Below are 451,804 nucleotides of genomic sequence, written 5' to 3'. Positions count from 1 at the left end.
TATAAATCTGCTGGAGATAATAGTTGTGGCCAATACAAAGCCATTTAGGATTTCTGTGAACCTGAGTGTGCCAGTAATTAAAGGGTCAAGCTTTTGTGAAATCAAGTTTTTTCTTTGCCTTCCTGATAAAGGCAGGATGGGAAGTAGAGAGAAGTTTCATGAAATATATCAAATAGCCCAGTCCTACTGCTAGCAGACACTTCTCTCCTGAGTCAGTTACTTGAATCTTTTGCTATTACAAGTGATCCTCTGTCTCTGGAAGATCTTTTTGTGTACCTCAGTTAAGGTAAAGATATTAGGCAAAACATTTGAAAATGAAGTTTTCTTATCCAAAACAGCCAAAGAGAAAATTTTCAGAAAGTGTTGAAGGGACTGGCACAAATGAATGATTTTGGTTAAACTGATCCCTGGGATATCCAAGCATAAGATCGCAGATGGGGCTGGCTGGTGTGGTCCTTTAAGAGATCTCAACAATGACTTGTTCTATCTCAACAATAAGCCCAGAAAATGCTTATTCAAATGGAGATAAAAACGTGATGCAGCCAGCTACAACACTTTGTTCATTTATCTGCTTTGGACTCAAGGGTTTATATATTGAGAATCTACATCTGTTAAAGGTCATCCCCTACTCTCGAGCATGTGAACCAGGCCTGCCAGCCCCCTGGTGACAAGCATGTTTAATTTAATTGCAGGCTGCCCTCTTTGCCAGCTCTTTTTGACTGAACAAGTGCTGGCTTTTTCACCCCTGCCTTAATTTGTGGTTGCAAAAATGCTGTAATCCTGATGCAGCAGCTGAGAATGGCTCTCAGATAATCACTCTGCAAAGCAGTATCATTAGCAATATGAATGCTTGCCTGTGGATTGCTATCATTGTGCATGTAGTAATCAGTGCTGAGTCAGAATGGCATAGATTTATAAAAAAAATACAAAGTGTGCACCAAGAAAGGGTTCCACACAAACTATCCTTCCCTGTCCCTCTCCCAACTGTGCACAACATTCCCTAACTCAATTTTGCTACCATCTGCACTCAAATAACTAGGGGAGTAAAATTTTGCTTCACTGTCTAGAAAAAATGGGCATTATATTTTGACAGATGAAGAAGAGCTGTTTGAGAGTATTCGTTCTCAGATTCTTCTTTGCTATGCTTGGGTCACAGGGAGCCCTGATGTGACACATGGCAGTCTCCCCTCCAACAGCTTGCTGTTTCCCTGGGTTTCTGTTATGAAGCTAGGCCCAATTCCACTGCTCTGGGACCAAAAGGCCTTTCTTTCTTATTCTAGCCAAGGGAATTGTGTTTTGTTTTGTTTTGTTTTGTTTTGTTTTGTTTTGTTTTTGGTGGACAGTGAGGAGCCCAGGTTGCTCTCCTGGCTCTCTAAGATCTTCTGATTTTCCCCAAATCTTCTTCTTTATTCTATATCTTCTCCACAGACGAAGTTCTTAGGAACAACCTGGGAGACTTGCAGACCAGGGCCATGAACTTCCCAGGGTGCAATGGGGAGAATTCAAGCTGGTAATATTTTTTGTGTTTTGGAAACGGAGTTTCGCTCTTGTCACCCAGGCTGGAGTGCAATGGCGTGATCTCAGCTCACTGCAACCTCCACCTCCCGGGTTCAAGCAATTCTCCTGCCTCAGCCTTCTGAATAGCTGAGATTACAGGCATGCGCCACCACGTTCAGCTAGTATTTGTATTATTAGTAGAGACGGGGTTTCACCATGTTGGCCAGGCTGATCTCGAGCTCCTGACCTCAGGTGTTCCATTCGCCTGGGCCTCCCAAAGTGCTGGGATTACAGGCGTGAGCCACTGTGCCTGGACAAGCTGACCAAAATTGATTAACAGGGTAACTAAAAAATGCAAAGTTGTCATTAATAAATGTGAAACTGAAAAAGCCAGTCCTTCAGGATGAATCCCAAGTGGTTAACTGGACCTGAATTTAAAATAGAGCCAAGGATCAGTTGCTAACTAGAAGTCACAAGGAGTACTCTGAGTTCCCAGTAAACCCACACCTCTGTTCAAGTTCAGAATTTTCAGAGCTCACCTGAACCAACCAATCAGGGATCATCTGTATTGACCAATGAGGGCTCAGCTGTATAAACCAATCAGAACTAAACAAATTTGAATCTCTCATTTGCATAAACAGACATGACTAGGAACTTGGGTGGGGCTTTTGCTATAAAACCTATATTAAGGTAAACAAGCCCCATTACGTATGTTAGTACATAAAAGCAACTCTTCAGCTCTGAATCTTCTTTAGGGCAGTTACAATTTTGCAGTGGCGGTTTCAATAGCACATAGCCAGTAAGGGGTGGGCTCGAAAATTTAACTAGGTTCATATACTTTCCCCTCGCATTTATATAGGTTTTCTTCCTATTACATGTTCTTTCTGACCTGACATATCCTAGAGCTTTTCTAACTTTGGATGGATTTGTTTGGCCCAAATGGCTTGCATCTGCCCTATTAAAGTATACAAGCCCCGTGAAGAATTTTAGTGCATAAAAGCTACTTTCCGGTCTGAATCTTCTTTAGGGCAACAATTATTAGCAAGTAATTTTAAAGAATAATATCTGTAGTGAAAATACAAAATGAAAATATTTGCGAACTTTTCCATCAGGTTATTAATTATTCAACATGGATTGTAATCAAGAATGTAGTTAGAACTAGAAGAAACCTTAGAAATCAATCAATCTGGCCTTTCATTTTACATAAGCAATGTAATCCTGGGAGAGTCAGGTGACTTTGTCCGAGATAAAATGGCTTAAGCTGGAATTCACATTCAGGATTAGACCCCAGGTTCAATAACTCTTTCACCACACTGTGTCAGGGGGAAGCTTCCAGCCCCTCATGGAAGAAGACTGTATATATCAGATAGTCTCCCTAGATGTTAACTCACCAGGCAACACTGACTACCAAGTGCTGCCCATAAAATTGAGCAGCCTTGTGGACCACTCATACACAGTGATTTATTCAGGGAAACATCAATCCGACAGCCAAAAAACTTGAAAATTTTAGTCATTATTGAACTATTTCAATAAACATCAAAGGAGATTGCCATAAATAAAAAACCCAGTGAACTTTCTTAAACTTCTAGCAAAAGAAATTGTGCCAAAGAGTTGGCTTTGATCTTGTTGATTGCAAATAATGAAGTCAAATTAGTAGTGAAGGATCGTATTTTCACTACCATGAAGTTTTTCTGGTAATAGGTAAGCACTAGATGGCAGGCAAGCCGTTGGCTATTGTGTCTCTTTTTATGATGGGTATAAGAAGAAAGATGTTCCCTTGACTGTAATCTGGAGTGCAAAAGAAAAAAAAATGGAGTTCATCATTTCATGCTCTAACAAATTAGTGAACACAGTTATAAATCCTTGGAAATGATTTCCCTGTGAAAACGATTACCTCAACTCTGTTGCAAACGCCATCTTCATTTTTACATACAAAAAATTAAGGTGAGAAAATGTTTAAAACTAATTAGATTCCAGGAAAGCCAATTAGGCAAGCACTAATTCTATATTTAAAGGAAGATAATGGATAGATTATTATGACAAGATAAAGATGGATAATGGAAGAGAAGGAATCACAGCATAAGAAATACCACAAAATGCATCAGGTTTCTTGAAGGTCATCGCCACCCAACCCTCAACGTTCTCGCATCTCCATTGTCAGTCTCCATAGACAATTAGGAGTTTTTCCTTGTAATTTTTTTCTTTTTTTTTTTTTTTTGAGACGGAATCTCGCTCTGTTGCCCAGGCTGGAGTGCAGTGGCGCGATCTCGGCTCACTGCAACCTCCGCCTCCCTGGTTCAAGCGATTCTCCTGCTTCAGGCTCCTGAGTAGCTGGAATTACAGGTGCGTGCCACCACGCCCGGCTAATTTTTTGTATATTTAGTAGAGACGGTGTTTCACCGTGCTAGCCAGGATGGTCTCGATCTCCTGACCTCGTGATCCGCCCGCCTCGGCCTTCCCAAGTGCTGGGATTACAGGCGTGATCCACCGCACCTGGCCTTTTCTTTTTAATTTAACATAACGGAATAGAGTCAAGATAGACACATTTCTTTTTCCTAAACAGTATCTCTAAGTTGCTGGAATGCTACTTCTAAAATAGTGAATAATCTGATCTTTACTTTGAATTCCTAATTCATTCCTGTCCACTTTTTTGTAATTTTTTGTTTGTACTCTTAATCTTAAAATGTCATTGCGCCTTTTTTGAGTTGCGTAATACTGATATGGAAAGGAAGGGCATGGTCCGTTTAAATGGTACCGAAGCGGAAAGAGAAGTACTGGGTAGAGGAGGGCGTGGTCCTTGGCTAGGGGTCCGCCCCGAGCCTGTGCCCACGGACCTAGGTGAAGACAGGCATTGTTTTTTTCCCTGACCAAAGGTTGCATTTCCCAAGACCTTCTTGGCCTGCCACGCCCCCATCCTGTGCCTATAAAAACCCCCGAGACCGTAGCAAGCGGACACAGAGACAACTGTTCGTTCAGAGCTTTATACTGCTGGAGGAACGCGAGAACGAGAACTAGCACGCCGCTGGCAAGTTATCCACTGGCAGAAAGGGGTGAAGCTCAGTCAGAACAGCCAGGAGGATTCGGGCTGTTCAGCAGGCTTCTGACAGCAGGAGAAAGCTTTGCTTCTCCACTGTTGGACATTTTATGCCTGCTGCGTTCTGAAGACCTTCCACTCATTTTCCAAGCCTACCTATCCATAGACCAAGAGCTTGAGAGAAAGTTACATGTTCTTACGGTAGACGGTTTAATTGAGGTGTTTAACATAAGCCGCCTACAGACAACGAGACAAACTGCAGGGCCCTGTAACAAGTCCGCTGGGGCTTCAGGAGTTGTAGACATTGATCCCTTAGGCACTGCCATAGCGTTACAGTACCATAACCTGGTTCTCTGTGTACTGCCCTAGAGATTTCAGCAGCGGGGCAGGGAAGAAGCAGGTCACTGCTACATCGCATTCCCTGCGAGAAAGACAAGGGAGCTGCTCCTTTCCAACACTATACTTTTGCCATCTTTTTTCAATAAAATACTTTAATCTCTACTCCCAGGAAAATAGGCCACAAAGACAGTTTCTGAGATTATTATGTAATCCACGAAAGACAGCTATTTAGGCCGCGCGTGTGGCTCACGCCTATAGTCCCAGCACTTCCAGAGGCGGGCAGATCACCTGAGGTCAGGAGTTCGAGACTAGCCTGGCCAACAATGGTGAAGCCCCTTCTCTACTGAAAAATACAAAACTGCTGGGCGCCTCTATTCCGAGCTACGCAGGATGCTGAGGCAGGAGACTCACTTGAACCCGGGAGGCGGAGGTTGCAGTGAGCTGAGATCATGCCACTGCCCTGCAGCCTGGGCGACAGAGCAAGGCTCCGTCTCAAAAAAAATGTTTTAAGAGTCCAGATTTTTAATAAAAATGAAGTGTTGCAAAGTTTGGAGTAACACTATTGGGCATCTTGGTTGTTTCCATACTTTTGTATATTACAGCTAGTACTGTAGTGAACATCCTTACAAATCAATTTTTAGCCAAATCTCTGTCCATTTTAAAGCTTAAATATTTTAAAATCATTTTCCATACTATGCATCCCACACTTCCTTTTGGATTTAGTTTTCTGCTTAAATACATCCTTATGTAGTTCTTAATAAGAATATATGGTGGAAGTTGAGTAAAGCCCTCAAAATATTTGTCTATGTAAAGTCTTTCAGGCCGGGCGCGGTGGCTCACGCCTGTAATCCCAGCACTTTGGGAGACCGAGGCGGGCGGATCACAAGGTCAGGAGATCGAGACCATCCTGGCTAACACGGTGAAACCCCATCTCTACTAAAAATACAAAAAAAAATTAGCCGGGTGTGGTGGCGGGCGCCTGTAGTCCCAGCTACTCAGGAGGCTGAGGCAGGAGAATGGCGTGAACCCGGGAGGCGGAGCTTGCAGTGCGCCGAGATTGCGCCACTGCACTCCAGCCTGGGCAACAAAGCGAGAGTCCGTCTCAAGGGGGAAAAAAAAAAAGTCATCCTAATTTTGAGTGTTAGTTTAGATAGGTAACATTTTAGATTAACAGTTATTTTCCTTTCTTACTTGGAAATACTCCACTGTCCATTTGTTATCTGTCTTTGCTGATAAAAATCTACTGGCAATGTAGTTATTATTTAGTATATAATTTTCTCCTTTTTCTCAGCTTTTGAGATTTTTTTAGCCTTTATTTTCTACATTTTCAATATAGAGTTTCTGGTGTGGGTTTATTTTTATTTACCAGGTTTAGAATTCAATATGTATTCACATTTGGAGGATTCATGTCTTCATTTCTGGAAACTCAATTGTTATCTCTTCAAGTTGTATTGATCCACTATTTTTATTCTCTGTATGCAATTGCTATAGACATATGTTGTGGACTCTAAAAACTATTATCTTCTTTTTAATTTTTATCTAGTGTGTCTCTGTGTGTCTTCCTGTGTGAAGTGTCTGCAATATGTGTATTCACTGATTCCAACTGTGACCCGTCAAAAGTTATTTCTTGCACTGATATTATTTCAGTAATTATATATTTTATTTTCATTATTTTAATGGGTTCTTATTTATGTCCACTTGCTTATATTTCATTCTGCCTATTTTAAAATAATTGTTTTAATTATTATACCTTTATTATTGTAAGAGTTCTAAGCAAACATATACTGGTATTATAATTATTAAATTTTATGTTTATATATCTGTTTAAGTAGATAATACATTCATGTGGTTCAAAATTCAAAAGGTACAAAGAATATTCCGTGAAGTCTCCTTCCTACCCTGTCACCCAGTGCCTCTTCCTGGAGGCAAGTAAGTTACAGATTCCTTTACAAACATAAGTTACATATATTTAAGCAAATACAAACATACCTATTTTGAAGGTATTTTTATATGGCTGTATTGTTTTTATTTCATTTGTTTACTCCCTGGGTATTGATTTTGTAATAGTCTCTTCAGCATTAGCTTTTCTCATGAGCTTTTTTCCCAATGACCTTAAAAACTTTTTGCTCTATTTATTTTTAAAGTAAATTTTATTGCATATATTTGGGTCTTACAACATGATGTTATGGGACATATATAGATAGTAAAATAGTTACTATAATGAAGCAGATTAAAATATCTGTCATCTCACGTGGTTATTTTTTGTGACAAGGGCAGCTAAAATCTACTTATATAACATAAAATCCTAATACAATTTTATTAAGTTCAGTCCTCATGTTGTACATTAGATCTCTAAATTTGTTCATCCTAGTATACCTGCTATTCTATATCCTTTGACCTACATCTCCCGACTGCCTGTGCCGTCCCCTCCTCACCCCCCAACCACTGTTTCATCCTCTATCTCTGTGTATTTGAGCTCTTTTTTACAAAACCCCAAATATTCCACATATAAGTGAGATCATGCAGTATTTTTCTTTTTTGTGTCTGGCTTAGTTCACTTAGCATAATGTCCTCCAGGTCCATTCATGTTGTGGCAAATGGCAGGCTCTCCTTCCTTTTTAGGGCTGAATATATATACCACATTTTCTTTATTCATTAATCTGTCAATGGACATGTAGACTTTTTCCATATCTTGGCTACTGTGAATAGTGCTGCAGTGAACATCAGGGTGAGATATCTTTACAAGGTGGTGGTGATTTCTTCTCTTTTGGGCATATACTCAGAAGAAGGATTGCTGATAGTTCTATTTCTAACCTTATGAGCTTTAGAATTAAAGTTTGCAGGCTTATGTGAATAAAAAATGATCTCTTTCTTTCTCTTTCTCTCTCTTTCTCTTTTTATTTCTCTTTCTCTCTGTGTCTCTTCTAAGTTCTTGTCCAGTAGCTTGGTGCTTACATAAGACTGGCCTTTTAGGGCCATAGCTTAAAACCTACATTTTGCACTGGGGGACTGTGACTCCTTCCCTCTAAAAATGCTGTGGATGTTAGAGGTTGCATAATGGTGCAGTGAGTGACCTGGCACAGGTCCAGCTCCCTAGGTTTGAGCCACTCATAAGCCTTTGGCCCAGCAGCGCCTCTCAGCTTTTCCAGCCTCTTTTCATGCCTGTGAAGTCCATCTCCAGCCCCTGGTTTTGAGCAGTGAGACCCACTCCTTTCTCCCTGCTCAGGGACTTTTCTGGTGCCGGCTGCTGCCCCTTCTTGCCTCAGAATCTGGAGCCCAGCAAGACCTCAGGCTCTGCTTTATCCTACAGGAAAAGTCTCGTCTTATTTGTGAGCCTTATTTTTTAAAATTATTTCTTATCACTGATTCTGACAGTGCTATGCATTTGGAGTGGTGGCCCGGGGATATGCTTGCTCAAATCCTGAACATAGAGCATCATTTTCACCAGAAGTCAGTATTATTTTTCAGATAAGGAAATGGATATATAGAGAGATTTGTTGATTTTCCCCAGGCTATACAGCTAGGAAGAGTCAGAATTGGAAATAAATAGCAGGGAACCAGCCTCAGAGGCAAGGCTTTCTCCATCGCTCGGTGATGAAAGTTTCTCAATTGTGCTGGTAACTGTGCTAGGAGATGTATACTCATGTAGTGGTCTGGCAGGGCCAGATGGAGTTGCTACCAAAGTCTAAAACCAGGGTTCCAGATCTTACTGGAAGGTTTTCACCTCGTTGGAGGTGACATACACACATATGTATCACACACACAGATACAGCAACTACAGGAGAATTAGGATTAAATTATGGATATTAATTAAAGAATAATAGAAATTGGGTGAAAAGAGATAGTGGAGAGTATTGGAGCAGATTTATGGAAAAGTTAGGACTTGAGATCCAAGAAGAAAGGGCACATTTTAATTGGTCAAGAGCAAAAGGGATGAAATGGAAGGTGGAAAGAAGAGATTAGAAAAAGGTCAAGAAGAGAGACTAGGGAGCTGTGAAGTCACTGCAGAGAGAGGAGGGAGGCTGGAGGGAATGTGGGAGCAGAGGAGAGTGGGACTGATGTCAGTGGAAGATGGCCCAGAATGTTAAGAAAAACAAGGGAAGGTCCACAGTCAAAATAATTAGTTCCTTTAACCCTGGAGGGAATGAAGAGAGAAGGTCCTTGAGGAGACAGAAGCAGGTGTTTATCTCCCAGGTTGTGACTGTTTGTTATGATAGTTAGAAACTCAACATTGTCCTAAAAGTCTCACAGAGGAGGTCATGGCTCTAAGTATCCCTGACCCTGATAAAGCAAAAATAAGCTAACTATTGCTAAAATAAAAACCTACAAAAACCTATAAGCTTTTGCCTTCAAGAACTTATAAACAAATAAGTCATCAAGAAGAAAAACTGAAGCTTATGGGTCTGGCAGTAAGGCCTCTGAAGTTGTTTTTACACCAAGCCTTGTTCAGGTTTAATCAGAAAGTCTGTTATTTGTGTTATATTAAGTCCACTCCAGCTACTGGGTTTTATAGAATTTGGGGCTGAATTGACCAGAAATTGCAATATCAAGAGATAAAGTAAAGCTGGATACCCACACCAATTTTACTGAAATTTTACAAAAATGAGTGATTGAGATCTATCACTTAACTATTTATTTTAGGCTACACTATGCAGCAAAAATAATTACATTTTTATTTTGCTTTATAATCATGTAGACCCAATAAAAGATTACATTAAGCACCGCCCAATCCCCAACTATGTTGTGCAGTAGATTCTTAGTCCACCAACACCATCATCACCACCAACAGCATCACCACCACCACTATCAACAGCATTCTTGATTACAACTAAAATGCTTCATATACAAAGGATTGCAATACACAATTCCTTGGTATCAATAACTTTACAATCTACTTAAGAAGGAAAGTATCCATAAATATAAATTAACACTATTTGGAGGTATAGTTGGCAGATGAGTAGGACAGTGACTACCTGGGATCATAATTCAGGGGAGGGAGTGGTGTCTGAGGGCCTGACCAATTGAAGAAGGCTTCATTCATTCTTAATAGGTATTTGTTGAATGAATGGATGAACACACATCTTTGGACCAAAGCACAGCTTTCAGGATGCCATTCCACTTTTTCCCAACACATCAAATATATATTACATGGGCTCTGATAAGAGACTTCTGCCTACTAGGAGCCTCTACTTCAGCTCCCTGATCTGCCTCTGGTTTTTCAAGAAAAACCTAAGTCCATTTATCTTCCTTGGCCATCCATAAATGAATCTACCAGCACCTACATTATAGGATATAGTTAACTCATTCCTCACCAGCCCTTTCTTTGCATGCTTGGAAAGGTCTTCAACTTAAGATTGTAATAGAGCAGGAAACCTGAGAGCTTCTGATAGAGTCTCAGCTATGTGCCATGACTAAAAGCTTGCTGGTGCTCAAGGTAAGTAGCTTCTTTCAATGGGTCTGAACAAATTATTCCTAAAAGAATAAAACGTCCCTTCCCATCCTCATCCTCCTCTCAGCCACCACTAGATAGACACGGAAGAGGATGCACATCTTTAGCTAAGAATGCAGTACACCCATTGCAGGAGCAGCAAACCTCAAAGACTCTCTTCGTGTAGCTAAAGGAAGAGTCATAAATTAAGTAGATATGGCTCAGCCTTGGGTCTAGTTCTGATTTTTGCCAGTTCCAGAAAAAGCTGTATTTAGAAACAGGAGATTAAAATTAGAGCCTTCTTACATTGCTAGTGGGAATGTAAAATATTGCAGCTATATGGAAAATAGTTTGGCATTTCCTCAAAAAGACAAACATAGAATTAATATATGAACCACCAGTTCCACTCCTACATATATACACAAAAGAACTGAAAACAGGGACGCTGATGCTCATATGCCAATGTTCCTTGCAGCATTATTTACAATAACCAAAGGGTGGAAACAAACCAAATGTCAATCAACAGGCAAATGAATAAACAAAATATAGACTACTCATACAATGGAAAATAATTCAGCAATAAAAAGGAATGACATTCTGATATGTGCTACAACATGGATAAATCATGAAATTACGATGCTTAGTAAAACAAACCAGACACAAAAGGTCAAATATTTTATGATGAAACTTATATAAAATATCTAGAATAGGTGAATTCATATAGACAGAACATAGATTAGAGCTTAACAGAGAATGGAGAAGAGGGAAATTGGGAGTTATCGTTTAGTGGGTACAGAGTTTCTGTCTGGGGTGATGAGTAAACTTTAGACATAGTGGTAATCATTGCACAAGATTGTAAATGTAATTAGTGCCACTGAATTATACACTTAAAATGGTTACATGGCAATTGTTATGTTACAAACACACACATATGTATCTATGACTATAATTTTTTTAAAGTTTAAAAAAGTGATAGTGGAAGAGAATGCATTTGTGACATATAGAGTGGGTTTTCTCAAACCAAACATAAAATATGTTGCAATAAATATATATAAAATAAATTCAACTATGTTAAAATAAAAGGCTTCTGTTACTTAAAACACAACAAGAAAACAGGAGATTAAGAGGAATTAATCACTGCAGAATAATGTGATGTCCTGGAAATAGAGAATGTCTTTTCCTCTTTGTGGGTTCAGGCAGTCTCAATCCTGAAAATGGTTGTTTGTTCTGTGAAGAGTGTATGTGTGCACAGTTAGCTCACCATTTGGACAATCAACAGAAGAATCTGGCATGTGTGGTTCACCCTGTGGTGCTTCCTGAACTCTCTTTAAGCTCCTACAAAGTGTACTCCAGGTTGAATGACCCGGACTTGGAGAATTGTTCTTCTGGGAGGTGTGGCGGATCCCACTGTGAGAAAGAACCTGCAGGAAGGGGCCAAGGCTTCCTGAAAGGTACGTGAAAATTGTCTGTAATTAAGTGGTTGTTGGCCGGGCATGGTGGTTCATGCCTGTCATCCCAGCACTTTCAGAAGCTGAGGCGAGTGGATCACTTGAGCCCAGGAGTTTGAGACCAGCCTGGGCAACATGGCGAAAGCCCATCTCAAAAAAAAAAAAAAAAAAAAAATTAAAAAATAAAGTGGTGGTTAGGAGCACGTGGTTCCAGCGTCAGACTCCCTGACTTCCCACTTCTAAGAGCTATGATAACGAACATATTGTTTAGCTTCTATCTACCTTGGTTTCTTCATCTCTAAGATGAGTATCATGATAGTACCTATCTCACAGGGATTTGGTGAAGATTAAATTACTTAAGGTATGGAAAGCACCTAGAAGTACTTGGCACATAGAAAGCACTTAGTAAATAGCAGTTCTTAATATGAATTATCTATATGTTGGAGGTAAGGGTGACATGAAGGGAAGAAAATCAGGTTAGGACGACGGTGTGCAATGAAGGGAACCCCTGTAAACAGAATTCGTGGGTTATGAACAGCTCTAAATACACTGTTCTACACTAATTTTTCTGAATTATCTGTAACACTTCACTAAGCCTGAAATTACTACACAGTCTAGTATAAGGTAGGGGTGTTATGAAGAATAAAGGATGAAGACAGTAAAGGAAAGTGGGGCCTACCCTGCAGAAACTCTCCCCTTGCCCCAACAGTCTCCTTTCCATGGGGATGGCATCAGAGTTCCAGGAGAGAAGAGAGCAGGGCACATGTTGGGGCCAGGAGCATGCAGAGGCACCCATGAGAGGCACTCACGTACCTAGAAGAAGGCTGTCGTGGTCCCAGATTTGCTGGGGAGCACTGTTGGAAAAGGAAGGGATGGAGAGGGGAGCCCGGGTTACTTGGGAAACATTTTCTTCATACTTCTTCTCTATATCTACCTGCCTAGCCATGTGAGCTCACCAAGCACTTAAGAACAAACCCCAGTCCAGGATGAGTGTTCTGGTCTCCTCCTTCCAATAAAAAGTGATTATTGGCAGCTCTCACTTTAATGCCAGCTCACCAGGAAGTCAGCCCTAGTGAGGGCATGTGAGGACTATAGAAGGATTGGTGGTGTGGATTTCTTTTAAGATATTGCCCTTCACTCTCCTTCTCCACCATTCCCCCGATCCCCATTAGATAAGGGGTTTGTTAGTCAAACCATCAGGTAGAACATTTCAAAGGTCACAAGACAAAAGCAATTACCAGTACATTTTTGTTTCCAATTGCAGATTTATTTCCACACACACAAAAAAATCTATGTTGAAGTTACAGGATTGCCATGAATGCCACACACCTTTCAGACTAAGCAGAAAGCCCACAAGAAAAGCACAAAATGAATGCACTCAGCTGCCCCTGTCCCCCCCACCCTGGTGACTGGGGAAGGACAGGCAGAGCCATCTAACAGGGGAGCTGAGTCTTTGGGAGGATAGGAAAGCCCAGGGTCAAGGGAAAACAACACAGACACTACACAGGGGCTTTCAGTGAGACAGGGATAGATCACGCCGGTGGAAGGAAGGCCCTAGCGTCCCTGTTCTTGCCCAAGAATAGCACACCATTTGTGAGTTTGCCCACTGTGTTCCCAACATCAATGCACAGATACAATTCTACCAGCAAGATCACAGAAACATAGTAAGAGCAAAAGGCAAAGCAGTCTGGGATTATGGGTTGATTTTCAGCCCAAGACACAAAGCCAGCTCAGACTTCTGAATTTTTCCATCCTTGTTCACGTCGCAGTGACGCAGGAGAATCTCGCGGAACTTATCAAGGTCCACCCCGCTGATGCTGGGCTGAGGGCGACAAAAGTAACATGTTAACAGGCAAGCCAATGGTGTTCTCACCCTTTAACACCCTCTCTGATGCTCCCTAAGCTTAGGGTGTCCTGCCTTGAAGGAGACAGGCCACAGGGAGTGAGGGAATGAGTCTATCGCCTCATCCCACCAAATGCTGCCAAGGATAAGTTTTCTGCCAACAGCTTCATTTCTCAGCATGTCCCTTCAGGCCAAAAAACCTTTACTTCCACATCACTTCCCTGCAGTTCTTAGAAAAAGACTGCCTTATTAGCAACCATAGTAAAGATACTTTGCCGCAAAGTAGGCAATTATGATCATAAATTTCTGCCTTGCTGCACTGATGAGAGAAGACACATTTCATTATCTCCTTGTAGGAGATTTTTGTGCCTCTGGTTTAAAAAAAAATGGTTATACTGAATGTAAATTTAAAACATGTGGTTGAGCTAGGGATGTAATATTTACTCCAAGGGATATGTTAGGGGGCAAGAAAGAATGTTAGCTAGAAACGTGACACATGTTAGCTAGGAAAAGTTTTTTACTTCAAGCTCAAAGGCCTGCAAAAGTGAGGAATGCTTTAACAAATTGATTCTCCATAGGTTATTTCATGTAAGCTTCACAATAATGCTGGGAAGTAAATAATTCCACCTCTTTTACAAATTAGGAAACAGAGGTGCAGAGAAAGCTTAAGCTTCCTGCCAAGCTGGAAAGTTGTGGCAGCATTTTTGAGCCCAAGAATAGTCCAACAGTCCTCTGACAATTGGAGACAGTCCTCAATAGTCCTCTGATTCCAATTGAGTGCTCATTGCAAAATTTCATACCATTCTCATGGAGAAAAGGCTGGTCTAATGAAACTACATGTGTGCTGATGCATCTGTGAATAAACGTCAAAATCAAAGAGCCCATCCTTCAAAATGGATCTCACGTGGTTTACTGGCCCAAAATTTTTTTTTTTTTTTTTTTTTGAGACGAAGTCGCAGCCGTCCCTGCTGGAGTGCAGTGGCAGTGATCTCGGCTCACTGCAACTACCGTCTCCCGGGTTCAAGCGATTCTCCCATCTCAGCTTCCCGAGTGGCTGGGCTTACAGTCACCCGCCATCATGCCCGGCTAATTTTTGTATTTTAGTAGAGATAGGGTTTCATCCTGTTGGCCAGGCTGGTCTTAAACTCCTGACCCCTGGTGATCCGCCCACCTTGGCCTCCCAAAGTGCTAGGATTACAGGAGTGAGCCACCGTGCCCGGCCACTGGCCCTAAATTTAAAATAGATCCAAGTGGCCCTTTTTTGACTAGAGATGACAGCTTACTCAAGTACCCTGAAAACCAGCACCTTTTTCTTTTTAGGGCTTTCAGAGCTCACCCGAACCAACCAATCAGAACTCAGTTAAATTAACCAATCAGGACTCAGCTCTATTGACCAATCAGAACTTGGCTCCAATAACCAATCAGAACTAAGCAAGTTTGAATCCTTTATTTGCACAAACAGAACTAACTGGCAACATGGGTGGGCACTGACTTTGTAAAATCCAAACCCCCTTTTGTTCTCTGCACCCTGGTTTACACTGAAAAGTGTGTCCTCCATTTTCCCATTTTCTTTTCTTTTTTTTTTTTTTTTTTTTTGAGACAGAGTTTCAGTCTTGTCACCAAGCTGGAGTGCAGTGGTGCCATCTCAGCTCATTGCAACCTCCGCCTCCCAGGTTCAAGCAACTCTCCAGCCTCACCCTCCCAAGTAGCTGGGATTACAGGTGCCCACCACCACACCCGGCTAATTTTGTATTTTTTCAGTAGAGACAGGGTTTCACCATGTTGGCCAGGCTGATCTCAAACTCCTGACCTGAGATGACACACCTGCCTCGGCCTCCCAAAGTGCTGGGATTAGAGTCCTGAGCCATTGTGCCCAGTCCCGTTTTCAAACTATTAACGGGAATAAAGCCTTTCCACCAAATTCCTTTTCAGAAAACTTCTGTTCACAAATCTAAATTTAAAAGTCAATGTACAGAGAGAAAAACAAAAAACAAATTTAGTCAAATTTCCAAGCCCCTTGATTACTGGAGTAGTTTTATGAGTGAATAGAGAAGGCAGCGACCCGCAGGTTTGATTTCAGGGGCTCTGGGAAGCACTCTCCATTACCCAACCCTGCCCCAAGGTTTTCTTGCTTCCAAAAACAAAATCACTAAAAACATCATCAGTAGGGGAAGAAAAAAAAATTGTTCCTTAACTAGCCAAGCCACGTTAAGACTCGTTAATTTGCACTGTCCAATGGGGTAAATGACTGACACCAAATCTATTATTGATAGCAGGTTTAAAATAGGAGGAAGGAGGAAAGAGCAACAGAAATTGGGAGCCAGATGGCAGAGCAGGAAAAATAAACACCAGAGTAGGCCTGGTATTCAGAGAGATATCAGGAGCTGAAAGTCTGGGACCAGAAGATAAACTTGATCAACTTCACTCTTCTGTGGAGAGTGGCCTGAATGATTAGACTCTGAGGCCACAATGTAACTCGACCTTGTCAATAGGTTCTCTTGTAGTTCTCTGCCAGTACCAGGCAAGTATAGATGTGGCCCAAGGAAATGTGGCTCAGAGGTCCTGAAAACAGCAGGCTGCATTCTGAGACCCCCTGGTGGGAGTTCATTTGTTGTACAGTGCAATGTGGGGATGTTTGCTTTTCAGCATCTTCAGTGACTTGTTGGTAAAACTTTTCTCCACTAAACGGCCCCAGGATCCTTTTGGCAAATCCCATTATTAGAAAATACTCAAGTGGTAGTCATTTACACATTAGTGTGAATTAATTTGCCAATGTATTTACCTCATTCAAACTATTCTAAGTTTGTTTTTGTTTTGTTTTGTTTTGTTTTCTAATTGAAGAATAATGGACTTTGTTTCCCACCATAGTAATTATTTCCTTCAAGTGAGTAGAAAATATTTTTGGTGTATGAATGCATGTGTATTAGGGGATGTGGGAATGAATGTGGATGTATGTAAAGGAAGTTCCTTTGGACCTTTTGAGTTATGTTTTTAATATTGGGCAACTCAATATGAGTCAGGAGACCTAAATGCCACAGCTCAAAAATGCACGTGTCACTGAAGACAAATCACCAGAAACCTTTAGAGCCTCAGTCTTAACAACAGTTTTTATAACAAGTGACTAATATAAGTGCAGATAGGTTCCTGAGGTAAGAGCTCTAAATATATTAACTCTAATCTTCAGAACAACCCTAGGAGGTTGTATCTACTTTCATCATTAATTTATAGATGAGTAAACTAAAGCACAGAGAGGTTAATTAACTTGCCCACTGTCACACAGCTGACACATGTCAGAACCAAGATACAAATCCAGGCAGTCAGGTCCCAAAGTGTATATTTTTTATCACTACACTGTATCATAATCTTTCATGTAAAAATGTAACTTTTTCCTCTTTCATCTCATAGGACAGTGTGAGAGTGGATCTGAAATAAAATTGATTGAAAAATGCTGACCTGTCTCCCTTTAATCTTGGCAATAGGGGGACCTTTGGGGCTGGCCTTCTCTTCCCAATTCTTGCCCATAGTAGGTGCTCAATTATATCTATGAAATTAGTGAATGACTATCCTCAAATGCAGCCTTCCTGTTTTTGTCATACACCTACCCTTTCCTGTACATTCCAATTCTCTTAAAATAATTAAAGTTCATATCCAAGCCTTCTGTTAACCAGCACTTCACAAATCTCTATCCTAGAGTCATCATGACTCCAACACTGGACCATATTCTGACCACTAGAGGAACTGAATTAGAGTTTCACTGATGGTAAGTGCATTTTATTGTAACCCACTTAAAATAATTCTCTACCAATCAAAATATTTAATTAACCAGAACCTTATTCTGTAACCATGCAAAATTACAACATGTTTTCTGTCTCCAGTTTGCTATTTATTGGCCACACTGGTGTTTGAAAACATTGAGGCGACAGGCAGAAGTTAAGACATTATTGCTTAAGATATCTGTCCAGGTCTCTACCAACAAGCCTCTGCTTGTTTACAAATTATCACCTGCCATTGCTTTTTAAAATGAAAATAAGAAATTACATTGGTGTTCCTTTAGGATCACTTTACTAGGCAAATGGAAACGTCTGCTCAGATACTGGGAAGTCTCCTAGAGAGTGGTGTACCCAGCAGTGCTTTAATTTGAGAAGCTCCAGGAAGAACCTCTTCAGTCTTTCAACTTTCTTCCCATCGCTAGTTTCCACCACATTCTTTTATATCTAACAAAAAACATTCTTTTGTTAGATATTCACTCTTTGGGATTACATTTTCTTCTCCTTGCCACCTATCCTCTCTTTTCAAAGTTTTTCATCACCCAAGAGATGGCAGCACGTTAAGTCCCTAACATAATAATGCGAAAACATATAGTATATATACCAGAATGCTATCTTCCGTGATAGACAAAGCTAGGTCAAAATGAAGTCATCAGCAACTTTCTGGGTAGTGAGGGGAAGAAAAGTCAGGTTTGAGGAAAGGACGTTGAAGAAGGAAATGGGAAAGCACACCTGCTCTTTCTTCAGATGTTTGCTAAAACTTGACAATGGATCCCAGGAATTTTAAAGCACACAAACCACTTGATTTAGTAATTTTATTCCCGGGACAAGGCCAAATATAGAGAAAGATCTTTGCACAAGGATATTATTGCATTACTGTTTTGAATCGCAGACATGGGAACCCATCTAAATTATTAGTAATAGGGGAATGTTTAAGTAAATTATGATCTAACCACAGGTGAAATATTATGTGGTTACTGAATGACTGTTAATATTATTCTGTAATAGGCTATATATAGTATACTCTATATTATAAATAATATACTATGATATTGTAATGTCTATTATTCACTATAACCTCAACCATATAAAAACATACATAGGAGAAAAGTCAGTTCACAGTCAGTCTGTTAGAACATAGAGGTTATGCTTCTGTTTTTTCTGGTTTCTGGTTTCTGATTTCTCTATGATGCATGTATCATTTTTACAATTTAAAAGTGAAAAGAGACATTTTTGCTAAGGGCTAGCTCTTTAGAGAGGCACATGTTAGATTCAATTCTTTACTGAATCTATCAATAACAAGAGGTATTGTCCCCTCTTGCCAATCATCTTCCTGACAATAGCAGAGAAAAAGCAAATGGGTTGTCCATCAAGGAAAAGAAAGAACTTTAGGGAGGACTGTGGGCAGGAACTCCCATCACTTCCAGACAGCCAATGTATTTGGCTTCCGATGTTAGTGTTCATATTTCTACCTTCTCTTGGGAGATCTGGAATTTCTTGCCATTCTACTTTCTCATTTAAGCTGTAGATTCTTGTGTTGATTTTTATGCTGCTCTGAGTGAGCTACGGGCTGTTAAAAAGTTTTGTAGGCCAGGCAGAGTGGCTCATGCCTGCAATACCAGCATTTTGGGAGGCCAAGGTGGGCAGATCACTTGAGGTCAGGAATTTGAGACAAGTCTGGCCAACATGGTGAAACACCATCTCTACTAAAAATACAAAAATTAGCTGGGTGTGGTGGCATGCACCTGTGAATCCCAGCTACTCAGGAGGCTGAGGCAGGAGAATCACATGAACCCAGGAGGCGGAGGTTGCAGTGAGCCAATATCACGCCATTGCACTCCAGCCTGGGCAACAGAGTGAGATTCTGTCTCAAAAACAAACAAACAAAAATCTTGTACAGAAATTATTGTGCATATGATTAACAATATTGTATGGTATACTTGGACATTTGCTATGACGGTAAATGTTATGTTAAGTGCCCTTGACATAAAAGAAAACAAAACAAAATAAAAAGACAAAAAAAGGTGGAGGGGGGTGGCTAGAGAAATGTTTGCAGGTGATGGATAAGTTTATGTCATTGATCATGATGATGGTTTCATGGATGTATACTTACCTCCAAATGCATCAAATTGTATATGTTAAGTATATACAGTGCTTTTTTAAGTGTCAATCATATCTCAATACATTTGTTGGAAAAAAAGAAATCATGTTTATTCCTCAAAGACCTGTAATCTTATCAGATTGACAGAGGAAAGACTTGGGTGTCATTTTTCAGAGCTTGGGGAATGGGGTGTTTTGATAACCAAATAATCTTGTCCATGTAAAGTCAACATATACATCATATGATTGTCCAAGAATTAAAAAACTATAAGATAAGCTTACTTCAGAGTTATTACTGCAAACACCAAAAACCCTGACCCAGACTTTGTAACTGGGCCAGCTTCCTGCTGATCCCATGGTATATGCTCTCTGACAGTTTCTTTTAAAATAAATTCCAAATACTGATTTGTTTACTTCTCCCATGGCCCTTTTTTATAAAATGAAAATAAAGAGAAAAGTCACAGGAAAGACTCTGTTTATAAAGCCAAGAAATATGAAATTCAACTACTGGCCATCCTTTGACTACAGCATACAAATTATATGGCGAGTATTTTTAAAGAAACCTAGAAGACTAAGGAAGATCCATTAAAGACTAGGAAAGGCACAGTAAACGTATGCACCTTCAATTTTCGGAGGAGAACATTAATAATGAACTACTGTGTACATATGTTTTAGCTCAACAAATCATCTGGAGAATCCCAATAAATTCCTTTTGAATTACTGACCACAGTCTGACTTGGTCTCTAGGAACTAGCTCTGTCTCAAATTGGCTGGTGCTTACACTGAGAGGTGCCTTTGTGCTGCCCCAGCAGCTCCACAGAAACAGAGAGGCTAAAAGGGGCGAGGATCTTCACCTTCCCATAGAAGTGATATAAATCCATTGAAGAACGAGGCTGATCTCTGCTTCCAACTAATTTTTTGCATGGTCTAGTATTTTTCCCATCTCTTTCATTTTCTCTGGAAAAAATGTCTTGTCTGCTATGTTGTTGGTTTGGATTTTACTTCTATCTCTCCTACTGGCCTTTGGAAACCATTGCCAAACTCAATGACAATTGAAAGGCAGAGTTATTGAAGATTATTAAGATTATCCAGATTCAAAAATCATGACTTTTTAAGAAGGGATCCAGCAAAATTACTGGTTATAGATATCTGGGCTTTCTCTTACAAAAATCATATGGAAATAGCAATGATCATAGTCACTAAAGTTATGAGAGCTATATCACTTTCCAGATCAATATGTGATATAGCTAGTATTTTTTGAGTTTTTAGTAATAATTTATTACCATGGTATTAATTAGTGAAGTAGCACAATATTAATTGCCTTATACAGATTTTCCTCCTGTAATCTTCATGACAACTTTATGGAAGTAGGATCTATGACAATTTCCATCTTCCAGATGAGGAAACTGAGGTTTGGAGATGCAAAATGACTTGCCCAAGGTCTCATTGGCAGGGAGTGGTAAAATCAGACCTGGAACCCCAGGGGGTCAGCCTAGAATCCGAATTCTTAGCTCGAATTCTCATCAGCTTCTTAACTTTTACTTGCCTTTATTTTCAACATTTTTCTATAGTATGCAGAGAGAATTTTATAATCAGAAAGGAAGCAAAAATTTTCAAGCTATGCATTCTAAAATATGTTAGTTAATTGCCATCTGACATAATCATACCTATCTTTTAGATGTTTTCTTTTGCACTGGCTTTTTTTACATTATTGTTTTAGACAGGATTATCCAATAGAATGGCATAGCCATGCATTGAGCAGATGATTCCTTTTATGAAATTCTCTTTCAAATGCTAACTATTCTCAGAAATGTACTCCAAAGATTACAGCAGCTTTGTTCCTTTTTTTTTTTTTTTTTTTTTTTTTGAGACGGAGTCTCGCTCTGTTGCCCAGGCTGGAGTGCAGTGGCCCAATCTCAGCTCACTGCAAGCTCTGCCTCCCAGGTTCACACCATTCTCCTGCCTAAGCCTCCTGAGTAGCTGGGACTACAGGCGCCCACCACCACGCCCAGCTAATTTTTTTGTATTTTTAGTAGAGATGGGGTTTCACCGCGTTAGCCAGGATGGTCTCGATCTCCTGACCTCGTGATCCACCTGCCTCTGCCTCCCAAAGTGCTAGGATTACAGGCATGAGCCACCGCGCCCGGCCGCTTTGTTCTAATAAAATAATAAAGACTATTATTTTTGGAAATCATTTGATATCCCAGGGACTATGATCAATGTTTATGTTATTTCTAGTCAGCACAAAACCCTGGGAAGTAAATATTGTTGTGCCCATATAATGGATGAGAAGACAAGTATCAGAGAGATTGAGTAACTTGCCCACACACATACAGTTCATAAATGGCTGATCTGGAATTAAAGCTCAGATCTGTCACAGGCCAAAGCACTGTCTCCCATTTTACACGGCCTCATCTACAAAAAAAAATTCCAATCAGTTCTTTTCATAGTGAGGGAAAAGAGAAAGAAGGGAAGAGAATCAAAATGAGGTTACCAAAGAGGAGGAGCAGCAGCCACCCCCAACCAAGGCAGCCCCTCTGGAAACCACCCCTTCAAATTCTGTAAATCGGATGTATTCTGATTCAAGCAGAGCTTAATCCCTCAGCCCAGCCCAGCTGCCTCCCACAGCCTGGCGAAGACGTGGGATGCCACAAGACTGTTGTCAGCAACAAATGACACCTCTGACCTGAGAAAAAATTGTTTCCCACAAGTTTGAGAGTAAAGAAAAGGGGGAGCAAAGAAGAAGGGAGGTTGATTTGGTTAATGACTGACTGCTCACTGTGACTCTGCATCCACACTCACAGCTGGGCTGTATGTGTGGGACATGGAAGAGAAGAAGGCCAAAACCTCTCTGGGGGGTGGTGGGGTAGAGTGCTGTAAGGTTCCAAAGCCCCCAGGCTCTACACTCAGGCAGTCACTGCCCCTGGCTCCAATGCATAAGAGGCCAGGCAGCTCTCAAAAACAGACTGACTGTCCCATTCATTCTCTCAAAAGCAAATTAAAACTCTAATTTAGCAAATGCTGCCATGCAACTTTAATATCCCATAGATAATTGCTCAGTTTCTATTACAGAAGCCATTCTGACATTAAATAGATAATGAGTGAAATGGGATTTTCCTCTAGCAATCAATAGAAAAAGCAATACCACACCAATACTCATCAGTTATTCTGGCTGTGCAAATGCCCGTGAAATCTCCAACAGGAGCAACAAGTGAATGAGGAAAAGAGGAGACAAGGGACCCACTGGGATGAGAATAACAAAAGAAAGGAATCACGGACGATGTCTCATCAGGCTGATTAGATGTCAGAAAGGGTTTTATCCATGCCTGCTCTATTGCAGTACACAAACTTCCTGGAGATTCATGCAAAAATTGATATTTGCACATTTTTCAGCTGCAAGGTTCCATAGTGTTAATCTGATTTTCAAAGAAGTCTGGAACTCCACACACAGTTCATAATTGCTACTCTAATTTTTTGCCATCTGGCCCAACCAGAACACAATCATTGTGTTCTGAACAAACCTCAAAAAATCCCTAGGGATACAAGACTACTAAATTCATTGTCGACACAATCCCATGGAAAAGGAAGAATAGGAAATGATCTGCTTAACTGGATCATGTAGCTGGTCAATACAGTTCAACAGGACCTCGAAGAAGGTTTTTTAAACCTTGTCTATCCTACATAAAACAGCTGTGTGATGTAAATATAATCTAAATTTCATCCGCCCCAACCTCAGCAATGTCTTAACCGATAAATAACCATCTTAGGCTAGGTATTAGAGAAGCCTCTTAGTTAAAAAAAAAATAGAATTCTGAAGATAAGTTTTATTACGTGAAATTCAATTAAATGTTTTAGTTATTCTAATAACCAAGTCTGAGGGGAAGAGGGACTTTCTGTAACCAAAAAATAGAACAGAAAGATATTCAGTGGCACTGTGCTCCTTTGGTAAAATAGATGGCCTTTAAATGATGGTAAAAACATACTTGTATGATAGCTTCATGTAATTTAAACTACAATCTTAAGAAAGCGAGGGAGGTTTGTTGGGTTTCATAGCAATTCAAAGGTTATTAAATAAACTACATCCCTAGATTTTATCTTTGACATTAACCTTCAGTCTCACTGATTCCCACAAATAAACAATGGAATAAATCAAAACAACAACCCCACTTCATAATAAGAAGAACGTGCACTCACCTGGACAAGCTCCATCATGTCTTTGACAAACCCATCCACTTCTGGGCCTTCCAGGGCTCCTGTTTTACTCTGAAAAAGAAAAGATCCAATTGCCCAAATATCAGTTTCTTAAGCCAAAAAGCAAGGCAATAACTTAGGTAAATAAACCGTATCAGTATTCTTGTGTGGCCGCAAATAGATTTAGAAGTGGCATGTTCCAATTTATGTTCTCCATGCAGGACATGAATGTTCCACATGAATTAAAATAACTCATTGAAAACAGCTCCATGTAACCAAATGAGAAGTCATACTTTTGAGTTCCTCGGCTTTTGCAGATTGCAGTCGTATGACATATATTGCCTTCATTTGCTTCCCAGGTCCCAGGCTTCAGTTCAGATAAGTGTTAATTGTACCTAATATTAATCCTTTGAGGTATAGATTGAAATTTTTTATTTTGCCCTATAATTTGGCAATGATATGTTGATTATTAAAATATTTATTTTAAATCCAGGGAGACTACATTGAATGAACATGTTAGAATTATCATTTGGTCTGTACATGAGACCCTTTATTTTTTTCTAACCATTTTATAACACATGCAAATATGAACATCTATAAAATACAATACATATTAAAATATTTGTTTCTTCTCTAAAGTTCCACTATAATAATTCATCTACTCTCTTTGTGATTTCTTAATCCTGAGCCTTTAACATATCATTTTAAAAATTCCATTCCCTTAGTGTATTTACCAAACACTTATATAGTACTTGTCAGGCACTCTCATAAAAGCTTTATAAACCTGAATTCATTTAATTCTCATAACATCCCCAGAAGGTAGATATTATTATCCTTATCACCCTAATTTTACAAATAAGAAAAACAAAGCACAGGGAGGCTAAGGAACCTGCCCAAGGCCACATAGGTAATAAGCCATGATTCAAACCTAGGTAATTGGTCACAGAAGCCACGTGTTTAACCACCTCTATGCTAGACTGCCTCTCCCAGGTGATACTGTTTTCTGCTCAGAACATGACACATAATTATCTAGTCTGATTAGTTTCAGGGAAACATCCTTATAACCTTTCCCAACATTTTTTCTGCTTTTCTACTTTTCTTCCTTCTTACATCATACTATCATGTCCTTAGGAAATTCAATCTCTTTGCCATACTTTGTACTTATAATTTTTATATTCTCCCCTTTTCATCAAATAATTGGTTCTACAAGAAAAAATAGTTTTTATGATAAATAGGTATGACTTTTCCTCTATTTCTTTGGGTTGAATATTGGGTGGGAGGGTTGTATGTTTTTGTGTATGATATTATAAATGAACTCTTAGTCCTACAAGAGGGAGAAAACTTATAGTTTAGGCCCAAGGAGTCAAAAAAAAAAGTCATTTTTTTCTCTTCTCAACCATGTGTACTCCTTTGGCTACTTTTACTTTATTCTCAGAAGGTCTAGAGGAGTTGAGAGTACCTTGACCTAGAACACACAGATGGGATTGGTATTCATCATGTAAGTTTAGGGTCTGTTGGGTAAGATGGCTCCACATAGGGGTTAAATAAGTTTCCTACTCAGAGATGGCCAGCACAGTATAAAGACGCACACTTACAACATCATAGTAGGCAAAGATTTTCTCAAAGTCCCTTTTCCTTTCTTCAGTAGAACAAGCCTGTGTAAGGAAAAAACATTATGTCAGTCCAGCAATGTGACAATTCAGCTGTACAATTCTTCCAGAGTCCTGGGCAAATTTTGTAAACTTTGAGTCAATGACCTTTAAGATCCCTTGATTCCATGCTGATCCTTGTCTGTTTTCTAAATAAGTTAAAAAGTAGGGCAAATAGATGCCTTCCTTTCTTCTTTCCTGCTCAAATCCGTAGAGAAACAGCAATGACATAAACCCATCTAGAGAAATGTCACTACTTACATCCATTTTAAATTGGAGAAGGAAGTTTTCCTGAAGAGCCAGAATCCTAAATAGAAAAAAAAAAAAATCCACGTAAGGATCGTTCAGCTCTCAGTTATACGAAAACTTATAGCCCTGGTGTGTGGAAAGTACAGGCAATTTCCTGCAGAACAGAATAGGTACTTGAAAGACAGAACTTCCTACATCACAGAAACAAAGAAATTAATTGGGAAAAACTCGTAGAGATTAGTAGTCACCATAGACTTTTAAAAGTTCATCTTAGTGGAAAATGGCACAGTATGGGCTTCTGGAAATTCGCTCCTCCATAAAACTGGAAAAAATAGTCAAAATAACTTTCCCAGAGCTCTGGAAAATAATTAAAGTCTTGCAGCAATCTGGGGAGTGTTTATTCTGAAAAAAATCTTTTTTTTTTTTTTGAGACAGAATCTCTCTCTGTCGCCCAGGCTGGAGTGCAGTGGTGCGATCTCGCCTCTCTGCAAGCTCCGCCTCCCAGGTTCACACCATTCTCCTGCCTCAGCCTCCCAAGTAGCTGGGACTACAGGCGCCCGCCACCAGTCCCGGCTAATTTTTTTGTATTTTTAGTAGAGACGGGGTTTCACCGTGTTAGCCAGGATGGTCTCGATCTCCTGACCTCGTGATCCGCCGGGCTCGGCCTCCCAAAGTGCGGGGATTACAGGCGTGAGCCACGGCACCGGGCCTCCAAAACAGCTGAATCTTGGTTAGAACAATGACTGTCGTAGCATTTAACTTGCCCTAACACATACACAGAGCCCGTTAGCAAGAGACTGGGAGACTTACTGGTTCAAGACATTTTAGAAAATCTCTGTCCAATTATGAACTGACCATTGAACTAACCTAGCAGAGACTTCAGTGGACACACCTGACAAAGAATATAGACTTCATAGAATTAGTTCAGAAAAGTCACCAAATAAACAACAAAAGTCATCAATACACCAGAAACATGACCTATAAGAAATACTAAAGGGAGTCCTTCAGGCTGAAATTAAAGGACACTAGACATTAACTTAAATCCACATGAAACAATAAAGAGCACCAGGAGCGGTAAATATATAACCAAATATAAAACACAGCATAAATGTATTTTTTGTGTGTAACTTTTTTGCTTTCTGATTTAAATGACAATTTCATAAAACAATAACTAAAAATCTATGTTGTGGAGCACACAATATATAAAGATAAAATTTTAACAACAGAAAGGAGGAGAAAGGCATTTGAACTATACAGAAGTAAAATTTGGGGTATAATATTGAAATTAAATTGTTATTAATCCACAATTAGATTTGATATAAATTAAGATGTTAATTGTAATCTAGCAGACAACCACTAAGAAAATAACTCAAAAAAAATGCAAAACAAATAATAAGGGAATTAAAATAGTACACTGGAAAATGTCTGTTGAACGTGCAGGAGGCAGTAATGGAAGGACAGAAGAATTTTAAAAAAGCTTAAGACAAAGAGAAACAAATAGCAAATATAAATCCTACCTTCTCAGTAATCACGTTAAATATACACATATTAAATACTCCATTAAAAGCAGAGATTGGCAGAATAGAAAGAAGTAAAACTATCTCTTTATAGATGATACAATATTGTATATAGAAAATCCTAAGGAATCCAACAAAAAACTACTAGAGCTAATACACAAATCCAGCATGTTGGCAGAATACCAGATTAATATAAAAAATTCAATGACATTTCTATACATTAACAATGGGCAGTCCAAAAGTGGAATTCAGAATACTAATCGTTTCATGATAGCATCAAAAAGAATAAAATATTTAATAAATTTAACAAAAGTGGTTTAGTTTGTAGACCGAAAACTACAAAACATTGTTGAAAGAAATTAAAGAGCTAAGTAAATGAAAAGACATCCCATGTTCATACACTGGGAGACTTAATATTTTTAAGGAGACAACACTTCCCAAATTGATCTGCAGATTCAAAACAATCCCCATCAAAATCTGAATTGGTTTTTTTGCAGAAATTGACAATCTGGTCCTAAAATTAATGTGAATATGCAAATGAACCAGGATAGCCAAAACAATCTTGAAAAAGAGGAACAAAGTTTGAGGACTCACATTTTTTATTTCAAAATTTGCCTGCAAATCTACAGAATCAAGATAGTGTGATATTGGCATAAGGACAGATATGTAGATAAATGGAATAGAATTGAGAGTACAGAAATAAACCCATACATATGGCCAGTTTATTTTCAGAAAGGGTGCCAAGACCATTCAGTAAGGAAAAATATTCAAGAAATGGTGTTGGGACAAGTAGATATCTACATGCAAAATAATGAAATTGTGCCCCCACCTTACACTGTATTAAACAATTAACATGAAAAGGATTTACATAAAACAGAAACTTTATAGTTTATATAACTCTTAGAAGGAAACAAACGGGTAAATCTTCATGAGCTTGGATTTTGGCAATGGCTTCCTAGATATGACATCTAAAACACAAACAACCAAAAAAATTAGACAAATTGGACTTCATGAGAATTAAAAACATTTGTGCTTCAAAGGACATCATCAAGAAAATGAAAACACGACTCTCATAATGGAAAAAAGTTTTTGCTGATTATACATCTGATAAGTGTCTAGTGCACAGAATATATACAGGACTCTTATAGTTCAACAACAAAAGGACAAATCGCCCAATTTTTCAACTGGGCAAAGAATCTGAACAGACATTTCTCCAAAGAAGACATACAAATTGCCAATAAAACATAAAAAATGTTCGAAATGCAAATCACAATGACATACTACTTCACACCCACTAGGATGATTATAATTAAAAGAAAGATGCAAACAATAACAAGTGCTGATTAGAATATGGAGAAATTAAAATCCTGATACATTGTTGGTGGGAATGTAAAATGGTGCAGCCACTTTAGAAAACACTTTGGCAGTACCTCAGAAAATTAAATGTAAAATTACGACACGAACCAAAAATTCTGCTCCTTAATATATAACCAAGAGAATCACAAACGTATATTTGTCCCAAAACATGTAGCAACGTTATTCATAATCTCTAAAAAGTGAAAACAACTCAAATGAACATCAGCTGATGAATGGACAAAATGTGGTATGTACATACAAGGGACTATTATTCAGCCATAAAAAGGGATAAAGTTACAACATGAATGAACCTTGAAAACATTACTCCAAGTGAAATAGCCAGATAGGAAAGGCACATATTGTGTGATTCCATTTATATAAAATGCCCAAAATAGGAAAGTCGATAGAAATAGAAAGTAGATTGGTGGTTGCCAGGGCCTTGTGGGAGGAGGAAGAGAGGAGTGACTGCTGATGTGTACTGGGTATCCTTCTGGCATAATGAAATGTTCTAAAATTAGATATTGGTGATGGTTGGACAACCTTATGAATATCTTAAAATCTACCAAATTGTAGATTGGTAGATCTGACTTTAAAAGGGTAAACTTTAAGGTACATAAATTATGTCTCAATTTTAAAATAATCTTGTTTTTGTTTTAGAAAGCAAATATGTCTGCCTCTTTTCTGTATAATTATAATTATAATTATACTTTAATAGAATACAGTCAGTTTCAGTAAATTCAACATTAGATTTATGTTGTATTCATAGTCATGAGGATATATAGAAAAAGTAGAAAAAATGTAATACAACTATGTGGAAAATCTTTGCTCCTCCAAATGCTCAGAGTAGAGGGAATTAATTTGAGCCAATTAGAAGACAGAATATCCTGGAGGTCTGCCAGGAATATTGTTCTTAGTATTTGCAGGCACCAGGCAGCCTAAATCATGTTGCCAGTCACAGCACATATTACTTGGGAGGTGCTTTTATGTAGAGGAATTGAACTGCATTTCACAGCTGAAAGTAGAGAGAGAAAAATCCTATCTGGAAATGTTTTAAGGCCTCTTTGTTGTTGTATTAGTTTCCTAGTGCTGCTGCGACACACTGCCACAAACATAGTGGCTTCAAATAACCATAATCATTTACAGCACTAGAAGCTGAAGTCTGAAATCGATCTCACTGGGCAAAATTCAAGCTGTCGACACGGCCTCATTCCTTCTGGAGGTTCTCGGGGAGAATCCTTTCCCTTGCCTTTTTCAGGTTCTAGAGGCTGCCTACATTCTTTAGCCTCTTCTTCCACTTTAAAGCCAGCAACTAGCATTTTCAAATCTCTCCGTGACTCTGACCTTCTGCCTCCCTCTTCCATATTTAAAGGATCTTTGTTATTATATTGGGCCCAATGTGGATAATCCAGAATAATCTCTATTTTAAAGTCTATTGATTAGCAAACTTAATTAGATCTGCAACTTTAATTCATTCTTGCCATGTAACATAAAATAGTCACCAGTTCTGGATATTAGGATGTGGATATCTTTTTTTTCCTTTCTTTTTTTGAGATAGAATCTTGCTCAGTCACCTAACTAGAGTACTGTGACGCAATCTTGGCTCACTGCAAACTCTGCCTCCTGAGTTCAAGCGATTCTCCTGCCTGAGCCTCTTGAAGAGCTGGAACTACAGGCATGCACCACCACACCCAGCTAATTTTATTTTATTTTATTTTTTGTATTTTTAGTAGACACAGGGTTTCACTATGCTGGCCAGGCTGGCCTCAAACTCTGACCTCAAGTGATGCACCTGCCTCGGCCTCCCACAGTGCTGGGATTACAAGTGTGAGCCACTGCACCCAGCCTAAGACGTGGACATCTTTATTCTGCTTACCACAGTTCACATTTTCAAATTCCGTATCAAACTGGTTTTGAAATACACTTGGCACCCCCTATCTGTGGGTTCTTCAGGGCCAATTGTGGGACTTGAACATCCGAGGATTTGGGTATCTGGTATCCGCGGAGGTTCTGGAACCAATCCCCAGAGGATACTTAGGGAAGACTGTACTATACTAACTGATTTTGCTGCCTTTCATCTCTGTTCAGTGCTACTGTAACTCCATCAATTCACAACTACTCATTGAATCCCCCCAAGTACACAACACTCCACCAAGTGAGAAGTTATTCAAGGGATTAGAGCATAGTCCCTGCCCTACCAGCAGGACCATAGCAAACCCGCCTCTACAGAGTGTTTAGACTCATGCAGAAGGCCCTATTAGTTATCACAGTGATAAAGGGGGCACAACTAGCATTTTGTACATAGGGCTAGGGATATTAGGTTTCTGGCATTGCATGGAAATTTCTGCAGAATGAAGAATTGCCCCATGTCTCACTTGAATTTCAAATGTCCAGGGGGCAATCGTGACTGTAAAAACCCTGCTTTTAATTATTTGTGCTTGGAACTGAATTCTTATTTGCATAAAACTCAAGGTTTGCATAATTTACTACTTACATAAATTTTCCACATGGTATATGAATTGTGTTAAGAGATTAACATACTTTGTCTCATTTGGAACTCTGTCAAGACTTATTATTTCATAAAATCATATCAACAGCACCTGAGTTACCAAAATGTCACAATTGTATCAGTCGGCATCTGAGCTGCCCCATTTATGATAATTCTACCCAGGTGAAAGCATCTGACCACTTCACTATATCTTCACTATGATTGTATGCAAGCACTTATACACTGAAATGTGCATTATTTTATCATTAACTGCTTTCCTTTTATTTCTCCTTTATATGTTACAGTCTGTGCATGATGTTAGTTATTTTAGCATTGTATACATAGGTAGGTCATATTGTGTATGGACTAAGAGGGCAGAGAGCAGCTGCTCTGAGCCCTTTATTACCCCAGCCTCCCAGGGCACACAGGGCTCCTCAACTCTCACTACCTCTGAGACGTGCACAACTGAGTCAGGGCACAGGTGGATAGATGCTTTTGGTGAAGGGAACCATGAGATTGCAAGCTTTTGTTTTCATCTAGATTGTCATCTATTGAATGAATCCTTTGGTGGCTTTGGGATTGGCTCTTTCACATAGCTCTCTGACCTCTACTTGAGAGGAACCCTGCCTCCATTGACCAAGAGAACCAGGTGGGATCCAGGGAGCAGAGGCGAGATGCCTTCTGCCGCAGGCCTGATGGAGAAACACTTTTGTCCCTCTTTGGCTGGTCCCTCAGTGGCTCTTCTATATCAATGTGGACAAAGTTAGAACGAAGGTCCTAAAAAAAGTAGCCAAGGAGGACACACAGGCTGCCTCACAATTCCTATGAGGCACAGATAGAAGGCCATTTAGTGTACTGGGGTCAATATTCTGGCTGTTACTGAGGAGATATTCTTCCCAGTGAGTCCCCTTTCACAGATATCAAAACCTGGCTGAGGTAGCTGCCAAGAAAGGAGATAGCTGGTGTGGGATTTGGTGATTCTGAACTCAGGTTAATGTCCACTAAGAGACGAAACCAACATCTTCTTGTGACTTTGTCGAGTTACCTCCTCATCATTAAAAACTTGCCTCCAGTCCTTGGAATTCCTCTCTCTCAGCTATACCTGCTGCTGCGCTGCAGCCTGTAACTGCTGCCCTGCTTACAATTACCATTGAGCCCTGCCCTGAAGCAGCTGGTATTATGGATGCTCCCCAATAACAGGTATATCTGTGTATTCCAGATCCAATAATTTCAACTCTGACTATTTGCTCAGAATGTCTTTCTCTTTTTTGTAGACAACTCCATGCTGTTTGGGATCAGCCAGACTTGACAAAACATGCTGACACACCAATCACGTGTCACAACACCAGACTCACAGACAACATTTTCATGGACACTGAGCCACTTCTGCTTTTATCCTGTCCTCCTCCACTTCTAGCCTTCAGACACTTGGTGCCTCCCTGAGGATACACCAACACTTCAAGAACACAGAGTGCACCTGGAGTCGGCTGAGTAGTCCTGTGTCCTGAAATAACTGCTCGACGTTCCCAGAGCCAGTAAATGGGATTTGGGACATTTTTGTCATGAAGTCACAATGTGGGACTATAAATGTCTTGCCTTTAAGGGTAGGGTCTTCCCATGACCCATCCATAACATTTGTGAAAATGTTGTGTGTTGTGCGTTTTGGAGAGAAGAATTTTCATTATCTTCACAAAGGGATCTGTTACCCTAAAAGATTTAGAATCACTCAGCTTATTGGTAAGATGTGCCTATTCTTTTAGACTCCAGGTGAGGCTTGATCTCCAGTCTCAAAAGGAAATATATGATGTCATCAGACCCCTAGTAAGGTATTTCTGAATGTATGATATCATTTCCATGTAACTCACCTTGCTAAGTCATTTAGATCCAACCGACCATCTTTATTTCTGTCAAAAATCTTCATCTGAAATGCAGAAGGGAAAATGGTTGTACTTGTAACAGGAACTAATTCTGAACGTTATTAAAGCACTTTTCTATTTTGCTCTTCTGATTACATATTTGCCTAAATTGGCTGAGGAGCCCACTTGCCTGGGGGAAAATTAGTATTTGTCACAGAAGGAATTGCATGTCAGCCTCTCTGTTAGGATGAGTCGTAGTAACCAAATCTCCTAAATCTCAGTGGCTTAACACAACACAGGTTTATTTTTCACAGGGTTAGCTGGCAGCTCTACTTCATGTTGTCTATACTCTGGCGACATGGAGTGACAAAGTAGTGACCATCTGGCACATTCCTGATTGCCATGGCAGAAAGAAAGAATAATAAATAATTTACTGATTAAAATTTTATTGTCCAAAGCAGATCCCTGGCCACAGCTACCTTCAAAGGGACAGAATAATACAATCCTGCCATGTGCTTAAGAGGAAAACTAATTATTTGGAGGATAGCAGCAACGACTACCACAGTCTCTGACAGGCAAAACAGGATTTTTATAAAGATTACAAGCTTGAAATATGGGTACTTGGTTTGAGTCAAGGTTTTCTGAAACTATTTTATTCTAGCCCTCATTTAGCATATCAACCACCAAGGAGGGCTTGGAGGGCTCATATCATAGGGTACTCTCATAGGGTATAGGAGAAACCTCATGTTTCCGTGAAGGCAAAAGGTGTTGACACTGAGTCTTTCCTTTCATAGAGAGACTTAGCATTGTCCAAAGAAGTTGTTTACATTATTAGATGAGACTAAACTTTAAACAAGATAGGACTAAAAGTTAAAAGTTTCTGCACTAACCACAAATTAGAAAGACCAGATTGGTTTGGGCAAAATAGAAGAGAGAGATTTCTTTGCAGATCTGAGTTGAAATGTGAGTGAATTTTGTGACTTTACAACATTTTAATGCTACAGAATATCTCTAAGCATATCCATATAAGGAGGCTGCACAGGGAAAAAGAGGGAGCGAGATAATCTGAAAATACATCCAACAGATTTTTGCTTTAAAAAATGCATTAGTCCCCCATCCTTCCTCTGTCTCCAAATCCAGTTTATTTTTAATATTTCAAATGAATTTGAAAACCTATTCTCACCACTTTGGCACCAAAAATGTGTATTACAGAATTAAAACACAGGTTACATTTTTATACATTTGGACATGTTACATGTCCAATTACGTCCCTTAAACATAAACACTATACAGTATCCAGTAAAAAGTCTGATGGGGATAAACTTTGCCAGAAGATGAGCCATGAGTTATTTTCTGTGACACCTTCATTATGAGAGGTTCTATCTTAATAGAAAGCTAGGTCAGCTTGAGCTCTAAGCAAGTAACAACTCACCTTGAAAGACGTGGGCCTAACTCCATTGCTGTGCAAACTTACTCCAAGAGAAAACAATCCTGTGCTCGAAATTGGCCTGGGTTGAACTAAACACCAGTGTGGTAAATTATGCTTCTACCTATCAGAAAATTGGCTATGGCTCACGTAAGAATAAGAATCAGGAAAAAAATCATTTGCCTAATTTTTCCATCTCTGAGTGTATACCAGCAGGGATGAATGGCACACATATTCGGCTGTGTCTGCTCTTCTACTTTCCTGGGGCCTCTGTAGCTCTAAGTTCAAATATTAATAATGAGGGAAGCTTGCAGCATGCCTGTAGCACCAGACTAGAAATCAGATCTTGTGTGACATTAAGACATTATGCTTCTTTGCAAGTATAACCTTTAGTGAATTTTGAATGCTTGGCATATTTGTTTGAGACATAATGGCTTCTTAATTTTTAAACTATAATAAAGACCATTTATGAGGGCTCAATAGTTTTTATGTTATTACATTTAATTATCACAACATCCTTATAATGTAAAAAAAATCTGCGTTTGTAATAAATAAGGAAACTGATATTTAGAAAGATTGAAGTAGGTTGTTTAAGAAGCAAGATTTTAATCTAAGTATATCTGTCACCAGAGCTCTTTCCATAAAACCAGGCTCTTAGCTCTATAAAGTCTGGATATCTCATCATGAATTTGGTTTGCTTCATGTTTGGTTATGAAGTAAAACATCTGGTGCCATAGACTATGCCAGAGATGTGATATTTACCTTTTCTAATTGCCTCTTTTTCCCTGGGAAAGCAAGAAAAGACTCTACGTGGATTTCCCTCCAATTCAGTGGCCTGAATTTCCCCTAAAGAAATATAAACTTCATGATAGTTGAGTCAACTCTAAGACTGCCAGTTTTCACTTCACTGGATTCATGCTTATATAGTTCATTTCTATCTATTTTCCCTACCCTTGACTATAAACCAAGAGATATAAGCCTAGTCCTGACAACTGCTCCAGGCAGTGGTGGCAGGTTGGTCACAGCCTGAGCTCCATGAGCAAGTGCCCCTGCCAGCCCTCAGCCCACAACCCAGCTCCCCTTCAATCCCCTGCACACACACACACCTGCCCACGGGGCTCCGTGCCCTGAAGCTGCAAGGGTGCTCATTTACCCTGGCTGGAATGATGATGAAGTATTCCTAGGCCAGAACAGGCTCCAGAATTTCTGAAACCAAATGTTCACTGCCTTGTGACATTGGTACTCAAATCCCTATAGCAAACATGCTCTGACCAAAAACACAGAATATGAGGAGGTGACCCCTGCCCAGAAGCTCCTGTCCCAGTGACTCCTGACCAAGACCAGTGGGATGTCCTGCTGGGCTGAGTGGCTATTTCTTGCCAATGATGCTCACCCAGTGTCCATCCTGGAGGACTCTACTGGGCACCCACACAATCAGAAGTGACCACCTTCACCTGTAGCATCAACCATGCCCAGCTGATGGTGGTGGAGGGACGATGTATTTACTGTGTGAACTCTGAGAACTGCACTAGTCCGAAATCCTCAGGGAAGCCTGGGTGTTCTCTAGCTTATCTAGTATCTCCAGAACTGTCCAGGAACTTGGTCATGCTCTTTTCAAAAACAACATGATTGTAACTGTGAAGAGTTTTCAATATATCTTGGCCAAGCTGCCAGATGATGCACCTTCCAAAACACCTGCTGGGACAGCCAAGGAAGACAAGGGGAAGGCAAAGAAGACAGCACTGACAGCTGCGGAGAAGGCCAAGGACCTAGTGAGCAAGGCAACCACTGAGACACAATAGCAGCAACAGTGCATGTAGCCAGCCTGGGCCCTGCCCACCACTGCCACAGCACTCCGGATGACCTGGTTCAAATCCCTCTGCCCTTTTCCAATTTACTTCCAGCCTACCTACTTCCTGGGTGGTGGGTTGAGGTTGGGTGTCCTGTTGGCATCTACAGAACACCAGGCATACCCATATCTGAGCCAGTCCTGCTTATTTCCCCATTGGGCAGCTGAGGTCAGAAGCACAGAGAGGTGTGGTGACTTGCACAGGATCACAGACAGGCTGCAGATAAATTGGTAATAAATGCTAGACTGCAAACTCCATGAGGGCAGGGATCTTTGTTTTGTTTTGTGATGTGCCCCCAAGTACTTGGCACATATCTAGTACATATAGACATTCAATAATTATTTATTGAATTTAAAAAAAAGAAAATAAATATAGGCCTGAATTTTTCCTCCCTCTTTACACTAATTCACTTCAGGAGGGCTGTGGCAGTTGAAGATGGCGGTGGTAGGGGGCATGCCTTCCATTGTGAAGGGCAATTGCTGAAAGGTGGTGAAGAGCCCTTCATCACTCTTCCCACCTCTACCACTGCTTTTCCAAGACTCGCACTCATACTCCATACTCCATCCACACATTTTTGAGAATTAACTACCTGAAAGGTGCTATAAAGGCTCCCAGAAATGGAACACAATGTCTTATTAACAAATGCCTTAAAATTCTAAGTGTGGTAGTTCCCATTCTCTGGCAAGAGACTCCTCAGGGACTTTGGAGTTTTTCAGAATTCTCCTTAGATTGAATAATATTTTAGTTTTTCAAATCTTTGTAGGTGCAATAGTGATTGTAAAATGCAAAATCACTTAAAATCATTACTGGGTAACTTCCTGTCAATAGATATTTTCTTAAACAATAGATTCGAAGTACAACTACTGTCATGTGGTGGGAGAGGAAGTCTGTGACTTTTTAAAACAATTCTTAGTGAAGAATTTTAGTATAATGCCTGCCCAAGGTGAAAAACATGCAAATAATTCAGCAGAGTCAAGAGTGTGAGTCCCTCCCTTGCCTGTTCTAGTGGTAACTACCATTCACAGAGTCTTATGTATCCTTCCAGAAACTTTTTAAACATACAAGCATATGTATATATGTACACACACATATATCACAACTATCTAATTTTTTGACAAATAGGACTATATGCAATAGACTATCTTGCAACTTCCTTTTTTATTTAATAAATTATTGGAAATCATTCTTTAGCAGTTATTTTTTTAAAAAAACTTTAAAGGAGATCCTCATTCCTGCCTGGAAATTATTGCCATATGCTATTCCAAAAAAGATTTAGAACCCCCCTCCCATATTATCAATTGACAATTATTTGTCAGGTAATTACTCTGTGTCTAATAACATTCTGCACACTATGAGATATCCCAAACAATTATTAAGGTGGTACATGATTTTAGGGCATACAATTGTAATTGAAGAGCCAGAAACAAATATCTGAATTATAGGTAAACAAATAAGATTCAGCATTATCTCTTTAACCCTGAGAAAAAGAGACAGAGCAATGTGACAGGATATTGGAAGAGACTGAGGAAGGAGATAAGAATTCAGGTAAGTTCTGAAAGAGGGATAGGATTTGGACATGAGGTAGAGAGAAGAGAGGAAGACATTGTAGACTAGCAAATGTAAGAACAAAGGCACCGAGATAGAAATTCACACGCTAGCAATAGTTTAGCCATAGAGAGTGACCAGGGAGGACAAGAGGTGTTCTGGGAGTGGAGGAGAGAAGATAGACAGGGAGAGAGAATGGGACCAGATGACGCAAGAGTTTGAAAGCCATAAATAGGAGTTTAAGCTTTTGTAGATCCATGCACAGGTGACTGGCATCATTCATTCATTTATTCGTGCGTTCATTCATTTAACAAATATGTATAGAGTGCCTACTATGTGGCAGGCACTGTTCTATTTACTGAACAAACAAAGATTCATGCTCTCATGGAGCTGATTTGGAAAGAGGGGATGGAAGAGGGGATGGAAAATAAGACAGATAAGTAAAATACTGACTGTTTTACATACGTAACATGAAATATACATGTTACCTATGTTAAATGCTCTGGAGGAAAAATTAAGTAGCATATAGAATAGCAAATTGGGAGGTACAATTTTAAATAGGATGGAAATGGAAAGCCTCAAGTAAAAGGTGACTTTTTCATAAAGACCTGAAAGAGATGGAAGTAAATCAAATGCATACCAGGGTTAAAAATAGATTGGCAGGGATATGGCAAGTGCAAAGAACCTGTGGCAGCACATACATGCATGTCAGAGTAACCAAAAGTATGTCAGGTAATAGTGTGGCAAGACTAGGACTGGGGAGGAGATAAAAGGAGATAAGGTGGGAAAGGTGATGACTTGGTGTGTGAGCAGTTGGTGTGAGAACTTTGGCTTTTTCTCAGAGACAGAGCCATTGGAGGTTTTCAATATGAAAAATTATATAATCCGACTCAGTATAACAGGATCACTCTGGCTGCTGTGTTTCATAGAGATGGTAAGAGACAGGAATGGAAATAGGGGGATCTGCTGGGAAGCATCTTGCAATTCAGTTGAGAAATAATTGTGCCTTGGAACAGGGTGAGAAACGGTCAGATTTAGAATGTAATTTAAATGTGTTCAATAAGATTTGCCAGTTAGATGTGGAGTGATAGAGAAAGAGGCATCAAAGATGGTTTCAAGTGTCATGCCTTGAGCAACTTGAAAGCTTGAGGAAGACCCAGTAGTGGAGCAGATCTTTGGGGAAAGGTCAGAATTTCAATTTGAGACATGTTGAAGGTGTATATTAGGCATGCAATTCAAGTGGAGATACACAACTAAGTGTATCCAAGAGGTTTAGAGAAGTGGTCTGAATCAGACATATAAATCAAGAGTGGTCAGCCTTTAGTTGGTCTTCAAAACCGTGAGACTAGTTGAGATCACCAAGAGTGAGAGTGGACATAGAAGAGAAGGGATATGAGGACTGAGCCCAGACGAGCATCAGATTGGCCTGGATCACAGTTATGAATACCTAGACCCAGAGAAGGAAGCAGATATGAGCTGCTTTGATCCAGGCATAAAATATGAGAGCCAAGACCAGGATCATGGATGGGGACAAGCTTAAACTCATATCATCCTCTTTGTCTGCCATTGTTGCAGGATTTAGGAGGACGAGAGTGACCTCGGGTTGAAACAGGAGAATCTTGAGTGCACTCAGGCCAGCCGACTCACGTCCAAAAGACAGGGCTTGGAATAAAGACAGCACTTGACTTTTATATACACTTTACAAAAGGGAGTGGGCTAGCTTGAAGCAAGCTTACAGTGGCGTGAAAGCAGGGATACAGAGGCAGAACAAACTTAGGATTGCACATAACCGTTGCCAAGCAACCCAGGTGTCCATTATCTAGGTTTGCCTGGGCACGGGCTTATCTCCTAACCTTCACTATGGTGCCCAGGCAGCTGTAGTTCAGGCCTACTCAGGCTTCTTATGACCTTTGTTGTACTTCTTAGATAAAACAGAATTCTTGAAGTCACTAGTTATAGAGAACAGGGATCTATAAACTCATTTCATAAAATAAAGGAAAATTTGTTTTTCTTCTCCCTTTGTTGAGGGAGTGCTGGGAAAGTCTCCAGAGAACGTTAGATAATATTATCAAGACTTTTCCTGGGTCTGGACTGTGCCTGTTGCTGCCTCTGGGACAAGTCAGCCTAATACAGGAAAACTTATTTCTCTTTCTTTTTATTTTTCTTTAATTTACCACCTCACCATAGTCTCAGATTTAAATTTGTTGTTTTATAAAAGTTCAAGTTTCCTGCTCTAGGTATGTGATTTAACATCAGCCAGAATTATTAGCTTAAATTTAACAAAAGTAAATATTATCTAAAAATATTCTATCCAGACAGTTAAATCTTTCCTCCTGCCTGGTGTTGGCAGCACCTCTAAATTCAGTATCATAATTTGATTTTAATAATAGGCTGTCTCCTTTCTTGTCCAGAACATTAATTAGGAATCAGGATAAGGCAAGGTGTGCAGACCTCAGCTTTTCTCTTCTGTTTGGTCATTCTGCCTTAACTCACTCATTAGTCATGCTTCAGCCAGTTTTTAAATGTGCCAATCCTTATTCAGATCAGTTTGAATTCATTTAATAAGTTACATCTCTTAAGTAAAGCATTTGATGCTAAACCTGAGAACAAAATCTTTAATACAGTATTGCCATGACTATGTCCATTGCTCAATAAAAATCCATTAAAGCAGCAATAACGTGATTTCACGCTTGGTGTATGAGAGCTCAGGATGCAGAAGTCATTTTCTAAAAAGTTAAGTTCCTAGAAGTTAGTACACCCAAAAATTTCTAGGGAAATGTAAAAAGTCTTTTAAAAAACCAACTGTCAAGTTCCAAAATCTGTTTGTTGAAAAGTATAAGTCACCTCTATAACTTAGGGAAGAAAAATGAAATAGATTGGTCAAAATTTCATTGAACTCATTTTGTCTTCTGATCAAACTCAAATCTTTGGGTGGAAACTCTTTCACCAGCTTTCTCCACACTTGGCTCTCACCTCAGTGCATAAAAAGCCAATGAGAAGCTGATATAGCTTGGATGTTGTCTCCTCTAAATCTCATGTTGAAATGTAATGCCCAGTGTTGGAGGTGGGGCCTGATGGGAGGTGATGAATCATGGGGGCAGATTTCTGATGAATGGTTTAGCACCATCCCCTTGGTGCTGTCCTTGCTATAGTGAATGATTTCTCCCAACATCTGGTTGTTTAAAAGTGTGTGGCATCCTCCTCGGCTCTCTCTCTCTCTTGTTCCTGCTTTTGCCATGTGATGTGCTTGCTCCTGCTTCACTGTCTACCATAAGTAAAAGCTCCCTGAGACCTCCTCAGAAGCAAAGCAGATGCCAGCACCATGCTTGTACAGCCTGCAGAACCATGAGCCAATGAAACCTTCTTTTATAAATTATAAACCCAGTCACAGGTATTTCTTTATAGTAACACAAGAATGGCCTAACACAGGGGCCATCTGGAGTTTGCTTGATTATGGACCTGTCTCCATGGGACAATTTAGAACCAAAATGAGTACTTAACTGCAGCACACATGAGCAGAAGAGCTATGAGGTGTGGGCAATTAAACAGACATAGAATAACAGGACCATCTTGGCCAATGGACAGTTCTCAACCTAGATACTTAAACATTGGGTGAGATCACTCTGATTTCCCTCAGCTACTTCCCAGGACTCTAGACTTACGAATCTAGGCTAAAAATATTGCATACTATCGAAATTTCTTGAGCTCAGGACATCCCATTGTAAGATGATGCCAGCCTGAAGCTTCTTTAATTCAAGCCTGAAGGCTGTGAAGGGAAGAACTCTGGGCAACTAGGGCTGCTGGCCTGATGTGTGATGTGCATCATCTTTTTCCAGCCACATACTGCACCCTTTCTGATTCTGCCCTGGAGGGTCTGGTTTAAGGGGGAGGGGAAAAGGAGAATTTCAGAGCATAAAGCTCTGCTTGGGGAAGATTAGGTCTGTACAAAATGCTGAAATGTGCAATATGCAACCCTCCAAGCACCCCAAGAGGGAGCAAGAGCCATAATAGGGGCACAGGGTCATAAGAAACACTGACAGGGGAGATAGCAGGGTCCCAAAGACAAATGTTCCTTATTTTGTCATGGTTTCATCATAGCTGGCTATTAGGTAACAACTGAAATTTCAGTTTAACTTGCATTAAGTAGGCTACTACTTGTCAGGTCCCATGTGAAGGCTGAGACAAGAAGGTGAGACGCTCTCCTCACCCTTGAGGAGTCACAGGCTAGTGGGGTACAAGACCCATAAACAGATAACATCAGTCTCATCCTTGACTCCCACCTGATTCATCAGGAAATCTTCTCAAGTCTATCTTCAAAATATATTTAGTTCTCACCTCTTCTGCCACCTCACCTGAGTCCAAGTTGCCATCTTCCATCACCTGGATGGCAACAATGGCCTCTCAGCAGATCTTCCTGATTCCATACTTGCCCATTGAGGACTCTTCTCAACCCAGGGGGCAAATCTTGACATCCTCTGCATCATAGCCCTCTAGCCGTTTTCCATCTCACTAAAACCCCAAGTCCTCACGATGGCCTAAAAATCCTGTGATGGTCTGGCTGCTGTTTAGTCTCATCCTTTCTTGCTCTGCTCCAGCCATGCTGGTTTCTCCCTGTTCTTAAAAATCCCAAGTGCGCTCTTGCACTAGGGGCCTTGTGCCTCCTGTACCCTCAGTCCCTCCTCACATCTCACCTTCTCAGAGGGGCCACCCTGACCATCTTATTGAAAAGTACCCCTTCTTCCCAGTCCCCTACCCCAAATGCTCCTGCTAGTACTGCCATTCCTGGCCCAACTCCACTTTTTAATTTTTTCCATAACACTCATCACCCTCTGTTATGCAATATAATGCATTATTAATTACATTTATTATTTGTTGTCAGTCTCCCCTTTGTCTATTTTGCTCACTGTTGAATCCCTGGTGACTAGAATAATGCTTGGGGCATAGTAGATATGTAATGAATATTTGCGGAATAAATTAAATTATTAAGAGGCTAAGATAATGATATGCACTAGGCACTACACAGGCACAGAGAAGGGGTACTGGGCTCACCGTGGAGGGAAGGCTACAGAAGATTTTTTTTAGGGCAAGTTGATATCTAACTGAATATCGAAGGATGAGCAAGAACCAGGTGAAAAAAGTTGGTGAGGGGGGAAGCTGAGCTATATTAAGAAGTAAAACCTTAGTGGTTTAGTATGGTTAGCTGGAGGTGGGGGCAAGCCCCTCAGAGTCAAAGATAGTCAAACAAATACTGGCAACATGCTGGAGATTCTACATGAAAATATATTCATTAAGTAGGTCATGTTTTATAAGTCAATAAAATCGAGATAACAACAGCCAGTGCTAACATTCTGTTAAATCAATGTTAAAAATATGCTGAACTAGAAAAACCACCTCCTTATTGTTCTGTACCCCAGGCAGTTTCTGTCTAATTTTCTTTTTCATAGTACTCATTCTATTAGAGGGCTTCACTGGAGCTTAGGTCAAAAGGAACCTAGAGACCCTCCTGTAGCTGGGAAACTGCTTCCCACTGCTGGGGGATTTCCCACTTCGACCTTTGGTGCTGAGCACATATTTACTCAGGATTTCCAACACCATTTTGCATGCTATTAAAACAAATCAACACCGTAAGAAGCTGAATAATTTCCTTAATTGAGATCCTGTCCTGAGATTTGATTCTCTCCTTGGCATTTGTTTTCTCCTGTCTAGGCCAATTACAAGTTACCAGGGTCAAGAGCACTTGCCTTCTTCCCAGCGGAGACTCACTTGACTGGGGGCACATTCAGAGCAGAGTACAGAGGGAAAGCAGAGAAGTCTCCAGGGCTGAAAACCAGGGGAGCTTAGCTTCCAGCTTAACAGATGCTTTTAGCTATGGAACGCTTTTTCTTAGTTATCTGATCTTTAAAATGAGCTTAAGAACGCAACCTGGTGGTGACTTAGTCACTTACCCTTTCTAAGCCTTAGTCATCAGATACATAAAATTGCGTGAACAATAGCAACACTGTAGAGAAGTTGTTAGACATAATATAGTATTTGGAAACACCAATTAAAAGCCTAAATATGTCAACCTGGTGGTACACATTTTAACAAACTCTTCTCAGTAATATGTATCCCTGACTTCACCATAAGGCTCAATGAGGTGATTCTGCTCAATAACTCTTTATATAATAAATATAACAATCCTACAAGTAATTAAGGCTTTGTCAGCAAATTTCCTTGCTTACTAATTAAGAAACCTGAAGATTTTGATAGGAATGAAGCACTCACGTAGGGATGAGAAAGGAATAGGGGAGGAGAAAAGACAGAGGAGCCAGATGCAGTTCAATACAAATCATTGATAAGTACTGGGAGAAATGCATCGAGTTAGGTGTTGAAACAGAACATGAGGATGAGTTCGCCAAAGGCAGCTCCCTACTTTACTACTCTCCATGGAGCTTGACACAAAAATAGTCTCAAGGTCACTTGGAACAAGGATGACATGAGGGGAACAGGAAATAATGACAACTACTGCAATAAGAGCTAACTCATTATATTCTGGACAGTATGCAAGTGCTTCATATGCATTAACACATTTTCCCTCACAGGAATTAGGTGTTATTCGTCCCCATTTTATAGGAGAAGTAAATAAAGTTGAGAGGCTTGACAGTTTTCTTACATCATAGCTAGTAAGTGGCAGAGGTAGGACATGCATCCTTCATCTATCTGACTCTCCAACTGCACTAAATCAACATGCTAAATGAGGAGAATCATCCACTGTGGTGAGAGGCAGCTTCCATCTGTTTGGTCCTGATTGTCTAAGTCCATGTTTACTTGTTTCCATGTGACTTCAATTAACATTGAGGTTATTGGCCTGATGCTTAGAAACCTAATGTTGACTGAACTTTTCAGGTTTCCCCACAGACTGGTGAACAGCTTTCTCTCTCAAATAGATGCAACCTGGTCACAAGAGAGAGGCTAAAACAGTTCAGTTTTAGCCAGTATTTTTCAGAGTTGAGGTTTCCTCTTGCATTCATTTAGTCTTCAATTTCTCAAGGACGAACTCTCTAGCAGACACTGTTTCTGGGGTCTGGGGAGGGAGTGGGGGAGCTGCCCTCATGGAGATTACATTACTCATTACTTACCATGGTGCCAGTGTATTCTTCCAGTTTAGCCTCAGAAATGGCCTTTTTGTGGTGAAGAAAGAGGTCTCGGAGGAAGTTCTGTGGCGCCAAGAGAAGAATCATACTTTATATAGTGAGCAAATAAACTGCAAAGGTCTTAAAAGGCCTTATTTCAAGAATTGTGAGTTGCTTGTTTCCAGGAGGAAATAAAATGCTTTTAGCAAGCAATAAATCCAAGAATGGAGGGCTGTCACTGTTTATAGGGAGCTCACGGGACCCAGGGAATAGCTCCAGCGTGAAAAAGTTATCATAAATGCTCAATTATGCTTCTTTTCCAGAGAGAGCAATGTGACTTGCACTTTCTAAACCTTTTAAAAATGAAAATATATACATATATGTACATATGTATGTATTTTTTGAGTCACATATTCAAATACATCTTTCTTGGGCCCACAGAAATCAAACTCATGATACACACATATCAAATTCCCAATGATAAACAAACCCACCCTTCACCCAGTGACACTCACGCGGAGCTCAGCAGCTGATATAAAGCCACTGCTGTCAGCGTCATATTTGCGCCAAATCTGAAATACACAAAAGTCACTAATTAATTTATCCTCAGATAACTTGGAATAATTATGTGGTATCTACTACAGTTCAGCATCTGAAAACAGTACTTAACTGAATGGAAATTCCACTTTTGATGGAAACTTTAGGCTTTCTTTGGTGAGAGCAATTTTGGGCACAATCCACCAGAAATGGATCACTGCATTCACTTGGAGCCACTTAAGGAGGGCCACAATGGTTTCAGTGAAAGCCCATTGAGTGGGCTTTCATCAAAAGTGTCCTTTTGGAAAGCTCAGAATGGAAATATAAAAAGGGATGAACTTCAATTTGGGGCAATATGACAAACTAAGAAGCCTCCTCAGTACTAAATACCTAAAAATGCAGCATCCTATGAAAACAGATTTTTTTTTTTTTTTTGAGACGGAGTCTCGCTCTGTCGCCCAGGCTGGACTGCAGTGGCGCGATCTCGGCTCACTGCAAGCTCCGCCTCCCGGGTTCACGCCATTCTCCTGCCTCAGCCTCCCTAATAGCTGGGACTACAGGCACCCACCACCACGCCTGGCTAATTTTTGGTATTTTTAGTAGAGATGGGGTTTCACCGTGTTAGCCAGGATGGTCTCGATCTGCTGACCTTGTGATCCGCCCGCCTCGGCCTCCCAAAGTGCTGGGATTACAGGCGTGAGCCACTGCGCCCGGCCAATAACTTTTAATTACATAGCATAGATCGCAAGAAAGTGAAAGGACTTCTAAGAGACCCGACATGATGGGAAAGCATAAACTCAGAGTGGTAATGTAGGACTGAAACCAAAGCCTGTCCCAAGTATGTCTGCCTGTCCCTGGCAACAAAGCCTGCAGTTTTATGAGAAAACTGCACATGTGGTAGACAGGGAATAAATCATGGGACCCACACAGGTGGAAAATTAGATTGAGGTGCCTGCTTTAAACTAAAACTTCAAAACTAAAATCTGAATGAAAGATGAACTTTAAAAAATTACACTGCAGAAAAGTCCTCTAAGAAATCTTGCCTGTGTGGTCTTGTCTCTGATGGAGGGGATAAAATAACTCTAATTCCCAGTTATAAGCTACTCCTCTTATTAGTGTGAGGCCAGCATTCATCCAGCTGAAGAAGCAGTTACGAACCAGAACACAGAACAGCTGACACTCTTTGAAGAAAGCACTGAACTGTTTTATTTAATAAATGCTCTTACTCTCCCCACCTCTGATTATTCCATGGACAAGCCTCACATCAATTGGCAAGCTCATTAACTCTTGTACAAAATGAAAGGTTACAGTAAGTTTTTTTTTTTTTTCACTGACAGATTTTTCTTAGATCCTAAATGGGATGACTGTGTTCTGTGTTACCAATTGCAAGGACCTTAATTATTAACCACAATCAGCGTCCTGAGCTCAGACTCTGCAGGAATAGTAGGAGGTGTTGATACTGATGCTGTGTTGACACTGATGCTGATATTTAGTAACAACAATTCAGAAACATCACTCCTTCCAGAACCTGTCATTTATGTCTGAATTTAGTCCAGTTACAAAATCAGTGAGTTACATGTGATTTATATCTTTTATCGTATGAATATGCCAAAACTATGAGAATTTCAAATAATTTTAAAAATTTTTTGCATGCTTTTTAAGTGCCATTCTCCAATCAATTTCCATTTAAATTATTGTGTAGTTTTACTACAGCTGAGCCATTGGAGAGCCAAAGATTTTTATGTGACTATTCAATAAGCCTATCTTTAAAGAATAAAGACAAAGTAAAGACATTTCCAGACAAACAGAAGCAGAGTTTATTACCAGCAGACTCCCGGTAAAGGATATACTCTAGGAAGAAGAAGGAACAGGATGAAGGAAATCTAAGACATACAAAAAGGAATGGCGAACAAAGACAATGGTAGCAATATGACATGTGGTGACACATGGGCAAATTGAAACAAATCTTGACTGCATAAAATTTGTGGGGTTAAAGAAAACAAGATAGAACTAATATTCTGGACAATAATGGCACATGAGCTGGTGGGTAAGAGTTATAGTGTGTTAAGACCCTGTGGTTCAGGGGAAAAGTAAAGACATTAACTTAGAATTTCTTCAAATATGTAGACTGTAATGGGATATAAGACAGTTAATTTTAAAAAACAAATTCAAGAATTCACAATGATAGTTTTAAAAGTTGGGTACAGAAAGGGAAAGCTCTTCTTTACAGATAAAATTGACAAACTACAAAGGCAGGAAAAGTGGAATTTAAAAAAAAGATAAGATAAGAAGCCTCCATAGGGCCATGTGATTTTCCCACTTCTCAAGGTCTTTCAAGACTACACTAGGCCTAACATTTTAATACTATTTTTCTATATTCATGATTTTTTTTCTGATATCATGTTCACTGTACAAAATTAATGAAATACAAAAAGAAAAAATGTATAATCTCCAGAAACTCCTATCCTGAGATAATTACTTATTGTTTCTGTGTGTTTCATTTCTATCATGTTTCTACAACATACACTAAAAAACAGAATTGGGGGTCATATTGTCTATACACTTGGGCAGTCTATTTGTTATTTTTATTAAAAATGTTATCTGAGTGTTTTTAAACACAATTAGAATCGTTTTGAAAATGTCATTTAAAATAAATTTTAAATAATTATGACTTTATACAGAATTGGAAAATACAAAAGTACAAAGAATAAAATCACCTGAAATCCTACCACTTACAAACAACCAATATTTTTTGTGTATTCTTACCTATATTTTATTTATTCAGGCTTTAGGGTAAACAACTTTTAAACAAAGTTAAGATCAAATTCCATATACAATTTTGTTTCTTAACATTGTATAGCATTTCCTTCATGTCATTAAATATTTTTTGAAAACTTGATCTTCAGTGATTAATAATGTTCAATACCGGAGTTTTTCTCTAATGAATCTGCAGCACCTAGAACAGTGCCTTGCATATTAGGGTGCTCTTAAGAATTTGTAGAATGAATGAATTATATGAATATATCATAACTAACTTTTCCATTATTGTTAGACATTTATGTTATTTTCAGTTTGAACTATAAGTGACGATGCAACATTATATGAACATCATTGTACAGAAAACTTTTGTCTACATCTGATTTTAACCATAAAATAGATGCCTGAAAAAGTAGAATTTTTGTTTTTTTTTGAGACCGAGTTTCCCTCTTGTCACTGAGGCTGGAGTGCAATGGTGCGATCTATGCTCACTACAACTCCGCCTCCTGGGTTCAAGTGATTCTCCACCCTACGCCTCCCGAGTAGCTGGGATTACAGGTGCCCACCACCATGCCCGGCTAGTTTTTGTATTTTTTTTTTTTTTTTTTTTTAGTAGAGATGGGGTTTCACAGTGTTGGCCAGGCTGCCTTTGAACTCCTGACCTCAGGTGACTCGCCCACCTCAGACTCCCAGAGTGCTGGAATTATAGGCGTGAGCCACCACACCCAGCCAGGACAAAGTTTTTTAAATAAATAAATAAATAAATAAATAACTGTGGATAATGAAATTTTAAAGGATCCTGACTGAATTTTTCCAAAATTACTTTCCATAAAATTATTCTACAATGTATGCCTACCAACAGAACGTCAGTGACAATCTCTGGGCTTCCTTGAAAGTATTGCATATTTTTGTGGATTTTCTTAAAATCTTTGCCATTTTGCTTAAAAAAAAATCATTTTCTTAATGTGCATTTCCTGAGTTACTGGCATAAATTCATGGTCCATTCAGAATTTCTTCTGTGAATTGCCTATGCAAAACTTTTTATCTCCTAAATGGGGACATGGTAACTATTTCCAGTGTGGGGTCCCGGATACAGTGGCTGTCTTGAATCTGCTGCTCTGGCCTTGGGGAAACCCTTATCTGCCCTTCCCTGGTTGTTTTTCACCAACAGAGCAGTAACACTGAGAGGCTGAGCGAGGGGGTAGCCCAGAGGGAAAGCGGTAAGAGAGGCCATTGATACCGCCTTTAACTTTTACTCTCCCATGGTTATAAACAGAAGGCCCACTAGCTGGACCAGCACTCTAATGAATTGTTTTGACTGTATCATCATGCCTTCAAAACTAAAATTAGTTGCTGCTATTTTCTAGAGTCTAGATTCCTAGATAGCATTCTCAAAAGGCTGAAGCTACATAGGGATATTGGCTTCAGATGGGGCACATGCTCTCCAATTTCCATAGTCCCCCACCTCCCCTCCCTCTCCATTCTTCAGTGTACCTGCCTGGCCTCTTGTCTAAAGTTTCCTCCAGCCCAAATTAAAGGAGCCTGTCAGCTCAGGAGCACCCCAGGACAATACTGAGCGAACACTGGGGTTTGGGACCAAAGTCCTCATCACTAAGGCATTTTTTGCTTGGTCTTATCCTCTGTGCTCAGCTCTCCCTTGAGCACTGGGCAGGAGTGGTGGCAGCCACAGCAGGTGGCTAAGATCGTAGCCTTGTCTCAGTCCTCTTTCTTCACAGAGACACAACCAAGCACTCACCTGCATAAACTCCACGCTGCTGTCCAGTGGGTTTTCCCGGCGAAAGAGCAGAAGAAAGTTTTCATCCTCAGATAAGAACATACCAGCAAGCTGAAGGAACAGAAAGAATAACAGTCAGGGACACTGGCCAGTGTCCATTTCAAGAGTGCTCCCTGGTAAAAGGCATGGTGGTGCATATTCCAGGGCAGAAGGGCTCAGATCTTCCAGGATGAACAGCTCGGTTTGCAGTTCTGTGCTCTTGATTGACATTCTTTGATTCATTGATTCTTTCAGAAAGTAACACACTCCTACTAAGTATAAATCACTATGGATATCTGCCTTCAATGAGCTTAAAATCTAAAATAATGATGACTATAACATTAATATCAACAATAAATTTGTTAAGTGCTTGATATGTTCCAGGCACTATTCTAAGAACTTCCAATACTAAATTAATTTAATTCCATAATAACAGAAAATAAAAATAGCAAATAATGCTTATGTTTGCCATGCATTATTCTAAATGCTTGTGTATGCTAATTCATTTAATCCTAATGACAATCTATAGGGTACACACATACCATTACTGTTATTTTCTAGTTGAGGAAACTGGTCTATACAGAGATAAGGAACTTGCCAAAGTTTTGTAATTAGTGTGTGATGAAGTCAATATTTCAGCTTGGCGATCTCAAGCCCACACTTTTAATCACTGTGGTTTGCTGGTAAGATGTTGTATACATACAATATTTCAGTGCAAAAGCAGGAATGACTGCTGCCTGGCTTGATACTTGAGTGTTAGCTATGGTTTATATTCTTTTACATTATTAGTGTCTATAAGATACTACAACAGTTGACTCAAGTATGATGAATTCAACCAATCAGCTTTTTTACATGAGCACCAGTTTGACTGATTTACTTCATGCACTCCCTTGAACAAAGTTATAATAATACCTTATTCCCCTATGTAGTTATAATACTTTTTTTCAGGTTTGGCTGTGTTCATTGCCAAACCTAGAGTATTGTAGTGTATGTTGTCTTCTTTCTGAGCTGTTCCCATAAACAATTGTCATTTCTTCTATAACTGAGTAGTTTGCTCAGTGTCTTGTACAATACCACAGAGTGAGTCCACAGCAAATGCTCCAGAAGGGATTTAGGTGTAATTAGCTCACATTCTCATTCATATTTTCTAATTGGATATGGGTCAGCTCAAGGACACACCATGTTAACAATAACTATCAGATGTTGAGTGCCTGCTACATGGCAGGTACCAGCAAGGTGCTTTTGATTTATCATCTCATTAAGTCCTCACACCAGTTTTTCAGGATGAGTATAAATATCCCCTTTTTATCAATGGGAGGCAGTGCAGTTCAATGTGTTATAGGCTTTAGAGTGAAATTAAATTTCTTCTCCATTACTTACTAAGTATTTGATCTTAGGTAATTTAGTTAATATATCTGTGCCTCAGTTTCCTCATTTGGAAAATGGAGATAATAATATTGATATCCTGGTCCTGATGGGAAGACTAAAAGTAAGATGAGCCAGTATTTATAAATTGTTTAGGAACATACCTCATACATATCAATTAGTCAACAAATGATAACTGCCATGTTGGTAAAGATGATAAAATTGAGCTCAGAGAAATTAAGTAACTTGCCTAAGGTTTCATATTCCACCATATTGACTTCATGCTTTTCCCATCAACCTACACAGGGTCAACTGGAACTGGGAACTGCCCTTTGAGACTAAGGGTGGCCTTTTTCCCATCTTGTTTTTTGCTAGAAAATCCAACATGAGTCAAAGTGGGCTGATTTTTATGTCACGACTACCTGTAATTGGAGTAAGTGAAATGGTCAATGGTACAGCAAGGGAATGTAGGGGAAACAAAAGGCCTTGCTGCTCCTTAGACTCACAGACTCATTGCGTTTTAAGGCGCCTTGGGAACGATGCAGTCTTGCACCATCAGTTTTTGTACAAACAACAACCTCAATGACACTCACGTGCAGGATTACAAGACAAAATGGTTGGCCAATTACTTGGGAATGTCTATCTGTTGTTAGTAAGATAATGACATAGTTTTCAGTTATTTGCTATGTTTTTCTCATTCGTTAATTAGGTCAAGAAATACTGAGCACTACTATGTGCTATGCTCTGTTCCAGGTTCTGGAAAATTACAACAGTGAACATGTAGTTATGAATATTTTGTTTAGTGCACCTAACTTGCTGTTTGCATTTACTGTTCTGTTGATACATACATTGATACTTTTACATCCAGTATAATGAGAATTTTTGGTTACATATACAATTTTGCCTTTGATTAAAAGTTTGGAAACAGCTACACTCATAAATCTAGAGTTTAGTTTATTAGTTTTCTGAAAAGGCAGTCTCCTGGTGAACACGCCCACTTTTTATAAAGGGACATTATCCTGCCCTATTAACATAACTTCCTGAAGAAATTATCCTATTATTTTCTTCAATAATATTGACTGCTCAAATATGGCAGTGTCACAGCATCAAGAGACTAGCTCTCCCAGTGTTAGGTAATATGTCTAACAGGCAATTTTGACTATGAAAAAATATCTTAGTTTCAGATTGACTCATTTTCACATACAGATTTATAGCTACATAGTATGAACCTGTATAGATTCATATCTATAAGCAGGGTTCCATTAAAACCATTACCACTTATTTGGTCATGTTATTCTAGGAAAGTAACTCAAGTCCTTATCAGCAAAATAGGGATAATGTTTCATGCCTATCATCATCTTAACTACTATGGGAATACAATAACAAAATATATGTGGAAGTCCTTTCTAAACTGTAAACATTTTTGTAACTGGAAGGAGAAATGATCAGGTAAGTTGTAGACCATCCCCACAGCCCTACACATGTAGTATAGTTACATGCTTTAGTATGTGCTCCATAAAAGTGGGTTGAGTTGAAGTAAAGACACCTATTGTCTGTCGTGCTTTTAATAATCTTAGGGATAGATCTTTCCCACCTGCACTGGGAGCTGATGCTGAAGTTTAACCTTATTTATTATCAGTAAGTTTTTCCTTATATCAATGTTCAATTTGAACAGGACACTGTATAAAGAGACAAATAGTAGATCAAGTAATTGAAAGGCCTCTATCATTTCAATTCCCAAATTATAAAACAGGTACAAATATTGATTGACCTAAATAAAATGATAAAAGAATTGCACACTCTTTGTTACTAAGTAGATGAAAAAGGAGAGGTGATTACTTTTAAAATGCTATCTAGGCCAACTGCCTTTCAGAAATCTCTAATTTCCTGATCAAATGTAAAGTTTCCATTGTCTTTCAAAGAATATTACAGCCCAAGACGATAAAGTAAAGAAAAAAACAGTCAAGAAGAGTAGAGCCATGAAAAATACTGTCAGTAAAGTTACCTCTTTCATCCGAATGCGACCATCTTTAGAGGCATCTTGGGTAGTCATAAACTGCTGTTTCACCTTGTGCAAATTTGCTTTCATGACCGTGTCCTGCAATTGACCAAACAGAGCCACATTAAAGCCACTGGAATCTCAAAGATATAGTTAGGATGGCAAATATTCAAAATATACAGCGTGAAAATTATGTTTTTCAAACATGGAAAGCAGGTTCCTTGACCATTTAAAGTGATTTTACCCTTTTGTAGAAGAGAGAGCAATGCTGGAGATTTCTTGAGCAACCAAGCACTAATCAGAATCTTGACTAGGTACAATTTACAGTTAATGAGTTACTAAAATATTGATGAAAAGAAGCTTAGAGACTAGGGTGCTGAAAGAACAAATTTGAACAGTGTTGTATTTGGTTGTGACAAAAGACTGTATTGTAATTACAGATTTTCTTCCCAATAACTCAGAGATTTTACATTTTTTAACTGAAAAGTCCAGTTCTTCTGGGCCCCCAGGTGTCTGTAACTCATTTTTAATCTTCTTTTGTATTCTCTGAGGAAAAAAACATAATGAGAAGGGAGAAATAATTAAAGAGGAGACCAAAGTAATAAGGTAATTGCCGAGTTAACCAAAGATGTTACAACTCCCTTCTATGTAGAACCTTAATTGTCTTCTTTGGTGGATTTTATGGTTACTACAGTAAAAGTGACATATGTAACCAACAATAAAGAATGAATTCTGATGCAAGGGTTGAGAAGCATAGATAATCCCAAACAGTGCCCAATTGTAAGATTCTAGACTTGCTGAAATTTATGCTAAACTCATTCTCCCTAATACTATCATGCTGTCTCTTGTCCCAAGCCCTCCAGCTGTAAGTTAGAAGGGCTGAGAAGAGGTAATCCTGTTGACTCATTATCCTCCCTGTTGGTGTTGGGGGTGGAGGTGACTCAGCCTTCAGCACACTCTCTGGATGCATCATCCATGCACATGTGTACAGGACAGTTCTCTGGGTGGCCTTGGGCTAACTCAGTTCTTCTGCCTTTCTCACTTGTATTTCTCAAGAATAACCCCAGCATGTGCTGGTAATGCAACATCCTGAGATAAGGAAGAACTTGCCAGAACAACCCAGGTGCAAGATGTCCTAAAACACTTTAGCCCACCACAACATGTTGCTTTCAGGTATAAAACCCAGAAAAGACTGCTTTCTGTCAAGCACCTACCATGTGCCAAACACAATTCTGGCCCCTGGTGATATTATAGTCAGCAAAAGAGACCTGGTCTTTGCCCTCCATCACAGGCTGGTGGAAGGCATCTTTGTCCAGCCTTCCTTTCCACTGAGACCTCTCCCTAATGGGTTACAAAGAAAAGAGGAGACGGTGGAAAGAGAATTGTGGTGGGGAATTAACAGCTGCCACATCCAGTTGCTAAGAATAGGAAAGAAGAGCAGGTGAATAAACATTTTTGGACTGCCAGCCAGAGGATGGGCACTAAGCCATGCTCTTTAACAAATATTATCTCCCTGGATCTTCACAACGGCCCTGGGAGGCAGAAAAAAATGTACTATAACCTTTAGCCCCTGGCTTCCTTGCTGGCCTGCTAGCTTCTTCCTCTTTGGGGACCTTGTTTTTTTCTTTTGTGCTCCAGCTTCTTACATGGAAATTCTCCTTTATCATTTTCCCATCACTGGCTGAGAAAATGTTTCTGTTTTTTTTGTAGTCTTGACTCGGAGGGGCTGTCAGTCCTCACCTCTTCCCATCAGGCTGTCATCTTTTCAGTTGACCTCTTGCATATGGCAAAGAACTTGCCAGAACAACCCATGCTCTGTTTTAGTCCTTCCTAGAACAAAACGTCCTAAAACACTTTAGCCTGGCACAACATGTTGCTCTCAGGCATAAAACCCAGGGAAGACAGCATATGGCAAATGTTTTCCAGTGAGTAGAAAATCTAGTAGAAAAGTAGTACAAACTCTCTACCTTCCAGATCTTAACATATGAAGACTAATACTCAAATTCATGATAATTTTATCCATTGCTGCAACTATAAATCAAAACGTATGATTCCTTCAGATTAGTCTTTGTGATTTAGAAGCAAAAGAATAAAGAAGAAAAAAAATCAGAGGATGTTTGGCACCCTTTCTAAGAATCTGAGACACTACCCTTTCATTTTACTGATGGAGAAAACAGGCCAGAAGGGTGATGCAGCTGAATACTGGCAGAACAATCTTGAAACCAGCATATTTGATATCTGGTCTAGTGCACTTTCCACCGCACCTTGTTGTTGGTTGAGATGAGGCAGAGAACACCTAATGGAGTCATTGCATTCCAACATTAAGTCGTTAATAAATTAGATGGTTCAAACAAAATGCAAGGACAGCTTGATGACTTGCTTTGGGGATTTTTCAGGATGGGTTCTGGCAACTAGTTAGATAACCACAAGCTTTAGATATTATAAGACCCTGAAGGTTTGAAAGCATATTCTTAGAAAACCAGGGAACACTTTGGTCAGCAAAAACAATTTTAATGCTAGGGAAGTTCCTGGGCATTATGCTAGACCTCAGCCCCTGATAATTGTCATCCATCGTACCAACTCATTGCAGGAGGTGGGTGCATAGCAAATGTTTGATGTCGGGTTATAATAGTGAGGTAGAAAAGATGCTGTGAGCTGACAGGATTTAAGCTATTGGATCCTCTAATATCTGATTCTCTAAACTTCCAGGATTGGTGTGGATACTGGATATATAGGGAACTGCCAAGTTTCATGTCAGTCAGTAGTTTGCCTCTTCCCTGTTCAATCATACACAAACTTTTGTCAGCAAGTATAAAGATAGAATTGTACTTCCTTTTTTTTCACTTGTTGCTTTTTTGCTGCAAATGATGATAAATAGATGAAATGCATGCAACAGAAAGAGGTTAATGAATTAATGGTTTGTATAGTTCCCAAATGGATAATAAATAATGAGGAATAAACTTTATTTGAAATAAATTGCAGTGAAGGTGAGTCTCTTTGTGAAAAAATTAAAGTTATATGAACAAGAACTAAAAAATAGCATCTATATGTATAGCTATTCTTTAAAATTATAAACCCAAACCAGTAGCATTTGTGATTGAGATGATGTATCAGTCAAATGGATCTGTGCATCCTAGCCATATCAAGGTCATCTGCTATACCTCTGGCTTTGGTCCTGTATTTAGAAACCCAAAATGATTAAAATAAGAGGACTTAGACAGTCTGACTCTGTCAACATCAACCAAACATACTCATATGGTGATTATAAATGGGGAACAGTGAAGGGTCTAGTTAAAAAAAAAAATGAATACCAGATGGGCATGGTGTCTCATGCCTGTAATCCCAGCACTTTGGGAGGCTCAGGTGGGTGGATCACGAGGGCAGGAGATTGAGACCATGCTGGCTAACATGGTGAAACCCCGTCTCCATTAAAAATACAAAAAATTAGCCATCCGTGGTGGCACGTGCCTGTAGTCCCAGCTACTCGGGAGGCTGAGGCAGGAGAATAGCTTGAACCCGTGAGGCGGAGGTTGCAATGAGCCAAGATCGCACCACTGCACTCCAGCCTGGGCAACAAAGCGACACTCCCTCTCAAAAAAAAAAAAAAAAAAAAAAAAAAAAAAAAAAAAAAAAAAAAAAAAAAAAAAGGATACCTTTCTAAATGAACACACACCAGACTAAAAATGTGAAAAAATACATTAGTGATTTGGAACCAAAGCATCAAGTGAAGAAATGAGAGATAATGCCTGTATCATTTGTCTAAGACAGAGCAAGTCTAACAGGTCCCTGAGGTGACAGTCTGTCTTCTGTCTTCCTTTGAGTAGCCTCCTTTACTCATGAAGGACCAAAGAGTGGTGGTGAGTATGACTTAAGGCATCCTCCAAAGGCTACCCTAGCTTGGAAAACTTGCTCTCATAAACTGGAAATCATATATATATGCACACACACACATACACATATATATATACACGTAATATATATATTATATATATATATAAAATCTTAAAAGCATTTCAGTGTTTAAGAGAGTAAGCTTCAATGATCCTGTGTGGGATAACCCCTTGGTGGATCTGAGGCAAAGTGGGGCATAGAATAAACACTGGGAAAACTAAGGACCCAAGAAGATATTGCGTCAGCATAAGAACATATATGTTGGGTGCTTTTGCAACTAAAAGCACCTTTCACTTGTGTTATCTTATGGGTCTTCACTGTGAAACAGGCAGGCCAAAACATTATTCTAATAATTATTATTTTATGGATAGGAAAATTGAGACCCAGGAGGTTTAAATGGCATGTTGCTATCACACAGCTCTAGATGGAGAGACAGGGAATGAGCATTGGATTTCTGCCTCCACACATAGTTGTCCTTTCCCCACCGACCATGAGTCTTCTTTGGAGTGGGTCTTCAGAGACAATAGGTACATTTTTTTTATTCTCTGTGGAAGGTGAACAGGTTCTTTGAGACTCCAGGTTCTTCTGTCAACCAGGTTACCTCATGTGATACCCCACTAATCGTGGTGGGATTAACCTGTCTAGTTTCAGCACTAAAGATTTTGTGTGTGCTTACATTTGAGGGTTCATGTACCATACAGGAAAAGCACAATGGAAATCACTCAACAGGGTCGAACTTCACTTTGAAATTCAGCTTGATCTTTTAGATTAAGAACTCCACAAGTATAACATTCATTTCTTTATCTCTGGAACACAGGATCCATTGGATGAATAAATGATTCTTTATGATGGGCTGGGAATTCCCAAAGGAAGTTAACTAACATAGGTCATGTTGGTGAAAAATTAGATTTTAAAGTAAATAAATGTGAAGTCAAAGTAACAGTGGCCAGATTCTACATTACCTTTAGTTTGAGGACACAGAATCTTGGCTTCTGTCTTCTCAGACCCCTAACCCCAAAGCTCATGACTATCCCTTTGACCTAAAGCAAAAGAAACTGGGGCTTCCTCTGTTGTAATTTCCCATCAGTCCTTATCTGAGACGCTAGGCTACAGCAGGGTACTATAATCCCTGAAGTATTGAAAGAGGCCCAGGATGTGGTACAGTCTGTATGTGAGGGGTATGTACACATAGAATCTGATGTTTATCCATGAACTGGCTAAAATCTCAGCATTTGGAAAGAAAAGGTTTGCAGGGAGTAACAGAAACAGCAGCAATTGCAGCTGATGGTTCCATTAAGTCAATCCCCTCCGAGGCTCTGAGGAATAGGTAATTACAAGCAGGCTGGTTGCTCTCCTGGATAGACTAGCAGGCAGCTTGCTGTTAGAAACCTCAAAATACCTTCTTCTGAGATCTCTGTGATCCGCTAATCATCAGAGGAAAGTAGAGCTATTCATGCCTCTGAAGGTTGGCTTACCACTGCTGAACACCAGAGCAAGGGGCTGCCTGATTGTGGAGGCCTCCCTGCTGCTGGATTCTGTACTCACTGGGCATTACCAATCAAAAGCAGGTGTCACAATCAAATGGTGACTGTTCCTCAACTGAAGGGCCTTCCATTTTGGAAGTCCTGCCCTATTGTTAAGAACTTGCTTAAGGCCTACTTATTACTCATCAGAGACAAAACCCAAAATTAGGAATAGCTTCCTTAATCATGGTTGTCCAGGTAGCATGGAGTGCCCAGTGAAAGTCCCTGCAAACACACTCCCCAGAGTAATGCCTCAGCGTTTTGAAAGGCATCCAATGGCAGATGATATCATTTCTAGTTAAGAGTTCAAACTTATCATCCTGGCTCCAAAAGCTTTCTTCCCAGCCAAGTGCTCATGAGATGTGCCTGAGGCTATTGCCACAGCTCAGTGGGATTGGCCTAATTATATCAGAATCCCCTCTCCAAAAGTCACTGTTCCTAGAGGAAAAAAGGGTAAAAAAACATGCTAACTGACTTTGAGTGCTTTTAAAATGAAAGATCTTTGGCAGACCCCAAATGTATTTAAATACCTACAGGATGAGACCTAGGGGTCTGCATTTTAACAAAAAAATATAATTCTCAGGCATACTGAAATTTGATTTGCACTAGGTTAAGGATTATGAGAACTTCCAACCCCCGTTCCAGCCTCAGAGATATTTGCACTGAATGCAGTTGCGCAGGACACCAGTGAGTCCTTTGCTGTCCTCTTTCCTCGAGGATTATGCTTGCCCCTGTGTAAGAGCATTAGTCCATGGACCAGGTCTGAGATAGGGGCAATGATAAAAACAGCCAAGCTGCAAGAGATGACATCCCTCTTTTCTCTCACAATGGCAACAATGCTTCTAAGGTTAGCCAAAATCTCAGATGAAGATATCTCACAGCATCCTCATCTTAGTGCAGACCCCAACTCGATGAATGAATATTAGATACTCCAGCTTCAACAGTGACAGCAATTTTTCTCCTCCCTTTTATAAATGACTAGAACAAGGAGCCCTCTGAAAAGGTGAGAAGTTCCAGGTCCCTGAGGACAGATTTTTAGGAGCTGGCCATCCCATTTATTCCAAGATTTTGAATGGTTTTAACTTTGTCTTTTTGCTTTCCTCAAATACCCATGTCCATGATAGATAAGATGGGTTTCTGGAACACGATGAACCTTACATTTACAGATATAAGTAGAAGCCCTGTGGGCAAGGCTGGTGGGCTTCACCATGGGCTGCTAGCACGTGAAAGTGGCTGGCTAGATTGAAGCAGAAGCCTCACTTGGGGGAGGCTTCCTCAGCTCTACCTGTAGCTTGTGTAGGTACAAGAATGAAGGATAAAGAGGAGTGTGCGCAAGTGGTCTGACCAGAGGAAAGAAGGGACTTGTGTCTCTATCCTTCTCGTCTGCTGATCCTTTCACTTCACAGGCTGCACAGGGTAAGGGGTGGAGTGCAGGCAGACAAAGAGCAATAAAAGGTACAGAAAAAGGGAGATAAGAGACAAAGAAAAGGGTGAAGGAGAAAATGTGGAGAAAAGAAATGAAGGTCAAAAAGAGAGATGGGAAAGAAAGAAGAAAGGAGAAATAAAAGACATGGGGAGAGGAAAGACCAAAAGAGCTTTGAGAAGCAGAGAGACTGGAAAAAGAATGGGAAAACACAGAGACAGAGAGATGGAGAAACAAATGAGAAACAGAGACAAGAAAGATGGGCAACAGAGAGGTCAGAGAGAAAGGCAAGAAACAGTAGGAGATGAGAGCCATGAAACACAGAGATAAGAAACAGAAGTGAGCAGAAAAATGACAGAGATAGACATAAAAAAGAGAGACAGACAGAATATGAGAGGCAGACAGAAGTAGAGGGGGACCAAGAGATCTGTGTGGCTGAAGAAGGCGGAAGCCAGCCCTTTTGTTTCTGAACCAGCTTCCCCTGCCCCCCACATACCCTCCCCATGTTCTCAACAGTGGTGAAGAGCTCCTTGTTCCCTCACTGAGCTCTCACATGAGAATGTGATGCACTTCTATTCTTCAGATAAACAGCTGAATGATAAGGACAAACTATCTCCATCATTCATTTAAATTCAATTGTCCCTAGAGCGTCTCCTTCTACTATGAATGCCCTACTGGAGCTTTCATCAGATCGAGCCCATCCCCAGGCTGTCCTCCGCTCATGTGTTTCTGTGTAAAATTTTTCTCTGCTTTGATAGAGAGACTTTCAAGAGTTCATTTACATCTCCCAAGGACATATTTACCATCAGATGGACACTAGATAGATTGGCTTCCATTTGTATCTGGGCTCTGAGTATGCTGGTTGTTTTCTGGTTTGTCATTCCCTGAAAAATCTGTAACCTCTTCTAATAAAATGAATAATGGATAAATGATTTTAAATGGTTTGTGGTTTGCTATCAGAGGAGTATCATACATATTAAACACCCAAAATCTTAATGTGCTTAACATCTTTTCCAGCTTTTTGAACAAAGTGGGCTACTTTACCCCCAGGTATAAATCAATTAGCAGAGACATAACCAAGGAGACGTTCAAGACCAAGTTAACTGAGTCTACAGTTAGGATCTCTGAGTGGATGACAGATGTTACACTGAAAGTCAGTAACCAGCATGTCTAATGCTACAGTTGCACCTTTTATAAAAACTGCCTAAATCCCTCTATGTTGCTAGGAGAGGGGGAGAAATTACATACATGCAAGGAAGAAAGGAGGTGAGTTGGAATTAATAGGTACCAATCAATATAAGACTTGGATGTGCGTATCTTACTAAGAGGCATAAATTAAGGCTTAGTGTGCAAGTACTTACATCAGTACCCAGTTTCATCAACATGTGGAGAAAGAAAGCATCGAGTTCCTTCTCTTCTATGTAACCTTTTTCTAAATGTGAGAAAATAAACATAAATAATACTAACATATAAAAAACACATGACAGTATTTATCTAAATATGTTTTTAATCTCACAATTCATAAAGCTTCCCTCAACACTATTTTTTGTTATTCCAATAACAAAGTGCCAACACCTACCTCTAGAATACATGGGTTTGAACAGTAAACACTGTTCCAGAATACGTGCTTTATGCTAGGGTTTATATTAGTGCTTGGAAAAGGAAGGCTATTAAGTACATGAATTTTAATCAATGAATAAACGTGAACTTTCCAATAAAATTTAACCCCAAAATTTCTGAAGCTTGGAGAAACTTAACAGGTGTAAGTATTGAATCCCAGTTTGCAGAGTTAAAACACACCTTTTAGATATTTTATTTCTTTATTAATAAAAACAAATATTAAGTAGTTCCATTTTATTTTCAAGTAGTTTTTTGGTGGAGGAGTCGTTTTGAAAGCTGATAAAATTTATTCTCATTTTGAGAGAGTGAGGGGTGTACAGCAAAGTCACTGCGTAAAAGTGAGCCCATTTAGGGAAGGATGACTTCAAATAGCTGAGTCTCAGCCCACAAGCCTTGAACATATACAATGATATTAGTCATTGTATATACAATATATATGTATGTCTACCATATATATGGCGCGCTCGCACACAAAGAGAGATTGGAAAGGGGAAAGTGGAAATTCACCACCCAGAATTTTAACAAGGTATATAGATGTGTATCACCAGTATGCCAAACGTCTGTTAATGATACTGTATTAGGTACACTGCATTAACAACCCAGGTCGATAACTTTTCCTACAGTAAAGGGGAAACTCCAGGTCCTTTCAGCGGGCTGAGCTTGGAGCCACGTCTACACCTGAGTGTGCAAGTGGCTTGTTCTACTCACCATCCGCATCAAAGCGCTGCCAGACCTGCCAGAAGCCAGCGGCGTCCAAGCGCCCCAGAGTCGGTTCCCGGGAGCTGTCCATGGTGTTGACGACGAAGACCAGGCACCGGCGCGGAAGGACCTAGACAACTTTGGGAAGGACTCCTTCACCGTATTTCTTGACTTGCTCTCCTGCTTCTTTCGCTATCTGATTAGCTTTGAGTAACTGTTGCTGGGGAGGACGCGAGCGCTGCTGGCCGTGGCGTCGCTGAGCCGTCCCTCAGCCCTCAGCAAAACCAGCGGCTGGAAGCCCGCCCCGCTCCTGGCGCGCCTGTCCCCGCCCCGCCCTGCGCGCTGTCCTGGCAGATCCTGTCTGTCTCTGCGCTTTGGGGAATTCAGGAAGAAAGAAACTGTCTCCAGGCGTCCACGGCTCACTGCTTTTGCCCTTTAACTTGCTTCTCAGACTCGGAGAAGACATCCCTCTTACGTTTGACTCACTTTCCAAACTTGTGTCTCAAGGGGTTTTCTAGGGAGAGCTGCCTCATTTAAAGGGTTGCAAGAAGTGTCAGTGTTAGGGTCCTTTGGACTTGAGGATTTAGAAATGTAGTGTGTGGAGAGGGGAGGCGAGAAGGGATGGTGATGGTGGTAAGTGGTTCCCTTTAAGGAAGAAGTCAACAGCAATTATTGAGTCCTGATTGTATAGGACATACACATTGCTGTACCAAAATGCACTATAAGGACTTGCAACTAAACAGGGATACTGCAAGTCACTGTGATTTAAAGTAGCATCATTAGGATGCTGAGGAAAATATAAACTAAGCCGTACTCTGCCAGGAAAAGAGAGTCTGGGGGAGATGTGTCTGCCTGCAGGGTACTTAGGTAGAAGGCTTAGATGATTGTGTTTGGCTCCTAAGAGCCACATTAAGACCAAAGGATAAAAATCAGTTGGAGGAACACAGAGCTTTCTAACAATCAGGACTGTTCAAAATTGGGCAAGGCTTTGTGGAAACGTGTACAAACTACACTGATACCTTTTGACTATATATTTAGAAATTTTCGTTGGATAATCTATAGAAAGTGCTTGGATATTAGATAAGAAAGTTGAACCAGATGTAACTTTTCTTTATGGCACCCTGACTCTGGTTTTAGCATTCAGATTTATTTATAAAAAGCATGCATGTATAAGTCATCTAAACCAGAGTAGTGAAAAGAACATGACACTCAAGGTCAGATAGTCCTGGGTCAGGATCTGAGTTCCATTATTTACCAGCTTTGTGAACTGCACCATTAGTTCTCATCTCCCTAAGCCTCAATTTTCTTATCTATAAAATGAGGATTAAAACATCTGTTTTGGAGGGTTGCTGTGAGGATCAGAACCATACATAGTAATGCACAATGAATTATATCTGCTATGGTGTTGTAGCTGATGAGGGATGACTCTGTTAGAGAAAACAAGTAAAGTCTAAGAGATTGTCATAGCCAAGAGGAACCTAATGAAAAATGACAAAGAAATGTAATGTTTTATCCTGGGTGTGATGCCGGAACAGAAAAAGGCCATTAGGTAAAAATTAAGAAAATTTTAATAAACACGGACTTTAGTTAATAATAATGAAAAAAATGGTTCAGAAGAAAACAGTTCTGGGTTCAGGGCCCAGCTTTGCCTCTTACTAGTTGTGTGTGATATTGGGCAAGTTACTCAAAAGAAGCCTCACTTTCTTTGTAAAATGGGAATAATAGTAGTATTTACCCCGTGTTATTATCATAAAGGTCAAATTAAAAAATCATATAAACCTATTGTCACAGTATATACAGTAACATTCAGTGTAAGTTAGCTACTAAAATGATGAATCTTCCATACATACATACATATTTGGAAGACGGTGAAGTAAACTTCAGGATTTTTGAGGAGTGTGGCTTAGCCTAAAGGAAGAAAAGCAGTATTATCACCGATTAAGCAAGTGCTGGTTACAAAAATTGGAGAAAAGCATATGTAGCATAGGAGGGTGTAAGGGTTCAGTATCTGTAATTATCATCTGTGACTTTAGGAAATTAGTGGATACAATGTCAAGCACCAGTTAGGAAAAGTAATTGGTATGAACCCACCAGGGCTGATCTTGTTTTCTGATAAATAGTGGAAAAAGATAAAACAAGGCAGATTTCAGAAGTAATAATCAAGATCTAATGTGGAGGGATGGTTAAATAAATGATAGTAAATATCTATGATGGGCTTTGCTGCATACACAGAAATCTTGATTTTGAAGCTTGATGATCCAGAAAACTCAAAACATAAGGTTAAGATTAAAAAGCAAGTTACAAAAGTGTACATATATGATGACTCAATTCTGTAAAATAAAATACATGTTTCTACACATAGAAAACATGGAAGATATACATTAATGACATTAATGATATGTTTCTCTGGAGTGGGGAAGAGGGAGGCTCACAGATGATTTCAATTTTGCTATTTGTAATTCTTTTGTCTTAAAACTTTGTGCAGTAAGCATATAATGCAAGCTATTATACTTTTTTAAAGTTGTAAAAGTGAAATCTAGGGAAAGAAGAGGAAAAGTACAGCCGCAAAGATTACTGTTCTCAGGACTGGAGAACAAACAGAACTTGGAACACTTTCCAGGAGCCTGTCATCTGGAGCTCTCTGGGGAGCTGCAATCTCCATTCAATGACTTATTTCCTGTTTTCTTTGCATCCAAATATTTATCATGGCACTGGGTAGGGAGATACTGCTTAGGAATCCTGCATTCCCTCATAAAAGTTTCTCTTTGAGAAAATCATCCAAGCCCTTAACAGAGAAGAGAGCCAGTAGGAAGGTATTTAAAGATCCTACAGGAGACACCTGTAAGACTGTCTCATTGGGAAAGTTCTCCTGCCTAAAAATGGAGTGATGGAGGTGGGGATGAAAGAACCAGAGGTGGTTTATCAGAGTCCCTTCCTGTCCAAAAAGAGAACTCAGAGTAAAGCAAATATTCAGCAGCTGGAATCAAGTTGAAATACATTTTGCATCTTATGGATTAATTAGCACCTTCCACAGAGATTCTGATTTAAATGGTTTGGAGAAAGACCTCTATGCTGATATTTTTTTAAGTGTTCCCCTAGGGATTACACTAGAACCACTGACGAACCTTTTGTCTATAAGTTTCCTGCTGCTCATATTCTGGTCATTTTATTATTTAGGTATGGCATCTCTGAAGGATAATCGAGAAAAGAAAAAACTTCTAAAGAATTAACATTACTTTCTTATTAATACACTGCCTCTTTCAAAGAGAGGTTAGAATTTATACTTATATGTAATCCTGGTAAGTTTTGACAATTGATGGCTGAAACTAGAGACTAAAATCAGTTGTTTTTCTTTTTTCCCTACTGATTTCATTTTCTCCTGCAATCATTTCCTGCTTTTCTCATTAGCATAGCTAATTGATGGTTAGTTGCACAAGAAGAGGCAGTGGTCTGTAATTTGAAGCATTGCTAATTAACTCTGATGCATCCATTCAATTTTAAGCTAAAATATCTGCATCTTTTTACAAACTCAGAATGATATTTCTAACTGGAAATATAAACAATACTCATCTTCATATGTTGTTGAACATTCAAGCTCTGTAGACATCTCACAGACTGTATAGTAGACCTTAGAATTCAAAGAGACAGCCTTGGTTTAAAGCCACACCAGTTCCAAAGGGCCATGCAAGCAGAACAAAAGAAATTGGACAGTGGTTTTCATAAGATAATAAGAAAACACTAGAAATAGAGTTATTTTTAAAATATATACATTTTACTGTTTCCTTTGCAATCACATGAATAGTACAGATAATTTAAACAATATAGATTAGAAAAACTACAAAACAAGAAAGAAAACTTTCTTCCATAATTTTGACATCTAGAGATAACTAGCAATAATAACATATGGGTTTATGTCCTTACAGTAATTTTTTATATGCAGAAAAAGTAGATTATACTGCTCTGTAACTTGCTCATTTCACTTAATATTATGAAGCATGTCATTAAATATTCTTCTATGATATTATTTTAATGTCAGTATTATCATAATTTATTTAATATCCTCTTTTTAGACTTTTCAATTGTCCCTAGGTTTTCACTATCATAAACCTCTGCTGTTACAGCTAAATGTTTGCACACTCTAGTAATTATTTCTTCGGGATAAAGTTCTAAATGCACAAGTGCTGGGCTAAACAATGTATAACATCGTAAGTCTTTATAACATAAGGTTAAAAGTGGTCTCCAGCTGAATTTTACTGATTTATACTGCTATTAGCAGTGGAAGAGATACCTTTTTACACCATTACTAACAATAAAAATAAAAATCTTTGAATAGTTTAAAGTAGTAGTTAATAGTGATTTTATAGGTGGTTGTTTGGGGTAATTTGGGATTTTTTAAGAGGTGGGCTAAGTGTTAAAGTTAAAAGCCTATCACACTCAAGTGGCTCTTCAAAATTTCTTGTCCTCTCTCCCCTTCCTACCCCACAGAACATAGCATCTGGCACTGTGTCTTGCAAACAGTGACTATTTAGTATTCTATATTACCCCAATGATACCATCTTTTCTTAAGGAGTTGATATCACTAAATTATGAAAGAAGATTTTTGTAACCTGTACTAAAGCACAAAACCAGTGCTTTAAAAGCTCTAGGTCTGTTAAAGTAAGTTGAAACTGTAAATATTTTTCCAGCCACTTATACAGCCATCTTCTTACAAACTTAATAATACAAATGCATAGTGTAGCTTTTAAAATTTATTTTCTTCCTATTTTTCCCCTTCTGGGTCTACATTCCTAAATTATATAGAAGTTTTATCTCAGCACCAAGTCTGATACATAGTACTTACTAAACAAATGGTAGGCATAGCTAAATCTAGGTGTCTACACAGAATAAGGACATTATTATATTTATTTCCCAAATAGTTTGTAAATTTTGTTCACAAAATATTGATACATTAATAACCATTTCTTTTTTAACTTAAATATATATGTACTTAACTTGTTAATTTGCAGCTTTTTAAAATATAATCATTTCAAAGCTATAAATTTCCCTCCAAGTAAGGCTTAAGAGACATCCTATGAGTTTTGCTTAATTATAATTTTCTTCTGATTCCCACTGTGATTTCCCTTGGACCATGAGTTAAAGTGTTCCTAAATCCTAAATACACATGATTTATGTAACTTCTTTGTTACTGATTTTTAAATCTAATTGCATTGTAGGTGGAGAATGTGATCTATAGTAGCCATCTTTTGAACTTTGTTGAGGATTGATTTATGGCCTTTTATGAAGTAAATATTCATAAATTTTTAGTGTGTGCTTGAAAAAATATGAATTTCTCCATTTGGGGATGTAGGTTCTAGGTATGTTCATCACATCAGGTATGTTAGTTACATTGTTTAAACTTCTATATCCTTACTGATTTTTTGCCTGCTTGATTTAAAAATTATGGAGAAATATGTTTAAGTCTTCTATTCTGATGGTGGATCTCTCTGGTTCTTCTTGTCATTATTTGCATTCTTTGTTTTATGTATTTTGAGACTATGTGACTGGGTGAATATTGATTAAAAGTTATCTGTTCTTGGTGAACAAATTCCTTTTATTATTGTTTAGTGACCTTTTATCTCTTGTACATTTTTTTGCTCTATTAAAGTTTATTTTACCTAATATTATTATAGGTGCATCCACTTTCTTTTGTAGTATTTGCTTCATCTAGCTATTTTTATCCATTTACATTCATCATCTTGCATGTTTTAGATGGTATCCATAGAATATTTAGCTATTTTTACTTATCATAATTACTGATATATTTGGATTTATTTCATGTTATTTTTCCTGCCTTCTGTATGCTTATTTTTCCCTTCTGTCCTCTCTGCTTTTTGCTTGATAAAGATTTTTCATTCTCATTTTTCCTATTTATTAACTTGGAAATTATGTATTCATCTTCTGTTTCAGTTTTTTTAATCCTAGAGATATCAACATGCATACATGACTTTTAAAGTAAAAATTAATACATTTACAGCCCTTGCACATAACGTTAAAACCTTAGGATATTTTAGAACTGTCCACCCCATCCCATCTTACATACTATTGTTATTATGTATTTTAAGTGTATTTTAAATCCACAAAATATTGCCATTATTTTTTCATCTAGTAATATTTGTTTAGATTTTCCCATATATTTGTCATTGTTTTTGCTCATCTAATTCTTCTTGCATTTCAGAAATTCCATCTGGGATTACTCTTATTCTTCTGAAAGTGCATCCTTTAAAATCCTCTTTATTCGAGGCCTGTTGGAGGAAAAGTCATCATCTGTCTGAAAATGTCTTTATTTCACCTTTGCTCTTGACAAAAAACGTTGCCAGATATTGATTTTTGTGTTGACAGCTACTTTCTCTTAGAATGCTGAGATTATCTTTCCCTCAGGACCTTCTGAATGCCTTCGCTGCTGTTGAGAAGTCAGCTGTTTGTCTGTATGTAATTCCCTTGCAGGTCTCCGTTGTTTTGCTCTGGCTGCTTTAAGGATTTTTCTCTGTCTTTGGAGTTCTGTGGTTTTAGTACAATATGTCTAGAGATTTTTTTTATCCTGCTTAAAATTCATGGGGCTACTTGAATCTGTGATTTGATATCTCTCATTAGCTCTAGAAAAGTCTCAGCCATTTATTCTTTAATTTCTCTCTCTCTCCACTCCTTCCCTCCCCCTAACCATCTCTCTCCGCTTTTCTCCTGTGATTCTAATTAGAAATATATTAATCCTTCTCACTCTAAGTCTCCTCCTCATCATTACTATTCATATTTTCTGCCACTTTGTTTCTTTGTGCTGCATATTGCATAATTTTTTCAGATCCATCTTTTAATTCACTGATGCTCAGTGCAGCTATATTTAATCAATTGTTAAAGTCATCATTTAAGTTTTTAACATTATATATTTTGTTCTTTTTAAAATATGTTTGATTACGTCTCGTAGTTTCTTGTTCTCTCCTATTTTCCATCTTTTATTGATTTAAACTGATTAAAAATAACTATTGAACATTCTATTTTTTATTTTTCCCATCTCTGAAGTCTGATTCTACTGTGTGTTATTCCTGCTAGATCTCACTAATAGTGACTTATTTTCTTATGTTATTTTTATAATTTTGACTGTATACATTCATAAGTCTTGGAACTTTTTCTATGGAAATACTTTAAAGCCTAGGCTGAAGGTGAATTTCTCCAGAGAGGATTTGCATTTGCTTATACCAGATGTCTATGGCATTATCTGCCCAAGGTAACTTTAAACTAAATTCATAGACTGAGGTTTTTTTGTTTTGCTTTGTTTAACAGCCAGTTAGAATGAATTCAGACAGCAAACATGTATGAGGGCCAATTTGTGGTTAGGAATTCTTAAGTTAGATGATTTTTCTCTTCCATCTGCACCTCAGTTTGAAATAGATACTTTTTAATGAAGTCACTTGGGCTTTATTATTTCTAGATTCCACTAACATTGACGGGACTCCTCCTTAGGCTTTCTCTCTTAATGCTGTGAAATTTGAAGGAAAATTCACCTTATTTGCTAAATATTTTCAAAGCAGAAACTAGATCCAGCCTACACTTACCTCTCTGCATTTCTGTTTTCACTTAGCTGAGACCCTTAGTATCTTTTACTAAATGGTCCATGCATCAGAGCACTTTTAAGAGTTTGAAAATAGTCTATCCAACATTTTCAGTTTTTCTTCAGTGGCTGGGTGCGATGGTTAATACGGAGTGTCAACTTGATTGGATCGAAGGATGCAAAGTATTGATCCTGGATGTGTCTCTGAGGGTGTTGCCAAAGGAGATTAACATTTGAGTCAGTGGGCTGGGAAAGGCAGACCCACCATTAATCTGGGTGAGCACCGTCTAATCAGCTGCCAGTGTGGCCAGAATATAAAAACAGGTAGAAAAATGTGAAAAGGCTAGATTGGCTTAGCCTCCCAGTTTACATCTTTCTCCTGTGCTGGATGGTTACTGCCCTCGAACACTGGACTCCAAGTTCTTCAGCTTTGGGACTCAGACTGGCTTCATTGCTCCTCAGCTTGCAGACAGCCTATTGTGGGACATCATGATCTCGTGAGTTAATACTACTTAATAAACTCCCCTTTATATATATATGTGTGTGTGTGTGTGTGTGTGTGTGTGTGTGTGTGTGTGTATCTTATTGGTTCTGTCCCTTTAGAGAACCTAGACTAATACAGTGGGTGAGCAGCATACTTCATCCACCACATCGTTAGAGATCATTGAGTTCTTAATGTCAAGACTCCTTTTAAAAATTTCAATTTTTCTGTGTAGATGCTAAATTAAAAAGTGTGAAACTTTATTTTTTGTAAATCTCAATCATTACAGTGATGAACAGGTTTGGTGTGGTTTCTTTCCTTCTCTCTTTCTTTCTTTCTTTGTCCTTTCTTTCCTTCTTTCTTTTTCTTTCCTTTTCTTTCGTCTTTCTGTCTTTCTTTCATCCTTCTGTCTTTTTTTTGTCTTTCTGTCCTTCTTTCGTTTCTTTTTTCAACACCGTAAAGTTCTTCTACCCATGGTATTCTTTTTGAGAATAAAGTAGAAGCCTGAGGCTAAAGACACAACAAAGGAGAAGAAAGTGATTTATAAAATTTGCTTATCACACATGCTTATTAAAGTATGTATAATCGTGTGTGCATAATTATAATGTCTTATCTTTGTCAGTCTTGGAATTTCAGAGATATTATTATTATAGGCTGAAACATTTTCTGCAAACCTTTGAAGACTTGAATAAAGCCAGCTGGTGAATTACAATGCAGGACGGAATAAGCACAAATTTACCAGATAATCTGGATATTTAATTAGCTGCTTGACTGCTGCTGATTACAAACCTCCCCCGCAATCCCCTTGGAAAGAGCTGCTCTCAATGTGCTCCACACAGTTAAGTCCTCTGAATGGGTAAAGATGGAGAAAGTTGGACTGATAGCAACTGCCATGCTAAATTCAGATGATCCACCTAAAACTTCCATCACTAGATCTGGAAAGGAGTTTTTACAGCATCTAATTCAGTGTTTTCCAAACCTTCCCTGCTCATAGTCTAATTTGGGTTAGGAGTGCTCATACAGTATAAAGATTCCTGGTTGCTAGCCAAGATCTGATGGATTAATATTCCTAGAGCAAGGGCCTGGAATCTGTATTTTAAAAAGCCATCTAGGAGATTTTAATCATCGATAAAATTTGGGAAACACTGATCTAGCATTGTTGAGAAAAACAAGACCCAGAGAGATGGGATGCCTAAGGTCACCCAGGTTTCCTGACTAGCTGTCTTGTATCCTTTTCTTTACCTCTATGGAAGGTTGTGGGGAAGGATAAAACTGACCTGTATCATCTGCCTCCAACTGCCCAGTCATGGCAGTGGGCACATGTGAGCACTTGGACAAGTTAAGAGAGCACCAAAGACATATGAGTTAGGGATTGTACTTTCCCTAATCATGAAGGATATTTTAAGGATCCTTATGAACAATCCTATGAAGGATCTTTTTAAGGATTAAACAGAACAAACTACTTCATTCTTCAAATCCTAGTGGTTACAGTGAAGGTCAACAGGATTTCACTGCGTTGCTTGTTTTCTTCCAGTTTCTACCTCATTCAAACTGGAAGTCCTTTTCACACAAAGCCTTGCCTAGTGTGATATCTCCTGGTGCACATTTAAACACCAGCCAAGGCTTATGCTTGGTAACTGGAGTTTTCTACGTAGAGAAAGGTGAGTGGCTTTAGGGCATGGTATTGTATGTATGCCTATTAATGTCTAGAGCCAGGAGTAAGTGCACAGGAGGGGTTCAAGTTTTCTGCTTGGAACTGAAGGGGACACTTCCAAGGAAAGAAAAAAGTTGGGGCATGCACAGGAGGGTTCTAGCATTCTGACCTTTTGTGCCTGATTTAAACTGGTATTTTCCCAAGAATGAATGCATTTGTGTGAAGCATTCCAAGAGTTGAGCCTCTTTTCAGAGAAAGGTTAATATTTTTCTAGGTGCCTACCCAAACTTTCATGGGAGAGTCCAACTTAATAAATTCCTCAAATAAACAGAACAAACAAAGGTTCACTTGTTTCCTGGGGAGAGCTGCCTCTGTGTTGAACAGAATGCATTTCATGAGGCTATAAGCAACTGCTGAGATGTTTGCATCTTCAGAAAGCTCAGAGATTCATCAATATTTACCTGGAGAGATTTCAAGTTGTTTTGCTGACATTATGTGGATTAATATTTCCTTGATAGAAATTTGGCAAATCCGGTTGCCGAATACCTCTATGCTAAATTTAAAAGGAATGGCAGAGTTACCCATGGGTAACAGTTTGATTCCAAACATGAACTTATCTTGTATCTAAAACCCAAGCTCTTTGGGGCTTCTATTCAGACACAGACAGAAGGAAATACAGCACAGGACTGAAAGAGGGTGCAATCTTAGAAGGAGCTCATGTTTCCAGCTTCTTCCCTTGTTTGTTTTAGGGAATCCATTAAATAACACCCCCTTTTCCCCAATTGAGAAATACAACACAGAGCTAGGTGAAAAATCAAAATACTAGCTTTATCGCTAGTAAAATCTAGAAAGGAGGATATGGCTAATATGTGAGCATCATAGGCTTCCTAATATTTTCTGATTTCTGAAAGAAATGTACCCACAAGCCTCAGGAAGAGCTGAGCAGCCACAGACATCTCCATCATAGGAAGAGGCTAAGCTTATCATGTGGTACAGAAGAGGCCAGAGTGCACCTCGGGGTAGACAGAGCTATAGAGTCAGCATACTCAGCCCCTGTTATGGACTGAATTGTGCCCCCCCCCGCGATTCATATATTGAAGTTCTAACCCCCAATATGGCTGTAGTTGGAGATAGGGCCTTGAGGAAGGTAATTAAGATTAAGTAGTGTCATAAGGATGGGGCCCTAATCTGATGGAATTGGTGTCCTTATAAGAAGAGGAAACAAGAACAGAGATAGATTCTCTCCCTGTGTGCATAGATGAAAGTTTATGTAAGTTCACAGTGGGAATGTGACTGTCTTCAAGTCAGGAAGCGAGGTCTCACCAGAAACCAACCGTGATGGCACCTTGATCATTTTAGCCCCCAGAAATGTGAGAAAATCAATTTCTGTTGACTAAGCCACCCAGTCTGTGGTATTTTGCTGTGGCAGCCCAAGCAGACTAATATAGCTCCTTTTTCTAAATTCACCAATTTATAAAATCACTAAGTTCACCAGTGGGAAGGAGAGAGGATATACACGTGCATCTGAAGAAAAATGGCAATTATTTAGTTCACATTTCCCCTTTTGGGGTATGGAATGGAAACAGCCTCCCTTTTGTGGAAATTTGAGGAGAGGAGAACAAGAATTCCTCCTTAACATGCTCCCCATGGGAATGCTGCCTCTAATTATTTCTGACAGGTGGCGTGTCCAGCCTCTGACCCAAATACCAAGGAACAAAGTCTCCTCCTCCTTAGGCATCCCACTCCACCTTTGGAGAGCTCAGGGAAAATTGCCTTCAACAAAATCTACGCCCTGCAGTGCTCCAACGTAAGCCACAGAAATCTAGGCTGAAGCTTCTCTCATTTCACAGATTTACAGACATTTAAGGATACCTGTCTCTTGCCTCCTTATTCTTCCCTTTCTTGAGTTAAACACACATGGGTCTCTTAATAGCACCGAGTGGTCCCCAGGACACTCTAGTGGGTCTCTAGCCATTGGGTCCTTCTGCGGGGGACCTTAACTCAGTACTCTAGCTCAGTCTGATTGGACAGGGATGGAGCAAGTTCTTTGTGCTACTTAGTTACTACACAACCACTGAGGCGAGACTCAGGTGTACTTGCAGCCCCGGACAGGCTGAGTAGCTTCCTTCCATGCTCTGAACATAGAGCCCTGTATGCACTGGTGCCCAGCTGAGGGCTCATAGGCCCCTGGACAAGCGTCTCAGGTAAGTAAATATTTGGTCTGTTATTCACCTCTTAGTGAATGTTCTGACATACTATTGAAAGCTCACAGAGAGTTGTCATTGGCCATAATCTCCAGGTCTCTGACCACCAAGTCACCCTACTCTATTATTGTGCCCTTCTTTTTTAAACCTAAATGTAAGACTTTGTTTGTTTGTTTTATCCTGGATACATTTTAGCGTTTTGGTTCCAGTCTGATTATAGCCCTTTCTTTCAAAGCCCCAGCTCCAAATCCCCTCACCTCCACTTTCTTATTCCATCCTCCTGCCTCCTGTCAACAGAGGATCTATTCCTAATATTTCACATTGGGTATGATGTGGGCACTAAACAATCAGAAAGGACACTAACCACAGTGCAGGGGGCTAAGGGAGAGGCCTGGGCCCCCTGCTGTATCAGGTTGTATTCCTTTTTGGGGGTTGGGGGTGGGGGCTAGATTACAGAAAGATCTAACGGGTCCTAATGGAGAGGCTGAGTTTGCTAAGCTGGTAGGGGAGGCGGCCTGCAGGTGTTCTGGACAGTGGCTATTACCAGTTGGTAAGGAACTACATCGGTATTGTATCAACTGTTGTGGGAACAGCTGATGGATCTTTTAAATCTGAGTTCTTCCTAGACTGAGGAAGCATGATGACCCTAATGCTCCTGGCAGGGAAATGGAGTTCAGAACTGTGACTTGCTCATGGTCGACAGGCAGAGAGTGGCGGACTCAGAATCTTAACTCTGATCTCCAGCTTTCACGCTCCTGCCTGTGGTCAAGTTCCCATGATTTGCCAGTGAATATGACCAGACAAGATGAAGTATAAGAGAAGTAACAGAAAATGAGCAAAAATATTTTTCCCAGAAGCCAGACACAAAGACACCTACTATGTGATTACAATGTATATGAAATTTCTAAAAAAGGCAAAACCCTGCAGACAGAAAGGAGATCTGTGGTCATAAGATGTCGGGGATATCTACTTTTTTGACTAAAAACAGGCAGGATGGAACTTTTTGGGTGACGGAAGTGTTAAAAAAAAACTGGATGGTGGTGCTTGCACAATCAGATGAATTTACTAAAATTCATCAAACTATATTTAAAGTGGGTGAATGTAATGTTATATAAACTCTACCTCAGTAAAGCTGTTGACAAGGATTTTTTTAAAAAGGAGGCCTGGCACAGTGGCTCACACCTATAATCCCAGCACTTTGGGAAGCCGAGGCGGGTGGATTGCTTAAGGTCAGGAGTTCAAGACCAGCCTGGCCAACGTGGTGAAACCCTGTCTCTACCAAAATACAAAAATTAGCTGGGCGTGGTGGTGGGCGCCTGTAATCCCAGCTACTAGGGAGGCTGAGGCAGGAGAATTGCTTGAACCCAGAAGGCAGAGGTTGCAGTGAGCCGAGATCGTGCCACTGCACTCCAGCCTGGGCGACAGAGCGAGACTCCATGTCAAATAAATAAATAAGTAAATAAATAAATAAACAAACTTTTAAAAATTAAAGAAGAAAGAAAGCATTTGCCAACATGAATTCTACTCCATTCTATTAGTACATATTGTTTCACAGTTCTCTAAGCACAGAAGTTAGGCACTTCAGGGTTGGTGTTAACTCTTTCTCACAAATGATCTCAGTTTATAGAGCCATTTTAAACGGCCAGTTTATTTCTAGCTGGTCCATAAGAAAATAACTGTCCCTCTGAAATCCCTTAGGACAGTGGTAACCCACATTATATTCATTCAAGAAGTCAATGAGTTTCAATTGTCTAAATATTTACTGATAGCCCACCCAGTGACAGGCACCTTTCAAGGGCAGTCTGGGACAGTTGCTGGCAGCAGATAGTTGGTACTAAACTGAAAATAGAGGACTTGAGGTTTGCGGCCTGGAAGCCAAAGTTTCAAGGAATAACCAAGAGAAGCAAATATAAAGCATATGACTTACTAATTAGCGAATTATCTGCAGAGACATTCTTTTTATTTAACATAATATGTTTTCAATGATTTTTTTGACAATAAACAGCATGTAATACAAGTGAAGTTTCAAATAAAAAAGAACCAGATCCAAGTTAGTTACTTAAAATGATAAAGCTTCCTGTTTTGAAACAGTAAACACTGAAATTTTTTCTTGCTTACAGGATGACTTAAAACTCATTTTCAGGTCTGGCTCCTTATTGCCAGACATTTCTCTCTGCCACACCATGTGTGTCTTGCTCTCTGTTCCATCTGTGGCTCCCTTCCAACAAAGCCTGCCTGGTATCTGCCTCAGAGTTCGCCCAAAAGAAACTTGGCATCGAGGTATGTCCCATCTCTTCATCTGAACTGCAGCTTTTACACAATGGTCTCTTCCGTTATTGATTGCTGGATAACACAGCATAGAGAACAGCAGTCATTTACTTGCTCACAAGGCTGTAATTTGGCCCAGACTCAGCAGGGGAGGCTTATTGCTGCTGCTTGTGGCATCACTTTGATTGTGCCTAAATGGCCTTGGGAGAATGGCCTCCCTCACCTGGCTGGCAGGTGGTGCTGTCTGTCAGCCAGGAGCTCAGCTGGAGCTGTCCAGCAAAATGGCCCAGTTCCCCTCCATGTGGCTCACCTGGGATTCTCATAGCATCGTAGCTGGATTCTGACAGATTCTTTGCTTGACCAAACTTTTGACAGGCTCCTGAAACTTCTCCTAGGCTTATCTGTACCCTTTTTGTAAAATCCACTTTTAGCAAGAGCCTTGCTAAGTCACTTTAGCAAGACCATCCCTTACTCCTTTCTGGATATCTGATCACTCTCAATATCTGACTGGTTCTTCAGCCTTCACCATCCCTGAGATAATGTCTGATCATCCTGGCCTGTCTTCAGCAAGGAATCCTGTTAGATCAAGTTAGTCAGAATCTTCCTTACCCCCTTATGTCTTGGTTTAGTAATTTTTTGTTCACTGACCCCATCTTGCTCCTTGGAATTCAGAGTTGAGCCCAAACTCTTCCCCACAGCAAAATTCCATTACAGTGCTTCCTATACCTATAGACAGAGCACACCCCCTCCATAAAGTCCATAAAGTCTTTCCTACCATGCCTTAACAAGTGTCATTGGATATTGTTTTAATATTTAATATTTCCAGGCAGAAACATTCTAAGAGACAAATACGGAGGTTGTAGATATCTTAAGGCCCAGCCTCATAAATTGCACAACATCACTATTGCCACATTCCATTGACCAAAACAGGTTGCAAGGCCAGCCCAGACTGCCTTTCAAAGCAAGGCATTGTAAAGAATTTTCAGCTACCTCTCCTCCACTGCAATATTTCTGACTCTAAAAAAATGCCTGTTCTTTTAAAATAGATTTCTTTTCTTGTCTTGTGGATTCTTTTTTCTTTTTAAATATTTACATATTTTTAACATATTCATTTTTATTACCCTTCAGAATGCTTTATTGTCACTGGCAGAAGGGTTTCCTTGTTGCTTTATAATCTTTGTTTGTGACCTCATCTTCATGAGAATCTTTTGCCTGCCCCCTTGTTCATGGAGGCAGTCCCATATTGTGGATAAATCTCCAGCCCAAGGAGAAAGTTTTTTTATTGTGCACATACATAGATAGAACAAGCTCTTTCTGACTCCTGGATTTTTGGTGTTAGGTGTTAGGATGGGAGGGAGGGCTTCCCACATCTGCTCAGTTCATCATCTTAATTTGAAGTTCCCATGATAATCTCTTTTCAATGACAAATCAAATTTAAGTCTCTCTTTTACTAGCTTGCCTCTGCCAGTATTTGCAGTTTCTTCCCAGATTTAAAATCATACCTAAACACTGTAGTGATTAATTTGAAAAGTTAATAGTGATTTGTTCACAGGTAGGAAGAAAGTCACTCCACTAGGACGAGGAAAATAGTAACACTATGCACTTAAACAAACAATGAAGTGGCCAGTTTCTGTAACATAAGTTGCAAATATTTTTCCCAGTTTGTCATCTATCTTTTAACTATCTTTATGATCATATTTTTAAATTTTTATGTATTAAGAGTTGGAATTGCTAAAATGTTCTTTTCTGGCTTCTAGTTTTGTGAGAAAAGAAGGTTTTGATCATTTTAATTATTCTCATCAGTGTCTTAGCTATTGGACCAGCTTCCCATTTACTCACTATATAGCACTGTGATCTTATTACTTTGTGAAATTGTTGTCATGTTTTTTTCTATATTATGTGATATAAGTGAGGGTTATGATGCATTTCCAAGCATGGGCACCATAAGAACATACTGTTTTCTCTAAAAAAGAACCAGAGCATGAAAACAGAAATACCACTATCATAGAACTTCAACCAACTAATAATACGCTCATCTTCCCATGTTCCTTTTGATTTATTCTTCGGTCTCCATTTTCTGCACACTCCTCATCAGACAGACAGCTGGGGAGGCCAGAGGCAGCCTCTGCTGAAAACCTCTCTTGGATGCTTGCTGCTGCCCCAGAGGAAGAGGGTGCAGTCTGCTTTGTCCAGACCTCAGGCTAAAGGTCAGCAGTGGCCCTTTTCACTCAAATGTGGATGAGCATGACTCACCAGGATCAGGGGACCCATGGATTAAGAGCCAAAGGTCCCTAGAAACAAGCACCTTTTATTGCCTACCATTGTTCTCTAAGCTTAACTCCCTCTGGGACTTATCAAGGGAATCAGCAGTGGACTCAAAGATCTTAATTGGTTCAGGCTTATTGCAGCCACATAATGGCCCCTATGGCTGATTTTTTCAGGAATCATTTGTTGAAAAAAACAGGAACACGTTTAAACTAGTTTAGGTAAAAACGGTTTATTGTATACATGGGACAGTCACAGATGCAGAGCACAAGCAAGGTTGATGTGTCTCACAGACACTGGAAGGTTGTCTGGCCCTTTCTGCCCTTTCTTTGAACTGCCTGGTTCTTTTCTGCTTCTCCTGGCACTCGCTGCTTCATGCTCTCTCTCTCACTTCCATGTCTCTGAGCACAGTTTCTTCTATTCTGAGTGCACACGGCCCTCCTGCCTCCAAATGGTGGTCTCAGCCTCCAAGTCTCTGTAAACTTCTTGCTCTGGGGTTGGAAAGCTTTGTCTGTAAAGAGTCAGATAGTCAATATTTTATGCTACCGAGATCCATAAAATATCTCCTGCAACTATTGACAGTCGCAGACATTATTAAACTAGCAAGCATTGCCAGATTTTGCCTATAGGCAATAGTTTGCCAGCCCCTGAACTAGCTCTTCTTAAACTTTTCCAAATTATTTGGAGAAAGAACCTGACTGATCCCCTGTGGGTCAGATGTTCATGCCAGTCATTTAGGGGAGAAGGTTTAGAGTTGCCCCTTTAACCTATGGGCTGGGAAGAAAGATGGGCTTTTCCAGCAGAGTGGCTCAATTTTGTTGTCTGAATGGGAGCAGAGGGAGTGTGCATGGCTCATTTCCAGGCTTCAGTATGAGTGTGGGTGAGAAAAATGTCCTAAATGCTGGGGCATGCTGGGTCTACATTAAGCTTTATATATATAAAAAAAAAAAATCTAAGCAGTCCCAATTCAGAACACTCAGATCCCTATAGTTGTGGCCTAAACCCAAGCTTTTCCATGTTTGCAGATGGTCAACAGAACTACAGGGACCTTCAGCTGGCTGCATAGGTCAAAGAATGGAGTCTCTGGTGCAAGAATGGAGACTCTGGTGCGAGAATGGAGTCTGGTGCAAGAATAGAGTTTTTTCATGCATCACACACTTAGATGTAACCTATAAAACATTTTATATGTTCCACTTTAATAACATATCCAGGTATTGAGTACAAGGAGTATGTTTGCCACAGCTCTGACCCTTGCATCCTATGTCATCTGTACAGGATGGGGAATGGAAGGAGCTGAGGTTCAGAATGTGCTTGGTGTGTTACTTCGTTGGTAATCAAAAGTAGCACATTTACATATTGGCACATCAAAATGTTCTTTTTTGTACATTGCTGCAGGTTAAGAAAGACACAGCAGGACCTGTGTAGAGTCAGAGAAGGGAAAAACAAGTATAGTCTGAGAAGGAAGGACTTCCACTCCTAAATATATAGCGAAAACCTACTCATCATCTTCTGGGTGGACAGAGCCTGGTTTGTATCACAGGAAGGGATATGGGAATCATGATGCTGTCACCAAATCAGGTATCTCACAAAGGATGATCAGAGGAGGTCTTTGGAAGCTGAGAGGATATAGATGAATTTTAGAGAAGATTAAAATCTTCTCTCTACACAATGGGAAGAAGTTAGCAGAGGTCTTTTACCTGGAAGAGCTGCACTGGCCAGCAATTGAAGTGACTATGCTCCCTTGCATGTTGAGAAGATGCAAAGTCAAGTGGCTGGAGAAACAGAACCACATTTGCTGAGTACCTACAGTGTGCTAGATGTTCCCCACATTATCTTGTGAATCCTCCAAATGGTCTTGCGATGTAGATATTAATTTTCCTGTTTTTAGAGATGAGCCAACTGGGACTCAGAGCATTTAAGTAACTTCCTCAAAATTCCTGTCAGTATGTAGCAGAGTTAGAGCTCAGTCTTGGGTCTTTCTGAAGTCAAAGCTTGTTTTCTTTTTGCTAAAGTAGCAGTTTTCAGTCCCATCAGACCCAAGGCCCCTTTTTATAATAAATATCTTGTAACGTCTTCTTTACTACCCTGAAAAAAAATCATTGAAAACTAGTTTCTTTTCTTTTTTTTTCTTTTTTTTTTTTTTTTTGAGATGGAGTCTCGCTCTGTCACCCAGGCTGGACTGCAGTGGCGTGATCTCGGCTCACTGCAACCTCTGTCTCCCAGGTTCAAGCGATTTTTCAGCCTCAGCCTCCCAAGTAGCTGGGACTACAGGTGCGTGCCACCACACCCAGCTAGTTTTTGTTTTTTTAGTAGATACAGGGTTTCACTATGTTGGCCAGGCTGGTCTCAACCTCCTGACCTCATGATCCGCCTTCCTTGGCCTCCCAAAGTGCTTGGATTACAGGCATAAGCCATCACACCGGGCCTGAAAACTAATCTTATGTATAGTACTTGGGTTTTGTTTGTTCGTTTGTTTTGTTTTTGTTTTTTGAGACAGGGTCTCACTCTGTTGCCCAGACCGGAGTGTAGTGGCAGGATCATGGCTCACTGTAGCCTCAACTTCCTGGGCTCAAGAAATCCTCCCACCTCAGCCTCCCAAGTAGCTGGGGCTACAGGTGCATACCACCATGCCTGGCTAATTTTTATTTTTTGTGGAAATGGGATTTTGCCATGTTGTCCAGGCTGGTCTCAAACTTCTGAGCTCAAGCGATCCTCCCACCTCGGTCTCCCAAAGTACTGGGATTACAGGCATGAGCCACTGCACCTGGCCTAGTACTTGCTTTTCTTAAAAAAGCAATAATATCTACATAAAAACTTGTACACAAATGTTTATAGTGGCATTACTCATAATAGCTAAAAAGTGGAAACGCCCAAACATTATCAACTGGATGATGGATACATATAGTCTATTCATACAGTGGAATATTATTCAGCAATAAAAAATGAATGAAATATTGATACATGCTACAACATAGAAGACTCTTGAAAACATTATGTTGAGTGAATGAAACCAGTCACAAAGAACAATATACCATGTGGTTCAATTTATATGAAATATCCAGAATAGGCAGATCCATAGAGATGGAAAGTAGATTAGTGGTTGCCTAGAGCTGGGGGATGGAGGGACTGAGGGTGAAATCTAAGGAAAGCAGGATTTTTTTTTTTTTTTTTTGAGACGAAGTCTCACTTTTGTCCCCCAGGCTGGAGTGCAATGGCACGATCTCGGCTCACTGGAACCTCTGCCTCCTGGGTTCAAGCGATTCTCCTGCGTCAGCCTCCCAAGTAGCTGGGATTACAGGCACCTGCCACCAAGCCCAGCTAATTTTTGTATTTTTAGTAGAGACAGGGTTTCACCACGTTGGCCAGGCTAGTCTTGAACTCCTGACCTCAGGTGATCTGCCTACCTCGGTCCCCCATAGTGCTGTGATACAGGTGTGAGCCACCGCGCCCGGCTGACCGAGCAGGATTTTTTTGAAGGGTGTAATGAAAGGATTCTAAAACTGATTGTGGTAATGGATGCACAATTGTGACTATACTAAAAACCATTGAGTTGTATACTTTAAGTGGGTAAATTGTATGGTGTGTGAATTATATCTCAATAAAGTACTTTTTAAAAAGCAATAAAATAATGTCTTGGCTGTAATGTAAATGAAACTAATTCATAATAATATAAACCATAACATGTAACTACATGCACAGCTACACAAGAAGACATGATCAAGTAGTCAGGGGCTTCAGCCTGTGTAGAATCCCCATAAATGTGACATTTACAAAATACAGACTGAATTGGTGTTTTATGTTGGTCACTCAACTATCATGAACAATATTGCCATTCATGAAGTGATTTTCCAAAATGATGAACGATCCTTGGGTAGGCAAACAATTTGCTTGGGTGAGTACGCAGCTTTCTCTCTTTTCTAAGTAGTAGTTATTATTTTTTGAACACTTACAATGTGCCAGGCACTTTTCATAAATTTATATTCAATTTTCACTGCAACCTTAAGAGACAAGCAGTCATTATTCCCGGTTTCCAGATGGAGGAACTTACCTGTGGATTTAAATAACTTGCAGAAGTCCATTAGCCACTCCTAGTATGGAGTCTGCTTCCCTAGTCATCCCTCTTTTGCACTTGCAGGACAGGGGCAGTCTATGGTCTCTGCATATGTCCCTGTTCCCTTCTGGCATCCCTACCCCTTAAACCCTCTGAATTCAGGACTGTGCATCACACACCTTGTCCTTCCTCCCTTCTTTCCCCATCTTATGACAGCCACACTCTCAGCAAGGAGAAAAGCCAACATTCAATGGCTCCACCAGGCAAAGATCAGCCACTCTGCACCACCGGCTGCCGGAGCACAGAACACAGCCCATGCTGAGGGCAGGTGGCAGAGCCACTGGACACATACACCTGTCTTGATGCCCAGCTTTGCTCTGGACACCTTCCATGTTGTGGAAGAAAAGCCAAGTTACTTCTTCCAGTTCCCAAAAGCTAGCCTGCACAGTCCCTGCACCAGCAAAGGGACAGGAGCCATGCACCCAGGGTGCTCCAGCAACATGGTCCAGTCCTTCCTTCCCCTACTTTCCTGCTCACTTAATCCCCACTGAGTGTGTATCTGGAGAGTCAAGCAAAACTCTCTACACTGGGCTTTTAACTTTTATTTTTTAAAGAGAGGACAGACATTTGAAACATTTTCTCCAAGTCTCCATAAAAAGCACTTTATGAAACAATCTAGGCTTACCAGCCTTGACATTCCCCAGCTCTCTGGACTTAATCACAAAGGGAGATGAGGCCAAGCCTTGGGGGGTAGAGTAGAAGAAAGTATAGGACTCCTTTGATGCCACCTACACGCATTAAATGCACCAGCCACTTCTCTACTTTTCTTTGTGAAGAAGTTGTAAGCTAATCAATGTCCCTTCTCTGCATGAGATCGATACTAAAGCTACAATCAGTGCTTTTACCAGCTTAGCTGCCCTGGGCCCATGGGGCTCCTGATTGTAAGGAAATAACCCCTCTTCTGCTTGAGCCCTTCCTCACTCCACCTCTCCCAGTGGGATTTCTCATTACAGAGGAAATGCTGGAGGAGGCTGGGCTGTGATCATTTAGAGTGTACTTAGTGCCAGGACACCAGCGAGAAAGGGCTTTTTTTCTGGCAGGAGACAGGATGCCCTTTACAAATAAGTGCAGTGAGGTAAACCTTGGGACTTACCTGACTGTGCACTTTTCTGTCACTCCCAACTGCTTCATCCTTTGCTTCCCACAACTCTGGACTGGCAATCAGGAGATGGACTGGCATAACATGGTGCTTAAGAGTGAGTGGTTTTGGCAATAGACTGCATGGGTCATGAGCTGTGTGACCTTGGATAAGTTACTCAACTTCTCTGAGCTTCAAATTCGTGATTTTTAAATAGAGGTGATAATACTACCTACTTCCCAGGGTTGCTCTGAGGATTAAATAAGTGAGAAAGCATATAAGGTGCCAGGTACATAACCAAAGTTCAGATGTTTCCTATTCCTATTATCATCTTCTCCATCTTTCTGGAGGACATTCAGAAGGCCCTAACCATTCTCTTTCTGTTTCTTCACCTGAAAATTGTGGATAATAGTGCATTGGAAAACATTTCACAATAGCCAGAAACTTTTAATTGTTAAAACCATCATATTGGCATATATCATAGAGAGTAGCAGGAAAACTGAGGGATAGAGGCTAACGGAGGACCCATTGAGAACAGGAAGCTACTGTGGCCAACAGAGAAAAAAATGATGACATAGAAAGAAACAAAATGGCAAACTCGAGCTGAGGGGTTAAGAACCTTCAACCAACTCCAGCAGCTCTGGACAGGTTTATCACGTTCTTTGGGGTGGTTCCCTGGTTGGACAGGTCTCTGGTAATGCTGGACCAGGTGTGGTTTCCAGGGAGAAGGGAGGTTCATAGGCTGGTGTTTGGCATATAGCAGATGCTCTGTAAATATTTGCTAACATTTAATGAAGAGAGCACTGCCCACCTCTTAGAGAGTGTCAAAGAGATGGCAGCAGCACTGATGAGAAGGTGAAAGGGAACTCCTGGATGTTTCCAAAACCTAACCTATGCAGCATCTGCTAATGGAAAATCCATTTGCTCACCAAGGAGGCTTTAGAAGAAGACCTTCTCCAAAAAGTGCACCCTGACTCAGGCCAGGAAACGCCAAGAGTCTGAATAAGAAGAGCAGGCTCCTCAGGTCCCCCAATGCCATCCTGGGAAAAGGTACTGGATGCCCGTGTTTGCAGGGGAGGAACCCAGGTGTACCAGGAGTTCGCAAAGCCTTGTTGAAGCCTATCCAATGAATGTTGAATATTAACTACAAATATATCCTGTTATATAAGTTCAACATAAATTTCAACCTCTTTAAATTCATTTTTTCAAAGTTTTCACAGGTTGGGTTCACCAGAAAGCTAGCTCTGAGATGGAGACTGGTGTGCGAGAGGGTTGTTATGGGTGATCTTGAAATCAACAACTGTGGATGGGAAGGAAAGAAAGGAGGCAGGATTGGGCAAAGGGAAAGTTGAGCTGTGATGCTGTCCCAATGGAGGCCTCAGCCTACCTGAGTTCTGAAGATGGGTTGACCTTTCACAGCCATCCTGAGTTGAGGTGAGGGGCCGGACTTTCATGTTTCTGCATTGATTAGGTATTAGATAAACTGCCAGGGAAAGCGGTGTGACCTTGAGCTAGTTGGCTCTCAGCCAAGGCAAATCCCTCAGGGAGCTGACAGCTGAAGTCATCTGCCAGCGGCAGCTGAATTTACAAATTCGTTATTCCTAAAGGGAGATCTGAGTGGTGCATCCCAGTGTCCACCACAGTTGGGGAGCATAAATTAATAGAAAACACTAGAGTAGAAAAGAAAAGCCCTTTCATATCCAAATTGTTGTCCCAGCCATTGCCTTCGTCCCTTGCTGTGCAGAGCATTTGTGAAATTATGTCATTCACTAATTTGTTTATGTTCTCTCATCTCCATGAGTCAAAGCTCCATGAGCCAAAGGATGGGGATTTGGTCTTAGGAGACCAACACTCAGACCATTTCCTGGTACATAATAGGTGCTCAACAAATATTGAACAAGCTAACAAAATGAGAAACCGTAACTGGCAAAAAGCTTGATTTGTATTTGAGGTATTCTCAGGAGTCAGGGAAAGGGAGAGGGAATATGCTTCAAAGCCAGATGCAGTGGAACTATGGCTGGGGGAATCATTGAAACAGATTGGGTCATAGACATGCAAAGTCTAATGCTGTGATTGAATGATGGCTGTCCCTTCAGTCTTCAGATGTCTTGTGTGGTTCTTTGGGCTTCTCCAGGAAAGGGAATGAGACAATAAGGCACATTGTTTTCCTCCCCTTTAATCCACAGCGCATCTTGTCATAGTAACAATGGCCCCAGTCTTGTCTACCATCGAAGGGGAAATCTCAGCACTGGTGGACACTCAGCCTTGTTCCTTGTAGCCTGAACACCTGGAATTTCAAAAGCAGCATGCTAGTGTAAAACTTGCAAGAAGCTCACATGGCATATGGGATTTTTGCTGCTTAGCTTGTGTCAATTGCTGCCATTGGGGCTCCCTATGAGTGAATGCTAATAACACGGGCAGTCCCAGGCATCTGGGCTGCACTGACATCCCCTCACTAACTTCAGGGTCTTGCTTTGTTTGCCTTTCAGCAGTGATTGGAGAGCCAACTTCTTCCCATAATTCAATTAAATGAAATTAGATTTAGGGAGAGGAAGTTTCTTCCTTTTGCCTTTTCTAAGAATAATCAATCTCATTAACATGTTCATGCCCCCAGAACTTTTTAAAATCTCTCCCCCCTGTTTCAATTAAACTCATTAGTGACACAGGTTTCTTTTTTAAGTTATTAGAAGGTTGGAGCATCTTTTTTAAGTTATTAGAAGGTTGGAGTGGTTTGCAAGGCCTATTCGGAATAAGCCATTTGCACAGTGATACCCCTAGAGTGGGTGTTCCTGTAGCCATAAGATTAGATCAATTGCTTTTCCTTCTTCAACGGACCAAACATGGTCAACCCCAAAGTCTTCTTTGGGCCAGCCAGTTCTGGACCATAAGGTTGCCCTCAGACCCAAAGGCACTCAAGGGTGTTGGTTTCTAACCCTCTGCTCAGGCCTCAGAGGCACCTGGGACCCAAAAAGCCAGCAAAGCTGAGCTTCTTTTCCACCCTCAGGAGGTAAGTGGTATGGTGGAGGGCAGGAAGAGGCCAGGGTGCTGGGAAGATGCTCAAAAGACCAATTTCCATCTGAACATGAGGCTCTGCAGGTCCTGCATTTGTCATGGCTCAGGTCTCTACTAATGGATATTAATTTACTCACCTAAGAGACTGCAAGGGCACATCTTCTCCCCAGAATGCACCATCACTTCAGCCAGGAATGCTAGGTGGCCTCTATTATTTACTCCTTTTGATTTTCTGTAATTCTTTTTTTCTTTTTTGAGATGGAGCCTCACTCTGTTGCCTCTGTAGTACAGTGGTGTGATCTCGGCTCACGGCAACCTCTGCCTCCTGGGTTCAAGCAAATTCTTGTGCCTCAGCCTCCCGATTAGCTGGGATTACAGGTGTGCGCCACTGTGCCCAGCTAATTTTTGTGTTTTTATTAGAGACGGGGTTTTGCCATATTGGCCAGGCTGGTCTTGAACTCCCAGCCTCAAGCGATCTGGCCCGCCTCAGCCTCTCAAAGTGCCTATCCAATTTTCTGTAATTCTGTATCTTGGGGCTTTGCTGACCCTAAAGGGAATAGGCTGCCTAAAGGGAGCCGCTGCTTCTCAGAGATAGTAAATGAATCACCTGGAAGCATGCCTTTCATATGCAAACTAACCAATCCAGCACCTCCCCATCCCACAACCTCCTCTAAGTGGAAGTAGGCTCTCACACTCCAGGCTACTATTCCCCACTGTAATCACACCAAGGCCAGGTACTAGACAATGCAGGACAGTTGCTCTACCCTGAACCTTCTGAAATATTCAAGCTAGCCAATCCTAAGCCTGGTTACCTGACCTTGCCCATTCTTTCTCAAGGGAAACACAATAAAAGCACTTGCTCACATTTCCCTCTAGCTCCCACTGCCTCCTGACCAAACCTGCTGCTTCTCCATGTGGCCCTGCATGGTATGGTGTGCCCTGTTTTCCTGGGAACTATGAGGAACTGGAGATCTTTTCAATAGTTGTTGTCTCTTGATCTGTTGACCTCACTATACCTGAATACTAATAAAACTTACATTTAAAACAGCCTCCTGGGCCCTCTCTTGGAAGACAAAGTCCTGTAACCATTCACCGTGGTGAAGGAAAGCCATCTCTCTCCCTGTGTCTCAACAGGGGCTGAAGGCACACATAGCTGAGCCCACTTCACACTCCCTCCCCACCAGCCATGAAGATGATGCCTGGCAATGAAGTTTGAGATCCAGTTCCAATTTTGGAATCATTTTCTCCTCATAGGTATTGACAATTTTTATACATTTCCAAGACCCATTGAAGATAATCCTCAGGGGTACATATGGTACAGGAGGATAGGAAACAGCTTGGAAGACAACAGAAAGGAATATGTATCCACAAGAAGAGCCTTTTCCAGTTCGTTTGCAAAAAAGTACTCCTGTTCTGCCCTGCTGGGCCTGGGGTGGCAGCTCTTAGAATCGGTTTCTAACCTTGCTTGGACCATCATCTTTTTGGTAGTCTGATGAAGTCTCAGGATCCCTTCTCATCATAAATATTTTATACTAATAAAGTAGAATACAGGGTATTACACAGGAAACTAATAATATTGAAAATACAATTATTAGAATATTTTAAAACAAACTTTGATTTAGAAGTTAATGCACTGCTTTATTAATTCTTTACATAACACAATGTATCAGAGGGTCTTATAAGTACTGTAATTTTGAAGTAGTGGTGAGTGGGATAATGTATCACAATATCTGCAGTGGTTGGAAACTGATCTAAAAATGTTTATGATTTCCATTTTCCCAGGCACTGTTAATACTATTATAGTTTGCTGCACATATTCATAACTGAAAGAAATGCTAAATTGCAAAGGAGGCTAATGAAAATAAAGAAATCATTTTTTCTTTCACAATTCAAGCTCACAGACAGATGCCCAGCATTCTCCCCAGCCCATGGTATGCAGGATACGCACCCTGTCTAGAGCTTTGAAAATTAGTAGCAGGTAGAGGAGCTGGTCTCCTCTGCTGAGTGTACCTGAGCCACAGTAGTGCTGGCTTCAGCTGGGAAGTGCCCATCTGGAGCCCAGTGGTTTAGGCCAGCAAATCATATTCTTATTTGCAAGTGGTCCTCCCTTCCCTCACACCTAGTCATTGTAGGCAATGAAGGCTCCAACAGGGTGCCTGGGATAGAGTAAGAGCAAACTAGCTCAGTGACCTTTGGGCAAAGTCTGTCTCTGTTCTGTAGAAATGTAAAGGCATGGGGGTTCTGGTCCTCTATCTCCAGTGAGAGTTGAGTCTTATGAGCCCTGGAGATCTCTCCAAGTGTCATAAAATTGAATTATCTCATTTCTAGGCATGGAGTATGGTCACCCCACACTCATGAATTATCTGATACCCATGGGTCACCCTAATGATACTGCATAGAGACAGAGCTAAAGCAAAAGACGAGGGAGACATCACTGCAAAGGTGGGAATTGTAGCCTTAGAAGGGAATAAGTTCACCTGGGGAAATGAGAAGGTGCATCATGAGCCAGACCCGAAATGACTTGATCACAGAGAGGACAGGCTTCAGTGAGGGCTGGTCAGGCCAAAGGGTCAAATGTCTACTTGAATTCTTTGCTCTCAGTATGTGGGAAGCAGCCTGCCTTTTCTCCCCCTCCTCTGAGGACCTGAGGGAAAAGCATGGGAGACCTGTTGACGCTTTGGGAACAGTCTAGGAATGTCCCCAAGATGAGCTTCTGCCTGCATTGACACCTCCCATTCCACAGGACCTAGACCTAGGGCCCTTCTTCCATGTCCTTACTGCCATGGGTAAGGACACTCCTGCATGGAAGAATCCCTGTGCAGTTCATGTCTGAATTCTCTGCAGGGATTCAATGTCTAGAAGCTCAAGCACATCTTCCCAGCAGTGGTTTTTCTGCATCCAGGCCCCTCTGATCACATTGTAGGCAACCTGAAGTGGCCTCTACCCTGACAATGCTTCTGTCTTTGAGATAATTCTTTTCTTCACACCTCCAGAAACTACGGTTAAGTGTCTGCTCTTACTGTCAGAAGAGACCTCATGATCACTGTATGTCACGGGAGGTGCAAAATTGTGCCTAATCCTCAAAGCAGTGGTGTGGATGCACGAAACAGGCCCCAGTGTAAGCTGTGTGTACACAGTGTAAGTGATGGCTTCACTTTGAGTTAAACCTAATACAAACTGTAATTGGAAAGTATAAATGGATTACCCTGGTCTTATTCAAATGTGCCACCACCCAATAACAGCAAGGACAGTCCCCTTGGAGAAAACACATTTTGTTTCTACTGATTTCAAGAAATCTCTGACTAGGGAGAGTTTCTAATTCATGAGATAGATTTTCAAGTGTGACTAAGAGACTTAATCTCTATTAAGTTGCCCTAAAAAGGAAAAGAAGCTATACATTTAAGTTGTGATTATGAAATAACATACAATCTGACCTCAGACTAAGAAATCCTGAGATGCAATCTATACATCTCAAAAGCTTTGCCTTACATTTTGAGACTTAGTGACTTTGGTGGCAGTGGCACACAGTGATCAACATTTCAAAACCCAGGCAGACTACCTTGGCTTTGGGCCAATGATAACCATTTGCACAGAAGCTGAATTCCCCCATTCTCCTATGTCTGCATGTCTTAACTCACCTTAACTATAGCACCAGCAGATTAAATTATGGCCCATTTCAGTGAACGGAGCCTTCTCCTACTCTCAGCTTTGTGATGTGTGGTGTGTGTGAGCCAAGAGTCACAGAAGGCTGAGATGTTTAATTGATGTGGCTCATTGAGCAGACAGTTTGCCCAGCCTATACCATCAGAGGGAAAGAGAGATCAGGCTGCCTCAAAGCATGGCATTTAGTTACAGTTTTGCCTCATTCAGTCAAACCTCAGGAGAGACAAATAAAAAATCAAAACACAAGAAAGAGGGAGAGAAAAAATTATCCTCCTTCCATTGCTTTGTGTTCCCTACTTTGCCTCCTTGCTCTGGTTTTTAGCAGTTTGGCCAATGGGTGGGGTACTGGGCTAAAGAATTTAGGAAGGTAGGGTTCTATTTGGAATAATTTAGGAAAAGCAGGACCCTAAACATGGCAGTGACAACAGTGAGCATCTAGGAAACCTCTACTGTTTTCTTAGCACCTTTTAAAGGAGTAGAAATGAAGGCCAGCATCACTACAGCTATTGAAGGCATTGGTTCATGTTCTTGCCCTGAGGGAAAACGTAAAAGAGAGACTGAGAATGAATAAAGGCCACATCGTTTCTACTGCAGGGCCACATTGGGGCAGTGCTTTCAATCTAGCAAGTAAAAAAGTGATAAACAGAAATATCTTTTCAAGGCCACCTCAATTTAGGATTTTCATGCTTGGGACTGAGAACAGGTGTAACGTCTCAGTTGAAAATCAGGGCTGTCCTGCCTACTGAGATTTCCTGTTGCAATCCGTTTATTTCTTCTCTGCAAAAAAAAAGTATTCTGTTTTCCCTTCAGTTGAAAAACTGTTTTCTCTGGGAATGCTGTTTTGCAAATGGAGTGTTAAAGTGAATAGTCAACAAAAGGAACTGGATCACCTGGGGAAATGAGCCAACACAGGGCAGGGTCAAAGTCATGAGAATGTCTTACCCACTGCAAGCTGTTTGCCCCTTCCTAATTGAACCACCTGTCCATTATCCTCTTCTGGGATTTTTAGTTGCCAATTTTTAATTGCAATTGAGTTCTCTCCAACACTTGACACATGCCTGATCAATTGCTGGCCAATGGCCTGTGCTAGTAGACCCACACTGACCAATGTTAAAGAAAAATAAAATTGGAAAGTCAGCCTGTTCCAAAGCTGCACAATGAATGCATCCCCAAAATAAGTGACCAAACAATTCCTAGATTATTTGGCCCCTGCTTAGTATATCCTTCTCATTCTTAATTTAGGCCTTGTGCATGGCACAAACAGAAAAAGGAATATGTGTGGTTTAGTATTCTAGGGGTTTTCTGGGAGGCTTCAACCCTTGCTCCATGAGCGGCACCCCCGACCGCCATCTGGCTGGTCCGAGTGGGCTCTCTGGGACCCACAACTCCTGATGGGCTCCATTGCTGCTCCAGCACTTAGCTTCACTGGGTTCCCGGATGCAAGCATGGTTCTCTTCACTTCTACTGACACTTTACAAGGGTAACAAGAATCAAGGTGGTGTCTGTTGTGTCAAAATCCCAAAGGACCTCGAGAAGTCAGTTAGTCCCCTCTGCCTTAAGGGCATCTTTCTTTTAGGGACATATCACAAATTCTAATATATTCACAAAACAAACACAAAAGCCCACACATTTTGAGAAAAGATCTGCCAGCCACCAGCTCAGATGTACATGGTAAAGCTGCCTTTCCATGTGTGTGCTTTTTTGTTTTAAGACGGAGTCTTTGTCATCCAGGCTGGCGTGCAGTGGTGTGATCTCAGCTCACTGCAACCTCCGCCTCTCAGGTTCAAGTGAGTCTCCTTCCTCAGCCTCCTCAGTAGCTGGGATTATAGGCACCCACCACCAAGCCTGGCTAATTTTTGTATTTTTAGTAGAGGTGGGGTTTCACCATGTTGGCCAGGCTGGTCTCAAACTCCCTACCTCAAAGTTCATCCACCCACCTTGGCCTCCAAAAGTGCATGTATTCTTGATTGATGGTGACAGAATATGGAGAAGTGTGTCAGTTCAGGTTCTCCAAGAAGCATGTGCCCAGATGGGATTAGACCGCAGAATATTTATTTATTGGGGGAAATGGCTGTGAAGCATAAAAGTGGAGGGAGCAGTAGCAGGGAGTGCCTTCAGATCATATTCAGGTTGATCACCTGTAAAAGAAGATTGGGAAGGAAGAAAGGAGATGTGGGTAGGAAGAGCTTTTGCGCAGCTCTCAGAAAGCCTTGGCCAGGCCAGAGGAGGGCCCTAGAGCAAAAGTTGCTCAGTAGAGTCCTGTGTTGGGCAGCTCTAGTGTACCAGCCGTCCTCGGTGGTTGGCAGGGAAAGTGGGGGTGGCCTAGCCACAGCAAGACCACTGTAGAGGGTCTCAAGGTGTGGCAGCTGGAAGCTGTTAGCCATGGTCGGCCCCCACACGCTCTCCATAGCCAAGTTCTCTTGAAGTTCTCTTGAAGGAGCATCTGAGTGGACCTCTTGACCACTACAAGGAGAGGGAAAATGATGACGAATCCTTGCTCAGCCACTTCACTGGATGCCTGCCTTTAGTCTATAGGGTTTATCTTTATAATCTTAGCTCTGATTACATTATTGCTTTAAAAAATGCAATGGCTCCTACTGCATAGCATCAGGATCCAACTCCATAATAAAGCACCAAGGCTATTCACTATCTGGGCTTCTCTCGACTGCCTCTTTGAGGATAGTTCTTATGCTGAAACCCAGAGAGAGGTCCTAACCAGCAGCACGTGTGCCTTTTACCACATAGCATTCTAAGTGAATGTGAACTTGATTGCTCTGTGAGCACTTTCTGTATCTTCCCACTATTCTCTATGGTTGAATATGGGCCACATCACACATTTACAGGGGGTACAGCTAGGAATCAGACACTGTTCCTGTACTTATGAAGGTGTGACTTCAAGGCCTTGCACAAACATTGCCTCCTCTGAGGTTCCTGAGCAGCACAGGTAGACCTAACCCCCTTTCCACATCACTGTTTGTCATGAGTATGGTTCCATCACACTGTATTGTTTTGGGTTGGGTTATGGGTCTGTTTCCTCATAGCCTGTTAGCTCATGGAGGTACCATGCCCATCTTTTGTCTTCTGATGCGTCTCCCAGTTTGACAGCCATAAGAGGTGTTTATTCCCATCAGCATTTATGACAGCAGAGCTACAGCTGGAGGAAGCAATCTTCTGTCTTTCTGCCCTCATGAAGTCACGCAAAGGCAGCAAACCATCTGGTCTACATTATGGGCACTTACGCATATGCCAGACACCTGAGCTGGGGACAGGGCTAGTGGAAGATGATGAGGGAAATAGTCATGTCATGCCGACCCCACCTTCTATCATTCTTCTTTCCAATAGATAACCACTGCTTGCAACGCTTCAAATCATACTTCTTTGCTCACACTTGCATCCTTCATATGACCCTTATGCATGGTAATGGGAGGTGGATCAAACTCCTAATTCTATATTCTTCTGGTAAATTTTATCATTTTTCCCAAGGGGGAAAACAGGCAGTGGCATTACTACGTTATCTTTATTTCGAAGGTAATAGTTCCCAGATTGCTTATCTGAGAACATTGATTATTTTGGATTTTGGAAACAAAACCAAAGTTCACCACCCTGAGCCAGTCCAAACTAAAAATGTAACTGGAGAAGGCCCAAATTCCACTTGTAAAATCATTTTATTGGTATAAATATACATATGAATAAAATACTTCCAGCCTGTAATGTAAGTGAATATTTGTGAAATGTCTTATAAAGAGTAGTATTTTGATTTTTACAGGTGTCAAAGTATTCTCTCTTAAAATCACACATTAAAAGCTAATATGCAGACAGAAATTAAAGGCCTTCAAAAACATGAATATTCATAAAACCTCATTCCAATCAACTATATACATTAATCTGGGCACATGGTAAAATCAGCCATGGGCCTCTCTCACTCTGTTCTTAGCTGTGCTCGTTGATGGTATGCAAAGGTCACCGACCAAGCTTTAAATGTACAATTCCACATCAGGAAGGAAGAAGTTCCCCATGGGAGAAGGTAAAAACCATACCCAAGATCTAATATATATAATCTATACAAATTATTAGTGTGCTCTGTTAATATAATTACAATGTGCAATTGCATACATCAAGAATAAATTGCTATATTGAGTCCTGTGCGGATTTGACACAGGTACACTTAGCAGTACTCCGAGGTCTGCTGTGGTGTTACTTGTGTGAGTGTGTGTCCAGTTATTTCATTTATCTCCAAAAACTCATCTTGCAGGGCAATCTGTAGCTGCCTCAGATAAATTCAAGTAGGGCCCATGGGATAATTGCTGGCTTTCATTAAAGGCATATGAAGGAATGTTTAGAAATCAAATGCAAAGGGTTGGAGGAAGACCAAACAAATGTGCTTTGATTACCAAGAAATGGATCTGTTTCTATACAAAAAAAAAAAAAAAAAAAAAAAAAAAAGGCAGGGGATGGGGGTGGGGGCGAAATAAAGAAAAAGAAGAGAATAAAGCACCCAGAGAAGAACGCCTGGGAAGAAAAGATGTTGCCCTTGGTTCCTCTCTGATGGCTACCAAAGCACCCTGCACAGGAAGACTTCTGCGTGGGTGACCTTTACACAAAAATAAACTCTTTTTCTGCTTCTTCCCCGGAGTCATTAGATTTGCTGCCTTGATGGCCATCTTTACTGGAGGACCGTTGCTTTTGTTCTTGATACTCCTGGGCCTGCTGGCCCCAGCTTCTCCTTGAAACTGAAATAAAAAGGGAAGTCGCACAGTTTACTGACAAAGTAATACCAGTGGCCTGACTGATAATGGGCTGAGATGCAGTAGCCTTGAAGGTTTGGGGGAGGGGAGGGGGCCAGGGTGAACTTTCTCAGAAACAAACTTGCTATTATGTTTAGAGACTCTAGACAGAAATGTAAAACAAACCAACAAAGCAGAAACAACATGAGAAAACACACACAAAAACAGTCTATGACAGGGTGAACCTCTCATAGATGTGGGCAAGAATCTGAGGTTAGGACCCCCGAGGAAAGGATGGTGGGGAAGCGGAGGGAGATGCCAGGAGGGAGGAGGGCTTTGAAGCGGTTCTGCTCCAGGTGACCTCCTCAGTCATAGCTGCCCCCTCACACAGCACAGAGAACAGGGCAGACAGAGCTTTGAGGAGATGCTGGGTGGACAAATGTCCCATTCGATGCCTTCTGCAGATGATTTGGGGCTTGTCATTCCTGCTTGTGGGACAGGATATCAGCAAAGGCCTCAGGAATCTTTGTCAGACCTTTCTGTGACTCAGAAAACCTCAGTTTCACCCTCTAGGAAATAAATACTTTAAAGTCTAGTGAAAAAGCATTAAATACTGCCTATGACACATTCAACCATTTTGGAATCACCCTCCAGGTAAAAGAATTACCATTATTGTTGCCTGCTCTGATTACACATAAATATGAAGAATCCACTGAGGCTTTATAAAGCAGCGATAGGAGAATCATTACTGGAACAGAGCCTCTGTCATGTGTTAGGCACTCTCTGTTTTATTATCGCTATTCCTCACAATTACCTTCTGTAAGGCAGGTTTTGTAAAACTTGAAACCAGGATTTAAACTAGATCTGTCTCTCCAAAGCCTATGTTCTTTCCAACTAGAACATGGCTTCACTGCTATGATACCTTGGGAAAAGGTTCGGATGCTGTACTCCAGCATAGCTATTAAGGATTATTAAATACTATTCATCTTGTCTATTGTATAGACAGATCTTGAGCTAAGAATACTAAACCCACACACTTTGTGCCAGCCTGAAGGAAGAGTACAGCTACCTCATCACTCGGAAGTTCCAATGATCTAACCAGGAACACACTACATCAATCCTTTAAAAGCTATAGGATTCATTTGATGCTTCTAATCACTTGATTTTTGCATTCTGCTAAAAAAAAAAAAAACTTATCTTGCTGGCTACTAAAATGTTGAACTCACTGAAGAGTGTTTCAGGAAGTGAAAGCTCATTAAACCTAACAGTCAAAATGCAAACCTAATAGAGTACTTCTCCTGCCAATACTGGTATTAGAGCCAGATGCTGGTATTTAGACAATAAAAATTTAAATCTTTAGTTAATGACATTAAATTGAAATAACTCAAAACTCTGAAAGGAAAAAAACCTTTCAAATCTGATAATAAAAGTACGTAATTTCTTAAATTGTGACTTCTTTTTGTCCAACAGATTCAGGCAAATTCTCAAACTGGGGGAAGAAAGCAACAAACAAATATTATCATTGATTTCTATTATTTTTTCTTTTTAGAAACAGGGTCTTGCTCTGTCACCCAAACTGAAGTGCAATTTCTATTTTTAAGTTTGTGTTGGGTAAAAAAATTAAATGCACTTGTTTGGTCCTTTCACAACTGTCAGTAAGCCAGGTTTAGAGAACAAAGGTGAATAAATGTCAATAAATATTTTGCTCTTTATCACAAAACCAATTTGATACTAATAGACAAAGAATCCTTTAATTACTAAGAACAAAAGAAAGTAGGGAAGACTTATATTATCTTCATCCTGAAAACATTTTACAATAAACCCAACCTCAAACTACAGCATTTCTTGTGGTATCTGCTAGAAAATATTTTTCATCGTTTTAAAACCAAAATAGGTTGTTCCTCTATATTAAATTACTCAAAAATACACTACAAGTTCAAGGGAAGAAACAAATATAATACACTGCTCATTTGTCTTCAGAGCAAATATATTTGTTCTAATTCTTAGATTTAAAGGATAATCAAGCTTTTCATTCTTCCCAATATTTTTGTTTCCTGGCAATCTTGGGTCTAACTCATGTTGTATGATACGACATAAGAGTACTTTCTAAAAATGGAGAAATTCAAGAAACCAAAAATGTTTATGTCACAGATAAAAAACTGAGATAACCCTATAGACCAGGGTCATTACAACAGGCATGATTAAAATTCAAAGAAATCCAACATAGAAATCTTCTTGCAAAAAGTAGGTTGTCCTTCAGTCTCCACCTAAATGTTGATTCTTTTGAGTCACTGACACCAGGCTTCCAAATTCTCCAGGACTCAGGGGTTGTAGGAGGAAAAATAATATATTATTTCAAGAGGGCTGTCAAAGAATTTCACTATGGTGGCGACTTTATTTAGAAATTCATTCTAAATATATTCACCTCCATTGATTAAACTCTACCAATTGTGAATGTGCATGTGATAATGAGACTAGTACCAGGCTGACATGTTCTTAGTATAGTAGGTAAGCACCATTCAAGAACAGGAAAACTAAGGCATAGCGAGATCAAGGACCTAAAGTTATGCAATTAATGTGATGAGTTTGAAGGTCAAAGCATTTGTTCTTCTCGTCTCCACCCTTATTAGTCCAGATCCCTAATGTGAACAACTTTGTAGGACGAACGTTCTTTGTCGTTTGTTTTCCAGCCCTTAAGGGAACATCTATTTGACTGCATGTAATTAAGATGTTGACTACGACTATATTGAAGTAGGTTTAGTCAGGCTTCTATTAAAAGATGGTCTAAATAGAATTACGTCTGTTTGAAACTTAAAACTCCAGAATGTATGTATGTATGTATGCGTGTATGTATGCATGCAAGCATTTATTCATTTATAGATACTGAGTCTCACTCTGTTGTCCAGGCTGGAATTCAGTGGCGCAGTCATAGCTCACTGTAGCCTCAAACTCTTGGGCTCAAGTGATCCTCCTGTCTCAGCTTCCAGAGTAGCAGACACTACAGGTGCACCTCCTCACCACACCCAGCTAATTTTTTATTTTTATTTTTCTATAGACAGAGTCTCATTTGTTGCCCAGGCTGGTCTCAAATTCCTGGCCTCAAGTGATCCTCCAGACTCAGCCTCCCAAAGTGCTGGGATTACAAATGTGAACCACTGTGCCTCGCTAGAATTTATTTTTAAAATATTTATAAGATTTAGACTTTTTACAAATTCAGACAGACCTCCTCTTAGGCAGCTTGAGTTAATGCTTGCTTTTATACAGGATGAAAAAAATCCAATTGTTTCACAAACACTTCTTCAATGCAAGTATTTGTTAAGAGTGCTGGAGCATCTCTATGCGTGTGTCTATTTACATATTTATCACTATTTTACATACTACTAAAGTTAATAGAAGATAAGTAAATGAACAGGTAATTTATTCAAAACAAACACTCCATGTATATACAGACCCTGTCTATAGTGGCAATAATTGGTACAGAGAGGCTCGAACGTGATATCTGTCATTCTTGAAGATGATTTGACATTGCATATATGTGATAATTTTAAAGCTTCTGAAATATGCATATAAATGCAGAATTAGAGAACCATATGAAAATTTGGTATTTTCTCCATTGTAAGCTCCACTGACATCCATATTTTCCAGGAGAAAAACACTATGATGACCTTAAAATAGTATTCAGTAGTTGGCCCTGATTTTTTATACTTTCTAGCAAGAGCCCAACATGCCAACTGTTAAATTTATCTTCAAGAACTCACTTAGGGGAAGCAGAACTTGAGTCTGGTGGAAAAAGTAGAGCAGAGCACTGGCTTACAGACTGCAAGTCACAGCCAAGTATTTATTGGCTGTAGCTTGGATTATGGAAGAGGCAAGTGATATATAAAAGGAATCTTAGATGCCCTGTACAAACAGGAGCCATTACAACGCATTCAAAGCCAAAATCAACTATTTTCTTCAAGAAAATAGGATACACTCTTACAAGAACATCACAACTTATAATTAAATGTAGAGAGGAAATAATATGAAATGAAAAAAATGTGCTTACAAATATTTCTAGTAAAAGAAATTAAGCATTTTACCTGTCAAATCAATATAGTAGCCACACAAAACATAATATTCGTGATAAAAATATGCAGCATGCTTTGAGAACAATATTTGAGAACAATAGCCTCTGTTTGTTTCATGAATACATACTTTAGGAAAATAAGGCTGTTTTAGTGTAAACAAAGCTGCTCTTAAAAGACTTAAAAGAAAGTATAAGCAATTATTTAATAGAATTGATCTGCTAAATGTTATTTTTTTAACCAGGAACTATTCAGAAAGCAGACTGCTACGCAGTTCTCAAAGGTGAAGACAGTCAAGTGCTAGGAATCGGCACTAACAAAACAAAATTAAAATATTATGCATAAAATCACTTTAATTGAAGATCCTGTAAAAATTACTTCTTAATGCCTGTCATTATTTCAAGAAATCAAAGCAGAAAAGTAAATACAAGATGGTCCTATTTAGTTCCATCAAAATTTGACCAGCTCCTCACAATGAGAATTTTAAGCTAAAGAGGTCATGAACAAATCTGAGACAGATATAGAATCTCTTCTTGCTTTTCTATAATTTGGGTTATCTCTGTGTTTATCCTCTTTTTACTCTAACGCAAAGCCTCATTGGATGATCAATAGGCACTGGGCGGCAGGTAGCAGGGAGCGTCTCTTTTTGTGTTGTATAAAGTGTTTTTAGTGGCCTCTTGAAGAAGGAACATTGCATTAATGATGCTTTGTTAATAATCAAGTGATATAAGTCAATGAAAACAATAGTTCAAATGTAAAGCTCCAGAAACCAGAAACGTCTATGCAACCTTAGGTATGCTTAACAAAAGGGGCAATATAGAGACAGAGATTCTGGCCTAACAAATTCTCAAAAATAACTTGTCAGAAAATAAATGTCTTAGGTGTTCATTTATGTAACTTTTCTAGGACTGAAGATAGAGATTTTCTTGGCCATATGAGAGAAACTTTCTTGTAGAGAGGAGTTATTGTAACTATGTGTCTATAAACAAATCCACTACATAGGATACTCTATAAAAGTAAAGGGTCAACTTAATTGGCTTTCTCTAGGGCAGGAGCTACCCAGCCCAAACAATGTTTTAACCTTACTTGTCCTGTAGACTTTGCTTTATGCTCTGAGAGGTGTCTTTAACCCACCCTGCCACCTAGCTAGTATACGCCGGAACCCCAGGCAAGTGAGCACATGTGGCTGAGCCCATGGCACTGGCTGAGAAGGCAGGCTCCAAACGTTGTCCCTGGCAGGCAGTTGGTAGATGTTTTTTTGTTTTAAAACCTATATCAAAGAAAATTCTCAAAGAGAACCGTTCCCACTTCAGGTATCATAACTCATTGGGCTGTTAAGCTGTGAAGTGTATCATAAGAAGTTTATTATCAATAGTAAAGTGTGAAAATTCAAGAATGGCTTATCCCTTTGCAATAAAGAGAAGGTATCCCTATAATAAGGTCACTCCCATTAACTTGTATTCTGAAATGCTTTCTTGGGAGGCAGTGAAGGGCATGGTGTTACAGCCTGAATGCTGGGCCACACCTGATCCCTGGGAGCCTAAATACATGCATCTATTAACCCCTGATATGGTTTAACAGGAAGAAAAGAGCCTCATTCCAAGAGCAGAAGTCCTTTAAAGAAATCTCACATATCAGAATATGTTATATTCCTTACAGATACTAAGATTTCCTTTAACGGATTTTTGAAGTCATGTTTATAAGAAGTTAATATATTAACCAGGGAAGAGATGAGTACTTTAGGCACAAAAAAGACATTTTTTTCTCTGAGTCAGCAATACTTGTCCTTCAATTTCCCATTGGAGGGCAGAGCTGATTTGAAATCTGTCTTCTTTTTGTCTCTTGGGATTGTTCTCACCTGAACAGAACATTACAGAATTTACTACAGGGCCAAATGAAAGACAGAAGTCAGAGAGCAACTCCTAAAAAGTGGAATAAATTGTTCCTGATGGTTGACAAGTTAAATGGTACTTTTTCTTTCTTACTAAAGGGTGATAAAATGATAAAGGGTGAAAGATCATGTGCATGATCCAACGTCTGCATTGAGTCAGTGACTTTTTATTGATCCTTTCCTGAAAGAGTGTAAGATATTAGGCCAATATTCTCTAAGGATATAAACTCTGTCATTCTAAGAATCTCTGATCCAACCACAGTTGAAACCTAACAGGAGAGTAAAGATATAAAGGAAGAGAATAGGAAGCCTAACCCCAATTATAAAAATAAACTTGCATGATCACAAAAATTTAAAAGGACAAGTCACCAAAGTAACTTGATCTTCCTAATAAGAATTTCTAATTTTAGATTTTTAAGTCAATATTTTTTTTGCCCCAAATAAAAGGACCATCCTGTTGAGATTTAGAAAAAAACAAAACCAAAAACCTCTCTTGTATGACTAATCCCTGACCCAGTCCCACGATAGAATTCACTCAATTACAGTTTGTTTTTGTTAGTGCCAGTTCATAAGCTTCGGGTCAGTGAGGGATGATAATCGAAGGCTCTAACCATTTGTTGGCTGTGACTTCCTGTGCCCAATTGCATTCACTTCCTCTTCTGCAATGGTGGAGTACAGTTTTGAAGATCTTTTCCCTCTACTGGAAGGCTTGCCACTGTCATGATCTGAATGTCTTTTGTAATAATCTCCTCTTTGCACTACTGAGGAAAAGGGATTTATTTTACCCTTTATATTATTAGCACATACATCAATGTGTTGACATTAATATTTAAAAATATTAAAAATTAAATATCAGCTTACCCACCCCACTTAGGATTCAAGGAACCTACAGTGTTGGTCCTGGGCAGATATGCATCATTATCTACAGAATTCAACAGCCAACATTATGGAAATGTCGTGCAAAATGAGGTGAGCTGCGAGTCTGCCCCAAAAAAGTATTAACAAAAAGGCTCCAGTATTACCATTTTGATTCCACGATGGATTAATGAAAATCACATTCACTATGGAATAATCCAGAAGAATCATAGCAATTTACCTGTTTCAGAAATTAGTTGGGCATGCTAGTCCAAAGGGAGGCAAAGAACAGGGAAATGAAGTAATCAGCATGAATAATAGATAAGAAAACAGAATGAGCACAATATGGACAGTTTATAAAGAAAAAGATAGAACTCACAAGTGGCTGCCATTTCTGGGCAACCTTAGCGGACAAGCTGATAAAGTCAAAATCTTACCACCTCAGACATTTACAGACTGTTCCCAGACTTCATGTACATTTTCAGTCCAATTTCAATACCAAGTGATAACACCAGGATGATGTCTATGATTAACTTATTCTGGATCCCAGATGGGAAAGTCATGGTCTCCACAGCTCAGCCATCCCTACCGTCTGACTGGAAAGAAGGGAGCGTGAGCCATTCCTAAGATTTGCTACTTGGGGAGGGAGAAGGATGAGGAAGGGAATCAAACATATACCCCTAAAGCTCTGAAACATTTAAGGAGGAACACATTCTATTTCTAACTTCCAGGGGAAAGAACATTCAACTTTTTCACGGCAGCTAAGAGCCTGCAGTGGTATCCAGTATCTCCCCGACTTTGCTAACCAGAGAGGCTCCATGATCTATATTTGTACTTGTGAGGCTGGTGGGTTACTCTAGGCCTTGTTTTGATAATCTATAGGCATCTAGAAAACACCACTTTCCAGAAATGTTAAAACAATGATTTTTGTATTCAACCTTCTGATCTTTTTTCTTCTATTTTTGTAAATCCTTCAATATTTCAATTGCTTCAGACAAGATAGATGAACATTCCTACTTAGCACTACCATCCCTTCCTCACTTTTCTTTTTCTCTCCAACTGAACTCTTTCAGGCATTTTCAACGCTTCCTTAAAAGTAAAGATGTAAAGTCAGCAGTTGCAGAAAGGATGGAAAATTAGGGTAGGAATGGGAGACGCACTTGGTGGTGAGAACTGGACTGTCAGAGAATACCTGCAGGCTCAAGTCTCTCTGAGATGGCATCACCAAAGGTCCTTCCTTTTACACCAAGTCTTCCAAAGGCTTCAGTTATAATGCTGAACCCTGTATTTATTTACCTCATGTAAAATGACTATAGATACCAGCTACTTTTCAAAAGCTTTAGTTTCTCTATTTGACAGAAGTGGTTTAGCAGCTTTGGTCTCAACCCAACCATCTTTTATTTATAGCAAATAAGTGAGTGAAGCTTCTACCCAACAAATAAATCTGTAGGATGGAGATAAGAAAGCAGGCAGTGTTATTGTTTTTATTAGATTTCCAAGCCACAAAGACAGTACTCAGTAACACTTTCTATTAACTTCAACCCAATACTATTATCAATAAAAGAAAATAGGCCAATGTAGGAAGAGAACAGAGACAGAGAGATCAAAGGTTCTAAAGCATTAAAAAAATCTAAAATAAAACACAGCAACTCCAAACCACAACGAGAGCCTTCTGGGTGTAGACGACTTGTGTGGCTCCAGAATTTCCTTATAGGTGGGGCTCAGAGATGGCATTTACACTATACATTACATAGGACAGAACCCCAAAGTCAATCACACATTTAAAAGAAATGGCATGGGTGCTGAAGCCACAACCATGCCTCACCTTTGATAATAATTGGTAACAGCTCAGTCTGATTTGGGAAGAAAGCATTCTCGTCACAGGATTAGCTTGCTGTGCTTCTACCTCAGCAAATTAGAAGGAGCAAACTGGTGCAGGGTCGCCCTGAGAATGTCCATGTCTGCACCACACTTCTGAGAGTAAGGAACATCTGACCTTGTGACTGAGCGAGCACAGTGAGCTGCAAGGTGGCTCAGGCCCGGGGGTGCTGCTCCTGAACTATAGCAGTACTGATTTGCCACGACTAGGAAAAGATTTCATTGAAAATAATAGGACTCAGAAATCTATAGGTAGCCCCAAATACGTCATAAAATCATGTTTAAGGAGCTCCTAACATGCTGGAAGTCAGTTCAGAAGCATCTAGAAATTATTCTTGCAAATAAGTTAGACCTTTGTGTCTCAGCTGCTTTTTTCATATGTCATTAAGATCCAATGTCATCAATCATGCTGAATCAAGTTTCTGAACTAAGAAACTACTCCATTTCCAAAAATTTAACCCAAGCAATGTTGACTTTAACAAACTCTAAGATATTAGTAAAGTCCAGGATGAGTTCCTTTATTTTGAAATGTCCCTCCTTGGGGAGAGCTAACCCAGAGAAAAGAAATCCTTACAATCCTTACCTTCCTGTGAAAATGTCCTGGGGCTGGGCTGGGGGCTACTCTGGCCATCTCTCTCTTTGTCTGAAGGAACTTTTTTCAGGACAGGTGGAAGAAGGGCAACTTTCGGGCTAGATGGAGAGTCTGGAATGTCATCTAAGGAGACACAAACACGTGAATCAAACTGTTCCACAAACTGGATTCCAAGAACATAAAGCCTGGTAAATCTATATATAAAAATAAGTCATTTAAAAAAATAAAGCATCATAGAATTTTTCTGGCCAAAAATTAGTTTTGTGTTTTTGCTCAGTGAAGTAACATCCACAAACAAAAGGGAAAAACAATGAATACTCATAAAAAGTTAATATCTGCACAAATATGAATCTATCCTGTAGATCAAGAATTTCAATGCACAGCTATTTGAAAATTAGACTGTATGTGAACCATATGTTCCTTCTGACTTAAACACAAAGGCTGTTTGGTTTTCATAAAATATGTAATATTTATAAGACACTGCCTTTACCTGTTGTCAAACCCAGTACAATAGTCACTATACATATGTGTGTATGTGTATGCATGCATGCATGCATGCATATATGTAGGTCACTAACAATAATTTGGAATCATGGTCTTTTAGAACCAGAAAAGACTTTGGGCACTGGACAAATGAAGAGATTGAAAACGAAAAAGATGACTAAATAGCTAGGACTAGAATTCTAGTCTCTCTTTTTTTTTTTTTTGAGATGGAGTCTTGCTCTGTTGCCCAGGCTGGAGTGCAGTGGTGCGATCCCGGCTCACTGCAACCTCCGCCTCCTGGGTCTAAGCGATTCTCCTGCCTCAGCCTCCCAAGTAGCTGGGATTACAGGCACGTGCCACCATGCCAGGCTAATTTTTTGTATTTTTAGTAGAGACGGGGTTTCACTGTGTTAGCCAGGATGGTCTCGATCTCCTGACCTCGTGATCCACCCGCCTCAGCCTCCCAAAGTGTTGGGATTACAGGTGTGAGCCACCGCGCCTGGCCAATTCTAGTCTCTTAATTCAAAAACCAGGGCTGTTTCACCCTAATTGAAAGAATCTACCACAAGCTTGTCCAACCCATGGCTCACAGGATTGGACAAGCATGCAGCCCAGGATGGATTTGAATGCAGCCCAACAAAAACTTGTAAACTTTCTTAAAACATTACAAGATTGTTTTGCTTTAAAAAAAAAAGTAATCAGCTATTGTTAGTGTCAGCATATTTTGTGTATGTCCCAAGACAATTCTTCTTCCACTGTGGCCCAGGGAAGCCAAAAGACTGGACACCCTTGACTACTGGATCATTCTTCTTCCTTTGCTGTTATCAGCAAGGTGGTTCTTAAGTTGGCGTGTGAGTGTCTGTGCACGTAGAAGACAATCTACAGCCACGTTCTCTTCAGTCTTAAACTTCCAGTCGCCTACTTGCTTAACCAAAATAAGCAGGGATGTGATAAGACATGTGAAGATAACACTATCCACCTTCACCATCTGTCAGAGCTGTGGCGGAGAGGAAATGAGATGGTGTATTTGAAAATGCCTGCTGAATTCCCAAGCTCTATAAAAACATAGGTTTATTAACATAATTCTTGATATACTAAGTGCTATGAAATAACACATTTAGTAAATAAACAAAATAAAACTTCTTGCAACAGAATATTGGGAATTCAGCTAGTTTTATATTCAGCATTAGAAACTGGGGAGTGGTCCCCCTTTATCCACATGGGATACAATCCAAGACCTCCAGTGGATGCCTGAAACCGGGATAGTACTGAACCCTACATAAGCTGTGTTTTTTCCTACACACACACACCTATAATAAAGCTTAATGTATAAATTAGGCACAGTAAGGGATTAACACTAAAACCCAATAATAGAATAATTATAACAATATACTATAATAAAAGTTATCTGAATGTGGTCTCTCTCTCTTTTTCTCTCTCTCAAAATATCTGCACCATGAATAACTGAGACTGTAAAAAGCAAAACCTTGGATAAGAGGGGCCTACTGTCCTCTACAAACTAGGTTACTCTACAAACTAGATTCATTCTATAAGAACTATTTCTTTATTGCAGAGTAGAGACACACCCAGCTGATGACAATGTTAGGAGCAAGGCTCCTTTTGAGTACTTATTTGCTTTGCTTTCTATTAAAAATTTTTTCTATTTTCTTTGCCTCCATTCTCTCCACTCCTTCTACATGAAAACATTGTGTATGGACCAAGAAATTTTTTGTGTTCCCCATCATAAACTTTGGTTTGGGAAAAAGTTTGAGTAGAATTAGGAAGTCCTAAGGGGTTTGTTTCAAGGCTTAGTTCCTTGAGGTAAAGCCAGTACACCACTTTCTTTGTGGCTTCTCTTTGGAAACAGTTCACTGGTTTTCTCAAGGGACCAATGGGCTATGAAGACCAGGGACTGTCCAAGCTGGCCACTCGGGAAATGAAAAAAAATATGTGACGGAACATGGGAAAGAACCACAAGTGGAAGAAGTTTGGACACACAGGATTCTACCTTTTTGCTCATTCTACCCAAACCATCTGCACATTGATAAATTATTAGGATGAGCTGTGCATCCTACTTTACAATATACATGTCCATGGGGGAGAGGTCAATAGAAACAGTTACCACGACAGTTGGTGGAGTCAGAACATCTGGCGGCTACACAGACACACCAGCTGCGTGACTTGGCAAACTCAGTATCTCTGTGCCTCATATTCCTCATCCGTAAAATGGAGCAGTGACGAGGATATTGAGAGTTCATCAAAAAGCACTTACTATAGTGCCAAGGACACAGCTAAGTGCTCAAAGATTAGCCATGATGATGATCTGACTATCTATTTTTATCCCTGTTTGACTAATTTTTGTGGGAGAACAAGGGGAAGAGGTGAAGAATTGATGTAACTTTCATATATTACCTATCCTACTTTTGTATATGTTTGAAAATTCTTATAATGGTAAGTTAAATTAAAAAAAAAAAACCTAATGTGTGTGTGTGTGTGGTGTTTTTTTGTGTGTTTTTTTGTTTGTTTGGTTGGTTTTTTTGAGATAGGGTGACGGGGTCTTGTCACTCAGGCTGGAGTGCAGTGGTGTGGTCACAGTGTGATCACAGCCTAAATTCCTAGGCTCAAGTTATCCTCCCACCTCAGCCTCCCAAGTAGCAGGGACTACAGGTGTGCACTACCACACCTGGCCTTATTTTGTGCAGGAGAGAATAAGGTGAAGACCAATCCATTTCTAATATTTTTAAGTTTCTTCTATCATTAGATTTTCTAAACTAATAGCAAACTTTTTTGTAAAGGGCCCAAGAGTAAATATTTTACACTTTGCAGACCATATGGCCCTGTTGCAAGTATACCACTCTGCCACTGTAGCGCAGCCACAGCCACAGGTGACACCAACGCAAAAATAGTATGGCTGTGTCCACTAAAACTATTCACAAAAACAGGCCCATTGTTTGCCAAGTCTTGTTCTAAACCCTTGTTATATCATAGAATATGGCATAAACACCACAGAGCTTGTGCTTTCCCCATTTGTAGCCTTCCTCCTTAAACTGCTGCTTTTCAAAATGTCTGAACGCCCTGGAGACAGATATTAGAAAGCCAAGCCGAGCACTACAGATGGGTCAACATGACAAAAGACTGATTTCCCTGTCTTGCCTACAAACTAACCTGTACCCCTGAAAGCAAGGACAGTCTCAGAGTCCCCAACTCTCACACATGGTGGGCCTCTGCATTAAATAAAAGAATCCGTCAGCTCTCATCACTTTCACAGCTTTGCATAGGTTTCTTGTGATCCCCTCCTGCAGAAGCCGCTGTACCTCGCTCACCAGCTGCCCCTGAAACCACCTGCAGAGTCTGATCCAGCTGGCTCTGGGAAGCCACCTGGTCACAATGCAACTCCCTAACTGCAAAACTCTTACCAGGCCGTGAGGCGGTTCTTGGTTTCTGCGGGATGACGGGCCGTGCTGCCAGACTGGGTTTGGGGGACTGCAGGAGGGGCTTCGGGCTCGTAGGTGTGCTGGATGAGCTCCGAGACCTGGAGCCTGCTTCCGCTTTGGGTTCTGCTTTGGTATTCTTTTCTGGTGTTCCCAAACCAAAGCGGTTCTCTGGAAGACCTGGGTGCAGTTTAGGCACTAAGATGAAAAAGGCCACTTTAAAAATCAAAGGTCAAAGAAGCCAATAACTTGAAGCTAGAAGTCTGGTACAAACTGCTGTAATCATTTGCCATCGTTTCTCATCACGGATGTTTTAAGAGTATTTTAAGAATATGCTGTTCTAGCATGTTTTAAAATCAAAACATGCTGGAGGAAGAGTGACGTTCTTTGTAGAAAAGCAATAAACTTTTTGGTTGTTTTCTGATCACCCCTGACTATTCCAGCGATGACAAGCTTTTATATTTAATAATGTACAGTGCCGTAATCACATACAAGGAAAACAGTGGTTCTTCATGCACTTGAAATATTTGGGTCTTTCTCAGATCTGGCACAAGGTACAGGTATAACCGAATGTAAGTGCCTTGGTTCTGGACAATAAGCAGTTAGGGCTCTGGCTACAGGTTCTGAGTGAGGAGGGTGATGCTGACGGCTGCAATCTCATGTTTAGTGAGAACAGCTCCAGAAATGTCATCTCATCCCCCACCTCCATCCATACTGCTGCCTTAATTTAACAAGACAACTGGCAAAAATAAGCCCATAAAATGTGATTTATCATCCAACTCTTACTGCACCAAGATACTGTAGCTATGCATAAGACTCTCAAATAGCAAAGTGAGGATTCTATCACACAGTTAACGCATTACTCTCTAGTTTTCATCTAAGGTATTTTCTTATTTTATTATACCTAAGAAGTCAGAGGGACAAGGGATATTGGATTTCATGCATATTCAAGCTGCAAGCGAAGCATATTGTTCATACCAAACAAGACAGCCACCCATCTTCCATATGTCATGCATGGCTTATTCTTAAATACATCAGCCATGATCCTGTATGCTGCCCCCACCCCCAACTTTTCCAAAATGCTCAAAGCTGAGGAGTTTGCAATGAAAAAACAGTCAGAATTTCCTCCCTTTGGGAAATCAAAAAGTGCCCTGTCCAGGCACAATGCTACAGTGGGGCAGGATGTGCCCCAGGGGAAGATAAGGCAGGTGAAGGGATATGGTCTTTCAGATGATAGCTGAGAACACACAACAAAGAGATCAGTTCTTGCCTCCCTGTTTAAATTTTTCTTCTGTCAATCATGTGACTCTGCAATCAGAAGGTAAGCGCTTTTCCTAAGGGGGTGATGGCAATGGCCTGACTTACCTGCCCCACCTCCATCCGACCGTTCTACGCCGCTCAAAGCTGGGCTGGAAGAATCCTGGGATACGGCATCATTCCCAAGCTTCTAAAAAATTCAAGCACCATCCCCCCAAAAAGTGCACATTTATTTAATGCAAAAGTGAAAAAACAATGCAGATAATAAATGACAGCAAAGAAGGGCTCTTTAACTCAGCTGCTGTTATGGTGACTGTGCCTGACCTGTCTCCATAGGCTCTCTGGCTGGGACAAAACTGTGAGAAACACATTCTATTCTGTGTTTACGGTCAGGACTCTGGGGTCCAAAGTGTGGCCGGTTTGGTTCCTCGGAAGGCTCCTCACAGGTGAGAGGTGCATGGGGCCAGGGAAAGTCAGTGGGCTTGGTGACCTTTACTGTTTTTCTTGTTGAACACCTATGCAGGCTCTGCAGCCCCTGATGCTTTATGTGATGAGGGCCCTTGCATGCTAGAAATGTACAGAATCTGCTCTAGGTTTGGTTTCCAAAAATCTAGTTTTGGCTGGGTGCAGTGGCTCATGCCTGTAATCTATCTCAGCACTTTGGGAAACTGAGATGGGAGAATTGTTTGAGGTCACGAGCTTGAGACCAGCCTAGGCAACATAGTGAGACCCCCCATCTCTGCAAAAAATAGAAAAATTAGTCAGGCATGATGGCATGCATCTGAAGTCCCAGCTACTCAGGAGGCTGAGGCAGGAGGATCACCTGACCAACCCCAGGAGTTCAAAGCTGCACTGAACTATAAAAGCGTGCCAATGCACTCCAGCCTGGGTGACAGAGCGAGACCTTATCTATTTAAAAATATATATATAATTTTCAAAGCAGCAGAAACCTTTCCAACCTCAATGATAATACAGGTGAAAGGGGTCCTGAAATAGGCAGGGTCTTCCTTGCTTTGAGGTAGAACCACATGACACAGATCTATTATTTAGGAGGTAAATACAGATGAACAGGACCGAATAAATTTTTTAAAAATCTGCAGGTGGGAGGAATTAGTGATGGTGATGATGGGGAAAGTAAAATGCCACTGTCTTGGGGTAGGAGTAGAAAGTTTAGAAAGTCTACACTAGACTGAGGCATTTAGATACAAAAAAAAGATATACAAAGCAAAGTCTGGTGTTTACTTCATAACATCTAAGAATTATATTGACAAAGATGGTCTACATCTACTGCCTGTCTAACAAGCAAAAACACTGTGGACCAGTAGACCAGCAGGCATGATGATTCCCAAGGCAGTCTGACCTTCAGACTGCTGGTTCCTGCTCATCCCATGCTTCTGACAAACCTAAAAAGCTCTGCAGCCAATTCCTAACTTTAAACTGTGTTTGATGATACAGGAAGTATTATTTGAAATGCAGGTGAGATAAGCCTCATTCCCTGAATTCATCAATCTACCCCAGTCACACACTCCCCAGGAGTGCTGGCTCTATCAGAAGGAAGCACCCAAGTGGCAGGAAGGCTGAGGAATTTCTCAGGAAGATGACAAAAGCTCCACTGTCATGAATGCAAGGTGCTGAACAGATCTCCAGGAGGAAATGTGTATACAAGCACTGCAGCTAACACAAGCACACTATTCGGCATCACTATGGAAAAGTGATCCCCTAAAAAGGAAGTCCCATGCCAGCCCTCTGTGCCCAGGACAAGTGTCTGCAGGACAGGGCTGGGGACCATCCATGAAGTCCCCTTTCACATCCTTCCCTTTCAGGTTCCTCCAAGTGCATGGCAGGCACCTGAAAGTGAGGACCTCCTTAAATTCTGTACCCGGGGCACCCCATTTGCCTGCATCTCTAAAGCAATCCTGGGAGTTGTTCTCTTTTCCCTCCCAGATTTTTAAAGTTATTTATAAATCCCAAAGTGACTGTGGGGAATAAGGATAAAATAATACAATGCCCATTGCCTTTGTGTGTGGACAGATGACTTGGAGGCCCCAGAGGAAAATATATGAACTCTAAGTATTCACTGCTTATTTCTCTCTTTTGTCAATAAATGAAAAGTGTCATATCTTCATACTTACAGTTCTTTTTCTTTAAACATATTTATATGTATATATCTCAAATGCCAGCAACGCAAAGAGAATTACTTATAGGAGGGTGAAGACATCATATATTTTATCAACAGTATATTGATCATTGATGCTATTGTTGCTACCTTTAGAAAGAATACAGTCATGGTACTTTAGAAAAAAAATGTTCTAAAGCTAATTTTTGAAAAACTTCATTATTTAATGATTTTGACAGAAGACCCATGACTGGTCTGAATTTTAAATAGCAAGAATTTTTAACAATGGTTGTTTTAAAGTGACACTAGATGGCGCTAACAGATCATTAATACTGTGTAAGCCCTAAACAAATATAAAACCATAAGGGTTTTGTCACTTTAAGTCGATTTATATATCAAATCCAAAGTACATGAATAAAACACTCTAGTAAATGTCATCTTTACACCAAAAAGAAACTGTTAATCATGAAAAACATAAACAGCATATTAATCAAAACCGCACATTCATTGTTATAAAGAAATTCACAACATGGATTAAAATTTTAACATTTCCTTGGGCATCTGACTCACTAATGACATGGTTGTAGTATTATCCAGAATTCTGACCAGTGAGGGCCACACCATGCCTCCTTTGTTGAGTGAGCAGGATATAGTTCTGTGGTCTCTCCCAACTCTAAGGGTTGCTCAGTGAATTAGGAGGGTTCTGCAATTAAAGAATTGCTAAATAATGTTGATGTTGGTGGGAGAACTTTGGTAAATAGTTGTAAGATCAGGTGGGAAGTGGAGTTTAATTTTTAAACATTGGTTGTTTAGAAGCCATATAAAAGAGCTCCCTACACCTGCCATGTAGTTAATTGTTTACTTTCTGAAAGTCAAGGGCTCACCGGGATGAACTGTTTTATTGTGATACTTCAAATAAAATAGACATGTGATTTCCTTTCTTGGAGAACCAGTTGTGTAAAAATAATGGAGCTCAAGATAATGCACAGAAACCACAACCTGACTTAAACATAGGTATGTTCATCTTATCACACAGATACAATCCTTCATGTAGTGAGTGACAAGAGAAAACAGGGGTAAAAAGAAAAGTGAAAAAGACTCCTTATACTTTAAAAGGAGATTTGAAGAATAAATAATGTTTTAAGTCAGATTTGGGGGGAACTCAGCAAATTTTAAACTATGAAGTTATTCTCTGTAGCAACAGATGATATATATCAATGGTCAAATATTCAGTTAATTCTAATAGAATACCTTGAGTGTTTTTTCTTTTGTCTTTGTCTTTTAAATCTGGAATATAGCAAGGCATTCTTAGGTTTAAAAAGAGAATAATTTTTAGGTTTGAAAAGGGAATAAGTTAGAAAATAGTTCCCATTTTTATATATAATCTAGTTTCAGTGTTTTTATTTCCCTCTGTTAGTTCACCTATCTTCAATATTACCCTCAGTCTTCCATCTGGATTCAGCCGACTGTCTTTTCCCCCAGATGTGAGCATTTCACCTGGCCCCGGAACATCTCTGACATGCTTCCACAACATGCACAGGAGGCCCCTGGGCAGGTGGGGAAAGACCGGAGTCTTCAAAGCCTATGTTAGAATGCCGGCACTCCACAAGACTGTGACCCTCAGGCCAAAGTGAGAACATGGCCATTTCTTTAGGGTCTGTGCTCCAGGTTCTTTAGCAATAAGTTATGGTTTTGGATTTCTATTTAACCAACAGGCTATTTTTATTTTCTCACCCAAATAAACCCAGCGAGGGCAAAAACACAAACAAGGACAACCAAGTCAAAAATGAACCCCCACTTATCTCACGAAGACAAGGAGTAGATTGGGGGTTACCAGACGGCAGGAAGTGTGGGGACATGGGGGGAGATGAAAAGAGGTACAAAATGGGTACAAAAAACACAGCTGATAGAAGAAACAAGACCTAGTATTGGACAGATCAGTAGGGTAGCTCTAGTTAACAACAATCTATTGTCAATTTCAAAATAGCAAGAAGAGAGTAATTTGAATATTCCCAGCATAAAGGAAAGTTAAATGTTTAAGGTGATAGACATACATAAAAATATCACATGCACCATGAAAATGTGTGCATCTATTATATATCAAATAAATGAATGAATTAAAAATAGGTCCACCCTTACCTTCTGCGCACACGCAGCTCTCTTCTCTTGCTTGGCTTTCATCTCTGCCAGCAGACCACTGCCCATCACCTGGACCCCATACCTCCGCCCTGCCTGTGGGCTGCTCTTGCTGTCACTCCGTTCCACCTTCCCTATTTCTTCCCCTTGACTCTCTTCAAAGGAGTCAGGTGTTTTTATCTCCTCTATCCGTTCAGAATTGCCATTGTGCTCGGCGGCCTTTGTGTCCTTCCTGGGACAGTCCACAGGTGGACTTCTGACTGCCCCTTTTGGTGAGGAGGGTTCTTCTGTCATCAAGATCGTTGGTGGTCGCTCGGATTTGGACCGGGATTTGATTAAATTGAGAAAGCCACTACTTTTCCGAGAATCTCGCTTTTTCTTTTCATCTCCTCCTTCATTAAGCTCATGGGACTCTGAGCCTCTTGTTGACCATTTCCTGCATTTCAAACCAAGACACAGATCTGTTGTTTTTACTGTAAATAAGTTCCAGCAAGAATCAGTCAAAATATAAATATGGAGATTGCTACATATACAGTAACCATTCAGAAGCATTTTTAAAAGCAGATTTGAGTTACCGCCCTTAGGAAACAGAAAGGAATGTGGAATATCATTATCATATTCACGTGAGAAAATCGAGGCACGCACACATTAAGAATGAAAGATGAAAATGTAACTGGTACAGCCAGTTTGCTAGCTTACTCTAAAAGTAACCCCTCTCCCTTTGTTTCTTGTTTTATATATATATATAACCACTTGCTCTGCTTGAGAATTCCAAAGGGTAATCTTAAAACAATCCAGGCATAAAACAGAGGTGGTGGTACAATTTTCTCCCTTCCAAGTAGAAATTGGTACACAGTTAATCCATAACCTAACCCCTGCCAAGAGGAAACCAACCAGACCTCCAAATGGTCCATTACTCAAGATAGTCATCAGAAAACAACCAACAGACCTGCACCCCACACCACTCCTGTGCATAGTTTTCATGCCGCCTTTCACCTTAAAACCCCTTTAGCCAGCCTGAAAATTTGAGATGGCTTTTTGCGACTTGAGTCTGGCCATCTCCCAAGCTGTCGGCACTTGCATAAACCAAACTTTGCTTCTCATGCGTTTGACTTTTTGAGGGGCAAGCAGCTAAACCTGAGTTTGGTTCCAAAAGGCAGAGAGTATGCTCTGGGAGAGTTTTCAGAAGGAGAATATGCTGAAACTTGGGAAATGGAAGGGGAGAAGGAGTCAATGAAATGAGCTAAGTAGGAAGTATCACAGACAACTTGTCTCATTTAAAGCTGGCAGACTGAATATCCACTTAGCTCCCCTGAATCGCCATTAAAATAATAACAAAGGATTTATAAAAGAAAGCATAAGCCCTACAGGGGAGAAAAGGCAAAAACAATAAAATTTGGAAGCCAAAATACACTAGTTATGTGTGAAAATTGACTTAATAGATCAGAGAAAGCTGAAACCTAAGCCAACAGTCGGGGAGACCCAGAAGCATTTGATTTGTGCTGGCTCCAGAATGAGGAGACGCGGGCACCTCTGCAAGTGGAAGTGAAGGGGAAATGAAGACAGGAAGGTTCTCTTCTTTGTGAAGCCCATTCAAAAATTCATCGGATCCTCTCCCTAAACCACAGAGCCAATGATGCCCATCCCAACACCCAAGTTCACTCTCTGGAAAGAATGAACCAAAGAAGCTGAGCTGGGGGACTCCAAATGCAGCTGAGCTGAGTGAGGATCACGAAACAGGGAGGCTCAAGAAAGCCTGCACAGTGAGCAGTGACATCCCCGGGACTTTTTCTCCCTCTGCATGCCAGAATCAGACAGGCAGGTTTATACCTGCCAGGCAGGAGATCAAAGTTTCCAAAGCTCAACAGAAAGGACCTAAAGATTCTGAGAGTCAGGGATACCCTCTCCCCGCAACAAAATGGTCCAGGAAGACCACCCTACATTGAAGCCCACCAGTCGACAAGCTCTACCCACAAATTTCCAAGAAGCTCTTCGGTGCCCCCATTCCTTTTCAACACGGAAGAGAAAAAATATTGCATCCACCAACATGAATAATAGCAAAATGTGATAGCAGAAGTAGAAAACTCAAGGTTGGAAGATACAACTGAGGAAATCTCCCAGAAAAACAAAGGGAATATAAAGAATTAAAAAATAGGAGAGAAAAGGTAGAAATTAGTGGATTAACAGAGGAAATAAAAAATCTGAGTAATGGCCTGGGCATGGTAGTTCATGCCTATAATCCCAGCACTTTGGGAGGCTGAGGTGGGCAGACTGCTTGACCCTGGGAGTTCGAGACCAGCCTGGTCAGCATGGCAAAACCCCATCCCTACAAAAAATACAAAAATTAGCTGGGAGGGGTGGTCCATGCCTGTAGTCCCAGCTAATCAAGAGTCTGAGGTAGGAGTATCACCTGAGCCTGGAAGGTCAAAGTTGCAGTGAGCCATGATCACGCCACTGCACTATAGCCTGGGTGACAGAGTGAGATGCTATCTCAAATAATAATAATAATAGAAGTTTAAGAAAAAAAGTACAGAGAAAAAAGGAAGAAATTATGAAAGAAATAATTTTTAAAAATTCAGCAACAAAGGACATGAGTTTCCAGATTGAAATGGCTTATGAGTGTCAAGCAAATTGGTTTTTTAAAAAAATTAAAAAATAAAAAACCCACCTCAGGGCACATATCATCATAAAATTTTAGTACACTGGGAATGCAGAGAAGATCCCAAATGCTTCCAGGAGCAGGAAAACAAAAGCAAGTCAGAAACAAAAGAAAGACTCAAGTCAACATCAGATTCTCATAGCAACACCGGAAGCTAGAAGATAATGGAGGAAAGCTATCAAAATGCTAAGGTACAATGAAGAGCAACCTACAATTCTATACCTAGTGACACTATTAATCCAAATGAAAGATATGCAACAGTTACAGAAACTTGTTTTCCAAACTGTCTTTCTCAGGAAGCAATTCAAGAAGGTGCTCCACCAAAACAGGGGCATAAACTAAGACCAACATGGGCCAATGGAAACAGAAAAATGACACAGAGACGAGGTGAAGGGAATCCCCCAGCAGATGATGAAGGGAGATCCCAGACAACAGCAGTGGAATGGGCCTAGAGGTCACACTGGAGCTGGTCAGATGCTGGTGAGAGGTGTGTCCAAGAAGAAAAAAAACTGAGAATACTTGAACAAACTGAAAGGAAATTTATATCCTTACTGGAGATTTAGGAGATAAGTCAGTGAAAGGAATGCAGAAAACAAAGCAAATGAAAAAGGGGACAATAATTAACACCAAGGAAAACAAAAAATTCTATAGAAAGAAAATGTAATCACAGTATACGATCTAACACAGTTGTCAATATTTACATGGTTAGGATGAAGCAAACACTAAATATTGATCTAACCAACTCCTGTGGTTTGTCCCCAGCAAAACTCATGTTGAGGCTTGGGCTCAACATGAGTTTTGATAGTATTGGGAGGTGGTACCTTTAAGAGTTGATTAGGTTATTAAAATCAATTACTGAGACTGTATTAGTTCTCATGGGAATGGATACATTCTTGAGAGAGTGGGTTGTTATGAAGTGAGTCAGCCTCCTTCATCCCTCCTTTCTTTTTGCACACACTCAATTCTCCTTTCACTTCTCTGCCATGCCATTATGCAGCATGAGGCCCTCACCAGAAGCCAACCAGTGTGGCCACCCAAACTTGAACTTCCCAGCTTCCAGAACCATGAGCTAAATAAACCTCTTTCCTTTATAAATTACCCACTCATAAGTATTTTGTTATAACAACAGAAAACAGACAAAGACACCAATTATGATAAAATTAAATAAAGAAAGTGGGGCAAGGAAAAGTGTGTGTCTAAGTACATGAGTACGTGTGTGTGTGTGTGTGTGTGTGTGTGTCTGTGTGTTTGGTGACAGAGTATACAGGTTGAGTATCTGCAATCCATAATTTGAAATGCTCCAAAATTTGAAACTTTTTCAGCACCAACATGCTCAAAAGAAATGCTCATTGGAACATTTTGAATTTCAGATTAGGGATGTAAAACTGCAAGTATAATACAAATATTCAAAAAAGAATCCCAAATATTGAAACACTTCTGGTCACAAGCATTTCAGATAAGAGACACTCAGTCTGTATTATCATCATTTAAGTAAGAAGTTAGCGGTTACAGTACTATCTAAAAATGAAACACAGAAAACAGAAAAAAGAAAGCATGCTATTAAGACAAATGGAAGAAACAGCTAAAGGAATAAAAATTAGTTGCCTCTGGGGAATAGGGAGTGGGAAAATAATAAGGAAACTTTTTTAAGCCTTTGTAGAACATCTGACACTTTATGAGCATTTATAACTTTGATTTTCAAACTTTCTTCGTACTACTTCATGATTTTACCTATCCCTTGACCTTTAAAGATTGGACTGACAATAATCTATTTATAAAGAAATTTCAAATCACAACTTTTAGTAGATTCCATCATATTATTTGATGATGAAAACTGACGTATTTATTTCTATTTGTGCACTGAAACATGAACGGAATCTTCCTTGAGCAGTATCTTTATAAAAAAAATATATTTTATACCTTACAAAATTTACCCAACTTTCATTCAGAGCCTATTAAAGAAGAAACTAGCATTAACGGGAGAGAAAATCACACTGGGACGGGTATAACAATATGTACAGTTCGGATCGAATGCTTATAAACCACCTCACTAACTGAATATAAATTTCAGAAGTTTAAAAAGAGCAAACAATAGTATCTGTAAATCACATGGAGATGAGTCGAGATTTTCTCCATTCATTTAACCATCACTAATTGAGGGGCAGACTATATATTATGGGCTGCGTTAGACATTGAAGCTATAACAAAATAAGGCCCAGGTATCGCTCCTGAAGAGTAGCATTCTATTTGGGAAAAAAGCCTTGAAAGCAAATCATTAACAGCGATTTCCCATTTTGCTATATGTTTGTGTTGGTTTTTCTTGAATCTTTTACATTGAAAACACATTCACCTATTCCTTCAGTTATAAAAAAATTAAAAATCAAACAAACTCTTAAAGGATTCCGTGGGCTTTAACAGATGTGTCTGAAGGATGGAAAGAAAAGTATTAAGTCAGCAGCAGAGAAAAAGCAATTAATTCGGGGGGGTGGGAGGAGCAGTCCCACAAAAGCTTCAAAGAATAAATGACATTTAGGTTGGTTCTTGAAAGACAGCAGAACAAAATTTTGCCAAGTATAGTATGCTAAGCTTCAAGGCCAGTGTCAAAGAAGACAAATAATTGGGTCCTAAAGGTTATAAGATTCAGTAAGTTACATTGTTATGGATATAAAATTTAACCCACTGCCACCTCACCATCCTGCCGAGGCAAGATAAGGCACATCCATCTAATAGAATTGATTAGTTGCTTCCCTACCTGTGCCCAGCCTGCCGCCTTTGGCTTATCTGGCTTATGTTTGTTCCTGAATTTGATATCTCAAGGTGAGAATCTTCATAAAGACAAATCCATGTTAAGAGTGTATTTTGGGATAGATTTGTATTTAGTTGAGGATTAAATAACATGGTACAAATCATGCTTAAAGACTGAAATGTTTCAAGTTAAAGAACTGTTAACAAAAGTACCACTGAACTATCTTCTAAGGGAACTGTCTCAGTAGCAAGAAAATGAGGAGAAAACTTCAGAAAATGCTGACTCTGAGGGCTCTCTGCTAATTTTGCTGTCATTTTGACACTGTCTGTTAAATCATGCCATTTAGCAATGACTTAGCCCCCCAACCCAATAAATCAAATTATGAACAAGGAGAAGCTCAAAGTAAGTAATTCCAGCATAACCATGATCATTACCCTGTAATGGAACTATCCAAGTGATAAAGCCCTAAAAGAATCTTGGGGTGGTATATTTTGTGGTCTGGTTTAGATTCGTACAATAGGTCTCAAACTGGAGCATGCCTCAGCATAACCTGGAGGGCTTATTAAAATACAGATTGCTGGGCCCAACCTCCAGAGCTTTTGATTCAGTAGGTCTGGGGTAGGAGTTTGAGAGTTTGCATTTCTAACAAGGTCCCAGTTGACACTGGTATTGCCGGCCCAGAGACCATATTTTGCAAGCTGTCAGAATAGTAATTTCCATATATAAAATGAAACTTAGTATACTAAGTTTAATTGTAACTGTTAGTAATTTAAATATGAATAAAATAGCATTATCAGTGAAATTACTCTGAACTCACTTGGAATCCATTTTGGTCACCTTCTTGGTAAAAAATTCATCTACACCTTCATCCACTCTCCCCATGAGACCATTCTGTTCACCATCTTGTGAGACTATGTTGGCAGCACAGACCTGCAAAACAAACAGATGTAATGTTAATTCACATGCACCTTGATTTAGCAAACATTTATTACTAGATTTAAGACACTGTGATTAAGGGCTATGGGAGGGACAAGGCTCACTAAAATAGGGACCACGTAATCTACAGGAATAGAAGCCATATGTACAATCATAACACAGACAAGAAGAAACAAAAGTGAGGGATGCACGATAAACACCATGCCTTGTGGAGATTCATGCTGACTGGTACATCAGAAGCTTGGACCTAACAGATAGGACGAGTCGAGTGTTTCTAAAGGCAGAGAAAGGCACTGCAGGCGTGTGGTAAGGGGAAAGGGAGTGCATGGAGAAATGAAACACGCACTGACTTCTGAGAGTGGTGATGACTCCAGGGCCCTGAGGTGTGTGGGTGAGGCTGGCTGCTAAGGATGGAACATAGTAGATGCTATTACTGGCTTCCCCTAACCCTCTCCCCTGACTACTTTCTTTCTTGCTGGAAGAGCCCTAGAGTCAGATTATGGATACTGATTTGCTTAAGCTACAATCCCTTCCTCTTGTCTGTGATTAACAGGCATGGGAGTGGGATATAATCCTGGTGTGTGAGATATAAGGGGACATTTGCTAGGGAGCTCATGGGGGCAGGTTTTGTCAGGAGGAGAGAATGTGTTTTTCTGCAGTTATGTGAGGCATATGTGATGTCTGAGCTGCAGAAGGCCACTGGCATTCACCAAATGGGGAGGCCCAAGGATAAAAGGCTGCACGCTGGTTGACAATAACAAAGCAGAAAGGGGAAAGCACCTGGGTATCTGTGCTCTGCTGCTGAATAAGCCACGCCTGGATCCTGAGGCTTCTGGATTTTTTGTTAGGTGAGAAAATAAATATTTCTCATTGTTTAAGTCACTTTTGAGTCAGTATTGAGTATTTCATAATATCCAGTTGAATACTTTCCAACTAATAATACAATAACCCATAAGGAACAGCCTTGAGCCTTATGCTAAGGAAGAAGGAATTTACTGCTTAGATGATAGGGAGCCACCAATGCAGCAGCATGGCCCAGCCTGAATTCTGGGGAGGTAATTCTGGGGCAGTATGAAGGACCAATTGGAGACGCCAGAGAATATAAGTAGGTAAACCTGTTCAGGAGCTGAAATCAAAGACTCTTGAATAATTTAATGTAATCTGGAGGTGATGAGGAACTAATGAAGTGGAGAAGTGAGAATGGAAAGACAAGAGCTGCCCAAGATATGGTCAAAGTTTCTAGGCCAGGTAAATGGGGACATGGTTCTAGGGAACACGTTACAAATATCATATTTGGGGGAAAAGCTGTATCTTATCTTCTTGAGTGTTTGAGGTATTGTGGGAAATCCAGAAGCAGGTGTCCAGCAGGCAGCCAAAAACTCCGATCTTATGAGAGAGGCTGGTGAGAAGCTATCAGAAAGCTATACTAAGTTAGCATGTCTCTTTGAAAGGACAACTCATAGTAAGCTTAGTCAGATGCTTGATTTGTGTCTGCAATGTATATTAATATTTCACAGATAGGTTGTGGATGACTGAGAGAGAGCATGCATCTTGCCCATGCTGTTGGATACAAGGACAAATTCTCATGTGGTTGGGATACCTGGTCTAGATGTCTTGCCATAGAGCGGTGGGAAAGCTGTTTCCTGTAATCTTGATTTGCAAGTCTCAAGGTGCCTAGGGGGAACATGGCTTATGTCTGTATGGAAATTGTTTAAAGAAAAAACCCCTTGAACAATCATCCGCTTCATTCATTGGGAAGCTCTCATTACGAAAATGAACTATGTGTTTGAGTTCATGTTTGTGACATGCTGAAAAGTGAAGAGACAACAGATAATAGGCAAAGAACCCTATGAAATAACAATTACACCTCTCATCTGAATGGTGCTTTATATTGGAGCAAGGTTTTCCTACATGTTGCACAAGAGCAGACAATCAGCAAAGTTCTATAATTCCGTTATGCAGAGAAAAAAGCTCACTGAAAAACTTTGATTACAAAAGATAAAGTAGTACAGAACTTGCTTGTATTATATTATTTTTCCCTTTTGGAAAAGTATTGAGGATAGAATCTCTATAGCAGTAATAGCCCCTTAAGTTAATATAGTTCTTGACAGTTTACATGTGTTTTACACGTTATTATGTCACCCTTATGTCTACCCTTTAAACTGAAAGAGATAGTACTATCCTACTTTTTGGTTAGTCACAGATCAAACAGTGGCTCAGAAGGTTAGCGGCACCCACACTGGTCACCTGATTGATGGATGAAGAAAGATGCGACCCCAGGACATACGGTCCTAACACAGGGCTTCCTCCCAGCTTCCCCCAATGATTCCTCTTTTCATTTTGAAACAAACAAACAAACAAAAAAAAAACAAAGTTTTACTTGTATAATTTCTTCCCTCAGGAAAAATTTCTCTTTTCCTGCTTGGAAACAGAAGTCACAGCCAGCACAAAAGGTTCTCTGGGGATGTGGGGTACATCAATGGGTTTCAGAGATGGAGGCACAGAGCTGAACAAAACAGTTTGCTTTCCTGCAGGACAGCCCAGCTTTTAGGGCTGGACTGGCCCCTACAGATCCTCCAGTCCAACCCTGTCATTTTAGAGATAAAGAGACAGAGAGCAGAAAGATTAAGAGAAGTCCAGTATCACTGGGAGATCTTCCATGAGACATGGTTTAAAATGCATCTGTTAAAATAGGAAGCAGGAGGTGGCATCAGCCTACGTGAAGAGCAGTAGAAAAACTGAAGACTGAATTGAAATGTAGTTTGCAAAAGGGTTCAAGGTCAAATGTACATGCTGTTTCAGCTCCTTTTCTAACAAAAGCAAAGGAAAGGACAAACAGTTATCAGAAGTTCTCAAAATCCCATTTGCTTTTGGTCTTTTCTGTCAAGGAGAATACATTTCAGACTGAAAAGGGTAGAACAGCTGTTGGAAAAGGAGGGAGCAAAAACCTCAGCCGTGAGCCTGGGGCCAGAATCCACTGCATTTGCACTCAGAGAAAGGCTTTTACAAATAAAATCAGGAATCGCTGTTGCTGATATTTGATAAAGAAGGTAGATTTTGCACCTCCAGTGTGTAAGTGCTAAAAGGATAACTCGTGAATGCTGAGAAAATAAGCTGGTGATCGTGAGGACTAAAGACAATTCAGACCACCCTGTTTTCCCTCTGCCAGGATTATTACAGTGAATACACCAGGGAAAGACAGTAGGCGGTGCACCTGGATTTTGATGCGGCAGCTGCCAAATCTCTCACAATGTCTTCATTGGCTAGATGGAGAGGAATGGGCAGGAAGTAAGGACAATTAGGTGCATTAGTAATTCTTTGAACAGATATACCAAGGAGTGCTAATTAGTGAACTGAATAATCATGGAATGTTATGTGCATATATTAGAATGTAAAAAACATGGAAAATTAATTAGCTAAGCAATCAAGATATAAGGAACCCAAAGGAAGTAAAATGAAGAAAATATAATAAAAGAAAAAAATGAACTTGAGAGGATTGATAAAACAGTTGACTCTTAGAAAAAGAGATGACAACATTAAGAGAACAGGCATTAAAAATATGTTAAAATGGAAAAGGGGACATAGCTATATAAGAGATTAAAGCTATCAGTATAAGAAATTAAAAACTTAAACGAATTCTATAAACAATTAAATGAACAATTAGACTAAATGGAAGATATCTTAAAAATATATAAATTATCAAAATGATCTTAAGAATTAGGTAACCTGAACAGATCTATGACAAAAGAAATAAAATCCTTAGTAATATATCTACATACAAGTATCACATGCACACAAGCATATAGACAACACTTAGGGCCCAGATGGCATCCCAGGAGAGGAAGAGACAATCTCTATTATATGTAAACTGTTCCAGAGAATAGGAGAAAAGAAAGAGCTTCCCAATCAATTTTATGGAGATAGTATAACTTTGAAAGCCAAACTAGATGGATGGTTTAGACAAGAAAAATAAACATGTTAAGTCTCTCTTATTTATGCATATAGATGCAAAAGTTCTCATAAAATATTAGCAAAGCCTAGCAGTGTATTAAAACAAAGCAAAAACTCATGACTAAAAATGTTATAACACTAGAAAAAGTATGTTGAAATTCACCCAAGTTTCACATTAAAAAAGAAAAATTATCAGTCTCAACAAATACCGAAAAAAAAGAATCAAACTACCATTCATTCCAAAACAAAATTAGCAAAATAGAAGAAAAGTCTCTTAACTGAATAAATTACAGCAGAAACTGCTTTGTGTCTATTTAGTGTCTATTCGCTCTTGTTGACTCAATAACAAAACCCTGACTTATTGGAGTATTGATGTGACCAACTGGCTATTTATCTTCCTAGATTTTCTTGTAGCTGGGGATGGAAATATGATTCATTTCTGGCCATTAAGATGCAACTGGAAGTATACTAGGACTTCCGGGTAGTTTAGATTCCCTGCTGCATGCACCCCCTTTTTCTCTGTCTGAAATATGTGTATAAAAACAGATTATAGACCTTGCCTGAGAATAAGATCAATACCAGTCACCTGGATGATATAGCCATTTTAAAGGTGAATGCAACCTGTGGTTGAATAAATAGAAGTTTCCTATTTAAAAGGAGAGAAGCAATGGGCCGGGTGTGGTGACTCGCACCTGTAATTCTAGTACTTTGGGAGGCTGAGGCATGTGGATCGTGTGAGCTCAGGAGTTTGAGACCAGCCTGGGCAACATGGCAAAGCCCTGTCTCTACAAAAAACACAAAAATTAGCAGAGTGTGGTGGTGCACACCTGTAATCCCAGTTACTTGGGAGACTGAGGTGGGAGGATCACTTGGGCCTGGGAGGGGGAGGTGGTAGTGAACTGAGATCGCACCACTGCTCTCCAGCCTGGGTGACAGGTGAGACCCTGTCTCAAAAATAAATAAATAAAAGGAGAGAAGCGATATGGCAGATCTTACTAAAGTACTCTATTTTGTCTTGGGTGCCACACTGCAATTTATTCAGAACAGAGTAACAAGACTTGTAAATGGATTCCAGACAATTTCATATGAAGTACATCGAAAGAGCTGAAGAATTAAGATTTGGCCCACAAATATTGTTAAGTCTACTAAGTAGAAGAGACTTGGATACCACGTGCCACTCCAGAAGACTGAAACAAGATGGCTAAGTTCAAGCTATACAGTAAGAGTTTTAGCAACACAAAAAATAATTTGCTAATAATTAGAGCTTTAAGAAAATGGCAGCTTCAGAGAAAGAAGTCATTGTGGATGGAATGGCCAATCAATGGCTGTGTAGGGATTTTTAAGCACCAGATGAGGGGCTGAACAAGATGACTTGAAGATCCTTTTCAGCCTTATGACACCATGATTCAATGCATACAGGAGAAAACCTATTACCCAGGAGTTAGTCCATTTTAATTTGAGTTGGTTTGTTTCATCATTGGGCCGACTAGTGTGGGGCTATGCCCTATGCCGAGAATATATGGCAAACTGACTGATACTGACCTATCACACAAAGTGAAGCCACTGCATGGTATAATATTTCAGAGAATGATCATGGACAAATCAGGTATCTGTCCTGGGCTTCATATTCCCTTGAATATTGAGTAATCTTTAAAATTCCTTCCACTAGGAGATTATTCCAGTTAGTGGTAGAGTCAGCACTATATCCCAGTCCAGTGTTCTTTCCACTCCTCTATGCAAATTTTTCAATGATTTTTCCTTAAGGGAATACTTGTCACCTATAGCTATGTTAGGAAAAAGTAGAAAGAAGCAATAGCTAACTGGCAGTGGATGAGTGAGTATAAGCATGCCTCCATCCCTGTTGGGTGTCGTGGTTAGAATGCTCACCTGCAGTTAGGTGGCCACGTGGCCAAGTTCTGGAAAGTGGTATTCAGATGAATGTGAAGCTCATCCTTTCGGACCTGGCCCTTAAAACCTCAGAGGTATGAACCTTCATGCTTTATGTCATCCTCCAGCTGAATGCATATGACTTGAGGGACCAAAAAGGAGGGTAGAGCCACAAAGTAAAAGTAGCCTGGATCCCTGACAACTGTAGTGTCCCCTGGCCAGAAATACCCATAATGGACTATGATATGAACAAGAAATAAACTCCAAAATATCAGAGATTTAACATAGTAAAGGTTTATCTCATATAGTAGCTAGTGTTACCCCACTTAATACAGCTGAACTTCAGTATCCGAGGGGGACTGGTTCCAGGACGCTTGAGGATACAAAAATCCATAGATGCTCAAGTCGCTGCTATAAAATGGCATAGTATTTGTATATAACCTACAAACATCCTCCTGTGTGCTTTAAATAATCTCTAGATTACTTATAATACCTAATACAATGTAAATGCTACGTAAATAATTGTTATACTGTATTTTAAAATTTATATAATTTTTTTATTGTTGTGGTTTTTTTATTGCCTTTTAAATAAATATTTTCAATCCAGAGTTGGTTGAATCTCAAATGCAGAATGTGTGGATATGGAGGGCTCACTGTACACTACACGTTTTCCCCCTTTTCTCTGTTGTAGCTGGCACATTCTGGTACCTGAGAAAATGGCATTTCCACTCTTAGATTACCCATGTGATGCTCTTTTCCCAAAAGCAAAGACTTTCTGACAGTCAATTCAACTGAGGAAATAATTTTTGAATAAAATTGTATGTAAAGTTAGTTAATTTGTTTCTTAGTAAACATGGGTAAGAATCCCTTTGAATTAATGAGGGTAAATGAGTGTGGTATTAAATCGGTTTCCAGGAATTTTTTTCTCTTCCTCCTCCATTTAAGTGTAGAAAAGGGAGAATGGGTACAAAAGCAAAAACAAATATAAGATTTATATTGTAAAGATAATATTAAAATGGAAATACTAGCTTTGAACAACAATGTTTTTAAGTAAAGGATGGCATATTTTTATCCTATTTATTTCTTATGACAACTCAACGACGTAGGCAATGCTGGTATTTAGAAACAAGTTGGCTCAGGTTTTTTAAAAAAAACCCACAAGCCTCTGTCCAGACACACACTGCCAGGGAGTGGAAGAGCCCACTGGCTGAGCCTAGCATCCTGCTCTTACTACTACAGTAGAAGGTTAAATTCTATGGGCTAAGCAGCTATAATGTAATTTTTAAGAATTCTTTTATCTACTTAAATTAAGTAAAAAGGAAAAAAGAAAGAAACATTCTAGCTCTTGTTATTAAAAAAAAATCTTTGTTTTTGTTTTTGGAGTGGTAGAGGTGGAATAAAAACATATAGCTAAAATATCTATATCCATTGTTCTCAAAATGACTGTGGTTTGATCTAAGGTTAAATTTTTGTGCCTAGTTTCCTTTTTTAAAAATAGGTTCCCTCTCCCTCCCCCTCCCCCTCCCTCTCCCTTTCCCCAGTCTCCCTCTCCCTCTCCCTCTCCCTCTGTCTCCACGGTCTCCCTCTCCCTCTCTCTCCACGGTCTCTCTCCCTCTTCCTCTCTCTCCACGGTCTCTATCTGATGCCGAGCCGAGGCTGGACTGTACTGCTGCCATCTCGGCTCACTGCAACCTCCCTGCCTGATTCTCCTGCCTCAGCCTGCCGAGTGCCTGGGATTGCAGGCGCGCGCCGCCACGCCTGACTGGTTTTTGTATTTTTTGGTGGAGACGGGGTTTCGCCGTGTTGGCCGGGCTGGTCTCCAGCTCCTGACCGCGAGTGATCTGCCCGCCTCGGCCTCCCGAGGTGCCGGGATTGCAGACGGAGTCTCGCTCACTCAATGCTCAATGTTGCCCAGGCTGGAGTGCAGTGGCGTGATCTCGGCTCGCTACAACCTCCACCTCCCAGCCGCCTGCCTTGGTCTCCCAAAGTGCCGAGATTGCAGCCTCTGCCTGGCCGCCACCCCGTCTGGGAAGTGAGGAGCGTCTCTGCCTGGCCGCCCATCGTCTGGGATGTGAGGAGCCCCTCTGCCCACCCGCCCAGTCTGGGAAGTGAGGAGCGCCTCTTCCCGGCCGCCATCCTGTCTGGGAAGTGAGGAGCGTCTCTGCCTGGCCGCCCATTGTCTGAGATGTGGGGAGTGCCTCTGCCCTGCCACCCCGTCTGGGATGTGAGGAGCGCCTCTGCCCGGCCGCGACCCCGTCTGGGAACTGAGGAGTGTCTCTGCCCAACCGCCACCCCGTCTGGGAGGTGAGGAGCGTCTCTGCCCGGCCACCCCGTCTGAGAAGTGAGGAGCCCCTCCGCCCGGCAGCCACCCCGTCCGGGAAGTGAGGAGCGTCTCTGCCCGGCAGCCGCCCCGTCTGGGAGGTGGGGGGCAACCCCCCGCCCGGCCAGCCGTCCCGTTAGGGAGATGGGGGGCGCCTCTGCCTGGCCGCCACCCCGTCTGGGAGGTTTACCCAACAGCTCATTGAGGGCGGGCCATGATGATGATGGCGGTTTTGTCAAATAGAAAAGGGGGAAATGTGGGGAAAGGAAAGAGAAATCAGATTGTTGCTGTGTCTGTGTAGAAAGAAGTAGACATAGGAGACTCCATTTTCTTCTGTACTAAGAAAAATTCTTCTGCCTTGGGATGCTGTTAATCTATAACCTTACCCCCAACCCCGTGCTCTCTGAAACATGTGCTGTGTCCACTCAGGGTTAAATGGATTAAGGGCGGTGCAAGATGTGCTTTGTTAAACAGATGCTTGAAGGCAGCATGCTCCTTAAGAGTCATCACCACTCCCTAATCTCAAGTACCCAGGGACACAAACACTGCGGAAGGCCGCAGGGTCCTCTGCCTAGGAAAACCAGAGACCCTTGTTCACATATTTATCTGCTGACCTTCCCTCCACTATTGTCCTATGACCCTGCCAAATCCCCCTCTACGAGAAACACCTAAGAATGATCAATAAATACTAAAAAATAAAAAATAAATAAAAAAATAGGTTATCTACTCTTCATATTACATAAATATCTATTTGTACATTTTTGGCACAAAAATCGGTCATTACAACATGTTTGGCCTGGAAGAAACTGGCATGCTGGCATTTAACTCAGCCTTGGCGCTGACAATTCTGACACCTGGAAAAGTTCATTTGAGGCATTAGGGTTCAGAGACAAACTCTAGAAAAGCTAAGACAGACTTTGGATGAACTGATTTTACTGAATCCTAGGAAGAAAAACAACGATAATTGTTAATAATTGCTCTTACTAAACACTAATAATAAAAGTAAGCCACAGCCTCCTCATTCTTACCTGAAAAATTTAAATAATGGTGCCTGTGTGGCAGCTTCACAGGGCTGTTAGACATGAAAGCACTTTGGAAACTGTAAGCAGCGTGATATCATAAGGTAATATATTTTCACTATGAACTCAAGTAAAGGTGTGCTAATCTATACTTCTCTGTCCATCAGTGCTCTGGGAAAAAGCCAGATCTATTTAGACCTCTGGCCATAATGCATTATTTTGGGACTTACCTTTGTGTTACACAGTCCCTAAGGGAAAACAACCTAGAGTATGCCAACCCTGTGAGTCCTGGCTTCATTGTGGACAAAGGTGAAATCTCTCTAGAACAGATTGATGAGGTTGGGACATGCTACCCCAAAATATGGTGCCTTGGCATTTGAGGAAATAGCAAAAGCAGGAAGGTCATTCTCATCTTCCCCTTGCCTTTCTCCCTTGAGGCAGGTCATAAAAGTTTCATTCGAGAAACTGCCCTCCCTATAGGCAGATAAAAGAAATGTCTCTGAAGACATGGGGAGAGGGAGAAGAGTCTGAACAAACAGGCCTTGCTAAGTGCCCCAGTTTATTACCATTAGATCATACCCCCTTTGTCTAATCCTACTTCTCTGTAACTATCCACTTCATCAAACTTAGCATAAAAATACAAAGGTTTCTCCTGTTTCTTTGAGTCTGCATTTCTGAAGGTTCCCATGTCACATAAAACTTACATTAAATAAATTCTCTTATGCTTTTCTCTGGTTGACCTGTCTTTTGTTACTGGTGCTTCAGCCATGAAACCTAGTGATACATGAGAAATTCTCTGTTCTGCCTTGCAATATCTAGTATGCACCTCACATAGGACTCTGCCACAGCTTCCTTCCTTTCTTTTCTATTTTTCAAACATTTAAGGAAAAAAGGCTGGCATGGTAGCTCATGCCTGCAATCCCAGCACTTTGGCAGGCTCAAGCAGGAGGGTAGCTTGAGGCTAGGAGTTCCGAGATTAGCCTGGGCAACATACCAAGAGCCCATCTCTACAAAAAAAAATATTTAAATAATTAGCCAAGCATGGTGGTATGAACCAGTAGTCCCAGCTACTCAGGAGGCTGAGGTGGGAAGATTGTTATTGCTTGAGCCCAAGAGTTCAAGGCTGCAGTGAGGCATGACTGTGCCGCTGCACTCCAGTCTGGGTCACAGAGTGAGAACCTGTCTCAAAAAAAAAAAAAAAAAAAGAAAAAGAAAAGAAAAGATAAAAGTACATAAGATTATCTCTTTCCATGAGTCACCAGTTTTATCAAGGATAAACTTAAGCCATTTCGCAGACAAGTTATATTGTTAGTGTTATTCCATATGGAAAGAGCCATAGAGAAACCATTTATTCAGTAACATCCTAGAACCTGAAGTGTGGGTTGTTGGGCGGGAGGCGGGTGGGGGGGGTTGTCTTTTTATCTATCTACAAAAGTATTTCCCTTATTTTAAAAAGAGAAAGGTAAGTATATCCCTATAAGAATATGTAATAATGGACTAAAAAATCTAAAAATCAGTAAATTAGAAAACAACAAACTAGAATGTTTTTGTATTTTGAAACAGTATCAAGCTATTTGGATTCAAATGAGAGAAATTAACCAAACACAACAAAAGCCTGATCTAAAGTGAGGAAATGATCAACCAGGCAGGTAAGTTATTGTGACCTTCATCCATCTATGTCTCCAGCTATCCACCTACTTATCCAATGAGTATTGTTGAACCCCTACTATATTCAAAACCCAATGTAAGCACTGAGCATATTACCATGAATAATAAATCACAGGCCCTGCCTACACAGAACTTAAAGACAAGGAGTAAGCTGAGAAAACTCTGTGTGATGAGAGCTGTGACAGTAAGCATCAGGCACTGGAGGAGGTGGGGCCTCCATGGAGAGTTGCTCAGGCTGTGCACTGTGCACAACCAGCCTGTGAGAACAACTTCCCTGGTGTCATGTGACCCTAGCTCTGTGGGAACACAGTGGGAGGGGTAAGGAGGGCTTCCTGGAAGAAGCCTTGCCTTCTTTAGAAATAACTATGATCTAATGGTAATAACCTGGGAGCACTTAGTAAGGCCTCTTTGTTCAGATTCTTTCCTCTGTCCCCAAGTCTTCAGAGATAAGGACATTTCTTTCCTCTGGCTATACAGAGGGCACTTGTTGAATGCCGCTTTTATGATCTGCCTCAAGGGAGAAAGGCAAGGGGAAGATGAGAATGCCCTTCCTGCTTTTGCTATTTCCTCAAATGCCAAGGCGCCATATTTTGGGGCAGCATGTCCCAACCTTATCAGTCTGTTCTGGAGAGACTTCACCTTTGTCCACAATGAAGCCAGGACTCACAGGGTTGGCATACTCTAGGCTGTTTTCCCTTAGGGACTATGTAACACAAAGGTAAGTCCTAAAATAATGTATTATGGCCAGAGGTCTAAATAGATCTGGCTTTTTCCCAGAGTACTGTGTGGACAGAGAAGTATAGAGAAGTGGATAGTTACAGAGACGTAGTAGAGATGTAAAAAATTTGAAAGTAGTTCTCAGCCCAGGAGATGGGGGGAAGCAATAAGAAAAGGGCTGCAGCATTAGAGGGCTGGAGCTCAGGATGGGAGGTAGCCTAGCAAGAAGGAAGAGGGAGAGCTGGTGATCAGGGTCGTATTCAGCTTTCTAACCTGTCAACTGATGATGTCCCAAGAAAAACCAGGGATATGAGAAGGGCAGGCTTATAAGGAAAGGTGGGATCTAACTTTCAAATTTTTGAGCCCAAGGTACTAATTCAAATTTAGGAGGCAAGTGGATATCCAGAAATCTACAGTCAACAACAGAGACTAAAACCATGAGTTAGATGATATCACCCAGACGGACAATAAAAAACTTAAATGGGTCTGGCAGGAAAACTGAAAGGACATTGCTGAAGAGGTGAGTGGAAAAGAAAAGAGTGTGATGACTCAGAGATCAACGGGAAATCTCCTGTCGGGAATGACAGAGCTTTCTGTGTCAAGGAACTGCTGAAACATCAAGTAAGATGACGGACAGCTGAAGAGTCCACAGGATTTGGTCTGGAGTGACCTTGGGAGGGTGGTTTAAAGGGTAGGTAGATATAGAAGGAAGATTTTGGTAAACTGTGGAGTGACAGGAAGGTGAAGAAGAGAGACAGTAGAGACAATTGGCACAGGAAAACTTTTTCAAGAAGTTTAGCTATAAAGGAGAGAAAAGGCATTAACCAGAGAGACACATGGGTAAACTACATTAAGGCTCATCAGCACACACAATTGAGTCTTCTACTGGAGTAGAAAGAGGAGGATGTCAAGAGTCACACACTGGGGCTCCCACTTAGGGCTCTTCTCCAACACTTCAGTTACCTCAGTTTGTGGAGTGGGGGATGCATGTGTGCACTCCAGAATCAAACAATTTTTAATTACCAATTAATTCTTTGGGTACTTGTATCTTTTTTGCCCAGACACTGTAAAATACTAGAGACATTTATCTAGAATAAGGATTTCCTATCCTAGATAAACCTTATCTATCTAAGGATTTCCAAGGGCAGCTCTGTTCTGAAGAATCGGAAATTTTACAGCATTGTTTTCTCCACAATTATGTTGTTTTATTTAAGTGACACAATCTGTTCATTCTCCAAAATTGTTGAGCACCAAGTTGAGATACTTTGTATATCTCATGCAAAGAGGTTCTAGTCTCCTTAACCATAGCTTTCATGTTTGTGCAAAGCACTTTAGCAAGACCCTCCAACTTTCCCCAGAGAAGAAAAGGGTGTGGGAGAGATGGGGCCTCTCCTGCAGTCCACCTACCGCTGCTTGGGTGGGTTGCTGCTTCTTATTCCTTTTTGGCCTTAACTTGGTAAAGTGTTCCAGCTTCTTCCCCTCTTCAGAGGGCAACTCAGAGATAAATCCCGAGCTCCGCTTCTCCTGTCTGAGGGATGGGAAGGGCGGGTCTTCGATGTGAATTGGTACCTCTTCCAGCGCTTTATCTAGATCAAACTCCATTTCTAAAATTAAAAACAAAAAAACAAAAAAACAGCCCAAGGCCAAAGCTTAATGCATAGAGATGGATAAAAAATTCCTAAAAGTAATTTTAAGTCTAGCATAGAATAGCAAACACACATTCACAGATCACTGAACTCTTTCTCAATATTTACCCATGTAGTGCATCCATAAGGAACATCCCTAAAATGGTCTAAGGTCTTGCTGAGGGTGCTTCACAGTTCCAAGGAAATGATTGGCAGCAGCAAAACACTTACCAAAAGCCCTAGAAACAGGCCGCAGCATTCGGCTATGGATACTCTTCCTTTTGGATTTAGGGGTCATCTAGAAATGAAATAATAATTTAAAAAAACACTTAGGTAGCCACAGAAAACTTGCCTTTCAAACTTCTGAAACATTCTGGATCGACTGTTTAACTCAGTAGTTGTTTCTCTGCTTTAGAAGATGATTGAAAACCTAACTGAAGAGACCAAACTATTTCTAAATGTTTACAATTTCTCAAATGATACAGCTAACCTCTTTGTTTCATCCCTAACCAGTTGAATTCCACTTATATAGCTGAAAAGAGCAATGAATGAATTTAATTCCAAGCTGTGTAAGAGGATGTTAAAATGGATACATAAATAAAAATCAAAGACTGTTAAAATCAGTCACGAAAAACTGAAAACACTATTAAGTGATCATTGTCACAGTAACATCAATGTAAGCAACCCTGACCTCTTTCTGTGTCACATCAATGACTTAAGTAGTTGCACTCTCGTTTCACATTTTGCCCCCAAGATTTTGATCTTTACTTCATGGGCAAAGACCAGGAAAAGGTGCTAGGATTCAAAAATCTGTATCTGCTGGCACTTCTCAGTGAAATGTCTTTGATCCTGTTAATCTTCTAAAAAATGAAACCGAAACTCAAACCAAGGGCCAAAACTGAAGAGCACTTTCCTAGCATTGGTGTCAACTGTTTATGGTGCAAAGCCAACCCTCAGAAAGGCACTATCTTCTCCCTCAATAGGATCACACAAATGTCAAAGACGGAGGGAAGCTTTGTCATCACCTACACAAATAAACTCCAAGGATGAAACTGAGTTACAGAGATGACAAAGGCTAACATTCATGGTGTCAGAAGGAGCAGAGCCATGGACAGAACCCAGTGAGGAGGGTCAGGCCAGCATCCTTCCTGCCACATCATTCATGACCCATATAGAGATGGATGGATGTTAGGGATGTTTTCACTGGTTTGATATCAGGAAACTGGTACGTGTATAAACTAAGAGGTAACATAACTGAAAGAACTTAGTTTGCATACTTTCATTTAATAGGTTTTCATCTAATGCTTCCTCAAAAAAACAATCTACATGATTGAAAAACATTCTTTAGCTCCAAGGAGAAACTGGCTGATACTGATCTTTAAAGCAAACAAATCTATAGTTTTGACAATTATGCCAGTTTTAATAATATCATTTTGCTATTATTTATTGTTGAGAGAAAAGGGAGATAAAAAAATGATTAGCAATTGTATTGAAATCCAGACTGGTTTTCCTAAAATACAAAATGAAACTTGCCGATTTGGCTTTTTTCAAGGTTTTGTTAAAGGCAGACAAACTGAGGAAAAGCTATTTATAAAGTAACAGGTTTTGCAGGTTCAATAAAAACTCAGCTAACTCAATGCAAATGGAAAGGAATCCAGTTTAAGGCAGTTCTCCCCAAAGTTAGCCATGCAGTTGGCTGAAGAAGTTAGTGGCCTGCCTGGTCTATTCACAAGTGAAATCTCTGAAAGTAATTCTCAGGAGATACAAGCTATCAAAATATATGCTGTGTTTGGTCGCAACAAGTTCTTCAGTATTCTATCCATCTTGTGCACAATCATGGTAGGTAAAATAATCAAGAAGTAGCTTCAGATATAATTTTTAGCCAATTTCATTTAGATTGTCACAAATAAAGAGGAAAGATGTTTAAAAATGCATGGACTGAAGATGTCTTTTTTTTTTTTTCCTGACTCTTGATTATATTTTACAGGAAGTGTATTCATAGGCAAAAATAGTCTGGTTTAAGTTTCCATATCATGAAAGTCTTTATGATACCAAATAAATGTAAAATATATAAAAATTATATTTCAAATATATTATAATTTTAAACATATAAAAATATGTACTATATATAAAATAAATGACAATATATAATATGTACAGAAAGAATCACATTTGCAAACTCATGTCCATCTGTGAATAGGTCATTCAGCTTAGTTTAATTTCATAGACATAATTAAGAAACACACGAAATCATCAGGATAATTTGATGGTTGATATCACTCAAAGGGGAGCTAGTTTTCTCCTCTTGGTCTTGTTTTCCAATGCTTCAAAGCCCAGTATAGAAAGCTTGAATATCAGAAAAACTCACTCTAATGTATTTTACTTGCTTTCCTTTATTTTGTGTGCTTTTTACAAGGGTAAGTAACTTCTAATTACATTTCCCATAAATCTATACCTATCATATCTTGTAGTTCTGAAGTTTTGGCACAGAGCCAATGGTCTTTTGCTAAAATAGAATTTGTAATCAGGCTAGTTTCTACAATTGGTATTAAGAAGGCAACCCAGCTTCTGTATCTTTCCTTCATGGGATTTAAGTGCAACAACAGAGAAAAAAAAACTCAATCTCATTTCTCCCATATTTTTATTACTTTTCTTTGGAAGTAATTCTTCCTTAGTTTTACAGAAAATGTGGACTTCCTTAATCTTATTGGCTTATTCCTACAATGCCATTACATATAAACCTAAAGCAAGAGGAAATATAACAATGTACTATAATTATCCACCTAAGTGTATATTTAGGAGCAAATATTTAATGTTTGTCTAGAAATTTGGTTTATTTGCGCTCCTTCCTCCTCCCCTCCCCAACTGTTGGGTTGATGAAATACATCCCAGAAAAAGAAAACAATCTGACTTTACCATCTTCTTTAACACTGTTAGCTCTCTTCTCTTTTTGTACCAAAATGAAAGGGTCAATTTTTTCAAACTGTTTCTTAGTCCTTATTGACCTTTCCCTGACATTTGTTAATGCCTAAGTACTTTCTGAGTCAGAGAAATCACAAAGTGTCCATCAGATGAAGGGGGGTCAGCGTTTGAAAAAGAAGAGGTACATACTGCAAATGGACCTCTCATCAATCAATGGTTAACACTGTCAACTTGAGGCCTAGACAAAATTAACTTATCTTAAAAAATGCATCTTGCAAGCAATAACGTATAATTTTCAAAACCCATATCCCAAAAAAGTATGAGGAAAAAGGTGTTAAACCCTTATTTTAAATGTAATTTTAGCAGGAAAATCTTAAACACAGACTTCTTTCTTGTCCTAACATCACAAATCATCAATAAGTCCCCATTGTGGCAGACACTGTGAACAAAAAGGCCACAACTCTATTTTCTGAGAATCCAAAAGCATCAATGCCTACATTACTCTGAAATTGTACTCATTTGATCAAATTTTTTAATGAATTTTAAACTATTCTGCACATAGCTCAATTGAGATATGTCTACTTTTACTACAAGTTAAAGACTAATCTTGGAACCTTCCAAACAACGTAACATTTTTTTCCTGTCAAACCCACTTTTAACATGTAATTCCTAGACATACTTTTTTTTTAAAAAAATGAGAGTCAAGTTGCTTAAGTCACCATAAAAATAGAAAGAGGTGCTTTGTTTTTGCCACATTTGCTCAAAGAATAATAAATAACACTCTCACTCCAAGTTCAAGAATCCATAATTACTTCCCCCCACCACCAAGGCTGTAGAAAGAAAAAAAAAATAACAATACCAGCTGAGAAGAAGATTAGGAAAGTTCTCCTAATATAAGAAGCAAATCATAATGTCGATTTTCTACAACCCTGGGCCCGAAACAAGTAATATGACAAGAATCAGGAAAAAAATCTTAAAAGTAATCATGTCTTTATTATTGTTATTATTACATGAGTGGAATAAGCACTTGTCTCCTCTTGAATGTTTGTATCCTCTTCATCAACACTCTGCTTGCTTTCAGGCACATGGCTGGAGATATTTTAAATTCATCGCCTGTTTTGCTAGCTGAACCATCTTGCAAAATCCAATCTTGTCTCTAAATTGTTGCCTATTTCATTCAGGATCTGCAGATGGATGACAACACTACAGTCTCCTGGGAGACCAGCCAGGCAGCACAGAAGCAAATGGAGCACAAGAATATAAAGTAGTACAGCCAGAAACCGCAGAGCCACCAAAAAATACTTACACTTGTACAGCAGAGAGTCTCCATGCAGCAAAAAGAAAGAAAAAAAATATGAATGGAAGAGAGATAAAGCAACAGCATTACTAGGAAAGGGGAGGGAGAGGGATACCATTCACAAACAAAGAAACAGAAAAGCTAAAACACATAAAAAGCCTTCATAGCAAAGGAATAAGGCAGGAATGAGGCCAACATATTAATGGCTTAAGACATCCAATCTAGCTTTTTATAAGCAGAAGCACAATTACAGCTTGAAAAATTTCAGAAACTCCTAACCTACAGATATTATGTCTCTTGCTAGGTGTGTACAAAGTGATATTTACCAACCCCACAAGGCATTAACCTCATTTGGGGGATGGTGGCTTTATCAGCTCCAAAGCATATAATGGACAGAGCAGCGGATGGTTGTTAAAGAACCCCATGCAAGTCCTGGCTCCTGGACCACAGGACCAGTCTCAACAACTAAGTGGGGACAGTGTATCTGCAGGCATGTACAGGCGTCTCTTCTGGGGCCATTTACATCACTCTGTGCTCCCACTGCATTTTAGGAGCAGCAGCTTTGAATTCTTTTGCCTCTTCAGTCATTAAAACTTTTCAGGAAAAGATCTGATGACAGGATTCAGCACAAGTTACCTACCCACAGTGTAATTCAATATTGATGATACCTTATACCTTAGTGGGAATTTAGGTCACCTTACATTTTACATTACATCTCTAAATAATTTTTTTCTTTATTTTCTTTCCTTCTCCATTCACCTTAGATTTAAAAAAAAATCTCTAAATAATTCTTAAAATTCCATTGGTCATCATTAAATTTTGTTAGGGCATCCTCTTCTTAGTCTGAATGAATGATAATTATTCTGAAATAATAATGATGAATTTAAAAATTCATTTATAAAAGAATTTTTAAAAACAAAAAAGAAGTCCAGTTGTAGAATGCAAGTCTTTGTGAAAGCGAAGTGTCAGGGGTTGAGGGATCCTTTCCAAACCTCCTGAGGAAGGCCACCTACTCCTTCCACCTGGGGCTGGGGCTTTCTTTTTTCCAAGTTCTTTATTTTTCATGTCAATTATTTTCAATATAAAATGGGATGGAAATACAGGGCTCCTCAATTTGTGAATGTAAATGATTTGTGTCTCTTTAAAGTAAAGGCAGCACATAAGTAAAAAGCATTCCCTATAACCATCACCATCATTGGCACCAGTATTATGTGCTTATCAGAAAGGCTTCCACTGGCAAAGTCCTGAAAATTTCTCATTCTTCACATTTCTGATTTCATACTTGATCAGGCAATTTACTTCAAATATAACTCATTCTATGACCCATTAAATTAGCAGGAAAACATCCTTGCTGGATCAAAGGAGAAAAAGTAAAAATATATTTTCAAATATATTTTCCCGAATTGCCCAAAACAAAGACTCCTGCCCTGTCCTAACACATAGCCCTCAGAAGCTTTCTTAAAGGTATGACTATGAATACATACATAAAAGAGTTACAGCTGATGGTTAAGTCCCATAGATGAGTTTTTACTTTCCTTCTCTTTGTGAAAGATTAATTCATCAAGAAAAGTAGTCTGTCCCAATTATCCACCTAAAGATCATTATAAGTGATGGTGAGGAACCTTTCAATTGGTTCAACTCCTAAAATGACAGGCAAGCAAAAAATGTTCCCACGAAGAAGGAAAGCGTGGCAACAGACATTTCAACTTTTTGATAGAAGGAAGATTAATAGTTCATTCTGCTACTCTTGTCCACTCTTTGGAACTCATTTGGGCTACAATGACTTCAACATCCCCCCATTAGGACAAGGGCAAGGGAAGGAGTATGTTTCATGCTCATGGCTTTGGCATCCAAGAACTGGGCATGAATCCTGAACCTGCTACTTACTGGGTTATGGGACTTTAACCAATGTTTTTGCAAAGTCAGCTTCCAGTTTTCTAGTTTGTAAAATAAATTGTGAGGATTAAATAAGATAATAAATGCCAAGTGCTTAGCACAGTGTCTGGCAAACAGTGCCAATCAGTGACCTCTCAGTGCTTCAATAATTGGCTGTGATTATGAGGTTAATATCATTTTTAAAATTCTTCTATTCCCAAAGAGAGAGTATTAAGGAGGGGGGCCATTAATAAGAAATAGATTTATAACAGCAAAAAAAGTGAGAACAATCAAAAAGCCAATCAGTAGAGGAATAACTAAAATTAAAGGAACATCAATTAAAAGGAAAAATAAAAACTACCTGTAGCAACATGAACATGTCTCAAAATATAATACTGAGTGAAAAAGGCAAGTTTCAAAAAAGATACACGTGGTACGATGCCATTTATGTAAACTCTAAAACATGCAAAATAATATTATACACTGTTCATGAATACACGTATGTTTGAACACAAAAAACAAACAGGAAGTGTCCAACTGAACTCATGAGAGTGCCTCAGGAGAAACGGGGAGAAGCTTGAGATTGTTAGTAGTGGTCAAATGATGCTATTACATTATCTGTGATGCCCTGTATTAAGATTCAACAAATGCTACCAAGCACATACTGTGCATCAGGCATTCTTGGAGAAAGGCGTGGGTCTAGCAGTGAATAAGAGAGAGAAGCTCTTGCACTCCTAGTGTGTGTGTTCCAGTGTATATTGGCAAAACAAAGATTCTAACATGTTAACAGGTGGCTCTTCAGGGTGTTAGGAACACAGGTATTTGGCATTTGTGAGTAATTTTTGTAATTTCTTAGGAATGTCCCAAAAAGTTTATTTAGGAATACTTAAAGAAATCACTCTGGTCATGGTATTGACCGATTATCTGGACTTACTATTCTGCAGACACTCTAATAGGAGCCTGTCTGAATGACCATATACTTCCACCACCTTTGCTACCTCCTGATGGATAACAATGACAAAGACACCAACCAGATCATAATAGCTTGGGGATGGAAAGTGATCAACTACAACACATGGAAAGAAACTTTAAAGTTTCTTGAAGTAACTCGGAGTTGTTCTGTTTGTGTAAGTGTTTGATAAGTGTTAGTGCTGCTCTGTGGAAGTGTTAAAAAGTGTCTGGCTTCCTGATGTTCAGGAACTATTGTTTTCCAGAGCCCAAGAACTCAAATTAAATAAAAATCCCAGTGCCACATCCTCTTCATGTTCTTTATCATGAACCTCACATGTAAGGGATTTTTTAAAAAAATTAATATTAACCTTAATAGAATTCACTCTATCAGAAATACACAAATGTTTTGCCGGTCATTTCAGCACCTCCTTTTAATACAGAACTGAGATGGACTAGATGGTCAGAACTGGACAGACTGGGTGAAGGGGAAAAAAGCCAGTTAGTTAAAAAAATAAGGAAATGAAGGGTTTTACCACTAAGCAAAAAAGAAATAAGCAAAAAAGGATTTTTTTTTTTTTTTTTTTTTGCTTAGAGGTAAACCCTCCGTTTTCTTATTGCTGGCAAAAAACTGGCAGAGGCGTCTTTTGGCCACTGTCTCATCAGTCCTCCCTCAGTCTCCAGGGGAAGAAAAGCAGAAAACCTACAAGAATTTCAACTACAGAGTCACCTTGTCAAGTATATTTACTTTTAAAAATGAGTTTAGAATAGAAACAGGTGTGTAGGCAGAGAGAATTCTTTTTATCTAATGGCCAAGAAATTTACTATAGCATCCTTTAACATGAAAAGTAATTTTTTTCATTTTAATGAAATGAAAATGGTTTTCATGTAATAGACAGCAGAACACTTTTTGAAACATCTTAAGCAATGTGTCAAAAACACATGATAGATAAATGGGATAATTTGGGTGACATAGGGGAATGCCTAGAGTGGCTCAAAGGATTTCCTTTAGGTGCCCCTCCCCATCCTCCTCCCCTTGGTCATCCCTGGGGAAGACAAAATGAACATCTCTTGGGTGAAAAACATAAGCCAGGATTCTGTCTTGTTCACTTCTAGATCCCCAGAGCCCATAGAGGGCTTGGCATATAATGGGCCTTCAAGAAGTGTGTGTTTGAATGAATGAACTGAATCAGTGCTTTAATCCAATGCGCTCCCCACATTCAGGTTCTATAGACTTGTTCAAAAAGAAAATATTACTAGTACCAACCATTGTTACCAAAAAGGGCATTTAGGCACAAAGATAAAATAGTAAAGACTTATTTATTATAAACAATAGTCCTTTAGAGACATTTATTTTTCATGAAAAATCTGGTGTCTGTATTTTTTCTATTTCTTGTTACACAGACAAAAACTTCCTCATGGACCCTAGTGATTCATGTACTGATGTCCACCTTTTTTTTTTTTTTTTTTTTTTTTTGAGACAAGGTCTGGCTCTATCACCTAGTCTGAAGTGCAGTGGCTCAATCTTGGCTCATTGTCCAACCTCTGCCTCCTGGGCTTAAGCCATCTTCCCACTTCAGCCTCCTGAGTAGCTGGGACTACAGATACGTACCACCATGCCTGGTTAACCTTTGTATTTTTTGTAGAGACGGGGTTTTGCCTTGTTGCCCAGGCTGGTCTCCAATTCCTGAGCTCAAGCAATCCTCCTGCCTTGGCCCCCTAAAGTGCTGGGATTACAGGCATGAGGCATGAGCCACTGCACCCAGCTATGATGTCCACCTCCTTCAACAATACACTTTTCAAATACATACACCCACCCTTTTTCTCCAACTATTTATTTTGAACATATTCAAATTTAGCAAAATTAAAAGGACAAGTATAGTCTAATAAATACAAATATACTCTTCACTTAGATTCAGCAATTGTTAACATTTTGTCACACAAAATTACTTTATTTCCTTCATTCTTATCTCTAACACAAACACAGAAAAAAAAAATTCTGAACCATTTAAAGGTTGTTGACATCTTGACATTTCTCCCTTAAATACTTCTGCATGAATATCCTAAGAATCATATTTTCCTATATAACCATACATTATTATCAACATCTAAGATAATTAACAGCAATTGCATAATATCTAACATACACACTATAGTCCATATTCAAATTCCCCCAACTGTCCCTCAAGTGCCTTAAAACATCCCCTCCCCTTTCGGGATCTTAATAGAGAATGCACTCATTATATAGGGTAATGTCTCTTCAGGCTCTTTCACCTAGCACATCCTCCCTCCCCACTCCCATCCCCACCTTTCTTTTTCATAATAGTGACTTTCTTGATAAATCCAGGCCGATTGTTTCACAGACTGCCTCACATGCTATATTTGTCTGATGGTTTCCTCATGATTAGATTCAGTGAAACATTTTTAGCATGAATACCACATACGGGATGCTGTGAACTACTGACTGAATCACAGTGATTGGCACATATGTCAGGTTGTTCCACTACTGGTAAGACTGACCTTGATCCCTTGATTAGCATGGGGACTTTCCAGCTGTGCTCCATTGTAAAGTACTAATTGTAAAGTACTAATTGTAAAGTATTAATTCCCTTGGTAATTAATAGTAACTCTATGAGGTGATACTTTTAGTCCACGTAGATTTTTAAGCAACTATTGGTAATCCTTGCCTGAATTAATGGATATGATCAGAACTGCAAAATTATAACTTTCTACTTCTTTCATTGTTCTTATATTTATTAGGTGCCATTCCTCTGAAAAGAGAACATTTCCTCTCTTACAATCCTCTGTACTGGCATTTCGATGTTTTCTGAGTATTACTATGAATGCATGGTTCTCTAATACTTCAGTGTATCTTAAATTACTAGTCATTATGCTTTTTGGTGCTCAGAATGTCTCAGTGAAGCCCTTTCAACTGGATTTTCTGAGCTCTGAAATGATCCCATTGAATTTAGAGCTAATCATTGCTTTTTGATATAAAATATCCTAGACCTACCTTCCCTGTTTAATGAACTAGATTATAAAAACTAAATACTTACTACTAGATTTTCAGCTCAACGAGAAAACTCAGTAATTTTTAATTGACTTTTACCCTCAATATCTAACCAAACAGTATTATCACATTTGTAGTTTACAAAAAGTAATTTTTGTGCATTTCCATTTTTAAAAGTCTGAGATGGTGTAAATCTCACTAAGAAAAAGAGATACCTAATTCTTTCTAAGACAATTGTTGGACAGCATAAAGTATTCCTTTGCAAGCCTAGGAAGAAAAGGTATAGGGAAGTTATAACTCTGAGAAAGCTGCAATAAATCAATGGACAAAAGGAGGAATGATATGTAGAGATTTAGTGATGTGCCACATTTCCTACTAAACACAACATTAAATCCAGCTATTCACGCTACACTCATTAACTTTTATATCCAGAGTCTCATTTCACATAAAAGTTAAACTGGCATCATGATGTTAAAACAAAAACACTTAGGGAACGGCACTGATGAGAGACTATTGAAAAGATCATGGTAGAGAACTATTTTGAAATTAAAATGTTTCCCTTATTTTCCAGATCTGCACAGTTTTTTGATACAAAATATTTATCTTCCTTTGTCACATTTTCTCCAGGAAACAGGAAATGCCTCACTTTTTATTCCTCATAACTCATCTTGCAACTGCTGCAAAAGTAAAAATTCACGTTTGAATGTTCTCCTTAAAAAGCAAATAAAATTTAATACATTTTTCTTAAGAGTAGTCCAAAAATAGAATTCTCTGGCACTGATTTCAAGCAAATATCTTGCCACCATAATGTGTGTGACTCCTGTTGGGCACAGAAGCATGATGTTTATTACTACAAGATCAGGTATATATCCCTGTAGCATTATAAATTTTTAAAAAGTGGGAAAATGCCAGGTGCAGTGGCTCACGCCTGTAATCCCAGCACTTTGGGAGGCCGAGGCGGGCAGATCACGAGCTCAGGAGATCGAGACCATCCTGGCTAACACGGTGAAACCCCGTCTCTACTAAAAATACAAAAAATTAGCTGGGCTTGGTGGCGGGCGCCTGTAGTCCCAGGTACTCTGGAGGCTGAGGCAGGAGAATGGCGTGAACTCGGGAGGCGGAGCTTGCAGTGAGCGCCACTGCACTCCAGCCTGGGCCACAGAGCGAGACTCCGTCTCAAAAAAAAAAAGTGGGAAAATTATTTACTTTATTGCAGTAGTAAGCAAGATGTTAATCTGATGGTCATAAAAACTTGAATAGCATTTTAATATTTTCTTTATTGTGAAAACATAAACAAAGGGGAAAACCCTACTGAGTATTAAACTTGAGGTATTTTAAGTCGCAATCTTGGAAAATCCATGTTAAAATGAAAGGCAAAAACTAGGAGTTTAGGAGAAGACTTAAATACTTTCCTCTAGAATGGACATCATAGTTCAGTGACATCAAGATGAATAATCAAAATTAGCCTAAATTCTTCAGGTAACACATTTGCTCCCTTCATGGAATATCAGCTTTATAATGATGACAAAAATTAGTAGTTAACAACAACACTGCCACCAACAAAAACCAGGTTAAATATAACAATTATTTTACTGCTTTAAGAAACTTGAGTCAAATAAACTACAGAGGTACCAAGTAAAAAGAGTGGAGGGTGATTTTGGGGCCTGGTGACTTAGGATCCTAGTTATAGAGCTGTGGTAATCAATCAGTAATCAGAAGACATGGTTCCTATACTTTTTAACCACAGAGCAAGTGGTTCCCCAAGCTTTACTGAAATTAGGCCCTAAAACCCCAACTCTTCAACCTCAAACAGAGCTTCAGGGAAAGACGGCTTATCACCAAAACTCTGAAACCTGCTCCAGCTTGGAAACCAAGATTTTCATCATGCTCAGTTTAACTCCTTTTAATCAACATCCCTACTGAATGAATTCTAAAGAGAGATTCTCAAAAGAGTGAATTCTCAAGATATCACTCTCTAAATTACAGATCAATTATTTTGATAGTTATTTTTCCATAACTTCAGATCATCATTCATACACTCTATTCTACCTATGAGAACATCTGTCAAAAAAATATGCAATATTATTTGCTGCTTTTAATCTTTTGTGGCTTTGATCTCATTTTAAAATGAATTATCGATTTACAGCCAAGGTATAATGAAAAGTTGGGTACATTTTCTATCAAACATATGACTTATATGCCACTAGGGCATTATTTTCTAACAAAACAAAACTGGCTTTCAGAGCATAATGAGGGCAATCTCTTAGCTATTGTTTGATTTAATGTTAACTGGAACAAACCCCATATGAATCTTCCAGTGACATTCTCCAACATTTAAAGTTTCAATATCAAATAACCACATACAGGTGGCCAGTTCATTCAGTTACCTAGAGGGAAGAGGTCACACAGTGCACAACTAGAAGCATTACTAAGGTTTTTATGGCCATGATAAAGAATGCTCTGAAATCTTTTTCAGAAAAAAAAGTCATTTTGGCCATGCTGAATTGAGTTTGGCATTTGGGGATTTCCATTAAGTACTTGGCTCAAGGGCTGAGGTGGACTTGCAGCTGCTTTCAGATAAAAACCCTGTCTTGATTTGCAGGTACCCACCCTACAGCTCGGCTCTGGCTAGAAGGTCTTCTGTCTGGACAACAGAAATGATCACATACCCCAATTTGGATAATCAAATGTTAGATCCAAAACTTGCAGCACTAGTTTCCAGGTTAAGGCTCCACCCTTAGCCAGCAAGCAGAATAGAGCACCATGTGGTCCTAGGCTGGGCGCTGATCCTTAAGTTTGCTGTATTACAACTCCTTCAGGTTTTCTTTCCTCTTAACTCTGTTCACCCCACTTTACCTTTTTAATTTCTATTAATTATTAAATCTGCTGCCTAAAATAGTTTCTCAAATAAGTCAGAAACACATACAAATCCAAGAAATACATTTATATAAGGCTATATAATCTAGACAAGAATTTATAAAAGAAATCCTTTGCAGTTATATTTGGAGCATGGAAGTAATTTTTTTGGTCCAGTTTCCAAGTGTTATTTTTCAGAATGAAAGTCAATGTGATTTTCTTCAGCACATACGTCAAAGGCCAAAGCTAAAAACCATTTATTTTATATTTTGATTTTTTTAAAGGATAGGCTTGTGATAGAGGTTTGGCCTCGGCCCTGAGAGATGGAAGAAATCTTAAATATAAATTCCTGTAGTGACAGAGGTTTCCTCTGAGGCACATTTAGGGAACCTGAGAATTTGACAGGCCCATTTCACTCTCTGAATGTCTACATGTGAGCTGAAGAATGAAGCTTAACTCATCCCAACTTTAATTGATGTTTCTAAACTATAACAGTACAATTAGAAATTTAGACAGAATCACTTAATTTATCTACTGTGACCTAATCTTAAATGGCCAAAAGCATAATGTGGAGTGGAGTCATGCACTAGTTTTCTTTCTCCCTCCACCCACATTTAGGCCACTTCTTTTTGTCATTCCCAAATTTCAGCCCAAGTAAATCTACCCTACTTGTTCCCTCCTCAGAAAGTCTTTAATCTCAGAGAATATTTGGTTAAACCTGAGATTCTATCAGGCAAGAAGGAAAACAATCCAATTCAAAGTTAGGGCAAGAAGTACAGCCTGATTAACCACAAGGGCTGAATTTGGAAGGATCACATGTGTTATATGTATGGGCAGCTTCCAGGGGCAGAGTCCTCTACCCCAGATCTTTCTGCTGTTTCCATCAGTTCAGGCATCTACAATCCATGCCATTGCTTGCCCCATAATTGGAGGAGGTATGGATTTGCTACCATAGGTTAGTATCTCCCCCAGTTCCACTGAGAATAATAAACCTCTATAAAGAAATAATTGGCCCGTGGGAATAAAGATACTATCCACCGAACACTCAGTGTAAGCCCTCAGTGCAAAGGCTCTTTCCCACCACAAACCTCTCCTGGGTCTTTGTTTCCTGGGATTCAGGCCAGCCTGAAGACCATGAATTCTGCAGACAGAGAACGTGTTTGAGAGTCAGATCATGTGGAGTTGGGCTTTCAGCTGCAGCTACTCCTTATTGCAATGTGATGGGGGAAAGTGTGTTAACATCCCTGACTTCTAAGAGTCTCATCTGAAAAATGGGTTAAAATAGCTACCACACCTGGCTGCTATGACAAAGCACTGGTTACAGTGGGTGGGTGGTTTTAATCTCTTTCTCCTCAGCAACTTGCTGACAGCTTGGTAATCTATAATGTTCTCATTAATTGAACCTCATCAGTTTAAAGATAACTTTTTCATGCAAGAATTATTTTCTATAGCTCCCAGATTAATCTGCTACTACTGATATTTATTGATGGCATTAGCTATATAGAAATCAATAACATGTAATTCCAGTTCTTTCAAGAAGCATACAAAGAAAACCCATGCAAGTAATTATAATTCAAAGCCAGGAGGAGGGAAATGAATTTTACTTAGCAATTTTGTGCCAGGCACTGCTCTAGATACTGGGGATATGTGGTCAACAGCACAAAGTCCTGGCCTGCCAGAAGCTTATACCTTCACAAGTAAGTAAGATCACTTCAAGTTCTAATAAGTGCTAAGATAATATAATATGCGAGGTGACTGGAAGGCTTCTTTGGCTCAGAGGATCAAGGACAACTTCTGAGAAAGAAACACTGGAATTGTGACCTAAACAGCACGAAGACAGCCATGGGACAAGTTGGTGGAGAATATTCCAAGGTGAAGGAACAAGAGCTGAGATGGGAGCCTGGACAAGTTCTAGGGAAAAGCAAGAAAAGCACCAGTGGCTGGAGGGAAGAGAACAAAGGAGAGACTAAAGTAAGATTAGGAGACAGAGACAGAAGGCAGACCATGTAGGACTTTATGGACCATGAACCTTATTCTGGGTACAATGTGAAGCTATCAGAGGATTTGACACCTTAGATACCAATCTGATTTCCATTTAGAAAACTCTTCTGGATACTGAATAGGGGATCGATTGACTGCAGAAGCAACAGTGAAGGTAGAAGTGTGAAGTACAAGCCTGTTTCAAGAGTCCAGACAAGAATCAAACATGTCTTGGATGAGGGAGGGAAGGCAGATTTGGACAGTGAAAGAACAAGAGAGATTGAGGCTGACAGGTAGAGTTCAGAACAAATGGGTAGAAATAGAAAGTCACAAAGCTGATGGTGAAGCCTTAGGGAGGGAAAGGGGGAACTCAATGATTCTATTTGGGACATACTATATATGAGATACTTTTTGAACAGCTAATTGGAGATGTCAAGTAGGAAGCTGAAAATATGTACCTGTAGCTGAAGGTAAATTTTTATTTTTATTTTTTTGAGACGGAGTCTCACTCTGTCGCCAGGCTGGAGTGCAGGCTGTTTCGGCTCACTGCAACCTCCAACTCCTGGGTTCAAGCAATTCTCCTGCCTCAGCCTCCTGAGCAGCTGGGATTACAGGCACGTGCCATCACGCCCAGCTAATTTTTGTATTTTTAGTAGAGACAGGATTTCACCATGTTGACCAGGATGGTCTCGATCTCCTCACCTCATGATCTGCCCGCCTCGGCCTCCCAAAGTGCTAGGATTACAGGCGTGAGCCACTGTACCTAGCCGCTGAAGGTAAATTGAGATAAATATCATGAATGTGAAAAAAGAACAATGCTGATAGAACTAAAGAGGCAATGATCACTTCAGGGAAGGCAGTCTGGTGAGCGTACCTGTACTGTGGCTTTACTTGGGCATGGATGACTCCTTATTCAGACTTGACTACTGAGCCCCAGAGCTACTCCTGGACATCACAACCAGGGCCTTGTGAGTACCTCAATCTTGATGAACAAAACAGAAGTCACCACTGTTTCTGCAAAAACCTAGCCCATCTTACAGCTTCCTCACCTTTGGTGGCTGCTTGCTACCTTAAAAATAAACAAATAAATGACAAACAAACCCTTAAGTGAGATCTACAAGGTTCTGGGTGATAAGGCTCATGCCTTCCCTTCCAGCCTCCCCAAATTGGGTTCCTCAATTTATACTAGTTCCTCAAATTGCACTGTTCTGTCTTCACTCCAGAGCTCTATATGTGCCACTCTCCCTACTAAATTTACTTACTCATTTTCCTTCCAGCAAACTTCTCTTTCTCATGCCATCTCTCATTGTAACAGCAGCTACTGAGGGCCTAGTATGTGCCAGGCATGATGCATAGAACCTTCCTCCAGGAAGCCTTCCTTAACAACACCCCTCCCCCAGGCTGGGCTGGACACCACTTCTCTGTGCTTCCATAGCAACCTGCCTACCTTTACCAGAGCACTTTCCCACCATATCTAATTTTTCACTTTACTAATGTATAACCACCTCAGTCTGAAAATGAGCTGAGGCCCATATGTAACAGCAATATTTTTTTTTTAATGAGTAAAGACAATGAAGAAAAAAATGAAGCCAGAATTACAGCTTAATACAACAAACTACACTTCTTCAGGTACTGCACACTTTTTATAGGTCAAATGCACATTCAGTTCTGAGCCTCTCAGTTAACAATACCAAAGTGAGACACATGGCACAATCCATCGTGTCCATAAGACAGAAGGCAAACTACTCAGAACGTCCACTACTCTTGCCTGCAATCTCACCTGGATGTATCTGTAACAATTGCACTTTAAGATAAAACAGAGTGACAATAATAGTGGTATAGACAGTATAAAGAGTACATATGGTAACAAATTTCATAGGGATATTTATTAAAGTGGTCCTCAATGAAGATCAACAACATAAGGCAAAAGCACTCTTCAGTAAAAATGATTCCATGGGAGCTCAAAACAATGAAACAAACAATGAGCCTATTTAGAAGAGGCTCTCCAGGGTACCAAATCCTCTTCTACTCCTGCATCTCTGCTCAGGCCCTTTCCTGACCTGGACAGTGCAGTGGAGAAATAATAAGATCATGCATGAGCTGCTGTGTGGCTAATATTTTGAGAAAGTTGAAACACACCAGGTAGAGAGAGTTATTATAGATGAAAGTTTCTCAAACTTTTTTGACTGTGACCTATTCCTAAGACATATATGTTATTATGTCACACCCCAATTTACACATGCATGTATGTATAACTGAAACAAACATTTGGTGTAATATGATACTTATGGATACATTTTGTATAATATGTTACTTATGATACTTAATATGATACAAAATATATTCATACTTTATGTCAGATCATTTTTTTTAATCCTGGTTGCAACCATTATACTGATTTCATGACTCACTAGTGGGTTGTTACCAAAGGTTTGAAAGATGTAACCTGTATGAATTTAAGCCTTTCTTGATGACCTCATTTCAGTGGTAGATTCATAGCTTCCAGCATCCAAGCAAATTCAAGTGATTTACACAGACGGTGGTTCTGTGATCCACCAAAACTACCTTGCCACTTCTTCCCCTCAATGTAGCAAGCCTGGTGGGTGATACAATGGTTCTTTCACCTTCCATTCCTAGCAAGAAGCCAAGAATACCTGGTATATGATGGATGGACAATAAGCATTTGTTGAAAAAATGAATGGCCATCTAGCCTATGCATGGCTTAAGGGATCTTCTGATAGCTCATCGCTACCTAAGACTTCAACATCAAGTACAACTGCCTCCTCCTCTGGGCTCTGTTGAGAGCCAGCAGCCACCTTCTTCCAGATGTTTCTTTTACCCCATCACCTGGGTAAACAAGTCCTCTTTAAGGACTTCCCATTGTCTTCCTCTTTAGGCAGGTTCTCTCACATACATATATACAGACAAGAATTACATCCTTAGTATTTAAAAACATTGTTTTCTCCAATTTGAATATTGTTTAACTCAGAAATTAAAGAGGAAACCTTTCATCCCAAAGGGATTTGATCTTTTATTCTAACTGGAAAGCAGTGATAATTTGGAGCTTTTTTGACATAAACGAAACGTCGTTGATGCAAATGTCATCATGGCATGTTGAAAAGCATGAGGTTTCTAAGGGAGGAAAAGTAAGACTGAGTTTAGAGAAATTATTTCACTTACTATTGGCTCTACTGTACTATACCCAGGAGCCATTAAATCTGTGACTGCTTGTAAATAACTTAATTCATTTAGACTCAGTTAAAATTAAAATTCACTTGCAATTTTTCCTCCTTAAGTATATTCCTATGTCATATGCACACACACAGAAAATGGAATGGTTTCTGTTTTATAAATCTGCAGGTTACTAGAGACATTTAATATAGTTCATGTTTAGTTTATGATTACAAAATTACCTTTTATAATGATAATTACATGTCAAAATTAAGCTCATAAGAATCACCATTTCCAATCAACAAGTCAGGTGCCCAATTTGGGTGCTGGTTTTGGAATGCCCTGACTAGTCACAATTGGTTCATGTTTGAAGTCATTTTGTGGAGGGATTTATTTAGTATGCCCCATCTTCTCCCTTAGGAGTTTAGCTCCTACTGGGAGCTTTAGGGCTCTGGGAGGTGAAGCCTGCTCTGTTACCTGCAGGGCAAAGGTGTAGGATTCATCTCTTTCTAGAAATAACTGCAATAAGAGGGAAATCTTTTGTCTCTTGGGTAGCCTGTGAGGGCAGTCAACACTGTACCTTAGGCCTTGTTTTAATCCTTTAAAAAAGATGTCTGGCCGGGTGCGGTGGCTCATGCCTGTAATCCCAGCACTTTGGGAGGCCAAGGCAGGTGGATCATGAGGTCAGGAGTTCAAGACCAGACTGGCCAAGATGGTGAAACCCCATCTCTACTAAAAAATACAAAAATTAGCCAGGCGCGGTGGCAGGCGCCTGTAATCCCAGCTACTCAGGAGGCTGAGGCAGGACAATTGCTTGAACCAGGGAGGCAGAGTCTGCAGTGAGCCGAGATCATGCCACTGCACTCTAGCCTGGGCGACAGAGCAAGACTCCGTCTCAAAGAAAAAAAAAAAAAAAGATATCTGGGTCAGATCTCTGGAAGCTCCCTGGAATAGGGCCTCTGATAGTGGTATTCATGTGATTTAAAAATTAAAAGAGTAACTCTGGGTCTTGAGGCAACAATGAACTCTTCAGGGATGGGACATGCATTCCCGGCATTTTGACAAAGGACTGTAACAAATATTATTACATCAGAACAAGGATCTCTGAGGAAAGAAATAATAGTAATAATAAAATAAAAAATAAAAAAATACTATTACAAATTTTGAGGAACACACATTAACCATTTTCGTTGGACTCAGAGTGTAATTTTGAAACTTAGAATTTGGAAATAAAGGTGTTTTAATCAATTGCTTTCTACTAGTTAAAAAGTTAACTCTGTTTTCAAAAGTAATATCAGTAAGAAAAAGACATTACAGAATAAAATTATGAGAAAATTAACAATTATGATTTGAACAACCCTCTTCACATAGTTAATATTAGTGTAAACCATTTTAGATGAGACATATTGACTCAATAGTCTGTGCTTGGCGACCCTGTGAATAGATTAGTTCCATTAATAACTGTTGGTACTTGAGAATAAGGCCATTTGTTTAAATTTCTTCTCAAAAATAGTATTTTGACCAAGTCAAATAGACTTTTGCTGAATTTTAGTCTGTATTTAAAAACTTAAAAAATATATACTGAAATTTGAAGTTGAATTTGTTAAGGGAAAATAATTGCTATTTTATCATTGGAGACAGGATTCACAAAGATGCGTTCTGTAATAATTCAAGCTTTTTAAGATTCTTTTCCTAGGAACAGCAATAAGCGGACAAACTGCTCCTCTGCATGAATATCTTTTGATTTAAAACTGGTATGACGCTCATTAAAATAATTGAAAGAATTACATACAATTAGTGAGCTAGTTATGCCTAAGGAGCAGACACTGGCTCTTCACTCACTTGGCATACTACTTAAATCCCAAACTTCTGCTATTTTTTAAAGATGGTATACTATATATGGTGACAAATTAAATATTTAGAGATAACTAATCAGTAGAACTAAAACTGCATCCTTCAATACCCCAAGGACCAGTAAGACACCAAAGTTCAAAGATATGGTTCAGAATACTGATTTCCTAAGAGCACCCAACTGCAGAAGAACAGATGGTCTGTGAACAATAAAGATTCTAAAGAAATACACGTTTCAGCATGACATATAAGGCATGTGGGTTGAAATGATAAGAAGCATATAGGAAAACTAATTAATCATTGTCACCAACAAAATAACATATAGAGAGGCACAGGAGGTTTCAGGTAAGCCAAAAGTGGGCAACTTCATTTCTAACAATTGGATAACAACTGAACACAGCAGATATTTGACACACGTTTCCAACAATGTTTAAAAACTACAGGCTACCATTATGGTTATATTACACTACGCCTTCTATTTGTGTTTCTGTTCACATGTTCATTTCATCTGGGGCTAGTAAGCACCTATTTTACAGAAATCAATGTGGTATAACTAAATTGAATGCAAATTTTAATCCTTTTGTAAGAAATACCATAGATGAAATCCATATACTCATTATAGCAGACTAGTTAAATGCAGACTCTGGCACCAAACTGCCTGCCTTTGGTTAACCTTGGGTTACTTACTTTACTTTTCTCTCCCTCAGTTTCCTCATTTGTTAAACAGAAGGTATTAATAAGACCTTATTATTCAGGTTGCTATGAAGATTGAACTGGTTAACAGTCACAAAGAGCTCAGAATAGTGCCTGAACGTCACAGGTACTACATAAGTGTTAAGCACATGAATAAGAAGGCTTTTTAAACCATTTAATTTTCCGCCCTGCAGTTAAGGAGATGTCAGACTCTCGGGGGCTAAGAGAGTAGACACAGGCTGTAAAACAGTGCAGGTGATTTTAATAGTTTGTGTTATCTTCCTCCCCACTGTGTCCTACCACCTGAACTAGATTACCTCTTAGTTTCTTCTCGTTAAAAGAAAAAGATCATTTATCTTATGGGAAACAAACAAAATTCCCTTTTCTGACACTCTGTTTAAAAAGAACTGCCTTTTTCTTTAACTTTATAAAATTAAGTTTGATTAGAAGCTTAGTTATCCTCCAGCAGATAACAGGTCCCAAGAAATCACTCAAATCATTCTTACTTCAGCCTTCGCTTAGTCAAAACAAAAGTTTAATTGTTGTTGACTAAGTGATGAATTTCTTTCAAAGAAATCAATCGTATGGATTATCGTTTCCAACTCCAGGAAGGTAAACATTAAAATTCAAATTAATATAAATTTCTACACATAACATGCCCTTAAACCTCCCCTAGTGCAATTATAACTGTTGGTTTTTTAAAGAGACTTAAGCACTGAAATGGAATTGACATTTGGACCAGAGAGAAATGGAAGAAAACATGAAGACTAGAAATCCAGGGGCAGGGGACAAAAGGGTTCCCAGAATCTCTGCCCAGTTTCCTAAAGAAATGCTCAAAAATGGGTTTAGTAGCTATGAACATCCTGCACAAAAAATGCCAGGATCTGTGAACAAACTTAAATCTGTGAATAGCAGGTTGGTGATGTGTCAAAGTTCCTTTGGAATTCATAGGGAAAGTTTCACCGTTCTTTGGGCTATAAACAAACATTTTTGGTAATAGTAAAATTACAACATCTCCCAAAGCAATCAAATTCAACAGTGCTGTAAGCTCCATCTGTGGCACAAATTCTACCCACCAGGGGTTTTTAATTCCATGAGGGAAAGGTTGCGTGCATGTACTTATGTACTTGCCCTTCTGATAGTTTTCTACACAACAGTTAATCTTGAGTCCTAACTTTCCGGATCACTTAAGATAGAAATGCTGCCAAGGAAAATGCATACACTCATTTAGAAAACCATCACGAATTAAATGCACCTCCCTTTGAAATATGGACTGCAAACTTTTTTCCCCCAATGGCATCGTATGAGGGTCACAGCTTGAAATATCTGGTAATAGATGTCAATAACAAACAATAATGGTTTGCTACTTTGATTATGAAAGGAGGCATTAAAAGAGCAATCTATTGCTCTACTCCTTCCAAATTAGCTATGAGTTTGTACCAGCTCAGAAAATCGATTTCCTTTAGGAGAGGGATCCTTGCACTTCGGGCAGCTGCTGCCATGTGAAAGGTTCTATCTTTGGGTGGCTTGGAATTGATGGTTAGGCTGAAAGTATACACGAAATTATTATCAATAGTATAAAATCCCGACTTGCACTTTTTACACACACAAAAATATGCTTTTTCATTACACTAACAGCAAATTTAACTCTGGTTTTCTACTACTTAACAACTTATTAGCCTAGTTAGAACAATGAATGAAGACAATATTTATTAGAACAAAAGCTGCTTTCATGACTTAAAAACTCATGCCTACCTATATATTCTTTTTTTGATGAAGAGCTCTTGTGTTTCTCTGTCACTCCCTCAACACCCAGGGCCCTGCTCCTCACCCTAGGACTCAACACAGGCTCATCTCAGGAATGGCCCTCCCTGCTTACCTCCTTGGCCCTTTAAACCAGATAAAGTCTACCCTCCTAACGTGGCTTGTCCTGAGAGTTGAATTCAAAGAGATCTACATCTACTCCTGCCTCTTTAGGCATCATGGCAACATGAATGTTTTTACAATGGATGCTGACTCACAGGGGCTGTGCCTGCTGCAGGCCTGTCCCTTAAGTTCTGAGGGTGGTCTTCCAACTGCATTTTTTAAAATTATTCCTTTCCTCCACCCTCAACTCACTCACTTAAAACAAACAAACAACCTTTTTCTTCCTTTCACAAAACTAAACCAAATTAAACAAACAAAAAAACTTACTTCCAAACAAAGTTTACACAGTTTAAAACCAACGTTACAGTAGGTGAGCCAGTCTTTCATAACCAACTTTTCCTCATTCCAAACCACATCATCTATAAACCTAATAAAATACATTTTACTAGCTTGTTTTTTCCTTCACCCTTTTCCAATTTACACATGACCAAATAAATCTGGTAGGAAACGTGGTATGTGGAGTTGATTTCAAATTTTTAATTCAAATCTATTTCTTATTATTTGTTTTCTTTTAGGGCTAGTCTAAGAGCTTTCCAGAACAATTATCCTATAACATAGTGTCCAACTTCTAATGCCTCAAAAGGCAAACAAACTCAAAATACTTATGAAATATAAATGTTATAATAAGATGGACAACCAAGTTTTTAAAAACTTGACAATTTCCTCCACCCAGATTAAATATATGTGCAGGTTTATATAATTATATAGAAAACTGTTTTTCAGCCTTATTTAGTGATATTAGAATGTTGCTTACAATCTTGGATTATACATTAGGCTTTCTTTGCTGTTCTCCTTGTATAGGACAGGACTTTACATAGAGAACCCTCAAATATTTTATTCACAGACTTTAAAACATGATAACAGTGGTTTATAAATAAGTAAACTTCTTAACACACTACATTCCCTCCTAGGTTAGAAAAGTAATATCGGCCATATCAGATCCTTGGTGTTCAAAGTTAAAACAAGTACTATTTCTTAACAATGGCTTCATCTAAAAATTACTAAAATCACAAGCTAATGTAGAAACATTTGGACATATAAGTAACCAAAACCTAGTCTTACCACCACCACCTCAGATTATAAGGAATTATTAAAAAGTAAACATTTTGTAAGACATAAACATATTGAATACAGAGGATGATATAGACACAAACAATTGTTTCATGGTAAAGTGAGAAGTAGCTATGCTGATTAATATAAATTTTAAAATAATGAAATAGGATTCAGATAAAATTTTCCTTAGAGTGAAAAGGTATTAACAACCTAAATACTCTAGTTATAGGGCCAGATGGATATGCTACATGAAATTTAGAAAATGGATAAGAAATTAAGACCTACAGTTAGGTAAACATTATAGTGTGCATTCCATCTTCTAAAGCACATCAAATCAGGTTAACGAAACAGAATCTCATCTAAACAGGAAGCCCAAATTTAAGGGTTTGTCAAAAAGTTGTGTAACAAAAGAAAACAGGTAAGACCAAGAAAGAGTCACCCTATATATATTTTTTATTTGAAAAAGTCTTTCTCCACATTTTTAATGGCTTATTTATAATTTTATTTGAAGATATTTTCCTGTCACAAAAACCTTTAAGAGTTACCTAATCTATTTCTCCTAATTAGGAATTTTCCCACTATGGCTACAGGGCCTTAGAAGGGGGCTGAAGCTTCAGCTTTATTCACTTCATTAGCGGCCTCTTTAGGACTTTTCTGAAAGAATTGTCTGAGGGTGGGGACAGTGTTTTGTTTGGTCTGATTTCAAAAGGTGAGATTTAAAAAAAAAAAAAAAAACAATGGCACAGTCCAGTGAAAAGGGTAACGGTACCACCAGAGGATGTGTCTTACCATACAGGTATCCAGATCTTCCAAACGCTCTATCTCTGTTAGCTCCTCCACTGTGATGATGGAACGTTTAACTGGCTTCTCCTCAGCCAGCTCGATCTCTAAGGATTCTTGTTGAGGAAGGGTCTTGCCACGTCTGCTGAAATGGTCAGCCTAGAAGGTCAAGACGTGTACGAGGAGAAATTAAAGTACAGAGAAAGTGCTGGTTAGCAGGATTCCTGAAGACGTCTTCCACAAGATGGCGCAGTGGAGCACAAAGCTGACGAGTGACAAGGACAATTCTTAATACATTCACAGTACAGTAACTTACCTCCTTTTATTATCTTTCTTTGGAGGACAGAGTGTTTTAAGCAATAAGTTATAAATCTCTTAGTAAATGAAGAGACAACATAGTAGTGTTCTTTTTATTAATTTTATTTGATAATTCCTCTGAAGAAATTTCCTTCTATACTAAAAAGTATCTGAGAGTAATAAAACAATTCCAACTTTCATTATTTTTAAAGGACTGAAAAGAAGGAAATTACTAGCAAAATTTTAATTCCTGCTCGCTTTCATTGTTTTCATATAATGAATACCATATTTGATATGATTTCTTAATTTCCAGTGTTATACTTTAGGTAAACATAAAAAATTAAATAAGAGGTAGAATAAGCTTGGCTGAAATTAACAAACTTCAGTGCTGAGCTGATCTGACACCAGGAACTTTGATTTAATTCTTCTGAAACAATGAAAACCAGTTGGCAAGTCCACGGAAACTTTGAGAACGTTTACAAACTTAAGTTGGTGAAAATGGTATCTGAAAGTCATTGAAACCAAGGTTTCATTTTGAAGACAGTATTTCCTTCATATGAGACTTAATCTCTTTCCTTATAATCTAAATCAGCAGTATTAATGTTAAAATGAAGTTCAAACCAAAAGTGCATTCAGCAAATTTTTTCGCAATTAAAAAAATCAATACTTTCTGAGTAAATTCTTTAAGAAAAAACAAATGCAAAAAAGTGAAAAATTCAAACTTTCAGTGTAGTTCTCACATGAAGATTTCTGTTAGTATAATATGTACTATTTGTGTCATAAGTAAGCATTTTAAGGCCATTCCTGGAGCCATGGGTTATCAATAAACTGTTTCTAAAATAAGTTTATTTTAAAAGGATGCTCTAGGCCAGGTGCAGTGGCTTATACCTGTAATCCCAGCACTTTGGGAGGCTGAGGCAGGTGGATCACTTGAGGTCAGGAGACTGAGAAAGGATTTCACATGGTGAAACCTCATCTCTACTTAAAATACAAAAATTAGCCAGGTGTGGTGGCACACACCTGTAATCCCAGCTACTCGGGAGGCTGAGTCAGGAGAATCACTTGAACCTAGGGGCAGAGGTTGCAGTGAGCCAAGATCGCACCACTGCACTCTGGCCTGAGTGACAGAGCAAGACTCCATCCTGAATGAATGAATGAATGAATGAATGAATGAATGAATACTCTATTGCTTTTGTTTGTACTTATTTAAAAAAAGGCTGAATCAGGAGCTCTAAACAATCATGTAGCTCTTTACTGTGCCAGGAAATAGAAAACAGTGTTTCTTACATTCAATGTGGTGATAAACTGGTTTTTTATATTTCCAATTTAGCACAAACCAATACACTGTTAAAATACAATAAAAAAGAAAAATCAGAAAGATAACATGTGTTTGGATACTCTATCTTTTTTGGTGCTACAATGAAAAACTATATTTTTTCATATGCACTGATATTGGAAGCTCAAGAAGTTTCTGGATGCTTCCTCTGGGGAACCATCCATTAGTGGGCCACCTCTGGTCCACAGGCAGCATTTGAATTGTGCTATTAGAGATATCTGTCTTGTCTTTCAGATTTTGGAAGACAGTCTTACACGTTTTTCTCAAATGAATTTTTCAAAAACATGCATTTTGTCTGTTTCACGCAGAAGAAGCTATTGCTGCTCCTCTCATTTTAGGATTCTCTAGGGTCACCCAACAATTCAATGCCATAAAACTGGTATCTCCATCCCGCACAGTTAAGAAAACATTGAAGAATTATTTTTCTTGAAGGAAACATTGCTATAACTTTCCTGGGAGACTTCCACTGCATCATATTGAGGCATTAGATATAACCAGTTATAAAAGCTTCATCTGTACCTCAGAGAACTTCCTGAAGTTTGCGCAACATTGAGTTTCTGATACATTTTTTCATATGCACTGATATTGGAAGTAAAATCCCCTACCTTGAGGCAGAACCAGTCTCTAGATGAAGAAATTTTTTTTTTACCTTGGTTATATCCAAGGCACCTGTGGGGCAGTCAGCAGCTATCCATTACTAAATTATGCCCATTTTGTTCTTGCACTTTCTTTATTCAAATATTTTTATTTTCTCCCATGTTTTTAGAATAGTCCATTATCAAATAATCATATCAACAACAAAATGAGCAAAGATAAATTAAAATGTTAATTTCAGACTTCAGTCTCAACATTTCTTCCCCAAGCTTTTGACCTTTATAATAAATGAACAATAAGATTTCTGGATACAATCAGTTCTGCTTTCCCTTATCATTCCCTCTGGAGAAGTTCTAACATGCTCCAGAATGGCTAGAAGCAACATAGAAGAGAAAGGAGGAAAACCAAGATCACAAACCATAAAGCTGTAATAGTGTGAAATACAGAAAAGAAATCACATCCCCACACCGGAAGTCATCCTGCATCACAGCAGAGCTGAAACAGGAGGTCCTGCTCAAGATGTGCACAGCACTCACCAGTTTATGATGGCAATGTGAGAGTGCATCCAGGATTTCATCCACAATTCTATCAGACAGGAACGAGGCCACTGTCAATTTTACTTCACTGTGTGAAAATCAAAAGGACAGAGTACCATTTTAATTTGTGCAAGAGGGGAAAATGATCCACCCTTGCTGCTATAGTGATAAGGTCAACTGTGATTCCATTTCTGTCTTTGAAAGTGGAATATAAGAATGTGTGAACAGGACTAAGGATTTCCAAAAATAAACCTTAAACACTGCCATAAACACACAAGTAATAGACTTTCTTTACCAATTTCAACCTGCCTCTGCAATTTCAAAACTCAAGATTTAATGGTAGAAATGAAAAACGTCTGGATAAAGACAAAGTTAATGGGAACCATATGTACCATGTGGTGAGGAACAATTCATCCATTGACATAAAGGAAAACAAACCTGGGCTGGAGTAAATTAAGAAAGTCTAGCCTGGTTGTTAAGTCTTAGTTACTGCTTTAGTATGCGTATCACTCACCCTTTTAAAAAACTTTTCACCAATCAAATGATACCATAACTGCGTCTGCTTTGACTGACCATCTTACTTTGACTATTTACAAAATCACCTGCCCCTATCTTTTATGAAGAGAGGTTACTAAAATTTGCAGTTCTGGTGCCTGTTGCCTGACCTCAGAGAGTTGTCCACACAGCAAAAAGTGGCTTGTTGTTTTTACTAATAAACAGACCCAGCCACTAAGATTCTGTCAGATGGCTGGTATTTTTGTTTGCATTTTTGCAAATTTGGTATTCCCAAGAATTCCACTTTCATGTGTGTTCTCGGTCTGAATATCTTAATGGATATATGTACAAATGTACATTAAGCACAATACATTTAAAGGTAAATACGTGAGAGAAATACATACCTATATTCCAATATTGTCGCATAAGCTAACGTTGAAAATATATTCATGTAACATGGAAAAAATCTTGCTAACCTAAAGGCAATAATTTGCATGGAGATTTCTCTGCCTGGGGAGATTTCTGAATAGAAGTACTAGTTTTTTACTTAGAGTAAAAATTATCTTAAGCTAAAGATAAAAAAATACATTTAATTTCTGCCCATGAAACAAGGTATCACTATCTATTTGCTTTATCTGATACTTTACTATTCCCCAGAGGTGTCTACTGATAAGATTCACCCAGGTCTCATATTAAAAATACAGGTTATTGGGTCCCACCCCAAACTTTCAGAGGGACCTGAAAATCTAATTTTAAGTACTTCCTCTGATTCTTTTTAGGCATGTTTAGAAATTATACTTCCTCATAAAACTATAGGTTCAATAGTTTCTCTTTCTCTCCTTCTCTCTGAAAGTGGGGAGGAGTGGTTCATCTATTTCAAATTGTAGCACCAAAAAAAGATAGAGTCTTAAAAACGCAATTATTTTTTAATATCTCAGGATCATTCTATCATTTTGCTACCGGATACTATGCTTCCTTCCTGGTTAAGCTTCCAGTTTGCAAAGGTTTTAGAGGAAAACAGTCAACTTAACCTGCCCATGCAAATGTGCATATTATATGAATGTATACATACATGCATGTGTAGGTGTAAATATTTTCATTCTATCAATGTTCAGTATAATGCATTATAAAAAGCCAAGTATGGAGTTAATGGACATAAAATTGATTCATTGATGTGTATTCTATACTGCTGTTCAACTTTCAGAATTTGCCCATTTTCAAAGGAAATGATCATATTTGACAGAATTTGATACTCAAAGCTATCAAAATATGATCTATTTGTGGCTGAAACCACTATTATGAAAGAATAGTGGCCAATACATTATTTTCTCCTTAATGTTTAGGCATCTCCAACAAAAAAATTCTCAAACCACAGGTTATAAGAATAAGTAAGCACACCTAGTGAAGGGCTAGAGTTTATAAAGTCACTAATCTATGGGGTCCTATAAACCCTCTAGAAGTCTTCTCTAAAATTTCTCAAGTCCTTCCAATTGCCTTACAATTCAGCTGAGTAGGATTTAGGGGCTTCAGTAAAACAAAACAAACAAACAAACAAACAAAAAAGACCTGAGATTATTCAGTTACTGCAGAATTTCTAAATCCTCAAAGTTCTATAATCTGGATTTAGAGTCATCAGCCTTTGATATCTAGTTAACGATAATATAATTTGGGGCTCATTTTGTTTTTCGCTCGTTTTTCTCATGGATTGTCATTTAGCTGTATCATTGTGTGTTAGCACCGCCCCCAGCTCTATAGACAGGAGCTATTATTTCTGCTACATCTAAATATCTTTATCAATATTCAAAAATGGTTAAAATGGAAAATTAAAAAATGCTTCTGAACTTAGTTTTTAGTTATCTGATTCCCCAACTAAGAAACATTATGAGAATTAGCTGAGCTATAATGTAATACTGTTGATGGACCAAGAGTCTCTACATAAAAATTCAGAAAAGTTTGCCAGTAATCACGGCTTCTAAATATTTACATCTTGTCATATTTTTCAAACTTTTTCAAACAGAAATCTAGGTAAACACTGCAAAGACACCATTAATACACATATAGTATTACAGACCCACCAAAATAACCCAGAAGGAAAATATGGGAAGGTCAAAGTGGGCCTCTCCCTATTTAGAGGCTGTGCATTTGTTCACAGTGTATGACGGTAAAAAGCAAACTGATCTCAATCTTCAAGCTAGTGATCTGTAAAGGTGAAAGATAAACTTCAGAAACAGAAAACAGGGATTACAAACATGTACCCTCTCTTAAATATAAAACCTTTAAACAGAGCAGATAATTCTATGTCCTTAAGTAATGCAGGCATTTACGTGATCATCTCATTTTGGAAATGTATAAAACTTATGCATTTATGCACAGTTATATTTATATACAGTTTCTGCCTATTAAACATGCCTAAACACATTATATATGGATACAGCCAACAATAACCCTCTTTACAGCTGCCTCGACTGCATTTACAGAAACTGCAGCTCCTAGGTTTATTAACATTATAAACCTACCTAATTTTGTTAAGGATATCAATTCCAGACTGCTCCAACAGGACATTTTTAACAAAGGTACGTGGAATAGAAATCTTTTCGGTGCTGGCATGAATCAAGTCTTGTCGAATGTGGGCTTTTTTCATCACATTGGGACAAAGATTCTCAGCAGCATCAACCATGGACTCAAGCAACGCCTGCAATGCAGCACAAGTGAAGGGAAGAGATGATGACACTGCACCCGAGGTGCCCGCCATAAAACTGAAAGGTGGTTATATATGACACGGAGCCCTCAGAGAACAGGAGCACGACGGAGTCCCAGAGCGCAACCAAGAATTCTGAGCTGCCCCAGGGTGACTTGTGACTGTTGGATGATCATTGATCTCTGGTAATCACTTTAAATCAGACACTTGGCAGAACCAAGCAAGCTTCATGCTGGCATCTGAAGTGTTATGGCGTGTCAGCTGTACTTAACACAAAGCCATTAACGAGAAGATTAAAAAATGCAAACATCAAGCCTTTATACACCCCCTTACCACAAGAACTTGTTTTCCCTGGTACTAGAACACAAAGTCACAGGTAACCCTAGAAAATATATCATATTTGAATGCTTCTGAGATTCTGCAAATCACAGAAACTCCAAATTAGGGTGAACCATTCAATTGCTCTATCAAAACAGCAGTAGCAGAAAAATCACAGAAACTACTGCCAATTTTACTCTTTTAAAAGAAAAGCTTTAGGTAAGATATTAATTATTATGACAGCAATAAACTATAGGAAAATAACAGACAAAAACATTAATAGCACCTTATAGACAGCATTAATAGTAACACTCAAAAGACATTCATATAGCACTTTAGAGTTTGAAAAATGTTTCTGCACATTTTATCCTTCCAACATCTGTGAAGATGGGTAGGGCAGCTATTCATGTGATCACCATTTTACGGTTGAAGAATGTGAGCTAAGGGAAGTTAAATGATTTGTCTGAGATGGGTGATACGGTTGGAAAGTGTGGAAAGGGCATCAGCATCAGTGTCAGACCTAAATTTGAAATCTAGCTGAGTGACACTGGACAAAGTTACTGATCTCTCCATTTGACTTTCCTTGACCATAAAATGACAATAAAAACGTTCTCACCTCATAGGATTATTGAGAATAAATAATATTACATGTCTAATGTGTTCCACAGAGTGTCTAGCACACAGTAAGAGCTCAGTATATCACAGATATTAAAAGCTCAATACATCACAGACATTATTATTAATCTGATTTCGAAGACTGTTCTTAATGATAAGAAACGCAGTTTTTGAAAGCAAGGCTTGGATCCTATTACTGGTCCACTGTGAATTAGGACCAATGAAGCACTGTTATCAAAAGACTGGTACAGTGGTCTATCTGCTCACATATTAAAATGCAAAGCACAATCCACCAATAAAATTTCTCATTGCACTGCAGTGTGAGCAGCAGAGTAGCAGGCTGTTTACAAGGATAATGTGGAAAACCAGGGGAAGAGAGGAGGGAGGCAGCCGTTTGAGAAGTTTCCAAAAGCCTTTCCTATTTTGACAGTGCTCTGTCCCCATTATAACTCTGGTTGAATAATCACTGAATTAGTATATTTTTCAAGAAAGCTCCTATACCAATCATCTGCAAGAGATGCAAGTAAGTCAGTCTAAGGCAAATTAGTCTCCTCTTTGACACTGAGATAAACACATTTTGTTCTAGATGGAGTAATAGTCCGGCACTCCTGATACAAACAACCTCAGGAATCCAATACTCTGTTTTAATTCTGTCATGTTCTTCAACATATCAGTTACTTTCTGAAAGGTCTCCCTGCATGACAGTGCTAATTCAGTTTGAATGAACTTCACACCTAAAGGGAGGAAGCCTGGCTTCCAATGTAAACTCTGACATGAAATTTCTGTGGAATGTTAAGTGAGTAGTATTAAGTGAATAATCTTTGCGGATCTCTGCATTTTCATCTATAAAATTATATAAAGTCTCTTTCTGCTCCATGATCACATAACTTTGACCCTATAAAAACGAATTTTAGCCTGTCTTAGGCATTTAACTAATCCAGCAAATATTCTGCAGTTAGTTCCTTACCACCACCTCTATCCCAACAGTACAATACAGCACTTTAAAAGTAACTTCATCCAGGGTTTCCTTTCATCCACATGACAACTCTGTAGGTGAAGATAGACTTTAGATGAGGGAACTGGGGCTCACAGGACATAAGTGACTTGCTCAAGGTTGCTCAGCTGGTCACTGGAGTTGGTGAGATGGGCACTCAGGTCTTCTGTTTCCTACTCTTGTTTCCTATTATACCCATCCTCATTTAATGGCCCTGATCAGTATCCAAAAGAATGTGCCTTCCGTCTCTGCTTCATTACTTATAAGTTTGTTCCCTTGTTCTCTTAAATAAACAGTATCTAGGGCTGCCAGGGTAAACTTTGCAGTGGCAGGGCTGGGAGAAAGATAAGAGAGGACTGCAGCCTCTCCTTCATGCCCCCATGGACCTCTGCACACCAGAGCCTGTTCAACATCCATCCTTCCCGTGGCTTCAAACTGTTATTCCAGTGAGTCTCAACCAAATATTTATCTACAATCACCTATACAATACATATGATAAAACATATACACAATAAAGCCTAGGAAACTTTTCCGCCTGAATATATGCCATGGAAAGGTCAACTGCAAAGTATTGTCCTCCCCTCCCCACTCAAACAATAACAACTACAACAGCAAAATCAGCCTTTCTTGCTAAGTTCTTTACTGTGAAGAATGGTATTAAACTAGGTGAGAAATTTGCAAGTCTCACTAGACTCTACCTACCTCAACCCCTTCCACCACAACTATCTCCAAAACATGCTAAATTTATTCCTAGATATTTCCTCAAAAGTGGAAATATGTCAAAATTATTATTCTTTAGCACAGAATAAAAATCCCTGAAGTATCTGGTAGATGCTGAGCTTGCCAGCTTCATTTCTTGCCATATCTCTCTATTTCCTTTATAACTATTCATAATCCAATCATGGTTGCAGTTCCCCGTATGATCCAGGCTCTGTTTCCATGCTTTGCACACAATGTTTTCTTGGCCTAGATTCCTCCATTTTCCCCTCTGGGCCAGAATAAAACATCTGTACTCCTCTACACTCAGCTCAATATTTTTCTTTGAGAAGACTTTCTTTCTTCCCCTACTCTCTTCACACTCCAAGCTGTATTTGATGACATGCACTCTTTCCTGCTGCCATACAGTCGGAACCTCAGTGATAAAAAATAAAATAAAATGCTCAAGAAGTTAGTGACTTTTACCCATTTTTGGGCCAAGACACGCCTTTGAGAATCTGATGAACACTCATCCAGAAAAATTTATATGCAATTTTAATAGAATTCTGGAACTTCACAGAGAGCTAGAGCCATCAGACTCCAGATACAAAGTTATAACCTGGTGGCAATTGTGAAGTCCCATCTTACATCCCCAGGGCCTGGCACACTTCTGAAAACAATCACTAAGGAACATATTAAAAAGTATTACAGGCCCAAGGACTCACTAAGTACGGGTATAGTCCATTTTTTCTGTACTAAACTTCAGTGCTACTTCTGTCATTTCTAACATTTGAATATATGTATGGGTCTATTTATTGGATCTGTTTTTTTGGTTCATCTACCTCTGCATATTTTCCTAATTATCCTAAGTCTTAACATGCAGTAGAACAAGACTACCAACCTTCTTGTTCTTCTTTATATGTGTCTGGGCTATTTTTGAGCACTGCTTTTCCATATGTTTAGAATCAGCTTTGTCAAGTTCTATTAAAAACCTATTGGAATGTCTATTAGAATTATCAAATAACAGATAAATTTGAGGAAAAACTGACATCTGTAACAATAACTTTTCCTACCCACAAATATGACACATATTTTTATTTTAGAATTTCCTTAAAGTCTCTCAATAAACTTTCTCCATTGAGGTGTTAGAGATTTTTGTGTGATTTATTTCCTAGGTACTTTAGATTTTTCGGTTACTATTTTATTATTATTATTAATATTCTGAGATGGAGTCTCGCTCTGTTACCCAGGCTGGAGTGCAGTGGTGCCGTGATCTCGGCTCTCTGCAACTTCCATCTCCCGGGTTCAAGCTGTTCTTCTGCCTCAGCCTCCTGAGTAGCTGGGATTACAAGCACCTGCCACCACATCTGGCTACTTTTTTTGTATTTTTTTTAGTAGAGATGGGGTTTTGCCATGTTAGCCAGGCTGGTCTCGAACTCCTGACCTCAGGTGATCCACCTGCCTCAGCTTCCCAAAGTGCTGGGATTACAAACGTGAGCCACCATACCAGGCTCTCTGTTACTATTTTAAATGGTGAGTATTTTTAATGATATTTTCTAACTAGTTGTTGCTGACATATAGAAACACAATTTTTTTTTTTTTTTTTTTTTTGTTGTTGTTGTTGTTGAGACGGGATCTCATTCCGCCACCCAGGCTGGAGTGCAGTGGTGCAATCATAGCTCACTCCCACCTTGCTGGGACTACAGGTATGGGCCACCATGTCCAGCTAATTTTTAAAATTTTTGTAGAGATGAGGTCTCACTGTGTTGTCCAGGCTGGTCTCAAACTCCTTGGCTCAAAAGATCTTCCAGCCTCAGCCTCCCAAGGTGCTGGGATTACAGGTGTGAGCCACCGTGCCTGGCCTAACTTTTTACATATTGCTCTACCTCTAGAAACCTTATCACACAAATTCAATAACTTACCTGCAGATTCTTTTGGGTTTTCTAGGTAGGACATCATAAAATCTGCAAATTCTGATAATTTTTCTTCGTTTTTAATTCTTACATTTCTCATTTCTTTTGTTTATCGTATTGCACTGGCTAAGACCTTCAGTATAAAGCTGAATAGAAGTGATGATTATAAACATCTTTGCCTTATTCCTGACTTTAAAGGAAATATTTTCCCCTATTTAAAAAAAAAGTAGACCTACAAAAAATTGGAAAAAATAGGACAATAAGCATCTATAAACCTAACTCTTAAAATTCACCAGTTGCTAATAATTTGCAATATTTGTTTCACCCCTCTCTGAAACACCTGAAAGCATGTTGTTGGCATCATGACCCTTACTGCTAACTTAAGTTATCCATTAACAGCTCATTAGTTTTCAGGCTCTCCTCACTTCCAATATTGGTATTTAAAATCATGTATTTCACCCTAAGTACTGGTTTAGTTGTCTCCTACAGGTTCTTATGTTACTATTTACATTACTGTTTAATTCCTTATATCCTCTGATTTAAATTATGTCCTCCTCTTTGACCCATGAGTTAGAATTTTTAAATTTATAAACATGTGGGCTCTTTTTTAGTTATCTTTTGTTATTAATTTCTAACTTATTTGAATTGAGACCAGAAAATACGGTCTCTGAAATTGTGCAGATGACCTTTATGGCTTCATGGGCATTTTTCATAAATATTCCATGGACACCTGAAAAAAATTTCACATTCTCCTTTTGTTGTGCACTGATTGAATAGCTGCATTAGATTACAATTAAGATTTCTGTTGTTCAAATCTTCTTCATCATTGTTTTACTTGATCTATCAATTATGGACAGTTATTTTAAAAGATCTCTACCACAATGGCAAATTTGTCCATTTTTCTTTGTAATTTTGTCCACTTATTCATTCATTTATATATGAAGCCATATGATTAGATGCTCACACACTTCAAATTCTTACATATTTCTGGAAAACTGGACCATTTGTCATTATTCACGGACCTGTTTCTCTCTGGTGATACCTCTTCTATTGCCATTTGGGTGGGATTCAATTCTGGCTTGGAACTCAACCTTGTACGATATTTAGGATCACTGTTACCTGCCCATGTCAGTCACTATGACACCAAAAATAACCCAACATTTCCTAATGCTCTTCTAGAAATGCACTGTAACTTCTAGTTTAGTGCCTCTGTTTCAGTGATTATACTAGGAATTTTAACATGCATATTTTACTTCATGTGTAAAGCAACACAGTCCAATAGAACTTTGAGATGATAGGAATATCTGAGCTGTCCAATAAGGGAGGCATTAGCCACATGTGGCTACTGATCCCTTGAAATGTACATAATGCAAGGGAGAAACTGAATTTTGAATTTTGTTTAATTGTAATTTTAATGGCTACATGTGGTTAATGTGTAACACATTGGACAATACAGGTCTAATGCTGAATTCTTAACACTTCTCTAGAATAAAACTAGGACCTTGGATTGCTTTAACTAACTTTCTACTAACTTATACACTCACTTTCAGTACTTGCTTTTTAAAATTTTATAGCGTGTTAGACATTAATGTCATTGTTTCATGTAATGCTACTATTTACTCATATTTGGACCTTCCCAGCTCATTAGTCTTTCTTGTAGCTCAGACTACATTTTTTGGATAATTTTTCTTTGTCCTAAAGTATATCCTTTAGTGTTTGGGGTGTGTGTGTGTGTGTGTGTGTGTGTGTGTGTGTGTGTGTAGTCTAGTAACAGTAAATGATCTCAGTTTTTGCAGTGATGAAAATGCTTTCATCTTCATTTGTAAAAACTAGGTCCATTGGGTATATAATTCTAGATTGATATGTTATGTACTCTCTAAAGTTTAAAGTATTATTTCATTGTCTTTTGGATTCCATTAACTATTGAGAAGTGAGCTGTCAGTGTTAATATCGGTCTTTTTTTAAAAAAAGAGCCTCTCCCTGCCTGCCCCCAACCACCAACTCTGGCCTCCTTTCAAGATCTTTATCTTCAGCACTCTTCACTTTTTATTACAACGATTCTAGATGTAAATTTGCTTTTATCTATCCTGCTTTAGATTTCACTGGGCTTCCTGCATCAGAAGATTCTGGCCTTTAATTCATCTCTGAAATTCTCAGCTGTCATCTCTTCAAATGTTGCCTTCCCCTAGTCTCTGTTTTCTTTTTGGGGGAAAATCTAAATTAGGTTTATGCTAAATTTCTCATTCTATCCATATTTCCTAACTTTTCTTATATAGTCTTCATTTTGTTAGTCTCTGTTTTACTACCTTCAGACAACTTGCAATGAACAGGCCCTGTTTTTGAAATATGATAATCCGATTTTGTTTTGATGTATCTCTAATGACAGTTATGAGGGTCTATATTTCTTACCTGTAAAAATAACTAATGGTACTTAGGAAACCTGTTTAAAATCTGTAAAATAAATTGGATTCATATCCTTAACATGGCAGCTATGCTCTTACAATCTTGCAGTGAGCCAGTGACTTTTAATTCATTACAAGCAAATACAACTTCCACACTAAAATGCCCTGAAATCTTCCTTTCTTTTGCTTTGGAAAATATAAAGTCTAGAAAGAAGAAAACTCAGAAAACTCTTCTGGCCAAACTGAGTTAATAGTTGACAAAATGCCACCTAAACCCCTCAGGCCTCATATCATAAGTAAAGCTGAAATTTACCAGTCAAGTATTTTACCATTTAAGCCCTGAATGAAATTAAGAATTTCCTAGGCCAACACAAATACCCTAGACTTTAAGTCCAGAAGGGAGAAATGAATGTTTCCTTATGTTAAAACATTCAAATCCCCCTTGTTCATCTACTACTACTCCAGGAATGAATGTTAGGATCAAAAGAGGGAAAACAGGGGAGTGTTGTCATTCTGAAATATCTAAAACAGGCCAGTTTAGAGAAAACATCATCCCCTTCAAAGAAGGAATTTCTCCAGACTTACTGCTTTTCTCTCCTCCAGGAAGTATACTAAGAAGGCTGGCTTATCTGGCCATTTATTTTGCTTTCTGAAATAATACTTTGGAAAGATGGCTTAAAGAGCTATTTGAACTTATTCAATGTTCAAAATGTCTATGACTGGCCATGGTACAGTATGATCAAATATTAGAGCTGGAATAAATCCCCCTGATTATCATGAGGCCAAGATAATCTTGCAGAAGGAAATGTGGTCCAAAAAAGTTAAGCAACTTGCTTAGCAGGAAGCCCAGGACACAAATCTAGGCCTGCTAGGTTCCTTTTCTTATTCTACCACTCACTATAATAAAAACTATTTTTACAAAATAACATTTAAACAAGATAATCCATCGACTTTAGCTCTTGCAAGTTTAACATGTTAATTTTAGAGAATGTGGGAAACAGAAAAAGGAAAATTTTTAACTAGGAAAATTTGATAGTAGTAGTGAATTCAGTAACAGCCACAATAGTTTAATTTAAAACTGAACACTGGTTATATTAAAAATACATTTTCCCTACATAATTTTAAGAAAATCAATGCATTGGAAATTTATATAGACAAATGGTATTTTTTTTAATAGTAAAAGGTTGTCCACTTGTCATGTAAACTGGAAGGAAATATAAGGAAGTCCATTATAAGTATCAAAAATGAAATGTGCACCCAGTTAAAAGAACATTTTAAAATACATTTAATTAAGACGTTTTAGTTGAGGATTTTCTCTGATTCATTCCAGACATCCCCAAAGGAAAAGAAACTTGAAACTCAGAAGGATTGAGAATAATAAAAACAAGTGAGTAGGGAACAGGAAAAGGTGGGGAAAAGGCCATTTGGAGGCCTGGGACCTTAGAAATAGTGAGAATGAGAGAAAAGCATGCTATGATATTTGCAAATAAGGAGGCGATGATGAATGGAGAACACTGGTGATGTTTAAAGAGGGGTCAGAGAAATCAAGGTCAAAAGAATGTAGGAAATGCCTATTTACAGAAAATATTTTGAATCCTAAATATATTTATATTATTTTAGGCTTTAAAAAATTCAAATTGTTATACTTCGGATATTTTCCTTCTGCCCTTTCCTAAGAAAGAGACTGGCAAGAATCCATTTCAACAATTCCATGCAATGAGAAGGAAACGAACACCAAAGGTATAAGTGGTGGTTTGTCGTTTAGACCAGCTGAAATGACAATTAACAGTTTGAAGCTGTTTGATAGGAAAGGTCCTATTACAAATGTTTCATGCCCATTTAAATTCTAGCCAATTTTCAGTATGGAATAAGTTCTTACAAATACTTTAATGAAACAAATTAGGCAACGGATATGAATACACAATTTACAGAAGAAGAAATACAAAGGGGGAATGAAATTATTTGATGCATCACTGAGTTATTGAAGAAATCCAAAAGACACAATGAGGCCGGGAGCAGTGGCTCATGCCTGTAATCCCAGCACTTTGGGAGGCAAAGGCAAGCAAATCACTTGAGCTGACGTCAGGAGTTTGAGACCAGCCTGGCCAATATGGTGAAACCCCATCTCGATTAAAAATACAAAAATTAGCCGGGTGTGGTGGCCGGCACCTGTAGTCCCAGCTACTTGGGAGGCTGACACAGGAGAATAGCTTGAACCCAGGAGGCAGAGGTTACAGTGAGCTGAGATCACGCCACTGCACTCCAGCCTGGGTGACAGAGCTACACACCATCTCAAAAAACAAACAAAAAGACACAATGAAAATTTTTTTCCCATTACATTGAAAAATATTAAAAGGTTGAACAACTTAGCATTGTTGAAGATGTGGCAAAATCAGCAATTGCTCGCACTAGTGAATAGCAGTGTGTGAATCCATATGAAAGTATAATACTATTTGACTAATACTATTTGACATAACAATGTCAAATTATAGACATTTACCCTAACTAATCAGAAATTATAAAATAAATTATGCTGGTACATCTATGCAATGGAATACCACATAGCCATTAAAAATGATTATTCATCAACCTATAATTGTATTCATGACATTGTACCAAATAGAACAAGGTTACCAATCAGTATGTATAGTATTATCACTTATATAAAAAACTGTGTATATAGGCACAGAATGTCTAGAAATTCACTAAGATATTAACAGAGACACTACCTCTGGGATCTCACGGGATTTTCACTTTCTTTTTTTCCCTATATGTTAGTATTGTTTAAACATTTCACAAAGAGTAAGTCATTTTCTACAGTTAAAAATAAATAACAAAGCCAATTTTGTTTTAAATATGTTATCCTTCATGCAGGATAAAACAAGTGCTATTAGGTAACAAATGGTCTAGCAGAACTCTACCATCCACAGTCCTTTTTCTGCCCATTTGTCTCTGCTCAGGATGGATTCAAAACAACCGTGATTAAATAAAATAAAAATGATACACAGAGTCCCTCTGTATTATATGCACAGGAAGACAGGGGATTAAACTCCTTAAAAAGAAAACCCCACATTTTCTCCTTCATTAACTTAAATTTTCAAAGAGAGTAATTAACATGCTGCAAAGTTATTAATGAGTTGCATTTCAAATCCCTACATGCTGTAGTAATTGTGTTCTCAGAAGAAAACAGGCCAAATAATTATAGAAATTCAGACACAGTTTTTAAAGGCTACCTTGATAGGCAGATTGGAAGTGATGAAAACTTTCTGAATGTGAAATTTATCTAGTGTAGCTGTTTCTTGAAGTTACTTTAAGCAAAAGTTGGTCTTAGATTACTCTATTCCCCAAAAGTTTCAATAACTTTTTGTTTCTTTTCTTACCTTTTTTTCAGTGAATCTATAGGCAGGTCTCTGCAACCTTGGGTGCCTTGTAATTACATTTAAATACCTTTCCTAGTCTTTCAACCAGCCCCTTTGAAGATTATCTATTTACCTAGTGGCAGACTCCCCACATAAGCACCATCTAGGTACTGTAAATGTAGTTACTATCATTTTCCCCATTCTCTAAATCAGATGTTAATAACAGAAGGTATTTTTTCCAGAAGCACACTTCTCTTTCTACCCCCTAAATAGAAATCAATCATTCCTTTATCAGTGGCAACCCATAATTTATTAGGTACATTTAGAGGTTTACCCAAAAATGATTATGTAAGAAGTCTTTCCAAAACTTATAATGAAGCTGGAAAAGACACAGTATTCAATTTTTACTACATCTTTGCAGCATGCACACATACAAGTCTATAAAACATAGATAGCTATGGAATGAAATGCTATCATGCGTAGTTAAATATTAACAATTTCATTTCCCAAATAACAAACCCCACAAACCTTTAGTTGTTCATCTACTACTCTTGTAACTTCTCCAGCCATTGATTCCAGGGTCTCCTGAATTGGACTGGATAGTAAGCCACTGGCTCCCGCCCAAGATGCACCACCAACATGGTATAAATTTGGTAACAACTGTAAGAGAAATAAAAAATAACCTCTTTAGAATTGGGTAAATATTTCAATCAAAGTCATTGCAGAGTGAATGAGAAGGGTGAAGGAATACTGTTAGGGATAATCTCTTCTCAGTCAAAGGCTCTTTGCACAGATTAATAAACTGAGGTCCAGACTATGGGCATTCCTTTTTATTCAATGAGTCACAGCAACCCTAAGAAACACTAGACTGGGTATTAGGAGACTTTCACATTGACCACTTCTGTCATTAAGCAGCTTTGAAACCACAGGAATAATACATTACCTCCTCATGTCTTTTTTTTTTTTTTTTTTTTTTTTTTTGAGATGGAGTTTCGCTCTTGTTGCCCAGGCTGGAGTGCAATGGCGCGATCTCAGCTCACTGCAACCTCCGCCTCCCGGGTTCAAGCGATTCTCCTGTCTCAGTCTCCCGAGAAGCTGGGATTACAGGCACATACCACCATGCCCAGCTCCCCTTCATGTCTTAATGTCTTCATCTGGGGTATGAAAGTTGAGCTGCTTTTACTCACAACACTTCTGTCACCAAAAGTGTAGGTGTTTGCCACACCAGGCAAGTCTCCAGTTCTCTGCATACACTAAATGGGTGTCCTACAAATCTATTCAATTCAATTCTGACACTGTCTACCCAGAGTTTGCCTGAGATCCCAAAAGTGAAGGACTCAGTCCCACCAGACTATCCCCAGTTCAGATGGCACTCACAGGTCCCAGGTTGTTACTGGTACTTCTAACCAATAAGCCTTAAATTCAAGGGGTTCCCATAAATCCTTTTTCAGGTTCCATAATTTGCTAAAATGACTTACAGAACTCAGCCAAGCATTTTACTTATGATTACTGGTTTATTATAAAAGATACAGCTCAGGAGGAGCCAAACAGAAGATGTATAGGGTGAAGTAAGGGGTCAGGGGAGCTTCGGGGGAGTTCTGCAGGTATACAGCCCTCCCAGCACGTTGATGAGTTCATCAACCCAAAAGTTCTCTGAAGCCTACTGTTTAGAGATTTTATGGAGGACCCATTACATAGACACGACTGATTAAATCAGTGGCCACTGGTGTCCATTCAATCTCCAGCCCCTCTCCATTTCCATGGCGTCCAGGGGGTGGGCTGACAGATTCAGTTCACTAATAACGTGGCTGGTTCCTCTGGCAACCTCCCCTATCCTGCAACTTTCTAGGGGCACAGGAAGAGTCACCTCATTAGGATAAACTCTGGTGTGATGAGAGGGGCTTTTTATTAATAACAAAAGATGCTATTATCATCTCTGTCACTCAGGAAATTACAGGGGTTTTAGAAGCTCTGGTTCAGGAACCAGGGACAAAGACCAAATACTATAACAAAAGATGCTTCTATCATCCCTATCACTCAGGAAATTACAAGGTTTTAGAAGCTCCATATCAGGAACTGGGAACAAAGACCAAATATACATCTCTTATTGTATCACAAGAGTATCTGATTGATCTACAGATTCCTCATACTAATGACATTCAGTGATTGTGTGATTCTAGCAGCAGAACCAAAACCAGATCCCAGTTTTTCTGACTCACAGTTAAGTCCTTACTCTACTAAGTCACACATTGGGAACCAAAGTCTAACGTGAGAGAAGCTTCCTTTTAGGGGTAACAGAGGGGAGTTTCATGTTATCAGCTTAGAAGCAGAATCATTTTAAATGAGCTGTTACTCATTTAAACGACAGCTCCCTCTCAGTTGTTGAGGGCCCAATCACACCCTCTGTGAATCACACTGGCCCTCTGCTTTTTATTCTATATCTTGATTATTGGTAATCAGCACAGGTACAGAAAGGAGGTCAAGGCTAATTCAGTTCACTTTGCCACTTGTTAGTAAACTTGGAATTGGGTAGAGAGAGAAAGTTGAAACTGGTTTCTAAAACTAAATTTTATGAAACGTTTTTATTATACCAGACTCTCACACAGCCTGAAGTGAAACTCACCGTTTTAGAGTTCTTAGCATCACGCATGAGCCGCTCTGCTGATTTTAAATCTTCCTGGATAGCGTCTCCCCCACAATTTCGTAAGGAGTTGAGATGATCTTGTACTTTCACACATATTCTGTCAATCATCTGCTCCAAACCAGAAAAAGGCAAGCATCCAAGTCAGCCCAGCCGATATTCAGATAGAAGGAAACACAGAACGAAGGAGTATGAAAAAAACTTCAGCAAACCACAGAATGCACAAGGATGAAAACCTCAAACCCTTCTAACTGGAGTCACTGAGAATGCTGCTTGTAAGCAATTATTAATTTACTTTATTCATGCAAGTAACCTTTGGCAACTTTAATGCCAGAAAAAAATTGAAGGCATTTCAGTTCCCTTTCCTGCCTTAGGAAATGCAGCACGTAGAACAAAAGTGAACACTTCTTGATGATTCAGAACCTCACTCAGTGACATTTTGCTAGATACTAACTCCTTCATTAACTTTTAGTGAGCACCCTCTATGTGTTAGACATAGAGTTAGGTACTGAGGAAACAGAGAAATAAAATGTGCAACACTGAGACTGTTGTAATGACTACAAAATGATGCCCAACAGCCAGTTGGTCTCAATACTATAGAAACCAGAACATCTCTTAAAAATTGGTATTTTAAAAATCGATTCAATTACATCAAGTATTTTTCTTTGTAAATTAAGAGCCACCAAAAAACAAAAACAAATTGAGGTTTTATTATATTAACATAGGTAGTAATGAAGTCAATATCATCTAGTTTCTATTACAATAAGATGCCTCCCCTACCAGTTTAATTGCACCTAAATCATTCTCAATTGTTTTACGGATATAAACACAAAACCCAATGGGAGATGGTGGATCTCTATGGTAGACAAAAAATATTTCAGAAAGGTTAAGATTATGCTCTTCTATATTTGTACTTATACAAAAAAGCATGAAGGAAGCCAAGAAGTCTGAAGAAAAAGATAACCACAGTGTGGTTTTAAAAGTGTCTCCAATATTTTCGTTAGAGCTGCCGGTTGTCTATTTATTTCATGTTCTTAAAAAAAGTATTCATTCTTCAAAGGCCTTACATGTCAAGAGTCCTCTTCCATCTGATAATTCATTTGGCAGAGGAGACAAACAATATTCTTTTTTAGTTAAATTCACACTTCTCTATTTTGAATTATTTGATATCATAACGATAGGAAGCTAAAGTCTGCCCTTCTTCCCCCATAAATTTCAAAATGATAGAGACTTTACACACTATTCCGAAGACTTCAGGTCTGATTACAGAGCCCATGTCTACTTGCTGTAGCACTGCCATCTCTCTTGCCTTTTTCTTTGTAAAGTCAGGTTCATAATATCTACCGCACATTCTTTATTAGTGTGTTATGAAGACAATTCAATAAAATAACAGCACTCAAGCACCTATTGTTGAAAAAGGGCCAGTAATGCCAAAGTTTATGTATAATAAAAACAGCTCCTATTGCTGTAAAATATATTGAGGTTACATACGTTATTATCTTGAGATCCCCCTAGGAAAAAGAAGTTGTATGAATATTGCTTCTCACATCAAATTCTCTGCCTAAAATCCCTAAAAATCTAAGACAAGAAAGTTATGATTCCTGCCTCTGATTGTAGGCAGGAATCATATCTTTCTGCATTTACACAATGCCCTGCATAGAGCTAACTATAAGTTTTTTAAAATCTTAATTGATAGAAATCATAACTCTTCTAACTATTGTATTGATCTGTGCCTCCTGAAGCAAAAAGGGTCATTAATAATTCATATCTTACCAAGAATGAATGCCTAATTTCAAGAGACAAACCACACACTAAGAAAGAAACTGATATACATTTGGGGCTGCAAAAGGCTAATTTGAGAGGCATGTGGATGAGGCACTATAAAGTTGGTATCTTTAATCACCACGAGAGAACAAAGAGACACTTGAAATGTATGCCCTTAAGCATTCACCAAGGGGAGAGGATTTACATGAACTCAACAAAAATGGTCTTTAAGTAGAACATTTAAAATGTCATGCAAAAGAACAATCAAAATTAAGTTCTTCAATTCAAAGAAGACATAAAATCTCATGTCTCCAAGATTCCTCTGAGCATAGCTCAGCAGACCACATTTAGATCCTTTACCATGAAAGAGCTCAAAGCTCAGAAAAGGTAAACTATTTAAGATGACATGCAATGATTACACAGAGTACAGATTGAAAATTTTGAAAAAAGTAAATCAAGGGGTTTATCAGTTCATAATTCGTCTCTCAAGTACATAAATACGAAAAATAAAGGAGATGCAATCTGAAAGGCTATAATCTCTTGGGTTACCCCGTTAGAAGACCTCATAGAAGATGGTTGTGTTAGGGCTGTTTAGTTTAACCTCTCTACTTCACCCTAACCCTATAGTGTTCAGTTTCTCTAAAGCAATACAGAAAAGTTGTTGACGGCCATAGTTTATGAAGCTCAATTCCTTCCAAGAAAATGTACCCTGTCATTCCTAGATAAGGTTTTGAGTCTTAATCTGTCTTCTTACACCCTTCCTGCAGGTCCCATATCTTCCCCTTGAGAACACTCTGCACAATCATATGCTCTCTTCTAGTGACAGTCCTGCACATATTTAAATACACTTATTTTTCTTCCTTAGCCTTCTTTTCTTCAGGTTTAACATTCCCAGCTCCTTTTCCCATGCCTACGCTGACACAGTTCTCCAGTCCTTGACCTCCTTTCCTGTAGGTCACTTCTGCATTCTGTCTTCCACCTAGAACCTCATGAAGTCTCCTTAGTGAAATGGATTGTAACTAAGAGTGGACTGGAAAGCACAGAGCTGAGATGAACAGAGCTATCGTCTTCCTTACTGTAGAAAGTATACCTTCATTAATACGGTACAAGTCAAATTGACTTCTTTGGCAACTACATCACACCACTAACTCATATCACACTTGCTGGTGACTACCTAGGCTTTTTCAGATATACTGGGCTATTGAACCCACGGGTAAGAATTACAACTATTAGCAATAAATGCCATCTGTGGTTGCTCACAAGTTGATACAACTGTTCTTATTTCCAGCAAACAGCTTATTCATAGAAAATTTTATCATTTTCCACATTGGTTTCTTTATTCCATTCAAGAGAAATAAACTGGACACCTGGCATAGAGGAGCTACAGTCTTGAAAAAGGTTACCCCTTGCCACCAGCAACTTAAAAACCTGGAAGTGGGAAGAAATATTCACAATTAGCAGTAACACAGGACATAAAGTGCTACATAATGTAATATCCACAAGGACATGAACATTTTATTTTCTTCACTGCTGAATCCCTGTTTCTTACGATAGTGCCTGCCATATCATAGACTTCTACAACTGTTTATTCAATGATAAATGAATGATATAAGCTTTTAAAAAAATTTTATCCAAAGGAGGAATCACACCTAGCTGAGGTTAAAAATAACTTTTATTTTTTTTTTTAGCTGAGTCCTGAAAGATTTGTACGGATTGAGAAAAACAGAAGGGATCGTTAAACAAAAGAACAAACCCAAGCAGTGGTACATCCAGACACTATGACTCCTATCTCCTGGTTAGGAACAGAGGCACCTTACAGTGGGAGATCAGATTGGAATGATGGGTTAAGGCAGGACAGTATAGCACTCCAGTGCAGGCTAAGAGGTTGAACATGGTGTCCAAGGCACAGAGCGTCATTTCCCCAGCTCCTCCCCACAATTGTGAGCTCTAGAAATCCCTTACCCCATAAACATTCACGGTGGCTCAGCTTCCCTGATACAAAGAACATGGGCTGTGGAAAGCAGGAGGAGACACATAAAATGAAAAAACTAGTTCTTGTAGTTCTTGTTAAAAAAAAAAAAAGACGTAGAAGGTAGTTAGTAAAAAGACCTTAGCAAGAGAGCTCGTAGTATAAATAAAAACAAAAGAAGTATCTTTTGCAGCCACTGGACAGGGTTTAGTGGGTAATGGATGGGGAAAGCAAATGAAGAGTTCAAGATGACTCCAAAGGTTCAACCCTCAGTGAATGATGATGTCCCTGAGTGAAATGGCAAAATCAAGAGTTCAAAAGGATGAGTTTGGTCTTAATGACTGATATCTCAGAAGGCCAAAGTGGTGGAGATGCTGAAAAAAATAATTGGGAAGATAGGACTCTCTGGAAAGAAACAGGGACTGAATGGTTAGATCCAGGAGTCATCTACAAATGAGAGAGTTAAAATAGAAGCAAATAGCCAAAGGAAAAGAACACTAAATACAAAGCTTTGAAAAAAAATCCTGCATTGGGGATATGAAAAGAGAAAGAGTTGTGTAGAAAGCAGAAGGTAAGACACAAGAGTGGCAGAAGGACATTCAGAATGGTGCATTGTCCAGTGAACTAAGAACTGAGTTTTAAGAAAGATGAGATGGTCCATAATAATGATGGTAATTGTGATAATAAAAATAACAGCCAAAAAAAACCCATTAATGTTTACTGGTAAGAAGCCAAATACTTTTCAAGCATTATCTCAGTTACTCTTTACATCACCTTCATAGATGGGTACTATCATCATCCCCAATAAACAGATGAAAAAACTGAGGCTTAAAGAGGTGAGTAAGTGACTAACATAAGTTCACACAGGGAATAGTAGAGCCTGGATTTACATCTGGGGTCATCTGACTTGAGAGCCCAAGTTCTTAACCATAATATTCTGCCTCCTTTTATCAAGAGATGAAGAAGGAGAAAAGGCCCCTGCACATTGTGACAAAGAAACCAATGAAAGAGCCATTTCAGTAGATAAAGAGGGACAGAGGCCATGTTTCAAAAGGTTGCAAAGTGAGTGTTTAACAAAGAAGTTAGGACTGCAAATGTAAAATGTGCACATGAAAGAGGAAAGAGAATATAACGAGCAAATAGCTCTAAGAAGTAAAGCCCCCTCCTCACCCTTTCTTTCTCTCTCTCTTTCCCTCCTTCTCTCTTTTTCTTTCTTTCTTGGTGAGAAGGCTAAAGAGAAGAGCTTGGCGAGTGGCAGGCAATTCTGGGCCTGTTTTTATAACTACAGTTTTATTGTAATAACACTCATTCATTTACATGTTGTCTATGGTGGCTTTCACTCTATCGCAGCAGAGTTGAGTAGCTGCAACAGAGATCCTATGGGCTCCAAAGCCTAAAGTATTTACTATACGGCTTTTTACAGAAAAGGTTTGCTGAGTCCTAATTAAGAGGCTTTATCATCTGGAAAAGAAGGCATCAAAAACGAAAATAGAATGTTGAGTCTTATAAAAATATTTCCTAATCAAAGTCACCAGACAAAAACAAATACAACCAGTTACAAGACTTCAATATTTCATTAAAACATTCTTTAATGCCTTTGGTGTCACCTGAGAATGATGACTGAGAATGATGGCTATCAAGTTGGCAAGGGCATTAGTCACAGAGGGTCTATCCTTTCTATATTCAGGTTTCTGCAATCTTCAAGGTAAATCTCTCCTGAAGTGACTAAAATGATTAAAGTCTAAAAACTGCTAATTATAATGTCCTAAGAAATTCCCAAAGTGAAAACGTGGCAATATACCTACTACATAACTCAGATAATTCAGAATAATGCCATCTATGCAGAATTAAACATCCACATACTGCTCTTGTGTGCAATTTTCTCTCAATAGATGAAACGTACTTTTAAGAATAAGCATTAAAGGTTGCTGCTGTAATTTTTTTTTTGGATGGGCAAAATCCACTCTGAATTAGGGGGAAAAAGTTGGAAAGATGTTGTATTAAGTAAAGACAGGCTGAGGCAGGAGAATCGCTTGAACCCGGAGGCAGAGGTTGCAGTGAGCCAGGGTTGCGCCATTGCACTCCAGCCTGGGCAACAAGAGTGAAACTCTGTCTCAAAAAAAAGGAAAAGAAAAAAAAAAAAGAAAAGAAAAGAAGTCTTGGGCCAGGCATGGTAGCTCACACCTATAATCCCAGCACTTTGGAAGGCCAAGGTGGGTGGATCACTTGAGGTGAGGAGTTTGAGACCAGCCTGGGCAACATGGTAAAACCCTGTCTCTACTAAAGATACAAAAATTAGCTGGGTGTGGTGATGGGCAACTATAATTCCAGCTACTCGGGAAGCTGAAGCAGAAGAATTGCTTGAACCAGGGAGGCGGAGGTTGCAGTAAGCCGAGATTGCGCCACTGCACTCCAGCCTGGGCGACAGAGTGAGAAGTCTTTATTATTGTAGCTCATAAAGGAACACAAGACAAAGTTTCAGTGTAACTTTCATTGCATTTCATGTTAAACACTAAAACCTGTTAATAATAGTAAACCATAAAATACTAGGCTAGTAGTATTAGTTCCTTGCAGGAAAAGAAATTAGATTTTTAAGGGACTGGTAAGGTCAAAATAATGGCTTTCTTTCTCAAAAGTCCTGCTACTTCACTAGTATAACTTTTCTTCTCAACACATATTGGTTTACTTTTTCTTGCTTAAATAATGCATATTTACTGTAAAACATTCAAACCATACTGAGAAGAGAATAAAATACACCTTTCATACCACCTAAAATAACCATCATTAATATTGTGATGAACACCCTTTTACATGTCTCTATGCCTATCTATACAGTCACCCATAGTTTACCTAATTGGAATATTATGCATGACATTTTTATTATGGACATCTTTCTTTCAAAGAAGAAGCAACAAAAAATTAAATAACATTTGTAACAAGGTAAGAAAATAATGCAAACCATTCAACATGGTCTAAAATGACAAAAATTTCCCTACTAGTCAATTCTTTTCAATTTGCAGAGAAAAATTCTTTTGAAAGCCTCTGCCTCTTTAATTCCTCTGGTGGCTTCCATTTTAAATTTAAATAGGATACTTATTTTTATGTTTTTGATTTACGAATTACAGAAAATAGCAGTTGATTCCACGAAATAAAAACTAAACATTTAGCATACTTACACTACCATTCAACTTTCTCCCTCTTAAACTTCTAATTTTAGTTTGTTTCGTTACCTTTACATTATTGCGATTTTCAACATTTACAATCTGTTATGTAGCAATAATTAAGCTTGCCATTCTTGTCTAACATTAAAAATTTAAACCCTCTAAAATGTAGCTATAAAGTTGTGATTATGGCTGCCCCAGAGAAAGACACGCCAATCCCTTAACCCTGCAGCTTAAAGTAGATTTTCCCAAAGCAGCGATTTTTAAAAACTTTCTCTCAGCTTGTATAACTTCTACGATTTCATCTCTGCTATCATATCCTATTTATACCTCATATTGCGTACTTTTCTGTTTGAGAATTTATTCAAGTAACTTTTTTTTCATAAGGAATATGACGGGAATAGAATTTCTGAGTTCATGTCTGAAAACGTCTAGGTATAGAATTTTTGATCCAAAATAAATCCGCTTCCAAACGAGGAAGAAGACATTACCTCGTTTACGTCTACTAATTGGGATTGATGCTAAGAATTGATTTTAGTTCCCTTGTAAGATAGCCGATTTACTCTTTCTGGAACTCTTTTTTTTGAGTCAGAGTCTCGCACAATCTTGGCTCACTGCAACCTCTACCTTCCAGGTTCAAGCGATTCTCCTGCCTCAGCCTTCCAAGTAGTTGGGATTACAGGTCTGTGCCACTACACCTGGCTACTTTTTCTTTTGTATGTTTAGTAGAGACAGGGTTTCACCACCTTGGCCAGCCTGGTCTGAAACTCCTGTGATCCACCTGTCTCGACCTCCCAAGCGTTGAGATTGCAGGCGTGAGCCACAGTGTCTGGCCTGGAACTCTTTTCTTTCTGGAACGCTTTAAGATTTTTTTTTTTTCTGTATTCTAGGTGTTCTGAGATTCCACCAAGATATATTTAGGTGTGGGTCCTTTTGCCCACTCATTCTGATCAATTCTAGTGGGTTATATCAACCCCGAGACTCATATGAAATGGTTTTCTATTCTTTCCTGTCCTCTAATATCTCTCATTTTTATAATAATTTTGAAGCTCCATTAGAAGGCTGTTGATTATTCTAAGTCAATTCACCATTTCACCTACTTTGCTTTCATATTTTTAATGTCTTTTTTTATTATAAGCTATAAAGGTTTGCTCTACTTTTTCTTCCAGAGGACCAGCTTAGTTTGTGTCCATCAGTTTATTTAATTCTGTACTACAGTATCACAATTTTAATTGTTAAGCATTGTTTCTTATTCTCTGACTACTCCTGTTCATAGCAGCCTATTCTTTTTTTTTTTTTTTTTTTTTTTTTTTTTTGGAGACGGAGTCTCGCTCTGTCGCCCAGGCCGGACTGCGGACTGCAGTGGCGCAATCTCGGCTCACGGCAAGCTCCGCTTCCCGGGTTCACGCCATTCTAGCAGCCTATTCTTATTTTATGGATGTATCATTCTCTGCAGTCCCAATGAACTTACAATAACAATTTTTTTTAAAGCTCTCTGCTGTACTCTGCATTATCTGAGCTCAATTCCTTTGTTCATCTCGCTCTTTGACACATAGATTGTTTTCCTCAAATATCTTGTGATTTTTGGTTTTGGTTAATTTTTGGAAAAGAAATATTTCACATTTTTTTAAATTATTATAATTCTGTTTCTTTGGTAAAGCTGGGTAGAGAGAAGAGGAATGCAGTATAAGAGAAAAACACCTCAGTTTCTCTTCAGCATGTGTTAATTAATATTCATCAAACTTTTCTTCAAAAGAATCTCGGAATTTTTTTTCTTTTTTTAATGAACCTGACATTGTGAACATAAAATCTGGGAATCTGTATTCTACCCATGGAAGTGTGAAGGAATAAAGAGAAAGGAACAGAATGTCTCCAAAGTAGCAAATTTGATCACTTTCAGATTTTATTATCTATTATAATCAAAAGTTCCTAATATTTGTATAGAAACCTATCTTACTGGCAATTGTTGATTGATAATTAAAAGTGCATATTTAGCCTTAGAATTAGCCTACCTTTTCCTCCTTCAGTATCTTCCCTCAAACTCTACTTAGATTTGTTGTCATTTTCAAAAACTAGTTCTTATTGACCCATTGGAAATTACTCGAATGCTAGAAGTCCTTTGCTCTCAGAGGGTCAGTTAAGAATAGAAGGAGAAGTCACAGGCACTGGCTCGCTTACCTGCTGGGTGGTGCTGGTGACAATACCCTGCTGCAGGCGGTAGGCCTGCTCTTGAAGGTATTTTCTAGTCTCGTGATTTCGTAGCAGGTAGTTTTCTATCTGGAAATAAAGCACAGGCATCCCTCAAGAATACATTTCAACCCAGCGGAGAATAAAGTATAAGTGAAACAGTCAGTTGCCGAACTTAAAAACCGAAGCGTGAATATACACATCCTGCCAGTGCTTTGACCCCACAAAACACATGGGATGGAGAAACTGGCTTTCATTGTGAGTACTGGTGTTTTTAGTTAGAGATTCAACTTGCAGGTAATTGGAGTAATTTTTGTGTAACTCAGTAGTTGAAAAAGATAAGCAAGCTTTTAATTGCCTGAAGGGTTAGAGACCCCACTTCGTGAGTTTTCATCACTTTCAGCACACAATCTCAATCCTTCTCTCACATGAATTTTTAACTACTCCACAGTTCAGAAGTTAAATAAATATCCCCAAGGAATAAGGGTGGTGCTCTCTAAATCTCTTATAGCCTTATTCCAGCTGTAGAATGTATCAGCACTTAGAAAATGCTTTATTTTTACGTAAAAAGAGAGAGAAAGAATCGCAACAAGATTTGAAGGATACAGGCTGGTACAACTCAAAGATATATACTAATTTCATTAACCCATCAAATGTTCATATTTTCTCAAAAACAGGACTGAATTATTAAAATTATAGCAAATAAAAAATAGATTTCTGTATTTTTATACATAGATTATCTACTATGAAAAATTCAAAGGTATAAATGATAACTAGATTAAAATAAGCATTCAAGAAGAATATGCAATAAATACATATTTAACATAAATGCAAGGTTAACTATTAAGAATGATGGATACCTATAAAGATGTTATTAAAGGAATAATCTGAGGTTGGTAAATTTTGTCATCTATTTTTAAAAATTTGTTGGTTTTGTTTGTTTTTAATAACATCACTTAACCATTTGGCTTTTAATTTGCCACAGCAGTTCCCTGGTTAAGAACTAACTAATAACTCTGAAGCGCTAAGTATTTTTACATTTTAATTTTCATTTTCCATATGCTAAAATGACTATTACTTAATATCAATTAGAAACTATTAAAATACAGACTATAATTACGATCCCTTGAAAATATAAAGCAGAACAAAATGTACCTTTCCATTAAACATAAATGAAGAAATTACAAAAACGAAAAGATACCTGAAATGAAACATCATTAAAGTGGCACATTAATGCCTTGACAGTATATTACATTACTTTCTCTTGCTGCTTCCCAAGAAGTCATCTCTTTCCAAGGTGACATGACTATCAATGCAAAATATTTTGCTGAAAAGATTCTTGCTTGAAATATATGACAGGCACACACCACCACCCAGCTTCCGGTCCTTTTGCTTTATTAATTCTTATACATTTGGCCTCACTGCAGCACTGGCTGTGGCTGGGTCCAAGAGAAGTTTGCTTTCTCAGAAGGCTCATCTCACACACAGGCAGTGCATCCAAGGCTGGCTCATGCCTTCCAGACATTTCCCCAGATGCACCAGTGGTGCTTCCAGTTCAAAAGGAAGAAATAGTAACAATTTTCAAGTGACTTTAATACCAGGCCTGTATACACCACCACCAAAATTATTTGCATCTTAGATTAATAGAGCAAACTTTGCTTGCATGTACCATTTCAGACTAAGGACAAAAAAACCCACTTCCTGAAGGACCAAAGGTGTCATTGTCAGGTTTACTGGGCTCCCCTGGACAGCTGAGAGCAAGCTGGGAGATAACCTAGAGCTAGTCAGACATCTCTGGTCTCACTGCTGAAAACAGCACCAGCGAAAGAAGCAAAAACGAAACACAAAAAATCTGTATTTTAGTAAAGGAATCTTGTGTGTGTGTTTTTAAGATTGAGTATTGAATCACAGTATTTTTTTCTTCAGTAGAGTAAAAGTAAATAGTCATATTTTTTCCAGAAGACAAAAATCCACCTGTTAAAATAAAAACTTGAATATGTAAGAACACAGCAATTTTACAAAAAAACCCAATAGGCTGGGTGTGGTGGCTCATGCTTCAATCCCAACACTTTGGGAGGCTGAGGCAGGAGGATCACTTGAGCCCAGGAGTTTGAGACCAGCATGGGCAACATAGCAAGACCTCATCCCTACAAAAAATTAAAAAATTAGCCAGGCATTATGGCTCACTCCTGTAGTTCTAGCTACTCGGGAGGCTGAAGTGGGAGGATCACTTGAGCTCAGGAATTTGAGGCTATAGTGAACCATGACTGCACCACTGTACTCTGGCCTGGATGACAGAGTGAGACCTTGTCTCAGAAGAAAAAAAAAAAGAACAGAAGAGAAGGAGAGGAGAGGAAAAGGAGATGAGAGGCGAAGGAGGAGAGAAGAACAGGAGAATGAGAGGGAAGGAAAGGGGAGGGGAGAGAAAAGAAACCAATAAATATAAGCTTTAAAGTCACCTATTTTTTTATTAACAAAGCACAAATTTTACAGTTAACATATCTGCATATTTTGTCCTGAATGTCCATTTTCTTTTTTTTTTGAGACGGAGTCTTGTGCTGTCGCCCAGGCTGGAGGGCAGTGGCGCAATCTCGGCTCACTGCAAGCTCCACCCCCCGGGTTCACGCCATTCTCCCGCCTCAGCCTCCCGAGTAGCTGGGACTACAGGTGCCCACCACCACGCCTGGCTTATTTATTTATTTATTTATTTATTTATTTATTTATTTATTTATTTGTATTTTTAGTAGAGACAGGGTTTCACCATTCACAGGATGGTCTTGATCTCCTGACCTTGTGATCCGCCCGCCTCGGCCTCCCAAAGTGCTGGGATTACAGGCATTAACCACCACGCCCGGCCCTGAATGTCCATTTTCTATACCTATTTTCAATTTTCTGACCTGTCAATTATGTCTTAATATAGTAGGATTCATATCTACCATGTTTGTAACTGTTTTCTATCTATTACATTTGTCCTTTGTTTCTTTTATCTTTCTTTTTTGCTACTGTCTCTGGTTTTAATTAAGCATTTTGTATGGTTACATTTCTCTTCTTTCCTAGTTCATCAATTATACTCCTTTTAAAAAAGTTTTTAGTGTTTGTCTTAGTGTTTGCAGTATGCATTTATAAATAATCCAAGTCTACTTTCAAATAACGCTATATTGATTCATGAGTAGTGTAGGTAACTTATAACAGAATATTGTCAATTCCTTTTCCATCCTTTATACCACATTCACCCAGTACATTGTGGTTATCATTATTCTGAAAAAATAGTCATCTATTACATCATTCATAATAAGAAAAATATAATGCTACCTTATTTTATTCCCTCTGATACTCTTCCTTTCTTTATGCAGATCCAATTTGTAATCTATATCATTTTCCTTCTCCCTGAAGAACTTTTTAACATTTCTTGCAAGACAGATCTACTAGTGATATATTATTCCCTCAGTTTTTGTTTATCCTAGAAAGTCTTTATTTCTCCATTACTTTTGAAGGATAATTTTCCTAGATATAGAATTCTAGGCTGCTGGGGGTTTTTTGCATCAACACTTTAAATAGTTCACTCCACTCTCTTCTTACTTACATGGTTTCTGACAAAAAGAGTGACGTAATTCTTATCCTCGTTTCTCAATACACAGGTGTTTTTTTAGTCTATGTTCTCTAAAGATTTTCTCTTTGTCGTTGGTTATCCACATTTTGAATTTGCTATGCCTATGGGTGCTTTTTTGGTATTTATCCTGCTTGGTGGTCTCTGAGCTTTCTGGATTTGTGGTTTAGTGTCTGTTGTGAATTTCAGAAAATTATCAGCCATTATTACTTCAGATGTTTCTTCTGTTCCTTTCTCTCTTTTCTTTCCTTCTGGTATTCCCATTAGTAGCAAGTTTCATCTTCTGTAATTATCCCACAGTGCTGGGATAGTCTGTTCTTTTCTTTTCTTTTTTTCTTTGTGCAATTCAGTTTGGGAAGTTTCTATTGAAGAATCTTAGAGTTCAATGATTCTTCCCTCAGCCATGTCCAGTCTACCAATAACCTCATCAAAGGCATTCTTCATTTCTGTTACAGGTTTCTTATCTCTAGTATTTCCTTTTAATTTTTTTTTCTTAAGAGCTTTTATCTCCTGCTTACATTACCCATCTGTTCTTGCATGTTGTCTGCTTTTTCCACTAGAGCCCTTAACAACTTAATCATGGTTATTTTAAGGGCTCTGATAATTCCAAAACTGGTATCATAGATAAGTCTCGTTCTGATGCTTGTTTTCTCTCTTTCACACTGTGTTTGTTGCTTTTTAACATGCTTTGTAATTTTTGGCTGAAAGCTGAAAATGACATACCTGGTAATACAACCTGAGGTAATCAGCCTTTTAGTGTGAGGTTTTATATGTTAACTGGCTAAGAGCTGGGCTCTGTTTAGTATTTGTTGTAGCTGTATATGCCAGAGGCTTTGATTTCCTCTAGTGTCCTTGCTTTTGTATCCCATTATTTTGGGGTTTCCCTAGAAACTCTTTCTTAATTACAATCTGTGTCTTGCAGTTTGCTCAGTTGTAATCCACTGTTATTTTACTTGACATGGTGATAAGGTGTTAGGAAGGGGAAGTATTCTATAATCTTATGATTAGTTTTTGTTTGTTTGTTTTTAAGCAATCCTGGTCCCTGGGCTATGGCCTTTGGAAATATTTCTTATCCTTTTCAACCCTATCCCTTATGTGAGACAGGTTAGAGAGGGCGGGTTGTTTAATCATCTTTCCCCTGTTCAGGTAAGGTCCTACTAAAGTAGTTTCTCTGGCTGGTAGATCTTTGTTATTTAGAAGAGAATGCTCTGAGTATATTTCAAAATGGTTATTTTACCCTTCCCCCTGCCAGAAAAAAAAAGGAAATTTTTCTCCAATCTTTACTGCGATAGCCCATTGGGACTCATGGAAATAAAACCCATGAAAGGGTGGGGGTTCCCTAAAACTGGACCCCTAGGAGTTTTTGGCTCTTAAGCTAGTCTGTGCTAAGTCTCTGGCAATTCATCACTTACTGTTTAAGTGGTCCTGTAAGTTATTATCCTACTAGCTTCAGCTCCTGGCAAGCTGATCTTGGCTATGATTCACTGTGATTCTCTGTACCTCTCTTTCCAGTCCCCAGTTTTCAGGGTGATAGTTTTCCTTGTGGCTTAAGTTCTTTGACAGATCTAAGAAAAGTCATTGGTTTTCTGTTTGTTCAGATTTTTTTGTTGTTGTGAGGATGGGAGTGATAACTTCCAAGCTCTTGAGAGTTCAAATCTGAAACCAGAAACCTGGTTTCTCTAGAATATGTCTTTTATTCAAAACTGATTAGTATCCTATTGGAAATTATAAAGATATCTAATATTTTTATGTAGCTTTTCACAAACTCCTTTTCACATATACTGTTTCACTGGATCCTCATGGTCACCTTAGGCAAATTAATCTTCCTACTCTTTGTTTTCCATATCTGTAATACTAGAACCTACTGCATCATTTATTTTAAGGATTACATGTATTAATTTATGTAAAACATTTAAAATAGTGCCAGACACCCAGTAAGAATTACATATTGTCAGCTAAACATAGTTATTACATAGCTTTATTTTTCCTACCTATACAGTTGAAAAAAATAAATTTCAAAAAAATTGAGTAACTTATTGAAGGTTATGGGACGAGTTTAATTTTAAGTCAGATATTCTAAATTCAAATCTTGATTTCTTTTGCCATACCACAGCTTTTTTCTCTCTCATCTCCAATCATATTGTCTTCTATTCAACATATGCCTAAAAAGCATTCAAGCGACCAGGCATGGTGGCTCACACCTATAATCCCAATACTTTGGGAGGCCAAGGCAGGAGGATTACTTGAGTGCAGGAGTTTGAGACCAGCTTGGGCAACATAGTGAAACCTCGTCTCTATAAAAATTTTTAAAAATTAGCTGGGCACAGTGGCATACGCTTGTAGTCCTGGTTGAGATGGGAGGATCACTTGAGCACAGGTGGTTGAGGCTGCAGTGAGCCATGACTGCACCACTGCACTCCAGCTTGGGCAACAGAGCCAGACCCTGTCAACCAATCAATCAATCAATGAAGTATCCAGTCATACATACTAGGCACTGTGCTGTGAGAATAAGCAAGATGAAAAAATACATAAGCTCTGCCATCAAGTAACTCATAGACCATTAGGAGAATAAAACATGGAGCCAGGTAACTTAAATCAATGTTGCAAGGCCAATGACAGAGAGGAGCACAGGAAATCCTAAGACCACACACCTAGAGAAGGAAAGGGCCTCTGAGAGGTCTTCCTGGATGAGCCGACACTTGATTTCAATCTCAACAGACCTGCATGGTAGTCAGGAAAGAAAAAGGATGTCTGGAATACAGTAGGGATTCTCAAACTTACAAACACCAGGAAAGCTTGTGAAAACACAAATGCTAAGTCCTACCCCAGTTTCTGAGGCTTAATAATTTGCATTTTTAACGAGTTCCTTGAGACAGGTCAAAACAAAAGAGTTGGCCAGAGATGAAGTGGGAAGTGTACAGGAGGCAGATCCTGGACAGAATTTCCTGCTATGTTAAGGAGACCCAGCTTTATTTATCCTGAAAGCCACTAGGAAGGGATAGAGTAAAGATTTTAGTCTGCTCAGATTTACCATGAAATAGGATGGCTATTTTTTATTGCAATATGTAAAACTGACAAGAGGAGGCAAATGTGACAACAATTCTGGTAAGAAATGATGAGACTTGAAGGAAGGTATCCATAATGGGAACAGAGGGAAGGAAAGCTAATGAAGAGATTTATGCTACACAATGGTAGAGTTACTGATTGATTAGCTAAGGAAGAAATGATAGAGGAAAGTCAACTTTGGAACACTAGATGGAAGGTGGTAACACTGTGATCTGAGCAACTCCTTCATCAACTAAGATGGACCCTAAGGTTAAGGAAACAAAGTTACCTATGGGGTAAGGGTTCAGGGCCAGCTGGCAAGGCAAATTTCTAAATCCCTACAGCTCTAAACTCCCTAACAACAGGAGCTATCAGATCCCTTTTACTGTGATTTACAACCCAGACCACTACGACTCTGACTGGACAGAGGGCCAGCCTTACATTCTTTTTTTTTTTTTTTTTTGAGATGGAATCTCGCTCTGTCGGCCAGGCTGGAGTGCAGTGGCATGGATCTCAGCTCACTGCAAGCTCCGTCTCCCGGGTTCACGCCATTCTCCTGCCTCAGCCTTCCGAGTAGCTGGGACTACAGGCGCCCGCCACCTAGTCAGGCTAATTTTTTGTATTTTCAGTAGAGACGGGGTTTCACCGTGTTAGCCAGGATGGTCTCGATCTCCTGACCTCATGATCCGCCTGCCTCAGCCTCCCAAAGTGTTGGGATTACAGGCGTGAGCCATCGCGCCCATCCACATTCTTTATTGATAAGTAACTGCAGACCTTAAACCAGTTTCAGCCAGGGTACAGAGGCTGCTCACAAACTGTCTTTGTGTACTATAGTTCTAACATAAAGAACCAAAATCACCCTCATTTTAATGCTAAAACCTCACCCCAAAGTGAATATGAGATGTATGTTACATGTTTACCCACTGCACATGCACTCTGCTCCCCTCATAAACATGTATAGCTTCCCCCCAAGCCTGCTGAATATGTACAACTCGGCTGTACGATGCAGGCCTTGTGAAGCATAAAACCCAACCTGCCCTTCCCTTCTTTGAAGAGAGGAGCACATTCAGCACACACCAGAGACTGTCTCTTCCCAGTTTGCAAACCAGTAACATTAACGAAGCTTTCCTTTCTAAAATTTAGCCATCTTGGTGGTCTTTTGGATGACATCGCCAAGGAGAAAGAACAAAGGAGGTTGGAAAAGTTCAAAGATTCCTCAAATAATACCACAGTGTGAGTGGAGTAGGCATCTTCAGATGGGAAATATTTGAGCACATCTAAAATGCAGAGAAAGGTGGCCATAAAAAGAGAAGGATGAAGATATGGAAGAGCAAGGGAATGATTCAGAGGTTTCCAGCACAGGGCAGAATAAGGGGGTCAAATGCACCAGGGAATGGCTGGGCTTTGAAGTGGAAGGTACCTCTGAGTTTGCCAGTACAGAGGCAGGAATAGGTGTAGATTTACATACATTTATAGATGAGGATGGTAAAGTGAGAGCTCAGGAATACTCTAAATTTCTTGATGAAAAAAGAAGAGAGGGATCCATCTGTTGAGGATGAAGAGGAGGGAAGCTGTGCAAACTGATACTCAGTTCCACACATTTCTCCCCCAGCCAATCAAGAAGTTAACTATACTTAAGCTCTGGCATGTTGATGCTGTAAGAATGTTTTTTTATTCCACTTAAATTGTATGGCAAGCTTTAGTGTTCCTTAGTTTACTCCTCCCCCAGTCATGCATTACCCCAGTTGTGGTCATAAGAACATAAGACAATGTGAAAAAATAAAATAAAATTTAAAAAAACTTCGTAAAATAACAAAGTATTGTTTATAAGTTCAGGAACATAACCACAATTCAAATGTGAATTTCTTGTAATTAAGCTACTGATTCTTTAATACCTTTTGCAGAGCGTCTTCTGTTTTTTCAGGGTTTGTTTTTAGGGCTTGAGAAGCATCATACATAGGAATTGGCATAAATCTTAATGTGTAGTTCCTAGAAAAAGGAGAAAATAATATACTTATTTAAAAATAACTTCCTATTACCTTAATTCAGCACTCTTCTTTTAAAAATCCAAAAGGATAGCTGCAAGAGTAGCTTAGAAAATTCCAAACCACCAGACCATTTAGGCCCCTAGATTGCAGATTATCCTTTGTAATAACCACATGTGCAAATACCACAGGCAACCACATCAACTCACACTACCTACAAAACTGACACAACTTTGAGGAATGCAGTTTTGTTGTTTTGTTTTTAATTTTGGATTCCATCAAGGACAGAATTTTCACACTGGGATTGAAAAGATGAACTGAGGGAAAGCCTAGGGAAAGTCCAGCATCAACTTGCTACATGGGTTTTAGTAACCAATAGATCTGACTCTACCTGGGTCCCCACAGTGATTATGTGTGACAACCAGCCCCAAACTGGTAAAGGAAAAAAACAGAAATAAAAACAAAACATTTGCTTGCAAAGCAAGCCATTAGCATCCACAAAATAGTCTATTAAGTTTCTGGGCTCCATTAAATGAAGATGTCCAGTATACATGGGATTATCTCTTTTAAAGCTGCTGGGAAAGGGTCTGCTGCCTGGCTAAACACTCTGACCTCTGCAGGTCCTTTCAGCTTGAGTTCAAGAGCTAATGTCCACCAGGCTCGAGAAACCAAATGAAGCAACTGTTGATTGCTGTATATTATCCCATTGCTACTGGCAGGCCTATTAAACACAAACATGCAGGAGTGAGCCATTTTTGTGTGAGGAAAACACACAGAACTCTGAAGCTGGTCCCTGGCCTTTGATCCTGACCCTGCTGCAAACTGCTATGTGCTCAGATGACCATTAACACCTGCTCACCTACCACAAATGCCAGTATTAGAGATGACTTCTGTCCTCCACCCCAAAATGCATCTGTCCATTTCTACAACACGGTGCTCAGGAAGAGCTCAATTTCACCTCGGGCTACTTGGTGGCAACTGGGACATTAAAATTGCACAGTAGCTGCCTTGTTTTAGGACTCTAAACTATCAGCAGCACTCACGTGTGCTTCTCAGCCATATTTAGACGACATCTATTAAAAGAATAAATCAGCAACTAACTCCCAAAATAAGGTACTAATAAAGAATAAATAATAAAGAAAACCATCAAGTTAATAGTAGCAGTCTAGATGGGCTAATGGAAAAAAATATTCACCCAGTCCAACTTATAGAGTAGCTTCATGTAAAATAATCAGACAAAGAGAAAGCTGTAATTTCTATTGCTTTAATTTTTATCTTAGCTTTGTTTTAGCAAAATTGTTTTTGTTTGCCTTCAGAAAATCCAGCCAAATGAAACTAAGAGACGATATGTCTTTTTTACGGCCTTGACAATTTTTCTTTCCCTCATCCAATTTCTATCATGTTACAGACCAGCATAGTTTATTTAAACCAAATGTGATTTTGAAGCATTGGCATCTTGGAGCAGAGCATATATAATCGACTGTGATCAAGGGAGTCCAACAGTCAATCTGGAAATGCTGAGTATTGGTTGTGCATGCTCCTGGCTTCTTCCAAACACCAGCCTGCACTGGCAGTCTACAACAACATCAGGGTGGCAACTGTGCTGTTAGCATCCAGATGCAGCTCAGTGTAAATAAATGTCTCCATTTGGGGTTTTGTGGTGCAATAGGAGTAACCATAGGTGGGTCTGTAATCATGCAGTGGCAATGCAAAACTGATAGTCTAAGCTGCCTTACCCCTATTTAGTGATGCCCTGGGGTCAGCACAGAGAAGGGGCTGAGAGATGAGTCTCTGTGATTTTGTAATGGTAGTAACTTTGAACTCCTGGCTGAAGTAGAGCCACAGGATTTAGAAATGGAAGGGGCTTAGAGATCATTTATCCTAATCCTCTCATTTCATGAAAAAAGATTTAATCAGAGAGGTAAAATGCCTTGATCAAGATCACAGGCTTGTGGGTGACAGAACTGAAGACTGAATGAAGGACTCCTCATTCCCAGTCTAGGGTTGTACCACAACACCATGTCAGGCATGAGAGGCCCTCCTGGGAGGCCTCACATATACAAGGAATCTGGAAAAACACAAAATAATGAGCATTTCCTCCCCTTTCCCAGGGAAACGGCTTCTATGCCATCCGCCCCTTATTTTTCACCCATATTTTATAGCCTCTCATTTTTAATGCTATAAATCTGCTTTGTTCACTTCTGCCTTTATAATACAATATGAGGATCGAAAAGCCCAGAAAGAACCACATTCCTAGTATTACTTTCAACTATGTCTACTATTATTTTCTCATTTAGTTTACTGGGAAAGTAAATTCAACAATAAATAATAATTGCAGGCTTTAGTTACTGAAGTAATGAAGAAAGTCTTTCATAGTAATGAGACAACTTAGCCCTGGGCTTACCATTTATCAATTTCACCTTTATTTTCTGGACCTCAGCTTTCTTCTCACCAGTGAATTCAAAGGTGTCACAATAGGAAAAAGAACAAGACCTAGTGTAGATTGTGAAATCTACACAATTTCCACAAAGGGGAAAGGAAACAAGGCAAGTCTCACACAGCCCCTTTCCCGCGATCTCATTTAATTCTCACGACAGTGTGGTGTTTTTGGCAGAACAGGCATCTGTGCCCTCATTTCATACATAAGGAAACTCCCACCAGGAGAAATTCAATGTCTTCCAAGATCCCATAGCTGGTTAGCTGTAGACTAAATTCAGACCCAGATCTTCTGATCCCCAATAAACAGTTGATTCTATTACCCAACAGGTAACATATATACCATTGGTTTTTGTTTTTTTATTTTCCTAGAAAGAAATCCTAATTCAAACTTACTTTTCCATAGCAACAGCTATATCCTGAAAGCCTTGTGCAGTGATGTTGTTCTTGTCCCATATTACAGTCCTGTTTGAAAATCAAATCACATAAATGATCAGACACTTAAAGAAAATGATTCTCACATTGAATATAAACCTCTTATAGACAGCAGTGTGTAGATATTTCAGTACAGCTGCATTATGTGAGCAAGGAATAATGTTCATCTTCATTTCTAACAAAACAAGGATAAGCATTTCCCCCAATATTATATTCGTAACACATTTACCACGCAAGTAGTATGGAAAAACTGTACTTAAAGCAATAGCACATATGTTCACTTACTATTATGTTATCTAACTTTCACTAGACAGAAAACTCTAAATTCTGATATTTCTCTGATATTCTCCCAATCATATTCTTATATTTATGTCTGAGGTGGAAGCTATTTACAAAAGATGCTAACCAGTTCCATGCCCAATATAAAGAATTTCAGCTACTGAGATTGTTCCCCCCAAACAGTAAAACACTAGTGTTTCTAAAACACTAGAGAGAATCTGTCATAGTTCCTTGTGTTTTCATTATTTCCCTGACATGGCTTAATTAGTAATCCTAGGAACTTCCTCACTCTGCTGGCAAAACATCAGTTACTATAAACAGGAGTTTGTTTGCTTTTTAAACACAAAATCTATTTGGGGAGAAAAATATTACTTTACCTTCAGAATGTGTATACTTCAGGGGTATTTAGGATTTGTCAGTTCACCCTGACACATAAAATAGCTTTTATTTGTCTGGATGATCCCGGCCTCACAACTTTCACTGCCTTCCCTTCCTAATCTCGATGACCTTCTTTACACACATACTGACCTTCAAAGAAATTGCTGCAGATTTTGGGTTTTGGCTTCAGCTTAGACTTTTATGCCGGAGAATAGAAAAACATCATGAAAGAGCCCTTGAGGAGCAATGTGAATTAACTCTTCATTCACCAGACTGCTGACCTAGGTAGCAACACCAATCTCTCTGAATGATGGATGGCAACAAGGTGACAGTGGAGCTAGTCCTTGAGAAAAGCCACACTTAGGAAACATGGAATAAAACTGCTAAAGAGAACAGCTAGCACCCAGTGTGAGCCTGGTTTTGGGTTTTGAACCAGCAGACCTTTTGTACCCCTTGTTTTTAAGTCTTTATATCGGCAGGCATGAGCAAGGGGGTTAAGACCTTGGGCTCACAGAGAAGTATGGGCTCTGCTCACTTAGTGTTGCCTACAAAACCCTCCTAGCTTCTCACTGCCTTTACCCCCACATTGGTCAGCTATCAACACTGATGCGAAATAGGAAATTGTGGCAGTTCTCAGTCAGGTTCTACCTTACAACAGAACTATAAGACAACAGACCGAAGGAATCACTACTTCTAAATTTGGGAACAGCCTCCTCATTATTCTGACAGAAATCTTGACATTGTCACCTCTTCTCCTCAAGATGGCCTCATGGGAAGCCCAGGTCCCCTCGGGCCCAGCAGCTCTGCAATGCTTGCTGTTCGGAATCTGCTCCAAGCCTTCCTCATGAGCAGGGAGGGTGGGATCTGCCTACCTGAGCTTAGTGTTGATCTGCAGTGCTTTGGCCAGCATCTTCGCTCCCATGTCCCCCATTCCGTTGCCGCTAATGTCCACTTTGGTCAGGGAGGTGTTGCTTCCCAGGGCATTGATGATGATGGTGACCTCAGTCTTGAGTTTCGAGTCAGCCAGGGACAAGGACTGCAGAGGCTGCGGAGCAAATGACACACGGCACTCAGCAGTCTCATCAAAGCAGCACCCACTCTCCACGACGCATTTCGTGGAGAATGAGAGGGGATGGACCTACTGCACGTGTCTGATTTTAGAACTACTACCTAAAAGACACTCGTGGATAGAAACTTAAGGTTCTGGCACAAAATGGACCGCTGGAGTCAAAGATGGAGAACTTGTGTTTTAATGCTGAATACCTACCACTTCTCTTTTAAGGGAAGCCAGGGAAAGACATGCAGGCTGACAACTGCCAGCGTGAAGCAGAGGATAGGATGAAATAAATAAAAACATAACAAAAATTTCTCAGCTTAATATGATCACCCTTTATACCCATTTTATTTTTATACAAGGTGAAATGACACCTTAAAATACTAATAGAGGACAAATACAAGATAAAAGCCAGCCAGGATTAATAATAGCTGACAATTATTGAACAATTACTATGTTTAACCACCATTTAAGCTTTTTATGTATATTAATTCACTTAATCTTCCCACTAACCCATTGCTTAGATGCTACTGTTATCCCCATTTCCCAAACCAACAAACAGAAAAGTTAGGTGACTCAACCAAGGTTACATTGTTAGAAAGCACCTGAACTAGGATTCAAACCCAGATGTACTGGTTCCAGATTTCATGCTCCTAACCCTATACCACATCTCCCTATTAGCTTATCTCAGATCTTTTTGATCATCACCCTTTAATTTTATCTTTTTTTTTTTTTTGAGACAGGGTCTCGCTCTGTGCAGAATGCACAGGCTGGAGTGCAGTGGTGCAATCACCACTCACTGCAGCCTTGACCTCTTGGGCTCAAGCCATCCTCCCACCTCAGCCTCCTGAGTAGCTGGAACTACAGGTGCGTACCACCACATTCGGCTCATTTTAAAATATTTTTTGTAGAGACAGGGTCTCACTATGTTGCCAAGGCTGGTCTTGAACTCCCAGGCTCAAGTGATCCTCTCACCTTGGTATCCTAAAGTGCTGGAATTACAGGCATGAGCCACCACACTCAGCCTTAACTTTATCTGTTAAGTTTCAATCAGAAGATACATCTACAATTCTTTTTTTAAGTCACACTTGTGTGGCTTTTTTTTTTTTTTTTTTGAGACAAGGTCTCGCTCTGTCCCCCCAAGCTGGAGTGCTGCAGTGGCATAATCTCAGCTTACTGCAACCTCCGCCTCCCAGATTCAAGTGATTCTCCTGCCTCAGCCTACCGAGTAGCTGGGATTACAGGCGCCCACCACCATGCCTGGCTAATTTTTGTATTTTTAGTAGAGACAGGGTTTCACCATGTTGGCCAGGCTGGTCTCAAACTCCTGACTTCAAGTGATCCACCAGCCTCAGTCTCCCAAAGTGCTAGGATTACAGGCGTGAACCACCGCACCAGGCCTTGTGTGACGTTTTTATTTGACCATAAGCTGTATGGTGAATCCAAACCAGTCCACTCATTTTCCATCCATTTAAACCAGATATTGAAAGCCACGCAGCCTAAAGGCAGGTTTTGTTTGTCTTGCATGGTATCTGACCAAAATAATAATAGTAACAATAAATTAATAGAGCTTCCTACTTACACCCAGCTCACTTTACTAGTTTATGTTGCCTTCCTAGCCCTGTGGGCATTTGAGTTTGCATTCCTTGATTTAAGCCATAACTTATTAAAGTGGGGTTAAGAATTCCAGGTTAACCAGGTTGAACCAATGTAGCTCTAAATGTCAGAATTCAGACTTCCCTGGGAGATGTGGATGTCTCCTGGGTTGCTTGGGGTCCTCTATATTGTCCTAGCCACACTAAACAAATTATATGGTTATTGCAGAAGCAGTCCCAACACTACAGGAAGTAGTGATAGAAGCAGCTTCTGGGGTAATCTATGACCAAGTTCCACAATGCTTGGGGGATTGGAGCTCTCAAGGTGTGCCTGGGTGGTCTACACGACAGCCCCCACACACAGCCTGGGGTTTGTCTGTGTCTACTCAAACACTTAACATTGACTTCCAAAGCAACATCTGTGAGAGGTTCATCTACCAAAGGGCTACAGGAGACAGAATGAGGGTGTTGATGGTTTCAAGACTCAGATATCAACAAAGCATCATTATGCATTTGGTTGGTACCAAGAGACAACAAGCATATTATTGTCCTTATCATCCAAATATACCATGGCTTTCAAAGTTAATACATTTATGGTAAAATCAAAAGGTAATGTTGTATTAATCAGAATCAAATTAATAAAAGTTAAATGGCCTGGTAAGTGCTAAGGCAATTAAAACCTGGGCCAAAAAGTCTGAATACATTTAGACTCAAGTGGGTTTAGCTTGGTTTCTTCAATTTTCTTAACATCCTACATACAGGTAAGTGGAAATGACAACTAAAAACACTTCAGGCTCAGGAAACTTACTGTTTTAAAGAAAAACAAACACAGTATGCTTTAATAAAAAGATGTAATTACATCTTTCATTATTTCAATAATCTTGATTCAATTACTACGAAAATGATATATTATAGCTTCTTCCTAATACTGGAAAACTGCCAACTCTCCGAGCTGTCAAGCATCAATTCCAGGACTATATTCAAATTCTAATACACCCCAGTTAATACTTAAAAATAATAGGCAGAGTCATTAATGCAAACAGACCAGCCTGAATTGCGTGCATATTTATAAGGTCATCCCTTCTTGATTTATTGTACTTCTGTGTAACATTACTATTTGAAATCTTACTATTTCTTTTTCATAGCTGAACATGCTTAATCTGAGAATCTGTCTCCTGGCTTCAGGCACCCCCAGGAGAATCACATTCTGTTCTACTGGTTACAATATGGGTTCATATGTAATACTTCAGAACAAAACTCCCTGTCATCTTGGCCCTCTATGTTACTGTCCCATGACTCTGGGTGCAGCAGACTGAAAACCACTGTCTATAGTTGAAGGTGACACTGGAACCCACCAGCATGTAGGTTTTTCAATTGAACATAATGTATAATACTGGGTGAATAAGGTATTCCATAGGCTGGTCAAAGAACAAGCTCTACAAACACCAGGTCAGAATGTAAAAAGTAAAGAGATTATTTTTTAACATGTAAAACTTGTAAATAAATAAAACAAAAAATGATCCCAATTGTACCAGGTATTGGTAAAAATTTTTATCATCACAAGACTCATCTCCTAATCATTTCAAATTATTTTCCATATTACCAATTTGAAAGTAGAAAAAAAACAGAAGAATTGCTTTCTGAAAAAGCCATCTACTTTTCAATGGCAGGAACATAAAAAGCTTTTCATTGTACAGCATTATGAGTGCCACTCTATTCAAACTTGTGACTTGACAGAATTCACATTTATATAGCAAACTTTATCATCTGCAGATATGGTTTTAGGTATATTTTAACTATCATCTTTAAGTAACAGACTTCCAGAATTATAGATACAGTTTGAAGAACCTCACATAATGAGCAAAACATAAAATTTATGTACTTTTCATAAAAATACAAATTTTCCTAAAGTATGTGTTAAGAAAAAAACATCTTGGGGTGAATTTTAAGTATAATTATGTAATATTAGCTTCCCTAATCTGTTAAAACTGGGCCAATACTGGAAAATCAGAAACTCAAACAAGGCAGAGTGATGCAAAGTCAAATTAAATACGTAAAGCAAACAGCATAAACTCTGAGAAGTCTAAATTACATTCTAATTATACCCCTAATTTCAATAACCCAGCATAAGAGCAACAAAATATGGGGTTTATTAGCAAATGAGGGTAAGGAGAAGTGCTGAATTCATTAAACAATAATGAGATTCATTTTCTAGCCCACAGATTGAAAATTACATCCACAATGAAGAGGAAAGAGAACAGAATTTTCTCCTGCCCACCAGCTCAGAGCCCTGTCAAAGAAGTGGGGGCAACGGCAAGTGAGGAAGTGTCCAGTGTCTATCCTTCCTGGCCTCTTAGCTTTCACAGAAAAGTCAGCTTAAAGCTGTGATAGAATTTGCTCTTCCCTGGTATGAATTCAGGAGGGAAAATGATACTTTTTCCAAATGTGACATACTCCACATGATTAATATAAAAATCATCCTCATGACCTACAAAAGTAGCTATTACAAAACATGAGTAATGTGACTCTTCATAGTAGGAATACAAATTCATCTGAGTTTTAGGAACTGGAAAAGCTGAGTCTGGTGACCAAATAGGACTTTGAGAGGAAACGGACAAAATCTTAGAGAGCATCAGTAAAATATAAGGTGTAACACACCAGCTCTAAATCAAATGGATTCATGGTAGACTGCTTCTTATTTTGTCCATAAAATAACTTTTCTTTCTCCTAATCCATTTTCAAGGACAGCAAAATAAGATACTATTTGAAATTAAACTTCTTTACCCTGAACTAAATTTTGGTCAGGAGCAACGAAAGGGGATTAAAAATACAGAGTGCTACTAGACTTCAAGAAGCAATTAAAGATGGAAGAAAACTTCCTTGGTCCCCTATAATTCCACATAATTATTAGATGAAATTCAAATTAGCAATATGATATTTCTCAGCATTATATAAGGTCATAAAGTCAACTAGAATGTAAAAATTCATGCCTGAAGATTAGTTTATTAGCTAAAGTTAGGGAGTAGTAAGGCTAATTAAAAGATAGGCTCAGGAGTCAATTTATACTTCTTTTTATCTATTAGTGACAATCTTCCTTTAATTGACAGTGAGTTGAATAAAGTAAAAAAAGTTTTTAAATACATTCTACAACTCTACTAAAGTGTATTTATTCCATTTTTAAAAAGTAATGGAAAATGTACACGTTGATAAAACTATCTGAAAGTATTTCAGCATTAATCCAGTAGAAATAATCAGTAAGAATGGCAACAAACAGAAGATTTTAGTAAAAAGTTTAACATAATACTCACTGATTCTTCATCTTGAATCATCTGTACTAAGTTGTCCAATACAGGTGTCAGATTTCTAAAGAGATTTTAGAGATGTGGACAGTGGAATCAAATCAAAAGCTTTCAGGAGGCTGGTTATTTTCATCATTGTCATATAAAAAAATTCAAAACTCTTACTTGGATTTCATATTATTAAAATTTTTGCCTAACGCCAGGTGTTGTATTGATCTGTTTTTACTGAGCCACACTATTAAGGTAGATAGGTCAGATTCTAAACCTGGAAAGAATCAGAGTAAGTAGAACATCAAAACACATGTGTATAAATTAATTTTCAGCTGGAACACAATTAAGCAAAGGTGACATATAGTTGGATGACTTCCTTTACCTTCCTGAGGGGCCTGGGATTCTAATCTTTTATTTTCAAAGGCACTCTTTGCTCTCTTTTCATGTCCTATTATTTCACAGGGATAAACTCATTCTCTACAAAGACTTATCTAAATCTCTTATACAATCAGTGGCTAAACCAAGTCAGCAGGAAATGGGAATGAATAATGGCAGAAAGTTTCATCTCTCCCCACCACTCTGTGAGAGAAGATTCCAACAAACTGTTCACTGTGAGGTAAGTGGAGTTAAAGTTGTCTATGCAAATTTCACAGGTTCATACTAACATGATACTACAATCAGCAGAAATGAAGCTAATGAAATAAGCTTTTGAATAAATAAACAAGAGTACAATTTTATTATCAGCAAGAATGCAAAAAGTTGGTCTCAGACCCTTTTCAATGTACTGGTGATATTTTTATAACTGAGTTGTTTTACTGCATAGACTTTGCATAGTTGGCCACAGAGTCAACTTAGTAAGACTCTGGCACAGATCTATTCTACAAATATACCCCATTGTTAAATTTAAAAGCCCTATTAGTCAAAAAATAAAAAACAATTTTTTTATTAAGCTATTGTTTGGATTTGGGTAGAAGATTATTTTCCCCTTATTAACTTGCTTCAAAAAATATTTCAGTTTCATTTCTTTTCAATATCTGACTTACCATTGTCAGAGATGTCTAAGCTGGTGATGTTGTGTATTTCAGCAATGCAACCTTCTAATACTTGAGCACCTCCTGATCTCAGCTAGAGAAACACAAACCAAACACAAAGTAAAGTCTTCACTCTACTGGAGATGTAATCAAAAAATTAAAAATAGGAGAGACAGTCAGTCTTAAAATAAACTTAGTACCAAAGAAAAAGTAAAAGCTTATCAACTCCAAAGAAGCTATTATCAGTGGGTAAAGAGCCTATCACTAGCCATTGCTGCTGTTTCCTATGCCATGTGATCCCACATTAAATCCTAAAAACATTAGAAAAAAACAAAAGAGAAACAAGATGACCACCACCCACGCCACTATAGTAGCAAAGCAGTGCATTATCAACCCAGAAGAATTTCTTCATTTCTGACTTTTGGAAATTTAATAAATTCATTTTATACATGAGAAAGTTACTGTTTTATTTGACTGTTACCGATTCCAAGGTGTAAACTCTCCACCCAACCAAAGGAGACAATGAAGACTTACTTTGATTGTCAAACATTTTAGGAAGGACCCATCCCTACCTGTTCTAAGACATGAGTGTGAGTTCTCACTCATAAGGCAGATATTAGCTAACTAAAGATGACTGCAAAATGATTTGTACAAATGCTTCGAGCCATGGATGGAAAAATGTTAAATTAATATAAAATATTATTATCATGATTGTTTTAGAGCAAAACTAAGTGCAAATGATTATTCTCACCTCATTTGCAATTTTATTTAAAAGAGAAAGACAACCTGAAAAACCCAATACAGTACTTTTCATCTTTTTCTATGAAACCAAAGCATACTTTATAGCAGTCATAATATCTCTGTGTTTTTCATTCAGCAAATATTTGTTGAGTTCCTACTCTGTGTAAGGCATTGTGAAGGATGCAAAGTTTCCTAAGCTGTGGCCCTTTTGCTCTGTAAACTTACTATCTAATGAGGAAAAACAAACTATCATTTTTTGGAAACCTACTATAAACCAAGGAACATGGCAAGTCCTTTACTCATGTAGGAAAATTAAAATTTATAAAAAGTTTAACAACAAATTTACAGTACAAGGTGCTATTTTCCACATGTCTAGGTTTTGATGTAAGAATTAGAAGAATCCTCATTTCCCTATTTTGGATGCGATATCAGGAGAATTTCAGTTGGGATATTTACATTCAGCCATTCCTACTTTTTTGAGACAGCGTCTCACTGTGTTGCTCAGGCTTGTCTTGAACTCCTGGGTTCAAACGATCCTCCCACCTCAGCCTCCCAAGTATCTGGAATTACAGGCATGTGCCACCGCATCTCACCATTTCTACTTTTTAAGGTGACAGATTGCTCTAAGGTGAGCTCTGAAGTAGAGTATTACACAGAGGCAGACCTCTCCAAGGGACTGGTCTACATACTTCAGGGAAACCAAAACCAACTTCACAGCTGAAGGGCTTCTAACCTGTGTGTGAAGCTATTGTCAAGACTGACTGCCAGGCCCATTTCACTACACCTGCTTGTTTTCTCAGGCGCTCTCCAGCTTACCTAAATGCCCCATCGAGCCTATCTCATCATGACACCTGTACATCTTCCCCAGCACCTTGCTACTCAAAATTTGAGATGAATAAGTACAGAAATTGAGTGTAAAAATTTTTAGAAACCTTAGTAGTAAAAATTTTAGGTCTGTTGTATCTAATCATAAAAATTGGGGGCTTGCATATCTATGTCTTTCTAAATATTTCTTGTATTTTATTCGTATTATATTTTATAAATGTATTGGTTTATGATAGATTGGAAGTTTAAAAAAACATAAAAATAGTTTATTTACTACAGATATTTACTACTTGAAGTAAATGTGTACATACACTATGTCAAAGCTAAAGCAAGAACTCATTTAAGCAAACACTTCTCAAAAAACAATTTGATTTTTAGAGCAAGAAAAAAGTATGCTTTTGAGAAGATAAACGTAAATGCGTTAAGTCTTCACAATTTCATATTTGCTGATAGTGATTTACTTGTTGAGAAATAAAATTTCTGTTAGAAAATTTCTATGTTCTATCATTGTAAAGTACAGTAAAAATATTCCATTTATAGAAATAGAAAATATAGGTAACATTTAAATGTTTAACTTTGTTTATACATACTCCTTACTGATATTTGTAGTATACACACATAAAACATACTTTCCAATGCTTAAAAAACAATCAAATGTATCAATATATTCTAATTGATTCATAAAGTACTTACACAATGGCCAAGCTAATGAAAGCCCAAGGAGAAAAAACAGAAACCATTATCAGCAGTATGCAGAACAAGAATAAAGAAGAAGCTAAAGTTTCTATCAATACAAAATGTAAAAAAGCAAAGAGTCAGAAAAAATACTTCTAACTAAAATTTTCTCCCAAAACAAAAATTCAGATAAGAAAATAACTAAGCTTTAGTTACCAAGAACATTCAAGTCACAGATTATTAAATGTCTAAAATTCCCCAAAAGCTAAAGCTTTCCCAAAACAGTAAAAGCTTTTCCATTACTGTAAATGAAAATCCTTTTAAATGAATTTGCATAATTAGAGGCTGTCTGCATGTGTGCATGTAAAACTGGTTTTTAAATTACCCTTATTTGGATCCCACACACCAGCATTATTTACAAGAAAGCAAGATCAAAGAGAAGTAAATGTGACTAAAATGTTGAACACTTTTTAAACGGTTAAAAATAAAATCGTCTTTCTTTCAAGAGAGTAGTATCCTCTCATTCAAGGAAGGTGGAACGTTTCTGATCTTACTCATAATTCTAAGGAAAAAGTTATATCAAACACTCAAATATCCATAATGGGGATAAGGACAGCAAGGAAAATTAAAATCAAGAAGGAACTTTTAATAATTTACTTTCCTTCCTTAATATCATTTGTCATTTAAAAAGATAAGGCAAAAATATAAAATGACCCCCAAATTATCTGCTATTCTTTCAGAGGGGTTCCAATAGTAATTTTTTTTAAATTAATTTTTATCCTGGGAAATTTTCATACATAAAACTGAATGGTATAGGTTTCTCCAAGGACAGAAAACATGATTAGACAACATCCAGTTCATAATGTCTACTTTCTAGCAGGATTTGATGCCAAATAACAATCTAGTACCTAAGAAGGATGTATATAAACACAGCTGTTTTCTTTCTTTTTTGTTTGTTTGTTTGTTTGAGACGGAGTCACTGTCTCCCAGGCTGGAGTGCAATGGCACGATCTCGACTCACTGCAACCCCTACCTCCCAGGTTCAAGCGATTCTCCTGCCTCAGCCTCCCAAGTAGCTGGGATTACAGGCGTGCACTACCATGCCTAGCTAATTTTTGTAGTTTTAGTAGAGACGGGTTTCACCATGTTAGCCAGACTGGTCCTGAACTCCTGACCTCAAGCGATCTGCCTGCCTTGGCCTCCCAAAGTGCTGGGATGACAGGCGTGAGCCATCATGCCCAGGCAAATACAGTCATTTTCAAGGTGCAAACAGTTGCAGATATTCATTGCTTTCATACATGCATCCTGTCACGTGGAACATTTGCAATTCTGCATTCCGTACCTGGCCTGACAGGGAAGTGATAGGTAAGGGGCACTACAATGATGCTTGCCTCAAGGTTGGTTGAATGACTATCAAATGGACTGAAACTGTCTCAAAAGTTTGTATTCAATTGCTGCAAAACTCATTACAAATGTCAGTATTTGGTGCTCTTTTTTCTACTCATCATGAATTGCAATAAACTGTAGGATCATCTTCAGAAAAGCTTCCACTTAAAGAAACTAACTCCCACACCCAGGCCTACAACTAAGCCACAGCTATAATTAATTGCCCTTTGCATCTTCTCTGAAGTATTAGAGACTTTTGTCTATTTGGAAGGAGACTAAGTTTGAAGAATTTAGTCCCAGCATTTACCAATTCTTCTCTTAATGTATAACTATGAAGTTATAAGATTTTTAAACATACAAGAATGCACATGGCCAGGCATAGTAGCTCATACCTGTAATCCCAGCACTTTGAGAGGCCGAGGTAGGTGGATTACTTGAGGTCAGGAGTTCAAGACCAGCCTGGCCAACATGGTAAAACCCCATCTCTACTAATAATATAAAAATTAGCCAGACACAGGGGCATATGCCTGTAATCCCAGCTACTCAGGAGGCTGAGGCAGGAGAATAGCTTGAATCCCGGAGGTGCAGGTTGCAGTGAGCCAAGATTGCACAACTGCACTCCAGCCTTGGTGACAGAGCAAAACTTCGTCTCAATTAAAAAAAAGAGAGAATGAAAGATCCACTGCCTCTCTTCAGATACTTGGGTACATGGGAATACTACTCATGAATGCCAGTATCACTACTGCCATAGAAAATGGTTTTGAAGCTCTTTAGAACTAACCTACAGGGCAATGGAACACACACATTTCTCTGAACATCTGTACTGACACTAAATCTTTACCCTTTGAGAATGAATAAGGATCAGCCACAGGCCATTCTGAAGCTAATCTGGCCATGAAGTATAATACTGTCTTGCATCAAAAAATCAGGTTTCAAGAAGAATTTGTCTCACCATAAACTGATGAGAGTAATCCTTCTTGAAAGATGTAAAATAGCTTTGAAGGCAATTCCCAAAAATGTTTTGGTAAAGACTGAATATTTATAAAGCTTCTAAATAAAAATGTTTAGAAGGGCAATACTGACCTATGATGTCAATTCTGACATTCCAAATAAAGCTCCTCCATCTCAAACCTTTTACTCCCCAGATGATGGCTCACATATGCTGGGCTGGAGTAGTGACGTTGTACCAGACGCTGGCCCTGAAAACTATTATTTCCATTCAATAGATGAGCAACAAAGGCTGAAAAGAAGGTGAGTCACCTAATAAGCTAAGTAACTGAGCCAGGTTTCAAAGGGGGCCTTTTGATTCCAAAGTGCTCACGCTTGGCTCACTCTTTTGCCTCCCATAACTACTTTGAGTCATTTTCATACACAAAAGAGACTCCTTTTCAGTACTAAAAGACCAAGGGAAAGAAAGAGAGGTGATGATATAATTAATGTAAAATGCCTTAAGGAACACCGAAGTTTTTTCCTGTAAGTATAGAAGTTATCTGAAAACGTAAGGTTAATTTCAGTGCTTATTACCTTAGCTATCACAGATCCAAAAGAATATAGACCAACATTTTAGATTTAATTTTCCAAATAACAATGATGTTTGTATTGTAAGAAAGCAACTCCATAAGTTCTAAATACCCACAGGAAACTTTTTTTTTAATAGCATGAAGTGTAAGTCTCCTCTCTCATTCAAATTAATGAGTGTGACATGTCTATTTCAGGGGAATAAAGAATACCCTGAGAACCTACAAGCCAACTTATTAGGAAAGGTGAGAATGAACAATAAAGGAACCAGCATATGGCAAAATCAAAAATAATTTGCTTAAGTTATTCTAAGCTCCCTGTCCAAACACTTTTACTTCCTACTTTAAGACTATTTTCCCCTTTCCTCCCAATAATCTCAACTACCATCTTTTACCATCATTTATCCTCTATAACACTCATACTAATGTGATTTTAAAATCAATCACTGGATTTATTCCCCCTACCAGGAGAAGAACTAAATCTGGATCAAAAATTCTATATAGTAGATGTTTTATATTAAAATTAATCACCTATTTATAAATATAAGATGACATCAAGGTATCTCACAATAGCTTCTGTTTCCCTGGCTGAGGTGGACTTGTATTAGAGGTACCCACAGGATGCATTGAGCTCTTACGGAGCCCACATCAGAAACTGCAGGACAACCCCTCCTACCACCACCCCCGCCAACCCACGGCCCCAAGCACAATGATCAACACCTGCCAGCCAAATGCGCTGGACCTTGACTCATCCTAGGTCTGCCAGCTCCTCATCCTGAGTAAGTCATCCTCAGAAAAATAACCTCCCAAGATGGCAATGGTATCAAGGAGAAATTTCATTTCTCACCACCTTTTGGATTTTAAGACTAGATTTATCTGATCATCGGAGAAAGTCAAGGGCTGAAGCTGCTACGATTTCAACTGGTATGCTAAGAGTGGAGAGGGTTTATAGCTAAATAGAGAACAGGCAGAAAGAAAATATACATATTCATGATTTTAAACTTCCGTGATAGTAAGAGCTTCTTTCTAAGAGGATTACATAAACTCTACAATATCAAACACAGATGATTAAAGACTCAAACAGTTAACACTCAAAGTGTCAAGCATTCCAGCATGAATTATATTGGAAATCCAAACACTTTTGGGGGGAGATTTATTATATTATGAAGAGAAGCAAACTGAAACCTACTTAAATGTGGACATCTAGGCCTAAGAAACAAAATGTGATAAAACACTATAACATAGTTTAGAAAAACAATTTTGTGTTTTACCAACTTTCATGCATCAACATAACATGTGACTTTATAAATGTGGTCACCAGTACTGTGATTCAGGTTATAAGTGGGGAGAACATGGTACTACAATACTTTCAAGACTTCCCCATGTCGGCAGTATCAATTTATCATATAATGCATAAGTGAAAGGCCAAAATGAAGTTGGAATTATCACAATAATACTGTTCAAGCTCATCATCGGAGATTAACCATTTGACCTGAATTCCTGCCTTCGTTAAAAAGATTATAAAGTCTACTAGCAATTAAGTTGAACTTTACGAAACTGCCAATAGTCTGCAATTTTTGACATGCAAAATATCAGTTTTATAGGGTTCATCTACTATACCTATCTGAAAGTTATTCCCAATAGATCATAAAGGAGTTTAAAGAACAAGGTATATAGCAATCTTTGGCAACATGGCCCCTATCAATTTATTTGAGAAGAAAATGCCTAACCATACTTAGTAGTCTAATAATTATCACAGTCAATATTACTATTAGCAAAAGAGAATGAGGACAGAGTATTTTCATCATGGATCTGCCATTGGTGAGTTATATTATTTCCACTTCTTTCAACCTCAGTTTACCTATAATTAAGGAACCAGATGATCACTTATGCCCATCCCAGCTTTATCACAGAACTGAATAAAAGATGTTAGACTGCTGGCAGTCACGATATTTAATCAGGATTGTAAAACCACATTAGAAGTTATTGCTAATTTAGTAGTTTGATCTGATAGAGCAGTAAAGTTTACACCAACTTACTTTTTTTTTTTTTTTGAGATAGAGTCTAGCTGTCGCCCGGGCTGGAGTGCATTGGTACAATCTCGGCTCACTGCAACCTCCGCCTCCCAGGTTCAAGCAATTCTCTGCCTCAGCCTCCCAAGTAGCTGGGATTACAGGCACCCGCCACCACACCCAGCTAATTTTTGTATTTTTAGTAGAGACAGGGTCACCATCTTGGCCAGGCTGGTCTTGAACTCCTGACCTCGTAATCCACCCGCCTAGGCCTCCCAAAGTGCTGGGATTACAGGCATTGACCGCGCCCAGCCTGGTGTTTTTTTTTTGTTTTTTTTTTGTTTGTTTGCTTTTTTGACAGAATAACCTATCCCACCCCTTTCATCTCTCACTCCTCCCCCAATTAAAAATAAAATTACTATTGGCATGCCCCTCAGTAAAGTGCTGGTAAACAAATAATTAATTAATATTACCAGATTTGGTTTCTACTTTATAGTCTGTTTTTATAAATGAAAGATCATTAATCTGCATATGAAAATTCCACAACGCAAGGTTAGTTTTTTAGAGTTCTATTGTTTGGGTTTTTTTTTTTTTTTTTTTTACAATATGTCTTTTTGTATTGTTTTTTGCTTTTCTTTTTTCAAAACAACAAGACTGTTAAATCACATAATTGGTGTTCACTCCAGCTTGAAACTAATGAAAAATACTACACTAACAATTTATATGGTACAAATTCAGACTTGTCCATTTCTAGAATTTTCATAGAGGCAAACCATTAATCTTATTCAATATTTAGTACTGGCTTGGTGCCTGGCATTTTGCTAGGAGATAGGGGAAATACAAAATATAGTATGACATAAATACTGCCCTCCAGAAAGTTACATCCAAGCATACAGGAGTTAATTTAATATCTGTGCAAGGTACTATTGGCGATTTGGTGTCCAAGTGCATGCTATTATCATTAAGTGCTAGACAATTAGAAAAGATCAAGATCACAAAGGGCTGAAGCAGGCAGGGAAGAAACTTGGCAGACAGATAGAAAAACAGCAAGAGCAAACAACTTTTCTGCGTACCAGATACCCTAAGAAGCACTTTTCAAAAAGAGCTCCTTTAAACTTCCTAACAATCCATTGGGAGAGTTACTATTATCTCCATTTTGCAGGCACAGAAATTGAGATTTAGTGATATTAACCAATTCATCCAGGATTGCATAGCCTAGGAAGCTGATGCACGCATGCAGGAGACTGCATGTTGAGTTAATTCCTCAAAGAGAGGGAGGGTCTTGGGGAGGGGAAGGAAGATGGACATGGTAGGAGTGCTGGGGAAGAGAGAACAGTGAGTATAAAGGCCCGGGAATAGGAATGAGGAGACTTCCATCTCCATTCCTGGGAAGAAGGGATAAAGCTTGACATGTTAAGTCAGGCTCTGAACAGGCCATATAGTTTGTATCTGGGTATTTTCTTACTAGTCACACAAAGTAAAAGTTTCAAGATAGCAAAAGTCTAGGTGCCCTGTAAAACATAGACAGTTTAGGCTGGGCGCAGTGGCTCACGTCTGTAATTCCAACACTTTGGGAGGCTGAGGCGGGTGGATCATGAGGTCAGGAGATCCAGACCATCCTGGCTAACACAGTGAAACCCCGTCTCTACTAAAAATACAAAAAAAAAATAGCCGGGCGTGGTGGCGGGCGCCTGTAGTCCCAGCTGCTTGGGAGGCTGAGGCAGGAGAATGGCGTGAACCCAGGAGGCAGAGTGGCCAAAATCGTGCCACTGTACTCCAGCCTGGGCGACAAAACAAAACTCCATCTCAAAAAAAGAAGAAAAAAAAATATATAAATATATAGACACTTTAGTCTCAGTTCTTATGAGCTCTTTGATAGGAAGTATTTGAAATTGCTATACTTTCTAGAGGTATGTTAATTTTCTTGTTTTAAATCAAGATATTAAAAAGTAAAATTAATAAGACAGCCATTCTCTTTCACGCTCTACAAAATCCAAGTTAGGTTATACACATTTGTCCCTTGCAACAAATGCTGCATGTTTCATTTTCATGACGGCAAAGCAAGTCTATGGTTTTATACCTCAAGGCTTCATCATAAAATACTCAGCCAGCAGGCACCAAGAATGGAACAACAACAAAACCCAAGTCATTAAAAACACACTTGAAAGCTTTCTAAATGATGTTCTGTGGCTGTCTGTAGATGAAACTTGCAAAATACAGAACATTAGAAACTTGTATAATTTATTTTTCTGCTTCATTTACACCCTGTGGAATCACAGTATCAAATTTTATCCAGGAAAAAGGCAAAGCGGTTGAGGCTATTATCTATTCCAGTATACAATCTAAGGGTGTTCTTACCTCACAGTTGCTGAGATCCAGAGAAACCCCTTTCAAGTTATGATTACAAGCCAGGCCCAATAACAGTGCTCTGAGGGGAGGAAACACACATATTAGATACACATTCCACACACTGCCCAAAAGAAAAAATGCAAGCACACTGAATAAAGCCTAGAGAAAGAAGGCTGCCTTTTCTGAATCACAGGTCAAGCACCAAGCACCCTCTTACTTTTTAAAATGCCAACAGCATTTCTGCCTCACAACTACAGTGAAAAACTGACTCTGCAGCATTCTTTTTGCCTGACAGGCAGTGAGCCCATCATAAATGTAAAACCTGCAGGATTGCTATTCCTATGCAAATAAACCAACAGCACACCTAATTGCATACTGAAATTAAATTGTGCTCATCACAGATAAATTCCCACTGCATCTGCTTGAGAAGAGATTTAATAACGTTTAGAATATTATTAAGCAATTGTTATTAGAGTCGCAAAGTAAAGCTAGTTTTCCCTAAGGAATATGTAAGTGAGGAAGTCAGGCTCTGTAGTATAACAGGATGTCAAATTATATCTAGATGAGTTTATTAAACGACCTACAGTAGTGGGTGGGCAAGGGTATAAAACAAGGCATATGTCTTGAATTGGAGTCCAGGATCCTGCCTGTCCAACTACCTGCTGAGCTGAGACAAATCATATCACTGCTCTGAAAAGGAATTTTCTCATCTGCAAATTGAGGAGATTAGACTAATCACTTGGATCCACTTTGACAAGTCAGTCCTATAAAATCCAACACCATCAAGCAAGCTTGAAACAGAAAATTCACACATGCACACACAACCACTAAATTATACTAAGTGGACAGAAGACCCTAAATCAGACTTTGTGAAAAACATAGAGATGAACATAAGATGGTTCCTGCTCTCAAGCAAGGAAAACAGATATGTGTGCCAATAACTCCAACACAAGGCTGCCAGTGGTAAGTACTAGAAGAGTGGAAACCAGGTATTTATTAACTGGGGGCGATTACCTGTTTTCCATGTTCCCAGGAAAAGGACCTCCACTCAGCATACCCCAAAAATACCCTAGGGTAAGGGTGAGGTGGGAAGGTAGGGAATTATTTTATGCCCAAGTCTCTGAGACTTTCTTTTCTAGTGATTCTCTGGCTTTATCTACTAAGAGAGAACTCCAGCAGTGGCATGGAACACATAGGGGCTCGGCTGCCTCCAGCTATGAAAACCCCCCTCCTCCCACTCCCTGACCTTGTTAGGAGGCTGGAGGTGAGTGCCTTCCTTTTCACTTTTTAAATTCAGTTCACTAATCCCTTATTCTAAAACAGTGTCCTTTGAGAAAGACTGGGTATATCTCATCTGTGTACTTGTTCAATTGCTTATTAAATTGCTTCTCTTTTCCTAAAAATTACTATGCCCCCTTTCTTTCATGGGCGCAGTATTGAGTCAGTGAAAGCGCTGGAGGCTGAAAACCAAAAGGCCAGTTCTCACATCCCAGCCCAGCGAGTAATGGGTGAATGACCTTAAGAACATCACTTTTCGTGTGTGTCTCAAGTTCTTGTCAGTAAAATGAGAGAGTTAGGATATTACCAAAGAGGTCCCTTTTATTTCCAACATATGCTGAGTTTCTAGGACTTAGACACATATTTCAACATTGCATTTTTATGATGCTTATATGGAAGGAAAATACTTCCTACTTTTCTCACATGTGAATTAAGGCCAAGAAAACAAATGATATGCTTTAAGGCATTTAACTATAGAAGCCCAATGATTAGGAGGCAACAACTCATGAGACTAGTAAAAATAAATAACCCATAGAAACTGTCCCTAGTAAAATAAAAGAACAAATACAATAAAGCATACTGGGCACTGGGGAAAAATTCTATAGCAAAATATGTTGTTTATTTTAACCTAATGATGGCAAAATTGCCTTAACAACCATCTTCTAGATCCTCAATCACTATTGCAAAATTGCTTAGAGAACAATTTGTATTTAATTCTTCCAGCTCCAGATCGGTGGCACTAGTTATAATTTCAGGGTAGCACATTCAACAGGTTTATGAAAAATACTCAGCCAGAAAGATGGGGTCACAGAGAAGGGGTACCACATGACAGGGAGAAAGGGGATGTCCAGGAAGAAAGGCTTGGGGGAGGGAAAATGAAAGACCAAGAATGAGCAGTAACCAGGAACTCACACTGCACTCTGAGTGATGCTGGAGCAAAGAGCATCCTTGGGACACATATGAACCAGACTATTCTAGCAATTTTAGAAAACACCAAGGAACAGCATCACCATGTTCTCTAAACCCCCTTGAAATACATTAACATGGACCAAAAAAGGCCTCAAAGGAAAATCGCAACAATGAAGTAAGCGGTCATATTCTCTGTCTTGCTTCCCCCTTCCACCTCCAGCATAACACTCTACTTCCCCAATTCGCTTGTAAAAGAATCTCAAATTAAGTGGGAAACTTGTGGGGAAAAATATTGTTATGTCCAAACTTAAAGCGCTGTCTCAAAAGAAATTGTGTTGCTTTCGTTTATTCTCTCATGGCTACTAATCCCAAACCCTTAGAGAAACAAGGGTTTCTGCAGTTGAAGGTGGAATGAGGTAGGGAACACTGCTGAGCCCATGACAGCTGGCTGAGAGCAGCGGACACTGCTAGGCACTTCCCAGAACCCCCTCTGGGTTCTTCCTCTTTACTGGAAGAGCCTCCCAGTGCAGCTTCTCCCTTTTGTCTGATCCTGCTTTCTCCCCCTTCCCTTTTCACCGGTGGTAATCCCAAGAGAATGTCCTTATAAATATCCTACTTGCGAATCTCCATCTCAAAGTCAGATGCTCAGGAAACCCAATCTTCAACAGTGATTTGGGGCAAATTACTTAGCTTCTCTGAGCCTCAATATCCTCAGCTGTAAAATGGGGATAATGATACTAACTTCTCATCACTGTCATCCACATTAAAGGTGACAGGCCATATGTAAGCACCCAGCGCAGTGTCTAGTTTAGGGTAGTACTGTGCAAATTCCTTTTCATCCTCACCCTCTCACACATAAACCTGAGAACTTCAGTTTTGTGTTATCTTTTCAAATAATTATATCACATTAAATGTATACATGGAATTTTATTTACACAATCTTCAGCCATGAAGGCTTTCTCCCCATATTAAAATTTTTGCTGATTAAAACACAGAGCTGAAGAGACTACTGATTTAACACTATCAAACATTCACACCAATAACATCAGGTCCAAGATTTAACAATTACAAAATATCTTTGAAGTACAACATTTACAGGTATATATGCAACAAAGTACAGTAAGTCCAGCCTTGTTGCAAACTGGAATATTCCGCAAAATCAGTCACATTAACCAACAAAATGTTACTCTATATTATACAAAAGTAAACAACATTGAAACAATTAAAAATAGAAAACTATTTTGAATATTCTAATTTCCTGCTGATATATTACCAGGACAAGGACCTTCTCTGGTTTTGCTTCCTATCCTGTCATCCGGTGTCTAGCACACTGTAGATGCTCAGTAAGTATTACTTGAATGAATACATAAATGAGAATGATTATAATGGAACTTTAGAATACAATTCTGATAGCTTTCTTAATATCCATACAAACGGCCAAATCATGAGGTGTTTATTATTTGTGGCTGTTATATTTAGGGATCTCTAATATATTAACTCAACATTTTTTAAGCCTGCAATAATATAACATCAGACTTTTTTTTCAGCACTTGACTGGATCTACTGGTTTTTTTTTTTTTTTTTTGAGATGGAGTCTCACTCTGTTGCCAGGCTGGCAGTGGTGCAATCTCAGCTCACTGCAACCTCCGCCTCCCGGGTTCAAGCGATTCTCCCACCTCAGCCTCCTGAGTAGCTGGGACTACAGGCATGCACCACCATGCCTGGTTAATTTTTGTATTTTTAGTAGAGTCGGGGTTTCACCATGTTGGCCAAGCTGGTCTGAAACTCCTGACCTCAAGTGATCTGCCCACCTCAGCCTCCCAGAGTGCTGAGATTACAGGCGTGAGCCACCGCACCCAGCCTGGATCTACTTTTTTAAAGGCATCCATTGTTTTGGTCATCTGGTACTATATGAAATCAAGAACTTCATACCTCTCAAAACAGAAATAAAAAAGGAAAAGAAAATTTATAAATTAAATGAAGCTTAATTTTCTAGTAAGATGAATAGCAGACATTAATTTTAACATTTCATACACATTACAAGGGAAAAATTAAATGCTGATTTACAGTCAGCTGGGAAGGGAGAAATCCATGCATACATTTGAGCATATCTGACAACTTTCATAATCGTAACTACTTGAAAATACCTTCTTTAGACTCAAAGAGAATTTGACCCTACAGTCAAATTCACTGAACTTGTACACTAAACTTTTGACTCTTTCTGGCAATAGTCAACAGAAATCTCAAGGATAATAAATTATTCTCAAACCTCAATTTAGCTAACAATTTTAACTTCACCACTATACCTACACTAGGGATATTAACCCATAAGTTGGCTGCCAAATAAAAGTGCCAAATAGCCCATGCTAACCTCAGTAATTCAGAAACCAAAGTAGCTAAAAATTCATTCTGTTGCATACATACAATGTGTTTAGAGTTTATTACTATTAGTAGAAAGATTTAGAGTAAATGCTGATGAAAACACACACACACACACACACACACACACACACACACACGAACAAACGAATATGCCTGAAATGGAATGAACAGAGGTTAATATAAAAGCAATAGTAAGTACCTGGGAGTACAACTTTTGTAGATCAGTGACTCCTGCCAAGGTCATAAACCAAAAGATGTTTTTTCTTAGAAGATGCAATAATATCAATAGTGCACAATGTACTTTTTAAAATTTTAATTTATTTTTCTGCCCCAGAGTAAAAAGGCATTCTCATCTGTGGTTTTTGTCTTTGGATTATATATCTTTCTCCCTTCCCTCAAGCACATTCGTAAAAATAAGTTGAACTTTAAAAGCTCTGGAGAAAGTGAATTAACCACTCACTTTAAGGGCTCAGGAGACAGTTTTGTGCCTGAAAGGTTGATGTGCATCAAAGCCAGAGAACTACTAAAAAATTGCTTGAAAGATGGAGGTACTTCTTTTCCTTTCCTGAAAAAAACACAAGAGTTACACAAGCGGTTACACCTTCATCAAACATATTCATTGATTATTCAGACACTGTGAAATCTACAAATCAGTCATATTTTCTGCAGAAATTTAAAAGTAAATGGAAACAAATAAATGTCCAAAACCTAAAGCCATAAATCCAATATCATTAAAGGAACCACATAAGTGAGGTAAAGAAATATTTAGTCCATAAAACAATTCATTGCTATTCTTCATAGCCAATGAATTCATTGAGTTTTACCTCTTGATCAGGAAACTCCAGGTTTGGAATTTTTAAAAATAGGAGGTCAGAGAAGATGTATATTTCTCACCAATTTAAAGGCTTTCCCACTGGGTGGCACAAAATGTTAGAGATCAATATCTGCATTTGGCAATGTTTTTAGATGTAGCAGGTTTCACATGCAACAAGACTGTGATCTGATGTTGAGCTAAAACAGCACAGAAAGTCCAAATGGCACGAAGCCTGCATTACAAATAGCCTATTCAGCTAGTATGTCCATACCAAAAACCTAATCATTTCAGGCCAACTATTAGAACAGTGAAAGACAAAACTACAAAATAAAATGGCTATAACCTCTGAATACATCCCCTTGCTATTACAGAGAAAAGTATGTGGATCAAATCATACAGCTCAATAATAAGGTAGCATCAACACTATATGATAAGGGTTTAAGAAAAACAGGATTCAGGAGTCCAAGATGGAATCTGAACACTGTGCTTGTTCTGTTCTATCTGATAGAAATGATGGAAGGATTGAATAAGTCAGTATATGTAAAGCACTTAGGCTGATGCAGAGTAAGCACTCACTTAACGATAGTTATTCATATTCTGTGGAGGGACTCATGGAATCTCAGGGAAGAGGGCATCCTAGTGGTTTAGCTCAACCACATAATATTCAATAATATTTAATGTTCCCCTTCATTGTGCACATGTACCCTAAAACTTAAAGTATAATAATAATAAATAAATAAATAAAAACTAACTTTAAATAATAATAATAATAATAATATTTAATGTATAGAGATCTGGGAAAATCTGTCAATATTTGACAGGTTTTTTTTTAAAGTTTTAAAACAGGACAATTGAAGACTATTTGAGAAGAAAAATCTAAACAACCAAAATATCTGAGAAGATGAAAAATAAAACTAAGAGGAAAGAGAATTCTGGTAGACTATGTGATATAAGAAATCTCAAACAACTCTGTTTCCATATAGTGGAACAATGTAAGTTGTATATTCTTGTTCACTTTCTGCTGAGAAAATACTGTTAACTTACTCTAAATATATTTCTTCTCCTGCTATTCTGTCTTAGTTTTGAGCATTCCAGTGTTTCCAAATATTCACTGCCCCTTTTTGAAGAAGGATGATGCTTCATCCCTCTACTGACAGCAGGCTTGGCCATGTGACTCTCTTTGGCCAGTGAGACGTGAGCAGAAATGATGTGTATGACTTCCAGAGAGAAGCCTTGGGAGCCAGTATGTGCACCGCCATGATCTCTTTTTCTCTGCTATATGACTGTGAATGTTCTAGATAGGAGGCTGCTCTGCCTCCTGGAGTGAAGGTTATATGCCAGCCCACAATGGACATGTCACAAAATCACTGTTGCTGAAAGCCATCGACATTGGAGGAAAGCGGTCACTGTTACTGTGGAACAATCTAACTTATCCTGATGGATACACTAATGAAATTATCTGTGAATAAAAGAATGAATAGTCTGGCTGACAATCCACACCTCAACGTAAATGCAGTAATTTCAACAAAATTACTAAGGGCTTTCTACAACTATATCTAGGTAACGTATTAGGTATTAAACAGTTTAATAACAACCTTTCATGTGGAAGACAAGACAATTTGTTAGCGCAATTCTGTTCTATAAGCTTAACAGCTCTACTGAAGACCAGTCATCACAGAATTCACAGTATTTTGAACTCAAAAGTGCTGATTATACAAAAACCTTTATAGTCTGTGCTTTCATCTTGTAACCTAGTTCCCCAGTCAATTACTCCTCCACCAAAGCATGGCTTTATAAGCTGGCTTCAAATATATGAGTTGACTAGGTTTCAATTAAAACTCTCAAATGTTCGCCAAAATATAGTTATCATGGAAAATTCAACTTTTCCCACCATTATATTTTCAGACTTCACACTCTCTAACTTTAATCTATGGAGGTATTTGTGGCATATTTTTGCTACTGTAAAGATTTAATCACTATTGAAGTAATAAAAAATAGTACTTTAACATACAAAGTAATTGATTTGCAAGGCACAGTTATGGAATAAAGCATGCTACAAAACTGAATTTTCCAAATAAGTGAGGGTTATCCTTTTAAATATATAAGGCCTTTAAAAACTAGCAAAAATAAAAATATTTCTAATATTAACCAATACCCATGTTATTTAAAATCATATAACTAAAATATTATTTATAATTTATGGTCATAATTATAAATGCTAAGTGTTGAACTGTATTAATTCTTTAGATATTCCCAGATTCCATACCTATCTAACCCATGTACTTTTCATAATTCCTCTGATAATTCCTCTGCAGTCTCTTTGCATTCTAAGTTGCTACTGTCTGTGAATCCTTGATGCTTCTAATCTACTGCCTTATTCTGCAAACAATTAAAGTCAGGAGTGTATAAGTGAAGTAGTCAGACTGGCCCTCGATTACTTCTACAAGTGAAAATGCATGAGCTTTGAGATAACTATTCTCTTTACTCTCTGAAAGTAGTTTATACCTACATCCAAGCTCACCCGTGAGAAATACCTATAAAAGTTTCTAAAAGGGTTTTTCCCATATTAAGACAGATTGCCTGACCACATAGGAGAAATAGTGTATTATCACATAGTTCACGCAGGCAGGCTAGAATTATTGGTAAGAACATTAACCTACACTTAAAATGATAAAACAAAAACTTGAATGTTCAAGGACTAATATTCATAGATAATGCTTAAGGCTGCCTTCTTTCATATACAACATTCACCCTTTATCACTGTTTTCCTTATCACTACAACTTTTCTCAGAAGAAGACACTTCCAGATGACAATGAGAGCAGAAATAAATCTATACCGGTGAGAGAAGACAGTTCTGGAGAGGTTGAGCACAGCTAAATATTGAAGGCATCCACGGAGAAGAGCTCCACAGACCTGAAAAAGAAATAAGGCACTCTTCTTTTCAAGTATTTCTAGGTCCAGGAGAATCTTTTATTAGAGGTCCCCTACATCCCATCTAAATAGCTCTTCTGAGACCCCTCAGAGCAAGATATATATATATTTTAAATTTACCATGTCCAGGGAACATTCTGTATTGGATAAATCCAGATGAACAATGGCATTTGGCTGGGCCAAAAAATTATACATGTGCTTGAAAAAAAATAAAAGATAAATGTTAGGATTCTAGAAACACACACATACACACAATGCAAGTTAATGTTTTAAAAGGAAGTTGCCAGAATTTCTCAGATCATTCTCTGCTCTTCCCAAGGGGATTATCAGAATTTTCTGTCATTCCTTTAGGTTCCCTGACAGTGAAAATCCCAAGAATAGTTAAAATTATGTTTGAGTTAAAAAAAGGCCAAATGGAATATTGAAAACCAAACCCCCATTTTGTTATGCATGACTTAGTTTTCCTGGATAGCTTAATTTTTATTATACAATTTTGGAACCGTGCTAATTCATTTTAACCCCTGAGATTAAAATACCACCTGAACTGCAATCACTCTATCAAAATGCTAATCACTTTTGAAAGTGTTTGCAGAACTACGAATCTGAATCTGAACCACAGGATGGTCTCAGGCTATCCTCTCTTCTGTCCGACATAATGATTTTTCTACCCTTAGTTACTTCTCAAAGCTAACAAGAATGGCTTGGCAGCAATATGAGTGCTTTTTTAAAAATTTCACTAATAGCTAAGACACTTCTGGTTTCAGGGGGTCACAATGCTTAAACTTCCCCAGTCCTCTCATTCAAGGCCATCAAAATAATGAGACTGATCAACAGATCAGTTCAACTGAGATACTGAACATCAACAGCAATGTTGTTCTGGAATTACCCTGTATGTGTAGCAACTGCCAGAGCCCACCCATAACAAGCTGAGTCCAAGCTCCCTGCCACCAGGCAAATAGCTTAAATTCTCCTCTGCTTCACTGGATGCCACTGGATACTTGCAAAAACAAACAAGCTTATACTGAGTACGTCCTTGCAAACATTTACTATGTGTAGCAGTTTGGCTATATGGTGCTTCAGAAGAATCCTATCAAGGAATTCAGAAGAGCAAAAAAATAGCCTGTAAACACTTAACACTTTAAAATAACCATACACACAGAATGACATTTATTTTTTTTTATTTATTTATTTATTTATTTATTTATTTATTTATTTATTTATTTATTTATTTTAAGACAGGGTCTGGCTCTATCGCCCAAGCTGGAGTGCAGTGGTATGATCTCGGCTCACCGCCACCTCCACTTCCCGGCATCAAGCCATCCTCCCGCTTCAACCTCCTGAGTGGCTGGGACTACAGGCATGTGACACCACGCCCAGCTAATTTTTGTATTTTTTGTAGAGACAGGGTTTCAACATATTGTCCAGGCTGGTCACAAACCCCTGGACCCCAGAGATCCACCTGCCTTAGCCTCCAAAAGTGCTGGAATTCTAAGTGTGAGCCACTACACCCAGCCATAGAATGGATGTTGTTATGAAAAGTTCTGATTCAGAAAAGTCATTTTGCTCTCACATGAAGATCCTCTGCCTCTCTCTCTCTGTTTGCCTGGCAAAAATTGTCTCAAGAGACTTTTAAGTTTACTGTGGCTTTGCTCCCAGCTACCAGCTGGGGGAGCTCTTATCACCATGAAATGGTGACAAGACTATTTGGCCACACTTCTCCAAAGAGGCCAGGCCCTGCTAGGCTGCTTTCCCTGAGGGCACAGGGTCAGGTAAACTCCTGCACCTGCCGCCAGGCTCCTGGAACTTTTGCCTTCCCCGCCCACTCTCCCCTCCAGCCCACTCTCACTCAGGTCTCATCGTTCCACTCCCCAGAAGCAAGCTACAACAGGACCCACCCTGGCCAGAAAAAGAAATCTTGAGCTATTTTGTTGTTTTAGGTGACTATTAATGTTCCTATTTTAGCTGAATCTTATTAATCTTTAGCCTTTCCTTTTATCCTTCCCTCTATTCTTCTACTTTGCCACAGTATTATTTTGGTGGTGTCACATTGGCCTTGTTTTATTTTGGGGGGGAGCAGATTTATGAACTGTCAGTGAAGGTAACAACTGAAACTGGAAAATGGATTGAAAAATCGTGGCACACCAGGAATCAAGTATTATTTAAATAATTTTAAGTTCAAGGGAGAGGAAAAGGAAAAAAAAATACAAAAAGGCCTTCATTTGTACTTCCTGCCTTACAGGTAAACCAAAACAAGAGAAATAAGAATAAATTTCACAGTGTTTTTCAGCCCTGTGGCAAAGCAGTGGAATGCAAATTAAGGCCATTCAAAGATGGCCGCTGGGTGTAGGCCATGTTGTTAAAGAAACAATTCTATCTTGGTGACTAGAGGGGATCATTTGCCACATATGGAAATGAGATAATACCTAATCCACTGTGTCAAAGATCTGCCAAATATTACATTATTGATTCAGTTACATTAAAAATTTTATTATAATTGAGAGAGTAGTTTTTGCCTTCATATTCAAACTCCGAAGAAATGGCCCCAGGTTATATGTTGACCACTCTTCTCCCTATTTTATTCACGGAATAGACGAGTGCTCAGGTTTATCCCAATACTCCCTTTCAATTGTAACCTATAACCATCAGTCTTCCCAGTAACAATAATAATAATGAGAAAGTTCAGTTAATGTGCCCAATCTTCCTTACCAGGCAATTTTAACCTGTAAGCTAATGGGTTTTTGTTGTTGTTGTTGTTGTTATTGTTTGATACGGAGACTCACACTGTCGCCCAGGCTGGAGTGCAGTGGTGTAATCTCGGCTCACCACAACCTCCGCCTCCAGGGTTCAAGCACTTCTCCTGCCTCAGCCTCCTGAGTACCTGGGACTACAGGCAAGTGCCACCATGCTTGGCTAATTTTTGTATTTTTAGTAGAGATGGGGTTTCACCATGTTGGCCAGGCTGGTCTCGATCTCCTGACCTCGTGATCTGCCTGCCTCAGCCTCCCAAAGTGCTGGGATTACAGGTGTGAGCCACCATGCCTGGTCCCTGTAAGCTAATGTTTTTAAATGAAGAAAAAAATTCTTCAACAGCATTACTTCCAAAAAAATGTGAACTTCAGCATCACTAAATGAGAAAAAAAAATAATTGTGGTGATATATGACATTTAATTAACGAATGCTCTGGAATTTTCAGTAAAACACTTCATAAGCTCGTAACTAAATGATTCAAAGGTGTCATGACAAAGAGAGAGGCAGGAAAATGCACTACAAAGACATGTTTAGAATTATTCCAGGCTTATTAAACACAGCTTCTTCGAAGATGGAATAAAGAAAAGAAAACTTACTGAGAGGTCATCTCCACGAAGGACGTTCCCTGAGAGGTCGAGGTGGACAAGGGTAGAGGCGGTCAATGGATTGGCACTGAGTGACTGAGAAAGGCTGTTCACCCCTGCAACATCAAGAAAATCCAGGCTCAGTTTGCACTCCAGGAAACAAAATGAGGTTTGTGTTTCTATAAATGGCCCAACACTTCCATCAAATTGCAGGACTGAGGTTAACCATGAGCACTGTCCCTGAAAGGTGGCGCTATGATTGTGTCTCCTTTTGATACACCCTCAGGAAGAACAGGTTGGTCAAAGACACAACCCCCTCACTGAATCAGAAGGAGTAATGAATTGGCTTCCCTTTGATCCATGTCTTCTGATGTGTCCAAGGACAGAAAGGATTTTAATCTGAAGCCTTAGAATGATGAAAGCAATCTAGTTGACAATGTTTATCCTTCTCTTAATCCTGCCAGGTGATTCTTGAGTTAGTGCCTGGTGTTTAAATGATGCATGTCCAAGTTCAGATAATTTAGGCTATTTAAAGTATTGGGAAGTTAAAAAGAGAAGTAGACAGCTCTTCTTAAATGTATTACATTCAAGGAAACATTTGGATTAAAATGGATTTCACAAAGAATGAGGAGATGATCTGTATACCATGTAAGATGCAATCATAAGGAAAAATGTATAATTAGCACTCTATACACTCTTTACATACATAACATAAATGGCTCAAATTAACATAAACTGAACTAAACTGACAAATTCACCTCAGAAAACAAAGAATGAATATGTGAGGAGGCTGCTTATCCTGTATGGATAGAACTAAGTTCTCTTATAGGTGGGTAACAGTTATTGACAGGCCTGCTAGTCATGGTTGTCTAGGGGGCCATTTCTTTTCAGAAGGGAAAAGGAGCTCTTTGAGGTGTGTCATTATAAAATGGGAGCCCAGAAGGGTCTAATCACTCACTGAGACTCAATCACTCATCACAGCACTGATGATTTTACTTAGCATAATGGGAATGTGCGAGATAGCAAAGCTCTTCATGTTTCTACCAAAAGTCCATGGTTCCAAATTATATATTTTAGAAATATGGCTATTTCTTAATTGGGTATCCTTTTATAAATTATTTTGTTTTTCTTATTTTTCAGCAAAATTTTTTGAAAATCTCAACCTATCAAATGGAGACTCAAGTAAGTCAACTACTCTAAAGAACCAGGAAAAGGTTTTCTTTCCCCTCCACATTTGGGCAGACCCTTCATGGAGAAGAGGGGCCAAGGTCAGGTCTGCCAGTAAGAGCCAGTTCTGGTCATAGCAGCAGGATCCGATGAAGGTACTACAAGAGCTGTGGGGTGCAGGTGCAGCCTTCCACTGGAGCACCTCCCTGCTGTGAGCTTAGAACGTTCAGTATGGGGCTGATAAAGAGGCCATTGTCTTCTCCAGCTTCAGAGAGTTATAATAAACTGATTCTAGTGTGTGTCTGATAAAGGCTACTGAGCCATTTCTCAAAGTGGGCGCACATTTGGGTGGGTATACAGGAGACCGAGACTTCGAATAAAAAATATTTAAGTGCAAAAAACTTCTTGGCTGTCAACTCACCATTTACTGAATGCTAACAAAATGCTGGGAATTAAAATATAAATAAGATCATTTTTTTTTTACCCTCAAAAATTGCAAAGACCATTAGGGAAAAACTTAATTAGACTCTACAATGAAAAGTCAGTGCCACACAAGGAATATTCATTTCAATAAACCTTTATGGAAATCCTACTGTGTACCAGGCAGGGTCTTCTGAGATACCATCTTACTCACTGAAGGCCAGTGGAGCAGGAGACACAGACAGCTGAATAATCACTACCCAGTGAGGCAATAATTATCAATGGGGCAAGAACAAAAGCTTGGCAGTAGAGGAGGAGGAAATTTGATTAATTGTGTTAGATAAGAGAAACGTATGGTGGCTTATAAAAAAAGGTTATTTTCTGGAGGTTATCTTCTATAACTGTTTAAACGACCAACTTCCTTTAGTTTGTCCCGATATTAGTATTAATGTATTTTTTAATGGAATAACTAAGTCCAAAACATAGGGCCAATACCAGATTCTCATCAAGAAAATCATTTGTAAAATCATTTCCTTAGTGAGGTATAACAAAACTCAATAAATAAATTCCCAAAATAGAAGGCTAAATTAGTCCTGACAGCAAAATGCTCCTGGACAAGTGCGGGCGCTTGGCAGTTGTCCAACATCTGAATAGACTCGAGAGAGCATCATGTTATCAGCTCAGCTTCATGCTACTGAAACAGCATGAAGGATTTCCTCAGCTGCCCCCTAATCCCATGCTCACATGAGGCCTGTGTTAATAAGCCCACGAAGAGTGGAGAATTATAAAAGTATAGAATTGAAAAAAAATCAAGGCTCTTACAGCCCTAACTAAACACATTTACATGCCTTTCTCGATTCTGGCTGTCTAGTGATTTTGACCATTCTGTTACTTATTATTGCAGTGTTTACAGCTGGAAAAAGGTGGTACCAGATGGTTCTGCCTTGACATAATCTGGCAACCAGCAGGACATTTGCTAGAAATCCAGAAAACTATCAGTTAGCTAACATATGAGATAAAGAAAGGGTATTTGGAGGCAGTGGTGATGTCATGGGGAGTTTTTTTTTTTTTTAATCTGTCTTGCGTTATCGAGCCATGAATATAAATGCTAGTCAAATTCACCAGAAGCTTAACACTGCAATGTAACTCCAGTCATTTTAAAACTGCGAATCTTTCAGATCCTATGTAAAATACTTCAAGAAGTCAATTTAAAAAAATAAATAAATAAACAAACATTTCAAGATATTTTTGTCTTAGGGCAATTTGAAATTATTCAGGCCAGGCATGGTGGCTCATGCCTGTAATCCCAGCACTTTGGGAGGCTGAGGCAGATGGATCACCTGAGGTCAGGAATTTGAGACCAGCCTAGCCAACATGGCGAAAACTCATCTCTACTAAAAATACAAAAATTAGCTGGGCGTGGTGGCACATGCCTGTAATCCCAGCTACTCGGGAGGCTGAGGCAAGAGAATCGCTTGAACCCTGGAGGTGGAGGTTGCAGTGAGCCAAGATCATGCAAGTGAGCCAAGATCGTGCAACTGCACTCCAGCCCGAGCGACAGAGCGAGACTCCGTCTAAATAAAATAAAATAAGATAAAAATTCTTCAAGTCATGTTATAAAACAATGTTAATTCCCAAAACATGTATTTTAATATATACATATTTTATTGCAGGTAAAAGATAAATGGGAGGACCCTTATTTGTAAAGGGTACAGGCAACGTGGGGCTGTCCTCATCGTAAGGAGGTGGAGAAGCCCAGCTTTGCCCGTAGGACCTCCCCACTGTTACCACACTAAAAGGGACAGGAACATCAGGGAGAGGTGGCACTGAAGGTCCTCAGAACCAAACTTGCCCTTGAAAGGATAAATGATGACTACATCCTTTTATTTGTTATATAGTAATGAACAAATGAATTAAAATAAATATAATCAAGAATTATTAATATAATCATTTTTTTGTTTTTGTTTTCGTTTTAAGAGACAGGTTCTCACTCTGTCACCCAGGCTGGAGTGCAGTGGCCCTGTCATAGCTCACTGCAACCTGAAACTCCTGAGCTCAAGCATCCTCCCACCTCAGCCTCCTGGGTGGCTAGAATTACAGATGTAATTCATATAATCAGGTTTTTAAAAACCACCTTTATCTTATAAACGACTTAAACTAGACCTATGGAGCACACAATCAATAATGAATGCTTTTAATATGTACACAAGTCATATAAACTTTTTTAAAAATAGATTAACACTATAAACAGAAAACTAACAAAGGATGTAAACTTAGTGATTTCCCTAAAAGAAATACAAAGGACTAAGGAACAAGGGAGTTTGGAGGGGGTTTGCCTTCTTATTTATACTTTTTAGCATCTTCTAAATCTTTACCATAAATGTGTACTACATTGATAATTATCAGAAAAAGGTTTATATAAAATGGATTTGCTGAAGTGGAACAGTGATAATGTAAAGGAGTTAAACTTAGCTGTAAGATCTGTAGATGGCTTCAGGCAATAGGTCTGAAAACACTGACTCCTGGGGAAATCCCTTTGGTAATTTATTTTCATGCCTTAATCTTAAATATGTGTGTATAAATGTGTGCACATAAAATCATGGGACTTACGGAACTAATCTCAATTTCAAACCATTCTTAATTTAACTGCATGTTCAGAATAGTGTATGATGGCATGGATATAAAATCATCAAGGGATGACTTTGCTTCACTCATTTATCCAAGGCACATTCCGTGAGAGACTGAGAAGTGCCAGGACACAGCAATGAACGAGGCAAAGCCCTTATTGTCCAGAAATGTACAGGCTAAGACACAATCAAATGTGATGGACACATGCTAAGATAGAGGAATTTACACAGGGCTAAGGAACACAGAGAAAGGAGCATCTAGTCATACAGGGTGTGGTGAGAGGGGGTTGTCTGAGAACATTTCAAAGAGAAAGTGAGATAGAAGCAGCCAGGCTCAGTAGCTCATGCATGTAATCCCAGCACTTTGGGAGGCTGAGGCAGGCAGATCGCTTGAGCTCAGGAGTTCGAGACTGGCCACGGAACATGGAAACTCTGTCTCTACAAAAAAATTAGCAGGGTGTGGTAGTGCACGCTTGTGGTCCCAGCTACTTGGGGGGCTGAGGCGGGAGGATCGCTTGAGCCCAGGAGGTTGAGGCTGCAATAAGCCAAGATCGTACCACTGCACTCCAGCCTAGGTGACAGAGCAAGACCCTGTCTCCAAAAAAATAAATAAATAAAATTTAAAAATCCACCTCCGACTTTTTTTCAATCCACCTCGGATTTTTTTTTTAATCTACCTCCATTTTTTTTTTTTTTTTTTTTGAGACAGAGATAGAAGCTGAATCTGCATAGGATGCATGGTAATTCATGAGACATTCCAGGTAAGGACACTAAGGTTGCTCCAGGTAGAAACTGAGGCATATAAAAACATAAGACAGCTCAGGATGATGATAATTATGATGATGGTGGTGGTGGTGGTGCCGGTACTGGTGGGGGTGATGGTAGCAGTTTACTAAGCACTTTGTGACAGAAACCATACTATATGTATATTAAATCATTTAACTCTACCTGTGTAGAAATAAGATAGTGTTATTTCTGTCTTACAAATGAGGCATCTGGGAGCAAAGACATTATAAATGCATGTTCATACATAAGTAGAAAAGTCAGAATTCAACCTTCGGCAATCTGACTACAGAACTGACACTTTCAACCACTATACATACTGTTTCCAAAAGACAGTGGCTTTCTTAAGAAATGGCAAGATGTTCAAGAAACTTTTGTTAAACAGTAGTCCAGGCACAGTGCCAGGTGCTGCAGATAAATAGAGAGAAGCACAGGCCACAAGGAGAGCCCCAGTGTAGCAGGAAAGACACAATATTTATGCAATAATGTTACATATGTGATCTTGAAGTAATACAAAGGGAACACTCATTGATTCTGTATGGCCTTGGGAAGAGGGAACACATCTCAGCAGAGTTTATCACAGATAAACAGTTTTATAAAACAAACTGAACCTCTCTATTTGGGGATTAAAAAAAAATTTTCAGGCATCCAGGGCAAAATGTGAAGATACACAAAGGCACAAAGAATGCAGGATAATTTCTAATATTATTATTGAGGTGCTGCTGTGGCAAAATAATAATGAATTGACAGGATTTGATGGAAAAAATGAAGGTGAGTGAAGTTAGGAACTGACCTGGAGAGAAGATAAGGAAATCTCTAAAGACAGAACTACAAGGAGTGGAGCTACAGTGGTGATTCACAAGTTAAGCCCAACAGTTTTCTGTAAAGCAGACAGTCTATCTGACAGTTAGAAAGGCCAACTTGTTGAACCAAGAGAAACACAACCAGGTGCATCTTGGAATGTGAGGCAGGAGGGCAGAGGCAGACAGGCAAGTGTTCCCTGACTCAAAGTTTTAAAAGTTAAAGACTGCATGTACATGTCAAAATTACTCTCTGCTCTGACAGCACTTCACTGCAGAGCATCAAAAATTGAATTACATAAAGTCTTTATCTTCAAACTGCCAGAGTAATATAATACATATATTTTAAATGTATTTTTTTAATGTATTTTTAAATGTAACAAATAATTCTAACTAAGGTAGCAGGTGCAGCAGAAATATTTCAGACACACTCTTAGGTAAATAAGAAATACTGTACCTTTAGGTGATAATGAGGTTTTAGATAAATTTAAGTGCTTTAATCCCTTTGGGAGTTTGGCAAATTGAATACTTAAAGAGGACACACCTGAGAAAGGAAAAAGAAGCGATTAGAATTTTCAAGTTCTCAGAATTGCATTTTTTACAATGGATGAAAATTAACTTAATTTTGATTCTGACTGAAGTGATCATATTTTTCTTTCTAATATCAGACTTTGTTTTCTAAACATTTACCATCAAGTCCCCTTTTCTTTCTGTCCTACCTACAGGGTAAGAGAAGGGGAAGATTGTCTTATTAGGCATACAATATCTGAAACTTTTCCATTGGAGATACTTTTCTTGGGGCCACGTGTCACTCTTTTTCTCACAGTTCTATTTAAAATGCAAATCCTCTTGGAAAGGATAATTGTTAACCCCTTTTCTTTTTAACCTGTCTTAATGAGTTGATCGCTCTTCTAGATGAGCGGATGTATGATATTTAATTATTGCCAAGAAGAATGGAGTAATATTAACTATTCTGATAATGGCAGATGGATTCCTATACTTAATTGGCTTATAGCTAACAACCTCATACAGAGCTTCGGAGCATGTTTTAACTTCTTAAAAGTAGATTTTGTAACTTTGGATAACTCACCAGGAATTTATGGTATTTAAAATCAGATATCTTCTAAATTTAATAACCAGAGTGGGAGATTGGGAACACCAGCTCACCCATCCAAGGACTGCAATGAGCATAGACTGTTTTCTGGGAGGAAATAAGTAATACACAAACGTATGCCCTTCATACAGGTCCTTCAACTGACCTCCTGCTATGGATGAGCCATCATTTCCCCAGGGGCATGTTCTTGAGAAGGCTCCTTAAACAATGTTAATTCCTGTTCCCTTAGACTAATTATCAAGCTTCAGGCAGCAATAAGAAATTACTGTGCTGGTTGCTGCCCTTATATAACCCCAAATTATCTACAAATCTTATCACAACTTCTAAGAAACAACATGGAGGTCATGCAGCTAGACTAAGCCTCTACATGGGCTTTTCCCCTAGAACAGTGGGTGTTCTGGGAGCCTCTATTTCCCCACTGTGTTTCCACAGTCAAAGAAGTTTGAAAATCACTGGATTAAATCATGTTAAACAGGTTTTTATCGGAGTATTTCTAGAGACTTGAGTATGCTAATCCATTTTGTAAATTACAAAAAGAGGGCAGCCTTGATATTTAGCTGATACACTCTTGTAAAAAAAAAAAATAAGTGACTAACAAGTTGATGTGGGAAAGGGGGGAAGACAGAATAACTGTTAAAACTTGATTAATCTAAAAGGCAAAAAAGAGAGGAAAAAAGGGGACAAATAAAAAAATGGACCAGCACTTTGGGAGGCCGAGGAGGGCGGATCACAAGGTCAGGAGATCGAGACCATCCTGGCTAACACGGTGAAACCCCGTTTCTACTAAAAATACAAAAAATTAGCCGGGCGTGGTGGCGGGCGCGGGTAGTTCCAACTACTCCGGAGGCTGAGGCAGGAGAATGGCGTGAACTCAGGAGGTGGAGATTGCAGTGAGCCGAGATCGCGCCAGCCTGGGTAACACAGCAAGACTCCAACTCAAAAAAAAAAAAAAAAAAAGGAAACAAATAGTAATACAGATTTTCACCCAATATTTCAATGATTACATTAAATATAAATTTAAATTAAATATAAATAATTTAAATTTATTTTATTTAAAAATATTATTATATAAATATAAAGACTCAAATTACAAGTCAAAGATGATTTATTTGAATAAAAATATCAAATGTTTTCAAGAGATACACCTAGAGATACATGTATTCAGAAGTGAACGTAAAAGCGAAAAAAGATATGCTACAAACACTAACTAAAAGAAATCTGATGTAGCTGCAATAAGACAATTTAAATTTTAAGAAACATTACTAAAGATAAATGGAATATTTCATTAATTAAGAAGATACAATTACTCTAAATCTATGCTCTGATTAACATCATCTGAAAATATATAAAGTAAATCTGACAGTAACAAAAGGAAAATACACATATTACATAAACACACACGCATATATAATAATGGAAGTTTTCTAACACACTTCTATTAGTAGCTAATAAATGAACAGAAAAAGTCAGTAAAGATATAGAAAATATCAAGATCATAATGAAAAAAGATATAACTGATATATTTAAAATGCTGTACCCAGTAACTACAGAATACATTTCTTCAAAGTCCACACTAAATATTTTCCAAAAGGAATCATATACTGAGCCATAAAGAAAGTCTCAACAAATAACAGAATGTTCCTTAGTACTGTGAATTCATACACAGAATATTTGTATGTTCTCTGTTACCACTACTGCAGTTAAAATAGGAATTATAACAATAAGATAATTAGAAAATCCCCAAATAATTATAACTTAAGCAATATATTTCTAAATAACAAAAGAGTCAAAAATCACAGTGGGAATTTTAAAAATATTTTGAGTTAAATCTAAAAACTATGGTATTAAAATCTTTGGGATCTAACTAGAGCCATGCCTAGAGAGAAATCAATAGACCTAAATACATATTTTAAGAAAGATAAAAAACTGGAAAATAATTATCTAATTATCCAGCTCAAAAAACAGCAAATTAATCCTCACCCACCTCTGTAAACAGAAGGAAGGAAAAAAAATAAGAAAAAGGGAAGAATCCAGTTAAATAGATAGCAGCCATAAAAATAAGTAAATTTAACAAAGTTGGTTCTTTAAAAATACTAACAAAATTAATAAACTCCAACAAGACTGGTAAAATAAATAAATGAGAAACAGAGATCAAATTATCAAAATCAAATGAAAAGAGAATGTAAAGATCTTACAGGCGTTGAATTATAACTCGAGGGTATAAACACATCTGTAAGTCAAAAAACTATCATTTTAATAGAAAGGAACAAATCCCTTATGAAAAACATGACAGACCAAAACTAATTTAAGAAGAAGTAAATAATCTCAATAGTTCTCTATCTATTCAAGGAAACAAATCTATTATTAAAAAATCTCTCCACAAAGAGAAGCAAAAGAAGCCACACACAAAGGAGTACATAGGCAAAGAACAGGCAAAGCTCATCCATCATGAGAGAAGTCAGAATAGTAGTTATCTTTTCCAAGTGGTAGAGGACAGGGCTGGTAATCACTGGGGCAAACCACAAGGTAAGTCTGGAGAACGGTGGGAACATTCTGTCTCTTGATCTTGGTAGTGGTTTCTGGGAGAAACAAAAGGCCTCTTCTCTGTTAGAAAGCATACACATTGGAACATTGTGGATGTCAGAGCACAGGTGAGTAAAAATTTTTACATTTCTACCAATTCTATAACTTTCCTGGAGAGTTCAGAAACACTAAGGAAAGTAAGTGAAAAAGCAAAATACAATGAAGTATTTCCATTTCAAAAATAAGGCTGAGAGGAAAAGACTTAGAACCAAGAGTATAAGAATATAGGCATACTGGAAAAAATTGAGTCAATACTTCCAACTTTTAAACGCCCTAAATCTAAATCTATGCCCTTTTTTTTTTTCCCCAAGATGGAGTCCCACTCTGTCACCCAGGCTGGAGTGCAGAGGCGCGATCTCGGCTCACTGCAACCTCCTCCTCCCAGGTTCAAGGGAATCTCCTGCCTCAGCCTCCCGAGTAGCTGAGACTACAGGCACGTGCCACCACGCTCGGCTAATTTTTTGTATTTTTAGTAAAGACGGGGTTTCACTGTGTTAGCCAGGATGGTCTTGATCTCCTGACCTTGTGATCTGCCCGCCTCGGCCTCCCAAAGTGCTAGGATTATAGGCGTGAGCCACCGTGCCCAGCCAATCTATGCCATTTTTAAAATATTGCTTTACCTGTTTAACCATAAAAATATCAATTATTTCATTTAATCCTTAGAACATTCTTATTTGGTAGGTACTATCATTGTATTTTTAATATAAGGAAGCTGAGGTACAGAGAAGGTAGGTAACTTGTCCAAGAACACTTAGCTAGAAAGCTGTGAAGCCAGGAATTAAACCCATGTGTTTCGACTCTGGGACTCACTGATATACACTGAGACATGAAAGACCTAAAACACCAAGAAAAGTAAGCAGCAATCCTAGAATCTATAAGTCTCTTGTCTTATTTAGAAGATCAAATCAGAGCCACCACCAAATAGCTGGGAAAAAATATGAGCGTACTTCAGGTCAACAAAAAACACTAGAGCTAGGATTCTAAATGGTGTCTAAATGAAATAATCGAATTTTGAATAGAGTGAGTGGAGAAGCCTGGGCAACAGAGTGAGACCACATCACTACAAAAAAAAATTTAAAAATTAGCCAGGTGTGGTAGTGCACACCTGCAATCCCAGCTACTTGGGAGACTGAGTGGGGAGGATGGCTTGAGCCCAGGAAATGGAGGTTGCAGTGAGCCATTATTACACCACCATACTCCAGCCTGGGCAACAGAGTGAGACCTTGTCTCAAAAAAAAAAAAAAAAAAAAAGTGATGAGAAGAAGTGAGGACAGACATTTCTGAAAAGGCTGAAATCATAAAAACTAAGGTAATTGGGACAGATAACTAGGAAAAACAGAACACAGAATTTGCAATGCTTAGAGAAGTAAAGCATAAATGTACACACATATATTAGTATTAGAAAACTAAAACTAAAGTTTCCCCTGAACAATGTACTCTGACATTTTCTGTTCTATTCCACTGCTTTAAAAAAAAAAAATTGCTTGTCATGAACTATTAAATTGATTTCACAGCCAGCTAATGGGTCTTCACCCACAGTCCAAAAAAACACTGTGTTAGATGAAGACCAAGAGCAAGCTGGTGAACAGGCATGGCCTGGCAACAAGGATAAGAATAGCTTGTGTATGTGTGTGGTCTGTTCACCATCTTGTGTTGCTCTTGCAGAAAGAGAGCAGGAGGGTATCTAGCATTTGAAGGATTACTCATACACATTATACCTCTGCTTACTAAGTCATACTCGAACCTCCTTTACCACAACCCCCTCAGCAATCAGAAGACTGCAGGCCTGGTCCTCTGTACATAGATGTGAAAATAACAGAGATTTGCTGCATCAACATTCATATCATACAACTCTTTGAGAGTTTCCAAATAAGTCCCTGAGTGGAAGGTTTAGGTACAAAACCACATTCCATTTGCTGTTTAAATTCCTCAGAATTCCTGGCCACTTAACTGTTAAGACCTTATCTCCCTTGTTTTTTTTTTGTTGTTGTTTGTTTTTTGTTTTTTTTTTTTTTTGAGACGGAATTTCTCTCAGTCGCCAGGCTGGAGTGCAGTGACACAATCTCGGCTCACTGCAACCTCTGACTCCCTGATTCAAGCGATTCTCCTGCCTCAGCCTCTCGAGTAGCTGGGATTACAGGCACACACCACCACACCCAGCTAATGTTTGTATTTTTAGTAGAGATGGGGTTTCACCACATTGACCAGGATGGTCTCAATCTCCTGACCTCATGATCCGCTAGCCTCAGCCTCCCAAAGTGCTGGGATTACAGTCGTGAGCCACCGCGCCCAGGCCCTTGTATTTCTTTGAGCTTCCTTACAAATAATAGTCCTGGCTTAGTGTTTTTTATATCCTGTATAACTTAATTATAGACCTCTCATTCACCCTTTTTATTAGTTTTAAACACAAAATACCATCACTGAAAAGCTTGGGAACAAAAATTACTAAAAGTTTTCTCTAGATTGAAATTTCAATAAATATTTTACACTCAATTAGATTTCTTGTGGAATTTCCATCCATGAGCAGAAAAGCTACCAATCATCTTCAGGTATTTAGCCTGAATGAAAAGAATAAAGAATTTGTGTTCAGGAGGCTCATCCCCAAGAGTAAAGAAAGGTGGGAGATATGAATGTTGGCAGTTGCCTGTGAGCACTGGCAAATACAGCAATGAATGAATTTAGAAGAGGCAGAAATGAGAAAAGTCTTGGTCTGCGAAAATATTTCCAGGATGTCAAAATTTGAGGGTATGTGAGCAGAAACCACACAACAGACTTGGCAGGAGCATTCAAGGCTATCCTTGGAATGATTCATGATGACAGCACTGGTGAATGGGACGCAGCTAGATAAAAGGACACAAAGTCAGGTCTCAGGAGTAGGAAAGCAGAGGGAAAAAGTAGGCAAACATCATCTTTGAACACATGGTCTGACTCTATCCAAAACAAATCTCTCAAACTTCACCGTAATTTTCAAGTGCAAATAAAAAAACTATACAAGAGCATTAAGATTGAATAAAATCAAATCAATCAAATTCGATTTAAAGAAAATATTTGTTGATTGTGGACGAAGTCTTACACTAGACACTTTGCATCTTAGGAAAGAAGGAAGGGGAGACAGAAAACCCAGAAGGTGGGGATGAGAGGAAGCAAGGTGCTGAAGCATGAGGGAAGAAATGTCCACCTCTAGTTCTCATGTGGGCAGAATGAAGTAAGTGCTATTATGGAAGTTTGCACAGGAGCTCCAAAGTGAGGGCAAGACAGAAGAAACTGCACCTGTGGTGACAAGTTGTCTAATGTGGCTGCACCTCAGAGAACATGAAGCGGACAACGGGAGAGAAAACAAAGGGCCTCAAATTCATTCTTCCTCTTCCATCTCCCCAAACAATGTGTGGTGTTTTAAGTCTAGCTTCTTTCACTCAACAGTGTTTTTGAGGTTCATCCATGATGTGGCATGTGTCAGAATTCCATTCTCTTTTGAGTAGTATTCCAGTGCACATATTATATATACCGCATTTTATGTAACCACTCTCCAGTGATGAACATTTGGATTGTTTCTACTTTTTGACTATTATAACTAATACTGCTACAAACATTCATTCACAAGTCTCTGTGTGGACCTAAGTCTCCTTTCTCTTTGGTGATAAAACTAGGAGTGGAATTTCTGGGTTATATGGCAGATTTGAGTTTAACTTTTTTTTTTTTTTTTGAGACGGAGTCTCACTCTCTCACCCAGGCTAGAATGCAGTGGCTCGATCTTGGCTCACTGCAAGCTCTGCCTCCCCAGTCACCATTCTCCTGCCTCAGCCTCCCGAGTAGCTGGGACTACAGGTGCCTGCCACCACGCCCAGCTAATACTTTGTATTTTAGTAGAGACAGGGTTTCACAGTGTTAGCCAGGATGGTCTCGATCTCCTGACTTCGTGATCCACCCACCTCGGCCTCCCAAAGTGCTGGGATTACAGGCGTGAGCCACCACGCCCAGCCAAGTTTAACTTTTTAAGAAACTATCTAACATGTTTTGCATGTGGCTGTACCATTTTACACTCCCACCAGCAATGTAGGAGTTTCCATTTCTTCACATCCTTTCTAAGACTTATTTTGATTATTGCCACACTACTGCTTTTGAAATGGTACCTCACTGTGGCTTTGATTTGCATTTCTCTAAACACTGAGAAGTGTCCCCTTCCTGGTCCATCTTAACTCTAGATTTCATTTGCTTAAGAACCTTCCTCAAACAACTACCTCCCTCTAGAGATTTTTTCTTGTCTGTCGATAAATATGACTGAATCCTTCCCATTTTAAAAACAAAACCAAAAATAGCCCTCCTATAAACAGTGATCACCATGATTTCTACTTTGTCACATTCACCTCTCTGTAGTATCTAATAGAGAAACATTTGTTTTTCCTAAGAATTGAGTATACCCTAGAGAAACTCCTATTCCATTACTATGCGTCCATTAATTTCAGCTTTGGCTTATTCTATGAGGGTACTTTTTGCGTGATCTAGTTTTCTAATTCAGTCTCAACCTTCCTGTAGATTCACTACTTTAGATGATGACAAGTTACGCTGGAGATTTTTGCTTGAATACAACCTAGGTATCTTTGTCAGCACAGAACAATAACCATATTAAGGACAAAAAGAAAAACTGAACATCTATATCATATATTCAGCTCAGTTTAATAATTAATACTCAGCTGGGTGCGGTGGCTCACGCCTGTAATCCCAGCACTTTGGGAGGCCGAGGTGGGTGGATCACGAGGTCAGGAGTTCGAGACCAACCTGGCTAACACGGTGAAACCCCATCTCTACTAAAAAAAAAAAAATACAAAAAATTAGCTGGGCATGGTGGTGGGCACCTGTAGTCCCAGCTACTCGGGAGGCTGAGGCAGGAGAATGGCATGAACCTGGGAGGCAGAGCTTGCGGTGAGCCAAGATCGCGCCACTGCACTCCAGCCTGGGGGACAAAGCAAGACTCCTTCTCAAAAAAAAAAAAAAATTAATACTCATCAAATATAACATTGAAAGGTGAAAGGCCTTATTCAACAAACCTGGAAAACATTTGCAACAGAAAATGAAAACAAAATAGTCCCACTAGAGATAAACCAATTCCTTCTTAAACCTTGTCCATCAGTGTTCTACTAAGAATTCAAATTCTCAAGTTTCCCTTTCTAAACCTACTGACTCCTCTCTCTACCCATGCAAACACTTTTAATAAAATGTTCTGACTCTTCGTGAACTACAGTCCTTCATCCTTTCCCTATTCTCACACTCAAATCTTGTTAAATATTAAAAGATAATAGTGGTAAATAGAATTCTAAGATAGTCCCCAAGATTCTCACCCCCGGGTGTATACGCCCTGTGCAATTTCCTTGAATATGGGGGTGGGGAGCAGTAAATATACTGTTGACTCTTGAACAACATGGGTTTGAACTGCACTGGTCCACTTCCGTGTGGATTTTTCTCCACCTCTGCCACTGCTGACACAGCAAGATTAAGGCCTTCTTTTCTTCCTCCTTCTCCTCAGCCTAGTCAATGTGAAGATGACCAAGATAAAGACCTTTATGATGATCTACTTCCACTTAATGAACAGGAAATATATTTTCTTATTCTTATGATTTTCTTAATAAAATTTTATTTAGCTTAAAGAATACAATATATAATACATATAACATACAAAATACATGTTAGTCAACTTTTTATTGGCAAGGCTTCCAGTCAACCCTGCTATTAGTAGTTAAGTTTTGAGGGAGTCAAAAGTTACATGTGAATTTTTGGTTGCTTGGGGTCAGTGCCCCTAACTCTTGTGTCGTTCAAGGGTCAACAGTAATGAGACATCCCTACCATGATTAGGTTACTAATCACTTGACTTTGAGTTCATGAAAAACAGGGAAATTGTCACGGGTGGGCCTGATGCAGTCAGGTGAACTGTTTAAAAGAAACTAAAGCATCAGAGAGATGTACTCCAGCTGGCCTCACACACAAAGCAAACTTCTGTGTTGTGAGATAGGGGGGTCACATGGCAAGAACCATTCTAGGAGCACAGCCTCTAGGAGGTGGGAGTGGTGCCCACTGACAGCTAGTAAGAAACTGGGGACATCGAGCTTATAGCTCCAAGGAAATTAATTCCACCAATAACCAGTGAACTTAAGGAGGACTCCAGGTTACAGATGAGAGCACAACCCTTGCTGACAACTTGCCTTGTCTTGAGAGACAGACCCAGAGCACAGAACCCAGCTAACCCGTACCCAGACTCCTGAGCCAAGGACAGTATGAGATAATAAATTTGTATCATTTTAAGCTGCCAAGTATGTGGTAATTTGTTATGCAGGACTATGTAACTAATAAAACATATTAAAAATAATATCTTCCTTTCCTTTTGTTTCACTTCAAAAAAGGTGAAGCAGATCATACAATTGTAACATAAGCATTTATATGAAAGGGTGGAAAGAACTGGAAGCCAACAGGACCATTAACAGCACTTATAATTACAACTTAGCTTGATACAGCTCTTCAGGCATGGCTAAATTAAAATTCTCTAATCCTCTTACAATTCTGGCATCAATGATAATGAGAACTCTGCAGTACCTCTATCCTCCAGTGGGTTGCCAGCAAGGTTAATTGTGTGGAGTCCTGAGTTGGGATTATGTGCTAGAGCACTGGCCAGTTTTTGTGCAAAATCTCTGCGTGTAAACAAAACAATAAGATTAAATAACAAAATGTAAAACCATTCGAACGGAACATTTAAAGCTTAGAACAGAGTGAAATCTAAATAGAGAAACCTCCCTTACAATATTAGTCTATATAGCATATATTTCTTAATACCCATTAACACCTCATTAGAGAATTTGTAAAGCCACAGCCAGAAAACGGTTCATTCTGATTGGCCAAAAGCAAAAAGAAAATATACAATTGCCCCTTTAAAGGCACTCTGTTGTGTGCTATTAACAGTACTTTCTGGCCCCTCCATAATTTAAAAAAAAAAAAAATCCTGGATTGAACCTGCTTTTCATGAAAATTATAGTATTCACCACATCTTATTTCTCATTCCATGCAATTGTGAATGCAAAACTGATTACACTAATTATTAAGTTTAAAGGTTACAATTGCTAGTGCTACATTTTGGCAAAAATTAAAACCACTGTTTTAGTTATGTTTAACTTCAAATAATGTACTAAGTGCTATGATTATGAAACTGTCAACCCTCCTCACTTAGCAGTAAAATCTTTATTCTACTAGGTTCTAACTCTTATGCTCTTAACAGTAGGCTTAGGTAGTGACTACTAAACCACTAGATAAAGACTATGCAAGTGTTAACCTGAAAAGGGAGAAAAAATGACTAAAACTGATCAAAGCAAAGCAGTAAAGTCATATGAAATATGTTATCACTATGACCACCAGTAACGATAATAATTAAACCTACATATACCATCTACAGAGTAAAAGGCACTTTGCCAAGTACTTTAAATATATTAATTCATTTACCCTAGCAATTTTAATTCTATAAAATAGGCATTATTATTATCCCCATTTTAAGAGTGAAGAGAATGAGGCACAGAAAGCGTAAACAACTTGTGCAAGGCCAGGAGACATCTGGCTCAAGGATCCATGCTCTTAAAAACTATACTATGTACTCTCAAAAATATCAAGTGACACCGTTATCAAGAGATGTTACCAAATTCTTAGCCTTCATGATGATGGCAATTATAGGGATATTTTTTTCCCAGAAGGAAAAACATTGCTGTATATGTGATCAGCCCAATTAAAAAAAAAAAAAACTATGAATTAATTAGAAGAGCAAATGGCACAGAGTTTTAAAGCAACATATTTATATATTCAGGAAAATACTCACGTTCTAAGTCCAGCATTTTCCAACACCAATTCTTCCAGTCGATTGGACCTACTCACCACCCTCAAGATCTGTTCACAGACATCAGTGGACTGTAACAGAAAACATTCTTTGACTATTCCATAACTCTAAAGAAGAAAAACTTTATTGTTATAAATCTATGCAATGCAAAGTTTTAATTAAGTAAAACATTCACTCATTCAATAAACCTTGAATGAGCATCTACTACTACGCACCATCGTGATGAAGATCCTGGAAATACAATGATATAAAGGAGAAAGTCCCGGCCTTCAAGAGTGTGCCATCCAGCAGGGGAAACAGACAAGAAGAATGCTATGGTCAGAGTTTGTGTCCCCCGACCTCCCAAAATTCACAGTTAAAAACCTAATTTCCCCACTGTGATAGCATTAGCAATTAGGTGCCTTTGGGAACTGACTAGGTCATGATGGTGGGGCCCTCATGAAGGAATTAGTGCTTTCGTAAAAGAGGCCCCAGAGAGCTATCTTGCCCCTTCCACTTAGTAAAGACACAGCTAAAAGGCACCACCTGTGAACAAGAAACTGTGCCCTCACCAGACACCAAGTCTGCTGGAGCCTTGATCTTGGACTTCTCTGCCTCAAGAACTGGAAAATAAACCTGTTATTTATAAGCTACCCAATCTATGGCACTTTGTTATAGCAGCCTGAATGAAATGATAAAAATATACAATTATGATAAAATAATAAAAAGACCATTTTGGTAGTGCTATGCATACATATAGGTGCACCTAATCCAGGCTCATGAAACTTAGAGGACTTCCCAAAGAAAGTGACATTCAAAATGGAGAGCTGAAGACTAAGTGTTAGTGATTATGATAATGATGTTGAAAATATCTTTGCAGAGTTCTCACCATGTGCCAGGCACTGAGTTAAGCCCTCTATGTGTATTTCATTATAAAACCATTAAAGATTATTATTCCATTTTCATAGATAAGAAAATTAAGGTTTAAAGATGTCATAAACTTAATAGGAAGGCTAAATAAGTACTTGATGAACACTAACTGGTATTAGGATGTTCCTACTGGAGCATAAATAGGATAAAGTGGGAAACAACCTAATAATAGGAAAAAGCTTAATAAATAATTGTCTCATGTTAATAAACATGTCTCATGTAATAAAAAATGTCAAAAAAACCATTATGTAGTTATATAACTATTATGCATATATGTTAAACAAGATTACAACAATTAAAATGAGTAACTTATAACAAAATTTTCAGGGGACAGTGAAAAATGAAGAGTTGTGCCCTGGTGGTAGAATTGGGCATTTTTTTCTTTATTAATGTTTTTATATTTATAACCTGCTTCATTCCAAAACTAATTTAAAGTGGTTCTTGACCTTAATATTACTTATACATTAAAAAGTCATTTTGGCTTGTGCCTGTAATCCCAGAACTTTGGGAAACTGAGGAAGGCAGATTACTTGAGCTCAAGAGTTCAAGACCAGCCTTGGGAACATGGTGAAATTCCATGTCTACAAAATATACAAAAAGTAGTGGGGTGGGGTCCCAGACTGCGCACGCCTGCAGTCCCAGCTACTCAGGAGGGTAAGGTGGGAGGATCACTTGAGCCCAGGATGTCGAGGCTGCATTGAACCGTCATCGCACCACTGCATCCCAGCCTGGGCCACAGAGTGAGACCCCGTTTCACACATGCAAACACACACATACACATACACACACACACACACAAAGTGATTTTAAAATTCTCCTTGCAACCTAGGCTGTATTAAATACTTCATGATATTTAGAAAAAAGAGTGAGAGAAAGAAGGCATGTTCTATGTGCCACAGCATATAATATCAAAGCACTTTCTTTTCTTAAAATAGCACATAAAAATATTACAGTACTTTGACTTATCAGATCACAAATACCCAACTGGATTAACCATAATTGGAACACAGTCTGAATGTGGCACAAGTTCTCTAGCCAAGTATTTTTAAGAAAACCTAACTTGGATACACCCCAAGTACCACAGCATGTAAGGCTCTCATAATTCTTATTTGCTGTTTGATTCCATTCTGTCTATAATGCCACTTTTACACTATTGCTGGGTTTCTAATGTGTCCCACTGATTTAGGAGGAAAGAGAAAAATTAATTCCAATTGACCTGATGCCTACAATTTACATTATGCTGACAGTGATGATATTCAAAATGGTGACACCCTTATCAGTATAATTCTTTATCTCACAATGTACATACAAAGGAATTGGTCTTATTCTGTGTTGTCATGATAAAAAGTGATTACTTAGATAATGTTTTTGCAGCGATTATCCTAATAACCAGAAATAATTCTTGGGATCATTACCATTTCTGGGCTACCTTGCAGTGCACCCGGAAAAGTAATTTACCATAATGCTTTGAAGATTTATAGCTCATTGGGGTATAAATACTGTAATACAAATTTATTAAGGAAAATGTATGAAAGTGTCTCCAACTTTTCTTTAAAATGCCAGTAGGGGAGACGTGTAACAAATCATTCATGATTAAATTAATTCTACTAATTTTTATTGAGTGCCAAGTACATTAAAAGCATCATTTTCTACAGGGATGAATATAAGGAAATGAAACTTTTAAAGGGAGACACACTCAAACCTAGCTACTAAGTATAATGTGATAATTCCAACAGTGTTATCCAAATGTCTACAGCATGTGCAGCACTACGTGCATCAGTTTAGGAAATTTTTTAAAAACTGGATACAGTGGCTCTCCAGGAGCTTGCACTCAGTTAAAAATGGAATGTAAACAACAAAAACTAGAATCACTATAGAGTAATAAATGAACTATTGCAAAGTAAAATAATTTTTAAAAAATGGAACTTTAGAACTGAAAGAAACCGTATACATTATCTGGTGCCAGCATGTCATTCCCTAAAGACTAAAAAAAGATGCTCACCAATTTGCCTGAATTGCAAAACAGAAGAAGCTGAGCAAGACCCCAATTCTGCTGTTTTTTTTAATGAATCAAGAATGTTGGCCAAAAACATGGTCCTAATTGCATATTCGGTACCATTTTTTTTTTTAAAAATCCTTGACTCAAATTAGAAATAGTGATTGCTAATTTGCTTCATAAGATCAACATAAAGTCATATTTTTCCTGTGGCACCTTAGCACAGGAGGCTTTTATTGGACTAGGAACAATCTTAACCCAGAGAGCTCATATAACTTGAGAAGCAGCCACTTATTTTTGCCCTTGCACTTCATGTTTACAAAATCCAAAGATGTGCTTCTTCACATTGTCCTTTTCTTTGAATAAACCCAATGTTAGACAGTGCTCTGAGACTGCCCACTTCAGTACCAATCAAAAGGGGAAGTATCATTTCTTTTTAACTTTGGGTAAAAAACATCAAGAATTTAGTATTCTTTTTGAAGACCTGTAGAGTAATATCCACAAAGATCACTTCATTTTAAAATACCAAATATTAAAAATATATGCAAACTGTATTTTTGTGTTTAAATCTCAGTTAACAGAAAAGTGGCATAAGCAGCCCTCACATCCTGTCACTCCACTTCCTTCCATCCCAGGACACCCAAGAAAGCATACTAGCACTTACATGGTTTGTTTTGCCAGGACTGAAATGATTAGGTACATATTTTATGTCCTAAACATCTAAGGCAGCTGAAAGGAGATGATACCTGGGAGGAATAATGACAGAATGGCAGCAGCAATTGCCTGGACACCTTCCTGTAATTGCAGGTTGGGACACTCTCCAAAAGTGAGATATCCACAACCTTCTTGAAACCCTCTTGAGGCCCCATTTTGAAATTCACAAGCTTATGTAAATGTTTGAATGAGCCAGAAAAACTGACATGGTAGCAAACCATTGTTCTCTCTGTTCCCACAATCCCTGGACTAATCTCCTTCTCATTCCTCCAGTGGCTCCTCTTTCCCACCTGTACTCTTTGCTGGCTCAGTCCTGGAAATGGTCCCATCCCAGCAAGCAGCAAACAAGGGACTTCTATTCTTAGGTCTCCCATAATGGCTACCTGTCTGCTCCCTGAGAGCTCACCTGGATCCAACTCATGCCAACTCTCACTCCATCATCACTTCTCAGACACAACTCTTGTTTGAATTATATAGTTCACATAATTCATACTCTCATATTTGTTCATTTCTCAATCTCTTTGATAACTTATTAGACATCTACTTATTAAACCAATTTTTATTAAATAGTTACTATGAGCCACACATTCTCATAAGCACTGGGTAGAGATGAATAAGAAATGGTTCCAACTAGCTCACAATAACAGGTGTGCAGGAAGCTGAGGCCCTGGAAGGTCAGGTAAGTTATCTAAGGTACCACAGCCTTGTAATAAAAATTAAAATCTGAAATCCAGGTTTCTTATTCCAAGTTCATGCATTTTCCTCTACCATATTGGCTCTTAAGGGACCCCAAATGAGTTTAGTCCATTTTCATACTTATAATGTTTTAGGCCACCCCTACCCCAGGCAAATTCAGAGAACCAAGTCGCCTGCCCACTAGCCAGTCTCAACCCTCCATGTCCTACAGATCCACGTCTCATTCCAAGTCTGATGTATTCACTATGAAAATCTTAAACCCCTAGATTCTATGACCTCTGAAAGTTAGAGGCTTAAACGTGAGAGTCTCCAGGAAAACATATAAATTCTTTCTTATCCCATAACAAACACCAGAGAGTTAATTTATGTATAAGCATCTGTCCATATGACTGATATGAACTGGCAGCAACCCCAACACAGCATCTTATTTCCACTAATAAAATATACCAAATATTTTTCTCCTTCATATCTTATGAAAACAGATTTCACTTTAATTTCATTTTGCTTTCATATAAATCTACCCAAAACCCCATCTAGAAAATCAACATTAACTATCATTACTCGACCAGGGGAACTCTACCTGTTAATGTTTTCCTAAATTCCTAGGAAGGGAAACTTTGTAGAGACAGAGTGTAAGATAGGAATATAAAATCTGCTATTTGCAGCTGTGCAAATGTAACTTTAACAGTTTTTGCCAACTGAATGACTTTATACTAAAGGCTACACTAAATGTATCTTTTTGTTCATCTTCTTAAATTGCCCGAAACAGCTGAATACATGAGGAAATACTTGGAAGCATCTCACATTACAAATTTGACTAAATGTTACGCAAATCATTTAAAGGAAAATACCTCCTCAAGAAATAAAATGTATACAGCTTACTAGTACAGTAAAAAAATTGTTTTTTTCCCACAATTATTGGGTTTTTGAAATTCAGCAAAGCCAAGCAACATTTGCTGCATGTTTGATTACTTACCAGTTTTAGATCCTTAGAGGACAGTTTTGTGAACCACTGATTATATTCCAGAGCAGCAATGATAGGTATTAGGTCCCTGGAAGCAGAAACAACAAAGTACATGAAAGTGCTCCTACAGTAGCTACACTGACACTTAATTTTTAATCCATGACATCCAAGTTCACCTGTTAATTTCTATTATTCAGAAACACAACATCTAGTTGGCCACTAGACAACAACTAAGTTCTCAAAGACTGATCTTCAAAGTTCCCAAAAGTTGAAGTAAATTGTCTCTAGGGACTCTGTTTCCTACTTCCAAAGGAAAGAGGTTGGTATCAGAATTTGCTTGAAAAACCTCCTTGCTCTGAGAGAAATCCTACCTCTAAGTCCATACCAATAACAAGTCTTATTTCTTTAGATCTCTCCTTCATAAAATCTTTTTTTTTTTTTGAGACAGGGTCCCACTTTGTCACCCAAGGTGGAGTGCAGTGACGTGATCATGGCTGACTGCAGCCTTGACTTCCGAAACTCAAGTGATTCTCCCACCTCAGCCTCCCAAGTAGCTGGGACTACAGGCACGCGCCACCATGCCTGGCTAATTTTTGTATGGATGGGGTTTCCCCATGTTCCCCAGGCTAGTCTCAAACTCTTGGGCTCAAAGAAACTCAACCACCTTGGCCCCCACCCAAAGTGCTGAGATTACAGGCATAAGACACAGTGCCTGGCCTCCTTCATAAACTCTTTAACCATCAATTATCTCATATAGTATTCTCTAGTCAGAGGAGTTCATATTGCAAGCAAGGTACTGCCTACCCTGACAGTAAGTGGCACTGGATGGATTCCCAATGCTTAGCAAGCATTTTGCAACCATTTGGTCTTTTTTTTTTTTTTTTTTTTTGCTTTAGTTCTTAGCAGTGACTGCATCCATAAGATAGCCCAGGTGCATTTTTGTCTTAGGCTTCATATCAGCTCTTTGACCATGTAGTGAAGCTATCTGCATGACAGTTCTGCCTCCATTCCAATTTTGCAGCCTAAGCTCCCACAACTCATCCCATGCTCAAGACAAAAAGCTGACAACTTGTTACTCATCTAACATGATGTGCAATTTCACATTCAGAATAATCTTTTACTGCTCTGTTCAGTTATGAAAAACTATGTGTCCTTAAATGCCACTATTACACATCCTCACCTCCTTAAGTCCTCTCCTGGTCAAACCCCACCTCCCTTTTTAGCATTTATTTATTCTATCTTATATTATAGTTTGTTGCTTTAAGCATCAGTCCCCTACCACCCCCAATTATTCAATTCTTTGAAAACCAAGCCTTTGTCTACTTCAGTTTTTTAGCTTTAGTGAGGTCATATCAGTTTTATGCTCAGTGCAGGACAAGTAGCAGATACTCAGATTTTTACTGAAATAGAAGAGAAAGGCAGAAGGTGGAAAGAAGTCTGAGAATCAATATTATCTCATAGCTCTGGGTGGCCCGGCCCTGTGCTTGGCACTCTACATATACCAGTTCATTTAAATCTCAAAACAACCCCAGGAGTCACTGTTGTTTACATCTTACAGATGAAGGAATAGATGTTCAGAAAATAAACTGAAACTAGGCCAAAGGGACAGAACTACAGTCAGAACCCTGGCTCTGAAGCACCACATGTGTGCAGTTTCAATAGACATGCTTTAAAAAGATGAGATGAGTGCCCACAGATAGTAGAAAAAAAAAATCCAGAGAAATAGGCAGGCTCAGTCATGTGTTTCCACATGCCAGGTTTTCTACTGACAAGCCTCTTTACTAACTTTGCCTAAGTTTAAAATTTTTTTTAAGTTTTAGATTAAAAAGGAGAACAACTGGCCGGGCGCAGTGGCTCACGCCTGTAATCCCAGCATTTTGGGAGGCCGAGACGGGCGGATCACGAGGTCAGGAGATCGAGACCATCCTGGCTAAAACGGTGAAACCCCGTCTCTACTAAAAATACAAAAAATTAGCCGGGCGTAGTGGCGGGCGCCTGTAGTCCCAGCTACTCGGGAGGCTGAGGCAGGAGAATGGCGTGAACCCGGGAGGCAGAGCTTGCAGTGAGCCGAGATCAGGCCACTGCACTCCAGCCTGGGCGACAGAGCGAGACTCCGTCTCAAAAAAAAAAAAAAAAAAAAAGGAGAACAACTCTTTCAATAGTTATTTTATGGTCTTCCCTCTCTTCGTCCCCCTCCATTGACCACATGCTCTGTGCTCAGAACAAGTTCCTGTATCTCTTCCTATTGCCTAATTACAGGTTGTAGCTTCTCTAAGGGTGAATTCCATCTTATTACAGAGTCCCCAAAGCCCACGCTGAGCGTTCTCTTGTATATTTCAACATTCAGAATGATGGCAAAGCAGTCTCATCTTTTTTGTGGATTTAATGTCAAGGAGTGACCACACTTCAGAACCACTTTTTGTGTATTCTGTTCTGTCCCATGATCTGATTTGAAGTATAACTGGCTTTTGTCATAGATGAAGTCATTTTCAGGAACTGAAGGCACATCACTCTACGGAATCATGAATGCAGTGAGTAAAACAGCATCATCTCTACATACCACAATACTCAACACCAAAAATGCTTATGGTTCAATATTAAATTTTTAAGGTATACAGCATTCTAAAGTGAACATCTGTGTGATATAATATATAATTGGGATTAATAAAATCTACATATAAAAAAAGATATAAATGCTAACAAATATAGACTTTTCTTAAAAAAAGAAAGAAATATAGCCAAATGTCATAAGGATACCTTGTTAGCATTCAAGGTGATATTAATGTCTTCTAACAAAATTATTATGTTTTTAAATTGTTCTATGATTCATATTCATAATCTGTTTTACAAGATTAAATCTTCCATGGATGATATAAACAAACTTTTGCTCTAGAAAAAGTTATTCATGAGGAGGATGGAGACTAAGCATATTGGCATGGTTTGCCTACCATGTTTCTCTAAATTGTGTTAATGCCTAGGCTTCTTATGTTAAAAAAACAATTAGAAGGAGACAATGACATATCATATTCAGCAGATATTTATTTAGTCCTTAGTACTAGGCAGGGTTATTAGGCTCTGAGAGCTAAGAGATGAAAAAGAAGTGTAGCTCTTATTCCTCTATCGCACTTCACTGGTAAAGAAAAACCCCTTCTCAACTATCTGTAATACAACGAAAGACGAGAGACTTGCTGAATAGGGAAAATGTTAAAAAACAAACAAACAAAAAGCCCTAAGAGCACAGCAGGACAGCAAGTAATTCGGCCTGAAGTAAATGGGGAATGGCTCACCGGCTTAAAAGATCAGAAGGAAACCAACCAGCCAGGGAGAAAGAGTATTTTAAGAAATTAGGAATAGCACGTACAACAGCATGGGGAACCTGAGCATATCCAGCAATTCCATTCATTCTTATGTTCAACAAATGCCGCCATCATGCATGAATCACTGGGCCTGATGCAAAAATGAACATAGAAAATGGTCCCTGCCCTGATGGCCTGGCACAGCCTAGCAGGAGACTCAGGAAGGAAAAGCAGCTATAACACAGTGAAACAAGCCCTAGTGAGGTAGGGGGAATACAAAATACTATGTGTGCATATAAAAGGGGTGCTAATCAAGACAACCAAGTTGAGAAAGAGGATGTTACTGAGCCCTCAGAGATGAGGGAGTGGGATGAGACACATATTATAAGCAGAAGAAACAGGCAACAGAGTAAGGTATGGCTTAGTCTAAGAGTTTTTAGATCTTCGAAAAGCAAAATACAAAAATAAAAAAATCGATAAACTGGACTTTATTCAAAATTAAAAACTTTTGCTCTACAAAAGATGTCAAGAGAAGAAAAAGATAAGCCACATGCTGACAGAAAATATTTACAAATCCCATTTCTGAAAAAGGAATTGTATCCAAAATGCATAAAGAACTATCAAAAATAAAAAACAATCACCCCATTTTTTTAAATGAGCAAAAGATCTAAACAGACACTTCACTAAATAAGATATATGTATAGCAAATAAGCACATGAAAGGATGCTCACAATTAGTAGCATTAGAAAAATGCATTAGGGAAAAACCAAAAAGAGATGCACGGTTTAAAAAAGAGAAAAAATAAATTTAAAAAAACCTGACAATACCAATTGCTAATAAGGACCCAGAGCAACTGGAACTCTCAAATGGAGCCAATGAGGATGCAAAATGATACACTCAATGGGGAAAACAGTTTGACAGCATCTTATTAGGTTTAACAGATACTTGACATCTGATCCAGCAATCCCATTTCTAGGAAATTCCCCAAGAAAAATCAAAATTTATGTTCACATAAAAATGTAGATAATTATTTATTTTTAAGAGCTATGTTCATAATTACCAGAAACTAAAAACAACACAGATGTCCTTCAAACTACAGGACTGTCAAGGCTAGATTAGAAGAGGTAATATTAATACAGTTTCTACCCAGCTCTCTCTCATGGAAAGCTCACCCATGGAACCCAGTGCTGCCTTGCAGCAGCCAGCCAGCATCAAGCACCAAACACGTGAATGAGGAACTCTTCATTGTGACTCCTGACTGTTCTTGCTGTGGCCATTAAGTTTGAGGGGCTTTGTTACATAGCAATAGATAACCAGAACACTTAGCACTTAGAAATGAGGCTTGAAAGCTACACTTAGGAGGCATGACTTCATGCACGCAAGGTAGTCGTAGAAAACTTTCGAACAGAAATGTTTCAGAAAGTTAATTTCTGCAATATCAGTGGGAGGTATCAGAGGCAAGGTAACAGTCTCTACAATGTAGACATGATGTATCAGAGATATGGAAGGAGTCTAAGGCAGAAGGTGGGTTCAGAGGCTAGAACAAGGGCCAATGCAAAATAGTAGTTTTTTCCAAATTGATTTAGAGATGTAATGCAATGCCAATCAAAATAGGCATACTTTTGTGATAAAACTATAAAGGAACACAAAGATTACTGGGATCATTATTATAACCAGGTGGGGCAAGCGGAGAAGGAGGGAACGGTGATTGAAAATTGATACATGTAAGTCTTTTAAGGAGAGGCAGTAGCCTATTTCTTGTGTTAAATGGTGGACATAAGTGGTTAAATTTACAATGATTTCCATCCTAGTACACATCTGCATACTTTTCTCTAAGGAGACAAGTACAAGGATGGCCTTAGCAGCATTACAGATAACAGACAATACACTAACCAAAATGTCTGACCAACATTCACTAGAATGGATAAATTATGGAATGTTCATACATTAGAATATGAAATAGAAACAGAAGTTAATAAATTATAGCTACACATACCAACATGTAAAACCTCAATTTCTTAGATCCTTAATACCTCTCAGCCTGGCTGCAATATGCTGAGAATGAGGAGCTTACAGTGTAAGACCAAGTGCCTAGGAAGTACTTCAGCAAACGCTTTATGTAAGAAGCAAGGTCTAGTGTAGAGTGACATTCAGGACCCCTAGAATTCATTACTTTCTGGGCATCAAGCCACCATGACAGCCAGAACAAACATGAAGACCAAGGATCAGGGAGACTCAGGCCTGCATGGGACAAACAAGTTTGCATATAATAAAAAAATTATGGAACCAGTAATAATCAAGACTCTGATGAGGTCTCATTTTAACAGAAAATACAAAATACACAAGACAGTATGTAACTAATCTCATTTCTGAGAGTTCATTTTCCTGGATGGCTTTCTTAGGACACAGTAATAAGTGAGCACATAAGCAGATCATGAATAAATATTTAATTTGACATTTGCATGGGCCTCCCTACTGCTGTGCTGATACCAACTCACTGCAAAGGACTACCTGATTTTCCCTGGTGGAGTTTATGGCAGGACAGATCCTTCCTCGTGTTTTCACTAAGTGCTCATGCAATTAATTGACATAAGGGGAAAGGTTTCCAAACATCAGCCATTGTCATATTAACTGATTTCTCTTAGTTGGAAGTGGTAACAGCTTTTTACCATCACCAGTCCATGACATTTATTGTACATCCCCCACTGTGTTTTGCTTTGACATCCTAAGAAACTCCTAATTATGATGTAACCTTTGATCTGAAAAGTAAAGTCAGCCTTAAAAGGAGTTGTAACAGTTGAGGGAACCCTCTCATGAGTCCTGGCAACATGGCAACATTGCATTCTCCTGTACATTTCCAAACATTACTTCTACCATTTCCTTAAAATGGTAGCAAAAACATCTTAAGACTACAAACCTTGAGGAGAAGGATCCAGTATTAACATCTTTTAGAGCCACGTGGCACAATCATTTCTTACACAACACTGAAGAGATATGAGACAGTTAATATTCACTAACCTTTTTCCTGATGTAAATTTACTACACATAGAGTTTTTTTGGTTTTGTTATTAGTCTAATCACTGGTTGGGGAGTATAAAAAATGTTGGGATCCAGGTCAGGTATGGTGACTCACACCTGTAATCCCAGCACCTTGGGAAGCTGAGGCAGGTGGATAGCTTTTGCCCAGGAGTTCATGACCAGCTGGGCAACATGGTGAAATCCCATCTTTACAAATAAATCATAAATAAAATGTAAAACATTAAAAATATAAAAATCAGCCAGGCATGGTGGTACATGCCTGTAGTCCCAGCTACTGAGAATGAAGTGGGAGGATCAACTAAGCCCAGGAGGTCAAGGCTGGGTAATACAGCAAGACCCTGTCTTAAAAAAAAAAAAAAGAAAGAAAGAAAGAAAGAAAGAAAGAAAGAAAGAAAGAAAGAAAGAAAGAAAGAAAAAGTTGGGATCCTTATTTCTATGTCAGTTGACACTTCAGAATAATCGAAACCTTCCCTTAAAACTCTAAAGAATCAAGTTTTTCTCTTATATCTTTCCAGAAGAAAAAGCCATCATAAAACTGATAAAATAAGAGCATCACAGAAAAAAATCCATGAACTAGTCTCAGGAAATCCAAAATTTTCTGTAACATAAGGATTTTCTAACTTTATTTTTCTTTTCAATTAAGAAAACTTGTCATGTTAGATAATTGTTCATTTAAAAAAAAGGAAGACCTTTAAGCATATGAAAATAGCAAGCATTTATAACATTTTTATGTACTAACACAAAGCGCTTTAAATATATTTATCCATACAGTCTTCATAATTACCCCAGAAGAGAGGTATAATTATTAACCCCATTTTCAGATGAACATTCCAAAGGCACAGGGAAGTTTGAAATATGCAAGGTTACAAGGCTAGCTGAGGCAGAGCCAGGGTTCAAACCCAGCCAGTGTGACTCATGATCCCGTGTCTTAACCACTGTGCTGTCATCTCACCAATGACTAACTTGCCTTCCATACCATCAAAAGAATCTTCATACTCTACAGAGGTATACTCTACAGAGGATATACCAGGATGGTATATCCACAGGTTTTCAGATCAAAGGACTGAAAATCCCTTCCATCACAATTAACCAATCATTTGGCTTCTGATTTTAAAGCTTTTTTTTTTTTTTTTTTTTTTTGAGACAGAGTCTCGCTCTGTCACCCAGGCTGGAGTGCAGTGGTGGATCTCAGCTCACTGCAACCTCGCCACCCGATTCAAGCAATTCTCCTGCCTCAGGCTCCCAAGGAGCTGGGGCTACAGGCGACGTGCCACCACGCCCAGCTAATTTTTTGTATTTTTAGTGGAGCATTAAGATGTATTCTGAAGTCACAATTGTACAGCCCTCTTTTTTTCTGAACATCAAAAATAAACTGCTAATATGTGGGGGCTATTTTATAATACAAAGTTAAAATGCAAAAACAAAGAAGTTGACAAGGGATTGAGAGTCTAGATCTCTTGCCAAATTCTTCGCTACTCTACATTCTAGATAACCTATTAAACCTAGATTACCTAGTTCTGATACCATCTTTCTGATCTGTATGACTATAAGAATTTAATTTTCCTAGTTATTATTATCAGTACTAATTTCCCTCCTTACTCCCTTTCCCCTGCCTGCCATCTCTCTGAAATTTTAAGAACACTGTGACTTTTAAATAGACAGTGTTAAGTATACCAGGAAAGTGTTAAAGAACAAAAATAATTCATGGATGTGAAGGACATCTAGCAAGCCCTACAACCTGCAATGTGAGAAAAGCACAAATAGAGAGAGCAGTAATTCAATGAACAACATCATGATTATTCTTAGTATATCCACCTACCACAGGAGTGAAGATTTCCCTCTCACAAATCTTATAAACATTTAAAGGCTCAAAGGAGGTGTTTTAATGCAAGAATGCACAGCCCTGCCACTCTTCATGCTCCATGCATGCACACAATGGATTATGCACTCTCGTGGAACGGCTGGTAAAACTCAGAGCCTAGCATTATCATTTCCTGACATATTCATTCGATAGCCTTTCTGGGAATAATTGAGACTTTTCTCCATTCCATCTACTTTGAATATGGGAGTTGGAGTGCTTTAAAAAGTTAAGAATGTCACAAATTAGCTATTCCCTCCTGCTATCCTAACTTATATAGAGACATGTCTTGTATATTATTAAATTATTAGCGGAACCACTCACCAACTCTGGGAAGGATGTAAATACCTAAAACAGTTCCCAGATGAGGACATTCCTAGAGGCCTAAATGAGTGGTCTCTATATTTTTTGATCATTCATCCCCAACAGCAAAGAATTTTGCATATCCTCCCCTCTAAAAAATGTGTTAATCTATAAATCATATACATGTACTACAGCACTAACATATTAAGCTCAGCACAAAACATACACACATGCATAAATAAAATGAATGAGAAAAAAATAGACAAAAATCAAGTTCTACTATTAACGTCACATCCCCAACATATCATCATCTTGTTCACCCCACAGAGTTCATGTCACCCAGGTTGAGGACCATTCTTCTACAGAACTATTTCGAGAAATTCAGGAATGAAAACAGAAGCCAATGCTGTTCACATCTGATTCCACTCTCCAAACAGCAATGCTTTTATAAATGAGACCAGGAATTAAAAAAAAAAAAAAAATGGAGCTTTGATTAGGAAAAAATGACAGCAGTGTCCTTAGGACAACCTTGGCAAACATAATCCACACTCAGAACTCTTTCCTGATAGTATCACACTCAAGAATGTCACCCTGATCAGTAAGAAATATGACAACACAAAAAAGCATGAATCTGTTGCCTGGACTCTTGTGAGCCAAGTTGAAGCTCAATGATGCATGTCATTGAGTCTTCAAAGAATTGATGGGATTAGCTCCTCTTAAAAATCTGTCAGGAACACGAGAAATCGATGTAGTTAAAGCTATATATTTTCTTCTTCTTGGCACCAGTAAGTACCTCTACCTTCATAATTCCCTACCACTCCAAATTACAGTGTAATTAAATTTTTTAACATGTCAGCTCACAGACCTTCGAGAAATCCCATGAGAAATTTACAACAAATTTTCAATCTATGCCTTTTTTTGGCCTACTGATAACCTAAAACAGAACAAATTGAAAGAATATACTTAAATAAAATGCCAACTGGACATTTTACAAATAACAACTGGAGTGGGCATTTTTCCAAGTACTTCCTAATTACTGTTCTCCAGAGACTAACTGGCTAGATCTAGCATGATCACTGTCATCCTTATTCCTGAATGCTTATTCAGCAACAACAGAGGGACTGGTCCTAGATTCAGTTCTGATAGAACCATAGTAAATAAATAAGAAAACATTATCACAACATTCAAATTGCTTACAAATTACCATGAAGCACCTATATAGATCTTACGGGTTTTAGTGCAGTAGCAAGATATATAGAAATAGGAAGCCAAGTCCACAATGAAAAGAGAACAGCAGGCTGGATAACTGATAAAGCAGCCCCAGGACAGGACGATGCACATGCCTCTCCATCCTTCAGTTCCTGTGGCTACAGATCACATGATATAAGGGGCACAGTGTCCTAACACGGGGCCTATGTCTGAAGAAGAGCAGATCCTAGGCAAATCAGAGGGGTGAGGACAGTAGTAGGGGCTCTTGGTGACAGAACAATGACCAAGGCACTGCCCTGTCACCATACCTGGACCTTCTAAAACCATGTCTCACGTGTGGTGATGGGTTCCCACACAGACAGAATGTTGCTTCCTCCATCTCTGTGCTTCAGATGAGCAAGCTGCCAAGGCCATGTTTCATCCTCTCAGACCTGTGACATTAACATCAGTGCCTCTCCCATGACTAAAATCCCCGGCTTTGAATCTGAAATGGTCCTGGGAAAATGGCAGTTACAAACTTCTAGGCAGAAAAAAATAATGACCTGGATGAGTAAACTAAAAGAAACAAATGGAACCGTGTAAGAATCCAGATAGAATTTAGCCATGGCTTCAAACAAAATTGGGTTAAGAATGTCATTAAAGCTATAACTGCCAACTGGAGCAGGGTGGTAGACAATATTTAAGTAATCTGGCAGGCTTTCTAGAAATAATCCTAGCTCGCAGGATTCTAATTTGCTCCACCAGAGCAGATCACTCACCATCCCTTAAAAATCCTTTATTCTGGGACTATGGTTTGACTGTAGAGTATCACATCACAGAGCATAAGCAAGACAGACACAGCCTGGCCCTCACTGAATTTCCATTCCAGAAGCACTGATGGTTTTAAGGACTGTTACAAATGGATGTTTCTAAGTATGAAGACTAAATATAACGGCGAGAAAAAGTGGAATGAAAAAATAAAGCTTTGGATGATGGCCAGTCAGGAGAGCTTTCTTATTGACTCTGAAACAAGTACAGCTTTCTCTAGCTGTAATATGAAGTTCACAGATCTCGACATACAAATGCATGCAGAATCTAATTTTAATAAATATAAATGGCAAACAAGGTTGCTTGCTTGTATCTGAATTATGTTCAAATAGGGGACATATGTTCAAATATGTTCAAATAGGGAACATAGGAACCAACCATCACAGTGGGAAAATTCATGTATACATATGAGAATGACTCCCCATATTTGCTAACAAACTCCAGCTCAACACATAGCCCATTTGATGTCTTTTCTGACACCTCCAAATTTTCTAATTCCTCCTCTCCATAACTCACACCTCAATGAGGAAAATACCAGTAGAGGTAAGAGAATAACCCACACACATCACATCAACTTATGCCACAATGAATCCTACAACTGTACCATTTAAGTGCAGACTGATACTTTCATGAATTAGCATGTTGAAGCTTCTACTACATCGAAATAATCAGCCAATAAAATTTGTTGTAATTCAATTAGCAAAATACTATCAAAGCCCATCTAAAAGGACTGAGAACAGTCTCTTCATATATATAACCTGGCTCTAATTTTAATAGTAAGACTAGTAAAAAAAACAGTAAAAAATTGTTTTGAATACCATCTATTTTTTAATATTTAGTTATTGCATTCCAAAGACTACCATAGTAATATTTATACACATATCATAAAACAAGGAGAAATATTAAAATAAGTCAATAATATAAAGTTCCACTACTTTTTTGTAGCCCATCTTGGATTTTTCTCTAGGTACATACATTCCACATTAGAGGTGGCTGATCTAGAGCAGGTATCAGCAGACTACAGCCCGTGACACCTATCTGTGCAAATACAGTTTTATCAGAACATAGCAATACTCATTCATACATTGTCTAGGTCTGCTTTCAAGCTACCACAGTGGAATTGTATAATTGCAACAGCAACTGTCTGACTCATAAAGTCTAAAATATTTACTATCTGGTCCTTGACAAAAAAAAAGTTTTCCAAATCCTCCACTAGAGTCTCAATAATGACAAATGTCCTTCCAGCCCCTTAATTAAGCAAGAAAAGTAGATGATTTGGGTCTACCCCACTAATTCAGTCTTTACTGATGAACTGAAAATTCTCCAACTAAGGAATTAGTAAATAATTTTTCTAAAAGGTTTGACAAATTTCTCTTGCTACATATTTCAGGTAACTGTATTTAGTGGCTTATTTAAATATAGTTTCCCTTTGCTGACAGGTTAATTAAACGTGGTGGGTTAGTTGGTGGATGAGACCAAATTAAACATGGTGGATTAGCTGAAAAGTTTAGCACTGACCCTATACATACCTATCAATGCTATAAAAATCATTATGGCATAATAAAGTAAGTCCAAAAAAAACGCCTCAAGCTGCCCTACAGTGTCTTCACTCCCGTAGGCCAGATGTTCTCCAAGGATTTACCCTTGGGGACCCTGAGATTCATTCAGGAGGTTCACAGGTTCAAAATCGTTTTCATAACAACTCTAAAACAAACTTATCCTTTCACTGTGTTGCCCTTTGCATGGAAGGTGCAAAAGCAATGGTGGGGAAAACTGCTAGCACCTGAGCACAAGCCAAGGCGGGAGTCTTCACTGGCACAAGCTCCTAGTTTTTTAAACAAACATCAATTTCATTTTAGAATGTCCTCAGTGAAGCAGTAAACATTACTCATTTTATTAAATTTTAGCTCTTGAGTACAAACATTTTAATATCCTGTGTAACAGAATGAGAAGTAAGTTCAAAATGGGAAGTATGTTCCTCTATATATCAAAGGGATCACTGTCTCAATGTAAAGTGTTTGTGTGATAGTTGCATTTTTAAGCAGAACCAGCTCCTTTTTTTCAGTGGACTATCACAAAAAAATGACAACGTATAGTTATTTAGATTTGGGATTTGGTAGACATTCCCTCTAAAATCTAAGAAGTAATCTGGTCACTTCAAGATATCACTTCACCTGATAATATGTTTGTTTTTTTTTTTCCAATAGTAAAATTGTATCTTTCAAGCAAAAATTTAAATTTTGGAAAACTTTTGTCTGCTACTATGAGCTCAACACCTCTGAAGTACTTCAAAAAACTTTTATAATATCAGTGATGATAGTTATGAAATGTCTTTCTTTTTTCTTTTGCTATTATACAAGAGGAAGATACTTGAAAGCTATGTATAACTCAATGAACCAATATTTTCTAAGTTACCAATGTACAATGCTACAAAATTATGTATGGATAAGACCCAGTCAAAGGAGAAGATAGACCAAACAGACTTTAATGTAACAAAATACAAAAAAGTTCATTGATATGGTTCTGATTCTACATTGCAACTTATCTTTAAGAAACCACCACTTGTTGAGTTTTGGTGAAGTACCAAGGAAGAATAGCCACAATTATGTGAAAAGGCTATTGAAAATACTTCCTAACTACACATCTTTAAGGCTGGATTTTCTTTTCATACTTCAGTCAAAACAACATATCACAATTTTGTGAATGCAGAAGTAGATATGAGCATCCACTTGTCTTCTATTAAGTCAAACATTAAAAAGATCTGCAAAAAGATAAGCCAATGCCACTCTTCTTGCTGATTTATTTTTGTTTTGGAAAATATATTTACTTTTTCATAAAAACAGTACCTATGTTAGTACGTAATGGTTTGCTTTATTAGTGTCACTTTTTAATTAATAAATATTTCAAATTTTAGTTTTAATTTATAATATTGTAAATACCAATGTTTTGACCCACAAAAACCAAAGATCGATCATTTTTAAGATTGTAAAGGGACCAAAAACGCTGAGACCAAACACTGGAGGACTGTAAACTTCTATCTTATTCCACGTGCAATTTTCTTGTTTTATTGGAAAATACTTACAAAGTAAAATATTTTCCCTTTTTCTTTCTCAGTTCACTTTTTTATGAGCTACACAGGAAACATCTTGTCTAAATTTGAAAGTATAAAGTTGCCTCACTTATAGGAAGAAGGAGAACTGCTCTAAGCAGGAAAAAAAAAAAATTGCCTGAGAACTGGAGGCTTTAGGCCCATCAGCCACAACTACAGACACAGCTGAGCCTGCTTCACCATCTTCCGTAGTCCCAGGCTGTGCAAAGAGGAGGTATATCCAGCTAGTATACTTTTTCCCTGGCCGATTCAGTTGGCTAGAGCTCTTCAGGGACCACACTGCAATTCTGGATTTCCTGCCAGGTAGGTGGAAAAATAATTCAAAACAGTATTCTGGGGGGGGGAGGGGGGGGCAAGATGCTAGTGATGAGATGACATATGGGCAACAACAATCCTCTGTGACACTTCAGTTGTCCAAATGGCACAAATGATATAGCTGGAATCCCAGATTTCTCTCCCAATTCCAATCAGAGAGAAAAGATTTATTGGGTTGGAGTTTATTAAGTAGGGCTGACCCCTGCCTACCTGCTACTAATTTATTAAGTAGGGCTGGAGTTTATTAAGTAGGGCTGACCCCTGCTACCCCTGCTACTAATAAGTAGCAGCACATCCAGAATTGAAGAGATTGGGATAGGCCAAGATAAATTACCAGACACTCTGGAATAGGGCCGGGCTCGACTGTTAGAGAGCAAAATAAATTTGCCAGGTCTGCTGTGCTAAGAGACATGGGGAAAAATGAAGCTTTTCTCTGAGGTCTGAATCTCACAAGCCATAGCCCTAAATATATTCAAGTCAAGATCTTAAACCTAAAAGTTTCTCAAATAACTTGTAACAGGTTTCATGACTTTATTATCACTATCACATGGCAGATACTGGCAAACTGATTTTCACCAACATACACATATACACCCTACCAATGCCCAATTCATAAACTCTGAACTAAAAGTCATATCTCAGAATTTCAGTATTAAAGTTCATCCTTGAAAAAATGTTCTAAATGGCAATTAGGTAAAATAATACTACATTTTATAGACAGGGTAGAATAGACAGACTTTTGTAGGCTGACATAAGAACCTAAGAATTATACTGTTTTTATGGTAAAATTCAGCACATTTTCTAACTACGAACTCTGGATTTTGGATACACACATGCACTGTGGACCTCCACAAGTCATCCACAGTGATAAACATATTTGAAACTATAACTTGAAAGGCAAAAATCTAGAGATTCTTAGATTGTACTGATTCCTCTTATAAAACAATTCTTTGGAGATAATGTACAGCCCTAAGTGCCAACAGAGAACTGCAGGAAAGAGAAGAGAGGGGAGAGGGGAGAGGGGAGAGGGGAGAGGGGAGGGGGAGAGGAGAAGAGAAGAGAGGAGAGGAGAGGAGAGGAGAGGAGAGGAGAGGAGAGGAGAGGAGAGGAGAAGGAAAAGAAAAAAGAAAAGAAAAGAAAAAAGAGAAAAGAGAAGGGAAGGGAAGGGAGGGGAGGGAAGGGGAGGGGAGGGAAGGGGAGGGAAGGGGAGGGGAGGGGAGGGAGGAAGGGAGGGAGGAAGGGAGGGAGGGGAGGGAGGAAGGGAGGGAGGAAGGGAGGGAGGAAAGGAGGAAAGAAGGAAGGAAGCAGCTTACCTGTGGTCAAGATGACTAAAATCTTGTAAATTCAATTCCCTGGTGTCTTGGGTAAGATAAATTGTATCCACATCCTATTTGAAATATAATTCAGTCATGTCATCAGTCCATGCAGATGACCAGGAAAGCAAGAGAGACAGTGAGAATTAGACAATGACAATGGCAGGTTTTTATGTAATCTGAGAAGTGAAGATTTTAAGTGAAAAATAAATGAAGGGAAAAAAAGAAAAACAAGCCAGCCAAACATTAGAATATTCTCCAGGAGTGTGTGTGCTCATGCACATGTACACAGACATTCTTACCCATTGTACTTCTTCCCTGTATGAAAATCCAAGCCAGTCACAAACACAGGCATACATCTGAGAAAATCCACCTGAAACATACAACAAAAACACTGACAGGTCTTTGGCAAAATGATGTTTAAATTAAAATTTTAAAGCTTAAATATGGCCGATGTTGACAATGCTGATTATCCTTTTCCTTTTTAGGGGGGAAAACAGCAAAGATTCTCCTCCCTGTTCTATAGTAAGTACATAGCAGGATGCAATACAGCTTAAATATAGGACTTTTGTCCACCAATCTAAAGTCTGTGCGCTGCTAATTACACCTTGAAACTAATTGCACCTTTACAGTAGCACACTAGGAATAGACTTAACTTCCTGGCAGGGGGATATCCATCCAGCTATTCACATTTCAGTTTTAAAATGCATGCTCACCACAGGGGCCCTGCTCAGCCACGGTCTGGCTGTCCCACAGCGCCTGGAGACTAGCCAGGCGCTCAGATGGCTCCATGGAGACTTTTTTCATGATTCTCCTGTAAGATCAACAACAACAACACATTTCACAAACCACACTTTTTGACTGCACATAGAAATAAATTTTGTCACATTCCTTTTTCTTCAACAAAGATGAGGGTCACTTCAATTTCAGTTTTTCTTCAATTTTTCAATTTTCAATTTTTTTGAGCACTAGAGAGCTAGAAATCTAGAAAACATAATAAATCCCTATAACTTTCCTTTGTAGATGAAAGGTATTTAGCAATGCAGTCTCCATGTTATAGTTTTATAATGTTAGATTTTGTTAGAATAGTTTGAAAAGTTGCTCCACTTAATGAATTATTAGATTACGTATATACCAAATATAAATTACTAATTTTCAATTAATTAAAGTAAAAATCTCTTCTGTCCTTCTATAGTGCCTTGCACACATGTCCATCAAGAAACTGATCAAGTCATACTGGAATAGTTGTTCCTTTTGCTACCTCTTCCCCTGGGCCATGATTCTTCTGGGGCAGAGAACATATGCAGCTCCTCCCAACCCCCCATCCTCCTCCTCAGAACCTAACAAAGTTCATGCCCACACATGCAGAGACAAGACAGAGTAGTGGTTAAAAGTACAGCCAACCATCCCAAAGTTTCCTTTTTCAGGAACTGACACATTTCTGAATTTGTCAGTTTCTGAGATGTTATCCCATAGGGTTATTGTGAGAAAAAATGATAATAGTACCTATCAAGTTATTAGAATAACCCCCCCAGGGCTGAGCCTGTAATTCCAGCACTTTGGGAGGCCAAGGCAGGCGATTACTTGAGCCCAGGAATTCAAGGCCAGCCTGGGCAATGTGACGAAACACCATCTATACAAAAATTAGCCAGGTGTGGTAGTATGTGCCTATAGTCCCAGCCACTCAGGAGGCTGAGGATTGCTTGAGCATGGGAGGTAGAGGCTGCAGTTAGATTGCACCACTGCACTCCAACCTAGGTGACAGAGGGAGACTCTCCAAAAAAAAAAAAAAAAAGAAGAATCCCTGGTGTGTGGTAATGTCAATATATGTTAACTGATACTGTCATTAGTTATCACAGAGTAATCATTTAATGAATAGTTTATGAATTCATTAATTCACTCAAAAAATTTTTATGAAAGATCTACAGAGTGCCAAGACCCAAAACCAGGTACCAGGCATACAACCATGATTAAACACAGATGCTGCCCCTGCCCTCGCAAAGCTAGCAGTCTACTGTGAGAAACAGACGAATAACCAGGCACTAGTGGAAGAGAACTAACACAAGGAAAGTTCAGGGCGAAAGCGAGGGCAAAGAAGGGGCACTTAGCTTATTCCCTGGTGAGGAGAAGAGGTGGGACGTAGGGAGTTGGAAATGCTCTTTGGTATAAAATATATCTCTGCTAAGACCCACAGGAGGGCAAAAAGAGACAATCAGGTGAAGCATGGTGAGAGGAGGTGTGAGCTAGGGGCCAGGAAAGTGTTTCAGATAAAGGAACAGCACACCCCCAAAGATGAGAAAGCCCATGCTTACCAGAAATTCAATCTAGTTCAAAATAGTTGGCAAATGATGTGTGATAAAGAAAGGAGTAACAGAAGAATCTGGGGAGCAAGGCAAAATCCCAGGCCATGGTGCGCCTCACAGGTCAAATAAAAGGATTTTGATTTTATTCTCAGGGCAATGAGGAGCCATGGCAGACTGTAAACAGATGAGTACGTGATGATTAGATGGGCACTGTGAACAAATATCTGCCTGTGTAGGTATTTGCTCTCAATTTTCTACAAAATTGAGAAATAGAAAACATAGCTTGAAAAATAAAAAAGAACTTTCCAGGACTGTTAAGAGTCCAGCTGAGAGTGAAGATCATGGATTCTTGGTGGTTCAGGGCTAAATAGCTGTGGGATTTCCTCCTGCAGCCCTCAGCAGCCAAAATGTATATGGAGAGGTGGGCAGCTGGCTTGCTGCAGGATGCAGGATTTCCAGGTGGGTGTGTCAGAAAAACAGTGTGGACAGAAGGAGCAGAGGATACTGACAAGGCCTAGGTGAAGTCATGGATGTTGTGGGCTGAGCAGTTAAGAATGGACAGGAAGGCAGGATGGGGGTGGCAGAAGAAGAGAAAGCCAAGCCACCCCCAGTCTGGAGGCCTTGAAAAAGTCCAAATACTGGTACTTCCAGGGGAGAGGAAGTGAAAGGCTGTAGTCAGAGGGGGAGGGCTGTTTTTTCACCATGGAATAAGCTGTTCCAGGAGATGACAAGGTCATGTGGCCACAAAAGCAAGTGGAAGTAGGGTAGAGGTGAAGAGGTCATGAGCTGTGAGGAAGGGTGTCAGGGTGTCAGTCACCCAGTACCATGACAGGACGTGGGTGAGAGGTGGTGAAATAAATATATTAACTTGTATTGAATATAGTTTCATCTTTAATGATTTCAAGGCACTCTGCTACATACAATGCTCTCAGTCATTCTTATGAATTTCCATCACCTTGCAGAGACTGGAAGAAAATGTTCCCAGTTATTTACATTTTCTGATTGAATGGATGTATTCCAGATAAAATATGCTAGGGCCTGGGAGGTTGCCTGGTTGGGTTGTTCTACTCCTAGAGAAAACCTCAAATACATATCAAATCATTTAAATACATTCTGTTGGCATGGAAAATATTCCTCCTACTTCTTTGTAAGTTTTATGACTAAGACATAATCAGGTTCCGACATACCTCATTTTATTGTATTATACTCACAGGTATTGCATTTTTTGCCAATTGAAGCTTTGTGGCAACCTTGCATTAAGCAAATCTATCAGTGCCATTTTTCCAACAGCATGTGCTCACTTCCTGTCTCTGTGCCACATTCTGGTAATTCTCACAATATCTCAAACTTCCTCATTATTATAATATCTGTTTTGGTGACGTGATCAGTGATCTTTGATGTTACTATTGTAACTATTTTGGGGGACCATGAATCACACCCATATAAGACAGCAAACTTAGCTACTTAAAAGTGTGTGTGATCTCACTGCTCCACTGACAACCATTCCTCTCTGTCTCTCCCTTTCACCAAGCCCATTACTTGAGACACAACAATATTGAAATTAGGCCAATTAATAACCCTGCAATGGCCTCTAAGTGTTCAAGTAAAAGGAATAGTCGCACATCTCTCATTTTAAATCAAAAGCTAGAAACAAGCTTAGTGAGAAAGGCACATGGAAAGCCAAGACAGGCTAAAAATTAGGCCTTTTGCAACAAAAAAATTAGCAAAATTGCAAATGCAAAGGAAAAGTTATTGAAGGAAGTTAAAAGCGCTACTTCCATGAACATGTGAATGATGAGAAAGTGAAACAACTTTATCCCTGAGATGCAGAAAGTTTTAGTGGTCTGGAATGAAACATTCCCTATGCCAAAGCCTAATCCAGAACAAGGCTTTAACTCTCTTCAATTCTATCAAGGCTGAGAGAGGGGAGGAAGCTGAAGTTGGAAGCTACCAAACGTTGGTTCATGAGGTTTAAGGAAAGTTGTCTCCATAACGTAAAAGTACAAGATGAAGGAGCAAGTGCTGATGAAGAAGCTGAAGCAAGTTATCCAGAAGATATAGTTAAGATCATTGATGAAGATGGCTACACTAAACAACTGATTTTCAATGTAGATGAAAGAGCCTCCTACTGGAAGAAGATGTCATCTAGCACTTTCTTAGCTAGGGAGAAGTCAATGGCAGGCTTCAAAGCTTCAAAGGACAGGCTGCCTCTCTTGTTAGTGGCTAATGCAGCTGGTGACTCTAAGTTGAGGCCAATCAGTGCTGATGTTCCATTCCAAAAACCCAAGGCCCTTAAGAATGATGCTAAATCTCCCTGCTTGCACTCCACAATAGAACAAGAAAGCCTGGGTGATAGCAGATCTATTTACAGAATGGTTTACTGAATATTTTAAGCCCACTGTTGAGACCTACTGCTCAGAAAAAGAGATTCCTGTCAAAATGTTACTGCTCATTAACAATGCACCTGGCCACACAAGAGTTCTGATGGAGAAGTACAAAAAAATCCATGTTGTTTTCATGCCTACTAATTCAATATCCATTCTGCAGCCCATGGATCCAGGAATAGGTTTGACTTTCAAGTCTTATTAAGAAATATATTTTGTGTCTGTAATCCCAGCCGAGGCGTGTGGATCACGAGGTCAGGAGATCGAGACCATCCCGGCTAACATGGTGAAACCCCATCTCTACTAAAAATACAAAAAAAAAATTAGCCGGACCTGGTGGCGGGCACCTGTAGTCCCAGTTACTCGGAAGGCTGAGACAGGAGAATGGCATGAACCTGGGAGGCGGAGCTTGCAGTGAGCCGAGATCACGCCACTGCACTCCAGCCTGGGTAACTGAGCAAGACAACAACTCAAAAAAAAAAAAAAAAGAAATATATTTTGTAAGGCAATATAAGCAGCCATAGATAGTGATTCCTCTGATGCATCTGGGCAAAGTAAATTGAAAACCTTCAGAAAAAAATCACCATCATAGATGCCATTGAGAACATTCATGACTCACGGGAAGAGGTCAAAATATCAACATCAACAGGAGTTCCAAAAAAGTTGATTCCAAACCTCATGGATGACCTTGAAGGGTATAAGAGTTTAGTGGAGGAAGTAACTGCAGATATGGTGAAAACAGCAATAGAATTAGAATTAAAAGTGGAGCCTGAAAATGTGAATGAATTGTTGTAATCCACGAAAAAACTTTTAACAAATGAGAAGTTGCTTCTTATGGATGAGCAAAGAAAGAAGTTTCTTGAGATGGAATCTACTTCTGATAAAGATACTGTGAACATGCTGGTCATCAGAGAAATGCAAGGCAAAACCACAATGAGATACCATCTCACGCCAGTTAGAATGGCAATCATTAAAAAGTCAGGGAACAACAGATGCTGGAGAGGATGTGGAGAAATAGGAACACTTTTACACTGTTGGTGGGAGTGTAAAGTAGTTCAACCATTGTGGAAGACAGTGTGGCGATTCCTCAAGGATCTAGAACTAGAATTACCATTTGACCCAGCAATCCCATTACTGGGTATATACCCAAAGGATTATAAATCCTGCTACTATAAAGACACATGCACATGTATGTTTATTGCAGCACTATTCACAATAGCAAAGACTTGGAACCATACCAGATGTCCATCAATGATAGACTGGATTAAGAAAATGTAGTGCATATACTCCATGGAATACTATGCTGCCATAAAAAAGGATGAATTCATGTCCTTTGCAGGGACATGGATGAGGCTGGAAACCATCATTCTCAGCAAACTATCACAAGGACAGAAAACCAAACACCGCATCTTCTCACTCAAAGGTGGGAATTGAACAATGAGATCACTTGGACACAGGGCAGGGAACATCACAAACCGGGGCCTGTCGGGCGGTGGGGGCTGGGGGAGGGATAGTATTAGGAGAAATACCTAATGTAAATGATGAGTTGATGGGTGTAGCAAACCAGCATGGCACATGTATACCTTTGTATCAAACCTGCATGTTGTGCACATGTACCCTAGAACTTAAAATATAATTTAAAAAAAAAAGACACTGTGAACCTGGTTGAAATGACAATAAAAGATTGTTTTTCTTTTTTTTTTAATGTCCCTTGAGTCATAACAAATGATTTAGAATATTTCGTAAACTTACCTGATAAAGCAGTGGGAGGGCTGAAGACAATTGACTCCAATTTTAAAACAAGTTCTACTGTGAGTAAAATGCTATCAAACAGCATTGCATGCCACAGAGAAATCACTCATGAAAGAAAGGGTCAATTGATGTGGTAAACCTCACTGTTGTCTTATTTTAAGAAATTGTAAGTCCAGGCGCAGTGGCTCATGCCTGTAATCCCAGCACTTTGGAAGGCTGAGGCAGGCGGATCACCTGAGGTCGGGAGTTCGAGAGCAGCCTGACCAACATGGAGAAACCCCATCTCTACTAAAAACACAAAATTATTCGGGCGTGGTGGTGCATGCCTGTAATCCCAGCTACTCCGGAGGCTGAGGCCAGAGAATGGCTTGAACCCAGGAGGCAGAGGTTGCAGTGAGCCGAGATCGTGCCATTGCACTCTAGCCTGAGCAACAAGAGCAAAACTCCATCTCAAAAAAAAAAAAGAAATTGCCATAGCCACCCCAACTCTTAGCAACCACCACCCTGATAGTCACAGCAGCCATCAGCTTCCACACAAGCAAAACCTTCTCCAGCAAAAACATTACAATTCACTGAAGGCTCAGGTGACTGTTAGCATTTTTTAGCAACAAAGTATTTTTAAGGTATATATATTCTTCTAGACATAATGCTATTGCATACTTTAGTAAACGTAACTTTTATATGCACTGAGAAACCAAAAAGTTCTTGACTCACTTTATTGCAATGGTCTGGAACCAAACCCATAGTACCTCCAAGGTATGCCTGTTTACCTAATACATGTCAGATGTCATTAATTTCTTCAAATTCCGTGTAAATGCACAAGATCTACAAGTGCAGCATGATTTTTGTCTATTTTACCCAAAGGAACCTGTAATTAAGAACCATTATTTTAATACTTCGGGGTAACCATGTTTGAGAAGACATTATAATTAAAATGATATTACAGAATCTGGCAATTTGGAATGGTTCATCTTGGTTCAAAACCATCATCTGGCATTTTAATGGCATTATATTCTGTCTACATCAAGACAATGAAGCAGATATTATGCAAAGAAACAGCAAGGCTGTCAGAAGTAGGCACAGCCATTATTCAACTCAATTAGGTAAACCTTGGACACAGAAAGCTGGACTTCTGTCTGACCTCATCTAGGATCACATTTCTCTTTTAAAATTCTTGCTTTGTTTCCATAAAACTGCAGGCCATGCTCTTTTGATGATACATAGGGGGTTCAGCTACTCAAACACAGGAAGAAAATATGGCAAAAATCTTTGACCGGAAGCTGGTGGGATTAAAAACAGGAAGCTGACAGTCTACAACTACAGAAAGAAATAAATTAATCTTGATGGTAGATTTGGAAACCAGAGCCTCAGTTTTACTCGAAAAACAAAAGTGGACATTCACACTCAGGGTTAAGGGGAAATCAATCAGAGAGTAAAGGAGGCAGCAGCTAGGGGAGACATCTGTGCGAACCAACCTGCAGACGTGTCCAGCGGGGCCTTTTCAAGTAGCTCCGCTTCTTTACAGTTCTCATTTTTCTTTTTCAACTGAGATTTCAGGAGCTAAAGTAGTCTCATGAAACAAGTTCATTCATTTCCATAAGAGATAAAGTTGTAAAAACTAAATTTCCAGAAGGTAGGAACTGTTTCTTATCTATGCTAACACTGTGCACAGAAATAATAAGTGAGAGGAGAATCCACTCTACAGAAGTTGTTTTCCGCCTGTAGTGAAATGAGAGCAAGGAGCCCCATCAGTGTATTTGTTACCGGGCACCAGCTCACACACACATACACACACACACACACATACACACACACACTGTTAAATAGACAGAAAGACAGAGGATTTGTTGTCCAATAAGTACCATAAAAGGTAAACCAAAATCCTAAAACAAAACATAAGCAAGACATGTCTCTCACATGCAGGCAGCACTAGCGTTGATTCAGCATTTGCATTATATGCATTTAAATTGCACAAGACTCAGAAAATAGTTCTATGTGGCAGCAAGAAACAGCAAACTAGATGACAAACACACCAACTCTTTGTCCATGCAAATCTCATGATAAACTATTGACACAAAAAAATTATAGATTATTTTAATGTACTCACACTAATTGATTTCTTTAAAATTCAATTCCAATGCTCAGCCTATGCAACATGGCAGCTGTCTCCAGAATAGCACATGCTTTAATGCTGCAAGCCACACCACAACAAAAGGCTACCTACTGCTTTGCAAAGTGAAGAGACTACCAAAACACAGCAACCACCTTTCTCTTGTTTATATATAAACTCCTATTTCATCAGCTTTCTCCATAATAACCTCACATTTTCATACCTCATACCTGTATTAACAATATCATTTAATACTAAAAAAAAAAAATCTAGCTTTGTTTTGGAGACCAGCCAAGGTTCTTGATAGTAGAAAAGCTGAAGGCCGTAACACAGAATGACTTCCTGAAGAGAACTGCCATCACAGACAACCCTGAGAAAACAGATGACAACACTGAAGCTCTAAACCCTTCCCTAGTTCACCCCATAGGGTTGTCACTGTCTGAGAGGTGAGGCCTCCAAGGACAGTCTATAGCAAAGATTGGAATGTTAACAAAACACACGATAACAGTGATTTGAGTTGGGGTGATTTTTAAATTTAACTTAAATTTTCTTCTTTACAGATGTTCTCTATATTTTGAATTAAACTTTCCATATTTAATGAGGAGAAAATGTCATTTTAGAAGGGAAGGAGAGAGGGAGAGAGAAATATCCTAACATATATTTGGAGACAGGAGATGGGAAGAAAATATGACATGTAAATACTACAAATTTTAATTTAAATCCTTCATTTTTTTCCAACCTGCATTCTCTTAAGAGCTGATTACATATACATACACACACACACACATAGACACACACACACACACACACACACACACACACACATATATATATATATATATGTTTGTTTGTTTGTTTGTTTTGAGATGTGGTCTTACTCTGTCACCCAGGCTGGAGTGTAGTGGTGTGAGCATAGCTCACTGCAAGTTCAAACTCCTGGGCTCAAGTGATCCTCCCATTAGTTGGGAATACAAGCATATACCACCACACCCAGCTAATTTTTAAAATTTCTTAGTAGAAATGAGGTCTCACTATGTTGCCCAGGCTGTATATTTTCATATATTTGATTTGAATGATGGATGTTATTTTCAGAATTGTATATGGGTAAAATCAGAAATTCAGATCTTTGGAGGTATAGGTTCATTTATATAGAGTCATACGTAGAGTATTCAAGAACTGATTACCCAAACTGAGAATTTTCCAGGATCTAACTCCTCCTGATTCACCTGGTTCCTAATACCTCCTCATGAGACCCTTTTCTGTTCATCAGTCACCACCAGAGGTACCCTAAGCAAGGAAGGAGATGAGGACCCCCAAGACAGGCTCAGAAAATAAATTTGATGGGACAAATGAGTCATACAAGGTCTAAGGATTCTAAATATAGTTTCATATTCTCCAATTTATCATGAGTGGAATATATGACATTACTGGAAACATATTTTATTTTGCATGTTCTATTGTGCATTATTTATATAAACAAATATTCCCCTGACTGATAGCTTTGACTTAAGGCATACTGGGAATGTAGGAGAAAAGATACGGTTACCAACTTCTCCACCCTCTCTAGTCACACAACCAATACCAATAAAATTGTACGTTTCCCCTCCCAAAATCATATAATGCAATCTAAGGAACTTCAAGAGTAAAGGCACAACATAGAAACCACAAAATATTAGGCTTATCGAGACAAGCTAACTGTGTGTGTTGGGTAGAAAAGAGGAATGCAAGTCAAATACATTTAGGTAATTTAACTCTCTGCCAAGGCATTTTCTAAATTATAATCTGCACCTTCTCTCCAATTGGTCTCTTCATGTGAATTGCCTTTCCTTTCACTACTCTCTCCTCTGAATTTTCTCCATCCGTTTGCAGTAAATCTCCTCTGCAAAGCCAGCCTGTGCTCATTCATCTCCCACTTACACCCAATCATCTCCTGTCTCATCTGCTTCAGGTTACCTCAGCTAATGAGTTCATGGTTTGAAGGCAGGGCCACTGTCTTCTGACTTCTCTATGCCCCATGGTACATCACCCAACAAGGTACTGGAAATGGATTAAGTGTGAAGTGTATGTGCTCATCCAAAACCTCAGTCAGTACCTACTATGTGCCAAGAACTAGGGATTTAAGATTAATAAAAACATGGTCTTTGTTTAAGCAGCTCCCAGCCTAGAAGGAAAGACAGGTATGTTTTGTACTTTGCCTCTCACTTTCTCAAGGATATTGCTGATTTATTTATTAGGGCAGTCTCCAGCAACAAATCTCTCTTTCTACTGATCACTCCCCTCATTACAGCCATATGGTTTAAGCATATGCTTTTATCTCCCATTTTAAACACAAACAGAAATCCCCCGTAATCCCTCAGAGTGCGCTAGCTACATCCAATTTGTCAGTTCCCCTTAATAGCTGATCTTCTCTATGAAGTTGTCCACATATGCCACATCCATTTTCTCACTTCTGAGTTCATCCCTCAACCACAGCAGTCTGCCCTCCCAACCAGACCCCTAGACCTGCTCTCATCAAGGTGCCTATGTTATCCACGTCACCAACACTGGACACCTCTCTGCCTGCAGCTTATTCAGCCCCAGCATCATTCTGCAGAGTCAGCACTCCTTCCCAGGCCCTGGTTTTTCACTGGTTTTCCTCCTACCTTGACAGCCAGTCCTTACCCAACTCCATTTGTGGCTCTTCCTAGTTTACCTGACCTCTAAGTGTTGAGCTCATTCCAAGTATGCCTCCTCTACACATCTTTCTCCAGGTGATGTTATCAACAGCCATGCAGTGAAGACCATCTTGTGCTCAATGGCACTCACCTTTGCTCCAACTCCAGACCTCTCCTCCAAGCCCCAGCCTCACAAATCTGCCTACCTGATAGCCTCACCTAGTGGAGCTTGGAGGAGAGGTCTATGGAGGTCTTGTAGGTCCTAGACAAATAGATCTCAAATTCCACATGCCTAAAACAGAATGGCTACAGATCCCACCCCCCAGAAAATACTTGTCCCCCACCTACCCCAGGCCTTCTCTGTCTTGCTGTCATATTGGTCACCAAGTTATTAAAACCGGACTCTGAGGAGCCATCCTTGTTTTTCTTCTCTTTCTTTCCTCACTGCCCTTACCCACACTTACCTAATCCATCAGCAACTCCTGCATCCAAAATAAAGCTTACATCTACCCTCTCTCTTAATACCTAATGCTGCTACCTTTCTCCTGACCACAGTCATCTCTTGCCTAGATTACTACAAGTGTCCAAATTAGCTTTCTACTTCTATTCTTGCTCTGCCACCAGTCCATTCTCTTTAGCAGACAAAAAAAAAAAAAGATTTTCATAAACTATCTAAAGATTTATCTCCCACCCCTAAAATGTTACAGTGGCTTCCCAGGAAAATACTACTAAATCCCAACCTCTTTCCCACGAGGCTCTACATCAACTACATCTACATCACCAGGGCTGGTTCCAGCCCCCTCTTGAATCATTCCTCATCCCTTCCCATCTTTGTTCTTCATTATACCCCAGCCAAAGTGGATATCTTTCAGTTTCTCAGAGATACCAAGCCCTTTCTAGGCAAGAGAAATAGCATGAACAGAAGCCCTGGGAAGATGATATTCTTTGCCCTACTCTTATAGGGCAGGCGCCTTCTCTTCCCCTAGGTCTGTTGAAGTTATCATGGCCACAGGGAGGCCTTTGGAGACAGAAGTTTATTCTTTATACGAGTCCCATCTATTTCTCTCACAGCACTTACTCAAAGGTACTGTTACTTGATTTATGTATTTCCCTCTTTGGGGGGTTTCTTTCCCCAAGTTAAAATGTAAGTTCCACGTGGGCAGGGACCATGTTCACTGCTGGACCTCAACACTTAGCACTATGCCTAGCATATAGTAGAAAATCAATAAATAGTCATGGAATATATAAGTGTATGAACAAGCACTTACAACACAGTATGATGTGTACTAGTGCAGGAAGTGATCCAAAGTTCTTTGGAAACATGAATAAAGACTCTCTTTACAGATGAGAAGATACCTGAGTTAAATCTTTTGGAATTTGTCAGGATTAGAGCTATTATAATGGTGCTGAAAATATGAGAGAGCCTGATTGTGTTCAGGAACAGGAAAACAGTGGTATTCTGTGTCAGGCTATACAATTTACATTTTATCAGGAAAGCCAGCCATTTGAGAGCTTAGGCAAAGAACAGATACTGTTTGAATTATGAAAAGATAACTCGGATGACAGTATGAAGGATCACTTGCAAGAGAAGAACTAGAAGCAGGGAGACTAACTAGAAAGATGCAAGGGAGAAAGTGACTATGGCAGTGGAAATGAAAACAAGGAGAAAGAACCAGACCACGAGATATTAAGATAATATTTTTAAAAGCTTAGCAACCAATTGAATATGACAGTAAGGACCAAGAGATGAGCACGGCTCAGCTTTTAACTTGTGAGACTATGTGAACAACAATGCCATTAATTGAGACAGAAATACAGAATATAAGCAATTTTTAGGGGGGAAAGTGAGGAGTCCAGTGTGGGACATACTGAGTGTGAGGTGCCTGGGGCTGTCCTTGTAGAGATGCCCTATTGGGCAGCTGGTAGGTGGGGACGAAGACCTGGGTACAGCAGAGGTCACAGATTTAGAAATCAACATATACATGGGAACTTTCTTCCTAGAAACAGAGGTGATTAATACTGGTTTAATAATTGCCCGAAGATTTTAACAAGAAGTTAAATGGAAGCTATAAGTGAAAATACTATTCTTACTCAATGTTCTCTGGGAAGAAAAAAATGGAAGAATCCAAACCAAAAATAAAAATGGTTAGTTTCTCTGAAAATCCTACAATACTAAACAAATAAGGCTGCCTTTTAAAGAAAATAGAGATTCTAGATATTGCTCTGAAGTGTCTTTAAAGTTCAGGGTATTATAAGCTCTTGCCAAGTAAGGCGGTGCTTAATAATTTTTTTATTTCATCAGTATTAATTTAGAAGGAAAGCGAGCACATTATAAAGAAACACATGTACAAAGTCGCATTACTGAAATGTAGTTTAAGGAAGATGGGTTGTAGCTATTGTTAACTCATGATTACCCCAGCTAGTTCTCTGGTGGCTTTAAGGATGATGTCGAACCCATTCCTAAGGTTTTGCTTCTTGGCAATTCCCATTGCCACCATGGATTCACTTCTTACCTCATCCAACCACCCACTGCTGCCCACACCTCTTCTCCAGAACCGCCTGTGTGTGTGATTAGAGACCAGGAAAGCTTGCCTTGAAGACACCTCATACCTGAAATTCTAGCCAAGCAGGAGTCAGAGGGCAGCCCCAGCTCACCCTCTCCACTCCACTGAAATGGAGGCCAGGGACACTTAGCTCCCCCGGCAACCAGCTACCCTGATAATCAGAGAACCACAAGACTTAAGCTTCAGGGAGGAAGGAGCCCAAGGTGAACAACCAGCAAGCACAGGGCAAGCCTTCCATTCTGGTGTGTCCACCTCCCACCATGGGGGGAAGGGAGAGAGCCCTGCGAAGGGCTGTGAAGGGAACTGAGCAGGCCTCTTAAGGCCAAAGAGCTTGAAAGGGAGTGTCTGTCCCCACTGAGCCACTTTTAGTCATCCATAAGGTTTAAATGACTAGAAGCCTAGGTTTTCCTGCTGCTTTGTCTCTCAACTTGCAGGCAAGGCATTGCAGGAGGAGCATGTTTTATGAAGGGCAACTGTTCCCAAAATCCCCCTCCCACCTCCACCACGCAAGGAACACAGCTAGCATGCTACACATGTCTATGTGGGGCCTCCAGCCCTTCCCTGTATACACTTCTGCCTGCTGGGAGAGCAATGGGAGGGAAATTTTCTGCCATCTGTGAATCCTGTTCTTCTATCAGGAGGGTATTTTGACTATACCTATTATTTTAGGGAGCTTTCAGACATAAGCATCTCTTTGCCTTTCACCTCAGTCAATCTAATTCCTCCATCCCAACAACCCACACACTCCCCAACTACAAACTCAGGTATCCAAGCCCATAATCCTGACTTTAAAAGCTTAACAAAAAATATGAGGGCATGGATGAACGAAATTTACTAATATGCCTAATGGGTATTTCAGAACACTAACAGGACAATGAAAAAAAGGGATTTTTACATTCAATTTTTTTAGGTTTCTTGTTCCTGAAAATAAAAAAGCAAAGAAAATAAAGCACTGTCTCTCTCTTCATCTGCATTATACTTGGTGCCACTATACAAAGCATGCAGCCCCTGGCACTCTGGTAATAAGCTGTGAGTAATATTCACACTCCTGTAAATCTGGAGTTATATTAAAAAGGTTACTGTTTTAGTCTTATGAGAAGTTAAAGGACTGCCAAATCCTTTCATCACTCAAGCTCTTTAAAGAATAAGACACAGCCCTGTAGAAATCCTCAGACCAAAACACAAGGGTTTTGATAAGGGTTTTGATATTTAATATTTAAGAGGAGAAGGAAGTCTGAGAGAGGAACTAAGTGAAGGGGTAAAAAGAAGGCATTGTTGTATTTGCCGTTTTGAGGAAGAACAGGTTCTTTGCTCTCCTCACCCTGCCCAGGGAAACTCACACTGGAGAGAGGCCAGGAAATATCTTCCTCAGGCAGGTGCCTATGTGAGCCAGCACCTCACTCACGTCCTCGGGTGACGCCATCTTCATGGAAATGCTGCACTTCTCAGTTTCCACAATCATCTGCAAGAACCGGTGGGACACTTCTTAAGAATGAGTCCAATTCCTTCCGTTTTTAATTATTTTAAATATTGTAAACTACATAGTCACACAGATATATACTAATACAATATTAGCTTTTTTTTTCTTTAACAAGGTTCGAGGGTAGCACATCTCACATACGTGCGTGAACACCCAACCATCACCCTCATGAACTACAAAAGGATCACAATATTAGCTTTTAAAGAAGCACTTTCTTAAAATAATGCACTTAATTTAAGACTCAAAGAAGTGTTTGGGTAGAGGGTGGAAGTATTGTCAGAAACGTCTAGAAACTGAAGTAAGTGTTTCCAAGGGCCAAGCTGGCAGATTCAAATAGACTCCCATATGATAGAGACTGAACTCCCACATTCAAACACGACTTCTCCTTTTACCAAGATTTTGTCCTGAGCTGCAGTCTTACAAAGTTTTTATATCCCTGCTATGTAGTGTAAGTATGGCTATATCTTTCTGTGGGTACCCATAGGCAATCTAAAAGCTACCTTTAAAATACACACACACACATTTTAAAGACAAGAAACCTTATCATATGCTTAAATAAAATGTTAAAACCTTTTGCTTGGGAGCAAAAGAGAAATGCTTTTAAAAGTTTCGATCGGCAGGGCACAGTGGCTCATGCCTGTAATCCCAGCACTTTGGGAGGCCAAGGCAGGCGGATCACAAGGTCAAGAGATTGAGACCATCCTGGCCAACATGGTGAAACCCTGTCTCTACTAAAAAGAAAAAAAAATACAAAAATACAAAAATTAGCTAGGTGTGGTAATGCATGCCTGTAATCCCATGTAATCCCAGCTACTCAGGAGGCTGAGGCACGAGATTCGCTTGAACCCAGGAGGCGGAGGTTGCAGGGAGCCGAGATCGTGCCACTGCACTCCAGCCTGATGACAGAGCAAGACTCCGTCTAAAAAAAAAAAAAAAAAAAAAAAAATGGTTTTGAGCTTTCTAAGAAGAGGGGATACTTGGAATATTAAGGTAACACGTTAATAAAATGTTTGGTGTTAGGTTTAGTGTTAGACTAAGACTCATTCCTATAATTAATTGCTGGAGATGTCCAAAACATGTCAAAAAATGTTGAGACTGAGACAGCTAGTCCTCTAAATAAGTACAAACTAACTTGTGAAAAGGAGGACAGGTCGGTCACAAAAGGGGCAAGAAGCTGAAGATGTACACATTACAAATAAGAAGAACTTCAACTACCTAAAAATAAAAGATGCCATTTTCTTTAATCTCAAAAACATTCATGTAAACTGGGTGTGGTGGTGCATGCCTATAACCCCGTAAACTCAGGAGGCTGAGGCAGGACGATTGCTTGAGCCTAGGAGTTCAAGACCAGCCCAGGCAACATAGCAAAACCCCATCTTCCTACCCCCCAAAAAATTCCCATAAAATGCAATCCTCTTAGATTATCACTTCTTCAAAATATCTGCACACGTTTACTTCCTGTTCTTACTTTATCTATACAAAAATATGATGGAGAACACTTTATAATGTGCAATGCAGTTTTTAGATTTTGCCTTACATTTTCCTGAAATTAGCCCAAACTGAAAATAATAATAATGTAAGTATTTCAACATATGTATGTCAAAATGAAAAGTAACGCAAGGTATGTCAAAATGATGAGATCAAAGAAAAGGATATAAATAATGTAAGTGTTTCAGATGTTACTTTTTCATAAATACCTCTAGAAGAATCTGTCAACGAGTATTTGATAAATACCACTTCTGTGCTAGTTAGTTGTACATAAAAAAATTAAAATTCCTATTTTTCAGTGCATTCCTCAAGAAATGAAAGGCAAAGCCTTTAAAATTCTCTAGGCAAAGGCTCCATTTGTCTTCTAAAAGCTGGTTCAAGAGGTATTCCTCTAGCAAAAGACATCAAGCATTATTGTACCTGGAGGCTAAACAACCCAGTAGTCTATAAGATGTTTTAAGTAAGACTAAATCTACTTAGTGAAATTAGGCTCATATTTTTCATATGCACATATCTGTGCATATGCATGTTTTTAAAAGCCAGACACTTTTGATGTGCCATTGTGTCTGTGCTCTGCACCCTACTCCCAACCTTCCCACCATGGGTAATTATATTTTTCACTACAGGGGTACTTTTACATTCTTCACATCTAGCACATCTATTCAGTTCACAGTTTGGGTGCGAGTAATTAGTAATTAGCTTATTCTAATTCCACTTAATCTTAACACCTAATCATCTTTAATTGCACAGGATTGAATAGAATGACAGAGAAGAAAAAATGGTGACAGGTGGAGGAAGAAATGAGGCCTTCAATTCAACCTTACAAGCAAGCACTCACACAACCCTGTGTAAGATGTCACCACCTTTGCATAATGTAAAGACTGCAACAAAGTGATGGAGGTGAAACCAACACAATAAGTCACCTCATCAAAAAAGAAAAAAAGAGCTTCCTATCAAATACTCTTTTCCCTCCCACTTCAGCTGGGGAGGAACAGAATGTTTGAAACACATTTTCTTTAGACACCTAGCAGGATATAACCCATGATATCTAATATACATTTAAAATAATAGAGATATAAGCCATAGTAACTTATGTATGATTCAAATTTCCCACCCCACTCCACCGCCTTTTTTTAAGGTCGAACAACCTGACTAAACTTCAAGGGCAGCACGTTTTACTAATCCCCAGCTAACAGACCTGTGAGTTGTTTTTCTCTCCTCTGTCAGAAATATGTGGTGGTGGATGGCTTATCCATCCATGTGTGGTAGATGGCTTATCAATATCATTCTGTGACATAGCAAACAATTAACCCTATAATTCAAGAAAAAATCATAGCAGGTATTCAGTTGTACAAAAAAAGGTGCAAAAATTGTATAACTATAAAACTGTATAACTGCTGGCCTCAACTTAAATACCATGAAGGCAATAAAACTCGAGCACCAGAAAACAATGTGGCATAGAGACTGGTAAAATAAGATAAAGGTTTCCAACATTTCTGAAGAAAGGGGAAAATAGCAATAGTAAAAGTCACATTTCGCTAACTCAATAGAGCAATCACTCACTCTTAAACACAATGCAGTAGGTAAGTCTCAGGAATTTTATCTGAGTTTATGAACTATAATTAAATCATAATAAAGAACAGCAAGGAGAAAAAAATAAATCCCAGAGAACATTACAAAAGAATTCCTAATCAAGGCTAGATTCTGAGTGCCACTGGTAGATATTCCCATCCTCATGATTTTATATAAAAGAAAATCAAAACTAGAGGTCACTGGTTACACAGCTCACTGGTTCTTAACCTTTGGAATGCAACAGAATCAAATGGTGCACTTGTTAAAAAAACAAACGTCCACCGCGGATGTATAGAACTGTAACTGTCCTAAGTATATATTGTGTGTGTTTGAGGAGAATGAGGAAGTATGATGTGACAGAGAGAAGGGTACTGCTGAAAGTATATTTTTAAAAACAATCACAGGCAGTTCCAAAACACAGCAAATTTTGAATACCATTAGGTTACTAGTATTGCCAGTCTCTGAATTGCTAGGCCATTTACAGAAGCAGTGCCAATGTTCACTATAATTTCATCTCAAAGGTCCATACTGTGGGTCAAAGTTAAATTGAAGCACTGTTGTAAAGCTATTCATTTGGTACTGACACTGACAGGGGCTGAGACAGACGGCTTTATACACAGTTCCTCTGAATGGTACGCATATTGAAAGGGGCAAGACTACAAGTGTGGTAAGACCAATTTTGGCAGCCACATGGGAAAATTAGTCTTGCTGCATCAACACTCTTTCTCATAATTAAATAGCACAGTGAAATCATATTTCGAACATAACCTTGGCATTAACATTTCGCTAGTGCCCTTCTGCTCCCATCCCAGCTCTCAAATCATAAACATAAACATTCCTGAATTAAGACCACCGAGAAGACCCTTGTTATGTCATTATGTCATCATTCACGAGTGATCATTCACTCCTGCATATGTTTGACCATTTGGGCAAACATATGTTGCTGCGATTTTTCTTTCAAACTCCAGTTTCTGGAAAATGATAAACACATAAAATAAAACATTGCTCTAAGATGAACTGTGGAAAAGTTCCAAGAGTTTGTATGAAATCTCAAAAAACATAGTGACAATTTTGACAATTTTAAAGAACATTATGAACAAACTCCACATACACACAAACACACACACACACACACACACACTTTCTTTGTAGTTTTAAAAGCTAAAACAAAAAGTAGAAGGAAAGAACAAAGATCAGAGCAAAAGTCGATGAAATAGGAAATAGAAAATCAATGAAATCAATAAAGAAAACCAATGGAACCAAAAAGAAAGTTGTTAAATGACGAGTTAGTGGGTGCAGCGCACCAGCATGGCACATGTATACATATGTAACTAACCTGCACATTGTGCACATGTACCCTAAAACTTAAAGTATAATAATAAAAAAAAAGTTGTTTGAAAAGATAAAAAAAAATTGGTAGACCTCTAACCTGACTGAAATGGAAAAAGAGAGAGATAACCAAATTACCAATATTGGGAATGACACTCTACAGATATTAGAAGTATAACAAGTGGATATTATTAACAACTTTATTCCAATAAATTCAACAACTTACATAAAATAAACAAATTTCTTAAAAGACACAAACTACCAAAGCTCATTCAAGAAAAGAAATATAAATGGATCTATATCATTAAGGAATATTAATAGAATTTGCAATTTAAAACCTTCCCAGGTTGGGCACAGTGGCTCATGCCTGTAATCCCAGTACTTTGGGAGGCTGAGGGAGGTGGATCGCTTGAGCTCAGAAGTTCGAGTCGAGCCTGGGCAATGCAGAGAAACCCTGTCTCTAGGAAAAAATACACAAATTAGCCAGGCATGGTGGTGCATGCCTGTAGTCCCAGCTACTTGGGAGGATGAGGTGAGAGGATCGCTTGGTCCCGAGAAGCGAAGGTTGCCATGAGCTGAGATTGCACCCCTGCACTCCTGCCTGAGCAACAGTGCGAGACCCTGTCTGGAAAAAAAAAAAAAAACCTTCTCAAAGAGAAAACTCAAGGCCCAAATAATTTCACCAGTAAATTTAAGTAAACATTTAAGACAAAAATTAATACCATCTCAACAGAAAAAATTTAAGAGAAGGAACTACTTCCTCCTCTATATAGGAGAAATATATAGAATCATTCTATAAATCTATGATTCTCTAATAGAGAAGCCAGCCAAAAATGTTAAAAAAAAAAAAAAAGACAAACCAATAACTCCCACAAACATCAATGCAAAACACTCTTCACAAAATTTTAATATTTGGAATTCAACATTAAAAAAATAATATATCATGGCTCAGGCCTGTAATCCCAACACTTTGGGAGGCTAAGGCAGGCGAATCACAAGGTCAGGAGATTGAGACCATCCTGGCCAACATGGTGAAACCCCATATCTACTAAAAATACAAAAATTAGCTGGATGTCATGACGCGTGCTTGTAGTCCCAGCTATTCGGGAGGCTGAGGCAAGAGAATCATTTGAACCCGGGAGGCAGAGGTTGCAATGAGCCAAGATTGTGCCACTGCACTCCAGCCTGGTGACAGAGTGAGACTCCGTCTCAAAAATATATATATAATAATAATTATATATCATGGCCAAATGAGACTTATCCCAGGAATCAAATATTTGATATTCAAAAAATTAATCAATATAACTAATCATTTTAAGAAGCTTAAAAAAAGAAAGAAAACCACACAATAATCTCAACAGACAGAGAAAAAACATTTGCCAAAATCCAACACTAATTCCTGATTAAAACTCTGAACAAACTAAAAATAGAAAGAAACTTCTTAAACCAGATAAAGGGCATCTATTTTAAAAACCTACAGCTAACATCACACTTAATGGTGAAAGAATGAATGCGTTCCCTCAAAGACTAGGAAAAAGACAAGAAGATTTGCTCTTGCCACTTCCATTCAGCACTGTCTTATAAGTACCAGAACAATTGCCAAGTTCTGAGTTTTTACCCTACTTGTAGGCCAGTAAGTTAGCCTATTAGATGTTTCATTGATGCTGCAGAAGACAGGAGACGCCTGGGTCAGAGACATAGGATTTTATGATTCATGGTACAACAAAAGGCATGTGTACCACATTTGGATAGATTCCCCTGCCCTCAAAGTCCCATATGGTGCTTCAGATGGATGCTTGCACACACAGTAGGCTGCTGACAAGAAAGGAACCCTTGGACATTGGAAATCTACTGTTTTCATGGTAAGAAGTAAGCAAGCCTGTTCTTTATTCAATGGAACTATTCCACCATCCCACAAGATGCTCATTGCTATCAACCCTGAGAAATAGCCTGGGCAAAGAGAAGTCACAGCCCTAAATTCCTGGCATACCCAGCAAAATATGTAGGAATTGCTCCACCAATGGAGGAATATCTCCCAATAGCAATAAGACTAGACAAAGAAATAAAAGGCACCCATGTTAAAAATAAAAGGTACCCATCCATATTCACAAATGACATCATCTTTGTAAAAAATGATGAAGTCTATTTTTAAAAGCTACTAGAACTAATACGTGAGTAGAACAAGATAGCAGGTTACAGGATATAAGGTCAATATGCAAAAATCAATTATATTTCTAATACCAGCAAGAGACAACTGAAAACTGAAATGTAAAAAATAACACAATTTATAGTAGCATCAAAAAATATTAAACACTTAGGAATGAATTTAGACATATGTAAGACCAGTACGCTGAAAGCTACAACAAAATACACTCAGAAAAACTGAAAAAGACCTAAACAAATGGAGAAATATATAGTTTTCTTAGGTCCGAAGACTGTACATTACTAAGATGTCAGCTCTTCCCCAAAGTGATTTAAAAATTCATTGTAATATCAGCCAAAATTCCAGCAAGCTTTTTATAGAAACTGAGGTGTTTCTAAAATTCATACGGAATTGCAAAGGACCTAGAATCACTAGAACAATTTTGAAAAAGAAGAAAAACGTTGGAGGACTAACACTATCTGATTTCAAATTTTGTTGTAAACAAGCCACAATAATAAAGAGAGTATAAGAGTGGCATGAAGATAGTAGCAAGGAGACGGGATTCAGAGTCCAGAAATAGATTCACACTTAAACGGACTACAGAATTTCAACAAAGGTGAAAACAAGCTCAGTGAGGAAACAATAGTCTTTCAAACAAATGTTACTGGAACAAGTGAATATAATACACATATGAGAAAAAAAAGACAAACTAAAAAAAAATTTTGATCTATACATAGCTTTATATTCAAAAATTACTTCAAAATGGATCATAGGCCTACATGTGTAACCTAAAGCTGTAAAACTTCTGGAAGATATAGAACATTCTGTGACCTTGGGTTAAGCAAAGATTTATTCAATATGATACTAAAAGCACAATCCATAAAAGAAAACATTGATAAATTGGACTTCATCAACATTTAAAACTTCTGCTCTTTGAAAGACACTGTTAAGGGAATGAAAAGACAAGCCACCAGACTGAGAGAAAATATCTGATAAAGGCTTTGTATCCAGAATGTATTTTTTTAAAAACTCAAAATTCAATAAGAAAACAAACAGCCCAATTTCTGTAATGGCAGAAGGAAATACGTGATGGCAAATAAACAGATAAAAAGATACTCCACATGTTCTGTCATTAGGGAAATGCAAATTAAAACCACAATGAAAAAGCACTACATACTTGTTGAATGGCTAACATTAAAAAGACTGACTATACCAGTGTTGGGGAGGATGTGGAGGGACTACAACTCTCATATGCTGCTGGGGACAATGTAAAATAGTAAAACCACTGTGGAAAAGTGTGACGGTTTCTCAAAAAGTTAAACATATAGCTACTATACAATTCAGCCATTCTACCCCTAGGTAATTACACATGGGAAATGAAAGTACAGGTCCAATCAAAAACTTGTACTTAAATATTCATAGCAGCTTTATTCATCATAGCCAAGATGGGAAACAACCCAAATGTCCCTCACATCAGGCGAATGGATAAACGAACTGTAATATAGCCACACAATTAAACACTACTCAGCAACAAAAAGAATAAACTATTGAGACATGCAACAAAGTAGATCAATCTCAAAATAATTAAACTGGGGTTGGGGGAGGGAGAGTATTAAGAAAAATAGCTAATGCGTGCTGGGCTTAATACCTAGGTGATGGATGGATAGGTGCAGCAAACCACCATGGCACACATTTACCTGGGTAACAAACTGGCACACCCTGCACATGTACCCCAGAACTAAAAATAAAATTAAAAATTAAAATAATAATAATTAAACTGACTGAAAGAAGGCAGACAGGAAGAAGTATACATTGTATGACATCATTCATATAAAATTTTTAAAATGCAAACTACAGCAACCAAAAGTAGATACCTGCAGATTGACTGCAGGTGGGGAAGAGGGCGAAGACAGAGTCATACATATGTCAACACTTATCAAATTGTACACTTTAGTTTACTGCAGTTAGTTATAGCCCAATAAAGCTATTTTTTTAAATCAGCATTTTAATAAATCCAAAAAATTCATTTATCACTATATTCCCACTAAGCCCTTATATAGTACTATACAATTGCTATGCAATTTTAGTGTTAAAGCATGTTGTACAAACTCTATAAGGAACAGTACTCTCACGTTTACACTGCCGGTTATCATAAGAGCTAATTTGTTCTTCACAAACTGAGTTATGGAGAATGTGTTTTCCTTATCAGAATGAATTCCCAACTCCTGTCCACACAGCCAGTGTTGAGTCTCTCATTTCAAAAATTTCATCTTCCCTAACCTTGTTTATCCACATTGTCTCAAGGAACATTTTAGGGTTTCAAGAATTCAAGAAAGATCATGATCTTGCAGTGATCCATTTTTCACACTCACCTGAGCTGACTTGCTGCAAACGACGCCATGAATCTCCAAGTAGCTGAAGGTTAACTCGAGCTGCAATTGAGGGGAAAGGAGGAAAGAAAAGACCTGCAATGAGGGTTTTAAAAAAACATATAACTTAAGGTAAAAAAAAAAAAAAAAATCCTACAACTAGAAACAGCCCAAGAGCAAATAAGACACTGGGCATCTTCTGAAGGCGGGCTGGTTTAATATCTCCATTCATTCAACAAGATAGAAACATGATTTATCAAATTTCAGAAAAGGTGTTACTTTACTAAAAAAGAAAAGAAAGGAAGCTGCATGCACAACTTTTAAAATTATATCCAGAGACAAACACAATAGTAGAAGTTGGTGCAAAAGCAATCACAGTTTTTGCCATTAAAAGTAATAGCAAAAAACGCAATTACTTTGGCACGAACCTAATAAGTTTTTGCACTTAACCACTATTTATTCATTGAGAAATGAATGTATGGAAGGAACCATCTAAACACTTTTTTCCCTTTTTCACTTCAAAATTTTGCTTCAGAAAGTCCTATCAGGATAAAGTCAATGTTGTTTTTCCCTTCTTTCTAAACCTTCAGCTATTTGTTACACTCTGACCACTTACCAGAGTCAGCCGTCCTTCTACTGTCTTCCATAAAAATGCACAGTTTGAATGGATTTAGAGAAATAAATCTATACTTATCCTAATTAAATCCATATTTACACGAATACAATATTTAGGAATTTTAAGTTGTGCTTAAATGAAATACACAGAGTTAAACAAAAGTCCTCTCTCTCTGCATGTAAATAAATGATGATTTGTTTCCTCTCTATTTTAACAAGTGCCCCTCTCTTCTCCTGTAATCAGCAGTTTCTTTTTCTTTAAAATATCCCCAGTCTTTCACTCTCTACCTGTTTTTCCTGATAAACAGCCACTAATCTTTCTTCCCGGATTTTCCCCATTTCAGCAAATAATCACAGAGCATGGAGCTAGAGACAGTGGGGGACCAAGTTGGATCAATTTTTTTACCCTCCCACATTAAACCGAGAAATATAATGATAAAAAAACACATCCAGAACCAAACCCACAAGAGATTTAGTTCTGCTCCCTGGTGGTATGTTGTACCATGATACGTTGGTAGAATAAATTTTAGAGCAGAAAAACGCTGAATCTCCAGTTAAACATCTCAAAGTATACTGATGAAGTTATTATTAATAGTGGGGAGGGAAGTAAATACTGGGCAGAAAACCCCTGAATCTCCAGTTAAACAACATGAAGTATACTGATGAGCTCTGGAAGTAGAAAGAGAACTCATTCATTCATTATTCACTTGGTCAACTGACAAACACTTATGAAAAGCCCACTATGTGCCAGTATTGGAAATACAAAGAGTACTGAGACGTTTGTTTTGTCCTCCAAGAGCTAAATGCAACATTTAAGGCACATGTTTAAAAGCATTAAATTAGAGTAGAAGTTTTCTTGCCTATCATTATCAAGATCTATACATAATTTGGTTTTGAAAAGTCATTTAAAGCAGGAAATTATTTTCTAAAAAGTATACATACCTTCCTTCATTATTTTAATTTAAAGTTTATGAATAAATATTCATTCACTACCCTTTAATACTGTGCCAAAGTTTTTCTTTGAGTTAAGCCCACTGGCTGGCCCTCCAGTGGCCTTTCTGCATAAGCCATACTCACAAGTATGGCTTCCAGCTTCCAATTTAAGTCTCTTTAAAAATGCAGAACTGCAAAATACTTGCAAAGTAATATGACAGCAGACGTTTTCTAGATTATTATGCTCCTCACCACCCCTCCCCCAACTATAAAGTTGTCTAGTCTTTAAAACAGCAATTTAAGCAATTCACTTTCATCAATATTCAATGTCACAGACACTCTTCTTTTGCACTCATATTTTATTGCTACATAAAATATCTTTCACTAAAATGTTGCATTAAAAACATTTGCTACTATAACTGCTATAAACAGGTTTAGGAATAAACCCATGACCCTCAATGAGCATCTCATTCAGTGGGTGGTAGCAGGTGTGAATAGGTGTGAGCAGGTACCCTCTCTTACATGCTAACAGCTATGAAAATGCAGCTAGCATCAGTCAGCATCATCAGGGATAGGAATGGCCACCTTTGGTCAATTTGGCTCAGCAAGATTAGTTGGAGGTCAATTAAGATGCGTCTACTGTACCTGAGTGCTGTCCCTGGAGTAGAACAACAAAGTGCTGGGGAGCCAGGAAAGAGTGGTGACATTTCATCTAGGCCCTGAAGAATGACTTCAAGTTCCTCAAGCAAACAAGGAGTGTAGAGGGAAATTCAGGCAGAAGAAAAAGAATTCGCAAAGGCATCGAGGTGTTAAAAGAACTAGGACAAGGAAGAAACTAAAAGGAGCAGATCCTGCAGTATTAGTAATCAACAAGGATGACTGGCTGAGTCTGTGATTAGTTGAAGTCCCAGGTTATCATTAATAGTGGGGAGGGAAGTCTCTAAAACATACTGAAAGACGTCACAGCAAGGTTCAAATCATTCTCTCCTATCTCATCTATGGCTATTTTTATTAGGCCTTTGCTCCTGGTCCCCGCAACCCATCATCCACTCTACTCCAACCCACCCAAAGACAGTTTAAAGAATGTCACTGGATTAGATTTATGGGCAGGAAGAGGCAGGAAGACCAGTTAAGAAGCTGAGGCAGATGTAGGCTGCATGAAGACTTGAGGACATTTTTCAGTTAGAAATTACACTAATTAAATATCACCACAGAAATTAGTGAATTATTAGATAAGAGGAAAAACTTAACCCAGACTGTCAATAGCTTTTCCACCAATCTCTTGCTCACCTCACACCCAAACCCTCACAAGACAGTGCCCATCCCACAAGCAACAGAGCAGATCTCAAAGTGATAAGGAGCCTGTTCTTCAGTAACTCCCGCTCTTCCCCAGGCAGCAGTCTATGCTTCAGCTCCTCAGCCAGGCCTTGGCCCTGTCCGTCTTTCTGAGCTGTTTCCCTCCCACCACCGCCTCCTCCACAATCCTCAGCCCACACTCCAGCTCCCCAAATGCACTGTGGTCTTCCAAACTGCTAAGCCTTTTGGCCAGTATAAAACCCTTTATTTGCCCGGCTGATGGGTGATTTTTCAACTGGCCCTCTCCGCAAACCCTTCTTTGATCTCATAATTACCCAACCCCCGAAAGAAAAGTTAGGGCCTTCTGGGGTGATGGCACAGTTCTATTTCTTTATCTGGGTGTGACTGCAGAAGTGTTTGCTTCGTAGTTAATTACTGAGATGCACATGTCCGTTTTGTGCATTTGACTATATATGTTGTATATTTCACAATAAAATGACAAAAGAAAGATGTTTAATTAATCAGCTTCCAAAGAAAAGACATCTATGTCATAGTCAGTGCTTTACACTAATGTTATAAATATACTTATTTCTCCAGAAAATTAGTATCATTCACACTGGCTTTACTTCTCAGTCAAGACTTAAGGTGGCACATGAAAACCAGCCTTCTCTAAGGGGGAAAGCGGCAAAGCTGCAAGCAGATCACTTTGGAAGAAAATCTGCCTTTCTTTATTTGTGATGCTGACAATATCAGAAATCAGAACCAATGTTCAAACTACCCTGGCCAGGCTGGCTGTGAAACATTATATACATCACAGGACGGAGCCAAGCCTTTCCTCAGGGGCAGAGCAAGGAGGGGGCAGAATAAAGTCATATAAAGTCATCCAGCAGAAGGCAGGCAGGTGACTTCACAAGAGGTAACACACTTCCACTGTGTCACAACATGTTAGGGTATGCATATTTTTTAGGGATCTTCTATTCAATAGGGTGCTTGAATATTTTCCTAAGCCCATAAAATTTCCTTCTGTAATTAATATCTTACCAGTGGGATAATGTCTAATTAAAGTCCTCATATCATGCCTTCAGGTATTTTAACGTATAGTTTAGTCCAACTTCATTGACCTAATTTATTTATAAAACATAATAAACATATAGGCTCATTTTATATTATCTAAAGGGGCTTGGGCCAAAAGTCTCATTTCTTGGAGAAACTTTATAAAAGTTAACATTTGTATGATCGGGAGGAAAAAAAAAAGAAAGGCCACAGATATCCTAAGCCTATAACTAGCAAACATTGCATTGGCATCTTCCCAAAAGTCAGTGCAAATCATGAGACTGCAAGTCCCAAAAGATCCATTTCATTTGTACCAATAACATTATAGCGCCATAACTTGGCACCTAAGTCAGAATTTACAAAACAGTGGCTAAATGTTAAATTTTAAGAAACAAGAAAGGACTAATGAGCAAATAACACTGCGGCCCAAACATCATAGCACGATAAGGCTGAAAGCATCTACCAGACCTTACCCATTTTCCTGGATATGCAGGTAGGGGAAGCAGTTCAGCTCAGTAAAAAGTCTAAATAAGTAGGACATGGTGAGTCTAATTTCTCTTTCTCCCATTCATTACTTTTGAATCTTTAGACTAGCCAACTTCACATCTTTTAGCTATTTTCTTTTTTATTATTTTATTTTATTATTATTATACTTTAAGTTTTAGGGTACATGTGCACAATGTGCAGGTTAGTTACATATGTATACATGTGCCATGTTGGTGTGCTGCACCCATTAACTCGTCATTTACATTAGGTATATCTCCTAATGCTATCCCTCCCCCCCTCCCCCCACCCCACAACAGTCCCCAGAGTGTGATGTTCCCCTTCCTGTGTCCATCTGTTCTCATTGTTCAATTCCCACCTATGAGTGAGAACATGCGGTGTTTGGTTTTTTGTCCTTGTGATAGTTTACTGAGAATGATGATTTCCAATTTCATCCATGTCCCTACAAAGGACATGAACTCACTTTTATGGCTGCGTAGTATTCCATGGTGTATATGTGCCACATTTTCTTAATCCAGTCTATCATTGTTGGACATTTGGGTTGGTTCCAAGTCTTTGCTATTGTGAATAGTGCCGCAATAAACATACGTGTGCATTTGTCTTTATAGCAGCATGATTTATAGTCCTTTGGGTATATACCCAGTAATGCGATGGCTGGGTCAAATGGTATTTCTAGTTCTAGATCCCTGAGGAATCACCACACTGACTTCCACAGTGGTTGAACTAGTTTACAGTCCCACCAACAGTGTAAAAGTGCTCCTATTTCTCCACATCCTCTCCAGCACCTGTTGTTTCCTGACTTTTTAATGATTGCCATTCTAACTGGTGTGAGATGGTATCTCATTGTGGTTTTGATTTGCATTTCTCTGATGGCCAGTGATGGTGAGCATTTTTTCATGTGTTTTTTGGCTGCATAAATGTCTTCTTTTGAGAAGTGTCTGTCTTTTAGCTATTTTCTAATCACTCATCTACAATGTTACTGTGAGAATTAAATGAGACTGTATCCTTACATACTTAGTAAATAACTTATTAGATTCTAGCAATAACAGAAGCAGAGGCTTTGCAGCCAGCCTCCCTTGATTAGAATCACACATGTGCCACATACTAGTGGAAGTTTAACCTTGGTCAAGTTACTGAACCTCCTTGGGCCTCAGTTTTCTCATCAATAAAGGGGATAATAATAAGACTTATAGCTCTCATGAGATTCTGTTAAGGATCAAGTTATCTACTAAAACAACACTCCAGTAAATGTTATCACCTTTTTAGGAAAAAGATCTCAATTTCCTATGACCATTCAGTCAATATCATATAAAAATGATAAACTCCTTTTAGTTAACATAAACAAAATAAGTCATTATTATGATTAATCCACAAACGATCAGTTCGAATTCTGCACCAAGTAATGAAGGACATCTTATGAAAAATGTTATATATCTCTTTTAAAGAACAGAGTGGCATCTTGTTATTTCTTACAGGCAACATCAGAGTAGACGGAGAACAGCTGAGATGGTTACATTTCTGGTAGTGTATTCTTTGGAGTTATGAAAGTTACTCCCCACATGTCTGAAGTCTTAGAAAAATCTGCCAGTACTTCGGATCACCGAAGGAAATAAGAAGTAGACTTGAATAAAGTGGAAATCAAGCCCCAGTTGAGAGAGAAAAATAACTGGGACATGGAGCCTTAGGGACATAGAGCACAAAATCCTTCACTGATTTTCTTGGGATGCCTTTACACAAAGAGAGGGAACAAAGGAGTAAAAAATATGTTTCTCATTACAGCCTTTAGGTGCTTCTGGGAAGAAGGAAGGAAAACTTGAATGTGCTAAGAGAAATCTGAACACAGCTTAAATCAAAAGTCTATGTAAGTGAGGTGTGTGTGTGTTGTGTTGCAGTATATGAAGGAATATGTGTGCACACATGTAAGAATGCATGAGTGACTATGCATGAGTGGGTATGAGTGAGTGTGAGTGCAGAAGGAAGGACTTCATCAACACTTACCTTGGTGGGGATTCGCGCTGTTACAAGGAAGGCTCGGCATGATGTAAGGACCTGTAAGACAGAAGCAGCAGCATCAGTATAAGCACCAAAAAGTGGGGCCAGTGGGCTTTGGTGTTTCCACGGGACTTTAATGATACTGAAACCTCAGAAGGCCACATGGCTTGGCTCCTGTCATGTAAGAAGAATTACGAGCTGGGACAGCTTCTTGGTCTCAGAATTAGTTTTAACTTAAAGAGTCCCTGTATCAAAGTTCTTTTAGAACAAATCACAGGTGAAATCTCAAGATGAGAAATCTGTCAGCAGCCCAAAAACCCAACAGATTATTCAGATTAAGTAAAACAGGTCTCTGTGATACTAAAATGCATAAGATACATAGTCACAAGTCTCACTATATCAACAGCAAACTTAATGGAAAAAAAACAACAACTAAGTACTCATTTGCACTTCCCAAATTACAAACACCTCCCACCTTTGCCCTCTTGCTTTCCATTCTTTGTACTCCAGCTAACATTTATATAATGCACAGAGCAAAATCAGGCTAAGCTTCCAAAAAATCATCCCTAACTTTGCTTCTCAGCTGTGCCTCTCTCAGTCTTAGAACATTTATGGAAGTTTCCTTTTTGATACTCAGCTAAGAACATACATACAGCCTGTGGGGTCCCATATGCCTATAGGTTCCTTTTACTTAGCAGAGGCCCTCATGAATACTAAGGGGCTGAGCTAGGAGTTCAGATCTTGAGCCAGGATCCCACATCCATGAAGCTTACTACAAAACTTTCCACTCTGCAACTTTGAGATTTGGACAGGCCTCATGAGTCTTTTCAATAAAGAAAGAAAACTCCAAGGCTTCTCAAGTCCTGATGGGAGAATTGCCCTCTTTTCATTTTCCAAATAACTTCCTTGTCACTAAGCCTGTATTTAGCAAGTGGTGCTTATTTAGCAAGTTATGCTTATGTGCTAGTTCAAGAATGCTGGATTAGAACAAAACTGTAGAAAGTTAAGAACACTGGGACCTCAGGTTGTTAAAGGACTTACCCAAAGTCAAACAGCTTTACCCAGACACAACCCCGGGCTTGAACGGCTAAGCTGAGCACAGAAAGTCAATCAAGGCTGTGCCCCTGTGGCGTGCTTTATACCTTTCCCTAGTCTCCCAACTCCAAATAGAAACAATGCATTTTCTATAAAATCTTTCTTTGAATAATCATATGTCATCACGGTAGGGGATAACTCAAGCCAGAACTATTTATGAGACAGATGAGAAGAGAAGTAATCTGACACTGGCTGGGAGAGTGTGATAAAAGCGGGTGAGGAAAGTTGAGGGAAAAGACACAGCCCATTTCAAGACCTTTCACCCAAATGCCACCGTCACAGTTATTCACAGGATCAATTTTTACCTGGTATCATTTTTGTGGCTTGATTTTAGAGTTGGCATGCCCTAGGAAGCCATTAATAAATGACTTCTAAAAGTGTAGGCAACCAGTGCCTTCTCAATGCTACAGGCAGCATGTCAGTCTCATAAAAATGTGGGCAACAGATGATGTCTATCTTTGAATATTCCATATGCTGTGAGCCAAATCACATCTTTTCCCTGAGGAATTTATCTTTTTTTTTTTTTACACCCTCCTAAGGCCTTGGGGGCAAGGAAATGGGACAAAGCACCAGGCAGTAGAAAGGAGAGGGACAGGGATGAAGTATGGCCAGGATGAGTGCGGGGAGGTCAAGTGCAGCTCGGTAGTAGCAAGACTGGCTACATAATCTGTAGGGACATTGTTCAAATATGATTAAGAATTTCAAGACGATAACAATAAGGCATTAACCCAATGCAGGGAAATGATGAACTCGTTTCAAGGTCATATAATTAGGGGAGAAACAGAATTCACATGCTTGGGATGGAAGGCATCCTGCTTGTAGGGTGTCCAGCTCTTTCTGTTTGCACAAGGTGTTTCCAGTTTCAGGGCTGAGAATCCTGCATCCCGGGAAACTGGGACTGTTGGTCAACCTACTAGCTTGAATTTTGGAATCAGAAAGACTTACATTCAGATTCTGGCTCTGCCACTTTCTGGCTGCATTTACCTGTTAATGCCAAAGCCTGTGTCCTTAACCACCACAATATGTCTACATGTTATTACTCAATCGTGCCTCCTTGTGCTCTAGCCCCTGGTGGATGTGTCCTGTGCAACTGTACAGATTGCAAGCCATAAAAGCTGTCCCTAAGCGTTGCTACTCTTTGTCGAGCATTTTCTATGTGCCATGAATAGGTGAATATCTTTGAGGAGAGTGGCACACTTAATCCTCACAACAACTATATTTGATGTCATTATTCCCATTTTTCAAATGAGTAAATTGAGACTCAGTGATGAACTCACTTCAAGGTCATTCAATTAGAGCAGAAATCGTTTATAAAAGCATCAGAGTTCAAAAGGTCCTTAAGAAGAGTATAATTTAAATCTTACAGCTTTGTTAACACCAAAACCAATGTTCTTAACCACCAGGCTATATTTATATGTTACTACTCAATCCTGCCTCCTCGTGCTCTAGCCCCTGGAAGATCAGTTACCGTGAAGGTAGGAAGGGATAGCCCAGGGCAGCCATGACTGGAAGAGATCCACAAAGCTCTCAGCTTGAAGGAGTACCTTTTTCAACATTCCAACAGTTTTCAAAATGCTCTTTTTAAATCCAAGTATGCCCTGGAGAGCTGAACTCTTCTGTCATCAGCACTAGTTAATCTTTGGCTAATACAGCAGTACTCAGGGAATTAAGAGTTTGCAGGCCTTTTGCAAAAGGGCAGGAGATCATTTTGTTGCATGAGACACACAGGGTTGGATAACAGGCATCAGATAATCAAAAGAAGCATGACAGTAATAAAGAGGAATTTGGAAAGGGAGATAAAAGGCACCAGAGATACGCTTGGCTTGCACTGCCATTTGCCTAGGTCTGGGGAGCGGAATACAAGATTAGAACTCATCTTACAGGATGAAATATTCACCTTCTCTGAACTAAGCTCCACAGTGCATCCAGCACCTTCTACTCCAGTTTAGCCCCAGGATATGACCCCTCTTTCAAATACTGCTCCTCCCCCAGAGTGGAAAAGAAAAAGAAATAAGATAATAATGCTGACAACCATGATCATAAGCATGGCTATAGGAAGCCAGTCCCCTATTCTCACCATTTCTCCCTTTTTATTATTTACAAAGCAGCACACACATTTCTCTCTCCCAGGGGTACTGGTATGATCAATCCCCAATCTTTCCAAAAAGCTTAGGTCCACAAAACCTCTGCATAGAGGTAAAATAACAGACAAATCCTAAAACTCGTATGCCAGAAAGGTCTCAACATCACATTGTCAAAGACCTAAAATTCCCTGAGTTTGTATATTATCTGACAGCAGGTCCAGAGAAACTCATCATCTCACAGCTAGTCAGTGGCAGAGCTGGAACTAGAAGCTGCAACTCCTCACTCTCAGTCTATTAACTCTCCACTCTCACCTTACATTAAAAGTAAGGTTCAAGGCCAAAAGTCAAAGACAGGAACTTGTAGCCTCTTCAGTATTCATAAAAATATATTTAACTGTGAACTTTCCTTCAAAGGAATTCAGGATCCTTTCACAAACATAGTAATAATTGCCAGTACCTGTTGAGTACACTGTTCTAATAGGTTTGTATATGTTACCACATTTAATCCTCACAGCACCCTATAAGGAAAACACTATTATAATCCCCATTTTAAGATGAAGAAACAGAGGCACATGGAGATTATGTAATTTGTGCAGGTCATCCAGCAAGTAGGTGGCAGTTGGGATTTGAGCCTGGATGGTCTGGTTCCAGAGATGGTGTTCCTAATGACTTATACTGGCTGTCAAAGCTCACCTTTCCAAAAAACAGATTCCTCAATAGTCCACACACATGGAAACATAGATGAGTCATGGAGCTTTAAAGCCAGAAAGAAGCAAACACGTAAAATGACCAGCAGTACAATGAGAGATGTTTGGATATCATAAGGAAAAGGACCAATCCCTACTGGTCTGCGTGTCTCCTTCTGTCTCTTTCTATGCACCGCCATCATCTGTTAGTCTCTGTGTCTCTGAATTTCTCTCTTATCTCTGTTCTGTATCTGTCTACATGATTCTACGTATGTACCTCTCAGTCTATCTGTGCCTCTCCTCACTGGCTCCCCACCCCTCCTCTGACCCCTCTCTCTGCTACTGCTGCCAGTGTCCCCCACACTCCACCCCGTCTTGCTCCATCTCCTTTCCCTCTTCTGGTGCGCTCCTCCCCTGCCTTCATTCTGCCCTCCATTCCCCAGCCCCTTCTCCATGAGAATCACTTGAGAACTTGTTACTTTATTTATTCCTTTTGCAAGACAATAGACACCAATCACAGAAGAAAGAATGCATTCTAGAAAAGTATTTCATTTGTAACACAGTTACAGAAAAACGTGAACAAAGTATGAACCAAAAATAATTAGACACCTTTTGACATCATTATACAATGAGCATATTGGCTATTAAGTGATTACAACGTCCCCTGTGTGAATCTAATTAATAAGTCTTAAAAACTAATCTCAAACATGCACCCAAACAACTGAAATACAACAGCAATCACTAACACAAGGAACCAGCCAGCCATTCCATCCTTTGACAATTGTTGCACTTTAGGGAATAACGCTCCCACTACCAGTGGGGGAGTGGGGGTGGGGGGTGGGGAGAGGAAGAGGGAGGGAGTCAGGTGACCTGCTTGTCTTCTCTTGACTTGCCCTTTCCAGAACAGTCACCATAGGAAGTTTCTAGAGGCCACTGACAGGGTATGAACTAGGGTCAGAATATTTAAAACAAGAGGAGAGCTGGGTGTGGTGGCTCATACCTGTAGTCCCAACTACTCAGGAGGCTGAGGTGGGAGGATCTCTTGAGTCCAAGAGTTCGAGGTTACAGTGAGCTACGATGGTGCCACTGCACCCCAGCCTGGGTGACAGAGCAAGACCCCATCTCTAAAAATAAAAAATGAAATAGAAAAAAAAAGAGTAGAAAAAAGAAACCAGAATGTTCATATGGATTCATCTTTTGAGTAAAGATTAATTTTGTAACTACAGGTAGATACATGAGGATCTAATGATCATTTCTACCTTCACCCCAGCAATAATAAGGTTCACAATCTGTGGCCCTCTGTGTCAACTCCCTTTCTTTAAAAGTATTTTACAGGCAGTGGAAGTACACAGTGTCCTTCAGAAGTTGGATACAGATCAAAATAATTTGTCTGAAAAGAAACACATTCATAAGGGAGCCCAGGCTTTGAAGGAAGACTGATAAGCTACAAAAGCTTTGTGCAGGATGGTCCCCATTTCTGGTGGTCAGTGAAAGCCTCCAGAGACACAGAGAGTTCACAGAAAATGTGGAAGGGGATGGGGGTTGGAATAGAGGAAATCTTCCAAGCTTTCCCAAAACTGTACCCACTTGTGGGTACAACAGGGCAGCAATATTTTAAAGCAAGAATGAAAATTACAAATACTACTGTTACAAGTCAGATTGTGACTCTTGTTTTATCAACACAAACCGAGCCAATTAATGGGGCTACATTCATACTAGAAATCCCAATGAACTCAGTCTCCCAGCCTCTCTGTTTGGCTCCAAAACTGCCCTAGGATTTAAAGCTTCAGAGGATTTATAGTACACACACATGGTTTCTAGCAGAGTCAGGGGCAGTTGCACAGGACACATCCTCTGTGACTTACCAAAAAGGGTTTCCTGATAATGAATACTTCTTCAGTGCCTGGGATGGGAGGCATCCTGCTTGTAGGGTGACCAACTCTTTCTGTTTGTATAAGACGTTTCTAGTTTCAGGGCTGAGAATCCTGCATCCCAGAAAACTGGGACTGTTGGTCAATCTACTAGCTTGAATTTTGGAATCAGAAAGACTTATATTCAGATTCTGGCTCTGCCACTTAAACCTGATAGACTTTTGTTATCTCTAGAGAGTTAGAGATTACAGAATTACAGATGAGCAAACTGAGGTGCCTCATACAAGAGATGCTCAAACAAGAATATTCCTCTGCAGGACTGTTACTGTTGTGTGGATTAAATAAGATACAAATGCAGATAAAGCCCTACCCCAGAACCTAATATGCCTTTGCTAAACACCAGCTCTTCTTATAACTTAACTAATAGCATCTTAGATTTAGTTTCACAAAGTAAGATTAAGTTGCTTCACCTACTGAATTTTTTAATAATTGTTTTTGTCAAAAGAACAAAACAAACAAAAAATACAAAGATATTGAAACTTCTCCTAGGCTGCAATTTTCTGTTCAATGCACATCTTTGGCTTTGAAGGGAAGAATTTTCTTGCAAAGTTAAAAAAAAAATTAGGGTGCATCAGATGGAGTATATGTGCTTAGCCAAGGAACCTTCACCACAAAGGGTAAGCTACAACTTCCCTCCCACCTCCCCTGGGAAGGCCCATTTTTCCACTGCAGCCTTAACATGCAAACCACATTTTCAACCTCTGTAATGAATTTCCTCTGCCTTTCATTGAAATGCAAGTAGCAGCCAGTTCCCTCTGAGGCTTCTTGGTTCAACTTTTAACTTCATAATTTCACTTAGAAACATTTATAAGTCCTCCTTACTGTTAAGACTCACAGTTTAGCAGAGAAGCCTATGTTTTCTTATGGAGATATGGAGGTCAACTATGGAATCTGCTCATTGCACACTTATTAGAAACTGAAATAAATACATACCATCTTAAATAACTCCATGGCCTAAAGCCTACTGCAGCACAGGCAATCCATAAATTCATGCTCTCTAAATCCACATTCTCTCATGCAGATTACCAGGAGTGCCTTTTCTTTAAAATTGGGCTCTACGTGCCAAACATTCAACAAATGGTCTTACACCCTTGAAGCACTCTCTAATTTGCAAGCAAACTAAATGATGAATGCCATCATTCCCCCTCTTAATACTTTCCCCTTCCAAACTCCCAGCTCTAAGTACGTTACAGATAAAACCTCATTAATCCAAGACATATACCTAGGTGAGGGAGAAGGGCAGGTGGTGAGGCACATTATCACCACTGCAGAGTTATAAGTGGCAGATGATAAGGGACTTTTGCAAGGTCACCCAGAAAACTGAAGGAGAATAAAACCTCTCTCCTGGCTCTGAGCCTCCTAACACTATACTCAGCTATGATGAACATCATCCTTCCTGGCAGGAGGACACTTCACCCAAAAGGAACACCAAAAAAGTACATTTTAATTTAATTCCTGACTTAAAATCCTTTTCAAAATTAGAGCTTCACTCTTCATGGGCAGCTGTGGGATACATTGATATTAATGGATGTGCCCCAGTGAGGCTATACAGCCTAGTGTAGGGTTTGCAAACTACAGCTTATAAGTCAAACCCAGCCTCTTCCCACTACCCCACATAGAGTTTTATGGCTCATAAAGCCCAAGATATGGTTACTGACCCCTGGTCTAGTGGTTTAGAGAATAAATTGTAGATTTAGACTGCCTGGGTTTGAAACCAAGCTCCATTATTTAATATATACATGGCTAAGAGCAAATTACTAAACCTTTCCTGTGCCTCAATTTCCTCCTTTTCTCTTTAAGATATAGGGTCTCACTCTGTCACCTAGGGTGCAGTGGAGCGATCACAGCTCACTGCAGCCTAGACTTCCTGGGCTTAAGTAATCCTCTGGTCTCAGCCTCCGGAGTAGCTGGGATTACAAGCATGTGCCACCATGCCCAGCTAGTTTTTAATTTTTTACAGAGATGGGGTATTGCCATGTTTCCCAGGCTGGTCCCAAACTCGTAGCCTCAAGCAATCCTCCCAGCTCGGCCTCCCAAAGGACTGGGATTATTGGCATGGGCCATCAAGCCACTGCACCAGGCTCTCTTCTCTTTAAAAATGAGAGAAATATTTACACTTCATGGAATGATGAGGGTTAAATGAGTTAATACACCTAAAGTGCTCAGAAGAGTGCTGGCACATGAGAATTGCTACATGGTGTCTGTTACTGTTATTTACATTTTAATATCATAATAAAATTTTAGGTCTATAATAGTAGTAAACCAAGAAGAGAGTTATCCAGATTTAGCCTGAGTCTGGCCTCAAGTTAGCCAAGTGGCCTAACCATGAACAAGTTACAATCTCTAGAGACCTTATTTTACCCAAATTTAAAATAAGAGGTTTGGTTGGAACAGGTCTCAAAGTCACTTCCCTACACTCTGAGCCCATGACTTAGACTCTCTCTGGGATTCTCCTCCAGCCCCACTCTTTTTGGGTGGACTTCTAGGAATGACAAGCCCCCGGTAAATATTTGCTGAGAGGAATTAATTCCCCCTTAGATCTCTGCTCCCTGGACCAACAGGTGCTTCTTCAATAGGCGGTCAAGAAGTCACTGAGTTTCGTTTTCTATTCGGATGTTTAGTTTCAGAGGAAATCTACGTACTCTAACACCTGTGCAAATCCATTTATTTTCACCTAATTCATTCCTTTTCACATTATGTAGAAATGGAATGTTTACATACAGCATGCCAGACACAATCACTTCATTCTTTCCAAAGTCACACTATTGCAAGTTGTAAGGTGTTATCAAAGCATAAAAGAAACAAACATGTCTAATGTTCGCCCACAGGTGAACACAGGGGCCAGTACATATCAGATCCTCTTTTCAAAGCACCCGCTGATACAGAAGTCTGGAATCTCCCATAGTGATTCTGTTAGAACAATGTATTTTAAAGTCAGAGTAATGATAGGTCTTCTTTAATGACAGTACTTTAGCAGTGACACACTAACATGAATGGGCATCTTTAAGTGGTGGCAGGATGGTAATTCTTAGCATGAGGCCAAGGGTGAAGATGAGTGAAGTATCCAGCTCCAGGCCCACAGGGTCCATGAGGATTTTGTGTTAAGAACTCACATGTGGCAGAACTCCTACCCAGGCCCTCAACTATTGGGTGAGCAGACAGCAGGGGACTCACAGGTCTGCATAGGGCATGTGTGCTAAGAGACCTCATCTAGTCATCACTGTCATATTTATGTTTTAAATAAATTCACAAGTAATAGAGTCACAGTTATTCAGGGAATACAGAAAAAATATAACTATAAAGTTCATATTAACCTAATTAATTACTAAAACTTCTGCTTCCCCAACACAGGGCCAGCCAGCCTCTTTTAGAACACATCCATTTGAGAATCACTAGAACCCAATTCTAGCTAAAGATGAGAGAGTTAAGAGGGGTCAGGGGATATGTGTGCCCTTTTCCTTTATTTTACAGATGAGGAAACAGATCAGGAAGAGTTAAATTATTCCTCTGTGCCTATTAGGGCTTATTCTTAGTTTCAAGCAACAGAATTTTAAGAATAAATAAATTTACTTAAAGGAAATTGAGTAGTTCTTGTAATCAAAAGAACAACCAGAACTCAGTAGAGACAGAAACCAAATCAACTCTAAAGATGGGAGAAGCAGGGACTAATAAGGAGTTCCTCTGGCTGCCCTCGTGGAACAAATTGACTCCAATCTTCCACCCTAGCATGTTCCCTCTCAAGATTCAAAGCCTAGGGCGCAAAAGTCCCCTCCTGGGCCTGGCACCAAATAAAGACCACACAGAATTACTCAAAAGTTGAGACAAGTGGCAGCTATGGCCTAGTGACAACGAGCACTGGCTCCAGGGAGTCTGCTAGACCACTCTCTACCAACCATGCAATCTTGGGCAGGTAACTCAGCCTCCCATACCTCTGTCTCCTCACCTGAGATAATACATGCAAAACACAAGTACCTGGCACATGAAGGAGTCCAATAAATGCTAAATGGAAGAGTTGGAACAAGAAATCAGTTTCACTTTTCTTTTACTGTAAGTCTATTGCCGCAGTCCCTCCCCAGCCTACATCATTTCAACTTGTCTGTGTTTCTTGGCCTTACATTCTCATCTTCTCAAGCCAAGGAAACACAAATGTCACTTCTTTCTCCCTCCCTTGTTATATTAGCATTTTCATCAAATGAAAAAAATACATATTTTCTTTCCTTCTCTCAGAACAAAGTTATAAGATAGTTTCCCACTTTGCAGAAAGGTGGTTGCCATATGGCGGCGGGGGGCGGGGGGGGTTGATTTAGATTTAACACCATTACATATATAATCAGAGAAATAGTCTTCATTAAATTCAGAGAATAAAAAATAAGGAAAGAAGGAGAATATAAGATTTGGGGTAATCCTATCAAGAAATTAAGGTAGGTATATAATTTACAGCGGTGCTTCTCAAACTGAGGGCTACAACCCATTGGTGGGTAGTTAAATCAATTCATCAGAGTTTAATGAGCATATTAATATGACAGACTAAACCAAAGTGAAAAGGAAAAGAAAGCCAAGGCACAGCAAGTAGAAAACATGAGCATTATTTCACAAAACTTGTTTGAGTGATGTCAGTATATACATGGTACTCGCATGCAAATGTGTGTGTGTGTGCACAATTCTCGAAATCAATATAAAATGCATGTTTTACTCTGGATCCAGGTTTTGAAAGTTTGATAAATACTAGCATACGGTACCATATGCACCTGTAAGCGGGATCCACCATGAGGCTATAGATGAGGATGAGGCAGCTGGTAAGATGGCAAGAACATGAGCTTTAGAGTCAGACACACTTCAGGCGAAATCTCAGCTTTGCCATTTTGTGGACTGAGAGGTATTAGGCATGTTGCTTGAAATCTCCAGGCCTCAGCTTTTTCACTTCTAAATTGGAGACAATCTGTATCCTAGTTTAAGTACTAGAGATAACCTATCAAGTGCTGAGCATACAGTAGATACTAATATAAAAGGAGCCATAATAATTGTCCTCAAACTTATAGAATATAGCTCTGAAAATGATCCACAGGGACAAAGGTGTGAGACCTACAGAGACAGTGTGCAAACTTGCTAGTTAGAAACAGAGCTGAGCCCAGAAGCCCAGTCTCCTGGTCTCAGCCTTATTCGTAACACATCATCTTCAGCATGTGGCTTGAGTCAGAGCAAGGGGGAGAATACTCCCATGGTAACTATAACCTATTTAAGAATTAGAAGAGAATTTCCATTTCTATATGGTGATGGGATAAACTTTGATATAAAGGAAGAATGGGCTTTGAATCCAGACCAATTTAGATCAAATTACCAACTCCTCCATTTATCAACTACCTAACCTCCTAAATTTTATTTTTCTTACCTGTAGAATCAGTATGAAATAGACTCTGTTGGACAGTTGTGGGGATTAAAGGGGTAACATGTAAAAAGCCTACAAGTACTGTGCCTAGCACTCTCCTAGATATGCTGAACTTCATTCATAGGTGAGGCTAATACCTGGCTCAAAATCTTTTTTTTTTTTTTTCTATTTTATGTAGAGACAGGGTCTCACTACATTGCCCAGGCCGGTCTTAACTCCTGGGATCAAATGATCCTCCCACCTCACACTTTCTATACAGCCCCAACTTCTCTCATCAGGGGACAATACAGCATCCAATCATGCAGAGCACTAGGCTTTGAAACTGTACCACCCCAGTTTGAATTCTGGTCCCACCACTTACAAGCACGAATGATTTTGAGAAAGACCTCTGTGTGCCTTACTTTCCTCATCTGTAAAATATGGGATCACAATATATACCTCACTGGAGGTTGTCATAAGGATTAAAGAAGGTAATACACACAAGGTGCTTAGAAAAGTGTTGGCGATAGTCAGTGTAAATCATTGCATCCCTAAAGATATGATGATCAGGAAGCCTTTGAATTCTTCGGCCTTCTTGTTCACTCTGTCATATCCTGGGCCATGTTAGTTACTGCTTGAGATTATACCATGTCAAACGATTTCTAATTCAGGCATCCCACTCTCTGCCCGAAATCTTTTTTTTTTTTTTTTTTTTTTATTTTAAGAGACAGGCTTTTACTGTCACCCGGGCTGGAGTGCAGTGGTGCAATCTCGGCTCACTGCAGCCTTGACCTCCCAGGCTCAGGTGATCCTCCTGCCTCAGCTTTTCAAGTAGCTACTACAGGCACAAGCCACCACACCCAGGTAATTTTTAAACTTTTTGTAGAGATGACGTCTATGTTGCCCAGGCTGGTCTCAAACTCCTCAGCTCAAGTGATCCTCCCACCTGGGCCTCACAAAGTGTTTGGATTATAGTCATGCACCACCACACCTGGCCCTCACAGTGTGATCCACGGGCCAGAGAGGCTGGCGTGACAGGAACTTGTTAGAAATGCAGAATCTGAGGCCTCAGCCCAGACCTGCTGAATCAGAATCTGCGTTTTTACTAAAATCCCCAGGTGATTCACATTAGCATTACAGTTGGAGAAGCACTCATAGCTAGTTCCCTTATTCAGGTACTACCACTACCCTGTTTATTGCCCCCTGACACTGCCAGGTCATTCTCCATCAGCACTAACCTATCTTCATCCAACTGAACCTCCACTGAAATCATTCCTCCATGTGTTAATGTCCTTAGCCTTCGTGTTCCTTGTCCTTTTATTACTCCCACAGAGTAAAACTTCAATCTTGGCTGAACTTACCTAGCCGCCTATTCCATGCTTGCAGTGGTAGCTGCCAAGCACAGCTGGAGAACTGATCTTACCCAGCAACCTGATTCCGTTCCCTTCATCTGGGAAGATGACTTTCCCTCCTACTTCACAGAGAAAACAGAAATTATCAGAATGGTATCACTTACCATTCCACTCCAAACCTCCACACCTGCCTGCATCTGCAGCTGTACCCACCCCCTCCTCTTCCTCTCCTTCTGAAGTGCTGGAGATAAATGCCCGTCCCTTCGTGTGGGCTCTGGGTTACATCCCACCTGTCTTTGCAGGAACCTTAAGCAACTAAATATCCTTTCTCTTCCATCTCTAAATATCCAAACATAGAGATGTTTAGACCTAGAGCTATATGCCTGGATCCTACACACCTCTTGCAGGTCCCCTCTAACTGTCTCTACCCTTTGAGCCCAACTTCTCAAAAAAGGTACCCATACTCAGTGTCTTCATATTCCTGCCTCCAATTCACTCATCTAGTGTTCAAAATTGGCTTCTGTCCCCACAACTCCACTTAAATTTCTCCTGCTTGAGGTGCCAATCTTGATTGCTAAATCCAACCTCACGGCTGCTAAATCCATGCACTTCCTAACCAGATTTCTCCTTAGCACTGGGCATGGCCCTTCATGCTTGATGTTCTCGTTTCCATACATTTTCAACTGGCCTCTGTGGTTATTCCTAGTCACATGTCCAATCCCCATTCCCTGCTACCATTCATTCTCTCTCATGACTTCAGTCCATCCCAGATGACTCCCAACTTTATGCACAGCCCAGATCTCCCCTCCGATCATCAGATCTATTGATCTAACTTCACTTGTATGTACTCCAACCCTTAAATTCAGCATGTCAACAACTAAACCATGATCTTTCTTTCAAAATCTGCCCTTCCCACAATAGGTCTGGCTCAGGAACAAGGATGGTCATCCATATGGTTTCCAAAGCCAGAAATCCAAGCATTGTCCCCTTCTCTTCCTATCTTAGTCATTCTCCAAGTTCAATGCAGTCTACCTCCCTAAATACCTCTTACATCCATTCACTTCTCTCCATCTCTACTACTATGATACTATTCCAAGCCACCACCCTCTTGCTCCTGGACCACTTGCAATAGCCTTCTAACAGATCCACTCCTGCCCCCTCAAATCACCTGCTCATATAGGATCTGAACGTGATCTTTTAAGAACCCAAACATTATTATGTCCCTTCTCTGCTTAAGCTCTTCAGTGGCTCTGCACCACTACACTGGCCCCTGCCTCCACCTCCAGCCTCACTTCAACCCAGCCACACTGGCCTTCTGTTGCTCTCCCAAGAGGAGGGCTCCTGCCCCACCTCTGCTTTAGGAGCTATCCCTTCCCCCTCTTGCTTTACCTTCACCTGGCTCATGCCTACTCATTCTTCAGGTAAAGGACTTCCCTAAGAAAGTCCAGACTACACCAGGTCTCCCTATTATATACTCCCACCGTATTTGCACATTTTCTTATGAATACTTATCACAGTTTTAATTAACAGTGGGATTACATATTTAATATCTACCAGCCCCATTAGACTGCAAGGTGCCTGGGAGCAGGGACCACATCTGTCCTATTCAAAGCTCTATTTCTCAGTGCCCAGTACATTCCTGGCACAAAATAGGTGTTCAAATATCTGTTGAGTGAATGAATGCAACAGGTTTTACTGCTCCTTCTCACCCTATTTCCACCTCTGAAAATTCAGGATTTTAGAAGGCAAAAAGTTGCTACGGTCTGTGAATCTGATAATAATTCTGTCCTGCCTGTTTTATCCTGCTGCCTACCACATAATTGACACATCCTTCCTGTTTAATAGCCATATCCTATAAGGGAAGTACCTAAAAATCTGTTGTTTGCAGCTTACCCACTTAAAACAGATCTACTAGCTAATTCCCAACTCACCTGCCAAAAGGAAAAGAAATAGAACAATAAAAAGATAGCCTAGTAGAGGAAAGGCATAGAAGTGTCAAGTGCTGACACCCCTGCCTTTTGCCTACTGTGTTCAAAGAACTTCCTCATTCACAAATTCATTACAGAAAGACAGAGTTTCAGTTCCAGAATTCTGCAGCTCTTACGATCTGGGAATGTCATTTCTAACAATGGATGTAGGGTAAGCAAAATCCACTTTAATAAAGGATTTCAGGTATCTGATGTCTTTCTGGATCTTGATTTTGCCCTTGATTGTGCCAACAGGACTACAGGGTTAAATCCACAAAACTAAATAATCAATAAAGGATGGGTCAGGGTACTGATGAGGCAGACCTTATATGAGGTATACAAATCACCATATATTATTTTAGTGGCAATGAATAAAAAATCTCAAACATAAGGCAGCCCATCTTCTAAAGCCAGGGCATATAGAAAGGGCATGCTCAAGGGAGCAAAGCTATTTTTAAAAATAGAGAATATTTTCTTTCTCGAAGCTCAGGTAAATGAGATCAGCTAGTGTTTCACTCAGGGAACACAGAAACATCACTGATTTACTAAAATAACTCCATTCAGCACTTTGACAAATGTCTCAAAGTTTCAAGATAAACTGAAAGTTCAGGCAGAGCTTTTTAAGCCAAACCCAGTCTTCACAACAGGAGGAAGTGAAACGTTGACGGGTTTAGTCATAAACACTGCTGCTGCTACACCTTTTAATGTAGAAATTAGCAACCCAGGATCTCTGCACAGCTGTGCCTCCTCCGCCGTGCCTCAGTGGGAACCAACAAACAAAAAGTGACTCCTCTGTCTTTACTGCTACAGATCCCTTTCCAAGCTTTCCTTTCCCCTGCACTTTGCCAGAAACAGGCCGGGTGCCCCAGTTTGGCATTAACCACTTCCTAGTGTGAAGCAGGGAACACTGCACCTCTATTTTTTTTTTTTTTTTTAAGACGAAGTCTCACTCTGTCACCCAGGCTGGAGTGCAGTGGTAAGATCTCGGCTCGCTGCAACCTCTGCCTCCCGGGTTCAAGCGATTCTTGTGAATCAGCCTCCTCAGTAGCTGGGACTACAGGTGTGTGCCACCATGCCTGGCTAATTTTTGTATTTTTAGTAGAGATGGGTTTTACCATGTTGGCCAGGCTGGTCTCAAACTCCCGACCTCAGGTGATCCGCCCACCTCATCCTCCCAAAGTGCTGGGATTATAGGCATGAGCCACCGCGCCCAGCCTCTATTATGTTTAAAGCTCATCACCTCCCCTCCCAAGGCAGCAAACTCCAGGTGGGTCCTTCATCCACTGTCCCTACCCCGTTCAAACAAACATATACCCAAAGCAGCCCTGCTGCAAAACCCATAAGATCCCTTCTTGCCTCCATTGAGAATGCTGGCATGGTGACAAAGGACTGGCCAGCCAGCAAAGGGACCAGCCAACATGGGAAGCCCCAACTTCCCTCTCTCAGAAGCTGTCCACAGACAACTCCCTGAAGCCCTGGTTCAAACTCCCTTCTATGTGGCTCCTCAAGTGCAGGCAGGAGAGAAATGGAGGCCCCTTGTTGAGCCAGGCAGAAAGCAGAGCCTAAAACCAGAGTAATCTTAGAAGTGGAGGGGAGGCAGGGTTACACCAGAGGATGTGTCTTCCTGACTCTCTATCTCTTGCTAAAATGAATTTCAATTAGATTAGCACTCTTTGTTTACAAACACTGTCATTAAATATTTGAGTAATTCTTTCAACCAATAATTACTGACTGCCTACCTTGTGGTAGGCACCAAGGATAAAAAGACATAAAGCTCTGCCTTCAAGCAGCTTATATTTCATTCAAAGGAGATTATACAGGAATAAATAAGTAAAACATATGGCATATCTATGGTGATAAGTGCTATGGAGAAAAATGTAGTACAAAAAGAGAATAGAGCGTGCTTAATGCCTGGGGGTTATGGAGAGGAGTGGTGGGTTAGGTGGGTGGCATTTTTAAATAGCTTGGTGTGACGTAATTATGAAGTGAGGTTGAGAAAGATCTAAAGGCAGTAAGAGAAAGAACCATATGGCTATCTGGGATAAGCATGGTCCAGACAGAGGGAATAGCAAACGCAAAGGCCCTGAGGCAAGAATATGCCTGCAGCAATTGAAAAATAAAGAAGAGCCTTGGCTTGAAGGGAGTAAGCGCAGGGGAGGTCAGAGGGGTGATAAGGTGGGGGTGAGGTGAGCCAGGAGGTCTGTGAGGCTTTATTGGCTGTTGTCCACACTGTTCTGACTGATAATTGCCCTGAAGGCCAATCTCTGACTGCCATGTTGGGTGAGAGAAGGAGAGTGGAAGCAGGGAGCTCAGGCAGGGGCCAACGGCAATAGCTTGTGAGAGATGGTGATGGTTAAGCCACAGAGGTTAGCAGGAGTGCTGAGAGGTGGTCAGACCAGATATACACTGATGATGGAGCCCATTGGTTTTGCTGAGGAAGTGAAATTGGAATATAAGAGAAAACTAGTTATTTTGCTAAGGTAACAGTTTGGTTTACACCCATGAAATAATTACATAGCAATTCAATTTAAGTGACTCCTGGATTGGTCTAGGTACTGTGTTACCTAGATGAAGTTTTTTGTTTTGTTTTTAAAAAAAAAAAAAAAAAACTCTTTATGGAAGAAATGCAACTTGAGAGGAAACAGCTGGTTCCAGAATTTTCCAAGTGTTATTCTGAAGATTATCAAATTATGTTTGTCCTCAGTAGGGGAAAAAATGATCTTCTGGAGTTGTGCTTTCCTGCTCAACCACCACCTTCATGCTCTAATAATTTCAAATGTATATTGTAAATATAATACCTATAATATATAACCTGAGATTCTATTTAAATTCTAAAACACAATTTTGGGAAAAGGGAGAATGGGAATATCCTTTCACCTTTTCTCTGTTCCCCTAGAATAGTGTTCTCTCACAGAACTTTCTGGAAATGTTCTGTATCTGCACATTCAGATACAGGAGCCACCAGCCACGATGTAGCTACTAAGCACTCGAAGTGTGACTAGTGTGACTAAATTTTTTATTTAATTTAAATTAATATAGCAATTATGGCTAGTGGCTATCATACTGGACCATACAGCTCTAGAAGAAGAAAAAATCACTACACAGTAAAACATTCATGAATCAGACATTACACTTTACTCTTAAAATTGAATTATAAAGTAAGTACAAAATAGATTGGCAAAATCAGAAAGCACATGTTCTTCTTTTTTATTATGCCCTAGAGTTACCTAATTCTCCTATTCCCTACATATATTCTTTGAAAAGAAACAGTAGCTGGCTTGGTCTTAGCAGTTTTTAAACACATTTTCTTGGTTTTTGCATGCAATTCCAATATCTTACAGGCCGTCATTCTAACACTGTCATTCAAAATGGGATTTTCTTCCTTGACGCGTATTCAACGCTAACATTCTAAATGTCACATAAAAATAAAGATAGAAGAGTCTTATTATAATTGAACAATCTTCCTGCTTTAAGTTCAAAGCACTCTCTGACATCAGTTATCTCTTTTTTTTTTCCTCCCAAGATCACCATGAATGAAAGGGCTGGTATTAGTTTAACCATTTTTTAGTTGAGGAAATCAAGGCAGAAAAAGATTAATGACAGTCAATTTCACAGTGTAAATATATAGCTTAGTCAGAAAAGAAGAGAAATTAGGAAGGCATAAAAAGGGAAATTAATTGAAAATGAAAAAAAAAAAAAACTACACGCAAATCCTTGGTTGTCAAATTCAGTAGGCTGAGAGCCAGGTCTGAGAAATGCGGACTGATTAATAGAGTTGGTGGCATTGTCTGTCCTTCCGGCCCTCTGTCTCAGACCTTCCACATGTCCCAACAACGTCCCTGAGATCTGGCAAGTTGCTGGCTACACAATTGGAAGGTGAAGAGGATAAGGTGGTTTAGTTAGGATCGATTAGTGAGGTGGCTGTCAGTATAATGGGGTTCATTTATTCATCAGCAAACCCTACCAGATTCAAATGACAGGGCAACATTTGTGAATAATCTCCTAACCCGACAGCTGGCGAATGAGCTTCCATTAATCTTGCTTTGAAACACTCAGGCTAACCCTAGTTATATCACTGAATTGCATGACCCAAGAGATTAATAAGGCAATTCAATGAGTTTAGAGTTGATCCTTGAATTCATCAGTTAAATTCCTTCTTTGAGAATGAGGAAACTGAGTCCCAGGAAAACTGTGACACTTGCATAAGAACACAATTTTATTCACTTTACAAGCAAGCGAGCTTGAGTTCCTGTGTCTTGTATAAGCAAACATAGGAGCTGACTATCCTTGCTTTTTACTCCAATATATATACACACACAATGTCATATACACATTTTATATGTGTATCTATAAACACACACATTTTGTGTGTGTATGTATATATACATATACATTTTGTGTGTGTGTGTTTGTGTATAAAATGTTTCTTCTGGGGGGGAATATTAAAATTAGCAATTGCATCCCTGCAACATTATTAATTAAGAGCTGAGACATAACAATGTTATAAAAGCAAAGGTGAAACAAATGTGAACCGTTAAAATAATTCAAAACTGTATAAATGTTATTAGTTCCTGTGAAATAAGCATAAATATACTAAATATATTATATATGGAGATAAAAGTACCATACAATATGCAGGAAAACCCTAAAACTAGAACTATATCATAAATCTAAACTAAAGTAAGTATGTTAGCTATTTAATAATAAAAATATATTCTTTTGCTTCTTGGAATTTAGAAAAATTTCTTAAGGATGGCTTGGTTAGCCTGGTCTTCTCAATGAGTCTGGGCAAGTCTGAATTGATGGTTCCTCTTAGTGAGAGGAGACTCAAACAATAGGCAGAGGCTTTATATATGTTTCATGATGACACTGAAGATTCTAGGAACAATTGGTTTTTGAAGTGCTAACATAGAGAAAGGCAGACTTTCCTCTGCTATCAGTTACCTTCCCTAAGAAGGTTGCCAGCTGTGTGACATCACTTGGGTAATCATTCTGATGGCCATTATTAGAGAAAAACCCATTTCCTTCTAAAATGACTTTGTTTTAGTTCCCCAAGTTATAAGTTTTTAAAGGAGCTTTGGGATATGAATTCAAAAAATTCCCAGTCTTAATTCTGAACATTTTTTTGGCCATTACCATGAAGCACAGCTGGTGGGGGGATGGATATAATCTATTTCTCATCTATAGAGCATTTTACAACAAAAGGTGACAATAAAAATTCCATCATTATGCTTAAAAAGTCCCTCTGATTCCCTGGGAAACTCATGGAAGGAAGACTGATTCTAATTCTTCCAAATCATGCAGGAAGGAAAAGCATCCAGGAAGATGCACATTCATCTAAAGCACTGAAGATAAAGCAGTCAGAATGGGCACAGGCAGAACCAGGCGCTGGGTGTGGACTTTCTTTATAGGCCTTATCCCTTTTCCCTGAAAATGCCAAGTGGGTGCACCATGGATCGTGCTAGGTTAGCATGATTTACATGGAGATTTTAAGGTAAAGATAGAGAACTAAAGACAGAAAGGAATTGAGGCTAAGGACAGAAATGGAAGCTGCACAGATGTACTGCATGGATTCTATGAGTCAGACAATACCTACAGATATAATTGTAAGGTGAATGGTACAGCGCTTCTCAAGACAGACACGCCTGGACCAGCTCCACCATTTACTAGCTGTGTGATTTGGAGCGAATTATCAGATCCCCTACACCTCACCCTTGGCTGTAAAAACACATAATGTAGTATCTACCTCCTATAAGTGTCGTGAAGATTAAATAAGAGGATGTATATAAAACTTTTTAGCACACAGCCTAGCTAACAACAGCTCAAAAGATACTAGTTATCTAATGAGAATTAAAATAACAGTCATAGTTCAACCAGTAATAACAGCTCTCTGAAAGGCCGAGCTAAATATTTTTTAATTCCCTTAACATATCAGTAAAGCAACTGAAATTGGAAATAAAATTTCCTCCAGGCATAATTTGATTTACACGTTCTCTAGGGATTACATGAAGGCCCCACACAGAACAGGTTCTATCCAAATCACCCCTCCACATTCATTAGCATCATTTTTTAGTTAAATAAGTTAAACAAAACTTATATTTTTCACTTCTTAGAAGTCAGCCTGTTATATTTTCTGAATGCCTTAAGGCTTAGTTTGATATGTGGTTTCAATGCCTCTGACATTTTTGCCAGATTTGACCAATTTGCAACCATTCCCTGAAATCTGCCTCATATCCAGTCACCAAACATAAACCATCCACGATACACTTAGAACATTCGGGTCTCCTATTAGCTTCCCCAGTCAAAGAGACCATGGCTGTTGAGGGTCTTCTCTAATGCAAGGGTTGCATCCTCACCTGGGCAGGTAGACAACCACATTCTGGCAGAGCCAGACAATGGCAAGTCCAGAATCCTGAGCAGAAACACTTGGAACGACTGTCATAGTAGCCGTGCAGCCCCTACCATCTGTATTACACCTGCAAAACCAGGGGCCTAAGGCCTTTTTCTAGCCACAAAAGGCTGTGCATCCTGGATCGCTTACATAAGTATCAAAAAGTATCCTTCCAGAGGCCTTCTCTCCACACACTAGTTCATAATAGCTCTTCCTTTTTTGAACCATCTGTGAGCGGGGAAGAAAAGGGGGGTGTTTTTGAAAACTGCTGTAAACCAGAAGTGGCAAGGCACTTACCTTATCACGTTTAACTCCATGAGGAAGGTACCATGATTCTCTTGTTATAGACAAGGAAACCAAGACTCAAAGAGGTTTATAACAATTTAACTTGTCCCAACAACATTGATAAGAGTTAGAATTTGAACCCTCAATTATCAGCTTCAAAAGCCACATTCCCTGCAGCACCCCATGAGGTGAGCCTCTCCTTGCTAATGCTTCTCATCAATACCCCAGACCAGCTCTTGGGGCTCATATCCTTGGTTACATTATTTACTCATAAAAGTCTTCGCATGGGGAGCAATAATTTGCATGATTCTGGAAGGGCTTGTTCATGTCACACTTCACACAGCACAGTGTCTGGTATAAAGCAGATAGTCGTCTGATCTAAATCTTCTATTCCCATAGCCAGCACATAGCTAGCCTGTGTCGTCTGCATATGATTATCACATAAACAGGACTTGCTAACACCAAGCTTTGGAAAACAAACTTCTTCCCACCCACTAACAGGCTAGTTGGTAATTAAAACCCACATTGATTTATCACCGTAAGCACTTTACACAAGAAACAGATTAACTAGAATTAAGGACACTCATGACAAACCTGTATGTGAAACCTTTGGGGGACAAGAGAAATATCCATTACTTTAATATACTTGCTGATTTCTCTATTTGTGAGTTTTCATGACTGATGATGTTCCTTTGCCACTGGTCATCAAAAAGGCTTATCATAGTTGTGAATTCTGAATACAAACAAATGAATTATCCCTAGTTGAGAGCTCTTGGTGGAAGAGGTCCTAGTCATGACATCACTAGGTCTTACTATAGGAAGTAAAAAATTCCACCCATACCAGAAAAATATAAAATTACCTTGTTCATTAATTTTTAAATAGTTCTTTACCCAGTTGTTCCTCTTTTGCAGTAACCCAACATTCAGAGATATGGCTCCTTTTCTAATTCTTTAGAAAATGTAATCTTTTCCCCTCTAATATTCTTAAATCCTCCAAATTTGCATTAAATAACATCAATATTAAATGATAATCCAGAAAAGATGTCAGTATCTTCCCTCACTGCATGCACATGCACACACAGACACAGAAAGCATGTGCTATTTGAATGAAAATAAACCTAAATGTATTTTAAATCTATGTATATGTTAAAAAGCTTATTTGCCCAATTTAGGTGTCTAAAATTAAGATTTCACGTTTCATGTATTCCCCGAGAAAATTAAGCTGAGTGATGGAATACCTAGGAGTCCATTAGTGGAAAAGAGATGATGTCCCAAGGAAGAAACTATACTAGAGTTAATCCAGACACCACCATCCTTTATCCAGATAATAGCATTTCTCTAAGCAGCCCAGTGAATACCATGCTATTCACTTGACTGAAAACCCTCATGTGTCAAATAATGGCCTCTTCACAGGCACTGTGATAGCAGATTCCTTAGATAACCAGTGGCAAAAGTGCATGTAAAAACACCCTTTGTTTGGCAGCTACGGCCACAACTTTCATTGCTTACCCTCTACCCCTTCAGACTCCCTATCTGCCCCACCCTATGCACCAGATGTCCCCATTCCTATTGACTGCTTGTCCCTCATGCTCTACTTGCTGCCATTTACCAAAACCATCAAGAATTTTATTCTGACCACCTGCTTGAAGATGCCCTCTTGAAAGGGGATTTGGACCACAATTAGCCCAACAGCCTGCAAGGCCCCCTTGGCAGACACCAGCACTTCCGCTTGTATGAGGGCTTAACCAAGAAGGACTTGCTTTTGTGGAGTTGGGGAAATAAAGGGTTTTTTTGGGGGAAAAGAAGTTCAAATGACTGAGCTAGAAAGAACCTTAAGAATGCTTAATTCTTTGCAGCACTTAGCTGTAAATATGCCTGCAAACCTTTTCTGGAGTTTTAGCCCCCTGAGGGCAGGACAGTGTCTCATGATCTTCATCTTGGTATCCCCCCTCAATAAGTGTTTGCTGAATGACAACCTCCTCCTTGATGCCGCTCTCATGAGCTAGGTTGTACATGAAAATTGTTAATCAGCTGGGGACTAGATGGCTTAAAATAAATGGCCCCATGTGTTACAGAAGACACTGGACCGGCAATCAGAAGACAGGTTCTCATCCCTACTCTGCCATTAAATAGCCATTTAATGTTGGGTGAGCCCCTTGTCCTCTCTGAGCCCATTTCCGCATCTCTGCATGGAGTGAAAAATGCCCATCTCTAAGGACGCTGTGACTCCATTATTATTCCGTGGCAGTTTTAGAAGTAGAAAAGTGTACTTTTCTACTGACAGCAAAGGTTGTTAATACAAAAAAATAAACAAAGTTACCATGAGTTAGTGAAACTACCTTAAGATTAAAACGGCCAGGCATGGTGGCCCACGCCTGTAATCCCAGCACTTTGGGAGGCCGAGGCGGGCAGATCACTTGAGGTCAGCAGTTCGAGACCAGCCTGGCCAACATGGTGAAACCCCGTCTCTACTAAAAATACAAAAATTAGCTGGGCGTGGTGGTGGGTGCCTGTAATCCCAGCTACTCGGGAGGCTGAGACAGGAGAATCGCTTGAACCCAGAAGCCAGAGGTTGCAGTGAGCCGAGATCATGCCACTGCACTCCAGCCTGGGTGACAAGAGCAAAACTCCATCTCAGAAAAAAAAAAAAAGGAAAAAAAAAAATTAAAACATGATATTTATTTTCCCAGGATGGTTTTGCTTCTGGTGAAGGTCTCTTTCAGCTCTGTAATTCTGTGACCCAGTGAGAAATTTTGAAAGCAATGTTATAATTCTACTATTAAATTTAGATGTATTTATAATGTTGTGGCTTATAAAATGAAGTAGACAGTCTTAAAAAAAAAAAGCAGAATAATTTTAAATTTTCCTGAAAAGAAATGGGGCAAGCCCTCCAGGTAGTGCTGTCAAAATAAACCTGCTCAGCTTTTTCACAGGGAATCCGCATACCCTGAAGGGGATGAATCTCATATAAGGAAAAGCTTGAGTGCCACCCTTCAGTGGCAGTAGAGAAATAACCACAGGGCAGAAAAGACTGGGAGGAGGGCAAGGCACAGAAACTGTACGCAAGATCTGTGACATATGGAAGTCACAAGGACCCGCATGATCCTAGGAGCCATCCAAGTGGACAAGTCAACACACAACAGCATGAACAACAGGCTTCATTCCCCGGCTGGAAACCACCTTTCCACTTGCTTATGTCTTACCTCAATAGGAAGACAAACGCAATTTTCTCATTTCCTCCATCCTCTATGTAAAATTATCATTTATAACAGCAACTTTTGAGGAATGCTAAGAGTGACTTGCAAATGCTTAGGCAGATCACTGATTCAAAAAGCGAGCAATACTATATGAGCAATCATTAAAGAAGGTCCCAAAATGTAACTTATGTATAACAAAAAGACTTTTAAAATTGATGTTACTTTTAAATTTTGTAACAAGAAAAATAAGTGAAAACAAAACGGTCATTATCTCTATTTCTGCCAGAAGATGCATTGTTCAGTTAACAATCTTATTCAGAGATATTGATCAAGGAATGGCCGCAATGAGGGTCAATTAAAAATAGTTTCTTTTAACTTGAATTTTTAATTTGAAAAGATTTGCATAGTCCAAAGAAGATAATGCTGCTATTGGAGCAAGATGTTTCTAAATTTTCAGCGGTGTCAATCATTTATAACAGAAGATGCCTTATTTACTCTGTCACTCAACCAATGTTGACTAATGATGTCACAGCAGTCACTTGTTTCTGTATCCTGTACGTCCTCTCCAGGATGTTTCTCCTTGCACCGCCGTCCCGACAATGCATATTCTTAACAGCGCATGGGCTTGGGGACAGCAACGCACAGAAATATGTCCATGCTTACAATGATGTAAGCCAATTCAGCGAGCTCCTAGTCCCCAGTAGGGTTTTAATTTTCATTTTTTTGTGACTTGCTGGTAAATTTAGACAAAATCATGGAGAGAAATAAAGGGAAAAAACTTGAAGGGACAATATTTTTTAAAGTGCCTTGTGAAATGTAATTAGATACACCTTACCATAAATAGTCTAAGAGTTACCATTAATCGGAATATATTTTAAGGTTTCCTGGGTGTATTTCTCCCCAAATTATTTTTCTCTGCTAAGGCAAAAGGAAATAAGTAACATATTTACTTATAAACAGTAAGACATTTCCAAATAGGTAGTACTCATTTGCTGGAATAATTAATCTTCTCACAGAAACCCCAAAATAGTAACTGTTAATGTATAAATGTTTCTTTTAAGTACAATTAGGTAACTCTCCTTTACTGAAACCCTTGATTTCTAACAATTTCAGTACGGTTATTTATATTAAAACATCAATCCAACAACTCATAGTGGCTCTGTCCATTAGACTGGCTTGAGAGGAGAGACCCTGACTTAACCACTTGCACAAACCCAACACTTGGTACAATTGCCACACAGTAGTCATTAAACCAACCTGAATCACAAAGAGCTGCAGTAGTTATTTTTCCTATTCCTAAATGGTGTCTTACTTCTTTTTTCACTGATTTTACAGATTAAAAGCAAGCAAACAAACAAGGCTTACTCAAGTGTTTACCAGATTTCTGACTTAGCCCCTCAGGAACTGTGTAATATTGGGTAGATGATTTAACCTCTCTGTGTCTCAGTTTCCTCTTCTGTAAAACAGAAATTAATTTTAGCACTTTAGCACTTGTCTTCTAGCGTTGTTAGAAGACTGAATGAGTTAATAGTGTGCTGCTTTGTGCTGGCTACTGTGTCATCATAACCATCACTATCACTGCCAAGAAGATGAACAAAATCATAGCGGGAAGGGCTCCATTTCCCAGGGAAAATAACTATCATGCATCTTTCTCTGTAAATACAAGTTTGTAAACACTGGCTAATGACAGAGGGATGGAGAGATATGTGATAAAGCAAGTAAAATGTAAATGGTAGAAACTAAGTGGTGGTATGTGGGTGCTCACTTAACACTCTTTCAACTTATCTGTATGTTAGAAAAATTTCATAAGAAAATGGCAAAAGAATCACATAAGGCAGAAATAGGTGAAAAAGAAAAGGGAACTTAGCGTGGAAGATCAGCCACACTACCTCCCCAAGAACGTATTATTCATCAATAACAATAGCAACAACAATCATGATCTTTCTTTTCTTTTTTCTTTAAGAGATGGGGTTTCACTCTGTTGCCCAGGCTAGAGTGTGTGGTGCAATCAGAGCTCACTGCAGCCTCCAACTCCTGGGTTCAAGCGATCCTCCTGCCTCAGCCTCTCAAGTAGCTAGGACTACAGCTAATTAAAAAAAAAAAAAAATTGTAGAGCAGGTCTTGTTATGTTGCCAAAAATGGTCTCAAACTCCTGGCTTCAAGTGATCATCCCGCCTCAGCCTCCCAAAATGCTGGGAGTACAGGCATGAGCCACCATGCCCTACCTAAAAACTTAACCATGATTTTTTTTTTTTTTTTTTGAGATGGAGTTTCATTCTTGTTGCCCAGGCTGAAGTACAATGGCGTGATCTCGGCTCACTGCAAACTCTGCCTCCCAGATTCAAGCAATTCTCCTGCCTCAGCCTCCCAAGTAGCTGGGATTACAGGTGTGTGTCACCATGCCCAGCTAATTTTGTATTTTTAGTAGAGATGGGGTTTCTCCATGTTGGTCAGGCTCGTCTTGAACTCCCGACCTCAAGTGATCTGCCTGCCTCGACCTCCCAAAGTGCTGGGATTACAGGTGTGAGCCACCACGCCTGGCCTAACCATGATCTTTATAGAAATCTCACCTATAATTTTATTTATAAGTCTTACAACAATCCTATAAGGAAGCTACTCCAAGTATCATTGCTATTTCAGAAATTCAAAAACAAGAATAGAATGAAAGACCTACTGAGGATCATGCAATTCGTAAGTTATTGTGGAGATCTGAACAGAGTTCTACTGCATCCTTCCCACCGCCAGAATAATTAAATCACTCATTTCATGCCTCTCACCATGAAAGAAACCACTCTCTTCTTCAACACTGTGACCCTAGTGCCATAGTTAGTAACATATAACAGGCACACAAAGATTACTCAATGGATGGAATGAAGGGAGGGAAAAAAGGAGGGAGGAAGATCAGGAACACTGTTGTTTTTTTTTTCCCATCCACTAGACCTAAACTCTACCCAATCCAGTAATTATAAAGAGGGGTATTGCTTTTAATTAAATTTTATTAAAATGGCATAATAGTTTCTGATTATAAAAATAACACATTTATTACAGACAACTACATTTCCTCTTACCAAAGAAAACTAAATCAATATATTTCCTACACGTGGATACTGGTAGCCATTTTTTGCCTCAAGAAAGACTTATTCAGATTTTCCAAATGTATCTAGCATGACATCCATTCACATGAAAGGCGAAATGTTCAGTTACACAGATCTGAGCCATCCCCTGGAGTCAGTCCAGGAAGAAGCAAGCAGGGTGCTGAGCAGTTTGCAAACATGTCACATAAGGAAAAGCTGAAGGAAGTAGGTCTGCTTATCCTATAGGAGAAAAGACATAAGAATGACAGGAAAACAGACTTCAAATATTGGCAAGGCTGCATATGTCAGAGGGAATAAATGTTTTCCTCTGAGCCAACTGGGAACAATGTATAGAAATTATAGGAAGAAACATTTTTGCTTGATATAAAGAAAATTCCAAGATCAATTTGAAGTTGTGGAAAGAAGTGAACTCTTTTATAAGGCAGGTCTCTCACTATCAAAAACTTTGTCAGGAGTATTATACATACATACAAGGTTAAGCTAGATACCTTCAAAAGTCCTGTCCAACTGCAATAACCTGCAATTCTAGATCCCATATATATCTACGGTTTGTGTATCATATATACCAGGTTAGCAATGTATGTATGGCACAGGTGGCAAACTCTTACCATACCACATGTGATACACACACACACACACACACACACACACACACACACACACACACATGCATATACACACACATGCATACACACAAAAAAACAGCCTAAGATGAATTGCAGATATTTGTAAAACTAAAATTATGTAGTAATAACTAATTTCTAACTCTGTCATTGAGTTTCTCACAGTTTGGAAGAAGAATGTGGCATGCCAGGGACAATTTTTTAGTTCAAGTTGTAATACCCAAAACTGAAAGCCTGCGTGACATAAAAGAATAACTGCTAAACTAGTCCAAACACTTGGTTTGCACTGACTAGCCATGTGACCTTGGACAATCCACCATGCCTCTACAGATGTCAGTGTCCAGCAGAACTTGTATTGCTATGTTCACCACTAGCCATATGCAGTTTTTTTGAGCCCTGGCAATATGGTTAGTGCAACTAAGGAATCTGTAATTTAAATATTGTTTTAATTATATCTCACTGTCATTAATTTATTAAATTCAAACAGCCACATGTGGCTAGTGGCTATCACATTGAACAGTAACTACTGCTGACAAGGCCCCTGAAGAAGAAAGTCAAATTCCAGACCAACCTCAACCCATCATCTTCTGCAAGATCTCGATACCATCTAGACAACTGTGACAGAAGGAAAAGATAAAAAATCTGAGGCTCTATCTCAGAAGGTCCTTAGGGCTCCTGTCAGCTATTGTCTAGCCCATTCATTATCACCACCATATCCTAGGATAGACAGCCCAGTGCCCTTTTATCCTTAAGACTGTCCAGGTTGGGATCAACATCCAAGTATAGCAGTGTAATTATCAACGTTCCCTGGAAAGATGACATGTATAGAAAAATGTCCTATGGAAATGACCCCCACCCAGCCAGCTACCCTATTATAATGACATTAGTGGATTATTAGTGAAATATCTGTGAATAATTAGTGAACATTATTGAAAAATACTATTTCTTGTAGAGTACAAATAGCTATCTTTAAATTAGTTAACTATCTCTTATGAAGGAAACCATTCGGTTTATTTTAGCTTTCAAATCAAATCACGCAACCAACTTTAAAGTTTTTTCACAAGCTTGAAAACACACAAATATTAAAAGCCACAAAGTGGCTGGGCACAGTGGCTCACACCTGTAATTCCAGCACTTTGGGAGGCCAAGGCAGGTGGATCACTTGAGGTCAGCAGTTCAAGACCAGCCTGGCCAACATGGTGAAACCCCATCTCTACTAAAAGTACAAAAATTAGCCAGGCTGATTACAGGTGGTGGTGTTCACGCCTGTAATCCCAGCTACTGGGAAGGCTGAGGCAGGAGAATCACTTGAACCCAGGAGGCAGAGGTGACAATGAGCCGAGATCACACCTCTGCACTCCAGCCTGGGCTGACAGAGCGAGACTGTCGCAAAAAAAATAAAAATTTTTTAAAAGCCAAAAAGTGTGACTTTTTAAAGAGTTGCCTAGGTTGTTTTTAAAACATATATAAAAAATCTAGGCGGGATGCAGTGGCTCATGCTTGTAATCCCACCACTTTGGGAGGCTGAGGCAGGCAGATTGCTTGAGCCCAAAAGTTGGAGACCAGCCTGAGCAACATGACAAATCCCCATCTCTACAAAAAAATATAAAAATAGGCTCGCTTGTTGGCATGTGCCTGTAGTTGTAGCTACTTGGGAGGCTGAGGTGGGAGGATCACTTGAGCCCAAGAGGCAGAGGTTGCAATGAGCCAAGACTGTGCTGCTGTACTCCAACCTGGGTGACAGACTGAGACCCTGTCTCAAAAAAAAAAAAAAAAAAATATATATATATATATATATATATATATGTAAATATATATGTGTACCTATATATGTCTAGAAAAAATTATTTTTAAAAAATTACCAGGTAATGTCAATAATAGCCATATTCCAGAGGCTTAAGAGAAACTTGGCAACAAATTTACTAACATATATTAGCAAAATCAATCATTATAGCACCAAATAATGAGATCTCAAAATAGCACATGTGAAAGGGCAGTGAGCTGCCTAATCACAACTAATTTCAGGAAGAAGTTCATGGTGCATCTAGGAAAGCATTATTATTTTTGCAATACTTCACTTTTGCAATGTTTTAAAATCTGTTTGTTTTTTTAAACTAGGCAATTGCCACCAGAAAAATCTTAAACAGATGATTAGTTCATAATGTATAACAATAGAGTAAAATGCTTCCTAGCACATAGTTCAACACCAGTGGCTAGTCTCACACAGAAAATTTTCCTAGGCAGGAAACTCAGTGTCTCCTGATTCTTCATTCCTAAACTGTATTCTGCTGATATTGCATGCCCTCTTGTAATTATCATGAGTCCTACACATACAGAACAAGACAGACAAAATCTTCATTGCTGCGGCCCACACCAACATTAGCTTGCCTTACCCTGCTTAATTGGCTCTGATCACTGGGCAGAAACAACTCATTGCTTTTTCCTTTTCACATGCTGACTCAAGTATTCCTGGCATCATTAGTCATGTTTCATAGTGTCTAGAATAAAAACAAACTGACATCCAATTCCAGCAATTATTCCATTTTACACTTTGGAGAAAAGAAGTGATCGACACCTTCCAATCTGCCTAAAATCTCAAGCAGCTAACACTTTTGCAAAACAATTTGACTATGCCACATGCCTGTATCCCCAGCTTCTTGGGAGGCTGAGGCAGGAGGATAGCTTGAGTCCAGGAGTTCAAGGGCAGCCTGGGCAACACAGCAAGACCCCCCCAAATCTCAAAAAAGAAAACAATACAATATGACTAAAAGAAGATTTAAAGTTATGCAAAACATATAATAGACAGTGTCATAATTTTTAAACCAATGAGAAGCTGAAAGATTCTTTTGAAGTTTGCTTATAGACTCCAATTAAGAAATAGAAGTCCTCCTCATGTCTTCTCAATTAAAACCATTCCATTTTCTACTGGCAGAGCATCTGTGGATGAGACAAGCACAGTGCCAGGCACTTGGAAATGTTTGGTGAGTACTGAACGTAAAACATGGAAATGTGGGTTTCTCTAGTAGTGGAGGCAGGAAATCCCCATCAGTAAGGAGTAAAAGCTAATTCCCCTTAGGGCAGTCATTCCTACTTTCTTGGTAGTGCCTGTTAAGTAGAGGCCAGGTGTGGTGGCTCATGTCTGTAATCTCAGCACTTTTGGAGGCCGACACAGGAAGATCGCTTGAGGCCATGAATTCAAGACCAGCCTGGGCAACAAAAAGAAGCCTCCCTTTTTTGTTACAAAAAAATTGTAAAAATGTGCTGGGTGTGGTGGTCTGTGCCTATAGTCCCAGCTGCTACACTTTGAGAGGCTGGGGTGAAAGGATTGTTTGAGCCCAGGAGTTGCAGGCTGCAGTGAGCTATGATCATGCCATTGCACTCCAGCCTAGATGACAGAGCAACACCCTGTCTCTTAAAATAAAATAAAATAAAAAAAGGCCAGGTGCGGTGGCTTATGCCTGTAATCCCAGCACTTTGGGAGGCCAAGGCAGGTGGATCACAAGGTCAGGAGTTTGAGACCAGCCTGGCCAACATGGTGAAACCCCGTCTCTACTAAAAATACAGAAAAATTAGCCAGGCATGGTGGCGCCTGCCTGTAATCCCAGCTACTCAGGAGGCTGAGGCAGAATTGCTTGAACCCGGGAGGCGGAGGTTGCAGTGAGCTGAGATCGCTCCACTGCACTCCAGCCTGGGCGACAGAGCGAGACTTCATCTCAAACAAAACAAAACAAAAAAAGTAGAGAAATCCACATCTAAAAGACAAAACATAATAAAACTGTTGTGTGTGCTAAATACCTTCATTTCTATCACCTAATAGTAGCTATTTTAACTAAGGCAGACATCACCAAAAAAAATTAGCCTTTCAATACTCTCCAGCCTTTACTCTACTGTTGTAGAGAGAATAATGATGCCAAATCCAACATAACTTGACATCAAGAAACGCTTCTACATCAAATGAGTTTCAAAACATCCAGAACACCTGCAGACACATTGCAGGTGTAATGCTACAATAGTAACATGGTTCAACAAGGTCTGGAGGCCTCAAACAGTGAGGATTTTTACTTCTACTTGCCTATCTGCTCAAGATCTTTTTCTCTTTTTTTCTTATGAACTGTTTCTCTCATCGTTCTGTTCCTTCCTTTTCTTTCTTCCAACAGATACCCAAAATGACAGAGTCCATTTGCCAACTCACAGCTAGAGGCAAAGAAATCATTACCCACTCGGAAAAGGGGCCCATAGTTGCATCTGGTGATTATTCTCTATTTCATACGATGCTTTCCCTGAGGCCTCAGTCTTCTACTGAAAATATTTTAATTGTAATTATAAAGTCATGACCATCCACATGTATAGCTGGTTTGCTTCAATTAGAAGTCACTGCAACCAAAAAACAAAGCACTTTCAGTTCCTCACACTCATTGTGTTTAATGTTTCCATTGGTTGAATCTCATGAATGGCTCACTGAATTGAAGAAATGCCCCCAAGTAGGAATTCTAAATTCTGCATCTTCAAAAGATGGTCTTCAAAATCACAGAAAGAAAAGCTGCTGAATTGCAGAATATATACTGCTATTGAAAAGGTTATAAATCTTTTAACTTAAAGAAGGGTAGAATTCTTCACTTAGAAAATTCAGAACAACTTATGTTAATGTTTCATTTGTCTTGAACTAGAAACTGTGAGCATAGTGTTCAACAGATTCAGCTATTCACTTATTCATTGACTTTTATATCTCTGCATATGCTCTTCAGCCTATTATCTGGGGAACTATCAAAGAAAAGTTGTGGCCCAAATGCTGGATTTGCCTGTTCCTCAGTTCATAACAAGTATTTCTCAAATGTAGACCTATAACTATAAACACTTTTAACTTTCCTTGAACCAGAGCATTTAAAAATGCATATAGTCTGTACATTAAATGTGTTCTTAGTGAAGTAAAAGGTGACATCATAGAGTGTTATCTAGTCTGTTGTGATTTTTTTTTTTTTTTTTTTGGAGACAGAGTCTCACTCTGTCACCCAGGCTGGAGTGCAATGGTGCGATCTCGGCCTCGCAGGTTCAAACGATTCTCCCGCCTCAGGCTCCTAAGTAGCTGAGATTACAGGCACCGGCCATCATGCCTGGCTAATTTTTGTATTTTTGTGGAGATGGGGTTTCACCATGTTGTTGGCCAGGCTGGTCTTGAACTCCTGACCTCAGGTGATACGCCCACCTCAGCCTCCCAAAGTGCTAGGATTACAGGCATGAGCCACCACAGCCGGCCTCATGATGTCTTGTATTATCTAGTACTATCATGATTTTCACCTATTGCTTGTTACTTTCATGCAAATTCTAATTGACTTTCAAAGTAAAATCAATAAAAATGACCAGTGTTTATATGACATTTACTATGTGCTGGACCTTAGTCTTTGCTTATATTAACTCATTTAACCCTCCTGACAACCCTATGAAGTGGGTACAGTTATTTCTTCAACGTCCTGGGCGGTGTTCGTTTTCATTTTAAAGTTCCTACTCCTAAACCATACTAACAAAGTTCAAGTAGCAAGATATCAGATTACAAACAACAAGCCAGGCATGGTGGCTCAGGCCTGTAATCCCAGCACTTTGGGAGGCTGAGGTAGGTGGATCACTTGAGGTCAGCAGTTTCACCAACATGGTGAAACCCCATCTCTACTAAAAACACAAAAAGTTAGCCAGGTGTGGTGGCAGACACCTGTAATCCCAGCTACCTGGAAGGCTGAGGCAGGAGGATCACTTGAATCTGTGAGGTGGAGGTTGCAGTGAGCCAAGATTGAGCCTCTGCACTCCAGCCTGGGCGACAGAGCAAGATTCCGTCCTCACCACCCACCCCACACACACACAAAGATTATAAACAACAAAATTAATTCCATGTCCTTATATCATACCAAGGTAACTGCTTTGACACTGCAAATAACCAGTGTGATTGGTAAAATAATTAAATGTATTATTAAATGTATTAATTCTTGGGCTATTTGCCCACAGCAAATTTCCAAGGTTAATCCTACCCTTCATTGTGCATGAGGCAAATACACTCGGATGTATCCAGACAGCAAGTTAGCTATGGTTGAGAGAAAGCAAGAACTGCAGGCAAGAACAAGCCCAAAAACAATCTGTAACCTGATTTTGAAAACTAAATATTAATTTCATCACCTTCTTTACCAAATCTTCTAACAAGTAGCAAGTCAGACTGAAGTTTCTCTCTCTTCCTTCCTCTCCATTCTTTGAGGTGCTAATGAGCAGAAAATGAGAGTCTAAGGCTCAGAATAATCTACAGACTGGAATAATGAGTCTTGGAAAAATTCAAGAGCTGAAAGTGAAGCCTTACTAATTTGCACCATGAAAGAGGCCATTTTTTATGTTAGTGCTGACTGATCCAAATCCAAAATAAAAATACCACCAAATCAATATATAACTCTAGAAAACATGTATTCAAAAGTTTGTCATGATCAAAGCGAACACTGTGATTTATTTGGTATCTATTTATCCCAAAAAAGCTACTACTATTTATCTCTTCTGTTTATCTATGTGAAAATAAATTCCAAATGACTATAACAGGGCATGGTCCATAGTAAGTGCTCAATAAATGTTTACTAAATGAAATGCATGAACGAATCATTAGGCCCCTCAGCATTCTCACTTATCTACTCTGTCTCCAGTCCTCACTCCCTGAAAACCACATTGCACAGAGCCACCAGAGGGATTCTTCTAGAACACAAATATAATCATGCCACTCAACTGTTCGAATCCCGTTCATAGACTTCCCCACACCTCACCAGCAAACTGAAGTTCAAACTCTGTCACAGAGCACCTTTGTTACATCTCCAGCCCATTCTCTCACCACTCTTGGCCTTGGATATATGGCAATAATAGTGAAATTCCCCTTGCCTACATGGTGTTCCCTCCTCCCTTCTGTGAACTGGATGCCTTAGATAACGGTTCTCCTGATAAGTTGTACATAACTTTATAGCTGCACTTAGCTCACCACATTACTATCTGTTTTAATGTCCAACTTTCCTCTCTCACCGAATGTGAACTCTGTAAAGAAAGATTATCTTATTAATCATTGTCCCTCCAGCATCTAAAAGAGTACTCAGCACATAATAGGTACTCGATAAATGTTTGCTGGATGCTTGGATAGATGAATGGATGGGCGAAATTAAATAGTGTTACATCTATCCAAAAGGAAATTCACAGGCAACCATGCTTTTGAGGATGATGATGTTAGGCTTGCCGAGAGGAAAAAATAAACAAATTTAAGCGGCTTGAACAAAACACTCTATTATTAGCAATGATTATAGAATTTATAGTCATCAAGTAAGACAGTACCTGCTGGAACTGTCTCTTAATTTCTCAAGGCAGTGAGGCTTGGATATCCCTGAGAACGAGGCAATGAGGTAGAAGCTATATATTTCTGGGTCCTCTGCCCCATAGGTCGCATTCTGAAAGCAAATCTAAAAATAGCAATGTTTGTTAAAAAAACACAAACTGGTGTCCATACAGTGCCATGTGGGCATACACAGCTTCCACTGAGTGGACCAGGGGAGGGGACTGGCTCAGAGCAACCTCAACCATCACCCAACGGACACACGAGTCCAAGGCCACTCTTGTGGTAGAAGAAAAAGCAAATGACACCTGAGTACCTATTGTACACGTGGCTGATACTACAGAAACTACTATATAATTAGAATTTTTGGTTTGTGTCTTAATTGAGGCAGCCACCTTTGACACAGGTGCTGGCTATTGGTGGCCACAGAGGGATCTGAGCATCAACGCTGGCAAAACCAACAAAACGTGCTGTTGCTGCGTGTGAGCTGTGTTGGCAATGGTGCCAGTAATGTCCCACCGTGCTATTCTCCTGTGCCTCAGGCTCTGTCCTCAAATAAAGCATTGAGGCAATTGGGCTTTCTTTCTTGAAAACAAACATTCTGAAATTTCATGTCTTAAAAACCAGCCGGGCGCGGTGGCTCACGCCTGTAATCCCAGCACTTTAGGAGGCCAAGGTGGGCGGAGCGCTTGAGGTCAGGAGTTCGAGACCTGCCTGGCAAACATGTGAAACCCCATGTCTACTAAAAATACAAAAATTACCCGGGGATGGTGGCAAATGCCTGTAATCCCAGCTACTCAGGAGGCTGAGGCAGGGAGAATTGCTTGAACCCAGGAGGTGGAGGTTGCAGTGAGCCAAGATCACACCACTGCACTCTAGCCTGGGCGACAGAGCGAGACTCCACCTCAAAAATTAAATAAATAAATAAATAAAATGTAGATGGGAAGTTTATTATCCTATTCTATTTTTGCATGTATTTAAAAGTTCCCATAATTATTTGTTCTCAAGAAGTTTTGCATAATACAAAGTTTTAAAAATATACAAGCCATAATTTTGTTTTAAAAAATATGAAACATTTCACAAATTTGCATGTCATCCTTCGACAGGGGCCATGTTAATGTCTTTATTGTTCTAGTTTTAGTATATGTACTACCAAAGCAAGAACCACAGTTTTTCTATTTCAAGATATTAATGTCAAGGTAATCAGGACACAAAAAGCAAATCAAGGTTATCAAGATTATCTTACTAAAGGGAAAATACCAAAATACTAATACCAGTAATTTAAACATAGATTTTGTCCAATCTGGCATAAAGTATTTCAATTAATGTCACCAGAAGGACATTACCCTCTTCTCTATGGATTGTTATATGTTTATGGAAATTATTTGTATCTTTAAAATATATTATTTTTGTTTTTCACTTCAAAAAAACTTTAGAATGGCACCATTCTTCCTTCTACATCTATGTACATTTGAAACCTTATAAAGACATTTCTTGGCACCCTCAAAAACCACCATCCGAGCCTACCTTATTCCCAACAACAGACCCACTTTCTCATGCCACTACCCAAGTTAGGGAACAATCTTCTATGTTTTCTGTGACACTGTGACATTTAAATGTCCTCATGGCTCCTGAGGTACCCACTACCAGACTCATCAGAACCTGTCCAATCAAATCACCCCATAGTACTCAACCCAACCCACTCCTCAGGGCCAGAGAAGTCCACATTCTGCCCTCATTTGGACTTCAGAACCTCTCTCTTTCACAGACTGCCCTCCCTCACCCCCATCCAACTCCACTGTGATTTTATGATATAATAAGAAATATAAGGCCAGGCATTGTGGCTCATGCCTGTAATCCCAGCACTTTGGGAGGCCCAGGCAGGCAGATCACTTGTGAGAGGTGAAGCCAGCTGAACTTCCTGGGTCGAGTGGGGACTTGGAGAACTTTTCTGTCTAGGTAGAGAATTGTAAACGCACCAATCAGCGCCCTGTGTCTAGCTAAAGGATTGTAAATGCATCAATCAGCACTCTGTAAAAATGCACCAATGAGCGCCCTGTGTCTTGCCAAAGGATTGTAAATGCACCAATCAGCACTCTGTAAAAACGCACCAATCAGCACTCTGTGTCTAAAGGATTGTAAATGCACCAATCAGCACTCTGTAAAATGTACCAATCAGCAGGACATAGGCGGGGACAAATAAGGGAATAAAAGCTGGCCACCCCCAGCCAACAGCAGCAACCCACTCGGGTCCCCTTCCACACTGTGGAAGCTTTGTTCTTTCGCTCTTCACAATAAATCTTGCTGCTGCTCACTCTTTGGCTCCGTGCCACCTTTAAGAGCTGTAACACTCACCGCAAAGGTCCGCGGCTTCATTCTTGAAGTCAGTGAGACCAAGAACCCACTGGAAGGAACCAACTCCGGACACAACTGGAGTCAGGAGTTTAAGACCAGCCTGGCCAACATGATGAAACCCCATCTCTACTAAAAATACAAAAATTAGCCAGACGTGGTGACGTACACCTGTAATCCCAGCTACTCAGGAGACTGAGGCATGAGAATCGCTTTAACCAGAAAGGCGGAGGTTGCAATGAGCTGAGATTGAGCCACTGCACTCCAGCCTGGGTGACAGAGTGAGACTCTGTCTTAAAAAAATAAAAATAAGTTCTTCATTCCCAGTTCCTAGCACAGAGTTTCTAAAACCTTTGGAATCTCCTGGGCAATAGGAATGAGAAGAGTGTCTCTTGTTCATTATTATAGCCCATTTTCAATCATACTTGAGTTTAGGCAAATGTGATGACTCTTGGTGGGCCCCTAGAGAGCTTCAGGATGAGGGCTGGTGGTTGCCAGGGGAACCAACCACGAAATTTGAGGAATGAACTTTCAGCCCCTGCCCCATTTCTGGGGAGGGAAGAAGGGATGGAGATTGAACTAATCACCAATGACCAGTGATGTAGTCAACCATGACTATGTAATGGAAACGCCATAAAACCTCTAAGTTAAAGAGTTCAAAGAGCTTCTGGATTGGTGAACACACAAAGGTGCTAGGAGGGTGGGCATCTAGAGAGGGCAATGCCCTTCCTCTATACCTTGTCCTGTGCATGTCTTCCATTTGGCTGTTCCTGGGTTGTAACTTCTATAACAAACCAGTAATAGGAAGTAAAGTGACTTCGTGAGTTCTGTGAGCCTTTATAGAGAATTACTGAACCCAAAGAGTGGGGCTCATAGAAACTCAAGATTTATCATCTCTTGGTCAGAAGTATAGGAGACCTGGACTTACAACTGGCATCTAAAGTGGAGAAGAGTCTTGTGGGTCTAAGCCCATAATCTGTGGGGTCTGTGCTAACTCTGGGTAGTGTCAGAGTCGAAGAATTGGTTGTTGGTGTGGAAAAAATCCAGCCATTTGTGTCAGAAGTGTTGTGAGTAGAAACAGATCACAGACCCACCCAATGTGCAAGGGCCAGAATGGCTTAGGTCTAAAGGAAAACATTCTAGAAGAGCTGTTAGACTTAGGTGACACAATTTTTTATAACTGCCTATTTCAATACTATTAAGAGATAACCTTCTGCAATTTGGTGGTGCTTGTTTATAATTTGATAGGCAGAACTCAAAGAAATTCAAAAACTGAATTAAGGTGACTAAGTGAAAATTTTAAAGGGCAGGAAAACACAACCTCTGGAATCAAGACTAGGAATTTTGGCAACTAAGTTATCAAAATATTCTCACCATTTATAAATTCTAGCAGACTTTCTCTAACAATACAACAATAAAGAGAAACGAAAATATAGCAGTCCTAACACACATATAGTAGAAAGAGAAAAAAAGATAGGTGTACCCTCAAAAAGTCCCTTTTCCAATGCAGGTTTCTTGCTACTTTAGAGCAAATATTTCATGTGGTCCAAGGCATGAGTCCACATCTGGCAAAAAAGAGTACACAGTCTAGACTGTGGCTCCTTAAAGGAAAAATGCGTGTCTAAGTTATTTGTAAATTTCCAATGACCTACACAGTGCCTGGTGCAAAGAAAACAATAAATGGTTGATTAATAAAGACAGGCCTGTTGTGAACCAAGTCCTTAGATTTTAAAAAGGAAGAACTATCAATAAAGATATTTGGGATTTATTTACAAATTCATATCAAACATGAAATCTAATTCAAACAATAGGAGGTATAAGTTTTTTTTAGTTTTTTGTAGAGTTCATTATCTGGAAATTTTGTAATTCCTGTAATTTTCCATTTACCTTCCCAACCCAACAAAATCTCTTTCTATTTCCTTGACGGCAAGGGTCAGCAAACCACTCCAGAGAGCCAAATCTGACCCACTGTCTATTGCTTTAAATAAAGTTTTAATGCAAAATAACCACCTCCATCAGTTTGTATACTTTCTATGGCTGCTTTCACACTACCATGGCAGAACTGAGTATCTACAACAGAGAATCGGCCTGCAAGCCTAAAATATTTGCTATCTGGCCCTTTAGAGTAAAAGTTTGGTGACTTCTGCTTTAGAGTATCATATAATACTAAATACCCAATAAAATACTGTGTTTTTAAAATAACGTCGGAGATTTACTAAGCTAAAGTTATTTACAAGATAATTAAATATGCTATTCACTTTTGGTCCATATGGCTTTATTTACATCCTCACAATTAAAATCTCCCAAAGACACAGCTTTAGAAGAATAGAAGCCTAATGATAAAGAAAATCCTTTCTTGCCACCTAATTTATGCCATGATCTACTATGCCTTTGAGAGTCCTTAAAGAGCAGAATAAATTCCATGGAGGTAAGAAAAGGAAAGAAAAAAAGTGCATAAAGAAGTTCAAAAGAAATGTAAGGCTATACAAAGTAGAACCAGGGTACAGGGTCACACATACAACATCTTGATCACTTCACATATTGAGTAAATGTGGTATTTAACAAAATGAGTTACAAGTAATGTTAAAGAAAAAGAAATGGCAGAAAAAGCAAGTGAGCCTTTTGGTTTACTTAACCAGGCTAAAAGGCTATTCACAGAAAAGTGCCCTTTTGGAAATATAGCAATCCCGGCCCCTGAGGAGACTCAAGGAAGGCAATGTGAAGAGATCAAAGGCATTTCACCCTGACCTGTACCCATTTCACCAGAAGGTTCATTCCATCCACCTTTTAGTGATCAGAAAGAAGCAAAGCCCTGGAGCCACCTCAAGACACACAGCCTGACTACCTCTGCTCAATGCAAAAAGCTCTCTGGCCAGCTGAGAGGTCTCACCATCCTCTGAAAGAATCTTGTTTTTTCCTACCAAACCCAAACCCCTCCTTCTTCCATCTATCCAAATTCTACACATCCTTCATGGTCACATTCAAAATTCCAAGCAGTGCAACTGTACTACTCCAGAGGGACCCATTCTCAAAGATGATGTAAATGGTGTTCCCTGGCATTGTACAACACAGTGGCCCCAATCCCAACTCCTCAAGAAAGTCTCTCCCAACACATCACAGCAGGCTGACATCCCCCTTTCTTTCCTCAATATGTATCTTATGGCCCTACTGGACTGTAAGCTCCTAGAAGATAGGACAATATATACCTCTTTAATACAAAGCTAATAATGGCATGAACACCAAATAGCACCTACTGAGTCAAACTTTGTGCTAAATGCTTTGTATGCATTATCTTATTTAAGTCTCAAAATAATCTTATGGGTATGTGTGACCACCATTATTTTAGTTTTACAGATGAGAAAACCGAGATTTAAAGTTTTAAATTTGCTGTGGTCCATACAACCAGAAAATGACTGAGCCAGGAGTCTGACCAAGGTCTGTCTGGTTCCAAGAATAGTGTCCCTAAATTGTACACTAACTCTCACCCCAAAGGTACCCAATAACACCTGTTTTTTTTTTTTTAATCCCCAAGAGAGTGGATTGGAGGCACTGTGAGCATGCCTCTACCACTTGGAAAGACAAAATAGTGTGGAGAGATTCACACTGTGAATTTTTTTTTCAGGAAAAAACCCAGAAACTTACTACGAGGCAGATGGAAAACTCTAAGTCCCTAGAGTGTGAGAGGAGGATAAACTACCTCTAGGATATGCACTCCTACTGGGGAACCTGGCAATCCAGGCCACAAGGGAAGCCCTCAACCCTACCCAGCACTAAAGCTGATTCAGTGAGCCGTGGGGAGTATATGAGAAGGAGTAGCACTGGACATGCTTTCAGTGCACTCCCAGTCTCCAGCAAGGACAGAGGGAAGCCACTGCTGATCCTACCTCACAGGGGACCTTGTGGAAGTCAGCCAGCTAACTCAGACAGCAATCACAGGTTGAGAGAAGCTCAACTGAGATTCACGATATGAGTGGGAACAAGCTCCCTTGGCCAGAACTGAGGGGCAAGTGGGAAGTGTGCTGCAGCCATAAGAGAGCACAGGGGTGCCCCTGCTGTGTAGGGAGACCAAGAGAAATGTGGCCTGAAGGCCATGCAAAGGCTAATGGCCTGGGGCAGTTTTGAGTTCTGAGTGTCAACTGTCTGAAACCCAGCTAGCTGCTGCTAGTGGTACACTGTGGCTATGAGATTTGCCTTGCCAAGTGCATGAAAGCTGCGTAGGGCTTGCTGCTACCTGCTACTCCCCATTCTCCATGCAGACTCTTTGGTGCAGCAGAAGCAGCTGTGCTTTTTCCTTCAATATACCCCAGCAGTCAGAAAACTGCCTTCTGATCCCCACTGGGACCTCTACTTTTGCCCACATATGGAGAGCTAGAGCACAGACTTGCCTGACCCAGCCCTCACCTGGCTTTGCCCCTCAATCCTACCCTGGTAGCTTAATAAAAAGAACAGAAACTTTTCGGAGCTCTATAGCCCCACCAATTGCCTGAGACACCAGAGTACTTCCCCTGGGTACATAAGGCAAAGCATAAATCCTACCACCACCACAGCTGGTACTCTTTTGCAAGCACCACCTTCTGGTTGGAGGCCAACTGACATAGGAGATTAGCATCTTCAGGCAGAAGAAGACAACATGCAGGAAGGAGAAAAGTCATGTGTGACCTCAGCAATCACTATTGCCTGCAACACCCTGGCTAACCAAGAGATCCTGAGTCTGTCCATGTGACCAGTTCATCTACTACTACAACCAGTACTTGAGAAAACCAACACACTAAGGCTTTTCATGACCAAGGAATCTCACAGCACTCCCCTGCCATCCCCATCAGAACTGGTGCTGGTACCCACTGCTGGGATACTTGAGGACAGGTCACATCACTGGATTCCTTGGAGACATCCCCCAGCACCACCCTGGAGTGTGGCAGCCCCACTAGGCAGCTAGACCCAGATAAGAGTTGCATTCACAGTAGTCTGGACTTCAGGGATTTCTACTCCTAAGGGAAGAAGAAGTACATGACATCAAGGGAGCACTCCATGAAACAAAAAACACAAGATGGCAGGCCTTAAGTCCCAGAACTTCCCATTTCTGGGAAGTTTCTTTTAGCAGAGGCACAGTTGCAATGCTTGGCTCAGCAGAAAACGTCTGTGGCTCTACCCCAACAGCCAGTCAGCCCTGGTGCCCATGAAGGGTCTTGGAGAAGGTGATTTCTTCTCCTCTTCATCCACTATCGACATAGCTGAGGCTTCCCCCATGGGAGCTCAGCATGGATGCACCTGTAGACAGCCTTTCTGGAATACTTCAGGGTAACTGCATCCACAGAGAATGCATGTCCCCTAGGTTCAAGCTTGGATGAGGGGTACAGTCACAATCCCTTTCTATGTTGAACATCAACATTCCTGCAGATGAAAAGAGGTGCCTGATCAGAATAGCTGGAACTCTGGGTCAGGAGTGTAATTGGAAGGTGGATCACTTTCCTGCTGGCCTAGCAGGGAAGCTGAGGTGGCTTCTTCCCTTTCCCTTGAAAAGACCTCAGTGCATTTCACTGAGAGCTGCCCCAGCTGCTTCTATCAAGGCTGGGACCTCTGCCCACCACTGAGTATTGCATTTACCAACCTGCTTTAGCCACAACTGATTTTTACCCATGGACATCTCTCCTACTGGCCTGAAGCCTAAGCTGTTCAACTCAGTAAATAAAATACTGCAGAAAAAAATTAATTAATTAAAAAGTGCAATGAGATAAGCTTTAAGAGACCTCGCAATTCCAATCCCACAGGAGACAATGAACCTGCTCACAAACCAAGCACTATGCTACTACAACCAGCATCTAAGAAAGCTGTCATACAAAGACTCTCTATAACCAAGGAAGTCATACACAGTCTTCATCCCTGAAAGCACCAAGAGCTGAATTAGCCTACAATAAACGATAAAGTCACATCCTCAAGGGAGAAAAAAAATTTTTAAGTCAAATCAAAAATAAATTCAAGAATAATTAGAATAGCCTACCCAAATTAGAGGGAACTAGAAAAATAATTCTGGCAGCCAGATACGGTGGCTCATGCCTATAATCCCAGCACTTTGGGAGGCTGAGGCAGACAGATCACCTGAGGTAGGAAGTTCGAGATCAGCCTGGCCAACATGGTGAAACCCCATCTCTATTAAAAATACAAAAATTAGCTGGGCATGGTGGTGGGCACCGTAAGCCCAGCTACTCGCAAGGCTGAGGCAGCAGAATCCCTTGAACCCAGGAGGCAGAGGTTGCAGTGAGCCAAGATCGTGCCATTGCACTCCAGCCTGGGTGACAAGAACAAAACTCCATCTCAAAAAATAATAATAATAATTCTGGCAATATGACAAAACGGGGTTCTATAACAACCCCAAAAGATCACACTAGCTCTTCTGCAATGGATCCAAACCAAGATGAAATCTTTGAAATACCAGATAAAGAATTCAAAAGGTGGACTATTAAAGCTGTTCAAGGAAATACAAGACAGAGGTAAAAATCAGCATAAAGAAATTGAAAAAACAATTCACAGTATGAACAAAAAATTTTCTAAAGAGACAGATATTCTGAAGAAAAACCAATCCGAACTTCTGGAAATTAAAGATACACTTAGGAAATTGCAAAATATAGTAGAAAGTTTTAACGCTAGACTAGAACAAGTAGAAAAAAGAATTTCAGAGCTTGAAGATAAGCCTTTCAAATTAACCCAGACAAAAATAAAGAAGAATTAAAAGAAATGAACAAAGTCTCCAAGAAATATGAGATTATGTAAAACAGTCAAGCCTTAGAATCAATGGTGTTACTGAAGGAGAAGAGAAAGCAAAAAATTTGGGAAACTTATTTGAGAAAATAGGTGAGAAAAATTTCCCTGGCCTTGCTGGAGATTTAGGTAACCAAATGCAAGAAGCATAAATAATTCCTGGGAGATTCACTGCAAAAAGGACACCATCAAGGCATACAGTCATCAGGCTATCTAAAGTAAACATGAAGGAAAGAATTCTAAGAGTAGTGAGACAAAAGTATCAGGTAACCTACAGGGGAAAACATACCAGACTAACAGCAGACTTCTCCGCAGAAACCTTACAAGCCAGAAGGGATTGGAGTCCTATCTTTAGCCTCTTCAAACAGAATAACTGTCAGCCAATCATTTTTTATCCAGCAAGACTAAGTGTTACAAATGAAGGAGTCTTTTTCAGAGAAGCAAATGCTGAGGGAATGTGTCACTACCAGACCAACCCTACAAGAAATACTAAAAGGAGTTATTAATCTTGAATCAAAAGGTTGATATGCACCAGAATAGAACCTCTAGAAAGCATAAAACTTATAGGACTTATCAACAATAATACAATGAAGAAAACTAAGTACCTATGTAACAATCAACATAACTGAACAGTACCTTGCATCTTGAGATTAAATACTCCATTTAAAAGATATACTTTGGCAGAATGGATAAAAAGTTACAAATCGAATATCTGCTGTCTTCAAGAGAATCACCTAACATGAAAGGATTCTTATAGACTCCAGGTAAAGTGGTGGAAAAAGATATTCCATGTAAATGAGAACCAAAAGTGAGCAGGAAAAGCTATGCCTACATCAGATAAAACAGACTTTAAAACAACAACAGTAAAAAAAGACAAAAAATGCCATTATATAATAATAAAAGGATCAATCGAACAAGATGATATTACAATCCTAGATATACATGCACCTAAGTCTTGAACTCCAGATTCATAAAACAATTACTACACGACCTAAGAAAAGAAATAGCAACACAATAATAGTGCAGACTTCAATACTCCTCTAACAGCACCACACAGATCATCAAGGAAGAAAGTCAACTAAGAAACATCAACCTTAAACTATACTCTAGAACAAATGGACCTAATATAGTCACAGAATATCCCACCCAAGAACTGCAAAATATACGTTCTTCTCATCAGAACATGGACCATTCTCCAAGACACATCATATGATAGGCCACAAAACAAGCCTTGATAAATTTTAAAAAATCAAAATCATACCAAGTATCTTCTCAGACCACAGTGGAATAAAACTAGAAATCATCTCCAAAAGGAATTCCCAAAACTATACAAATACATAGAAATTAACCTACTCCTGTATGACTTTTAGGTGAACAATGAAATCAAGATGGATATTAAGAAATATTTCAAAATGAATAATAGTGATACACATCATCAAAACCTCTGGGATACAGCAAGAGCAGTGCTATGAGTTAAGTTTATAGCACTAAATGCCTACATCAAAAAGTATGAAAGATCACAAACTTACAATCTAACATCATACCTCAAGGAGCTAGAGAAACAAGAACAAACCAAACCCAAAGCTAGCAGAATGAAAGAAATAACAAAGACCTTTTCATTAGAGCAGAACTAAATGAAACTGAAACAAACAAACAAAAAATACATCAAGGAAACGAAAGCTTGGTTTTTTGAAAAGATAAACAAAATCGATAGATGATTAGCTAGATTAACCAGGAAAAGATTCAAGTAAGCTCAATTAGAAATGAAAATGGAGGCCGGGCACAGTGGCTCAGGCCTGTAATCCCAGCATTTGGGAGGCTGAGGCAGACGGATCACGAGGTCAGGAGATCGAGACCATTCTGGCCAACATGGTGAAACCCCACGTCTACTAAAAATACAAAAAAATTAGCCAGGCATAGTGGCGCATGCCTGTAATCCCAGCTACTCGGAAGGCTGAGGCAGGAGAATCGCTTGAACCAGGGAGGTGGAGGTTGCAGTGAGCCATGATCGCACCACTGCACTTCAGCCTGGTGATAAAGCGAGACTCTGTCAAAAAAAAAAAAAAGAGAGAGAGAGAGATGAAAATTGAGACATTATAACCAAAAGAAATACAAAAGATCATTCAAGACTGCTATGAACACCTCCATGCAAACAAACTAGAAAATCTACAGGAAATGGACAAATTCCTGGAAACATACAATCTTCCTAGCTTGAATCAGGAAGAAATAGAAATCCTGAACAGACCAAAAAAAAAAAAAAAAAGCCGAAGGCCAGATAGATTCACAGCTGAATTGTACCAGACATTCAAAGAAAAATTGGTACCAATCTGCTGAAACTATTCCAAAAGGTTGAGAAAGAGGGCATCCTCTATAACTTATTCTATGACACCAATATCACCCTGATACCAAAACCAGGAAAGGATATAACAGAAAAAAAAAAGACAAAGAAAACTACAGAACAATACCCTTGAATCAACAAAGATGTAAAAATCCTCAACAAAATACTAGCAAACTGAATCCAACAGCACATCAAAAAGATAATTCACCATGATCAAGTGGGTTTCATCCAGGATGTAGGGATGATTTAACAAATGCAAGTCAATAAATGTGAAACATCATATAAACAGAATTTTTTAAAAACACAAAAATCTATTGATCATCTTAATAGATGCAGAAAAAGCATTCGATAAAATCCAGCATCCCTTTATGATAAAAATTCTCAACAAACTAGGGATAGAAGGAATATAGTTCAAAATAATAAAAGCCATGTATGACAGACTCACAGCCAACATCATACTGAAGGGGAAAAGTTGAAACCATTGCCCTTCAGAACTGGAACAAGACAAGGATGCCCACTTTCACTACTTCTATTCAACATAGCACCAGGAGCCCTAGTCAGAGCAATCAGGCAAGAGAGAAAAATAAAGGGTATCCAAATTGGAAAAGAGTAAATTACACTATCTCTGTTTGCCAGTGGTATGATTATATACCTAGAAAACCCTAAAGACTCCTCCAAAAGACTCCTAGATTTGATAAATGAACTCAGTGAAGTCTCAGGTTACAAAATCAATGTACACAAATCAGTAGTACTGCCATACACCAACAACAATCAAATTCAGAATCAAATCAAGAACTCAATCCCTTTTATAATAACAGCAAAAATAAAATAAATTACCTAGAAATATACTTAACAAGGAGGTGAAAAATCTCTTCAAGAACGACAAAACACTGCTGAAGGAAATCAAAGATAATACAAACAAATGGAAAAAATATCCCATCCTCATGAATTGGAAGAATCAATTTCATGAAAATGGCCATACTACCCAAAGCAATCTAGAGATTCAATGCAACTTCTATCAAAATACTAACATCATTTTTCACAGAATTAGAAAAAAAAATTCATATGGAACCAAAAAGAACCTGAATAGCCAAAACAATCCTAAGCAAAAAGAACAAACATGAAGGCATCACATTACCTAACTTCAAATTATACTACAAGGTTATAGTTACCAAAACAGCACGGTATAGGTATAAAAGTAGATACATAGACCAATGTAACAGAACAGAGAACACAGTAATAAAACCAAATACTTACAACCACAATTGATCTTTGACAAAGTATACAAAAACATAAATTGGAGAAAGGACACCATATTCAACAAATGGTGCTGAAAAAACTGGATAGCCACATGTATAAGAATGAAACTGGATCCCTATCTCTCACCATATACAAAAATCAACTCAAGATGGATCAAAGACTTACATCTAAGAGCTGAAACCAATTACAGTAGACAACCTAGGAAAAACTTCTGGACATTGGTCTAGGTAAAGAATTTATGACTAAGACCCCAAAAGCAAATGCAAGAAAAACAAAAATAAATAAATAGAACCTAATTAAACTAAAAAGCTTCTGCACAGCAAATCACCATCAGAGTAAACAGATGACCCACAGAGTAGGAGAAAATATTTGCAAACTATGCATCCTACAAAGAACTAATACCCACAATCTACAAGTAACTCAAATAAATTAGCAAGAAAACAAACCAAATAATCCCATCAAAAAGTGGGCAAATGACATGAATAGACATTTCTCAAAAGAAGATATACAAATGGCCAACAAATATACAAAACAATGTTCAACATCACTGATCATCAGGGAAATGCAAATTAAAACCACAACAAGATACCACCTTACCCCAGCCAGAATGGCCATTACTAAAAAGGTAAAATACAATAGATGTTGGCATGGATGTGGTAAAAAGAGAACACTTACTTATACACTGCTGGTGGGAATGTAAATTAGTACAACCTCTATGGAAAACAGCATGAAGATTCCTTAAAGAACTGAAAGTAAAGATACCATTCCATCCAGCAATCTCACTACTGGGCAACTACTAAAAGGAAAAGAGGTAATTCTATCAAAAAGACACGTGCACACATCACAGCACCATTCACAATTGCAAAGATACAGAACCAACCTAAGTGCCCATCAACTGATGAATGGATAAAGAAAATGTGGTCTATATACACTATGGAATACTACTCAGACATAAAACAGAATGAAATATCTTTCACAGCAATTTGGATGGAGCTGGAGGCCATTATTCTACGTGAAGTAACTCAGGAATGGAAAACCAAATACCGTATGTTCTCACTTATAAGTGGGAGCTAAACTATGGGTACACAAAAGCATACAGAGTCATTTAGCGAACTTTGGTGACTCAGAAGAGGGGAGGGGAGGAGAGAGATGAGGGATAAAAAAAAGCTACATATTGGGTACAATATACACAGATGATGGGTGCACTAAAATCGCAGACTTCACCACTATACAATTTGTCCGTGTAACCAAAAACCATTTGTACCTCAAAAGCTATTGAAATTTTACATATATATATATCAACTAAAAAAAAAATATGTTTAGTGAATGAAACTCCTGGTTCAACCTACAGTTGGTCCTTTAGACTTTCCACTTCCTAAGTGAGAATAGCTCTCAGGGTGGAAGAGCTACGAGGCAGACAAACCCCATAGTGCTACTCTATCATCCCACACAAATGCAGGGGCTGTATGACTCCGTCGGGGCAGTACAAAAGACAAAATATTCCTGTCCTTTGCTCTTAAGAGCAAGCACATCATGGCAGACAGTTTACAATTATTTTCCACGTCTTCTTTACTAGCCAGGCCATTCATGTCTTTATATTTGACAACTGGCTACACACCCTCAAAAATAAACACAGTGATGGAAAGGTTGCTCTGTTCCCTGCTAATACATGTGTAATAAAGCTACTCTTGCAGATGCTTGGCGCTGTGGTCAAAAGGAGCACCTTCCCCCGCCTACCCCCATAAAGATGAAGGTCTTGAATAAAATAGAAGCCACACAGAGTCCAGTTCTGAAATGAAAATATCACACTCATAAAAGCATTAAGAAGGTTCCCTATTGAGCTGGTTTCAAATGTTTAATTACTGTAATTATATGCATACATACTTTATCACTGTTTTCTAATGAGGTTGGCAAGGAGACAGAAACTTGGCATTTTATTCCTAGTTTAATGCGCTTGTTTTTATGCTTACTGTAACAGCTTGCTAGAAGAGCACTGGAGATAGAGTCGGATACGCTTTAAAGGACAAGGGAAAACAGCTCCCAGTGGATGGTACACACATGGCAAAAGGCCAAGAGTAGAAGCACCGTCATTAGGAAAAGGAATCAGCCAAGGTAAGCAACGTCATTCACAAACAGAAAAACCTGGACTGCAACCTACCTACCTTCTCTCCTCACTTCAAATAAGACTTTGAGCTTTAAAAACAAAGAGCGTGGCTGGAAGGGGGAGCCACAGCTGCTTAATCTGAAAGCACCTTTCAGTTTCTTCACAAAAGTTTCCAAGTCAAGGGGAAAATTCAACACCCAAACACACAAAGCAAGCTCCAGAGGCAAATGTGGGCACTTCTGAGAGCAGCAGTACTCCAGGGTTGGTTCCTAGCCTACGAGAGTTCTGGTGAAAGAGGCTACTGTGAACCAAAGGCCCAGCCTTCCTGCAGGGGAGGAAAGTCAGCAGTTTACTTGGGAATTTGCCACCTCGATACATAGCAAGTGAGGAAGTGGTGAGAGGTGGCAGATGGAAAGGGGTAAGGGGGGCGAGGGGCACAAGCTAGATCCAGACAGCTGTGGTGTTATAAAAATGTAGCAGCCAAGCAATGTGGAAACGGGAGTCTTAAGCATCTGATTAACTGAGAAGCAGCTGTGGTAATTTCTGGACTAGCTTTAAAAAAAAAAAAAAAAAACAAAATACAGCATTGCATTCAACTGTTAAGCTGACTGCAAGAGCGATCAATGGGTTGAGAATTAAACTAAAGCTCGAGACACTGAGCCTTGCTCTAATGGTGTCGATGGCACAGGGCCATGCTACGGGGTAAAACCAGGTTATGATGAGTTCCCCGTCTGGGACTTCCAAGAAGCGTTCCCTAGAACAGGATCCAAGACAGATCCACCCAATATTTAAATCCAGTCTTTAACAAAGGCCCTGTATAGACACCAGACTAACTAATTTGAGCCTAAAAGGAGACTCCTAAAAGTTCAGATAAACTTAGTTACTTACACTCCTCTATTACAGCAGAAATAGACATGTGATCTAATCATGTAAGGGGTTTTAAATTCAGCCAAAATAACTGGCAAATTTTCCTTGCTAAAATGGCAAAAACGAACCCTCCTAACAGAATTGCTCCACTGTAATTATTTACAGTAAATCAATAAGTACATCATTCTATATAACATACTGATCAATACAACACATTTTGACCAATTAAAGATTTTACTCAAAAAACATGAGTCTGGGACAAGGAAGAATATACATACATGAGGCCATTTATCACATTAAAATATATAAAGCAAGAGTGTAGACATGTAAAATCTCATTAATTCCACATCTAAATATTTCAACCATTTCTGAAAGGTAGACAAGAGGACTCCAGAGTAAAGAGTACAGGACTTAACCATTTTAGTAGAGATTTTAGGGTGATTCACAGAACTGCCAATCAGGTGGGTCTTATGTTATTGGTTATATCATAATCATCTGGGGTTCTATGAGATTCCTGAGTAATGTCTGTTTTGTCTCCCTAAATTGAATGTATGTCTTTGGTTTCATTTGAAAACATTGATCTGTATGTAGCTGGTGCTTATCAGGAGGTGTTAGCTGTCTGTTCAATGTGCTCTAAGAGTGATGTACTGGGCTAATTTAACTCAAATAGCTTTATAATTCTGTCACAACCTCTCTGCAGCCGCCTACTTTTCCTAGGGCAGGGAAATGGAAATCATTTTAAGAAACGGAAAAAGTGTGGTTTAAGTAATTCAGCTTAGCTTATTTCCCTTGGGAAAAGGACAGTTAACAACTACTCTCAGAAACTAAGTAAGTCGTGTCTGACCTCTATTAGTTATTTAAATTTAGCCATACCTTTAACTAATAAAGAGAAGGTGTCCTAGTCAACTCCAGTAAGGATCAGGGTTCTCTGCTTCTGGCATACCAACTGATTTGAACTCTGAATTTCTCTCAGAGTTGTGCTCAGAATTTTACTGATAGTTCAGCTGACGTGGAAAGGTCTGAATGCAGCCGGGTGCGGTGGCTCACGCCTGTAATCCCAACACTTTGGGAGGTCAAGGCAGGCAGATCACTTGAGGTCAGGAGTTTGTGACCAGCCTGGCCAACATGGGGAAACCTCATTTCTACTAAAAATGCAAAAATCAGCCGGGTATGGTGGCATGTGCCTGTAAATCCCAGCTATTCGGGAGACTGAGGCAGGAAAATCATTTGAACCTGGGAGGCAGAAGCTGCAGTGAGCCGAGATCATGCCACTGCACTCCAGCCTAGGCGACAGACCGAGGCTCCGTCGGGGTTTGGGGGAGAGTCTGAATGCAGCACAGGAGAGGTGGTCTGTAGATAATGAAGCCAAGTGTGGGCTGTTTGGAAGTCAAGTGTTCACACATGGGAACCTGTCTCAAAATATGAATTACTTCCTTACTGCATTAATATTCTCCCTCCTTAACTCTTCCCTCTCCAAGTCTTACCCTCCTTACCTTCCTCTTCAAGCCTTAACAGGACTGAGTACCAGCAAGGGCACACACAGCCACATCACACACAGCTGAGTGTTCTGGGGGCACTGGTGATGTTGGTTTGCTAGCTCTCCCCTAGGAGGTCCTTCCAGACACAGCAGCAACCCCCACACTTCCTGCTCCTCAATGGCAGCCACCCTCCAAACCACTCCCAAACCCCAAATCAGCCCCAAGGAGACCAGGTCTTCACCCCACTCAGCAGCTTACATCCCACTTGACCAAACTGTCAATGACAACATTGCTTTGTTTGTTTTTTAACCAGCATCTATAGGGATACCCTCAGAATTCTTAGCACTAACAAAAAGAGCTCCAAATAGAGAAATTGAAACCAAAAGTTTACATCACAGATCCCCCTTCCACCAAAAAAGTAAATGTTATGCAGCACTAAACCACACCCCCCACATCAAAACTGCAGCACAAGCTTTCCGAACATTTGAGAGAAACCAATTTTCACAGTAGCAGCCAACATGTGAAAATACTTTTATTGCAAAATTGAAGAGTATAGTTCAGCAAATGCATACTGGAATGCTACTATGAGTAACTGCACAGGTGGTTATGCAAACACTGAACTCATGCTTCAATTTGGCAGAAGTATAAACATTTCTAGAATAGTACACAAGGTTCAGTTACCTAGATCTGCTAGTTAACTTCCTTTACCTCTGAAAGAGCTCCCCCAAAGTCAATCATTTTCCAAAAGAAAAGTCATAGTTAGAAATACATTTTAAGTAGGCAAGAAAAGAACACACTTATATTAAACTGACACAACCATTTTTAAATGAGCATCTTACCAGGGGCCAACCTGTACAGACATGATTATTCTCTTGTGTCCTGTAAGAGGGTGCTGTTACTTAACTTAATTCATACAAATCTTTAATCTTGAAAACTTTCATTTACTTGTATAATGTATAATGAGATCTAGTATGTGCCAGGCACTATTCTAAAAGGTTGGATATACAGCAGTGAGCAAAATAGGCAAAAATCCCTGCCTTCAGGAGGTTTACATTCTAGGAAAGAGAAAACAATGCATAGATACATAACGAAGACATAGGGGCATGTTCAAAGCTGATCAAAGTGTGATGGAGAAAAGTAAAGCAGAATGGGGTGAGGGTGAGGTGTTACAATTTTAAATGTCAGGCACAGACACAGAAAAAAGGTAACATTGTACAGAGATTTGAAGAAGGTGAGGAAGTGCCCCAAACTGCATGGAAATCTTAGGAAAGTTTTCCAGGCAGAGGGAATAGCTAGTTCAAAGACACTGAAAGGCCATGTATGGTGGCTCATGCCTGTAATCCCAGCACTTTGAGAGGCCAAGATGGAAGGACTGCTTGAGGCTAGGAGTTTAAGATCAGCCTGGGCAACACAGTGAGAGCACATCTCTACAATTTTTTTTTTTTTTAATTAGCCAGGCATGGTAGTACACACTTGTAATCCTAGCTATTTGGGAGGCTGAAATGGGAGGTTGTGAACCCAGTTCGAGGTTCCAGGGAGCTGTGATAGTGCCACTGTACTCCAGCCTGAGCAACAGAGCAAGACACTGTCTCTAAATACATAATACATACATACGTAAATGGACACTGAAAGAAGAGAATGTCTAGGCGGTTCAATGATCAACAAAAATCTACACATTTTGCTGTTTCCTAATCTTCTTAAATACTACATCCCACATACATTTCAAAAGTACAGCTTTCAAAAGGCTTATGGTCAGGCATGGTGGCTCACACTTGTACACCTGTAATCCTAGCATTTTGGAATGCCAAAACAGGCGGATCGCTTGAACTCAAGAGTTCGAGGCCATCCTAGGCAACATGGCAAAACCCCATCTCTACTAAAAAAGAAAATGAGCCAGGTACAGTGGCACATGCCTATAGTCCCAGCTACTCAGGAGGTTGAGGCAGGAGAATCACTTGAGCCCGGGAAGTGAAGGTTGCAGTGGGCTGAGATTGCAACAAAACACTCCAGTCTGGGTGACAGACCCAGACCCTGTTTAAAAAAATAAATAAATAAAGTGAGGGGGGCGGACGGCAATTCTTCTCCAATACTGGAAGTTTTTTTCTTAAATATACAGCATCTGGCACTACTGCGATAAATAGAAATGTATGCATTTTGCTTTCCCACCATCCCTCAGTGCACTGACAGCTTCTTGCCTGTAGTGAGTTAAGTCCCAAAGGCGCTGGGAATATGTTTAGCACCAGAGCAACCAGAGCTAGTAGGCTGAATACAGCACTCAGATGGGCTGCAAGCCAAAGATGCCTATACATGGATTCAAGAAATGATGTGCAAGAATCTCCACCTTTATTCTCTATACTACAACCATCCTCATCATTTGTGGCAGCATCAAGGTGGTGAAGCAACTCAGCACAGAAAACACTGAAAATGGTAACAAGACCAAAATAGAGCTGGACGGAAAAAATATCCAATCTCTGCACTTCCAAAATAATAATGTGATCCAAGCTTCTTTTTTAAAATTTAAGATTTATAAAAAACAAGAGAGACTTTATTTTGAGTACAGAGGAAGAGAAAAGGAGAACTGTGTTGGTAGAAACAGAATATGAACACTGGGAATCCAGATAGAGAAAGGCCAACGCTGAGTGAAAGGAGTCAAGGCTGAGAATCAGGGATGCTTGGGCCCCTCCTCGCTTCCTGGTCCACTAATAATATAGCTTTGGGCATGACACTGTACTCTTCCGGGGTTTCACTTCCTCATCTACTTAAAGGAATTCACCCCAGCACTTTGGGAGGCCGAGGCGGATGGATCACCTGAGCTCAGGAGTTCAAGACAAGCCTGGCCAACATGGCGAAACCCCATCTCTACTAAAAATACAAAAAATTAGCCGGGCGTGGTGGCGGGCACTTGTAACACCAGCTACTCAGGAAGCTGAGGCAGGAGAATCATTTGAACCCGGGAGACGGAGGTCGCAGTGAGCCAAGATCGCGCCACTGCACTCCAGTCTGGGTGACAAGACAGAAACTCTGTCTCAAAAAAAAGAAGAAAAAGAAAAAAGAATCCATATAGGATTGCTATAGAAATTGGCAACAGTGGATTAAAAGCAGCTAGGATGTTAAAAAGCCAATCTCAAAAGGTTACATGTTGTATAGTTCCATTTATAGAGACTACTTAAAATGACAAAATTATAAAGAAGGAGAGAGTTGGCTATGGTTATAAAGGCATACCATTTGGGATCCTTGTGATGGAACTGTTCTGTATCTTAACTGCGGTGGTGGTCACACAAATTTTCACATGTGAAAAACTGCATAGAACTAAATGTACACACACACAAAAAGAATGTGTGTAAAACCTATGAAATCTAAAAAATGGCAGGGCATGGTGGCTCATGTCTGTAATCCCAACACTCTGGGAGGCCAGGCAGGAGGGTCACTTGAGCCCAGGAGTTCAAGACCAGCCGAGGCAACATAGTGAGACCCCATCTCTACACATTTTTTTTTAAATTATGGGTATGGTAGTGCATGCCTGTGGTCATAGCTAGCTACATGGGAGGCTGAGGAGGGAGGATCGCTTGAACCCAGGAGGTCAAGGCTGTGCTGAACCATGATATTGCTACTGTAGTCCAGCCTGGGCAACAGAGCGAGACCCTGTCTCAAAAAAAGAAAGAAACGAGAGAGAAGAGAAGAGAGAAAGGAAGAAAAAAATCTAAAAAGTGTTAAAGTGTTGATCACTGAATCAGTGTTAACTGCCTGATTGTGATACTGTAATACTGTTAGGCAACACGTTACCATTGGGAGAAACTGGGTGAAAGGGACACAGAATCACTCTGTATAACTTCTTACAACTATATATGAATCTATATATAAAACTATACATGATTTTTAAAATCTCTTCACCTTAAAATGTCTGGCATGTTGGAAATGATGCATAAATTGCATATTGGTCAAGTTATCCTCTCACCTAAAAAGCAGAACTGCTAATTTGTACTTCCCACTAATGAGACTCTAGAGGAAATGCTCAGCAATGTAGCTGGCACCAAGTAAGAGCTCACTCAACGGTCATTATCCCGGCCCTTCAAAACCTCACAAATATCCAAGGAAAATGCTAACACTTTTTATATAACCAATGGAGAAAGTTACAGAGTTTGCTGGCTCTGAATAATAAACATGTATACACCAAAATAAAAGAGCCCTCTAAAAGAGAGAGAGGAAAAAAATCTTCCGTGGTGTAGAACAGCCTTTGTCACAGTGTTCTCCATGGAACACTAGTCCTCTGAGCTGCTCCTAAATAAATAAATACATGGTCCCTGGTCAAATAAATTTGGGAAATGCTGCATATACCATCCCCCTTTGGAAGCACCGATAAAAAAGAAAATCCCTATCCAACTTCACTTAACCCATCTTTCTCCAAATTTACTTGGTCAAAAATAATTTTTAATACCTACTGGCATCCTGAGAAATGCTCCCAAGTCTGGAATTTTAAAAGTCATTCTACATTGGTCAGGTACTCACTACCTGAGTAGTGAGTACTTTCTTCACCCACTGTGTGCTTTCTTTCTTTCTTTTCTTTCTTTGTTTTGGAGACAGAGTCTCACTCTGTCACCCAGGCTGGGGTGCAGTGGTGCAATCTCGGCTCACTGCAACCTCCGCCTCCCAGGTTCAGACAATTCTCATGCTTCAGCCCCCAGAGTAGCTGGGATTACAGGCATGTGCCATCATGCCCAGCTAATTTTTCTATTTTTAGTAGAGACGAGGTTTCACCATGTTGGCCAGGCTGGTTTCAAACTCCTGACCTCAGGTGATGTGCCTGCCTTGGCCTCCCAAAGTGTGGAAATTACAGGTGTGAGCCACTGTGCCCAGCCCCATTATATACTTTAGAAGAGAAACAAATGGGCTTTTCTACAGCTCGTGTAGTGGTTTTTTTGTTTTGTTTTGTTTTGTTTTTGAGACGGAGTCTCTGTTTCCCAGGCTGGAGTGCAATAGCACGATCTCAGCTCACCTCAACCTCCACCTCCTGGGTTCAAGTGATTCCCCTGCCTCAGCCTCCCAATTAGCTGGGATTACAGGCATGTGCCACCATGCCCAGATAATTTTGTAATTTTAGTAGAGACAGGGTTTTACCATGTTGTCCAGACTGGTCTCAAACTCCGGACCTCAGGTGATCCACCCACCTCGGCCTCCCAAAGTACTGGGATTACAGGCATGAGCCACCACGCCCGGCCCGTGTAGTGGTTTTAACTATACATAGCTGGTCTTCGATAAATGTTTGCTGAATTGGATTCAATAAAAGTGTGATTCCAGGATGACAACTGTAGGCATTAGGGGAAGTGACTTTTACTGATTTTCTTTTTTAATCTCTCACTTAGTGAGGAAAACAAAGGCACTCCTTTCTGGAACTTTCTGAAAGGCTGTCAGAAACTTTCAGGTGCCTAGGTTTTCCACTTATGCCAGTAATATCTGGCCTGAGGGGGAGCTGCTTACAAGTGGAACAGCAGTTAACAAGCTGATGTGATTATAAAGGTTCTGGGAACCCGCCTTAGTTCATTTTCTGTTGCTATAACACAGTATCACAGACTGTGTAATTTATTTTTCAAAAGAATTTTTTAAAATTTTTTCTTTCTTTTTTTAATTTCTTTTTTTCTTTTTATTTTTTGCTCTGTCTTATGGGTCCTGAAAAAGAAATGTATTTCTTACAGTTCTGGAGGCTGAAAAGTTCAAACTCAAGAGTCTGCATCTGGCGAGGGCCTTCCCGCTATGTCATAACATAGTAGAGAGCATCATACGGTGAGAGAGCAAGAGCATGCTAGCTCAGGTCTCTCTTCTTATAAAGCCACCTGTAACATCAATGGGAACCCCCCTGATGACCTTATTTAACCCTTATTACATCCCACAGGCCCCACCTCCAAATGCAACCAACATATGGATTTGGGGATTAAGTTTCCAACACATGAAATTTGGCGGACACTTTCAAACCATAGCAAAGCTCATGACTAAAAATATAGCTACTTATAACTATAAATCCTGAAATTCCTTTAGCAGGATACAAAGCCTTTCATACCAAGAAAAATAAGAAAAAAGCTCTGCCTGCAACTATTCCTGAAACAGGTAGTAAGTTAAAGATAAGCCATTTTCATAAAGATGACTTAAGATTAAAGTCATATAAATGAATTTTGGAAGTCAATGAATTTGCTGAGATCAAGCTTGGAAGGGTGGGGTGGGAGGAGTGTGCAGGGGGGGAAAGGTAAAGACTTTCCCCTAGAAGTAGAAGGAGAAAGATAAAACTAGTTTCACCTAATTCACAGACCCATCAAGACCAAAAACACTGTTTCTATTTAGAGGAATGACCCATATTCTAATTTGCAAAACCATAAACTACCTGCAAAATGTTGCCAGTTTTAAAAGAAAAATTAATCAGAATAATGAATAAGAAAAAGTATTCTTAAATACAAACAAGATTTGAGCGAAACTTCAAAATCTGCTCAATTATATATATCTTCTACATAAAGATCTGAAAATGAAGACTTTATCATAAGCCCCTAACATAATGAAAACAAGTCTCAAACACTCAAGGGTAGGAAAGCATACTCACCAAGCACACCCCCAAAGCACACTCAGGCATTTTTAGGAACATTTCCAACATGTTTGAAAACAAAATGGGTTTCAGATAAAACCTCAACTTAACTGGGACAGCCATGTTTCCCAGGCATTCTAGTTCTTGAAGGGTGCTATGTAAAACTGAGTGATGGTTTGGACATTCCATTACACTTAATAATCCTAAAATCACATGCATATGGCTGTCAGCATATTCATTCCTCAACGTGAATAAGGGAAGGTCTAATCACAACATTTCAAATTAGCTAAGACATCAGTTGGGAAGCCCAGGCTGCACACTTCCCAATATGTCCCTGTTACTCTTTCTCAACAGTCCCCCTGCAGTATCACAGGGCCAAATCTCTCCTCTTGGGCACAATAATTTGAGCAGCATTTGCCTTGGCTATCCCAGTCTTCTCCTCTCATTGGACAGAAAACATGACAGAGAAAAAAATAATTGCCAAAAAAAATTTTCTGGTAGTTGAACTGAATTTGATACAACAAAAAAAGTATGTAAGGTTTAGCAGCGATCCCAGTGGGCTTCCAGAAATCAAAGTCCCCACAGACTAAACAAGCTGGAAACATGAAAATTAAAAATCTGCCTGCTGAATAACTGTCTATGAAAGTTTTCTTACAAGAAGCCTGGTTATCTTTTTAGATTCTCATTCCTCACTGCAAGATGTTCTCTTCTGTATTTCAAAGACAAAGTCAGTCTCTCTTTTCTTCCTTCTTTCCCTCCCCCACTCATACATACAAGAAATAGTGATTTTTCTAAATTCCTTTTAAAACTGATGGAAGGAGGGAGAAGCCTAAGTATTCTTCCTAATCCAATGTTCTATTAATAGGATTTTTAATGCAGTGCAGGTTTTACAATACTGTAAGCGGGAAGACAATGAACAATGACTGTATTGTGCCACACCTGCTCCCCCACCCCTCCGGGAGGCTGAATGATGTCTTATCTGGCATCCCTCATTTGGACAGTGATACACCTGTGAAGTGACAGGCCTGCCAAACTGCAGAAAGAAGTTCTCCCTTTTACTCTGTTAACATGCCTAACATCATTTAGTCCAATAATGCCATGTTAAAAATAAAAAAAGTTAAACTTTTTTTTCCTTTTTTAAAAACAAAGTGCTTTAGTTTTTGCAAGACTAAACCATTCAGCCAGACTTGGCTAAACCTTCAATTTACACAGTGGGACACACTATAACAATTGGCCCAAATACCCTAAGGGAAAAGCCAGACTCATGGATTCAGAAATGAGAAAAATGCCTCTGACTTGCCTTCCCGGTTCCGCCCACTGTGCACATCAGTGCACCCACAGGAAATGATTCCCATTTCAGTTTCTCTGCTGCAATAGTCAAGGGAACGCAATCCCAATATCAGGAAAAAAAAATTAGCATGTCACTGGAGCACAAAGGCTGCTGGATCATCAGAGTGCTTCCTCTCAAATTCCAAACACAAACCCACATGCCCCAAATACTACACTGACCCAAGTGGTTGTGTGCCTGCCTCAAAGTTACGCTCTGCTGAGTGTCTTCTTATTTATCTTTGAGCCCTGTACCAGCTTAACAGCTGATTCTTCTGCCCTCTTGGGTCCAGTGTCAAATCTGCCAGGAGAGCCTCATCAACAGGCAGAACGAGCCTCAGTGAGCTAGGGGAAGCCAGAGGTCAGAGAAGTATGCATCTGAGAAATCAGCCTGCCCTGTCATGAGGTTCTGAAACACTAGCTCACTGAAAAGCACATTAAAGAGTTCCAACGGCAGGGCTGAATGGGTGTCAGCACAAATCAGTGAGTCCAAGTCCTTCCAGCTTCCTTTCCTGGCCAGAATGGGAGAGTCTTAGCTATAATGGCATTCACAGACTTCTGCCCAACAGAGAAAGCCAAGAGAGAGCCTTCTATTAGTAGCACCCAAGAAGCCTGTGACCATGGTGCCCAGTGTCCATCTTGGCAGAAAAAAGACACGCTGTGATCCCAATAATAAATGCACAACCACCACAGAATACATTGTACATAGAATGATGATACTTCATATTTAGCTTCTAAAACTAAGCTAAATGATCAGTATTCTTGGCCACAATGATCATATAATAAAATTGTTATAGTAAGATATTTCTACAGTGCAATGCCTTCATTCACATGATAGCTATTCCCATCTTTGAATCCTTCTCAAGTTGTTATGTTACTTAAATTGCATATACACCAAGTACACCTGTTTTGCAGTGCATTCCCAGGCATTATTTCTCAGAAATGCATGGTACACATTTCCACTGCTTGCTACTTAGTACTCACTTCAGCAATATATCACTTCTTTATAATAAAATGGCTCTATATGCCCTATCATAGAGTATGGGGATTCACCAAATTATTTTTCCCCCTTAGAGGCGTTGCTTGACCTGGGTAAAGAAAGTTCATAATGACCACTTTATATATACCTTATGATATGCTTTGTAAGTATTGCAATGTTTAAGTATAACAGGAAACATCTTACTTAATTTTCTAATTTTGACTCTTCTTTATCTATAGCATGTTTTCTAACCCCACCCCCAAAACAATAGAAAACTCTATATATTTTTTATGCATCACATAAAAGTAATGCTTCTCCTACCTGTATATTCCCACTTCTTTTCTGTCTACTTATATACTTTTTATGCGTCACATTCAAGTAATACCTCTCCTACCTTTATATTCCCACTTCTTTTCTACTGTCTACATAATATGACCAGAAACAAAAGTATAAGCCAATTACAATGCTTCACCCAGAAATGAAATCTATCTTTTACTCTACAGAAGAAATATTACAGTCAACATAACACTGTCTGCTAGTGTTTTTAAGACCACAGCCAACACACAAGACAAACTCTGCTCACAATTTTGCTCAGAAATGGTTGGCCCACGCATTAGATAAGCTAAGTTTATTCTTAACCAATATTAATTTTTATTACCGAAAAGTTATTTTAAAATGCGTGTGAGGTACTTCTGTGGTACTCCTTATACGGACAAAACCAGTAAGAAAAGCAGCCCAACCTGTCAGGCTAAATGCTCACAGCCAGCTCAGTTATAACTGAAAAGATTCATCCTGCACTAACATAAAATCATAAAATGTACGATTTCAAACTCTGAGATAATCACACCTAGAAAATGCAACTGAAAGTAATGTACCTGCCATACTGCATTATTTCCACCTTATTGATTAAAGTTGAAATAGGTGTGCTAACTTCATTGAGCATCTACTTGCTGAAAAGGCACTTTTAACTTAAGAAAGTAGTTCAAGCTTCTTATTTCATTAACCACAGAACTACAGGTTGTTTATACTGAGAAGCTTATCCCTACTCATGATGGAGTAAACTGCAGCTTTTCAAGGCTTATTAAAATTAAAGAATTGGAATCATAACTCCATAACACTCAAAAAAATGTGTTTTTTTATTTTTGTTTTCTTTTTGACACAAAATTTCACTCTGTCCCCTAGGCTAGAGTGCAGTGGCACAATCTTGGTTCACTGCAACCTCTGCTTCCCAGGTTCAAGTGATTCTCATGCCTGAACCTTCCAAGTAGCTGAGATTACAAGCATGTACCAACACATCCGGCTAATTTTTTTGCATTTTTACTAGAGATGAGGTTTTGCCATGTTGGCCAGGGTGGTCTCGAACTCCCGGCCTCAAGTGATCTGCCCATCTCGGCCTCCCAAAGTGCTGGGCTTACAGGCATGAGCATCTATGTACTTTTCAACTGTTTTGAGTTTTTGTGGTATAAATTCATGAATCTGAAATTTCAAGTGCTTTCAAATTGTAGCAAGGAAACAGAACCTGACAACAACCATCTAAGTGGTAGGAAATTCCAGTTATCTAATTAATTACGTTTATTTTAGAAGTAAATCCTCCTGAGAAAAAATTCATTCAAATCACAGAATTTCCTCAAACCTTACAGAGTGCCAAAAAAAAAAAAAAAACACAATGACTTCTGCTGAGCCTCAGAACACAGTCTCCATCCTACCCCAATAGTTAACCCCACTAAAAGTAGCCATTCTGAAGTTAAGACCCACACCCACCTGCAAGGTAAGAGCTGGAAGTAAAGAAAAGGCTGCCGTTTAAGGGTTCTGGAAGAGGATTCTGTTTTTCCCACCATCATTCACTAAAAACTGCACAAAGAGCATCCGTCCAGTCCAAAAGAAGGTCTGCTGGACAGACCACAGACTGCCAGGGTGCCTGCCTGCTAAACACAAATTAATGACTAATTCATGAATTCAAGAAAACACCATACAAGACTCTAGCAGCAAAAAAGCTCAATTAGCTGAAAATTAAACAGCACCCAACACCTGTGATGTAGCTCCCCAAGATAAGAACTTGGCTGCCAGAGGGCATTAAGAACTAAGGGCACTAACATATGGGCTATACGGAAGGGAGAAGCGCCAGGAAAAATAACCTTGTACATCTTTCCGTGCTGGGACCTTGTACTAAATTGAGAAAGTATTTTCAGCTGAGTTACTTGGTGAGGTTTACACCCTACCCACCTAGAATCCTTGCTGCTCCCAGATATTCCCTCTCTTTAAACCAAATCTCTGGTTTTTTAAACCCATTTCTACTTAAGCATTCAACTAATGAAATGGTAAGGACTGTAAGAGGACTTGAGCAAACTCACTGAATGGCTGACACAGAAGTCTTAGAAGGAGGACCGGGCGCGGTGGCTCACGCCTGTAATCCCAGCACTTTGGGAGGCCGAGGCGGGTGGATCATGAGGTCAGGAGATCGAGACCATCCTGGCTAACAAGGTGAAACCCTGTCTCTACTAAAAATACAAAAAATTAGCCGGGCGCAGTGGCGGGAGCCTGTAGTCCCAGCTACTCGGGAGGCTGAGGCAGGAGAATGGCGTGAACCCGGGAAGCGGAGCTTGCAGTGAGCCGAGATTGTGCCACTGCAGTCCGCAGTCCGGCCTGGGCGACAGAGCGAAACTCCGTCTCAAAAAAAAAAAAAAAAAAGAAGTCTTAGAAGGAGGAAAGTCCAGCCAAAGAAACCTCTTTCTTGTACTATAAGCTAGGGGCATTTTGCAGGAGGAGTGTAAGTAGCAGGGCAAGCAGTGAATGAACAACTGTGTAAAGACATGGCTCACCCTACACTGCCATAAAAGATAGTCAGCAGACAAGACGGAAAAGTTCCAGAGATCTGTGGCACAGTAATGTCAATATACTTTACTGAACTGCACAATTAAAAATGGTTAAGATGACAAATTTCATGTGGTTTTCTCTTTTTACCAGAATTAAAAAATTTTAAATTGAAAGATATTTAGCAGAAACAGCTCTCAGGCATTTATTCTGAGAGGTTTCTTTGGTTGGTTGGTTGTTTATTTTTCTTTTTCCAAACAGGGTCTTGCTCTGTCACCCAGGCTGGGTTGCAGTGGTGCGATCATAACTCACTGCAGCCTTAAATTGCTGGGTTCAAGTGATCCTCCCGCCTCAACCTCCAGAGTAGCTGGGACTACGCAACTACTCTGGACTGCTACGCAGTAGCAGGTGCACACCACCACACCCAATTAATTTTTTTTCTTTTTTCATAAAGACAGAGTCTCCCTATGTTTCCCAGGCTAGTCTTAAACTCCTGGCCTAAAGCGATCCTCCAGCCTCAGCCTCCCAAAGTGCTGGGATTACAGACATGAGCCACCTGTCCTTACTCTGAGGGGTTTTGAGGCACTTAGTTATTTGTAAACTGGATTGAAAATAAAGGTAATCAGGAGGAAAGTAGTATTCCTGGTGTCTAGCCCAAGACATAGAGGAAAGATTAAGGGCAGTCAAGCCACTGAGAGTTCCTTCTTGGCTCATTCATGTGGTTATAATATCAGAAGCTTCTAGTATATTTATGTTGACTCTAAAGTCCTATGTAGGAAACCAAAGGGCTTGGGGGTCCCAGAGGTCACATCTTTTTATTTTATTAATGGCCTCACCTTTGGACTGTGGCTCTAAAGAGCTACCCAAGGAGAGGGTATTACATTCTAGATGTACATCCCTCCAGAATATTTGGAAGAGGGTCTCTGTCAGTAGACTCGCCAGCTTGATCAGGATGACTTTTCACTGACATCTATGAAAGTGTGGGAGTGACTGTCCAGGTGACTCTCAGGTCAGCATCACACTGGGTCTATAAGCAGAAGTTTTGGGGGTCAAATTTCACTCACTGTAAGAGAGAACTGTTGGAATGGATATAGATCTGCAACAAAATTAGACTCCCTCCCAAAGCAGTGGATTATGTCACCAGAAACGTTGGAAAAGTCTTCGATGAGGTCAGGCTGGGCTTAATTCCTTCCCAACTCAAGTTTCTGTGGTCTATTAGCTCAGGAATGTGTTTGGTTACAAGTAAAAGAAAACTCAAACATTTTTTATCTTTTCACTTCACCACCCTTAGCATGCTGACTTTTATCTTCATGTTTGTTCCCTCTTGGTCACAAGATGCATGGATATTCTACCTCCAGGTTCAAGCTCATGTTGAAAGCAGAAGAAGCTGAAAACATGAAGGGGCAATCCTCTCTCATGGAAGCATAATTTTCCTAGAAAGCCACAGCAGGGCAAGTACGGTGGCTCACTCCTGTAATCCCAGCACTTTGGGAAGCCAAGGAGGGAGGATCACTTGAGGCCAGGAGTTCAAGACCATGTTGGGCAATATAGCAAGGCCCTGTCTCCACAAAAAAAAAAAAAAAAAAAAAAAAAAAAATTTAATTAGTCAAGTGTGGTGCTACGCAACTATAGTCCCAGCTACTCGGAAGCTGAGGCAGGAGGATCACTTGAGTCCAGGAACTGCAGGCTGCAGTGAGCTATGATCACATCACTGCACCCTAGCCTAGGTGACAGACAAAATACTGTCCCAAAAAAGAAAAGAAAGCCACAGCAGACCCTTCCACTTATATTTAATTGACCAGAACATATCATATTGCTACCTCTAGTCCAGAGTTTCTCAGCCTTGGCACTATCAACATTTGGAACCAGACAATATTCTTATCTGTGGATTATCTATTTTTATCTGTGCATTATCAGAATCCCTGGCCTCTACCCCATAGATGCCAGTAGCACCCCATTCCTAGTTGTGAAAATCCAAAATATCTGTCTCTAGACACTGCCAAATGTCCCCTGCAGGGCAAAACTTCTTCTAACGGAGAAGCACTCTTAGACTAATCCCTCCAGAAGCTAAAATGAAAAGGGTAGTGAATGGTACAGGGTCAGCCAATAGACACTGTCAGTAGCAAATTCTCTATGTCTGTTTCTTAAATGTCTAGTTCATAAATTTTTCTTAATGAGCTTACTCACTACCATGCTAAGTATGTTGAAGAATCTAAGAGAAACGTACAAAGTGCCCTCATCTTAGAAGTACTAACAATAAAATTTGGAAAATCAAGATTGATGCACAAGAAACAATCAGAAAAAAATACATTATAAAAGGCTAGCTAAGCCATAGAGACAAGCAAGACATCCTTCAGCTGGCTCAGAGCAATGGGGATAAGAGCACATAACATGCAGCCTAGAGTCCTTAATGAAAATGTCACTTCAGAGGTAGAACTTGTGTTTGAAGACTAGAAATATTTAGACACATGGCAAGAGATCAGGAAAACAACATAAACAAAGATCAGAAAACAAGCACTGTTAAAACCTCAAGACCTACTCTGATAGACCTGGGTTCTAATCTGAGACTTTGGGACAGCATTTACCCTGTCTGCACCTCAGTTTTATCATCTGAATAATAGGGATAATAACACATCTCTCCTAGGATTGTTGAGACTCAAAAGAGAACAAATCAATTACAAGAGCATCTAGCACACAGTAAGCAATCAGTTGTTAGCTTCTATTATTACAATTATAGATATCATATTATTTAAGATAATCATAATTTACGAAGAGGGGTCATCTATCAGGAATCAGAGAATTCTTACTAGAGAGCAGCTGTCATATCCTGAGCAGGACAGCCAGGACCTACAGTTGGTGGGTAAAGCCAGGCTTGTGATGGCCAAAAGATAGCAGCTGAGATCCAGGCAGGGCGGCAGGAGAAGACACACAGAAACACCATCCACACCTACAACAGGTAGTGGCAGGAGGGGTTGACTGGAACCTGTGGATGAAATCAAGTGAGCTTCATGGCCAGCAGCCATGGTCAGGTTAGTAATAAGACTGTAGTTATTAAGTGACTTTAGCTCACAAAGCATTCTTACATATACTATCTGACTGATTTGGATATAACAAGACTGTCCATGGGTAAGAGAGAGCTACTCCAGCAAGACAGTTTTTTTAATTATTTGAAAAGTCACTGCCAAGCAAAGTAGCAGGAAGTGGGAAATATAAGACTTGCCTTCTATTTAGTACAAGAGACATGAGTGTGAAGCAGAGAATGACACCCGTAGTGTCTTTCATAGACACAGAGAAAATAAATAAGCTTTAAAAAACATTTACCAATCTGTGCACTCTTACATGTTAGCAGGCCACCAGTGGGCCTTCTGAGTCCCAAGTTCCCAGCTTCCAAGTCTCAATTCTTTTATGATCAAGGGAGAATGATAAAGTCCACTCAAAACTATCTTCATATTTTTCCTGTCAAGGTTTCTCTAGTAGTTAACTTACACAGACGTTCCCCTGAGTTATATACATTAGTCATATATTAAGTTTAATAAGTTCCACAGCACATAATAAAAGCTGGAAGACACATAATAAAAGTTTAGCCTCACCTCAAAAAAAAAAAAAAAGTATCCTACAAGTACCTGAAAACCACAAAGAGAAAGAGCAAGATGACCAGGTTGATGGTCCCCATGGCATGGTTTTTGTGACTGCTCCCATCCTCCATTGTCCAGTTCCTGTTATCTGGGGTCATTTATGTAGTCACCTATAGATGAATACTTTTTTTTTTTTTTTTACTGTATCCAATACATGTTTTCAACTTCTGTGAGAATTCAAGGTGCCAAACGTTTTCTTAAACATTTAGTCCTTGCTGGGTTTTGATAAATATTGAACATCAGGAACAAAAAGAGACTGATACAATAAAAACCTATGCCATGAAACTAGTGAATAGAAAAAAAATCTATTTATTTTAAATGGTTTCTGATAGACCCAGTATCACACCACAGAAGCAAAAAGGAGCCGTTTCCTGATTTTGGGGGCAGACTTAACTCCTAGCACAGAGAAGTGCTGAATAAGATTTTTTTTTTCATATTGTCAGGAATAATAATCATAACACTGGGCACTTTACATATGTTATTTTCCACAATCGTCATTCACTGGGGTGCATCATCATCGTCCATTATTTATAGAGGAGGACAACGAGGCTCAGGGAGGTTAAAATAATTGACCCAAGGTCAAGTAGCTGGGCTGGAATTCCAAGTAGCAACTGTTTGACTTCAAGTCCCTTGTTCTGAACCATTGTGTAACACTGCCACACCATGAATACAATGAAGGAAGTGAAAAGGCAACCTCGCATCCAACTAAATGCACCAAAAACCGTAAAGTGAGCAGTTAAGAATAAACTTTATTAAAGGCAAGAGGTGTGAAAACAATTTACGATTTTCAGTCTCTCCACATTTGTTCTTTGTACTTTGGTTTACCAAGATCTAGACAACAGGCTGCTCACCCTTTCTTACCATCAAATACAGCAGAATCTAGAGCAGCTCTGTCCAATAGAAACAGAATATGTGCTGTGTGTGGAAGTTTAAATTTTCTTGTAGCCACATATTTTAAAAAGATGAAAGTACCTTTAATAATATTTTATTTAACCTCATATATCCAAAACATTATCCTTTAAGCATGTAATCAATATAAAAAATTATTAATGAGACATTTTACATCCTTTGTTTCACAGTAGGTCTTTGAAATCTAGAGTGTATTTTATACTCACAGCACATCTCAATGTAGACTAGCATATTTCAAGTGCTCGGTGGCCATATGTGACTAGCAGCTACCATAGAGGGCCACAAAGATCTAGACCCTTAAGAGTTACACATACATACAACACCCCTTTAATAATCTCTTCCATGTTTCTATAATGATCCAAAGAGGGAGTGCTCTACTCTCGTTTCTATGCTTACACACTTCTGGGATGAAATTACAGGGATACCATCCAATGAATGCCTGAAATTCCACCATGGTAGCTTACACTCAATTCTTTAAATATACTGTGCTTCAAGTTGTGTTTAAACAAAAATGCCCCAAAAGGGGGAATACTCTAAGCTAATATCTGTCTATCATTAAACCTTAGGTTACATGAAGGGAACTGACAGCACATCCAGGGAGAGCCAGTAGGGGCACAGAAGACAAAAATCAGATGGCTGACTTTTGGCAAACCTCATCTCAGATTCTATTACAAGTCCCTGTTCCAAATTCCCTCTCTCCTCAAGAACTTTAAAGGAATTACTTCAATAACTCCTTGTCAAGAATAACTATTATCAAGAAACACAAACAGGAAACTACTGGGGCTTCTCTGATTTTCAACCTAATAACTTGAGGCAAACACTGCAAACTCAAATGCCCACAGGAACCCAGGCGGGCCCCAAAAACGAGAATAAAGGGCCAAATGAGCCTGTGCCCATCTGAGGAGGCAGCCTTGACCCCAGCCCAGGAGCCCATGCCTGGTGAGACGGTGGCCCCAGTGCTGCAGGTCATCTGATTTATCAAAATAAGTCACAAATCTGGATTTTCAGGCTTATCACTTGATTTTTACCATTAGTAACTATAAGACTTTAGATAACCACATACAGGTAAACAGGAAGGGACTACAAAGCAAATGCAGCCCCGGGCACCAGTCTGCAAACTCTAGTATTTGAGGGACACAAGCAAAAATACTAAGAATAGGCCTAGACCTGGAGGGGAGTTAATACTGCATCCTCTTTCAGCTATCATCTTTGCTGCCCAAAGAAGCCAAAACCATGCCTGCCCAGCTCTCTCTTAGACCGAGAGGAGCAGACAAAGGCCAGACAAGGCGAGGTGGCTTTCTGCCACTGTGCTGGTCCCCCGAGGCATTTCCATTTATCAAATGAGGGGGCTGGTGGAGGCTGGACGTGGTGGCTCACACCTGTAATCCCAGCACTTTAGGAGGCTAAGGCGGGCGGATCACGAGGTCAGGAGATCGAGACCATCTTGGCCAACATGGTGAAACCCCATCTCTACTAAAATTACAAAAATTAGCTGGGCGTGGTGGCATGTGCCTGTAATCCCAGCTACTCGGGAGCCTGAGGCAGGAGAATAGCTTGAACCAGGGAGTTGGAGGTTGCAGTGAGCCGAAATTGTACCACTGTACTCCAGCCTGGCCACAGAACAAGACTCCATCTCAAAAAAAAAAAAAAAAAAAAAATGAGGGGACTGGTTTAGATCAGGGCAGTATTGGGAGGGTGGGATCCTTGCCCATGGTGAAGGGCCGCCTCAGGGCCATGTGATCATCCCTGGTGGTAAACACAGGCCTCAGGCAGTGGGAACTACCAATCTTTTAAAGAGAAGCCACAAACATAAATTTTTCTGGAAAACCTTTTAGTCATTAAATTTTGGCAAATTCAAATCACATTTCCAACAGTATATGAGCCCCACAGGGCCACCCGTCTGTAGCCCCTGGATCAGAATGTCTCCCAGTCCCAACAGTCTATCTGCCTTAAACCTATACAGCAGGTCCGTGAATAATGTCATTTCATTTGGTTAATAACACTGATGAGAAGAAAAAGAAATCAATTCCTGACTGGGACCACTGTCTGGTGTAGAGTTTGCATGTTTTCGCCATGTCTGAGTGAGTTTTTCCAGGTTTCTGTTTCCTCCTACATTGCAAAGCCATGCACATTAGGTTCACTGGCATGCCTAACTGTCCCAGTCTGATTGAGAGAATGCGTGTGTGCATGTGTATGTGCACCCTGCAGTGGAATGGAGCCCTGTCCAGAGTTGGTTCCCACCTTGCGCCCTGCCTGCCAGGATACGCTCCAGCCACCTTCAACCCTGAACTAAAGCAAGCAAGTTGAAAAATGAATGAAGGAAGGAAGGAATTAATACAAATTACTGTCAAATTTAAATTCACCAAGTAGACAATAATCATACAAATACATAACAATAAAGATGAGGTACAAAAGCACTCAGCAAGCTCACTATATTTGTTTTTAAAACGCGTGATGGTAGGGAGGACTCTACAATTTTCACTTTGCAAACATTTACTCCTTGATTTAACCCATCACCAAGATGACTGCTATCACTCACTGATTCACCAAAAATTGGATAATTATCTTGTTTTCATTTTTTTATTTTTATTTTTTATTTTTTTAAGACAGAGTCTAGCTCTGTCACCAGGCTGGAGTGCAGAGGCACGATCTCGGCTCACTGCAACCTCTGCCTCCCGAGTTCAAGTGATTCTCCTGCCTCAGCCTCCTGAATAGCTGGGATTACAGGCACACGCAGCCACGCCCAGCTAATTTTTGTATTTTTAGTAGAGATGGGGTTTCACCATGTTGGCCAGGATGGTCTGGATCTCCTGACCTCGTGATCCGCCCAGCTCGGCCTCCCAAAGTGCTCAGATTACAGGCGTGAGCCATCACGCCCAGCCTATTGCTCTTTCTTAAATGTGTGTATAACTCACATTTATTTCTATGTTTAAGATTAGAAGCGCGTTTAACAGCAAGGCACAGTGGCTCACGCCTGTAATCCCAACACTTTGGGAGGCCGAGGAGGGTGGATCACCAGAGGCCAGGAGTTCGAGACCAGCCTGCCCAACATGGTGAAACCCCATCTCTACTAAAAATACAAAATTAGCCGGCTGTGGTGGCGCATGCCTGTAATCCCAGCTACTCGGGAGACTGAGGCAGGAGAATCGATTGAACCCGGGAGGCGGAGGTTGCAGTGGGCCAAGATCGCACCATTGCACTCCACCCTAGAGTGAGACTCCATCTCAAAAAAAAAGAAAAGAAGTGCTTTAAGTGTTTGTATAGAAGTTTGATGATCTTTTGTAACTAGAAATCTGCAGTAGGAACTTAATTGTTGTTTATATCAATGAGCCTGTGGCCAAACTGGTTTCTTTACATGATGTTTCACTTAAAGTCACAGCTTCCAAGACCCTATCGATGACATTAAGTGAGGACTTACTGTACACTCTCATGACTTCACCACAGCATTAACTTAACCTCCTTTCTCTATCCATGTAAGTTTGAAAGTGGTGCTACTACTGATTGTAAGACTAAAAGACAAATGAATAAGTAAAACATGATATCCTGGATGAGAACCTGAAATGGAAAAAGGACATTAGTGGACAAACTGGTAAAAATCTACATAAAGTCTGCAGTTTAGTTAATAGTATTGTATTACTGTTGATTTCTCAGTTTTAATCCATTTACTACAGTTAAATAAGATGTTAACATTAGGGAAAGCTGAGTAAAGGGTATATGGGAACTTTCTAAACTACCTTTGCCATTCTTTCATATATCTAAAATAATTTCCAAGTAAAATGATCTTTCAAAAATTCAAAGAACCATACCCCACTCAAAAATGTTAATTTCACAGTATTTCTTTAAATGAAATGTTTTTGAAAACTTACTAGGAAGCAGAAATATGAATTGCTCTGAATCTTCTTCACTCTGGTTAACTATGACACTAAGGGAAACCAGAAAATACTAAGAGAAAAACCAGAGTGCACAAGCCTGGGTTCTGTCCTTTGCTTTATAGTTACATGCAATAGCCAGTGGGGCAGGAGATCAATGGGCTGTTGGTAAAATATCACATGGCTAAATTTAGGTAGTTGTGATTAACTTGACTTTGAGAAACTGCCATTCAATTGCTTTTTGCCTATAATATAAATTAGCTTACATTTAGAGGACTGGAGATATTATTTCCCAAACAAGAGAGGTAGAACTGAAGTAATAAATACAAAAGCTTTGGCATGGAATGCTGCAAACTGCACAATAGACAGATATCAGTGCCTCTTAGAGAGGAGATTATTGACATCAATAATGTACGGTCTAAACATTTGAAACAGCATGTTAAGTTGCCCCATCCTTACATCATCACATTTCCAAACAGCCCCCTTAAATCTTTTTTGTTTTTCTAATAAGGCAAGATACATTTAAATAAATAAGCTGACATATTTCTAAATGCATGTAGAGAGAACTGTACCATGAATGGGACTCACTTAAAGCAGCATGAAAAGCTGCAGGAACTCTTCTCTATTTGTATTCTCTCATGCCTAATATTATGCTTTTAAATTAATTTGACACCTGTAATAAATATACTTTAAGAGGGAACATGAAATAAAATAATTAGCTTTATTAGTGCATTGTGGCAAGCAGATTTACAGTGACTTTAAGCCAAAATGTGCCTAGAGCCAGAAATAGTTATTTTTCTCTTAAACAAATACTTATGACACCCTACCATGACACAAACTACGCCCTAGTCCCCAGGAATAAGCAATGAGCAAAACAAAGGTCCCTGGCCTTGTGGAACTTACACTCCAGTAGGAGAGAAAAGAGACAAGGAATAAGATAAATCAACAAAACATATACTCTATTAGATTATGCTAAATACTAGAATAATAAATTAGGCAAAGGAGACAGAAAGTGTCAGGAGGGGTGTGGAAAGTTAAGATTGGTGGCCAGGGAAGTCCTCACTGAAAAAGTGACATTTGAAGAAAGACCTGAAGGAAGTGAGGGAGTGGGATAAGGGATCATGAGGACATGGATAAAGGACAGGAAGCTGAAGGGAATTCCAGGCAGAGGGAAGAACAAATGCAAAAAGCTCTGAGGTAGACTCAGGCCTGGACTGTTTCAAGAAACAGCAAGACCAGAGGGGGAAACAAGGAAGCAAGTGGGCGGGAAGTGGGAGATGAAGCCAGAGGGTAATGGAGGGCTAGGGCACACCACAGCTTGTCAGTCACGGTAAACACTTCAGTTTTACTCTGAATGAGATGGGAAGAAGAGTGACGTAATCTGCACACAGCTGATAACAGACTGAAGGGGATAAGGCTGGAAGCTGAAAGACCAGTTAGAAAGATACTCTCCTAATCCAGGTGAAAAATTATGGCAGCTTAGACCAGGGTGATAGCAATAAAGGTGATAAGAAATCAACTCTGGATACGTTTTGAAGATAGAGCCTATAGGATTTGCTGATGGGGTATGTGAGAAAGAGAAATCAAGAATGACACCAGACTGGGCGCAGTGGCTCACACCTGTAATCCCAGCACTTTGGGAGACCAAGGTGGTCAGATCACTTGAGGTCAGGAGTTTGAGACCAGCCTAGCCAACATGGCGAAACCCCATCTCTACTAAAAATACAAAAATTAGTTGGGCGTGGTGGCAGGCACCTGTAAGCCCAGCTACTCAGGAGGCTGAGGCACAATAACTGCATGAACCTGGGAGGTGGAGGTTGCAGTGAGCGGAAATCACGCCACTGCACTCAAGCCTGGGCAACAGAGGGAGACTCTGTCTCAAAAAAGAAATAAAAGAAAAGAATGACACCAAATGTCTTCTCTTAAGTAAGTGGAAGAGCAGGATGCTATTAACTGAGATGGGAATGACTGTGGAGGAAGCAGATTGGAGATTGGGCATGTTATGTTTTGAAATGCCTGTTAGACGCATCCCAGGAGAGATGTCCAGCAGGCAGCCAGATGAAGGGGTCTGGAGTTCAAGAGAGAGATCCAGGCTACAAATACGAATGCAGAAGTCATCTTACAGGTGATATTTAAAGCACTGAGAGTAGACACGATGAGGAACAAGTACCCTGAAACACTTTGCTTAGAGTTTGGAGCGATAAGGAATTAGCAAAGGAGACTGAGAAAGACCAGGAAAACCAAAAAAATGAGGTGCATGTGTGTCCAAGCAGTCCTGTAAAGAATGTATTTCATGGAGGGGACTTACTGACTGTTAAATGCTGCTGGTAAATGAAGTAAGAAGGGAGTGGGTCCTGACCATGGGCTTCGGCAAGGAAATGCTACCCGTGGCCCCGAAAAGCACAATGCCAGTGAAGTACGGTGAGTTAAGGTGCAAACTTGACTGTGATGGGCTCAGGATAGAATGGGAGGGGAGATGTTAGACCTAATGCATACAGATGACTCATTCAAACGTTCTGCAGTAAAAGCAAGAAAAGAAACTGGCTAGTAGCTGGAAGAGAAATCAGAGTCAAGAGAGGATGTTTTTATTTAATAAGAAAAATAATAACTCATATGCCAGTGGGAATCAGGTAGAAAGAAGAAAATAGATGACATAGGAAAGGGAGGGAAAATTTCATACAGCAATGTCCTTGAGAAGGTACGTGTAGATGGAGATAGAACATCATGCCCAAGGAGGTGGGAGCATGGGCACAGACGCAGGCAGGTGGTGGGTGTGCTGGTGGCAGTCTCTACTGATTATTTCTGGGGTTTCTGGTGAAAAAGGAAACAACCAAGTGTAAGGAGACCATGGATGTTTGAACAGCAAGTAGAAAGTATGCAACAGTTGTCTGAGAGAGTGGTGGGAATGAAGAGACAGTGGAAACACAATGAGACTGCCAGGTAGCATCAAGGGCCCACTTAAGATCTGTGATCAGCTTAGAGTGAGACAAACAATATGGTGCTGTGGTATTCTCCAAGCACATTTGGCCTCATGGGTGCAAGCACAGAACAGGTGAAGAGAGGGAAGGATTTAACCAGAACTGTGATTTAGTCAAGCAAGAATGACCAAGCCTGAGGGGTCAAGGGTGATAAGGATCTATGCCATGGTAGAGATTACAGTGGTTGATCGTGGACTCCAAGCTGGGGAAGGGGAGAAGTGAGGACATGGGGTGAGTGTGGGTCCGTGAAGACGTGATGGATTCAATGGACTGAAAAACCTGGTGGATCAATGGACTATTGAGGTTGGAGGTACCACATGAGGCTTGCGAGAGAAGAGGAAGTGGTGATAAGAGTGGGATGTTTCAAAGTGAGTGATGGAGGCACTGAAGTCACCGGTGATGAGAGGATCAAGATATGACCGTGGGATGGAGTGAACATGGGGACTGAAATCCTGGAGAACTCACAGAAGTAGTGTTGGAGACAGGGACAGTGAACCAGAAACAAAATTTTTCAAAGAAAGAGGGGAATGACCACGTGGAAGAGCAGAGGACTAGTGACAAGGAGGCAAAGTGGGCCATGCAGAGACCTGAAAGTCAGAGGAGGTGGCGTTTCAGGAGAAGGAGGAGCAGCACTATGAAAATAGCATAGACGAGGCTACCCCAGCTCTACCCATGGTGTACGGGAAAGATGAAAAAGGGTGGCCACTTGAGACAGCTGAAGGAGGGGCAGTACTGCCAGGAGAGACCCAAGTGTCCAATAAAGCAAGGAGATGAAGGTCATGCTCCCAGACAAGGTGAGGAAGTGGGGGGTTTGCTGATGACTGATGGTGAGCACACAAACTGCACAGTGAAGGGGCTTCATGAGTTCCCTAGGGGAGGGAAGCAGGATTGGAAAAGCTGAAGTAAAGAGGCAAATGAGGATCAGGACACAGGAGTGAGAGATGACACGGGAGTCCAGGCTTCCTATGGTGACTGACATAAACGGGAATAAGACGTGTGATGAGATTGCTTCTGAGGGTCAAGTAGAGATTGGTGGAGAGGCTGGGAGTACAGAGGTTCCTTGCCAGGAGTAGCATCACAGGGATCCCACTTGACCCCTACTAAGGAAGGTGAATGGCTGAAGAAGGGAGGGAGGATGAAAAGGTACAGACTTATCCCTTGTTCATGGATCAGCAGAGGGACATTTTGTAAAACTGGCTTGTCCAAAAAAAAAAAAAAAAGCAAAAATACTGATTTTAGCTAACTCTCTGAGTAATTACGTTCAATCCTCTATGTGCAAAATAAATTTAAATCCTCTCTAATCCCTATTCTGCATTTTTTAAAATTATAATTCAAACTACCCAAAATTTCATCAACTCCAGGAGAGTGCATGAAAACACACACCGCTTTAGAGTGATGCACTGGTCACTGGATACTATAAAACATTCCACATTGAGGAAACACCCAATGAGGTGCATTCTTCTCTAAGTGCAATCTTAAAAAACATCAGAACAAGAAGAAACAATGCTTAGGCTGGAGCGCTTTAGAAGGATTCTTAGAAGGAAGCCGTGTGCTTGTTTTGTGTCTGGAAAATAAGATTAGACAGATAGTTGCATCAGATTTCCTGACAGGATTATTAGAGTGCAGTTACCACAGTAACCAGTAAACTACGTGTGCAGCTGGAGGAGGAGGAAGGTAGAAGGCATCTTTTTCAAAAACAATTAAATCCTATAATTTTAGAGCTGGAAAGGATTTCTAAAAGCCCTGTAGTTGAATCCTTTGCCTAAATACCCTAGACAGTATAAAGTATTTAAATATAGAGAAACTATAAGAAATACCCTTATAAAAATCATCCAAAGAGAAAAATAAGATGAAAATGAAACTTTTTGGTCATGAGTTGGGAGGTGCTAGAAAACTTAGTAATAATAAGTACATAAAATAAAGAAAGATTTCAAGCCTAACTAGAAAGAGGCAAGAACATACACTTAGCCCTTCCTATATGCTAAGTGTTCCCTTTTCACTAATCCTCAGAATAATGTAACACTGTTACAGATTAAGTGTCAGAGCTGGGATTTGAACCCAGGTAGGCCTATCCCAAAATCAATGCTGCCTCCTAGAGACTCCTGATGGCCCAGTCCACAAGTCCACAGGTGAGCTGCAGTAAGAAGAGAGCAGCGAGAAAGCAGGTGAGCATCCAGCCTGCCTTGGTCACCAAACAGCTCAGTGGCTTAGGGAAAGTCACTCCCATCCTCTCTGAACCCAAATTTCTTCATCTGGAAATGAGACTAAATGACCTCTTCACAAATGGAAAACCAAAGATCCAAATAAATCTCTGGCCTAGTTTCAAAGATACCAAATCACATTCTCAGAGGAAAGCTTAATGATCGAATCACCCCCTGGTGTTCCCATTCCATCTGAACCATTCTTATGCCAAAGTCTCTCCCATCTCACACCTACATTCTTCTAAATGTGGGCTGCCCACTAGCTAATGAACAGACTCACTGCAGCTTTCAACAACTAGCCATAGTAAGTTGCTAGCAACTAGCCCTGAATATTTAAAGATATCAACTTCTTTCAAACAATGCTTCCCAAACTTTTCCGCACCAAAGTGCACCTGTGCCCCCTCCTCCGCCTTTCCAGTGTTATTTCTGTTCTCCATGCTTCCTCACAGATCATCATGGACTTGGTTGAACAATCTGGATCCAAAATGTTCTCAGAACCCTGTGGAGAAATTCTGTCGGGCTAAGAGGCTTAAATTCAGTTAGAAAAACTATGTCTGTCTTATTACTTCTCCAACATATTTTTGACATTCTGAGTTTTCTGTTGTTGTTGCTGTTGTTTTGAGACAGAGTCTCGCTCTATTGCCCAGGCTGGAGCAGCGGCACAATCTCAGCTCACTGCAACCTCTGCCCTGCAGGTTCAAGTGATTCTCCTGCTTCACCCTCCCAAGTAGCTGGGACTACAGGCGTGTGCACCACGCTAATTTTTGTATTTTTAGTAGAGACTGTGTTTCACCATGTTGGCCTGGCTGGTCTTGAACTCCTGACCTCAGGTGATCCACCCGCCTCAGCCTCCCAAAGTGCTGGGATTATAGGCATGAGCCACCATGCTCAGCCGGCATTCTGAGTTTTCTATATATAAAAGATAGATAGACAACAGGAGTTAAAAGGCTATGCTCTATGACTACCCACAGCCACCATCAGTTCCACTCAGATGCAAATATATTCTTTCCTTATGACTCTGAACACTTCTTTCAACTACTTTTTTTTATTGTCTCTGGCACCTTCTGCAAGTCTCAGATCTCTCTGGAATCTGACTACCTCAACTTAAATCCCAGCGCAGTTACTTAACTAGCTATGTAAATGACAGCAAATACCTAAACGCCCAAAGCCTCCCGTTTACGCCTCTGTAAAAGGGCAATAATAATACCATCTACTTCATAAGGTTATCATGAGATCAAACAAGGATGTGAGTGCTTAGAACACTGCCTGACACACAGTATATTAACATGAGCTAAGATCACTGCCAGTCCCTCCTGATTGTGAGCCTTCTATCTTGTGTGTGCTTCCTTTTAAGACCTAAGTTCATTAGAAAACTGCCACATTGTGACACTCCTTCCTTTTGGTACTTACCCCTTATCTTCCACAAGGGAATCATTTATTACATGGTCAGAATTTAAATATCTCAGAATTTCCTAACTCCTTTCCTGTCTTCTGGACTCTGATCTGTCACTTAGCAATTCTTACACGACTTAAAAAAAAAAAAAAAAAAAAAAAAAAACCTTCATTGACAGCCTTCTCCAGCTTTCCTTTGTGAGGTTTCTTCTACTGACCCACTATCCTGTACATTGAGGCATTTGGATTTCCCCTCGTAGCATGTAGTTCATGGTCTGCTGATCTGCCCGGAGTAATTAATGCTCCTGTGGCCAACAGCATATATCTCAAAGATAGGTGGCCAGGGTTTGGGGTTCAATCTTACATTATGGAACAAAGCTACATGAATTGGCCTATCTGGGCATTATGTACTCTGCTCTTTGGTCTCTTTAAGTGTCATACCCTAAACCAATGATCCAATATTCTTGGCCTCCAACCAAAAGCAATACATTCTAATCAGATTGTTCTTAGCCATTTATAAACTCCTACAAGCTCAGGGTTGTCAAATAAGGAATATTCTACACTCAAAACGTTGTGACAAAAACACTGGTTCAAAAATAGCAATCATTTTAAAAGGCATTAAGCTACACACTGAACACTGAAGGTTTTAATGGAAATTGACTTTAGAAGTAAGGAGAACCCTCTGCTTCCTTACCACGTGGCTTGAAAAATAAATGACACTCTAAATGAAGGTCTGCCCAACTGGGTTAATTGGGGAGAAGGTCAGATTCAGATGCTCAATCAAATTTCTCTTTTAGTTCTATTTAGAAAATAGTCTCTGACTAGGGTAAGGCTTAAAGAAAACATCTTAAGGATATGGGCAATGGATCTGCAAGAATGGAAAAGTAATAAGGAGCCGAATAAATTACAAAATCGATTATTTCTTCATGCTCGACAACAATGCAGGCAGACTAGGCATGATGTTGGGATCTTGGAAAGTGGGGAGGGGCATCTACAGCCAATTCTATTTTAATAAAATCACCATAACCTCCACCACGTACTGAGTATGTGCCAGAAAATGACTATGTGAAGTATTTTATATTACACCTCATTAATCTTTATAAAGGCCCCAATGGCACAGGTTATTGAGGCTTAACACAGGTAAGTAACTTGCCCAAGGTCACACTGAGCAGGGTTGGGATTCAAACTCCAAAGCCTTTAATCACTGCCCTGCATCTACACCACTATCCCTGCATCTGGACACCCACTGCCCAGCCAGAGGCAACCTGACCCTGCTGAGAACTGAAGCTTCTATCTGGTATCCTTTCCAGTACTGGACAGCACAGCCAAAAAGACCACAAATCTGCCTAAGGCCACACTGCTGGGAGATACTTTTGTACTCAAGGAAGAATATCTGAGATATCTACTACCTGAATACCCAAACAAGGAAGAATACTGAAAACTGGACAGACCCCATGATAGGAATCAAAGATCAGCCCAGAAAAGGATTGGGCAGAATTCATAAAAGGAAAAAGATGTCCTTCCCCTGTGCTACATTAAAGAAATAACCTTGTGTCAAGGAAGACTCTAATTGACCCTCCACAAATCTCACTATGGAAGAAGAGAGAAAATAGGGAAAATCTAATCCCAACCTCATACGCTAGTCAGAACCAACTAGTTATCTGCAATGTCCAGAACTCACATATTCAAATGACTTCGCAAGAGGACTCAAATAGCTAACAGGAAAATATTCTCCTTCCCAGGCTAGGCTTATTGGAGATAGTGGGTGTGTATGAGAGAGGTGACGCTACACCACCTGTCCATAATACAGGTAACAATTTCTTGATTTTCACCTCCTTGAGTTTGTTGTGGTCATTTTAATTTATTTTATATTGATGGGGACAAAAATGGGAACAAACTAAGAAAAAAAATCATGAAAAGGAAATTCTATATTTTTTTCATTCATAGAATGTATACATTTCATCGAAACTATAATATAGCCTTTAGGGACCCTCATAGGAGGATTCATGCTGGCAGAGACTCAAATTCAGAAACAATGGGATCACCCTTCAACTCTCAGCATATAAAACTTATGTGCTGGTTCTTTTCATTTTATGTAACTTTCAAAGTACAAAAATAGCACAACCCAAGAAGCAACATTTAAGTGTAAAATCCTTCCATAAACAGAACAACTCATTCATCAAAATAGTTTGTTATAACCGAATCAATGGCCCACTTATTGGAAAAGTGCTAAACACAAAGAATTTCATTGAAATCAAATTTTCTGAGCTGGCTCTATAAAGTAAGTGCAATAACTACATTTGTTCATAAGTAATGACATAATGGCAAAACTACTACCAAAAGTGTAAATTCTCCTAACAAAACTAGTCAAGAAATAAAAAAAAAAAAAAAAGTAGGACCAGCTTTTTTGAGTAAAACATATAAAAGAACTACTAGGACAATCTGTGGTATAATCTGCATGCTATTTCCATCTTATGCACAGAAAATGAGGACTATGATCTGACAAGAAACCTGTGCAAGACAGAGTCTACCAAGGGGCAAAAGTTCTGGAGACAGAGCTTAGCAGCACACTCTCATAGCAAGTGGAGCATTGTACGCCTGTAACATTAATGACTCAGTATTTGTAACTATAAAATACAGTGCCCCTTTTTTTATACTACCACCTTTTATTTTATTTTTTTTTTTTTGAGACAGAGTCTTGCTCTGTTGCCCAGGCTGGAGTGCAGTGGTGCAATCTCGGCTCACTGTAACCTCTGACTCCTGGGTTCAAGCGATTCTCCTGACTCAGCCTCTCGAGTAGCTGGGATTATAGGCATGCGCCACCACGCCTGGCTAATTTTTGTATTTTCGGTAGAGACGGGGTTTCGCCATGTTGGCCAGGCTGGTCTTGAACCCCCGACCTCAGGTGGTCCACCCGCCTCAGCCTCACAAAGTGCTATGGAAGAAGGGGGAAGATAGGGAAAACCTAACCCCACCCTCATACGCTAGTCAGAACCAGCTAGTTAGTTCCTAAAGCCAGATTACAGGAGTGAGCCCACCATGCCCGGCCACTAACACCTTTTTGTTAAAAAATGTTTTTCATATCTTTAACTGAGCCAAAATATTAGTCGCTAAATGAAGAATTTACAAAAACTCCTCACTATATCACGTCCACTCTGACCAAACATGATTCTTTGTTAAGAGAACATTTTCTAGTACTTCATTTTACTATGCAACAAAAGAATCATTCACTGCATTGTCTTCATTCCTGGCTGGCCTCATTCACTCCACTTGAGGAGCCTCTGACCCACAACCATCACAATCGCCCTTCACACTTGTGTTTTCTCTATAGCACCTTTCAGAGAACACCACCATACAGTTCAGAAGTCAATGATGCCATTATGGACACGGATCTGTTCGAGGATGTTGGCTGGTTACACCATTGTGTGACAAGACAATTACCTTGACATTCAATTTTTTAGAGTTGGTCTAGATTTCATATTTCTCCCAACATCCTTATATTATATAGAGGTGAGATCATCAAGGTTAGAAGACATATGCCCGATTACCGTAATACAACTAAAGAAACAGAAATGTACAAAGAAGTCTCATAGTTCACAAATGTTAAATGGGTCTTATGCAATCCTCAGGAAATGTTATTCAGTGTGAATATATGGGAGAAAATACTGGAAGCTCAACCATCAACATTTGAATTTGGAACAGATACAGGGCTGATTTGCAATAAGATACTTATTAACTTACAAGGAGAGCTGTATGGCAATAAGGAAGTAGAGAAATGCATTTGGCTATCTCTACTTTGTTTTAAGCACTAACAAATGATAAGCATTAGTTTCCTTAAGCCTCATGACATCATACTCCAACATAATATATGCCCTGACAAATAAGTACTGCACTTATTCAAGCAGGCATATAGTTTAAACACAATATATTTATGTTCAATTGATACGCTGTCTTTTTAAAGGGCAACTGTGCCAAAACTATAAATGTTAGTGGAAAGAGAATTTCAAAATGAAATTCCAAACGGCTTGTGACTCTGAGGAAAATATAAAGTTTACAGATACATACATTGCTCCTTAAAGGGTACATCTGAAACCCTAATTGAAATAAATCATTTTCTGGAACAAAGCAGGGCATAACTTAACAAACACTAAAATAAGTGTTCTGTGTTTCCTGACTTTTTTGTTTCATTTATTCAAGTAAGCAACATTTATTGAGTGCCTACCATGTCCTATGTACTATAAAAGGGGCCTGAGGGTACAAAAATGGAATCATACTGGTTTTCCAGGCTTAAAAGCTAGTAATACTAGATTGTGAGCAACAGGATGTTCGTATGTGCACTTTCATGAATGATTTACATCCATTAAGTCATTTAACCCTAAAACAACCTTAAATACTATTAATTAGAGATGAGAGCTGAAGCCCAAAGAAGTTAAGTGACTTGTCCAACGTCACACAGCTAGGAGCTGGGTTTGAACCCAGGCAACCTGAGACCACAGCCCACACTCTTCGCTACCATACTGCCTTAGGCTGCTCACAGGGGAGGTGAGTAGAGTACAGTCTGTCACTGGAAGGACTTCCTAGGGAAGCACATACAGAAGCTGAGTACTAATGGCTGAAATGGGGAGAGGAAGGTATTCTGGTCATAGGATGGTGCAACAACCTACAAGCATGGAGGGATGAAACCTGTCACTGTCAAGACAGCAAGTAGTTCCTAAAGCCAGAATGAGAAGGGTGCATGCAAACAGGAGAGGAGAAACAGCTAGAAAGCGAGACAGGGGGCAGAAAACAGTACCTAAAATCTGGGGGTTGGGGGAGACATTAAAGTTTTTATTTTTATTTTTTTTCTCCTGGAAATATGGAAGATGGGTGGAAGGGGGATGAACTAGGAAGCAAGTTGCAAAACAATCTAGGGCCTAAACTGAAGTAGTCAAATGGCCGAGAGACTATTTCATTGGGCCAGCACAGTAACAGAGCAGTAACAATGGCCAACACAGTAACAGAGCAGACAGAGATCCCACCAGGAGTGATTAACTTAGACACACATACTCTTCCTATAAAAGACACGTACAATTCCATATAAGGTGAGTTTCATTGCCTACAAAGGATGTAGAAACTAGAGACAATAAACAAAAATCTGGATGCCAGCACGGGGCAGGGGAAAGCGCATTGAGCATGGACTCAAGGCTTTAGCGCCCACCCTGCCGCCCCACAGTGAGCACAGCTCACCTGGCCACTCAGGTGCTGCGTTCTCTGAAATTAGTCTAGAAATGGACTGTAAGAACCCTTCTTGTACAGACAGCCTCTGAATACCATTTATCACTTGGGGACATGTCAGAATTAGTAAAACATGTAAAATATCTTCATCCTATTTCTCTCCTTTATTGGTTTATTTTAAACAATTGTTCACATTTAAGCACAGCTTCAGGAAAATCACAAGGAGATTAAAAACAGTACAACTATACACAGAAAATATATCTTTTTAAATATACATTGCATCAAAATGGAAATTGCTTAATAGCATTTTCCAGAATATAGAATTTTTAGAAACCTCATTTCATTTTCATAATTTAACACATCCTTATAATTTAAAGCCAGGAACCCAGAGTGATTATGCATTCCTTATCTTATAACAAAATCAAATCAACAGAGCTGCATGCTTTTCGGGATTTTCACGGATTAACTATCCATCTACAGAGAAAGCCTTAGTAATATACAAGAACTGGAATTACCAGTTGCAACACAAATTGCAATTTAAAACACACACACAGAGATCAGCACAGATGATTCCCAAGGAGACTTCCTACGCTTCATTGAAAGAAAAAAGCATAACCCCATGCAGGACAGTGAAATGAACAGAAGAGACAGGAAACTGAGTTTTTCCTCCAGACTAGCTCTTATTTGCATGACCTCAAGCAAGTATCTTAACCTATATAGAAACCTTTGTAAAGACAGGCTATTTCCAAGGACGGTAGCAAAGACGAAATGACAGAAGAGGTGTGAAGGGCCTATGGTTTCAGATTGTTACTGTTCATGCTTCAGAAAATGTCACCGTCTCCAGCAGCTCACTTCCCAACTTTGATCAGATGTAGTCAAGACTGGCCAACTAAAGATTTGCCAGCAAATTGCATCCCTTAGATCTGTGAGAAGCTGGCCTTTCCAAAGACCTCAGGTTAACACTGTGCTTAGTAGACTGCCACAGAAGGGTGCTGTTAAAGGTTCATCTCAGAACTAAGACTTTTTTAAAAGAAATCACAAGATAAATATCTACCAACTCAGCAAATGACTAAATAATATAAAATTAATTAAAAATTAATAAGAACTATTATATCAAGTACCTAGTTGAAAAGGTTTTAAATGATAACAAAATCTACAATGAGTTATCATCAAGGATCTGGGTCAGTAACAGGGAGAGAAGCAAGAAATGTGGGCATGGAGATTAGTTAAGCTGATAACTGCAAATTCCCCCATTTGATTGAGATGTTAATGGTTAGCAGTTGGTAGAAGAAAACAGAATTTATAAAAGCCAAAAAGCAATTTATCCTCTAGACAAATCACCAAGGCATAAGAAGAGAGACAGCCAGGGAGTACAAGTTCACATAACTATAATACATTCACTCTCTCTAAGTAATTAATCGGTATAAGTGAATCCGAATATATTTTTAAGGTAGGGTGGGGAAACCAAGGTACTCTGTGTGTCCAGAATCAGGAAGGCCTCTGGCCCCATGGCCTCCCTGACTCTGTTCCGGATACCTCTGCCTCAGGAAACCTTGCAGCTCATAGCGGCTACCTAACAAATTTCTCATCTTTAATACCAGGATCACTACTCAACCCTGAGCTACAACAGCCACCAGGGGTGTGTTGAACTGAGTCTTTGAAGAAAGAATAACCACTTTAAGTGTTGTCCTGCACACACATACACGTGGACTCACAGAACACCAGCAGAGGAGAAAGAATACAGGGAAAGTACATTCTAGGATCATGAAACTTATCATTGGTGTGATGCTGAGAAAATCTCTGAGCCAAAATTCATACCTAAGCATAGATAATATCTGGTACTAACATGTTAAAATACTAGGAGAAGAAAAAAGGCTTTTGTCTCCTTAACAAGCTATAAAACATCAGGAAGTAATGACAGTTATATGGAGCCTACCAGTTTTGCCAGAAATAAAGAACAACTCACCCATCCCCACTATGACTACAAAAAAATGACAACCTGTTATAGCATTTCAAGCAATATTTCAAGCTGGGTTCCAACTGAGAGATATTTATAGATGTCCCATTTAAAAACAAAAAAAAACCCTCCACTGTCAAATAGATTTGGGGAACACTGTTTACTAATCCTCCTCTTAAAGAAGCACAAAACATATTTTTATTTATTTACACAGTGTCTTGCTCTGTCACTCAGGCTGGAGCGCAGTGGCACAATCTTGGCTCACAGGAGCCTCGACCTTCCAGGCTCAAGCGATGCCCCTGCCTCAGCCTCCCAAGTAGCAGGGACTACAGCTGCACTCATCACTGATTTTTCTGTATTTTTTGTATTTTTTGCAGAGAAGGGGTCTTGTGATGTTGCCCAGGCTGGTCTCGAACTCCTGGGGTCAAGCAATCCACCCACCTCAGCCTCCCAAAGTGCTGGGATAACAGACATGAGCCACTATGCCCAGCCGCATATTCATTACAAAGGCTCATCTGAAAAGTTCTGCTGTCAAGAAATTTCTTTCTTTAAATTTATTTGACCAAAGAAGTTTTACTCACTTAACACCTTTAAGCGCTGGCATTCCAAGGGATACAGTGTAGTAAACAGCAGGGAGGGGACTTTCCACATTTCTGTAGAATCTCTGCTTTTCTGGGCAAGGTCATCAATCTGTACTATTCAGATGGACTTCCTCCACGTAGCAGGAATCACATCTGAGTGTAAACCATTTAGTCTCTCCAGCAGAAAAAGAGAGCCTCTCTCTTCAAGGCGGTATTTCCCTAGACCCCAATGAAGGACTCTTGGGTCATATGTCCACCCCCTGGACTAATCACTGTGGCCAGGAGACTATAGCACAAAGGCCAGCAGGCACGGAAGTATCAGGTCTTTTGTGGCTGAAGAAGCTGAAACCATAGTAGAATCACATGGTTGCTGTGGACATGAGAAGTTCCCTAAAAGAAGTGTGTGTGTGTGTGTGCGCGTGTGTGTGTGTGTGTGTGTGTGTGTGTGTATGCATGTTTGCATGGTGGGTGGTGCTATGGAATGGAGACAGAATCTCTACCCTGAGCTCTGGAAAACTAAATGACATCTCCATTTGGATATGTAACAAGTATTACAAATTAACATTTCCCAAATGTTTTCAGCTGTCCTTCCCTTCTTCCTCAACATGTCCCTCAGTTTCAGCAAAAGTCAGTATCACATACCTAATCAAAACCTGGGAATCGTCCTGGATTCTTCTTTTTCCCTCATTCCCCACTTTTGATCATCAGCAAATTCACTTGCTTCTACCTTAAAAATACATTCAGAACTCACCCACTTCTCTACACCTTCACTGCAAACACTCACCCAAGCCACTATTATCTCATACCTGGATGAGCACAATCGAACCACTTCCATTTTTGCCTACCCATCTTATTCACTACAGCTTTCTCAGTGCCCAGCACATGACAACCACTCAAAAAATATTTGTAAACAAACGAGTAAATGGGGAAAAGGCTCCTAGGCTGGAAAGACAAAAACAGCAGATTTCCAGTTCATCACTACTTTTATGACTATTATGACCTATCTTTAGATTTGAGGCTCCTGGCAACAAAAGTCAAAAGGCAAATACACAATAGTCCTAGTGATTCAGGAGGCTGAGGCGAGAGGATCACTTGGAGTCCAGGAGTTCAAGGCCAGCCTGGGCAACAGAGTGAGACCACCTCCCCATCTCTAAAAAAACAAAATTTATGTTTTTAAAAAACCAAACACCCTATTATTTTAATTGATTCTTTAAACGAAGCACACAAGATTTTTAAATGAGAAAAGTTCTTTTTTCCTGGCACTAAATGCTAAAAGCAATTTAGAATATGAACTATTCATTTAACAAGTATTCATAGGTCCTTAAAGAAAGCATTGAATTGCAAAACAGACTTATGATTCCTTTAACAAACAACATGGACCTGAACTTCACAGTTGGCTTCTCATATCAATTTGTAAAAGCCAAAGACAAGCATCAAAAATTAAAGTAAGTGGGCTTCAGGGAGTGTAGAATAATGGGGTCCAGTCACGTAGCTTTCTAGAGATCTAATAGGAAGGACTGAACTTCGGCTCCCTTGGGGGACGGATGCCTCACGGGTCCTGCAAGAGACTCAGATTCTTGCCTTCCCACTCCCATGGATTAGCTCTGGGGAACTGCTGAAGGATTTTAAGTAGGAGAATGATACACTTGGATGTGCAGTTCAGAAAATCACTCTGGCAGCTGTACAGACAATGGATCAGGGTGAGGTCACAGCCTGGGTGGGGCTAATTAAAAGGGTACTGAGGTTTCCTGGAGAACAGCGATGACAGCCTGAACTAAATTTTAATAGAACTTAGTACCCACAAAATCTCTTTAGCCTATCATGGGCTGCAGCATCAGTGGAGCGTCTATCATGGAGGCAGTGCCTCAGGAACAGGCAATCCTTTCCCAGTAAATACTGTGCAGGGCTTTTCACCCCCACCTGCTACTGAGGTCCTGGCATAACACATAACATTTGAGTTGTGCAGCTCCTATATGAAAATAAACAGAAGAAAAGTTGTTTTGACAGCAGGAGGCTGGAAGGAGGCTTAGAGTCAACTAGTCCCAGAGTACAAGCAAGGGAGATACTTCAATCCTCAACTTCCTCAGGGGCAGAAGAATATACTGAGTGCCTCCTCCCAGGAAGTTTGCTGCTTGTTGTTGAAGAATGATTTCCCATAGAAACAATATTATAAGCAAACAAATTTCTTCTTTCTACAATTTATCTTGATAAACATGATTCACTTCTGGGAAACTTTTAGCAAAATTACATTACAGTAAGTTCCCTTCTCCTCCCTCCTCCTCAAAAAAAAAAAAAAAAAAAAACCTCTTGAAAATGTAAAGCAGCAAAATAATAAAATTGATCAATCTTCCTCAATCTAAGTCCATAATGGAGCATCTAAAAGCTGGTTCTTCAAAATGGCAAAAGGTCAGCACTTCCAAAAAGTATCTCACCTAATGAGGGGGTAAATCATGGCTTGTGCCACTCCAGATCCCATCCTCATCTGTCTTTTTTTTTTTTTTTTAATAGAGATGGGCGGGGGGGTGCGTCTCACTATGTTGCCCAGGCTGGTCTCGAACTCCTGAGCTCAAGTGATCCTCCTGCCTCAGCCTGAGAAAGTGCTAGGATTACAGGCATGAGCCACCACACCCAGCCCCTCACTGTCTTCTAAACCAAAAATGATTTTCTAACTTGGTTGAAACCTTCCTGGTCTCCCAGCCTCCAGTTCTGCCACACTGTAATCCAGTTACCAAGCTGCAATCAAAATGGAAATCTGATCATCTCTCCCCTTCTTCCCTGGCTCCCCAAAATCTTCATCAAAGCCTTCCATATCTTAGCCCTTCCTGCATCATCTCTGTTCCTTAAATTGAACTTCACACTTTAAATCCCTCTCCCTCTTGTCATCACTACCTGGCCAGCTCATCCGGGCCTTAAGGCTCAACTCAGTCATCACCATGGAGCATCCCTCTAGCCCTGCACTGGGCCAACGCCAGTCTATAATCGCACAGTACCATGGGCACACCTCTTACCACACCGTACTGTTCAAGTCTGCATGTTCTGTCTTATTTATCTTCCTGCCTCTGGTAGCAGCATAAAGCCTGACACATCATGAGCATTCAATGTTTACTGAACTAACTCCAGAATGAAACTCTCTTCTACTTGCCCTCAACTCCCTACCTTCAATTTCCTGACCTACAACAGTGTCCTCAATGTGTTCTTTTAACAATGAATGTCTGACGCTGAATAGGATCAAGTGCTTTGCACAAGTTCATCATTAAACAACTCATATCAGAGACTAATGATAATGAGCTGATGCCCAGACTGGGAACTAAAACTTCGCAAATAACTTCTCATATGCTGAATCCCCTGAACAACTCTGGAGGACAGATATCCCTGTTATCTTTTCATTGTTTTCTTCAACCCTATCTTTCAAAACACACATACAACAAGAGCTGAGATACTTTGAGTATCTTTGAAAAATTTTGTCTGAAGCAAGAAGAAATCTGCATTTAGGTATCACTGATGAGGTAATCAGAATTCTTGTTTGACTTCTCCAAAAGATCCCTGATGCATTCAATTTACATATGTGCTTCCTCTCAGCCATATCCTGGTCTGAATACCAGCAATGTCACTTACTAGACAGACTTTGCTCATGTGCTTTTACAAGATAATACAAACTTCTGAATGTGTCATGTCCTGATCATTTAGGCTAAGGATCAATGAACTCAAATGTATAAGGAGGCCAAAGTAGCTTTGTCAAAGAGCAAAGCCGGCTCTGTGGAAAAAACGACAGCCTTGAGGACAATGACAAATTGCAGTCAACATGGGCATCACGGCCAATGAGAAACACTAGGGTGCTTTCGGGATGGCAGAAAGCTGAAAAGAGCTTGCCACTGCTAAAAGAAAGAGCCTGGTCACAACCCAGCTCTTCCGATTCCTGCTAAGCACAAACATAGACCTAGTGTTCCCAGATCCAACTTTCTTTTTTTTAAAGGTGGGGGAGGATGGAATCTAGATTTATGGCTGATATCTCCCAATTTATAAATATTGGGAACCAACATCAATTTTTTAAATACTGCGTATTTAAAGCACAGTAGAGCAGGCTGCAAGCCACCAGCCTGTGACATCTGGCTTTACGCCTAAGTTGCTCATTATCATTTTAAATGGCCCACTGATTCTTATAAACTTTTGTCTTCTCCAACATGACAGAAAGATCTTTTGTGACTGGAAATACATATGACCCTCCTAAGACTGGCACCCATTGTAGAACCCAAGATTTGATGTCCTGGACTCAGGAATAGATGGATTAAAGCATCCATGTTAATTAACATGAAGTTTTGTCTAGCTCACCAATCCAGGAGATTTTTTTCCCCTCTCATTGCATTTTTTTTAAATTTTTAATTATTATGACTACATAATAGTTATATATATTCCTCATATCTCAATTTAATTACCACAATCACTGTTTTTACAAGGTCCCAGGCAAGAAGAGGTGAGGCAAATGGAGGCTCTGAGGAAAGTGGCTCCAAAGCCTACATGATGGAAGATAACTCTGGAAGAGAAAGAGATGACGTTCCTAAGCTTGTATAGCAAAACTTGAGAGAAGGTAACGAAGATGTGACATCTGAACTCAGAGAAATATAACTTCTATAGAAAAGAAACAAGGCCTTGCAGCTCTATAAGGAACAGTAAATAAATCAAGTATGCACACAAGAAGTAAAAAAATATATCCAAGTAGAAAGGAAGCTTTTCATGAAATGTCCACAGAGCTCATGCTCTGTAGTGACTGTAATGCAAGATTCAAGGCTCTATCTAGAAAACTCCTAGCCAGTCTTGACGGACCAAGCCCTACACTGAGCATGTACAGAGTCTTCCTGTTCCATGCAGTACTTGCTAACAAAACTAATTTAAATGCCTTACCATGACTCGATCTCCTTTAAAGTACCTCATTAGTCCTTGATATCCCTTTGCTGTATCTCTGGCTTGCCTTGCCACTGCTCTGTGAGTCCCCACAACTCCTCCTCCACACATACTCTTCCCCCAAGAGCTTGGCACAGAATAAAGATCCATTTTAGATCTGGATTTAAATAGTTTTCTTTACTAGCTCATTTCCTTATCTACTAATGAGGGAAATACCACCTACGTCAGAGTGGGAATTAAATGAAATAATAAACCTAAAGACCCCAGCTCAATGGTTCAAACATAAATAATGCCAAATATTCATTCCTCTCCCCATGCCCATATCCTCTCACCAAGCCCCAATGTTCTATAGCTTATGACCCAAAACGCTAAAAGTAGAACATTCTAATATTGAGCATATTAACAGAAGCTTGAAGAGATATGCAAGTTATAAATCTGTTTTTGTTCTTCCTCACCAATATAAATTTGCTAAGTGACAGATTAAGACAGTCAATTCCAAGAAGTTGGATTCAATAACATGACATGAGGCACAAAGTAGCCCATATCAATAGCCAGGAATGATTTTATTGCAGCTTGTTATGCTAGTTGCCAGGAATTTTTTTTTAATCTTGAATGTTGCTTTAAATATAGTAATAAAAGAAAATATGACCGGCTGTTGAAGCCCATATGCTACTCCTTTTCAGGACTACAAAATGCTCATTCAGACTTTGTTTGTGCACAGCAAATAGTAGCCGGAGGGGAGCCAGTGAAATCAATGAAAACTTACTGTTTGGAAAACTAGCAAATAGAAAATTGGGGCTGTGTTTCTCTGGTTTCTTCTAATCTAAAACCTGTGATGGAAATCAAGTTGATTCTTGACTTTTTATTTCAATTTCACTGACAGTCCAAATAGAATGCCTAGTGATCTCTATGCTACAAATCTCCGCTTCATCATACAAATTAAGCACAGTTGATCACTCTGTTCCTGAAATATTTCCCCATGAAACCAGTTTCCTGGTTTTCTTCTCTTCTCTCCCTGGCCGTTCTTTCTGTTCTTTTGCTGGCTCTTGCTCCTGTGAATGTCAAGAGTTCCTTCCAGCTTGGTCCTTTGCCCGCTCTTGCACCCTCTCTCCTTGCTATCTCTCTCCTTGGTGATATCACACCTATTTCAATTGCTTTAAATACTCCCTGTACACTGGCAAGTCCCAAATTCCTTTCTGGAAACTGTATCTTTCTGCTGAGCTGTATTTGAAACTACATCTTCCCTCTGGACTGTACGCTCATTTTGCCATCAACAGCCAACATCTTCACTTGGACATTTCATGAACACTCCAAACGCAATGTGTTCAAAAGTTATGTCCTTTTGCTACCCCCACCAGTCTCCCTCATCACAATAAACAAGGTCCTTATCAGGTTGCAGTGAGCCAAGATCATGCCACTGCACTCCAGCCTGGGTGACAGTGGGATTCCGTCTTGAAACATTAATAATAATAATAATATTTCTGATTTCTCCTTTTTCCTCAGCTCCCATATACAAAAGTCCTATCATCCCTACCTTCAAAACATACACCAGAATCCATCTACTGCTTACCATCTCCTCCAGCAATCCCTAGACCAGTGGTTCTCAAACTTTTCTGTATATCAGATCATCCAAAGGACTTGTTAAAGCAGATTGCTGAGTCCCACCTCCAGGTTCTGAATCAGCAAGTCCATAATAAGACTTGAAGTATGCATTTCTTACAGGTTTCCAGGTCATTCTGATAGGGCTGATCCTGAGACCACACATTGAGAAGCACTGCCCTAGACCAAGCCTGACCTCTCACTCCCACTACTGTTAACAGTGTAATGCTCTACTTAGAAGCCTCAGTAATCATTTTAAACATATCAGATTATGTTATTTCCCCAGTAAAATCAAATCCAAGCTCCTTACTGACCAGTATATGTAATCCAGCATGACTTCTTGGATATCCCGATGCTCTTGCCTCATGGTTCTTTAGCTCTCCACTAAAACCACACACTTCCTCAGGGCCTTTGCACAATATATTGAATCTGCCTGGAAACCCCTTTCCCTCACTCTTCAAATGGCTGGCACTATTTTCCTTCAGGCCTCATCTTAAATGTTATTTTCTCAAAAATGTCTCATCTAGGCCGAGCGCAGTGGCTCACGCCTGTAATCCCAGCATTTTGGGAGGCTGAGGTGGGCGGATCACGAGGTCAGGAAATCGACACCATCCTGGCCAACACGGTGAAACTCCGTCTCTACTAAAATACAAAAAATTAGCCGGGCGAGCTGGTGCGCGCCTGTAGTCCCAACTGCTAGGGAGGCTGAGGCAGGGGAATTGCTTGAACCCAGGAGGTGGGGATTGCAGTGAGCTGAGATTGCGCCACTGCACTAAAGCCTGGCGACAGAGCAAGACTCTGTCTCAAAAAAAAAAGTCTCATCTGACTATCCTACACAGCTCCCCACCCCACTCCAAATTCCCTATCACTATACTGTTTTCAATAAGTTTTAGCCCTTACCATAATTAGTGTGGAAGTGTATGCATATGTTTGTCTCTTGCTGCCTAGCAAGACTAATCAAGCCATATCTGTTACATCTGCTGTATCTTCAGCACACTGTCTGCTACACGCTACATGCTGAATCACTTTTTGTTGTATAAATGGATGGATAAATTAATGAATAAATAATGAACTTTTCAGTAAAGGCAAAAACTTCTGATTTCTAGCTAACATAATTTTTTAAACTTCTAAGATTGTTCGAATAATTCCCTTTAAGCCAAGCAAATTATCTTCCAAACAAGTCAAAACAGTACCATATGAAAACTGTAGGGGAAAAAATGCTACTGAACACAAATCATTTCCACAAAAACAGACCCACAGCAAAACCCTAAAATCTGCAAGCAAATTGTCTTTTCCAGTATTTTTTAAAGATAGTTAAATATCAGCCTTCACACCAGATGACACTTTTACAAATATTCCCAGATTAAGCAGCTCATGGTATGTGACAATATGTCAACACCCTTTCATAGAATATACACTTCTGCCTCACATAATGGCACGTATTCAAGTTTCAATGAATTCTCTACCACACGAATATAGAAAACTCATCTCAGGGCACAGCTCAACAAATGAGAAAACGGCCTTTAATCTACCACCCATCAACATCTGAGGTCTAAGCAAGAATCCTTTAGTTTCCAGAAGTAAGTTTTATATAGAACTTTCTATTTTCCCACTAATATTCATCACACTAGAACTAATGTTGCCACATAGGAAAGCAAGCTCCAAAGCAGATGAAGGGGAGACCACTGAGAAAGCTCAGGACCTAAGAGGCTCTGCATGGCTTGGCCCCTGGTCACCCTCAGCCCCACCTCCCTATCCTAGCTCTTCCACTTCTGCCCAGTGGTCCTCTTAGGGTTCACTTCCTTGACCCACCCAAGCACACTTCCACATTAGGGTCTACATTCACACCTGTGCCCTCACCTGGAACACCTTCTCCCTCACTTCAGCCCTCTACTAAACACCCCCCCTTCCCTGACATATTATCTCCAACAGCACCCATCACCCTACTCCATCTCCTATCCTCCCAGCTCTTATGACTACCATATACTTTATCAGATATTTATTTTCCATCTCCCCAAAGCTTAGGGATTTGCTTTGCTTGTTGCTTTACTCCCAACACTGAGAAAGTGCTTAGCTCACAGTAAGCACTCAAATATTTTGTTACATAAATGAAGGACAAGTTACATTCAGCCCAATATGAGAGGAAAAGCCATGAAACTGAACAACATTCTTAGGATTGCTGTGCCAGGCTTAAGCATTCTGTAAAAATTTGCTGCTATTTCCTGACATCAGGAATTTGCTTCTCTTTTTCTTCTGATCAGGGTGTTTAATATCTAAGAGAGCTTTGCTCCTATAATCCCTCTATGAATAGGCATTCATGTTTAAGGCAAAAAAAAAAAAAAAACTTGTTGAATCTTGAGATGTCACATTCTTCAACATAATTACTGCTTTGCACTGTGAACTCTGACACCATTCAGGGCCTCCCCAGCTCTGTAAGTGAAGTGACTGCAGCAGTGTCCCTCCAGGGACATGCCCAAGTCTCCTCTCCACGCCTAGCATGGGATTTGCTACCCTCTGTGGCAGCAGCAGACAGGAGAAGGTGTTCCTACAGGTCTGTTCCTTTGTGGGGCATTAAACAGGGTTAACTCCCACAATTCATGATTACCTGGAGTATTATCTGAGCCATGGGCTCCCAGATGGAGGATCTAGACTTGGGATGCCAACCAGAACAGGCTTGTCCTCTATCTCTTTTCTCTGTGCCTTTTTGCCTTCTGCCATAACAGTCAATTACCACAACTGATCACTGCTCTTCCATCCTTATTTTATGAGCTAGAAAATCAAAACACCCTAAATCCTAAATTATCTTTAATCTCTTATAATTTGATGGTTTACATGTGAAAACTATAGTTGAAAGGGAAAAAAATGAAACAAAACAAATGAGCAAACTGTGCTTTGCACAGTGGGGAATGTGAAGATGATGAATGGAACAGTCCCAACTTCCAAAGGTTTACAATCTAGTGACTATCCATAAAATAAGCTGTCATGTTACTTTACTGGATAAAGTAACCAGGAACCATAGAAACCATACATCTATGATTTTCAGAAATATTTGCAACCATTTATAAATTCTTTAAGGACAGCTTTAACTAAGATAAATAACCAAGCTTTTTATGCTGGAGTGCAGTGGTGTGATCATAGCTCATGGCAGCCTCAAACTCCTGGGCTCAAGCAATCCTCCCGCCTCAGCCTCCCGAGTAGCTGGGACTATAGGCATGTGCCACCACACCTGGCTAATTCTGGGGGGTTTTTTGCCTTTTTTTTTTTTTTTTTTTTGTAGAGACAGGGTCTCGCTCTGTTGCCTAGGCTGGTCTCGAATTCCTGGTTTCAAGCCACCCTCCTACCTTGGCCTCCCAAAGTGCTGGGATTACAGGCGTGAGCCACTGTGCCAGGCCTTTAGTTCACATTGTTTTACTTGTTCCTTCTCCTTCTCACTGAGAATATTCTTTTCTACCAATACTTTTCCAGATGCTGCACCAGGTCAGGCACACAAGATAAAAGTCACTAAAAAGTAAAAACCCCACCTACCAAGCAGATTTTTGTGTCTGTGCGTCTATTAGAATTTGAGAACTACCTAGAGAGCAGGCTACTGAGAGAGAAACCTTCCAAATGAATCTGGAATTACTTGGGATATCTGCAAAACAACCAAGAATAGGGAGGAAAGGGTGCGCCTGGAAAAAATGAATTAATCCAACCATCACAATTCTAGCCCTCCTCTGAGTCTTCCCTAATACAAATGGACCATAAATCATCATGCTGCCTTTGAAGCTAAATGGAGCAACCTAGACACAAAGAGATCATGCCTCAGACTGTGCGGAATGCCACTCTGTTAAAAGATGAGATCCTGGCTTCACACTTGAATCAGTCCTGTGAAAACTGTGTGAATATTGAGAAGGAGGGGCAAAGAAATATAAAAAATGGAGCTTACAGGGTAACAGTAAGCTACCTGCACATCACAGAAATTCTGCTCTTTAGAGAGCTTCAGTCCAAGACTATCAACCCAGTAACTCCTCTGATCCAATCCTAGTTGGGCTGAAGAATGTACCACTGCAGTGTAGCATTTTTCAGGTGGTCATAATGTGGAGACAGTTAGTAAAGGGAAGGTTACAAGCTCAGAAAAATGCAGCATTCACTGACAGCCACACACATTTATGTTACCTAAAGTTTGTGTATTTTTGTGTGTGTGTATGTATGTGCATATGTGTGTTTGTATGTGTGTGATCCAGAGCACTTTAATAATCACTCTATTTATTCCTTTGCATAAAAGCAGTGAAGGCTGGGCATAGTGTCTCAGGCCTGTAATCCCAACACTTTGGGAGGCTGAGGCAGGCGGATCACTTGAGGTCAGGAGTTTGAGACTAGCCTGGCCAACATGGCGAAACCCTGTCTCTACTAAAAATACAAAAATTAGCCGGGTATGGTGGAGAGCGCCTGTAATCCCAGCTAATCAGAACGCTGAGGCACAAGAATTGTTTGAACCCAGGAGGCAGAGGTTGCAGTGAGCTGAGATAGTGCCACTGCACTCCTGCCTGGGTGACAGAGCGAGACTCTGTCTCAAAAAACAAAAACAAAAACACCAGATTTCTTTAAAGTTAACTGAAAGAGAGCCAGGCATGGTGGTACGTGCTATATCGCGGCTACTTTGGAGGCTGAGGCAGGAGCATCTCTTGAGCCCAGGAGTTCTAACGCAGCCTAGGCAACACAGCGTGACCTGGTCTCTTTAAAAAACAAATAAATAGGGCCAGGCTCAGTGGCTCACACCTGTAATCCCAGCACTTTGGGAGGCCAAGGCAGGCGGATCATGAGGTCAGGAGATTGAGACCATCCTGGCTAACACAGTGAAACCCCATCCCTACTAAAAATACAAAAAATTAGCCGGGCGTGGTGGCGGGCGCCTGTAGTCCCAGTTACTTGGGAGGCTGAGGCAGGAGAATGGTGTGAACCCAGGAGGCGGAGGTTGCAGTGAGCTGAGATCGCACCACTGCACTCCAGCCTGGGCAACAGCAAGACTTCAGCTAAAAAAAAAAAATTAAATTAAATTAATAAATAAGTGAAATAAATAAAATTAATTAAAAGAATGAAAGGTTTAAAACAGTACTGAATATTCAAATTTCCTGCGTTATCATTTTTAGATGGTATTTTTGTTATTTTATACAGAAAATTACCTTAACCTTTCTATTTGTGTAAAGTATCAGAGGCTGTAACATCCCTGAGCTTTATAATAACAGTATGCATTCACCATTAATGCACTCATTAATTCAGATGCCACCTTGTCTCCTCAAGGCTGGATCAGACCCTCCTCTAGGCTTTGGAAGCATCTTGTGTGGCCTCTAGCAGCGCTCACCAGAACATCCAGCTTACCTGTATGTCCCTACAAGTCTGAGAAGTCAAATGCAAAGACTCTATTCTTGTTTTGCCACAGAACCCCCTAAATTCCTCCAACCCCGTGGGTGGGTGCTCAATAAAGATTGAAAAATATTAAAGGATCACATTTTACTAGCCAAATATCATATACTATGCTACAGGGTGCTGTAAGTCTCCCCTCAAGGGGTAGTTTTGGAAAAGACAGGTACTCAGCTATTCAGGCAGAGGCCAGACAACCAATGGGTGGAGAATTCTGGATGTGTGGGGTGGGGGTGGGGGCTGGGGGAGGCAGATGAGTAGTTCAGAACAGTCTAGATAAAGCTTGTCCAATTCATGGCCCATGGGCCACATGCAGTCCAGGATGGCTTTAAATGCAGCCCAACAAAAATTCATACACTTTCTTAAACATTATGAGATTTTTTTGGCAATTTTTTAAGATCATTAGCTATCATTAGTGTTAGCGTATTTTACGTGTAGCCCAAGATAATTCTTCTTCTTACAATGTGGCCCAGGGAAGCCAAAAGATTGGATACCCCTGGTCTAGATCTTTAAGGTCCTTCCCATTCCTGGGATCCTTTGGAAAAGCCAAAGTCCACCCCTCCCACCTGCACTCCAGAGCAACTGGGAAGCAGCTTTCAACGAAATCACCACTTCCACCAAGAATGCTAAGGAATGTTATCCCAAACATCTGACCAGCCTGCAGGAAGAGGTCACTGCTTTGTTTCCTTTTCATACCTCACCAAGGCCAACTCAAACCACACCATTTGTTAGGGGTAGAGGGTGGATAAAATGAGGTGTTATATGTGAAAGGCTCAGAAACAGTTCCTGGCAAATGATAAGCACTCAATAGCCTTAGCTATTAAACATGTGTTTTCCATTTAGTCCAAATAAAGGTAAAACAAGATATTTTGGTGACAACCATTTTCCTTACTTCTGAAGTCTCTGTTACATTATTCAGCCACTCATGCAAATGAACAAACCTGGGAAATACAATCCTCAAACAAGCAAACAATACTCTCCTCTACAAGTCTAGGTCTTTGCTTTGGTAGATGTGGCCAAAGAACCAGGTACTGCTTTCTCTAACCCCACTAGAAATCACCCAATGTTCCCACTACTCCTCCAAAACCTGTTTCTAATGTAGACAGAGGGGTGGGCAGGAGGAAGAAGACAGAGAATATACTATCCTACCTACCTTGCTGGAGTGTTTTTTCTCTTCAGAAAAATGCCATAAACTACCACAATTAACACCATACTCCAGCATATTTTGAGTCTTTAAGCAAGATTGACCATGTTCATCGACTAGTTCTCATTGACTAATCTTCATTGACTAATGTCCGAACATAACATGTGCAAGTAAGTTTTCTTCATAGGCAGGGTAAACAGTACTTAACTAATCCACTTTCAGGGAGCGATAACAATATATTTCTTTAAAGAGGTGAAAATAGGCTGATGCAGGAGAATCGCTTGAACCCCGGAGGTGGAGGTTCAGTAAGCTGAGATCTCTCCACTGCACTCCAGCCTGGGTGACAGAGCGAGACTCTGTTTAAAAAAAAAAAAAAAAAAAAAAAGTGACCAAATGTAGAGATTCAGTATTTCTCAAATCGCAACAATGTTATCTCACTCAAGAAGTTATTCTGCAGAGGTTCCTATCTTCTAGGAGTCATCTACTCCTTTGAAAATGTAATAAAAGCTATGGGCCCCAGAAAAATGTGTATTAAATGTGTATGTACCTTTCATGAGATTAGATTAGGGCAGTTAGACTAAAAAACATATAACTCTCTGTGTGCACTGCCCTCCCCTACTGAAAAGACCACCATTCTCCCTTCATTACCTACTGCCAGATTTATAGGTGCCTTCCTGTTAAGGAAATCGAGCCCTTTGAAACTAGCACAACTTTTAATATCAAAGGGCATGGCTTAGAAGAATGCATGCTACAATACACAGCAAAACCTTACCTAAATTATTTTCCTAAAATTATTAAATATTAATATTAAATATTATTACTAAATAAGTCTCAATCATAAAAATATATTTTATTACTTGCAAACATTCATAGAAAGTCAGAACAAGAAGTCAGCCACATGATGCCCAGTACGGCCTGCAGAGCAAAGGATTTCTCTGAATAAATCAGAATAATTCACAATTCGTCTAATTAATTTACTCGACATGTAAGCTAAGGAAGGCTTCTATAGGCTTGAGTAGGATCCTTTAAGAACAGTCTATCCTCATAGTAATTTTAAACACGGCAGCTCCTTCTCATTTGATTTGCCCTCCTCTACCCAAATTAAATTGCCTAATTCATGAGTAAACAGCTAATAAGAGCTCACGGAAGTCAATGAGCCCAGCCTCAGAAAAACACAATTTTCAAATTTTGGTAGTCACTGAGTAAGGCTGCACTAAGTATAGGGTCCCATTTCAGGTCCAAAGAAAAAGAGCATTTCATCCTTCTCTGATTGCATCTGTCCCTGCTGTTGAGCACCTCACAAACCAGGGCAAACAATGGCTTTGAGGAGATGGGGCTGGGCCGACATCCAGACCCCCCAGGACAGCCATCTGTTCCTGACTCGCCTTCCTAATGCAACTCCCAGGAGCATCTCCCTGGCAAAGGGAACGCAGCTCCCACGTGGGGTCTCCCGGGTGGCTGATGGGTCTGGAGTTGTATTAGAAAATGGGACTCCCAAAAAATGAAAGAGATCTTGCTAAGGAAGTTCAGCCCGCCTCTCCTCTAGTGGTAGAAAACTTGAGGTACGAGGCAGAGAAAAGGGAACAAGAACAGGTTAGGTGCCTTCTGCAGCCACTTCACATTTCCCGGAGTAGGACAGATGACAAAGAGCTCAGATCAAAACAACAAAGGTCCAAGGCTTAGTTTATCAAGCTCCCCATATACAAGAAAAAATATCAAAAACTGGAGAGGACTGTTTTCAAAGCAACATCAAGGCCTGATAACCAGGGTCACATATATTCGTCCCTGTTCCTTACTCTCTGCACCTCACCCGTTGCCCAAATCAGTCCGCTTTGTCCCCAGTCTTTCCCTTCCCGACCTTCTCCTTTCCAATTTCAGCATGGATGCGGTAGTCTGAGACCACCAAGGCAGCTGCCAAACGGATGCCCTGCTGCTCCCCTTCCAACCCACTGTGCGCACAGCTGTCAAGGCAATCCTCCCAAGCAGACCTCACTCTTGCCCAAAACTTCCTCAGCCCCTCAACTCTGAACTGAGAACAAAATTAGAGACTGCTTGGTCTGGCACATTCCAAGCCCAATAGTCCTGCATATGGCTGATGCTCACACAAGGTCAAGTTCATAAAACAGAAACAAATTGAATACGCTTTACGGTTTCTACACAAGGTTAGCATTTACTCCCTCACTACTTCCAAAAGGAATTTGAGATGACTTAAAATAAAATGCAGATTCTAAAAACACAAGAATTAGACAAGAAGGAAAAGGAAAGTGAATTAGAAGCCCTAAATAGGCCAAGTGCAGTGGCTCACGTCTGTAATCTCAGCACTTTGGGAGGATAATGCGGACGGGTGACTTGAGGTCAGGAGTTCTAGATCAACCTGGGTGACATAGCAAGACCACTTCTCTACAAAAAAGAATTTTTTTTTTTAATTAGCCCAGTGTGGTGGTGAGTGCCTGTAGTCCTAGTCAGGAGAATGAGGTAGGGGTTGATCCCAGGAGGTGGAGGCTGCAGCGAGCTGTGATGGTATCACTGCATTCTAACCTGGGTGACGATGAGATCCCCCATCTCTATTAAAAAAAAAAAAAAAAAAGTCCTAAGTAAAGGAAAGCTTCCAACATATAGTTTAAAAAAAAAAAAGCTTAGGAATTTCCTGGAAGATGAAAAGAATATGGAAACAATATGATGTTATGGCTCTCACTAAATAAAAGCATTTAGGGTGGTGCAGTGGCTCATGCCTGTAATCCCAACACTTTGAGACTTTGGGAGGTCAAGGCAGAAGGATTGCTTGAGCCCAGGAGTTCAAGACTGGGCAACATAGGGAGACCTCATCTTTAAAAAATAAAAATAAAAATACATTAGCTAAGCACAGTAATGCACACCTATAGTCCCAGCTACTCAGGAGGTTGAGATGGAAGGACTGTTTGAGCCCAGAAGGTCAAGGCTGCAGTAAGCCATAGCACTTCAGCCTGGGCAACAGACTGAGACCCCATCCCAAAAAAAGAAAGAAAGCATTTAGGAAAAAAACACCCTAACTCAACTTTGAGAGAAACTTCTCCCATGGAACTGAGCATTAGAGAATAAACAGCACGCTCAGTACCCTCAGTGACACCTTTTAGTTTTAAAATTGTAGTAACAGTCTTCAAACATTCCCTCTCTGCTCAACTTCCCAGTTAAAAACTAAGGGCCTAATGCTAAATCTTACTTTAGAAAGACAGCTCTGAGACAGAAGTACCGAGTCTCCAGGTGCACTGCTTTCTAGTAACCTAACAGGACTCAAGAGTGGCAGCATAATGAGGATTTAACAATTGGCCCTCTGGCTAATCTGCAGGCTGTGAATTATCTCCATTGATTGTCCACAGTCAGTTACAGACAGAACTTCTTGTTCTTCTCTTTCCCTCTTCTATTACACTAGACTAGTCTTTAAAAAAAATTATAATAATAATGGCCCGGCGTGGTGGCTCATGTCTAATTCCAGCACTTTTGGAGGCCGAGGCAGGCAGATCACCTGAGGTCAGGAGTTCAAGACCAGCCTGACCAACATGATGAAACCCCGTCTCTACTAAAAATACAAAAATTAGCCAGGCGCAGTGACATGCGCCTGTAATTCCAGCTACTTGGGAGGCTGAGGCAGGAGAATCGCTTGAACCCGCGAGATGGAGGTTGCGGTGAGTGGAGATCACACTCCAGCCTGGGCGACAGAGTGGGACTCCGTCTCAAAAAAAAAAAAAAGCCCTCTGGAATATAAACTATCTCATCTAAAATCAGTAAGACAATTCAAAATTGAGACCCTGACAGTCCCCGAGAAACAGCTGTCCATGAGGCTTAAGGACTGAAAGGACAGTGTTTCTAGACAAACGCAAAACACCTGAGTGCTGCGCCTGTGCCCACTCCTCACACCATGCAATGCTTCGCCAGGCAGGCAGTGTTCCCTATGCAATTTTAACCTGTTTTACAGTAATCACTTCAATTAATTAAGGCTACTTTCAATTCTGTCTTCCTGGTCATTAGAAGCATTTCTCAGTTTAACGTCAAGAAACATTTTCAGTTTAATGTTATCTACAAACCTTATCAGCACCAACGTCATTACTAATAATGGCACTGAAGGCTTTCAGCTGTGACCAAGTCATAACATTTAGCTTAGGAAGAAAAGGACAGAAATAGGGTAGGCTTACAGTGTTTCTCAAGTGTAATGTGCAAATAAGCTCCTGCAGATCTTGTTAGACTACAGGACCTGGTTCTGTAGGCCTGGGAGGGGCTGAGATTTTGCAGTTCTAACAAGCCCCAAGTATTGGCAATGACGCTGGTCATGGACCACAATTTGAGTAGCAAGGGACTAGAGGGTGCCTATTACTCTTTAATTCTGCTGTATCTGGTTCTGTGTGAGCACAGCAAAAGGAAAACTAACAGCCTAGAATATTGATGAATCAAATCCTGCCAATTCCCAATTTGTGTGAAAGGGTTCCTTCATTTATATGACAACAGTGTGAAACTAAGAATGCATTTTGTCATAGAAAGAATAAGAGATTACCTGAGGTGGAATTAACTAATCTGCCTGGAAGGAAACACAAAAAAACAATGGCGGGTGGGGGAAGAGATGAGAGAAAAAAAGCAGGCAGCGGTATGGAGGAGGCTGTGGAGAGCCAGTGCCCTGCTCGGGCCCCAGTCTGGCACCTGCCGCCATGTGTGGGCATTTAGGGAGCCCTTAGGGTAGACCGCAGAGAGAGCGACCAAGCTGCTATGTTTGCAAGGGCGATGTTTATAACTGAGGAGTGCCTATCATCCTCACACAGTGAGCAGTAAATGAGGAGAGAAGATGCCTACCAAGACAAAGGATCAAAGCAGAGGCTTAGAATTGGTATGTAAGAGAAAACCTCTCCACACCACAGGGTTCCTAGGATTAAACAGGATAGACTAGGATATTTTCCTTAATGCAATGGAAATGAGCACTGTCCTTATAATCTAAGACATAGAGCCTCATCCACACTCTGCCTCTCATGTTCTGCAACTTTGGGAGGACACCTAAAGACTGCCTTCACTTTCTTCATCTGTAAAAGGAAGATAATTAGGACCCGCTTCACACAGTTACTGTGAGGATTAAAACAGATAATACATATAGTACTGACATATAGGAAGCTTTTAATAAATAGGAGCTATTGTATTTTTCTCCACTGCTTTCTCACAAAGCAGTGACAAAGGCTATCTCTGTAGTTCCATTCCTACTATAATAACCCCTAAGTCAGTGATACTTTTTCAGTCCCCTCTCAGAGTTTGCTGCTATTTTTCTGACTCTGAAGCAAATTAGTATATACAGCAAAACCTTAAATATGCAGGCAAAATCTAACCATCATAAAAATAAAAGTTATTTTGGGCATCTATACAGAGTACATCCATCTGTATCATAGCCAGGTCCTGCAATAAAGCCAAGTATATACTCAACTGTTGGTAAATATCTGAAAGATGGAGGCAGTCTCATTAAGGAAACAGCTGGATATACCAGGAAACAACATGGATATGTGACATACTGATAAGGAGGGCAAAAACTAGCTTAACTATCATTGTGAATATATAAGTGCATGTGTGAATGTATACATACATATATATGTATGTGTATGTATACGTATATATGTGTATGTATGTATTGTGTGTGGGGGTGTGTATATATATAATTTTTTTTTTTTTTGAGACAGAATCTTGCTCTGTCGCCCAGGCTGGAGTGCAGTGGTGTGATCTCAGCTCACTGCAACCTCTGCCTCCCGGGTTCAAGCAATTCTCCTGCCTCAGCCTCCCAAGTAGCTGGGACTACAGGCACGTGCCACCACACCCAGCTAATTTTTGTATTTTTAGTAGAGACAGGGTTTCACCATGTTGGCCAGGATGGTCTTGGGCTCCTGACCTCGTGATCCACCCGCCTCGGCCTCCCAAAGTGCTGGGATGGAGGCCGAGGCGGGTGGGTGGATCACAAGGTCAGGAGCCACAGCATAAGCCACTAGGCCCAGCCACATATATAATCTTTAAGTTTGCTTCAAAATTCAGGCAGAAAGACTTGCCAAAGAGTTTAGAGTTCAGACTTCCTCCAGGATTTTTTTATATCCTTTAACATAGCACATTTATCTCCCTATATTCAAATGTCTTACCCACTTTAATTAGAAAAAGACTGACTACAAAGAAAACATAGAATCAATAACTGAACATCTAATTTTAAACTCTCATTGGACTCATCACCTCTTCCCTTCCAAGTCTCATGAGGGCCTGCTTTAGCAAAACTGACTCCATGTTTCTACATCCTGTGGTTTCTCATGCCCACTCTGAGAAGTGAAAAAAAACAGTTGAAAGGCAAGACATCAGAGAGGGAATGTTATAGGCCAACCTCCAGATAAGTGAGCTCTAAAACGCATTTATTTGGAAGTTTAAGGCATCCAATTTTTTTAAATACACCATTTCTGGTTTCTCCCAAATAACTGTATATATACAGCCTTCCCTGGGTAAAGATCTTTAAAATGCTGGCACTATTAATGTATACAAGGTCTCTGTCCTTGACTATTTGCCTGACTGCTAACTAGTTAGCGGTGGCCCTGGCCCTGCCCCTCATCCTCATGCTGCCCAGAGTCCCTCCAAATAGGTTGTAGGCTCAGTGCTCTCATCCCCCCATCTTTCTGCCCACTATGTATCTGCAGCCTTATAGGACCAAATCTATACTGGCACAAAAATATAAAATGATAAGGATAGCAACTTGAGCAGGGAAGGTGCATCAGGGAAACAGCCAGGCCTATGGGCAAGGCTGGCAGAAGAGCCAGCAATTCCTTTCTATCTGAAGAAGAAACCCGTTCTTCCAGGGCAGGCTGCAGGCGCTGTCAAGAACAGAGTGAAAGGAGGAAGAGACCCTTCTCTCCCTCTAGGCAAAACTTCAGGTCACCCATCTTGCAAAATCTAAGCTTGGTTTTTTTTTCTTAATCATTCCCACACTCGTGAAGATAACTGTGTTTACTATGTGGGGAAAATTTTTTATTTTCAAAATAAAATTATGGGAGGTAAGCTCAGCTCATCCACAGTTTTTGCAGAGTTCTTACTGGCCAATTTGGGAGAAGAGTTTCTCTGAGTTCATCACATGCTGCCATCCACTAGAGGACAGAAGCATGACTAAATGTAAACCTTGATAAAAGCTTTTTACAACTCAGAAAGGGAAACAAGGGTTTCTTCTCTCCACTCGTTCCCCTCCTCTGGTTTTTTTTTTTTTTTTTTTTTTTTTTAACTGAGTCATGCAAAGGAAATTTTAGGCACTGGCAGAACAGAGGTGGGGCATTATAGAGATCTGCCAGCTGTTTCCTTAAATAATGCAAATCTCCTTACAACGTGGCAAGACTTCAAACTGTTTTCACTAATTTCTCAGGGAAAAAAAAAAAGACAAAAGTAATCTGAAAGTGGGGGGGATGGAAAATTCCAAAAGCTACCCCATTAGTAATACTGAGTGACTGAAGGAATAAAACAATATAAACTCTAAAAAGAAAGTTTCCCCACCAGAATATTAATCTCCCAACCAAGTAAGTGACCTCAATTAAAGAGACACATTTGAGTTTAAAAAAACAAAAACAACAAAAAATGAGTTAGGAATTAAATGAAAATTCCAGCGTTATCATGGGTGTGGCCCTCAAGAAATTTACTTTCTTACATCCATGGAGTTTTGCCTTTTTACAAGCTTATGTTTTGCAATCATCCTGGCTATTTTCCCAGAAGAAAAAAAAAATTGGTGGAACAAGGGGAAGGATGTCTAAAATTTGGAAATCATCCTTGGTATCTTAACCAGGGAAAAGCTCTCAGGTCTCTTGTCTTGGGGAATATACTCCTGTACTAAAGCAGTCAAACAAAATTTCAACAAGTTTATGACAAATAGGAAGTCCAGCCTTTGGTGAGGTCGCTGTCAGGAGTTCTATAAACCTTGGGTGCTCTAAAGTTTATCTGAGCACACCCAGATGGGAGGGGGTGAGAGGAAATATAGACAGGATAGGACAAAAAGGTTTTTAATCCTTCACCTTGACAAGATGTCTTATTTTGAAAGTGTTTAATTTAGAATGTATATAATCACCAATAACTAGATTTGAAGTTCCATGAGCACAGGACAATATTTTACCCTTTTGTTGTAATCGTTGCCTCCCACAAGACCTAGCAAATGCTATATGTGATGGATGTCAAACTACTTTTATTGACTAAGAGAAAAATAATGTCCCAGCAGTTTGACAGGCGGCTAATGCCTCCTGAGACAAAATCAGTGGCTAGTAATCGAGAGTGGGATGGGAGAATTGTGTCTTCAAAATCACCTTGGAGATCACTTTCAAACTACTTATCCCCTGGCCCTCTAAGATCATGACACACCCACAAGGGTATGCCCACTTTTCCCTTCTAAACTAAGTGTGCCATTGTTTCTGATGGGTGTGTATCATATCTATTAGGTGTGTACCTTTGCAGGTTGGGGGGATGGATGGCTAATGATTTACAGCTTTTCACAATAGAACCTTCAGGGTGAGAGGAGGGGCAAGCACCTGGATCTGATGGGTGGGGGTGGGAACTGGGGCTTAACAGCTTTTACAGATCTCCATCTAATGCTCTTTTTTTCCCCCGCTCTATATATCCTACAGCCTTATGCAAGACCTAGAGCTTCCAAATCCTGAACTTTTCTGGAGTTTTATGGAGCTAACTGGCTCACTTACTGATATCCTCTTTGAGATCCTTAGAGTCCAGCTTCCTCTGCTTAGCCAGTCAGTGACTAAGCCAGTCAGCTTAGTCAGTGACTCCTTCCAAAGACATCTTGATGGCAATTAACTGCTGTGATCTCCTCTCCTATTCTCCTACCTTTGAGGTGCCTGTGTCTTTTTTATTTCATTATTTATTTTATTTCATTTTAGAGACATTTTGGAAAAACTAAAGGTACTTATGCGTTCAACCCGTCATGGTTTTTTTTGTGTTTTGTTTTGTTTTGAGACAAGAGTCTTGCTCTGCCACCCAGGCTGGAGTGCAGTGGCACGATCTTGGCTCACTGCAACCTCCGCCTCCTGGGTTCAAGCAATTCTCTGGCCTCAGCCTCCCGAGTGGCTGGTATTACAGGCGCCCACCACCACACCCGGCCAGTTTTTTGTATTTTTAGTAGAGATGGAATTTCACCATGTTGGCCAGGCTGGTCTCAACCTCCTGACCTCAGGTGATCCACCCACCTTGGCCACCGCACCCGGCCTCAACCCACCATGTTTTATAGAAGTCATTTTAATTGCTTGTACATCTTCTCTGCCAGATCACAAAAAAAACAAAATCACACAAATCTTACATATGCTCCCAGAATTTAGTGCAATCTAGGCCTATGGTAAATATTTTAATATTTGTTGAATAAATGAATCATTTTAAAAGTGTAGAAATCACAGAACTTTAAGCTTTCAAAGGATCTTCAGCTTTCTAGGTTCTTCTCTCTCCTGTATCTCTCCAATCTTCTAGTGGAACCATATTTAAAGCTCCAGATTAATAAATAATCTCCTTTTAAAAAATCCCTAGAGCAGTGGCTTTCATATTTTTCTGATTGCAACCCGGAATATAGAATACTTCTTACGTCACAATTTGCTAGATGCGCTCATATAGCTACTGAAAATAAATTTCATGCAACAATACTTACCCTTACCACATGGAATGTCCTCTAACATCTACTATTCTATTTTAGTTCACCTCCTAAAAAATGCTGGCCATGATTCACTAAACTGAATTCACAACCTACTAATGGGTGATCAGCTGCAGTTTGAAAAACTTTTCTATTCAACCTATCTCTCAAGCCGCAGCTTGGATATGGTGGCCTCAGGGGCAGCCTTCCCTGACTCCCTAATTAAGTCTACATGTCCCTCCTTTATGTTCTCATGGTATATGATCCTTCTACACTTTTTTGTGGTAGGCCTGGATCTGTAGGATAGGCAAGACATCTAGGGGATCAGAGACTTGAGCACATATGCCCACACAAAAACTTGTATGCACGCTCATAAGAGCATTACTCACATAGTGAGAAGGTGGAAACAACCCACAATCTATTAGTGAAGGAATAGATTAAAAAAAGATGTGGCCCGGCGGGGTGGCTCACTCCTGTAATCCCAGCACTTTGGGAGGCAGAGGCGGGTGGATCATGAGGTCAGGAGTTTAAGACCAGCCTGGCCAAGGAGGTGAAGCCCCACCTCTACTAAAAATACAAAAATTAGCCGGGTGCGGTGGCGTGCACCTGTAATCCCAACTACTCGAGAAGCTGAGACAGGAGAATCCCTTGAACCCAGGAGACGGAGCTTGCAGTGAGCCGAGATCGTGCCATTGCATTCTAGCCTGGGCAACAGAGCAAGATTCTGTCTCCAAAAAAAAAAAAAAAAAAAAGATGTGGTATATTCATACAGTGGAATATCATTCAACCATAATAAAAGAAGAATGAAGTTCTAACCCATGCTACAACATGGAAGAACTTTGAAAATATTATGCTAAATGACATAAGCCAGACATGAAGGCCACATATTATATAATTCCATTTATATAAAATATCTAGACTAGGCCGGTCCATAGAGACAGAAAGTAGACTAGCTGTTGCCAAGGGCTGAGAAGGATAGGTGGACTGGGGATAAGTGTTAAAGGGAAGAGGTTTCTTTTTGGGGTTAAAAAAAAAAAAAGGCTCAAAATTGATTCTGGTAATAGATGCACAACTCTGTGAATATACTAATAGCCACTGAATTGTACACTTTAAACAGGTGAAATGTATGGTATGTGAATTACTTTTTTTTTTTTTTTTTTTTTTGAGAGGGACTCTTGCTCTGTTACCCAAGCTGGAGTGCAGTGGCATGATCTGAGCTCATTGCAACCTCCACCTCCCAACTTCAAGTAATTTTCAAGTGCTGGGATTACAGATGTGAGCCACCACACCCAGCCTGAATTACATCTTTAATAAAGTTGTTTTAAGAGAGAGGCTAGGTGTGATGGCTCATGCCTGTAATCTCAGCACTTTAAGAGGCCTAGGCGGGAGGATCACTTGAGCCCAGGAGTTCATGACCAGCCTGGGCAACATAGTGAGACCCTGTCTCCATTTTCAAAATAAAAATTAAAACAGAGAAAAATCTAAGGGAGACCTGGAAATTGGACTAAGTTGCAGGAGGCAGGTGCAGAATTTATTTTACTTATCCCTGGCTTCTAGCACAAGGCTCATAGGCATGGCAAAGGCTCCATAAGTATTTGTTGAATTAATAGTTGATTCTATGACAATGAGTGGATGGGCTTTCTCAGTCATGTAAAGCTTCCACCTTGGGGTACTCCCATGTTAACCATTCAAAGAAGGAAAAATGAGCTTCCTTTTTTATTAAGTGAACTTCCACCTTCACTTAAAAGATATCCAATACTCCTGATGATTATAAACTGAAGGATTTTTTAAAGTAAGAAAAATATTATGTTTCCCTGTTTCACTGTTAAAAAAAAAAATGGCCGGAACAGTGGCTCACGCCTGTAATCCCAGCACTTTGGGAGGCCAAGGCAGGTGGATCACAAGGTCAGGAGTTCGAGACCAGCCTGGCCAACAAGGTGAAACCCCATCTCTATGAAAAATACAAAAAATTAACCAGGTGTGGTGGCACGCGCCTGTAGTCCCTGCTACTCGGGAGGCTGAGGCAGGAGAATCACTTGAATCTGGGAGTCAGAGGTTGCAGTAAGCCGAGATCGTGCCACTGCACTCCAGTCTGGGTGACAAAGGGAGACTCCATCTCAAAAAAAAAAAAAAAAAAAAAATGGTTGTACAATAGTCCTTCTCACGGAACCTCACATGAAATTCTATTAATAAGAGCTTTCTCAGGCACAGTGACAAAGGGGTGTTGTTGGAAACTGTGTTGCTCAAAGTTTTATCATACTCCACAGCTGACTACAAACTGATATTTTAAGCTTAATTCCTGCACAGAAAGTTTCAGCTCAGCTATAGACAACAGCAAGCCACCAAAAGAGACAAGAAATAAGGGCTAAGAGAAACTAAAAACACAAAAGCAATGCACTGTTATGTTTGTTAATAAAAGTAGAACTTTATATCCATGTGAAATATGTAGCCTAATCTGCACACAGCCATTTTTTAGCCTAAGCATAACTGGATGGCTACCTTGTTTAAAGTCTTATCAGTGCCATTTGAATGCCAACATCCACAGCCACCTGCCGTAACAACACTTGCTTGCTATAAATAAGTAGATAACATTCTCTCCCAAGAGGTAAAAATTCTGGTTATCTATTAAAAGCAAAACCAATAACCAAAATAACCCATCTTTTAGCTATCCCTCATTTATCAAAAAAGAGGCTTACACTTCAGATTTAGATGCCTGCAGAGTGGTCCCCCAAAAAAGCAGTATCTAAACAAAATAAAGACTAACACGGCACAGAACTACTCTAACAATAGCGATTCTCTTCCCACAATATTTCAGATCCCAGTGGAAGCCTTTCCCCAATGTCTAAATACATCTCTGTTTACTTCCTACATCTAACATTTATTTTTAACAGTGGGAATACTTTTCATTCCATAACCAAGAGAAATTAACAAATAATGTCAGATCTTAACTTTAGCAAAACAAAACCTGGAAATAATTCCAATGTGCTTCTTGTAAATGGATCTCTTTTTTAAAAATAATACTTTAGAATATGTTGCACATCTAATCAATTTATCAACAAACATTTATTGAGTACAAGGTACAAAAAAGGTGGACAAAGATGGAGAACTGCAGATCAGGTCAAGGAATTTCTAATAGAGTAGGAAACACACACAGGTATCCAAACAACAGACATTCAGGAAACACGAATAATAAGTTCCATGACATAATGTAAGTATATAAAGTGCTAACAAATACAGTCTGTTCACTTTTCTAATTTAAAGTTCCAAAAGGCTGATAAATATTTGTAAACACTCTTACAAGCACAGGTATTACTGCCCAGTTTCAAAAGGACCAGGGCGACCGGGCGCGGTGGCTCACAGCTGTAATCCCAGCACTTTGGGAGACCAAGGCAGGCGGATCACCTGAGGTCAGGAGTTCGAGACCAGCCTGGCCAACATGGTGAAAACCTGTCTCTACTAAAAATACAAAAAAATTAGCCAGGCGTGGTGGCAGGCGCCTGTAAGCCAAGCTACTCCAGAGGCTGAGGCAGGAGAATCACTTGAACTGGGGAGGCAGAGGTTGCAGTGAGCCGAGATCGTGCCAGTGCATTCCAGCCCAGGCGACAAGAATGAGACTCGTCAAAAAAAAAAAAAAAAAAAGCCAAGGCACTGCAGGAAACAGGTGGTTAAACACAGAACTGCCATATGATCCAGTAATTCCACTCCTAGGTATATACTCAAAAGAACTGAAAGAAGGAACTCAGATACAGCAATGTTCAGCCATACAGTAATGTTCACAATAGTATTCACAGTAGCCAAAAAATAAAAACAATTCAAAGGTCCATTGAAGTATGAATGACTTTTTTAAAAATTGGTATATGCATACAACAGAATATTATTCAGCATTAAAAAGGAATGAACTTCTAGCACATGCTACAACATAGAGGAAACTTGAAAACATATGCTAAGTCAGCAGTCCCCAACCTTGTTGGCACCAAGGACTGGTTTCCTGGAAGACAACTTTTCAATAAAAGTGGGGGGGAGGAGAGATGGTTTCAGGATGAAAAAGTTCCACCTCAGATCATCGAGCATCAACTAGATTCTCATATGGAGCACACAGCCTACATCTCTTGAATGCACAGTTCACAACAGGGTTCTCGTAACTATGAGAATCTAATGCCACCGCTGATCTGACAGGAGGTAGAACTCAGGCGGTAATGCTCACTTACCTGCCGCTCACCTCCTGCTGTGTGACCCAGGTTCCTAAAAGGTCATGGAACAGTACCTATCCGCAGCCCTGGGGTTGGGGACCCTTCTGCTAAATGACACAAGCCAGACACAAAAGGCCACGTATTATATAATTGATTTATATAAAACATGCCAAATAGGGATATTTTCTGTTTCTATGGAAACAGAAAGTAGATTAGTGATTGTCAGGGGCGATGGGGAGGTGGAATGAGGACTCAGTGTTTGATACAGTTTCTGTTTGGGATGAAAAAGTTCTGGAAATGGATACGTTGCATAACATTGAGAATATACTTCATGCCGCTGAACATATATTTATTAATAGTGGTTAAAATGGTAAATTTTATGTTATGTATACTTAATGGCAATTATTTTAAAATGAAAAAAAGGATATTTTTAATGTCTGAGGCATATATTGGCTTGATGAACATGTCTTCAGTGGTAGAGACAGGCACAGGCCTCACTTTCCCCACCAGGCAGCCCTTAGGCTGGTAACCTATATATCAGCTACATATTTATAAAGGATGTCAGTTCTCTCCCAGTCCCCATAAGAGAAATGTTGTATTGCTTCATTTTGTGCACCATTAGCTAGCAGGGACCACTTACAAAAAACTTCAGAAGAAGAAATTATCAATAGTTTCCGTGTGATGAAACTCACTAAAATTTAAGGGTCTAAAAGCCATGGATGAGACAACAATTCTTAGAGCCGCAGACCATATTAGAGAAGGAAGAGTGTGAATTAACTGCCTCCTCAACTTGCTATTTGTTTTATCTGCTCAGCAATATCCATGTCAGTGCAATGACAGTATTTACAGGAAAACTTTACAATTCACCTGAAAGACAAACTAAAAAACCCGTGGATTGTCTTACCTTTTGAAACCCAAAGAAAGGAGGACTCTGAAAGGAGAAAACTCTTCATGTATTATTAACTGAAATAGCCATGCCCTTTTCTCCTAAAATTCTAAAAGCTCTACTTCCCACTTACTCTCACAATATTCCTGGAAAAAGGCTTTTTCAGCCCCACACTATTAACTAAAATTGCAGACCTAAGAACCTTTTAAAGTATTAGCACTAACCCTCAGGACTCCTGATTCTCAAGTTCCTAAAATTAGAATGGCTCTTTAAATGCCCGTGTATCTGCCCCCAAAGAGACAAGCAAACAAAGTCCAATGTCTTCTGCCACCAGGACAGCAGGAAGATAATTCTTCTCACAGTTATATTCAGAAATGCCAAAATCAAACCTTGCTAAACATGTTCAGAAAAGCTTCACATATCTCTACTGGAACTAAAAAGTAACAAACCCAGCCAGCAGCCAAAGGGACAGACCTCCTAATTGGATTTTAACCTCATCAAAATGATATCATGTACTCAATCCTAGGACATAGAACCAATCCAAACAGTCACTGAGGGACTCAACTATCCTTACCAAATGCTCTGCCTCATAATAGAAGTTTTAAGTTCTTGACAGTAAAACTGTGACATTCAATAAGCTCTAGCTAATACATCATTTGATATATGAGCAGGGAACATTGTAAATTTCAGAATCTTAGACCAAAGGAAGTATTTTCCTACTTGAATGTTCTATAGCAGGTGTCCCCAACCCCTGGGCTGTGGACCAGTACCAGTCTGTGGCCTGTTAGGAACCAGACCGCACAGCAGGAGGTGAGCGGCAGGTGACCAAACATTACCACCTGAGTTCTGCCTCCTGTCAGATCAGCCAAGGCATTTGATTCTCATAGGAGCGTGAACCCTACTGTGAACTGCACATGCGAGGGAAGCAGGCTGCACACTCCTTATGAGAATCTAATGCCTGATGATCTGAGGTGGAACAGTTTATCCCAAAACCATCCCCCTACCCACTCGGTCTGTGGAAAAATTGTCTTCCACAAAACTACTCCCTGGTACCAAAAAGGTTGGGGACGGCTGTTCTATAGGACATCCTAGTTAAGAGGGCAAGCAATCTATACTTGAACTTACCCAGCTGCAAGGAATTCAATTCCCCATCCTCTATCCCCACCCTCACAATAAGCACATTCTATGAGTGGACAGCTCTGTTAGGAAGATTATTCTGCGTTTCAAGCCAATCCTCAGCACCTGTAATTTTTATCAATTGTCCCAGTTCAGAACCATAGGTAATAAATCTACGTCTTCTTTTCTGTGATGTCCCCTCCCATGTGTGAGCACAGCTCAGCACCTGTGGGGGCAGCAGGCTCATAATATAAACTGCACACAATCAACAAGTGTAAATGATTTAAGGAAACTTTCCCAACCCCATTTCACAAGACTTTTAAAGCAGAGTGATCTGAAATTACCTTAAACATTTATAATGAGGAGACTAATCTTATCTGATTTGTTCTTCTCAAGTCAAACCCAATGATGAAGTTCCCTGGACAAAGGACTTCTCTGACTTTATTCCAGTCCATTCCCAAGTCACCAGCTTCTTCCTTTAAAACTTACGTGTCCTTTACAAACAGATAGTGCTGAATGATTGTTAAATGGAATGTTTTAGTAATCTTCCTAAAAGTAGGTTGGGTGATTATGTGTTGTTCACCCGTTATTTAACATATATTTCTCCAGTTGGCTAATTTGTACAGCGTTAAAGCAGATATGGCAAATTCTAAAACAGAGTCCCTTTGTGTAAAAGATAACACACTAAAATAACTTGTCAGCTTTTCTCCAAGTTCCCTGGAACACCAGTGTCCTGTGAGATGATAATTGGCGCTTCAAGAAATGTACATGTTAAGTATATGAATACCAAAGGTTCTAAGAACAGAGAAATGGAGAAACTTGTTTAAGTTTGGAAAATGAAGGGTCAAAGTCCTTGAGCACAGAGCACTTCTCACCCAGCACACCTATTCATATCTTGGGAACAGAGTCTGTTACTTCCCCAATTGAGGAAATAGGCTTAGAGCCACACAAGGCTTCTGATCTGTATGCTAAAAAGGGTTGCTCATGGAACCAATAGGAAATGAGATGCTTTTCTTAGTTTTTTACCCAACTGTAGAGGAAATGTTAGGTGACAGTTTTACTTTTAAAAAATAATAAAATAAAATCACGCATTATAATTTTATCACATGGAAGAAATGGAGTGTCATCACTGAAAGCCTAAGAAAACGAATCTTTTCATTCAATCAGCATAAACAACTCTCACAATGGAAAAAAAAAAAAAGGAGATGCCTATAACCAGCCAAAAGTTGAAAGTACATGCAATTTCTCTCTCATCTAAATGATGAGACCAAGCCTTCGCAAACAGAAAATAAATCACTCTCTCTAAAATGACGTGCAGAAAAGGAAACAAGAGAGGCAGCTCATTTGCACTGTAATTCACATTCCTGAGACAGTGGTACAAACACTACTCAGTACCACACAGGGAGACACGACACTCTTTCTCCTCAAGCATCTGTAATCTCCTGGGTTAGTCATTGAGTGTAGTGGGAAGCAGAACTCAGATGAACTAGTCAGAGAGCACTTAATGGCTCTCCAGACTGCACTAATCATCCTGACCAAAGTAGAGTTCAGTTCAAGTGCTGAGATGGGCGGCTGTTTGCAGTTGGCCATTCTCCCTCCCTCCCAGCATCGCTGTTATTGATCCCTGCATCGTGAACAAAGCTAAATTAAAGATGGGCTATGTCAGATAAGGCTGCTGAGTAAAGAGACTGGCTGGGCCCCTGAGGAAAGCAGCTCGGGCTTAAAATTTGTACTCAAGGCTGAGTGACTTACTGGGCAAATATTCTGTGTATATCACAAAGAGATTGCTTTTAGGGGTAGAGGTACTTAACATAAAAGTACAATAGGTAAACAGTCCTGGACTCTCGAGTAGTTTACAATCTCCTCAAGGATACTAGGTTGGAGAATAAGAGAATCCTGATTATGCTCTTGGTCAGGCCCCAAATCTTTTAAGCTGGCCTTGAAACCAAGCACTGGACCACATTCCCAGAATATATTACCCTAATGGAACTCAGCCAACCATCTGAGCAACAATGTAAAGTATTCTGTATCTTCACTCATTCCCCTCTGGATTGATTTGTGTCAGAGAATCCAGTGGATTTGCTGCATGGAGGTACTTGTATACTTTCCTTGGTTCTAATAGGAAAGACAGGAGGAAGAGGTGACTAGCAGGATAAGGGAGGCACTGACCAACTGGATAGGGTCAGTGCCGATCATTCAAAACAGAAAAACTTCTTTAGACTTACTGAATTTTCAGAAAATGATTTACAATGCTGATTTCAACACTCTATTCCATGTATTTTTAATGATTTTTTTAAGGCTTTTCAAACTCTTAGCATCTCCCTCAAAAGAAATAGTACCCAGAGGCTCTAACAGGAAATGTTAAGGAAAATGTTATTGGAGGCAAAGCAACACATCTCTGGAATAAATATGGTGAGCTGGCTTATTTGGTCTGATCTAAGGAAATGAATGAAGTAAGGCCTGAAGTTTTCTGAAGTACGCCCTATGCAGCTTTATTTTGGGAAAGTCAACCCATCAACAAGCTGAAAGTAACAGCTTCTATCTCCCATTCTCTCCTGTAATACAGACTTCAACTGCCCGTGAGAATCTCACATACAGAAAGTTTTTAAATAAAGAGGCAGAGGCTACCCAGGTGTTTCTGAGGCACAGCCAGGCTGAGAGTCACTGCTTCAACGAAGCAGCATGCCATGAAACCCACCTGCAACCCATCTGAAACCACTTGGTCTTCTAATATAGTTATATATTCAATGGGTTCATCCAGGCAACAAGGAATAGACATATTATGAAATTGCCTCAGTTAATGATGATTTAACATGAGGCTCCCTAGAGAAGCAAGCAAAATAGGGAAGTACAAAACAGGAACCCCTATGAGCAGCTGCCCAGTTGGGCCTTCTAGAAAACTAAAACATACTGTGCACATATTAGTTTAAGTACATTGACTCAACTTCGATTCTAAAAGTCACCCTTTCCAAAGCAGCCATCCTGTGCTCTGTCACCCAATTCCACCTCCTATTGTTCTTGTTACCACTGGCTCATTAAGAGCCTCTTCATCTCCTCATGGTTTCTGCTTAACTAAGGGCTTTTATTCCTCATGCCTTTTGCTGTCTTCCCATTTCTTTGTCTCTGTCTCAAACTCCCAAGAGGATCAATCTCTTCCCAATACATGCTGCTGGTTAGCCTATCGATGCGTACCTTGGGAGTCAGGCATAAGCATACCTAGTTCAAGCAGCTATGGCCACCAAACTGTGAAGTTGCATGCACCAAGCTTGGGGATACTAACAAAAGGAAATCCTGTAAAGAAAGCTGTGGACATGGCAGGCTCTTGCAGGGAAGCCAATATGACCAGCACACACTTAGCATGATCTGTCTGGTAAAAGTCATTTTCCTAAGCAGATTTCAAAGTTCTGTATATAGCAGGTTATACTTATTTCTCAATAAGGTTTATTCTATGGGTCTCTAACTGGAGCTAACTTAATTATCTAAGTAACTTAGTAATATACTTAGTTACCTAGTTACCTAAGTAACTAACCAAGTGTTTCTCAAACTTCAGTGTGCATCAAAATGACCTGAAGGGCTTGTTAAAACAGATCGCAGGGCTCCACTGCCAGAGTTTCTGATTTAGTAGGTCTAGATAGGTCTCCTATGCTTTGATTTTGCTTTTTTGTTTTGTTTGGTTTTGAGGAAAAGTTTCACTCTGTCACCCAGGCTGGAGTGCAGTAGCACGATCTCAGCCCACTGCAACCTCTACCTCCCGAGTTCAAGTGACTCTCATGCCTTAGCCTCCCAAATAGCTGGGATTACAAGTGTGTGCCTCCATATTTTAGCAGAGACAGGAGTTTGCCATGTTGGCCAGGCTGGTCTCGAACTCCTGGCCTCAAGTGATCCTCCCTCCTTGGCCTTCCAAACTGCTGGGATTACAGGCATGAGCCACCACGCTTGGCCTGCTTTTGCATTTTTGATAAGTTATCAGGTGATGTTAATGTTGCTGTTTCTCAGGACCAAATATTGAGAACCACTGGTCTGATCTTTTAGGTATCTTAAAACAAGACAAATTGCTATGTGGTGGGATTTGTTATTTTTGTTACATACAGATTTGGTTATCTAAATATTTCAAAAATAAGCATTTTAAATGCATATAGACTTTTAGATAAATCAACAATGGCTATATCATAAAACTGTAAATTTCGAGACTTAGACATAACTCTAGAAGCTAAATATGATAAAATACACACCTGCTCTCTGACATTTGAAACCCACTGATCTAAACCAATGATTCTCAGTGGGGGGGCCAATTCTACAATCCAAAGGACATGTGACAATGTTTGGAAACTTTTTTTTTTTTTTTTTTGAGGTGGAGTCTCACTCTGTCGCCCCAGGCTGGAGTGCAGTGGCACAATCTCAGCTCACTGCAACCTCTACCTCCCAGTTTCAAGCAATTCTCATGCCTCAGCCTCCCAAGTAGCTAGGATTACAGGCACCCGCCACCACACCCAGCTAATTTTTCTATTTTTAGTAGAGATGGGTTTTCGCCATGTTGGCCAGGCTGGTCTCAAAAACTCCTGACCTCAGGTGATCCGCTCGCCTCGGCCTCCCAAAGTGCTGGAATTACAGGCATGAGCCACCGTGCCCAGCCTCTGGAGACATTTTTAATTATCCCAACTGTGGGAAGAGTGGGTGATGGTGCCAGGATCTAGTGGGGAGGGGCCACAGATGCTGGTAAACATCCTATCATGCACAGGACAGCCCCCACAACAATTGTTTTGACCAAAATGTCAATAGTGCTGGGACTGAAATACCTCAAGGTTGGTTAGAAGGTGAGAGTCCAGCACAGCCTGGAGATTAAGAACCCAGCATGGGCCGGGTGCTGTGACTTAGGCCTGTAATCCCAGCACTTTGGGAGGCCGAGGCGGGCAGATCACCTGAGGTCAGGACTTTGAGACCAGCCTGGCCAACATGGTAAAACCCCGTCTCTACTAAAAATACAAAAAATTAGCTGGGTATGGTGGCAGGCACCTGTAATCCCAGCTATTCAGGAGGCTGAGGCAGGAGAATCCCTTGAGCCCGGGAGGCAGAAGTTGCAGTGAGCTAAGATTGCACCACTGCACTCCAGCCTGGACAACAGAGTGAGACTCTTTCCCAAAAAAAAAAAAAAAAAAGAATCCAGCATGCCCAGGAATCCTTCTGACTATGGAGACACAGAGCCACACACACCAATGAACTCAGATAATGCACCCTGCACCCCCGATCAAGGACCGGCTATAAAATAAAAGCAATCGGCCAAGCGCAGTGGCTCACACCTGTAATCCCAGCACTTTGGGAGGCTGAGGCGGGCAGATCACCTGAGGTCAGGAGTTCGAGACCACCCTGAAACATGGAGAAACCCTGTCTCCACTAAAAATACAAAATAAGCTGGGCATGGTGGCACACACCTGTAATACTAGCTACTCGGGAATTTGAAGCAGGAGAATCGCTTGAACCCAGGAGGCGGAGGTTGCGGTGAGCCGAGATCGCGCCATTGCACTCCAGCCCAGGCAACAAGAGCAAAACTCCGTCTCAAAAAAAAAAAAAAAAGCAATCATAACTGAAATCCAAGAGGAAGCAAACTGAGTGAGGCAACAGCAACAGACAGCAGTGCCCTGAAAGGACCAAGAAAGCCCTAAGTGAATGAACAGGCACCAACTACTGATGTTTTCTTTTTTTCACTCTAAGTAACTGGGAAGTGAAAGAGGGACTTGAGCATATATCTAAATACATGCAGATCTGCAATGAAAGCAAGATGAAAAACAGATACGTATTGGAAATGCACAGCGTTGTCCTCAGAGACAAATTTCTCAACACTGAACTTGAACCCTTTCTTTAAAAAAGATTTCTCAAAAGCAGTGTACCCTCTTTAAGAACAGCAGAGTGAAAAAACATTCTAAACCCATTTCTGTAGACAGTCTGTACTGGCTTAAAATAGCTCTGAGCAGAGAAAACATAACAACATGTACCTTGTACAGGGCCAGGAAGACATGCAAAGTTGAGGTATTTCTTTTGAAATATTTATATAAAATATATCTGAATAATCTGTGACTCAAATATACAATTAGATTCTTTTAATCAAAGCATTTAGCATTATCACGACACTACCCCTAACAATAACAGCTAAGACTTACTCATGACTTACTATGTGCCAGGCACTATTATGAAATATTTTATATGTAATATCCCACTTAATTTTCAAAACAAAGCTACAATGTAGTTTTTTGTTATTACACCCATTTTACAGATGAAGAAAGTAAGGCACAGAGAAGTTAAATAACTTGGCCAAGATTAAATGTTAGCAAATGCCATTTCAGAATTTAAATGTAGGCACACTTACCTATTAACACAGAAAATGGGAGGCGTAAAATGTAAAGACATTGAAAAAAGAAGCCATTCCTGAATTTAAGGCTAAATATATCACCACAAGCATCTCTCTCTAGAATATTAAAATGTAAAGCCCTACTCTGATGAATAAAGAAGTTGGCTACTCCCAGAGAACACAGAAAAAACGACGTGAGCATGAAGCCTTCCTGCATATACAGTGTTGCTGACACCACTTGTTCAGTTCTGCGGACAACCTGCATATGTCAGGTGTAAAGACAGATGCCACTTTCATTAAATCTCTGCAGAAAGAACACATAAATGGAACAATGCTTAAGAAACTCCAAGTGACAAGGTGCTAATAGCCTTTCCTTTGCTCCAGATGCTGTATTAACAAGCAACCCTGGACAGGAAAGATTGGACCAACTTCTCGCATCCAGGCTTTGCCAAGAAAGAGAGAGAGAGATATTGAACAGAGAAGACCCAACATGTTCTCCACAGAGACCACTTCAGAGAGAGTAAAATGATAGAGGGTTAAGTGCTATTTAAACTCCAAAAGTTTTTTTCTAGAAAGGCAAACTGTTGAAAAGGAAATCGCTCCCAGAACTTTACAGTTAATTCACAAACAATGAATTTGGGGGAGATAAAATTCTGATAAGGAGCAAGACATCCAAGATGCTTGAAGGGAAACATCTGTACACCCAAGCCAAATATGTGACTACGTCACTCTGTGCAGCCTAGTTTTGATTATCAACAGCACAAGCAGTGACTGTGATTCAGTGAACAAAGTTGTACAAAATGTTTCCCCAAACTTCAACATTTGTGCTGTCCCAAGGATGCTGGCAAAGAATATAAATTGGACCAAGAGATTTAAAAGAAAAGGAGCTGAGGCTGGGCATGGTGGCCTGTGCCTGTAGTCTCAGACACTCAGGAGGCCAAGATAGGAGGAGTGCTTGAGTCCAACAGTTGGAGACCAGCCTGAGCAACAAAGCGAGATGCCACGTTTTAAAATGCTTTAGTTAGTTAGTTAGTTAGTTAGTTAGTTAAAGATAGATAGATAGATAGATAGATAGATAGATAGATAGATAAAGATAGATATTCTTATAAGAAAAGGAGCTGGAATACTCTAAGTGCCAAACTGAACTGCCCAAGACTTAGCAAAAAACAAAGCACAGCTGCTTCTCTTCAGGTCATGCCTATGACAGATGATAAGATCTTTTTTTGGTTGCTAGTGACAGCTGATTTAAGACAGATGGATTCAGGAAACCAAGAAATGACCACTGATAACATTCACTGGCCTGGACTTCTCCTGGCCACACCTTAGCTCAGATTCTGCAAGTGAGTGTGGCTGTGCCCCATAAGGTTAGGCATCAAAGAGCAGAGAGATTGCCTTAAAAGAACCTTGCAAGGTTCTCAGTCACTTCCCCGCATCTGGGCGTCTTGATTTTCTTTGTCTGTTCTACAGGGTAACTAAGAAAGTCCTCTGTGCTTGTTTTCTGAGACAGCAAATAAGGAGGTCCCTGAGGAATATCATCCTATCTGCCAGGCTTGAAAGAAAAGACAGCCACAAGCAACATAGTACACAATGGTAGCTTTGAAAGGACACAGAAAAGCAGGCTGCACTCTTGAGGGCCTCAGCAAGGAGGACAGGGCTCCACAAGGAGCTCCTCATGGCAGAAAAGAGGCCATAGGTCCTCATCACCTGGACACCCCTCTCCCAGGACAGGGAGATAGTGAAAGGGTCAGGAAATTGGGACAGTAAATGAGAATGAGAAGGACTACTCTGCAGCTTCTAGTGGAGTGGGGAAGGACCATGAGACTTAAGAAATTGTTGTTGGCTATACAGATAAAATCAACTGCCTTCAGAACTGTCTGGGAAGAAAAACAATGTCTCCTTTCATTATGATACTAAATTATCTTCTAAGACATTGGACTAGTTCTACATGCATATTAGCTTATGGTTCTTGTTAATTACATTTCATCTAATGAAAGTGCCATGTGCCTTATCATTTGTGAATCTACTCAACTACCATTTATGAGAGCATTCAAAGGCCCAAGGTAAGAAAGTCCCACGACAAGGGCAAAGATCTGAATCATATAATACAGGCTCACACCTACCTAGGATTCAGCCAAGGAAAAAGCTATGGCTGATTCTGCCAAGACAATGATACTTGGAAGCTGTGACTCTGAAACCACAAGTGAAGTCACAGGACTTTCTCATTCCAGCAAACATACTGTAGTAGAAGACAACACTTCCACACAGGGAGATCTGAAAGAACCCTAAATTGCATGAAAAAGGTTTGCCTCAGGAGCTAGGGTCCAAGGAGCACTGGTCTAAGAAATACACGGATCCAAGCAAAGAGAACAAGCCATTCTGCCAAGTAGACTCTTGTTTAAGACAATGAAATTGACAAGGTGGAGGATTTATTCTCTATTGAGACTTCCTAAATAACAATCAGGTGAAAAAAAAAGCATCCTTCAAAATGCCTATTAGGCAATGATGGCAATGATTCCACTTCCACGAATTTATCCAAGAGAAATAAATATGAGGACATGGACAGTTATAAGGCAAAATATTGGAAATAACCTAAATTATCTGACAATAAGGGACATGGTTAGATAAACTACAGTACTCCTCTACAGTGGGTAAATGGAGTATCATGCTTTCTACTGCCCTAGAAAGCTTTGACCTCAAAAATTAAATTTTAAAAGTATACCACAAAATAGTATTCATGATTCCATTTTTTAAAATATATCATATATTTTATGTAAGTTAGCACAGAAAAATATGAAAAATACTGATTTTTTTTCCAATGATTATATCTAAATTGATAGGATTAGGTGATGTTCGCTTTTTCTTTCCTATGTTTTATTATTGTTTTAGTAATGCAAATATCAGGGATACTTCCAAAATTTAAAAAACAACAATAACAAAACCTTTTGTCCAAGCAATGCATAGGTAGCATTCTTCACCAGGCAGGTTGCACTTAGCTTGATGTTCCCCACCCTGCCTGGAGGAACACAGATGCTGTGATGCCACAGGCTCCATACCCTCTTCAAAAGGCACAATCCACAGGAGCCCATTAAAGACTGAGAAAGTCTGTTTAATTCAGTTCAAGGGTGTTCGCCAAGCATGTGTGATCCCCAAACACCAACAGTTGTTTAAAAGGTTCATGGACAAAGTAGGGTGATTCCAAAGCAAGGTGATCAGAATAGTGATAAGTCTGAAAACAACATCTTCCAAGGACTGAGACTCCAGGATGTGAGCCTATTTAGCCTGAGGACTATAAGACCAAAGAAAAGTATGATAACCTTCTTCAAATACTTGAACTGCACTCATGGATAGGAGGGAGAAAAATTGTTCTGTGATATTCCAGTAGACTATGCAAGAAGAAATGGAGAGTGAGAAGCAGATCCCAGTTCAAAAGAAGACAGGGCTTTTGGGGGCTTTTGCTTTTCTCATCACTGGGAATAGTGAAGCAAAAAGTAGATACCTAGCTGTCGGAGGTGCTACAGAAGAAACTTCTCCTAGGTTAGGACACATGGTTAGATGGCTGCCAAGAGTCCTCCAGCCCCAAGATCCTCTAGGCAGCAATCAATGAGGGCAAGGTCTCAATAAATTTCCCCAGAGTCTGTTTGAGTCAATCTGTCTACACCAGATCCTGTCTGGTGGATATACCTACTAATCCCAGTCAATGTCCATAAATGTCTCCTGAGACTCCAGGGCCCAGGGATCAGCAGAAATAGACACATTTGCCTTCTTAGCAGGAACTAAGCACATCTGTCTCAAACCCTTGCCAAAGGCTGGTGAGGCTGTAAGTACAGCTCAGGACATGTGTACATGCCTGCTTCCTACCTCTAAGAGGACGTCCTGTGCATCTACACATATCTAAAGAAACCAAGACACTTGCTGGCCAATGTTCACCAAGTGATAATGCTTTCAAAAAAAGAAAAACCTTGGGTTGGGCACAGTGGTTCACACCCATAATTCCAGCACTTTGGGAGGCCAAGGCAGGTGGATGACTTGAGCTCAGGAGTTCAAGACCAGCCTGGGCAACATGGTGAAACCCCATCTCTACAAAAAATACAGAAATTAGCCAGGTGGGGCAGCCCATGCCTGTAGTCTTAGCCACTTGGGAGGCTGAGGTGGGAGGATCACTTGAGCCTGGGTGGCACAGGTTGCAATGAGTTGAGATCATGCCACTGCACATCAGCCTGACAAAGTGAGGCCCTGTCAAAAGGGAAGAGGAAGGGGGAAGGGAAGAGGGAAGGGAAGGGGGAAAGGAAGGGAAAGGAGAGGAAGGGAAGGGAAGACCAGCTCGCATATGTAACCCCACTACTTGGGGAGGCTAAGGTGGAAGAACTGCTTGAGCCCAGGAGTTTAAGACTGGCCTAGGCAACAAAGTGAGACCCCATCTCTAGGAAAAAAAAAAATTCGGCATGGTGGCATGTGATTGTAGTCCCAGCTCCCGAGAGGCTGACACAGGAGGATCTCTTGAGCCCAGGATATCGAGGCTGCGGTGAGCTGTGTTTGAACCACTGCACTCCAGCTTGGATGACAGAGCAAGACACTGTCTCAAAAATAAATAAGAAAAACCTTCTCCTAAGAAACAAGATGAGGAAAATAACCCAGTGAACACTCTTTTACCTACTGCCACTACTACTACTGCTACAAAACACACACACACACACACACACACACACACACACACACACCAAGCATCCTTCTTTCCCCTCTTTGCCCCTCTTTCCTCAAAGAGCTGGGGAAAGTGGTCTATCAAGAGGGAAAAAAATAAATAAAACACAGTAACGTAAAGATTTAGACAATGATATACCCCATATATACCAATCCAAATTCTTATATTCTATTAAAAAAAAAAAGCATTTTAGAAAGCAGAGGGGATAAGAGAGGGAACAAAAATCTTTTATCCTTCAGATTGTAGCTACATTTTTCATCTATTTTAACAAAGATATTAACAGCGTTTCCAATGAAATGAAACCTAAAGTTTTTACAGTAACCTTTTACTAAAGTCTTTATTTTTCTCTGTAACTATTTTATAACTATGAAAAAAAGAAGAGTTCTCCCTATTCATTCCATATTTTGATTAGATTTCCTGGCTTCTTAATGTCCACAATGTCCCTTTCATGCTACTCTCCTACTCCCCCCCATCACTTACCTTCCTCCCCTCTCCAGGGTATATACCTAATTGCCCTGGTCCAAGGGTGGCTAAATCCCAGAGACTGGAAAAAGAGTATCTTTTTAGAACAATGAAAAGTTACACCGAGCCTGGTGTATGTTCAACAGCTTCTTTGCCTAAGGTCATTTGACTCGCCTATCCTAACTACAGAAGAAACTGGGGCAGTTGCAGATGAGGAGAGAGTAGAATGTAAATGCAGCTCAGGTAACAAGTTCAAGTCAGCCAGAACTGCCTCCTGAAAACGCACACCCAGGGCCAGAGCCTGCCCCCAGCCCCTACCCAGAGATTAGTGGAAACAGGTAGGAACTGACTCCAGTGTTCGGTTCAGGTAAATTGTGAAGTGCTTAAATATGGATTCTTTTATTTTGAGGTTCCCAGAATTTATGCCAGCATCCTTGGCAACAATGCACGTTCTCTGATAACTCACTCCCAAAGATTGTTTCAGTGTTATTGCTGTTTTCTAAAGCTCAATTTTCTAGAGCCATGTAACTTCACCCAGGTGCTTTGAAAATCACCTATGCACAGAACTGTAAGTGATCCTTAAAAGTTGAGACTCCTAATGGTACCACAAAGGCAACTGTTCAAATTACCCAACAACTGGTACAAGAGCGTCTCACAGAGGGATGTAAACCTGGGGACCTAGAATAATGATTTTCTGACAGCATTCTTCAGAAGACATTGCAGTCTACAAACATTTTATATGAATTTGTCTTATGTCTATTTTAACTACTGGAATAAAACACCAACACACACACTCAGATGTGTTACACCAAGTTTTACACATCAGAGAACAACTACGAGGTACACTGTGCTGCCAGGATAACCCACTTTTGTGCAGATCTCAGAATAAAGCTTCCCCTACCGTCTCTATTTACTTGGAAAGCATCCTGAGATTGCAAGACTAGTTATTTTAAAAACTGTGATATGTGTACTGCTTAACTGGTGAATCGGGAGTCTCTCTATTCCATGCAACCAGAGCAAAAACCAAATCTCCCCTACTATTTCTAATTTGTGTTCATCAAAACAGCCTCACTGAAATCAGTGATTAGGTTTACACTATTATAGGTTTAACTATGAACTCCCAAAATACAATCCCAAAACATTACTACATTATGGGTTCCATGAAAAAAAAAATTGTTTTAAACAGGCACTAAGTCTGAAAACCACTGGCCAAGGCTGATGTTGCCTTAAGAAGCTGAACACAAATTTCAGCATGAATATCCGTCTGAAAAGTGACTATGGCACAGGTCATACTGCTGAATCAAGTTAGGTACTAGAGACTGGCAAACTAGAAAAGCATTAAACAGACTGGTCATGCAAAATGAGTATGGCCTACTGCAAAAGAACAATAGTTTCCATATTGCAGAATATCTGAGTTGAAGATAATTTGTGACTAAGTGGGTCAAATACTTCCAAAACTTCTATATGAGAGATATTTCTTTTTTCATGTCCTCTTAAAAAAAAAGCAGGTGGAATAGAGTTTATACTTTATGTTAATGAAATACAGCACTGCCACCAAAATATTTTAGGGATACGTTACCCAAAATAATACCCCTATGCCTTTCGACATTTTTTTAAGTTAACTTATAGTTACTCCAATCCAGTCTAATTAAGATGTTCAAAAGCCATAAATAAATAGCCAAGGGGAAAAAAATATGTTAAAGGGATTTCAGGCCTGGTGCATTGGCTCATGCCTATAATCCCAGCACTTTGGGAGGCCGACGTGGGAGAATCGCTTGAGTCCAGAAGTTCAAGACCAGCCTGGGCAAAATAATGAGACTGTCTCTAAAAAAAATTAATTAATAAAAAAATTTAATTAGGCAGGCATGGTGGCATGTGCCTGTAGTCCCAGCTACTCAAGAGGCTGAACTGGGCAAGGCTCAGTTCAAGTGATTGCAAGAGGCAATCACTTGAGCAAGGCTCGTGATTGTGATAGTGCCACTGCACTCCAGCTTGTGCAACACAGTGAGACCCTGTCGTTCAGGGGCCGGGGGGGTGGATTTCAGATTAACTTTTCAAAAGAAAACAAATGGACAACAGATGGGCAGTTTTAAAGAGAATAGGTAAACAAAACAGAATAGTTCGATTTGTATGCCACTTCCCCTACTTGCTCAGTTTAAGAAGAAAAGAAGTCCTGCTTCTGACCCATTTTACAAAGGGTGTGGAAGAAGAAGGGGTTGGCAAAGATGATGTAACCCAAATTCCAAATCAAACAGAAGAAACCAAAGTGGAGACTAGGAATGACTTTTCATACACTTTAAGGCCACCATCCTGGAGAGAGGAGTGCCACATTCCTCTCCCCCAAACAGGCAACAGCAGAACTGTGGGAAACAAGAGGTCATCAGGGCTCTTGCTCCTGCCAGACATTGTTTTTCCTTCAACTTAGTTCTCAAAAAAAAAAAAAAAAAAAAAAAGAATCCCAGCACTTTGGGAGGCCAAGGCAGAAAGCTTGCTTGAACCCAGGAGTTCAAGAAGCAGCTGGACAACGTGGTGAAACCCATCTCTACAAAAAGTACAAAAATTAGCCGGGTGTGGTGGCACACGCCTGTAGTCCCAGCTACTTGGGAGGCTGAGGTGGGAGGATCACTTAAGCCTGGGAGATTGAGGCTGCAGGGAGCTGTGTTCATGTCACTGTGCTCCAGCTTGGGTGATAAAGTGAGACCCTGTCTCAGAAAAAAAAGAAGTCCAGACAATGACAAATGCTGCCAAGGATTTAGAGAAACTAGACCACTCATACATTGCTGGTAAAACCATATAATGGTACAGCCACTCTGGGAAACAGTTTGCCAGTTTCTTATAAAAGTAAACACGCAATTCCCATGCAAACCAGCAATTGCACTCCTTGGCATTTATCACAGAGCAAGGAAAAGTATGTTCACTCAAAAATCTGTACACAAATGTTTACACCAGTTTTATTCCTAATAGACAAAAACTGAAAACAACTCAGATGTCCATCAACTAGCCAATGGCTAAACCAAACGTGGTACATCCATACCATGAAGTACTCCTTAGCTAAATTGATACAACTTGGATGAAGGTCCAGGGAATTATGCTGAGCAAGAACAACCAATCCCAAAAAGGGGATACTGTATGAGTACATTTATATAATGTTCTTAAAATGACAAATTTATAGAAATGGAGAACAGATTAGTGGCTACCAGGGATCAGAGAAGTGGGGAATGCTAGGTATGGCTATAAAAAGGCAATGTTAGGGGTCCTTGTGGTGATGGAAATCTGCATTTTACAGTGTCAATCAATGTCAGTATCCTGGTTGTGACATTATACTGTAATTTTGCAAAAAGGGAAAACTAAATAAAGGGCATAAGATAACCTCTCTGAATTATCTGATATAACTGCAGACAAATCTACAATTATTTAAAAATGAAAAAGTTTAATTTTAAAAAATACATAAGTTAAAATACATTTTTTACACTCCAAGTACTATAAAAATTGGGTGAAGATTCATTTAGCAAATGGGAGAAGGGAATTAGAGTCAAATAAACATAGAATCACTTTCTAATGACATCCCCTAAAGACAACAGAGAAAGGTATTTCAACAACATATGACATGTCAAGCCAACGTAGCCCAGAGTGGAACTACTCACAATGTAGATTTTAAAAAACATGGCTAAAGGACCATTCCTCAGGAGAACACTCCTAATGATGGAGAGCCTATTCAAGCCTGTTCTATCTTTTCTTAACTGTCCCAAGAGGCATCATCTCTGGCCTGTTCCTTCTTAGCCCATGGTCATTAGGGTCTCTGGCTAAATAAGTTTGGAAAAAACAGCATACTTTATCCAATTCTTAGAAATTTACAATGCACAGGGCTGTATTAATGGCTCTGAAAACTCATGCAGTAAAGAAACTGATTTATCTTTAACACTCTGCCAAATTTATTTGAGAATAGAACACTCCTGCCCCAGAACATCTAGCATTTCTGATTTCACTTGAGGAGAGCATACCTTAGGAATTTTAGATCCAGCTTGTTGCCCTCTATCCTGCTAATAAGGTGCCACAAACTGTGAATAAACCCTCTTGGCCTTATGGTGAACTGACCTCAACCTGTCAATGGAGGCAGCAGATACTTGGGCTTCAGAAGGAATGGCACTTTCCGCACCACGGAGAAAACAGAATGCAGGACCCCTTTGTTCCTCTTGCCTTATCATTTTTTGGGTGTTTGCTGCATGCAGCCACTGTGCTATGCAGTATTTAAATAAATTCCACTTGATATGCAAAGCAACCACATACCAATAGATACTGTTATAACATAAGATTTTTTCCATACGGAAAAAAAAAAAAAAAAAACCTGATTCTTAACATTGTCACAAAGTTACTGAGCAACAGTGTGAACCCAAAATCTGGGCCCTTAACCACTGAGCCTTAATATTTCATTATACACAGGTGGCAAGAAGAGACCTGTTTAACCAGTCCTAACTTTCACCTGACATCCCAACTGCAAGGACAGGACTCAGGCTTTACACCTGCCCATTCTCTACCCTGTATATGCCTTACCCCAGCTGTACCTTAGTATGTTTCTCTAACATAAGCTCTCTCAGGCTTCCAGACGTATTCTGTTCCCTTTGTCCAGAACATGTCTCCACTCTCTTCGCTTGGCTAACTCCTACTCATCCAGTGAACGCCAGCTTAAGCTTATCTTCCTTCTGAAGTCTTCCCTGATTCTCAGGCCTGAGTTGGGAGTTCCTCTCCGTGCTCCTGAAGCCCCGATTCATCCACTCATAGCACATCTGAAACCACTGCCTGGCTACATGTTTACCTCCCCAACTAGACTGTAAGCTTCGAGTCCCATGAAGTCAAAGACTAGGACTATTTTGTATACACCATGTGCCTGGGACACAGCAGGTTCTCAATAAATATAAAACTAGTGTATAAATCAATCAATCAAAGACAGAGAGACTCTAAAGTCCAAATCTCCCCTATCATTGTTTGAAGTCAGCAACCATGGAACAAAGTAACAGCTGCCTTCTTTTTGACCACAAAGGCAAAGCAGATAGGCTCTGAGTGAGGCAGAGCTGGGTTCGAATCCCAGCTGTTATTAACTAGCCAAATGATGTGAAGCAATTTACTTTGGCCTCGCCAAATCTCAATTTCCTCATCTGTAAAATGGAGATGTAAAAAGTGCCTACCTCATAGCGTTGTAGTGGGGATATAACAAGGCAATGCGTAATTAAGTACTCAGCACAGTCTCTGGCACTTGGCCAGTGTTTAATAAATATTAGCTATTATGATCATGGCTGGTCTGAGTGTAGGGGTGTTTACAACTAATTGATCACAACTCATTATAGATTTCTTTGCTCTTCCTCCAATCCCATTGCTTCACTTGACTAGACTTCAAAAACAGATTTTTAGAAATATTAGCTATTATGATTATAGGAAGATGAAGATAAGCCCTCTACAAAAGATAAGCTAGAAATAGTATAAAGTCTCAAGTGTAAGAAGAAAGAACCACGTAAAATACAGCACACTCCTACTTTTATAAGAAGAAAAGGAGTGAATGGTGGGCAATGGGGGAAGTAACAAAAGCACAACTCAAAAAGCGTACTGTAGATATTCAGCCAACTCATTTATGAACCATTTTAGTAGGCTAACAATGGATTAAGCAATTAAATTTCTCTAAACTCAGAAACTCAGAAATCCACAACTTTGAGGTTACTTCATACATCTTCTTGTTCTAACTTGAAGCCTGTCAAAGAAAGCCAGACCTTGAGTATTTCTATTAATAATTCCTGCCCATGCAAGTAAGTAACAGCCACAATGAGTTCCGGCCATGCTTCTAGAAACTGCTTAGATTCCATATTTGGGGAGATAAATGCTTAAACTCAAATACATTTTTAATTTGGTTACAACTTTAATCAATTCCAGCTGTTAGATGAGGCCAAAAAAACTTACAATTAAGTACTAATCATAAGCATGTTTAAATAGTGCTAATTTTATACTGGACATTTAAATTTGTCTTTGAAATTTTAACATGGTAAATTGCACTCATGATGTGGGTTTGTTCTTAGCATAATAATAATTTCCATATCAAATAATACCAAGCCCCAATTTTTTAGACTGTCATAGCAACCACTACCTTATATTTAAGTTGTAGAGAAGTTGATTCATCTTATAAAGTTACTACATTATTAAAAACTTACTTTAAATTTGTAAAAAAGCAAATGACAGAAACAATATTTCTTCTCTACACTACCACTTCCAAAAAATAGCACAATCATTGTTGAACAACATCAAGAAAAACATAACTTAAGGAAATCTCACCTTTACTGAAGTTAAATACAACAGAACAATGGCACCAATCATTTCTTCTACTGATAACTTAATCATGCAGTTTACATAAGCACATTTTGTTGCTGGGCAAAAGCCATTCAAGTTTTCCCATTCAATGCCTTTACCATCCCGACTTGTATATATAGACAACATAGAAACAGAAGTCATCCATCACAAGCATAATCCTTACTAACAAGAAAAGACAATCACATATCCTGGAGTTAGATATTTTAGAAGATTCTCAAGACAGATGTGATCAGAAAGACACTTCAAATTCTTTGGCAACTTTAACTGAAGCAATGGAATATTAAAAATATTCTTTTTCAGGCCACGCACAGTGGCTCATGCCTGTAATCCCAGCACTTCGGGAGGCCGAGGCAGGCAGATCGCTTGAGTCCAGGAGTTTGAGACCAGCCTCGGGAATACAGGGAGACCCTGTCTCTACAAAAAATAAACAAAATTAGCTGGGCATGATGGCTCACACCTGTAGTCCCAGCTACTCAGGAGGCTGAGGTGGGAGGATCGCTTGAGCCTGGGAGGTTGAGGCTACAATGAGCCAAGATCACACCATTGCACTCCAGCCTGGGCAACAGACTGAAATCCTGTCTCAAAAAGACTTTAAAAAATTAAGAAATTATACTCTTTCAATAACATACCTGGGATTTGTTTTAAAATTCTCCAGAGGAAAAAAAAAACAGCAACAACAAACAAACACCATGGGGAAGATATTTAATATTAGTACAATGCTGAAAATGGTTGAAGCTGGGAAGGACAGGTACACAGAGTTCGATATACTATTATCTGCTTTTTGCATATGTTTGAAAATATCCATGATAAAAAGTTAAACAGTATTCTCTCCATCAAAATATTCTTTCCACCTAAGCTTAAATTTAGATTTGCCACAATCTCAACCTAGAAACCATTAAAATATCACAAAATGTTTTCACCTCTCTAAAGGTACAACTCTGTCACTGACACCTCTCTAAGAAGTTTTCTGCAGCAGGGCCCAATCCCTCAGCATCTCCTCTCACAAACTAGAAGGAACCCCAAGTCCAGTCGCAACACTAGCAGATACTGCCTTCAGCAGGAGTTTCCCTCCAAAGCACCAACACCCTAAGTAAAATGACAATGTTTTGTTAGCTCATCACCCCTTAGATGGACTCATATATAACATCTGAGAAAATCTAATTAAGTAATTAAACCAACATGAGATGAACTTTTTAAACTCCTCCATAAGACTTTATGAATAAAGTCATAGGATCACCCACCACACACCAAATAAAAAAGTTCCATTTAACATCAAACTCTGAATATTATGAAAACAGGCTCTAAGAGATTACCTAAATATAGGCAGCAATTACAACTTTGAGAAATACAATCTAAAAGCCTTTGATCTTTAAAATTCAAATTACCCTATTTTTAACTTTTGACAAAGAAATATTCCAATTAACCTAAGACAAAATGGTCATCAGAACTTTTGAACAATATATAAAACACAGAAGTAATGCTGCATGAAAATTAAGCAATCTAAACAATGAAAACACACTTTCATTTCCAAACATTTAATAAAAATAAACAGCAATACTTACCAGCACTTTGTTTTCAACTTTGTCTCCCTTAACTTCCAACTTTACTTTCTTCTTCACTGAAATTTTTATCTTTCTGCCAATAACATCCTTTATGCTTTCTGAAAAAAAAAAGGAATTATGTTATTAATAAGAAAAAAAGCACTGAGGAGGAGTAAGCATTTGGAGGAGTATATTTGGTTGTTTTTACTGTTGTTGTCTTTTGAGACAGAGTCTTACTCTGTCACCCAGGCTGGAGTGCAGTGGTGAGATCTTGGCTCACTGCAACCTCCGCCTCCTGGGTTCAAGTGATTCTCCTGCCTCAGCTTCCCGAACAGCTGAGACTACAGGCGCACACCACCAGGTCCGGCTAATTTTTTGTATTTAGTAGAGATGGGGTTTTACCATGTTGGTCAGGCTGGTCTTGAACTCCTGACCTCAAGTGATCCGCCTGCCTTGGCCTCCCAAAGTGCCGGGATTACAGGCATGAGCCACCGTGCCCGACCGTTTGTCTTTTTTTACTTGTTTTAACAAGTTGGATGGTTATCACCCATCAAGTATTTAATAAACACCTACTTTGTACCTCGTACTGTATATTGATATGCTGAGGCAAACACAAAAGCACGACATAATACCAGCCCATGCAAGGCATGACATAATCTTGTTTGGAAAATAAGATACATATAAAAGAAAAAACAAAGAACAGCAAACAGTGAAGTTGGGCAGTATGATGAAACACTACGTTGCATGCAGAACACAACAGGAATTCATAAATTCCCTCTGCCCCTGGCTGGTTACCTCTGGTGCCCAGCAGCCTCTGGGTTCACCATAGTGTCATACAAATATTAGCATTCTCTATGAGTAAGTCTTGACATGATGTTTGGGGAATACGGCAAAACAAAACAGAACAGAACCGGGCTGGGCACGTTGGCTCACGTCTGTAATCCCAGCACTTTGGGAGGCTGAGGAAGGTGGATCGCTTGAGGCCAGGAGTTCAAGACCAGCCTGGCCAACATGGATAAACCCTGCCTCTACTAAAAATACAAAAAAAAATTAGCCAGGTGTGGTGGTGCGTGCCTGTAATCTCAGTTAGTCCAGGGGCTGAAGCACGAGAATTGCTTGAAACCGAGAGGTGGAGGTTGCAGTGGAGCTGAGATCGTGCCACTGCATTCCAGCCTGAGTGACACAGTGAGACTCTGTCTCAAAAAAATAAAAATAAGCCAGAACTATACCAGATGATTTACTCAAACAAAGGCACTCCCAGCCATCTGTCCTTCCAAAATCATGACAGCACAATACCCCCAAGAAGTGGTCAAAGGCAATAGAAGGAGAAATCTGGAGACTTCACATTTCAGATGGTGGTGGAAAAGTCTTCCTAGGGCTCCCATGAGTACCTCAAAATGAATACGTCTGAAATCAAACTCATTATCTCCTACTCTGGACACTAATGTTGCTGGAAAATGCTTATGTCCAACTCCTTTCTCTCAGACAGAAAGTCAGTCTCCTAAAATCTACCTCCTCCACGGCTCCTGACTACCTAGGCATGACTGCAGTAAGGGCCTCAGAATCTCTCACCAAGACTAAGTCCATGGCCTCTAACCCATCAGCCCACTGTCACCTCCATAACCACAGTGACTCTTCCAAAACTGTGAGATTCATCACGTCCCTCCCAGTCTACGAGTTGCAGTCATTTTTGAATAAACCCAAAACTCATGGCATGCCATTCAAGGTCTTTCACATTTATTTTCAGTGTGACTTCTCAGCACATACCTAAACATCCAATTATTCCTAATATCTTCATCTTTTACACCCCTAGGATTGTGTATCTATTATTCTCTTTCCTGGGATGCCCTTTCCCTATTGTCCTCCTGGTTATATTCTACTTATCCTCCAAAATACAGTCCCCTCCTCTATGCTCCCATACCTCTGTATTCTGTATTATAATCATTTTGGTCTATTCACATGTTCAACAAATAAATGTACATAGGAGTACCTCTTGTATGTCAGGTACTCTACTAGGTGCTAGATAGAGATGGTCTTTGCATTTCACAGGAGTTTGCAATCTAGTGGAGGTCACTGAGAGATGTCATAAAAGAAATTCACACACAATGCATAAGATCATGGATTCGGAAGCACGCAAAGGTTTCAGGGAGGAGAGGATCCCTGAGCTGAATCTTGAAGGCATAGGAAATAAGATCACTGGTTTCCAAAGTAGAGTGTACAATATAATCCATTGAGATGAAAGAAGAAAATAGAATTTTCATTTCTACTTACAATGTGTGTTTCAGTTTGTGTTTTAGATTATACACACTAAATGGAGCATGTAGTTTAACAAATATATGTTTAATAAGGGGTAATCAAAATTTTCTTCTTGGAAATACCGCCATGAAAGTTTAGAGCTGCTGAGATAAAGAGTGAAAACGGGGAGAAAAAGACAGTGTACGCATAAAGAACAGCATGGAAATCTGAGAAAGCACAGCCTGTTCAAGGAACAGCAAGGAGGTGGAATGTTTGGGGCAAGGGAACATGTAGAAGAGCTCACTGCACTATGAGTTCTTCACAAAGCTCCTATCTTATCAGAACTCGAGAAACAAGCACAGGCCACTCCTCCCTCCCCTAAAAAAGAATTGCGGGAAATGGGCATCTGAAATTGACTTAAGAACATATACACATGGAAACAGACTGGAAAATCATATACCCTTTAAAATAACTACCTCTAAGTGGTAACAGGAGTGACATATAGTCTTCTTATTCTTCTCTACATTTAAATTGTTTCTACATAAAGTCTATAACACTTTTTTTTTTTTTTTTTTTTTTTGAGATGGAGTTTCACTCTTATTGCCCAGGCTGGAATGAAATGGCTTGATCTCGGCTTACGGCAACCTCCGCCTCCCGGGTTCAAGTGATTCTCCTGCCTCAGCCTCCCGAGTAGCTGGGATTACAGCCACGTGCCCCCACGCCCAGCTAATTTTTGTATTTTTAGTAGAGACCGGGTTTCTTCATGTTGGTCAGGCTGGTCTCCAACTCCCGACCTCAGGTGATCCACCTGCCTCGGCCTCCCAAAGTGCTAGGATTACAGGGGTGAGCCACCACGCTCAGCCAAGTCTGTAACACTTTTTAAATATCTTGAGGGAATCTTAAGGGAATATATAGAGGTTTTCATGTGGTCGGTCGCCATTTTGAATTGATCAGAGCAGAACTCTTGTGAGCACTTGAATTTAGAGGAAAGCAGGTGCAGGTATTTATTCTATCCCAGCCTAACTTGACCACTGAAAGGCCCAGAAAAATCATATCGGGCATAATATGTCACTCTCTTGAAAGAGATAGGCAATACTTAATAAAAACAAAAATTCCATTTCAAGATAAAGGTCAAACTCAACTTTTAAAATATACAAACTATTCCTTTTGAGAACCATGAATAGAAACCCAGACACCTTATTTCCACTCTACCCTTCACTCTTTCTCTTGGGCCTAAGTAATTACCTACACTTTCCATTTCCAGACTTAAGGACAACTCCTTATATAAAGTAAAAATCTGCCACCCACTTTAGCCATCCTTATCCCCTGACCAGCCAGGCAAGCCCTGCCCTACACTCATTCTCAGGACCTCTGGAGGCGTCTTCAGAGCCTCTGGCGTTTGCTTGGGGTGTTGGAAAGGTCGCAGCCTCCCAGAACCGGATGTGTCACTCACTCCAGCAAAAGATGCAGACTCCACAGGGTTGGGGAGAGAGAAGAGGATCTGCTGGGATCATGATGAGAGGTGCGTGTGTGTGTGTGTGTGTGTGTGTGTGTGTGTGCGCGCGCGCACACGCGCGTGCGTCTGTGAATAATTTCATACTGTAAATTCTGGTAAAAGATCAGGTTTGTCTGTAATTCAGCAGAAGTAGGGGCTTCCATACAAACCTAGCAACAGCCTCTCTACATCAAGTTTTACCTGCTGAGTTAACAGTCACCAACGGAAGGGCATACACAAATTCCTCCAAAGTATTATTAGCTAAAAGAAACAACAGAGGGGCAAATTCCACACATGGAGATCAACGGGTGCTCAGAACTTCCTCTTGTTGTCAGCGCCGATTAAACATCATCTTTGTGAGCTGTAGGCTGTGTAGTGTGCCAAGAATGGTACAGGAGGGAATATAGGTCACTAGGGCTCAAAACACATCTGTACACAGACGCACATACCTTGTTACAGTATAACATGCTACACACATATACATGCTTAAACGCTAGGTTTTCAGAACACTCTCCCATCCTATTTCAGCTCTGCCATTTTAACCCTCCAGATAATTAAGTTAAACCCCAAGACTTAACCAGCCCCGCCCCCACCACCACCAAAAAAAAAAAAACCTCAAGGTACTCAAACAATGGGTCACCTTGCACAGCGTAACACACACGGGTTCCCTAAGAGATCCCCTATAGGGAGAATCGGTAGGTTAATCATTATTAAAATAAGGCTTTTATCATTAACCCTCTATTTCCTGGCCTGAGTCTGCGTCAGCCCTGTAACCCTTTCGCTCCCAGCTGGCTACACCAAGCCACACCTTGCCAAGCCCAGTCATTTTACCAGACTAGCGCCCACTCCCCCAAGTCTGCGTGTCAGAAGATCACCTCCCGCGGGGCATTTTCAGGAAAGCGCCTGACACGTGCCGGAGACGACCTACTGTGCGCTCGCCACCTGTCCTTCCAATAGGCTTTCCCGGACTTTCCCGAGTTTGGGGCAGTGGGCTGGGAGCTGTAAAGGGCTCCCCTCGCTTGCAGAACTCCCAAGTCTAAGATGGCCCGCCCCCTTCTTTCGCCAACCTGGATCCCCGCTTCCGGGCAAGAGGAGGTGCCCAGGGCTCACAGTCGAGACCCTCCTCCCACCCACCTCCCGAGGACTCCCGATTCCTCCCCGAAGCCTTCCCTCTCTGCACTTGGCTCTACAGGCGGTCGGATGGGAACAAACTTCCCGGCACCCCCAGTGACCCTGCCCAACACCACTCTGCCCTAAGGGGCGCCAAGACTTCTCGAGACCTGCGGGAAAGCAGAGGTGGGAAGGGAGAGAGAGGTGAGGAGTACGCAGAGGAAGGTGGAAAACCAACAACCGCGTGAATCTTACCTATCAACTCCCTGGGAACGTCAGAGCTCTCCTCGGTCATGGTTGCCCTGTAGGTGTGGGGGTTATTGCAGGTCCAACTCTGATTTATGGCCCCCTGCCCTTCCCCGAACTCCTCAATTTTTTTAGAGAGGCAGATGCAGCTTGCAAATGGAAGTGGGCAAGAAAAGGGGGGGCGGAGACAGAATTTTGCCGCGCGCCCCCCGCCCCACCAAAAAAAAAAAAAAGAGTTGCAAATGCGAGGCGGATTTGCTGCTGCTGCTACATGACGCCTCCTCGCAGTTCCCGGCGGCTGAATAAGGAGCGGACCGGATTACAAGCGGGCGCGGGGCGCGGGGCGGCTGTGGCGCCTGCTCCTCCTCCCGGCTCGCTGGTCCCCGGCGGGGCTTGGGCCGGCGTAGCTCCCGCCCAGCCTCCGCGCCGCACCTACAGCCCTAGGTGAAAGCGGAAGGCGTGGGAGAGGGCGGGGAGAGCGGCGCGGGGCGGGGGGAGTAGGTTTTCCTCGCGCTCCTGCCGGGCTCCGGCTGGGCGGGGGCAGCTCCGGCCCTCCTCCTTCTCCTCCTTCTCCTTCTCCTCTTCCTCCTGCGTTTCCTCCTCACCTCGCGAGAGCCGGCCTCCGCACCGGTGCGAGGCCGGCCTCCGGTGCCCGAGCGCTGGGTCCCCGGCGTAGGTCGCACCCCCAGGAGAGACGCTGTGCGGTGCTGCGGTGGCGGCGGCGGGCACCGCGCCCCTCCTCGCAGCCTCCCTCCCAAACCGCAAAAGCCCTGCGTCTGGAGAGGGGGCGAGCGGGCTCGCGAGAGAGCCCGGGAGCCATCTGCTGGCTGCGAGGGAGGAGAGCCGGGTGAGCCGGGCTTTCCATTTCCTTGTCCCCACTCCGGGCGGGCCAGGGGACCCAGAAGACGGGAGACGGCAGATTCTGCAGACCCGTCTACACGGAAGCTGGTTCTTTTTGGGACCCTCTTACGCACTTTTTCTTTTTCAACCCTCCCGGTGACATGTCACTTCATCATCGCTATTCTTCATTTCTGATGAGCTAGACGAAACCTGTGAACACTAATCATACCGTGAGAAGACACTTGTGTGTGTGCGTTCAGCTGGTGCTCTGCAGCCGCAGTTCGCTATCTCAGACATTCCCGTTGAGAGCGCCTTGGAAAATGCCTTTCACTCGGAAAAGTCTCTTTTATCCTCGGGGCATATTCAGGAAGCTGAGCTTTAATCACTGGAGCCTATGTAAGCCTGCGGATAGGTCTGATCCTACCTGGGCCCAAACTCCCTATGACTTCCCTGAGCTCCATCCCCAGAGGTTCAACTTCAGGGCCAAGAATACTTTGTGCCTCAATCGCTGCTTTTTAGCCTAGGGCTGGGAATGTCCCAGACTGTCTAATCAGGTTCTGCTTTTAAAGGACAGAAAAGGAGGAAAGGAAAGGGAATCCATGCACTTGGCAATCTAATTTTAAACACTGCTGTTGACCTTGGACCCCTTAGAATCATCTTCAGCCCCACAGCCAGGCCTTACCACTAAGGATTTGCCAACCTGGCCCCTTCCCACCCTCCTTAACCTCTCCCACTCCCTTCTCTATTACAACCAGACTCACTGTTTGCTTCCTCCTTCCTCTTAAGGTTATCTGATTCTTATCTATGTTTTCAAACCCATCCCAATGGTCTACCTTCTTTGTGAATATTTTCCAGGGATTTTCAGATTACTGTGATCCCTAAGCCTCTACAATATGTATTGCCTGAAACACTTTTCTAAACCCAACCATATGGTGTCGTGTTTCATTGCTTGTGTATTTGTCTGGTTTTACTATCTAACTCTTGCATTGTCCCCTGAGTTTGGATTTTTTCTGCCCAACTAGACTGTAGGTGAGTTGAAAGTGGGAATTTATCTTAGACTTTTGAACTTCTTCAACAGCCTAGTTCAAAATAGGTGTTCAATAAACATTTGTTAACTGATTTTAGAGCTTTGGACCTCAGGCCTCCAACCATTTGTTTCAAAAGTGGGCAATTTCTTTAAGCTAGACATTTCCTTAATGCATTAAATATATTTTTTCTGCAGTAAATGGAAATTAACATCTCAAACTGTCTTTCATTCAACCTGGTGTGTTAAAGAGGACTTTTCTGGCACATACCAATGAAGTTTCAGAAATGCCCTGAAGTTTCCAAACCATGTGATAACTTGTGAAAATAAGAACAAAAGTTTGTCTTTTTTTTTTTTTTCCTGTGGCCTGGGTGATGGAAAGAATAAAGGGAAGGCTGTATGGCAGTTCTGTAATTCAGTACTCTTTGGCTTCTTTTAAAGGAAGCTGGGGTTTCAATAAAAGAATCATTTTCACTGCAACAGGATCCTGATTGGCTCCTGCATCTCTGAAGAAGTGAATTCAAATGAATCTCCTATCACAACACTGAAAAATGACTGACTGATTTTGGAAATCAAAGTCATTTACTTCTCGGTTGCAAAACTCAAATATGTTTCAGAATAGCAAGCAGAGAACTCCAAGGAGCACTGTTTATAAAGCTGCAAACCCAACAAGCAGTAAACATCCCTAGCACCGTAAAACCATGGTGCCAGCTTGGAGAATGCAGTTTGCATTCTGAAATGTGTGCTTGTTTACTGAATCGGCCTGCCCCTTCTACTGCTACTGCTGCAAAAACAAACTTTTCTCACTCCATCACTCCAACTTCCTCAAATTCATCCCTGTTTATATAGTCTTGAATACACGAGTGATCAAACCACTACATGAAACTGATTGTGTTACATATGTGATTAGCCATAGCTTCATCTAAGTAAGTATTTACATGTGGCTGTGTTTAAGCCATACAACTAGTACTGATAATCTGAAAGCTGTTAGTAAGATAAAACTTTTTCAGAGAATCCCTACTGCATTTGAATCTGTAAAATGTTTAACATTTAACATATAGTGAGTGGCAACATTATTTTGAAAAGGAAGATGGAGAAGAGTGTAATTTGAAAAGCATGGCAAGGCCAGGTGCAGTGGCTCACATTTGTAATTCCAAATGCTTTGGGATGCCGAAGTGGGTGGATTGCTTGAGCCCAGGAGTTTGGGACAGACCAGACTGAGCAACATAGTGAAACCCCATCTCTTTTGAAACATACAGTGAGTGGCAACATTATTTTGAAAACTTATCCATGGATTTTTATTTTTAATTCTAAGCATATATTCACATCTATATAGTACATTTTGTAATGCATTATGGTCAGAAAACACTCTGAGTAAAAAAGTTTGCAGAAAATAGTGTCCCTAAAATGACACAACATGCTATCATTAGAACCATATCATGTAATGATTAAACCCATGGAGATAAAGCAAACAAAAAAGTTAAGAAGAAATCAGCACTCTAACAAAAAAAAAAATCACAAACTTACGTAGGTCAGTTTCTGATCTCGTCTACTGCATTAAGAACTGGTTTTAAAATGGAAAGGTATTCAGAAATGTGGGAACCACCAGCATTTTACTCCCCAAGTAATGATTTTAAGATTACCTTCCACCCCCAGTAACCATTGGGGAAGGGGCCTTCTTAAGAAGGTGTATTTTTCAACTTGGTTAATAAAGATCTTTCAGGAGGGTAGGCAATGTGAACTAAGCTTGCAAACACCTCTAAGAAAACTTAGTTTATCTCTGACTAGAAGACGGTGGAAGGTAAATGGCTATTAAACAATACTCCTTTAAAGTATTTACAAATGAAATTATATGAGACCTGAGATTTGCTTGAAAATAGCCCATAGGGATGGTGGGGGGTGGAGAGTATTGAGTAGAGATATAGATGAAATCAGAGTGACCTTGTGTTGATTTTTGTTGCAGCTGGATATCAGATCCATGGGAAGGCATTGCTTTCACTTTTGTATGTGTTTGCAATGTTTCATAACAATAATAAAACAGAACGAATCCTTAACACATGACTGAACAAAAAAGAGGAAAATCAACTCAGTCATTAATTCAGAACACATCTGTTTGAATGTGACATAATTAGAGCTCCCAGTTTTACAATGGTTTTCCAACTTCAGAACACTTGAACACTTCAATAGATAACGTGTTGTCTTGATTCAAAGAAACATTTTCTTATGTTAAAGTTACTGAAATCTGAATGTTTTATAATTGATATAGATGGTTAAAATCATGCTCTTCACACCCCATTCCCAACACAAATGCAAAATATATTATGAAATCCATGATTCATCTGACAATAAGTGACCTATGACAAGTGAGGAAATAAGGGTTTGACATATCTGAGCTACCCAGTGACTCCTTGGGTAAAAAGTATAATTACTATATCTTTATCACAATGAGGAAATAAGTTCACATTTGTGGAGTGACTTGCCCAGAGTCACAGCCTTAAGGGTCAAAGATTGAACTCAGAATTTGAGATTTCCAGGTAAATGTTCATTTTACTATAGTTGTTGTTGTTGTTGTTGTTTTGAGACAGGGTCTTGCTTGGTCACCCAGGCTGGAGTGCAGTGGCGCGCGATCTTGGCTCACTCCAACCTCCGCCTCCTGGGTTCAAGTGATTCTCTTGCCTCAGCCTCCCAAGGAGAGTAGCTGGGACTATAGGTGTGTGCCACCACATGGGGCTAATTTTTGTATTTTTAGTAGAGATGGAGTTTCACCATGTTGGCCAGGCTGGTCTCAAACTCCTGACCTCAAGTGATCCGCCAGCCTCGGCCTCCCAAAGTGCTGGGATTACAGGTGTGAGCCACGACACCCAACCCATTTTAATATCGTTTTTATGCTACTCTACAGGCTCCTAGGCTAGGTTCCCTGGGAAGCATACAGGTGACCAGGGCTTGGCCCCACTCACCTACAAGGAGCTCCTTCTCTAGGAGGATGATCAAGATGAGCTTCGATTGACCTGCAACTAGCCCAGTGCCAGCCACATAGTAGGTGAGGGAACATTCCTTCAGAAGGCTCAACTGAGCCAAGCCCTTTTATAAAATAATAAATACAAAATGTGCTAGATGTCAAAATGCGTTCAGTAAGTGCTATAGAAATTCGTAGGAGGGGGAGAGAGGAAGCAATAAAATGTGGAAAGGTTCTTATATAAATTGACTCAGCAAATATGAGTTGAGCACTTACTATTTGCCAGAGGTTGTAATGGTAAATTATGTGGCTGCTTCATGCAGCCCTCATGGAGCAGTCTAGAGGAGAAAGAGAGCAAGACCAAGACAAAAAAAAAATGCAACATCTTTTATAACTTAATCTTGGAAATGACATACCATCACTTCTGTTCTATTTTACTGGTCACATGGATCAACCCAGGTCAATGGAGGAAGGTGACACACAAGAATGTGAATACCAAGAGTTGGGAATCATTGAGGACCATCTTAGAGACTGGCTAAAGCAGAGAGAGAGAGAGAGAGAGAGAGAGAGAGAATGGGGCTAATGTAGAGAAAGTAAAGGATCAATGATTAGAGTAGCTGGGAATCAGGAAGGTAAGATACCAAGTTGGGAAGTTAAGTAAAAAATAATTCAAGAAGGGAGAAAGGGTTAACAGTGTCCTGTGCTGCTACAAAGTTAAATTTGATAAGGAATAATAATGCATACTTGAACTTAGTAATAAAGGAGGTATTGTTTTCTGTGGAAAGATATATTTTAGTAAAATGACAGAGAAGATAAAGTACAATGGGTTGAAGCATAATGAAGAGATGGAAAAGATGAAGGGAAAAAGGGAATACATATGACTCTAGAATTTTGAGGGTGACAAAAAGGAGAGAAGTAGCCAAAGGCCTACATAGAAGACTTTCTGTTAACCCTCGAAGATTTAATACTTACATTTATTTCTGCCACTTTCCAATGAGAGGAGAAGAATAAAACAGCATCAAGTCTCTAATGTAGATTATAGACTTTAATAATGTTGTATCAATATTATTACTAGCCCATTACTTGCAACAAATGTACCACACTGATGCAAAACAATGATAGGGGACACCGCTGGGGTAGGAAGCATATGGAAACTCTCTGTGCTTTCTGCTCGATTTTTCTGTAGACCTAAAACTATTCTTAAAAAAGAAGACTGCTCTTCCTCTCAGTCCCAAATTGAACTCAATTTGGAAAAGGCGAGTCCGGGCTCAAAATGGAGGCACATGATCCAAAGGAACCAGAGCACTTGAGAAAACTGTTTACTGTGTTCACAGCTTTGAAAATACAGACGATAGTTTGAGAAATGGCACATACTCACAGGCTGTGTGATAATGAGAGACTCCCAAACAACACATTCCAGAGGCTTTGGTTTTGTGACTTACTCTCGTGTTAAAGAGGTGGACACACAAGGCTGACAGGTGTGTACTGGAACCAAAGAGAGCTGTTTCTAGAGAGGATTCTATAAGGCCTGGTGCCCATCTAACCATGAAGAAAATCTTTGTTTGTGATATCAAGGAAGATAGAGAAGAATGTAATTTGAAGAGCATGGCAAGGCCAGGTGCAGTGGCTCACGTTTGTAATTCCAAATGCTTTGGGAGGCCGAAGTGGGTGGATTGCTTGAGCCCAGGAGTTTGGGACAGACCAGACTGGGCAACATAGTGAAACCCCGTCTCTACAAAAAAATGCAAAAATTAGCCGCGCATAGTGGCACGTGCCTGTGGTCCCAGCTACTTGGGAGGCTGAGATGGGAGGATTACTTGAGCCTGGGAGGTAGAGGGTGCAGTGAGCCAAGATTGCACGACTACATTCCAGCCTGGGTGACAGAGAGAGACCCTGTCTCAAAAAAAGAAAAGAAGGAAAGAGAGAGAGAGAGGAAAGAAAAGTATGGCACTATTTAAACCATAGATGTTATGGAAGGCAGGCAGAGTGGAAAAAAGAGGGGATTTGCTTTTTTAAAATTTACTTTTATTTATTTTTTATTTCGAGACAGGATCTCACTTTATCACCCAGGCTGGAGTGCAGTGGCCTGATCATAGCTCACTCAACCTCATGGGCTCAAGCAATCATCCCACCTCAGCCTCCCAAGTAGCTGGGAGCAAAGACATGTGCCATTACACCCAGCTGATTTTTAAATTTTTTGTAGAGATGGGGTCTCCTTATGTGGCTCAGGCTGGTCTCAAACTCCCTGGATCAAGCGATCCTCCCACCTTGGCCCCTAAAGTGCTTGGGAGGCATGAGCCACTGCACCTGGCTTTGCCATAACTTTTTAGGATCATAATACAGTTGATAAAGTTGTAATTGTCACAGAGCAAAATTTGGAGGCGGTGGAGGTAATTTTGGCTGTGGTGAAAACTTTGGTGGAAGAGGAGGCTATGATGGAGGTGCTGGAAGCAGAGATAGTTGCAGAGGAGGTGATGGTGAATATAATGGATTTGGAAGTGATGGTGGCAACTATGGTGGTGGTCTTGGTTATAGTAAAATAAGGGGCTATGGTGGTGGTGGACCAGGACATGAAAACCAAGGTGGTGGATATGGTGGCAATGGTGGAGGATGTGATGGTTGCAATGAAGGAGGAAATTTTGACAGTGGTAACTATGATGGTGGTGGGAAGTATAGTGATTTTGGAAATTATAGTGGACAACAGCAATCAAATTATGGACCCATGAAAGGAGGCTTTCTGGGTGGAAGAAGCTCGGGCAGTCCCTATGGTGGTGATTATGGATCTGGTGGTAAAAGTGGTGGATATAATAACAGAAGGTTCTAAAAAGCAGCAAAAAAGGGCTTCAGTTCCTAGCAGGAGTTAAAGTGAGGAGTTACCAGGAAAGCAGCAGGTTACTTTGAGACAGTCGTCTCAAATGCATTAGAGGAACTGGAAAAATCTGCCATAAAAGGAACAATTATCCATAGTTAGAAAAGTTACTGCAGCTTAAATAGGAAACCCTTCTTGTTCAGGACTGTCATAACCACAGTTTGCAAAAAATACAGCTATTGATTAATGCAATGTAGTGTCAATTAGATGTACATTCCTGAAGTCTTTTATCTGTTGTAACTTTTTTTTTTCTTTTCGTTACATCAGGTGTATGGCCCTGTAAATTGTGATAGTGGTACCAGGAATAAAGAATTAAAGAGTTTTTAACTTTTCAAAAAAAAGAAGCCTAATAATTTATATAAAAATGCATAGAGCAGCTGGGTGCAGTGGCTTATGCCTGTAATCCCAGCACTTTGGGAGGCAGAGGCAGGTGGATCACAAGGTCAGGAGTTCAAGACCTGCCTGGCCAAGATGGTGAAACCCCCTCTCTACTAAAAATACAAAAAAAAAAAATTAGCTGGGCATGGTGGTGGGCACCTGTAATCCCAGCTACTCTGGAGGCTGAGGCAGAGAATTGCTTGAACCCGGGAGACAGAGATTTCAGTGAGCTGAGATCATGCCACTGCACTCCAGCCTGGGTGACAGAGGGAGACTCCATCTCAAAAAAAAAAAAAAAAAAAAAAGCATAAAGCCACAAGGACAAAGAAAATAGGAGATAGTAACAAACAAGAAAATTCAACATTTTGGATCTGAGAAAGCTAATAGATGCATGGTAGCTGACTTAGCAGACTAGTGAAAGATAAACTCTAACCCTCCGGGGAGAGAGTGAATAAAAAGCAAGTTAATTTCTATAGCAGAATCCAAGAAAAATCTCAGGAACTAGATACATAAGTTATCTCTAAATGCGGAAGTACAGAATGAAGGAGGATTGGTACAGATTTTAAAAGCTCTAGACACTCCATAGATTCCCTCCCCTACCTCACACAGCCAGTCTATGCACCCCCTGCACAGCTGCCTCAGATGGGAAGTTAACTCTTTGGAGAGGTTAAACCAAAAAAGACCTAGTCTTGGAACAGCAGAGGGTGAAAGTGAGAAGCCATACCATATGGAAAGGGAAATATTCCTAAATATAAGCCCCTCAAAAATTCATTCTCTGTTTAGTTATCAGAAGTCTAGCAGCAAGGCTTATAATTCCAGTCAGAGAATTGGAGAATTCCTCTCCTATGTTATTAATCATCTTTAAATGAAAAACCTATGAGATACTGACCTACAGGGACTGGCCAGTGAATAGGTCAAGTCCCCACCTGTCCCCCTCAATTGAGACCCACCATTTGACAAAGCCTGCCCATTCATGTAAAGCTTCAGATCAGCTTTGTTATGCCTCACTGTAAATACAGACATCAAAGGCACACTGACATTTGAGGAAAGCCTCTACCATGAAAGCCAGAGACCAAAACAAACAAACCCCAACAAGGGACATAGAAGAGCATGGAAGTAAAAGAAAACTTCAAAAATCTGTAGTGAGAGAAATTCTGCCTCTGGCTGCAATGGAATAGCAAGGATTGGACATTCTCTCCCACAAAAACCCAGAAAAATATGCAGAACGTAAAAAGCTTTTATTTTTCAAACATTGGACATCAGGTAGGACAAGATTTAATCACTAAAAGAAGTTGAAACAAACAAGGTGATCACTATGATTGCCCCTGATATCTTCCTGGAAATAACCAGACTGTAGATGCAAAGAGGGGGATCCTAAACAGAGTCTATTGAGTCAAGCAGATGTAGGGATCAGAGAGGCCAAGGGGGCTGAATGTTACGAGGTAGAGTTCTAGAGATGAGGGAGCTGTGCTGAAAAGAGCTCCAAAAATCTGCATAGGGGTCTCTTTGAGTCTTTGCTGTGTATGTGGCCAGACAGGAATAAGGTGAAACTCCACAAGGGCAGGCAAAAACCACTGGAGAATTGTAAGGTGAACTACTTCTAGAGCTCACACAGGGCAGAGAGATATTTGAGTTCTGACCAGTCCAAGTGGGAAGTCATCTGTTCTCATTTTGGGCATCTGGTGGAGACTTTGAGAAGCTGGGAAAAGAAGAGAAAATAAAATCCAAAGTAAATAGAAGAAAGAAAATAATACAGGTCATAGCAGAAATCAATGAAATTGAAATTGGACCCATAACTTTTTAAAATTAGTAAAACTTAATCTGGGTCTTTGCAAAAAAATTTATTAAATTTTATGCAACACTTGGTGGACTGATCAAGACAAAAAGATAGAAGACACAAATGACCAATATTAGGAATGAGAGGGGGACATGATTACAAATATTAAAAGGGATAATATTGGAGATATTATGAAGAACATTATGCCAATAAATTTTACAGGTTAAATGAAACCTACACATCCCTTGAAAGATAAAAATGTCAAAAGTGACTCAAGAAGAAATAGAAAAAATCTGAAAAGCCCTAAATCTACGAAAGACATTTGAATTTCAAAATAAAAACCATCCCATAAAGAAAAGGAAAAACAGTCACATCAATTATCTCTTTACACACACAAACAACCATAAGGCAAAATTCAACATCCATTCAAAATAAAAACTCTCATTAACTAGGATAGAGGAGAATTTCCTCAAATTAATAAATTGAATCTATGGAAAACCTATAAGTAATGTTATATTTACTGGTGGAAGCATTTAGTCCCCCTTATGCTTCCCTCCTTAAATCAGAACCAAGACAAGAGTATCTACTCTTCCTATTTATACTCAATATTATGCTAGAAGTCTTAGCAATACTAATAAGGCAAGAATAAGAAATGAAAGACATAATGGGCAGAAAGGAAGAAAAGCCTGTCTTATTTGAAGATGGCATGACTGTATACATAGAAAATCCTAAGCAGGCCAGGCATGGTGGCTCACGCCTGTAATCCCGGAACTTTGGGAGGCCGAGGAGGGCGGATCACGAGGTCAGGAGATGGAGACCATCCTGGCTAACACGGTGAAACCCCGTCTCTACTAAAAATACAAAAAATTAGCCAGGTGTGGTGGTGGGTACCTGTAGTCCCAGCTACTCGGGAGGCTGAGGCAGGAGAATGGTGTGAACCTGGGAGGCAGAGCTTGCAGTGAGCCAAGATGGCACCACTGCACTCCAGCCTGGGCTACAGAGCAAGACTCCGTCTCAAAAAAAAAAAAAAAAAAATTTGCTGGGCATGGTGGTGTGTGCCTGTAGTCCTAGCTACCTGGGAAGCTAAGATGGAAGACTCACCTGAGTCCAGAAGGTCGAGACTACAGTGAGCCATGATCCCACCACTGTACTCCTGCCTGGGTGACAGAGTGAGATCTTGTCTCAAAAAAATAAATAAAATAAAATAAAGAGAGAGAAACACTCAGCAATAAAACGAAATGAACTAATATTATATATGGCAATATGGATGAATCTCAAAAACATTATGCTAAGAAAAAGAAATCTAGACACAAAAGAGTGTGTACTTGTGGTAACAGGAGGCATACAGTTGTCTAACCTCAGATTCCATGGGGATTCTATTTTTGGAAATCAGAAAAGATAAAATAACTCTCAGAATGATATATATATTACTAGAAATGTTTATTTCTGTAGGTTATTGGGAAGAATCTGCTTTGTACCTCATTCAGGATGTTGACAGAATTTAGTTCCTTGTGATTATGGAACTGAAATCTCTGTTTCCTTGCTGGCTGTCACTCAGGGCCCATTCTCAGCTCCGAGGGCCAGCTTACTTTCCTTGGCATGTGGCCCCTTTCCATTTTCAAAGTGAGCAAAGCTAGAATCTCTCTTGCATCAAACTCCTCTCATGCTTCTAACCTCTTTCACCAGAAAGAGACTTGTCCTTTTTAAGGACTCACCTGGACAGGTCAGGACCACCAAGTATAGTCTCTCTTTCTCTCTCTCTCTCTTTTTTTTTTTTTTTTTTTTTTTGAGACAGGGTCTCACTGTGGTTGCCCAGGCTGGAGTGCGGTGGCACAATATTGGCTCACTGCAGCCTCAACCTCCCAGGCTCAAGTGATTCTCCTGTCTCAGCCTCCTGAGTAGCTGGGATTACAGGTGCACACCACCATGCGTGGCTAACATTTTTGTATTTTTAGTAGAGACAGGGTTTCACTACATTGCTCAGGCTGGTCTCAAACTCCTGGACTCAAGCAATCTGCCTGCCTTGGCTTCCCAGAGTGCGGGATTGCAGGCGTGAGCCACTCACTGCACCTGGCTAGTCTCTCTCTCTCTCTCTCTCTCTCTCTCTCTCTTTATTTATTTATTTATTTATTTATTTATTTAACTTTAAGTACTGGGATACATGTGCAGAACGTGCAGATTTGTTACATAGGTATACAAGTGCCATGGTTGTTTTCTGTACCCATCAACTTGTCATCTAGGCTTTAAGCCCTGCATGCATTAGGTTAATTCTCTCCCTCCCTTTCCTCCTCACCCTAGTCCCTCTTTCTTAAAGTCATCTGTACTACATATAACACAACCTAATAATGAAAGATCCCATCATATTTACAGGTCCCTTCCATGCTCTAGGGGAGGGAATATACCACAATCTGCTACCACAATAAAGTTGGCATAAAACATAGAAAAAATTAAGAGAAATTTCAGCAAATCATTGTATTGTGAATGCTGAATGATGGGCGATACGTGTTTTTGTTTAGTTTTACTAACTTTGTTGTGTATGTGTGTGTGTGTTGTATTTTTAGCATATTGATCAATCACAAAAAGAATACTAAACTACTTTTATTAGTGAATGTACTTATTTTTCACATTTCTTTTCTATTTTTATTAATATCTGTATACTCAGGATTAACCTTTGTTGTTTGCTTCTGTCCTCTGGAACCTGATATCTGGGGCAATTTCAAAAAGTAATTTCTGAAGTGGGGGCAATAAATAAGTCAACCTAAAAAGAGAAAATAGCAGTCTGAGAAATCTTTCCAAATTTTCTGTTTAAAAAATCTGGCCACATAAGAAGTAAAAATAATAATAGCCATCAATGATGCTAAGCCACTGACACATTTCATCAGCATTGCTTATCTCCTATTTTCCCATTGTTCAATGTCGTCACATGAATTGTCATAAAAATGAGATTATTATTGTTCAGTTGCTCATTAGTTCAGGCTGTGGAGATCTCCTAAAAAGGATAACTTGTCTTTTGAGACCTCCCTATTTGTTACTAGAGAAAAGTGTGGGATGTTTTGGATTGCAGATGGAAAGTTTTCCTCTTTAACTGAACTCTTGAGATTGTAGTGAAATCATCCATGTCCTGAAGCATCATAATCGTTCCCATATGGACGAATTCATTCAATAAACAGTTATATTTGCATATATAGATTATCCCTAGAAATAGTTTGTCCCTGTTTTGGGAATCTTTGCTGTTCAAACAGCTCTCAAGGGTATATAAGAGGGTTTTACTCCTCTTACCCACCTCCCCATTACAACTCAGTTCCCTAGTGTTTTCCTCCAAATATTTTTAAGAAGTGAGGTAAGCTGGCTCTGAGGCTTCTAAATTCTGAATTCTGGCTCATTTTAACTGAGTCATTCCGGAGGTCCTAGCCTTGAAACAACTTATCTTTGGTTCCAATAAACAATAAGCTTAAGAAAAAAAGTTAGCTGTCTAATAGCCCCATGATTCCCTTGGCTATCTAGCTAGAAACTCTGTTCGCAAATCTGCTGCATCTTTGATGAATAGGAAATTTACAAATAATTCACAATTATGTTGAGTCAGCGCAGGTAGGGAGTTATCAGACAGTCAAAATACTTTAAAAGTGACCTGTTGGAAAAGTACTAATTTAAAAACCTGCTCAGATTTTTGCTTTCTTTCTAGCGATTACCTTAAGATTGTATTGCACCCTTTGTTATATTTTTAGATATTTAGATTTTCTTTTCCTTTATTGCTGATATTGTTATTGCTCTATGAAGCAATACAACTTTTAGCCATCTGCTTCTCTTCCTCTTTTGGATAATTGACATTTTGTCAAATGGCAAAAAAACAGTATCAACCATACTAAGTAATAACTAGCATTTATTAACCCTTCCTTCATGTTGAAGATAAAGCACTTCAAGTGTTTTATCTCATGTAACTCTCGAGACAACTTAAGAGGTAGGTGCTTTTATTATCTCTAGTATTTAAATAGGGAAGCTTCACTCCAGACGGGTTAGATAACTGTCCCTAAGTCACACATTGACACCACAGAGTAGTTCTGATGATAGGTTGTGGTGCTTCTACACATTCCCAATCTAAAATGCCAGTAAAGAAGTGACTGCTACTGCCATCTGCTGGTAACTAGCAGAGTTGCTAGCTACTTTTGCTCATGCTGCAATTAAAAATCTGTACAAATTAGTGTTTGCAATGAGAGCTCTCTTCTGACACACGTTGGTGTCTCATGATGCCATCTATCATGCTAGTGTTTAGAACAGTCCCTGACACACCGTAAGCACTCAATATTTATGGAATGAACAAATGGAGATCCCAGGAGAGTTTTTGTTGGTAAAACTTCTCAAGTTGTCCTGAAAGAACACAGAAGCTGTCTCCACACAAAGCAGTGATGGTCTTTCTTTCTTTCTTTCTTTCTTTCTTTCTTTCTTTCTTTCTTTCTTTCTTTCTTTCTTTCTTTCTTTCCTTTCTTTCTTTTCTTTCTTTCTTTCTTTCTTTCTTTCTTTCTTTCTTTCTTTCTCTCTCTCTCTCTCTCTCTCTCTCTCTCTCTCTCCTTCCTTCCTTCCTTCCTTCCTTCCTTCCTTCCTTCTTTTTTTCTTGAGATGGAGCTCTGTTTCCCAGGCTGGAGTGAAGTGGTGCGATCTCGGCTCATTGCAACCTCCACCTCCTGGGTTCAAGCAATTCTTCTGTCTCAGCCTCCCGAGTAGCTGGAATTACAGGTGTCTGCCACCACACCTGGCTAAGTTTTGTATTTTTAATAGAGACGGGGTTTCACCATGTTGGGCAGGCTGGTCTCGAACTCCTGACCTCAGGTGATCCGCCCAACTCAGCCTCCCAAAATGTTGGGATTACAGGCATGAGCCACCACGCATGACATATGATGCTGTTTTTCAAGTGTTTACTTCATTCACTGTGCTGCCTCTGCATTTACAATCTCCTTTGAATTTCCTTGTTATAACCTAGTTTATAAGTGGAGTCTCACTCATGTTTAAATCTAACTTTATCAGTTACATCGTATAGGTTTTAGAAGGAATCCTAGTTTCAGAACTGACAGAACTGAAAAATCCTGGCTAGTGTTTCCCAAGCCCTGTTTCAAAAGATGGTGATTTTAAAAAAGTGTTTAATAGACAAATAAGTTTCAGAAGCAGTACATTAGATAAATTTCCCTTGTTTTCTTTCTTTCTTTTTTTTTTTTTTTTCACTGTAGAACTTCTTAGAGTATTGAGGCAGGAGAATGGCGTGAACCTGGGAGGCGGAGCTTGCAGTGAGCCGAGATTGCGCCACTGCACTCCAGCCTGGGCGACAGTGAGACTCCGTCTCAAAAAAAAAAAAAAAAAAAAAAAAAAAAAGAACTTCTCCGAGTATTAGAAATCTTTGAGAAGGGTTATACATAAAACCGTATTTGGCAGCTTGGGCTGCCATAAAAAAATATCATGGGCTAGGGTCTTAAACAAGAAAAATTAATTTTCTTACAGTCTGGAGGCTGGAAGTTCAAGATCAAGGTGCTGACTTGTTAGGTTTCCAGTGAAGGCTCTCTTCCTGGCTTACACATACCTGCCTTCTTGTTTTGTCTTCACAGGGTCTTTTCTTGGAGGATGATATTGGAGAGAGTGAGAGGTGCTCTTCTTATGTCTCTTCTATTAATGACACTAATCCAATTGGATCAGTTCTGCACCCTTATGACCTAATTCAACCTTAAATACTTCCTTAGAGGCCCCATCTCCAAATACAGCCATACAGGAGGTGAAGACTTCAAAATATGAATCTGGGGGGGACACAAACATTCAGTCCACTTACAAATAGGACTTGATCACAGATTCTTTCTCATTTAGCTCCTATTAACATCCTAAAAGACATTAGTGTTTTGTGGAACTCACTTGGAAATTTCCAATATACCAAACTCCAGTTACTACAGATGGAGTCCAGTGAGAATAATTTTCCTAATATCATACAGCTAGTTATTGGCAAAGCTAGAACTCTCATTTTAAGTGTTGTTTTCATGATATCATGCTTGTTCTATTTTATTTCTCCATACGAAAATAAACACTAGTATTGCCTTTGCAGAACTTTACAGTTATAAAGGGGATGTGAACTAACATTTATTGAGTGCTACTATGTGACTTTTCTACCCTCCCCCGTGCTAAATGGGTTAAACATTCCAGAATTTATGACTGTTGCATTTCACATCATGATTTAATAAATGCTTGAATGACAGCCTCTATGGGATGAGTCAGTGAGAGTCTGCCCTGAGAGATACATCTTGCTGATTTTCTATGTGTCAGGCACACAGAAAATGTTTTTTTTTCTTTTTTTTCTGAGACAGAGTCTCACTGTGTTGCTCAGGCTGGAGTGGGGTGGCACTATCTTGGTTCACTGCAATCTCCGCCTCTTGGGTTCAAGCAATTCTCCTGCCTCAGCCTCTCAAGTAGCTGGGACCACAGGCACCAGCCACCACACCTGGCTAATTTTTTGTGTGTTTTTAGTAGAGATGGGGTTTCACTGTGTTGATCAGGCTGGTCTTGAATTCCTGACCTCGTGATCCGCCCGCCTCGGTCTTCCAAAGTGCTCGGATTACAGGCATGAGCCACCGCACCGGGCGGCCTTTTTTCTTTCTTTCTTTCTTTCTTTCTTTCTTTCTTTCTTTCTTTCTTTCTTTCTTTCTTTCTTTCTCTCTCTCTCTCTCTCTCTCTCTCTCTCTCTCTTTCTTTCTTTCTTTCTTCTTTCCTTTCTTTTTTTTTTTTTTTTCTCGCCCAGGCTGGAGTGCAGTGGCCCGATCTCAGCTCACTGCAAGCTCCACCTCCTGCGTTCATGCCATTCTCCTGCCTCAGCCTCCCAAGTAGCTGGGACTACAGGCCCTGTTTGTATTTTTAGTAGACACGAAAGTAGCCAGGATGGTCTGGATCTCGGGACCTCATGATCCGCCCGCCTCGGCCTCCCAAAGTGTTGGGATTACAGGCGTGAGCCACGGCGCCCGGCCGGGTTTTTTTCTTTTTTTTTTTAATTTTAATCTTTTAAAAA

General features: G+C 39.7%; 2 protein-coding genes, 2 long non-coding RNA genes and 4 pseudogenes across 24 annotated transcripts, besides 13 other annotated features; 4 read left to right on the top strand and 4 right to left on the bottom strand.

The window, feature by feature from the left end:
* Positions 1–12,991: 12,991 nt before the first annotated feature.
* On the bottom strand, positions 12,992–62,560 carry SCGN (secretagogin, EF-hand calcium binding protein). Its single transcript, NM_006998.4, has 11 exons — positions 62,290–62,560; positions 61,323–61,393; positions 53,131–53,223; positions 49,743–49,832; positions 45,208–45,264; positions 44,699–44,776; positions 32,769–32,824; positions 25,558–25,603; positions 25,243–25,302; positions 23,651–23,719; positions 12,992–13,568 (listed from the first exon to the last, which is right to left on the bottom strand). The coding sequence occupies exons 1-11, from the start codon at positions 62,369–62,371 to the stop codon at positions 13,440–13,442; spliced, it is 831 nt and encodes a 276-aa protein (NP_008929.2). The 5' UTR covers positions 62,372–62,560; the 3' UTR covers positions 12,992–13,439.
* Positions 15,801–32,902, top strand: LOC124901284 (uncharacterized). The gene is made up of 2 exons (XR_007059517.1): positions 15,801–17,349; positions 32,178–32,902. It is a non-coding gene; the product is annotated as an uncharacterized LOC124901284 (long non-coding RNA).
* PRELID1P2 (PRELID1 pseudogene 2) lies at positions 35,352–35,996 on the top strand (annotated as a pseudogene).
* Positions 53,372–54,571: an enhancer, noted in NCBI's record as "MED14-independent group 3 enhancer chr6:25660432-25661631 (GRCh37/hg19 assembly coordinates)". NCBI's record gives its function as "activates an origin of replication core promoter dependent on BRD2, BRD4, P300/CBP and CDK7 cofactors, and independent of MED14, by STARR-seq in HCT116 cells {active_cell/tissue: HCT116}" and the evidence as "EXISTENCE:reporter gene assay evidence [ECO:0000049][PMID:35650434]".
* Positions 78,635–79,136: an enhancer, noted in NCBI's record as "NANOG hESC enhancer chr6:25635867-25636368 (GRCh37/hg19 assembly coordinates)". NCBI's record gives its function as "activates a minimal SCP1, AML or CMV promoter by ChIP-STARR-seq in primed H9 embryonic stem cells {active_cell/tissue: H9 hESC(primed)}" and the evidence as "EXISTENCE:reporter gene assay evidence [ECO:0000049][PMID:30033119]".
* Positions 87,302–87,852: an enhancer, noted in NCBI's record as "OCT4-NANOG hESC enhancer chr6:25627151-25627701 (GRCh37/hg19 assembly coordinates)". NCBI's record gives its function as "activates a minimal SCP1, AML or CMV promoter by ChIP-STARR-seq in primed H9 embryonic stem cells {active_cell/tissue: H9 hESC(primed)}" and the evidence as "EXISTENCE:reporter gene assay evidence [ECO:0000049][PMID:30033119]".
* Positions 94,245–435,401, bottom strand: CARMIL1 (capping protein regulator and myosin 1 linker 1). Of its 20 annotated transcripts, none has more exons than XM_017011008.2 (40): positions 434,940–435,401; positions 429,866–429,963; positions 294,611–294,661; positions 288,215–288,274; positions 279,171–279,292; positions 264,780–264,877; positions 264,366–264,436; positions 264,064–264,137; positions 248,827–248,902; positions 243,518–243,606; positions 242,254–242,348; positions 232,432–232,518; positions 226,190–226,293; positions 222,966–223,043; positions 222,751–222,827; positions 219,560–219,664; positions 214,540–214,609; positions 207,285–207,296; positions 205,038–205,119; positions 204,169–204,268; positions 204,013–204,067; positions 198,928–199,100; positions 197,360–197,428; positions 194,438–194,531; positions 185,882–185,980; positions 176,792–176,920; positions 174,697–174,828; positions 163,690–163,865; positions 160,679–160,766; positions 157,925–158,074; positions 137,782–137,799; positions 133,785–133,851; positions 133,336–133,532; positions 120,248–120,360; positions 114,029–114,461; positions 109,882–109,963; positions 108,502–108,714; positions 104,594–104,725; positions 101,889–102,038; positions 94,245–95,328 (listed from the first exon to the last, which is right to left on the bottom strand). In XM_017011008.2, the coding sequence occupies exons 1-40, from the start codon at positions 434,977–434,979 to the stop codon at positions 95,192–95,194; spliced, it is 4,296 nt and encodes a 1,431-aa protein (XP_016866497.1). In that variant the 5' UTR covers positions 434,980–435,401; the 3' UTR covers positions 94,245–95,191. The 20 variants fall into 20 exon arrangements, with proteins under 20 accessions (XP_016866497.1, XP_016866498.1, XP_016866501.1 ...); XM_017011009.2 differs by having other exon boundaries at positions 101,889–102,035; XM_017011012.2 differs by having other exon boundaries at positions 108,502–108,696.
* Positions 181,348–181,548: a silencer, noted in NCBI's record as "peak5739 fragment used in MPRA reporter construct". NCBI's record gives its function as "represses an SCP1 promoter by STARR-seq MPRAs in K562 erythroleukemia cells {active_cell/tissue: K562}" and the evidence as "EXISTENCE:reporter gene assay evidence [ECO:0000049][PMID:32103011]".
* Positions 209,690–210,889: an enhancer, noted in NCBI's record as "P300/CBP strongly-dependent group 1 enhancer chr6:25504114-25505313 (GRCh37/hg19 assembly coordinates)". NCBI's record gives its function as "activates an origin of replication core promoter dependent on BRD2, BRD4, P300/CBP, MED14 and CDK7 cofactors, with strong dependence on P300/CBP, by STARR-seq in HCT116 cells {active_cell/tissue: HCT116}" and the evidence as "EXISTENCE:reporter gene assay evidence [ECO:0000049][PMID:35650434]".
* Positions 251,127–251,327: a silencer, noted in NCBI's record as "peak5738 fragment used in MPRA reporter construct". NCBI's record gives its function as "represses an SCP1 promoter by STARR-seq MPRAs in K562 erythroleukemia cells {active_cell/tissue: K562}" and the evidence as "EXISTENCE:reporter gene assay evidence [ECO:0000049][PMID:32103011]".
* Positions 251,795–252,331: an enhancer, noted in NCBI's record as "NANOG hESC enhancer chr6:25462672-25463208 (GRCh37/hg19 assembly coordinates)". NCBI's record gives its function as "activates a minimal SCP1, AML or CMV promoter by ChIP-STARR-seq in naive H9 embryonic stem cells {active_cell/tissue: H9 hESC(naive)}" and the evidence as "EXISTENCE:reporter gene assay evidence [ECO:0000049][PMID:30033119]".
* Positions 262,585–387,069, top strand: LOC124901281 (uncharacterized). 2 transcript variants are annotated; one of them, XR_007059511.1, is made up of 3 exons: positions 262,585–262,738; positions 294,392–294,473; positions 344,696–345,410. It is a non-coding gene; the product is annotated as an uncharacterized LOC124901281 (long non-coding RNA). The 2 variants fall into 2 exon arrangements; XR_007059512.1 differs by lacking the exon at positions 262,585–262,738 and adding an exon at positions 386,038–387,069 and having other exon boundaries at positions 293,483–294,473; positions 344,696–344,829.
* LOC124901546 (uncharacterized) lies at positions 279,374–279,495 on the bottom strand (annotated as a pseudogene).
* Positions 309,818–310,027: an enhancer, noted in NCBI's record as "active region_24169". NCBI's record gives its function as "activates an Ori minimal core promoter by ATAC-STARR-seq in GM12878 lymphoblastoid cells {active_cell/tissue: GM12878}" and the evidence as "EXISTENCE:reporter gene assay evidence [ECO:0000049][PMID:35858748]".
* RNU6-987P (RNA, U6 small nuclear 987, pseudogene) lies at positions 331,073–331,176 on the bottom strand (annotated as a pseudogene).
* Positions 372,220–372,952: an enhancer, noted in NCBI's record as "OCT4-NANOG-H3K27ac hESC enhancer chr6:25342051-25342783 (GRCh37/hg19 assembly coordinates)". NCBI's record gives its function as "activates a minimal SCP1, AML or CMV promoter by ChIP-STARR-seq in primed H9 embryonic stem cells {active_cell/tissue: H9 hESC(primed)}" and the evidence as "EXISTENCE:reporter gene assay evidence [ECO:0000049][PMID:30033119]".
* Positions 398,426–399,116: an enhancer, noted in NCBI's record as "H3K4me1 hESC enhancer chr6:25315887-25316577 (GRCh37/hg19 assembly coordinates)". NCBI's record gives its function as "activates a minimal SCP1, AML or CMV promoter by ChIP-STARR-seq in naive H9 embryonic stem cells {active_cell/tissue: H9 hESC(naive)}" and the evidence as "EXISTENCE:reporter gene assay evidence [ECO:0000049][PMID:30033119]".
* Positions 403,172–403,672: an enhancer, noted in NCBI's record as "H3K4me1 hESC enhancer chr6:25311331-25311831 (GRCh37/hg19 assembly coordinates)". NCBI's record gives its function as "activates a minimal SCP1, AML or CMV promoter by ChIP-STARR-seq in naive H9 embryonic stem cells {active_cell/tissue: H9 hESC(naive)}" and the evidence as "EXISTENCE:reporter gene assay evidence [ECO:0000049][PMID:30033119]".
* Positions 421,844–422,344: an enhancer, noted in NCBI's record as "H3K27ac-H3K4me1 hESC enhancer chr6:25292659-25293159 (GRCh37/hg19 assembly coordinates)". NCBI's record gives its function as "activates a minimal SCP1, AML or CMV promoter by ChIP-STARR-seq in primed H9 embryonic stem cells {active_cell/tissue: H9 hESC(primed)}" and the evidence as "EXISTENCE:reporter gene assay evidence [ECO:0000049][PMID:30033119]".
* Positions 435,204–435,673: a silencer, noted in NCBI's record as "silent region_16995". NCBI's record gives its function as "represses an Ori minimal core promoter by ATAC-STARR-seq in GM12878 lymphoblastoid cells {active_cell/tissue: GM12878}" and the evidence as "EXISTENCE:reporter gene assay evidence [ECO:0000049][PMID:35858748]".
* HNRNPA3P17 (HNRNPA3 pseudogene 17) lies at positions 441,024–442,575 on the top strand (annotated as a pseudogene).

This window comes from Homo sapiens, chromosome 6 (genome assembly GCF_000001405.40).
Source record: "Homo sapiens chromosome 6, GRCh38.p14 Primary Assembly".
Lineage (NCBI taxonomy): Eukaryota > Metazoa > Chordata > Mammalia > Primates > Hominidae > Homo > Homo sapiens.
The sequence above is the reverse complement of the archived record's forward strand: the minus strand, read 5'-3'. Positions and strand labels throughout refer to the sequence as shown.

Coding starts and splice junctions, on each gene's coding strand:
- SCGN (NM_006998.4), bottom strand. CDS start 62,371: ATGGACAGCTCCCGGGAACCGACTCTGGGGCGCTTGGACGCCGCTGGC. Junction 25,303..25,557: donor TTCTCCAATTTAAAATGGAT/GTAAGTAGTGAC, acceptor TTCCTTACACAG/GCTTGTTCTACTGAAGAAAG. Junction 13,569..23,650: donor ACATGATGGAGCTTGTCCAG/GTGAGTGCACGT, acceptor TGTCGCCCTCAG/CCCAGCATCAGCGGGGTGGA.
- CARMIL1 (XM_017011008.2), bottom strand. CDS start 434,979: ATGACCGAGGAGAGCTCTGACGTTCCCAGGGAGTTGATAG. Junction 214,610..219,559: donor CTGTCTCCTGAGCCCTTAAA/GTGAGTGGTTAA, acceptor TCCTCCCCTCAG/AGCACTGTTATTGGGCCTGG. Junction 194,532..197,359: donor ATAGCTGTTGCTATGGAAAA/GTAAGTTTGAAT, acceptor TCCTTTTTCTAG/GAACTACACATTAAGATTTA.